This window comes from Ursus arctos, unplaced genomic scaffold (genome assembly GCF_023065955.2).
Source record: "Ursus arctos isolate Adak ecotype North America unplaced genomic scaffold, UrsArc2.0 scaffold_22, whole genome shotgun sequence".
Taxonomy (NCBI): Eukaryota; Metazoa; Chordata; class Mammalia; order Carnivora; family Ursidae; genus Ursus; species Ursus arctos.
Genome location: NW_026622897.1, coordinates 16,206,181 through 16,782,896, shown reverse-complemented (window position 1 = coordinate 16,782,896; position 576,716 = coordinate 16,206,181). Strand labels below are relative to the sequence as shown.

At 44.4% G+C, this 576,716-nt stretch overlaps 4 protein-coding genes and 2 long non-coding RNA genes across 10 annotated transcripts; 2 read left to right on the top strand and 4 right to left on the bottom strand.

The window, feature by feature from the left end:
• Window positions 1-24,116: 24,116 nt before the first annotated feature.
• SORL1 (sortilin related receptor 1) lies at window positions 24,117-194,599 on the bottom strand. Of its 3 annotated transcripts, none has more exons than XM_057316611.1 (49): window positions 194,535-194,599; window positions 192,077-192,198; window positions 160,542-160,658; window positions 155,011-155,136; window positions 148,330-148,491; window positions 146,679-146,746; window positions 141,334-141,514; window positions 131,286-131,387; window positions 130,078-130,247; window positions 124,912-125,104; window positions 122,519-122,636; window positions 122,248-122,321; window positions 112,167-112,255; window positions 102,825-103,003; window positions 101,072-101,258; window positions 97,151-97,279; window positions 96,564-96,649; window positions 93,115-93,287; window positions 91,922-92,053; window positions 89,939-90,030; window positions 88,237-88,483; window positions 87,431-87,569; window positions 81,725-81,898; window positions 80,136-80,249; window positions 76,399-76,521; window positions 73,719-73,838; window positions 68,170-68,295; window positions 65,164-65,271; window positions 63,526-63,657; window positions 62,290-62,421; window positions 61,536-61,670; window positions 60,544-60,699; window positions 56,421-56,570; window positions 54,108-54,239; window positions 53,017-53,143; window positions 52,679-52,848; window positions 50,246-50,358; window positions 49,902-50,006; window positions 49,035-49,107; window positions 46,270-46,352; window positions 44,951-45,047; window positions 42,480-42,664; window positions 39,101-39,220; window positions 37,855-38,019; window positions 36,369-36,543; window positions 35,082-35,188; window positions 32,600-32,792; window positions 29,914-30,126; window positions 24,117-28,510 (listed from the first exon to the last, which is right to left on the bottom strand). In XM_057316611.1, the coding sequence occupies exons 3-49, from the start codon at window positions 160,629-160,631 to the stop codon at window positions 28,443-28,445; spliced, it is 6,333 nt and encodes a 2,110-aa protein (XP_057172594.1). In that variant the 5' UTR covers window positions 160,632-160,658; window positions 192,077-192,198; window positions 194,535-194,599; the 3' UTR covers window positions 24,117-28,442. The 3 variants fall into 3 exon arrangements, with proteins under 3 accessions (XP_057172594.1, XP_044242511.3, XP_026361326.3); XM_044386576.3 differs by lacking the exons at window positions 192,077-192,198; window positions 194,535-194,599 and adding an exon at window positions 176,091-176,448 and having other exon boundaries at window positions 24,117-27,748; window positions 28,415-28,510; XM_026505541.4 differs by lacking the exons at window positions 192,077-192,198; window positions 194,535-194,599 and adding an exon at window positions 176,091-176,448.
• Window positions 194,600-287,637: 93,038 nt separating this feature from the next.
• SC5D (sterol-C5-desaturase) lies at window positions 287,638-299,847 on the bottom strand. The gene is made up of 5 exons (XM_026505543.4): window positions 299,619-299,847; window positions 292,357-292,574; window positions 291,456-291,588; window positions 289,761-289,861; window positions 287,638-289,214 (listed from the first exon to the last, which is right to left on the bottom strand). The coding sequence occupies exons 2-5, from the start codon at window positions 292,564-292,566 to the stop codon at window positions 288,759-288,761; spliced, it is 900 nt and encodes a 299-aa protein (XP_026361328.1). The 5' UTR covers window positions 292,567-292,574; window positions 299,619-299,847; the 3' UTR covers window positions 287,638-288,758.
• Window positions 299,848-299,859: 12 nt separating this feature from the next.
• Window positions 299,860-387,315, top strand: LOC130544518 (uncharacterized). The gene is made up of 2 exons (XR_008960842.1): window positions 299,860-302,541; window positions 386,043-387,315. It is a non-coding gene; the product is annotated as an uncharacterized LOC130544518 (long non-coding RNA).
• A 918-nt stretch (window positions 387,316-388,233) lies between these two features.
• TECTA (tectorin alpha) lies at window positions 388,234-456,000 on the bottom strand. The gene is made up of 23 exons (XM_026505542.4): window positions 455,937-456,000; window positions 452,600-452,733; window positions 449,639-449,926; window positions 445,670-445,807; window positions 445,197-445,362; window positions 441,144-441,556; window positions 435,013-435,583; window positions 432,441-433,033; window positions 430,508-431,081; window positions 424,607-425,208; window positions 416,474-417,035; window positions 409,011-409,210; window positions 404,967-405,350; window positions 402,728-403,014; window positions 400,837-401,132; window positions 397,935-398,045; window positions 396,530-396,732; window positions 395,389-395,552; window positions 394,701-394,949; window positions 391,284-391,446; window positions 390,040-390,127; window positions 389,657-389,773; window positions 388,234-389,001 (listed from the first exon to the last, which is right to left on the bottom strand). The coding sequence occupies exons 1-23, from the start codon at window positions 455,998-456,000 to the stop codon at window positions 388,901-388,903; spliced, it is 6,468 nt and encodes a 2,155-aa protein (XP_026361327.2). The 3' UTR covers window positions 388,234-388,900.
• Window positions 456,001-471,730: 15,730 nt separating this feature from the next.
• On the bottom strand, window positions 471,731-545,828 carry TBCEL (tubulin folding cofactor E like). Of its 3 annotated transcripts, none has more exons than XM_057316591.1 (9): window positions 545,742-545,828; window positions 532,660-532,769; window positions 521,017-521,166; window positions 518,997-519,136; window positions 511,588-511,769; window positions 510,048-510,304; window positions 507,075-507,201; window positions 505,506-505,622; window positions 471,731-474,597 (listed from the first exon to the last, which is right to left on the bottom strand). In XM_057316591.1, the coding sequence occupies exons 3-9, from the start codon at window positions 521,147-521,149 to the stop codon at window positions 474,279-474,281; spliced, it is 1,275 nt and encodes a 424-aa protein (XP_057172574.1). In that variant the 5' UTR covers window positions 521,150-521,166; window positions 532,660-532,769; window positions 545,742-545,828; the 3' UTR covers window positions 471,731-474,278. The 3 variants fall into 3 exon arrangements, with proteins under 3 accessions (XP_057172574.1, XP_026361329.1, XP_057172575.1); XM_026505544.4 differs by lacking the exon at window positions 545,742-545,828 and adding an exon at window positions 545,226-545,414; XM_057316592.1 differs by lacking the exons at window positions 532,660-532,769; window positions 545,742-545,828 and adding an exon at window positions 545,226-545,414.
• Window positions 545,504-576,446, top strand: LOC130544519 (uncharacterized). Its single transcript, XR_008960843.1, has 3 exons — window positions 545,504-545,654; window positions 546,278-546,395; window positions 573,351-576,446. It is a non-coding gene; the product is annotated as an uncharacterized LOC130544519 (long non-coding RNA).
• Window positions 576,447-576,716: the final 270 nt, after the last annotated feature.

Genomic DNA, 576,716 nt, shown 5'->3' with positions numbered 1-576,716 from the left:
TCGGAGAGACCATGTACGGTAGATTACATGCCACTGGTCCCAAGCATCTCTCAGCTGCGCTGTTACTCACAGAGCCTCTAACTGCCCGTGGGTCCTGTGGGGCATTGCCCCTGAGTGGACCAATGTAGCTGAGAGCTGCTGGCGCCACCAGGACATCAGGCTGCTCTGAACCCCTACGCGGGCAAGTTCAAGATAGCTCAGAGCGGAAGGGCTGGCTAAAGGCAACCAAAGGAAATCTCAGCCAGGAGAGATGGGTTCATCAGGTCACTGCTTCAAAATGCAACGGGGAAGCAAAGCTGATCTCTCAAGCCAGGTGGGAGCCAAGGCTGGTAATTAAGAGGTAAGTGACACTGGAGCCAGTGGGCTGGGAATTAGCTAAGCAGATGGTGGAGGTGGAAGGGCGGTTGCTTTCCCAGCCAAGTGCCCTTGTGCACAAATGACATTGTTGGTGAAGTGTCTTACCCAGGCTCCAGCTCTCTGACACAGCGACACCAGGGTCCTGCCTCCTGCGGTATGGGGACGTGGCCGAGCACACCCACTCCTCCCCGTCCCCCAAGCATGTGACACAACGGCAGTCTCAGCCATCGAATTTATTCTCCTGCGTGGCCTTTGAGGTCTTTTCCCCCGTTCGTTACATAACGAGCACGTGCCAATGAGTTGCCCGGCTTTGTGCTCTACCAGCTGATTCTAAAATAATCAAGATGTGATCGCTGCGCTCAAGAAATTCAGTCTAGTCAGAAGGACAGACAAGTAAATAAGCGTATTAAGGCAATAGAGTTTCTGAGAGAGGCCCTTCACGTGGCTGACCACTGATTGTCTCTGAACACCGTCTTCTCCAAGCTCCGAGGATCCCATGCTCACCTGGATGTCCTCTGAAATCGCTGGCTTCTCCATCTGAGTTTCCTCTGCTGGATCCTTCTCCATATCTCTACATTTCGAAAAGTCCCAGGACCCTTCTGTGGTCCTCTCCTCCCTCGGGTGATCCCGCACCCCGTGACTTTAATATCATCTACACACTGACAGTTCCCAAATTTCCATCTCCAGCCCAGACTTCTGCATTTCAGACACACAACTGCTCATGTGTGCTCACAGGCGTCTGTGCATGGATGCCTAATAGATTCCTCCAGCCTACTCCCTATTCACTTGTTAATTTCCCTCTCCCACGTCTGCCCCCGCCTCCCTCACCGAACCATCACTCCCTCGGTCCCTGGCAGGACAGCCACCCAATTGCTCAAATAGAAAACCCACGAGCAATTTTGCTTCTGTCCCTACTCCAATGTTCTTCTTCCAGTCCCTCAATAAATCCAGATTCGAGTCCAGAATTTGCTGCTTCTTACCACCTCTTCCCCTCTAACTCTCACAGTGGTTGTGGACCCCATCCCCAGAATATGCACACGTACAACCTTTTCCCACATAATTCCAGAAGCTTCCCAGGGAGAGGCAGTTGTCAATAGATTTCAGGTCAAGAACCCAGGTCTTTGGCTGCTATAAGTGAATGTTTATATCTGTTTAACAGTTTTAGATGTTAAGCTACTTAGGGACAGGAATCCTTCATGTGATTATCTCAGTAGGACACCTGGCACAGTGCCTCGTACTGCTAATCCCATTATTAAATCTTTTCGAATATAATATAGAGGACAAAATTAACCATTCATCCAATAAATATTTATTGAACACATGCCATGTGCAGTGCCCTGTGCTGGTTATCATTGGAATACAAAGATGCAGACAAAACATACAGAGAAAGTGAGTCAATAACACAGTGAAGGGGATGGACAGGAAGGAGAAGCCAGTTTGAACTTTAGGGTCCAGAATCAGCAAAGATGCAGGACAAGGTAGGTTTGCTGAAAAGTAAAGCAACCTCACGTGGCTAGAGCAAAGCGATTGTCCAGGGGCATAGCAGAGCCACGGCTGGGAGGTGAAGAGTGGTGGAAACAGTGCTCAAACAATGGCAGGATTGGCTGAGTTGGCAGGAGGGATAATTTGGTGATCTTCAAAAACCCACTAAATCATTGAAAGGTGCCAGGCAGCCTCGTTTATTGCCCCATTTTTATGCTGGAAGAAGGAATATGGGTTAGGTCAAACCACTTAGAGAGCGCTGGGCATTGGGGTACTGCAGAAGACCCTGGGGCACGGGGGTGCTTGCAGAGGGCACTGGGGCATTGGGGAATTAGGTGGGTCACTGGAGCATTAGGGTACTTACAGAGGACACTGGGGCCTCAGGTCCTGACAGAAGGCCCTGGAACATTGGGTTTTTAGTCATGTACTGTGTGTAAGTGTTTCACAGGTGTGTGTCATGGCCTTGCAGCATGACTGTAAGCTCTTTGAGGGTGACCATAACCACAATGGCTATCAGCGCTGCAGCAGTTAAGAGCTTAGAAAACACTTTCACATGCATTATCTTACTTAATCCTTAAAACCTCCCACTGCAAGAGCTGTTAGTCTTTCTACAGACAAGTAAGTGACATAATCAGCACTTGAGGGTGGAGCTGGCCCCCTCATGACTAGCAACGAGCGTCACGCTTAGACACCCAGCAGATATTTAATAAATCCAACCTGAATTGGTGGGTTAATGAACAGCAGAATTAATAGTGGGAAGAAGTGGCTTTTGGGAAGTCTCTTCATTACACAGAAGCTTCTAGCGTCACCGTAACGCAAGAAAAAGCCCCTGCAGGAAAGAACTCTGGAAAAGTTGAACAAGATTCACTTCACACTTATCACTCCCTTTCATCGAAGACGCCTGAGCTCTCATAGATAAAGCTTACTAGCATTTTCTTTTAGCCACTTTGAAGATCCTGCTTATCCATCTCTCTCGTGGTGGGTCTTTACCCAATGCCCACAGTTCCAGCTCTCCGTTCTGATGGCTGTGGAAGGTTGGCATCAGAGTCGTGGGAAGAGAAATGTCCCAGAATAATGAAAGTGGGCCATTTATAGCCTTCATATCATCAGTCCTCTGAATGGTAGGCAGAAGGAGGGCTCTTTCTGAAGCCAGAAAATTTAGAGATACTATTTCTAAGGGAATGGGTCTTAGGAAATTGAATTTACAACCCGACTATTCTTCTATTTTTTTTTCTTTTTTTCTTTTTCTTCTTAAGAGAGGGAGGGGGGAGGAAGAGTGAGCACGCGTGAGCGGGGGCGGGGGAAGGGCAGAAGGAGAGGAAGAGAGAGACTCTTAAGCGGGCTCCACACCCAGCGCAGAGCCCAGGGCTAGGCTCAACCTCACAACACTGAGATGGTGATTTGAGACGAAATCAAGTGTCAGGGGCTTAACCAACTGAGCCATCCACGCACCCCTGGCCCATCCTTTTACATAACGACTTTCGTTGAAGACACTCCCCTGACTATAATCTCTCTCACCCTACCCATGCTCCTACCTCCTGGGATCTCCCTCCTCTACGTCAGTTCATCGGCTAGAATCTGTGGATGAAATCAGTTCTGCGGTGCTACAAGAATTGGGGTAGAGATGGGGTAGAGATCTAGAAGGCCTTGAGGAGGAGGAGCCACGTCTAACATATAATCCCCGGCCCCTATAGCCCCTGGCGCAGCATCTTTTCCCTGAGAGTTCTCAATAAAGAATCACTGAATCTCACTGAACTGAAATGAGCCAAAATGACTCTATGAATAGTACTCAGAAGGGGGTGTGGCATGTGACGCTTTGGTCACAGACTTAGTCATTGGTAGGGGGAGGATTCTTGTGTTTCTGGTTTCAGGAGGTGGAATAAAGAGATAAGAAGCTCTCTCTATCAAAGGGCTGGGTCCCTTCGCCCAGGCAGGTCCCCAGGTGCTCACTCTCTGTCGGGGGAATCCCGTCACCAAAGCCACTTCAAGCTTCCCTACGTGAGATTTAAGCTGCTATTTGATTCAGCATGAAACTTGTTTCCTACGAGAATCTCTCAAACATGGTCAGGTTAGCCCTGAATTATGAAAGTAACTAGAGACTCATGTCCTATCCTTCAGCGAGAGGGGCTGGGGCGTGGGAGTGGGGGGCCGGGACAGAGAGAATATTTTGAAAACAGGAATCAAGGAAACACTGCCAGGACAAAACACACAAGCCAACACAATTACCCGCCATCTGTTATATGGACTAAGGAGAGGTATTTAGTGAGCAGAACAGACCCTGTGGCTCCTGGCCTGGGCTCTTCATGGAAACTGCTTTGTGTTCCGAAGCTGGTGCCTTTGACTCTCTGCACACAGTTTACTGGTGTGTGAAACTGAGGTGACACGGCCATGCCCCAGCAGATGTGATGAGAATGTGTTTGCCATACAGACTGGACAGGAACACTACTCCAGCAATCTTTTGATTTAATTAGTGTTTGCTGCGTATATGCCGGATCTGCTAGTGAAAAGGGCCACATGGAGGAGCGAAGTCTGATTATTATGGTTTATGACTCAACTCCTTTCCCAAGCTCTGTGTTGATACATTTTGAAATCCCACTGCGATTTCAAAGGCAGAGTTGATCTCTTTTACATGCATCGGATAAACAGCTTCCCACTAGAGACTGTCACTGTCTTAGGGAGCCATATTTAAAACTCACACTAATACAAATAAACACAGAGCTGAAGCTTCAGTAAGGTAGACTCTCTGTGACCTATTTATGGCTGTTGATTTCTACATAAGTAGCCAATTCTCAATTATGCACTCAAATAAGGAACTAATGGTGCAGAAATCTAAACGGATGCTAGCAAAAGATACTTCTTCTGTCCATTCATTCATCCACTCATTCTTCAATAAGCATTTCCTGAGCACCTACTAAGCACCAGGGAGTGTGCTAAGCCCTGGAGACTCAGAGCTGACTCAGGCAAGGGGCTTGCCCTTTAGGCGCTCATGATCTAGCAGGGGAAATGGACAAAGAAAATACTCGCACCGCAATATGGAAAGTAACATGCACAGAGAAGCTGTGCAGATTTGCTCTGACAACATGGAGGAGGAAGGCTCTTACCTCCTGCCCTGGTGAAGCCCCACTGACAGCAATCCAGCGGAGGTAGGTCCCTGGCATGACCGGGCCAGAAGCCAGGCCACTCTCCTATAGTCCTGACCCCTGGAGCCAGCAAACCAAGCCAACATGAAGAAACTAAAGAACCCCGAGAACGTGGTCGGTACCCCAGCAAGTAAAGCCTGAGGCCAGTCGGGGAACTGAGCTGTGGAGCCCAAGGATAAGAATAAGGAGCAGGGTGCTCATTCCAGAGAAAGCAGTCAGAACTGGCCACTGTCAGGCTGGTTGAGCATACTCCCCACGACAGCGGCAATGAGTGTGAGTGGGTTTCAAGGCCAGGAATGGAAAAGGCCAGAGCACCTGACTGTCTCTGCTGAGGTTGGGGAAAACTTGAGGGATGGGTCATGTATGCTGGTTTTGAAGAATCTGCAGGAGTTTGCCATAGAAATTCACGAATTAGATAACCGAGTGACTGGGAGGTTATGCGGCAGACAGCTCTGGGTAGAGAATAAAGTATACATCTGGTTGAGCTCGTTTTGAGAAGGCTAGAGTTTGAATTTGTTTCTTATGGCATTCAAGGCCACCAATCATCAGACATAAACCAATAGTTAAATCCTAGTGCATCGTTTTGACCGCCTACTACCTTCCAGTTACCCTGGACTGATGCTTGTTCCCCAAAGAGCCTCAGGCTTATACTTTCCTACTATTGTCCCCTCGGCCTGGAAGCCCCTGCTTTGCCCTTTCCTATTGAAATAGTACACATCTTTCTCTACCTAACTCAAAGGCTGCCCCACCTAGGAAGACATCCCTCACCACCGCCAACACCCTAGGGAAAATGAGCAATTCTTTATTTATCTTTCTTTATTCATCCCCCAAGGTTTATTACTTATACCTCCACAGGCCATCCTTTCTGTTCTGCCTTGAATTAAACACAGCGATTCACATGTCCTTTTGCCCTTTTTGGTGGAGGAGGTGGTAAGCAAATGGTAAGCTCCTCGAGGAGAGAGATACTTCTTTTTTGTCTTGCTTTCTTATTTTGAAAGTGTTTTATCTACAGAAAAGTTGAATAACTAGCCAATGAACAGCAATATACTCCATTCTTGATTCATTCATTGCTAACGTTCTGGCACATTTGTGTTTTTTGTTTTTTCCTGAATCATTGGAAGAGAAGCTGCAAACATGACACCCAACCTTGAATACTTGGACGTGCCTCTAAGGAAAGGACTTTTCCTATAAAACCACAATATCATGATCACACCTAAGAAATTATCAGTAATTCCATTATGCAGTCTACATGCAGACTTCCCACATTGTCTCCCAAGTGTCTTTTATAGCTTTTTTTTTCTTTGGATCTAGGATTCAAAGTTCACACACTGCATTTAATTATAATGCTGCTTTAGTCTCTCTTCGTCCGGAAGAGTTACTTCTGAGTGTGAGCATTTCTTACTCATCTTTTTTTTTTAAACATAGTATGTACTTAATAAATGTTGAGTGATGGAGGAAATGGGTGCATGGACAAATGAACCCCAGCGATGTAAGATCCCTTGGAAGTTCCTCCAAGAAGGGACAGAATTCTACCAGAGGGACTTACAGCAAGTGTCCTTTGTGAAATCACCAGGCTCTGAGTCACTGTCTTTCTGTAACTGCCCATCTCCAGGCTTCCTCTTTAATAGCCATGAGCTGGTCCTTAGACCACTGGGGAAATGGTTCAAGGCTAATTGACTTAAGAGAGAAGAGAATCTGGTCTCTCACATCTGACTGAAGATGGGAAGGTCCCAGAGAGCAGGGACTCATTGTCTCATGGAAAGTCAGAGTGGGAAGAGGCCTCAGAGATCAGGTCTATCCCCCTGGCTTTCCAAGGGGAGGGGACTCAGACCCAGAAAGGTGCGGTTAGCTCCTTCAAGGTCCCACGGGGAACCTCTGCCCGTCACTCCCTGTTCAGCTTCTTTTCAAGTTTACCTGGTCACCATGACAATATCTGGGCTCTTTGTCTCTCTTGTTCCCAGTGATGGATGGTAATTCACTCAACCTTCAAGCATCAAAGATCTCAAAGTACTGAAGGCAAACGTCTTCTCAGAAAGTCTGTCTCGTAGGGATGAGCCAGTGACTGTTCCCAGCCCATGCAGCATGGAGTTATTTCGAAGGGTGTTTGTTGCCTCCCGTGAGAAAAAAACAAGAAGCAAACAGCACCTTAGGCAGAGCTTGGGGCTGAGGGACAGGATGCCCCATGCTCACCTTGCCCCCAAACACGTCGGTGAGCTTTAATAGGACCCATTGCCTCACCCATAAAAACAGATCATTTTGGACCAGTTATCACCATGAGGGGCATTTGCAGGTGTGAATCCCTTTTGGAAACAGATGTGATAAATGAGGGAAATCGGTAAGGGGTGGTCCTCATTTCTAACAGAGTATACGCATGTATTTAAACCAGAAAAACTGAAAATTCTTCAAAAAGCATTTGTTCCTTCCAAATTTCTTATAGCAGCAGCAACAAAGGTATATGGTTGCTGGAGAGCCGCACTGAACAAGGAAAAGTGACTGCATAGACGAAATGGCTGGCTCCATCACTAATGGTTTGAAGACTGAGGAAAAGCTCAATCATCGCAGAGGAGCCAGAGGTCTTATGCAGAAACTCCAGGCTTGGACTTGAACTTGTGTGACCTTAGCTGAGCCCCTTAACCCCTTAACTCTTAGGAACCTCATCGTAAAACAAGGAAGGTTGGAATAGAATTGCAGTGATTTCTTTCTTTCTTTCTTTCTTTCTTTCTTTCTTTCTTTCTTTCTTTCTTTCTTTCCTTCTGGATGTACGTTACAAACACCTGGTTGGGGGAACAGTGGTTTGAAATCATGATGCCTACCCCTCCCCTCATTTCCATTCTGATTTCAACAGCTCTGGAGTGGGGGCCAGGTGATTCTTAAGTAGCCAGGGTTAAGATCCTCTGGATTATAGGATCCTGAAAAGCTGGTTCGCAAAAGGGAATAAAGTCCGTGTGGCCGTGAGAAGGACTATTGGAGTTGCTTAACTGGCCCTGGTGTAAGGAGACTGTGGTAAGCACTGCGCTCGCTTGTCTGTTTGATTATTTCTCCAAACGGAGCATCCCCTCTGATCAAGGTGCATCCTACCCCTGACAGTCAGCCTGTCCCCAGCAACCTGTGGGGACACATGTATTTTTCTAGCTGAAAGGGAAACAGCAGGAGGCTTGGATCCCTAAACATTCTGGAGGTGTTTGGCCAGCTGTGCGGAGGGCCCACCACCCTTCCGGGTGTCGTGCAGGCAGTGGGGTGGCCACTGGAGCGGGGAGGAGGGGAGAGAGGTCCCAACCACATCCCACAAGATGGCCGATCAGCCTGCCTGCCTGCCTGCCGCCAGCGCCAGCCCCTGGCTCCCGAGAGGCAGGACTGGAAGCATTTGCCAGACGGGTGCGGGCTTTTTGATCACGACCATGTCAAGTCAGAGACCTGCAGGGAAACGGCCAGGCTCCCTGTCGTTGGCTTGGCTAGCAGGCATCTTTCTGCAACCTTGAGAGAAGGGCTAGAAGAATTTGAGCACAGGTTTAAAAGGGGGGTGCAGGCAGGGGCAGGGAGGACGGCATGACAGAGAGGAGCTCCTCATACCTGCTTCTTGCACCCCAGCTGGAGGAAGCAAGACGCCCTTTCTTAGCTGGACATCAGAGCAGATTCCTGGACTGTCTCTCTGCATGCTTTGCTCCTCTGCCCCAGGGCTCAGAGAGTCTTTGAGCCTCAGCTGACACATCTGTAAAACCCGGAGACCACCAGAGTGGGTCCCCTGGCTTCCCCAAAGTCAAGTAGCAGGGTGCAGCGGGGACTGGGTGCCGCAGGGCTGTTTATAAGACACTTGAGGATTCCTGCAGATCCACTCCCCAGGAGCCTTAACGGAGGGCCTCTCTCTTCTAACGGGGTCCCCGTTGCCTTGAGCTGGTGTCCTTAGGAAACCTGGTCTGCATCCTTAGCATGAAAACTCGGGGTACCCCTCAAAGCTGTGTGTTAAAACAGGGCCGCCCCTCCTCCCCGGCCCCTTCCTGAGCAGCCAGGCCAAGTGTAAGCAGAGGCCCAGGCACAGACAGATAGTGGGAGTTTTGTATCTGACAATAGGAGCTACGTGACTTGAGGGGCTCTTCTCTTAGAAAACCGAATGCCCACCAGTTCTGCTTATTTGCTCTAACGTTCAAAGAGCCCAGAGGTCCCTTCCTAGTTCAACAAATAAATGCAGTTCCACTCTAGCGGCCTTCAGCCTACAAAGTTCTATTGTTACGCTTTCCCTGAATTTCCCCTGGTGGCTGCCTCTTGGGCACCCCAGCCGCATGCAGGCTCACCCTTCTTTCGTGCTTTTTTTTTTTTTTTAGGATAAATCAAACTCTTTTTTTTTTTAATTCTTTCAAAGGGTAAGGAATGTTGACACCCCCTGGAACATGCCTCTGATGTCTGCTTCAGACGGCTGTATTTGAACGTGTGCTGACGCAATCGGGCAGATTGGGTTAAACCAAATATTACAATTGCAAGAACTCATCTGGAACTAATAATTTTGAGGCCACCGAAAGTAAAAGGGCCCCGCTTTGGGGCTGGCCAGCGGCAGAGGCCAGCCCGGGCCAATGCTGCCACCTGCCGCGGGCGCGGGGAACAGGGCGCGCCCGCCCGGCCTTCCTGTTTTGTTCAGGACGCACGGGCTCCCACGCAGACGCGTTCACCAGCCAGCCAGCCAGACCAGGGCTATTTTAAAAATCTAGCGCCTCTCCCCAGCCCTTGGTGTAAAGATAGCTAGTCTGGCTGCCCTGGCTTTTCTCTGGGAAAAAAAAAAAAAAAAAAGACAACCTCCCAATTACAGAGCCAGGGCTGGCTACAAAGGCGGTTGTAGTTGGAGCTCGATTAAACATGTGCCCCTTGGATTAAACAGATCATGTGTCGGTGGCTCACTTAGGAGGAAGGCTCGTTTAAGTTAAGAATTTTTATTTTGCGGGCGATGAAGAGAACGCACAACTCTGGGTTATGTCGGCACACTGCTGAACTGCAAGTCACATGCCAGAGCCAGAAATGATGAAAACATCTGTTTTCGCTTTAGACCAGCGAGGCTCTGGCCGCGGGGAGGGGCGGGCGAGGGAGGGGACCCGCTTTGCTCACCAGCGCCATCTGCTGAGCCTGGCGTAGAAACGCGCGCGGCCGAAGCACAATGCAGGTTGCCGCTCGCCCGGGGAAGGGGGCGATCAACAGGTTGGGGGGGGGGGTCTCTGCCCCGCGATCACACTCTCCTTGGAGGACAGCCCCGATTTTCGCCCCGGGGACTGTGCAGTTCCATATTGTCTCGGGTGTTCGCAACAAAGAGCTTTGTCCCTGGGGACTGCTCGGGGGCAGGGGAGGAGGAGGAGGAGAGAGAAGCAGCCCCTGAATTCCCAGGTTGGGAAGGACGGAGGTAAAGGCGGAGGGAGTAGCTCGTGGGTGGTTTGCAGACAGTAAAATTTGCTGTTCCTTCTGGCTGAAATCTACCAGAACAAAGAAGCCGCTCGGCGTCTCTAGGAAAACTCCCGGCTGCACTTCCCCCAGCCGTCCCTCTTGCCTGCTCTGGTGGCTTTTACTCAGCATGGCTGAGAATGTTCCAGTATTCACAGAGACCGTTCTGGTCAGGCAGGGCTTGGCCAACCCTTTAATAGGAGATCCACCCAGCCTCCTATGAATGGAGCGCTGGGGATGTGTTCTGAATAGGAGCCATACTGACAGCCAAGCCGCCGCATTCTTTCAGTGTTCAGCAAATATTTACTGCCTGCCTGCTAGGTGCCCGGCACTCACTCAGCACAACTATTTGTCACACAGTTTAGAAAACAATACAAATATGTCAGAGGAAAATGTATGTTGAATGTCAAGTGAGTGTTGGAGACAATGACAGCTGTGAGCTCAGAGGCAGAGAGAGGATTCCAGACCCTGATCCGGCCCTTTCTCTGTGTTTGGGGGCATTTCTGAGAAGTCCGTTCTCCCAGTCACCCCTTGTATATCTAATCCCCTACATAACTGCCTTCAGTCACCCTACATAAGCCTTCGTCCTCCCGGCCTTAAAGTTCAATCCTTCCCTGCCAGTTCCTGGGGAGCCCCTTGCCAGAGGAAATCACTGCTAGGGGACCGTCCCAACTGCATCCTGTTACCACGATCAGAACTGGGTGGGTCCTATACCGGACTCCCAGGCATCGTCCCTGGGTCAGAAGCAAAATGTTGAGATAGACCCTCAGGAATGGTGTTTCCCAAAAACTCATGGGGCCATGAGGGGTTAATCTAAAGGAGAAAGAACTTCGGTCACATGTCGAGGTCCAGGCTGGCAGATCTCATTAAGTCCCTTTACCTCCCTTTGCCATCTTCTGCTGAATGCCACCTCAGCTCTCTGCTGCCTGCTTCTGAGTTTCTCAGAGAAGTCTACTAATTTGAACTCAAGTCAATCTGTCTGCTCGTTTTTGCCCACCTTACCTACAAACTCCCAAGTTCAAAGGGAACCTAAAGTTCTCTAATGGAGCCCAATCCTTTCTGTTCTTCTGCTTTACCTGCAGATAAGTATAGCAAGAGCTGTCCTCTGGGTAGGTATGAAAACCTGACTATCATCTAAAGGATGAGTCAGAAAAAAAAAAAAGATTTATTCCCATTGTACAGCTGGACAAATAATACGAGAACCGGCTCAGTCCTTACGGATTTTGCCATACACGAGCTATATCCCCAGTGCCCGTATCTGTTTTAATAAGACTCAAGTTCGTCCATTGTTAGGATGTAATCCTCACAGCTGCGTGCAAGTCCGCCAGTCACCTGCAGCGGCCCTGCACCGGTGCTGGGAACCTCCTGGTTCAGGGGAACCCCGCACATCAATCCAGCCAACTTCTGGTTGTGTTTCAGGCCTTAAAAGATTAGAACAGGAGACTCCATTTGATTCTGCTTTGATATTGATCTGCCCTGGAGAGTTTGGATGAATTTTCTTTGTTTTATAAACTCAGGAAATCTGGTCACTGACCCATATGTCTTCCCAGGACTCTTTCTTTGACCCTCTTTCTCTCGTTTCTACCTGGTCTTGCAACAGACCGGTGTTTTGATCCAGTGGGGGCTGGATGTGGGATTTTTCAGGCTGCACGGACATCTGTGTACTCAGAAGTTAGGGTGCGTTGTCAACGTTCAGCACAACACAAGCTCTGAACTAGACTCCAGCAATAGGGTAGGAAAACTCCAGAACAAAAGAGGTGGCATGAAGATAAACAGCAGTGACTTTGCGCTCTGCTAGGTGTAAGACGCCAACCTTCCACACTGTTCTTCGAGTCCTAGCTAAACTCTCTTTTCCTCGTTAGAAAAATAAATTCTGTTGCCCCACTTCACTCTGTATATCTTGGTGTGATTCTCTTCACACAGGGAAGTAACCTTTGTTCGGAGCTCTGCTCTCCTGAGCCGCGCTGAATTCTGCAAGATCACTCCCCACATTCAAGATTAGCACCTCCTTCCCAGCTCCAAATAGACTGTAATCCAAGAGCTGCTCTTTTAAATAGAGGTTTCTTTTATGCTTAAATTCCTAAATAAAAGGGACATCAATGCTATTGCTACTCTCCCCCAGTTAAATCCGATTTGCAAGAAATGCTGCGTGCTCAAAAATCCGGGTGTGAGCTGAAGTCGGGGCTCCCGAGCACATTTGGAATTCTCCAGTCATTCTCTATCTGGAGGGCCCTCCAGTGGCCGGAATAATTCCTGCTGTAAACAAAGCACCAAAGCAAGTGGTTGCAACAAAGGCAGGGCTGGACGCTGGCCGACATCTAAAATGCTGCGTAGAAGCCCCGCATTTTGCCCCATAGGGGTGTGTCTCATTTAAAGAAAGCCAAGACAGAATCGCTGCTCACGGAAGGGAGATGTTATTTGCATGACAAAAGGACCCTTCATGGGATAAAAAGAGGCAGGTTTGAACTCCATTAAATGACAACTCCCTCTCATCGCTTTAAGATTCTATTGAATTTGCAAAAAAAAAAAAAAAAAAAGAAAGGAAGAAAGAAAGAAAGAAAAAGAAAAACAGATTGACACACAAATTTCCAGAATGCATCTGTGCAGAAAACATGGCATATTTGTACTCGATCTGCACTCCTCGACCCACCCCTCCCACATTTCCATCTCCGAAAGGCTCGGAAGCACTTTGACCATGAGACAGAGACAGTGGATGGAGGTCAGAACACGTGGTGGTGAGCTCCAAAGGCTCGGTACCAGGTGAAGATTCTCTGAGCCCGTGTTGCCTCTCTGGGCCGCCGTGAAAATAACAGGAGGCTGCTCCAATATGCTCCCTTCTGGGCTTGGAGGACGCTGCTGGTGTTCTAGAAGATTCCACAAGGTTTTCCAGAAGCTCTGCCACATACTGGCCTGTCATGTCTGGGAGGCGTGCCTCAGTTTCTTATGGTGTAAGGTGAAGGGGTGATTACATAAACCAGATACACTATTCTAAGACCTTGGGTTCCCAGCCATCGTCATGATCTTTGTTCCCCAGAAACACTGGGGCAGGAGCAGAAGGAAGAGAGAAGGGAGATTTTTCTCCCACAAAGTCCCTTCCGTCCTTCTGACCCTCACCCCAGCCCCGCCAGCATACGACCTAGAACAGCCACAGCAAACATACGTCGGGACACAGACCAAGGTCCACACACTCACCCTCACCTTTTTCCCCACTCGGCAAACTCTTACTCATGCCACATGGCCCAGGCCTAATGCCAATTCCACCCTGGCGCCTTACCCAACTCCCCCAAACCTAAGGCTTGCTTCATCCCCTTTAAGTTCTTTGTGTGTCCGCCTCCGTCACAGGACTTGGCAATGCTGGTGCCCTCTGGCCTGCAGATTACAGGTGGCCTTGTGCTTCCTTTGGCTCATGTCCCCAGGGCTGAGGGTGGGGACTGCTGAGTAAATATGGAACGAGAAGGGCTGCTCCTGAGAGCAGAGCTCCTCTCCCTCCATTCCTTCCCCAGGCCTGCCCTGACCCAGGACCATTGCATGCCACAGCCAGGGGCTGGGAGGAGCAGAATAGGGGTCTCTCCCGCAGCAGCTGTGGGAAGGACGGAAGGGGATGCTCTCCTAGGTAATGTTCTTAAGTCATGGCATTTGACGTGCATTACCTAATGCGCCTAATTACCCAGTTTCATCCTCACAGCATCCCTATGAGGTAGGTGCGAAAGGATCCTTATTTACAGAAAAGGAACTTTCAGTGCAAAAAGGTTAAGACACCCCGATCATCAGTTCCCCAGCCAGGATTTGAACTCAGGCTGTGAGCCCAGACCCTTGACTGCATGCAATTCTGCACCGAGAAGGCGCCAAGATTCTGCATGAAAGTCTTCTTGGTGTCCATCGACTGACGTCAGTCATGGTTTCTGCCTTGTATTTGACTGGACTGAATGCTCCCTCCTCGTACCACTGTGCTCCTTGGAGTCTGAGTGCTCTCGGTCTCCACACAAACCTCTGGCTTGTCCCCGGCTCCTCGACTTCGGGAGATTGCTGAAATATGGGTGCTACTTGGGGATCCCTTCTCACTCCTGACATAACTCTCTGCAAGCCTTTGCCTCCACGCACCCCTCTAACTACCACCAGCCTAGACGTAAACCTCCAGCAAACATCCCCAGCCCAGCGGTCCCTGAGCTCCAGAAATCGCCCCAACCGCCTTCCCAGATGTCCAGGGCTTCTTTCCAAGCTCCATTTCCTCCCACAGCACCAACACCTTCAAACATATTGTCTCATTTAGTCATCTCTTGTATCCGTTGTTTATTTTTTTCCTCTCTTCTTGCATGTGCTGCTAATCCTTTAAACTCAACATGTCCGAAAGAGGACTTACCTGCCCTGCCCGCCCCCATGGTGTGCCCTGCCTTTCCTAGCCTGGTCACGAGCACCCGGCAGCCACAGGGTTTCACAGGCGGGGAGTGGCAACATCATCCAGAACCTCGCTCTCCTCCAGCCCCTTCTCTTCTAGGGACAGCGCTGGCCGCACGGAGTTCTCCGTGAATGGGGGTCCCGGTCATCTCTGTGCTCTAGGAGATCCCTTAGGACCTGATTGAGAGCAGCTTCCCTCAATGAGACACCGGAGGACGAGGGAAGACTGAATATTGTGATGTGGGGCACAAGGCAGTGAAATCGGTCACAGGGAGACGAGTCTGGGCTACGATCACCATTCTCTGAACACCGTCTCCTTTCTCCGAGCGCCTGTGGCGGCTGTGTTCATACACATCTTCCAGCCGAACGGCACTGGCAGGGGCGCCTGGGTGCCTCCGTCCGTTAAGTGCCGACTCTTGGTTTAGGCTCTGGTCATGACCTCAGGGTTGTGAGATCGAGCCCTGTGTTGGGCTTACACTTGAGTCCGCTTGTCTCTCTCTGCTTCTCCCCTGACTCACATTCTCTCTCAATAAATGAATAAAATCCTTAAAAAAAAGGAAAGGAAAGGAAAGGAAAGGAAAAGAAAAGAAAAAAGAAAAGAAAAGAAAAGAAAAGAAAAGAAAAGAAAAGAAAAGAAAAGAAAAGAAAAGAACTCGTGTATATCTCTTGCTTTCAGGCCCCACACCGAGTGGTGTCGCCTTTCACATTGACCCATTTTAGGGACAAGAAAACTAAGGCACCGGAGATTTTTTTGTCTCGACGGTCTCAGAGCCAGAACTGCAGACGCAGGCTGCTGCCTCAGCCCGCGGGCTCTCCCCTGTGGCCCCCCCAGAGGCGGGCTTCTCTGCCCTGCCCTCTCCCTGAGCTGACTTGTGCTGTTTTCCAACTCTTCGTTGGTTTTACTTTTACCTACCCAGGACTCTGTGTGGCAAAGATCACTCGTTGCCGGCCAGTATGTTCTCTTGCCTTCCTCCTTCCAGAGGAAGCCCTCTGTCGTTGGCTGTGGCGATGAGCCAGGCCGCAGGAACGACCTCTCCCAGACTCCTTGCAGAAAGGGAACATGACTGGTTAGGTGGCGATTCTAAGAAAACTCTTTCAAAGGAGTCGGTGCAGCGGTGAGGTTCTTTTCTGCCCTTCCCTCTTCCTTGACGCCCGGACCTTGGATGTGATGGCTAGCATGGGAGCCGGGAGAGACTGTGGACCCCGAGGGGACCCAAGGAAGAAAACCGGGCAAAGGACGGCAGAGCGGAAGGACCGGAAAATTCTGAATCTGTAGAGGCTGAAGCTTCTACAGCAGCCACAGGGCTTCTTTTACACGGAAGCAACCGAACTTTCCCAGCTATGGCCGTGTGGGTTCGGCTGTTCACCGCTGAACCTCAGACTTGCTGATTCATTCTTCAAGAACAGGTTAACTCATTCCTTCACTCACCCAACAGATTTACTAAGTGTCAAGGAATGTTCAAGGCTCTGTGGAAATAGTACAAGTGGGGGGCTCCAATCTCAAAGATTCTGTATGGTCTGCTTCTTCACTCCCACCCTGCCCCAAGTGGCACCCGAGATCCAGGACGATGAATGACGGGGTTTTACTCCACAGCAGTCCACCTGGTTTTTTGGCGAGATCACCGGGCTTTCCTTCTGAGCTCCCCCCTCCAGGCCTACCGCCTCCAGGAGAAGGCCAACTTACGCTTCTGGAACGGGGAGCTCACGCTCTGTGCAGCCTCTCCCACCAGGGGACTCTCACGGCCACTTCCGGCCTAGGTACCTTCCTGAAGGCGCAAACCCACCTGAACTTGGAATGCCTGTTAAGGACGAGTGAGCCCCCAAAGGACTGCCTCGGTCTGGCCCATATTCAGAAAGTTTGCTACATCTTGGAAATATGTCCCTCCACTCTCATCTGTTCAATGTATCATCAATTTTTGTAGCTGTAAGGAATATTACAGGTCATATAGCAGCACATAACAAATCAATCTCTCTCTTGTTCTCAGTGGGGATAGAGGGACGTCACATAAATCTCTGGATTTGCTCTTCCATCCGTGCCCTGTGGTCTCCTCGAAGACACAATTGGTCTGTTTTCCCTTCCTGTCTACCTCCCCCTGGAACCGCTAGGGCTCTGAGCACAGGAAGCACTCAGAAAGCTGGCGTTGATTCCACAGAATCAGACCATCCATCAACCAGAGTAGTGGGGGTTAATAATCTCGGGGTCAAACAGACCTCGGCTCAAAAATGGGCTTTATTTTCTTCTATGTAAAATGAGAGGAGATTATATTTACTTCAAGGAGTTTTCGTCTTAAAGGAAATGGTCGTGCACAACACATCCTTGGTCCTCAGTAAGTGGGAGATATCCACTCATCCATCTGTCCACTGAACACGCTTTTCCAAAATAATCCGGAGTTCAGAGCAGGGTAGTAAGAGTGGGTAACAGAAAAGAAGTAGACGATATGGCCTTTAATTTAAGAGAACTTTAATTCTGCCATCCAAAATAGAAGTTCCGGGCATTTTTACCAAGTAAGAAGGTAAGGTGGATTTCCTGTCAACGTATTCCCATAGCCATGGATCTCTGCAAACAGAAAATTAATTCTCTGAGGAATCCTCCCCTGTGATTTATCTCCGCAATAAGCCGTATCATGCCTTAGGCCCCGTGCGCCCGGGGCAGTGCCTCACAGAGCCCGACCTGGAGCGGAACAGAAAAGATCTGCCCTGCGAATAAAGAATGGCACACATGGCGAGGGGCTAGCCTGGACCCAGGGCTGTATTTCTCGCTCTCTCTCCTGCTGGGAGAGAGTTGACCAACACCAACAATCAGGGAAGGACGCCATCGTGACTCTTCCGTGGTCCTATGAGGAATGACGCTACGTTCCCAACAGGCCAACTGGGGGTGAGGACGAAGCTGTCTCCACCGATGTTTCCAGGGCTGTCTGAAAGAGGAGGCAAGGGGAAGAAATCCCACCGTGGGGTCCAGAGCAAGCAGGAAACCTGCTCATTTATGTTGTAGAGGCTTATTTTCAGTATCAATGCGTAGGAAGTGCATCTCATCACTTAAGTGGTTAAGTCGGATATAGGCCCTGCGCACCATCATCCCTGCTAAAGGAGGGGAGCTGAGAGGCCCTGGGAAAATCTTAAAAGGTGGACTCTTCAAGACTGTATTCTCTGTGCGTTTTGTAAATAAAAACGATGGCCTGCCTTTCATGTGTTTTGCTGAAGTTATCACAGTCAACCTCCATTTCTTTTTTTTTAAATAATAATTTTTTATTATATTATGTTAGTCACCATACAGTACATCCCTAGTTTCTGATGTAAAGTTCCATGATTCATTAGTTGCGTATAACACCCAGTGCACCATGCAATACATGCCCTCCTTACTACCCATCACCGGTCTAGCCCATTCCCCCACCCCCCTCCCCTCTGAGGCCCTCAGTTTGTTTCCCAGAGTCCATAGTCTCTCAGGGTTCATTCCCCCTTCTGTTTACCCCCCCTTTCTTCTTCCCTTTCTTCTCCTACCGATCTTCCTACTTCTTATGTTCCATAAATGAGTGAAACCATATGATAATTGTCTTTCTCTGCTTGACTTATTTCACTTAGCATTATCTCTAGCCTTCATTTCTTGAGTGTAAAAGAAGAGTGTGAGGTTACAGAATAGTATCTGGGGACTGGCATTCTCCACCCCTCCTCTCTTCCAGTTGAGGAAGTCTCTGTGTCAAAAGCAATCGCCAAAGGAAATAATGTATCACGTTATTAATTCGATCTCGGTAAGCATCCAATGACACACTCTTCTATCCCCAGTGGAGTTTCTCTTAGAAGCTGAATTGGGGCCTCGGGCTTAGGCTCAGTATCAAATTGGAGCCTCCTACCTCCCCCAGTGGAATCAGGAGCTGCACTAGCGTAGACTTGACGTCAGGCTTTGAGAGGTACGTACCACCGATAGCTAACTGATGAGCCCAACTGCTAGGCAAGCCACAGAGCGTTCCCAGCCTCGGCCTCCTCTTTTATAAAATCACTGCTCTCACCTACACAAGACTCACAATGGCCTCACCACACGGAGGCTCTATCCTTTGTTGTGCTGGACGAGAATCCTATCTGTCGTGTTCTACGCTGTTCTTCCAATGCCTGATACAGGACCTGGAACAGAGGAAGTGCTCAGTAAGTACTTGAATGAACGTTGCTCTAGGATCCATGAATCACGTAGGTGCCTTCCTGACCAGGAAGGTTCGAATCTTGCCAGCCTAGAGCTTGAGACCTGACGTTAATTTTTAATTTCTTCAGGAGCTGGCCCAATCCTCAGAACTCTCTCTTCCTCCTATTGGAGACCTCTCTCTCCTAGAGAATGCAGATGTTTAGAAGTGATTCCTATAGGGGTCTCTGCGTCTATTCACATACAATCCACACTGTTTGCCCTCTAGCTCTGGGCTATCTGTATGCTGCAAATTAACACCCAGGGAAACTGTTCTGCCATTTAACACATTCTCTTCCCAGTTGAAGTGGAGAAAAAGTTCACTATCCAACACTAAATACCTCCAGAGCTCTTCCCAATTCCTTCTTTCCATGCCCTACACCGGCACACAGACACAAGCAAACCACCTAGCCTCTAGCAATCTTTAGACCATTCCCTTCTCTCTCTTAGATCCCAGACCCCACATCCCTTTCGGCTAGCCAGATTATTCTGTACCATATTTGCAACCCATTTTCTGCGTGTGCCTCTGTCTTATGCTCTCTTATGTCTGTTCACGCTATTTTCTTTGGTGGGAGGTATTGATAGCTGCTTCTCCCATGTTCTGAATAGCTAAACACTGAACGGCGAAACCTTAGTGAGCCAGAGAAAATGAAGCGACAATCCCCGTGTTCTACAGTTCTTCAGAGGAAGTTTATATCAAAAGTGGTTATAGGGGGACGCCTGGGAGGCACAGTCGTTAAGCGTCTGCCTTCGGCTCAGGGCGTGATCCCGGCATTCTGGGATCGAGCCCCACATCAGGCTCCTCCGCTGGGAGCCTGCTTCTTCCTCTCCCACTCCCCCTGCTTGTGTTCCCTCTCTCGCTGGCTGTCTCTGTCAAATAAATAAATAAAATCTTTTAAAAAAAAAAAGTGGTTATAGGGACTAAGGGAAAAACGATATCACTCTGCTTTGAGATCTGAATTCACATTTACCTTTTTGGTTGGAACCGGGTCCTAACAGAAGTAGCAGAGGTTTGGGGCGCCTGGGTGGCTCAGTCAGTTAAGCATCCGACTCTTGATTTCAGTTCAGGTCTTGGTCTCAGGGTCGTGGGATCGAGCCCCGCATCAAGCTAAGAGCTCAGCGCGGAGTCTGCTTGGGATTTCTCTCTCCCTCTCCTTCTGCCCCTCCCCCCACAGCATGCACTTTCTCTACATAAATAAATAAAATCTTTTTTTAAAAAAGGTAGCAAGGGTTTGGCAAACTCCCATATATGAATTCAGTCATATTCATGACAACAGAATTGTAACCAGAAGCAATTGCTCGTACAGAATAAAATGATAAAAGGACACACACCAAATATTAACAGTGGTTTTCACTGGGATTACTGGAAAATCTCATTTTCTTCTCGGGGCTTTTCTTTTCCCGAAATTTCTATAGTGGATACAGATTCCTTTTATAATCCCCCAAATAAAGTGTTACTTAAAAAGGTAAACTAGGGGTTCCTGGGTGGTTCAGTCAGTTAAGCGTCTGCCTTCAGCTCGGGTCATGATCCCAGGGTCCTGGGATCAAGCTTCACATCAGGCTCCCCGCTCAGCGGGGAGACTGCTTCTCCCTCTCCGCCCAGTTCATGCTGTCTCCCACTATCTCTCTCTCAAATAAATACAATCTTAAAAAAATAAAATAAAAATAAGAAGATAAACTGGCTGGTTAAAATTAATTCCAAGTGTATACACCTAAATCGGGCTATCAGAAGGGTCATTTGGAGTGGCTGTGTGAAATCATTACAAGCACAGACTCCGGAACCAGGCTACTTGGGTTCAAATCCCAGTTCTGCCCCTTCCTAGCTGTTGTGAACTCGGGCAAATTTCTTTACCTTTCTGTGCTTCAGTTTCCTTATCTATAACATAAGAATAATCGTATCCTCCTTAAAGGACCGGTGTGAGGTTTAAATGAGTTAATATAGAAGAAACCCTCAGAATAATGCCTAGCAGGGAGCAATTCCATATTTGCTATTACCATTCGTTGCCATGGTCCCACCATTGCTCAAAATGCTTCTGGAACCGCCTTTTGGGAGCACTGCATTCAGGGTCTTAAGCACATTCCCCTGAATCACTTTGTGTGGATACAATGGGATCCCATTTCCTCCTTTGAGGAAGTGCTAGTTCCTGGGAGTGATCAAGCCTATTTGGGGTTCAAAATAAGGTGTGCATCTGAAGTCAAGATCTTAACGCCCCTACATTGTTCACCTATTGTCCTATGAAGAATTCCATAAAAACACGCGGACACACACCCAGACAGTTCAGCACCATCTAGGGCTTGATCAGTCCCTGGGTAACTCAGAGGTCTGGCTTCTGCTAGCAAGAGACTGAAAAGTACATTTTAATTATGAGACCTCTTCATTCAATCGGTCCTGAGGGCTTTACCGACTAGCCTACGACCAACAGGCAAATTTCATAGAAGGATGATTTACATTTAAATCCAAGCCTTTTTTCTTCCTCAAAGTTGGCTGATGCCAAGTTTTAAGTATGAAATGTCGTTGTTTTCATACAAATATTCCCAAACATTACCAGTTGTCATTTTGGCATTAAATAAGGTTGCGGCATTAACAATGATAACATTAGCATTTTTAAAAGCGTTAACATCATTGTTCTTCTGTAAATTATTGCAGGCTCAAATTACCCTACACAGAATCTTAAAAAAAAAAAAAAATTAATGGGGCACTGGCATCAAAGCCAGTTAGGGCTGGATGAAAGGAATAGCAGCTACTCCTTTTGCTGGGACCAGAATGGTCTCGTGCTAGCCCAATTATCGCCCTACAGGAACACGTGGCAATGGTGTGCCCCACCGTGTACATAAATAACAGTGAATAAAAAGTGTGTTAAACATTCTTTTCCCTAAATGCAAGGGATTTTGATAAAATCTAACTGGGTTGTCACAAAGGAAAAGAATTCTCTGTGTTCCTAAGGACTAAATTCTTTAGAAAAACATTTTCCAATTTTTTTTTTTTAAAAAGGTTTCATTGATCTAGCATCTTGGGGAATATTGAGTTCCACGTAAATGATTTTGCAAAGAAATTTAAGTAGATCTCTTTATGTCTCCAAATGTCATTTGTCATCTTTCTGGGGGAAATCCTTTAAAATCGTGTTACCTGTGCCCTTATATTCCCTAATCAGATAGTATTACTATTATAGACCTCTCATATTGAAACCAAAAGGGCAAAGCAGCATGGTGAATAAGAACACAAGAATGGAATAAGTCTAGGTTCAAATCTTGATTTTTCTGCCATTGACATGTTTGAGCTCAAAGTTACTCTCCCTCTCCCCCTCTCTTAAGACTAAGTTAGCTCATCTTTTAAAACAAAGATTAATAATCTAAATCACAGGATCACTTTTAAAATTAACAAAAGATGTTTCCAGTTTGGCACCGTGACTGGCAAAGCACAGGGGCTCCATAGAAGGGCACTACTATTATCCTAATCGAGTGAGCCATTAAATGTGTAGGACTGTCCCTGTGGGGTCTGTGGGGCTTAGGGTGAATGGCCTCAAGTTGTTGCGAGTTCCTTTATAGAGGGTTTATGATACCCTAACTATTCTTAGCTTTTCTTTTATCATCAGGCTGTTCTGCCTTTAGCAGTCTTCCCATTTTTAATTTGCTGTGAACTGGGGAATGAGCTAGAGCTCATAGGTGAAGTCAGAATTTGTGGCTACGCCAAGGTGTCCCCTAGGACTCAGAAACAAGGTCCTCCCAGAGTTCAACTTTAAAACCAACACGTAATGGGCAGCATAATCTTACAGATACAACGGCTCTCATGCCAGAGAGCTTCTGTTGTAACCCAGTCTGACTTTATTAACATTCACTATATGATGTTGTAGTGGACGGGGAGGAGTACGTTCAACCACAGAACCCAAAAAAAGAGGAGTCAGTGGCAGTCGTGGGCAGTACCCAAGCCCTGTTGAGGGGAACCTTTAGCGAACAGATTTCAAGGATCAAGACCCCGATGGCAAGACTTTCGTAAACAGAAAGGGATACAGGAAGCCGCGACCTGAAGGTTTCGAACACTAAGTTCACGTGCAGATCGTTCTCGTAGTGCAGTGTCATTTGTTCGTTCATTCAGCATTTATTGGGCAACACCATTCTCGCCTGGACCCCTCCCGTTTCCTTTCTGCTGAGTCCATGTCACCAAGCAACCTTCTAGCTCTGTCTGGCTGCCTGGGTAGACGGCCCCACGGGGGGAGAATGCACTGGCCGTGCTCACATTCTAAGTGACAGGACTGTTTCCCAGGATGAGCTAATAAACGGGCATTACTTCGTTGCAGATCAGTCTCACGAGCTTGGTTAAAGTGCCTTTACCCACAAGAGATGAACTCACTGAGGTGCTGACAAATTATCCAAGCCTAGAAACCTCAGGGCTAGGCCGTGACCAGGTAAATGCACGCTTGGGATTCCTCTGGGTGTGATGTGTTGGGACTGTGTTCTGACTCTGACCGGTGACAGGGGGCAGTGTCTGGGGTTAGAAATCCCTGGCACCGGGGGCTGGTCTTGCCATTCACGCTCTGGTTTCCCCTAAGCCAGTGACTTAACCTCTCTGAGCCCCTTTTCCCCTTCCTACAAAACGGAATGACAGTCCTTCGGAGTTCTATTTTGGCTCAGTATGTCCACAAAAGCAGCAAAGGCGCAGATCTGAATTAAAAACACCTGCCTCCCTCCTCTCCTGTTGCACGTGCTCCGGTCCTGATCAACGGGTCCACCTGCCATTCGGTCACCCTTCCGGGGAGCATGCAGCATTCCTCGCCACTCCACTGCCCAGGGGAACCCCCTCAAAGTGCTCTCTGGCACAGAGCGCACCACACCGCTCTGCTTTCTTCTGCCTTTGCAGCAAACGGCGCCTCAGCCGACGTAGTGACAGCTTTAAGGGAGCCACGGCTCCTGTGGAATAACTCTGTTGACTTCAAAACAGCCGCCTTGACATCTCCCCACTCCTCAACCAACACAAAGGCATCGTGTTCTTCAAGGATCCACCGCCTGAGACCACCTTGTTAATACCAAAACTGTTCCAGATCTTAGTGTTCTCTCATCTACGAAAGAAACTTCCTTCTAAAACAGGCAAATCGAATGGTGTTCGGAGACCGCATTAATTTATTGCACTCAAAAGAACAACTCGAGACACACGTAGAGAGTGGATTTTCATAGAGGTGTTTCCTTGACCCAGTTACATTTTTATTCAGTGAAAAAAGTTGACATTGAGACAAAAATTATCGTAAAATTGTGCAACAATATAGTAAAATCTTCAGCAGAAATCGGTGATTTGGAAACGTATCAAGGCAACTGAAATCATAAATGCCTAATTTCACTTTGGAGAGAAACAAGTATACAGTGTTTCACTTTAAATAAGAGCAGAGTAGGCCTTTATTTTGCTGCCAATACTTCGATTTTGCCTAAAGTTTCAATAATTCGTAACAAGAGTCTTTAAATGAGAAATGACACGGGGTATCTGAGAAGAGTGTCCCACTTCGGCACTCATACTTTCTTCCATTTGCATTAGTATACATGAAACGAATACCATTCTTGGGTTACTTGGCTCTGAGGATTTAGTTCATAATATGGCTGCTCAAAATTAGTGGGCAGAAACATTTACACAACCCATCTATCCTCTCTCAACCCGCATCCAATGGTGGTTACCATTCTGAGAACGAGCTCATTGTCTGTGTACCCAACTACCCATATCTCTTGCTATCTACTCCATGTCTCAGTCTTGCATAGAAAGTAGTCTATATAAACTTAATGCACTGGCTTTTATTACACAAAAATTGTACCTGAAAGGCAGCACACACTCCAGTTAATAAAAATAACAGACAAGGAATGTCAAGATACAATCCCAACAAAGTGAAGATTCTGCACAAAGTTTTAAGAGTCAATTCTGAAAATCAATATGGAGATGGTATTCAGTTGACTTATCTCCCAGAACCTTTCTCTGAGGGGTGTCCCAGCTCTGTCGAAGGAAGAGAAAAATCTCAGGGATTCACCATGCCCCACATTAGTAGGGAAGTGACCAATCAAACCTAACAAGATGAGGTTTCTGCCCTTAAGAAAACAGTAGGACGATAATCTTACAAGATAGAGTGACCGTTGGGTGGATATTTGAAGACAGGATTCTCCAAAGGGAAGTGGGTGATTATCTCTAAGAGCCTCACCACACCATTGCTCTCCCCTGTTCCCCCCAAAACAGCCACCGTTTGAGAAGGGGTACACTCCTTAAATGGCTAAAGCACAGTTTAATCTAGTAGGCCAGGATGAAGGGCAGGAGAGACCACAGAGCTGTGTGTCCCACACCTGTCCCACCCAAATGTCCCTAGTGATATGAGCAGAGATGGAACCCCAGGAACCTCTCTCTTCCCCAAGTCCAAAGTTTCAACCAGTCACCCAGCATCTTAACCTTGTACCCAGTATGCCAGGCAGCCAGTCGTTACTGGAGCTTCTCCCCTGTCTGGAAAGATCTGCATAGATGTGGCTCCTCCCTGGACGCCTCTGCAGAATTCTACTCTGTCATTTCATCCGCCTGGACCCGTGTCTCACAAAGCTCGAGGGGCGTTCAATACATAAAGAGGCAAAATCACCCTCCAGAGAAAATCTGGACACATGCCCCCTGCCTGCCCAATTTCAGTGGTCCATTAGTGGCCCACCGTGGTCCACGTGGCTGTGGGCTTCCGACATGCTAACGTGCGCTGGGAGAGAACAATACCTTTTCCCTGCACAGTGTGGACTTCTGAGGTGGCATCTCCACGAGGTACAAACAAGCCCCTTCTTCACGAACAACCAGGGGCTCCGACTGGTCACAGCGAAGACAATTACGTGGTCACTTTCAAAGGCTGCACATACTTTCTGTTCTCATCTCCTATGGTCACTCCAACCTCTGGACTCTCCGCAGACAGCACATCGACACCGAAACCCCACAAAGCTATGCAGAGGGAAGGAAGAGCGCGTGCTCGGACAGTTCATAAAAATATACAATTTACACGTAGCTGCGTCTGCCTAGCTTAGTCTTCAGAAATGCAGCTCTTCTGTGTATATAGAAAATACTCTAGCCCGAAAAGGCTGCTTTTTCTCCAACAGCACAGTGGCGTTTTCCGAGGAGAGGGGTGATGGCCAGTCTATACAGTACGGTGCACTAAGCGTTGGGAGGCACTGGTAACAAGAACTGGATGCTCAGAAGTGTCTCCAGTTGCCGACTGGAGACACAGGCTCTGCAGAAAGGCTTGCCCGCGGAAAATGGAAAACAAAGTCTCAGAGCCTTTAGATTAGCTTTTACGAACGCCAACAAAAAGTTGGCAGGAAAAGAAAAGAAGAAAATATACTTTCTAGTGGTTCAATGGAATGACTCTGCCTCCCACCAGACTGTTAATCTTTCAGCTACTTAAAGAGCTTTACTAAAGGGGTGGAGGTGGGGGGTGGCGCTTGGAGTCTGGAACAAAACCCCAAGACAAGATAAAGCCAAAGAAATTCCATTCTTTACAAAAGTCACAAAGGAAAGAGAGCAGAAGAAGGGGAAAAAAGGCTGGAAGGAGGCTCATCACGACCACTGCTTGGTAAAATAAAACGGAGCCTTACCCACAAGACACACTACATGTCTACAGTTGAAAATACTCCTCATTTAAAAAATATATATATAAATTAAAAATTTTAAAACTAAAAAGTTTAATTGGCTCTTTGTTTCCCAATCACTAGATAAGAACAAAACTATATTCTTCACCCAAGAATGATACTTTTGGTTAAAAGAAAGCAAATACTTGTGAGAAGGTGATGTGGTGCATCTCAGAGGACATGGGGTCTTTACAAAGCTTGCATATAAACGACACCTACTCGGAAACATGACTTTGGAGTATCCCCCGAGCTCCCTGCTTCTCAGCTGAGAAGCTCTGCAGTGAGGCTCACACAGCAGGAGTCACAACGGCGCTGGACGTTGGTGTCTACGTCCCGAAGCCTAAAGGGCGCGCATCAGTCCACGATGGATTCCACGTACCTATCAAGTGGCCATGATTTGAATACCGGGGTGGCATTTAAAGGCATAAGGAATAAAAGCTCAGCTTGTGTGATAGAGAGAATAAGCTCTAGTGTCGCTGCGACTGTAAGTCAGACAGAATGGCCTCAAATTCGTCCATCTCCTGGATCTCTGTCGGAGTGAACAGCACTCTTTACACTGGGCAGGGGTGCGGGGGAAGGAGGTGGAAGGAAAGAAAAAAAAAAAGAGAAGGCACTGACCCAATTCCAAATGACTGCATATATCAGGTATAGAGTTTTAAAGACAGTAAGCGGCCACCTCAACACAAATACAAAACTCTACATTCGAGGGGCACCTGGGTGACTCAGCCGGTGAAGCGTCTGCCTTCGGCTCAGGTCAGGATCTCAGTCCTGGGATCGAGTCCCGCATCAGGCTCCCTGTCTCCCTCTGCCACTCCCCCTGCTTGTGCTCTCTCACTTGCTCTCTCTCTCTCTTAAAAAAAAAAAAAAAAAAAAAAAAATCTTTAAAAAAAAAACTTTACATTCGAGATTCTTCAGCGGTAAGGAAAAACAAAGTATCCACAAAGGACAGATTAGGGACTCCATCTGCCAGTGTATCTCCCGTGGCACAGACCTAGAACGCTCCCGCAAGCAGAGTCACCTGTTGCGATGGCCACGAGCCCAGTGTATAATAAAGCAGTGTTCTCATCGTGTAGCGTGGGGAGCTAGGTCTTGTGCAGAGGCGTAGACGGTAAGATTCCATCCATTAACGTAAGGGAAGAAGCTGTTGCTGGCAGGGCTTCCTGATGCAGCTCTGTTGAACGGAAACCGAGCAATGATTCAATGTGCTCTCCTGCCAAAGACCATTATGTGACACACGAGTGCCTAAAAACGGACGGTTTCCGGAACGGCAACAACACTGCTTCTGTTCCCCACCCCTCAACCCTGCAACCCCTCGAAACGCGCAGAGCTGGGTGACCACGAAGGCCTTGCCTTATACAGAGTCCCAATAAATTAACAAAATTACAGAAAAGAACCTTCCCCCACAATACACACAAACACTTTCATATAAACTAAATCCAAACAAAATTTAAAATTTGAGCACACTTTCAATGGGGGGTGGGTGGGAGGGATTCCACCCATCACCCTCTCTTGAAGTTTTTATTAAATACATTTCTGTGTCTTAGAAAAATAAAAAGAACGGCCAATTTATTGAACCAAAATTATCTCACAGACTTAAAAGCATGCCCAGCAAGCACAGCCCTGTAAGACTACATTAATACGAAATCAAAGCAATTTGGTTACTAAAATCAACCTGGTTTGAAGTTCACAGTTGATTACTACAAAGTTTATTCATTCCTTTCTTTCCTTTTTTTTTGTTTTTGTTTTGTTTTTGGCCCATATAAAAATAACATATTGCAACTCAAAGTGCATCTTTTAAAATAAACCATCAACTATCTTTATCAAATAAAATATTTACACCATTTGGTTTCTAGTGAGGAGATCTTTCAGGCTATCACCATGGGGACGTCGTCTGAAAATCCAGTTATCATAGGAGCGTCTTCATCATCCTCCCCTAAAGGCAAAACAGTCGGTCCTTGGTGAGTTCCAGCGCATGCACCCAACCCCAGCTCCCACCACTCCACCCCAGCTGCTCCCAACGCCACCATGAGCCCCAGCCTGGAAAATCAGGACCGCAGCCCGCCAGGTGAGTAGCCAAAGCTGAACCCCAGCTCAGCTCCCCTCTGACACTCTTGGGTCAACTTCTCCCCCATCCATGGGTGGCCAAGCTTACTTTAATGGTAGCTTGAATGTTATTAACCAAATATGGAAAGTAAATCTCTTGGGAAGGAGAATCTTATTACCTACCCCAAAGCCCAACAGGTCATTTAGCTTCCCTAATTTCAATTATCCACACCCTATGTTAACACAGTGAAACTTCACAATCTGTTTTCTCTGAACCCACACTGCTCTGAGGGAAGGGATTTTAGAGGGGTTTAAGCTTCTTGAGGACAGCTTCCTAGACTAATGGATGTCCCTTTGTGGCCCCTGGTACAATCTTGTGCAAATCAGTTGTGATCCACATTCAGTGGTCACTGTGTGGTATCACCATGGGTCAAACGCCTTTTGTAACAGAGCAAAGAACCCACCCCATTCGTGCAAAGCAGACCAAATATGTGTACAAAACAAGACAAGAAACTAAGAAAAAAGAAGGAGCAAGTCTAACATCAAATGATCCGTGAATGGGGAATACACAAGTACTTTACAAACAAAAAAAATTATGACTGGTTTACAGAAAAAATAGGTATGTAAAATGACATTCAGCAGTCTGCGTTTGGGGAAGGGCCCCCAAAACACCTAATTTATTATATCAAGTGGTCTACTAGCTCTCTTAGCATTTAGTAATTTGAGCATGTAGATATTTTAAAAGGGATCTTTCTTTTTGCCATATCATGTTGTGGATACAGGAAAGAAGAATGGCCGGGGGTGGGGGGGGCAGGAGGTCGGTTCCACTAGTATCAGAAAGACAGCCAGCCAGACGAAAAGGCCTTCTTTAGACAGAAGTCATCTGGGAAAGCCTGACTTTTTCTCCCGACTAGGCTCTTCCAAGATAACAAACCTCCAGGTCCGTGAAGGATGAGAGGGCTTAGAAATTCATGAAAATCTGCTGATATTCTGGGAGTATCCAAAGCCCAGGGCCTTCCTATCCTTCCTGTACAAGGCAAGCTCCTACCAGTTCTTCCCCAAAACCACTCCTGGTCTCAGGCCAGGACCACACCACGGAAGAGAATACGAGTATTTTAACACAGAAGCAAGATCAAAGCAAAGGGCTTCAACTGGTTTCACCTAAAGCAGTGAGATCACTGGTTAATGAATCCCGTCTCTACTGTCAAAAGATGCGCTTAACACAGGTATGTCCTAACCCAGGAACGGGCTTTGCAGGGGTCTGTGCGGGAAGGAAGCACCTGCCCCACTCACCCAGGTCATCCCCCGAGGAGAAGATGGCCGAGCCCAGCCTGGAGCTGTAGTGGCTGTTGGCAAAAGCCGTGAAGCTGCTCTGCAGCCTCCGATGCTTCGTGTACAGGACGGCAAAGCCCACCCCCAGGCTCAGCAGGATCAGGAACAAGATGGGCACGACCACGGCGGCAACGTCAGTGGATCTGGCGGCCTGGAACGCTGACGCATCCCCACCTGCCAAGGCAAATGCCGACACGTAAGCCTCGCGCGCCGGGGCTGGGGAGCCGACCAAGCAACTCAACACCCCACCCTCCAGAAAAGCCTACGAGTCGGCAAACAGTTACCCAAGCCGCCTGCCTGGTGTGGCGTGTGCCTGCACGGGACGCCCGACTGTTTCCGACGCCTTGCCACGAGCTGACAGACCACGGGCCTTGTGCATGCAAATACGGTAATTACATTAGCCTCCTAATCATGGCCTTGTTGTTTATTTAGATAATCTCTTGGAAGGGAGACCTTTGTTGGGGTATCAACATTGATTTCATTAGCATTATTACTTAAGACCACTTGCTTGCCTTACATAAGAGGATGTGAATCAGACCACTAATTAACGAGATTGCAATTATTTCCCCCTACTTGGCACCAAAGTCACTCTGAACTGCAATTACCTGAAGCCCCATTAAGTGATACAAACGAGATTCCTTTACTGCAACACTGACTTAACAGCTCGTGAAGTTTTATGAGCTTTTCTTTTTTTTTACTTAGATAAAAGAGAGACAAAACCTTTCCATACATATTTCACATTTTTAAAATGCTCTTTGCAGAGCCAGTCAGGTGTCTATGACCTAACAATGATGCTCACTTCCCCATGTCTTTAACAAATTCCAGCTCTATGATGATGTGCTGAAGATCCGCCCCAATTGGCCTCTAGGGCAAAGCCATCCCCCACCGCTGGGTTTGGCTGGGTTTGGGCCGGTCTTGAAAAATGCTGGGGAAAGTCTGAGCCTGAGGGCAGCAAGTGGAACCCGGGAGTCAGTTTGAGCTACGGAAGCACAGTGGACCTTCCAGGTCCCATAAGGAGCCTCATCAGGCCTGAGTTCACTCCCTGGGATAGGGCAAAGTGGTGCAGGCCAGGCCTGTGCCTCACGGGGAAGGCTCAGTAGTTACCCAGGGACTCATCCCAACCAGATGTTCATCAAGATGGGCCAGAGAACAGCCACTGCTTGCAAAGCCCAATCTAACAACTCAGAATCCGTGCCTTTCTCTCATTATTGACCTACAAGAAAAAGCTGGGGCAAGATCTTATGTCGTATGTCCCAACCTAACCCCAACTGTGAAGTGGTAAATTCGGGGGATGCCTTTGGCTGGAGCAGTCAGCAGAAACCAGTGTGGTGCAGGCAACAGGGGCGAGGGAGAACCCCCTCCCCCCGCACCCCACTTCTGAGGGGACAGCAAACATCAAGGGACAAGATAAAGACTAATCGAGGCTTCACAGAGAGATTCTTTCTGCTTGACGATTTTGGTTTTATTTTGAAGGCAACACTCTTCCCAAAGTCTATTTCACAGTCGCTAATTGGTTTTACTTAAAAAGGAGGCTCTTTTTAGGGAACTCTAGGTTAACAAGACTTTTGTTGTTTGTTTTCTGTAAGACCTTCTCAGAACCTCTAGGATGCTGTGATTCTGCAAAGGGATGCGGTTTGCAAGGCTTTCCTTTTAGGGAGATGCCTGGGAAGCATGACATGTTGGAGCATACGACAGCCCTAACGCAAGCTCTTGGCTTGAGCGTCCGCGACTTCCTGGCTGGGAGTCAAAGGAACGAAAGAGACCAGTGGCAAAACGTCTGTTGATATCCTGGCCAAGCCACTACGATAGGAGCAGTGTTTCCATGTAAAGGAAAGGGTCCTCTCCTCCACCATCAGCACGACCCAGCACCAGTATCTGGGACTGTTCAGAAGACAAGACGCCAGGACAAATTCAGGTTCTGCTCTGCACTGACCCCTAAGATGAAGGGGGAGCTATAAAATTGCTTACTCTATAGGAAGGAGGTTATCTACTGACTTGGAAGAACCACAGAGAACATTAGCATATTGGAGGCTCTGAAAAGTCCTGCAAAAAACAAACAATAAAACTCACACTAACCTAGTGTTTCCCCAGCAGACTCTCCTTTCGAAACAAAACCTATTTGTAACCTATTCCCTTTCTTGGGCCTTACGTTCAGAATGTGGTCACTTTGTAACCCCAGCTCCTCACAGCACTCCTGGGTAAGGAAGTATTTGTTAAATCAGTGCCTGATTAAATTGATAGATAAGTGACTTTCTTTTGAACTGAAAGAATTTTTTTGTTTTGTTTTTGAGAGAATATTTTAAGTGCACTTTAGAAAAAGACACATCTTGGGGTGCCTGGGTGGTGCAGTCAGTTAAGCATCTGACTCCTGGTTTCGGCTCTGGTCATGATCTAGAGCCCTGCATCAGGCTCCTCGCTCGGCACAAAGTTGGCTTGGGATTCTCTGCCTCTTCCTCCGCCCCCCCCCCCCCCGCTTTAGCACACGTGCGTGCTCTTTCTCTCTCTCAAACAAATAAATAAAATCTTTTAAAAAATTAAATAAAATCTTTAAAAAAAAACCCAAAAACCCAAATTCATCGCACCATGCTACATCCTTCATCAATTTCCCCAGAACTGAAGACGGAAACTGGCCCCAAGAGTGACTTACCGGACCCCAGCTCATCGTACAGCAGGACAGCGGGCTCCCCACAAATCTGGCTGCCAAAAAGACATCTCGCTTGCACAGTGAAAGTGTAATTATGCCCCAATTTCAGGTTGGAAATTTTAAAGAAATTGTCAGTAGTGTTCCCAAGGTAAGCAGAGATATTCATGGCACTATCAAACATGTGTATCTCATAGCCCTGAAAACAAAGACATGAGAGATTGTTCAGGAAGTTAAATAAGGAATCTGACAGCTTCTATTACTGGTTCCAACTTTATGTGAGCTCCTTATTGCAGGCTTTTATAGATGCTAAAGCACTTTGGGTTTTCTTCCTAGATCTTTTTACGTTACCACTGAGATAGTGGATTCAGAAAATGGTAATTTTCCCATCCCAAATGTCTCAAATAACTACCACGCCCACTTACGAGCTGCAAAGTGGAAGTGAAACGCGTAGCCCTAATAAAAGCCATTTTAACAAATATTCCAGTACACATTCAAAGTTCTGGTCAACAGTGCACTTGTCTGAAGTAATATTAAATGCCACAAAGAATCTGGACAAGTCAGCAATAGTTCACCATAATGGGATTTGACCAATAATAAATCCAGGTCGCAGTGGACTCCAGCAGTGGGGTAAGAAAAGTCAGGACATTTCTCGGTAGAACAGCGTGTGGGAACTCCATCGGCAGCCCGCAGCTCACTCCCCAGGTCCTCGAGGCTGATGGTGGCCCCAGACTAACCTGGCCTTGAACAGAAAGCACTTCAAGATCGGGCTGGGTTCAGAACTGACTACTGGACTTCTCTGCTAATCTCTAAGTACGCCAGTGTCAAAGCCACCAACTCCCACCCCGTCAGCGGCAAAAAAAAAAAAAGACATCCTCTCTTATGTACTGGGCCCCACTGCATACTCACAGTCTCTTGGTCCCAATTTCATTGACCTATTCTCTGAACTCTAAGCCCCCAGGGGGGAAAAAAGGACATGCCACCTGCTTATGTGAAAACCCTCCCTCCACTGGGAGCAAAGTATCGACCTGCCATCTCAACCTGAAAGCCAGGCTTCTGCCCCCTAGGAGGGACCCCTGATGACAGCTGGTGGCCAAACTGGGCCTCCCCATGCCACCTGCTTGGAAGCCCATTCCTGCATTCTCCATTGGAAGCTAGCCTTAATCATTTTCTATCTAATATATATTTGCTGTAGAACATTTGCCAAATACATAAAGGTATAAAGAAGAACATTTAAATGACACGAACATCAACAATTTATTTAACTAGTCTTCTTCTATTGGACATTAAAGTTGTTTCTCCTTTCTTGCTATCAGAAATAAAACTGTCCTCAACAGCCTTGTACATAAATTCTTGATGTATATCGTTTCCTTCGACTAAGATCCCGAAAGAATTGCTGGTCAAAGGGTGTGAATGCTTTTCATGTTTCCGATACATCTTACCAAAGTGCCTTATGGAAGGCATTTCCAATTCGTATTTCCAGAGTGCTAATCTCCCCAGCTACAACTCGTACTGGTAATACTCTTCCCCCAAAACTTAGCCTGTTTAATGTGAACGTGTCCTCTCTTTGTGGTTCGATTATTAGTGAGGTGGGTCCTTCTTTTCTTTCACTTACAGCTACTATAGTTTTTACTTTGTTCCCCGTACCCTTTCCAAAACCAGGATATTTCTGTTTCGAACTGCTTTGAAAGCTTCCTTTACATTCGAGTATATTAACATTTACATGTCACGGTTGGAAGAGTTGTGAGAATTTTCGAGTTTTAATCTAGTTGTGCTTCTGGCCTTACACTGTGACTGTTTACAACCCCAGCACTCTTCGCCACCACCGTACCCCGAAATAGCCACGGATTATTTATTGTGTCTCTCTTTAGCTCATGCTTTGCTGACCATGGGGACAAGCCAGGTCCACTCAAGAATCTGTCCACCTTTGGGTGGCAGATCTGTTCCCTGATGTCACTCTCCTTCTCTTCCCACTTCCTGTTGTGAATACAGTAACTGGTCTGCCAACGACAAAACAAAACAGTATTTTCCATAGGTCAACAGACTATCTTCAAGCACGTCGTGCCCCCTCAAACATCACTGGAAAGAAACCACGAGGCCAGGCTGAGGCTGCAGCTCAGCCCCCGGCACGGGAGCCACAGCGCTGCTCTCAGACTGGCTGCAAAGGACGGGGCCCTGGTTCTGATGCCCAGCCCCATCCAGCTTCAGCAGGCACAGTGCGGGCCCCAGCCCATTTCCCTGTCTTTAGGGAAAGACAAGTTCAGGAATGAAAAGTGCTTAGTGCAGAGATTCTCATCTTTAATGGGCAGTATAAACATTTCACTAATTAGCAAGCCCACAGAAAATGGTCCTTTAATTCTCAAGTTCACTCCCTTGCCCTATTCTGTCTTTTTCCCCTATCTATGCCAGCATGCTGTTAACGAGCTCATCTCTAAAACTGCATTTCAATTAGATGCCCAAAGTCATTGAGAAGGAGGGAGGAACTCACCCTGCTTTCATTAAAATGCTTTTCCTTCAAAGCTAGACTTTTCCAAAACAGAAGAACGTGGTCATTTTCTGTTATGATTTTTAAGGCATCAGGTGCGGATAATGAAACTGAAAATTAAAGATGAAACAGGACACAGTTAGTGGCTACAGACTGGAATCGCTGTTTTCTTGTCTGAGTAGATAGACAGATTAGATAATGCTAACTCGAGGGGCGCCTGGGTGGCTCAGCAGGTTGAGCATCTGACTCTTGGTTTAAGCTCAGGTCATGACCTCAGGAGCCTGCTTGGGATTCTCTCTCTCCCTCCCTATCGCCCTCTGCCCCTCCCCCACCCCCCTTACGCAGTCTCTAAATATCAATAAAATATTAAAAAAAAGAAAAAAGAATGCTAACTTGAAAGGCTAGGTTAAGAAAGAAATAAAACACACGTGTTGCTTAGCACAGAGCTTAGCACACGGTAGACACTCTCTAATTGGCATCTCTTTTGTTGTTGTTACACTTTAGCCAAGAAATTTGGACAGAACCTAATTTAATGGCCCTCAGAGCCACGGATGGCCAAAACCAAATTGGGTGGGGGAAAAAGGGAAGGGAAGGGATGGACCACAGTTTCCAAGCCTTGCTGGACTTCTGCTCTGGTTCCGGTCTGCTTTCCCGCTCTCCCTCATCCTGCCCCAGGGCCTGAGGAGACCCAGAGCTCAGTGAGGAGCCAGGGCCTGTGCCTGAACCTAGAGCCCTGGAGTGACACTGTGAGTCCCGCCCAGGCCCGCTGCTCACACCGGCGGCCCGGTGGGACTGAGCCTCCATCACGGACACTCTGACACTGTCTGCTGCTGCCCAAGCAGCCGAGCTCATTAGCTGCTTTCTGAACCAGACCCTGACTGCTGAGCCAACCCCGGGCTGCAGCAAGGCCCCTTCAATCTACTGCGCAGTTACTGGTCTCCCTCCCTGGCTACACATCACCCTGCCACGAGGAACCATGTGACTTCAGCCCCAGTTCCCATCCTTGGCTCTCGAGGCAAATGTTCACGTTTATTTCCTAACTCTTTTGGGCATTCCTGCTCTTCTCCCCCAAAAGTGTCCAAACCAGCTAGACAGAAGGAGAGTGAAAAAAGACACAGCATGTCCCCCAGGCCACCACCCTGCAGCCCCAGCACTGGAAGCCCACCCCGCCGGGGCCGCTGTGCATACTGAAGGGGGTATTTGTACTTCCCGCTGTTAAGGTCTAGGCATCCTAGCAGCCCTGTGGGCCCCTTGCTGTGTGAGAAGGACCCGAATCTCTCTCCCGTTTACCTGTGGTGATTTTTATACTGGAATCTTTGCTCATGTTCCCCAGCTGGACGACGATGTGGTATTTCCCTCCAGGTTCCAACTTGGAAAGGGTGTATTCCACAGTACTGTTGTGGGTTTTTATTTTGTAGCTTCTGTCACTCTTTCGTATTAGATCTTTGACAGCAATTGCATATAACTGGGACAAGAAAAAGAGACCTTAATGGTAACCAGAAACTTGGCGCTTTTTTACTCTTTACAATTCAACGGTGGACGATGTAAAACCTGAGTGTATCAGGGGCTGGGACCCACAGCAACCACCTTCTGAGCCCCGCAGCCTGACTCTGCTCTCTGGAAAGCCTCTGGGGTGGGCAGGTCCAGACTTGGAACAAGGGACTCACTCCCAGAACTATGCGGAATTGCTGATTCAAGCCAAAAAATGAGCCTAGGGAAAGTCACATTCATTGTGGCATGGCACATAGACTGGAACAGGTTAGAGCAATTCAAATTCAGTGTTCAGTGTGTCTCCCCAGCTGTAATAGCTCTGGGTGGTGTCAGACGACACAATGAAAGGACAACAAAATCTACTTATTGTCTCCGGGTTGCTTTTTACATATGTGGAGGCAAGGGCAAACATAGGGACATGTGGTAAGTATAGGAAACTCAATCATCAGGAAGATTTGGAGAGTCAAGGAGAGGCTGAGCAACCGAGTACTGAAAACCACCCACCCCTAGGATGAGGGAGAGGGTGGAGGGGCTGGAGGGAAAAGCAGCCTGGGCCAAAGGAAAATGAGAGCCATTTTCCGGAATTAATGCCTCTTCTTTTATTTATTTATTTCTTAATTTAATTTAATTTTTTTTTTTTGAAGGGGGAAGAAGGGGCTGAGGGAGAATCTCAAGCAGGCTCCTTGCCCAGTACAGACCTCAGTCTCATGCCCCTGAGATCACGACCTGAGCCAAAATCAAGAGGCGGACGCTTAACTGAGTCCCACAAGGTGCCCCTCGCCTCTTCTTTTAGAGCAAGAGCCAGTAAACTTTTTTGTAAGGGTTCAGATAGAAAATACTTTTAGGTTTTGAAGGCCAAATGGTCTCTCCCACAACTATTCAATTCTGCCATTTGTAGCCTGAAAGCTGTCACAGGTAAGATGTAAATGACTGGTCAGAGCTTGGTGCTAATAAATCGTATTTACAAAAACAGGCAATGAGGTAGCTGCACTTGGCCGGCAGGCCTTTGTCTGCCAACCTGCTTTAGAGGCTCAGGGAAGGGAAGGTGAGAAGGCAGAGAAGAAAGAGGGACAAACGAATAGAACAGCTGGAAATAATGGAGAAGGTACAACTCAGAAGAGGCATCTATAAGGACCCCATTTTTGGGCACACAGATATGGAGACGAGACCTCCTGCTGAGCTCCCACCTTCAGGCCTAGCTTTCCTGCCCCATGACAGCACCCCCTGCCCCATCCCCAACCATGCCAAGAACAGGAATGGCTGGCTGGACACCTGGCCCTCTTACCAGGTCCTGGTCAGGAGAATCATATGGGGATTCCCACTTGATGACAGCTGAGGTTTTGCCGATATGAACCGCATGCAGGTGACGAGGTGGGAGCCTGCTGTCTGGGATCATCCTCACCACGACGTAGTCAGAGGATGGCCCTTGGTAGGGCACCACCACCCGGACCTGAAACCAATACCATGGGGACGCATGGAGTCGGCACAAAACCATTTTTTTTTTAACAAAACAGTGACAGGTGTACAGAGTTAAAATTCAATCAGTACAAAAGAAGATATAAAATGTGAAATAATTCCCCATTTACCCCATTTTAATCCATTTTCCCAGAATCAGTAATGGCTTAACGTGCTTCTTTCCATAAATGTCCTATTCTTTTATAAGCACAGATACACGTGTGTGTGCATACAGATACATACTTTTATGTGTATGTATGTGTACATGTAGCCGGGTTTTTTTTCTTTTTTAATTTTTTTAAAGATTTTATTTATTTATTTGACAGAGAGAGAGACAGCCAGCGAGAGAGGGAACACAAGCAAGGGGAGAGGGAGAGGAAGGAGCAGTCTCCCAGCGGAGGAGCCTGATGTGGGGCTCGATCCCAGGACTCTGGGATCACACCCTGAGCCAAAGGCAGACACTTAACGACTGCGCCACCCAGGCTCCCCGTAGCCTGTTTTTTAATTTTTTTTACACAAATAAAATATTACACATATTTTTAGGTTCTTCACTTCTTTCACTTAATAAGATAGCATAGATGTTTTTCCACCTCAGTACTATTTCTTATGAAGATTTTTCCACCTCAGTTCTATTTCTTTTGAAGGGTTTCCCTGTAATCTTAACCGGTCTTCTCTTGAGAACCATTGGTTTCAAATCTTCTGTGGTCACAAGCAATAGTATATCAAGCACCTTTTTCCATCTATTTTGGCACACGTGTAAACATATGTGGCCTAAGTTCCTAGTCCTGGAAGGGGAATCTGACAAAAGCAGTTTATCCATTCCTGTGAATGTTTATCCATTTTTCAAGTTCCCAATCCCCCACAGAGCTGCAGCTGGTTACCAGGTCATTCATTCTGTTCTTCAAGCAGGAATCTGATGCTTTTACAGAAGAGTGGAACCACCCTCTTGCACACACACGGATCCTGGAGTCATACCTCCAGCTCCCTGGGTCCAGGGTCTGAGCTAGGAGCCCAGGATTTAAGCCATCCTTAAAAAAATAGAAACCCCTCTGGACTTCCCAGTAAGGGAAACTTACCAGAAATAAATACTGCTCGTCCCTACTGACAATGACTGTTTTGTTGTGGAGGGAAGTAGTCAAGCTCTTCGGATTGCGATACAGGTCAAGGAAGGACGTAGCATAGAAGATACCATAAACCTGGCAAACAGAGAGGATGGAAAAGGACATCAGCTCCATGGCCGGTGACCTCGTTCTCTTGAAATCCCTAAGTGATGCCCCTGGGAAGGGCTTCAGGAGAGCTCAAAAGAGAGAAGTCTTCGTTCAGCATTTATTTACAGAGGAAGTACACTGGGGCAGGCACTGAATCCACCCCCACCAAGATAAACATGGTGTGCTCTCTGCAAAGCACTCTTTTTTTAAAGATTTTATTTATTTATTTCAGAGAGAGAGAGTGCGCCTGTGAGCATGGGGGAGGGGCAGAGGGAGAAGCAGGCTCCCCACTGAACAAGGAGTCCGATGCGGGACTCAATCCCAGGACCCTGGGATCATGACCTGAGCCGAAGGTAGACGCTTAACTGACTGAGCCACCCAGGCGCCCCTTAAAGCCCTCCTTTTTGAGGAAGGAGGGGCAGGGAAGAAAGAAACGATTATAAATGACGAGCTGCATATACAGAACATGAAATACCGGAGGAAAAGACTGCACGACCAGCCGGGGAGAAGAGCGGGGTTCTCAGAGGGCAGGCGGGACAGGACCTGCAAAACACGGCTGAAGGGCAGCTGGGGAGGGAGCCAGTGCGTTTGTGGAGGGAGGCTGAGGAGGGAGGGCAGCAGGGCAGACGTGGGGAGATGCCCAGAAGAAACCCACTCGTCCTCTCCTCCTCAGTACAGTCCTGCTTCCTAGTGAGAACTGCCTCCCCTAGAAGAAAATCCCACCTCCCCGGAAGCCGGGAGAGGCCACGTGACAAAGCTCTGCCCAATGAGCTGCAAGCAGAGGTGTCACGTGGGAGCTCAGTGAGCGCTCTGGGGAATGTGGGGAGAAGCCCTTCCTCCTGCCCTCCAGCGGCCCGGAACACGGAAGATGGTGGGGCTGCAGACCTCCTGGACCATGAGGTGACCTGGAAGTCGGAGGCCGCAGGCAGCCTGGGTCCCCAATCCAACCTGCAGCTGTAGAAGCCCAGGCCTGCTGAAGGATTCCGCTTTCTTTTAATAGGGAGGGAAATAAACTGCTAAAGCCATTGCCACTTTCAGCTCCGTTCTATGCAGCCATTCTCATCCGCCGCTGATCCATGTGGAAAACCAGGAGTTTAAAGCAGGGTCCGGGGAATTGATGGGCGTAGCGGGGGCTGGCCGCCGTGCGGTTTATAACAGGGGGTAAGCACTAAGGAAGCTTTCTTTGTGGGGCAGCACAGAAGCGAGCACAGGCAGGTAAAGATGGGGACTTGAAGGAAAGCTGTGAAGAAAGTCTGGAGAAGTTGTGAGAACGGAGAGCACGGATCGGGCCCCCGCACAGGGACTTCCGAGTCCCAAACAGCTGTGCATTTTCTCTAAGCTGCTGGCAGCCAGAGCCCCCGATGGGAAGCATACAGGGAAGGGAAACGAAAGCCCCAAGGGGGTGATAAGCTGGGAGGAAGTGTGGAAAGAAAGAATTAGGGGACTCGAGGGAGTCAGAAAGCAAAGCAAACAGAGCAGGAATAGGGGACCGAGGGCACTGAGGCACAAGATGGGAACAGGGGCTCCGGGCTCAGAAGCAGGCCTGGTTTCCGGAAGACAGGCCTGAGGCTGCTGTGGGGCTCTGGCCAGGGGCCAAGAGAGGGCTCCATGTGCCAAGGAGGCCAGGATGCAGGAAGGTCCCCAGAAATGGACAGTGGCTGCGGCCATTCTCATGGTGCACAGGGATGACTGGGGGTGAGCAACCCGAGTCCTCAGTGGACTAAAGCCGGGTAGAAGCTGAGAACTTCCCACAGGCCATTTCACAGGCCCTGGCACCCTCTGAAAGCTACAATGAGCGTATCCAGGCTATCATCAAGGATGAGGCAGAGCAAGGCTACTTCTCCAAGTTCACACGCAATGAGAGACCCTAAAGTCAAGTGGTGTTCCGGGTGCCGTACACAAGGTCCTACCCTGCGAACGCACTTGGGTGTGACAAAGTGGTCATGCCCTCAGCTGGTATACAAGCGAGAAAGGCCCATTGTGAGTAGAGTCTGCTTTGAGGGACAGGCCAGTCCTGGGCATGGCTCTGGGTATCTCATCTCTGTTCCCGCCTCAGGACTGGGCTCTGGAGCAACAAAGGGGCAGAGGCTATCACACTAGCCAGACCTGAGCTCACACAGTTTATGGTTTCCCACAGCTTCAACTCTGGGCTTTAGCTTCCTCACTGGTAAAGTGAGAATATTCACCCCACCGAGCTGATGACCGGATTAAGTGGAATAGGTATGAAGGGTCTCATGGTGCCTTACTTCTTCCTTCTTCAAGGCCGACCTTACAATTATGTGCAAACATCGGTTCATTCCCTACCGCTTGGTCCTGCTCCAAATGCATGCCGGAGAGGCACTCAGAAGACAGGACCAGGCCTCCTCCCTCACCAGTCACTGTGAGGACTCACTGAATCTCACTTAACAGATTTAGTCCTATGAGCTTTTCCATTTGGAAAACTCAGAAAACAACTCTTCCCTTCAAGGAACTTACGAACTAGTTAGGGAGATAAATAACACCAGAAAATACCAAATAGGATAAAGTAGGATCTAATGAAACAGTATTCTGAATGGCACCAACTTTAAATTTTTGGGAAGTTTATAAGGGAAAGAGACCAAGTAGGAGCCAGTGGGATTTGACTGCAGAGCAGAAGGACAGGAAGGCTCCAGGAGGAGAAAGAGCATAAGCCAAGGTGCAGAGGCAAGAGGGGATGAAAATGTGCCAAGAACCTCGGGAAGACCCACCTAAAAGCAAAGGAAGGTACATATTGGGGAGGTGCGGGAAGTAAAAACCAGATTCAAAAAAGCACAAATCGGATTGTGGGGCATCCAAATGCATACATAATGACCCAAAAAAGGACCTATTTAGCGTGTAGCGGGGACACGGGGAGGAAGGGCGGTGGGCACATCTGAGAGGAGCAGCCCAAGAAGGCAACCTGTAGGTGGGGGATCACGTAGGTGGAGAGAGACGGGAGTGGCCTGTCACTGCTGCTAATGTGTCACCATGCCTACGAGCCAAGGTGATCCCCAAACACAGAACATGCCCCCCTCGCCATACTCAGGGTCTATTCAACAGCAAAGAGCATGGGAACTTTCGCTCAGACGCCAGGCCAAGGTGTGCAAAGGGACAGCAGATACCTCTAGAAGGTAATATAGAACTGACCACGAGGATAGTTTGTGTTAGCAGTCACAGAGGAGAAAGCCCCATGGCCTAGCATCGGGGGGAGTCCGGACTGTCTCTGCAACGGTCATCCTGGCTGACTTACCACATTCCTGGGGCCAGTCCAGGTACATTCCACTGCGGTTTGATTGATGGCCTTGGCTTTGAGGCTAGGAGCAGGTGGGCGGACTCCTTTGGTTGTGACATGCTCAAATGCCAGAGGACTATCCCCTAAGTCAGTCTTGGCCCAGGCAGAAATCTCATAGGACGTATGAGCAGTCAGATTGGCAACTGTGAAAACAGGAACAAGAAGATGCCAGGAGGGAGCTGGAGGCGTCAGTCAAGAATTTGTGTCTTGACAAACCAAGAAACAGATTCTTAACTAGAGAGAACAAACTGACATTACCAGAGGGGAGGTGGGTGGGAGGATGGGTGAAATGGATGAAGGGGATTAAGAGTACACTTATCTTGACAAGCACTGAGTGCTTATAGAAATGTTGAATCAGTATACAGTACATCTCAAACTAATAGAACATTGTATGTTACCTATACTGGAATTAAAAGTAAAAAATTAATTTAAAAAAAGAATTATGCTTTGATATACAATGCCCTACTTTTTAAGCCTTTAAAAAAAACATCTCTACACCCAGTGTGGGGCTTGAACTCATGACCCAAGATCAAGAGTTGCATGCTCTTCCGACTGAGCCAGCCAGGTGCACTGACACCCTATTTTTTATTGTGATCTCTCAATTTAAGGGAGTCCCACATGTTGGATTTCCATTATTTTACAAATTCATCCCAGCATTACTTACTGATGACTACTACAAATAAGACACTTGCATGGGCACTGGGTAGTTTCTCTCAAAGCTGACCATCTGGGGATATAAACTGGGACATCACTCCTAGAGAGCCATTTGGCCTTGGGTAAACATCTTGAAATTCTTCCTGCCCTTTAATCCAGATATCCCATGGAATCAGAGCACGCAAACATCTGTGGGCCGTGATGTTACATATTACATACATAATCCGACTGCCCAGAGACAGGGCAATGGTTAAATAATGTGCATTCCATGAGCTATTGTACAGCCACTAAGAGCTGTCTCCAAGAATATTTAATGAGACGAGAAAATTCTTACAACTTTAAGTGAAAAAGGCAGGCTACCAAACCACAGTTGACCCTGGAACAACACGGGTTTGAACCTATGTGGTCTACTTATACTTAATTTTTTTTTTTAAGGTCAACTACTGTAAGTATATTTTCTCTTCCTTATGATTTTCTTAAGAATATGTTCTCTTGGGGGGCCTGGGTGGCGCAGTCGGGTAAGCCTCTGATTCATGGGCTTCGGCTCAGGTCATGATCCCAGGGTCACAGGATCGAGCCCCACGTTGGGCTCTGCACTCAGCACAGAGTTTGCTTGAGAATCTCTCGCCCTCTCCCTCTGCCCCTCACCCCCTCCCGTCAAAGATAGATAAATAGATAGACAGATGAATATTTTCTTTTCTCTAGCTGACTTTATTATAAGAACAGTACAGAATACATGAAGCATACAAATATGTCTTCATCGACTGTTCATATTATCAGTAAGGATTCTGGTCAATGGTAGCCTGTGAGTAGTTAAGTTTTTGGGGAGTCAAAAGTTATATACAGATTTTCTAGTGGGTCAGCGTCCTCTAACCCCCAACTATTCAGGGTCAACTGTATTCAAACTGAGTCCATTTCCTTGTTTGTAAGACTGAAAAATACAACAGCACTTACAGCAGCTGCTGCTTCAGAGATTAAGAAAGAAAAAGCCTGTGAAGTGTTTGGCACAATGCCTCGCATCGAGCTGGCCCTTCATGTATTTCAGGCAACAGCTAGGAAGACTATTGTTCTGGATTCGGCCAATTTCTATCGGTGCAACATTAAGACAATGAGATCACAGTCAGGAATTAGAAAGATGTGGGTTCCAATCCTGACGATGTCACCTTCTGTGAGAATTACTTTATTTCTCAACCTTGGGTGCTCATCAGGTCAAATGAGCATATCCCAGAGAATTATGATTGGGGTGATATAAAACGGTACACATAGAACAGCTAGGTAAATGCCTACACACAGCAGGTGACAGATACAAGAGGGACTGGGGCATGACCTTCCCTCCTCCCTTAGCTCAGTTTGTCCATTCACTCAACAAATGTGCCCTGAATACCAACTACGCACCATATCTTGTGTAACTTTTATTAGCAGAGGAGGAGCAAACCACACCAGAAAGGAGGGGCAGGCAAATCACTGTCGGAACTTTCTTTTGGAGCTCAAAGATCATCGGTATAGGGTTAATCTGGCTTCTTTCCAGTTTCTCCTCTTTTAAGCCTCCAACTTCCATTAAGAGCCAACGAGCTAGAGGAGGGGGCTGAGGAGCCAGCAAGTGGACCCGCCCCCGGAGGCAGGAGTCATTTACAGTCTCTTTACTCTGCTCACCTAGAATAGCAGCCAGAGAAGAGCCCCCTCTCCCAGGCAGCCCCCACACAAGCTCTGCTGCCAGGAACTCTCCATCTGCCTACCCCTCCCTGCTCACACACCGACCAGCTCCAAGGTGTTACCTTTGTGGGACAAGATGCTCCCCCGGAAGTTCAAAGTTCTCTTCTCTTGTTTGTGGGTGTCAAATGCCCAGAAAAGGTTCACCACATAGCCGTTCACCTGCCAGGAACCAAGAAACACGTTAGGGGAACAGCACACAGCCAGGGGGCAGCAAACACAAAAGGTACCCCTTTGCTACTGTTACTTTAGGCATCTCCTTTCTTACAATGGACGGGTTGTTTCTTTTGATCTTTAGATGGGTTCCCCGTGTGCAATCATTGAATATTTAGTTGTATGGCACCTACTCCTAAAAATAAACAAGAGACTATAATATACACTACAGATGTGATTTTTAAAAATGGTGCAGAATAAAAGGACAAGGGTCAATTTCATAAAGGCAGAAAGAGGAACAACTTTAAAGAGAATTACATTATGGTATTGAAGGATACATCTTAGCTCGGGTGATCCTTGCAGTCAGGGCCAAGACGTCAATACGAAAGGGGCCTGCTTAGCTCCCACTGTCTTAACAGGAGCAAATATACCCAGGCCTCAGGAAAGGCTACCTTTTCTAAGTCCTGAGCTCATAAAAGGATTTGATCTGAAGATCTTTAAATATGGGGCAACAACAAAACAATTAAACTGCTTTCAAGAGCAAAGACTATATAGACAGGGCTTATGGGAAGGCCATCCCTTGCAGCAACGGTCTCTGAAGCCAAGGGCAGGCCACCAAACTGTGGTTCAGTTAAGTGGCACAAGGGCTCCAAAGGCTGTTGATCCCACCACAGCTTCACAGACAGGGATGGATGTGAGGAAAAACAGATAAGAAAGAACGAACGTTATGGAAGGTGCATCTCAACTTGGAAAACCACAGGCACACAGAGGCTTATGGTGGAGCGGGCTCTGCCGACGGGCCACGCAGAGCGGACGGTGGGGCCGGAAGGGGAGGATGCACAGTGGCTGTAAGTGGGTATATTTCTAAGGGATCTGACTCTCTTTCACTGTGGGAACCTCTGCATTAGTGCTTCGCACCAGGAAATCCAATAAAGCTGAAAATTATAGGGCATACATATTCTGTTAACACCATCTCTTTATTTCCACTGTAGCTGTGAACCATTTAATTATATGGTTTAAAAAAAAAAAAAAAAGGCGCCAGGCTGAGGCAGAATACTTTCACGAGAAGGCTCAAGTTGTTCTTCACTGGGAGGAAGAACTAACCTAGTTGTGGTATTTTGCTTTTACTGGATCGAGTCATTGGTCCTTCTTCCTCTTACCGTCCTGGGCTACACCGGTTCCATCACAAGGAGAGCCCCACCCAACAGCGAGTTTGAAATCCCAGCATTACCTTGATGTCACTCTCCATGGTCAAGGTGAAGCTCAGAGAATTCTCACTGTAGCTGTCGATACGGATATCTGGTGGTGGGATCACTAAAAACAAAACGGAATGCAAAAAGAGAAACCATGTGATGAAAGGTGAGGAAGGCAGGACTTCGCAGCTCTCAACTCAACAGACAAAGCGATCTTTTAGTGGGGGAGGAAAGGGCATGTCTTTGGCTGTTCTCACTCGTCTCTTTTACCGCCCTTGTCCTGAAGCTGAGGGTGGGTCACACAGCTATCTGGGCTCCCTCAGCTATCCTGGCAACTGGGTCGAGCAGAAAAGTTCCATGATGTAAATGCCCCGAACAGCCCAGCTGCAGCCTCCTTCTGAAACACGCAGGCATCCCAGTGGGCACCACCTCTTCCGGCACCAACAAAGACCCAGCGGCCTCAAGTCCTCCTCGAAGGCTGAGGACACGATAAATCGGAGGGCATAAATTGTAAATACATGTGTGGCAAAATGGAAAGAACGTGGCCTCTGGAGTCTGGCAAACTTGAGTTCAAAGTCCCATTTGGACACTTAGACAACCATGGAAGTTACTTATCCTCATACTAATGTCAACTCAACCAACGTTCCCTTCCTTTCCGTTTCCGATAAAGCCTGAGGAGCTGGTAAGTCACTGGCATGGGCACGATGAAAGTGGCAGAGAGACAAGACCCCTCTCAGTTCAAGAGATGAGAGCATGGTGCTTGTCACTCGGAAGGTCTGCCCACAAGATGGCAGACCGTGCTCTGCCAGCCACAATCCAAAGGGCTCAATGGGGTAACTGTTATCAGAAGACAGTATATAAATGACAACTTGTATACTGGGCCGTTTAACACATCAGCCTCTTATACAGGCAAGGCAAGAGACACTCAAAGGAGTGGATAAGATTTGGTGGCCAAAGAGACGTACCAAAATCTAGCAGAGTCCCTCCAGACGATCAGCCATGTAGTAAGAGTGGGCGTGAGGAAGTAAAAAGGATGTTAGGGCAAGAAGAAGAAAGGATATTAGGAGTTCCAGGCCACCAACTGAGCGAAATAGTGAAAGTGTTGCCGTAAAGCCAACCTGAATTATAACCGTGGTGACTGGGGATAGCTCAAAATCCTTCCCAAAGCCCAGTTTCCTTAGCTACGAAATGAGCATAACAATACTTACAGGATTGATAAGGATTAAGGGAGATTGATTCACGTAAAACAAGAAGCACGGGGCTTAGTATATAAGTGCTCAATAAATGGTTGCTTCTCTCGTTGCTATTATTCCCCCACTTCCACTAATGAACATTGTGCTTCTGGCTGACGCCAGTGCTGCATGTGTCCTCCGTGTGACGTCATGGCGACACAGGCTCACAGAACACAAGGCGCACTTCCCGACGCTGCACACCGTGGCCTCCTGTAGGTACCCTAACCAACACCCGTACGAAGAGCCGAGGCTCACCATCAAAATCAGATGAAGGAAGTGTAGGAGACTTTTCAAGGCAGGTGTGATTTTGTTCAGTGAATTCAAGGTACATGTCTTATTGCTGATCTTCCAGTGTCCCTTCTTTTCAGTATGTATGTTTTGATCGATTTCATAGAGGAAAATGACAATGCAACACAATAAAAACTCTAGGAGAGTGTGCACTCGGTATGCTTTTTCTAATTACCCCCAAGCACCCTGATACAAAGACTGGCTGGCCTCACTAAGTTTGGCTGCCTCCTGCCCTGATCTCAAGGAGCCCAAATTTTATAGTGACTCTCCATAACCCACAGCCTATCTCTCACAGGCTCAGGTTAAGGTAAAACCCTCCAACCACACTCCATGCGACACTTCTGTCCAGAAACGAAAGCCACAAGTGCCAAGGCCAAGTTCAGGAAACCACTCGGGAACACAAGCTACAGTCCATCTCCCTAAGTGTGCCAGAAGCCTTCCTTTTAATTGCTTTAATTCACTCCTTCGTCAACGATTTCATTGGCAGCCCCTCAACACCGGTGAGAAAGTGGAGGAAACCAGACCAGACCCCTGCCCTCGCGAGGCACAGACGCAGGCAGGACAGCACCACGGGAGCGTGCATCTCAGCCCAGGGGAAGCTGGGCAGCCTGGCGGTTATAGGCACAAGCTTTGGGATCAGGAGGATCAGCCCCTATCCCAGCTCTCTGCCATTTACTGACCGTGCAGGAGGTGACTTCACTTCTTTCTAGTTCCTTATCTGTCCTTAGAGTTGTTGGGAGGGTGCTAAGGGTTCAGTGAGCTGGGCCGATGGGTGCAAAGCTGCGAGCATTCCCGAGTGCCCGGCACTCGGCAAGCAGTCAGCGATCACGGAGATCGTCAGCTCTAGAGCTAGAAACTACCACCTACGCATCGTTGGTCAGTGCCACTGGGGAAGTTCCAAGCGTAGCAAAGCACTCTTACAAATGCCATCAACGGACACATACAAAATCATCCGTAGCTGTTGTGAGAAAGAAGGAGTCCTTTTATTTTGGCTATTACGCATGAGCACAAGAGCTGGGCGTGACGGCCTCTGGAAATCCCTTTGGATGTCTGCACCATGAGAAAGGCTCGGCTCTAGGAGGAGGAGAAGTACATTCGACAGCCCCTGAAGAAACTCTGTATCTAAAGCACTACGGAAACCCCTGGAAATGTGTGCATGCTGGCGGGGGAAGGAGGCTGCATGAAGTTTGCTCATCGACGCCTCCCCATTTGCCAGTCACGCTGAAAGTCATTTCCAAAGGGCTTCTATCTTCTCTCAATGTGCACATGCTGGAATCGTTTACCTTTTCCTTTGACGGTGGTAATGGCTTTAGAATCGCTCCAGTTTCCTACTCCACGGCTAGTCACCGCAGCCACCTTTTCAAATCAGACAGTGAATTAGTATAAAATAAAGGCAATGCGCCATACAGCAAGGGTTCCGAAGGAGCTATGCGGCTGGGACTCTGGCAGTGAGGGTGGCAAACGGTCTACGCAGAGGGATCCCGGACACTCAGAGGCCCCAGCAACTGCAATAACAGGGGGGAGGAGACAACTGGAGGAATTTGGGCCAGGGGAGCTGTGACAGTGCAGACATGACGGATTTCTGTTTATTGACAGGTTCTGAGGTTCTTCTCTATGGGGGGGAATGGGGCATATGTGCGCCTGTGGGTCCATACAGACACACATAAACGTACGTGTATACGAAAAAGGGGACTGAGAAAATCGTCAGCGTCATGGAGTCTATGTGCACAGTTAATGGTCCCAACAAACATGTTCTGCACAAAATCTGTCTTTTCTGCTAAACATATTGATAACATATTGCGTAAGATTCCCTCGACAGCGGCTTCTAAATGCCATTCATAGCTCCACATCACCCTGCAGCTCAGGATAAGCAGGATAGTGGTAGGTGCAAGAGTGTAGGAGCTGGAACGCTAGCAGAAAATCTGGGTTAAAAGCAGGTAAAGCTGTATTACCATAAATTCTCGGTTATCTGAGGGAAATCCGATTTCAAGTTCTCTGCGGTACTGGTTTAAGAGACTGAAATGATGATGACCTCTCAGAGCAAGGGGTTACGTTTTGAGCAGACTACTAGTAAGTATCTCATAAAGGTAAGCATGGCGTTCTCGTGTTCTAAGACTGCCCAGATGGCTGAAATGGGGGCTAACACTCACTCTGACAGTGTATGGAGCGTTGACCAGTAAATTCTTTATTTCCGTAAAGTTACTGGCAGCCCTCTGGGAGGCCCACATCTTGGAACCGCTCCTGCTATATTCCACCTAAAGTGAAAAAAAGAAATTATTAGTAAGGTAACCAATGGTCTGGGACATCCTGATACCTTACAAGGAGGCAGGAGGAGAGAGGGAGGGGAGATGCAAAGTGTTCTAATGGGTGGATCACTATTTACCAGGCTACACCAGATCAAGTCCTAGCCATTCAGAACACGCTTCTGCTTGGGCAGACCCAGAAATCCGGTCACACAGACAGACGTGGCCCACCGCTCCTAGAAGTTACTTACGATGTACTCTCGAATGAGGCCATGGGTGTGGGTGGGAGGAATCCAGTGGGCCACAATCACACCTTCCTCTTCCCTGTGGAGTGATAGCTGGAGATTTTGGGGGGCGTCTGGCACTAGAAAAGAGTCAACCCAGAGTTAAAACCCATCTGCATGCTGGTAAACCGGAGGAACTTTCCTGAGATTGAAACAAAGACTAGAAAGAATCCAGAGCCAGCATTGGGACCTATCCACTAGCAAAGGCTATAAGCTTGGTCTTCACATCAACAAAATTTCTTCCAGAATGCGAGGTGTGCTGTGCACACATCAGACCGGGGCTTGGTCTGGTGTGACATAGGTCTATGGCTCACAAGGGCTGCAGGAAGGAATCACTTGCCGGCACTAGGCCTCTAATGCTGAGATCTTAATTGCCAAGGACAACGCCTGCTGCCTCAACTTCTCATCCAACCCCAGTATCACGGGCATGACCGTGAAGGAATGAGGAGACTTCTTTTCTAACAGCACAGAACTTCTATACCTAAATGAATGGGATCACCTTCAAAGCAGGCTCCTCAATGACTTTTAGTGTCAAGACATTTCTGGATCTTCCCTCTTGTGACTGCCTTCAGAGCCGTGTTGGAAGCTCCACACGAGAAACCCATTACGACACTTTCTAGTCAAACTTCGTTCTGACTGCAGAGAATTTATCCATGTAGATAATCGGCAGAAGATAAATGCTACCGGTTGAACTGCTGCCCCCCACCCTCCCCACACACAGAAAGACAACGCTACCTACAAACCAAGGAGAGAGAGGCCTCAGAACAAACCTCCCTGCTGGCACCTTGATCTCAGACTCCTAGCCTCTAGAACCGTGAGAAAATAAATTTCTGCTGTGTCAGCACCCCAGGCTACCGTACTTTGCGATGGCAGCCCCAGCAACCTAATACAATGAATATTCATCAACAGTCGGAGACCTGAGAGCCCTCCAAGGGCGGGACCCGGTCTCATTCGTCTCTGGATCTCCAACATCTAACATAACAGCTGAGCAACGCCAGGTGCTGCTAAGGTCTGTGGAAAGAAAACCAATGAATGGAGTATTTCAAAGACAGCTCCACAGTCAAGAATTCAGCTAAGCTACATCACGGCGTCGCTGCCTCCGCAGCCATTGTGTTTGGCCAAGCAGCCTGCAGGGGTCTGAAACACACTAGCCCCTCATGCAAGCGTGTGTGCCGGACGGCAGCCTGCAGACTCACCAGCCAGTGTGAGCTCTCGATACGACTTCCCAGCAGCCCTTGTGATAAACAGTCTCCCCAGCCTCCCAGGACCTTCCCCTGGGGTGCCCCACAAAGTTGTACCAAAACCCCCTCTTTTTTGGCTTGCATTGACCAACGCAGTCTTCGCACAGGAATCCCAATGTACCGCAACCATGAACCCTAAAAAAGGCACATGCCCAACTCCTGTACTCTCTCTGCGTGCCCCCTGCCTTCACCTGTGCCCCAGGGGTTACATGGGGCAGGTACTTCCTCCGGGAACTGGGAATGATAAGCTTCTCTATTTCAAGTTTCCCTTGCAGGCTTTGGTTGACCATCTGACACCCCCGGGCTCTACTAAACCAGAGTCAACAAGATCATAACACACAGGTATCGGTGAGTTTTGTTGCACTTCGCACCTCCTTGCTTTCTCCAGACTCCCACCGTAGCTATCCTGCCCTCGTGCTGGAATCAACCATTGCTTCAAGGAGCCCTGGTTCTTTCTCCTGAAGAATGGCACAGAAGCCTCGATCTGCTACGGAAGTGTCATCTGTGTGGGCCTTCCCGGCTGACGGAGCAAGGAACCATTATCTGTGTGATACCAGCCTGCCTGTGGACCCATATCTGAAACTGTTTTCCACGTGAGCATCTGCACGTACATTAAGATGGAGAGGAGTTCATGCAGAGGTCTCCAACCATAACCCAAATGTACGCACAGGCATTCGCAAATGCGAACTTCACAAGACCCTGGGGACGAAGATCACTGGAATAAGCACGCAGTCACCCGATGTCAGCTACCGTGAAAGGCGAGGAAGCAGGGAACCTCTAGGACACGTGAGTTTTGATAAATCTCTTGAAAACGGAGCCTTAATACTCCTGACATGCCTCATATTTTAACAATGATGATCTCACAAATACCGAGTACGAGGAGATTGAAGGTAGAGATAGGGGCTAGAAAAGCAATGCAAAAGGCAGCCACATTGGGCACGATCCGAAGTTAACTTCCGAAGGTGGCAAAACACTACATGACCTAATTAGGAATACGTGCACAACAGCTCAGGCAGGGCCATTGAGCTTGGCCACAAACCTTCTGCATATATGCGGCCCATGTCATTAGGTTCCTATTCTCCTGACTATCCTTGGGAAACTCTCTGCAAATCCCACCGAAGGTCTTAGACACGCCACAAACGTAAACTAGAACACTTACGTCCTTCTGGCGTCCGCAGAGTCACGAAGTCGTTGGTGTTATGCACTTTGCTGAGACACTGGACCTGCACTTTGACCTGATACGTGGTGTCTGGCTTCAAGACTTTTAATATGGTGTTGGTTTTATTGCTGTGGGTCTCCACGGTCTTCCAAATGCCCTCTCCAACCACCCTGGCCGAAAGAAGAAAGATACCGTCACATCAGAGCTGCATGGCAGCGCAGAGGACGCTGGGCTCAGGTAATGAAGAGCTGCTCTGTGTGCACACCACGAGAGTTTGCACAACAGCCAGTGCTGGTAGAAACTTCGTTTTCTTCTCTCATGGCAAAGATGGGACCCACCTGTAGTACACGTTATAGACACAAGCAGCAGAGGGCATTTTCTTGGGCCGCGTCCAGGTCAACGTTACGTCTCCAGAGAAGTCGGCCGTCCACTGAAGATTCTGTACTTTATATACAGTTAGTTCATCTAGAGAGATGAAGGGGGAAAGGGAAAGAAAGTGGTCTCTCACAAATGCTTGGGTTTCAAAGGACCCAAGAGGTCCCGTGATGTTTAGGCAGACCTACCATGATCTAGATTGTCAGGCCACAGTCAGCATCTTAAGATATCTTATCACAGGAAAAAAAAGAATCCAAACCTTCCTATATGACTTTGCCCAGGGTCTCCTAAATTTCCAGTCATGGTATTTTCCTTTCATTTCACCTCCTTGTCTACACAGGGGTAAGCCTGTTGCTCAACACAGAATTCTACAGGTCTGGCAACGATGTCATCACAGGATCCATTACTGCGACAGACTGAATGTTGTGTGTCCCTCAGAATTCATATGCTGAAACCCAATCTCCAATGTGATGGGATTAGGAAGCGGGGTTTCTGGGAGGTGATCAGGTCATAAGGACAGCGTCCTCATGAGTGACATCAGTGTCCTCATAAAAGCAACCCCAGAGAGCTCCCTCACCCCTTCCACCATGTGAAGACACAGGGAAGATGGCCGTCAATGAACCAGGAAGCTAGCCCTCACCAGATGTGAAATGTGCTGGTGCTCTGATCTCGGGCTTCTAGTCTCTGGAACTGGAAGAAGATAGTTTCTGTTGTCCATAAGCCCTTCAGTCTGTGGTGTTCTGTTAATAGCAGCCCAAAAGGACTAGGACGATTACTAAAAGCGTTCCAGACAGAAGAACTGTGTTCACCCCGCCACAAAGCCTGAGGCTCTGGGAGCATGGTGCGCCCACACGGGGTGGGACGTCCACAAAAAACAAATCCAAGACCAGAGTTTCCCTCACAGGGATGAGGCCAACCTGCATCAGAGGCAGGACAAGCCTCCCTTCACTGGGCGCTCCAAAACTGGGCAAAAAGCGGTTTCCCCTCAGACTGAGGAAAGGCTCACGAGGTTCTCGGCAGAGTGCCCGCGGGGGGTCGAGGTCGAGGCACTCACCGCTGCAGGCCCTCTCGTCACTCTCGTCCGAGCAGTCCAGGAAGCCGTCACAGCGCTCAGAGAGTACGATGCACGCCTCGCCGTCCTCGCACTTGAACTCCCTGCTCATACAGGTCAAGGTGCTGTGTGTGGCTGCAACACAGGGGACGGCACGTTGTGGTAACGGTTGATTGTGTTTAGGAAACGTAGTCTGTGTTAATCGGCTTCTGATTCAAAATACGCCTCTGGAACGAGGAGGAGTAACCCCCACAAGTGGCACTGGGATGCCTCCTTGTCTGACATGAACAACGGGAATCTGCCTCCAGGAAAAGGAAGAGCTTTGGGGTCAAATGATCTAGAGGGGATGCAGTAATTTACAGGCTCCACAGTGATTCACTGGAATTGGCCTACGTTCAAAACTTCTGTTCTAGAACAAGAACAAGGAATCCCATTTTCTCTCTGAGGCACTGCATCCGCTTCTGAAAACCACACTTTGAGATGGAGGTAGAAAAACTGGGTCATGTTCTCGTGAGAGAACCCACCTGGTCAACAGGAATGGATAACGAATCTAGAGATATGTTCCCGGAGACAAAAAGACACAGGGGGTTGGGGTGGGGTGGAATGTTTTAACAACTACCCTCAGCTGGTGAGTGCTTACATGAATGACGAATTAAGACTTAGCATATCGCTACTGTGGAAGTACAGACTTCAATTTAATATACTTTTAAAAGAGCTCCCTATTACAGTAAATGTCAATGAAAGAAAGGAAATGTGAGGCTTTTTATAAACTATAATCCCCCAGCTCTTGGAAAATCATTGTATTATAGAGCTCTGTGACATGCAGAACTGAAATTGGTTTGCCTTGGGGATATTGGAAGAGGGGGCTTGGTTACAAATGAAATTGCACTACAGCATTTAGAAAACGTTGGAGACCCACTAGTATAAGAAACCCAAGATGCAATTCGTCCTTCCATCTATCCATCCACCTACCCACCCATTCACCCACTTACCCATCCATTCAACAAGCCTACCCAGGATCCAAACACCCACCCATCTAGACAGCCATCTATCCACCCATCTACTCCTTCATTTATCCATCTACCCATCCATCCATCCATCCATCCATCCATCCATCCATCCATCCAACCACCCATCTTCCCAACCAGTGAATATTCATGGAGGGCCCACCATGAATCAGGACTGTTCAAGATGCTAAGAATATGGTGATGTGTACAACAAAGGACCTACCTCAGAGAGCTTACTTTCTATTGAGAGAAACAGCAAACAAGTAAACAAACAACTCTGTGGTTTTAGATAGTGATGAAAAACCACAAAGAAACATAAAGAGAAGAACAGTAACAGAATGATGGGCAGGGGTCATTTCATACAGAATAGTCAGTGAGAAACTCTATGAAGAGCACTGTTCTGGAAAATACCAAGATCTCCCTCCCGAATTATTCCACGTGGTAGAATATATCCAAATAACAGGTGAGTAGTAAAGCTGGTGGGTGTTTGAGGTTTCTTTATGAAACATGTCTCAATGTTTTTTTAAAGTGGGAAAACAGGTTTTAGAAATGGAGAATACGGTTGTTATTAATCTCTGAAAATCCTTAAGCTGATAATTAAACAGATGATTAATAGGCACTTGGAAGAGAACGTGGTGGCCTTCAGGGGCCAGCTTCTCCAAGAAGGATCGTGCCACGCTAATCTCATTTCCTTTCTTGATAGGGCTCTCAGATTCATGGATTGAGAAAGATCGGAGATACAACACATCTTGATTTTAAGACCATTAACCAGGCAACATCCTTATGAATAAGGCTGATTTGGAACAGGTTAAAGAAACTTAAAGAATGCCGACTAATGAATTAATCTCACCAAGGAGGAAGGTGCTAGGTCCTATTTCATTTCCTTGTTAATTATTTTCAGTGTTCATCTTACTGTGCAGTTACTTATTTGGCTGAAATGTTCCTATTATGATTTGGGCAAATGCGGGATCGATCTGACCATTATTTTGATGTCCCAAAGGTCCACTTCAATTTTACCCTACTCCCTTGTTTCCCTCTGTTATTTCAGAGTACTCCACTATAAGAACTTTGAGCGTAGCATGATGAAAAGGTCACAACCTTGTGCAAAAAAACAAAAACAAAAAAAACAACAACTAAATAAATATCCCAGTCTGGTACTGACGAGGTGATCTCTGAAGCTGATTTTCCTATCTCTAAAATGGAGATAATCCCAAAACCGCAAGGTTATTATGAGAAACGAAGCACGAGTAATGGGGTCTCCTGCTCTCCAGAAACCCTCTCCGAGTGGTGAATCCCTGAGACTACTCACGACAGTTGGCCTCATCCTGGCCGTCCTGGCAATCTTGGTGGCCGTCACAGCGTTTCCAGTTGGGGATACACTTCTTTGGCTGGTGACACTCGAATTCAAATCGGTCACAGCGCCCATGGTGAGTGGGGATGGAGGCAGTCGTGACATTTGCTGGAAGAAAAGGTTTTGAAAATTCACTTTTTGGTACTGATCAGCGAGAGCAACCAACTCAACGTGGTAGGAAATGATAGTGCTTTCAGAATGACGACAGGGGCCAGGAGACAAATGTGAACTCTGGATAGGGAAGGCAGATTGATCCGACACAGTCATCTGATTTTGAAAGCTGGACCGCAGACAGCGGTAAGTGACTCAAGGGACCAGTGGAGGCCAAGTCCCATCCTAAGCTGTCACAGCAGAAAGCAAAGAACCCACAAGATGGACATCACACAATCTTCAAAAAGCTGGAAAATGCTCTCTGAACTGGCAGAGAAGAGGGAGAAAAGACAGTAAGGGAACAGATGGAAGAATGTTTGAGTAGCAGCAAGGTTCCCTATGTGCCCCGCCCCTACCAGCCCCACGAGACAATCACCCCGGACGTCACCCCCACAGAAGCCTGGAGGATTGTTACGTGGAGGGTAAAAAAGGGCTGGTTAGACAGGCCTAGTGAAGAGCAAGAACGCCATACTGAAGAGAGGGGGTTAAACCCACAGATTGCTGAATGCGAGGAACCCTGGTCCCCCATCCTCATAAGCCCTGGCAGGGACACCTTTATTCCCTAGGCAGTAGATTGTAAAATCTTCTCTAGGGAAACTGACCAGGCTTGGGAACAAATCCTCAAGCAACCCAGATCAAGAGTTCCCGGACCAACAGCCCAACCGTGAAACTCAAAGCTGACAAGCCTACCCATGTGCAGAATCGCTTGTGCTTTTGTCCCCACCCTTCAACACAAGCAAGCAACCGGAATTATCTGGGGAAAAACCTCTGGCGTGAAAGACAGAAATGAGTACAGACCCCTTCCCTGCAAAAAAAAAAAAGAACATTTGGAGGAAATAGAGACTTTGTAAGAAGAAAACCTCAAATATAAATATCTTTAATACGCTCAGAATGAAGAAATATCTATTTCTGCATGAAAAAAGGACAGGATGCCATGAAAAAGGAAGAGTACTAGACATGTCAAAGCCCCAAAAATTAAAACCATGGTAACCGTAACGGAAAACTCAGGAGCAGAGCTGGAAGACAGAGCTGAATCTTCCAGGAAACAGAGGGAAAAAAGAGAGATCAGTTACAAAATAGAAAGGTGACAGGACCGCATCAGAAGATCTAACGTATGAATGACAAGAGTTCCAGGAAGAAAGAGACGCTGCTTGGTGACGCTGGAGCAATGCCTTCAAAATTCTGAAGAATTGCTGACAACCTAGAATCCCAAACCCAGACCAACAACTATCACTCAATCCAAAGACCTTGAAGAAAAACACTTTCAGAGAAGCAAGACCTCAGCGATGCCTCCCATGTTCTGTTTCCCAGGGAACGTTCTGAAAAATGTGCTTTACCGAAAAATGGGATTAAACTAAAAAAGAGAGAGAAAGAGGGAAAGGAAGGATGAGGGAGAGAAATCTGGGATGCACAAAACAGGATCTCCAACAGGAGAGAAGTCAAATAAGTCCTCAGGATGGAGAAGCCACACCCCGCAAGGCACGTGTGGCCCAGGCATAGAGGGCAACAGGCACAAACCCCAAGCAGCAAACTCAGAAGACAAACACATTGAAGGCTGTCCTCTCTGCGTCCTTGGCCTCTGCGCCACCGTAGTCACCGGACAAAATCTACTGGGGGGTGTACTCCAACAACACAAGGGAGCAAACCAACAAAAGCAAGACACAAGACCCCAGAAACAGCAACTCCAAACCAGGAGAAAGGCAAAGGGAGTTCCAAGGAGGGTGGTGAAGGCCCAGGGGAGGTGCAGGCAGTGGGCCTGGTCAACACTGGGCCCAGAGAGGAGGATCCGGGCTGCTGGAAGGGATACCCTCAAGAGAAACTCTGGGGCTAAGAAATCACTGATATGGTGACCTTGCGGAAAGTGACCCCCCAGAAGCTACTGAGAGGGGGAAAGCATTAGCAGATGGCGCACAATGACCTGAGCTAACAAATGAAACAAGAACCAATGACTAATTCTGGGATGTTGTGTGCATCCCATGGTTTTAACTGGATTTTCAAAGGGGCCTCTCCTACGCCTAGAACCCCTCTGCTAAAACAGGGTGCATGGGGAAAAGCAGTAAAAAATAAGGCTTTTAGAAAGCCAAGCCAAGGCGCATTGAGGCACTAATGCCTGGACAGTAAGGGGGCCGCCAAAAGGTTCCAGACCGAGGAAGGCAGGATCATGCATCTACACGCAGCCTCTTGGGAGGTAAACTCCAAGGGGAGAGGTACACGGCCCAGAGACCAGTTAGGAGACTCGCAGTGCAGAAACCAGATCCGAGAGCTGGAAACGACCCAAATTAAATTTGCAATGATGACGTACATACAAAAGAAATCACAGAAGCTAAAGGAAAGATGGAAATAGGAATCTGCACCCTGCATTGGGCAGAATTTGCTAGAGCCTGTTAATACCCTGCTCAGAAATTTCAATAACCTAAAGACAATTTTGAGAGGAGAATCGAATCATTAAACAGGTGAGCCTTGGGGGCCAAGGACAGAGATAAAAATTTTTTTTTTACAATTTGTTTTAATTCGAGAAGCATTTATAGGATGCTATTTGCCTATTACTGTAATAAGCACAGTGGGGGATTCAAAGTATGTGTCACGATTCCAAAACATGAGGTCCGTATAATCGCTTGGAAAAGAAAGATTCCCATGCATGAGATGACCAGGAAGCAGCACATGGCAGATCGTAGTGAAGAATCAAAGAGACAACAGGTACGTATGAGGCTGGAAAAGAGATCAGTGCCAATCCTAGGACTCAGTGAAAGCTCCGTGCTGGTGGGCTTGCAAGGGAAAATAACAGTGTACTTGCTCCAAGCGGGAATCTCAAACTTTAGTGGACCCAGCAGTCACGTGGGGAGCTCCTGAGCTCCATGCAGAAATCCTAATTCCGTAGTTCTTATGAACACCCCAAGTGATTCCATTACAGGTGGTCTCCGTTCCGTACTTTGATAAACACTGGTGACACAGCAAGGGCTCTTTTAGCTACAAAACCCATGCCTCTGTCTGCTGTGATGGGACAGTGGGTTTCACAGAGGGGGAAAGTGGGAGGGCAAGGTCGAGGAGGGCAGAGGTCTCTGATAAGGCAGACACTCTGCTGAAGGAGTATCAACAGAGAAGAAGCAGGTCTGTCCAGAGAGGATGAGGAGCCCGCCTTGGCAGAAGTGCAAAATAATGGCAGGTAAGAGGGATCTTGAAAATAGGACTCAAGGGTTGGGATCTATCTTCTGGACAAGGGAAAACCACTGATGATTTCAAACAGTGAAGCAATGGGGCGAATTAGTTTTAAAGGAGGAAGATGACTGCTGGTCTAGAAGTTTGCTAGGAAAAGGATCTGCAAAGCATAGAGAACTGTCTATTCTCTTACTCTAACCAAGTCAGAAACAGAATCCTGCTCAGGAAAGGATCCAGCACCCTTACCTCTGTTCTGCCTGCAGTTAAGGGAGCGCACTAGTCAGGGGTCTCAGGGTAGACTCCTGCCTCCCGCAACATGGTTACTGCCCACGCCTTCAGATGCCTCTCTGGGTCCGGCCACTAGATGGCAGTGCTTACCCTCCTTTAGCAGGATGGCCGCCAACTAGCCCGCAGGAAAATCAGGCTCTCCCCCCGTTGAGAGTCTAACACACACACGCAAACACTTCCCCCATCGTTCCCATTGTAATTTCCTGTGGAGAAGGAAGCAAAGGTGGCCCAACCGCAGCCAGGGTGGAAAGCAGAGTCACTGGCCTTTTCATACAGGAAGATGAGAAGGCGGTTAGAGGAGAGGAGACCCTCCAGCTCCGAGTGCCCCGGGTCTCCCTGCTCTGGAGGTGCTAAGCAGCCCGGGCCACAGAGCACAGGGTCCCAGAAGGCAGGGGGCACTGAGCCTGGCCATTCTGTGCCCAGGGCATACCCTGGAAGGTCCACTCTACAAAGGCAGGTGCCGCAGGAGCGGGCAGGGAGCACTCACCCGGCGAGGGACAGGCTTCTTCATCCGAGCCGTCTGCACAATCCCGGTACCCATCGCACACCCAGCTGTCCATCACGCACGCCCCACTGCTGCAGCGGTAGTAATTGGGCAGACATGTAGAAGGCCCGGGAGTGGGGGACGGAAGAATACGTGAATCTGAGCAAAACACAAGCAAGCAAGAATGCCCCAAGTGTGACAAGACGCCTGATCTCAGACCAAAATGTGCCCCAAACTTAGCATGGACGTCCCCGCTGGAGCTGCTCCAGCCCAGGGAGGCCAGCGTCAGGCACGGTTCTGAATAGCAGCTCATGTAAAATTCATTTATAATGGGGTATCAGAATAGACTGCAGCCTCTTCCCTTTTTGGAGCAGATGCACCTAACCCCTTTCATCTGATGTGGGCTAATATCTGAGTTTGTTTTTGCAGGGGCTCAGCAGGGGCTCGATGTTTCTGCAGGCTGAGGGAAGGAAGATGACTCAATGCGCATAGTAGATGGGAGAGCTCACGCTGAGGCTACACACTGCTGGTTACAACTCCACCACAGCTCCCCTAAGACCTAGTTCAGGGAGGAGGGCACCAAAAAGGAAGGTAAGCAGCGTGCGCTCCACACCAGTGCTCCTGGCATGCAACATGGCCGGCCCTGTATCACCTAGGGATCTTGTTACAATGCAGATTCGGACTCAGAAGGGAGGCCTGGGGTGGGGGTCAGAGACCCTGCATTTCTAACCAGCTCCAAGATGTGGAGCTGCTGGTCCGCAGGCCACGCCTGGAGCTGCCAGGCTCCAGAGCGCTCACCGTGCCTGCAAAATACGGCACATGTGACCCTAAAAACAGGAGAAACCAACCACGCTGCTTTTAAAGTGGGAGGGGGTAGAAAAGAACTCAGAGGGTTGTGCCCCCAAAATCGCTGAATGAGCCCAGCCCCGAGGAGACCAAATTCAATTCTATGCAGAAAGGGGGCCGTATGTGCTGGTGTGTCCCAAGACCCTCACCTCCGCAGTCCCTCTCATCAGACCAGTCGCCACAGTCGTTCTCCCTGTCACATTTCCACCTGTTGGGGATGCAGTGGCCATTGTCACACTGGAACTGGAAGTAGTGGGAGCAGTTCGGGGCTTCTGTGGGGTTTTCTGGGGAGATGAACCGCACCGTCAGTCAGCTGCCCTGCACCAGTGTGAACAAACACACCAACCAGACAGACACAGCCTCCTCAAGGCCCAAGTCCCCGGGCAGCCTGCACAATCCGACCAGACACAGGTAAGGCAGTTCTTGGACCCAACTTCCCGGATCCCAACTCATGCTTCTCTGAGCCAGGCATCTGGACCTTACGAATAATACCCAACCTTTTAATTCTGACGCTTTACCAAAGGAATGATATATCTACTGACTCTAACCCAACAGTGACAACGACTCTATGAAGTTGTGAAATCTGCAACTTTTAGGGGAGGAGAGGGAAGCCCTCTCCAAAGATTTACCGTAATTCCTTTCCCGTATTTCTTAGACATCATGTGAACTTCCCAACGAGGGAAAGAAAAGGAACCAGAATACGCATCCCCCAACACTGACTGGGGGCAGGCTGCCACTTCCAGACTCAATTCTCTACACAGAGACTCAAGAGCTGGCAGGAACCAGTGCTGAGGAAGGACAAGGCAGAGCCTGCACTGGAGTGGGCTGAGAATGGCCTCCTGAACCACAGGCATCACTGTGACCAGAGATTAGGGACGAGAGGCTGCAGGTCCCAGATCTTACCGCAGCTGGCTTCGTCGGAGTAGTCACCGCAGTCATCCATGCCGTCGCATTTCCAAATCAAGCTGATGCACACTCCGTTCTGGCACTGGAAACTGAACTCATCACAAACCTTGTGGAACTCGGGGTCTTGGGCTAGATAAGGAACAAGCACCATAAATTCCAGGTTACTGCCATACTGAAGAGCTCCAAGTGGGACACTGCTTGGAAACAAGACAAAGAGCAACTGTCCTCCACCAAGAGATACGCCGGCCACAGGTTCCCTGATGGTAAAAGCCAACGAAGACCTACCCCCCAATAGCTCAGAAGGTGACTATATTGGGAAACAGGTCTTTAAAGAGGTGATTAAGTTACAATGAGGTCATTAGGGTGGACCCGAATCTAATAGGACTGGTGTCCTTATAAGAAAAGGAAAGCAAGGGGCGCCTGGGTAGCTCAGTAGTTGGGCATCTGCCTTCGGCTCAGGGCGTGATCCCGGAGTCCTGGGATCGAGCCCCACATCAGGCTCCTCCACTGGCAGCCTGCTTCTCCCTCTCCCACTCCCCCTGCCTGTGTTCCCTCTCTCACTGGCTGTCTCTCTGTCAAATAAATAAATAAAATCTTAAAAAAAAAAAAAAAAAAAGAAAAGGAAAGCAAGACACAGGCACAGATGGGACACTGAGGGAGAAAGAAGGCAGCCATCAGCAAGCCAAGAAGAGGGCCACAGAAGAACCAACCCTGCCTCCATCTTGACCTCAAGCTTGTGGTCTCCAGAACCGTAAGAAAATGCATCTCTGTTGTGTCAGCCACCCAGGCTGCAGTCTTTGGTGACGGCGCTGAGAAGGCAGGAGTGGCTACCACAGGCAGGGCCGTTTTAGGAGCGGGGCTACGGCAGTGCACCAGACAAAGGCCCTGCTCTCGTGAAGCCCACACTCCAGCAAGGAGAGACAGGCCATCCAGTACATACACAGTGTGCAAAGCGGTGACTAGAGCGGGGAAGACCCCTGGAGCCAGGCAAGGGTGCTACAGAGGGATGGGTGTGTGGAAAGGGCTGTCAGAGAACAGACTATCTGGGCCAAGACCTCAGTCCTTCCACACCCTCCCCTCATATGGACACCAACAACCAAAGAGCAACAAAGGCAAGTCTTTCTCAGAAAAGGGCCAGACTGGACCCTCGAGCAAGACCCATGAACCAGAGGGGCCCAGCCCTTCACAGTGTCTCCAGGGCCTCGGTCACCTCCCCGTCCCCCCCCCACTCACAGCATCCTGCGAACGCCACATCCTCGTCTGAGCCATCACGGCACTGGACGATCCCGTCACACACCATGGAGTGGAAGAGGCATTGCTGGCGGTTCTTGCACACGAAGTCCATGAAGCGTGTGCACAGGGGCTCTGAAAAGGGTCCGGGACGGGGAGAGGGCCGTGAGCACTTGGGACTGGGGAGGTCCCTCGCAAACCCTGAGCAAAGGCGCCCTGGTACAGATGCGCCCTCAGGAGACAGCAGGAAGAGCCACCATTTAGGGGGCACTGGCTGTGTGCCGAGCCCTGAGCTACAGCTCCTGACCCAGAAGCTCATCACTGAACTCTCAAGACAATGTTATGAGAGCTTTTACTGTCCTGGTGTCACGATGAGAACAGAGGCGATGGCAGCATTGAGCATTTTGCCAAGAGTACCCAGCCAAAACTGACATCCAGACCTGTCTGACGTCATCACTCAACGATCTTAATCACTAGCCACAGAATAGACTCTCTACTCCTGTTTCTAGAAAGGACTAGAGTTATGGACTGAATCGTATCCCTAAAAATTCATGTTAAGGCCCTAATCCCCGGGATAACTGTATTTGGAGACAGGGCTTTTAAAGAGCTAATTAAGGTTAAATGAGGTCATCCATGGCGGGGGAGGTGCTGATCCAACAGGGGCAGTGTCCTTCCAAGAAGAGACACCGGGGATGCGGGTACAGACAAAAGGCCACCCAGGACACAGCCAGAAGATGGCCTTTGGACTCGAACTGCGACATCAGCCTGCCCCTGGGTCTCCAGCCTGCCAGCCTACCCTGTAGATTTGGACTGGCCAGCCCTTCTCCCTCCACGAACGGATTCCTGAAAATAAGTCTCTCCCTAGAGATACACACATTCCAGGGGTTCTGTTTCTCTAGAGAATGCTGGCTGACACAACCAGAGAGTGAATTCTCCGGGGTGTACGAGTCCCACAGTCTCTGTCAATGACTTCTCCACGCTGCTGCTCTTGCACGGATGTGACCTGAGATGACACGTAAGCAGGTTGTGACTGTGTTTAAAGAAAAATCCATTCCCTAGAACAGCTTACGTCCAGCCAGCTTTCCCCCACAGGCCAGTCTGCCAACCCCGGCATCGCGACATCGTTCTCAAGCTGGGCTGCCCGTCACATTCACCTGCAGCACTTTAAAAAAAATCCCAATGCCCGGGCCATGCTCCAGATGAATTACATCAGAATGGGGGGGGGAAGGGGGGGGGCGACCCAAGCACAGTATACTCACAGATGAGCACTACTGACCCAAGACAACCTCTATGAGTCCAAAGGAAACTGGGACAAAAGAGTCACCTGGCTGGAAATGTTACCCAGGCAACACTAATAAAACCAATAAAGTAGGAGAAATAAGTGTTTAATTCAAAACAACGGGTCGACTCCTGGAACGTACTGCAACTAACCAACAGCGCTCACTGAGCTACCACCTATTCCGCGATCGCCCCACTGCTACCCCCCTTATTCCTCTTCACCCAAACCACGGTGCCCTGCTGCTGACGGCCTCTCAGAGTCCTGCCTGAACTCGGTTAAAAGCTAACCCCTGGCAGTTTACTGAGGAAATGCTAAGAGGTAGTCCAATATATGCGCTTTCCTGGGGCGGGGAGAGGACTCACCGCAGTGCTGTTCGTCCGCACCATCCGAGCAGTCCCGCAGACCGTCGCAGTGCTTGCTGGACGGGATGCATGTGCCGTTCGGGCAGCGGAATCCATTGCACTTCTTCTCTGAAATGCAATTCGACACCGGAAGAAAATGACGGACAGGAAACAGGCAGGCACTCACATGCGTCGTGTGGGTAGAAAGCTGCACACCCCTAAGGAGGGCGGGTGATTGGTAACCGCGGCCACAGTTACCCGTGCGTGCACACTGTGCCCAACAATGCCATTGTAAAAACGTAATCTACCCACACAAGGGAAAGATAAGTACAAGGTTATTCATTGCAATGCTCTTTGTAACACAGAGAAAACCGCCTACGTGTCCATCAGTAGGGAACTGTGCAATGCCTTATTGTACATGGAACACAAGACCGTCATAAAGGCACTGAGGAAGCACTCTGTGAAAATGTGTCCTGGATACACAGTTATGTGAAAAAAACAAGGTACAAAACAGCAGGCCTAGCATACTACTTGTATAAAAGAGAACAAAAATAGGCAGTACATTTAAATTTGCACATATGCACAAAAATGTCCTAAAGGGATACAACCATAACTTCCTATGTGGACAGGGTCAGAATTTGGCAGATGGGGAGAAAAATATTTACCATACAAATCTTGATGCTTTTTTTTCCCATTTTGAACCACAAAAACGTGTTACCTACTCATGAGCACATATTTTTTAAGAAAAGCTTCAGTGAATAAAAAAAAGGGGACATGAATCCTGATAATAAATCTTGGTCTTTTAAAGCTCTCATAAATCACCATTAATTCTTCGGGAATTCTAAACCAAAGCCCTTTTGGAGAAAGTCCATCCTAGAAATGTTAAGAATCCTAGGTTTCGCACTTAGTAGAGAATTCTTAGCATGAGGTAACCCTCTCTCCTGAACACAGAGCTACTGCCTGACGTTAGGCTTAAAAGTAAATTCTTGCAGGTCAGTCATGGCCACTGCAAACCCAGCTCTTAGGAGAATGGTTCCAGGAGGGTCAGATGTAAGGCAAGAAAACGTGTTTCAATCCCATAAAAAGTCATCATGGAATAGGAAGTTATTCAAAGGACATCAAACAGAAACACTGAGTACCATGAGTCAGGGAAATGTTTAATGTCACTGAGTATAAAAGCTTTTTTAAAAGAAGTATAAAAGTAAAATTACACAAGACAAACTCCCATTCATTAAATCAGAGAAAACAGCTGAGAAGATAAAATGTAAGCTCAAGGGAGACTGGGGAAACAGACACCATGCTACTGAGAGAGATGCTCTGGGTATCACTTAGAAACACAATATGGTGCATCTGACCCAGCAATGCCATACTGAGGAACATACCCTAGGAAGCAGCTTCAAGAAAAAATAAACCTCCATTTCCAAAGAAATGGATAACTTTACTACGTGTAGTAGTGTAAAACTAAAAACACTCAAATGCCCGACGAGGAAGAAACTAAGTCAGAGAAACACAAAGGAAATATGCACGTGCCTTGAAAACGCTGACCACAGAAAAATACAGACACAGGCAAACATCTCTGTTTAATACTCTGACATGAGAGCAATAGGGTATACAACATGTGGACAAGGACTTCAGTCCCATGAAGATCTGGAACATATGGTGGAAAGTAAGAGGAAATATACATATAGGTCTCTGCCTGGTTCCTGGCACAGCACTCGAAACTCTTCCAATTCCCCAGGGGACAGGAGTGTCTCGTGTTCTAATGGAGCAACTCTGGTTGGGCTCCTGTGTGGCTTTCGGATGGCGGCTGGTCACCAGGAAAACCATGCCATGATAAGAGGCTTGGAACTTTGAGCCCCACCCCAGATCCTCTACGAAGACGCAAGGGATGGAGACTGAGTTAATGATCAGTCATACCTATGCAATAAAGCCGCTATAAAAATCTTAAGAGTAGGGGGCTCGGAGACCTTCCAGGTTGCTGAGCACAGAGATGCTGGGAGAGCGGCAGGCCTGGACAGGGCACGGAAGTCCCACAGCCCTTCTCCATTCCTTGCCCTACGCATCTCTTCCTTCTGGATGTTCATCCCAGCCGTTATCATATCCTTTTCTAACAAACTAGGAAACGTGTTTCTCTGCGTTCTGTGAGACGCTCTGGTAAATCACTGAACCCAAGGGGGGGACCCGGACATATAAGTGGTCGGTCGGAAGTAGAGGTGACAACTGAGGCTGGTGACGGGCATGGGAAGTGGTGGGCAGTGCTGGGGACGGCGCCCTTCGCCTGTAAGCCCTGACCCCATTCCAAGGAAGACAGCGCATAAGGCATGAGTTAACTGGAGGACCCCCAGCTGGTGCTGAGGAAAGTTACTTGGTGTGGAAAACTCACGTGTGGCGGCCAAGAAGCCCTGGAATGTACTCTCTGCGCAGATACTGACAGCACAGGAGAAACACGGGGATTTTTTTCCTACCGATATTACGGAAAAAGGATAACGACAGAGAAACTTGAAAATATTTGGTATAAAAAAAAATTTTATATATTGTGTTTCTGTGGTGGCTATTTTATGAAGGTAAGTGACCACCCTAGAGTTATTTTTGCCATCGGTTATGCTGAGAAAGTCCTGCTTTTGGGGTGGTAAGCCATTTTCCCACAGGACCGTAAGAACTCTTAGTCATAAAGCATGCAATTTACACAGAAATCGTTGGCTAATTTCTGGCGGAACACTGGTCACTTCTGTGTGTGGTGACTGTATTCAGCACTCTGGGTGGGTACACTGGCTTCCCTTCCTTTGCTTCAAAGTTGTTATGGAAAAGCAATGAGGCAAAAGCGTGCCTGCCAACGAGGTCGACACAACACACCCTCGACGTCCTCTGGCCGTGCCATATAGAAAGTGAGAGGGTGTGTTTGCTTGTCCACGTGGGCACCTGGGCACAGCCGAACAGTATTCCAACCCCTGGCCCATCTGTTGCCTCTTTTCCCGAATGGCAGACACTAGGGACGCTCCAGGTGAAGGCCAAAGCATGGGCATTTACCGCAGTTCACTGGGTCCTCGTCAGAACCATCCTGGCAATCCATGTCACCGTCGCAAGCCCACCGCTGGGGGATACAGTGCCCGTTGTGGCACTGGAAGTTGGAGGTCTCGCACGTGTGATAGATGGCTGTCAGCAGGAGAGAAGAGAGAAAGTGTCAATGCCACCCTCACCTCCGCTCCTCAACCAGCCACCATGGAGCCGAACGAAGAAAGACTGTACTGGGTAATAATTAGGCATGGACCGGAGTGCCGGAGTTCCTCCCTGGGGAGGAGCTAGGCACCCGGGGTGGCCCTGAAGGTGGGGTGCAACCTCCTAATTAAGCAAGTCACCTGACTCTGTGAGTCTGTGAAGTTACACACGCAGAGATGTACAGGTTTAAAAACCACCTACGACGTGAGGGGTAGTCCCCATTCACAGATAAGAAACAGCCTTAGAGGGGCGCCTGGGTGGCTCAGTCGGTGAAGCGCCTGCCTTCGGCTCAGGACATGATCCCAGGGTACTGGGATCGAGCCCCGCATTGGGCTTCCTGCTCCGCGGCGAGTCTGCTTCTCCCTCTGCCCCTCACCCCCCTCTCATGCTCTCTCTCACTCTCTCTCGAATAAATAAAATCTTAAAAAAAAAATAAAATAAAAAGAATTAAAAAGAAAAGAAACAGCCTTAGAGAGATGAAGAAACTTGCCCACATTCACAAAGACGATGCAATAAGAGCACCTGACTCTCCGAGTCCAAAGCCTGGGTGGCTCCTGCTCTGTCCTGCTACTTTATCTTCTCACATAAACCCTGCAACTCATCCAGATTCTGTGGGCCAAGGACAGGTGTGTGCTCCGCACACCGGCTCTCGACTGGGTCCAACCACTCTCTGGGGGCCTCAATTTCATGATCTATATTGACATATAAAGACCCTTGTAAGCGCCGAAAGGCTTACATTTGATTTCCTAATTCTCAATAAACGACCCAATTTCAAATGTGGAAAACCTCAGATGCAGAGAGCACAGAAGACTTATCCAAACTCACACAGAAAGGTCCCAGGACCTCCTCGACTTGTCTAACTCTCTGGACACTCAGGAGTGACCTCTACTAGCCCACAACACATGGTGTCCACTACAATCATTAAAAGAAAAAGACGCAAGTGAAACAGTGTCGTTGTTATACACCCACAGCCTTGTTTGCAGACATGGGCTGAGGCCACCTGGAAGTCCTTTAGAAACGTCTCAAAATCCTGGTCAAAGACTAGTCGAATGCAGAGTATTTGCCTCAAACCCAGCCAGCGCTACTAACCACCTCTCCATTAGATTTCCCCTTCCTCTGCTAAAACAGAAAGCTGTTTGTGTCTGTTCATTGCTGAATGAAAGCCCGGGCTGGCCTTGTTTACTACGGACATAAAATAATACAACCGAGATAGATGGGCTCTCTGTTAGCTTAACCGTGTGGACAGGATGTCTTTGCAGCAGACGAGGCAGAACAAACCAAAGTGGGTTATTGAGTGAGTACTATAGTTACTTATTCAATCAAGACGGTTGGCAATTGCTACTCAAGGATTGGGAAAATTGGCTTCCAATGCCCTCTAGAATTTCTACTGAATTTGAGGCTATTTTGTGCAGCAGTCTGAAATACAAAGAACCTGATTTTTCAAACCACTTGAAAACAAGTGCTGGTCCATTACCTGTTGTCTTATCTCTCTGAAGATCAAGGCTATATGCGTAGCCTGAAAATGGGTTGATAGGAAGTTTCAATATTTTGCAACCTTTGGCACTCAGAATCCATCAAACATCTTTTTTAAAATATATTTATATCTCCGATAAGAGGAGAATGTATACGTTGCACATTACGTGAGTTTTTGCATCAGTAACAGCCACTGCCTGGAAGACTTTTGATCTGTAGGTATCACAAGTCTGAGAGCCCTTGAAAACATTCCTCAGCAAAGCCTTGCTCCCTTTCATAAAATATAGTGTTGCCTAAGCTCACTGCCATATTGATCTACTTGTTATTATTCATCTTATGCATTTCACTTTTAACTGGAAACAATTTCAGAGTGCTAATGGAGTTTCCAAATGACCATTCTGGAAGGCATGCTTGAGATCTCCAAAATCTATCACAGAAGCTGAGCTCGGAAAGACTAATCAGTTTGTACAATTTCATTTAAGTGGCCAGGTATGAATGGAATTATTAAAACATTCTCTTTTTCTGAATTTTCCCATATTCTGAGTAACTTATTAGCTCCCTGACACCGAGTGTCTGGTAATACATGTTCAATTATTACCTTTTCCTTTTAATTATAAGGACGGAAGAGACTGACCTTAATACAGACTAAAGAATGGTGGGAGAAAAAAAATAAGAATCCTTCGCACAACAGGAATCATTGTGACTGTGAGAAAGGATGGGCAAATGGGGTAAATGACCATGAAATTAGAGGATCGGGGTTTCTAATAGAGGCCATCATCCTACACCTTACGCTCTGACTTGGACAGATCTTCCTTGATCAGCAAGACCCTCTGGAACACCTGACCAAAGCAGTAACCAGATACAAGTAGGGCAGAAGAGCTGGATGAATTCACATGGTGAGAAAGCATTGCCCGCATTCATTACAAAGCACTGGACTACGAGGAGCCAAAGGGGGGGGGGGATGCAACTATCAATACAACTTGAATGATGAATCACCCCAAAATAAGAACATAAAGCATAAAGAAAGGGCCCTGAAAAATAAAAGGTAGACTTTGAAAAAGAACCAGTCAGAAATTCTGATAAAAAAATACAGTTGTGGAAATAAACATAGTTCAGGGGATGTGTGAAACGGCCAGTTAGATTCAGCTGAAAAGAGAATTGCTGAACTGGAAGAGAAGACTGAGGAAGTAACTCAGATTCTAGCAGAGAGTCATAAAAAGGCTGTGAATACAAAAACAGGAAGCATGAACAATAGAAGGACACAGCCCAACAGATGGCTGAAAGTAACCACTGAAGACGGGACCGCAGAAAGTAGCAAATAGAGTGGAAAAGATCATGGCTGTAATTCCCCAGAATTGGTGAAAAAACAAATCCTCAGCCTCTAGAAGGAAAACAAGAGGAGCAGGACGAATAAAAATAATTTCACCTAGGGAGGGGAAACTGCATAACAACAAAAACAAACAAACAAAAACCTACAGGTACCTGGAGAGAAAAGAACATCTGATTGTTGTTTGAACAGATCACCTGTCAGGAGAATTCAAATCAACACAGAAGAGGCCAGAAGGAAACAGAATAATCCCATCAAAATACTTAACGGAAAATCACTACCAACCGAGAAACCCAGATCCATCTGAATTCATTACTGAAAGTGAAATAAAGACACATTTATAGAAACAAAATCTTGGGAGAGCTTACTGCTTACAGACTCCTGTTGCAAGAAACAGAGGAAGATGTACGCGGAAAGGAGACATCACGTACAAGAAGCAAACGGCTACTAAAATATAATAATGATGAATATTAGGATTCTTAAAACGTACAACTAAAATACGAAATATGTATGGAGTCCGTTCTCAAGTCCCTGCAGGTCTAGGAGAGGGCAAAGGTACTACACAAGGACACATAAGGTGTCTGACCGTAGCTGCCGAAAGAACAAAAACCAAGTGTTTCCGCTCGAAATCAATGCAGGGAGGTGGGGAGAAGGGAATACAGAGAAGTCAGTCTCATGGAAAAGAAAAGGCAGGGAGGAGAAGAACAGAGACCACACACAGGAGCTGAGGCCGACAGGGAGTCCGCCGACCCTGACCGATTTTCTCTGGCTTTGCAGATGACTTAGTTTATTAGGTCAGGAAAGGAAGGGACAAGCCACACATCCTGATGAGCTCACAGCTGACTGCCAACTATTCTGAGATGACGGGGAAGAAGGATCATCTTTATAGGTTTGGAAGAACAGTCACTGGAACAAGGGAGCAGGTGACGTGCAAGCACTTTACATTTTCTGCAGATAGCCCCGCCAAAAAAAAAAAAAAAAGAAAAAATCGGAGAGAAAAACCAAGAGTCTCGGACGAACCCACCCATAGAAATGAGTTGTTAATTCACCCCGGAGGAGCGGCACATACTGCTGAAACACAAAATTGACTAATGTGGTTGTGCTAACAAGATGTTCAATCATTCTGCAATTTACAAACTGAAATGCCCAAGTGCACCCCCCTAATTTATTAACCAATTGTCCACCCAAGCCCAAAGCTTCCAAACAGCACTCTGTGGTTCCTGGGCTGGCGGCAGTTCGTTCACGGCCCCTGGCTTTTCCTCCTTCCACCAGCCACGTTTGCATCTGGAGAGAAGCCTTTCCCCGCAATCCTTCCAGAAGCAGAGGTACAAAGACACTGAGACTGCCCCAGGAAGGACCAGGGGCAAGTTTAGGGTAAGTTCATATGGAGACAGAATTTGGTAAGATCACAGATCATCCTGTATGATGATACTACATTTGAGGAGTATTAAATTGCCCAATCGACAGAAGTTCTTGCCAGGTGCTGGGCAATGAGAGAATACAAAGGAGTCAAAGGTCATTCCTGCTCTTCAGGAACCAAATCTAAACCAAAGCACAACAACAGCCGTCTTTTTATTTGCTTTTGCAAATTATTAGTAGGCATGCTTTGAGCTCCCGGGTGCTGGGCAGTGTAGGAACTGGTGGGGTATGTGGGGTCAAGGGAGATTAAGACAGGGGACTTGGGAGGCCTGCCGCAAGAGTGATGGCAAGTTAATGCAGTCACAGTGAATGCAAAACAAAGCCTAGAAGCAGATCTGCCATCACCACGAAATGGTTACATGAAATAACCTTAGCCCCATCACTGGAGGGATTTAAGAGAGAACTGAGTGATCATTTCTAGAGGTTGCAGAGAAAATATACTCATCAGGTACTGGGATCAGTTTTTATTTCTCCCCAGTTTCCCCAATTCCTTGCTCTCCCCATTCCACCATACTGTAAAATGGGTCTCATTCGTTCATTCATATAAAGCGGTGTAATGAACGTGAGTGAACCTATCACCCACGACAATAATTAGAACATTACCTCCACCTCACACCACCTAGCCTTCCTCTCATATTCCCACGCTGTTCCCAACTTTATTTTTCATGAAATCTTACCCAAAACGGGTGCAAGCAGAGTGTAGGTCTGCACTATCTGGGCAACTCTCTGATGCTCCATTCGAAAGCAGGAGCTAGTTCAATGCTACTCAACGTGTGGTCCCCAGACCAGGGGCCGTCTATAAACCGTGTCTTACTGATCCTGAAGAAATAAGCTTGAGCCAGAATGAGAATTGACCATATCACTCAGGGACACTTGCTTAGTTCAGTGAACACTTTTTTCACAGCAAGACCCACAGCAAGACCTTCTCAATGAAGAAAGCAGGATGTCGCTTTACCTTTCAGCACAAGGTCATCAAAGCCCAGCTCTCCGAGCCGCGCGCAACTAGCTGATGGCTAAGGTCCATTTCTCAGAGCCTAGAGTCTACGATCGCACAGGGCTGCAGGGCTAACCAGCACACACACACATACAAACACACACACACACACACAGGTGCCGTCAAAGGAGAGCAGGAAATACTGACCGGTACAGTTGGCTTCATCAGACCAGTCCCTGCAGTCGTTGTCCCCATCACACACCCAGGAGGAGCGGATGCACATACCGGAGCTGCAGCTGTATTCGTCGCTCCGGCACTGGTGCATTTCTGCAGGTGAGATCACAAACAGAGCTGTGAGGACAAATCTTACCCAGAAATCCATCTCAAACCGAGCTCAGGCATCGGCGTTCCTAAGGGCTAGAGATGCAAGCATTATGCACATTATCACTGATTATCCAGAGATAGCATGGACTTTACCCAGGCCTGCCAGCTAACGGAGGGTAGACTCCAGATGTGCTAAGATACTGAGACCCTCATATTCTTTTTTTAACGATTTTATATATTTATTTGAGAGAGTGCGCACGTGCGTGTGCACTAGCAGGGAGACGGGCAGAGCAAGAAGGAAAGGGGAAATCTCAAGCAGACTCCACGCTAAACATGGAGCCTGATGCAGGGCTTGATTCCAGGACCCTGAGATTATAATAACCTGAGCCGAAATCAAGAGTCAGATGCTTAACCAAATGAGCCACCCAGGTGCCCCTGACACTCTCACATCCTTGCCACTGGTTGTCTCCAGTTGTATCTCAGTGCCATTCACAAATATTGTCCATGCTTGCTGCAATGGGAAGGTTAGGAGGCAATGTTCTAGTTGCCCAGAAAGTAGAATCCTCAGGAATTCTCAAGAAACACAAGCCTTCTAGACAGAGCCTGTGTTTCAGAAAAGGAGTAACGAGAACTCTGAGTGAGCTGATCAGTATGAGATGCTCAGATCGGGATAAGTGAGATCAGTGCCGAGCTCCCAACACAGAGAAAATTGGGGACCTTCTGTGGGCAGAGCTCCAGGGATGCTGGCTGGCGGGCTGTCTCTAGAAGGGTGGGGTCCCGAGGCAAATGAACCCGTGCAGCCTGACCAAGACTTGCAAGCAGGCTACACTGGCAACATCTTCTATAGACCCTGGGAATGTCATTTAAAACAGAACTTCCAAATGGAATTTTAAAGATTCTATGGAAACAGGGGTAGCCAAGCCTGGGGCCCAGGGTGGCCACCTTTGTTGCATCATTCAGAAAACAAGCTGATGGTGACGTTGGGGATTCAGATATTTGTGAGGAAACAGTCTGGAGTCTTACGAAGAGTACCTGGCTCTGAGGATTATCAGGGACCAAGACCCTGGGATGGATTCAGGAGACACTAGCATGAACAGGCTGCGAACAGGGACTCTGACGCGAGCCCAGCTCATGAGTGAGATGACATCACTGGAGTCTCCTTCCTACTGGGCTGTGCCCTTCAACCCTGCGCAGGTGCTAAGGAGGAGATGGGTGGAACACAGGGAAAACAGCACTGAATCCCAAAGACTGCTTTCCAGAATTTTCTACTTTTACAAAAATGAGCGAAAATGATGGGACCCCCGTACACACAAAATTCCTGTGAGAGCCAGCCAAGGAGTTTTTCCCTTGCCCCCCTCGTTTCAGTCCCTGGGGTCAAACTACCTGCTGGTGAAAAGCCAGGCTCCACCCATAAACACATGCGCAGCTAGACCGAACCTGCCCCGTGGGTGGGCAGGGAGAGCCACCAACGCATCACGCTGTCTGGGTCGGCGTCTGGCCTCTGTTCTCACTTCCCCTTCTCAGTCAGGACCCCTTCAGTCTGCTGCGCTCTGTGTACCGAGTGACGTTTCCTCCTTGCACGATCGGCATCACCGAGTGTGGTCCCAGAGCCATTCCCGAAGACAGGCCTCCCGCACCGGCCAGGGCCGGGCTGTGCAGCAGCGAGGCTGGGAACCACAGGCTCCGGGTCCCTATCCTGACACAAACTAATAGTGTCACCCTGAATAAGTGCCCTCAGTCATTTAATTGGAAATTAAGAGGACTGAACTAGAGAACCCCTATCACTCCTGGCAATTCCAACCCACTATTTTTCTAAATGTAAAAATTTCCATTCAGAAAACAGATGTTCGAATGTTTCTACCATCTGCTGGCTTCCAACAGAGTTTACTGAATTAGATTGGTTTAAAAAAAAAAAAAAACTAAAACCCAACGTTCACAAAGGTATAGATCGGTGTCTTCAGGAGGCTAATCTCATAGGCACCCAGACGTGCGGGCCAAGTCTATGCCACAGAGAGCTGTTAATAACCACCTAAATTCAGTAAGAAATCTTCCTTACTACCACATTCATGCTTACAGCATCCCTGCACAGTAAAGCAGGGTCCATGATCTTTCAGATGAATCATTCCTACCAAGGGGGTGGAGGCGGTCATACAGCTGGGTATCAGAAACCCCAATGGGGGCATCTAGGTGGCTCAGTCGGTTAAGCGTCCAACTCTTGGTTTCGGCTCCAGTCATGATCTTAGGGTCCTGGGATGGAGCCCTGCTTTGGGCTCCATGCTCAGCAAGGAGCCTACCTGGGATTCTAGAGTGCTCTCTCTCTCTCCCTCTGCCCCTCCCCCTCTCCCTTGTCTCCCCTCTCCCCCCACCACCTGCGCACACATGTGCATTCTCTCTCTCCAAAAAAAAGAAAAGAAAAGAAAAGAAAAGAAAAGAAAAGAAAAGAAAAGAAAAGAAAACCCCAAGATGCTTTCTGAAAATCCTCCATCCACAACCCACCGAAGCCCAGTGAGCAAGGGTGCTACCCCACTCAGACGTGGGGCTCCTGGACATCATGTCCCCCTACCACAGTGAGTTTCATCGCTATTGTCTCCACAGTCATCCTCGAGGTCACATTTGTAGGAGAGTGGGATGCAGGTCCCGGACTCCTGGCAGCGGAACTGGGTGTCCAGATCACAAACGGTAGTAGCTAAAAGGGAAGAGACGACATACTCATGAGGAACCATTGATTCCCCCGCCAATACACACATCCCCATGGAAAACGAACTAAAACAGAGAAGGAAGCAGATCTGAATTGCAGCAAAAGACAAAAAAAAAGCGATCTCATGAGAACCTGACATTGACAACCAAGGCAGAGAAGAGCCTATCTTTCCGTGGACAGCTTCCAGATGGGTGCCGGGCTGGGAGGGTGAGCAACTGCCCTCCAGCTGGGAGACAGACTGACGGGCTGGATGACCTAAACGACCCTTCAGTTGGCAGCAGAGATACCGTCATCGGGACAACGCCATGAAGAAGCCCAACTCCACGCGAGAAGCTGGCACCTCCTCGTACCAATGACACAGGGAGCGTCGGGGAAGAATTCTGCAGCGGGCACCTGGGCCCTGTCGTCAGGCGGGACTGGGTTTCAGATCCTGACTCTGCCTCTGCCTCGAGCAATTAACTTTAACCTCCGTGAGCCTGTTTCCGGCACAGCAGGAGGAGGATAAGGTCATGTGGCCAAGTGCTGCGATGACAGAAAGACTAGATACAGATCTCAATTCTATAACTTATGTAACCTAACAGATCCGTGCCTCTGTTTTCTCTACTATCAAACGGAGGTAACAGAACACCTCCCCCGGGCGGCATTATGAACGTAAATTAGCAAACAGGTTTGGGACCAGAGCCCATTACAAAAGCTGCAAAACAGACTAGGCTCCCAACAAATGTCATGTCTCTTCTTGTCCTTCCTCTGCCCTCCTGTACCAGAATGGGTAAAGACGTAGATTCTTCTCCCTCTTCTACACGGAAATTATTTGGGGGTAAGCACAAGACCTAGAACCCAGCAAAAGACCCTCCAGGCAAGGCTTTGGGAAGGAAGGCTGCGCTCAGGAGCGGCTGACGCATAAGGTACAATGTGACAGAACAGAATCCTGGGGGGGTGGGGGTGCCTGGAAATGGAAAGCCAAGGGCAACGCTATACAGTTAGACATCCCAGCGGCTCTTATTTGAGGCTCCATTTCTTCTCTGTAATTGAGCTCATGGTGGGAGGCAGAGGATGAAGACAAAAATGACAAGGCTGCAGGGGATTCACGTCAAAACCCGGAGCGCCTGACAACTACCCAGCTCTGGAGTCTATGTGCGCGGGAGGGAGATGTGCTGACAACATCCCTCCCCGGCTCCCCGGTTGCCACTCCCCTTCTCTTCCCCTGCAGCTGACGGGATGCTGCCTTTCACTCCCCAGACAGCAGCAGCGCCCAGCCGCAGCCTGTCCCTTCCCTGCAGCCCTGCCCGTGGACAGGGCACCTCCACCATCAGGACAAGCATGGCTCGATAAGGGAGCTGCTCGTGCAGGCGCAGACAGGCACCGCTCTCCTGGTTCCCAGGCTCCACGGTTTAAACCCTGCACCCCTCCTCACCACCTCCCCTCTGCCAAGTGGAATGAATGGAGAGAGAGCAGAGCCGGGAGCAACTCCCATGGTCCCGGGGAATGGTGATCCCAGCTGACGCTAACACCAAACCAGGAGGAGGTCAGAGCCAGCTACACACTTGCCCCAGAAGAGCAGCGTGAACTGTGTGTGGAAGCCTGTGAGGTCAGCGCTGAGCTCGGGGGCTGGGGGGGGGGGGCGTCCCTCCTGAAGACAGAGGGAACTCCCTCTCTCACAACACTGAACCAATAAAAGATCCCAGCTTGTCGTCTAGCAGAACCAAAAACCTCTGAGTAGAATCCCCATCTATCGGACACAAGGTCATCTAGTTTACATCTCTCTGTTTCCACCAAGGCTAATCACGTCTGGGCAATCTTCGTGCAGTGTGTTAATTCCAAGAAGCGGCTCCTCTCCCACCCCCATTATATAATAAAGTCCTTTCCAGGCTCGGCTGCGGGGTTGTTAATATTTATTGTTTTTAAGGAGCTCTGGCTCTTCCCCCACAAATACCACCCCTTCCTGAGACTCTGGGAGGCAAAGAAGGTTTTATCAGTGTCCTTTTTGCAGAGAAGAAAAAACACACGGACAGCCTAACGCTTCCCCAAATCTGCCGTTCGGTAAGCCCTTCTCCCTGGGTGTGAACGGCATCCACTGAAACCAAGGAAAAATGATGAAGAAAAGGTTTGTTAAATAACCACCTGGGCGCCAGCAAGGGCAGCACATAGTTTTGCTGGGCCCAGGATGAGTTCAGGGAGTTGACTGCTTCTAAGGCTGGAGGGGTTGTGGGAACCTGGCACAGACTCCGCAGACGGCTGGCTACCTATGTCCACCACGGAGCCAGGAGTCACCCCCTAACCTGTTCTCGGAACACAAAATGGTAAATGATCTCCTGGATTTCCAATGGGAAAATATTTGCAAGAGAAGCCTTCGCACCTGTTTCTGGCTTCCCCGCTTCTGGTCTTCTTCCCATCCAGTGCCTTCTGCCTACTGCTTACCTTTCCAAAGACAAAAATCTTATCGTATTATTTCAGTGGCTCTCAATGGTTCTACTGAATAAAGTCCACGGGCATTTGCCACACTGGGCATCCCCACTAGCCCCTCTTCCCCTTGCCCCACGCTTTCCATATTCGTATGATCAATGAGCCACACTACCTTTCTCACCATGCCACATACACTCTGACCTCTGGGCTTTCGTACCTGCTGTTCTCTTGCTGACAACTGTGCTCCTTCCACCTCTGCTTGGTTCACCTCTGCCCACCCTTCAGGCTCTCCATAAATACCTACCGAAGTTTGATTTGTGTGCTCTTCCTGTATGCATATGGCGCTTCCCCATTACAGCACTCATTGGTTCTACTGTAACTGCCTCTCTACTCTTACAGCTCCCCTACGTAAATTCCATGTCCACCTGATCACCTGGTATCCCCAGGCCGAGCACAGAGCCTAGAACAAAGGAGTCCTCAACAAGTACTTGCTGAGTGAATGTATGAATGTTTTACTCACTCTCGGAGGGCAAAGCACCGCCTCAGAAGATAATGTGGAAGCTATCACAACCCTGCAGTAAATAAATTACTCATTATAAGTAGGTATTTGTCTTTAAACTCTGCTGAACAGAATCATGCTTTAGTAGTGACCCTGAGAAAGTATACAGTCCAAAGATGTTTCCATGCACACAGATCAACGTCCCCACGTTTCAAGCCAAACGAGGCATTATCAATCAGTTAGAACCATCTCTCTGGAGCCTGGCAGGCAGCCAATATCCGCTGACTGGACGGCATACCAAATGAAACCTGCTTCCCATCTCTGAAAGGGCTGAATTTACAGATCAAGGGATGTCACCTGGTCCCCAGCTTTATCACAGTGGCAAAGCCACAATGACAGCTCAGACTGCCCGACTCCCCGGTCGGCTCAGTTTCAGCCAGGCCATGCTTATTGGTAAACCCTTTGTGACAAGTAGTTCCCTTACAGGCGGGGGTCGGTTTTTCAATAATAACCTACACCTAAGTGTTTTCTCCGTTCTCCAAGCCCCATCAGCTTCCATGGGCATCACGAATCACGAGGGGCCACGGCCGGCACCCCAGGCTGTAGGCCCTCCACCCCCCGGGCAGAGCTGGCTGGCCAGCCTTCCGAGTATAGTCCGTGCACCACATCCCGAAAGCCAGGCCGAGCCGGGAAGACTCACGGCAGTTTCTCTCGTCGCTCATGTCACCGCAGTCATTGTCAAAGTCGCACCACCAGATGCTGTTGATACAGTTCCCGTTGCTGCAGCGATACTGGTTACGGAGACAGGTGTTCTCTGGACGGTGGGGGCGGGCGAAGGAGGAAACAAGACATGCATTATTCTTACAGCTGGACCGCAAGACTCTCGCTTTTGCGTTTCCATTTCTCTTCCTCAAATCACATGCCTTACATGGTAAAGAGGAAGAGGGGTGCCAAGCTCACCTGCACACAGGAGTATATCCTCCTCCTTTCCTCTTCTAATTACAGTTAAAGGATAAGAGGCCAGCTGGACAAGTGTCAGGGGGGTTATAATAGTGAAGAACGACAGCGATGGTGCCAGTTGGGTCCAATGGGTAGATTTCAAACATCAACATTATAAAACACTAATTATACAAGGAACTGCTTAAGGGGCTCTATCTACATGGTACGAAAACATACATATTCAATATATTTGTAGCTATACGTATTTTGTAGATATAATTGCATATATTCACATATATTCCATTTTTCAGCCACGTAGATGACAAAGGACACATAACACCCATGTGCACAGAAAAAGAAAAATGCATTGTTCAATAAACCGAGTCAAAACACATGAAGGCTGGCCTCTAGTTTGGGTCACCAAAGGCATTCTAAAGGAAAATATTCAAAAGCTTTTCTCTAACTTAAGTGTTAATTCTGTTTCTTTCTAAATAGCTTTACGATGATGTCTGGAGCCGGAAAGAGAATCTCCTGTGTCTAAGAAGGGAAGGGTCATCCTTTCTCCGTGTGTGTTTCTTATGGAAAAGGGACCACAGAGCTCCTTTGTGTGCTCCCCTACCCAGGACTAAGAGGCTTCTGTGAGGAGGGACGTTGCGATTCCAAAGCCAATATAGCCTCGAGAATTTAAAAAAAAAAAAAAAAAACACACACAGGGATTTGGGCGTTTCCTGGCAGGGCCCCCCCTTCCAGAGGTTCACCGCACTGACAAGAATGTGAGGCTAGGGCTGGGGATACAAATCAGACAGGAAAGAAAGATGAAGACAGGTATTTAGAAGAAAAAATTTAGAATCTGTGTATTCAAATTCAAAGGAAGGGTGGGTAAGGCTGCTACGGCCACCTGGTCACAGCGTGAAGTGAAGCCTCAGAGTCTGCAACACTGTTCTGAACGTTCTGGACGTTTCTGGGCTGGCGGGGGGCATGGGGGAGAACCGCTGGGTGAGCCTCGGTGAGCTTGTGAAGGAGCCCCACCAGTCCTTTCTCCAAGTCAGGTCTGGTCCCAACTTATAGGAAGCAAGAGAAGGGACAGGTGAGGAGAGGAAGACGCAGGAGGAGACATGAAACCCAAACCACAATTATCACATTTAAATAAACCACACAGGGCTGTTTCCGTTGAGGACTGAGAAGCACAAGCCTTAGAACCTGGACTGGGATGTCTCTAAGTATCTAGTGGATTTTATTTTTACCGAGGGCATTTTTCAATCACCCAAACACACGGGGAATAGAGAGCGCTGGGAGCGGGGAGGGAAGAAGGGAAGGAGGCCGGCGGACAGAGAAGAAGACAGGACTCACCTTCTTTGACGCAGGTGTTGTTCTCCCGCTGGTAGCCCTGAGGGCACTCACACATCAGGTCCCCAGACGGGAGGACACTGCTGGCGACACCGTCTGGACACCGGCAGCTTCTACTGTTGTTGGCCCTGGGCAGGCACAGCAGGCTGCACGGCCTGGACACACAGGCGTTGCTTCCTGGGGAGAAGACAAACAGCAGCGGCGTCCAGGTTAGTTGTCACCAGGGAGACCCCAAACGGGGGACTGAAATCCAAGACAACCCCTCATTTTACAGACCCGACAGTGCAAAGCTCAGAAAGAGAAAGGTGACAGGGCCTCTGGGCCATCAGACTGCCCTGGAACCAGGCCAGGCATCAGCCATTCGTCCTGGGAATTCGGAATTGGGATGACAAGAAACAACAGAGTAACTGGGGAGCTGGAGCTGGGAGAAAGGTCACAGAGTATGGGTGTCAAAGGTGACGCAGGGCAAACCAAACCTTGTACAGGTCAAAGCCAGGCAGAAACAAACTCAAGAGAGGGAGTCGGGAGAACACAGCCGACTTCCAGAGGGCGGAAAAGGAACGAGAGAGCCAAGGAAGGGGCGGCCTGGCCACTGCCAGCACCAGTCCCCATCAGGCTCATCTATGTTTTTCATCTCTGAGTTCCTTACAATCTCCCTTTATGCTCTCATTAGCCCTTGTTATTTGAGTTAGTGTGAGTGGGGTTCGGCTCCTACGACCCAAAAGCCCTTAACTGAGAACCATACACCTGAGTCATGACAGGGCCCCTGACAAACATCGGGGTCTCTGCTTCTCCATTCCTCTGTGCCCGAGTGCAGCTGCCGAGCTGAACGAAGACCCAACCACAGGGCACTCATTAGCCTCAGTCCTATCTGTCAGGCAATAAACCCACACGAGGACTAGTAAATGTGGACCTGTCCCTGTCTCTGGTTCAGCTTTCCAAAGAGGGGGTCAGATAAAAGTCCGTAAAATCCTTCACTGTAGTCTGGAGAGAGAACCTTTGTGGATGAACAGTGATGGAAAAGGTATTTTCCTATCCCCCACATCTCTCTGGGAAGGAGGGGAGAGGATGCACACACCACTTCATAACACTGGAAACACAGTACAACTATCAAGCAACATGAAAGCCACTTAAATTATGAAACGTGTGCTTGTTCTTTTGGCTGTGACTGTTCGTCATCAAAATCAGGGAAAATAAACATAAATGCTTTGATAAAAAGCTGATGACGGTTCTTGTTTTGCTATCTCACGGACAGAGAAACCACCCCCTCCCCGAATCAGGAATCACACCCAAGCGACCGGTTTCCATCCAGCCAAGATTTTAGCTATGTCACGCCTACAGTGACCTGCAGGTTGGAAAACAGGGTTCATTAATGACAATCAGTACTGATACGGGTCAGGATACACTCAGTAGCTTTGCACGTGTCTGCGCTTCATCGGTGTTTAACTGGCACACACATAAAATAACAATTGCAGGGGTGCCTGGGCGGCTCAGTCGGTTAAGCATCCAACTCTTGATTTCCGCCCAGGTTGGGGCCTCAGGGTGGTGAGATCAAGCCCTGCGTCGGGCTCCGTGCTCGGCACAGAGTCTGCTTGGGATTGTCTTTCTCCCTCTGCCCCTCTTCCAGCTCACGCACGTGCACGCTCACACGCACTCTCTCTCTTTAAAATAAATAAAATCTTTTAAAAAATTAAAATAAAAGTTGTGATGATACAGCACCAGTGCTATTTTGATGGTAAAGACCAGAGAGTACGAAGCATTACCAAACAGATGACGTACACACGCCCACAGAGGAGAATCCATACGATGAGACATTCACACGGGTTCTACAAATAATTCAATCCACTCCAACGGCAGAAATACCGTAGCAGAATAACCAGCTGATGGGAGCAGAAACGCCAGAAATCAATTCACCCTGATCTGCTCCACGGGCAGAGGCCGTTGCTTTTTCGGAAGACACATGCCCTCGGCCACAGGGAGGAACACGGAGCTGCGACTAATGGAAAACAACTCCAAAAGGATCTGGAACGTGTTCTCTGTATTCAAAGGACAACGTATTCACTTAATGTCCCAAGAAATTGAACAATAACAGAATATCTGAAAAATTCTCGGGGACGGGATGGTAATTTCACAAGGGGCTAGGTCTGTAAAATAACATGACTAACATTTTCACATGGGGCGCAAATGCTCCTACCCAAAGTAGCAAGAGCCAGAAGTACAGAACCCAAAACAGGGTGCAGTATTTCAGGAGGGTGGTCTAGACCAAGATGTATACAATCTGAGAGGCAGTCACCAGGGGCAAACCCCAAACCACACAGACCAAGTCACTGACCCCAGGAGGTAGGCAGGGCAGGAGCTTATGGGGTGCTACAAAGCCACAGTACGCCCCAGAGACCTGGGAGAGCATGGAAGGAGTACTCAGCAGAACTCCACCCAGAACACGGCCACAGACTCTTTATACAGGACGCTGGAGTCTCGGGGAGGCAAGGCAGGCAGATGTGAAGAGTGGACAAGTGACAGTCATCACCTCCAAAGATGTTCCCTTTGAAGATCAAACAGCTGCATGATGTCTCCGTGGGGCAGATTCAGAACACATTCAGATTTCCTCTTCGGAAAATTCCTCCAGAAATGCTATTATCTTGCTTAATTATCTCTACCCTTGACAATTATCGAGATCAAATCCACTCCATAGAGTAAGTATTTGCCCTCGTTGTAGGTATTTTGGCTACATGCAGACTCTGAAGGACAATTCCCAGAGCTCCAAAATATTTTAATTCATTGCAACACCAACTGGATATATCAACAGCTTTGCAAAGTAAGCTCTTTAAAGAAAAAGCACTTTTTATGAAGAATAGATCCCAGTGACACTACATAAAAATCCACCAGACATAAAGATTAAGAAAGGCGTCTATTGGGGCGCCTGGGTGGCACAGCGGTTAAGCGTCTGCCTTTGGCTCAGGGCGTGATCCCGGCGTTATGGGATCGAGCCCCACATCAGGCTCCTCCGCTATGAGCCTGCTTCTTCCTCTCCCATTCCCCCTGCTTGTGTTCCCTCTCTCGCTGGCTGTCTCTATCTCTGTCGAATAAATAAATAAAATCTTTAAAAAAAAAAAAAAAAAAAAAAGAAAGGCGTCTATTTATAACCAAATAACCCAAATGGACAAATGTTCCAAGTGAACAGAATTTTTATCACAAACAAGAATCAATCAAAATCTAATCCTTCTGTACCGCTGTCATATACCAGAGCACTGCTATTCCAACAAGGGCTGATAAAGGAAGCAGAACCTAAAGGTTTTATTGAAGTCAAGCTCAGAAGTCCATTAGGTCACGGTTCAAATTCTTACCACTTACTAAACATGTGATGTAGAAACATGAACCCAACTTTCATGTCCTCATCTAGAAAATGGAAATATTAACAGTACACATGGATTTTGGGAAGATTAATAGACGTTATTCAAGCCCACAGAGCACATCGGTGTGGTGCTTATGACACAGTAATCCCTTAATAAATGTAGCTTATTTTGTGTATTATTATCTTACACATGGCTAATGGACAGTCCTGTATGTGTTCGGAGCAGACAACAAAAATAATAAAGATTGACTGGCGCCAAGGGTGGCCCATAGACAAAATGAATTTGCAAAACAGTGTCCAAAAAAGCAAGCAGGTAAGAGCAAACAAGTTCAAGGCCAAGAGGCACCCGCTGCATGCAGGCGGGGCTAGCAGCCAGATGCCATTTCAAAAGCTTTCAGTGAACCCAGACTAGCCCAACTGAGAGATCACAAACTTGCTTCTCTGGCCGTGTCTGTGGGCGGGAGCTCGGCTGCAAGTATCCTGCTCGCACAAGTGAGAAAAAGGGAATCCCAAAGGCCAGCGGAGGAACAGGGGAAGGAGCAAAGACAGGGCAGCGACTGGCCGTGAGGTTGCACAGTCCTGGGTCTGTGTTCTACCCTCCAGCACACGTCTCCTCCAGCCAGTCCCCAGCCAGACTCCCAGAATTCCTTTGGATGGTTTAAATGAAGGTGACTCTTGGAGGCACGAAGAAGACTACGTATGCACATGCTGTGACCACAGACGACCCCCCACCACGCCCCAGGACCCGCCTGTGACTGTGTGTCAGCTGGAGTGGGGCAAGCGACCCGCCGAGACTGGGGAAGGGAAGCCCAAGGATCACGAGTTCACCTGAACACGACGTTTCAGAAACGGTCGTGTGCTCCCCACGCACACGCTTACAAGCACTGGTCAAAAGGAAGACCTGCCTTCCAAACTGAGCGCTAACTCAGAGAAATGCTGACGATTCACTCGGCTTGCTAGCGACGCCCATCGGCAGGGGCTCGGGGTCCTCCATCAAACAAAGGCTCTGACTTTCAGCCTCTGGACCCCAGAAGCAAGAGTGCTCCATCTCTCCCTATTTTAAAACAGGGACCTCCTGTGGGAAGAATGTGACTCCTCGGTTTAGTGGCAGAACTGGACCAAAAGCCCAGCTCCTCAACTAGCAAGCAAACTGTGAGAAAGCTAATTTGCCTCTGAGATGCCGTTCCCTGATCTATGATCCATGGATCATAATACCAGCCCCACCTGCATCCCAGGGCCGGTGCAAAGACATAACAGTAACACAGACTTACATTTCTAACATTCTTCACCGTTTCGCAAGGGTGTTCTCAATGCTATCTTCACTGGTCCCCCCAAAATAACAATGGTATCTGCAACCGTATTATTTCCCTTTGTCAATCTTCTCTCAGCACAGCGCCAGCCAAAACCCACAAAACCACGTCAACACTCTAGAGCCAAACAGGAAACCTAGCAGTTTGTCAATAAAGGCGAGTCAGCAGACCGAGGATGCTATTTAATCCTGCTGAGATAAACAGGGTGCTTCTTCAAGGGACTACTCTTCCCGGAGTATCCTGCTCTCTGTCCTGCAGAACCAGCCGTGTGGGTAGCACACAGAGGGAGAGGGCGGGAAGTACGGAAGGAGGCTTTCTGCGGCACGGTCTCAGTCTACAGGACCAGGGAGCGGGTCACAAGCCTTGGAGCAGCTCTTGGAGCCTCACCCAACAATCTTTAAGACAGCTACTGTCTACACCCACTGGCAACCGGTCCTTTTTCATGACCTCTTTCAACAAATAGGGAGCCCTACTAAGCGCTAGGCAGTGGCCGAACTATTGAAGGGGGAAAAAAGAAAGACACGATCTTCTTCTTCATGGGGTTTAGGAGTTTCAGGTGGGGACACATGAAGTAAGGGTCACATCACGACGCCTCGCATCATACGGGAGGTAGGTGTTCAATGAGCAACAGGTCGTCCGGGCAAGCAGAGGACGAGACGGGACTCCCGTCGGGAGGCAGCAAGTGCCAGCACTCTCGGCACAGCGCTGCTCCCTGTGAGGTTGCCAAATGGGGAGTAAGCTCCCGCTGGGACTCTCCAGCTGCAGCAGGAGCGACGCCACCAATCAGTCAGGGGCCAAAGGCAGGAGGAGGGTATAATTACCCACCAAGTATCACGCTCTAGGCAGGCGAAAACATGCTGTCTTCCAGCTGTTTGTGTACCATTAGAAAAGAAATTAAGATGTCATTAGGCAGAAATTAAATAATGGGCATGTTGTCACGACAATAAAGACACAGGCTGCCAGCTCCCGCCTGAGCAGAGATTGCCCACACCCAGCCCCTTCCTGGAGATCAGCGCGCGAGAGCTGAAGCCGGTGACGCCGCCTTACCCGTCGTCTTGCCCTTATAGAAAATCTTCATGTCCATCAGCCCCGTGAGCTGACTCGCGAGAACCGCCATCTGGGAGCCGCTGTGTTTGGAAGCTCGGAAGATGCTGAGCTGCGACCAGTCATCCCAGTAGATCTCGTTCTAGAAAGAAAACCTTTGCTTGTCAGTCCAGCTCCTGGGTCTCTGATCCTGGGCCTTCAGTAACAACAAGGGTGCACCCATGGAGAGGACACCTAACATTCAGTGGTGAGTGATGAGCCCGACCGAGATGTCCCCTGAAATGCAAGGCAGCGGCTCACCCAAGAGCCACACTGAAGGAACTGCCTGACAGAAACTATCTGAGAAGCATTCGAGTTTGACCACAGCCCGACCCTTCAGTTCGAAATCTGCTTCCCAGTGTCAGGAAAAACCAACCGTTCTGTTCTCTAGAGTCAATGCAGCAGTGGCAGGCCACACGGGTGGGACGGAGCCCACCTGAAGCCATCAGGGCACGAGGTGAGCAGAAGATGAAGACACCAAGCCCAAAATACCAGCATGTGAGGGTAAACGGGGATTCTTCTATGAAACAACCTCAATCTTAAACCTTCTGAACTGGGAACAGTGAGCAGCCCAGACACCTGGCAACTCTGCCTGACGTCCAGCCAGATGCGCTAAAGGGAACAGTCTCAAATTCAGAAGTGAGCTGATTTTTCTAGAAGTTAGTTAGACAAGCATCTCTGCAAAAACCCAAGATAGCACCTCTTCACCTCGGTACGCTCTTCACCTGCTCTAACAGACAGCCCAAAGCTGGGAGCATAGGAGGCCCCACCTTAAAGACAGCAATGGCGTAGGGGTGGGGGAGGTTGTCCAGGATGATCGAGCGCTGCTGGCCATCAAAAGTGATCCGCTCGATGCAGTCCAGGTAGGCATCCGTCCAGTAGATCCACTGGTCATCCACAGAGATGCCGTTGGGCCACTTCACATCCTCTGACACAAGACGATGGACAGCAGTGCCATCCATATTGCTCCGATAAATTCCCGGTTTCAAGTCTCCCCAGTCGGTCCAGAACATCACCCTGGTCAAAACCGGGGAAGAACGCACATCACGTCAGACCCAGGGAATCGGGAGTCAGATACTACCCCAAAGAGGTAAGAAGCCTCTCTAGAACTGTAAGGCCAGTTAGTTCAGCAGTATTATTATAAGCTGTAATTACAAGGTTTAAAACCACCAAATTTCTTGCCGCAGATAAATTGCTTTGCTGCAATTTATCTACAGATATAATCAAGTTATGTGAAGACATTGTACAAAGACATTTATCACAGCATTGTTCATACTAGCAAAAAAATTATATATGTGTTATGTGTGTATAGACACACACACACTTTTAGGTGGATATGTGTGTATACATGCCAACATGTTAATCTACAAAGAAAATGATAGATGATGGTACATACAAAAGAATATTACGGTGCCTGAAAATCTGCACGTTTTCACGTGTGCTCACATAAGCAGAACAGTAAATACCTACGATTCTATTTGACGCCGTGTGTGTGTGTGTGTGCGTGTGTGTGGCCATGTGTCTTAAGGCTATGTGCTTGCACGTGGGTAAAAAAGAATTCTGAAGGATACACAAGAAACTACTAACCATGATTACCCCTAGGAAGTGTGAGGGGGAAGGGTTAAGAGTGAGAAAGGAGGAAACAAATATTTTTCATTTCACAAACTTCTATTAATATTTTTAATCAAGTACATTTTTTTTAATTTTTTTTTAAATTTTTTTCTTTTCTTTTTTTTTTTTTTTAAAGATTTTATTTATTTATTCAACAGAGATAGAGACAGCCAGCGAGAGAGGGAACACAAGCAGGGGGAGTGGGAGAGGAAGAAGCAGGCTCATAGCAGAAGAGCCTGATGTGGGGCTCGATCCCATAACGCCGGGATCACGCCCTGAGCCGAAGGCAGACGCTTAACCGCTGTGCCACGCAGGCACCCCAAAATTTTTTTCTTTTAAAAAATAGATCTAATTCTCAATCACAAATATTAGAAAGCCGAATCCAGAATTTTCTTTTAGCTATGTTTCCTTAAGTTAAGAAATTAATAAAAAGCACCTTTGCTTTTTCCAGGTGCGTACAAATTGGTAGTAAGAAAACCATCCAAGCTTGGGGGGGGGGGCAGGGAGGAGATGGAAAGGACCATATGTTTGCATCACGCGTCAAACTTGAGATAAAGAATCCTTATAATATCCAACCAGGCCTGACTACGCCATGTCTGTGGAGAGACTTTTAATAATACCTTTCATTGGAGAAACACCCCACAGGTGTGAGACATCTGGACGTGGAGACTCTGATGCTTGCTAACAAAAAGGGAATGGAGTTACCTGACAAGATGACTGAGCTCTGGTTTCAAGACTCAAAGTCAACAGATTATTTCAACCACAATCATCAGAAACAAGTGTGTGTCCAGCAGTTTGCACTCCACGAGCAGCTCTGTTGCAGCATCTGCCGCGCGCTGATTTCCTCGGGGCCACACTTACCCGTCTTGGGGCAGGAGGACGAGAGCCCTGGGCCGGTCGAGCACAGAGGAGTTAACAATCGTGAGTCGGAAATCACCATCTGGATTAGCTACCTGACAAAAAAAGGAGGGGGGAGGGGCCAGAGGGGAGGCCAGGATGGGTCTGGGCCCCTTGAAAGCCCACATCGCGGTTTCCTACTGGGCTGCCGCCTACAGACACGTGCCTCTGTGGCTGCCCGATTCCCCCGACGACTCATCTGGGAAACCTGCCCGAGTTCCAGCCAGAATGAGCTGTCCCCTCCTCTGGCCCCCCAGCTAATTCTTACATGGCCTGACAGAGCAGCAGCGCTGCTGCCTGTGCCCCGGTTCTGGGGACATGAAGATAGGTCTGCACGAAGTACTCAGTACACAGCACTTACTCAACCCACCTATGCGGCTCTGTGCTCCAAAGCCACCAATGGCCCCACACTGACCACAAAACAAATACTCAGTGTCCCAGCCTCACAGTGAAGAATCTCCACAGACTTTTAATTCTCTCCCCTCTGTATTCTCTCTCCTCCACTTCAGCCCCTGCAACTTCCGTGAGGCTGGCCTTCTCTGGTTCTCTAAGCCCGACGTACTCCTCCTAGCCTGTCTGCTCTCGCCATATCCCCTCTCGGTCCTCTGCTCCATAATCAAATCGCATCTCTCCTTCAAAACTCCCCTCCAGGGCCAGCTCCTCGGCTAAGTCCTCTGACCTGCCTTCACCAACGAGCACCTACAGTTCTTGCCAGTGACTCGGGTTACCATTTCACACCAACGGTACCTGCGTTGTATGCTGAGGGTGTAGACACTTACGCTTCCCTGCATCCTTCTAGCACCTGGCCAAGTGCTGACCACACACAACTAAAAGAAGGAAGAAACAGTAGTAACAAGACCACACTGCCCTGCTGGACAGTCTCTCTAGGACTCATCACCGACAGAATCGATAGATGTATGTCTTCATTCATTTGCTTCCCCCACTAACATCTCATCTCTCTCAGAACAGGAACTTGAGCGTCTCGCCTACTGCTGCAGCCTCGCAGCCTCCAACCATACAGGCAGGTACCACGCAAGAAAGAGCACCCGTCAAAGGACCGGGTGGACCAATGAACCTCTGCTTCATAGGCGCAGAAACTGAAGCTTCAGTGGGTAAGAAACCTGCCTGAGTCACTTAAGCTACCAGAATGAGGACTGAACCCAGGTCTGGCTCTCGACTTTGGGGCTTTGGTCTTTGTGACTTCTCCCGACTTTTGGTGCCCCCCTGCCTCTACTGAGCATTCCATGTGACCCACAGGCCGTGCCTCCACGTAGTCAGTACAAAGAGGGGCGGGGACATTGCCCCAGGGCCTCCGCACTGCTTCGGGGAGTTGAGTGTGCCTATGAGACCACGACTTTGGTGTTGGAGAGGCCCTTTCTTACCCTCACGTTGCCTCGGGTCGCTAAGGTGCAGATAGATAAAGTGGGAGAATAAGAGCACTGTTAACAGGGTTGTCGTGAGAACCGAATCAAATAATTCAAACGAAGTGGTTCCAACCGGGCTTGGCACAAAGTAAGTGCTCGTTGTCATCAATAATCATAATCATGATCATGATATTGTCTTAATTACTCTAATCAACTACAATAATGCTACAGCACTGATAATACAGGACTATACTAGTGCTATGGTGTCCTACAATTATCATTATTGTCACCACCAAACGCTTCGGCTAGCCAAAACAGAACCGTTCGGGGCATCTTGATGAGATCTGTTTGATGGGTGCAGGCATCCTGTTCTCACGTGGGACCTTCAGGACAATGGTCGAGAATTCTGAAACTACCCCCCTTCTCCTCCTTTCCCCAGAGGCTCTGATGGTCCATTCGCTCAAATTCTCAAAGAATTTCCAGAGAAGTCGGACACACTGGCTCCGCCCCCTGTGTCAAACCTGGCTCAAAGCCCAGGGGCTACCCTGCCCGCTTAATTAAGGACAGCATGGGACACACTTACCTCGATCTTTTTAAAGCCAGAGTCCACCCAATAAAGTAACTGGCTGAGGGGTTCAAGAGCCAAGGCTTCTACAGTCTCCAGGCCAGAACTGATGATCACCTCTTGCCCCGTACTCCCATTCAAACAGAGGCGCTAAAGAGAGAGGCGGGGAAAAAAGGCCGTGAGTGCTCAAATGACCTCGTGCCAACTCGGTCCCGTGGATGGCAACCCTTTTACTCCACTGGCTCTGACTGGCAAGGGATGAGATGTCCTCTATCAGTAAACTTTCCACAGGAGCAAAGCCGGTTTTTAATAAAAGCTTTTCTAAAATGTATTACGGCTTCCTGTATCAAATAAAACAACTACACAGAACTTAATCATTGGTATTACTCTGCATTACCATTATGAACGCTGGTTACTGAACGACGCTGTACCCCAATAATGAGGTCGGAGATTCCCGAGAAGCATGAGTCTATTTGCTTTTGAAATAAATGAAACCACACTACTGTTATTTTTAAGTTCTTGTGTCGGCCTCTCTGGGCTCTCCTCCCTTGGGAGGCTCCTGGCCATCAGGGGCTATCGCTGGGACAAACCACGCTGCATGGTCGCTGGCGGCCCCCAGCCCCAGCCCCTCGAAAACCCAGGCACTGTAAAATTTCTGCTGGGTTGGAAGTCCAGATAAAACTTGTTGGAATTGCTTTTCTAAAAAGGATTAAATAGGCAATGAATAAAGATCAAATAGCTCTCCTTTAAAATGCATGGGTTGAGTCTATGGCTATCTATCTGGCCTATGTGGGGATCTTTACAGCTCACTTCCTAGTTCTTGGCTGCGTTCAGAATAGCTGAAGTGGGTAATTACGTGCACTGTGGTAAGTCAAGTGTTCCCGTATCATGGCTCGGGAACAAGGACGCTTCCGAGGCAGCTGGCGTGATAGGGACTAATCATCTTACACTCCTCACCCTCAAATCTTCCCAGCAGGAAAAGGGAGAAGACAGCAGCGCTGGGGCTCCCCCTGTCCTTCCTCCAAGGACAGAGGTAGGCAGGGCAAGAAAATACCCAAACGGAAGAATGCGAAGTTTCACCCGTCAGCCCTGAGAGGAGTTACAACTTAAAACCTCTAATACCCATTTCCTTAGGCCGTCCTGAAGAAAGCTGATAGGGATGGGGCGGTCACAAGGCACGGCCCCTACGAGCGGACTGAGGGTTGACGCACCTGGATGGTGTCCAAGGCCAGGTCAGACCAGTACAAGCAGTTGTGCTCATAATCAAAGTCCAGGGCGACCGCGGCCCGCAGCCCGGTGAGAGGCAACTGCTCCGTGGCTCCCGAGGCCAGGTCATAGCGGTGGATGGACTTGCGCACGGCGTACAGGATGAATTCGTTCTCCTCTGCACAGACGCGGACAAACAACAGAGAGCGTGGACGTGGGAGATGCTGAGGAGGTCCTAGCAGGTCTGACCTCTCTTCTGCTCACACATAAACCTCAGAGCCACGGATCAAGTGGCAGAGCATGGGAATCAAGGTTTAGAAGGTGTGAGAAATGGAATCCCACCTCCACCTTGAGGGGCAAGTTACTTCAACTCCTGTAAATCTGTTTTCTTGTCTGCAAACTGTCTTACTTGTTATATATATATATAATTTTTTTTTAAATTTAGAAGCTCCAGTCATGCTCCAACATCCACGCTTCTGAGCTCGGCTCAGAAGTCCTTAGAGTCGCACATGACAAAATAATCACCCCAGTCAGCATGTTCTCCCCCGTCACATGACTGTATCACATGGCACCATAATCATGCTAATGAGAGACCCTTAGTCACCGAAGACTTGTAGCTAACCTGTTTGCTCACCCATCCAATATTATTCGCAATGACATACAGCAATTACATCAACCTGTTATAGTTTCAACACGGTAATAATACATTTGTTCTTGAATACTTACAAAATGTTTCCCAACATAATCACACAAAGATTCAATCTCTTCTTAACAAACACTATACGACGTCCATACTACGTGCCAGGCATTGTTTCACCGGTGTAATGACTGCATCATGGAAGAACCACTACGAACTCAATTTTACAAATGAGAAAACTGACAGCAGAGAGGTTAACCCACTCGAGGTCACACAACTAGTAAGTGGCAGGACCAAGGCTTGAACTCGGGCAGTGTGGATCCAGAATCGTGTTTTACCCGCTACACAAAGCTGCCTCTCGCAATGTAGAGGCTAACGCTGTCGTTTTTTAAGACGCCGAGTGCTCTACGAAGACTTACTTAATGTCAGACAACTAGTAACTAGAAGAGCTGGTGCCCTCTCTCTCTCTTCCACTTAGGGAACAGCATGGAAAACACGCAGATTCTTCCTTCTTCCACGGCGACGGAGATGTGCAACACGGCCGCGTCCACGTCTAACGCGACCACTTTGACGGTATGTTGCGTATGGGACCTGAAGGCCTCTGCTGCACGCCTTCGCAATGACCGTTTCTCTCTCTCTCCCTCATTCCCTTCATTCGGTGAGTTCACATGCACTAGCTACCCGCGTTACAAGGGCTTCAACACAGATAATGCACCCCAAAATAAATCTACCTACAATTTTTAATAAAGGAAACTCTGCCATCTTTTCCTTTGGTCTCACTGCACTTCAAAACTATCTAAGCCACCACCCCATGGTAACTGATCTCTTCTTCTGGTTTTCAAGAAAAGCTTCCCACCGTACTTTCCAGCAAAGGGGATTCATTAAGATGAAACCTGCCGAGCCTATAAATGACACAGAAACCAAGGACGCTCATCGAAGTGGCCATGGAGACCATGGAGGTTACACGCAGGGCAGCAAGCCTCCCATGCGACGTCCTTAACATCTGCAAGCCCCATTCTGTGGCTTCGCTCTATCTTCTAACCAACTGATGCCTTTACAGCAGAGCCTGGTCCAGAAAGACCTGCCCTAGGATTAGGTACAGAGGAACATTCTGCATTTCCGTGTTCAAAACTGAACGTAGGAGAGGAACAGAATTCTTGGCCAATCCCAGCCATGCCCAAGCACCACCTGGACATCTGTGTTATTACAGTAATCATAAAGGAAGAAAGATTACTTCATTTTTAAAAATCCTTCCAGATGCCTGGATGACCTCCTCTTTGCAAAGATACTTCAGTTTCCATCAGCTCTAGGAAATCGTCCTTTCCTTTCGTGGGATACCCTTGCCTTCTGTGCCACTTTTTTTTTTTTTTTTTTTTAACATTTAGGAGGTGGCCTACACAACAAATGTGATTTTTCCACTTTGTTCCCTGTTCTATTTTTCTCCTCAGAAAAGAAAATAGCTCTTCTACCAGTTTAGATGGCTTTAAACAGTTTTGTCCCTCACTGAATTATCTCCAGAAATGTTTATTACAAAAGCATGTACTCCAGCCCTTAAGAGCAATCACTCAAACCCTACTCACCCAAACCCTCATCAATAACAGCTCTTGTGAGGAGCATATTTGAATATTATCTGCTCATTTGTGGGAATCTGCTGAAGCCGCGTTCTTTTGAAGTCTCCACAGTGAGGGATGTTAATTACTCTGGTAATGATGGAAGATTAAATTAAAGGGCTAATGAGCTTAGCATGAAAAACACCGGGGCATGCTGGCAAGCAGCAAGCGCACAAGGGGGGCGCTCTGCCCCGCCGGCGGAGGACCACGCACTTCTCGAGACCCAGCGGGCGCTGAGGGCTGTTCCATCAGATATCACCGCCACCATGGAAGTGTGCTCCAGACATTCACCTTCACGGAGAGGTAAGAGCAGGAGGAAGGGCTCATGGGGAATAAGGAAGCTCTACTTGAAGAAGTACTAGAAACAGAGCAGGAAAGGAAAGATGCTAAGAGATTAACTATTTGCGAGGGTATCATCTTTTCGAGACTAGATGCAAATGCTATACACCACCTGTGCCATCCCCACTCACTCAACTTAGAGCATGTTTGGACCACACTCTCACTTTACAGCGTCTGCACTCACTCCAAAGAAGTTTTTCCTAATGAGCATGCATCATGATCCCCTAAAATGATGGGAATGACACTCATTTGCCACGTGGGCGATATCCGAGGAAGAGCATGGGGAAGAGTCTGGCTTTGAGCTCTGTCACTTACCAGGTGTGTGACCTTAACATGCTGAACATGCTTCTTTATTTATTTTTTATAAATGGAGCTTATGACAGGATCTGCTCCACTGGGTAGTGATAAGGATTAAAATGACAACACATGGAAAAGCACATTAAAATGTGTGAAATTCCATTAAAGTATTCATTATACTTGCTACTATACAAATTAAGATAGACCACTTAGCTACTTGCCCAAAAGCCACAGGTCTCTTTACATTCAACTCTGACAAACAGATCAAGGAACACACCAAAGCCCCCCCCCCCCCAAATGCCTAGGATACAAGAGGTTCAGAATAAACTCGGTCCAATGAACAAAAGGAGTTTCCCTCAAAAAATACTTTCCATTCCTATAAAAGCATAAGGCTATAAATAAATTTGGTTTGGATACCAAGCTTAGGGAAAAGGGGAGCTCTGCGATCTTTGTAATTTCCATGTCCTTCCTCCACTAAAGTTAGAAGAGTCAGAAGCCTAGACCTGTGTGAGATCGTGAGGGCGCTATAGTGAATATCTCAAGAACTCAAAGGCAAGAAACCACCTCTTACCTGCCAAGGGACACGGGACCAGTTCTCCTTCCAGTCGTGTTTCAACGTCTCCTCCGCTACAAGTGTCCCCAGAAATCTTCCGATAGCTGTCACCCCCCCACCCCAAGAGCAAGAGGTCAGACACAACCAGGAACAGTCATTAAGTCTCCATAACTGGAAATATATTTTCTATCCATGGACAATACCATCCATCTATTCATTTCCCTATAGGACCAGGAGGACATATCAGCGTTCTGAATTGGTCCTGCTTAGAGTTACATGGGGCAGCCCACACAGTTGTGAAGCTGTCCTGGGCAAGAGTTTACATATATCTCTCCAACAAACTCCAGGGAAGATGTGTCCTGGCTTAAGTTTATGACTTAACACACAGCTAGAGCTGCAGAGAAGCTCACAGATTTGCATTTTTCTCACTGAGGGTAGAAGAGTTTGTAAACATCCAATTTCTAAATATTGCCCAAGCTCCCTGAGACCTACTAGCTTAGAATCCACGCACTTGGAGTATGAAACAAACCCAGGTGGTCCTCTCTGCTTTCACACCCAGTTCAGACCCCTCGTGTCCCAGCCATGGCAACCATTGGGAGACGTACCCTCTTGTTCTCCTGTAAGTAGAGCCCACAGGACAAGGCACGGGAGGAGAGGAGGACTTCCCAGAAAACTCAGGATCCGGAACACAAACCTCTAAGGCCAAATCTTCACTCATCTTGAAGCCAAAGTCACTAAAAAGGCAATTGGGATTCATTAGGGCCACTGGTTTACATACTTGGGGCATGTCAGTACCAACCCTTGTGACTTCTCCCATAGTGCCTACTGCTTTACTGTAAGTTACTTAATACGTCCCTTTAAAGAATGTTCACCATTTTATATGAACACATTTTTTTTTTTAAGATTTACTTATTTATTTATTTGACAGAGAGAAATAGCCAGCAAGAGAGGGAACACAAGCAAGGGGAGTGGGAGAGGAAGAAGCAGGCTCCCAGCAGAAAAGCCTGATGCGGGGCTCGATCCCAGAACACCGGGATCACGCCCTGAGTCGAAGGCAGACGCTTTAACAACTGAGCCACCCAGGCGCCCCATATACGAACACATTTTTAAAAGAAACTTTACATCTGAACCATGATTGGAAAATCACAATCATATGCCAAAATTAAGACAAAAACAATATAAATCATTATACCAAAATACAAAATAGCATTAAATTTTTTAGCTGGACACAGTTCGCTACATAAAGACTCTAGGTCTGCCTGGTCTTTGTTAAGAGGGATTAGGAAATGGGGGCGCCTGGGTGGCGCAGTCGGTTAGGCATCCGACTCTTCGTTTTGGCTCAGGTCATGATCTTAGGGTCCTGGGATCGAGCCCCACATCAGGCTCTGTGCTCAGCACAGAGTCTGCTTGAGATTCTCTCTCTCTCTCTGTCCTTCCCACCCATGCTCACTCTCTCTAAAATAAATAAAATCTTAAAAAAAAAAAAAAGAGGGATTAGGAAATGTTAAAAAGTTACTAGCACCCAGTGATCCTTTCCCCTTGATGTGATTAAAAGAATTAAAAAGGAAATTTAAAAGAATAGTCTTTTTTTTTTTTAAATTAAAGATTCAATGTTATTTAAGATCATGTCCATGTACTACCTAAATCCATCCTGTACTTCGGGATACAGCGCTTTGGTCCCTGAGACCTTTCACTAATCGGGGGCCACACATCTCTGCCAACACATCCATCTGCGAGGGCAGAGCCCCGGAGTAGGCAGCAGGGAAGCCAGGTCGAGTCCCAACTCCGCCCTTCACTGCATGACTCGTCCGGGCTGCATTCAACAACCCTAAGCTGAGACCCTAGCTCATTCCCGAAGCCCTGCCCAAAACTTAAATTCTGTGCTCTACTCAAAAGGCTTCATTTACTCTATTCAGTCCACTGAATACTTATTTAACACCTTCTCCACGAGACGTATTAAGAGGAACAGGGTTAAGTGGTTTGTGTTGTTTATCATGTCATAATCCACATTTAGCAATTTGTAGGAATTTTTCAGAAGGGAGAGTTTTAGTACTGTATCAAACAGGTCTCATTCATTAAATTAGGTAATTTTCACCAAACGGCTGCTTAAAATCTTTTGGGGGGGCGAGGTAGAGCCTTAGCTAATTACTTATTTGCCTCCAACGGCAAAGCAGCCGTTCTTAGGGAGGTTTCTTCACTCTGTACAGGTCATGGCCTAACGGCTGTGCATACACAAGGGAGGGTCAAGCCTGGCTTCTGAAAGACTACCTCCAAAAGCAGGAAATATATGGGCCAGTGGCTGGGCTTCCCAGAGAGGTCAGAAAGGCCTGTCAGAAGCAACCAGACTTTCCAATGTAGTTGCCCCTCAGGAGCTGAACTAATGCACAAAGACGACAGGCTCCCTCCTTCTCAATTCCCCTCCTGCTGTCGACCTTCAGACCATCTCCTTCCTCATGCCACACTCCAAGGCCACCAAACATTTCCAAGAGCCACCCAGTCCAGCCAGCTCCTTTCTAGCAGCTGCACCAACAGGCCTTGGGTCATCACCTTCATGATCTCCTATGGCCTAAAGCCCAACTCCGTGAGGGGCAAAGGCAGGTGGTCTTCCTGGTCTATAAGAAAGACTCAGCACCTCATGGCTTTCCGTGAGTCTGCTGGGGCGAGCGTGGAGACCAGTGGGAGCCAAGCCAGTTTACCAGGAAGGGACGCCAGCCTCTGGTTTTTGTTTGTTGTTGTTTTGGTAGAAGAGGGGCAGATTTTAGAGAAAAAACATAGTAGTGGTCATTAAGAAAAAAACCCAAAGAGTTGTTAGATTTTCTTGCATGCTTTTTTACTTCGTTTTGTTTTGAAGTAGTTAACGGGGATATGAGAGGGAAGAAAGAGAGCACTATAACTTTTTCCAGAGGCCTCTACAGTCAGGGGGACCTCAGGCCAGCAAAAACTCTCGGATTAGAATTGCAATTTGGGGATCTTGAAGGGAGAGCAGAAGGCAGCAAAGGGGCACCGGACTGACACCTCTGGAACATCAAACAGCTCTGTGGTTTTGCAATGCAAGGGTCTACGCTGTTATCTTGGAACCACAGAGCTTTCAAAGGCAACGTGGGTCTTGTACTGTCTAAAACCCTGCTGTTCAAAGGATGGGTTTACAGATAAGCAGGACCAGGATCAGCGGGAGCCTGGCAGAGCTACAGACCCCCAGAACTAGAGTCAGAGCTGGCATTTTCACCAGATCCCAGGTGATGCCCATGGACACGCAGGTTTCAGAAGCACTGGTCTAGGGCAGGAGCGGGCCACACCTGGTTACCTGTTCTTGTAAAGAAAGCTCTATGGGGCCACAGCCATGCCCCCATTGGCCACCTACGGCTGCTTCCGTGCTACCACGAGCAGTTGCAGGGCTGCCAACAGAGACCGTAGGGCCTGCAAAGCGTAAAGCATTTACTCCGTGGCCCTGGTCCAACCTCTGGACTAGAACATATCAGAGGCTTCTGGCTTTCGTCAAGATAAGTGTGGCTTCCCAAAGCAAACTTTAGATTTTTTGTGCCTCTGCAACTACTGAGAAATGAGGTATGCGCTTAGTTTGATACCCGTGCTCGACTGATGGCCTCGCCTCGCCTGGGGTGATTTCGTGCTGGATTACAGACTCAAAGGACTGCCTCGGGGCTCCGAGACCCTATGTGCTTTCAGGCTAGAATCCTCTTCTAAAGCTAAGCTCCGTTGTGATCATGGACTCTCCTCAAAAGCCTTCAAAGACCCCCTCCCGCTTACAGAATAAGGCCGGTACGCTTTTTGTCTCCACCCTCCCGGAACGGCCTCAGCTCCACTCGCTGACCTCACTTTACACCTCCAAGGCATCCAAGCCAAACTGCCGAGGACTTCCCCGCCTCCGCCCCTCCCCATGGCGGCCACCTCTGAGTGCTCCTGTCCACGGATCCAGGTCCTTCCTTAAGGTCCATCTCAAACAGTGCAGCCCCCGAAACTTCCTGATTTGCCGGCAGCACATCAGCCTCCTCCTTCCTGCCGATAACCACAATAAAAGCACCCATTCCTTCTCCAAGGTGCGTGCAGCTTTCCCTCTCTGGCCACGTTATTTGTGCATCTGTGGCTTCTTCTGCTTCCCCCTTTCCCAGCCGTGCCTTGGGTACTTTGCTTCAGGACGGAGGAATATACAAATATGTATGTACTGACCTCCCCTATTTCTGTAGAATAGGGCTCTTAAGAAAAAGGAGTGACCTACAATGGAATCTTGAAGCTGCCCTTGTAGAAATAAATGCCAGGATAATCGCCTCCTAAATCAACTACTGCAGGTTCCCTAAGGTGTGACCTCTCCCTCATTTCATAGCTGTAAGAACAAAAAGGAATAAACTAGGTAGAAAGTGCCTAGCACATAAAAAAATGCTTAATACATACTGACTGCCTATGATTTCCCTTCTTTTCCTCAGGAGAAGGGACTGTGTCCTAGTCTTATGTGCCACATTGCTGGCTGAGGAAGACACAACCCAGCCCCCGGGCATCGAAGAAGAACCAACCATTCATAGTCCTCTCGGGTGCAGGAGCAGTTGGACACGACCACTGGCCTGTCAAAGTCTTCTCCATTAAAGCACGTGGCGTGGGGAGTCCTCCGTTTGAAAACGGTCTTGTGTCCTAGCAAACACTCGTTGCCCCGCTCATCAGATGGTGACCACAGCTTGTAGTCGTTCTCTGTGCAGGGAACCCCTGGGGAAAAGGAAATGCAGCAGGAAGCATTTGAGGGAGACCCTAGAGGGCAGGCTTTCCCGTTCTCCCCAGCCCCCCAGCCCCCCCGCCCGAGCACCCGCGTCAGGCAGTCCTGCTCGGCTCAGCAGGCACACGGACAGCTGGAGCTACCCCAAGCCTCTGATCAGCTTGCTCTGATGCCGGGAGGCACCCGTGCCAATGGACATGGTACCTCCCGAAACAGATGCTCGTCTGAGAAAGCTGGGAAGAAGCAAGCCAACTCTAGCACCATCGAAACTTCTGAAATATTTTAACAGACTCTGCAGTTCGCTCCAGAAGTAGGTATCAGAGGGGCTTTTTCTCCCAGGGAGTTAGGGTGAGGCTGGATCCTGGATAGACAGATAGTGTCCTTCAGGAGTATGGTTTCCTGCCTGCTTCCTAGGGAGGGGAGGGGAGGAGGCAGGGTGGGCACGCCTGGAAGCAATGGCTTGAGAGCAATAGACAATTCACTGTCACTACTTGGAAGGTACCGAATCTTCATGGAAGGAGGCTGAGAAATGGTAAACAGCCTGGATGATCGCTCCTCTACCACATTCACTTGGAATTTAAGTAGAATGGTTTCTACAGGAATTCCAAAGTGTACCTATGTGTACACTGGTACTGTACGTCTGCTTTACAGATGTTTCTTCAATCGGATTACATGCTGCCTGAAACTGATGAACAGCTATCAACTCATTGCCATTTCGATCAGCAAGTACTTATTAAACCCTGACTGTAAGGCTCTCAGGCTGTTCGGTGGGTGCAAAATACACTTGCATGGGACAGGTTCTTATTTCCAAAGACCTTATAATCTGGTTGATGGGGAATGATACAAACAGGGTGACAGACACAAATACAGAACTCAGGGCGTGAGGAGTACGCTTATGCTCTGGACACAGAGAAGAGGGGAGAGGTCTTCTGGTGGGAATATTAGCCGCCAAGTACACTGGATCCTGAAACAGGGAAAGGATTTCAACCAGGAGAAACTGCATGGGTAGCAGAGGGGACATTTCGGTCAGGGGGAAGGATGTGAGTCCAGGCAGGAGGAGGAAAGAGCAGGGCTGCAGGGGGGGTGGGGGAGGAAGGAAGATGCGGAGTCACACCTCTCCCTGTTTACTTGCATATCCTGTGCCTACCCTGGTGGACGCAGAGGAGATCCTAGACAGCTGGGAGGACCATGCATCATCGGGTACACAGCCATTCACACAGGACTCACTCACTCAATCTGTCAAACCGGAACCACCGATTGAGAAGAATGGTTTTCATTTACTCACACACTGAACACACGTATACCTAAGCCTACTGCGTGCCGGTGACTGCGCAGGGACTGAGGACACACACGAACACAAGGTCCTCCCAAGAACAGCCTGAGTAACTGTCTCTGCACATCCCAGTCACTCACTGCACACGTGCGCACCTCCTTCCAGGGCTACCGACTCTGCGCGTGCGCACCTTCTTCCACGGCTACAGACTGCGCGGTACAGAGGACCTCAGCTGATCTGGCCTGTAAATGTTTCCACGGAAAGGGCGAAGGAGGCAGCGGCTTACCCAAGGCATCCGTGGCATTGACCTGGAGGATCAGCCAGTTGTGGACATTCTCCTTGTTGGAGCCAAAGATGGTGAAGATGGTGCTCTTCTCGCCAGGTTCCGTGAGGAGCCCGTACACAAACACTGGCTTCTCGGAGAAGATGAACGTTTTCCAGGTCTCCCCTTCGTTGGTGCTGTATCTGTCCAAAGACGAGGAAGAGGATCCTTGTGGTTAAAGTCTCTAGGGCAAAGGCTTGGTTTCCAGATAACATTCACTAGGGAGGGGAGCCAGGACTCCTTGGAGAAATGGCTGAAGCAGGGAACATTCAAGGTTGTGCTGGAAAGCAAGGAACTGCTCAGGGACTAATGCGATCGGTGCAAAAGGCCACAGCAGCCAGCTCGATAGAGCTCTAGCTGGTCAGTTTGGGAAAATTTGAACATAAAAAGAAAAATGGTGGTAACAGATTGTACACTAAATAAAAATAGGGCAAGGGTCTCTGAATGATCCTAAAAGGGACAGAGAAGGGAAGTAGGGACATGTTTTTCTTATATTACAATGCTACCTGATATATGTTGAAAACGATGACAGCATGAGAAAAATCACCATCCCATCACCCACGCTCTGATAACGAACCAGGCAACATGATCACTGGATGCTAAAACCACTGGGTTAAAGAATGCTGGGGACCAGGGTGTTCACATGGTCGAAAACTACCACCCCACAGATGAATCATTCACTACAAATGGGGAAATGCAATCCTACAGTGGACCAGTCACAGCCGTCACCAGACTTAGCACCACGAACAATGGGACAATCTGACATTACAGGCCTCCTGGGTAAAGCACTATGAATACCACATCATCTCTGTGCTATTCTGTACAACCAGACAAATCCAGCATGGGCGACGTTCTACATGGCAACTGGTCTGGATTCTTCTAAAGCAAAAGTGAGGCCATGAAAAACTTAACAAACCAACAAAAGAAGGCAGAAGGCTTGTTACAAAGAGACTAAGGAGGTGTTAACGACCACATGCAATGTGTAAATCTTGTCTGAATCCTGCACTGGGTTGGGGGAGGCAACTGTCAGCATATAAATATAAGGTATAAGGGACACTGAGTACCTATGAATTTTTTTAGGTGTGATAATGGCATTCTGATTGCATAGGAAAATACCCTTATTTATTGGAGATACATGTTTTCGGTATTTAGCTATGAAGGGGCATGATGGCTGCAACTTTCTTTCCAATGACTCAGCAAAGAAGGACACGCAGATGGAAAGACAGGCAGACAGGAGGAACAAATGACAGAAGTGAAGCAAACTGGCAGAATGCTAACAGCTGCTGGTTCAGAGTGAACTTATGTGACTGTTCTTTATACAATTCTTCCACCTTTCCCTGTGGTCTGACAGATTTTTAAGTTGGAGGAAAAAATATGTGCAGAGAAAACTCTCCAAGGAGGTCTACCTCAGAGCAAGAAAGCAAGCTCTTGAAAAAATCAGCACTGAAATAATTGTGCTGATGTTAAATTATCTTTTGCATTGAAGGGGAAGAGGGGGAGAAGGGGAAAATCTGCCTAACACTTGCTTCATCACCCAGTACACTGGCGACATCCTCAGCCTGAGAAAACACTCAGTGAAAGCTTCCTTTAGTACCACGGAGCTCTAGGGTCTGTCTGAAGTCCTAATGACACACAAAACTTCTTTCTTTCACCTTTCCCATATTTTTGAGATTTTAGTTTGATTCCCTCAGCCACCTCATCCTTGACATAAATCTTTCACAACATCATGCAATCCAAACGCTTCCTCCCTAATTGAGATTACTAAAGTGGATAATTCTGCAAGAGGCTGTGGGTTCAAAAAGCGGGGGGGGGGGGTCTACAAGGCAATATAAATAATGAATGTCAGGGAGGACTAAATGACTCCTCCACAGATCTCCCAAACAGGACAAATTCTCCTCTGGTTGAAACACTTTTGGTTGAAGCTAATTTTGAAACAGATCTGGGGTTAAGTGAACTAGTTCACTTGCCTTATACCAGTGTGATGAGCTAAGGGCTGGGTACCACTTTTAAAGCAAAATGAACCAGCAGCGTTGGTCCATCATCCAGACAGGATGGGAGCTATCCATCTGCTCTGTGATAATGCTGGAAGTCCATCTATTTGCACATTTCTTAGTTAATTCTATTTAAGAGCTCCTCGAACCCCAGATAACCTTAGGAAATGAAGCATCCAATTTGAGAGGTTCCCAGAGGACTCTGTGAGGATGCTTGAATGAGACCAAGAAGCAGGTGCATGGCCAAGCACAGGCATGTATTCGAGAATAAACTGTGCATTTAGAAAATGATGCTTTTTCAGATTTTCGGGGAAGGGGCAAGGCACATTACCACTGCAACAGTTTGGGGGATCATCTACTCTGGACCAAGTTCTGATCCCTAGAGAAGGACCTGTTTTGATGACGTGAAAATGACAAGAACCTTGGCTAGAAAACAAACCCAAGTCATCTCTGTGCTCCTACAATCATGAAAGACCATACAGAGCCCCAACCTTTAGGAATGGAGGATTCAAAACAACCAGATAAAAATACAGATATAAACCCCGTGGTCAAAAACTCTCAAGGGGATGAGAAGGTCATTTAATAGAATAAATGTATCATAACATAAATACAACCACAGATGCACTACGTAAGGGAAGTGTTGACAGATACTGAACTGAAGACCCTACTGTGTGGCTGGCATCCAGAAAGGTCCTTGATGAACTCAGATTTTTAGGTAGCATGTTCATGATGAGAAAAGAGTCTTATAACCAAAGGCAAAAAAGTCAAGAGCAGCAGTAATCTGCTAGTTAATTCTAGCTGTAATTCTTACAGCAAGTGATCTGTAGGAACAGTGGCCAAAAAACTTAAATTCAAAGTGAGTCAAGTTATAAAAAGAAGTGGTAGATTAATGGGTCAGTGGGATGGTGGGTTGGATGCCTGGTAAATTCTACAAAGAACTGGCAAAAAAATTCTATGAAGAACTAGAAAGGATCATCCTTCTGATGGTCAACGTTATAAATAGTAACAATAGGGGGGAAAAAAGAGCAGAACCACTCAATTTCTATTTTGGTTGTAGCTTTATCAAGAAGAATGATCTTTGAACTGGACAAGGCAGGAAAAAAAAAACAGGGACATTAAAAGAAAATAAGCACAAAAGAGACCACATTCTAGGGAATGGGAAGCTTAAAAATATGATTGCAGACTTCCTTCTAATAATCTCTGAAAGAATCATGGAGAACAGACCCAGATCTCTCGAAGCCCAGAGGAGGAAGAATTAGCTTTATTTCCCTGAAGAAGAAAAAATGGTTTCAAGAAGGGTAACAGCTGATCTGATGGATCTTAGAACAGAAGGCAGTCAGTCAGGGCTGGGACTCACATGGTTTCACACACAAGTCACACCAAACAAATCCTGTTTTCCATTTCTCGTGGAATCCTTGATTGGAAGAAGAGGGTGATAATACAAAACATTCTTTTTTCATAAGGATCTTTGTGGACCACACAGCTAGATAAAACTCACTGCTGGTGAAACAAATCCCAAGTGTGCTGATTGCTGACATATGGTGTGACTTGAACCCAAAATGAGACCTCTGGTTCCCGCACAGCTCAACGCCTTAGCCCAGGATATGAATAACAACATGGAAGGTCAATCTATCAGATCTGCAAACCAGACAAGGCTAATTGTACCAATAATGCAATTAATGCCAAAACAGTGTTCAAAACACTTTTATTACATCAAAAGGAAAAGGAAAAATGAGAATAAAGTTCCACATGTTGTTTCAAAAACCTACCGGCTCAGATACAGGATGGAGAAAATCTGGTCTTTAATAAAATTCATAAGAAAAAAAGGATCTCTATGTAGTTAAACTGAACTTTTGTAGTTAAACTGAACTTAAGCTACTGATATAAGTCACAGCAGAGATAGAATCTCAAAAATATGCTGAGTACAAGAAGCCAAATACAAACACAGGAAATTCTGGAATAGGCAGAGCTAACCTACAGTGCTAAAAAAGTCATCAGACCATCAGTTGCCTCTAACTGGGGTGGGGCAGGCATGGTGGTATTGGCAGGAAAGGGGTATGTATTTTCTGGGGTGATGGTAATTCTCTGCATCTTGACACGCACCCTCCAGAACTGATGAAGTGGTGTATTTACAATCTGAGCATCTCATGGGGTGTAAATGGATACCTCAATTTTTAAAAAATAATTTGGTAGAAGCTAAAACATCAGGGAGGCTGTCAGAAGTATAAAACCAGTCTTGGGTGTTTCACTAGCAGGAACTGAGAAGAGCCGAGCCATGTCGATGTTAATCCCTGTACGCTGGGGTCAGCTGCTGGGGTCAGGCCTGGGCCCCACATGTTAAAGCACTGACATGGCGGGATGGGCCTAAAGGACACCCAGATGGTGGAGAGTCGGGATCCCACGGCTTCGGAGGCAAGGAAGTGGAGCCATTTGCCATGAATGGGAGACACGTAGGAGGGATGGGGGGCGCTCAGACACCTGCAAGGTGTTCAGGTGAAGGAGGAAACAGCCTGTGTGTGTGTGTGTGTGTGTGTGTGTGTGTGTGTGTGTGTCCGTCCGTCCGTCTGTCCGTCTGTCCTGGGAGCAGAACGAAGCCCACTAACTAGAAATCGGAGAGAGGAGAATTTGGGCTCTCTCTGACTTGAGGACTTTCATTCATAAAGGAATAAATGGATAAACAGAGTGAGAGAATGAAGAAATGATCAACAAACCGTCCCAAAGTGAAAGGAAAGCCGCTTCTGATCTGGCCACTCCCCATCACTCAAACTGTCCAAGCAAAGACTGGAGGATCTTCCATCACGGACGTCAAGAGAAAATGCGTGCAGGGGCTGGCAGAAGGCCAGAGCAGATGGAACATGCATAGATTCCTGCTGGACCTCTCCTGAGCACAGCCCAGAGCAATCCAGTCCAACTTGTCCAAATCCACATGCATCCAATGGCCCTTCAGGGCCCGCTCCCTTCCCCTGCTCCTCGAGGGGGGGTCTGATCAGCACACCCCATCACCCCAGGATAGTCAAGAGCAGTCCTGTAGACTCTGCTCCCAAAATGCTTAGTCCTACACCCCCCAGCCCCTAGCTTCCGTTCTCACTTCCAGTCTTGCTTCTTTTACATTTATCCTCCTCAGCTTGCCAGGGCCCCCTTTCTGTGATGCCATGTCTAGCCACATCATCCCCCTACTGAAAACCCTAAAGGGACACTACCACTTCAAAAGCCAAGTCTGATCTCTCCAGTGCAGCATGCATGGTCCTCCAGCTCCCAGCCCCTACCTACACCTACCTAACCCCGATGTCTCAGCACCCCCTCCCCGCAATCTGCATTCTATCAGTACTAAAGCCTTATACCTTCCATGTTGATTCATGCTGGACCCTCTTTGCCCAAGGTCTTTCTAACGCCGAAGTGACACTCCAACCTTGTGGAAGCTTCCTCTTTCCCCTCCTTGCTTCTCCTGGCCCCCATTCTGTGCTCCCACAGCCCCCTGGGCTCCCTCTACCCTATACTCTACTCTGTTTTCATGACCTGATTTTGCAAGCATATCCTACTAGACTGCCATGTGCCAGGAACAAGCCCACTTACTCACTTTTCTGCCCCGGCACCTGGCACCTTTCTTGGCACACAGAAAGGGCGTTAATTAACATTTGCTAAGGGAGATGAAATAAACTGCACTGTATTTTTTCAACCCCGTCACTCAGTCTCTTAACAGTTTAAAAGGTGGTAACACCTACTCCACCGTAACCCAAAGGCCAAAGAAACCAAGTGACGGTGGAAATGTAGCAGGTGGGGGCGGGTCTCTACTACTGCTAAGTGCTACCACTGGCATTAGGTACTGCGACCAAGCGTGCAGGTTAACTGCCACCTCCCACATTCTCGAACTAGGGGGTTGCTTCCAGAACTCAGGTCCTGAAAAAACAGTTGCTGGGTGTAATCTTTGCACAATCTGTTAGGGACTCCTAGGAGAAAGCCCTATGAAATCAGAACTCTCCTGCAGGGAAAGAGGCTGTTGGACAAGGCCAAAATATTGTTAGCAGCTACCAAGGACAGCATTTTGCTGGCAGGTAAACCAGCAAGACGGAAAAGGAAATTGATCTTATCTTTCATGATCAAGCCCACGAACTTGTATTGGGGTCTTTTTTTTTTTTTTTCCTCATCAGAGTTCAAGAACACAGCAGCCCCTTTCTCTGAAGGACACGGGGATTATGCACAAGAAAAATCTGTATCCCCTGAGCAGGTTGACCGTGACGGCGCGCTGACTGAACGAGTATGTGAATCCCCAGAACGGGTTCTTATTTACTCATTTCAGACATGTAGACACAGGAGCAAAACAAAGCGTTCCACTTCTTGCTCTCAATTTCAATTAGCAGTAACAAAGGTAACAGGCTCAGTGGAGAGTCAAGGCAGAAGTTGAGACGAATAACAGTCAACTCTTCATTATCTGGGCTAATCAGGGAACGAAAGACATGAATAATGTAGAAGAACAACACCCGAAACGAAACAAAACAAAAGCCTCACTCCTACTTTAAGCAATGTTCCAACCTCTGTCCCCACTAAAACTCTTATGAGAGTTCCTGATGTTTTACCCCGCATGGCTTTCTTCCCTAAGGCTCTGGGTCAGAGTAAGCCCTTCCCCTGGCCTCTCTCTCCAGCTGGCTCAGAAACATAACAGAGCCACAGGGAGCACGGGCAGTCCCTGATGGATGCCTCACTCACCTTTGCACGCTCGGTACCTAGAACAATGTCTGGTTCATTGCCCGTGTTCAACAAATGTTTGTGCCATTGACCTGAGATGATGTCTAACAGAAATATGCTCAACTTCCAGCTTGGGCCCTACCTGCTGACAAGTCACATCATTTCCTCATGAGAAAACAGAGGAAGGTGGATTGGGCCTGCCCTGCTGCCTCTGGGGGACCCCCATCCCTACTTGAGCTCCAGAAATTCTTATTTACATAGAGGATGGTGGGAGTGGTCCCTTCCGAGCCATGCACCTGCCACATTACCATGCCCCTTCTGGTTTTATAAATCAGTAAAGAAATAAGCAATCTTGGAAGACTAAGTGTGCATGACCTATTTATTGACCAATCAAACATTTACGAAGTGCCTGCTAGCCTGTACAGAATAGAAATACTGGTCAAAAGGCCGTGCTAATGAGTTGCAGAATTCGGGCATATAATGAAAAGGAAACTACTGAAAGAAGTCCATATGTGATCGATGCCCAATTAATGAGCCCGCTAATAAATGCTATGAGACTCCAGGACAGACATCACCATGGTCGGGGAAGTCAGACTTGAAGGGGCCCAAAGCCCCACCCCAGCAACAGAAATCCTTTCTCCACTCATGCTCGGCTATCGCAGTAAGTCACCGGTGTGGTCTGAGGCTATGAACTAACTACAGTATTATTTCCTGCTTGTCTTCTGATGAAGCTGATAGCACACAGCAACAGGTCAAAAGCAGAGTAGCAGGAGAAGCAGCAAAAAAAAATCTCTGAGAGCAGCCTACTGAGTAAATGCCAGGTGGCTACACAGATTTAGGCCAAGCTCTGACTGATATTTGGGACACATGCATCTGTCAACAGGAGGCCGGAACATATCCTCCCATTTGCAAATGCTTTATTTGAACCATACACAGAGATACCTCCAAATAACCTGCAGAAATAAAAGGGGGCTACAGTGCCCATAATCCCTCAAGTCCACAAACCCTGCAGTCATTTTTAAGCGTCTGGGGAGGGCACAGTGATTTTTCTGGCATCAGGTTTATTTTCCCGGTCGTGTTTTGCTCCAGCTAGCGCAGCAATGACGCTGCGTTCCCTGAGCACATATGCACCGACAGATGGTGTCAGAGGACTAGAATCATGCTAACTACTTCAGGGGAGCTGGCTTGGAATGCAAATGCTATCTGCAGAGAAGTTGAACAGGGAACCTCAGAAATGGATCTACGATCGGAACTGCCTCGTAACAGTGACATGTATGCTGCCCAGGAAGCCGAACTGTGTCCCCTGCTGTCGTTCTCACACAGCCGAGTCCCCACCGTCCCACTGTTTACTTGTGTATCTTACCCCTGGAGGATGGGATCCTGACGAGGGAGGGGAGAGATCCTCTTTATCTTTAGATATGCACTCCCCGGCACAATGTGTGCTTGCTAAACGTGTGAGATGGGATTTGATAAATTAATGAATAAATAAATAAACGGCAGTAGAGATGTGGGAAGCACAGTGCTTGGTGACTGTCCTCATCTGAGCAAACACCAACGGGAATGTGGATACAGTGCTGTGTACAAACAGGACTTGCTTCCGACTCTTGGCTCTAAAGCAGCAGCTGACCAGCAGCACGCAGGGCCAAGAGCAGCCAGATGCCCGTGTTTGCTTCCTTCCGCAAAGCCAGCCTACTCGGCGCAGGTCAAATTCACCACGGGAGAAACCAGATGCTAGGATCTCTTTTTTCAAACCGCCCACCTTTCTCTTGCTGCTGGCCCTGTTTCTAAAAGGAGCAAAGGAAGAGAAGGCTTTCTTCTTCGCATTAAACAAGATGATCACTGAGGCCTCCCCACCTCCTTTAGGAACACATCTCATGAGTTCAGCGCAAATAAGGGGAGAAGGGAGAGCCGGTCTGCCCCGACCTACCGTTAACAAAATTAACTTTGGCCCTAACTCAGACAAAAATAATCAAAGAACTGGTCCTGATAACATCAGACTTGAGCAAGCAGAGGTTACAGACTCTTGACATTTTTGCTTTTCAGAGCAATACATTTGCAGAGTACAGAATGTAATTTAACGTCACTAACAAACGTTAGTAAACTAACAAGTTACTTTACCTTGCTGAGTCTATTTTCTCATTTGTAAAACGAAGCAGTTAACCCCAAAGGTCCCTTCCAGGTCTGTTTGTATGAATTCCCAAAACAAATGTGTCAACAGCAAAAGCCGATTGGTTACCAAGTAGGACACATTCTGAAATTATTACTCAGGTATTATTATTATTTATTATTATTCACTGTTCTTATCACTCCTTCCATGTCACACACAAAGCAAAGATAGACATGTTGAAGTCTCTAGTTAATTTTTTAGTCATCCTCAATTTATATTTATATAGAGCTGTACTTTGCCAGATCAATAAAATTGGATCATTTGTGATAGCCCCTTGAGAGAGGAAGGACAGAGTATTACTCGTCTTCTATAGATAAGGAAAGTTTAAATAATATGCTGAGGTCAACAGTGATTTGCTGTCAACGATCTAGGGCTATGGAGAGACAATCCACGTCTACTCACAGACTTACATTTCTGGGAGAGCAGCGTGATGTTAAGAAAACAAGTTTCATCAGAGACACTTACTTCAGCTCATTGGTTTCCATGCCCTGGGCGATGGCCATGATGATGCCGCCATGATCTCCCCAAGTATAGTAGTGAGGTCCAGGAAGTGCCTGAAGAGGAAAAGCCAGTGCTGATGCCACTGCCCTGGAGTGACTGGACAGAAACCATGCACACCCCAGGGGCACACACACGCCCAGACACACAACATACGCACATGGCAGTGATGCCAACCACGTGAACACAATTTTTCAGTTCCCACATTCACATCCATTCCCTCAGGTGCTCCACACAACCGTGGGGATGGGACAGCAACTTCTCATAGCCCCATTTTCTTCCCCAAATGAAGAAACGAGGTTCGTATTATAAAGTGGCTGACCGTAAACAGCAGGGGTAGGAGTCCAGCCCCAATCTCTGACTCTCACCCACCAGAGATTACAATTTAACCCCCTGGAGTTTGAGTTCTACCATGATCGTATAAACCCACGACAGTCCATCCTTCCTGCCAATTACAAGTAAAAACGTTAAACGAAATGTAAAAAAGAGCTGCCCAAGGATGCTGAAAAGGAAAGAAAGTCAGGCGGCCTGTGCCTGAGGAGCCACCACAAGGTTGGGGTTTCCTGGGATGGCTTTGCCTCCGAGGGAAAGTCCCAGTCCTGGAACACCTCAGTCCCAGGTGGATGGCTACACCGTCAACAGAAACCGTTTCTGCATATGGAATCAGGAAACGAAGCCTCTGCAGGCTGGGGAGAATGTGGATGAATTCACAGAAGGGAGAGTATCAAACAAGTCAATCCTCTAACTGTGTGTATGAACTCCCACAAGCCTCACCCCAACCCCTAAACTACACATGTGTGGAACAGACTGAAATCAGCACAGCGAAGGTCTATCGAACGCAATGGAGATTTGCCCTGCCACCCTCGGAATGCAGGAAGGAACCCACGGTCTGAATCTAAGCAGGTTCACTGCACGCTATAACAAAAACATCCACATCCTCCACTAGACTGTATGCCACGCATGTCATTCACATGTCCCAGATACAACCCATAATTACTCAACACACACACAGGTCAATAAAACGTGCCCAATTCTCAATGGAAAAGGCAATCAACAGGTACCAACCCCAAGACAGTTCAAATGCTGGAATTACCAAAGACTTGAAAATAATGATCATAACTGTGCCTCATGGGGTAAAGGAAAACACACCCGAAATGAACAAAAGACAAGAATTCTTCCCAGCGAAGTGGAAGCTACTTTTTAAGAGAAGAATTTTAGAACAGAAAAATATAACATGTGAAGTAAGAGATTCACTAATGAGGTCAAGAAACAGAATGGAAATGACAGAGGAACTCGTGAACCTGGTGATAAATATGGAACAGTAGAAATTACCCATTCTAAAGAACACACACACAAAAGAAAAAAAGGGGGAAAAAAGCCCCAAAGACTGGGAGGATAATACTGAAAGGTCTAGTGTGTGTAACTTGAGTCCAAGAAGAATAGGAAAAAGGGACCAGAGCAGGGGAAAAAAAAAAAAAAATTTTTTTTTTTTGAAGAAATAGCGGCTGAAAATTTCCCAAATTTGGTGAAAGACATACATTGATATAGACTCAAGATCAGCCGACCCAAACAGGATAAACGCAAACAAAACCACACCTAGATACATCACAGCAAAACTGCTGAAAACCAAAGATAAGGAAAAAGATCTTGAAGCCTTTCAACAAAATGACGGATTGCGTGCAGGACGGTGATGGCTGAAATGACTGTAGATTTCTCATCACAAACCAGAGAGGCAAGACGACTGTCGCACATCTTTAAAGTTCTGAGAGAAAATCACCATCAAACCAGGATTCTATATCCAACAAACATATCTTCCAGGAATGAAGGTAAAATAAAGAGAAATTAGGGAAAACCAAGAAAATGCATTAACAGTACATCTGCTCAACAAAAAATGCTAAGGAATTCTATCAGGCTGTAGGGAAACTTTCCAGGGGGACACAGGGAGTCTCAGGAATGAAAGAAGGGCAAAAGAAATAGCTGGGTAAATATAAAAGATTGCTTCTTTCCCCTTAAATTCTTTAAAACTGATATAATGATGTAAAGCAAAACAAAAGCAAAAACACTGTCTTGTAGGTTTTTTAATGTATTTCACTGGGATACACAGGGCAGCAATAACAGAAAGGTTAGGGAGAGAGTAAAGGGACTTACATGGATGTAAGGTTTCTAAATTTTATATGGAGTGTTAACATTCTATTAAGAGCAATATTAATTTTAAAAAGACCGTGAACGATTACACATGTTGTAATCCTTAGAGCAACCACTGAAAGAAATATAATCAAAAGATAATACCTAAATAAAAGCAGAATACCGAAACCATCTAAATAATATAGAAAAGTCAGTAGAGGAAGAACAGAGGAATAAAAAATAAAGATCATACACACATACATAAAATCTTGGATAAATCCAACCATATCAGTAATTATGTTAAATGTTAATGGTCTAAGCATTTCCGTTAAAAAGCAAAGCCTTGCAGAATGAATAAAAAAGCAAGACCCTCCTATATGCTCCCTGTAAGAAACAGTTCAAATATAGACACCGGTGGGCAGAAAGTAAAGAGATGGTAAAAGATATACTATTGAAACAGTAAACGAAAAAAGTTTGGAACAATTATTTCAATACTAGGTAAAATAGAGTTCAAGACAAAGATTATCACCATAGATAAAGAGGGATATTTCATAACAATAAAAGGGGCAGGAACAGAAAAGATCATTATAAAATGTGCATGTACTGAATCACAGAGTCTCAAAATACATAAAGCTAAAATTGACAGGATTTAAAGAAAAACTTGGCAATTCCACGTCGTTGGGGATCTTACCACCGTTCACTTAGCAATTACTAGAACTAGTCAAAAAAAAAAAATCAGTAAGAACACAGAAGATCTGAACAGCAGGATGTCGACCACCTTCATATAAATAACACCTTCATATAACTAACACTAAAATCCAACAACAGCAGAATACACATTCCTTCCTAATGCATATGATGTATTCAAGATGGGCCGCATACTGGATTCCAAAGCAAGTCCCAATAAATGTAAAGGGCTCAAAACCCTACAAAGTATATTCTCGGACTACAAGGCAATTAAATTAGAAATCAAACATAGTAAGATATCTAGGGAAATTTCAAATATTTGAAAACTAAACAACCCTTTTCTAAATAACTTACCAAAGACACAAAGCAAAAGGGACATTCTGAAGTAATAAAAATGTTCTGGAATTAAGAAAGTGGTGACGGTTACACATCACATCACTTGGGAATATAGCAAAAAACACCAAACTGTACACTTTAAAGTGGTGAATTTTATGGTATGTGAATTACATCTCAACTTTAAAGAGGGACATTAAGAAATATTCTGAACTGAATGGCAAAAAGTACAACATCTCTAAATTTGTGACAATAGCCAAAGCTGTATTTAGAAGAAAACTTCACAGGTTTAAATGCTTATGTTAGCGGAAAAAAAAAAAAAAAAAAAAAAAAACATCTAAAATCAATGACCTGAAGTTATACCTTTAAAAAAGCTACAAAAAGAAAAGCTAATTAAATCCAAATAACAAAGGGAAAAGATAATACTTAAGAGCAGAAATCAACAAAATAGAACACAAACGAAACAGACAGAGCCAAAAGCATGTTCTTTGAAAAGATCAATAATATTGACAAACCACTAACTAAACTATTAGGCAAAACAGGAAAAACCCCACAAATCCTCAATATCAGGAATGAAAACAGGTAATCACCACAGACCCTACAGATGTTAAAAAAAAAAAGAAGGAAATACCTTGAGTCATTCTAAGCCAACAAATTCAATAACTCCAATGAAACTCACCAAAACTGACACAAGTAGTAGAAAATCTAAACAGTTCTCTATCTGCCAGAGAAACTGAATTTCTAACCAAAACATTCCCAAAAAGAAGACTCCAGGTTCAGATAGTCTCACTGGTGAGTTACTCAAGAAAGAAAAATCACCCCACTTTTACACAAAAGAGGAATCACTGCTCAACTTGTTCAATGACACCAGCCCTACCCTAACACCAAAACTTGAAAAAGACATCACCCCCCCCAAAACAAAACAAAACAAACCAGACCAATATCTCTCGTGAATAATGTAAAAATCTTTAACAAACTTAGCCACTCAAACCTAACCTTGCGTAGAAAGGATAATGATATCATAATTAAATAGGGTTTGACCCGGTAATTCAAGGTTCATATAACCATCAAGAATCAATCAATGTAGGGGCGCCTGGGTGGCTCAGTCGTTAAGCGTCTGCCTTCAGCTCAGGGCGTGATCCCAGGGACCTGGGATCGGGCCCTGCATTGGGCTCCCTGCTCCGCTGGGAGCCTGCTTCTTCCTCTCCCACTCCCGCTACTTGTGTTCCCTCTCTCGCTGGCTGTCTCTCTCTCTGTCAAATAAATAAATAAAATCTTTAAAAAATAAATAAATAAATAAATAATTTTAAAAAATAAAAAAAGAATCAATCAATGTAACATACGGTATTACCTACGTGATGGTATGTTATGAGAAGAAATATGTATTTTGGTCTTTGTTCCCAGCTCCTGGTCAGAGCTCCTAAAACCCTTGCAATCTCCTGACTGATCGGGTGACATGGGTCTTACACAGAAGCGCCTATAACCCCGAGAACTTCCAGCATGATAGGAGAGTCTTCTGTTGTAATGAGGCAACTCTTGGTGGACTCCTGGACAGTGCGGGGACTGGTCACCAGAAAGACAAAGCATGATTAGAAGCTTCAAACTTCCAGCCCTGCCTTCTCCACTGAGGAAAGGACAGGGGCTGGAGAGGGAGCTAATAATCAATCATGCCTTTGTGATGAAACCTCCATGAAAAAAAAAAAAAAATCCCTAAACTGCAAGATTCAAAGAGCTCCCAAGTTGGTGAACACATCCACGTGCTGGGAGGTTAGCACATCTCAATGCCATGGGGACATAAGCTCCCATGCTCAGGATCCTTCCAGACCTTCACCCAGGTGCAGCCTTTATAATATCCTTTATAATATACCAGTGGATGTAAGTAAATATCTCCCTGAGTTCTGCCGCTAGTCTAGCAAATTACTGGACCCAAGAAGGGGGTCATGGGAACCTCCTATTTATAGTCAGAAGTATGGGTGACAACCTGGAACTTGCAGTGAGTGTGTGAAGTGTGGGGTGCGGCAGTCTTATGAGACTGAGCCCCTGACCTGTGCGGTCTGTGCTAACTCCAGCTAGCTACTAGTGTCATGACTGAAATACAGGACATCCGGTTGGTGTCCAGAGAACTGGAGAATTGCTCACTGTGAGGGGAACCTCCCCCAGCATTTGGTATCAAAAGTATTCTGAGGGGCGCCTGGGTGGCACAGCGGTTAAAGCATCTGCCTTCGGCTCAGGGCGTGATCCCGGCGTTCTGGGATCGAGCCCCACGTCAGGCTCCTCCTCTATGAGCCTGCTTCTTCCTCTCCCACTCCCCCTACTTGTGTTCCCTCTCTCGCTGGCTGTCTCTATCTCTGTCAAATAAATAAATAAAAATCTTTAAAAAAAAAAAAGTATTCTGAGAGTAAAGGAAAAGAGGGGTTTTTAAAAAATTATATACCATATTACATAGTGCTATATTATTACATATTAGGGAAGGGAAGAAAAGGAAGAGAGGGAAAGAAAGAAAAGACATAAAGATCAGAAAGGAAGAAATAAAACGGGTCCCTATTTGCAGATGACATGATCTTTTACATAGAATCTACAAACATTACTGAATTATTTTAGCAGAGTTGCAGAATACAAGGTTAATAGGTAAAAATCAACTGTATTCTTACATACTATAGCAAAAATTGGAAAGTAAACTTGAAAGAAAATTCCATTTACAATAATACTGAAAAATTTTAAAAATACCTAGGAATAAAACTAACAAAAGATAGATACAAGGCCTCCACACTGAAATCTAAAACACATCGCTCAGTGAGATTTAAAAGGAAATGAAGAAATATACTACATTCGTGGATCAGAAGACTCAGTAGTGCTAAGATGTCAATTTCCCCCAAATTCATCTAAAATTCAATGCAATCCCAGTCAAAATCCCAGCAGGTGTTGTAGAAATTGACAAGCTGATTCTAAAATGTTGTGGATACACAAAGGATCTGGAACAGTCAAAGAAATTATTAAGAAGAACAAACTCAGGGGGCGCCTAGGTGGCTCGTCGGTTAAGCAAACGACTCTTGGTTTCAGCTCAGGTCGTGACCTCAGGGTCATGAGATCGAGCCCCAGGTTGGGCTCTAGGCTTAGTTCAGAGTCTCCGTGGACTCTCTCTCCCTCTCTTTCTGCCCCTCTCCCCCACTCGCTCGCTCTCGCTCTCCCTCCCTCTAAAATAAATAAGTAAATCTTTAAAAAAAGAAGAACAACAACAACAACGTTGGGAGACTTACCTACTTGATCCCAACACTTACTGTTAAGTCTCCCATAATCAAGACAGTTTGGTACAGGTGAAAAGACAGACATTCAGATGCATGCAGCAGAACAGAAAGTCCTGAAATACATCCATGCATATATGGCCAACTCATTTTCAAACAGGCACGCAGTCAATTCAAGGGGGGAAAGAAGTCTTTTGCAGTAAGTGGGGCTGGATCATTGCATCTCCACATGGAAAAATGAGTATCAACCCTTCCATTACACCAGATATAAAAATGAACTCAAAATGGATCATAACCCTAACCCACAGCCTTACACTATGAAACTTGGGGGTAAATTTTTGCAATCTGGGGAGGGACAAACATTTCTTAGAACAACAAAGAGCATAAAACAGAAGAAAAATCCTGATAAATCAGACTTCCGCAAAATTTACCACATTTGCTCTTTGAAAGACACCATTAACAAAATTTTTAAAAAGCAAGCCACAGACTAGGGAAAATACTCATGACACATATATCAAACAAAAGACTTAACTTCAGAATACATTTTTCAAAAAACCTCTTACAGCTCAGTAAGAAGGCAAACAATTCAATTTTTTAAAATAAGTACAAGATTTGGGGCGCCTGGGTGGCACAGCGGTTAAGCGTCTGCCTTCAGCTCAGGGTGTGATCCCAGTGTTATGGGATCGAGTCCCACATCAGGCTCCTCCGCTATGAGCCTGCTTCTTCCTCTCCCACTCCCCCTGCTTGTGTTCCCTCTCTCGCTGGCTGTCTCTATCTCTGTCAAATAAATAAATAAAATCTTTAAAAAATAAATAAATAAATAAATAAATAAATAAATAAATAAATAAATAAAATAAGTACAAGATTTGAACAGACACTTCACAAGATGATTTCTAAATGGCCAATGGGCACATGAAAAGAAGCTCAACACCATTAGTCACCAAGGAAATGCCAATTAAAACCGTAACGAGCTATCATGTGTGCTCATTAAAATGTCTAAAATTAAAAGGACTGGCCATACCAAGTGTTGGTGTGGACCTGAAGCTATTAGAACTCTCAGACACCGCTGGTAGAAATGTAAAATGATACATCCACTTTGGAAAACAATTTGGTCATTCCTTAAAAAAAGTGAAACATAGACCCACCAAGCTGCCCAGTCATTCCATTCTGAGGTATCTACCCAAAAGAATTAAAAATATATGTCTATCTAAAAAAAAAAAAAAAAAAGCACGTAATTAAGTATTTATAATAGCTATACTTACAATCAGCAAAAACTGGAATGCCCATCAACAGATAAAAGGATAAACAAAGTCCAGAATATCCCTACAAGGGGATACTAATCAACAGTAAAATGGAAGAGAACCACGGATACAGGAAACAGCACAAATGAACCTCAAAGCCATGATGAGTGCCAGAGGCCCGGCAAAAAGATGGTGTATTATGAGTCCATTTATATAAAATTCTAGAAAATGCTAGCTAATCATCTGGCAGAGACGAGGTAAAGAGAAGGATGGATTACAAGGGGGAACGAAGAGGCTTTTGGGAGTGGTGGAAATGCTTGTTGTCTTCATTGTGGTGTTGGTGACGGTGTAGCGATGGTGACCAATTCCGATCAAGCTGTACACTTTAAATAGGCAGGTGTCTCATAAAGTTGTTAAGGAAGACAAGCGCAGAAAAGGAACTCAGGAGCGGAGAATTTGCACAACTCATTAGTAGCGGAAGGGGAACCAGAATTCTAGTCATTGATTTTCTAGACAGCCTCTGTCCACCGCATCCTACCTCACCCTTCCCCTGCCTGTGCCCCTCACGCCGCAGGCTGTCCCTCTCAACGTGAACGCTGCTGCCCAAGGGGACTCACACGCCCACTCGCACAGACACGGTCTCGACCTTCTCCTCCCCTACTTAGCTCCCTGCTCTTTCCAAAAATAAGGTCCCTTGTGCAATGGCTGCTTCTTGGCAGGCGTGAAGCAGGCCTGGCAGGAGGCACGGACAGCTGCCCCAGTATCGGCCAGACGATACCACTTCACTGGCGGAGGAACAAGACCCTGCTTTCTCCCCAGAAGGAAATCACTTGCAGATGTTCAAATCCCAGATTACACCGACATCAGAAGGTCCAAACAAACCACACGCCTATCTGCTGAGGAGAGAACACCCAATTTCAAAAGGAATGTCCGGCTCCAATGAAGAGAAAAGCAGCTGCTTAATCCTGCCCATGGGGGCAGAGCAAGGATGCCCCCCAAACTCCAAACTGTTCACCCTTTTTGACTACCGGGCCTTAACAACATCTTTCATCTGAATATGTAATTACGGTCTCCACCATACTGGCCAGTTCTTAATGTAGGCACACACATAATGTCTGGCTCCCAGATCCCTCAGCCTGAGGGACGGGAAGCCCTACCTCACAGGAGATAAGATATGTGATAGGTCTCTGTCAACTGCACAGAGCCAAACAAATGTTGGGTATTATTAATGCTTTACACATTACATATTATATATAAATGTGTATGCACTGCGTTCCCAATAGGAAGCACCATGACGGGCACCTGGGTGGCTCCGTCAGTTAAGCGGCTGCCTTGGGCTCAGGTCATGATCCCAGGGTTCTGGAATGGAGCCCTGCATCAAGCTCCTTGCTCCGAGGAGAGCCTGCTTCTCCCTCTGCCTGCCACTCCTCCTGCTTGTGCTCTGTCTCTCTCTCTCTCTGACCAGTAAATAAACTTAAAAATCCTTAAAAAAAAAAAAAAAAAAAAGCAGCACCATGAGGCTGGCTGGCTCTTCTGAGAACCACATCCTTCCTGACATCACACTCCGCCTCCAAAAGGTGCTCAATTAAATTCTTCTCCCGTGATCTGCTGAGTTCTCCAGGTGGCTCCCCGCACATGCAGCGGAGCACCCCTAAAAGCAACGCCCACAGAATGAGACCAGATGTACTTCCCTTGGCCTTCGTAAGTCATGGGAGGCTGATGAAAGCATTTTTTTTAAACAAGTTTGGCAGTTCTCTAAGGTCCAAGGCCTAATGAGCGTTCAGGGAGCACAGAACTAGCTCCACTCTCAGAACTGGTATCAGCAGTGCCTAAGGACCCAAGCAGCTCCGCAGGCTTAAGGCAAAAACCGTCTTCCTTCATGGCACGGAGTGAAATGGAAGGGCCGGCCCAGCCCCCTGAGGAGAGGCTTGACTTCCATTTCATTACGACACAACAGTGAACGGCCAGTTTCACACAGATACCAGTACGACCACGCGGTCATTTGCTGACAGATTCTGCAAACAGTTACACGGCAGCCACGCCACGCCAGGCCCTGCGAGGTTCTAGGGCTAAAGAAGTGAAGCAAGGAGACATTGCTTTGTCCTCCTGGAGCATTCGGTTAAATTTACAGTCGTGGGGGGGGAAGAGAGAAGGTCTGGTTTTGATTCAAAGGAATATTTTTGGCAACATCGTGAGCCCACGTTACAAGGTGCGAACACAAAATCAGTCCAGCTGACGCTCACGTGTGGCTTTGGGTACCTTTCTTTAATTTTACAGCCACACTTGGCGCCACTGGCCTCAACACAGGCCACACGTGTTCCTGAAATGGGGAGGCACGACCATGTTCTCTGACAAACCAGAACCCGGGCTGGGGGCTGGGGGTGGAGGGTGGGGGCCGGGGGTGGGGGGTGGGGAGCTGACCTCTCGCCACCGGGCTCCCGCACTGCTAGAGATGTACACGTTCGTCTTGCTTGCCAAGTTCTTTCCCACCGAACCTAAGATGCAAGAGGAGTCATTACTTTTCATTTCAAGAAGAGGTCAGATACTCACCTTGCCCAACCAGAAATTCTGAACTAAATTCAAAACCACAAACAGCCGTGGTTACGGCAGAGGTCGGTGGTCACCGCGCACTCGGCTGCGCATAACTGAAGAGCGTAGCCCCGAAGCGGGGGGACAAGCATCGCGGACTTACCAGTGGCGATGATGAGCCCGGGCGCGGACTCCTTGGACAGGATGGGCATCCTCCGGAGCTGGAGGCTGAGCAGCTGACTGAGCCGCTGGGCCAGGTGGAGGGAGCAGCCCTGGGCGAGCTACGGGACACAAGTTCCAGACACTGTCAGCACGTGGCAGGATCCCTCCAGCTCCCCCCAAACGCTGCGGCCTGGGTACAGACTGCGGCCACACACACACAGAAAGGAAATCTGGCCCAAAGGAACCCAGACTCAAGGCCCAGCTGTCCCCCACGGCCTCCCGGGGGGATATGATTATCGGAACCACATAAATGCCTCTCGCTGCAGAAAAGAGAAAAATACGAGTCAAAAAATTCCTCCTGAGACTCTCAGAGAAGAGCACTCAGAAATCAGGGTCCACTCAAGCAGATGGAAAGCTATCCCTCCTTCCTTTTACCCAGATACTCTCACGTGACTCGGCGCGAAAGAGAAACGAAATGATGTCGTGGGACTTATCTTTTAAGTCCGTAGAGATCTATTTCAAATACGATGTAAGCAATGCCGTCAGAGGAAAAACCAAGAGTCAGAAGTCGTCAAGTCTCACTGATAAGCTCCCAGATGTACCCCGTATGAGACAGAAACACCAAGAAGCCACATTAAAACAGATTGTAAAGTAGTCAGCGTTTGTACAAAGCACCAACTCTGCTGTGTCCACAAGTCATTCAAACCGGCCTCTGCCACTTGCGTTCGGATTTTAAGAGTTCTGCAAACAGCGCTGTTTGCTGGGTGGTCATGCCTGATTCTCTGGCCCAGAATGTGATTGTCAAATGGGACTCAGCCTCGTCGGGTGGTCTAGACAGGGTAACTCCGTGTGCTTAGGTGACAGGTAAAAACCGACCTGGTTTTGCTACGTTTCCTTACTTTTATAGTGGAAGGCTCTCTCTAGCAAATGTCCATCTTGCTAGCATCGCAGTTTCGCAAATGAAAACTGGAGCAAATTAGGTTGGGTCTCAAAGAAAGATTTGCCAACTAATCTGTTCTTTCACCACGTTAAATCACAGGTAGAAACTAAAAGCTCACCAGACGTTGTACAGTTCACACCCAAAAAGGCAGGCCACCCCCATCCACACAGGCTCATGCACAGCTTCCAAAAATCTCACAGCCACTCCAGGATCAAGCGGCACCTATGTATTTGTGTTTATCTCCTTATAACCTGCCTCTTCCCAAGTCAGACTTGTACTAAGGCAACACCTGTTGACAAATAGGGAAGAGTAATCAAGAAGTCACGGACAGCAAGAGTCTCCAAAAAACATTTTCCCAGTGTCCACATCATGGACAGACAAAATTCAAAAATCCAAAAGATCAGGTAATTGTCTAACTAAATGCTGCAGTTTTCCCCAAATTTACTACTGCTTGATTTTTTCGGAGTTCCTTCTGCCTACCCACCTTATATACCCCAGATCCCTTAGGTGAGGCAAAAAGGGAGGTGTGGGGTCTCATATAAAACCAAGGAACTGAATTCACAGAATGTTCTTCTGAGGGATAGGAACAGAGCGGCTGAGGCAAGTGGGAACACTTACTGAGGCCAAATAATACATTTTAGTATTCTCAGCTTTTCAGATGGAGCCAGAGATCGGGAAAATTGGAGAATCCTAAATTACATTCGGGAAGACATTAAAAAATATATATATTGCCACAGAAATAAAAAACTTACATCAGAGTTTCCCAAACTTTCTTGCTTCGCAGCACATTTAGTATCCCCATAAATTTTTTATAACAGCTTCAAGCCAGAAGAACTACCAACATGTATTGTTTTACACGGTTAAGACAGAACAACTTAATAAGTAGACATGTCCTAATAACTTAGCAGCAGTTCAAAATAATAGCATATGTGCACATGTAGATATATATGTGTGTGTGTGTGTGTGTGTGTATATATACACACACACAGAAAAAGAGAAGGAGAGAAAACAAAATTTGTATTTCACTCTTCAATAACCACAATTATTTAATACGGGATGTGTGCACCTGCTGGGTGCCATGAACCTTCTCAAAGTTTAGAATCATATTAGATCCCACCACTGTCAATTCCCGTTCCACCCTGATTTTCTCACTTGATTTTCATCTCCTCAACTGCTAGGAAATCCAGCTTCACAAAGACAGGATGCCTTCCAAAGAAGTTCAGCATGAACTCATGTTGAAACTAGGAACTAAACTCAAGATGGTACTTCCCATGATGACCAATAAATATCAAGTATCTTGTGTTTCCCTCAAAAATTTAAAACATCCCAGAGCACCCCTGGGAGTTCCCTGCAGCACCCTTAGGTGCCCTGGTGCTGAGTTTGGGAACCGTCAAGGGTAGCACGACAGGTAAAAATTTGTATGAAAAACCCAAACAAAGTGAAAGCATCTCTACCTCACAGTTGATTTTTTCTCCATATCCTGTGAAGGCTGGAGCCTGAAGGAACTCCCAGGTACCCCCTTTGTCAAAGGTGATGACTGATCTCATGTTCTCCTCATTCATAGAACCGTTAATCAGAGTAGCAATGTAGACTCCTTGCAACCCTTCCACGCGGTGGAAGTCAGCGAACGGCTCATTTGCAAAATACCTACAGTAAGAGAAAATAAACAGCTGTGAACCTAAGCCAATATTTTCTTGGTATGTTTTTATTGTAAATAAAGTAAAATTTAACTGTTGGAAAGTACAGGATTTGGTGGCATTGAGCACATTCCCAATGTTGTGTTGTACCAGCATCACGATCTCATTCCAGAACGTGTTCCTCATCTCAAGAAGAAACCCTGTACCCACCGGCAGTCATTCGCCCTTTCCCCTGCCCACCCCAGGCCCTGGCCAACCACCACCGAGTTTTCAGTTGCTATGGATTTGCCCATTCTGGGTACTTCATATACATGGAAACAGGCCTTTTATATGGTTCCTCTCCCACAGCATCACATTTTCAAGGTTCACCCATATTATCACACAAATCAGTCTTCCATTCCCTTTCACAGATGAAGAGGCTTCTCTTTTTTTTTTCTTAAGCGTGATTGTGGTTTACGTTGAAGGCCAAGATGCGGATCGGATCAATAACCCCTCACAGGGAGTTCAGAATGCTGACTACAACACACGGAGCTGATGACAGAGTCACAGCTATCTCTTCACTGACGCATTCACCCCAAATCCTCCAGGGAGCCTCAACAGACAGGAAACGGTAAGCCAGGCTTGCCAGACGCTAATCAAAGCACTGGGGCTTACAAGCCACAGGAACACAGCGCGAAGGGGTCTCCGGCCACTGTCCATGCGCTCATGACTCATTATCCAGCTCCCTGATCAGACCGCAGCCCATAAGGTTCCTCTCAGAAAGCAGAACAGAATGCCCAGCCAAGGGAAGAGGAGAGAGAGCGAGGATGGTTCTAGAAGCTTGAGATTATACTTGTTAACAGTGGCACAGCGAATAAGCCTCTCCCAGGGCCTTAACTACTATGCTGGGATACTGACTTCACTGGGAAGCAGTTTTGCCCTGAAATGGTCCACACATTACAAATGGAACGGATCTCTGAGAAGTGCTAACCAGAGTTCACACATGGCTTCTAAAACTGGACGTGCGTCCTTTTTATTTAGAAGGGTTCTGAGCCACTGGGCTTTGTAAAAAAAAAAATTTTTTTAATTAAAAAAAAATCATAAAACTGCTTTTTTCCATTATCTGCTGTACAAATCTTGAGCTGGAGGAGTGTTCTGTCTCCTCAGACAGAAAGAAGCACACTACAAGCTCTGAGGCAGAAAAGGAAATTTTTTAAAAAGCACTAACAAAGCTACTTCAGACTGAGAGACTGACCAAAATCCTAAATAAGATACTGGTGCTGAGACCAAATTTTCTGGCATGTGGTTTCCTTAGGTCTACTGGAGTTATTTTTCAGTCACGTCCTTAGAAATCGGTTGAAGGTCTATCATCCACCTGCCCTCTGTTCACCTCAGCAATCCTGCGTTGGATCCCATCATCATGAAGCTGCCACCATCAGGTTTGACGGCTTCCTTCAAACATGCGGGAGGGTCTGGCTTTCTCTCACCAAGACGAGCTCTGCTTCTTCCCTGTGGTCACTCTCCTGGATTTTGTCTTTCGGTTCCAAAGTTCCAGAAACTTGTCCTCTGTGCCTCACATGCTCCCCAGACTATCCTGTCAGCTCCCCTGTGGCCCTGTGACAATTCACCTCATCCTAAGGACCCTCTCTTCACCCATTTTTCTTACATTTCCTCTCACTGGCCCTCACAACAGCACTTGTCCCCTGCTCCCCAGGGCCCCCGGGCCACCCTCCTGCAGAACCCAAGCCCACCTCGCCCCACGTAGCCTGGTGGCTGTCCTCCTCAGATGCCCCGCCGGGCCTGACATGTCTCCACACCTGGTCCTCCATCCAGACACCACTTTCCGTGAGATTTCTATTCGGCACATCTCCCCAATGCCAGGGGCACCCCCACACCCCTGTTAGGAATTCTTTCTCCGGTCCTCTAAGCAAATTAGGACCGGTTGCTTGGCACCACCCTTTCCTATCGAGTTCAAAGAACAACTCATTTCGAATACCACAGAAGTACTGTGTTGTTGTTTTTGTCCCAAATCAGCCTGCCCTCGTAATCTGCTAATTCCCCCTTATCCTATTTCATCTTGCTGCGATGCAGAAGCAGGTGACAAAAGTTCACTCAGACGAGCCCCTGTGAAGATCTCCAGTCCCTGACATGAAGTCTGAAGAAAACAAGCAGGCTGAGCCTACGCGGGTCTGTGAACATAGACATAAATCTATTTCCAGTTTCCTAACTGGATTGTACACTCAGGCAGGGCAGGGGTCGACCTTTGTGACCAGAGGAAGGGCCGTGGGCATCTATGAGAGGGCCACATGGTCACCTAACTGGGCTTACTACTTCCTGGGGTGTTCTGGCTCCAGCCCTGCCCTGTCACGAGATACCCACCCCAAACACCCAACAAACGCGGAGGGTACGGAAACCTTTGGCAAGCTGTGATTTAGCCGCTCCATAGCCAGAGGCTCTCAAACGTGGGGGAAAAAAAATCAGAAAGGCTTGAGGAATCATGGCTCACGATTTTGATTATTAAAAAAGTAAGGAGAACATTATTCACCCATAAAAAGGAATGAGGCACTAACACAGGCTTCCTGTGGACCAACCCTGAACACATTATGCAAGGTGCAAGAGGCCAGACCCAAAGGTCACATATTATGCTGTGATTCTGTTTACACAGAATATCCAGAGAAGATAAATCCACGGAAACAGAAAGGAGATTAGTGGCTGCCAGGGGTTGGGGGGGCGTGGTGGGGAGGGGAGACGGGGGCCAGAAACTGCTTAGAGGCAAGGGGTTTCTTTCGGGGAAGTGAAAATGTTTTGGAATTAGATGAAAGCTAAAGTTGCACAACACTGTGAATGCCCTAAATGCCACCGAGTTGTTCACTTTACAATGGTTAAGCTAATGTTCTGTGAATTTGACATCAATAAATTACTTGGAAAAAAAAAAAACGAAAAGGACGCAGGAGCCAGCCCAAAGAGGCTGCCACTGGCCAAACCAGAAAAACCTGAGGCTGAACCATGGTAGGAATGGTTTACAACAAATTAACACGCACTGAATAATAAATAACTCTTGAGTCTATACTGGGAGTGGAAAAAAAAGTAAGCCATAAAATAGGACATACTTCCAAAAGCACCAAAACAGGGCGTGGAAAAGCACTGTCAGAGACCAGGCAGAAAGTTCTCCCCTCAGGTCCTGGTAAAGTCCAAACCCGAGGTCCTGCTCTTCCCTTGACACCTGCTCCTCACCCAGCCCTCCCCGACTCCCTGACTCAGCCCACGGCCGTCACGCTGCCAGCTGTTCAGCCCAAGCAGCTGTGGGCCCTTGACTCTCCACAGCCAAGCAGCAAATCTACCAGCAAACCATCAGAATTTGCCCATTTCCATCATCTTTACCACTGCTGCCCTGGGCCCAGGCAACAGCAATCCCCACGGGCCTGCATTTCCATCACACTCCCACAGCCAGGCTTCCTGCTCCCCCTCTCGCTCCTCTCTGCGAGTCTACTTTGCACACAGCATTGACGATGGCTTCTTTAAATCATAGGTCGCCTGAGCGTTCGTCTGAAATTACCCATAACAACGTCCATTTATGTGTCATGTGCTTTCCTTTATATCATGCAGGTCACGATTTTTTCAATGGTTAAAAAAAAAATTTAACAGGTTAAATCAGATGATATCTGTCTTCTGGTCAAAACCCTCCATATTCCACTTAGAAGAAAAAAAAGTAAGTTCCTTCCATGCCCTTGAAGGCCTTATACAATCGGAGCCCCGCTCTCTCAGATCCTGTCTCTTGGGTTCTCTCCCTCCTCCTCTAGCTGTTGGGTCCACGCTGGCCTCCTCGCTGCTCCTAAAATAAACCAACAGTCTAACCTCAGAGCCTCCGAGCATGCTGTTCCCTCTGCCTGCAGTGCCCTTCCCCAGGCATCCCTCCTTCACGTAACTCAGGCAGGCACCTGCTGAAATATCTCCATCCTACAACAGCCTTCCATGACCAACTTGTACGAAGTAACACGCTCCTAATGCCCTGTCCTCTGAACTTGGTTCCCTCTGCTTCCCAGCACTCACCACCACCAGGCACATTACACATCTGTTTATGTTCTGTCTTCCCCCAGTGAGAACAAAAGCTCCACGGAACAGGGACCCTATTTTGACTTTTCATGGCTGGACACATTATCTCATCGCTGTGCCTGGAACGAGAGCTGGCCCAGAGCGGCAGCGTCCTTGTTGAAAGCGCTGGTGACTGAATCAGTCACCAGCATGACGAGGGACCGTGGATGGCAATGCCACGCCCCGTGACCTGGTGGTCATGGCCTCGGAGCCAGACCTTGCTGCCCACCAGCCAGCTCCAGCAGACGGCTCCTGCCGAGAGCAGAGAGTGAGTCTCACCACAGTCAGACGCCTCACAGAAGACAATGAGAATAAATGCCCTCCTGGCCCTCAAGGGTCACGGGCTATTCACCCCTTCCGAACCCCGGACTCCTGTGCAGCCCACAGAACGTCCATTACAACAAAACAACTCCAACACAGGATGTCCTGTTAAGGATGGATAACACTGGTGTCTTTGCACAGACACCCACAGAGCAGTATCTGCAATTACAATAAGAAAAAAAAAAAATGCCAATGCACCTGAGGCACTTGGAGACAAGACCCCCAGGACGCCCCCCACGCCAGCTTGCCCTGAACTGACAATTTCCAAGTGCCTTGTCCCACTGGCTCAGAGACCACAGAGCCAGACAACCGAAGAGAAGGAACCCAGGGAGTGGCTGACACCGGGGCTGTGACGCTAAAGGTCACCCGGAGCGCCGTGCTAAGCCTCACATCCAAACCACCTGGAGGGCTTTGCAAAACCTTCGGAGCCCAGCCCCACCCCAAACTGGGTAAACCACACTCCAGACAGCGGGGTGTCTGGCAACTCGCCAGTGGAACCCAAACGCACAGCTAAGGCTGAAGAGCGCCCAGCCTGAGGGTGCGGGTGATGCTGACGTGAGACAGTGGGCGAGGGACCCCTGGGTTCCTTACCTCACCAGCGTGTCGCCGCCCGCCCCTCCTGGGCTGTAATAGAGCACGTTCTCCAAGGACAGGGAGAACTTCAGCCCCTCGGCCTCCGAGATGTATAAGTTGGTGCGGTTGTTACTGTGACTGACGCACACGAACACCTGGTCCTCGGACGCATCTGCGATGTAATATTCCTTTGGAATCAAAAGTCGAAAAACGTACACAAGTCAAAAAACACACTTGTGCAGTGGGGTTTCCCTACGCACACTGATATAATGATTTCCAAATGTCCCAGTGACAGGTATGGGCCCGGAGCCCACAGACAGCTTCCCAAATCCTGGTAAAACTTGGCCAACTTTCTCTTTGGAGGAGCTAAGGCCACCGTGTAGCTGGAACAAGCCGCTTCCTGGCAAATGCGGCCCAAAAGGGGGCTACCAAACTCCATAAACCTAAAATCTTCAGTTTAGTCCATAATATCTCCTTCTTTTTCCCATGAGGTCTATCGTTAGTACCAAGTATAATATACACTAATGTGCATTCCCTTTCATTTCCTCTAAGATACTAAAGGAAGCTGGAAGCCGTACAAAGCAAAGAACGGACGAGAATGTTCCCCACCTGAGCTCCCAATCCTCCACCACACCCACTGCTAGTGGCAAGGCCTTCAAATGCCACCTCTTGCCTGTGGGCGCTTCTCTGATGACCCCAGCCCGCCAGGATCCTTCCTATTGATCTCTACATTATCAAACATGCAAAAGCAGCCAGGCATTTGACTATATATGGTTTCTTCCTCTGCTCAGTCCTCTGTGTCTGCAACCTGTATGTTTCTAAAAGGGTGGGACCCAGCTCTTAACCCCTTTTGCAAGCTAGCTGACTACTGTAAGCAACAGAGCAGGTCCTGAACAAACAACTCACGGTCAGCAGCTCCCCATTCCTTCAGTACTGACCCCCTGAGCCCACTGACTCTGGTCCCAAACCTCTCTGCCCATCCGTCTCCGTGTAAAGCAAATTAAGGCTCCCGTCCAGCTGCACTTTGAACAGTGAAGAGGGAAAAAAAAACAGACCAAGATGCCCAAAGCACAATGGTTCTCTCTAGGGACCTATCTAGAAAGTGACTTCAGGGAGCCTCCATTAAAGATCTATCTACCCAGAAGGATGGACCTGCAACACCCTGCCCCTAACCCCTGCACGCGGGCAATAACACTTCTTTCCACCCCCAAGCGGACCGCACTCACATTAATAGGATGTCTTGTGACAAACTGGGCTGCTCGCATGGGCTTCCTGCCAAAGGAGACCCAGAGCTGGACAGAAGATGGCTGTGGAATGCCCCAGAGATGCTGCCAAGGAAGAGGAGGGGAAAAAAGTTAATGGTGCCACATTACAGCCACTCCAAATAAGTGAAAAAGGAAAGTGTCAGACCCCCTCCACTTCTACCCAAAACATGAAACACAGGGTGACCGCAAATGCACATTTTTGCGACGTCCGTGCTCGCTCCGCAGCTCGGGCTGCACTCGCTTGATCCCGGACACCTGGTCTGCAACAGGTGTTAGACACTCCCGAACACCAGATGAGGACAGAGGACAAACAGGACTGCGGCTGAAGCTGGGTGTGGGAGGGGGATGGATGTTTAACCGGGCCGCTCCCAAACGTGCCCAGGGCGAGGTCAGCCACACACCGCGCGTATAAAACCCAGTCCCTTGTTCTTTCCTTCCTATTTTCAGGTTACAAGGATACTCGAATTCAAGGGCTTTAACACAAAGAGCTGAGGGAATTTTCACTGATTCTCTTGCGACCTTTGAATACTTCTCACTGATGAACGTTTTTGCTGGAATCTATTTTCTTCGGGAGGGCATAGGGCATCGCACATGATGTGGGCCCCGTCACGTTATGTTTTAGAGATACTAGAGCACAGCTGGAATCTCGAAAATGTGTACAAAAGCACTAGACTAAAGCTGGCTGTACCACCTCGGGAAGTCACTAAGCCTCTCTAGGTCTCAATTTATTCATCTATAAAACTCAGAAGCTGATTAGGCTTGGGACTTCTCTGTCGATGGGTTTCAAGGGTCCAGGCCCCCTGTAAATACACAGGTGGATAGATGCCCCCATTCACCCTGCTAGGGAGGGTACACAACCCTTACCAGATCCCCAAAAGGGTCAATGCTTCAAAAAAAGGATAAGAACCACCGTAAAGGCTCAGTGTGGGTTTTTCCAGCTGTGAAAGTATGGGACTGCGAACTGAAGTCAAATGGTGCACATCTCTCCAGACAGAAAGGGACAAATGCCGTCACGTGGACATAATCACACACGGGACTGTTAAGCTAATCAGAATATTGGGATCGCCAGCCAGAAGGGGTTCATTTGGCTTCATTTATCCTTGACCATGTTGCTACTGTTTACTATAGATTTTAAATTCCTATGAAGTAAGAAACATACCAATTTCTCTTAACTATAATACAACTGAATCCCCTACGCTAATATATGTCCAGTAAACACTCCGTGAAGAGCGAGCTGATGGACGTGAAGTTACTCTTGATTCATCTGAGCAGTAAATACACACACACACACACACACACACACACATTCAAACAAATGGTCAAAAGTGGTCTGTTTAAAAGAAGCCAGGTAGGGAGGTCCAAAAGACTGCCTTTCCAAAATGGCACACGGAAAACCATGGTAAGAGCTTGTACTCAATATGGGGCCACAGGAAACGATGGATCTATTAAAAATGCAAAACATATTACCTGGATGAGAAAACAGTGCCCAGCAAAACTGTTAGGCATAGATCCCAAAAGCCCTCCTTAAGACAATAAAATTTTATAGCTATTTATAAAGGTCAGAGGATCCGTGTAAGTTACCCTCTATAAATCCCTATAAATATACATGAATAAACAGATGTCCGTGAAACACCCACTTTGATACTTTATACTTTTTCACTACTTCCCACTGTGGTTAAACCTTAGAAAGGAGCCACCTTCCTCAGCGACACGGGGGCCATAATTAGTTAAGCATTCTTAACAAGTGCTGTCGGTTGGCACGAGAATTGAGAATTCATACCAAGGCCAGTCTTCCTCCACAGATGCAAAAGTCACAGAGTACAGAGGTCGTAAGAAACTCAAAACAAACCAAAAAACAAAAACAAAACAAAACAAAAAAAAAGAAACCTCAAAACACATCCCTCTCCTTTCCTTCTGGTACAATAATTCCTAAGCCCGGACAATTCAGGCTCGCCCCTAAGGAGTTACTGTAATACTTTCTTGCCAATAAGAAACGGATTAACAGTTAAACTGCGGCACACTGTGCACTGTCCGATAGCTGTATCATAAGCCCCTAATACTTTCCTTAAGAAACCATGGATTCTTGTGGTGGGTGAGTTTCTCTTTACCACGATTATAAAACATGCTCACGAGAAAGTAACGTCCGACTGTACAGATGGGTGTAAGGGAAAATGCGGATGCTCGGCTCCCTACCCTCCACTCGCTCCTCCTGCCCTACTCCCGAGGGAGTAACAGGGACCTGGCTCTCACGGGGCCTTTCAGAAGTGTCCTGTGCCATCACCCCTGAGAGTACTCATCTAGTGCAGACTTAGGTCACTACACTTACCCAATATCCATTACTCCTTCCTCCTTAGCAACAGGACTTTGACTGCCACCCCAAATAAACCACTGGGGTTCTCTTCCTTCTGCATAACTACGTGTGGCCATGTCACTGAGTATTAAGCAATACGTGTAAACCTAAGTGATGTGTTGGGTTTCTAGGAGGGCTGCTTATATGGACTTAATCAGGGGAGCCTGGGTGGCTCAGTCGGTTAAGCGTCTGCCTTCAGCTCAGGTCATGATCATGGGATCGAGCCCTGCATCAGGCTCCCTGCTTAGCGGGGAGTCTGCTTCTCCCTCTCCCTCTGACCCTCCCCCTGCTCGTGATCTCTCTCTTTCTCTCAAATAAATAAATAAAATCTTAAAAAAGAAAGAAAGAAAGAAAGAAAGAAAGAAAGAAAGAAAGAAAGAAAGAAAGAGAAAGAAAGAAAGAAAGAAAAAGAAAGAAAGAAAGAAAGAAAGAAAGAAAGAAAAAGGGACCTAATCAGTGGGAAAGGGTCCTATTTTGGCCTATCTGTCCTTACTCTTTCTAACTCCTGTAAAGACTCAAAGGCTAGTACAGATGTCCTGGACCAAGAGGGAACAAAGAGAATGGAAACCATTAGTTAGGTTGGTGGAACAGAGAGATTCCTGGGCCCCCAATAACACCAGGACACCAACATACCAGCCCTACATTGCCTACCTCCAGGCAGCACTGAGGAGGGAAAAATAAGTTTCTGTATTCATTAAGCCACTTTTTATTTCTACTGTTACCAGTAATTGAACACAATGTCAGTTTGATACATGCACTTTTATTTTCCACACACAATGCAGATCGTGATAGAAATATTCTTGTGCAATTCAACCTTCTTCATTAATAGAGTCTCTTAGGCATCTTTCATTTAACAGCTCATGGGCATGGACATGATTTCCAGAAGCACTCTTCAATGAATATACCTGTATATATTACCTTCATCAGAACTACACAAGAATATCTGTAGGATGCCATTCTTAAAACCCCTAGGTCAAATTTTCCATTTTTGACGGAAGAAATAGCCTTCCTGAAAAGCTATCCCAGTTAATACAGCTCCCAGCACAAATACTTTGACCAGCATCCAGGAGGTATTTCAATGCTTCACGTCATGCCAGTATTCTAGGGTCTGAAAATGTAGGATAAGATCTTTGTTTCATTTGGGGCTTTCATTCCGATAAGGAAAAACACATTGATGTAAGTATCTGAATAATCTGAATTTCAGAACGTGCACTTACATGTACGTTTGAGATTATATCAAAGGAAATGAGAGGTCAAGGAGGAAAGAGTCGAGAGGAACTAAATAAATGACACATTCTTGCCAAGTGAAGGCCACAGGATGTCACAGTGAGCTCGTTTCACAGAGAACAGTGGCCAGAGAATGAGGGACCCCAAGGCACACGGTGGACAAGGACACGGTTCAGAAGGGGCTCTAGCATTCACGGCCACCTTTTCCTCTGAAACAGTGACAAGGGATCAGCAAAACATCGTCGTCCACAAATATAAAATATTTATAGATAACATCTTATATATATTTTACACATATGTATTTATGACTTGCTTCAAAATATTCCAAGAAAGGGCACCTCAGTAGTTCAGTCAGCTAAACATCCTCCTCTTGATCTCAGCTCAGGTCTTGATCTCAGGGTCGTGAGATCGAGCCCTGCATCGAGGTCCATGCTGGGTGTGGAGCCTACTTAAAAAATAATAAAAAAAAACACAAAATAAAATATTCCACAAAAAAAATAACTAGTGGGTATATAGCCAAAAAAAGAGATTAGCAAATGTAAATAATACTGAGGCTGAATGAGGGCACCTGTGGCGGTCCTATCAGTAGAAACTGTGCCTTTATGTAGATTTGAAAACATCTATAATAAAAAGCCTCACAAAGTTAGTATTCATTGGAAGCACGTCAAGAACGGCAGAGGAAGGAACTCTGGAAATCCACTCATCCGAAAAGCAACAAGAACACTGACAAAAATTCTCAAAGTCAACTTTTTCAGAATTCGAAAAATTAAATAAAACCCCAAGGAGCACTCATTGGAGAACAGAGTCAAGGCTCAGCAAGAAGAGCCAACTCTGTGGCCTCGGTCCCCTCCCCTTCGCTCTGGCTCTGCGGTTGCCCTGGAAACCCACAGCCTCACAGCTTCGGGAACCGTGAAAACCAGCAGCCGCGCAGCCACTGGAGGGGACACACCGTTGCCACGGCCAGCTTGAAAACTGCGTTCTCAGGTCTTCTCTTCGTAGAACCCTACTCCGCTCGCTGCACCAACAGACCTACGGCCAGGTCGCGTACAGAAAACAGAGACAAACGGCCGATGCGTCACCACACAGCTGCTGGAGCAACGTGACCGCCTGGACCTCACAAAAGGCTCTCACTCAAGCATGAAAGGAAAAGCTGGGAAGTAGTTGCCCCTAAGAGGCTTTGATAAGCTCTGCACTATTCTGGGGACTCCACAAGGTCGCACACGCAAGAGCTGTGAGTATGCTCAGGACAGAAGCAAAAAGGGCCCCATCGCTCGTCTACAGAAGCAGGAACCGAAGGCTAAGGCAGAGCTGTAGACTGCACCGAAGGCGGCCCCCACCCACGCTCAGAGGCCCTCGGCAAAGGCGACCAGATGTACGGATTCAAAGAATTTAAGAAAACTCTGTTCAATCACTAGCTGACCACGAAGCCTAATCATCAAACATTTCACAGCCATACACAATGAAGAATGCAAACTCCACAAAATTAATGCAGGAAACTCAAACAAAACAAATACAGGTAACAGGTAAATAAAGGTAACAAAAACCACTTGGGGAAGGGGCTACTCTGATATGACCAGCTGCCATATTATACCATTGAAAATGTCTTGTTTTCAATAAAAGAATAACAAGACAAGCTAACGGCAAAGTATGGCCCCTACATAGACACAACACACATGTATGCATGTGTGTACACGTGCACACACACACACACACACACACACACGTGTCAATAAAACCTGTTCCGAGGAAGGCCCAATACTGGACTTAGAGATGAAAAATTTAAATCCCTATCATAAATATGTTCAAAAAATTAAAGGAAACCATGTCACAAGAATTACATGAAAGTATGAGAACACGGTCTCACCAAAGAGAGAATATCAATAAAGAAACAGAAATTATAGAGACACAAATTCTTGAGTGGGAAAGGACAATAACTCGCAAGGAAAAAAATCACCAGAGGGGTTCGACAAGAGACTTGAACCGGCAGAAGAGAGAGGCAGCAGACCTAAAGACACATTAATTCAGATGATCCATAACAAACACAGATGAAATCTGAAAACATTATTCTAGGAAAGAAAACAGTTACAGAAGGTCACATGGTACAAGATTCTCTCTACATAAAATGTCCAGAACAGGCAATTCTATGAGGCAGAAAACAGATTCATGGTTGCCAGGAGTGGGAGGGGAGGGGAATGGAATGGGGGTGTGGGGCTGGAATTAGATAGTGATAAGCATTACACAGCTTTGTGAATAAGCTAACAACCACTGAGCTGTATACCTTAAAAGAGTGAATTTTATGGCATAGGAATTATATCTCAATACAGGTGTTATAAAAATTAATATTAAATTTATTGGTATTATAGTTTTATTTATAATCTGGGTTTTATTGTTATTTATTGCTATTTCTAATGTATTTGGGTTTTATTGTTGTGTATAAATTATATGCATGAAGTGTTTATAAACCTAGCTTTATGTTTACATACATTTAAGTAATGTTATAATTAAAATAATTTGTCAAGAGCTTGGTTTTGGTCAGTTATCTTAAAAAATCACACCCCAATTGTGGTCAGCTAACTTTTCATAGAGAAGCCCACAATCCTGAGATGATTACTAAGTTTTCTTGTTATCTCTATCAACGTTAGAGACTTTAAATTAGCATAACGAAAATTAGAAATTGTTTTGCAATAGTGGTTGTTTGGTCAGAAGAGCAAAAGTACAAATGAGCTCTCTTGGGAGATCAGTGGCATGCAAGATTATCTGAATTGGCCATAATATCCTAAAGATAATACCCTGGCACAAACAGGGCATAACAATTTAAGGAGGCCTATAACCTGAACTTTTAGGGGTAATGCCTACGACTTAACAAGCTTTTACATGAGATGATTATGGTTGCCTGATGCCAGCTTAAAGGATAACAGAATCTTGCCTCTACAACAGGGCTGGTTTTCTGTAAAGATCCACATAAAAATATTTCAGAGTCTGTGAGCCAACCTGCCTCCATGCAGCTATTCAATTCTGCCACTGTGACATGAAAGCAGTGATAGACAACATATAAGCAAACAAGCACAGCTGTTTCAATAAATCTTTATTGACAAAAACAAGTGAAGGGCCATAGTTTGCCAATCCCTGCTCTAGAATATTGTGTCTGCATCATCTAGAAGAAGAGAGGAGATGCCATCAAGCCCATATATTAGGTCTTTGCTTACTGATGTACATTTGGGCAAGGAAGGCGTGGACCTGGCTTTCATGATAAGCTAGCGGTGAAGCTACGGGGGAGCAGCTAGCCTTTACTTACCTCCAACATTTTGGCAACTATTAATATCTACCAGAAAGAGCCTACCAGCTGTACATTGCCAGGTTAATGAATCAATGTTGGTCCAGTCTGCAGAAATGCCTCATTGCTGCCTTAATGTCCTATTAATTTGATGTAGACTGTTAAGACAAGTAAGTGAACTTCATATCAAAAAACAAGGAATAAAAATTAAATTTAGGTAAAAAAAAAAATATATCGTAGGAGGGCACCTGAGTGGTTCAGTCATTTGAACGACTGACTCCTGATTTTAGCTCAGGTCATGATCTCAGGGTCGTAGTGTCGAGCCCCACACTGGGCACTCTGCTCTGCGTGGATTATGCTTAAGATTCTCTCTCTCCCTCTCTCACTGCCCCTCCTCCACTTCCCTCTCCCACTCTCTCTAATAATTAAATAAAATCTTTTAAAAAAAATCAAAATACATCAGAAACAAAGCACATATGAAATAAGAGCCAGGCTAACAGGGCACTGGGGGATTCTGAAGATTCAGATACCAGCTCCAGTCCAGAATCCAGAGGGCTGTCCCCACGTGTTTTAAAAAGCTAACTTGCAAAGAATTGTAATGGTTCATGGTACTGGAAAAAAGCAAAAGAGTTAATCACCCAAAACCAATTTTCTGTGGTTTTGCAATTAGCTCCCTGAGTTTCCTAATTTGATTTGAATCCATTTAATATTAAGGTCACTCGGAATTCCCCAAACCCAGGCAGCCTGCGTGCTAAGCACACCCCAGATAAGAAGTTACACTTGCAGACCCCAACACTCCCACTGATACGGTTATCCAGCCAAGGCCAATGCTGTTTATCCTTATGGCTCAGCAGTCTAATGTAATTAAAAGGAAGAAATTAAAAGGGGGAAAACACTCATTTTATCATCCAGTACCAGTTAGGTCTTTTCCCTCATCAACCCATCCGATCTATAATGATCCTTTGACTGATGGTTATCGAAAGCTTCTGCATACAGAAGGCCTTAGGGAAGAGCTTCTCAAATTCTGGAGGTTCTTAGGCAGCCTAGGGATGCTGAGAAAAAAAATACACTGGGGCCGTGAAATCCACATTTGGAACAAGTGCTCTTGCATGGCGGTGCTGCGAGTGGTCCCATGATCACAGTTTGAGAAACACTTCCATGTGGCGGCCTGCCTCATCTGACCTGGTGCCACCACCTAACACCACTGACCTTGGGATCCGGGGGCCCATCCATGTGCTTGAGGATGAAGCCGACACATACCTACAGGTTTGCCACCAGTATCATATAAATAAATAAACCATACAGAGAGGTGAGACTTGACCATAACAATCATTGAAGACCCCCTACTACCTCCCTGGAAAATCTACTGGCCCATGCTTTCTAAATCAGGCAGGCAAAGATGGCGTTCGTGCAACTACCGTGCACCTGCCATGTATCAAGCCTTGTGCAAGGTACTGGGTACCCCATTAGTGATGAACAAGGCAGATACAGCCTCTGATCACGCCACTGGCCAGGTAACAATAAAGTTGCTGCCAGCACCCTGCACATCAGCTACGGCGAGACAACAGACATAGCTGTTTGGTTGGAATGGAGGGCTTAGAAAGCTCCCGCTGGGATATATCTTCAGCTCTTGGGTGTGAGATCCAGAAAAAACGGGGTAAGAGGAATGCACAACAGCTCTCCACCTCAGCCCTGAATCAGTCAGTAGGCAAATCTAGGACTCAGTCACTGCATCTTAGAATTAAGAAATTAAATCATATAAATAAATTCAGGCCCGAGGAACTAAAAAGGAAAAGACCCAGGAACACTGAAAGAGGAGAGACCATCGGGGACCTCGGGACTGCCAAGAGGATGTCACAAGGTACCCGACCTCAGGCCTGGTTCCACACCCCGTGCTCCTCCCTCACCACACCCCTGCCCGAGGAAATCCAAGGATGCCTGCCCTCTGGGCCTCTGTGTGTATGCGTGTGCGTGCGCATGCACACATGTGTGCTTGTGTGTAAGAGAAAGAGACAGAAAGTGATAGGCAGGGCAGGAAAGGAATGATCCAGCAAGTGACCTAATGCAAATAGCCTGACAGAAGAAAAACTACCATAATTATAGTGGCTTTAAAAAACATTTTGCAAAGTATGTAATGGGGAACCCCTCTTGCCTTTAGCCACCTACATCTCTTCTCATCTCAACCTTACTCTCTGCTTTCCTTGCTGGGGAGGTCCTCTCTCTACCCTGGAATCCTACCAAAGGGAGTGGCCTGCTTCTGCCTGGCCAGCTATCCATCATGTATTTCAAGTGAGAATCTGGAGGAAAACATTACATCTGATTCTAGTCCCTAAGGCTAACTGTGACGGCAAGCAAAGCGCCTGCCAGTTACCAGAGGCCGTCTTCAGGGCCTGAGGTCAAGGAGGGAATGGCTCCCATCGAGAAAATAAGCTACAGCAGGCACTCCAGGATAGCAGCCCAACCTGCTCTCCTCGGGACGGTTTTTCCCTTTACACAGGGCGGTACAGTCGCCACTTGGAACTTGAGACAGTCGCAAGGCAAGCCCTGTTAAATAATCAAGTCTGGTTTTAAATGAGCAAGCCCCCCTGTTCCAGCATCTGGCTCCATCCAACACATCAAATCAAGGGGAAGATTTTCCCAAAGGCTGAGAGTTAAGCTACTTACTGACAGCTGGAAGCTTAATCACTGCTTTTCTTAGAGCATTAACTCCCACTAGCCAACGACTACACATTCTATTAGCCATGGGAATTAACATGTGTCCCAAATTCCCAAAGACACTGGCCTAATCCGAAAGGAAATCAGGCAGCGAGATTCAAGCAAATTGCCATGGAGCCCAACCTCTCCTCTCTGTGTTCTTTTAACTGGGATTTCAAATAAACACGAGTTTGACAGGATGCTTGGCTACCAGGAAACAACCACATTCCAAGAGCCCAGAGACCTTCGAGTGGTTGTCTGAGCTTCTCAGGTCCTCTGACCTCCCGGGGCCACCCAAGCCCCACGGGAATGTCCATCTATGTCTAGTGCCCCTCAGCCAAGCTCCTGGGGGCGTGCTGATCCCGTCCCTGCATACACAGACTCCCCGGCTCGATCCCAGAATGCCAAACCTCGGAATGGAAACTCGGAAGGAGTTTCCACATTCCTCAGCGCCGTCAACTTACCACCACCTTTGTAGCAAACATGTACTTGTCTCGAAGCTGAAAGTCCTTCACTTCCTCCAGGATCACTTCCTGGTTCTCCAGGGACTGGAAGAAGTCCGTACTTCGGAAAACCGTGGAGTAGCCAGAGGGTTCGTGCCTTTCCACGTAGATGGTGTTTGGCTTGTCATAGGGATCGATGCCCCTAGAGGAAAGAGAGCGGCTGCTATCATCGCCCTGTTTAACCACTGGGGACATGGGGATTCCGCCGTGCAGATAGCCAGCTGGGATTGAGGGACACGATGGTGGGATCTACAAATGATATGCTCTCCGCCACACACAGAGCCCTTTGGTTGCTCCTTGGCTCGGTGGAGAGGGAAAGGGATTGCCATCTATCAAGTTTTGATGTTGTTACTGCTCTCTTCAAAGCGCCCTGGGTGTCGCTCAAGGCAAGTGACACCTTGCCCTGCTTGAGATGAGCAAAAAGAAGGAAAAGTAAAAGGCGGGGTGTTTTGGAATCAATAAGCAAGGGACTGCTTGAGGCTGTCAGTGAGTTTCTGGCTTCAAGTTACAAAGCTCAGAGGATGAAGGAGTGTTTTCCCAGGGCCGTACGCTCTCAGAACAGCTCTAGAAGAAACCACATGGGGAACCAGTGAGCCTGATCTTGCTAACAGGCCCTACCCTTTCTGTCTGTCCATCCTGTGCCACTGTCGCCGATCTGTGCAATCAGGAGTCATCCTATCAGTGCAAGGTCATGTTCTGCGAGGCTCCTTTGCAAACTCTTTCTCACGTGTACTGATCTCCCTGATGTCCTTCAGAACCTCAGAGCTCATTGCTCCCCCGCTCCCCGTGCTCGGTCAACAGAGCACCTCTCTGCAGAGATGCCCCCTTCCCCTCCCCACATACGTATGCTCTGACCTGCGTGTGGAAATCCTACTCTTCTGAGGTCAAGTTCAAGGCCCCTCTTCCAGAAGCCCTCCCCCAAAGCTCGCTTCTCCCAATACCCACAGTGTACCTGCACAGTGTTTAATTTCAAGCCTTACGCATTAATGTCATGTGAGTTTCAAACAAAGGCAGAAAACTGCTCTGGGTGGGTGGATTTTGGAATCACTCTTGTGACTTTATACAATGGTGCTTCTTATTCACTGTGCTCTATTGCTCACCATAACGTGTCTGAGCGTCCTAGACAGAGTACAGGTGTTTTAAAGGCCAGGTCTTATATTTTTTTGTCCTACAGGGCTCCCAGCTGAACTGAGTGTTGCCGCACTGAATCCATGGACCACAAAGGCTATTCCAAACCGAAAACCGCAAGGCTGACTTGATCAAACTCCCTCGAGAAGAATCTCAGAACTGGAGTTTCCCCCAAATAAGGGCCCCAACAACAGCTGGGAGGACTAATCTTCAGGTTTCCTAATGCTCAACATGATACCAGGCCAGGCAGACCATTCAGCACATGGCGAAAATCAGGAGGAGAGCCTCAGAGCGAGGATGCAGGGATGACCCAAGGAAAGGCAGGACTCGCTTCTGTACCTGTCTTTGCACAGTGCCATGTGCATGATGGCTCTAGGGGTAATGAAGGCTCGGATATAAAATTCCTTCAAAGATATACTGTCAAGAGCACGGGAAGGAAGGATGGGAGGGGGGGAGGGAAAGGGAGGAAGGAAGGGGGAGATAAATAGAAAACCAAAAGACATGACTTTGGCCCCACAATCTGGAGTCTTAGCAGGGCACTGGAGAAGCCAGCAGCCTGGGTCCCAGTGCGGGAGACAACAGCTCATCATCAGACACTCTGTGTGCGTATGTGTGGGGGTGGTGGCATGTTCTCTTCTTTTCCACAATTAGAAGTACTGATTAAAGTACTTCCTCTACCCTAGAGGATATGCAAATTAAAACAAAGCTGCTGGATATTTTTAAAAAGGCAGAGAGGAAGGGACCTTCACTCAGATAATTTTGAGACTGAGCTCACCTCTGTTATTCTTTTCCTAAACAAAAGCAGCATCTAGAGAGAGAAAGAGCTGTGACTTTTTCCCCAACTCTCTTCCGTGATCCCTGTGTGGCCCTCCCGTTTCTGAGAGCCGCTCTGCCTCCAAGCTCTGTCCCTCTGCCATCGCTAGCCTTCCACTACCTTCTGTTCCCTTTGCCCTCATTCGAAAATTCCAAGCCTTGCTCCATCTCTGAGCACAGTCACCAGTCCTCACCTGGCCTCACCTACAACCCTTCAATGATGCTCCACGGGGCATCCCTGAGTCCCTCCCCCACAGCCCTTCCACCGTCCCGTCTTGCCAATCTCCAGCTCTGGATTCCATAGATCCCTGGTTTTCCAAACTGCTGCGGCTCCCAGGCTGCCCTGCATGATTGAATAAATGTACGCCATTATTCTCAGAGGCACACTCTCCCTTATTATGGGAAATCCTAGGGGAAAATCCTCCAAATGGCCTGAAATGCCCTGACACCAGACATGCAATTATGTAAAATAAGATAGGCCAGTCCTTTCCCCTGAGATATCTGCATATGTGCATGGAGGCAAAAGGTACAACATACAAATTCCCAAACATGATGTTCCTTTACTCCGTCAGCCTGCTAGTGTGCCCTCTTAATATACGGTTACATAAGCAGATAAAAGGGCAGTTTGTCCCCTTACAACACAAGTAAAGCAAAAAGGAGTTCTAATGGTATTCCTCTAGTAGAGGTTACACTTGGATAAGACAGTAGTCATAATTTCACTAAACACCACAACCTCTGCCCAAGGAAAAGAACACAAGGGTCAGAAACGGCTGCCCTCTTTGAAAAGGAAGTCCTATGGGGTCTGAAGATGCTCAGCTGTTGGACCCCGCCCTGGGCTCCCTCCACCTTCACTGTCCCCACTCACCAAGGAAGCAATACCAACTCAAACACATTCTTCTGCAAACAGATTGCTAAAAGCAGCACAGACCGTATGTACCACTGCATTTAATGAGGACCAAAAACCACATGGAAACCTCAAAACACAAATGCTAAACTGAGAATTATAAACGAACCTACACGTGTGATATTTCATGTCACAAACTCCTAACCTCAAATATACAAAGAGCTCCTGGAAATCAATAAAAAGACTAACCGTTCAACAGAAAAAGGGCTGAGCGCATGAAAAGACATGTCATAAAAACAGAAATAAAAGTGATGCTTAAGCAATTAAAAGATGTTCAAACTTATTCATAAGAAGAAAAATTCAAACGAAGATGATACTGAGATACTACGTCTTCCCCAACACATTGGTTGTGGAGAGAGGCACAGTTCTATGTTACTGAGATGAGAGCAAAATTTGACACTTTCCATAGATTTGGCAAACTCTACCAAAGTTACAACTTCAGTGCTTTATTCACTGGGGATGTATCAGTGCACAAAACTGACCAAAGCCCCGGCCTTTGTGGAGCTTCTTCTATCAAAAAGAGAAAGACAAATAATAACCCTAATAATCTCATATTAGAATGTGGTAAGTGTGGGGGCGCCTGGGTGGCACAGCGGTTAAGCGTCTGCCTTCGGCTCAGGGCGTGATCCCGGAGTTCTGGGATCGAGCCCCACGTCAGGCTCTTCCGCTATGAGCCTGCTTCTTCCTCTCCCACTCCCCCTGCTTGTGTTCCCTCTCTCGCTGGCTGTCTCTATCTCTGTCAAATAAATAAATAAAATCTTTAAAAAAAAAAAAAAAAAAAGAATGTGGTAAGTGTGATACAAAAAAAGAACAAATCGGGGCACAGGAAATGACAGGGGAGCAGTTGCAATTTTAATAGGATCCTTAGCATAGGCCTCATTTAGAAAGTGTTATTTGAGCAGACTTGAATGAGGTAAGCAATAAGTATATCTTGAAGAAGAGCAGTCTAGGCAGGGGAAAAAGCAAGTGCAAAGGCCCTGTGGTAAGAATGTCCTTGGCATTAATCTGAGAGAAGTGATGGTGCATATTAAAGCATTCAAAGCAGAGAGAGGAATAACATGATCTGAACTGTTTTTAGGAAGATCAACCCAGCCATGTACTGAGAACTAATTGCAGAAGGACAGGAGTAGTAGTGGAAAGACCAGGTGGTGGCTGGTGACACTGAGTGACAGTGGTGGCTTGGAGTAAAGTCATAGCTGAGCAGTAGATTCTGGATATAAACCGAAGGCAGAGACAGCAGGATTTCCTGACAGGTGTAATGTGAAGCATGAAACAAACATGAAATCAGTGATGACTCCAAGTTCTTGGCCTGAGCAACCAGAAAGAGAAATGGGGAAGATCCCAGGGGAAGCTGACTGAGGGCGATGAAGGTCAAGGGTCAACGTGGGAGGAATCCAGTTTACTGAGTGTGAAGGGGTTGAGTGACCCGCTGACCCAGCACGTCCGCCCCTGAAAATCTGTTCTGCACGTTAGCCCACACGCGAACAACCGCACCTGCTCGAGATTACATACTGCCTCCTATAACAGCGAAAGACCAGAAGCAAATACGACTAGAAACAACTGTACTTCTTCAAGTCCAGCCCTGTTGATTTCTCTCTCCTTCTCAAAGCCCAACAGGGGCTCCTTGCTGCTTTCAGAATTCAGTCCAGATTCCTTTAGCAAGCACTGCAGATTCGGATACCAACGTCCCTTCTCAAACTTCACCCAACACACTGTCCAGAAGTAAGACTCTGTGTTCTCCACCCAAGTGCCACAGTGTCCTGTCTCTGCCTTTGGCCACTCTGTTTCTGTCCGGAATCCCCGCCCTGCACACCTCCCGGCCCCTCCTGCTACCTCCGGCCTATGGTGCACATCCTAGCTCAAAGGGAACCTCCTCCACGGAGCTGTCTGGGATCCTCCCACCCTAACCCCCCTCTGGCTTCTCCTGCTACATCCGTGACTTCTGAGCACGTTCCATGATGCGTTATGTGCACAAAATGTCTTTTCTTATCTCCTGAGCTGCAGTCTCCTTAATAACTATATCCATAAATTATTCAACATCTTCTACCCTAAAGCATCTAGAATGTTTTATATTCAGCAGGCATCCAAAAAAAATACGTTATGAATGAACACGTGAATGAACGTTATACAGAGAAAAATCCCCACTTCTGTTATCATGCTCCAAGAGTGAAGGTCTTTAGAGATTCTAATCCATGCAAGTGCTTCCCATTCCCCTGGGTTCCCTGATGGATTGGAAAATGCAAAAGCTCCATCACTTCTCTCACAAATAACCTTCTTTCTCATCTCCCACCGCCCCGCAAGGTGAGCGTGTTGTACTCGAAGCCCTAATTCCCAGGTCTGGAACGTGCCTTTCCAGAACCACAGGCTCCACACTTCAGGTGAGGTAGGTCTGTCCTCCATGAAGGAGCTGGAACTGAAGAAAGGTGATTATGCAATTCAACCTTTCGGGGGGATGACTTACCAAGAAAAGGACTTCACGTGTTCCTGAATCAGGATCCAGGTCTGACCAAAATCGTCGGACTTCCATAGCTGCAAAGACCAGAAGGGCAAGAAGGGATCAACACGCAAGAGGCAGGGACGCCCAAGGGGCTCAGTTAAGCATCTGCCTTCAGCTCAGGTCATGATCCCAGGGTTCTGGGATCGAATCCCACACGGGGCTCCCTGCTCAGCGGGGAGCCGGTTTCTCTCTCTGCCTGCCACTCCCCCTGCTTGTGTGTGTACTCTATCTCTCTGACAAATAAATAAATAAAATCTTTAAAAAAAAAAAAAAAAAAGCAGCAAGAGGCAGGCATAACCTGAACAGCACGGCCATCAGGCCCCATCATAAATAACGTGCGGTCTGGGAAGACAGGCCCAGAGATCAGCAAGGCCAGCTTGGTTACTCCAAATGCGAACGAGAGGGGGAGGGAAGGCGAGATCTGCACCGTCACATTCCTCTCCGCAGTTATTAAGGCCTCCAGAACTACAAGGAAAAATGACTGGGGATTGTCTTCCATTTACGGATCATCAGAAATTACAGTTTACTCAACACTAGCCATCAGGGAGAGTAAAAACAAAGGATTACACTCTGTACTTTCTCGCTTGGGAAACCGTGTCCTTAAAAACACATAATGGGCCCGGTGATTAAAGGCGAACAGAGGGGACGCTGGCTAAGTGCAGAGGCAAAGAGCATCAAGGGGAACCACTTGAATACAAACGATACAGGCAGCATTGATGACCTTGCTGGTCTTTGCCAAAGTCCCCCGAACTTCCAAACACAGCATCCGAGTGTTCCTCTGGCCCTAGTGACCACATAGGAAGAAGGAGAAGACTAAAAATAACGTTAACCCACCTACACTGGTAAACTGACCCAGCCCGTACTTAGGTTACTCCCTAAGGCAAGGGAAGGTAAACAGATCATGTTTTGGTTAAACAATCTTCAAAGAAAAAGAAATATTCCAAGGTTCCTATGAGCCAAGCCATTCAAAAGTCATCAAGAATCCAATCCTACAGGGTCTATTGGTCTCATGGGATTATACCAGACTGATAGTCTACATTTGGCAAGTTTCAACCTTGAGATATAAATCCTACGTGGGCTCTCTCCCCATCTCACTCTCCTTCAAATCCAGATTTAAGGAGAAAAATACACACATTTATATTATAGGTGCACACACGCGTGCAGGAAAAAAAATTAAAGTTAATGGTAATTTCAAATAAATGATACGAAAGCAGCGTGTTTAAGGTGGAGGCTGGGAAAGGTAGAACAGAAATTCAAGAAGAGGTCCCCGCAGAGCTCAGACTCCAGACTTCTTTAGCTGGCTCTGTCTGATTCATTTCCAGAGCTTCGATGTACCCCCGGAACCCACAAAGGAGCATCGACACTGACAAGGGCATGATGTTTGGCTACGAGGGCCAGCGGAGCGCTTGGCATTGCCCCCTGGCTGGGAGGCAGACGGAGGGCACCAGGGAGATACAGTTTTCCTCAGCCATGGGACATCAACTAGTACAAAGGCTAAGCTTGGGAAAGGAGGAGGGAGGGGTCGGGGGAGGCCACTCAGAGGACACACAACCCCCTGGGGCAGGACAGAAAACCGGAGAAGCCCCACCTGACTGTGTTCCAGAAGCTCCCTTACCTGCTTGTTGGGGTGAGACCTGTCAAAACCCAGGAGAAGGTTGGAGGCCTTGCTGTGCAGGAGGAGATCGGCGGCCCGGAACGGGATGGAAAAGCCCTGGATAGTGTTGCAGAGGTCAAACGTGATCCAGAGGTACTGGGCGTAAGCGTCCGCAAAGATGTACTGTGGGAGAGAAGAGGCGAGCTCAGAGCGGGCCGGCCAGGGCCGCCCAACACCCCGCCCCCAGGAGTCCCGGCAGTGGGTGCGGGGCCGGGGACCTGCGGGACCCCCACGCGGCTTCCTCCCCATCTCCCGGCTGGGAGGAAACGCTGGTGCACATCAAGCAAGGCTCAGGGAAGGAAGGGGTACAGGACAGGCTCCCCTTTCACCAGGTAACCAAGCTAGTCAAGCCTATTTTTTTTCTTTGAACGGACCTGGCCGTTCTCACCCTCTGGCAAGTCACTCAGGCACCATCAGAGGGCGGCTGGGACCCAGGCCTGCTCTTCAGACCGGCTGCACACAGGTGAGCCTGCTTCCCTCCCTCCATTTTCTGAGCAGCTACAGATGTGTCTTCCCAGGGAAACCCCGATGATCACACCCATCTAAGAGGATTAGCTCCTCCTTCCGGCCACTGGGCCAGGGGACAGGGCAGCTCTGGGACCAAGCTGCCCATGGGGCTGGCCGCCTCACTCTGGGACACGGCAGGAAGAGCTCTGGCAAGCAGGGCCTTCACCTGATGTAGCCCTGCCCAGGTGAGTGGCTCTGAACACGGGGGAATGCAGTGTGACTGCCAGCCTAGAGAGTTCTCCAGGAGAAAGGACCAAGGCAATTCAACTTCACAAATGTGTGCTGAATATTCCCCATGGACCAGATGCTGCAGGTACCATGGTGAAAACGCAGAATCCTTGCAGTCTCGTGTGGGAGAAAGACAGACGTGATCGTGGGTGACTATAACTCAAGGGAAAATGAGATTCAGTGGGGAACCACGGACAGAGTCCTGTGAAAGCACGCAGTCCAGGCAAGTTCCAGTTTGGGAGATCAGAAGTGACTCCAGGGAAGATCTGGCCCTCGAAGGGCAGGCAAGACTTCCAGAGGCAAAGAACATCCCGAGCTGAGGGCAGTTTGAGTTTGGGAACACACGGGAAAAAAAAGTAGAGCACGGACTTGAGGACGGCCGGGAGGGCCTGCAGGAAACGTCTACAGAGCACAGATGGTGGCAGGCCTGGAACGGACACGAGAGATGGGAAGGGCAGCCCCCTGCTCCCAGCAGGCCGAGGGTGGCTCAGCGGCTCACCGTGAACCAGAGCAAGGCGTACCCAGCTCCAAGCGCCAGCCAGTCCCTGAAACCCCAGAAATTAACAATCCAAAAGAATCCGTCTCAGCCACACTTCCCCTCATCGACTGCATCTGACCCAGATCGATCTTCTGCTCAGAATCCTTTCGGCACGAGCAGCTTAGGCATGTCCTAAGACTCTGTGCTGGTCTGCACGCTGCGTTCACGTGTTTTCGCTCCTTCGCCTCTGGCTTTTCCCTCCCCGATCCCCAGGAGCGCATTCTACGTGTTCTTTCTCTCGTGTTTCTTCCACGACATCTGATAGAGTACTCCAAACTCCGTAGGAGCCTCATTAAATCTAACCGTACAGGCGAGCGAATATTGTGAAAGCACAAATGACCACAAGCAAAGGTAATGTTGTAAAAACAATTATGATCCTAAGGGGACCATCATCATTCGGGGCATAAAAGGCGTTCCCTAGAAATGACGGAGCCCATCTTCCTGCTCCGAAACCGTCTCGGTTACTAGGGAACGGAGTGCTCTCAGTTTAGAAAGATTTCTCCAGAAATCTATTCCATGGTTTCTAGGGGTTTCACATTTGAAGATCTAAAAATCATGTAGCCGGTTATAGACTGTGATTATCTGTCGTTCATAATAATAGCTCAACGTGTCCAGAACAGGGGCGCCTGGTTGGCTCAGACAGTGGAGCCGGCGACTCTTGATCTTGGGGTCGTGAGTTCGAGCCCCACATTAGGTGCAGAGTTTATTAAAAAAAAGAAACGTGTTAATAACACTCAGTGTGTGCCAGGAGCTGAGCAGACAAGTTGTGCGTGCCTTAGCTCACGCTCATCCTTAGTGCATTTCATCCTTCCGGTACTCACAGCCAGGCAGCCTTTAGACAGGCTGTTATCCTCCTTTCCTGACAAGGACACCAAGGCGTAGAGAGGTTAACCGGCCAAGGTGAGCCAGGAGGCAGCATCGACAGCCGTGTCTGGCCGGTTCAGAGCCCACCACTTCACCGTCCACCAAATCCTTTCTTCTCTTCCTCCAACAAAGAGGCAGAACTTCCTCGATTTCATGCCTAGATCTCACCCTGTGCCCCCGGGGCTCATCCACGTGCCTTCTCTCTCCCTCAAGCTTGTAGCAGCAGCTCCCTTCCCCGGCCTTGGGCGATACCATCTCATGCCAAGCCTCCAAGCCTCACACCTGACCACCTCGTCCTTGGCTCTCCTCCGGCTCCTTCTTCACCTTCATCCGCTCCCCACCCTCACATCTCCTCATCGCTCTGCCGTCCTCTGCGGCTAACCCCCACACGGCTTCAACTACCGCCACTGAGATCAGGCATGTCAGGTCTTGTAATCTACAGTCTGACCCTGACTTCTGACCTCCCCAGCATCTCCCCTCTGATGTGCCGAGATACTTCGCTATGTCCAGAACCGCGTCCTCCAACACCGTCCCGCCGCGTCCCAAGCTCTCCGAGTGCTACACCTGCTCCCTGCCTGAGTCCTCACGATGAGAGCTGGGATTTCGCTCCACAGCCTTGCCTCGGCCCCACTCCCCAGCAGCCGCCCACCCAGTTATGTTTCCCTCTTCATAATCTCTGCTCTCCTTTGTATCCCCAGTGCTACCAATGTGGCCCACTCCCTACTAGAGCCCATGAGCAAATTGGGACCGGGCGCTGGGCTCTTTAGACCCCCTTGTGTCTTCCCGGGCTTGGCACGGTGTGAAATACTCAGAGGGCGATACGAAGTTCGGCTGAGGAACCGGCAACGTCATGCCTATATTACCACGACCCCCCACCATGACTTCCTAACCCTTCTCTAATCTTTCCCCTTTCCAATCCATCCTGCCTCTTGCCAGGACATGCATTTCCCTAAAAGACTCTATTTACAGCGAGTCCCCTACTCAAAGATCCTTTCATGGCTCCCCACAGTCCTTGAGGCAAAAAGCAAACTCCTCCATCTTCAGCTGGGGGGGCCTGCCTGGTATCTCGAAGCACCCCCACGCCAACCCTCCACCCCTGAGAAGGGAGTCTCCCTACTGCCTACACAGAAATCACAGACTGGCACCTTGACGTCTCTGCCCAGGGCCTTCTCCCCCTCGAGGACTCCCCCCAACTCTGCTCAGCTACTGGAATCACGCCCGTCCTTGAAGCTCCATCGCCAACCCCAAGTACCCCGTGAAGCCTTTGCTCCTCTGACCCGAACTCACTTAAGCCCCAGCCCCACCCACCTGTGGCTTCCCGTCAACACTGAGGCACAGCTGTGATGTAACCGTACCACACGAGCATGGGACAGGAAGTACAGCATGTCCCACTCTGCCTTGAGGTCCCTATCTCCTCACGGCCAACCCCACAGATTTGCCAGCAGAGCCGACCTACCAGGTGCTTCCTAGACTGTGCGATTTCAGAAGTGTCCTCTGACACCCCCACCTTTCCCACCCTGTTTGCCATCACTGAATGTTCAGCTTTGGGCTTAAAATGATGTTTCCTCTTAAAATACAAATACCTCTAGAAACATAAAATTAACTACAGAATGCACCTCCATGTTGGCATAAGTGACTCTCTCCAGGTCTCAGTGGTGGAACCAGGAGCACGACGACAGGAGGAAGGGCAGAGGAAGCAACGAAGCAACATATGTCCAGGAGGTGAAAATGAAGGGAAAGAGACAGGGGCCCACCTCTCCAGGCTGGGAAGCCTAGCTGCACACTCTGGGACCTTCTGGAAGGAGCCCCAGACGTACTGCATGGCTGACCTCAGGTGCGCTGTGGGGCCAGCAGCACTGCCAGGTGGCCAAGGCTGTGCACTGCTTTAGGGAGGCAGCACGCAAGGCCGAGAAGAAGGAAGTGAGGGCTGGCGGCAGGTGCAAAAATAGACCCAAACCCTCACATGACCCTGCAGCCACTCCATCTCCATCACAAACCAAAACCACCGGAGCAGAGCTTGCTTGCCTAACCAGCACTTCCCTTCCCCTTCCACAGGCGCACACGCCCCCTCAGACTTCCACGTGGCCCTCGCGTGACATCCTCACCTTTCCAAGCCACCGTCCACGGTCATTTCAACCATTTCAAACCCCGCTCCCTGACAGCACCCCTCACGTCTTCACACGGGGGATGTGCCTGGGCCCAGCACCCTGGTGGTGTTGACAGCAAGGCACCTAGCCTGTGTGATTTTTCTCAGGAAGTGGAAGGTCTGGTGAGGCAATTTGCCTGCCAAGGGACAAAGGCAAAAGTCACAGAAGTAACTGGCACAGTAAGAGTCACAGCTTCCTCCCTGAGAAGTTGGGGAGAGGTAACGACCTTCTTTGGGGAACTAGAAACTCAGCAGCGAATGCTGCATCTCTAACCCCACTCAGTCTGCTCCAGGCCCCTGCTCCACCTGTCGCTAGGTTTTCCAAGAGGGCGGCTCCTCTTCCAGCTCCCCACCAATTCCCAAGTATGTCCATCTCTCTGGTGAGAAGCCCAACATGCCCCACCTCCCACATAGGGAGGGCCCAGGCTGCAGGTATGCCCTGCCCCTGCAGTACCCCAAACTCCTTGACGACCACCCCTGACGTTCTCTTCTAGCCCCGGCGCCCTGGTCCCTGTCCTGCTCCTTCTCCTGACCTAATGCTCCAAAAGCCCCTCTGCCCCTGCGCCAAACGTGCTCTGGAAGCCCAGACCATCATCTTTCCTGTCTTCTGACTACTCAGACGTGCGTGTGGGCCTAGCAGCTGCTCACCACAACCCACGACAAGCAGGAAGGAAGTCGGGACCTGCTTGCAGACATCTGTGCCCTTGTGGCAGGGGTGAGGAGGGGGCAGATGGAGCTGAAAAAGAAGATTCCAGAGGGACCCCAGGGTGGTTCCAAGGCCACAACTGCAGTAAGAGTTAGCTCTGGGGCTATGAATAAAGATAATGATAATAACAATCGACAGTATATCCTGACAAGGTGAGGAACCTGAGTGTTATTTGCTTCCTGGAAGGCAGGGGGCATACAGCTCTATCCAGGGGGGATGTGGCACAGCCAGCAACCTGGACCCTGGGGCAGGGATCCTCACCTCTCAGAAGCCAAGAGCAAAGCAGGCAGCAGGGCCCACCTAACTCTGGGTGCCCCAAGGCCCGGACCTGCCCAACCAAGTGCAGTGGGAGGAGTGGCTGCAGAGAGCTGGAAATCTTGTCTCCAGAGCCAAGTCCCTCCAACACCTTTTCCTTGCTTTTCATCATGGAGCAAGTTAGGTAAGGGAGCTGTTCCTAACTGCTGCTCCACTCTCAGAGCATCAGGCAGGGCGAATATTAGCCAGTATATGCCCGTAGGAGCTATTCTAGTTTAAAAAAAAAAATTTTTTTTTTCTATACCCATTAGTAAATAACTGCTTCCTTGAAACCCAAGACAGGCCCCTCCTAAGCACCAGTGGCCTGGCCCCTTCCCCAGGGCCTGTCCACCATCCAGCAACTAAAAGGTTAATGCCTGGCCAGGCAGGGTGGCCTTCAGGACCCAGCTCCCTCCAGGCTGGCTCTGTTCCGATTGGCCAGTGCCACTTCAGTGGCTAAATATTTTGAATACAGGCAACCCGAGAAGCCAGTGTTGGGGGGGCACCTGGCCAGAGGACCCTGTGGGTCTCGTTCATTTCTGGATAAACAAAGGCAGCAGCTACCCTGACCTCAGAGCTTCCTGAGCAAACTTAGGGGCAGTCATCCTGCCTCTGGAAACAAGCTAGGGCTCCCCAGAGTGGGGAAGAAAGCAATCAGATACAACTCTCCAAGCTACAGCGACCTAACCGTGCCTAACCGTGCCGGCTGCCTGATTCCTGCCCTTCCGTCCTCCCCCTCCCCCTCTCTGGGGGCCCAGGGCAATCTCAAATCAATGCTTCCTCCATATCCAACTGCCAGGTTCTGCTGCAGAAACACAGCCCGGGGCCAGCCAGCTGGGAAAACAAATCCAGAGGCACAGCAGTATGTGCCGCCTTGCCTTGGTGGTCTTTTCTAGACCAGTACAGGTGGGACGGAGGGGGGTGCACACGCACACCCACACGCACTGGTGACACTGACCAAACCAAGCATTCGGCAAGCATTCTGCAAGATCTGCCTCAGATGGGTGGTGAAAGTCCCTGTAAACCCAGGTAACACTGTTGCCACCTGTGAGATGGGCAGTTCACTCGTTGGCAGATTTTCTTTCTGCCCGTTAGTCTGACACTGTTCGTTCAGAAATCCTGCCTGGCCAGTACCTGGCCGGCCTGATTCTGCACAGTTTCACCCTGACACCTGTGTTCTGCCAAACTCCCCGGTGAGCGGAAAAACAGGCCCTGGCTACGGGTCACGCTGCCGAGATGACGACAAGGCGCACATTCTCCCAGCACCTCCCCCGCCCGCCCCCCCACCCGCTTTAGCATGGCAGTGGTCCCGGAATTCAGCCCCATGAAGTCACAACGGGCGGGACAGCCTTTCCTTACACGCTTGTTGTCTGCAGGGCTGTGGTAGAACTGGGCGATCACCGCTTCACTGCTGTTTCCCACGCCGAAGCTCAATTTCTCCGAAATTCTCTTGAATGATTTTCCATAGTCGTAAGACACGTACACCTGGATCAGGGAGAAGGAGAGGACAGAGAAGAGCTGGTGAAAGAGGTGGCCGAGACAGACCTCTCCCTTTGCCCCCACCTGCCAACTTCCAGCCCTGGGTCCCGCGAGGCGTTCCCGATAGCTCCCTGGTGTCAGGACGCGACAGACGTGACGAGATGACGCACCAAGGAGAAGCAGGGCAACTCTCCATCCACGCCCCAAGCGTGTGGGGGCAGGAGGCATGGAAGCACCGCAGGCCCTTGCTGCCCGCAATACAGAGGCTCTTTTCTGAGGCCAAGACCCGTCCCTGCAGGGGAGGGGTTGGGGGGACCCACGGATGGAAGCAATGATGACCTCCTCCCCACGGCCGGGTTAAGTGTCTAACAAATTACATCCAGAGGCAGACAGAATGTGGTTGTCTGAGGGGGAGGGACCGGGAACTTGTTTTGCCATCTGCGAAAATGTCCCAAAAGGTCATCTAATTCTTCAGCCTTCTTCTGGGAAGTTCTGTTCCTACAGCACAGCAGAGGATAAAAAAAGAAAACCCTCCCAGGACTCCACAGAGAAGCCCAAGATGAGAAAGGAAGTGTTGAGTGATTCAATACGCACGTTTGAATGTATAGGGACCCCCCCCCCGCCCCAGCACTCACGCTTGCTGATGCCACCACCCCGGAGGGAACGGCCACGGGAGCTGGGCACGCACCAGCACGACTGACTGCTTTCCTGCTTGCGGGGCTCCGGCTACCCGGAAACCACGACAGTAAAACATTCAAGGAACTGTCATTCACGGAGACTTCCGAGCTGCCAGATACCGTACCACCCTTTCCGTGTGAAAGAGCTCGGGGAGCTCTCCCCACAGCCCTGCATGGCAAATGCAGTTATCAAAATCACTTTACAGACAAGGCAGCAGGGGCTTAGGGGATTAGTTTCTTGCCAAAGTATCAGAGAAGGTAAGTAGCAGCGTGGAAATGTGATCCAGGCTGCCTGCCTCCAAAGCCAGAAATCCCAAAGCCATCACACCTTAGGTCGTGGATGGTGGGATAAAGCCATCAGGTATTTTGCGGCCAGACTTGGTACCTAGGCAACGTGAAATTAACATAGTCAGAGGATTAAAGACAAGCCTAATAGGTGAGTAGAATATTAATAATACTTATTAGGATCGAGGTAAGTTCTAAAGGAAAATGATAGGTGAATTCCAACAAGCACGGGAACAGCCGCGCTAATCCCAGGAAAGGTACTGCCGTCAGTGCACGCTGATGCGACAGCCAGCACATTTCAAGGGTCTGTCATGAGCCAGGCGCTCTGCTAAGTGCCAGATATACAAAGACATGGCCTTTACACACATTGTAAACATACAAATGTTTGTAAACCATAACCCTTGTAAACAATGAACTCCACAAGGCAGGTACAAAGGGAACCGAGAACACACACAGGGCATTAATATTTATTAGATGTCAAGGTTAGAAGAGCACAGATAGAGCCTCTGCCAATATCTGGGCCACAGCAGAAGAGACCCCATTACGAACACTCATGCTTACAACACAGCGTGTGTCCCCAGCTGCCAAGCTCACAGTGAGGGGCTGCCATAAAAGCGGCCTCAGAAACACGGCAGGCTGAAAAGCTCACAGAGGGTTTGAGTGGGTAAAAAGACAAAGTGGTACCTTCTCACTTCCATTCTCCTGGCCCAGGATGGACGCTGAGAGTCCCTGTTAGGGTCAGATGTCACATGTACTGAACTAATGGCTTCTCAGAAAGTGACTCGGCCCCCTCCAGCTCCAACGTCCCCGAAACTGATAATCCGCTATGAGTTACCTCCTCAGAACAGATGTGATAATAAGTCGTATTAGGATAGCATTTTTCAGTAGACACTATCGCTCTCCACCTTTAAAAATTCTGTAGGTCAGCCTCACTTTTGCCTCCCTCGGTGTCCCTAGAACATCACACGTACTCAGTAAAGATTTCTGGAATTAAACATCATTAGAAACCACAGAGTGAGGTAAATGTGTCCCACAAATGAATAAAAGAGGGTGACATGAATGAATCAGTGAGTGAGTGAATGAAGAATTATTTCCATGTAAGAGATGACAAAAACCAAGACTCGGAGATGTTAATGACCAACCCAAGGTCACACAGCTAGGAGGTGACAAAACGTAATGGGTTCCCTCCAGTCCCTGGTCCAGTTGTCTTTCCACTCTTGCAAGTTACCCTCCTAGGAGAATGCTCTCTGCTACAGCCACATGTTGCCCTGTTAAAGGGGAAGATCTTACACTGAGTGGAAAGGAAAGAAGGGTTGAAATGTACAGAACCCATCTCCTTATCCGGCCCTGTTCGGAGTCCTTCACACCAGTGCTTCTCAAAATGGTACTATGCCTACAAGTCCCCCAGCACAACATGGGTCACGATGCACTCTGATTCAGGAAGTCCGGAGTAGAACTTGGGATTCCGCCTTTCTAACCAGCTCCCAGAAAACACCCCTGGCAGCTGGTCCACAGACCGCACTTTGGGAAGCAAGGTTTTACAAGCACTATCTCACGGACAGATGAGAAGCCCAGCAGAAGGTTAATGACTTGGCTCAACATCAGACTGCTAACGAATGGCAGAGCCAGGGTTCAACCCCAGGCATTTCAGAGCCAGAGCGCCGTGAGACATCAGCCCCACGGGCTCCCAAGTTCTCCCCTGTTAGCAATCTAGCCAGTCCTGGCCCTGCTCCCCGGTCCATCCTGGGGGGCACCAATTATAATGTGACACCACTCTGGGTGCAAAGGCGGCAGAGTCCTACCATTCCTGAAGCCTTCCCCAGTTGATTCGGATCTTCTGGTGGACACTAACTCTGAAGAGGTCCTTGGCCCGTGAGGTTGCACCTGAGTACCTTTGCAAGATATGTCAGGAGAAGGAAGAAACAGAGACATGGGAAGGCTCAAGATAAACAATACTTATTGTCTCCTTTCATCAACCAGACTTATCGGAGAAAAAGATGGCATTCCTCTTAGAACGCAGCTGCCATTCCTCACGGAATCAGACTTGCTACCAGGTCATCAGGACATTATTCATTTTTTTTTTTTTTTTCTGTTGAAAAGCAAACCTTCCGGGATTCCAGCTTCCAGATCCGTCTTTTTTATATACTGAATATGCATGACTTGGCCATTTTCCAACACACACACAGCTCCTCACTTACACGGGTCCCTTCCCTTCTGGACGGCTGACGGGGCCTGACGAACCAGGCTCCCAGTCTTCTCGCAAGAAAGTCAGGATTGCTACAACACCCGCACCACCAACTCCGGCCTCTGAGTCATAATTTATTTCTGCGTTAACTTTTCACATCAGAACATCTCCGTTTCAGCTGCCAAGTCTTTAATAGAGCCTGTGTGCGGACAGGGGGGAAATCTCTGCCACTCCCATTTATTATCCCCAAGCATGGCGTTTCCTCTCCATGTAATCTTATCGTGTATTTCATTACAGGATGGTGTATCGCGTCCAATGTTCAATGGCTTCTCGGTAAGACACACCCAGATATTTAGAGTGAGAATGGGGTTTGGGCAGACTGGCCATATGTGGGGAGACCAACTGTCCTGGTTGACCCCGGCCTGAGAAGCCTCCCAGGATACAGGGTTTTCAGGGCAAAAACCCAGATGAGTGGGTCCCACCGGCAACACGACGCCTCACACAGCGAGCACGTGATCAGGTCTCGGGAGCCACCACTCTCCTCCCACTGACACGCTGCGTGACCTCAAGCAGGCCACTTCATGTCTTTAGGCTCCTGTTTGTCCGGCAAAGCCATAAAACCACAGGTAAGGTCTTTTACCTATCTCATAAAAAAAATATTATCTAGACAAAGAATTTCTAAATGTATAAAAAGCCTAAGGAGGATTTCCCAACACAGTAGGGCCCAGAGCTGTTTCCTGTGCTCAAAGGGGCAGCCATGAAGGGGTGTGCGGGCCATGACCACACTGAGCATGGACACAGGTGCCTACGGACCTCATGGGACCAACAGCATCCATACGCTGCCTTCTGCGCTCGCAAACCCTGGTCGCATTTATAAATGGGCCAAAGCCACTGCCCCAAAGAACAACATCCAAACAGCTGTCAACGGCCGTGGTTTCCCACCCCCCCCCCGCCCTGCTCAACAGCCACCCTGGACAAAGGTCTGCATTATAGCCCTTCTACTGCCCTCCCTGTCTGTGGCTGTCTCCACCGAATCCACTAGAAAGCAGCCCCCAGTGCTCCCTCCAGGCACCTACCTCGGAGCACATCCAAGCCAGACAGCAGATACACAGAGAGGGAACTCACAGACACCAGGTCTATACTCAAGAATCCCAAGTGTGTCCTTCGGGCTGATGGGACAGTGCTAGCAAATTCACCGGGAGGCTCCCTCTGGACGAGCACAGACTGAACAAAGCTCCACACTGTGTCTCTTTGTCCACAGGTTTCGCCCTGCCGCCGCATCAGTCCCTGACCCCAGGCAGGCGCTTCTCCTCTTCCCACAGGGGGACGTCTGGAGCCGGGGCCGCACACTTGGGACCCAAGGACCAGCTCTGGCCTCGTAGAGCTTGTACTTGGCCCGCCCAGTATTTGTACGAATGATGCAGGAGTTGCCAACTTGTAAGACTCAGCGGTTTCCACGTAAAAACCTGGACCTCTGGGCTTCTCTTGGAAATCAGATCTGGCAAGGCCAGGCCCTCCACGGCAACCAGAGTTGGGACCGATGACAGCGGCCCCTCGCAAGCACCAAACCCCTTCTACCTCGCAGCGTCTCTCAGAGACAGGATCAATCACCATGTTCAAATTAACACACAGGTAAACGCTTCTTGAACCTGCATCTCTACCAAAGTGGGAAAATGATCCACTGTCCCAGAAGGCCACACACTTTACGAAAAATGAGCGAGACCATTGTCCTCCCTGGAAGAAAGAGTGTGGTGAACATGGAGGCAGCCTCCTCCTGCCACCACCCACCTGGTCTCTCATGGGCCTTTGAGTCTATGACCCTTGGTCTCTCGTCTTCAAAGCACCTAAACTCTTAAAGGCCATAGAGAGCCAACCGTGGAAATTGAGAATACGAGTTCATCAGAGTCAAGAATCCAACCCACGGGAAGGGGTCCCATCGGGCTCTGCCGCGGATGGGCAGCTCTGCCCGCATGTGCTTCTGGCATTTTGCGGAGCAGACCCAACTATCCAGATCGAGCCCGAGCCCTTCACAAAAGTAATCACACATTGTGTGGATCTCATTGCAAAACGGACCACGTCACCCTCTGTTCGGCAAACAAGAGGTATGTATCATTTTCCAGATTCTCTTCTCTGTTGTAAAATGTATCCCATCCATTCATTCTCCAATTACCCGCTATGTTTTGCTGGCATGATAACCCCGCCAGATTCCAAGAAGGCACGTTGGGGCCTCACAGAGGAGTGCTCAAACCAGTACCAATACTTACATCACTGCTCCTGGGCCTCGCCAGTGCCAGGCTGTCCCGGGCCAAGGCCACGATCACGTTGCTTTTCTCTCCGGCCCAGTGCACCACCATTTGATTGTGGGAATCATTCAGACTAACCTGAAAGAGATCAGACCGACACAGGAATTAGGACCCATGACGAGTGAGGGCCACGATATTCTAAAGCAAGACTCTCTCTCCTCCTCTGTCACTCAGAAATAGCTAAGATTCGGAGATCTGAAGCATGGGACCAGGGTGGCCTATTTTTCCTCCAGTGCACATTCCGCAAGACACAACTCCCCCAAGAAGAAACACAAATTCCCTGCCATTTTGGATATAAATGGATTGCAAAAAATCTTCTCAGGCTCTCTCTGGCATACCTAGTGACTTTGCTTATCCTTGTCTTTTGCGTAATCAGTCTCCGGTTACTTTCATCTCTAACCCATACGTGGGTCATGCACTCCGAAGGCCTTGAAACCAAAACACTGGCACATCTTCATCATTCAGAAAAAGTGCACAGGCCAGAAAGACCACATGCTCTCAAACCTCCATTCAAACTGGTACCCTGTCTGGCCGACAGGTGACATGGCTGGTCCCCAGCTCCTCACAAGGAGGAACAAGAGAAAAACGTCGCGGTACAAGTTTTATTTAATTAGCTTTAAAGTATCCCAAGTAAGGAAATTATTTTCCAGGACTCCCCAGAAATGACCTTCAGATTCTTGCTAACAGGAGTTCCCAGACTTCTGGATTTTGTAAACCAGGAAGATGAAAAGAAATTAGAAAGGCCAACAGAGGACTGGTTGGCCAACTCTATTTTGCCAGGAAAGGACATTAACAAAAACAGCCACTGTGTCGAGCCTGACTTGCTGTTCTCTGCACCGGTTTCCTCTGCTCTCTGAGGACACAGCAGACTCAGGCCCAGGCTGCCCTGAGGTGGGGTGTGGCCTGGGACTGACTTGAGGCCACGGAACATGAGGGAAGGTGGTCAGGGCCAGCAGCCCCAGCCCCTGCCAGCCCTCTGCTTCTTTCCCATCCACAGGCGCCATTCAGGACTCCAGAGTCCCAGACGAGAGCAGAACCACAAGAAGGAGCCAGAGTCCCCAGTGAGAAAACCCTTCACTCATCAGTAATACTCGCTTTGAAGTCCTCATAGTTGGGGGATCCATTTACGCCCCTGAGCTTCTGGGACCCATCTGTTATGCAGTTAGCCCTCCTAAGCAACATGACCACCATAATCACTGTCGTTTTTTAAAGAAAGGACAGTTTAAGGGCGCCTGGGTGGCTCAGTCATTGAGCATCTGCCTTCAGCTCAGGTCATGATCCCAGCGTTCTGGGATCGAGCCCCGCATCGGGCTCCCTGCTCAGCGAGAAGCCTGCTTCTTCCTCTCCCACTCCCCCTGCTTGTACTCTCTCTCTCGCTGCCTCTCTCTCTGTCAAATAAATGAATAAAATCTTTAAAAAAAAAAAACCTAAAAAAACAGAAAGAAAGAAAGAAAGAAAGAAAGAAAGAAAGAGCATTTAACACCGAAAACTGTATAAGGATCTATCTCGGAATAAAGAACAGTTCCTTTAGACAGTTTTGCTTTATGAAAAACTTCACTCCATTCCTTTTATTTTTCCTCTTTCACCAGACACGGGCGGGACCGTTCGAGGGCCGGCATCTCAGAAGCCCTGAGCTAACATTTCACCCACTCTGGGTGAAGAGCAAACCAATGACCATACGAACAAAAATTCCAAGACCTGCTGTTAACAGTCGGAATCAGGACAAAGACGCCCCAAAATCAGGAACATGCACTCTCCCTCTTGCTCAACAGTGTCTGGGAGAGGCCTCTTTCACCAGTCTCTCCAGCCCTGGCTGTCTGGGGCACGTGTGGAAGGAAATCAAGCTTTTGGGCTCCGAGGAGCCTGCACGATCCGGCCTGCATCCCCTCCCACCACCGTCACCCCTGGGGCGGCTGCGAAGTCCAAGCTCGAGCCGCCGTGCCCTCTGAGCTGCCGTCCAGTGGAGGCTCTGCGGCAGAAAACCCTCCCCACACTTCCCTTTCTCCTTTCTGTTCCTCATCCTGCACGGCCCTAGCTTTCCCCACCCCCTCCCTGAGGTGCTCTCAGCTGTCACAAGGGAGAAGGGAAACACCTGTGCCACAAACTTGGCAGACAAGATGACAAAGGAGCTAATCCTTAACTACTCCGCTCTGGCCCTTAAGCGCCTGCATTTCATTTGACCCGGGATCCGAATGCTTTCGGAAAATATCTGAAATGAGACCTCTGTGAAGAAAAAGACCTTTTGGTATCTTTTAGGAAACTATGTCATTCCAAAATGTTCCTTCTCGTTCACGGAGAGACGTCCAGGTGCACATCAAGAGAGAAGGACAAATGCAAAACAGAAGAAAGTAAATAACGTAACCCAGAACGCTACAGGGGAAAAGCCGAGAAGGGAATCCCCACCAGCAGCTGACGGGGCCTTACTCCAGCCTTCCCGTTCTCCCACCTCTCCCCCTCCAGCTCACGCCTCTGGGAGGAATCTAGAAGCATCTACAAATCAGAAGCCCAATAGCCCAAGTACCCTGGGATTTCAGGCTAAAAGTCTTTCTCCCCCAAACCATTCTCGCCCTTAGAACCAGACGGGAATAAATAGTACGTGTGCAAACATCGATACAATAAAGGATTCGGCACCTGGAAGAACCACCCGAGTTCTCAGGGTCTGGCACGAAAAAGCACCCCCCCCCCCCCGATATCTGCCTCGGGCAACCTCAGAATGGTCCCCCAGGCCGGTGACAATCGAATCACGCTCTGAACAGGTTACAGAGCCTCCGGTGAGGAGAGTGGGAAAGAGGTCTCCACGGAACGTGCCGAAGCCTCTCTCCCCAGCGGACGTGAGATTTATGAGGCCCCAAACCCGTCCGAACAGAGGTGAAGGGGTGAGAGCAGCACAAAGGACAAGCGTCAGAGCGTCCAAGGGCTTTCTGACAAGGGGAGCCGAAGGCAAGCTTGGTGAAACACCTTTAAAAAAAAGGGGGGGGGGACTTAATAAATGAGACACAGTTAACTGGAGCTGTAAAAGCAGCAGGGAGGGGCCCGATGCCTCCCCTCGGAAGGCAAAGAAAAATCGCATGCCACCGCAATCTCCGCACACAGAAACCGCGTCATCAACAACCCACAGCGCCCGGGAGGTACTTGCAGCCTCGGGGAGGCTCCCGGGCAGGTCGTTCATGTCCGCGAGGTCATCCGGTCTGGGACTCCCAAACCGGGCTGAAAGAACCACCACAGACCTCCCGGGTCAGCTCCGTCTCTGACTGGGGCCCAGGAATTCCTGTTTTTAAAAGAGACGCTCCGGGTGTCCGTAATGCAGCTTATCTGGGGAGCGGTGAATCCAGGCCATTCCCCTTCCTACTGGCAGTATACCTGGGATCCGACGACTCACTGCTTCGGGGAGAGGCTGTCTTTGGGTATTTGGGGTAGCTGTTAAAACTCCATGATCTGATAAATGCCACGACGGGGACAAACCTCAAAAACACTACGCTACTGAAAGAAGCTAGACACACAAGGTCACGATAGAGCCTGATTCCACATACATGAAAGGTCCGGACTCGGTCCGGAATCGGTAAATCCATACAGATGGAAAGCAGACTGGTGGTTGCCAGGGGCTGGGGGGAAAGGGACCTAGGGAGTAACCATGTCACAGGCAAGGGGTTTTATTTTGGAGAACTGGAACTAGGCAGGGGGCAGTGGTTGCACAACATCGTGAATGGACTATAAGCCACTGCACTGTTCACGTGAACGTGGTTAGTGTTATGTGAATTTCATCTCAATAATATATTTTTTTAAAAGCCTGTCTGTATCCGTGACCTGTAAAGAACATCATATTTTCAAGGTGCTGATCTAATACCGGGGAGCTCCCACTCTTAAGAAATGCTTGTTTCATCTCCTCTCGATCTTTCCTGCTACCAAAATATGCAGCCCAAATGAGTCATAGAGGAGGCAGGCTGAGGAGTAGGTCTCTGGCCAAAGCAATCCTTCAAAGTGCTGTCAGCGGCGTCTGCAGCACCACGGTATCCCCGCAGGCCTCCCGCTCCCTGCTCACCGGCCCCTGGCCCCTGGTCCCTGCTCGCCGGCCCCTGGCCCCTGCTCGCCGGCCTCTGGCCCCTGACCACCAGCCCCTGGTCCCTGCTCGCAGGAGAAATGGCCACGAGCTCTGAACCAGCATCCACTTCCAGCTCCCGACAATCGTCACCACCCCCACACTGAACACACCTCAGTCCAAGCCACCCCCACGCTGTCTCTCAGCCCCCCAGCACGCCCTGGCGTTCCAAAGAGGTTCAATGATTTGCCTCATTATTCAGAGTGAGAAAAAGAATCTGCTGCCACCCAAGCCCCAAGCTCCAGGTTGTTATAAATAGAAGGGAGGACAAATAAATTGCCTGTTGTATGGAGGCACTGATTGCTCCAGCATTCACTTACTGATGAAGGCACTGAGGCCTACTGGGTGCCAGGCACTCTCTGAGGCTCTTCAGTAATGCCTCCCCTTGTCAAGGGTACACAGAGCACTTCTGGGGGAAATCAGTGCTGCAAGCCTGACCAGTGATAAGATATTTACAATAAAACCGTCCAAAGCTGTATACGCATTGAGGCTTATTCAGGAGGTGGGGTCCTTAATGGAACAGGCCCCACCTCATCTCCATTCATTTCTTCTGCCATTACCTCCTGCCAGTTAGTCAAACCTGAAGGTCAGGATGTCCTAGACACCCACAGCCCGTGGCCCTCACCACTCCTACACAGCTTCTTCCCAGAACACAGGACGAGGAGGACAAACAAGGCAGTCTGGTTCATTTCTCTGCCTCACTAGCAGGGAAATATGAAGAAGCATTTTTAAAAGTCTGCAATGAAGTATGAAACAAATACCACGTCCTCCAATTTCGAGGCCAGAGGCAGCTGCTAAACCCCTGAACGTCAGGACAGGCCTCAGGAAACCAAAGACAGGCTCCCGAGGTCCAAGAATAACAAGGGTTTCTCAGACCATCCATTTGCACGACCTAAATGCTAGGTAGGCAAACGGCCCCTCCGTGTCCCCATTCAGGACGGTGTCCTCACTATATTTAGCAGGCTCGTTATCCTCCCTGGGCGCCCCACCTCTGAAGGAGAACTGGAATCTAGTTTAAGAACTCCCTGCAGACAGCCCCTGCCCAGGGAGTGTCTGCGCAAGCATCTGACTTGGGTTTGCTCAAGATGCTTCGCCCACGGAACTCACGAACGACTCTGCTGAGAAATTCAGGCGGCCCATTTTACAGATGAGCAAACAAAGAGAGAATGACCGTGGATGAAAAAACTGAGCATTTCACCACCATCTCCTTAACCTCAGTCGGGAGCTCTCTTTAGAAGACAGGTAAGTAGACAGGTAGGTAGATGTCTTTTGCTTTCTCTCTACCCAAAGGGTGAGAATCATATTTTCACTGACTTAAAATACCAGTTCAGAAAGATCTACCTTTATTTCTGATCGATCCTTGGCAAGCAGAATCTAGCCACCACTGACCTCTACGTGTGGCACCCCTTCCTGAGGAACCCCACTTTGTCATTTAGCAAACAGCAGCTCTGCGATTCAGGGAGGTCTCCCTAGTAAACAGAACCTGTGAACAATCTCTGTCTTGAAAATAATCACCCCTTAATTCACCAGTCGGTGAGTAAGAAAAAGAAAACATCGGGCCAGACGGAACCTCAGAGAACATCCAAACCTACTTCCACATTTTGCAGATGAGGTTAATAAGCCCAGAGAAAGAGTCAGAGGTGCTGTTCCACAGGACCCCAGAGCAGGACATACAGGCGGAGCCTCAAACCGGGCTTTGTTAATGGGCCGCTGAGCACGTGAGCTAGGGCCAGCCTCAAACAAGGATTCACCTGTCCACCCAAGCCATTTCCAAGAGCTCTGCATGATGGCTTCACAACACGCGCTTTCTGTACCCTTCCTCTCTGGGTCTGCAGTTTCCCCATAAATAGCCCCCCACCCTCGTTCATTCGTATTTATCGAGCACTTACTACACAGCAGACACCATGCTAGGAGTCAGGAAACAGGATGTCTGGGGGCAGGGGCCTGACCTCGTGTGGCGGAGATGGTGTGACTGACTGCCCCACAGACTGAAGACATGACCTACAGCAGGCAGCGCAGGGTTAGGGGAAATGGGGTGGAGGAGAAAGGTCTGGACCCAGGCATGAGCAGAGCAAAAGCCAGGAACAGGGGAGACACGGGGACTGTCAGGTTTGAAAAGCTACAGGAAAATTAGCGTAGCCAGGAGAGCCAAAGGGGAAGGCAGACTCATAGGCGATCTCCAGGTTTTCAGGGGGGGAAAGGAGAGTTCACAGCAAACAGGCTGTGGGTCCCTGGCTGAGAGCAAAGCTCTCCCTGGAATACTGGCAAGGGGCAAGTGTACCACGGGACCCTGGAGACAAGTCGGAGGCCTGGGTTTGAGTCTTGGTCTCTACGACTTATTAGCTGCAAAACCTTTGGTACGTCACTACCCCTTCTGGGAGCCTCAAAACACCCCTCTGTGAAATGAGAAGAAAAAGAATCCTTATCTTCCTGATTTTACGGGACTGCAAGCAGCATCCAATGAGAGGTTATCTGCGAATATATTTCATAAACTTCAAAATGCTAAAACATTACTTCCTTCTGTTGTTGGTCGATGGTTTATACCAGAAAAAGCCATTCTTCACAAAGCAGCTCCATATAAAAAATGAACGTCGGCCAGGGCTGGAACCCAGAGGCCTAAGAGGTGGCACTGATTTCTTGCACTTTCCTTGACCCAAAGGAACACATTTAAATCCTGCATCATGGGATGCCTGCGTCAGCAGTTAAGCGTCTGCCTTCGGCCCAGGGCGTGATCCCAGGGCCCTGAGATCAAGCCCCACATCGGGCTCCCTGCTCCTTCCTCTCCCACTCCCCCTGCTTGTGTTCTCTCTCTTGCTGGCTGTCTCTCTCTCTGTCAAATAAATAAATAAAATCTTTTTATTAATTAATTAATTAATTAAATCCTGCATCGGGCCTTCCCCTTCCCAGTGGCTTCTGTACCACGCTGAGGGAAGCTAACCAAGAGCAGAGCACATCCCGCCCAATAGCACGGCTGACTGACTCCCCGGTAATGCAAGATGCCTTCTGAGCTGCAGGAATGCAAGGCACCAGCTGGAAGCAACCCCCACCCCACCCCCAGCCCTCTCAGGTAGCTCAACACCCCCCCTCCAGCTCAGAGCAGACTGTCCTTTCACCCCTGTCCGAGTCCACATCCCTCCTTCATCTGTCTCCTCTAAAGATTCAATGCCTTGCTGCCGCAAGAGCCCTTCCATCACCACCAGCAGCAGACGCCTTGTCCAATGCAGCAAGCCTTGGGCACAGTGAACTGCAGGATTTTTTTCAATTTCTCAGTGAGAGAACTTCAGGGGACTAAATACATACAGAGGAGGTAAGGCCTAGAGACCCGGTCTCCCCATTATGCAAAGAATGGTTTCAAACACTTCAAGTCTCCCCAAAACATGCCCACAGTTTCCCAGGCCACTCGCCCACCTCCGCTCTGTCCCCATGCCCTGCCATCAGTGGGTTCTCCTGTGGGGATCCTTGGGCAGGCCAGCACTGGCCTTTCTTCCCAAGTCCCTGGGCTGACCCACACAGAACTGTCGTCTATGCATGCATCCCCTGGGATAACGAGAAGCAGGGACCCCTACTGTCTGGACCCTGACCCCATCCACGGCCTCTCTCGTGGGCACCCACTTGTGTGTGCACAGTGACAGCCTCCAAAGCAGAGCCTTTGACCCAAGGCTGCTTTGAGCCCCAGCCCTCCAAGTTCAATGAACCCATCCCAGCTTTTCCTAATTTCTTCCGGACATAGAGGTTTCCTAGGAGTTCAAAACTTCATCAAGACATTACTCAGCTCCCCAGCCCACCAGAGTAAAATGGATCTCACCCCAGTACCAACTAGCGTCTTAAATTCCCAATTCGGGACCCACTCAATGGCTCAAACCCACATCTATTTAATGTAAGAATCACCCTACTAGCCCCCTCCCCCACTTCGATCCATAGTTATTCTGGGGGAAAAAGTTTCTTTTTTTTCTTTTTAAAAATAATTTTTTATTATGTTATGCTAGTTACCATACAGTATAACCTTAGTTTTTGATGTAATAAGTTTCTACTGAACAGGCTAGCCTCTTTTCTACGTAACAGAAGCAATATCACTCAAGTTCTTCATTAAAAAAACCAAAAAAAGGGGGGTGGGGAGAATAATACAGAGCACATTGGCCCCCACGCGGCCCAAAACGCCTATAAGTACATCTTTTTATTGCCCTTGTCTGCCACTCAAATTTGGGACATAATCACATCAGCCTGCCTTTCTGAGAATTCGTAGCTGTGTTTTTTAATCTAATTCAGGGGACTGGAGATAAATCATCGTGAAGGGTCCCGATTTTCCGAGCCGAGGGCTTGAGGCGGCAGCCACAGCAGAGTCATGCTAAGTTACGGGGCCGGCCGGGAAGCGGGGGGATCCATGCAGTGATGAAGACCACACGCCCCGTGCTGTTTGTCTTCATGCCAGCCTGCAGGGTCGCAGGGACGAAAGACAGACTCAGCTCCGCGGAGGTAAGTCAATAAGCACACAGGAAGCGGAGGGCAGGGGCGGGGAGGAGAGGGCTCCGCCGGGGAGGCACTGTTTACATCTTCCATTGCTCAACAGACAGGCGGGGTCTGCGCACCACGCGGCAAAGCCTGGGCCAAGGGAGCTGTCTGTGCCAGGCCACAACGAAAGGGAAGGCACTGGGGCGCCCACGGGTGGCTCAGTCGGTGAAACATCTGCCTTGGGCTCAGGTCATGATCCCAGGGTCCTGGGATCGAGTCCTGCAGGGGGCTCCCTGCCACTCCCTCTGCTTGGGCTCTCTTGCATACACACTCTCTCTCTCCCCGTCCAATAAATAAATAAAATCTTAAAAAAAAAAAAAAAAAAGGAGAAGGAAAAGAGGTCAGCCTTCATCACCCAAGTGACGGATGCAAGGAGGCAACCGTGCAGAGGTCCCCACCCCCCCCACCACGTGAACACTGCACCCTCAGCATCCTCCACAGCCACGGATGCGTTCCGACCTAGACAGGAGAGGCCCCTGTCTCCCGCCACCCAACCTGGCGGTCCGCAGCCACCGAAGCCTGGTTCAGACCACAGCCCTCAACTCTCGCTTTGCCCCCGCTGTTTGTGGTGGGAACAAATGCATACAGCGTCTCTCCCGGGTGAAGCAGAGGCTGCCCGGCCCTGGAAAAGGCAGGCCTCCTGCCATTAAAGCGATGCCTCCCAATGCAGTAGCCAAGGGCCACATGTGGCCAGTTCAACTTAAATTGAATTCATTAAAATTAAGTGAAAGAAAAGAAATTCAATTCTTCGGTCACAGCAGCCACGTTTCAAGTCTTCCACCACCGTATACGCCACTCGACATGCTGGGCCATGCACACGGAGCATCTCCGGCACCGCAGAAAGAGCTGTCAAAGAGCTGCGTTAGAAGCTCCGCCAGGAGCCCAGGGAGGCAGGGTCTTCCCGCTCTTGGCTGGCGGCAGGGACACGATCATGGAGGTCACCGTTCTTATTAACAATGACCCGGGGGTAACAGAATTGTGTGCTTATTTTTAACTCCCCACAGCAGTCCTGATTGTTATGAAGCCCTATTTTTAGGGGACCCACCCCCAAATGCACAAAGCATGCTTCATGAGATAATAAAAAAAGAAAAATGGGGGGTCTCACAATAAGGTAGGAGACAACCCAAATCTTGATGCCGATCAGCCACCGACCCTGCCTTCTCTGATTTATAGCATTATCGGCCACTTCAATGCTTGAAGGCTGCCCATGCCACTTCTTCGAAGGCCCTAGGTCCACAGGTCGATAAACCAATAAATTAGGTCGAAATTAACTGTGGCTCATTTTAAACTGAGGGAAATTGATTTTTACATCTACGTGGCTGGACTGAATATGCCCTGTGCCAATGGATCTGGGTATACCCAAAGAATACGTAGGAAGGTTCTGCGCTCAGCAAAGAAAATGCCTCACCCCTAGCAGCCCAGACCACTTCTGAAGAAATACTAATCCTCGAATATTCAAACCGAAATGCAGCGAGCTCTCCTTTCCTTTCCATCACAACTGAATCTTAAAAAATGGAGGAAAAGTTCGTGTAATACCTCGGCTTGAATCTACTTCCGTGCAGTGAACTCTCAATTACCCACCTCTGAATTACTGTCGAAAATTCTCAACGCCAAACTGGCTTCCCCTGAACACATTAGTGCCAGCCATCTCACAGATCAGCTCTTGGAAGAACGCAAAGCTCATTTTACTATTCACCTAAGCAAAATTTAATCAGGAAGGTAAACTGCCGCTTTAATAAAAAGGCTAAATAAACACGTAGCAAAGGCAAACAGGTTACTTTTTGGATTAACCTCCCCCTCCAGATTATTCGAATGTTCCTCTCTGCCCGCTACAGTGGACAGGACACGGCCGGCTCCATCTCTCTCTGGCTCTGGGATTAAACAATGACAACACAAAGATGATCTGTTCCTCTCTAAGGAGGAACAGACCAAAACATGACAATGAAATGACCCGACAACATCCGCCTTTGGCTTTGGGATATTAGTTGCGGTTAGGACCTGCCTCCTGGACCCCAGGTCTCAAAGCAATCGACTAAACATACCATTAACTTTATTTTACAGAATATAAAGAAGACATTCTCGAGAGGAACGTGAGTTAAAACCAAGATCCATGGTCTCTAGGTTCTGACATTCTCACAGACCTGGGCTCTTCATCTCTAGGGAACTGCTTTCCAGCAGCCTGCCTGGGACTCAGGGCTACAGTGCGGTTCTCCCGGCCTGCAGGGACCCTCAGAGTGCCATGAGAGTGAGTTTTCTTTCCCCTGGCCTGGAGGAAAAGTAACTATGACTCTTCATCGAACTCCCTACCTTTTGAGAGTCAAATGCCATAAATATATTGTGGAGCCAGAGCTAACCTCATTAGTCATGCTATCAGGGGCTATGGATCACAGAAAGCCACTGATTATTACAAATGCCAAATTTTCTGTACCTCTGTGCTGTACATGCATAGGATGTTTCTGGAAAGACATACAGAAAAATGGAGGACAGTGGTTGCCAACTGAGAAGGGGCAGCACGTCAACAAGGGACATGAGAGGGAGGAAACTTACTTCTCACTATATTCTTGTACAAATTTTATCTTATAGACACGTATTACCCCCTGAAAGCTGAATAAACACGGTAGACACCTTTTCGTTTCATCTGTTTACATCTCCCATCTCCTCCCCCCTCTCCTTTTCCTCCCATTCCTTCCACCTCTGACAGCCTCTGCCCACGATGCCCCAAGATGGACAAGCTCTTGATGAACTAAACGGTAGGCAGAGACGGAGCAAAGAGCTACACGCGGTAAGAACAGATGCCAAGTAGAAGCAGGAAGTTTTTCAAGGTCACATCCTTTACCGAGCCAACCCAACACACCCCGCAACTCTTCACCTACACAGAAGCCAATGTGTAAGAGCAAATGCTTTGCCTTCTCATTTTCTGGAAGCAAACAGGTCAAGCATCCTAGCTTCAGAATCAACCAGCCAATTCTTTCCCAAGCAAGTGTATCCTGCAAGAATCGACTCCAAAGAGATCTAAAGCTACACAGTATTCCACCCCCAAAGGAGGCTCTTTGTCCCAGGGCCTTGTGCTGTAACAGACACTTTATTTTCAGTCTCAAATCAGGACACTGAATACTCCCTGGCCTCTAAAAAGCAGGAATTATGAAGAGAGAGCTCATTGGAAGGCAAATAAACCTGTAAATCGTGTTAGGCTTTGCCCTTCATTCCAAAGGATTTTTCCCCAAAACAACACCATTAGCAATACCACGATCACCGTAAAAGGGAGGATTCTGTACAACAGAATCCCAGTTCTTTATTCAAAATAACCCCCAGGACAGCACGGCAAAATCAGGACTCCACTATCCTCGCCACTGAGAGAGCCAACTCATTTTCACTCTCTGTCTGTGGGCTCGCCATGGTCCTCCTTATAAATACCTTTTCTGGAACTTGAATGTGCTTCCTACCCTCCAGGCTTCTCTTCTTCCAAATGGGCAGTTGGTCCACAAATATTCATTAAGGGCTCCCAAGTGCCAGTCACAGAGAAGAGAAAGGCTTGATCCGTGCCCTCAAGGAGCCAACAGGGAGATGAGACAAACAAGCAATTATAACACAAGGCTGTTAGGGCTGTAACCAAGCTCAAAAGAACTCTTCCCACTGGAGCCTAGGAAAACCAGGAGATGCTCCTTGGATGCTGAAGAAGGGCACAGGGGTTCTGCAAGCCAAGACAGGAGCAGGGAAGACCATCTCAGGCAGAGAAAAAGCAGCGTGATGACAGAGCGCCATGGAGTGAACACCAATTCAGGAAGAAACTCAGTGTGGAAAGAATTATGGAATCCCCCTTCTTGGATTTGGCCCCAACTTCTAAACTCCGAACTTGGGCAGAAAAGTCCCAATATCTGATAGCAACTTGTGTTCACCGCTACTGCCAGGCTTCATTATTACAAACACGTCTGCAAGGAATCGTGGCAGAAACCCATCTCCCACATCAGAGAACAGGAGGATGACTGTGATCACGAGAACCGTGCCTAGTTTACTCCGTAGGTTAGTGGAGCCAAAGAAAAAGCAGCCACATGCCAACACAGGGCTCTTTCTCAGCCGCAGGAAGGTATCTCCCTGCAAAAGCACTGCTGGCTCCCCTTCCTGAAGCTGGTGGCCTTAATGTCAGCCCTCCAGCTTCTTTGGTCAGGCAGCCTCTGCTTGCAGCTCTAATCTGTGTGGCCAGGCATCCTCTCAACCTCACTCAAAGGTCAGAGGGTAAGAAGCTGCGGAGTGTCTGAGCCCACTGACCTTATCCCTCCATCTCCGGTGCCTTCCCATATCACACAACCCTCTACCACCCGACTGTAGAGCTACAGAGGCTTTGCTGTGTCCGTGTGCACTGGCTCCTGCCCAGCACGTGTCTGTAGCCGCATTCGCTTTATCTACTCCTTAAACTCTAAACATCCGAAATTCCCCACCCTCCCTCATCTGCACTCCCATCTCTCTTTAGAACCACATTCCATTTGAGCCATAGTGTGGGAGAGCACTGCAATTCCTTAGGCTTTAACAGTTAAAGGGGAGGGGGGGGCTGAAATGGAACTTGGCTTAGAGCTAGAAGCAGAATGGCCGTATAATTTATAGCCTGCATCCTGACACTTGAGAGAGAAGGCAGTGCTTTCATAAGCAGCAGGGACAACTTATAAACTAGGTCTGTCCCAGGGAAAACAGGGCAAATGGTCACCCTTGTTAGAAAGGTCATTCCAAATAGAAGAGTTACTACAGAGGTCCAAGAGGGGTGCGCCAAACCCTTTCAGTCCCTGACCCTTGTGCCTGCAGTCTAAAGGGGCTGTGTCAGATATGCTTGTGGCAGAAAGCCCAGGACCAGGAAGTTCTTCCTTCTATCTAACTCAGATCCTTAAAGATTCAAGTTAATCCCTCTTTTATTAACCTGAGGGCCTCAGAGAAAACAGTGCCCTGGGCCTTCACCCTTGGTAGGAATTCATCATTCCGAGTCGTACTGCTGGCTCTCCATCCTTCAACTGAACCAAAGTCAATCTGGCTGGCTCAGAAATAGAAAAGCCAAGGGTTGGGCAGTCGTTCCCAATGAGAACACAGTTCATCTTTAACTTGCCCCAAGTCCCCAGGAGCCCTCACAAACCAAACCCAAGGAGGAAATGGTACCTGCATGCATACTGTTGAGACTAGCGTGCTCTGCCCTCAGCCAAAACTACAGCTGCAGAGGACCTGAACCCCAGGAAGAAGAGACTCCCACCCCTCCCCGCCCCCAGCTCCCAGAGAGCTGACTGAAGCCCAAGGCAGAGCTGGGCGGCCAGGAAGACTCCTTGAACAAGGCGGTCTCTCTTTATCCCTCCCCTACTCAACATCGGGATGCTGCAGCCCCAGTTGAGAGCAGGACCTTGCTGTCTTCTTTTCCACATACAAAAGGAAGTCTCTCATAAGGGTGGAGAGGGGAAGAAGGTCAGGACACACACACACACACACACACACACACACACACACGGAGGCAGGCTCCAGCAGCCTTTGCCCACAGCAGCTACATCCCCGTCGGCACACAGTCTTTCCCAGGGCCTGATGTAGATGGAAGTCAAGTGCTCCCACCCACTTGTCACCATCCCTACCCCCTATGCAGCCATGTATTTTTTATTGTAGAAAAGAATTATTTAGGGAGCATTGCAGAAAGAGAGGGCAACTATTTGATCACCCAAAGGTCACTGAGATAATGCCAACAAAAACTAAACAGCAGGCAACCCTGCCACATGTGACCTTGGGCTAGTCACTTCACCTTTCCCAGCTTGCGTTTTTTCATCAACAACATGGCACAATCAGTGAGACGGTTTATAAGGTTCTTCCTGGTTCCCAGGGTTGAATGTTTAATTCTGTACATTTCCTGAAGAAATGGCTAAAGAAAATCAGTGAAGAGAGGAAGAATTCAGACGAACCTTTTAACTTCTGCTTTAAATGGGAACATTTTGACTCTAGAAACCGTGCAATTTACCATCTCCTCCGGTCCCACTTTTTCTTCCCCACTGACCTTCTAGTTTTGCTGATGTCAATCATAACCACAGGGCTGGGAGTCTCATGAGGCAATAACAGGGTCAAATTAATTTTGCCAATGCTGATACTAATCCACAAACTCTGTCTGCTCTTCCTAGCAGTAAGTCTGGCCATAAAAGTGAAATTCATGTTACTTATGATCTAATAAGCCCATTGCCTGGACAGAAATAAATCACTTGCTGAATAACAATGCCCACCAGATTCTTGCAGTCTTTCAAATCCCTAAGTTCCAGGAGTTAATATTCTTGTCCAAAAATAAAGTCGGTACCTCAAAGGGGAAGGTGGAATGGATAGACCCCCCCCCCACAACAAACAACAAAATTCAGCCCTTACACACACACACACACACACACACACACTCACTCTCTCTCTCTCTCTCTCTCACTCTGACCAAACCAAGATAGTCACGCTTTCAGGTCTGCCCACCTTAACTGTGGTTAAAAATGGTAAGTAGGGAGCCCCCCTCCCCCTGCTGCTCCGTGTAAGTATCCTGCAACTGTAGGGTGCTCGCCTCCACTGCCAACTGACGGTACCCTGAAGAAACCCCGTTTTTCATCCACATGGAAAATAAAGCTGCACCCCTCCTCTATCTGCTGGAAACTACACGGGTGTGCACACACCCTGGGGAAATGGGTACTGCACCCCGCGAGTTACCTGGAAGGCGTTTGCTAAAATCGACAGGAAGGAGGAAAGATCAATGCCATTCAAGTGCGGACGGGCACACTCATGTGAGGGGGGTTTAAAAAAAAACGCAAGCCAGGAAGTCCCCAGTGGTGCCTGAACCTGGGAGACGACCGCAGAGGATGGATGCGGGGCTGAGGAAGTGCGGGGAGAGGGACGAGCTGGGGGAAAGCGGGTGGCCGGCCGCTCACCTGTCCGTACACCTTGATGGGCTCCGGCTGCAGGGCAGCGCTCCGTCTCCTCCGGAGCGGCTTCTCGTCCGCCCCCCGGGGCTCCCCGCGCGCCCACAGCGCCGGCTCCCGCGGCTCGCCCTGCACCACGCGGAAGCCCCGGTCCTGGGGCAGGGGCGCGCGGCCGCCGTGCAGCGTCTGCGTCCACACCGCGCCCAGAGCCCCGGGCGGCAGCAGCGCGACCAGGGTGAATAGGAAGGGGAGTCGCGACTCCCTCCTGCTGCTCCGTGTCGCCATGTTCGGGCGAACGCTGCCGCAGGTGGCGCCGCCGCCAGGAGAGAATGTGTAGCGCGAGGCTGGGACGGCGGCTGGGCCGGGGCCGCGCGCGCCGCTCCCGGGGCTCCAGGCCGCCCGCGCCGCTCGGGGCCGCCCCGCTGCGCCCGCCGCAGCCTCCACCGCCGCCGCCGCCGGGTCCCGCTCGGCTCGGCGCGGCGCCGTCACGTGTGCGGCTCGCAGCCGCGTCCCCTTCGCGCACTTTCTGCGCTCGGCGGCCTCGGCGCGACTCGGGCCCCTCCCCCCCGCCGCCCGCGCGGGGATGGGGAAGTCAAGGCAGCGAGCGCCCGCTGGGGTGCGTCCCCTTGCCCGCCCGCGGGCGCACCGCGTCGTGCGCCCTGCGGCAATCCAGAGTTGTGTTGGGGCTCGCTCGCCTTCCCCAGAGTTAGTTGCCTCCTCTCCCAGGTTGCGTTGAGGTCGTCCTAAACCGTGGCGGGTCTCCTTTCCTGACTGCTACCGCCCCGGGGTTCCGTCGGGCCGCACGACCACCTCGCCCGGCCCCTGCTGCATCCCCACCTCCAAGGGAGAGCCCGAAGCCAAAGGAAATTCGCTCTAAGCACGCAGAACAGGGCAGCGGGCAAATCAGAGTCCGGATGAACCCGCCCCCATTGTGAAACTCGCATGGTTTCTACTACTCTGGGCATCAAAACGTACTTGAAGTGGCCGCGGCCAAAAACTACCCTCCACCGAGCTAAACTGCCCAGGCCTCAAGTACAGTAGCTGTGCCCCCTGCACGGAGGCAGTAACAGCAAGGGTACGTCTGACAAGCGACTCGCCATACCCGGACAAGCACACGATTATACAGCCGTTCCTTGCACACGTGAATACCTGTGCGTAACCCAGGGCCCCCTGCGCAGCGGCTTGCTTGTGACCCTGCAGGGTGACCCAGCACTGAGCCACCCTACGTCTGCTGCAAAATGGACATATACGCCAGGTCGTTCGGCCTGCATTCCACACCTGCTCCAAGTCTTCTACAAGCCTGTAAAGCTTGCCACTAGGGGCAGGAGGGACAGACACTCAAAGAGCGAGGGGGACCCACGTTAACCCCAAATTCAGCTTGAGGATCCGGACCCTTTCTGAACCATGAGATGCTGTTCCTACAGTGGGAACTGCCGAGGCACACCCTAGGTAAATATGTTTTTGCAGATTTGTAGGACAGCCAAGACCTATCTACCGTAGCCTATTCTCTATTCCATTTTATATTTCACTGTGCTCTGGACTTAGATCCTGGTTTTTATAAGACTGAAGACAGAAGAAGGAGCAGGGCTAAAGGTGAGACTGTTTCTATGGTTGTACCAGTCGTTGGTTTCAAGGGAGGAGGGGGTGATCAGTTCAGTTCCCCCAAAATGCTCCTCGTTCTCAACAAACCACAGTTGCTTGATTTCCCCCCTGCTCTAGAGTCCTCTCTGGTTAGCTTAGCAGAGCCCCTTCCCCTGCCCAGCACCACCCTGCCAAAGGAGGGACAGCCTTTCCTCGCCTCCTTGAACCCTGTGTTCTGCCACCCTCTCCAACCCACGCCAGACTTGCTGGGGACCTGGCCTGAGGTTCTACAGTCCCCTACCTCTTCCCAGCTCCAGTTTTCTCCCAGAGTCTGGCTCCCCCAACCCCTACTTTCTGTCCACCTCAACATAATCGTAGAACCACCTAGCTCTCTCCACCAAGCAAATCATTTATCCACTGGGAAAGCCATGGAACCACTGCCAGCTCCCACTCTCAATCTAGACCAGCGTTGTCTTGTCAGGACCACCTTACCTGGAGTGGACCACCCTGCGGCCTCCCGAGACCAACAGCGAAGACACTGCTACCCCCGTTTAACCCCCACGGGAAAATGAGAGGAACATGGCTAGAGTCACAACACCCTGCAGGTGATTCAATTATTGTTTCTGCCAACATATATTTAATGAGAACCTTCTCTGCACGAGCAAGTGTCAGACTCCCAGCAGAAAACAGAGACACGTGTCCCCTAAGCGTGGATTTGAAGATAAAGAGATGCTTTTCCTCACACAAACTGCTGGCTTGAGGTTCAGATGGCAATTTGCAGGGCCAGCTACTTGCTGATTTTGATTTTGATATGCAGCTTGGTAGCTGGAGGCCTGGCAAGAATGCTCGAACATGGTTAATTTACTCCCTGAAAGCCCTCCTCTGTAGTCATTATCTACATTCCAGGCCATTCTCAGGCGGATAATCGGCAAAGCCTGAGACCGAGTGTGCCTCCTAACCACAGGGCACAGTGGAAAACATACTGAATTTTGAGTTAGGAGAACTACTTTCTAACTGTGAGGACTCAACCAAATAAACTCTCCAAGCTTCAATTTTCTTATCTCCAAAAAAAAGCATCTTAATTCCTATCTATCCCACAGGACTGCTCAGAGTATCAGATAGAATCATAGAGATAGAATAAGTACAGTTGTAAAGACCCCAGATAGAAGTATAACGGGCAGGTGCACTGGAGACAGGCGTTCTAGTCCCAGCTTTGCCCCCAAGTGATCGTGTGATTTTTGTCCTGGTCATCTCGCCTCTCTGGGCATTGGTTTCTTCATATGTGAAATGAAAAGAGGTCCTGCAGCCCTGATCGTTCAGGATGCCCACCCGAGGGGCGCCTGGGTGGCACAGCGGTTAAGCGTCTGCCTTCGGCTCAGGGCGTGATCCCGGCGTTATGGGATCGAGCCCCACGTCAGGCTCCTATGCTATGGGCCTGCTTCTTCCTCTCCTCCCACTCCCCCTGCTTGTGTTCCCTCTCTCGCTGGCTGTCTCTATCTCTGTCAAATAAATAAATTTATAAAATCTTTAAAAAAAAAAAAAAAGGATGCCCACCCGAGCATGAGATGGGAGCAGCCCCAGGTGAGGCCACCGAGGATCTGGGTCAGAGCTGAATTGTGCAATTAAACGGGATGTTCCTCCTAGCTTCGAAACCGGATCTGGGTTGTAAACAAGCCAGCACTTCCTCCCTGCCTCCAAAGTAACCTCAGCATCGGGGTGGGAATGTAGACAGAGACAGTACCCTCTTTCCCCCCTGCCCCAGCGTGTATGGCCTTACTCCTGAGGCTGTGCAGTACCGCGAGGGAAAGCAACATGCGTAGGAATTTAATATTAGACTCACAGCTGTATGAAAAAGACTTGAGCCTTTCGTCAGACTCTAAACTGCCCTCCTCTGTCCTTCTGCCCATCCTAGGCCACCCTGAGCTCGGGGTGGAGATAAAGCTAGGCAAAACCACCCAGAGGTCTTGGTGTCCCACATTTTTTATCCAGATGGAGTCACATTTAAAATAGTTAACAAGGACAGCCATGAGGAGAAGATGGAAAAAAAATCCCAAAAGCCTAACCGAACTTCCTTCTGTTCTCTTTCTCTCCTCATTGCCTCCGCAAATGCCAGGATCTATCTGCTCACCCTCCCCCCCACTGCCGCCAGGCCCACCCAACTCCTGTTCCTCCTCCAGGTTCCAAAGGCCTCCCTCTACGCCCAGCCCAGGTTACAGCCCCTCACACTAAGGTTCTAAGTTCCCTGTGGTCTTTGATGCTTCCTCTCTGGTCACATTAGCTTTTTAACTCCATTTTCCTCTCAAACTACAAGCAGTAGGAGGCCAACAGTGGGCTTGGCTTGCTCCTGTCTGTGTTCCCAAGGGCTCAGCATAATCCTGGCATAGAGTGAGTGCTCAGTGATACTTACAGAATGCAGGTGTATGAATGAACGGGAGGGATGGCCCCTCTTTGCCTTGTGGTAAGGGTTTGGGGCGTTAAGGCGCCAAGGTAGCTGAACCTTAGACCTTTGCTTACCACCATCTCTGCCCCCACCACTTCTTTCTCCCAAAGTTGGCTTCTCTGAGTCATAACCAGACCTCAGAATCACTGGAACAGAAAAGGGACCATCCCCCCCCCCAACACTTGGGAGTGGTGAACTTTATCCCCTGCACATCACTTTAGCCAAATAACTATCATTCACCTCACCAGCCAGGGTAATATAGAAATACCCTCCCGCCCCCCAAAACTAACACTTTCTCCTGCTGTTGCCAAAAATTCCTTTAGTCAAGGCAAAGTCCCGAATAATTGATGGGGTTGAAAATCGATGCATAGAGAACATAGGACAAGTTAACTTCACTTCGCATTCTAGAATAAATTAAATTCAAAGAGAAGTTTCTGGAAATAGGAGTAACTTACTTTTGCATAGCGGCACTTTGCATTTATTTGCATAGCGTTATAACAACCTTATCTATCGAACGTCATCTCTCAGCCACTGGTTGAAGTGGGCCAAAGCTGGCATTATTGACACCGCCTTTCACAGATTTTGAGAATGAAGTCTCAGAAAGGAAGGTTACGTCACTGGCCCAAAGTCACACAGTTTGTAAGGGCGAGATTCAAACCCAGGCTCTCTGACGTTTTCTGCCGCGTCTGATTTCCTGGGGCTGAGAGAAGAGCTGGTGTTTCCAGTCCCAGGTTGGGTGAGGCAGTGAGAACCATCGTGGACAGGAGAAGACAGAATGGCTCAGGTCCTCAGCCCTCCCTCTGCCCGGCCCTGCGGTCAACCCTCCGGAAACCAACACTATCCTCCCCAGGCGCCTAACAGAGGTGTGGCGCTCATTTGCCTTACTCCCACCCCAGGCCCTTGATGGGGCCAGGAGGACAGTTACGTTACAGAGTTCACACATTAAATCCTGTTTGCTCTATTTTTCTAGAAAAAACGTAATGAGGGATTTGGTTTTGAATTTTCAAATGGGGGATTTTGCTCCACATTTTAGAGGCGCCCTCAATTTCTGGTTCCACTGCTTACCTAAGGGTCTTGCCTCCCTCTCTCTGCGACTCAATTTCTATGAACTTTTTCGACAAGAAAGTATTTAGACCTTTCTCACGAAGCGAAAATGTAGAAAAGTGTATTATCGTTATGTAGACACAAGGGCAAAATCTCCTGACAAGACCGTTTGCTGAGGGTCACTGGGAAATGATCTCCTTCTCTGCGAGTCTAGAACCGGACTCCCCTTCCAGGGTTTGGACTGCAGGGGAGGAGCTGAAGCTGGAGATTCTTTGAAAACCCCTAAAAAATTAAAGATCTTTTTGGCTTTATTCAGTGATTCACGGATCAAGCAGCATCCCATCTAGCAGAAAGAATAAAGAACAGACGGGCAGAAGGGGGCAGGAAGGGGCGCCTGGCGGCGCAGTCGTTAAGCGTCTGCCTTGGGCTCAGGGCATGATCCCAGCGTTCTGGGATCGAGCCCCACATCAGGCTCCTCCGCTGGGAGGCTGCTTCTTCCTCTCCCGCTCCCCCTGCTTGTGTTCCCTCTCTCGCTGGTCTCTCTCTGTCAAATTAATAAATAAAATCTTAAAAAAAAAAAAAGAAGAAGAAGAAGAAGACGGCAGGAAGAGGGAATTATTTATAAAAGCAAAGAATGGATTACTTGGTGGCAGGGTCACATTTCTTGAGGGGACACCAGGGGTCTGTCAGGCAGAAGACCTTACTAGTGCAGACCAGGCAATTCCAAATTGACTAGTTTAAGAGTCCATTCTGGGGGGAGACTGAAATTATAATGGATACTCAGTCTAAGTTTGGTGGCATGGGGCTTGGCACAACTGACTGCATGTGGAGCCTGTTGTCTTTTTTAACAGTACTTACCTCCTTTTCTAAATCATAATTTGGTCTTTGGACCTAGCCCTCTGTCCTGCATTTGATAGATTATAGCCTACTGAAATTGAAATGAATGGCTGGGGGCAGGGGGTGGAATGATTTTGAATCACTCCTCTAGGGAGGCTAAATTTCCCATCCTAGTGACCACAACAAAGGATGCTAGAAAGATAGCTGAGGGTCCTGTCAGCACCAGGGGAGGGATCCTGGCCAAGAAAAGTGAGTCCTTCCATTATAACATACTTTTATGTATGATGTAGTCATTGCTGAACACCTGATTATAGGGATAATAGGGTGCAAGTGTCTAGAAAGGATCCAGCCACTGCCTACAAGGAACTTGAAGAAAGTGAAGACAGATAAACAAAAATAGCAGAAATATGTGAATATGGTGTTAAATTAAGCAAAGAAGCCATTAGATTGGAGTGGCTCTAAATCTTGGGCGGCTTATGTGAGCAAACCAAACCCTAAGCCTTTAAATGCTTCAAATTTAAGAAATCAAAACCTAAGGATAGCCCATCACAAATAGCCAACTAGGCTTTAGGCAGTAGCCAATCAAATAATCACCGTTTTTTTGTTTTCTTCTGCACCTTCTCTGCATAAGTATTTTCCCTGGCTCCTGTCAGAGAAGCGTTCCTAACCACTTATGGGTTGGTGCTGTCTAATTTGAATTAATTTTGCTCAAATAAACTCAAAATTTGTTATATGCCTCCAGTTTATCTGTTAACAGAAAAAGCTGTGCTTTGGGAAAAAAACAAAAACAAAAACAAAAAAAAGACGATCAGTGGGTTTGTGGAAGGTGAACAGGGGAAGACTTTCTGGAGAACAAGCCCTTTGGAAGATTTTATTTATTTGAGAGAGAGAGAGAACATGAGAGTAGGGGGGAGGGAGAGAGGGAGAGGGAAGGGAGAAGCAGGCTCCCCACGGATCAGGGAATCCGATGCGGGACTCAATCCCAGGACCCTGGGATCATGACCTGAGCCAAAGGCAGACGCTTAACAGACAGAGCCACCCAGGCGTCCCAAGAACAAGCCCTTTTGAGCAGTGGTATCAGGTGTGTGTATTTGGCCGAGGGAGGACGTGGAGGAGGGAGAAGGCTGCAGTTGCAGTGTCCAAGAGGAGCAGGAAGTTATTTTATCCATCTGAGGAAAATGAGGGCTGTCTTCAAGGGGAGAGGGTGGCAGTGAGTAGGGTGTGGGTGCAAATAGGCAGGATGGTTCCTTAGGAGGAGGGGAAGGCAGGGGGCAAGGTGTAGGGAGAGCGGGACCTTGAATGGAGCACCTTATCTGATTCCCTTCAGGACGGTGCTGCAGGGTGATTTGCGGGTTCCGTGCAGCCGGGGAGGCATGAAGAGTGTCCTTCAATCCCCCCTTCCACCAGGACCACAGCACACACTTCCAAACCATCACCTCGTCCATCTACCTCGCGAGGCACCTGTTCCCCCTGTGGGATCTTTCCCAGGACACTACAGATCCTACTTCTCCCTGCCTGCCGTCCCGAAATCCATCCCACCGGAAAATCTATGTGGTGTCATCGGCTGAATTAACACCTGTTATAAAGATCATTCCCACCAGACTCAAAACTACAAGCACTTTTAATGAGGCCCTGTATAAAGGAATACATTTTCTCAGAGCCCTTAAATTATATTAAGTCCTCCACACCAAATAAATTATTGAAATGGTGATTAGCGTTCGGATCATACCAACAAAACTACTCAGGGGCAAACACATTCTCATTTGGGGTTTGACACAACGCCACAGTTAGAAAATTGCCCAGCCACCTAAGCTGAGAGCTAAGTGAAAAATCCTTTCTCTTGCCGTGGTTATTTAAACAAGAACTTCAGTGCTAAATTAGCAGTGGATTTTTTCGTATGAATTTTCTTTGCATTCTAACATTATGTAAATGAAAAACCCAACGAAGTGCAAATTAAGACTATTCTTAATTCTAAAAGGCCTGCTATTCTGTGATCATGACGCCACGGAATACTTCTCAGTCTGCCAAGCACGGTGTGTGGTTTCTGTCCCCCCTAACCCCCACCCCACCTGCTTTAGTCACCTCCCAGCAGGGGGGCACCCACTGTGTCCCCTTCTTCCTGCCCACTAAAGTCAGATCTGACCCTCCACCTCCCTTCGTCCTCATGATTTCTCTTGCTGGGATCATTTGATCACATAAAGGGAACAAGAGGTTGACGTGCGCTTGACCTGCTTTGGGGAACAGTGAGGAGGGACTCGAGGCATTAGTTTGGACACTCATGGAGCCAGCTCAGCTGGGTTTGTATCCCAACTAGATCATCTCGGGCACCTTCTCAAAACCTACTTTTCTTTGCTTATAAATGAATTGCCTACCTCTGCAGTTTTAAAGGATTGAATGAGATTATACATGTCGAGGGTTGGGCTCCAACCCTGAACGTAAGACTTGATCACTCAATGAGACCTATTGTTATTGTGAAGAGTTCAGGGTAGATGTTGTTGCCAAATGAATTTGCGCATTCAGCAATTGTCAGTTTGTTATTCGGGTTTATATGTGTCCCTTCGACCTCACTCCCAGGTGGCGTGTGGCTGTAAAAAGCAAGTCTCAGATCAGGCTCTGTCACATGCAACGTCTTAGCAAACACGCACAGAGGCGGTCAGGACAGGCTCTGCTCTCGGGGCCTCTCTCTTAACTGCAAGGCCCTTGCAGAAAAACTGGGACCCCAGGAAAATGCAGCAGGGTTCTGAGGCCGGTGGAGTCTACCAAACTCTTGGGCACATCAGGCAACAGAGTTTCCCATTCGGGAGAGGGACAAAAGACCAGAGGAACACTGCCCCTTGAGCACAACTCTGAGTTGGAGTTAACATGCCATTTGAATTCTGGATTCTTCCTGTAGCTTGTCCATGCAAGCCCATTGCAGCCAACCACCTTTCCGAAACAGTGATTTCCCCAGTGGAAAACTATTTCTAATATCCCTTATGCTAATTCATGCATCATCTGATTCAGATTTAAATAAAGACATTGCAGGTTCGTGGGGGAGGGAGCCAGCTCTGCAGCCAGCCGTGGATTCCGGACCAGGGTTTTTCAAAGGGCTGATCACACTTAGAGCATGGATTCCCGATTGGGACCCTTCAAATGTAAACTAGATGCCCCCACGGTCGATTAAAGTTCATTTACACACACGTCTATGACACTGTTTATATGAAAGTCTTTAGAAGTCAATTACAACGGTATAGCAACTATGAATAAGGAAAAGCTTCGGGCATCAACGGAACAGGAGAGGAATGTAAACTATTGTGATTTTATAATAAGAAATACATATTCGGTCTTTGATCCATTTCTGGCACAGAGTTCCTAAAACCTTTGGAATTTCCTAAGTGATAGGAGCAGTCAAAGTGTCCTTTATTATTCGTAACAAACCCTGTTCAAACACCCTAGAGTTTATGTTAATGAGATGACTTTTGGAAAGCCCCTAGGTCACCTAAGGACAGGGCTGGTTGCCAGGGGAACCAACCAAAGTCGGAGAGTTGGAACTTTCAGTCCCACCCAATATGAGGTTGGAGGTTAAATCAATCGCCAGTGGTTAATGATGTAATCAATCGTGCCTACGGATGAAGCCTTCATAAAACCCCAACACATTGGGGTTCTGGTAGCTTCCAAGCTGGTGAACAAGTGGAGTTGTGGAAACCCCCGGAGAAGACAGGGAAGCTCCACCCTCCATACTTGACCCTAAGCTTCTCTTCCATCTGGCTGTTCCTGAATTATATCCTTTTGTAATAAGCCAGTAACCTACTAAATAAAATGTTTCCCTGAAACCTGTGAGCCAATGAATCAATGGGATTAATTTGTGCAGCCAATTAATCAAACTTGAGGAGGGGGTTGTAGGATCCTCCAGCCTATAGCCAGTTAGTCGGAGGCACGGGTGACAAACCAGACTTGCAGTTTGCATCTGAAGCTGGGGGTGGGGCGGTGTGAGCCCTTCACCTGGGGGGTCTGATGCTATCTCTCAGTAGATAGTGTCAGAACTGAATTCAACTGTATTTAACCAGCTACATTACCAAATTGCTCCATGTGCGGAAAATCCATATATCTGCTGTCAGAGGTCGTGGCGTCGTGGAGGGTGTAACGTGGAGCAAAAGACCTCGGGAGTGTGTTTCTCCTTTAGAACGCTAGGTCCTCCTTCAGTGAGTTTGTTCATGCCCGTAATTTATTCAAGATACGTCAGCCGAGACAGTGAAATACTACCCAGTTAGTTTGGGCAGCACCCTCGGGCAGTCAATGTGCCCTCATCAGGAATTCACGCCTAAGGAGGGTCAGCTAGCCTGCTCCTCAGCCCACACCCAGAGGTAGCTATTACAGGGGTTTGGGTTGTTCTAATCTCAATCAATACCAGTGATTTTTTTTTTTTACTAATTAACATAACAAATGTTACAAATGGATTTTCATCAGTGGCTTGTTAATTAGCTTAATGAGTATGAAAAATAGGCTCTCGTGAATTCAGAAGTATTCAAGACATAGGGCTTGTCACAAATATTTTACAGACACACCCATTCACCGCAGGAACAGGTGAACAGGAGTAGAGATGTACCAAGGCCTCGAGCCGCAGAGATGCCGACAGACTTGTTCTCTACACCATTCTGTGGGCTTGGGTCTGAGGATTCTGGTTGTTTGTTACCAACTGTAAGTTTAACTTAGTGTTGCCCCTCGCATGTCATATTTGCACCTAGTAAAGCACGTTCAAGTCAAGTTTGATGAGATCACCTAAAAAAGAGGTGAGACTGAACCTGCTCTGTTTCTAATAAATGACTAATGAATGTCTGCACGTGCCATAAGATTTGCTGTCATTAAAATCTGGCAATGGAGGTTCCTGGCAGGGTTTTAGTTTGCCTGAGCCGCCTTGACAAAATGCCACAGCCTGGGGGGCTGAAACAGCAGACATGTATTTTCTCACAGATCTAGAGACCGGAAGTCCAAGATCAAGGTGTCAGCAGGGCTGGTTTCTTCTGAGGCGTCTCTCCTCGGCTTGCAGATGACTGCCTTCTTCCTGTGCCCTCATATGGTCATCCCTCTTTGCGTGCCCACCCGTGGGGTTTTTTCTTCTTATAAGGACACCGGTCATATTGGATTAGGGCTCACCCTCAAGGCCTCATTTTAGTTTAATTATCTCTTTCAAGACCATATGTCCAAATATGGTTACCACTTCCCAAGGTACTGGGGGTTGGGACTTGTAACATATAAATTTGCAGGGGGGCCCAGTTCAGGCCATAACCAACTAACTAACCAGGCCATAACCAACTAACTAACCTGTATACCTGCTCTAACTTGGCAGCCACACTTATCTATTAAAAGAAACCGATGATGAGGTAGAACCAAACTGATTGAGGTCAATTTTAACATGTGGTTATCGAGTGGTCAGAAAACTAGAGTGAGATTGGGAACAGCGTGTCACACAAGGTTCTCAGGCTCAGCGCGTGAGTCATGATAAAATTTCAGCTGCAGGCCGCAGAGACCCAGAATGATGGCCTTAGACAGACAGTTGATTTCTCACATTAGATGGTGTGTCAGCCTTGCTCTGCAAAGCTGTCAGGAGTTCAGGCTCCTTCTCTCTGGTTGCTCCGCCGTCCTCCGGTGCCTCCTTCGTGTGGTTCACGATGGCTTACAAGCCCATGCTCATTCCAGACAGTGGGAAGGAGAAAGGGCACAAAGCCAAAATGCACACATCACTTCTGCTCACATCCCTGTGGCCAGAACTTAGATAGCCACACCCCCTGCAAGCGATGCCAGGAAGTAGAGGCACTGTTCTGAGCCTCCGTATGCCCACCTGCAAATCAGAGGTTCTCTTCTCCTGGGGAAAACCATCCCGGGAAACAACCAAGAGCCCCTTCCAAAATTACAGAGAGTAGTAGTGGAGAGAACAGGGCTGAGAATCCACAGCTGACCTCCAGTACTGGTGCTCTAGTTGTAAAAACATGGAAACACTTGCATATCCATTGGTAAAGAGTCCCTACTTTAGCCCCTCAGCACCACCCCAGCCTCCAGTGTCCCAGTCACCCTGTCTCTCCCCCAGGACACCGTGGACTTCCTCTAGGATCCGGTAAATAAAAGATTAATTAATGCCTGGTCCACCAGGGGCCCTCCAGACCCTGATCCTGCCCAGTGACCTGTGTCCCTTCTGATAAGTCACTGCCCTGGTCTTACTGATTTTTAAGTATTTCAAATATAACTGGTGGGAGCAATGTCTAGAAATCATATTTTATGAAAAAGTTCAAGAACTAGAGGTATTTAACCTAAAATGGAGATTTGGCAGGGGGAACAACTCAACTATCATCTTTAAACATTTATATTAATAATAACTACCTTTAAATTTTCTTTAAAGTGTCAATTATGTGCCAAGACCTGAATTGGGCTCAGTGCTCTATAAATACTTCTCAGATTCTCAAAGCAGTCCTGTACAGTGGAAATCATTTTCATTTCACTAACAAAGGCACTGAAGATCAGAGACATTGAGTTACTTGCAGAAGACATAAAACCAGAGTCAAGGGGTGCCTGGGTGGTTAAGCATCTGTCTTCGGCTCAGGTCATGATCTCAGGGTCCTGGGACCGAGCCCCAACTTGGGCTTCCTGTTCAGTGGGGAGTCTGCTTCTCCCTCTCCCTCTGCTCCTTCCCCCCACTCATGCTCTCTCTCTCTCAAATAAATAAATAAAAATCTTAAAAAAAAAAAAAATAGAGTCAACATTCAAACCCCTGGATATCTGGCTCCAAAGTGGGAAGCTTTCTCTCCAGTGCCATGCTACCTACTCTGTGGAACAGGAAGCAGACATATTCACATGTCTTTAGAGAGCAAGACTAAGACATGACAGGAGAACCAGGAAAGTTAAATTCAAGTTTAAAAAGAACTGCTAACCATCGAGCTATTCAAAAATGAAATGTACTGATGAGCTGATAGTAACTTTTATGAAGAAACATAAAGGACCTAGAATAACCAAAGCGATCTTGAAAAAGAACAAATTTAAGGGATTTATACCACATGGTTTCAAGACTTACTGGACAGCTCTGGTAATTAAGACAGTGTGGTATTGGCATAAATAAACAGATGGGAAAAAACAAAGAATCGAGAAAAAGAATAAAGTTAAATGATTTTTGTCAAAGGCACCAATGAAATTCAGTGGAGAAAAAGAAGTCATCTTTTTTTTTTTTTTTTTAAAGATTTTATTTATTTGTTTGACAGAGACAGCCAGCGAGAGAGGGAACACAAGCAGGGGGAGTGGGAGAGGAAGAAGCAGGCTCCCAGCAGAAGAGCCTGATGTGGGGCTCGATCCCAGAACGCTGGGATCACGCCCTGAGCCGAAGGCAGACGCTTAACGACTGAGCCACCCAGGTGCCCCAAAAAGAAGTCATCTTTTAAGTGTACTTGCATAATTGGTATTTATGTGGAATCAATGACTCTCAGCCCCTACTTCACGTCATATACAAAGATTAATTTGAGATGGGTCATAAACCTAAATGTGAAGGCTGAACTATAAACTTTCTAGAAGAAAACATAGGAGACTTTATTTGCAAAATTGTCATGGACAAAGGTTTCTTAGAAAGGATACAAAAAATATGTAACAATGAAAGAAAAAATGATTTAATGTATTTTATTAAAATTAAATTTTCTGGTTATCAAAATACACTGTTAGTAAAAACGAATAGGCAAGCCACAGACTGGGAGAAATACACATCTCTAACACAGGACTCAAAAGCAGAATAAAGAACTCCTGGGGCGCCTGGGTAGCGCAGTCGTTAAAGCGTCTGCCTTCGGCTCAGGGCGTGATCCTGGCGTACCGGGATCGAGTCCCACATCAGGCTCCTCTGCTGTGAGCCTGCTTCTTCCTCTCCCACTCCCCCTGCTGTGTTCCCTCTCTCTCTGGCTGTCTCTCTGTCACATAAATAAATAAAATCTTAAAAAAAAAAAAAAAAAAAGAACTCCTACAAATCTATACCAAAAAGATGAACGGTATTTTTATTTTATTTTTTACAAACGATCTATTTTTTATTTAAATTCAATGAATTAACGTATAGTGGATTATTGGTTTCAGAGGTGGGGTTCAGTGATTCATCAGTCTTATATAACATCCAGTGCTCATTACATTACATGCCTTCCTTAATGCCCATCCCCCCAGTTATCCCATCCCCCCACACCCCTTCCCTCCAGCAACCCTCAGTGTGTTTCTTAAGATTAACAGTCGCTTATGGTTTGTCTCCCTCTGTGATTTCATCTTCTACAGACAATATTTTTTAATGGGCAAAGGATTTGGAGAAACAGTTCACATAAGAGAATGTATGCATGGCCAATAAGCACATAAAAATGTGCTCGGCCTTATTGGTCAACAGGGAAATGCAAATTAAACCCACAATGGGATAGCGCTATACACCCATTAGTAACGTTAAAATTTTTCAGTTCTAACAATATCAAATGCTGGAGAGGCTCTAGAGCAACTGGATTTCTTCTACACTGCGAGTGAGAGTGTAAAATGGCACAGCCACTTTGGAAAACTGGCATTATCTTATAAAGACTCACGTATTTGTGTGATCCAGGAATTCCAAGAGGAATGAAAGCCTACATCAACAAAAACTAGTAGAGGAATATTCATTGTGACTTTCTTTCTTTTTTTTTTTTTTAAGATTTTATTTATTTATTCAACAGAGATAGAGACAGCAGCGAGAGAGGGAACACAAGCAGGGGGAGTGGGAGAGGAAGAAGCAGGCTCCTAGCGGAGGAGCCTGATGTGGGGCTCGATCCCACAACGCCGGGATCACGCCCTGAACCGAAGGCAGACACTTAACTGCTGTGCCACCCAGGCGCCCCCTGTGACTTTATTTCTAATAGCCAGAATTTGGAAACAATGCCGATGTTCATCCCTAGGAGAATGAATACATAAAGGGAGGTAAATCCATACAGTGGGATATTGCCCAGCAACGAAAAGGAACAGCCTATTAATACCTACAGCAACATAGACGAATCTCAAAAATATTATGTGAAAAAAGCCACCAGAATACACCCACTGAATAATTCCACTTATGTGAAGTCCGGGAATAGGCAAAATGAATCTGTGGGAATAGAAATCAGAATTGTGTCTTCCTGTGGGAGGAGGGAGGCAGGATGATTAAGTGGAAAGGATCATGGGGAAGTTTTCTGTGTGATGGCAATTTTCTGCACTTTGATCAGGCCATTGGATACACAGGTATATTTGTCAAAATACATCACACTGTAGGGGCGCCTGGGTGGCGCAGCGGCTAAGCGTCTGCCTTCGGTTCAGGGCGTGATCCCGGCATTCTGGGATCGAGCCCCACATCAGGCTCCTGTGCTGGGAGCCTGCTTCTTCCTCTCCCACTCCCCCTGCTTGTGTTCCCTCTCTCGCTGGCTGTCTATCTCTGTCAAATAAATAAATAAATAAAAATACATCACACTGTAAACACAAGGTCTGTGCATTTTACTGTGTGTAATTACACCTCAATTAAAAAATAAATTTAAATAAATAAAAGGATCAAACTAGTTGCCTCTCCTAGTATGGTGCTCCTTGGCATTGGAAGTATCCAAGCTACATTAAATATTTGTTGGAAATCTTGTGGAGGGTTCAGATTTGAGAGTTCAGGTTAAGTCATTAACAAAGCATAAACTCAGATTTGAAGAGCTTGATGGACGATATTGAATTAATCGGATGCTTCAGAAAAGACAGTATCTGTCTTCGTTTTCCACCTTAGGGCACTCAACAAGAGTAAGGAAATTCATGCTACTAAAAAACTTGAAAACATCTTTAAATGTTTGTGTGACGTTTTCTCTTCTGAAATTCTTCCCATATCTGGCCTTATCTCTACTTCCCTCCTGACACCCAAGCCTTTAGCCATTCTATGTTCCTGTATCTTTGAACATGCAGTGTTTGCACATTTCCTTTGTTAAACAACCTCCCTTCCTCCACTTCTCATCAACTTCTGCCCTGTCTTTGAAGATTCTACACAGGAGTCAATGTACCAGTAAAACTTCCCTACTAAGTCTACTCCCTGCCCCTTGAGTTCTATGTGTATCTTAAGGCTTGCCTGCAGCATAGCACTTACCCTAGGCGAGGTGATGCTGAGGTTCCTTCCAGTTCAAAGAGTCTAGCTCTTTGAACATGTGATTCCAGCCTTGAAGAGCGAAGAGAAACAGTAAGCCATCAGCAATAACATCTTCTTCAGCTCTACAGGAGGGGGACAAATGAAAGAATGGGATCTGGGGGCACCTACAGCCGATCCTTGAACAACACAGGGGTTAGGGGTGCCAACACTTCAAACCATCAAAAATCCACGTATGACTTTTGACTCCCCCAAAACTTAACTACTAATAGCCAACTGTTGACCAGAAGCCTTACCAATACCAACATGACAGTTGACTAGCACATATTTTGTATATGTGTTCTATACTGTGTTCTCACAGTAAAGCAAGCTAGAGAAAAGAAAATGTTGTTAAGACAGTCATAAGGGGGGGCGCCTGGGTGGCTCAGTTGTTAAGCATCTGCCTTCAGCTCAGGAAGTGATCCCAGGGTCCCGGGATCGAGCCCCGCATCGGGCTCCCTGCTCTGCTGGGAGCCTGCTTCTTCCTCTCCCACTCCCCCTGCTTGTGTTCCCTCTCTCACTGGCCGTCTCTCTCTCTCTGTCAAATAAATAAATAAAATCTTAAAAAAAAAAAGACAGTCATGAGGAAAACACACGTACAGTACTGTATTGTATTGTATTAAAAAAAACCCACGTGTAAGATACATGTGCTATTCAAACCCACGTTCAAGGGTCAACCGCACGTTGCTTCAAATTAGGTCGGAAGCTACGGTGTCAGCTGGCTAGTAAGAGGCAGCTGAGATTGGGACTTGATTGGAGCTGGAGACTTGCAGCTTTGGGGCTGGATAGGAAGGGACTAAGCTTCGAGGCTGCATGAGAACAGATCTGCGTGCATGCACTGGGCATGGGGGTTTGGAAGGAAAGGATTAATAAAAAAAAAAACAACACACAAAACTCTAGGCTAAATACAGAAGCTAATATTTATGGAGTACTTTCTCTGGTGCCAGATTCTATACTAAACACCATGTATCCGATAATCTTATTTAATCCTCATTTTAACTCTCTGCAGAGAGATTAAGTGGGGTGCCCAAGATTTTGCCTCTAGTAAGTGATGGAACCAGGTCTCATTTCCGGTTCTGTTCGACTCTGAAGTCCATACTCTTGATCACTGGGCTCTACTGTGCCCCGAAAAGGAATTGCCCAAATCATTTTACACTGTCCCTTGGTTCCAAGAACCTCAACCAGCCCAAATTGACAATTGCTTTTCCCGTGATTTTTTAGGTTATCTGAGAAGAAACGTCTACAGTATTCTGTAGTAACCTGGTTCAGTATCTCTAAGGTCTTTATCCAGGAAGACTCTTCTCTGTATTTAATCTGAGACTTCCCTTCTCTTATTTTATCATTAGATGAGCTTAAGGCTCCACTTATATTTATAATTTCCGTGGAAGGAGGAAGATACAGGAACTGCTGCAGTTTAACTATTCTAGGACATGTAGGGGCACCTGGGGGGCTCAGCCAGTTAAGCATCTGATTCTTAGTTTCAGCTCAGGTCATGATCTCAGGGTCCTGGGATCGAGCTCCCCGGGCTCTATGCTCAGTGCAGAGTCTGCTTGAGATTCTCCCCCCCGCCCCGCCCCTTCTCCCACTTGTGCCCTCACACATGTTTATGTTCTCCCTTGAATAAATAAATAAACAAACAAACAAACAAATAAATAAATAAAATTTTTAAATATTCTGGGGCATCTGGATTTTGTCAAGTTTCCTTCACAGTGTGTCTAGAACCATATAAAGGAGGCTGACAAAGGGACACGGTGAGTCAAAAAGAAAATGTGCATTAAGGCGACTGGGAAAGGGGTTCATTCTCATTAAGGCGTAAGTGCAGTAGACCACAGGGTATATTGTTACATCAAGCCGTAATCTCACCAAGGAAAATGCAAGGAACTAAGCTAGCGGACCTGGGAATCGTAGCAATGTTATGCTCAAATTTGGAATAGTCTTCTCCCTCGGTCACTTTGTCTAAATAAACTGAAACCATGCCGACTAGATCTAGTACCTGCTGGGAACTCATTTCTTCATCCTCTCTTCTTCCTTCTCTGTAGTGCATGTCACTGTATCACGGGGAAATCCTTGCTTTCAAAAACAGTGCTGTGAGAACCCAGAACACGGGTCCTCCTTGCTCAAGAGCCTGACCTCAGTCCTCAGAGTTGCAACCCACAATGACTCAGACCACGGAGCGGGTGAGTGGGAGGTTTAAAAGCTACACTCCAAGAGCTGGTAACAGGGAGAGCACACACTGAGAACTGTGACGCTAACTTTGCAACAGTTTGCCAGTTTCTTTCTTTTAATCTCCCCATTTCCTTTAACCAGGTGGAAGAAATGAGACTCAGAACGAGTACATTTTTATAGAGACCAGAGCAGAGAAAAACAACCAACACACAGAGTGTTAACCAAGAGCGTAAGGCTGAGCAAAACATAGGGGTACCTCTTGCGGTCTAGGTAAGCTGGATCGAAACACCCACAAGTGAACGAGAAAAGGATGAGCCGTTTGTGTGCAACGCCTGCCCCAAGAGGTTTCTAAGGAAGGAGAAAGAAAGGAAACTGAACCAGGCCCACATGTTGACACTTTGTCTCACCTGACAGCTTAAATAAATAGCCAGTTCCAGCCTCTCCTCTCGTTGCCCGTGCAACAACCACATGCTCTTTGCACAAGTCTAGGAACAGAAGCCAGGATTTCTGGCGGTTGCTTAAACTTGTAACCTTTCCAAGCTTACCCCAGGGCAGATATCTACTGTGCAGACGGGATGGTGAAAATTTCCCAAGGAAGACTTCGGCTACAACCAACCAACAGGGCCACCCTAGAAGTTGGTTCCAGGTATAAACGCCATGCTAGCTTCGAGCTGCGTGTCGGGGTACTTCTCTGGGCCCGCGGGTTGCGGGTTAAGGAAGAGCACAAAGGGGACCAAAGCTGTAGGCGGGTCCAACTTGGGCCAGAGGCCTTTTTGGATTTAAAGGACCGGAAGAGGGATAGAGAGGATTATAAGAGTGAGACCGACTGATTACTTAGGCTGGTTCAGGGATCTACACTTGGGCAGGCTTGGAAATTCAGTTTTATTAAAGAGCATGCACTGATTTGGGCCATTTCATGAATCTTCTGGATGTTGTCCATTTGCCTTTCGGACAGTCTCCACCCCTTCTCACCCTGTTCTGCGCTCCCACAGGCTGGCAGCGTGAATGCCATCCACAGAATCCTCGACGTTCTGGTGTCGGGTTGACTTTGACCAATGGGAGGCTCTGGCGGGAGATCACGGTGTAGCAAAGAAAGACAGTCAGGGAGGCTCTTCCCCCCGGTGTCCCCCCTTCCAGGTGCTGTGGGTTAACCTTGTTGCTCTGTTGAAAGCCCAGCTTGTCTGGGACGCCCTCTTCCCTGCGGCTCTGCTCCCTGGGTTCCAGGAACTCCTTCTTCTTGTCCCTTCAAGAGGACAAGAGGAGGCCTGAGAGTTTCCCCCGATTATTAATGCAGAAACTGCCCTCCCTATTCCTTGCAGATTTTCCACACCTCGTAAATCGCTGCTTTATCAAACTCTCCTTAAAATATCTCATCTCCTGTGCCGACTCAGAACACTTGTGATAGTCAATCAACCTGACATTCAGTCAACATCCGCGAACCGACGGCATGGAAGTTAGGATGAGAATAACTGTCCCTGAGGTAAGTTTATATGCCCCCTATGATTTTATCCTCCAACTTCATTAGTTTGGATGGTTGCAGAGACAACTTTCGAAAGCTCTTAATTTTAGCCTGTGTGCGAGGCCTCAAATTCGAATAAGCTGCCTTCAGATGGGTGGTAGTACTGGGTAATAATCTTGTTATGTATAGGTGTGAGATATGCTTGCTTTTTGTTTTGTTTTTTTACTCAATTGTGTGAGAATATAAAACTAAATTGTATTAAAACAGTAAGATATTGGGGCGCCTGGGTGGCTCCGTCGGTGAAGCCTCTGCCTTCAGCTCAGATCGTGATCCTGGGGTCCTGGGATTGAGCCCCTCATCGGGCACCCTGCTCAGCAGAGAGTCTACTTCTCCTCTTCCTTCTGCTCCCCCTCCCCCCCCATGCTCAGGCTCGCTCTCTCTTTCTCTCAAATAAACAAAATCTTTAAAAACCAGTAAGATATTAAGAGTGACTAAATATTAATGGGGTGGTGCAGTGATTCAGAGCACAGACTTTAAAGACAGGCAGCTGGAGATTCCAGTCCACCACCTATTGGCTGTGTGTGCTTCGGAAAGCTACTTAACTTCTCTGAGTCTTGTTTGTTTTCATTCATAAAATAGTCATAACTGTATCTACTCCTTATGGTTGTTGTGAAGGTTAAATGAAATAATATACAAAAAATACGGGTACAGTGAGCACTTAAAAATGGCAGATATTATTACCATTAGTACAATGTTGTTAAAATAATGATGTACTTGAAAGGAAGTTATCTCATCGGGTTTTTATGAAGGTTAAATGAGCTAATATCTTTAAAGTGCTTAGAACAGTTCCTGGCACATATCTAAAAGCTATATGAATGTTAATTAATACTTAAATAATATTTAAGTGTAAACACCTAGGTATAATTTGATTCCTTTCTCTCTGCCTTTTAATTATTCTCTGTCTCCTCTCAAACTACTTTTGGATTTCCCTCCAGGCTTAAATACAAAAGAACCTTCTAACTTTATCCTGAAATTTCTCTTGGAGTCAAAAAACCTTCCCCAGCACACGCATACTTGTTTCAAATTCTGATTTTTAAGCCTCAGGTCAGTTTAGGGTCAAAAGTGATTTCAAGCAAGCTTTTTTTGAATATTTAATTCCTCACACTCCTGAATGAGATCTTAGGTATCTTTTCACTAGGGAGGGTAGGTTTCCTATGACTCCCTCCTGGGGTTTACTTTACTGCAGCTGCTCACAGAACTCAGAAAAACAGTTTACTTGTAGATTATCGGTTTCTTACAAAGGCTATTAAAGGATACAAATGAATGGCCAGATGGAGAGATACACAGGGTAAGGTCTGGAAGAATTCTGAGCGCGGGAGCGTCTGTCCCCACAGAGTGGGGAATGCACCACTATCCAGAACATTGATGAGTTCTCGTGCACCAACCCAGAAGCCCTCCAAACCCCATCCTTTTGGGTGTTTATGGAGGCTTCCTTACAGAGGCAAGATTGATTAAATCATTAGCCATTGGTGATTCAACCTCTGACCCTTCTCCCCTCCCCAGAGGTCAGGGGGTTGAGGCTGAAAGTTCCAAGCTCTAATTACTATGGTTCCTTCTCCAGGCAACCAGCCCAAATCCTTAGGGGCTTTCCCAACTCACCTCATTAACATAAACTCAGGTATGGTTTAAAGGAGCTTGTTAGGAAAAACAAAACACACCTTTGCCTCTCCTCTCACTTATGAAATTCTGAGGGTTTTAGGAGCTCTATATGCCAGAAATGAGGACAAAGATCAAATGCATGTTTTTTATTATAAAGCCCAATATTACATTTCTATAACCAAGAAGGCCAAGAGGTGACCCGAGTTCAAACCCAGCTGGATCCTGCGGGTTCAAAAGACAACGTAAGGACTGTGGTTTTCACCACCTCTTAGTTCTACGGGCAGCTAGTTCATTGGCTCCAGACAGATTTTTCCAGGTGACAGCGAAGATGGTCACTAGTTACTTATTCCTGGTTTATATCATCCTTGGAGCTAAAGAGAAAGGAGAGAACCTTCTCTCCCTAGCATATCATCCAGTCCGTATCAGTTCCTGAAGAGGACCCTGGTGAGGTCACGTGTCCATCTGTCTGCGTCCAGGACAGTGAGTATTCAGGGGGTTTAGCTGGAGGCAGGGGTCCACAACAGTCACATGGTGTGGGGAAAGGGCCTTTCTCAGAAGGAAGGCTTGGAGAGCAGCATAGCCCCGACTCCATTTGGCTGGAACATTTTTCTAAACTCTCCAATGCAAAGCTGTTTGAACACCCATGGGGCTAGATGTACATTCCATTTTGGAAAAGGAGCGCTGTGGGTTGGCTGACATCAGAGACAGGTCAGAGGTCATCCTCTCGGCCCTCCCGGTCACTCTCAGAACTCTTTGTACTTCATGGTGGACCACTGGTTGATGACGAAGACCTACCTAGCAATTATAATCTCGATGCAAAAAAAAAGGAAAAAAATGGAAGGGTCACTCCATTGCACTATCTCCCCCGTTTACCCTCCTGCCTCCCCAGATGGTAGATAAAGACACACCTGTGAGACAGAAATGGAAAGTGTCTTAGCACAGATTAGGTCATGAACAACAGCCACGTTTATTCTTTCATACTCTCAGTTCCCCAATCTGCTTTTTCTTTCCGTTGAGGCAGAGCCAAAAAAGACAGAATGAAAAGACACCCCCAACATATATTCCTCATTCCTCTGTGACAACCCCATGATGTCTCCTTATTTTTCAGTGAGGGGGTTTTTCTGACAGCTGGCTTTTATAATTCATCCACTAGGTAGTTTCAATTTATTTATTTATTTATTTATTTATTATTTTTTTAAGATTTTATTTATTTATTTGACAGAGATAGAGACAGCTAGGAGAGAGGGAACACAAGCAGGGGAGTGGAAGAGGAAGAAGCAGGCTCATAGCGGAGGAGCCTGATGTGGGGCTCGATCCCATAACGCTGGGATCACGCCCTGAGCCGAAGGCAGACGCTTAACCGCTGTGCCACCCAGGCGCCCCAGGTAGTTTCAATTTAATGATCAATTTTTAAAAATAACTTTCGTAGGCCCCCTGACATTTCAGCCATTTAAACAAAACATAATAGAATTTTCCAATGAAATAAATGATGATTTCTTTATACAGCGTCTCACATTCAAACACATTTGCATGCATGGTCCACCTGAAAAGGTACAACTAACTATCTCATACATGAAATTCTCATTTTTCCTCTTCCCAGAATCCCTGCCCTCCTCGTATCAATACTCTTTCAAAACCTCATATAAAATTCTTCCCTCCAGGAAGCCTGCCTTGATTAATCAATCACTTCCAGATCTAATTACATATTTTTTCATCATATAAACGTTCATTAAAGATACAGTTCCAATTAGGTTCACCTTCTCTTGTTCATATCTAGATTCAAAGTTTCAAGAGTCTTAGGTTGTGAGTATAGATAGGTTCCACTTTCCCAAACAGGCAACAACTATGTCCCTATAAATACGTCCCTTTATCCACCAGGTTGCTTGAAGCAAAGACAATAGAGGAACTTACTTACTGGTACAGCAAAAGATCCTGGGCCCTGCAAAATGCCCGAACCGAGGTGAAAATCCATTCTGTTATTTACCAGCTGTACAGGGAAAAGGAACAATATGTAAAAGCTTAATTTTCTTACATGAGAAAGTGATAATAAAGTCTTGAGGATTTGTGTGATAATGAACTAGGTTATATATTCAAAAAACATTTAAGGATGTGCGTGGACCCTTCAGAAAGTATTCATTTCCTTAATGATGTGATTGAAGGAGCTACTGAGTCAGTGAAATAACTTTCTCATTTGTTGTTGATTTTTGAAGTTCTTTTCCAGAAGACAAAATCCTTTATGACAAATTAGAAATAAGAATAAAATGGCAAATGATCTTGGAGCAAGGAACAATAAACTTGAATACGTGCTAAATGCATGACCACACATCCCATCTCTGCTCCGTCCCTCCCCTGGGATTGACAGAGACCTGGTCCAAGTAAAATGTCCCACTCAGCCTGTGACGCACCTCAGAAGCCACAACACAGGACTCCAGACACACTAGCAAGTGATTGGAGTGTGTCTGCTCATGCTAACACATCATTGATACCGGCTGCGTTCAGAAGGGCAGAATCTGATTTGAGGAAGAGAATAAAGGAACAGGCGTTGCTCCATGTAGAGGTTAAGAAAGGGCACCAGGGGAGAAGAAGATAAAGTTCTCTGGCCTGTTTTAGTTTCTAAAATGTTGCAATTATCCAGAGAGGTATTCCTCAGGGCCTAGTTGAAAGGATTGCCCCATGGACTGTTAAATAAACTAATGATTAATTGTGATGTACTTGAAGTAACAGGACGGGGGGATAGGGACTAGCATGAGGAAACCTACTGGTGTGTGGGATGCCTCTCTGAGTGGGGGGGAGGGGTACATTTGGACTGACGTCTAAAGAATGATCTTTATGGACCAGCCATTCAAAAAAGAGCACGAAGAAGTGAGTGGGAAGGTTGCAGGCCAGAGTAAACTTGGGCTCCTCAAAAGGTTGTAGGAAACCAGCAGGAAGGGAGCAAAGTCAACTGGGGTCCGGGCAGCAGGGGTGGGGGGGAGGGATGGTGACAAAGGATGAATTTAAACGGTGGGCAGGGCCGGATCGCACAGAGTTCTGGGATCTATAATAGGAAATTTGGGTAGATATTCAAGGTCTTCTAGGGTAGTTACATGATCTTAGATAAATTTTAAACACCGTCTCTGGTTACTGTGGGCCATCTCGGTGGGGTGGAGGTGGGGATGGGTTAGGAATTGAATAGGAGACGTAGGTTAGCAGGTTAAATGAAAGAGGATAGTGGCTTAGTCTGAGCAACATGTGTTCTGGAGGTTACACTGTAGGACTTGCTGATGCACCCAGCCTGGGGCTCCAGGAGAAGAGTGGAACCATGACTCCTGGCTTTTGGACGGTGGTGCCATTTACCCAGATGAGGGCTAACAGGAGGAGAAACATTGAGCGTAGGGGTGATTTTCTTGCAGAACAGCTTCGTGTGTCATTCAGTGACCAGTTTCTCTTATCCAGTGGGAATTCTGGGCATGGAACTAAGGGGGAAAACAATCCAAGATAGAGAACAAGAGGGAATGTATGCTTGTATTTGGGCCGTTCATTCATTCATTTATTCAGCAGGTGTATATTGGGCACCAGTCGTGCCAGACCCTCTTCTAGGTTTGGGGATTGCCAAAATCCTTGCTGTCATGGAATTTATATTCTACTAGTGGGAACGGGGTATATGTGCACAAAAATAAGTATGTAATATACTAAGTGGTATAAGCGGTGGTGAGTGCTATGAATAGAAGAAAGTAATACAAAGGATAAAAAATTAAGTGTGTGTGTGTAAGGGGAATGGTTGTAGGGGTGCCTGGGTGGCTCAGTCAGTTGGGTGTCTGACTCTTGATTTTGGCTTAGGTCATGATCTTGGGGTCCTGGGATCCAGCCCCCTCCCCTTGTCAGGCTCTGCGCTCAGCACGGAGTCTGCTTGTCCCTCTCCTTCTGCTCCTCGCCCTGCTCATGCTCTCTCTCTCAAATAAATAAATAAATAAATAAATAAATAAATAAATAAAATCTTAAAAAAAAAAAGGTAAACCTTGTAATTCTTTTGTTTTTTGTTTAGAGAGAGTGCACGAGCACATGCGAGCAGGGGGAAGGGCAGAGGGAGAGGGAGAAGATTTTAAGCAGGCTCCACACTCAGTGCAGAGCCCAATGCAGGCCTCGATCTCATGACCCTGAGATCATGACCTGAGCTGAAATCAAGAGCCGAGTGCTCAACCAACTGAGCCACCCAGCAGCCCCTGGTTTGGTATTTTATATCTGGTAGTCAGCAAAGCCTCTCTGATAAGGTGACATTTAATTGGAAAGGGGAAGAAGGCAAGAAAGCAAGTGACGTGGATATCTGGGAGTGTTCCAGGTAAAGGAACAGTAAGTGCAAAGGTCCTGCTTGCTGTGTCCCAGGAGCTGCAAGGCAGCTTGCGTGGCTGGAGCAGAGTCACGGAGGGGCTACGCAGGGGAAAAAGAGATCAGAGAGGTAATGGGGCCAGTTCTTATACGCCTTATAGGATAATTGTGAGAAATTCAACTATAAGATGAGGAGCCACTGGAGCATTTCTGACTTTACTGAGGACCCACCAAAGATTCTCATTTGCATTCCCTGTTCTTATAATAAATGAGGAAACATTTTATCCCTGGCAAGTTTATGGTGAAGGATAAAGAAACAGATCAAGAATATAGACATGAGAGCGTATGTGCCTACCAGCAAAAATTGCCTAAACCAAAAAGATACAACATATGTCTTACTCAAGCCATTTCATCACTAAGCAACTTGGGCCACAGCCCTGCAGCTGGCAAATTCCGCATCAGGAGGGTGTGATTTAGGGAAAACAACAAAGTGCCATTTTTCTCTCTCAAGGTTTCTCTACTGCCAAAAATCTTATCCAACCCTCCATCCCACCAACAAACCCACCCACCCACCCACCCACCAACCAGTATTTATTGATCTACAAGTACAGCGGAGGACCAGGTAGTATGAATATATACGGGTGGATAAGACTCCCCTGTTCTGTGTTTGCTCGGATTCTGTATTTGTCTGTTTGGCCTCCGTTAATTATAGGGTCAAACCAGTAGCCACAATTGTTTACATCTCCTCTGTGTCCCAGCTTACGTAGACACATAAAAACCATATTACAAACTCTCCAACCAGTCCTCAGGCCATACTCCCAACCTAACTCACACATCAAGCCAACATTTCCCTTGCCTTCAATCAACTCAGGGCCAGGTGCCAGATAACCAGAGACGGTGCCTGTGCCCCAACGCTCACTGGAATTATTCAAACTAGTCAGTCCTCAGCCGTTTACCCTATCCCATCATATCTTCACTGCAAAAATCCTCAATAAAGGCTGTGGCCTCTACTTCTCCCCCTCACTCCTGCCTCTCCCTCCTGACCAGACCTGGTGCTTCTCCACGTGGCCCCGTGTGGCGTGGCGTGACCCCCTTCCCTCGGGAGTTGTAAGTAATAAAACATCTTTCCATGGCATTAACCTCTCCGTGTTGTCACTCAATCACCTTCATAAAATTAAGAGCCGACTGCAAATCATCTACCCCAAACAATTCCCCTCTCCCTCTCCCTCTTTCTCAGAGTCAAAAATCTCCCCTTTGTTCCTGACCTAATTTTCTCTCTGTCATGACTGAGATACGGTTTCTTTGCTCAGGCGGGCTGATCCATGTTTTTCAGGCCTTCTGAGCCCTGCAATATGGTTACGGATCGGTTCCTGGTTGAACTATTGGCCTTTCTCGAAGTTCACCATGCCTTGACACCACCCCTTATAGACTGCAGGCTTCCTCTTACTTGCCTTTGGCCCCGTTTCCATTCTCCTCACCCCTGCTAGTCCTCGACAAAAAATCTGGAATCATTTCAGCCCCCTGTTCAGTCTTAGAAATACATTCCCATTCTATTTAGTGCCTCGGAGAAGTCATCGTGGTTAATGTCTGCACTTTAATGTTCCCTCCTGAGCTGTGGTTCATCCAGCGAAGCCATGCTTTAGTGATAATTAGGAAAGAGGTGACCGACAGGGGGATTAGATTCGTGGCTTAGTTTGTCTGGGAGATATATATTTTTTACCGCTAATTTTTACCGCTAATTTATATGACAAATCTGGGAGGCACTCTTGGCTAGCATAATTTATTTTACTGGCATGAGAGGTTGTGTTTTTCTCATTCTTCGGTTGGGCTTGCTGACCTGTATCAAGTCAGAGAAATCCCCTAATATTGTTCAAGTATCCTTGTAGAATCTATGCTAAACACAGTAATTGAGTTCAAGTAGATACAGTCGGTGTCCTTTGACTATTCATATTGCAAAGCTGCCACAAACATGAAACAGTTTAACATAATACGATGGAACACGCTCACGTGTTGTAATGATTTTTTCACAGTTGCTACCTCGCTGAAGTTTTAGCAACTAGGCGCTGAGCGCCTCTCTCCTACCAGACCTGCTGAAATACACTAGAACTGCCTGGTTCTCATCCAGTAATGGTGAGAACATTCAGTGCCAGCTTCCCAAGTCTTAGGCTTGGTCCTCCAAATGTTTTTACCCTGGACTTCCCTCCTCCGTGATTGGTAGCTTGGTGTTTTGTTTCGATATTAGATTTCAACTGGCTAGAATGTGTTAAGTAACTTCCTTCTCCACAATGTACTTTAACTGAACCTCTTCTTCAGCTATCCCCTAAGAGGCCTCTCAATGACATGGAAAGACCATCTGGTCTTGTGGCACATAGCTGCATGCATCTCTCCATCCCTCAGGAGAGCTGTACCCACAGTCCGAGCCCCTCCGTCTTTCCATAATGCCAGTTGGAGTAGATCTTAACAACTTAATCCTGCGTTTTTATAGGTCAATTAGCATTTATCTGAGTAATTAACAAGCCCAGTTCCCCACTGTGTTAACCCTCTCAAAATCATACAAAGCGGGACCTGTAAATCCTTAATCCCACTTCCCAGCCCTGGCACGGAGCTCAGTGTCAAGCTACTTTGTGTGGGTTTATCCTTCAGAGTGCAATAGGAAAATCATTCTGGACTTCAAGAAGGAAATCTCAAGACAAGAAAGAGAGGGAGGCAGAGAGAGGTCATAGGTGCAACCACTAAAGAAAAACTTCAGGCTGCCAACTTCAGCTCTGTAGGGAAATGGGGACTAAAGCCAAGGACAGATTTCAACCCTATGTCAGCTGAAATCTAACATGCAATCACTCGTTTGAGCTACGGCTTGAATTTGTTTCTATGTATTTGTGACTTTGAAAATGCAGTATCAATCGTGGTGCTATTTCTCTTGGACTTGGGGCAAAAGGACTCGAGTGGAAGATTGCCCGTTACTACAGTAACATTTCAGGGAGGGAGGTGGCAAGGGGAGAACAATATGTTCCCACATTTGGAGACTTTCTCTCTCCCTTGTAACTGCTTTTTCTTATTCGTGTATGTAGGGATTTTGCAAATTAGCCATGAAAAAAAAAAGCCTATTTTTTACTCAGCCATCAACTCACACTTTGAAAAGAGGAAAAGGGCTTTTACTACCTTGACATCAGCTAATTTATTGTACTTTGTTTATTGGTAGATGACAGTACTTGTACATATCTCTTATCTCCACAGTAGATTGTAAGCTTGGGGAAAGGGAGTAGCTGTATAGTAGTTAAAGGACTATGGGAGCAATGCCCATGAGTCCGTATGCAAATGAGAATTGGCATCACCTCCCTTCCCCTGGGAGGGGATGAGCGCTCATTCTCAAGGTGCTGCAATTGCTCAACTGATTTTGGAACTTTGCGAGGGGGCTGTCTTCTAGATCTTTCCATGTATTGCCTTTACTTCAGATCTGGTTTACAAGTCACCCCAAAATCAGTTTGCATACTTTACAATCATCACACTCCATGTGGTATTTTTTAAAGAATTATTGAGGTATCCTTTACATGTAATGAATTTCACCCACTTTAAGTGTACATTTCAACGATTTTTAGTAAAGTTACAGAGTTGTACAGAAGTCACCACAATCCAATTTTAGGACATCTCCATCACCCATTTCTACCCTTAGCCCTGGCAACCCCTAATTTACTTTCTGTCTCTATAGACTTGCCTTTTCTGAATATTTCTTATAAATGGAAGCATACAGTACATGACTTTTGTGACTGGATTATTTCACTTAACATAATGCATTTTAATTTGTTTTTAGAGAGGGGGGAGGGGCAGAGGAAAAGCGAGGGAATCTTAAGCAGGCTCCACACCCAGTGCAGAGCCTGATGCAGGGCCCGGTCTCATCACTCTGAGATCATGACTTGAGATGAAATTAAGACTTGGACGCTGAGGGGCGCCTGGGTGGCACAGCAGTTAAGCGTCTGCCTTCGGCTCAGGGTGTGATCCCGGCGTTATGGGATCGAGCCCCACATCAGGCTCCTCTGCTGGGAGCCTGCTTCTTCCTCTCCCACTTCCCCTGCTTGTGTTCCCTCTCTCGCTGGCTGTCTCTCTCTCTGCCGAGTAAATAAATAAAATCTTTAAAAAAAAGAAAAAAAAGACTTGGACGCTGAACAAACTGAGCCACCCAGGCGCCCCTACCATAATGCTTTTAAGGTTCAACCATGTGATGGCATGTATCAGTAGTTCATTCTTTTTTAAGGCAGAATAATTTTTCACTGTATGAATATATCTCACCTGTCTCTTCATTCATCGGTGATGGATATTTGGGTAGTTTCCCGTTTCTTTTTTATCAAAAAATATTTCTCAATTCTATCTTGCCTCTACTCTCGATACTTTGCAACATTGAAAATATTCAAAAAACTGTATCACAGGATCCAAAGGTGATGCCCAAAGAAAAGATTATTTGAAAAGTCTTTCTATAGATAATGCAGTTGGACCAAGAGTAATTGTTCTGAAGAAGATCATATTCATTTGATATATAAACTCAGGTGTATTGCTTATAAAATAGCTAACCTATTTTATAATCTATGTGTACACCTTAATTATACCACTCCTGTGAACTGACTACAGTTTAGCTTAGTACTTTGCAGATAGTAGCTGCTTAATAAATATTTGCTGATTGATTTAAAAATACCCTCAGTAGTTCCCCTTGGAAAGTAAAATATTGAAAGCTTTTATTTTTAACAGTGTTTTTTTCCATTTGGTGTAAACAACGAAAACCCTCTGAGAGAATAAGACAAGCTATGCGAAGAGCCCCGGGTCACGATTATCTATTGGGCAGCCATATTGATCTTCCTTCAGCTCAAGGGGCAACATGTAGGCTTGGAGAAGCAGAAAGCATTTTTGTTGGGCCAGTGGGAGCATTTGGTCAGCCAATGCATTATGTCTCCATGAGAAACAGTCACAGGAGGCAAGCTTTCTCTTGGCAAGGGTCTCTCCTGCCCCTTGCTGGCACATTTTCTTAGAAGGTTGACTGGCCTGCATCCAACATTGGCTAACTTCCTCTCACTGGCTCTCTTGCACTCTGTTCCAGGCCTGTGTGGTCAGATTTTGGTTGTTAACTCAAAAGCTTCCAACCACAAGGAAACTAGAACCACTTCGTGGTCCTGCTTGCTGACATTTTAGCTGTCTTATTGGCTCTGGGCAGCCACTAATACATATATGCCTTCGGTCTATGGGCTCTGGGGTGGCACTTAATGAAAGCCCATCTGTAATTGGACAAATGAAGTGTGCCTGTCTGGGTTTTCCCAGTGCTCAAGAAAATAGTGCGTTAGAAATGCAGTCTGAGCGTCTGCCCACGGAACGTGTTCTGTGTACCTCTTCTCAGGGAGCATCACCAAGGGCAAGACCATGACAGGGTCTTCAGCCAGGTTCCATCACCTCAGCAGTCAGCTCTTTTCCACGTTCATGTGGTCGTAAGTTGTTTCTGTTTTAATTTTCAAAGCACCTTCGTGCACCCAGGAACTCAGCCTAGGCTTTAGAACTTAACATAAAATGTATTCAAGTAATTGTAATTCTTTTCCACCACAAAATATTAAATTTCATTTTAGGAGATATCAATTAAAAATTCAATACACTCAACATTTTGTTTCATTACGTGTTTATCTCCCTTCAAAAAATAAAAAACGATCGTATCAACTTCATTCTTACGATGTCGTGGTTGTCTCTACTGTTTCTTTATTTGAATTTTTGGCTCACTTACCACAGGCACATCTATTTCTGTTGGCCCAGTGCCTTTCCCTTCTGGGAGGAGTGTTCACCTTCCTCCCAATAATGCTCTGCCCCACTCCTGCCGTCATGTGATCCAAGTAGAGATTTCCTCGTCTGACTCTGACCCAGGGGTGGACAGTGACCCCATTTGGCCAATCGGAGCCCTTTCCTGAAACTTTTCCAACTGGAACTTAAGGGGAAGAGGGTTCGTTGCTCTTTGATCAACATAGTCTCATATTTGCTTAAGCAACTCCCAGTCGGTTACTGTCACTTGCAACCAAAACCCTTGACTCACATACATACTCTTCCTACTCTTCTTGGCTGGTCTTTCTGGTCCTAGAACTTTATTACTGGCTTTTTAATTAGCAAAATAAAACAAAACAAAACACATGCCACGATACTTTTGGTTTGTCCTATTTCCCTTTTATAACCTAAGGATTTTTTTTAATGGCTCTAAGGTTAACAAGAGGGAAGAGATAAAGATAGGCACTTAGAACCCGCATCCCTACGGAAGAAACACTGCAGACAATTGAGTATTAGAAAAAATCCAAACAGCCTTTGCGAAAGGCGTGGTGGAAGGAAAGCTATCTGCAATTATTTGAAAAGCTGTTATGTGAAGAAAGAAGTAGAGTTGTCTGTCATTTTGCAGGGGAATTAATTCTCATGGTTGGAATCAGCAGAGTCCAATTTCTGTTCTTTATAAAGAGAAAATGCTTTCTAATAACCAAAGCGTACCCCACACAAACAAGCCTCCCTTCAAAAGTGAGATTCCCAGATACTTAGAAGTTGTCATTTAAGGACTCCTGGGTGAGGGGGATTACCTCAGACTCTAATTTTTCAGAGTCTGTGGTGTTGAAATGGAGACAGAGGTCGGGAACTTGGGAGAACATCTCATCTGCCCTTGATGAGAATCAGGCTTCATCTGAGATAGGAACAGATCCTTATCCTGTATCCTGCCGTGTCTGAGTGACTGCTTGTCAACTTCCCTAACTTCATTCGTTAAAATTATTTAAGCGCTGGCTGGAGGATCTTGTCTTTCTGGATCTTAGTTTTCTCCTATAGGCAAAATGGGGAGCTTGGACTAGCTTAGAAGTCTCCAGACCTTCCTGCTATAGAGATCATAGGGAAAGGGCCAAGAGGAAATCCCAAGGATAGAGAGTTAAGCGCAACCTCCAGTATTGTTATCAGAGTTAGGTTCTTGAACCCGAACCAAGGCCAGACCCCACAATCAAAGACACAGAGGTTACAGATGAAGCTGAGGGGAGATACAGCAACACCAAAAAGTACTTAGCCGGCGTCCCTGTAGAGTGGGAAGACCATGGTTACATAACGTTCCCGCTCTGGTTCCGCTCAGGTCCAATTTGCTAATGAGGGAAAGAAAAGAAATGCGTCATCCTGGTTAGTTGGAAAGGCCTTGTCCTGATTGGTTGATATTGGCAACTCAGGCAGCTCATTGGTGCTCTTTAGAGTGGGGGGTCTTCTGCTTTAAGTCCCGCTTGGAGAGGGGACGCATCCTGGTCTTGTTCTGTGAAGAGAAGCAGTTTAACTCTAGCAGCCTTCAGAAAGCACCCCAGGTGTGCAGTCTTTTTCTCTTGGGGTTTGTTCCCACGGACCTTCACTGTCCCAGTATTCCACGTGCTTTCTAGCTCTCTCTCTAGCCGTTGGGATTGCCTCTGTACAGCTGGAGAAACGTACCTGCAGGACCGCTAACATGACTTTCAGGGCCCTGTGCAAAATGAAAATGCGGGTCTCCTTCTTCAAACTAACAAGAATTTCAAAACAGCCAAGATAGAGCATTAAACCAAGTGCGGAGTCCTTCTAAGCGTGGGACCCTGCGTGACTGTATGGGTCCTATGCCCATGAAACCAACCCTGAATACATAACACCCTGTATCAAATGGACAAACATAAAACAATAGATTTGAGGCTTTTTGTGTAGTTAATTTCAAAACTCTCATTTGGCTACAATAGAGGCTATTCGATCAAAGAATCAATTTGAAGCTTCACTGATCATCTGTATTCTAAAACACTTTGTGATTCTCTAAGTAAACAATACAAGAAACAAATAAATGCCCGACAAATTTCTCTGAATTCCCTAAAATTGGAGTGATTGCGGGTTTGGTTTATTATGACAATCGGCTTCCAAAGAGGCCTGCCGATTCAAGGGATTTGCCTGCATTGTTTAAACACACATTTTGTCTCCGTTTGTCTTTGTTCAGAATCAAATGCATCCGTTTATCCTCTCTTCTGGGATTGGTGTCAATGAACCATTTTTCTTTTCTTCTTCAGTCAGCAACTACTTACCACACCTTAAGTACTTAAACTGCCCCACACTGTGCTAAGTATTTTAAGTACCAGGCGCCAGCCCACAGCTGAAGACGACTGGTGGGGTGGGGTGAAGAGTCAACTAAAGGAAGGGAATATCAGGAGCCAAGACATGAAGGTCAATACCTTAACTTGGTCACCCGTGACCTTGGCAAACCATTGGCTGCAGGGCTTTGGGGCGGCCTGAGCTGTTGGTCCTGTGCCTAGATGCTTCAAAGCTTTATTTAAAATGTCTGGATCCCCAGGAAGCCCCCCTAAACCCAAGTTACCAGGAGATTTGGAGAAGACTGGGGTCGATGGGCTTCGTTGTTTAGAAAAGCAAGAGTGCTGGTAAAAGAAATAAAGCATTGAAAGCTTGGAATCCTGAGAAGCTCATGGTCAACATTAACCAACTTTACTTTGCACGTCAGGAAGAACATCAATCTGGCTGTAAATTAAAGCAGGGTATGTTAGATGGGAACATAGACACTAAACACTTGTATAGGTGCTGTTTCCTTCCTGGCATGAGTAAATGTACCCGTAAGATGAAAAAAAAAAATCTTAAGTTGGCTGGAGAATCCAGTGTGGCTGGAGTATAGGAGGTATGTGGGGGGTAATGTGGGAGGTGAATATAGAAAGGAAGCTTGGAGCTAATAGTGTAGGGCCTGTGATACCAAAGGAGTTTGTCATTGATCCTGTGAACCAGAAGGAGTTTTCCAGCAGAGAAGTGGTAAGAGCTGCCCTTTTAGGAATTTGTTAGTCACACCTGGCACTAACAAGTGGTAGCAAGTATTATGTAATGGTTTACACAGTATTTAGGAAAAGTGGCCACAAATAATGTACAGCAATGCCATTTCCGCAGAGTCTCTGCAATACGGTAGATTAGTTCTTTCAATTCTCAGTGGTTCTCAATGCGGAGGTCTCACATGTCATTCATTAAATTCATCCCCAAGGATCTTTCTTAATGCTCTGATAAATAATACTTGAACAAATTATTTCCAGTTGTTCATTGCTAGTATATAGACATTCAATAGATTTTTTAAATGTTGAAATTGTATCCTGTGACCTTGCTAAATTCACTTATTTCTATTAAGTTTGGGTTTTTTTGGGGTAGATTTTTAGAATCATTTTCCATGTACACTATCCCGTTGTCTATGAATAAAGTACTTTTATGTCTTCCTTTGTAATCTGTAAGTCTTCTATTTCTGTTTAACTTTTCTTGTCCATACCCTTTTCACGGCTAATACTAATAGAATTGTAAGAACAGCCATCCTTGCTAGTTTCCAGTCAGGAGGAAGCCTTCAGTCCTTTACCATTAGGTCTGATGTTAGCCATGGCTTTTTACAGATGCCCATCATCAGATTGAAGATGTTCCCTTCTTTTTCTAGTTTGCTGAGAGTTTTAGTTGGATTTTGTCAAATTTTTCTGCTGCATCTATTGAGCTAATCTTATGATTTTCTCCTTTATTCTTCTAATGCAGTAAACTACTTTATTTCTATTATTGAACCAACTTTGCATTCCTATAGACAATGTACTTAGTCATGATGTATTATCCTTCTGTATTGCTGGATTCAGTGTGCTAACGTTTTATTCCATGTTTGTTTTTTTTCTCTTATGTCTATGAAGGTTACTTATTTGTCATTTCCTTTCATTGTAATGTCTTTTTCTTATTTTGGTATCAGAGCACTTCTGGCCTCAAAATGAAATGGAAAGTGTACAAAATGGCTATTATTTCTTGTTTAAATGTTTAGATCACTTGATGTTGTCTTATAATGGAATATAAAGGCTCTGTTTGTTTTTTTTTCACTCTTTTTTTTCTGTTTGTGACCCCCCACCTTCAGCATCTGCTGCCTTTTTCCTTCTTATGCTACAGTTTGGAAATAACTCCCATGCAGAAAGCTGTAGATAGCCCACCTAATGTATTTTTCATCTTTAAAGGATCACATCCCTCCTATTTCTGTTGTCTGAAGCCTGAAAAATGTTGCCTCATGTATTTTATTCAGTTTTATCATTGTTTACAATATAAAAATGAAGTTGATATCTGTACCCCATCATGGTCAAAACCACAGGTCCACTATTACTGTGTTTTTTAAAGCTTGCCATTTACTGAGCATTTGTGTGGGAGGATAAGCATTTTACATGCACTTTCTCATGTAACCATCACACAGCTCTCTGTGGCATATGTTATAGTGTTATAGATGGCTAAATGAGACTCGAGATTAAGCCAATTTTCTAAGGTCATAGGCTTTTTAGGTGGTATATTCAAAATTTGAATTTATCTCTACAAGATTAAAAACCCAAGCTCTTAACTATTATGTAATTGTGTCATCTTATAAAGATAAAATTGATTTACATTTGAAAACCACTAAGACCAATGATTGATTGAATCAGACATGAGAATCAGACATGATTCAATAAATCAGTAAAGCAGACCTGTTTAAATTTCTTATTTTTTTTTTTAAGATTTTATTTATTTATTCGACAGAGATAGAGACAGCCAGTGAGAGAGGGAACACAAGCAGGGGGAGTGGGGGAGGAAGAAGCAGGCTCATAGCAGAGGAGCCCGATGTGGGGCTCGATCCCAGAACGCCAGGATCACGCCCTGAGCCGAAGACAGACGCTTAACCGCTGTGCCGCCCAGGCGCCCCAGACCTGTCTAAATTTCTAGTAAAGCAGAGCTGTGGAGTAGTTGGCGAGTCATTTGCCTGTTTGATTTCACCCAGTTTCCCATTTTTTCTCTTTGTTGTTCACTATTACACCTCTTGCCAGGTTTCCTTCCCCTCTGGATTCAAGAAATAATAAAGGAACTTCTTCAGAATGAAAGCAAGTGACCCCAAGCAGTAATTCAAATCCATGCAGTAAAAACAAAGAGCATGAGTAAAGATAATTATGTAATTTTGAAAGACAATATAAATGCTTCTGTGTTCTTTCTTCTCTTAACTGATTTAAAAAGCAATTGTACAAACTGGTATGTATAAAATTGTATGGTTGGGCCTATAGCATATGGAAATACAATATATATGACAGTAATAGCACAGAGGAGGTGGGTGGGAGCGAAACTGTATTATATTAATAAAATGACACCAATTGGTATCCTGATCCACAGAAACAAACGAAGAAGACCAGAAATAGGAGATAAGGCTAATATAACAAACTATGAATATATAATTGATCTCTTTTACTAGCTTTTTGAATAAACATAAGATTATATAAAGTAAGAATAAAGTAATAATTATAACAATGTATTGTTGGGTTTGTAACATAGATGCAATATTATAACAATAATAGCCAAAAAGGAGGACAAAGGAATCGTCATACCAGAATAAGTTTTTTCACTGGAATTAAGTTAATAAAGTAAGTTCCAGTAAGTTATGATATCTATGGTAAGCCATGGAGCAACTACCAAAAAAATAACTCAAAGCAATATAATAAAAAAAATAATGAAACCAAAATGTTAAATAGAACATATTTACCGAATGCAGTAAAAGAACAGTGGAACAAAAAGATATGAGCCATATAGAGGACAAAAAGTAAAATAGCAAATGCAATCCAACTATGTCAATAATAACACTAAATATGAATAGATTTTAAAACTCCAATAAAAAGGCAGAGATGGTCAGACTGGACTAATAAAACAATATGCAACTAGATGCATTTACAGGACAGATACTTGAGATTCAAAGACACAAATAGGTTGAAAGTAAAAGATGAAAAAATACATATCATTCAGACAGAAACCGTAACAAAGCTGGAGTGGCTATACTAATATTGGGCGAAATAAAATTAAAAGAAAAAAAGTGGGGGCGCCTGGGTGGCACAGTCGTTAAGCATCTGCCTTCGGCTCAGGGCGTGATCCTGGCGTTATGGGATTGAGCCCCACATCAGGCTCCTCTGCTATGAGCCTGCTTCTTCCTCTCCCACTCCCCCTGCTTGTGCTCCCTCTCTCGCTGGCTGTCTCTCTCTCTGTCAAATAAGTAAGTAAGTAAATAAATAAATAAATAAATAAATAAATAAATAAATAAAGTGTTACTAGAGATAAAGAGGAACATTTTATAATGGTAAAAGCATGAAGATATAATACTTATAATCATACGTGCACCTGAGAACAGATCCTCAAAATACATGAAACAAAAACCGAAGAATTAAAAGGAAAAATAAATGATTCAATAAGAAGAGTTGGAGACTTCACCACCCACTTTCTGTAACAGATAGAACAACTAGACAGAAGGTCAATGAGAAAATAGAAGACTTGAACAGTCCTATCAACCAAACGACCCTAACAGACATTTATAAAACAGTCTACCCAGAAGGGCAGAAGGCACATTCTTCTCAAAATACATGAAACATACTCCAGACAAGCCTATATGTGAAGCCATAAAATGAGACTCAACAAATTTAAAAGTATTGAAATAATAATCACATGGTGTACATTATCTGACCACAATGGAATGGAGTTAGAAATCAATAACAAGGAAATTTGGGAGATTCACAAATACGTAGAAATTAAACTATGCACTCCAAGTAACTAATGGCTCAAAGAAGAGATCAAAAGCAAAATTAGAAAATGCTTTGGGATGAATGAAAACAAAAGCACAATATTCCAGAACTTAAAGGATGCAGCTAAAGCAGGGCTTAGGAGAAAATTTATAGCTGTAAATACCTGTGCAGATTCAACACAAACCCTATCATACTTCCAACTAGCTTCTTCGCAGTAATTGAGAGGCGCAACCTATAATTCATATGCAAATGCATGTGATAAACAAGGAATTACCGATTGGGTGGAACATTACAGTAAAAGAAGTACAGGGTTCTCAGGATACATAACAAGGGCAGGACCATGCTAGCTCCAAAGTGTTTACCCAAAGAGGAAATCTGCAGATCTCACTGGCAATGCCTCAAAGCCAACTTACCCTCTTGCTGAGTCCCTCCCTGGGTGAGAAGCACATGGGGCCAGTCAGGCTGTTTTTAAATACAGCCCAGCTCCCCAAAGTCACACTCTCACCCAAGTTCAGTGTGAAAGGAAATGGAGAAATGGACCCTTTCCCACAATGCTCTTAGAATTTAAACAGGTAGGAGCGCCTGTGTGGCTCAGTCAGTGAAGCTTCTGACTCTTGATCTCAGCTCAGTTCTTGATCTCACGGTTGTGAGATTGAGCCCCAGGTCAGGCTCCAAGCTCAGTAAAGAGTCTGGTAAAATTTCTCTCACCCTTTCGCATAAACAAATCTTAAAAAAATAAATAAATAAAAGCTATATCAGTTACTTAATATATAGGGTACAACTAGTATAACAAAGATTCAAATATGTGGCATGAATTTTGGTTTCTATCCCAATGGTCTGAACCTAATTTCAGGGCCATACTAAGGAAGAGTAGAAAATGTAATCTTCAGTTGGACACTCAAGGGCCCAGCTTAAATGGCTATTACCAAAGAAACCATGGGAGAATGGATGCTGGAGGGACAAGGTCAGTGTCCACACTCCTGTTAGTGGATCTAGTTGTTAGAAAGTTCTATGATCATTGAACTGAACCCGCTTTCCTCACATCACCCGTTGGTCCTAATCTGCCTCTGAAGTCAAGCATAAATGGATCTCATTTTCTACATGACGGCCTTACACATATTTGAAGACAACTGTAATTTCCCCCTAAGACATTTCTAGCCTAACATTCTCAATTTCCTTCTTTATTACTCATATGGCATGTTTTTCAAATTCTCATAACCTTGTCCAATGTGTCCTGTATACTCTGTCATGGAACTCATTATGTAACATGAATAAAATAGGACTACCATCTTTCCTGTTCTGGAGAGTATATTTCAATTAATATAGCTTTAGACTGTGTTTTAACAACTTAATTCTACTGACGTGGAGTTTGAGATCAGTGAAAGAACACAATTCTCTTTATCTCAAATCTAAGTCAAGTTAGGTCCCTGTCTTATAGTCATGCAATTGATTTTATCAACTTTAATTACTACTGGTATATTTATTATTATTTTTAACCTAAAGTTCTATGATGTCAATAGGATTTCATCTCCTAATCTATTATTACTTATAACTTTCAGGATAGATTTTTAAAAAAATTTAAGCAAGTTAAAAAACCAAAACAATAGATAACTCTAGAAAAAATACAAAAGGTTGTACAAAGGAAACAATAATGGCACACTGCTCTTAATTCCTAGTAGTGTGCTCTCAGTATACTACTATAACGAAGAGTAAAGAATGCTATTTATGCTGCTATAATAATAAAAGTACTGAACACAAATTAACAAGTCGAGATGAAAAATAATGCAAGAGATGAAAAGAGAGGTGTATAGGAGCATGAAATCCTCAACTTCTAAAATAGAAGAATAGATATACTTAAATTTGTAAAGCAAGATATAATAGTATAAGCAAATTATTTATAAACAGAAATAAATCCCAGAAGAAATAGCTTATAATTTGAAAGTAAATGCATCTGAAGTGTGGGGCTGTGGACAGGAGGCACACAGGCAGGGGGCAGCACCCTTTTCTTCTTTCCATTCAGCACCATTTGGCTTCTTTTTTTTCCTTCTTTTTACTGTGTGCATTTATTACTTTGTTAAAAATAAACACTGATTAAAAAAAAGAAAGGGTTTAATTTGAACTGCTCAGTAAGCCCCCATCTAGGAGTCTATTAATTACATTTTATGTGTCATTATCTAGCATTTTGGAACAGGAAGGGGAAAGATGCCATTTTCTACACAATATAACACTGCATTTGGTACGGAGTTCTCACTTGTGTCAGGGAGATAAATTTAATCACCCCTTCGGCGTCCTATTGTTATGAAGTGACAAAGTTAATGCAATTTGCTCAGTACTCTTGTTCCATTATTAATGTGTCACTCAGAATAAGGCTCTAATTTTGTGAAATGAATTAATTTTTGTTCTAGTTTTTGAAATCATCATTTCTGCCAGTTGACTTCCCCCAAAAATCAGAAATTTGAATGAGCAGTAGTTCAGATCCAATTCCCTAAATTGTTTTAGCTCAGGAGAGAAAAAAAAAACAACACCAATTTTTTCTTGGTGAGGAAATTTATTTTCATTTATTTCTCCTAAAAATCATATTTTACATTATAAAACCCAAGTGCTGGGAAACCTAGTGATCACCTAATCCAGACTCTTCATCTGTCACCTAAGTAAACTGAGGCAGTGAGAAAAGTCAGAATTATATCCGTATTGTAAAGATGCTAAAAGGAGCCCGTTTTCTCAATGACCCAATTTTCTAGCTACCTATTCTATTTTGGTGCTTTGGATTTTGGCTTAGGTTGTAAGAGAGCCTGGATCCTGTCTGTGGTTCGCCCCAAGTGTTATATGCTAATCAGTATTCATTATTTAGCAGCTATTTACTTGGCTTCTATAGTGTGTGAAAGACAGTGGATTAACCAGGGAATCTAATTCATTCTTTTGAGAAAGAACGTGGGGATGTACATGGAAGATCTGGGCCTCTGCATCCCTTTGCTGACCTTTGCAGAGTGTACCAACACTCCATGTACTCAGGTGGGTTGAGGTGTTCAGGGGAATCTGTATCAGGCCTCCAGCTCCCCCCCCCACCCCGGGAAGAGGACAGCAATTCCTCAGAACAATAGACAATGGCCCCACAGATTGAAATTCGTTCAAAGCAGGGTTGCTGCCTTGAATGTGGGAAGGGTAGGGTTTCACAAGAAGTACCAGACACCAAAAGTAAATGTATGTCTTTGGGACCTTTGTAGCTCTCATTGTGTGCATGCGAAACCTCTCTCGGCCATTGTACGGAGTGGCGAAGTGGGTAAAAACGATCATAGGGACAGTGATGCTTTGAATGATGTGGAAATATAAAGTAGCTCCTGTTCAGATCACTTTCTCTTTGCTGTTATTACCATGATGCTGGGGAAGCATCATGGGAAGAACCCATGCTTTGGGACCAGACAAACCTGGGTTCAAATCCCAGCTTCATACCTTAACCCAACGGAGACCATACAGATCACTTAAGGGCCAGCTCTGAGCTTCAGTTTCCCCTTCTAGGAGAAAGAGATACTGTCCACCTAACATGTATGAAAAGCTTCTGACACACAACAAACATCCAATTAATGGGAAATATTAAAGTTATGTTTGTGTAACTAGGATTCAATATAAAACTTGTAGGCTGGGAAGATGTCACTAAGATTCCTTGGAAAAAAAAAAATTTTTTTTTCTGAAGCAATGATCATTTTCCTAACTCTGCTGGTAAGCTCTTGTTCCTAAGCAACTTGCAGGCTCGGCCCAGGTTAATGACAGGAGTCTCTGAGTTGTCACTGCCAGTAAGAGATCATGCCCTGGTTTATCACCCATCCCCAGAGTTCTCTCAACTAGACAAGTGAACACCTCCATGAGCTGGGAAGCAAGAGAGAGGGTCAATACTCTTTCTACCTGTGAAGTACTTTTTGATGATCTCTAACTGGTATTCACCCTAAACCAAATCGGTGTACAACATTGTTCAGTTAGCTGTCTTTCATACGGGCTGCAACTCACCCTTATCATGGGCTGGAGAAACAGTAGCCAGAGACAGGAAGGAGTCAAGGGGTTCTCAAGGGCAGGAAGGGCCAGAGGACAAAGGAAGTTGCTGTTCAACTGGCTTATAATGTTGAAACTCTTCTGAACTTTCTTAAGAATCAGACATGGAAAGAGAAAGACATGAAGGGCATTTCAGCTTATCTAGTGTGGTGGTCTTTCCAAGCCAGAGGGGGTGACCCTGCTTCTGGGAATCCGTGTTATTCCTCTGCTCTACTCTCTCGTGCAACGGGATACTGGCACTTTGCATCCTCGGCTCGGAGTGCACGAACACTCCCTCAGGCAGCCTCAAGGAACAATTAGGGTGGCCCTCCCGTGTCCATGAGGGTCCTGGGGGACTGTGGGCACAGGATTTGGAGGCAAGGACTAAAGCACAGGCCAGGCCTGTGTCCCATCCAGCCCTGATGAGGGCCTTCCAGGCTGAGGTCCTGGACCCGCTTAGGACACTCGTGCATTACCCCTCACCACGCTTCTTCTTGGGGTCCTTGGCCCCTGGCACTTTTGGGATCATATCCAACTGGGTCCAGCTCTCAGGAATAGATGACCCCAGACTCGGCCCCTTTCCATATCTCCTCATTCCCTTTTTTGGCCTCCCTCTCAAAAGCCCTTATTCTTCTCATTCACTTTTTTTTTTTTAACCATAAAAGTGCTCAGTGGTTCCCCCCAAAGAGTTGGACGGTTGGTAGATGGAGTAGAAAGTCTGTACAGTCCTTAGCAACACCCAAAAACTTGTTTATCTTCACATGGGGTTGGGGGGGACTCAGTTCCTAGAAACACAAGTTGATTTTTTGCCAGAGTAAAACAATGTTTCCAACCCTTTCTGATGACTCATCATCTACCCGGGATGGGCAAAAAGACTTTCTGCTACAGCTGACAAAACATAAGCAAAATAGAAACAGTCAAAAGAATCCCCATACAATAGGTTCTTAATGGACCCAAGTTCGTGGGTTACCTTGTATACACTTCTGTAAATGCTTCCTCTCCCCTAGAAGAAGAGGGCACAGAAATGTGTCCTTCTCATCCTCTTTTCTATCCCTTGTCACTAAGCATTGTACCTTACACCTAATAAACGCTCAGTAAATATCCAAAGGCCCTGCTCATATCATTTTTTTTTTTTAAGATTTTGTGTATTTATTTGTCTGCTTGTTTATTTATTTGAGAGAGCGTGTGCATGAGGGGGGCAGGGGTAGAGGGAAGAGAAAGAGAGAATCCCAAGCAGACTCTCTGCGAAGCTCAGAGCCTGACATGGGGCTTGATCCCACGGCCCTGAGATCATGACCTGAGCCAAAATCAAGAGTCAGAAGCTCAATGGACTGAGCCACCCAGGTGCCCCACCCCCATAGCTTTATGGCTGCTTCTTCAACTCTTCCTTATAATACCTGGTTTCAAGTCCCTCACCATCGTGTTATGATCCCCGACATCGTCTCCTATCGCTATAGCCCTCTTCAAGAGAGGCCCTTGCAAGAAAATTAAACATCTCAGCAGTGGTCTGACCTGTCCAGAGCAGAGACTTTGTCACAAGGCCATAGGATTAAAACCTCTCTGTAGAGATTAATACCAAAGCACTAATCTGTACCCTTAAGGGAGCTCAAGCAGTTATAAACCCACCTAATTGTTGGCTCTAACCCATATTTCTCCATCTGGAGCACATGGCTATCATAGGAGACCTTGTGAAATGCTGCTCAAATCCCCAAACCCTTTGTCTATTACAGTTCCAAAGTTTACTAGAATAATCTATTAAGTAGCATATAATTCTGTCTGCATAGGTGTAACAAGATAGCAGATTATTTTTCTCTCATGTAAAAGTCCAAGCTGGGATGCTGGCTTTGCTCCAAGAAATTATCAGGGACATAAGCTCTTGTTTCTGAACCACTCCCAGGTACCGCCCTCATCTGCGTGGTTTAAAAGGACTTCCTCGTGTACATTCTATTTATTTACTTTTAAACATTTTATTTATTTGACAAAAAGAGCACAAGTAGGGGGAGCGGCAGGCAGAGGGAGAGGGAGAAGCGGATTCTGCCCTGAGCAGGGAGCCCAATGCGGGGCTCGATCTCAGGACCCTGGGATCATGACCTGAGCCAAAGACAGATGCCTAACCAACTGAGCCACCCAGGTGCCCCCTTCATCTACATTTTAGTAAAGAATGTGTATCTTTGTTTTAGGGCAAAACTCAAAAAGGACGTCCCTCACTTTTGCTCATATGCATTGTCAGAACTTGGTCACATGGCTGTGAAATATCGCTTTTATTTTAAGTAGCTTAGGTAGGCTGAATAATCCACGCACCCCCCCCCCCCAAACACCAACCAAGATACTCACGTTCTAATCTCTAGAACCTCTATGTTATCTTCTGTCGCAAAGGAACTCTGCAGATGTGACTAAGCAAAGGCCCTTGAGATGGGACGTTATTCTTGATTATCTGCGTGAGTCCGATGGAATAGCAAGGGTCCTCGTAAATGGGAAACAGTAGAGCCAGAAGGCAGAGGAAGAAAGCAGATGTCAGAGAAAGAGAGAGAAATTGAAGATGTGCTGCTGGCTTTGAAGATGCAGGGAGAGGCCACAAGCCCCAGAGTGCAGGCAGCCTCTGGGAGCTAGAGGAGACTTGGAAACCCCCACAGAAAATGCAGCCCTGCTCTTCCATTTTAGGCTTCTGGCCTCAGAACTATAAAATAGTAAATTTGTGTTGATTCAGGCCACTGAATTCATGCTAATTTGTTATGGCAGTGATGGGAAACCAATACAGTATGCATTTGCTCTGCTAAGGTATTCATTCCTATGGGAAAAGGAAAGGAAAGATATTGGGAGATAGGTAGTAGTCTCTCCCATGATTTTTCTTATAATGGTCTTACACCTCTTCGTAAAGATCACCTCTTTCTCTTCAAGTTGCCCACGTTCTTTTGAAAATCCCATTGTTTCTCTTCCTAGGGCTCATTATCAAACTCACAGGCCTGTAGTTCTAGGAGTCTTTTTCTGATGACGATTCAGTCTCCGGTGCGTCTCTCATTGTCCCTGATGCCCCGGAGATAACGCTAAGGGTCCAACCATGTTACTCACCCTCCTGGTACAAGTCGTAGGGGCTCAACATCTGACCTTGTTTGAAGCATCAGGGTGTTCTCCAGTTCCTTCATGTGTCTTGGAGCCCCTGTCCCCACCTATGAATGGTCATTTGCCCTTTCAGTGGGGAGATCACTGTCCTTGAGATGGAATTCAGGAACAATTCAGATGCTGAGGAATTCTGCTTTCTTAATGGCGCCCACCAGCCGCATGCCGTCAGCATTCAACAGCCGACTCTGAGGTTCTGGCTTACGTGACCTTTGATGGTATTAGGTCACCTCCATGGCATCTCTAGAGGCCAACGCCATTGCTGCTCTCTTGCCCAATCAGAAGAATGCAAAGGATTTGGGTTTTTCCATGGGCCTCTCGGCTTAGATTCATTGCCTTATAGGGCAGATCAACTGCCCACATTTCTGGGCCTCCATGCTCCCCTCAATATTTCCAGGTTCTCAGATGGATGCATCTGCTTACCTTAGTTCACCCAAGAGCCACAGCTTCTTCTAAAAGCCATTTGCTCTTAGAGAAGCAGCCTAGGGGATGACAGCCAGGATAATGCGGAAATCAAATCATTCTAAGGCTTCAAGTTTCCAAGAGATGAGCGCATTTCTGTTTTGTTCTCCTCACCTGCTCTGTGTTCTCTCTGCCAACACTCCCTCTGCCCCAGATTCATTGGCAGTCAAGGCAGGAGCCAACTGCCTACTGAGGCGTCCTCATTAAAATGCACCGCTCTTGCTAATTAGGAGCCAAGGTTCTCCCACGGTGGGCTTGGCCTGGGTATTGCCATTATCTTCATAAATAGACTCTTTACTTTGCAAATGGTGCTGTCATAGCCAGGCGTTCCGACCTGGCAAATGCTCTGTGCATTCTTAAGTGGCGGAGGGAATGTGTTAGCAGGAGAAGGCAGAGGCATTCATGCTGATGCAGGGGCTCTGTCCTGACTTCACCCCGCTCCGTCTGGGCAGCAGGCAGCCAACACAACGGCTGAATCTGAGTGCACAACCACAATGTGAAGTAACCATATGGCCTGGATTTTCCGGGAGCTCTTATTTCCCCTCATTTTAATCTTTACAGTAAAGGCAACTGGTTACTGCATAAAATGCATAAATATTTTTTAAAAGTGCTCTAATTGTTTTACCTTTTAGGAGACGGTTCCTATCAATGATACATTCACAAATCAGGGGGGAAAAATCAGATGAGTTCTTGGTCTCCTAAATAAGCCTAATGTAATCTCGATGAGAAGGTGTTACTTATTTAATTTCTTTTACCTACAAATACCTCTCTACGATTTCTGCCTGTCTAATGCTTACCTGCCATTTCTAGTACTCGTTCTCTTGCAGGGCTTCTTCTGAGTCCCTCCATTAAACATAACCTCTGCCTTGTCTATAGTGTCAGTGTCTTTCTTTAATCTCTTTTATGCCACCTATTTATGGAATGCCAACTGTGTGGCAGGGCTGTGCCGAACACGCATGATCTCTAATCCTTAACGATAAACTTGCAACTTACATGTTATCCCCATTTTGTAGACGAGAAAACTGAGGCTCAATGACATCAAGAGATGTGTCCAGGGCTCTCCTTCAGCAAGGGGCCTAGGGAGGCTCGAGGATCTGAGTTGTAGTTCATAGTGAACTTCTCTTACTAAATTGCGGACTCCTACAGGGAGAATCCTGTCTGTCTGTCTTCTTGGCTTTTCCTTCCTGACTGAGGCATTCGAGAGTGATGAATCAAGGAAATGCAGCTCTTGATTACAATTTAATTAGGGAGATAAAACATGTCTTCAAGAAAAATGGAAGGCAGTCTAAAGTGTAGTTTGGGGGCACCTGGATGGCTTAGTCGGTGGAGTGTGAGACTCTTGATCTCAGGGTTGTGAGTTCAAGCCCCACGTTGGATGTAGAGATTACTTTAAAAGCGATGGGGTTTTGGAATATCGGCGAGGTTCAGCGGGGTGGAGTCCAGAGCCAATGACCAAGAAAGAATTCTTGAGACGTCTTTGGTGCAAAATGGTGGTTTATTAAAGCTCAGGGACAGGACCCCTGGGCAGAAAGAGCTGCTGCCCCGGGTGGTGAGCAGCGGCTGACTATACACCTTGGAGTTGGGGGAGGTAAGGAAACAGGGAGGTTGAGAAAGTACTTTCATATGTTAAAGAAGACTCACAGGATATCAGAGTCCTGGCCATTGTCAAGTTAAGGTTGTTTTTCCCTCTAGCAAGGCATTAACATGAAGGTAGTTGGGAGCTTTCTGGAGGAACTTCACAAATCCCACCCAGGAGTGGGGGGGCGGGGTAGGGGAGGTTGCAGGGGGTCGGCTTATGCTTTGTCTTCAGCTTGCCTTCTGCTCCCTCATCAAATGTGTAGTTGGTACAAGCAATATGCCTTCTGCTGGTGAACTTAACTTCTGCAAAACTTACCCTTCAAAGGTTCTTATGGCTGATGAAATTATAGGGCAAATTGTGAGCCCTCCCCTAATGCTAGTGTTAGAGTGGAGCACTTCTCAAAGCTCAAGGCGCAGATGAACTACGTAGGGATCTTGTTAAAATAAAGATTCTGATCCATGTGTTTTTGGAGGAGTGGGGGACTCAAGAATCTGCATTTCTAAAAGGCTCCCAGGTGATGTCACAGGTGCCGGTCTTGCTGGCCTCACTTTGAGTACCAAGGCTCTAAGAGACTGAACCATAAACTATAATTGGGGGAAACTGGAAGGAAAAGAAGCAGGGGTGAGGGGACATGTGGAGGTTAGAAGTCAAGGATCAGAAATGGGTGAGAAGTACATGCCTCACACCTTTCCCTGTGTTGTAAACTTTGCCTGAAAATCCTTTGTACATTCTTCCACTGACAAACTTTTATTTATTCTTTGAGACAGCTCAGAGGTCATTGCCAGGAAACTTTGCTGAATCTCCAGTCTGGGCTAGTGCTCTTCTCCTATACGTTCATGATAAGCAATATGCTCTTTAGTCCTATCTGCTTCTCCACGTGACTGTCCATGCCTTGAGTTCAGTGACTGTGCATTTAAGATCTGACACATGATAGATGCTCTTTTTTTTTAAGATTTTATTTTTTTTTATTTTGAGAGACAGAGAGAGAGCAGGAGAGGGAGCAGAGGCAGAGGGAGAGAGACAATCTCAAGCGGACTCCACATTGAGTCTGGAGCCTGACACGGGGCTCAATCTGACACCCCTGAGATCATGACCTGAGCCAAAATCAAGAGTTGGGTGCTTAACCGACTGAGCCACCCAGGCGTCCTGAAAGATGCTCTTGAATGAGATGAGCTTCCTACGTGGAGACTGAAGGGCTGGGAATGAGAAGGCAAGGGTAGATGGGAATGAGAAGGCAAGGGAAGATGGGAATGAGAAGGCAAGGGTAGATGGGAATGAGAAGGCAAGGGTAGATGGGAATGAGAAGGCAAGGGTAGATGGGAATGAGAAGGCAAGGGAAGATGGGAATGAGAAGGCAAGGGAAGATGGGAATGAGAAGGCAAGGGTAGATGGGAATGAGAAGGCAAGGGAAGATGGGAATGAGAAGGCAAGGGAAGATGGGAATGAGAAGGCAAGGGTAGATGGGAATGAGAAGGCAAGGGAAGATGGGAATGAGAAGGCAAGGGTAGATGGGAATGAGAAGGCAAGGGTAGATGGGAATGAGAAGGCAAGGGTAGATGGGAATGAGAAGGCAAGGGTAGATGGGAATGAGAAGGCAAGGGTAGATGGGAATGAGAAGGCAAGGGTAGATGGGAATGAGAAGGCAAGGGAAGATGGGACAGAGAAGGCAAGGGAAGATGGGAATGAGAAGGCAAGGGTAGATGGGAATGAGAAGGCAAGGGTAGATGGGAATGAGAAGGCAAGGGAAGATGGGAATGAGAAGGCAAGGGAAGATGGGAATGAGAAGGCAAGGGAAGATGGGAATGAGAAGGCAAGGGTAGATGGGAATGAGAAGGCAAGGGTAGATGGGAATGAGAAGGCAAGGGTAGATGGGAATGAGAAGGCAAGGGTAGATGGGAATGAGAAGGCAAGGGTAGATGGGAATGAGAAGGCAAGGGTAGATGGGAATGAGAAGGCAAGGGTAGATGGGAATGAGAAGGCAAGGGTAGATGGGAATGAGAAGGCAAGGGTAGATGGGAATGAGAAGGCAAGGGAAGATGGGAATGAGAAGGCAAGGGAAGATGGGAATGAGAAGGCAAGGGTGGATGGGAATGAGAAGGCAAGGGTGGATGGGAATGAGAAGGCAAGGGAAGATGGGAATGAGAAGGCAAGGGAAGATGGGAATGAGAAGGCAAGGGTGGATGGGAATGAGAAGGCAAGGGTGGATGGGAATGAGAAGGCAAGGGTGGATGGGAATGAGAAGGCAAGGGTGGATGGGAATGAGAAGGCAAGGGTGGATGGGAATGAGAAGGCAAGGGTGGATGGGAATGAGAAGGCAAGGGTGGATGGGAATGAGAAGGCAAGGGTGGATGGGAATGAGAAGGCAAGGGTGGATGGGAATGAGAAGGCAAGGGTGGATGGGACAGAGAAGGCAAGGGAAGATGGGACAGAGAAGGCAAGGGTAGATGGGAATGAGAAGGCAAGGGTAGATGGGAATGAGAAGGCAAGGGTAGATGGGAATGAGAAGGCAAGGGTAGATGGGAATGAGAAGACAAGGGTAGATGGGAATGAGAAGGCAAGGGTAGATGGGAATGAGAAGGCAAGGGAAGACGGGACAGAGAAGGCAAGGGAAGACGGGAATGAGAAGGCAAGGGTAGACGGGAATGAGAAGGCAAGGGTAGACGGGAATGAGAAGGCAAGGGAAGACGGGAATGAGAAGGCAAGGGAAGACGGGAATGAGAAGGCAAGGGTAGAGGGGAATGAGAAGGCAAGGGTAGACGGGAATGAGAAGGCAAGGGAAGACGGGACAGAGAAGGCAAGGGAAGACGGGAATGAGAAGGCAAGGGTAGACGGGAATGAGAAGGCAAGGGTAGACGGGAATGAGAAGGCAAGGGAAGACGGGAATGAGAAGGCAAGGGTAGACGGGAATGAGAAGGCAAGGGAAGACGGGACAGAGAAGGCAAGGGAAGATGGGAATGAGAAGGCAAGGGTAGACGGGAATGAGAAGGCAAGGGTAGACGGGAATGAGAAGGCAAGGGAAGACGGGAATGAGAAGGCAAGGGTAGACGGGAATGAGAAGGCAAGGGAAGACGGGAATGAGAAGGCAAGGGTAGACGGGAATGAGAAGGCAAGGGTAGACGGGAATGAGAAGGCAAGGGAAGACGGGACAGAGAAGGAAAGGGAAGACGGGAATGAGAAGGCAAGGGTAGACGGGAATGAGAAGGCAAGGGTAGACGGGAATGAGAAGGCAAGGGAAGACGGGACAGAGAAGGCAAGGGAAGACGGGAATGAGAAGGCAAGGGTAGACGGGAATGAGAAGGCAAGGGTAGACGGGAATGAGAAGGCAAGGGAAGACGGGAATGAGAAGGCAAGGGTAGACGGGAATGAGAAGGCAAGGGAAGATGGGACAGAGAAGGCAAGGGAAGATGGGAATGAGAAGGCAAGGGTAGATGGGAATAAGAAGGCAAGGGTAGATGGGAATGAGAAGGCAAGGGAAGATGGGAATGAGAAGGCAAGGGAAGATGGGAATGAGAAGGCAAGGGAAGATGGGAATGAGAAGGCAAGGGTAGATGGGAATGAGAAGGCAAGGGAAGATGGGAATGAGAAGGCAAGGGAAGATGGGAATGAGAAGGCAAGGGTAGATGGGAATGAGAAGGCAAGGGTAGATGGGAATGAGAAGGCAAGGGTAGATGGGAATGAGAAGGCAAGGGAAGATGGGAATGAGAAGGCAAGGGAAGATGGGAATGAGAAGGCAAGGGTAGATGGGAATGAGAAGGCAAGGGAAGATGGGAATGAGAAGGCAAGGGTAGATGGGAATGAGAAGGCAAGGGTAGAGTACTAGCGATGGGAAGGAAACAAAGTCAGGACAGTAAAGGAGTTCTGTGCCTGTCACTTGTTGCTACAATAGGCTATGGAAGAAACAACCAGAAAACCCAGGGTCTTAAAGCAATAAGCTTGTATTGAAGTCTTGAGTGTATGGGTCAGCTGGACAGTTTTGCTCCTAGATAGATTCTCGTGCATCTGCCCTCAGTTGGTGGATTGGCTTTGCTGATCTTGGCTTGGCCTTCTTGCATATCTGGGACCTTGGCTCAGGGCCATCACCCTAGCAGCTGGCCCAGGTTGGGGCTCACGTCCAAGGCAGTGCTCCAGGAGATGGAGTGAAGTATGCAAGGTCTCCTGGTGCCTCGGCTTGGCTATGGCATAATACTACTTTCCTTTAAAAAAGATGTTATTTATTTATGAGAGAGCGAGAGAGACAGAGAGCGAGCATGAGTGGAGGGAGGGGCAGGAGGAGAGAGAAGGAGAAGCAGACTCCCTGCTGAGCCAGAAGCCGGAGATCATGACCTGAACCAGGGGCAGACGCTTAACGGACTGAGCCGCCCAGGCGCTCTGGCACAATACTACTTTTGCTTCATTTTATTGAACCAAACAAGTCACAAGTCCGGTCCAAAGTCAAGAAGTGGGGACATAGACTCTGCTACTTGATAGGAAGAGCTACAAGTCAAAGAGGAAGCACATAGCTATACAGAGCAGAGTAAGTGAGGCCATTTTTGCAATCGACTGCTTTAATTTTAGATCTACTCAGACTCCTTGACCCTTCATAAGAGCATGCAAATTCCAGGGCACACTAGTAGTGGGTCATGACCTTACTGCTGTCAGAAGACTACTCGGTCGCAAACCTGAGCCACTCTTCATTATTTGCACATCAGTCACCCAAGGCAAATGTTCTTTCCCAGACTGGCTTCTTAGCTAGTTCCTCCCACTGTCCAGCTGGTGTGTGTTCATACAACTCAGACTTCGTCTAAAATTAGGGTGAGCAAAACATGATTAGAGAGGCGAAAATGTGGTAAGAAAAAAAAAAGGGGAAAACTGAACCAAAACTAAATATAAATACCTTTACAGTTAGCTTCATTCAGAGTACCTGTTCCCGCAATCTATATAAATCCGTAAGAGTTGTCTTCACTCGTATGTAGAAGAAACAAAACAAATAAACAGGGGGAAAAAAAACTACAAAAAAAAAAACAGATTCTTTAAGAATTTATTTATTTATTTATTGGGGGGATAAGTCGGGGGAGGGGCAGAGGGAGAGGGAGAATCTCAAGCAAGCTCCTCATTGAGTGTGGAGCCCGGAGTGGGGCTCCATCCCACGACCCAGAGATCATGACCTGAGCCGAAATCAAGAGTCGGATGCTCAACCGACTGAGCCTCCCAGGTGTCCCCTAAAAACAGACTCTTTCATACAGAGAACAAACTGGTGGCTGCCAGAGGGGAGGTGGGCAGGAGGTTGGAGGGACTAGATAAAGGGGTTTAAGAGCACACGGATTGTGATGAGCACCATGAAATGCAGACAATTGTTGAATCATTGTATTGTACACCTGAAACTAACATAACACTCTATGTTAATTATATTTGACTTTGTCTTAAAAAAGAGTATATGTAAATCCTCCCTCACACATTCCCCTCCCGGCCCACCACACTTCCTTCTCCTCAAAACAAACAATGTTATTTTTTAAATATGTCCTTCCGGAAATGCACGTATAATCAGATATACACAAATACATACATATGTCATCTCCTTGATTCTGCATTTTGCTTTTATTATTTTTTTTCAATTAACATTATGTCTACAAAGAGTTCTCCAAAACAGGGCATAAACCCTTTCTCCCTCTTTGTTAGGGCTGCATAATTTTCCATTGTGCGGCCGCATCTGAGGTCATGGACTCAGTCCCCCACTGACAAGCCCCTCATCTGTTTCCATTCTGTGGCTATCGTGTGATCTCAGCCCGAGAGGACTTGAGCGAGCACAGTGATGGATTCCAGAATTTGGCCCTGTGAACGGGTGACAATGGCGGCTCTATTATCTTCTGATTGGAGTCTTTGTCTTAGTTTGTAACCTTGCCACATTAAAAACAAACAGAAAATTCCATGAAGACATTCCACTTGGCCTGTGCCCAGCCATTTGGGGAACTTTATGTTCTTAGTGACCTCCAGAGGAAGCTGTATGGGATAGTGGGGAGCCAGAGAGTGAGCAGAATATGATTAAAAGTACAACCGGCTCTGTTGCATTTTTAAAGGGCTGTTGAGAACCGTGGAAGGGGAATGCCAGTCTGTTCAAGCATCTCTCCGTGCTTAAGAGCTTTTCCACATTAGCGAGCTCTGCTTTGCTCCCATCAGCACTTCCTGAGCCGGAGGGTGAGAGGCAGGTGCGCAGGACTGGTGTCCTGAAAAAACTATAAGGCCATGGTAACTGGACACGTAGGGATCCCAGAACACCTCAGAGTCCCCTAAATGCTACACTCTAAGATTCAGGGAGGCCAAATGAGTTTGTATCTTGATTTGTCCAGAGCCGCGGTGTATGTCCATTGTTTCCAAATGCCACCTCCTGCTGCCTCAGACTCACCCCCGCGTGCTGTTAAAGAACACAGTGCCGGGCCCCACCTCGTGGACCCAAGGAACCAGGCTGTCTGGAATCTATAACGAGCTCCCTGGGTAACTCGGAAGCATCGTCAGGACTGGGAACTCTACCAAGGCAACAGTGCAGATAAACACGACTGCATTTAGAAACCAGGAAGCTCAGGCCTTGCAGGCTCGGTGTGTGGGACACGCCAAATGTTCTGCACTCGACCAGCCTGATGCTCAGGCGTGGAAAAGACTGAACATTCTCTCTGGCTTCAAACGCTTCAAAGGTGAAGTTCCTTCTCCTCCCGGCTCTTGGTCGGCCAGGTTTCTGCCAGGAATCCTGAACGTGACTCTGCACAGGCAATCTGCAGAGAAACAGGCGGTAGGGGCAACGCTGCCTAGAGCACAAGGCCGGTTCGCCCCTTCTTTTTTTTTTTTTTTTTAAGATTGATTTATTTATTTGAGAGAGAGGGAGCACATGAGCAGCGAAAGGGGCAGAGGAAGAGGGAAAGAGAGACACCCCGCTGAGCATGGAGCCCAACGTGGGGCTCCATCCCAAGACCCTGAGATCGGGACCTGAGCCGAAACCAAGAGTTGCAGGCTTAACCAACTGAGCCACCCAGGCACCCAGGCGCCCCTCTCCCATTCTGTCTGATGTTGATGGGCACGAGCCACCAGGGTGAGTAATGGCGCCCTGGGTGGGAGGTTAGATTAGGCCCCAGGACCCGTCAGGCCGGCAAGGAAGCTAGTCTAAAGAGGGTTTCTAGATATAAGGCTGGGCCACAGTTCCAGCAGGTGGGAATTGCTGCATGAGGTGGCCTTGCCCAAAGAAGAGCAGCCGCTTTTTCAAGAAAGCTGTACACACTTCGGCCATCGGGTTGTGTCGGTGGGAGGGGAGGAGGTAGGTTCAGGTGCCCCTGCACTCTAGGGAGAACTGTCTGGTCTTAACGCTCGGAATCAATCTGCGATGCTCTGCTTTCCCTGGAGGAGACTAGGCCTCCTCACCGACTCAAGGTCCTATGTGTTGGTGGCTGTGGTTGTACCCACACGATGTGGCCGTGCAACGGGTCTCAGGTGGGGCCTGTGACTGCAAAGGGAGCTGTTGCTTCTGGGGCTGGATCGTCGGGGCTGGCTACTCTCTGCTAGACCTAACTTGCCCCTTTACGGAGGGCAGACAGATTTTGCTACTTTTATGTAAATGCATTAAGTGTTTAATTTTCCAAGCTCCAACCCGGATTCTAGAGAAGCAGGCAATAACACGTTGCTATTTCAGGATGTAGCTGTGCAAATACATCCTCTTTTAAAAGGCAAAATCTGTCTCTCAAAATCGTAACCGTGCTTTGTACGTAGTTGGTTCTCAGTAAGGGTATAGACCAATTATCATCCCGAAATTCAGGGATGTCTACATTTAAAAAGATAGCCTCTTCTACGATGGAAGGACAGGGGAATGTTGTACTTGCCAATGCCCTGAATCCACCCTAGACTATTCGCCCACAATGATTTGCAATCATCCTTTATGCTTTGAAAGTATGCCACTTCCTTGAAGGAGAAAATGGATGAAGGATTCACATGAGAATGCCTTCATGGATTAAGGAAATTCGGGTAAATACTTCAGAGAGAACACAACCCCCTTTCTAAAGCCCCTTTCTCTAAGTCTCAACCCACGCTTCAACCCAAGGCAACTGGAAGCACCTTTACTCTGTAGCCCCCTATAGCTGACACAGAGCTTCCTGAACTGGGGCTCCCGAGTCCAGGCCTGAGCGGTACCTGGTGTAAAGATTTTGATTACTGGCAAGCTTTGGTCTTCCTGAGGTGGATAGGAAAGGGCTTTGGGGAGATGAGGAAGACAGGGAAAGGAGAGAAAAGACAAAGGAACCCAAAGGGAAGAGCGTTTGAGGTGCCCATGGTCCCCACGGCTGCCATTGCCACCAGCAAGCATCTCAGGGTTGTCTGGGACTGGGTCACAACAGAACGGACCATTTTCTCCACCCTCCACCCCCCAAGCATTCGGAGTCTCCTTCCTGCTTGTAGAGCCAGAATTAGAGGGCTTCTAGAACTCTCTCTTGCAGTTTTGGGGCTGCCTTGAGTCCAAGCCAGGAAACGTCAAGAGAAAGAAGTAGGGGTAGGGCATTCAAGGCTGGTTCTGTGGTGCTTCAAATTCTGGTCATTCCCCATCCACCTGCTATCACTCATTTTTCGGAGTCCTCAAATAGCTGCGTGGTGCATTCTTTCCAGTTTTTAGAGCTGCATTCACCAGGAGAGACAGGTAGGGGGTGTCTGTTCCATCTTCGATCCTTCTATTTTGCTTTGCAAGGATTCCACGTAGCTCTGCTTCACAGACTGTAAACTGATAAACTATGGTTTAAATTATCACTTTATTTCATTCTGAGATGAGTCCACAAAAGCAAAAATCACTAAGGGAGGAGTTTATCTATTAAGGAAGGTAATGTAAGTTTGGTTTCTTAACTTTAGATTACTTTGCTTCCTCTTTAAGATCATGGGCAAGAAAAATCAAAGCGACAGTCTGAGTCCCATGTAATGTGCACCTGCTGAGAAAAATGTCTGTGATGCCCTAAGGTGCTCAGAGCACAAAGTAAGTGTGATGACCTTAAGGTCAGAGTTGTAGTTTAAGAAAATATGCTACGGTCATTCAGAAAGGTCCTTTATACATGCCTCAGGATTTAACTCCAGCTCGGAGAAAAACCCTAACAATCTTGCTCTCTCAAAGCTTTTTGCAAATATTCAGCGAGTTGCCAAGACCAGGATGTTCTTCATCAAGGACTTCCGAGGAGGTAAGATTTAATTTGCACCTCTGTTGGCCTTGTTGGGGCGGGTGAATTCCAGGGAGTGATGTATGTTTTCTGTAAACTCAGCAAGCCATTGTTGAATGGAATTTCTGGAGATATTGTCAGTGGGAATATAATTTGGGTCAATGAATCATAAATTCTATTTTGGTAATTTGCCGAAGACAACATTGAGAACATAGCTATCCCAGTAGGGAAAACTGGAAAGAGACATTCATAACTGTAACAGCAGGGCAGGGAAGGGGGGCTGGGGGAAGAAGGGAGACATTCTGCTCAACAAATTACAGACTTGTTTTCAACCAATTAGTCACCGAGCAGGTAGGATATTCTTTTTCTTCCAAGTACTGGGGTGACTATAAAGCAGGGACCACAGACTAGGCAGCAACAAACAAACAGGAACATGACACTCAAGGTATGTCCCCTAAGATTCTCAGATGACGACCTCTGTTCAGTTTATCAACCCCATAAACTTGTCCCTTGGAACAAATCCACAGACATTAAATGCAACAGACTTGTGCGGCTCTCGTCCTAGTTTCTGTAGGTTCCAGAAAAGAGCCAGTTCGTACACTGGCACTCTCTCTCCTTCCTTTTGCTTCACAAAATTCAGGTGAAGCTGTTGGTTCTAGGGGACTCAGCTTGGGGGGGGGGGCGTAGAAATGAGTGCAAATGAGGCTGATTTTGTTCATTAGATGTAGCCGTTAATCAACACAATTTTATCTGCTTTCCAAGTGAAGAAATGTGGAAAAAGAACAAGAACAAAGAACCCCAAGTCATCATTATTCATTCCAAGAATTAAGTCTAGGACCCTCAACTGGAATGCCCTTCTGATGAGCACATCCGGGTCCTGGAGGAAGAGAAGACTTGTACCTGAGGGTTGAAGTAAAACCAAGGTCAGATAATTCTGGATTTCCCCTCTACTGCCAGCCTCCTCACCAGTCGGTCCTCAGAGCTTTGTGCAAGTGAGAACAGCTGTCCTTTGTTTCCCACAAGGACCAACAAGAAAACCGTAGTGTGTTTGCAGTAGGCGGGGGTTTGGATTAGATGTGACGAAGGATTGTTAGACTCCAAGTATTGTGAGGCAGAGGGATGAGTTACGGGGTGGGGGCAGGGGGAGTCCTGCTAAAGGTTTTATAGACAGTTCTCTTCTGGGGGTGATTGAAGACAGTTCTTCCGGGAAGACCCATTACATGGAGAAGGGGAAGAGAAGCAGCCTTCCTTCGAAATGAGCCATGGCCTCCCCCTCATGGGGGAAGAGTTACTTCAGTTTCTCAAGGATGGGGGACAGAAAGCCACCTCCCAAAGTTCAGAAGACATTCTTACCACCAGAGAAGTGGCCGCATCCTCTCGCTGGGCTTCCCAAACCTGCTTGCCCGTGAGAATCTCTGCGGCCTCTGCGTGCCATCCCGGTCCGATTAGTCAGACAGTTTGGGTGGTAGGGCACAGGCATCGAGATTTTTAAAAAGCTTTCTAGACGACTGGAAAGTGCATCCAGGGTTGAGAAGGGCCCTGTGAGAAGTAGAGTTGGTATGTAAGACCCTCTTTAAGGTCCTTCTAGTGGTTCCAACATGGGTTGGCCAGACCAGGGAAGTACAGAATGTCTACGTGAACACATTGGTGCAGTTTCCCACCGTTTGACTACTGTGTTGGAGGATTAGTGCCCTGGGCATGATCCTGGGAAGCAGGAGGCCCGCTGGCTGGCTGGTAACCTGAAGGGAAGCCACTTCAATAGCCTGGTTTCGAGAACCCAGGAGGACAGCACCTGTGACTCAGTGTCTTCAAGGCTCCCTCCAGAGATAGGGAGGCTGTGATTCTGTTGCTTAGAGTTGGGGCCTCCACACCGCTGATTACAAGCCGCGGACCCATCTCCAGCTATCACAGGGCAGAGCGTGTCCAATTTCCCAAAAATAGGGAAATGGGTGTCTGCAGTGCAAAGCAGACCCATTGGGGAGAGAAGCATGGTAACCGGGAATAGAAAGGCAACCGAGTGCAAGGGTTAGGAATCACAGTTCTGCATTTGGACCGCCCTCAGGTCACCTCCTCCCGCGAACTAGCTTCGTGCCCATAGGCATTTTACTTAATTTCAGTTTTGGTTTCCTTATCTGTAAAGTGAAGATAATAATAGTAACTATCTCATGTGGTTGTGATGACTCACGGAAATGATCAATGTGATCCTTGGTATTGCCTTCAATTCAAGCTGCCTCAACTTCTTGTGTGGGAGTGGGCGTTGCAGCGGAGGCTGGGGTGCTACTGGGGAGATGGGGGGTTCCTCGATAACAGAGCAGTGGCATAGAGGGCTGACGAGCAGGCGGGAGGGAAAGGCATCAGCCAGGACCCCAGGCTGGTGCTGACAGCTGCTGCTCCAAGTCATGGGGCACACTGCGCCTTTACAGCTCCCATACCTGGTGGGGAAGGAGGGCACCCCTACCCAGGGAAACCCCGTATCAGCCCCACTTGAAGAGCAAGTCAAGTCATCACCTGGTCTTTGTCCTTGTCATTCCTCTCCAGGAAAATTTGGAGTGGAGCCAAGGAATCTGTATTTTCTTAAGAGTTCTCCCGGTGATTTCACTGCACAGACAGATTCGAGAACGTTAGTGCAATCTTCCCAGTCCAATTAAAAGGGTTCGTGAAAGCGCGTCTGGCTGAGCCCGCTGGCTCAGTCTGTGTTTCGCAGCCGGAGATCGGCAGCTCAGGAGCCCCATGAAACAGACAGCTGTGTGATCAAGTGTCTTCTTTTAAAGAGCACTCGGGCCTTGATGTGAGATCAGAGTCCTAGCGCTTAAGATCAGATTCAACAAGTGTACAGAATTCTTAAGAGGGAGAGAGGCAAGAGGTGATTTAGGGACGGGGTGATGTGGGGACAAGAAGGGGGCTTTGGGCAACATAAAAAAAGAGGCCACGTGGGAGGCAGACAAAGGGAGTACGTACACCAGGAGGTGGAGGGAGGGCCCAGGATGAAAGGAGTGAGGATCCCGAAGACAGGCCTGCTTCCTTAACCAGCTAAATACAACCTGGAAACTGCCGTTGACAGGGCACCTGCTGGTTGACAAGCATTGTGCCAAATATTTTAACACCTACTTGATTTTCCACAGCAGTCCTACAACAAAGGCACTGCTAGTCCCGTCTGGCAAGTGCAAAAGTTGACGTTCAATTACCTTGTCCAATCGGGGGGGGGGGGGAGGTGCAGGCTTTACAGCCTTAAGGTAGGGTGAGGTTGGGCAGGAGGGGCAGGAAGGAGCATCTTTACAGAAAAACTCTAGCTGGTGACAAGGACTCCTGTTGTCTTTGGTCCTTTGTTTTCCTAGACCTGTCCCTCTGTGGACAGTCTTAGCCCAGCCCATTCCTGAGCATGGAAGGAGGCAGCTAACCCCAGTGAGTGCCTACCGCGTGCTAAGCACTGTGTCTAGGGATCTTTTAGAGCAAGGAGCTACCCAAATATTGTCCTCTGCTTCTAGCAATGGAGTGCTGTTGTCACCAGTGGGAAATCTATTGACTAACCCAGCCTGGTCTGCGTTACTGGACTGGTTGCCTGTGATATTTACTCACTGTCTTGAGCCTTCACAGACCCCGCTGGGGCCCGGATGCCATCATACCTCGTCCCCATCAGCCCTCTTCCCTATATGTTGGGTTCTGTCCCCTGCACCACTGCTGCTCCGATAGGATAATCACTTGTAGACGGAATGTCACTGCTCTTTTAGCTTTAAATCTGTGTTTCCCGGAACTTTATGCTGCTGTCCTCTGTCCACTGGATTTTATCACCCAGGGTTGCCAAGCTTCTCTAAATACCATAGACAAGGCTGCAGACTCTTGGGAGACAATCCTCCATTCAGTTCATTCATTCATTCATTCATTCATTCATTCATTCATTCACTCATACATTGTCACTGAGCTCTTTCTATGCCAAAGGTGCTGAACCAGCAGCTGGCTAGGATTTGCGAATAAAATGGTAAATGAAACAGTCCCACGTCCATGAAACTTAGAGTACATACAGTTGACCCTTAAACAATATGGGGGTTAGGGACACCGACTCCCATGCAGTAGAAAATCTGCATATAACTTTTTTTTATTTTTAAAGGTTTATTTATTTATTGGAGAGAGAGAGCATGAGAGCAGGGGGGAGGGGCAAACGGAGAGGGGAGAGAGAACCTCAAGCAGACTCCGTGCTGAGCGCAGAGCCCCACACAGGGCTCGAGGTCACGACTCTGAGATTATGACCCAAGCTGAAAGCAAGAGTCAGGCGCTCACTGACCGAGCCACTCAGGTGCCCTGAAAATCTGCGTGTAACTTTTGGCCCCCCAAGAACATAACTACTGACAGTCTACTGTTGACCAGAAGCCTTACCTATCCCCAGAAGGGATAATATGAGTAGGAGATTAACTTATATTTTGTACGTTTTATATTGTATTCTTACAATAAAGTCAGCTAGAGGGGAAAAATGCTATTAAGAAAATCAAAAGGAAGAGAAAAGACACTTGAAGTATTGCACTGTATTTATTGGGACAAAAAATCTGCATAGAAGTGGATCCATGCAGTTCAAACCCTTGTTGTGCAAAGGTCAACTGTATCAGCTCCCACAGAAGACGGCAGGGGTACCGAGACTCACGGAGAAGGGGAAGTCTCTGCGGGAGTGCATTTAAGTGGGATGAATTAGCCAGACAGAGATGGGGAGAAGAGGATTGCAGGCCCAGAGAAGAGAATGCATGACGACTGGAAGTAAAATTTGGGGGTAGGGGGGCACTGAAGAACCTGTAAGAGGGAGAGGGAGAGGGAGAGTCTCAAGCAGGCCCCATACCCAGCATGGAGCCCAAAGCAGGGCTCGATCTCATGACCCTGAGATCATGACCTGAGCCAAAATTAAGAGTCAGATGCTTAACCGACTGAGCCACCCAGGCGCCCCAACGTGTTACTATATTTTTTAATGCATGTGTCACATTTTGTCATGAGTATCTGGCTGCCTCTCTCTTCCCACCAGCCTAGGAGTTCGGTGAAGTCCCTGTCTTTACATTCTCAGGGGCCAGTCAAGGACACAGCACATAGTAAGTGCTCAATAAATGCTCTACCAGCCCACTGGAGCCAGGGCCCCGGCCTTGGCCTTGTCTGGTGCCTTTCCCTTCCCCAGCACTCTGGTTCCCAGCTTGTGTCCGGAACTTGCCTGAGTTATGGCAGTACTCCCCTAGGTAAGAGCAAGGCAGCAGTACTCGCAAGTACCTCGCGGTATCTCGATACACCAGCCATTCGGATTTTGGTAGCTACAAAGTTTTTCTGGGCAAAACTCTGAGGACAAGGTGAGGGTGTGTTGACATCGAAACCTGCTCTCCTTCCTTACTTGCCAGAAAAAAACTCTGTACGTCATTGTTTTTTTAGGTCCTGTGTCCCACAGGATCTAAAGGCAATTCATTTTCTAATTGTTCTCTCCTAAAAAAAAAAAAAGAAAAAGCCAAGAATTGAAAGACAAGTCATGTTTATGAAGCTATTAAGAAAAGCCACATGCTTAACAACTAGCTTCTAAAAATCTGTTTTTGTGTAAGGTTCTCCTTGGCTTTCAGTGGGTCTGAGGGGATCTGCAGCAAAGCTGTGTTCAGAGCATCTCACTGCCCCTGCTACTTTGGAAGTAACAGCCCATGTCAGCTTTTGCTTCTTGAGTTTTCCTGCCCTCCCCATGTTGGGGGATCCCCTTATTTTTGGACAGTCTCTGGCTTTAATCACCAACGGACACGCTCAGCAAATCATTCTGCCCCCCGCCCCCCGCCACCCTTCAGGGGAGACAGTCCTGGTCCGTCCTTCCTCTTAGTAGTTTTCCCTTCAGGAGTCCCATACTTCAGTCACATAAATGACTTAACTATTTCACACACTCACCGACAGAATCACAGCCCTCCTAGACCCCGTCTACCCTTCCCACCCTCCTGATGGACACACAGCAAGGAAACCCAGCCTGCTAGGGCTGCCATTACTGCCCCCGCCATAATGAGCGGATGTTTAATTAGCACTTAGACATGTGAACTCACTCCATCTTCGTCACCATCTTCCAAGGCAGGGACGTCATCCTTACCTGAAAGACGAGGAAGCTGAGGCAGTTGGGTTCCAAACTGGGCTCTTAACCATTCTGCTGGGCTGCTTTCCCTGAACGAGCACTGTAGCAGAGTGGAAGGAAAGCGACCTTTGAGGTTGGAAACTTCCTCGGCTTTGACATTTGTTAGCTGAGTGATCTTGAGCAGCTTACTTGACTTCTCTGAGCCTCCGTTTCATTATCCGTAAAAGAAGTAGAATGTCTACCTCGCGGTAATGAAGAAATAAAACCAGAGGCTCTCGCATCTCTGTCTCTTGAGTCAGCTCTGGAGATTTATTCCTGAATATCTAGGCTGTGTCTTTCATTGGAACCCTTGCTTGGCGGCCATTCGCCTGAAGGTCCTTGGAGGCCAAGGCCTCAAACAGCGAAGGCCGCAGATCTGAAAACCCCTGAAGGTTTCTGGAGGACCACGAAAGCCTTGGAACTTAAGTCCAGGGCCTCCAAGAAGGGGTAGTCCAGGGCGGGATTAAACGTGCAAGGACTTTGGGGACACCTGGGTGGCTCAGTCGTTAAGCGTCTGCGTTCGGCTCAGGCGTGATCCCAGAGTCCTGGGATCGAGCCCCACATCGGGCTCCTCTGCTGGGAGGCTGCTTCTTCCTCTCCCACTTCCCCTGCCTGTGTTCCCTCTCTCGCTGGCTGTCTCCCTCTCTGTCAAATAAATAAATAAAATCTTGAAAAATAAATAAATAAATAATAAATAAATGTGCAAAGACTTTGTTAAGGGCAATGTCGGTATGAGAGAAAGGGGAGAGGAGGTTAAGAAGGACTAAGAAGAAGTGTTTTCAGATCACAGATCAAGTCTCACCAGAGGTAGGAAAGTTGGGGAAGGCATCCTGGACTTCTGTGCAGTCTAAGAAGGGCCTGGCAAGGCTGTCAGGGAGTCATTGAGCCAATACTGCTGTCAAAGATGGTCAGCATCCCCCAGGAAGGGTCTGCCTTATGATCCCCACTCCACTCAGTTCACTACCTGGGAATGGCCCCTGGAGGCATGTCCTCTTTGCCCCCACTGGATTCCAGAATCTGGGAGCTGGGGCCCTGGTCCATGATGCTCAGTAACCCTCCTAAATCAAAGTGAGCAGTGATATAAAGGAGAAAGATGCATTTCGTTGTCTTAAGGGTAGAGTATTAGTCTACTACTTTTCCAGCAGCTGGGAAGTTTCCGTCAAATAAAACATTGGGAATCATTTGGTTTTATTGTGGAGTGGTCCCATCTTTAATATTATAATACTAATCCTCATAGTCTCTGAGAATTCTAGAATGTCAGAGCTGACATCAGATTTTAGAATTTCCTCTACAAAATCTCTGTGAAAGGGAGTCCAAATGTCAAGAGTCCGTCGCTCAGTTTCACTCTTTCTGGGAAGGAAGAGCCGGGGCGCCATTGAAACCCTATTAAGTGGCCTTCGCCGTGGTTCTGCCCTTGACTGTGAGCCTCAGCTTCCTTCCTGATCACGTTCTAGCTACATCGTTATCTACCAGTGTGATTCAACCTAGCTATGAATCAGCTAGAATCAGCCAAGGAGCTATTTAATAGTACACATGCACAGACCTCTTTAATCGGTGTCTCTGGGGGTGGGGCACAGAAATCCACAGTTTCAAAAGCTCCCTAGAAGCTTCTCGTGGTCAGCCAGGTATGGAAACCCTGAGGAGGCCCATAAAACCTTCTGTTAAGGGAGACGGTGAAGCTGGCAGGAAGAGACTGCCTAGCTGCACTTGAATTCCAAACCAGGACTTCTTCCTTGCTTGGGAACTGCCCTTCCTCTCAGCAGCCATGTTCCTTATGTCTGACCATGTGTCTTTCGTGGCTCAGGCTTGTTTGCATGTGTCATTGCCAGGCCCACGGTTACAGAGCTAGATGGTTCCTTCTGCACTGACCTGACCCTTGGCGCCCTGAGAGGAAGGCAGTCGAGATGTCTCTCTTGCATGTTTTCAGAGGAACTTTTACTAAAGGTCCAAGCATTCCGTAAGCTTGTTACCCTCTCTCGTAGATGAGAGCCATCTTGGTCACGAAGTCAGTAGCATGTCCAACCCAAACAGACACTCAAAGGAATCTGACATAAGAATGCATACCCTCGGGGCACCTGGGTGGTGCAGTCCTTAAGCGTCTGCCTTTGGCTCAGGGCGTGATCCCAGCGTTCTGGGATCGAGCCCCACATCAGGCTTCTCCGCTAGGAGCCTGCTTCTTCCTCTCCCACTCCCCCTGCTTGTGTTCCCTCTCTCTCTCGCTGGCTGTCTCTCTCTGTCAACTAAATAAATAAAATCTTAAAAAAAAAAAAAGAATGCATACCCTCCACGTACCCTCCTGTGGTTATACTGCCGCCTGACAGGCACCCCGCTGACCTCAGAAAACTGACCTCATCTCACTGACAGCTGGCGGCTTACTGCTAGTTATACAGCACTATTTTCTGGAAGCCCTCGTTCTCCAGGCCCCTTCAAAATCCTTGTATATCTGGCTTGGCACCCTCTCCAGCACAAACCCCTGGACTGTCAGCCCTGCTGCCCTACCCCCCTGAGTTCCTCCCCCTCCTGGCTCCTCTCCTTCCTTCTCAGATCCCCTGGTGGCCCTGCCTTCTCCCTGCCTCGTGGTCTGGAGAAGGTGCTGGCCCACTGAGTTTGGTGGCATGACCACATCACTGCTCTATTCCTCTCCTGCTCCCTGTGGGCCTCGTTTCTCTCCCATGTCACAAGGACCATCAGGTGGTGACAGAGAAGAGAAATGGCCGTCTTCTCATGGAGTTTAACTTTGTTATTACTTTTCCACTTTGTGACCTTGTAAAGTTAGTTACAATGCCGTCCTGTCCAAGTAATAGTTACTGTAATAGAAAACTCTCTTTTTCTCCCCACTTCCCCCAACTTTGCACAAGTTCCCTCAGCATCTGCAGGATCAGGGGATAATATAAATACCTTGTCCATCTCAACACTGAGCCTCTCCCCTGGACCTGGGGGGGGGATCCCTGACTGGGTGGACACTGTGAAGAGCTCCTGTCAGGGTGAGACTCCCTTGGTCTCTTAAGGACTGAGGAGGTCTCATTTCCCTTCTTTGAGAGAGCGTCAGCCCACCCGGAGTGCCAGCTGCCTCCCGAGGTCAAGAGCCAGCTCTAATGAAGGGTGGTGCCGCCTGGCCTTCTGGATGAAGATCGAGTAGACAAGGCTGAAGTCCGAGGCTAAGGGCTCAGCTCTTACTGTGCTTGAGAAATGGCAATGCTATGCTGGGAGGAGTCGATAATTGTTGACAGGCTTTAGAAAACAGAATTATGGGTCTGGCCAGAGGAAGATGAGGTATTGGGTGCACTCAAGGTTCTGACATTCTGTTGCTGCTTTGCCCTGGACATGTGACCTGTCAGTCATTCTGTCATGCGGTACTTTGTAGAGGCCTCTTCTAAGCCTGGGCAGTTCACCAGGAAGGAGACACGCAGAGCCCTGGGCCTCATGGAGCCACGAGTCAGGGGACACTGACTGTCTCTGGGCCACTCTTTGCCCTCCTGAGAACGGCGTTGAGTGATGAAAAGCTAAGAAAGTTGCTTTTTCTACAATGTTTTGAGTATCTGGGAGGTAGACTTTGATTTTGCTTTATCAGTTATGCCCTCTGGTGCCCCGTAGGTTGGGACAGCACAAGGTTGAGATGAGAACGGAGATGCAAAAGGAAAAGATAAGCAGGTAAATAGTAGGGCTGACTTGTCCCTGATGTGTTTAAATGGGGTTGTTGACATAACCTCCCCGAGCTATGCCGTCCTCAGGGTACGCTCATTACTCATTCATTCAGTCAGTCATTTATTAAACATTCTCGGTATGCCTACTGTATGCCAGGCACAGAGCTAAGTGCCAGGAGCTCAAAGTCAAAGAAGACATAAGCCTTGACAGCCTTGACCCTGATAAGCTTGAGTCCAGTAATTGAGCCTGCCATGGTCAATAAGCAAGTGCATAGGCAGAGGGATGTAAGCTGTAATGAAGGTATATACAGGCTATAGTAGGACACAAAAGAGAGATTGGCCAGTTCTACCCAAAGAAGTCAGCATCTCTTGGCCTGATTTGGAAGGGTGGATATGAATTCACCAGGCATCCAAGAAGTAGGGGCAGGGGAAACATGAGCAAACAGCAAGGCATAGTAGAGAAATGACAAGTGTGTTTGTAAAGCTGGGTATGAAGAGTGAAGATAGAGTATGAAGCATATGGTGTATGAAGCAATAGATGTGAAGATAGTGTTTAGGGGCATAATGAGGGCACAAGAGGTAATGATTAATGATGCGAATGGAAGAACAGCCAGCAATCAGAACTTGAGAGACTAACATGCCATGATAAGGAGTTCAGAATTATTATGTAGATCATGTTGAGTCACTGATATTTCTTAGATAAGGAAATGACATAATCATGTTTGTATATTATAAATGTCTTATAAATCATAATATATTGTATGACGTTCCCTCTGGTAGCACCGAGAACAGATTGAAGGAAGGGGGGGGGTGAAACTAGAAGCAGGGACACCATCCAGAGATGTGTTTGTCAATTTCTCCAGTTAACATTCATAAAAACCTAGTTTGTTTATTTATTTATTTATTTATTTATTTATTTATTTATTTTAAAGATTTTTTATTTATTTATTCGACAGAGATAGAGACAGCCAGAGAGAGAGGGAACACAAGCAGGGGGAGTGGGAGAGGAAGAAGCAGGCTCATAGCGGAAGAGCCTGATGTGGGACTTGATCCCGTAATGCCGGGATCACACCCTGAGCCGAAGGCAGACGCTTAATTGCTGTGCCACCCAGGCGCCCCATAAAAACCTAGTTTAAACTAGCTTAAGCTGAATATATAAAGAGAGAGAAAGCCCTATAGTAGGTTGTAAAGGCTTCAGGCATAGCTGGATCCAGGAGTGCAAACAAGGCCATCAGATCTCTCTTAACCTCTTGACTCTGCCAGTTTTCTCTTGTGTTGGTGTGTTATATTCTGTCGCACTATAGACAGATTGTGTCCACATGGCAGGGATGACGGTTGCTGGAACCCTCAAGACTATATCTTGATTCAGAGGTGAGAGACCCTCTTTCCCCCAGAATCCTTATATCAAATTTCATGGAAGCACTCTGATGGCTCTACATGGAACATATTCTCCCTGTGGGCACCATGATTGTCCAGGCCCTAGTGATGCACCCACCCCGTGGATCAGGAGGACATTTCCCTAAAAGAAAGGCTGGTTATCAAAAGAAGGAGGAACTGAGGGTATTTAGGACAGAAGAAATTACATCTGCCACAATCAACTTCATATAGGTAAAAACTAATGAAGAACTGGGCTTGGGGAGGAAGGGATCGATTCAGTAACTTCTTTTTTTATATATATTATTTATTTATTTATTTTAGAAAGAGAGCATGTGGGGGGGTAGGGGGGAGGAAGACAGAGAGGTAGAGAATCTCAAGCAGACTCCATGCTGAGCATGGAGCTGGAGGCAGGGCTCGATCTCACGACCCTGAGATCATGACCTGACCCAAAACCAAGAGCCAGTTGCTAAACTGACAGAGCCACCCAGGTGCCCCAACAGTGTCTTAAGAAACAATGTTTAAGGAACAGATTTCCTGTACATGACAGTTTCTGTGCAAAGGCTGCTACTTCTGGCCGCCAGAGCTCAGGGGATCTGTTTGCTGAGACTGTCGGGGCTCCTTGCGGTTCAGACTGCCTGTCAGGTGACCAGTTGCGCTGCTAGGAGGTTGTGGGGAGGTGCTGATTTCTGGAGCGCAGCTTTCTTGCCAGGCTTGTTGGCAGAGGACACGAGGATGGTGGCAGTCCCCTCGGGCCTGGGGAAGGGCTGGTTGGCAAGGCTACAGGAGGCTCCCAGCTGCTAAAACTCTCTCAACTGGCTTCACGGACTGAGAGAGGCCGTGGGGGCTGCCAAGGACATGACATTTCTCATGCTAATTAGGGAGGGAGGCAAGAGCCACAGTGCCACGGATTTATATTTCGATGCTGAACATCAGGCTTTAGCTGAGGTTAGGTGAGAGCAAGGACCTCTGCTTTTGGAATCCCTGCCATAGTTTATGTTCCCAGAGCTTTAGTGCTGATCTGTCTTCCAGCGGCTACAGGGGCCTGAGCGCAGCCCCTTCTTACGCTGCCCCTGTGGGGTCTCCTAGCCTGTCCTTCCACCTAGCGCGGACCAGAGCTGAGACTGGGAGGACCCATGGGAGGCAGAGAAAAAGGTCATCTTCCTGCACTTGCTAGTTAGCTAGACTCACCCCTGACCCTGAACTTCTGGAAATCTGTGGGCATCTTTTGCAGAAGAATCACCTTCTATTTTCAGGCGATCCCGATGCTATGTGTGTGTGTGTGTGTGTGTGTGTGTGTGTGTGCATACACAAGTGCAGAAGGGTTTCTATGGCCTTGGAAGGATGTTCACAACATATTGTTAAATGAAAAAGAAAGTTTCAAAACAGTGTACTATGAACCTGATGTCACAAAATATGGGTACTTTCCTGTGCGTATGTAGTTACAGACAGACAAAGTCTAGAAGAAAGTACACTAAAATGTGAGTAGTGGTTTTCTCTGTATCATAAGATTCCAGGATGGTTTGTATATGTAGATTTTGAATTTTGGCTTCTCTTATTTATTCTTAATTTAAAATTTTTCTTTAATAAAATGTTATTGTAGGATAATAACAATACTGCTACTAGTAACAAACACAATCTAGAATCAAATACCATCCCGACACCTTTTTCAGCATGAGGCCTGAAGAACAGTCAGGATGGAACTAAGAGAAATCAAGACCATTGCATTGAACTGAATGTTGACGTCCCCACAAAATGTATGTGTTGAAATCCTAACCCCCAGTGTGAAGGTATTAGGAAGCTTGCCCTCTGTAGGCGATTCTGTCGTGAGGTCATGAATGGGATTTAATGGGCCCTTATAAAAAGGGCCCCAGAGAGCTCTCTCATCCCGTCTGCCACAGCGAGAAGATGGCCGTCCACGAACCAGGAAGTGGGCTCTCACCAGACACTGAATCTGCCTTGATCTTGGACTCCCAGATTCCAGAACTGTGAGAAACGAATTTCTGTTGTTTATTATCCACTTAGTATATGATATTCTGTTCTAGCAGCCCGGACAGACCGAGACAAACTTGAATGTGAAAAGATTCAGAGGACTCTGGCTCTCAGTCCTACTTGGGCTCTTGTGTACGTATGTGACCGACGAGCAAGGAAGTCCAAGTGTGTGGCCCCATCTTGAGGCTCAGCATTCCCTGAGTCTATCCATGTAGGGAATGAGAGATAGGGGATAACTAAACTGACATGGGACTGGGGGTGGAGGTGGAGGTGGCATAGGGAGGTAAATACAAATATGAGAAGAACGTTTGCTGGCTGCGTTGGCGAACTGGAATGACCCATGAACAATGTCCTCGTGATGGGGCTATGACACGAGTAAAATAGATGGAACTCATTCCGTTAAAACAAAGTTTTTAAGTTAGAAAAACCCTTCTTATACTATATTACCCATCTACCACCCAACCCCTATTTCAGGACCATAAACCCCACCACGAGAATTTGAGTTGCTAAGTTTTTTGGAGTCTGACACAGTTGGAAGTGTGAAATGCAGCCATCTGGCAGGACAGAAAGCAAGTGGTTTTGAAATATTTATTTCCATGAAGCATTAGCTATGATTTTTAACCATGTATTGGGAGTTATGAGCAGACTCAAAGCTTGGGGCTCTGGTCAGCCAGCCAGGAACCCTTGGCTGAGCTATTTTTCCCCTAAGAGAAAGCAGGTCTGAGGCTTAACGGCAAAATAATGGCTCCCCTTCAGCTTTGTAGGCCTTTTCGTATTTTTTGGAGGAATCTTGGTTGGGAGAAAAGTGTGCCGACCCTGAGATTAAAAACCCAGGATTCTCTTGTAGGTCCCATGAGCTTTAAAAATGTTTTAGAGAGCTGGGTAATCAAGAGGAGGGGGGAAATGTCCATCTTAAATCAGTAGCATGAGTTTAAATTTGGGGCTCCCTGGTAAAGTACCTGCAAGGGCCATTACCTTTCGTTAATTACACAATAAACAACTCTTCAGTGAAAAGGGCCCACTGGTTATGGGAGGGAGGCGAGGGAAGGCAGTTTGGTACCCTCTGGACAACAGCCACATCCTGGACCCGGGAGACAGCCTCCCTTTTGCACCTGCGTGCAGCGATGCTTAGCTCTGATGGACCAGCCCCCTTTCCCAGGGTAGGACATGGGTCCCCTTATGCATATCTGGTAAAGTCGTTATGTGCTATTCCTCCACCTACTGTTGTTGGGGGGAAATGGGGGCAACAAAGGCTGAAGGAACTAAGAACAAAGACTTTTTTTCTTTTCTTTCTTTTTTTTTTTTTTTTTTTTTACATTTCCAGCTGAAGCTGTGAATATCGGATCCCCTACATGGGAGATGTTCTTGGGGCTTTTCCAGATCATTTCAAGAAGGCAGGTGCTTTCTGAAAATGAGCATTCTGCTTCTGGGTTAATTTTTGAAGGCCATCTGTGATTGATTTACTAGAGTGCTAATAAGGTGTTGCTTTCCTCTGTTTTTTCGCCAAAGCATCCTAAACTCCTTCCCTAATCCTGTGTACCCAGCTCAGCTGTAGAGAGGCCAAAGTCGCAGGCTGCGTGGTATTTACGGTTTTATGGGAAGGCTAACTTACGGGCCAGTGGTCTTCCCCTAACCCTAGTGTTGGGCGGGGACGTGGATCTTCTGTTTAGAACAAAACTGCACCTGAGATTTCAGGATTTGTATTAGGAGTATCTTCTCCGCCGTGGAAAATAAAACCACACAAGAAAAGAGTGGTAAGTTAGGGTTGCAGAGAAGGTAGCAGGAGGTAGTGTGTCAACTACGGCTATAACATAATAGCTGCCAAGGAGTGGTCAGATCCTATGCTAAGCCCTTGTCGTGAATGATCGCATGTAATCCCTAGAGCTCCGTGAGGAAGCTACTATGATGACCATACCTATGGTCTAGAAAGGTTAAGTACCTGCCCGAGTCTTTTTTTTTTAATTTTAATTTTTAATTTATTTTATGTAATTTTTTAAAGATTTATTTATTTATTTTAGAGGCGGTGGGGCGGGGGGAGAGAGAGGGAGAGAATCCTCCAGCAGACTTCCCACTGAATGCGGAGCCTGACTTGGGGCTCGAGCCCAGGACCCCGAGATCATGACCTGAGCCAAAATCAAGAGTCAGGATGCTCAACCAATGGAGCCACCCAGGTGCCCTTGTTTTAATTTTTTAAATTGAGGTATGATTGACAAATAAAATCGCACATATTTAAAGTATACAAGGAGATGGTTTGACACATACATACACTGTGAAGTGATCACCACGATCAAGTTAATTAACATAGCCATCACTTCACATGGTTATCTTTTTTTTTTTTTTTTTAGCAGGGGAGGGGGGCAATGCTTCAGGTCTACACTCGTAGTAAATTTCAAGTCTACGATACGTATTACTACCTACAGTCACCATGTATGTCAGATCTACAGAACTTATTCACCTTATTACTAAATGTTTATACCCTTTCACTAGTATTTCCCTGTTTCCCCATCCCCCAGCCTCTGGCAACTGCCATTCTCTTCTTCCTTTCTATGGGCTTTACTTTACTTTTTTTTTTTTTTTTTAAAGATTCCGCATGTAAGTGATACCATACAGTATATGTCTTTGCCCAAGGCTAATAGTAACAGGATTTGAACCCAGATCATTTTCCACAATAACTTGTGTCCCTATGTCCAACACTATATTCTCTGGAAGGAAGTAGGGAGAAGGCATTTGACAATTAACCCACCCTCTTAGGAAATTGTCCTCTGAGTTAAAAGAACCATTTCCTGTCTTTAGTCCACCTGCTACCTCAGCTCTGGATGTGGAGCCCGCACTCAGTGGTCTAGACGACCTTGAGTCTCTTTGCACTGGGGCGAATGGGTGTTAACAGAGCTTATTTGCTTAAAGGATTGAGGACTCTCCTGCCAGAGAATTTATCCTGAGAGAAATAGCAGCCAGAGGTGGGGAAACTCTTCGTGTGGTGCCAGCCACTGGGATTTGTCCCCTAATCCCATCTGAGTCCCACTGAGACCAAGGAAGGAGCTGATTATCGGGTCTATTTCCAGTCTTCTGTTGACATTACTATTGTGTCCATGTGACTTGTTAGAGAAGCTTCTTAGAGCATCACAGAAGACACCTTTAGGGTTGGTTGCCCAACTAGCCCATTTTCCCTGACATTTACAACCACAGGGACGACTCTTGGCAGCCACGGTCCAGCGTTGTGATGGTGCCCACTCCTCGCCTCTCCCCACCCCTACTACCTCGGAAAGTGCAGGCGTGGGCGGCTGACTGATGCTGAACCAGTCAGAGTCCCTTCCAGGAGCTAGGAACTGGGACTGAGAGGAGGTTAATGGCTGGACCCGCAGCATGTAAACTTGGGAGCGATTTCCACCAAGTGGATTGATGCACCAAGAGAGCTGGTCTTTGGACAGGAGAAAAAAAAAAAAAAAACAAAAAAAAGCAAATTAATTAGTTACAGAGAGAAGAGCAGAGGCAAAGGTAGAGAGCAGACACAGACAGCTTTCTTGTCTCTGCTTCCAGTTCCCTTCCTCTGGCCCTTGGCCCTGGACACCCCCGGTTTTTTTTTTTAATAATAAATGAATTTTTTAGTAAAGATTTTTATTTATTTATTTGAGAGAGTGAGGGAGAGAGAGCACAAGCGAGGGGAGGGGCAGAGGAAGAGGGAGAAGCAGACTCCTTGCTGAGCAGGGAGCCTGACACGGGGCTCCATCCCAGGACCCTGAGATCGTGACCTGAGCTGAAGGCAGACATCCAACCAACTGAGCCACCCAGGTGCCCCAATAAATGAATTTTTAAAAAAGATTTATTTACTTATTTGAGAGAGAGAGCACGAGCAAGGGGGAGGAGCAGAGGCCGAGGGAGAGAGAGAATCCACAAATAGACTCCTCGCTGAGTGTGCGCTGGACAAGAGGCTCAATCCCGGGACCGGAGATCGCGACCTGAGCTGAAACCAAGAGCCGTCCCTTAACCAACTGAGCCACGCAGGTGTCCCAAGGATAAATGAATTTTTATCTTAAACCCTCTTGAGATGATTCCTAAACTTGCGACAGGGAATTCTAACTTTCCTGAGTTTCATGATTAGGACATCGTATCTATTCACTAAAGCCGTGGTGATAGCTTTGTTTCCCCTGTAGGTACATTGATTCTGCTCAGTCCTGAAGCAACAGTTTATCTTCTTATCTCTTTCCACAGGTGGGAAAGGAGGTATGGGGTCAGCGCCACTGGGAGAGAAACAGCCTTACGGCAAATGTACCTTTGATAGCGAGCCTGTATTATTCTGGAATATGACTGACAACACATTATCTCACTATTTTTTCCCCCTTTATCTAGCCTACAACCCCGAAGATTCTAGGAGAACAAATCATGTCCACAAAAGGACTTGCTTTTCTTTATGTCCCTAAAATGTGAGCCAAGAAGACCAAAGGTCTTTGCTTTCATCACAAATCAAATAGATAAGCTGAGGGGCCTACGGGGGTCTCACAACCAGCCACGGGGAGGGGAGTGAGCACGAGTGAGGGCCAGGTGGCTCTGGGGATAAATAACCCAGCTGTAGGGTCAAAAGGACTCAAGTCTGATGCAAAGTTTCATGACAGAACCCCACTGCAGTCTCCCTCCTTCCTTCAAGTCCCCTGGAGGGATGGCCGAGAGAGCACCATGGCATCTAAATTAGTTTCCTAGAGCTGCCATGGCCAACTACCACAGACTAGGTCGTTTACAACAGCAGAAATGTATGGTTCCACAGTTCGGGAGGCTAGAAGTCCAAAATCAAAGTGTTGGCAGGACCAGGTTCCTCTGGAGCCTCTAGGGGAGGATCCTTCCTTGTTTCTTCCAGCTTCTGGCAACCCCAGGCGTTCCTTGGCTTGTGGCTGCCGCAGGCCGTGTCTGGCTCTGTCAGCTCCTGGCATTCTCCCTGTGTGTCTTCCCACTGTCCTACACCTGCACATTTGTATCCACTGTCCTCCCAATAGTGACATCGGTTGTGTGGGGTTAGGGGCCCACCCTACTCCGATAGGACTTCACCTCAACTGATTACATCTGTGACAACCCTATTTCCAAATAAGGTCACATTCTGAGGTACTGCAGATTAGGACTTTAACACATCATTTTCAGGTAGGGGGAACAATTCAAATCATGACGTCATCCATGGGGGGGTTCGGCAAACTTGAGCTTGACTTGAGGCAGCATAAACGTCCCAAGGGGCCTGACGTCGTTGGTCTGTTAAGCCAGCGGATGCACCTCAGCAAATCTGGTGAATTGATTGGACAGCTTGTCAGGAGACAACTTTCATGAGGCCCCAAGGATGAGAATGTATCCTAACAGAGGAAATCACTGAGCGGGTGACTTATTTCATAGTGGTTTTTTTTTTTTTCTTCGTTATCTATAAAATAATACAGCATTTATAATAGATAGTGACTTAGAGTCAGTGAAATCCAATCATATAAACTTGCTTGCTTTCCCTCTTTCTCAAAGTAGTTTATCCCAGTGACCTCAAATCAACTTCCTTAGGAAATGACTCTTCAACTGACTTTGAATTTATTGTAACAAATGATAGCTTTTGTCAAATGCCTTGATGAAAGAAAACATACAGCATTTCCACTATCTACCAGTCTAGTGACTGTGTTTTTTAAAAAAAAGGCATTAACTCAATCAGCAACTTTTTATTGAGCACCTATTATATACTATTTATGTTTCTAAATGGGGTTATGTATTTATAGTAAAAAGCAGATAAGGTCTTGTTCTTAAGCTTTTTTCCCTAGGGTGTTTCTGTCCAATGGAAATATAATAGAGGCCACATGTGTTATTTTACTTTTTGAGTAGTCGTATTACAAGAAGTAGAAGGAAAGAGGTGAAATTAATCTTAATAATGTGTTGTATTTAACTCAATATATGCAAAATATGTTATGAATGAGGCATTTTATATCCCTTTTTATACCAAGTCTTCAAAATCCAGTGTGAATGTTTACCTGCAGCACATCCCAGTTGGGACCTAGCCCACATTCAGTGCTCGATAGCCACTGCGGCTAATGGCTACTGTGTTGGTCAGCAAAGATGTAGGGAGTGCAGAGAGATAGTAAAGAAATAAAGAAATAAGATCATTTTAGATAGGGATATGATCTATGAAGAAAATAAAATAAGGTCATGGGATCAAGAATGACTGGATGGGGTTCTTTTATTATTTATTTTTATTATTTTAAAAAAATATTTATTTATTTGAGAGAGAGAGAGAGTGCGGGTGCAAGCAGGGGAGGGGCAGAGGGAGAGAGAGAATCTCAAGCAGACGCCCCATTGAGCACAGAGCCAGACCCAGGGCTAGATTTCATGACCTGCGGGCCCTCCCTGACCCCCCCTCCTCCGCCAGTACAAGAGATCACAACCTGAGCTGAAATTAAGAGTGCAATGCTTAACCGACTGAGCCCCCCAGGCATCCCTGGATGGGGTTCTTTTAATAAAGTGATCAAATGGATGAGGACCCCGCTGTGCTACACTGAGGTGGAAGAGGGCAGGAATAATGAGAACAAAGTCTCTGCAGCAGGAAAGAATTGGCAACAGTGCAGGAACAGAATGAAGGTCAGTGTGGCTGGAGCAGTGGGGGGTAGGGGATGGGAGGTGAGGGTGGAGAAGGTAGGAGGGGTGGGATGGGACCAGGAAGGAGAGGTAAGCAGGCATCTTGTGGATGTTGAAAGGACTTTGGAAATGAGGTTGATTTAAAAGCCTCCTTTCTATGTGAAATCACACTTGTTTCTGGTGACTACTACATTCTTTTTTTTTTTAAGTATTTGCATACATTTATTTAATAATCAACTCTGGAATTTTGCTGGGGATTGATATCTACATTTTCCATGTGAAGTTTTCGAAAGCCATCCCTTCTCCCCTTTTGACTGTTGGGACGTTGTCCTTTGGTGTATCCCTTAATTTCCGTGATTTTCCACAGATCTCGAGTCCACACCCGTAAGTTCCTCCAATACTCAGGGATGTAATCCAAATAGGTCTGGAGATGTACACACATTTTCACTGGGTAGATTCTTTTCTTTACCAGGTTGTCCCATATCTTTGCTTTCATTTATCTTTTTATAGTCTTTACACTCTTCAGTTCAATGATATCACTTGATGGAAAAGGCAGAAGGACAATAGCAAGTGAACTCATTCTGCTTTCTACTGGTTGTTTAAATCGTACCATTTTCCCTACCTTCTTTTTTTTTGCTTTGAACGTACCAATCTTGGTTGGATTTTTTTGCATGCGTTTCAGCTCATAGAGCATATTGCTTTCTAAGTATCAGTGCTTTCATTAATTCTTTGTCTTGGTATTTACAACAGTCGATCGTGGTACCCCTTCCTCCCATATCCCCACACACCAGGGTATTTTGACTCTTCACTTTTCCTTATGTCCAACATTTGGACAATCCTTATGTTAGTTAGGACTGTCCACGGACAGTTCGAAATACAGCTCAATCGATTTAAGCCAGAAGAAAATGGACGAGTTTGTATGATTGGGAAATTGACTGGTTTCAAGCACAGTAGGATCTCAAATCTCAAAGATGTTAACAGGACTCTGCTTTTGGTTTTGGTGGCGTTTTGTGTTTGGTTGGGTTTTTTGGTGCATGTTTTCTATTTGATTTCATCCTCAGGAGGCTCTTCGGCTTTGCCACGCCAGCAGAAAAAAAAAAGTCTCATTTCTGATAGCACCAGCAAAAATCAGTCCACAGGGGGATATGGTGTTCTCATGGGCCAGGTTTGGGGTCCAGGTGCCACTCAAGCCAAATGGCTTGCAAATGGTAAAGGTGGTTCCTCATGGAAGATCTCTCAGAGCTGTGTTCTGAGAAGAGAGTGTGGATATTATCTAAGTGCAAAATAACACCGGGTCCCTACAGTCTGGTCACAGCGTGGCTGGTACTTGTTCTCTTCTCCCCACGCTCTCCGCCTGTTTAGCTGAGCTGCATTCGATTTTTGCCTGGATTAAAAAAAAAAAAAAATGCTCTTCACTAGCCTTCTGGCTTCTGCTTCTTCAGCACAGCTGAATCACGCAATTTCATGAGACACACATTGTAGGAAAATCTATGTGAACACACTGCAACACCGTGGACCTGACTCTTCCCAACTCCCCCTGCCCAGGAGGGTGCCCCCCCAGGATAATGTTCTGATGTGTGATTCTCAAGGTGCCAGCATCTGCAGAGCCCACCAGACCAGGAAGAAAGTCAGAAAGCTCATCCTTGAGAAGGGGCAGAGAGATACCATATTGAACAGGTGGGGCCTGGAAACTGATAGAACAATGAGAAAGAAGATCTGCACTGTATTGGACTAACTGATGGAAGGAACACAAAGCAATACAAGAAACACTGGCTAACCACGAAGAACTCACGATATGGTAAAGGGAGAGAACCTCACACGTATCTATGATAGATGCGAGTATGTAGGAAGGGCCACATGAGGGGTCCTGCTCATAGCTCACAGATGACTTGTAGCTGCAAGGATGGGGGGGGGGTGGGCACCATGATAGAAATGCCAGTTGAGCTGGCCCTGGAAAGATAGGTAGGGTTTTATTGGCTAGGAGGAGGTGAGAATTGGGGTCTGGCAAAGTGAACGGCTCAAGCAAAGACATGGCAAGTTGATATGAGGTCAGAGAATGGTGAGTTGCCCAGATTAGCGGTGTCCTCGGTAGCTAGAGACCTGAGCCCAAGTTTAGGTGAGATTGTGGAAAGTGTTGAATGCATTGGATTGGGGGGATTATGGAAATGTGACATGTGCCAAAAAAGAAGCACAATCCGAAGGACAAGCAGACATTGTCTGGTGGGCTGTGGGGCCATCTGCCCTTTCTGTGCTTTCAAGAGCGCCAGAAGGAGAGCTCTTGAGACCTGGCGTGGGGAGCCCATCTCTCAAGCACTGGGTGGCTGGCATTCTCCTGCTGTCTACGTGAGGGAGCCCGCCTGTACTTTGGCAGCCAGGACTCATGCCTCCACAACTGATTTTAGAGCTATCCTGATATCGAATCCTTATTCTTGGCCCCATCTTTGCCCCCTCCAGCCAGGCTGTGTTTATTTCGGGTTTTCTGGTGAAACTGAGGTGGCCCCAGGGGCGAAACAAGGTCCTGGGGCAGGCAGTGGAGACAGCGTGGGCCCTATTTGTATGCTCGGTGTGTGGTATAAGTTCCCAGCTGGCCAGAAAGGTCAGCCAGGGGATCTTGGTTGTGAAAATAGAAAGGAGCATAAGTTGCTGACTATTTCTTTCTTAATTCTTTCTCTCTCTCTTCTCCCCTGGGTCTGGGAGTTGGGTTATGCTCCTTGCCAGGAGCGTTCCTTCCTTGTCAACTGACTGCCTCTCTTTCTTCCCTTCTCAAAAGGAAGGATGGGTTTCTTGGCTGTATTTCTGGGAGCTTCTGAAAGGCTTTCAATTCTCTGCTGGCAGAGAGGCTGGCTTCAGTGTGACTCGTTCAACATGACATGTTATGTGCGTCAGGACTTTGCCCCAAGGTGTCCCGGGAAACATGCTTCAGCAAGGCGGTCCCTGCTGTCCCCTCAGGGGTTGCTGAAATGGGGGAGCAAAGCATGGCAGAGTTAAATATACATCTGCGTGGGGTGACTGCGTGACCAGTGTGGGCGGCTTCTCATTCTCCATGATCCCAGGCCATTTGGACGAGGTCACAGATGTCTCTTCTCGGATCAGGACTGGTTCAGAAAGTGCTGGGCAGTGAACAGATGCCCAGCTGTCCTGTGGGGAGGATTCATTTCTGTAAGACTTTCCAAGCCCTGGGCTGCATTTCAAGAGCCTGCTTCTGCTCTTCCTCCTTTGTTCTTTTGATGGGGTAGGATTAGGAGTCGATCTAAGAAACCAAAGGCAGATGCCTCTCCCCCAGCCCATCGGAAGAACAGGTACTGATCTGTTGGCTGGAGAGATGTCTGGACTTTGGTTGCAATCTACTCAAGAAAGCCCCCTGACCTATGTGAAGGAAGCCCACCGCTGAGGTTTGTACGAAGGAAGTCTACACTGCAGGGGGAGAGAGCATCTTAGAGTCAGACAGACCGAGGCAAAAGTCCCCAGCTCGCCCACTTGTCTGTGATACTGGCAAGCCACGTTCAGAGCATCCGTCTCCGTATTTGTTAGACAGGATACTAGCAGTGCTCACGTCACCATGATCATAGAAGGAAGAAACAAGACAATGCGTAGAGGGTTTAGCACAGTGCTTGGTGCTTAGTAAGCCCTCAGTAAGTGATAGGTATGGTTGATAGGAAGGCAGTGGTTTTGTCTTTATTGTTTGGCGCTGATTACCCAAAGGGGGGAATGGTCCCGGGGCAGGTCTCTGCATGCCCCAGACTGCTGTTGCTCCCCCAGTGCAGGCAGCTGTTACAAAATAGCATTAACATGGGAGCTAATTTAACACAGTATTAATTTTAAGATGCAGCTGGGTCATCCCCAGGCTCCAGTGCCTCCCGCTCACGTCTGGCACACTGCCCTGGAGAGACAGTCCTCTCTGTGACTTCCGGATCGACCTCAGGAGGGTGTTGTGGCTCAGTGATCAAAGGGTTGTTAATTTTATACGCATACCATATTAACACACATTTTAAATGGTCTCATTAGTTTTTCTGCTGATATCCAGCTTTGAAATTATTGCTTTGACTGCAGAGCCCCGGCGGACACGAGCTCTCATTATTTTTAGGGATAACACCCCCACACACCCATAAATCTAGGACAGCTGCCATTGGGGTTTTTCTCTGTGGTTCAACTGGTCTATTATATTGGAGAGGTGGTAAGTCAGAAACCACTGCTTTGATGTTTGGTCAGGATAAATGCAGGTAGAGCAAATCAATTGCACAAACGCAGGAAGTGAGCAGGGTGTGTAGGTGAAAAGAATCCGGTGCTACAGTGGACCACAAGCTTGAGAGCAATAGGCGTGTAACTCAGTAGCGACTAACACTGATTATGGTAAGCGTGTGGGTGTCTGTCCCTTACACTCAGCCCAGTTAACCCCCCAGAGAAGCAACATTACACAAAGTAGGGACTCAGTACCTCTTAAAAATTTTCAAAGGAGATTTTATTTAAGGCTAGCCCAGGGGAATATCTTTGCAACAACCCTTTCAGCTATGAGTGCCAGAATGTTACATTTTTAATTTTGTCTCTCTGCAAGTCTTACAACCATTACTTCTCAGGGATTGCTTTTAAAATAAAAGTTAAACATTATAAAGCCTTGATTGTTGAAATACCTAGCGGTGCACGGTGCTGTGCTGAGCCCCTTTCAAAAACAAAGGTGGCGGGGGAGGGTACAAAGCTCACACTAGAGGATCCCATGGTTCTGGGGGTGCTCTCCCCTATCTGCAGTCAGTGGTGGGTGGTTAGCACTCTCTGTGGCTTCCTCTAACCCTTGGTCTAGAGGCATCCGGTCATGCGGGGCACCCCCAGACCAGGCGTTTAAGTCCCTCCGCCCGCCGCAGAGCAGCCTGAAAAACGTTCGTCTCCCTCTCCTTTGGACAGGTGCCTGGAACAGTGACCAGCTCCTTCGGGCGGGGAGGAGGCATGAGGGATGGGAGCTGAGGACGCGGGGCGGGCCGTCAGAATCAGGCCTTCCGTCAGAAACCGAGGAGATTGAAGGTCATTCTGCAACTTTACACGGCTGTCATCCTTGGCGTGGAACCCTTGCCAAGGAACCCCCGGCTACCTGTAATCCGTCCCGCAGGCAGATGACCGTGCAAACCCTGCGTGTGTGTCTCAGGGGCACCCCCGATGGTAGTCCGGGGACCTTCCGCGAGCAGCCCCCCCGCGGGCGATGCAGAGCCCGCACTAAAGCAAGGGGCAGGGGCGGGCGTTTTGCGGAGGCAGCGCTGAGTTCTCGGTATCATTTGATCTCACAGCAACTCTGTGAAGTCAATGTCGTTATCCCCATTTTACAGATGAGGAAACAGAATTTGAAAGGTATTAAGGAGGGCACGTATTGCATGGTGCACTGGGTGTTATACGCAAACAATGAATCATGGAACATTACATCAAAAACTAATGATGTACTGTATGGTGACTAACATATCAAAATTATGAATGAATGAATGAATGAATGAATGAATGAATGAATGAATTTGAAAGGTGAAGCGAGCTGTTGTCCTGGGTCTACCCACTAGGTGGCAGGATCAGGATTCAAGCCCAGAATCTCTCTGAAGCAATTCCAAATTTTCTAGGGTGACCCAGGTAGGATCTGACCAGTGGAGAAGCAGATCTGGTGTCGCCCTGCAAACTCAGTGTCAGTTGGGAAGTAAGGCCACTAGCAGTTTTATTAACAACTGTCTGATATACTCTGGCTTTTGATTTTTCTTCCTAACACAGGTAAGCATTTGATCGAAAGGAGTCATTAATAGCATTTGATTGTGTGTGTTGAAAGATGTATGTATGTATGTATGTATGTATGTATTTAAGAGAGAGCGAGCCCAGGAGAACAGGGGGTGGTGAGGAGGGGCAGAGGCAGAGGGAGAAGCGACACCCCACTGAGCACAGAGCCAGAAGGGAGGAATCTACCCCAGGACCCTGAGATCATGACCTGAGCCAAAACCAAGAGTTGGCCGCTTAACCGACTGTGCTACCCAGGCACTCCTGATTGTATGTTTTTAAGATTTTTTTTTTAAGATTTATTAATTTATTTGAGAGAGAGAGCACGTGCACAAGCAAGGGGGAGAAGCAGCCTCCCCGCTGAGCAGGGAGCCCAGAGTGGGACTCATCATGGGACTCAGAGATCACGCCCTGAGCCGAAGGCAGATGCTTAACTGACTGAGCCACCCAAGTGCCCCAAGATGTCTGAAAGTATATCAATGTGTTTGAGGTATCTTATCACAGAAAATTTAGAAATACAAAAAAAAAAAAAAAAAAAAGGAGAGAGAGAGAGAGAAAGAGAAGAAATTACCTGTTGCTTGTAATCTTACCAAAACTTAGCATTCTGGTCTTTTTTTCATTGTATAGGCATACAAACACATGACAAAATACAAATTAGACTATAAAAAAATCTTTATTCCTATTATTCCCCTCAACTTTATATAATAAGTATTTTTTGAGAGTAATATTTCAAAAGCTTTCCACAGGTTCTGGGACACAGTAAGTGTGTAGCTATTATTATTTATGACACAATATTCCACTACATGAGTCGACTATAATTTATTTGACTTTCTGAGTTTGATGAACATTTAGGTTGCTACCTTCCCCCACTATTACAAACAATTGTATCAAGAACTTTTTGCGTATAAAATTGTGTTTAGGGGAGCCTAGGTGGCTCTTTCGGTTGTCCGACTCTTGGTTTCCACTCAGATCATGATCTCGGGGCCCCTTTTGGGCTTCGCACTGGGCTTGGAGCCTGCTTGAGAGTCTCTCTACCCCACTCCCCCTCCCTCTAAAATAAACAAATCTTCTAAAAAAAAGAAAATATTTAAATTGTGTTTATCCATATGTTGTATACCTGAAATGAATGTAACTTTGCCAAGTATAGTCAAAAATGAAAATAAAATAAAAGTGTGTCTACGTTTCTCATCAATTTCTTAGGCTAGACCCCTGGATTACTGGGTCAAAGCCTAGGCACTTTTTAATTTATTTGGGACACACATGGCCAAACTGCTTTCCTGGAAGGAGCATACCCATTTAAATTCTTTTTTTTTTTTTTTTTTCCCTTTAAGTAGGCTCCACCCTGGGCCCTGAGATCAAGACCTGAGCTGAAATCAAGAGTCAGAATCTTCCCCGATTGAGCCACCCAGGTACCCCTACCTGTTTAAATTCGAACAGCATTGTGGGAGAGGGTCGTTTCTCCAGTTCCTTTCTCAGGGAACTTGGGTGGGAGTGTGACTTTGGCGAGCGGGGCTATATTTAAAAACAGTATGGCCCCACGTGCTTCTCGCCCGTGGAGGAACTCAGCAAAAAGGTGAGTTGGCCTTGAGACAATGCCAGTGAGATCTGGGGTTTCCTCTTCGGGTCAACAGTTTGGGAGCTAGCAGAGTTCTGCCCTAACCTGACCCTTGTTATGTATCCCGAGAAGCCCTGGGCTGCTTTTCATGGAGTGTTCGCCCCACTGGTAATTACTTGCTTATCATCCATCGCCCCTGCTGGACCGCAAGCTGCGCAAGACCCAGTCTCTTTCAGCGCACTGAGGTCCAGCACAGAGCCTGGTGTGCAGTGGGCACCCAGTGACCGTTTGCAGTGGGCAAACCACGGCTATACAGGAACATGGCCTCAGGGAAGAGCTTTGAGCTGAATCATCCTCCCATGGCTGTGTGGGGTTACAAATGGAAAAAATATTTCTTATATATGATCAAACAAAATAAGCAAGTTACAGAACATTCTGGACTTTATGATCCCAGTTCTGCCGCAGAGAGGGAGCAAGACAGAGAAAAAGGTAGGGAGGAGCGCCAAAGACCATCACAGAGGTGGGGAGACCCAGGGGAAGACTTAAACCCTGAAATATTAACAGTGGTCATTACAGGGAGGGTGAAAAGGTTTCCTTTTTTTGAGTTTGTCTGCATTTTCCAGACTTTATAATGTGCATGAGTTGGAAACGTTTTTTATTAAAATTATTACCGGATCTCAAATCCTTTGAAACCTGTGTGGTATTAATGGTGATTCAGCAAATGTTACCTTATTCACAGAGCCCCTTTAATCAGCTGGAGCCACTTTATTTATGGGCCCTCTTTTTTCTTCCCAGGGCTCTGATTTTTACTTTTACTTGAAGACCCAGGGTGCAGAGGGCACAGAAGAGCTCGCAAAGTTCCTAGCCCTCGGCCAGGCTCGTTCTCCCCAAGCCTGCCAATCTCTTTGGGAAGGCGAGGGAATGATTTTACTGAATGAAGAGGGGATCTGAGGTCAGCATTAAATAGATGTGTTGCTTTTCCCAGAGTTCCCTGGAAAGATCAAGTGACTTCCTCTAGCGAGAAGTTACAATTCGATGATTAACAGAAATTCCTCACAGTTTTGCAGGCTTCAGTTCCTAGTTCCCAAGCACTGGCCTCATTACCATCTCTCCTCTCCAGGGAACAGCAGTCAGAGAGCCCAGTCCCCAGGGAAGAACAGCAGACTTGCAGTTTAAACTCCAGACAGGTAGTAAGGGGAAAGCACAGGGGTGGGGGGGTGGGGGGGCAGGGGAGAGAGGAGAGGGCGGGAAGGGGAGAAAAGACTGCCTCGATCTCTGAAGGGCTTCCAATCTGTCCAATATTTTTTTTTACTGCTTGAAAATTTCCCTCCTCCTACTCCCCCCCCCCCCCCCCAGTGATTGTAGGATCTTATGGCGATAGATACAATATCCCTGGAAATACAGAATCCTGGCACTTTCTGAGATCATACAGAAGAAAACGTATAATTCTTTATCAGACGTGGTTTAGAACCTGTGTTTCTCTTTCTGCCTTAATTTCTGGGCACGTGTGCCTTAAACTCATCACAGGCTACTTCGGTGCTGTGACTAGTTGATCCTGGAACTTTTGCCTCCTGCTCTTGCTCCTGGGATCTAATGACTGACTGACTTGGTTTTGTATTGTGATTCGCCTCACAAATGATTGTAATCAGCCTTAGATGCCCTTTGGGGCTGAAGCGTGGTATGCATTCTTCGGTTCATTCATTTTCTCTATGGGTTGGGTAAAGGGTGAGCTGCTTTGACGAATGCCTGGCCCCTTTCTTTCTAATGAACAGCCCCTACATGAGTGCCACGGGCTGGCAGGTGAGCAGGGGCTCTGCCCCAGGAGCTCCTTTGAGAAGCCAGTTTGCCGAGTGTTGTGGACGTGCCATCGAATGGGGTGATGTCACTGGGTGATCAAAAGAGAGCCAGAAGCATATGTGCATTTCAGCTTGTAGCAAAGTGAAAGAGTGAAACTCCAGGGCAAACGGGTTATCTTTTTTATATATTTTTTAAATAATAACTTTATGTTTTGGAGCAATTTTAAATTCGCAGCAAAATTGAGCTGAGAGTACAGAAAGTTGCCATATACCCCCTCCCCCAACACATGCATAGACTTTTCCCGCTACCAGCACCCTCCCCCGGAGTGGGACATTGGCTACAATCCGTGAGCTTACACTGACACATCATTATTATCCAAAGTCCATAATTTACATTACAGTTCACTCTTGCTGTTGCACGTTCTGTGGGTTTGGACAAACATATAATGACACGTAGCCACCACTGTAGTATCATAATAGTCTCGCTGTCCTGACAATCCTCTGTGCTCTGCCTATTCATCCCTCCCTCCCCTCTAATCCCTGGCAACCACTGATCTTTTTACTATCTCCATAGTTTTGCCTGTTCTAGAATGTAATAAACTGGGAATCATACAGCATGGAGCCTTTTCAGATGGGCTGCTTTCACTTAGTCATATGCATTTAAGTTTCTCCATGTCTCCATTGGTACCTTGCAGACGGTACGTCGTGAGACTCCTCAGCTTGTGAGCCAATTCCTCATAATAAATCTCTTTATATACATACCCTATTTGTTCTGTTTCTCTGAAGAACCCTGCCGAGTATATCCCGAAATACAAAATCCTCTGTAGAATCCTAGAAATGCAGTATCCCCATTTTGAACTCCTTTTCTGGACTCTAAATTCCTTGAGGGTGGGAGTTGTACCTTTATTTATTGCTGAATTCATTCAATGATGATTTTTTCCCAAATAACATATAATTTACCAATAAGAATAGCAGTGATAGTTCTCATTTATTTTGTGTGTATGCTATGCCAAGCACTAATGAGCTAGGTAATTTATTTTACCTTAATTATCATACCACAACAGACGAATGGATAAAGATGTGGTTCATATATACAATGGAATATTACTCAGCCATCAGAAAGGATGAATACCTAACATTGGCACTGACATGGATAGAACTGGAGGGGATTATGCTAAGTGAAATAAGCCAATCAGAGAAAGATAATTATATGGTTTCACTCATGTGGAATATAAGAAATAGCACAGAGGATCCTAGGGGAAGAGTGGGAAAACTGAATGGGAAGAAATCAGGGAGGGAGACAAACCACGAGAGACTATTGACTCTGGGAAACAAACTAGAGTTGCTGGAGGGGAGGCAGGTGGGAGGATGGGATAATCGGGTGATGGGCATTAAGGAGGGCACGTGATGTAATGAGCACTGGGTGTTATACGCAACTAATGAATCATTGAACACTACACCAAAAACTAATGATGTATATATCTTGGCTAATTGAATTTAAATTAGAAAAAAGAAAAAAATAATTATCATACCAAACATACCAAAAGGTAGTAGTATCCTTATTTTGCAGATTAGAAAAAGACAAGTTGTTGAGTAAAGACACAGAGCTAATAAGTGGTAGATCTAGAATCAGAAACTAAATCCGACTTCAAGTCTTACTCTTTTTTTTTTTTTTGCTACTAATACCCTCAGTATACAAAACACAGCTTTTAGAGGTCATTTATCAAATGAAGAGGCTTGTCTAGATGACCTCAGCCAGTCCATCATGCATTTGTTAAGTACCTACTATGTATCAGTCAATGTGCTGGGTGCTGGGAACACAAGGTTGAAGGGCATGATGTTTCCTAAGGGAAAATGTCTAGTTAATAGACCTTAACTGCACTAAGGTGAATGGCCTGGGAGAGACATGGGAGCACAGACAAGCGGCCCATCCTAGGAATTCATGGAGGGCTTCTGAACGAGGTCTTATCTGACTTGAGTCTTAGAGGAAGAATAGAAGGTAGACAAAAGGTGGGAAATGTAGGGAGGATACGCTAAGGAGTCCAAGCAGCATGAGATCCGGGACTTGGAGGGACCCTCCTTTTCCTTTCCCGTGGCTTATGTCCTTGCAGAGGAAGCTCCCCTATTAATTCCTACCCTCTCTCTCCCTTTACTAATCATGGTGGCTTCTGATGAGTAAATCTGACAAGAGTGATTTGAATGTGCCTGATTCAGCTTTCGTGTCTTCCAAATGGTAGTGAGCTCTTTATGGGGAGCTCATGTTTGTCTCCTTATGGGGTCCACAAAGAGAAAGCCCCCTTGTGTACAAATAAAAGCCACTTCCTCTAGGATAGACTTTATCTGTAATAAAGGGGGTATGTTGGTTTTTCACATGTGGTATCCTTGTTGTATTTACTTAACTGATTCAGAACTCCAGCAGGGAAGAGAAGTGCTATGTAGTGGGCCTTCTAGAACACATGTAATGGGAATGTAAGGTATAAAGTGGGAAGGGCAGAAGAAGATGAGTTTCAACAGATTTGGAAGGGCCAACTCATGGACTACCTTTGTCTTAAAGGCCATGGGAGGGATCCCTCTGACTTTGGTTTTAAGGTGTGGGGTAACCCACTCAGAACTGCATTCTGTAGATTAGCCTCTCTGGCAACAGGGTAGAACATGGATGTTGGCAGAATGACAGAGATAAAGTCAAAGGTGGAGAGACCAATCTGTAAGTTACTACAGCTGTGTGTATCAGAGAAGGTGAGACCTGAGTTACGTCAGGGGACAAAGCATAGAGAATGATCCGGTAGCTGGCTGGGAGACCACATCAGTGAGACTTAATGATTGGCCACTTGTGGTGGAATGAATTACAATAGTCTGGGGTGAGTCCCCGTTTTCTGACTTCAGTAGCTGAGTGGATCATAATGCTTGTTACCAAGAGAGAAAACAGGAAAACAATCTGGTTTGGGGAAAGTGAGGCGATGATGCATGTAGTTTGGGCCATGCTGATTTTTATGTTTGGGATCTCCAGGTGAGATGTCCAGCAGCCTACAGTTGGGAAGGGATCTCAAGTCCAGTGGTGATATTCGTCAGTCTGGAAGATTTCAGTTTGGAAGCCATCATCCTCCCTTCCAGGGAGGGGAGCCTTGAAATCATGACTGTGTGAAGTAGAGTAGGAAAATAAAACAGTGGGCCAGAAGGAAACCCTTTGGGGAACGCAGACATTTTAAGAAGTTGGCAGAGGAGGAAGGCCCCAGGAAATAGGACAGAAAGGAATGATCAGACATGCAGGAGGAGAATTATGAGAGATGTCAAAGAAGTAGAGAATTTCAGGAAGCACTGAAGTCAAACCAGCAGAAAAGCCCAGTTAGACTAAGACTGAGGGGTATTCAGTGACCATTTGGAGGTAATGCCCTTGAAAGCAGTTTGAGTTGAGTGGTATGGTCAGAAGCTGCGGGCAGTGCGTTGAGAAGTGGGAAGTGAAGACCCCATGGAGAGGGGCTATTTTCAAGATGCTTGTCTGGGAAGCCAAGGGGACATCCAGAGAGACTTTCTCCTCTTAAAGTCCTTGAATCTTGATGTAGGGCCGAGGGCAAGAAAGTAAATTTATAGAAGAAGGGGGATTATGGATGGAGCAAGGCCCCAAAGAGGAAAGGGGTAATGAATGAAAGGCTGACATGGGGGTAGGGAGGAGGCTGTGTGCGGGCTTGCGGGGGGTGGGGGGGTGGGGGGGTGGGGGTGGGAGGAAGGATTTGATGGTGGTGGTTTTCCTGAACAGGAGAAGAGATGCCTTCTTCCCTAAGACCCTGAAGGTGAGGGAAGGGCGTGTCCAAATGAGGTAAGCATTGTTTCGTTGTTGAAGCAGATTTTGGTGAAGGCTGGAGGAGAGGACAGAAGCAGAAGTTCATGCCCATGGCCTCAGTTTTTTTGGTGAAACAGGAGGCAAGCCTGTGTGCTGACATGGTGTTGGGACTTGAGAAAAGACCAGAGGTTGGTCATGAACACCGGGCAGAATGGGAGAGGAGACTCTAACCAAGGGAACGCTTATCTACACTGGAATTGGCCTGGTTAGAGACGACAGAAGACAGGAGTTTGCCACAGACTGGGTGCAAATGGCAAGAGTGAGCTCGCTGAGTGATGTCCGAATTACTAGTGGTGGCAGGAAGGGCATGGAAGCAATAGAAACACAAGAGGGCGTCAGCAGGTGGCGGTTTTGTTCAGTTACCCGACTCTGCAACAATAACTAATATTTGAACAGCTCTTTACGTTTGGGGAAATGTTTTTGCAGACATATTTCACTTGGTTTTCAAAGCGGTGCTGCGAGGCATATGTTATTGTGTCCCTGTTCTGCCGAGACAAAGCGAGCCTCCCAGAAATAGTCTCTTACTCAAGGTCAGGCAAGTAGCAAAGGCAGGTTTTTGGTCTCCAGGCTTCATACACATACAGTTTGATATTTAAAGACGTCGGTGATTCAAGTCAGGAATAAAAATGTATACTGTGGGTTGCTTTTTCTAAGAGTAGGGACGAGTCTTTTCTTCTCTCCTCATGACCCTAAGTACAGGGCAGCCGAATGGCTCACTGATGCGATGTTTACATCAAGGTGAGTGTTGGCTTTATCTGGCTAATTGGCCCGCCCAGCCCACACTGGTCCTCGTTCACACCTCCCCGCTTCTGTAGCTGCTGGTCTTCTGCCTACGAGATTCTCCCCGCGGATGTCTCCTGGCCAATTCCTACATCTTTCACAGCTCCCCCATCACCCTTTCCAGAGACTAAGCCAAAGACGCTATTTTGTGCTCCTAATAGTACCCTGGACTCTTATTCCATCACATTGAAATTGTGGCCTATACACCTGTCTCTCTCACTAGACTGAGAGCTCCTTGACACCAGGGACTGTGTTCTCTTTCCATCTCCATATAAAGTGCCTAGCACAGTACTTGGTGCAACTATGGGTCAGTCACCTGCAGATACGGAAACTGTGACCCTGTAGCATGACTCCCCCTGGAAGCCAACTAAGAGCATAAAAGTTAGTTCATCACACAGTCCGTCTTAACTGTTCTTCTGCTGAGAAGACAAGATGTGGCAGAAGTATTGAGGGGCAAATAATGAGCAAAGCCTTTCCTTCCTTCCCCCAGACTTGTCTTCTTTTTCACATGTGGAGTTCTAGTATTTCTGTCCATCCAGAGCCTGGCTCCTTTTCCCCACCTCTGCTGCTGCTGCTGGGCCAAACCCACGTCCTCTCTGGCCTGGAGGATTGCAGCAGCCTCTTCGCTGGTCTCCTGCTTTCCCTTTCCCAGGGGACAACCTGTTCCCCACATAGCAGCAGAGCGGTGCTGGTACGGGGCAGGTCAGAGGAAGTCGCTCCCCAGCTCACGAGAGATGGCGTTTTCTCATGCCGGTAAAAGCCAAAATGCTTTCAAATCCTTTCCGTGCTCCAGGCGAGCTGGGCCTTGCAAACTCATCGACTCCGCCTTCTGTTCACCTACACTGGTGTCCTCATTATTTTTTAAGGCACCAGGGCCACTCCCCCCTCAGGACCTTGCCTTGGCCTTGCCTTGCCTGGAATTTTCCTCCTCCCGATTTCATTATCACTCTCTTCTTTGCTCCCTCAGCTCTTTGGACTCGGCGTGTCCTTGGCATCGCCCCTGGCCCTCCATCAGACGTTATAACTTCTGACTCCTAACCCCTGACAGGGGGTATCCATCCCCTGCTTTTATTTTTCTACTAAGCACTCAACGCTGACTAGAATGCTACACATTGTACTTACTTGTTTATTTTCTGCCTCCCCCAGTGGGGCATGACTTAGAACCTTCTGGTTCATTTCTGTATCCCTCATGGGCAACGGTATCTGGCACAGAGTGGGCACCCCATGAACATTGAGCTGAATGAATGATTTCTTTTTTTTTTTTTTTTGAACATTTTTAAAAAAGATTTTATTTATTTATTTGACAGAGAAGGAGACAGCCAGCGAGAGAGGGAACACAAGCAGGGGGAGTGGGAGAGGAAGAAGCAGGCTCCCAGCACAGGAGCCTGATGTGGGGCTCGATCCCAGGACTCCGGGATCACACCCTGAGCCGAAGGCAGACGCTTAACGACTGAGCCACCCAGGCGCCCCTGAATGAATGATTTCTGATTCATGTCTGACCTCTTATCTCCTGGTTAAAAATGATGGTTCTCCAAAGCTTTCATACCCATTGATTTGGCTTGTTTAATTAGAGTACATTCTTGCCAGAAGTAGAGAGCTGGTTTACACTCTGTGCCTGTTGATTAACGTGACAGTCCTCATAGCTCAGCTGCATCTGTCCTGTGTCCCATCCACGCCTCGGCTTGTCCCTGCCCCACCACTGTTTCCTTGGACTCCCTCTACGTGTCCTGTTGCCTTATCTCGGGAAAACCTCATCACTCCTGGAGAAATCCTGCCTTCCCACCAGCTTCTGCTGATTTAATCCTTGCTTTTTAATCAGATAAAAGGAGGTGGGGGTGGGAGTGGAGAATGTACTCAGACCCTCATACATCATTTTGTGGAAGAGAAAGGCTGACATTTTCATTGGCAAATAAATCCTGGAGCTCTGGGATGGAAGGGACCTAAGAGGTCAGCTCATCCATCTTCACACCTGTGGGCAGTTCTGTATCGAAAAACCAGCCCCCAAATGCAACTGTCTAGCCTTTTCTCTGACTATTCTCTAAGGAAGCTCCTTCCCTGACCTCCTTTGATAAGACATTTTAGTATCTTACTGGAAAATATAGAATTATTATAGAAGCACTTGCAGCGTAGTGAAGGGACTGGGTGACAAATGGACAATCTGGAGCCCCAGGCAGGAGGCTGGGCTCAGAGGCCAGACCACCTTGGGTTTGAATTTTGAATCGACCCCTAACGAGCTAGGTGACCTTGTACAAGTGAACGTCCAAAACAGAGATACTTACCCACGTATGTGTGTGTGTAAATAATAAGTCTATGTGCTCCACGGAGGCTTCTTCTCTTCTTCCTTCTCTTCCTCTCCCCTCACCCGCCCAAATGCATTTCATGTTTAAGAAACCAGCCAAGTCTTCATTATAGAATTTTTGAGTCCAAGAGAACCCCCAGCTTGGTGATCCCCCAAACATTCGCAAAGGACTATCCCTAAATCATTCCCATTTGAACATAAATACAGTTGATTTAGAGGACAGACAACGCAGGCTATGGAGACTGTATTTCAATCCCAGCTTCAAAATGTATCTGCTGTGGGACTTGGGGCACTCCTCTTCTTACACTCTTCATTTCCTCATCTGTAAAATGGGTGTAAATTATCTGCTACCCTATGGAGTTCTTGCAATGATGAAATGAGATTATGTATGGAAAGGGTTCAGCATGGTGCCCTGAAACTTAGTATGTGCTTAATGCACGGTAATGACTTAGTATGTGCTTAATGCACGGTAATGATGATCATAACAATATAGCTAACATTTAATATAGGTCCGGTGTTAAGAAGGACTTTATAGGGATTTTGGCTCAGGTCATGGTCTTAGGGTTGTGAGATCGATCCCTGCATCAGGCTCCGTGCCCAGTGCAGAGTCTGCTTGAGATTCTCTCTCTCCCTCTATTCCTGCCCCTCCCACTGCTCATGTGCATGCTCTCTCTCTCTCTCTCTCTAAATAAATAAAATCTTTAAAAAAACAAAAGAACTTTATAGATATTAATTCATTTAATAGTAAATGCTGGTACTGTCATTACCATTACTGTGATCATGTTTTAAAGACCCACGAAGGGGCGCCTGGGTGGCTCAGTCGTTAAGTGTCTGCCTTCGGCCCAGGGCATGATCCCAGGGTCCCGGGATTGAGCCCTGCATCGGGCTCCCTGCTCTGCTGGGAGCCTGCTTCTTCCTCTCTCATTCCCCCTGCTTGTGTTCCCTCTCTCACTGGCTCTCTCTCTCTCTCTCTGTCAAATAAATAAATAAATAAAATCATAAAAAAAAAAAAAAAAAGAGAGAGACCCATGAAAAGGGGCCCCTGGGTGGCTCCGCTGGTTAAGTTGAGGTCATGATCTCGGGGTCCTGAGACTGAGCCCTGCTTCAGCCTCCCTGTTCAGCGGGGAGCCTGCCTCCCGCTCTCCCTCTGCTGCTCCCCCTGCTTGTGCTCTCTTTCTCTCTCTGTCAAATAAATAGATAAAATCTTAAAAAAAAAAAATTAAGACCCATGAAGAAACGTGGTTGAGTTCTTTCCCCCTCAAAGGATCTATTATTTGCTATTAAAGCCAGTGAGATGCTTCTAAGTCAGTGTGAGGGGTTGATGTCTATTCTGATAAAGAGAAGGGATGGCGGGCTCAGAGAGCTGGGGTGGAAGGAGCAGTCTGCAGGAGGAGCTGACCCACTACCCTGAGTGTAGGAGCCGGTCCTTCCTGCGGAAGCGCTGGACACTGACGTTCATTTCTCCAGTCTGAAACAGTAAGGATCGGCAGGGCAGTGGTGTCCTGGGTGGGAGAGGGGAGACAAGGGCAGCCGTAGGACTCTGGGGGGAGTGTCCCTCAGTTTCTATGGGTTGTGAGTACACGTCTCTCCAGAAGTATAAGTGACAGGAAGGGAGGGATGTGTGATTTCAATCCGCAAAAAAGCCATAGCAGGTCACCCTGACCTAACAAGTAGAGAAGCTTGATTTGTGCCTACCAATGGCGTTAATAGGGCTGTCAAAGCATTCCACAAACATTTTCATTTGGCTGCAGACAGTTTTTTTTTTAATTATAAAAAAAAATTATAATGATTATTTTTAAAATCATTAAAGAAGACTGAGCAAGAGAAAATTTTGGAGACTCTGTATTTCAATTCATCATGAAAGAGAAAGACTGCTTCATATTAAAGGTGCCTGTGGCTTCTGAATACCCAGATGATTCCTGACACAGAGAGATCTTAGGTGTAATTGTTTTCTACACTAAAAGGTGGAGATGGGCCATTTAAAAATAATAATGCAATTCCAGTTAGCAATTCAGGTTACTGAGCCTGAAATGTCCTTCCATGAATTGTTACGCTCTATTGAAACTCCCAGTTTGCTTTAATAATGTTTCAACTTTTTCGACTGTGAAATATGAAGGCTAGCTGCTTTCTGAGAGCATTGCTGAATGGGTTCCTGAAATACTCAGGGAGACAGCAGGGGAACGGGGATCACGTTTATTAGAAAGTGCCCCTCCCACTCACTCCCCCAGCTCCAGACACAGCGGCCCTCTTTCATTCAGCTCCTACCGCCACACCCAGGACCTCCGAACCCAGCCCCTCCCTCCTGCAGGTGCCTCTTTATGGGACAGTTTTTCCCTCTCCCGTTCTCTTGGTTGTTGGCTTCCTATCCCTTAAGTTCAGGATTAAATTATCATCCCCTAAGAGACATTTGCTGACTACGTCGTCTACGACTCCAGCTTGCAGTGTGCTGGTGTTCCAAAGCAGGCATCAGCTTATCTCCTGTTTGTTTCCTTGTCAACAGGAAAGTCTACTAGACCCTAAGATCCATGAGGACAGGTGGACGGGCTGTCATCTAGGGGAACCCAAGAAATATTGGTTGAATGAGAGACATAAAGCTCAGTATTTCCTTTTAATTTATCACACACTTATAGAAAATATACTACAACACAAGTCCTGTCTTAGCTCTGTTCTTAGATCTACGTAGGAAATTCATACAACTTTATTTAGCTGAAGATGGGTGGCATTTGACCTTGGGTTATTCAAGACCCAGAATAAGATTGTCAAAATGTTTTACTCAGTGACATCAGCCTTAGCAAAGAAAAAAAAAAAGTATATATATTTAGTTATGTCTCTTCAGGCAAGGCAACAGAAGCAAAAATAAACAGGACTGCATCAAACTAAAAAGATTTTACACAGCAAAGGAAACCATCAACAAAAACAGAAAGGCAACCTACTGAAAGGGAGAAGATATTTGCAAGCAATATATCCAATAAGGGGTTGATATCCAAACTATAAAGAACTTGTACAACTTAACAACAAAAAATCCCAAACACCCTAGTTAAAAAGTGGGTAGGGGATCTGAATAGATATTTTTCCAAAGACGTCCAGATGGCCAGCAGACACATGAAAAGATGCTCAACATCACTCTTCATCAGGGAAATGCAAATCAAAACCACCACGAGATACCACCTACATCTGTCAGAACGGCTAGTATCAAAAAAGACAACAAATAACAAGTGTTAGGATGTCAAAAAGAAGGGAACCCTTGTGCACTGTTGCTGTTGGTAGGAATGTGAGATTGATGCAGCCACCGGGAAACAGTATGGGGGTCCCTCAGAAAGTTAAAAATAGAAGTACCATACGATCTAGCAATTCCACTTCTGGGTATTTACCCAAAGCAAATGAAAACACTAATGTGAAAAGATAAATGCGCCACTATGTTCATGGCAGTATTATTTATAATAGCTGAGATATGGAAGCCACCTAACTGTCCATTGATAGATGAATGGATAAAGAAGCCTCGGTATATGCGTGCACACACGCGCGCGCACACACACACACACACACACACACTGGAATATTACTTAGCCATTAAAAAAAGAAATCTTGCCATTTGTGCCAACATGGGTGGACCTATAGGGTACTATGCTAAGTGAAATACATCAGAGCAGAGAAAGACAAATACTGTGCGATTTTATTTATATGGAGAATCTGAAAAACAAAATGGAAATGCACTCATAGAAACAGAGAACAAACTGGTCATTGTCGGGGGGCGGGTGTGTGTGGAGGGATGGCTAAAATGGGTGAAGGGGATTAAGAGGTAAAAACAATTCCGGTTATAAAATGAATAAGTCACAGGGATGTAATGTAGAGCATAAGGAATATAGTCTCTGATATGTAATACCTTTGGTGACAGATGGTAACATGTTGGTCATTATGTAATGTATAAAAATATCAAATCACTGTGTTGTACACCTGAAACTAATATAATATTGCATGTCAACTATAATTCAATAAAGAGGGTATTACGGAACTAAATAGAGTTTGATATAAGGCTCATCTCCATTTGAGTAGTTGAGGACAGAGCTCTCTTACTATTTAAAAGAGAAATGAGGGGCTCCTGGGTGGCTCAGTTGGTTAAGCATCTGCCTTCGGCTCAGGTCATAATCCCGGGGTCCTGGGATCGAGCCCTGTATCAGACTCCCTGGTTAATGGGGGGGGGGGTCTGCTTCTCCCTCTCCCTCTGCCCCTCCCGCCCCCCTCCCCCATTCATGCTCTTTCTCTCTCCTCTTTCACTCTCAAATAAATAAATAAAACCTAAGAAAAAAAAGAGAGAGAGAGAGAGAGAAATGAAAATGCCCTGACCTCGGGCCCTTCATATCTACAAAGCCAATGTCTTATACAGCACGGGGACAAAAAATCATGGTCCCTTTCCTTTCCTTATAAAACTGTGAAAGGTAAAGATCAATCTCAGACTCTTAATCACAGCTGGATTAAGAATCCACTGTGTGCCAGGTACTGGGATAATGCTACAGAGTCCTTGGTGTAGTGATTCTCATTTTACTAATGATGAAAATGAGGCCAATAGAAATTAAATAACTTTCCCCAGTCTCCAGACTTAGAAAGTGGCATGGGGCAAGATCCAAAGCCAGATCTGTCCAATGCCAAAACTCATATACTTAGTCCCATAACAAATAAACAGTCGAGCTGTGAACAGCACCGTCTCAGCCTGCACTACACAGAGCTAGCAGGGAGCATCCTAGGAAGCAAGTTAAAGAGAGAGAGAGCTGTCTAGGTTGTGACCTTTCCTTGGAATATGTCATCACAACACATACAGAACATCCTGAAAATGCACCCAGCGAAGGCAAGGGTGACATTTCTGAATAATTAAATGCAGAAGGACACAAGAATGAGATAACAGGAGTAGGTAGGATGATTGGAAAGCCTTTGAGAAGGTGAATATAATTCACAGATTTTAAGAAGAGGAGAAAGGGATGAAGGAAGGGAGCCCAGGACTGTGGTTTCCAGGGCGGTGACTCCTGGCCCCTCCAACACCATTAGCTGGATGGCTTGTGGCTTGTGGCCTGAAATAGAGCCAGAAAGGATGAAAAGGATGGACAGGATATCACGTGTACCAAGTATAGCCCACATTGGCTGTGAGCTTCTCAAAGAACCAGGGCAGTGACCTTCAGGAGATGAGTAAATCTTCCCTCTTTGCTGTTGTGAATAACTAGCTCCACTATGATGAAGGGACACTGGCCTGACATCAGTGGTTGCTGGCACTTTCGCTGGAGTAGGACCCATGTGAGTATGGCTTCCAAGACGGAGCCATCAACGCTGAAGTCATTAGAGTGTATATTTAGAATGAGGTGAAGGAGCTTCTGTACCCTTGTATAACTGTGGGTTCCCGAGCTTGCTACACGGGACAATGAATACAAGGGATTTTTGCAGAGAAGGTTCCCAAAGAGCTAAGATCTGAAGGAGTATCATGACGATTACTTGGGGAATGTTCCTGTCTATGTAGCTGGGTTGGAAAGAGAGAAAATGGTAGATTGAGTTCTAGCAAGGGGAATTGGGTTCTTGCTGCTAAAGAGTCCTCCTAGGAGGAAGATTTCATAGGTCCTTCTAAAAGGAAAGTGCTTCCTCTTCTCGAAAATGATACCACCAAAAAAAAAAAAAAAAAAAAAAAGATCTCTGCTTCAGCTGGGAGGATTAACTCTTCCTGGCTTGGAACATTGGATTCTGCCTGATGTTAAGACAAGGAAACACCAAATTTGTGCCGCCTCCCTGTGCCCTCCCTCCCCCAGAATGAGCTCCAGATGAATAAAAGCAGGATTCATTTATTCTGTTGAGTTTCTTCAAACTCTTGGGCTCTGTTTGTGTATATTCTTCTTGGTCCGTGCTGTGATATTTAGTACGCACTTAAGGAGGATATCAAAGAAAGCACTTGCTTATTGCCAGCGTTTCATACAAGTGTCTGATCAAGTTCAGGTTACTGTGCTAATTATCATCCTGTTCTGTAAAGTTTAATAGAATTCGGCTGCCATTCGTGATTACGTGTTCATTCAACTGCTCAGAGGGGGGAGAAACATTAAATCTGGATGTGTAAGGTGAATTGTTTTAATTCATCTAACCATCAGATTTGATCATAAAATATTTGTTAGAGTAAGATACACAATTTTGGTCTGAGCTAGTATCTTTAGTAAGCCCACCATCCACCACCAATTTTCACGAGTCTCTTACCTTCATAGTCTCTCTTGACCATGAATTACATTTATCTAAATTCGTTTTTAAAAAGACAACATTTTAAGAATTTTCCCTCTGTATCAAATTCCATGAATGCTTTTTGGAAACTTTCTCTTCATAAGGAGTATGTTGAAAAAGGTACCCCTTATTCCCTTTTCTCCCTCACAGAGAAAAAGAGAGTGGCCAGACAGGAACACTCTCAAATGCTTGCTAGTGAACCCACAGACGTCGCAGCACCCACACCCATTCTCTGCTCCTTCCCTCCTGTGTCCACAGACACGTATTCCTCCTCCTGTCCACCGCCGACTGCTCTCCTTCTACTCTGAATCTCGGCCTCGCCAGCCTCGAGCGACCTCCGCCCAGACTTGCTTCAACTCCCCCCGCGCAACCTGTCACTTCCTTCAGTACTTAAATATCCTCCAAGTTTCTCGTGTTTATAAAACACCCCCCACCTTGACCCAGTGCCCAACCATCCACCCCCTGGCTCCATCCTTGCCTCACATTTGCTGCTGGACTTTGTGAAAAGCCATCTGTCTCCATGTCCTCACCCACCAGTCACCGCATGCCCCCCCACCCCGCCCCCGGCGGGCTAGCTCTGCTCCTTCTATGCCACCAAGCTCACCTGAGACCTCCTTGCGTTAAATGCATTAGAGGCGCCTCAGCCCTGAGTTTGCTTGGCTAGTCGGCCACATTTGTTACCACTGACAGTTCTTTCCATGTTGACGCAGTCTCTTATCTTGGCTCCTGCAAAGGGCTCTTTCCATGTTTCTTAGTTGGTTCCCCTTCTTCTACTGGACCTTCCAATATGATGGAGGCTATTGTCTTTGGTTCTTTTTTCACTCAACACATATTGCCTGAGCCCCCTCTCTCAGTGCCCTTACTAACATCTGTATGCTGCTAACTTCCAGATCTAGACCCCTGCCACCCCTCCATTCACACAGCAGCCAGCGTATTTCTCACGCGCTGACCTCAGCCTGTTACTCCATTGAACACACTATTTAGTGTCTTCCCATCACTCTTAGGATAAAACTGAACCTCCTTACCTTGCACACTCCAGCCTCAGTCTCTTCCCATGCTCCTCCCAGAATTCCGTATTCCCACCGTGCTAGACCTCCATCCTCGTCTTTAATGGCCCACGCTCCTTCAACTCCCAACTTCCTTCCTCCAGTTCTTTCCATCTGGAACCTTCTTCTGGCCCGTCCACCTGTCACCTGCAGATCTGTGATGAATGTTGCATCCTTTTGGAAGACCTTTCCTCCCCACCAAGCTAAGTTAGGTCCTGCTGCCTTGTGACCCCATCACATTTCTGTATATTTCCTAGGAAAATATTCACTATACTTTATTGATATTCCTGTTTAATTGCTCACCGCTCTATCCCACCTCCCAGCCCAATGCCCAATGTGCAGCAGAGTCTCACAACTAGTAATTGAATGAACAAATTTACCTAAACGATGGTAATAACATTATGCGAACGTTCATATCTGAGAATTTTCACATTCCTTCCATAAGGCAGTCCTTGCGCATTCTCCCATTTGCTAATCAACTGCTAGTTCCAGCCCAACCTGTTCATCCGAGAACAGCTAGGCTCTTTAATAAAATTGTGGAGGAAAAGGCTGCAACACGAAATGACAGCTGTGTTCCTCTCCTGTTGTAGAAAACTGGAGGGAGTTTCATTGAAAAGGTGTCTAACATCCGATTTAAATAACTCATGGCTTTTATTCCCTTTCAACTTGCTGGCTAATTGGCACATATACTCTGCAACCTGCTTTGAGCGGTATGATTAATGGCCGATCATGAAAACACTGTCCCTTAAACATTTAAAAATGTCTATTCCCCTGGCTTTATTAACTCTTAGACCTTCGTTTTTCCAAGGAGAGGGAAGCACTGTGATTTCTAATGGAAAAACAGGATTAACTAGGCAGACACTAGAGCTTCATAGAAAAAAAAAAATTCAGGAGCATACTAGTTTCATATAATTGAAAAAAAAAATCTTTTCTACCTCCTTCTGGGTGAGACACATGTAATTGGAGTAAGTGTCTTCCTGGGGCCGGTGGTGGATGTTCATCTGTCTAAATCTTGCCCTACTGCTTTTTTAGACCTGCCATTTTGTAAATATATTTGCCTGATGTTTTCTCTCTCTACATCAGGACCCCAAACAGTGGAAAATAACCTGAGACCAACACGATGCTTTGTGAGAAGCTGCAGTTGACGTTTCCTAACCCATCAGAATGTGGAGAATGGCTCTGATACCCCACAGCACCGAGGGCGCCATGCTGCCCCACGGGGAAGAGATGTGGGCATGTGCATATGCTGGATTTTATTTGGGGGGTGTTGGTTTGTGTATCTCATTGTTGAGCCTAAAATAAATGGCCAGGAATAGAACGGTGGAGATTTAAACTCAGTCAAAAGGAACATTGCAGGGAGGCTGGTTGAGGGGTGAGATTTTCTAAAGACAAGGAGGGAGCAGATGACCTTTCCAGAGCCCTCCGTTCGGCAGATTTTATGATTCCGTGCACGTCCTCTGTCTAGACATGAAGTGTGGATGCTCTTGCTTTTGCTGCTGTAGCGTGGGGGAAAGCAAAACCGCTCCACCTACAGTCTGTTCCGGGAAACTACTCAGCCTCAGCCAGGAAAAACAAAACAAACAAACTGGGGAGAAGAAAACCCATTGGAAAGACTGTAATTTCAGTCTATGATAGAGAATATTCCCTCCAAATTACATGTAATTTTACTTCAGCCTTTCAAAATGACTGTCATTTTAATACCTGTGTTTTGCAGGTATTAAACTGTGGCTATCAGTATTTACTCGTATATTTGGCATCTAATATGTAAGACCGGTGCACGAGAAAAGGAAGAGATGGGAAATCTGGCTCTTCCTTTGACAAGGGAGGAACAAGCCCTGGAGAGGTAAGTTAGCTGCCCCATGTCAAGATCCAAGTGTCTGACTACCCAATAGACAGGTGTACGGATGTCTACACTTTTGAAACTGAGCCAACATTGCAGTACTGTCATCAAACTTTTGACCTCAAGTCCTTTCTTCTTCCACTCACACGTCCTGCTAGTCACTCTATATTTCAGGCAACCTGAATGCACACCTTGTCCACTTCTGGCCTCCTTGCCTTCCTTACCTCTATGACTTGCAAACTTCCTTCCAGTTCCATAACTTTCCAGATCTTACCAGGCTCAGGTCACAGAAGCCATTATTCTTTCTCAGACACACGGAAGACCTGCCCAGCATGCTTCCCTCTCAGTTGTTCACATGGCTGCTCTCTCTTTCCATCTGGGTCTCTGCTCAAGCGTCACCCCCTCACAGAGGGCTTTCTCAACTACCTTATCTAAAACAGCACCCTGGGAGTTCTTCATTCAACACGAATGAAATGTATTTTTAAACTTTCATTTATTCTGAAGGGTAATACATATACTGAGTGTTGCCCGGAGCGCAAAGCCTTCCTCAGCCCGCTGGGGTCCAGCTCTTGCGCCAGACCCTCGCTGACAGGGAGTCTTCCTTGTTTGACACCACCTAGTGGCTGCAGGTCTGAATTACTGACCCAAAGGAGGAAGACAGGACGAGGAAGAGAGGAAACACTTCCCTACCACTTTTGAGTCCTCATTCTCGGTCCTAACTACATTCTAAGATTGAGCCTAACATAAGCCTTTCTCTATCAATAGGCACCAAATCTCTAATTTCTACTTAAGTAGCTGGAAGCTTGGCACCCCTAAGGGAGTGGGAACTTCCCATGCCAGCTCTTAATCCGAAAGTCTGATAAACAAATTCCTTAATTTCCTATAGGATGGTACTAGGAACAACAGGATTTTGCAAGGATTGCCCATAACTATCCGATAGGTAATTACACAGTCGTCAAGGGACTTTTTCTATAATTCCAGCTCTGCAAACCCCATGCCAGCTCTTAATCCGAAAGTCTGATAAACAAATTCCTTAATTTCCTATAGGATGGTACTAGGAACAACAGGATTTTGCAAGGATTGCCCATAACTATCCGATAGGTAATTACACAGTCGTCAAGGGACTTTTTCTATAATTCCAGCTCTGCAAAAAAGTTTACATTTGGAGCTGCCCTGCATGATATCGTTAGCCTAGTTGCGTTAGAGGGAATTTGAACACCTGCTTTAGTGATGGTTTGTCTTTCTCTTAACCTTCTCACCAGAGTTACCATGCTGCCTACAGACTCACAATGTGCCATTGAGTAATTCAGCTTATCGCTTTGGACTTGTTTCTTCTGCAAACAAAGGGTTGAACTCATAATCCCTAGTGTCCTCCATAGGCCTAACATTTCATGATTCCATCTAGAAGAAGGGTTACGATGTTAGTCATTCACCCCTGCAAGCAAATTCATTCTAGAGGCTTTAACCTAGAGAAGGAGACGGACAGTGGTGGGAATTGAGCAGTTTTAAGAGCCTCATCACCTGAGGGAAGTAAAAGAACTGGTGAAAGGGCTTTGGTTAGCCGATGTAGAATGAATGATAACAAGGACAACCACTTACTGTGTGCCAACCAGCAGACACTTTGATCAACGTTCTGTCAGTTTCTCTTTATGTTACAGCAGTGTATCCTAGCTCAGAACCAAAGGCTGTGAAATTAAACAGACCTCAGTTTAAGTCCCGAGTTCAAATCCTGCCTTTGCCATATGTCTGCTCCGTGATTTTGCAGATTACCTTCACCTTCCCGGTCTCACATTTATTCATCTGTACGGTACAGAACTTGCCCCCATAGGTTTTTGGGGAAGATTAAGTAGGATAATGCATGTAAAGAGCTCTGTACAAGGTATTACACAAAATATTATTCAATAATGGTAGCTATTTACAATCCTGGAAATGTTTTAATCTCTTAATTACAGGAGTAAAAGTATCAGCTCAGAACCAGCATCTGAACCCATATTACTTTTATGCCATAGATCTTTCTGCTATCTAGTGCTGTCCCAATACTTTGCCTATTACACAGTTTTCTTCTTCTATTGGCAAAGGAGGCTCAGCAGAATTTATGGGCCCAAGGTCCCTAGTCGCATCGAATCTGCCTATATAGCTGTGACGTTGTGATTTTTAATAAGAAATATATATTTGGTCTTCCTCCTGTTTCCGGCACACACAGCTCCTATAACTCTTGGAATTTCTTAAGTGAGGATAGTCATAAAGGTGTCTTTTGTTATGTTAATGAGCTCACTTTTGGACCACACCTAAGGATGGGGTCTGATTGCCAGGAGAACCAACCATATGCTTAGAGGGATGAACTTTCAGTTCCACTCCCTGATTTCCTGGGAGCGGAGAGGAACTGGAGGTTAAATCAATCACGAATGGCCCAACACTTAATCAATCATGCCTACGTAATGAGGCCTCCATAAAAAAACAAAAGGGTGGGTTTGGAGAGCTTACAGGTTGGGGAACCAGAACCTTTCTGCATGCTACCAGGCCAAGCCATGAACTCCAAAAGGACAGAAACTCTTTTGTTTGGGGACACGCCCTATTAAGTCTCCAGCTGGCTGTTGCTTGGTATCCTTTCATATCCTTAGTAATAAGCCAGTGAGTAAACAGGTTTTCTAACATCTAGCAAATTAATCAAACCTGAGGAGGAGGTTGTGAAAACCTGATTTATAGCCTGTGAGTCAGGAGTCCAGGTACCAACCCGGACTTGAATTGGCATCTGAAGTGGAGGGCAGACTTGTGGGACAGAGCCCTTAACCTGTGAAATCTGATGCTATTTCTAACTGGGTAGTGTCAGAATTGAGTTGAAACGGAGGACACCCAGCTGGGGTCAGAGAATTGCTTGGTGGTCTGAACCCCCCTCCCACACTCCCGCACACACCTTGGAATTGGGGTGCAGAACCCTTTTAAAACCCCTATCTCATTTGCAGAGTCCTACTCTTTCCCCATCAATGCCGTAACTTTAACAGACAAAACTCAGTAAGATGGGGAATTCAGCCTGCTACCAGCACAATTCAACTTTGACGTGCATTTCAGAAACGTGGCCCTACAACTACAGGAGATAAGAATTTATTTTAGGGCAATCGTAGAAGCATTTGGGTTCCTTAATTGGACCCTGAACCGGGAATTAATTAATTATTTTTTTATTATATTATGTTAGTCACCATACAGTACGTCCCTATGAACCAGGAATTTAAACTCATGAACTCAGCATCATCTTTGCCTAAGTTCCTTAACACACTTCGAAGCAATCAACCAACCCCTTAACCTCAGCTTCCACTGAAACCTTCTATGCCGCAAGTACTTAGTCCTCCGGAGCCTTGCCTTCCATAGGCACTTGATTACAGGTACCTGCAAGTGATTCTTTCAGTAACTGTTTTGCTACTGCATATCATGGCCTTCCAACATCCCCTTTCATTTTGGAAACAGGGTCATTAATGACTTTAAAGCTCATCGAATCAGAGAAGCAATTGCAGATTAACACAGGATGAATTCAGAACGGATTCTTTTCTAAATGTTTTAATTGAAATATGGTTGACACCCAGTAGTTTCAGGTATCCAACACAGTGATTTGAAAAGTCTGTAGAGATCTGATTCTTAAGATTCTGACCTCCCTCTGGAACCACTTTGAGAGAAAACCCTTTATCAGTATTCCATCAAGAAAGCAAGGATTTGACCACAGGTAACTGTGAAAGCTGGCCACAGTTTATATGAGGTGACTGATTCTGTGTCTGGTGTTGGGATCTGAAGTCTGCAGGGGAGGAAGTCAGGAAGAAAAGATCAATGTGAGGTGGGCATGAGGGGGTGGCAAGGGCAGCCTAGAACTTGGGAGGCTGTGCTGGAAATCGTGATGGTAGACTGGCACCTCTGTCGTCCCCTCACAACTCTGAGACGGAGGGCGTCCGAGCCTTAACCACACATCAGGCCCAGAATTGGGAGGAGCTGAATGGTATCAGAGGGGAGCTGCAGCTGCCATGGGCCCGGATGCTACCCTCTGGCCAACCGGGCGAGCCAGCAGATGAGTTACAACACGACGGGGCAGCAACAGGGTTTCACAGACCGCGTCGTTCTCTCCAAGCACAGAGGGTAAGATGGTTGGGGCTCCATTTCCACCTTCTAAATCTGACATCAAACGACTTGGGTAGCCATGCTAACCTAGAACTGGGTAGGAAAGTACTTCTGGGAAACCCAGTTCTGGCTCGGCGAAGCTGACATGATAGAAGCCCACCGTATCACTGGTCACTGAAGAAATCTCATTGAAAATAGAAAATACTTGAAACTGAATAATAATGAAAACGCAACATATCAAAATTTGTGGCATACAGCCACAGAAGGCCATAGAGGGAATTGTGCGGCTTTAAACATTTATGTTTTTAAAGGAAAAAAAAAATTAAATCAATGATCTGAGCTTCTACCTTAAGAAGTTGGAGGAGGGAAAAGGAGGGAGTGGAAGAAAGGAGAAAGTGAGACGGGCAGAGTGACAGAGAGATCAACTTAAACCCAAAATAAATAGAAGGAAAAAGAGGGAGAAATTAACAAAGTTGAAGACAAGCAATAGAGAAAAATCACCAGAGCCAACAGTTGGTTCTTTAAAAAAGATCAATTACATGCATATTCTCTCAGCTATACTGAGCAAGGAAAGGAAGAAAACAAATTTTCGGTATCAGGAATAAAAAAAAAACCACCACAAAGATCCTGTAAGCATTGAAAGCATAATAGGGGAATGTTACAAACAACTTTACGGCAACAAATTTGAAAACTAAAGTGAAATAAAACAAATTTCTTAAAAACAGTGTATCAAAACTGACAAATGGAGAAATAAAACTATGAAAAGCCTTGTATCTATTAAGAATTTGAATTCATTATAAAAAATCTTCCCACAAAAAGAAGTCCAAACTTGCTTTGAGTAGGCGAAGACTTCTTAAATAGGACATAAAATGCAATAATTATGAAAGATGTAAACCGATAAATTGGTCCTAACCAACATTAGGTAACTCTCCTGTTTTTAATTAAAAAAACACAATTAAGGGGGCGCCTGTGTGGCTCAGTCCATTAAGCACCTGCCTTCAGCTCAGGTCATGATCCCAGCATCCTGGGATGGAGCCCCTCGTCAGGCTCTCTGCTCAGCTCTCTCTCAAATAAATAAATAAATAAAATCTTTAAAAAGAAAAACCACAATTAAGGACACGAACAGGCAAGCTACAGATTGGAAATAACATTTGTAATACATATATACGACAAAGGACTTGTGCCAATATGTAAAGAATTCTTCTAAATCAATAATAGAAAAACCACCTGATCTAAAAAGTGGCCAAACAACTTGAACGATACTTCAGAGAAGAAACACAAAACGCAAAACGGCCGAAAAGCATGAGAAAAGCTGTTGAACATCATTAGTCATAGAAAATGCAAATTAAGCACAAGGAGAGACATTACTCCCCACGCACTAGAGTGGCTACAACTGAAGACTGACAATGTAAAGCGTTGGTGAGGACGTGGAGGAAATGGGCTTCTCATCACTCGTCGTGGGAATGTAAAATGGTACACTTTGGAGAAGAGTTTGATGGTTTCTTATAAAGTTAAACCTCTATCTCCCTTAGGACCAAGCAATTATACGAACAGATATTTACCACAAAGAAAGGGAAACGAAGATCTATACAAAGACTTGTCTGCTTGTTTGTAGAAGCTTTATTCATAATAACCTCACCTAGAAATAACCCAAATACCCATCAGCAGACATGCAGATTAATGAATTGTAATACACTGCAATCGGACAGCAATGAAAAGGAACAAAGTACAGACGTACGCAATAGCGTGAATTTCAAAACATGTAAGCTAAAAAAACCCTAAACGCAAGAGTACATACTTCAATTTATAAGAAATTCTAGAACAGGCAAAATTAATCTCCAGAAACAGAAAGTAGGTCAGTGGTAACGTAGGGCTATGGAGAGATGGCAAAGAAAGATAAAGCTTTTTTTCTGGTGAAGAGAATGATCTGTATCTTCATGGGGCTGGTGCTTCCATGGCGTACACATTGTGCAAACTCGTTGAACCATGCGGTGAAAACGAGTACATTTTACTGTCTATAAATTATACCTCCATTAAGTAGATTAAAAGGGGGAAAAAAAAACCTAAGGAAGGGTTGGACAAAAGTCACCACAGCAATGGCTCTCGAATATTGGAATGTGCACGGTTTCCAGGGTCCTATTTCTTTCCGTGTTTGGGAACACACGTCAGGAGGCCAAGTGTTCATCTAAGTAAATGGCTGAGTGTGTAAAACTCTCATTCTAAAATAAAGCGATCACAAAATGATACAAGAAGTGAATGAAAGTCTATAGTACAAATATTTTAAAGTTGAGTGATGAACTCTGGATATCATGATGCTATCTTGTGGTTAAGTATGTTTAAGTCTCTGTGAATCCTGAGTTGTCAAGGAGCTCAGAAAACTGTGCTGAGGACACAAGTGTGCCTTTTGGAAGGAGATGAATCAAATGTGTTAAATTTCTTACCAAATGCTTAAGAAAATGTGATTAATCAAATATGTAAACAGTGTCAAGCATTTAGGAGCATTTCATCAGTCAGACTTCTGAGTTAATTGTTGATCGAATAACTGAAAACATGATTTCTCTTTTATACAAATTTTACTGTACTTGTATTTTAATAAGATCAAGTTGAGCCTAGATTTAAGAAACACTATGACTTAAGTGTATTTTAATGACGTATTAACACTACAAGTGTTTTTCTTTCCATACCAAAACTCTGCTTTGACAATGAAGCTCGACAATATAGTTCACACGCGTCCTTCTTGGAAAATTTCTTAAGAAATTTAATTTCCAGGAAGTTAAGTTTCTTCTTATCTCAAAATCTTTTAAACTGGCCTTATGGCTTACAGTAATGCCTTTTTAAAATAAAATTATACAGCAACAAATAATTTAGCTATTTTACAATTCTTATAAAAATATTTACAGTAGATAATGTGACAAGTTTGGTTTTACTTATGATTTCCCCCTATTTCTAATTCACCCCATCTTTCACCCTCCAGTATTAAGGTGAGAGGACCGAGGGGCTTTTTTCTCCCAGCAATTGATTTCCACTGAGGGCCTATCCTAGGTGTAATGACTGTAATCATTGAACCTAGACAGCAGAGGCATTGAGTGCAATTTACATGAATAATGGCCTCTGCTGACATTTAATTGAGTGTTTCTAACCTATTTAATCTTATTAGGTAGGCAGGATTTTCATCAATTTACAGATAGAGAAGCCAAGGTCATGCAATCTGCAAGTGGCAGAGCCAGGACTCAAAACTGTTTAACTCCAAGGCAATTAGTGTCTGTAGTTCGTCTGAGGTGAATTACGCTCCAGCTGAAGCTATAGGGTGTCCTCCCTGGTTGGTCATTTCTTGGAGGCATCAACCAATAATTCTGAAGATCTATTTTTTTTTTCCTTTCTGTATCCACAGCACTGTTATGTAGTAACTGCACAGATTCAACCCTCAAATCAGTACTCACACTACTGTTTCCGATACGGTCAGAATCCACAGTACTGGTGGGTTTTGTGGGTTCCCAGTGGAGGCGTGACTTTGGGGGAAAGAAAGGATAGTGCGTCCTTGGTGAGGACCCATCTGATTCCTCTTTACTTCCCCTTTGACTTCTCCCAGGCACTCAGCAAATGTCAGTTAATGAATAAGAGGTGAATTATTGGTCAAAAAGACAGTGATAAAGAATCTACAGAATTCCTTCAGCAAAGTATTTATTAAACCTCAACCGTGTCTTTTAAGGACACACAGTTTAATACAGTGATGATTCGCACACGGTCTCTACTTTGAGGGAATCTGGGGTCTAGAATAAATCGGGTGCACTTAACAGTGTTAGAGGACAGAAAGCAGTGACTGCTGATAGAAGACTGCCCATCAAGGTTTTTGACTTTGAAGAAGTTGCAAAGACAAGGAAAGGAAGTTCTTTACCCCTTACGTTGTCTTGTTTCTTTGGACATCTTTTTTCATGCTCTCCTCAGCAATCTCCTGGCCTCCAACTTCTCTTCTCTCTGGGTCAATCCTAAATCTTTGTTCTGATTTGTCTCCCTACTTTCCCCCTTCCCCCCAGACACCATCTCTATTTAAATAATCTGCCAGCACTGCGGACTCCGTGCATCAAAACCGGCACTCCGAATTCTCTGCCAGGTCTGTCCCTGACTTCTTGAAGATGGGAAGAGAAAGAAACGTGGGCCAGGGCAATGCGAAGTAGGAAGTTCACAGCATGTAGGGGCAGGGAGACGGAGACACAGCAAAGAACAGGACGGCGCCCAATAGGAGTCTCTGGGTTTTTGAAATGTGTTCTTACACCACCTTCCACTTCCTGATTTCTACCGTAAAACTGGAGAACGGAATCTTGACTTTCCCCTTCTGATCTTGAACTATAAAAGGTTTTCCAAGTCAAGGGGAAAGGCCTTTCACTTGATGGTCCTATGGGAAGGAATTTAGATCCTCACTTCCATGAATACTGTCTCAATCCCTCTAATGGAGACGCGGACAATGCAGTGGGCATACCAGGAACACTGCAGGACCACTTAGCATAATATTGCCTAGTAAGACTAGAATTTAAGAAAAAAGGAGGGAGGGCAGAGACTAGTTTGATTATGACTAACATCTTTAGGAAGCTTTCCTCTCCTTATACGTTACGTCCTTTCTTTTCTAGTAGCTATACAGTAGTTAAGAATCTGGAGGAAATGAACACTCATACTCAGAGTAATGGAATTAAGGGCGCCAAGACATGTAGTGGATGGATAACTTGAAATATTCTGGGGGCTCATTCATCTCTTCAGTGCCTTTACTGGGACCCCCAGAAGGAGGAGGATAAATTATGTGAGTATGGCAAACAGGCTAGTAGTTCCAGAAAGCAGTTGCCCCGTCCTCCCAGGCACAATGAAGACACATTTCCCAGAATCTCTTTCAGTGAGATGGGCCATTCAACTAAGTTTTGTCTAAAGGAACATGGGTAAGGGATATGCAGGACTTTTGGGCCCTCTCCTCCTGTGGACTCCTCCAACAAAGAAGACTCTGGAAACTGGAGACAGGCAGCCCTCAAGATGGGAGGAACCTGGGTCTCAGAATGACTGTGGAAAGCTGTCCACTGACCAGAAACATCCACACTGGGCTTTAACGAGACAGAAATAACCTCGGAAAAGTCAATGCAACTGTGTCCCAATTCCCTCATGTCAAGGACTTGTAATGGTGCCTGATCAAGAGTAAAAGCTCATTAAATCTTAGCTGTCACTCACGACAGCCCAAAAGCTTGGGGATGCAGCAGAAGCGGTCCCAAGAGGGAAGTGTAGACCAATACAGGCCTACCTCAAGAAGCAAGAAAAATCTCAAACCACCTAAATTTACACCTGAAGAAGCTAGAAAAAGAACAAATGAAGACTAAAGCCAGGAGAAGGAAGGAAATAAAGATTAGAGCAGAAACAAATAATCTAGAAACAAAAAGAAACCACGCAACAGATCAATGAAAACAGGAGCTGGTTCTTTGAAAAAATTAGTAAAATCGATAAACCTCTAGCCAGACTCATCCAAAAGAAAAGAGAAAGGACCAAAATAAAGAAAATCACAAGTAAGAGAGGAGAAATAACCACCGACACTCTAGAAATACAAGGAAGAGAACATTATGAAAAATACCAACAAATTAGACAACCTGGAAGAAATGGATAAATTCCTAGAAACATACACCACCAATGCTGAAGCAGGAAGAAATAGAAATCTTGAATATTAGCTGTCATTATCCCAGAAAACAACGCCGACTTCTTAATTTCCTCCTTCTGGTGGGGGGCAAAGTGGAGCACTGGAGGCAGGGAGTCAGTGAAAATCACAGGCTGTATCTGTCAGTTACAAAACACCAACTGGTTCTCTAGGATGTTTAAGCAGAGCAACACTGTGATAGTAACTCAGAAAAAAACTATTTTCTTCTGGATCCCAAGCATTACATTTTATGACTGGTCTCTTGCTAAAACACTCAAGTCTAATAAGATATGCAATATAAAAAGAATGTGATACCCCCTTCTTTCTCCCCTTGACATTGAGCATTTGGGGACATTTAAAAGTTCTGACAATCCATGTCATTTATGTGGTTTCAGATTGACACAAAATTTGTAAAAGAATACTTTGTGCTGTTACAGTATTTAACTGATACAGTTTAATAATAGTAATAACCAACTTTTATTGATTTTACATAAATAGCTTATAGAATGCCTTTCCAAGCCACCTTTCTCCAACATATTTATGTTACAACATACAACATTTCTTTATGAAACTATTTGTTAAATCTTTTTGCACAGAAAGTGGGGAAAAGTGAAAGGAGAAGAGGGAAAATAAGATTTCAAAACTAATCTTCAGTGATCGGCTTAAATATTTGGCAATTACTTCCTTTTATAGGAAATTATAGGATTGTAACTTTGAAACATATCAAAAGTGCAGTGCATCCATTTAATTAAAAAAGCAGTAGTGTCAAATATATTATCTGGGCATCAAATTTCCCTTTCTAAATATATTTAGGTTCACATAATTTTATACTTATTAAATAATGGTTTAAAATAATAACCACCAAAATCTTTAAATAATCCCAGATCTGGATTAAATCATGGTAGTATCAGTATTTTTTAAAATTCTAATTTATTTTCTCATCAGTAAAATGTAATATTTGACCATGTCCCCACAGAATAAACTTCCTACGTGTAGGAAGATGATAATCTTATTAAACCTGCTACTAATTGGGTCATTTACTTGGCCATTAATATGTTATATCAGATTTTTGTTGTTTTTCACACTGATGTATCCACTTGAACAAAATACTACAGGTAGTCATTATCATACCCACATTGAAGACTTAACCATTTCTGAAACAAGGAACCATGTTTATATTAGTATCTCTTTGTTATGATGCGCAGTCTTGGTATTATCAAGCACAATGTATTTTTCTTAATGAATATGGGTGGATTAAGGCAAACGGACATAACCTAGTCCCCTCAATAATTTATTCTCTATCTTTATAAAAATTATTGTTGAGGCTATACAAATTACAGATATGCCCGTACCGAGACACGACTTGTCCTTGAGACCAACACCTAGTATGGTAAGCAGGAGGTTAAAATCTCGGTGTTCACAGCATTCTTTCCTTGATCTACCACCACGATCATTCCTCCGCAGTACCTACCATGTGGACTCTCAAATACCATTTCCTTGCTATGTCTCTTGTTGTATGTATGTAGATTATTTTTCCTTATTAAAAATATTTCATAATATTTAATAATAGGGCAACAATCTACTCAGTCTTTGTCAACTCTCCACTGAATAATTTTTCATTTTTACAACCATTTTCTACATGGCTGTTGCACTTTTCTTCTGTCATCTTCTTCACATAACTAAGTGGTCCCTTCCCTTCAAAGGAGGAAGGGTTTTTGAACGAGCCTCCAATTCTATCCCACAAGGTGAAATACTGTCCAAAGTTATAATCAAAGAACATGTGGTGGTCTGTATGATGGGCTGAGCCGTTAATAAATGGCCTTAAGATTCGGGGAACACGGAAATCACCATCATGAATGGAAATCGTCCAGATATTGACCAAGATGTACAAACTTAAGTAGACCACCTTGTGTAATGGGAAGATAAAAGGGTATATATGGTAAGGCAGACTCTGAAGGAAGCCATCCACAGGGTGAAAAGCATGACTTGCAAATGGAGAAGGAATCTTCCAGAGATGATGAGGTTTGTGTATGCGCTACAGAAGAAAAGAACACAGTTAAGAACCACCTTTACTTTTCAACTTAGCTTTTCATGCTCACATTGTGGAAATGACCTAACTTAAAAAGTCTCTTTAAAGTCCACAAAATCACTTTATAAAATGCACCCCTTTACCTGAAAACAGTACTATTTTAACACAGCCCCTCCAGACTCATAAAGAATACAAACAAAATGCACCTGGTATCTGTCATGACTTGGCTACCCAGGTATTTAATAAGTTAGAGGAAATTCTTGGAAACAGGAAACAGAATTTGGGGGCACCTGGGTGGCTCAGTTAAGTGTCTGCCTTCGGCTCAGGTCATGATCTCGGGGTCCCAGGATCAAGCCCCGCACTGGGCTCCCTGCTCAACGGGGAGTCTGCTTCTCCCTCTACCCCTCCCCTGTGCTTGGGCACTCTCTCTCAAATAAATAAAAATCTTAAAAAAAAACAACAACAAAAAAAACCAAACTAGAAAAGAGAATTTGTAACCACACACTGCTGAAATGTATATATATTTTCTCTTTCCCCTAAAAAGGACTCTACCTTATACACAAGCCTGTGATGAAGGCCTCTGTGAATCCAGTAGATCAGCATGTCAGTGAAAAAGAGGAAGGACAGCACACTAACAATGAGGTGAAACCAGCCTAGAAGAGAGAACACGTTAGAGCAGAATCAAGATCTGGCTTCCAGGACCAGAGTTTACTCAGTACTTGTCCATCTAAGGGCACAAAACGTGATCCTAGACTCAAACACTATCAACTGTTTTGGCTAATGCAATACATGATAAATTAATCTCCCTTAACTCTCTGGTATCTGCTGCTTTCCTCATTTCCCTCCCACAAAAACTTGAAGTTAAACAATGATGGCACTTACGAGACAGAAAAAGCATATGCTTAAGGCATCTTTCTTATTTAAATCTCTAAGCATAAATAACACCATTTATTTTTCCTTCATATTAACTTTTGTAAAACATATCTTTACATACGATTTTCCTGCTTAGAATTTTGTTTTCCACTAAATACCTCGAGCCTAGCATTTACTCCATAACCCGACACTTCCCGACCTTTCCAGCCTCATCTGTTCCTGTACTAACTGCGCTGGTTTTCTCAATGACCTCCCACCATCTTGAAAGCCTTACCTCTGTACCTTGACTTTTTCTGTTCCGGGTATCTAGAACACTATTTCTCCTTTTGTTTTTACTCACAATCCTATCCACTTTTCAAGGCCTAGCCAATTCATCACCCTACTGTATAATTTTTGTTCCTTTCTTTAAATATCCAACCTCTTATTTGGACAACAGGTGTGCTGGCACCAGCAAGCCTGGGTTCCAGTTCTTACTTGCTGATCCACCACTTACTTGCTGAATGACCTAGGCAAGTTACTGTACATTAATTTACTCACCTATAGAAGGAACCTAACAATAGGACCCATGTCATAGAAGGGACGTGGAATAAAACAGATTGATACATGTGAAAAGCTTAGAACTGTAGGTGGTACATATTAACACTCAATAAATGTTAACTACTGTTCTTACTTTCTAATACTAGATACTAGAGATGTATCTTCATTAAATAATTTCAGAATTTCACAAAAATTTAGTTTAGGCACTGCAGGACTATCTATAATAGAAAAAAAAGAGGAATAATCTACAGGGGATCATTTAAATAAACGGGATATCTACACAATACACTATAACTAATATACTATATAATGAAAATATGGGCATATATACTACTAAGAAAAAAATCAAAGTCCAAACCAGCTTGCATGGTAGGGTTTCATTTTTGTAACATAAATAATGAAGTAGACAGGCATAGACAAGTGGAAGGATATATGTCAAAAGAGGTAATTTCTAGGTAGCAGGATGGCGGATTTTTAAAACTCTGTCTTTTCTGATTTTTTCTAATTATCATGTACTACTTGAGGGTTTTTTGTTTGTTTTTGTTTTGTTTTGTTTTTTTTTTTTTTTGGAGTCTGAATGCACTAAAGAGAATAGTGAACAAATGCAAAGGTCTGTCTCTGATTATACTCAGCTTCCCCTGGGCACAATTCCATCTACAACCAAGACTTTAAAATTGATCGATTAGGAAATGTATGTATATGGCAAGACGTAATACATAAAAACAGAGCACTAAAAACAAGTAAACAACTTGTAATTATTTTCAAAGAAGGAAAAAAGAGGCAGATCGGTTCTTTGGAGAAACCACTCTGTGCTTGATGTTCAGATTACTTACTTACCGCTGGGAAACTCTCCTATGTCATCGTATAATTTGCTGTAACCTCTCAACTCTAGCAGGAACAGTGACACAGTAGGAATACTCATCCATGGCAATGACTGGACAGTAAATGTAATCTCTCTATAGACTTGATTCTGAAAATGAAATCGCCAGTACTTAAAAAGTCACAAAATCTATGTTACACAAAAACCAGCATAAAATTGTCTTGGATTGGATTTTTACAATCTCTTTTATGTGAAGGAGCTTGCCACCAAACTGTTTCTGTGAAAATGTTAATATGTGGGAATGCATGAGTAAGGAGAACATTCCTTTTGTAAAGAGCAAATGCAGTAAATAAATTCTGAAACTTTCTCTCCTTCCAACAAAATCTGCATGCTAGATTTCTACATATGGAATAATCATGTCTTTCACAAATAATGTCCACTCCCAACCCTCTCTTGATTTTCTTTTTTTTTCAGTCCTTGGAGTCACTGATAAGTACAACTAACTGGAATAGAAAAATGCCTGTAAACAAATCTATAATCGCCTATCTAGCCAAAAAATAGATATGTAGTATCATATTTCAAGTTTGTGAGAGTCAAACATTAAAACAATTACACAAATGTGTGTATTTATTTATTCATCACTATTAGCAAAGAAATTCATTCCTATGTATCTAGGAAGACACCAGGCTTCTAGTTAAAAAAAAACAAAACCAAAAACACAACAAAGTTGGATTCATTTATTTGTTTAAATTCAGAGAAGGAGAGAGGGGATTAGCCCTACCAAGAATATCGAATGCATCTGAGGCTGGTTGCAAAAATTTCACTTAATGGTTATAATCAGTTTAATCTGAAATTCTCACAAATACCTATTATTTTTACTGTAACAGTAGCTAAAACGTAGGTAAGAAAATTACTTACCTTTAAAAATTGTGGATGCTTCATTAATGAATGATCGTAGACAAAATAATAGCTCAGTGTTGCAAAGAAGAAGTAAAGGACATAAGCACCAAGATTTGTTATAATCAGGAGACTAATAGTTTGTCGGAAGATGTCATCCTCAGACCATGAGGCTGGGTAGATGTACGGTGTAAAAAAATAATAATCTGCAGCATTGAGTACAAGATCCATCTTAGCCCCTAAAGGATAGACACGTGCAACAATTATTTACCGATGCTGATATTTCTCAATAAAAAACTTTTGGAAAAACTATACATGAAGTTCCTGCTTTAATAAGCACTTTTAGTGTAAGGCTGTAGCTACGAGAGTCCCTGAAATACCATCTTTAGAGCCAGAAGTGTTCTTAAATATCATCTCTAGTCCAATCTCTTCATATCATACACAGGGACATCAAAGCTCAGAGAAACTGAGGCCCAGAAAGTTTTTTTCTCTAACATCCAGCTGATAAGTGGCATCAATGAGGATCTAATGCCATCTTGGGGTTCTGTTCCAATGTCTCCTATGGCAACGTGGCAAGTAGTAAAGATGTGGAACGAGGGCAGGAGGTACTCAGATGTTTACTCCTCTGGCAACAAGTTGCAGCGGTACGTCTCTTCTAAAAGCGCTCTGATTTCAGAGTTTTCCTTCAGTGCTGAGACTTAAAGATAAATTTGCTAGATGGATCTATGCTGCCATCTCAGGGACTACCTGTTCTTGTGACAGAAGGAAAGGCCACTCCCATTGACAGAACAAAAGGAGACAGATAATTGACATTAGGAACTAGAATACATGTATTCCTCTCTCCCCAATCAATACTCTAGATCGGGGGCTGGCAACTGCAACCTTGTAACTAAAAGTCGAGGAGGAGAATGCACAAAAGAGTTGTCTGGGAATAATCTGAAATTTTCAATGGTCTTCAGTCCAGCCTGCCTAGAGCTTGGATCACCCATACGTGCTAGTGAACCAGCGTGAAGATGTTTGCCCAGGTATTTTGGAAGGCTCATTTAAACACCGTGGATGTGAATATATACTGAGATCTCATTTCTTTGCTGTCAGAATAAGGAACATCCTACAGTCTGATGATATTCTCTGCTGGTAAGGTTGTAGGGAAATAGGCACGATCCTACCCTGCAGTGGGCTTGCGAAGTGGTGCCTCGCCTACGTGGAGCAATTTAACAATATGCTACCGCGGTATTCCACCACCCCTGCAAATCTATTCAGCGCTCAGGCTGTCATCCGGTATTGTCTTAGCTAATTCATCAGGGTTATGTTTAGCTGTTTCATGATCAGCAGAGTCATTTTCACCATACTTTCAGACATTTTTCACTACACGGCTTCCTAAATTTCGAATCTTCCCTTCTTTTTTTTTTTTTTTTTTTAAAGATTATTTATTTATTTATTTGACAGAGATAGAGACAGCCAGTGAGAGAGGGAACACAAGCAGGGGGAGTGGGAGAGGAAGAAGCAGGCTCATAGAGGAGGAGCCTGACGTGGGGCTCGAACCCGGAATGCCGGGATCACGCCCTGAGCCGAAGGCAGACGCTTTAACCGCTGTGCCACCCAGGCGCCCCTCGAATCTTCCCTTCTTAATACTAACATTTGTCTTGAGTAGAGTAGTTCTTCATGATATATCCTAGCTTGTTTCACGATCAACAAAGCAATCAGTGGCATTTATTTATGGTCTTGTCAAATCTACTTAATCAAAACACGGTGAGGATCTTCATTTGCCGTCCTGGGCTGTGGTTTCCCCGTTTTTCATTAGTTCTTGGTCCTCACCACCAGTGTAAAACTTCAGCCATCTGTTTTTCTAGTCTTTAAGTCACTTGGGGTGGTAATGCCCACGCTGTTTTCTTCAGTAGGAGGCCTCACAGACACCATGCCCAAGCTCCTGCAAGCACTCCATGTCTGTGCTATTCCTAATGACAGACGCTTCCATTCATTCTGTTATTCACATAGGCTATCTTTATTTAAAAAAAAAATTTCCTTCTGCAATTAAACCCAAAGGAACAAAAACAGTCCCAGCAAAGACCAGAGATAGGGATACCTGACAGGTGCACCAACACACGGGGGACACCTCAGTCAGCTGGGGAAAGCCTGTACCATCAAATGACTTTGAGTGCCAGTGTTTAAAAAAAAACCCGCAAAAACCAAAAAAACAAACTTCTGGTTTTTCAGGGCTTTTTAGACTCTGAAACTGTGGCTAAGGGACTGGGGACCTGTGTTCCTTTGTGTGACCTCGTTGTTTATTTAACTCACGTATAAACATTTGGATTCTCACCTTATGCTATTTAAAACAATGCAACAATGATTAACCCAATATTGCATAAATGTCTACAAGCAGAAGAGCCAGGACCAATATGAGCTGCATCGGTAACTTTGGCAGATATTGTTAAGTTGCTCCGCATAGGAGCTGCACCACTTTGCAAGCCCATAGCAATGTAGGACCGTGCCCATTTCCCTACAACCTTACCAACAGAATATCATCAACTTTAGGATATTCATTAATCTGATAGCAAAGAAATGATATCTCAGTAGATACTTCTCTTTTCATTATCATGAGTGAGGCTGAGCATCATTCTATATATTTAGGGTAATTTATATTTTTTTCCTGTGAAATTTTGTTTTTATCCTGTGCCCATTTTCCCACTGGGCTTTTAGTTTCTTAAAATCAAATTCTAGAAGTTCTTTATTTATTAAGAGTGTTTATTCTTGTTTGTGATAGGAGTTGCAAGCATTTTTTTTTTTCTCACTTAGTCATGGAAAGTTTTCTTTTAGAAGATTTATTTATTCATTTGAGAGAGAGAGGGAGGGAGAGAGATGAGAGAGCATGAGCATGGGGTAGGGTCAGAGGAGAGGAAGCAGCGGACTCCTGGCTGAGCAGGGAGCCTGATGCAGGGCTCGATCCCAAGATCCCAGGATCATGACCCGAGGCGAAGGCAAACACTTAACTGAGCCACCCAGGCATGCCTGTCATGGAAAGTTTTAATTAACTGATGTCAAATGCCAGATATTGGTATATATCCTTCATTATACATTGTTAATTCAGTCAAATAACAAGTATCAAGCACTACACTAGGTAATGAGCACATAAATATTGGAAAGATACAGCCTAAATCCATCTGAAAGGTAAGGCAACTATAGAAACAAACAATTACATCAATGCAAGTGCTATAATAAAGGTATATATACACAAATTCTATATATCTAGAAAAGACAACACAACTACCCCAGCTTATAGTAGAAGGCTTCATAGTGACAACATCTGATTCAGGCTTTAAAGGACATTATCAAAAGGAAAAGGTTAGGGATGGCCACTTCAGGTAGAAATAACTTGCAGGGCGTCTGGGTGTCTCACTGTCTTAGAGTTAAGTGTCTAACTCTTCTTGGTTTTGGCTCAGGTCACGAACTCTTGGGTCGTGGGATGGAGCCCTAAGTCGGGCTCTGTGCTCAGCAGGGAGTCTGCCTGAAGATTCTCTCCCTCTGACCCTACCCGCCCCCCAAAATAAATAAATAAATAAATAAATAAATAAATTAAGAAAACAAAAAGAAAAGAAAGAAAGAAAAAGAAATAACAACTTGCAAAGGGATGGAAAAAGTCATGGTATATTCATAACTCACTGGGTGCCGCTGGTGGGTGCAGAACAGTAAGACAGGAGTGAAATAGAAGGGGGAAACTGTTCCAGAATAAAGCTGGTAAAAGGAAATTGGTATCAGGCTGTGAAGAGATCTGTTGCCCTGCTAGGGAATATGACTCTCCCTCATACACGATGGGGAGATGCTAAAGGTTTCTGAGCAGGAAAGAGGTTCTAATCGGACCCATATTTCATAGAAACCACTCCATTAGGAATATGAGTATTGATGAGAAGCAGAGACTAATTTGGTTGCTCCCGTGGTAGACTAGCTCAGCAGCTCTGAGAAAACACATACACGTTCACCGGAGATGTAGCAAGTATAAAACCCACAGGGATTGATGACCAATTAAATACTGGAATGTGAACAAGGGAGAAATTTAGGCTGGCTGTGAGATTTCTGCTGGCCTGAGTGGATGCTGATGTCATCATAATCACAACAGGGAATGCTGGGAGAGCTGGCAGATGTGGTGCCACAGGGACAGGGGTATAAAAGGAATGAGGGATTCAGTTTGGGTCTTAAATCTAAATAAGCATAGACTAAAAAGCTTTAAGTCTATATTTACTCTTAGACATAAGCAGTAGACTACATACAAATATGAATCTGAAGTTCAAAAGTGAGCTTGGAGTAGTTGAAATTGAAACCATAAAGAGTAGACACTGCCAAGGGAAATAAGGTAGCAAAGAAAGTACATGAAGTAATAGCCGGAAAGAGACATTTCAAAACAACCTAACAATTGAGAAAGATATTGTGACCGGTAAAGGTTGGTTAAGAGTTTACAGACTAATCTGGATATTACCTACGGTGTCCCATAGCCCTAAATCAATACAGTATGGTACAACCAAAACAGCACAATGCAGCCAAAACCAACTCAAACATGAAGACTCTTCTTTATTCAACCTTTAATATCAGATGCAAGTACTAACGTTCAAAAGATCTCAGTCCTTAACTTTAAAAAACTCTTTAGTTTTGCTTCCATCTGAAGACCATGCTAATTTTGTTGATTTGTATATTCCCTGGACATAATTGCTGTTACAGTAAACCAACACCTGGACGGGAGAAAGAAATGTACTGCAGTCAATCTAGCGGCAGCTTAGATACTGTGAAATAAAACCTGTTTTAAGTGTTTTTAGAATTTTGGTTTCAATTAAATTTGTTGAATGTAATAATTAAATATTCATAAACATGTCACTATACTTTCTGACATCTAACAAAAAATCTTCTGAACTCAATAACAATATGACTTCAAATTTGAAGTTTATATTCAAACCCACATTTGTAAAATAGAGATAACAGATCTTCGTTATAGAATTGTTGTTAAGGTTTAGAGACTAAGTTCCTAGTGTTTGGGCACGATCTGACAGATAAAATAGGAGCTATTATTACTGCTGTTACGGGGCCAAAGCTGAGTCAAAATGGCTTTAAACTAAGGGAGAAAAAGGTGTCATTTGATTTTTCTTTGAAAAATAATTGATGATATCTAATATCAATATTTATTATACACTTGGTACCATAAGTATTAGCTCCTTTAACACTAAGAGTTTGGTACTAGTGTTATAGGTACTAGTATTATGGATGAAGAAGCTGAGTACAGGAAATTCAAGTCATCTGGGGCGCCTGGGTGGCTCAGCCAGTTAAGCATCTGCCTTCGGCTCAGGTCATGATCCCAGAGTCCCAGGATTGAGACCCACTCAGCTCCCTGCTCAACAGGAAGTCTGCTTCTTCCTTTGCCCCTCATTCAGTTCATGCTCTCTCTCTCTCAAATACATAAATAAAATCTTAAAAAAAATTCAAGTGATCTGCTTGGGATTATCAAGTAAACAAATGCTGGGGCTGGAACTCAAACACATGCAGTCTGGTTACTAAGTCCCAAGTTGTTTTTTTTTTTTTTTTTTAAGAGTTTATTTATTTGAGAGAGAAAGCGAGAGAGCATGCACAAGCAGGGGGAAGGGCAGGCAGAGAGGGAGAAACAGGGAGCCTGATGCAGGATCGATGTCAGGATCCTGGGATCATGACCTTAGCCAAAGGCAGACACCCAACCAACTGAACCACCCAGGTGCCCCTCAAAATCCCAAGTTCTTAAAGCAAGACTTGAACCAAGTTTGACTGCCTCTTCATCACTATCTCAACTCTTCATCCTTGATTTTTTAAATTCTCAGTGACTACAAACTCACAAAATTTTGCATATAATTTTAAGGCATTTCTACCCCCTTAGGTCAGGGGCTCCACTGACCCTAAGTTAAATATCCCTGACTGAAACAGAAGCTTGTATTATTTTACCTTTACAGAAACAAAACTTTTTCATAAAACAGTTACTAATAAAATACAATTAGGCTAGAATGACTGAGTCTACTATTACTTTAGCTTTACTTTAAAAGTATAGATAATAATACTTAACATTTGTTGAGAAACAGGTATTATTTAAAAGCATATTTTATGTATCACCTTGCTTAATTCTCACAACCCTACTGGGTAGGTACTTCTATAACTCCTACTTTATAAATAGGGAAACTGAGGGCAGGAGTATTTAAATAACGTGTCAAGTAATAACTGGGAGGTATATTCCAGAGTCTGTTCTCTCGGCTTCTACATTATATTATCTCTTAACTTGTATACATACAGATGGGGAATTCTGAGTATCTCATGCTAATTACGTTACATAATAAATGGAAAAGCATTCTGTAAGTGATCAAGGATCATGTATTTATCATTTTTTAGATGCTTATCATTAGAAACCTAAACACACACACACACACACAACGACGGTGATATTTAAAGCCAGGTAACTTGCTGGAAGGTTTTGGTTAAAAATATCTGGCTAGCACAAGCTTTCCAGGTTGGAAACTTTTCGTACTGACATTTGGAACTTCACCCATTTATACCATCTCCAAATCCACTGTGCTATAACATATGGATGCCAGTAGACATTATGTTTTCCTTTTACGATGCTAACTTAATAGATTATTTCCCTTCCCTTTTAGTCTTCTCAAACCGTGGATTGTTGTCTCCCTCCATCCTAATTACGCTGCAGTAACTGGGGTTTGTGCTGTAATGGTCAGGAGGTCACAACCTAATTTCTTTGCTCCTTTAAGAAAGAAAAATCTCTCCAACACAGAGGGATATCCGTCTCAAAGTAAAGCATTAGTGTGTTCGCTGGACAGACTGCCTTGGATGACCGATCTGCAAGAGCCAACATCAGACATTTCGTTTTCTGCACGCCTATCTTTGTGCCTGTTTCTTTCGCGTGCGGGCCTCCTCTGCGCCCCAAACCTCCTCTGGCCGGGCAGAGCCCCCACACCACAGGTCTCCGGGCCAGCAGGTGTCCCCTGCGCCCCGCACTCGACGCATCACGGCTCCGCAGGCTTCCGCGTTGCCCGGCTGCCTGCCAATCCCTGCTGCTGGTCACCGAGATAGCCCGGCGCCTGCCGAGAGCCTGACGCTCCCGCGGCGTTCCACCCACGCCTGCCGCTGGTTGGAAAAGAAAGGGCCAGCCGCACAACTTCCCCACCTGAAACCCATCCTGCTGACTGCTCCCCTTCCACTTTCCTCCCCCTCCTCGCCCTTCCCGCTCAGGTGTATTCCACCGCCTCCTCCCGCCCTCCAGTCATCCCTACCTCCAGAGGGTCAGTGGCGGATCCGGCCTCCGCGGGGTCGAAGGCTGCGGGGACCACTGGGCAGCCAGCCGCGGTCAGCCTGCGGGCGAGGCCTGGAGGGGCGTAGCCAGGCACACGCTCCTAGCGGCAGGAGCCGCCAGCCTATCAGGGCCCGCCGGCATAAGCTGATATGACGGCAGATCGCGCGACTTGGCTGCGCGCGGCTCTCAGTGGTCACGTGGGCGCCGCGCGCTCGGCCACGCCCCCTTCGTCCTCCCGTTGGAAGGGAGGGCGGGACGCTGGTTCAGGTACGGAAGCGGCGGAGGACGGAGTTTCAGGTTTTGTTTTTGTTTGCTTTTCAGCGGCCACTACGGGTGTAGTTCAGAGTCTTGCACGAAGCAGGCTTACTGTATTTATGCAGACAGTCCTAAAACCGATGCTTTACCTTGAGGGTAATAGGTATTTCCTTTGAGTTGACTGTCGGAGGCATTTTCCCACTCATGTGAAGGAAGCTCAGTATCTGTAAAACAGTTACTAATATTTTTCAGTCCGGAGCCTGCCCTTTTATATAGCATTGAATGGCTGGAATTTGGCTGAACTAGTTTAGGTAGGTGTTTAAATGACAGGAATCTTTTCATAGAACAGATAAAGCCCGTCTGTGCAAACTAAACGGGAATATGGGTGGCTTCCTAGAAGTCTGCTTTTGTCTGGGGGTGTGTAGTTTTGTTTACTATTGTGGTTGTTTGCTTTTCTAAACGTAAATTGCGGTCGTCATACTTGTAAATCGAATTCCTGGGAGCCTCAGTGTAGTGCTTCTCAAAGGCCAACCAGCAGTGTCAGCATCACCTGGGAGTTGCTTGGAAATATAGATTCTGGGGAGCCACTAGACCTCCTGGATCAGAATCTCCCGGGGGTCCCACGAATCTGTATTTTAACAAACCCAAAGTGAGTCTAATGTTTGTTAAAGTTAGAGAACCACTGCTCTAATGAATTTGACCAGTCAGAAGAAAATCTGGTCCTTCGGTTTTGCTCCCTTCAGAGTGTCAAGTAGAAGAAAATGCTGGAAAGTGGGAGATAACTAAGTTTGGGAAAGATCCATTTCTGTTTCCTTATAGGACCATCAGAAGTGCTACCATGTAAGGGGAAAAATTATTAGACTCCAATCATAAAACGCTTTTATATGAATATTGTTTTAAATATCGTGGCTTGCCTCCTGTTTTCTTTTTTTAAATTGCCTTGTAGCAGTATATTTGTTTCAGGTGTACAACGTAATGACTTGATAACGGTATATTCGATTCAGGTGTACAACCTAAAGATGTGAAATTGGTTCCTAATTTCCAAATCACATTTCTTCTTTGTTCTCATTTAATCCTTTAATTTTGGGGATTAAGATTTTTATGTATCATTTCTGAGGAACATAAAAATGTGGTTTGTTAACCTTAAAAATAAAACAGCCAGTTATTTTGCCAGCAAAAATGGGTTTATTTGGGATTAGTAGAGAACTGCAATTTGGGACAAGCAAACTATGGCAAAATCATAGGCAAATCCACAGAACAAAAGAGAGAAACTCTAGTTAATAGAGGAAAAGGGGAGGTTGGGAAGGCTGTTGTAAATAAAAAGTCCATTGGAATAAACTGGGAGTTGGAAGTAGAATGGCTTTTCATTGGCTGAGTTGTGACAGTCTTTCATTGGCTGGGTTGTTGCCAGGGCAGAGGGAAACGTTCCTCTTACTGGGGTAGTAAAATAATAGCAAAATTAAATGGACTTGAAAGATTAGGCTCTTCTTGGGGTCTACAATTGACTAGGAGCGGTAGAGTGTGAGAGCTCCCCCTGCTGGCCTCTCAACTCCATTTTTAGTGAGATTTCCTTTTATTCTCACAGATTTAAAAGGTATTTATCTAGTAGAAAGTTTCCGCATTTTGTGGCTGTTGTAGGCTTGCCTATGTGGTTTGTTTAGTCCACAAGTATATTTTTCCCTTCACTTGCATTAGGTAATTTCACATTTAAAAAAATGACCTATCGTGAAAGATTGGGAAATCTGACATTGAAATTATAAGCAAACTTCAAATATCCTGAATAGCTAGAATTTTATCATTGAATATGTACTAGATGATACAATACCACCAGATGGTGATACATGCGTTGAAGAAAACATAAGGGTGAAAGGATCACAATTGATGAGGGCTGTTTTTAAACAGCAAGGTCAGAGTCCCATTCTGTGTGGGGAACCTTTGACCTGAGTGGAGTTAGGGGACTTATTTACTTGGAAGACTCTAAACTGAGATTTAGAGTCTAAATGTTTTTGATGAGCTGGTAGGGCCACTGGCTCACAAACATCTATTTGTATGAATTTAGTTATTAGAGAGAAAGGAATATTCAAGAAAAAGGTAGGTGCACAAGTATCCAAAAACGGATGTAGGAAGAGAAGATAGTTATTTCTCAGCCTGGTGCCATGGATTAGGTTTTAACTTCCAGTATGGTACTTAATATTTTAGGGATCAGAGATCCCTCTGAAAATTAGATGAAATCTGTGATCTCTGTGCCCTGAAAGTACACGTTGCATACAGTAGAAACTCTTCCTAACCGCTATCCACTTAACTGATGTTCTCAATAGCCTTTCTGAAATGTGCCAGCTGATCTCTGGAAAATATTAAAGATTCACAGCTGGTAGCCTTCGCTTTGGTTCACTCCTGCGTATCTGCTTCCACCAACTGAGTGGAATGCTTTGCAAGAGTCAGTTATGCTTGTTACCAATCTATTGATTTCTGATGTACTCCTCATAATTATGTAAATTACACAAATTGATAAAATTTGAGTCTGCAAAGAAAAATAATTATTTGGATTTTTTAAAGATTATTTGAGAGAGAGCGAGCAAGAGAGCGAGCATGTGTGCACAAGCAGGAGGGGCAGAAGAAGAGGAAGAGAACCTGAAGCAAACTCTGTGGTGAGTGTGGAGCCCATTGCAGGGCTCGATCTCATGACCCCAAAATCACGACCTGAGCTGAAACCAAGAGTCAGAGGCTTAACCGACTGTGCCACTCAGGCACCCCAAGAATTGTTGTTTCTATGAAGACAAAGAATGCTTTGGAAAGACAGCATAAAGATGAGTGCTAATAAAAATAGCTATTGATTTGGGTGTAGGCAAGGTGGTTATGAGAGACTAGAAAGACTTTTTCAAGCCCCAAATCTGGTAGGAGTCTGTACTCAATTTTTTTTTTTTTAAAGATTTTATTTATTTGACAGAGATAGAGACAGCCAGCGAAAGAGGGAACACAAGCAGGGGGAGTGGGAGAGGAAGAAGCAGGCTCCCAGCGGAGGAGCCTGATGTGGGGCTCGATCCCATAACGCCGGGATCACGCCCTGAGCCAAAGGCAGACGCTTAACCGCTGTGCCACCCAGGCGCCCCTCTGTACTCAATTTGATTTGCAAGAGTCTTTAACTTGTCTCTACTGTGAAGAAATTAGAACTGAAAATCAAATGCAAAGCACTGGGCATATAGTTTAGGCAATAAAGACTACCCAGAACTCCAGTCAGAGGGACTGTACTCAAAAGAAAGGCCTTGGGGAGTGACTGGGGGATAAATATCTAGGTAAAAATAAAATTCTTAATGTGTGTGTGTCTCTCTCTCTATATATAGATGAGGATTTAGGTTAGGCTTCATGTGACAGACACCCAAAATAATAGTGGTTTTCTCCAGAGAAAAGTTTTTCTTTCACATAAAAGTGTTAATTAACATACTTGTCTGTGGTAACAGACCCCCAAATTATAATGACCCCAACACAATAGAAATTTTTCACTAAAAAAAACCAAAACAAACAAAAGCAGTTCAAATGGTTGATCCTGGTCATTGGGTAGACCTCCTTTAAATGGGATCCAGGTTTTTCCATCCTGTAGTTCTACCATTATAACTTTCTGTGTCTTCTCTAGAGAAATGGGAAAGAGGGAATGGAACATGCATAGCCACTCTTTTAAAGGCTTGGTCTGAAAATTCCATACGTCATCTCTCACATTCTGTTGGCTACAACTCAGTTCCATGGCCACTTCCAACTACCAGGGGGCCTGAGAAACGTAGCCTTCATTGGGAGTCTGTTTGTTCAGCTAAAATCGTAGTTTCTAGGGGCCTCTGCCTTCAGCTCGGGTCATGGTCTCAGGGTCCTGGGATCAAGCCCAGAGTCGGGCTCTCTGCTCAGTGGGGAGTCTGCTTCTCCCTCTGCCTCTCCCTCGCAAATAAATAAAATCTTAAAAACAAAATAAAATCAGTTTCTACTGCTGTAGTAGTTATCTCTTGCTTTGTAACAAATCACCCCAAAATGTAATGGCTTAAAACAAGAAACATTTACTTCATGGTTTGTGTGGATCAGGAATCTGGATGCAGCTCAGCTGGGTCCTCTGGCTCTGGCTCTCTCAGAAGGCTGCAGTCAGGGTGTCAAGGCTCTTATTTGGAGAGGGCTGCTTCCAAGCTCACTCAGTTGTCTGTCAGCAGCCTCAGAAGACCCACTTCCAAGTTCACTCACAAGGCCATTGGCAGCCGTTGAGTCCTTGTTGGCTATTGCCGGAAAAATTGACTTCTTGCCATGTGGTCCTGTCCAAAGGGCAGCTCGTAACATGGAAGCTGAAACAGAGCAGGAAGGGGAGAAAGCAAGAGAATGAACAAGACAGAAGCCAGAATCTTTTTGTGATCTAATCTCTTCTAGAAGTGATTGCAGTATTCTTTTGTTAGAAGCAAGTCATAGGTCCAGCCCACATTCAGGGGAGTGGATTTCACAAGGTGAGAGTACCAGAAGGCAGAGAACATAGGTAGTATTTTAGGTGCTATCGCAATTGCTCTGAGAGAAGGGAAAGTAGATATTGGGAAACAGACAACCTCTTCCAATGTGTTTATCATTCTTTTTTGTGATTCCACACTTGAATAAGCTTTTATCAACCAACCAATCCCAAATACGTTGGATAATAATAAAAGTTAACACTTCACAAGTGTCAGGCACTATTTTTAGTCTTTATTGGTATTAATGCTTACACCAACCCTTTGAGGTAAATGTATTTAGCTTTGAGCAATTTACAAAGAAATTGAAGCACAGAGAATTTTTTTTAAGATTTTATTTATTTATTTGACAGAGACAGCCAGCGAGAGAGGGAACACAAGCAGGGGGAGTGGGAGAGGAAGAAGCAGGCTCATAGCGGAGGAGCCTGATGTGGGGCTCGATCCCAGAATGCCGGGATCATGCCCTGAGCTGAAGGCAGACGCTTAACGACTGAGCCACCCGGGCGCCCCTGAAGCGCAGAGACTTTAAATAACTTAGCCAAGGGCACAAAACTTGCAAGAATTAGAGGAAGAATTCTGAGCTCTTTGTAGCTGGCTGGTAGGTAGATTGGCCCTGTGTGAGTGTTGGGCCCTTTTCCCTTGGTCCTCTTTGGATGGTTTTTGTCCCAGGCCTTAGTTTCCTTGCATGCAGGTGCCAGTCAGTGCTGACCAGGGACCCTCTGCAGGTCTCTGGGATTCTCTCTCTGTGCAGCTGTCTCTTCTCTGACACTCTGTCCGTGAACTTGAGCTGCCTTGGTGTCTCTACACTCTTCACTCCATCTCCTCAGCTCAGGCAGCCCGCTGGGCTCCACCTTACTTCTGTCCCTGCCCTGCATCCTGGAAACTCTCTGGGGCAGAAAACTGGGGCAGTCACTGGACTCATTCATTTGTTTTCCATTTTTCAGGCCACAGTGTCCTTCATTACCTGACATCCCGTGTCTTGAAAGCCATTCTTTGATTGGTGGTTGTTTCAGGCAGGAGGGTAACTCTGGCCCCTCCTCCTTCATCTTGTCTACTAGCAGAAGTCAGAACTCATGCTTTAAGTGTGTCCCCGTATCTTCTACAGCATGTAGGAAAGTGCATAACATTTTCGAGAAATTTGTGGCCATCCTTATTGACATCCTGGGACCACGATCCCGTGTTATGGGGCTGCAAGCAGTAACTGAAGGAGTTTTTGTAAAGACTTCTGTGAAGCACGGAGAACAGAAGCAAGGCCTCTTTAGGATCAGGTGACGAAACAAGACACACAGAAGAGAGGCAGCCTTCTCATTTCTTCACGGAACACAGCCTGATTGCAGTGCAGAAGGGACTGGAGGGTATGCTATGTCGTTTTAAACAATCTAGTCTATTTTCATCAAAGATGCAGGTGTGTATTATTTAAAAACAAATCATATATAGTAGCTGATAAAGGAAAAAAATAGCTGTGTCTACCACCTAATGTTGCCCTGCCCAGGTAACTATTCTTTACAGTTCCAGCTGTATATTATGCCATGTACCCATGCATTCATATATTAATTGTACTTGCTGTGCCATTTAGGGATATCTGTCTTTCTCACTTTGAAGCCCTGGGATTAGGACTCTGGGGGAGAAACAATGCTTTTACAGAAAGCTGGCCATGTGACTCCTGTTAAAAACCAAAATTCCGCTCAGTAGATCTGAAGATCTATTGGGCTTTATTCAACCACTCATGAATCGGGCAGCATCCCGTCTTGCAAGTAGAAAGGAGCTCCAAGGAGGTGTACAAAATGGAAGGTTTTATAGGCAGGAGGAGGGTGAGACAAGGAAGTTAAGAGTGAAATGTTTCAGGCAAGGTCTCCTTCCCTTAGGGGAAAGCAGGGGGTCTTCTGACGCAGATCACCTCACTAATGCTGATGAGGACATGCCAGGCTGATTGGATTCAAATTCCACTCCTGGGAGGCTGAAATGCAGTTCAGTTAGACAGGAAGTCTTGGTTGGGCTTAGCCAAAGTGGCTCCATTTTGGGTCTGTTGTTTGTTTTTAGCACTCCGTTAGATGCGTTCCATAGCAACAGCAGAACCTAGGATCATTCACAGGCACCAATGGAAACACCTGTAAGTTTCCAAAAATAACGAAGGGAGAGATTTGGTCTGAGACTATGGGTGAAGGAGCAAACGATCTGTGACATTTGAACTGTTAATGTTGACGTGTTGTTATTCATAACTGCGGGCTGGTGGGTCCTGAGGAAATTTGAGTTATAAATAAAAAATATATGCTGAAATAGAATAGTGCGCAGACAGAATATTGACTTTCTCTAAGGAACTCCAAGCAGCTTCACAGGTCAAGACTTGAAGGAGAAATGGGAGTTCACCAGTGTCAGGTGATAGGTAGGACTAGAAGGGAAGGAGTCGTTTGTGCTGTGGGTGACAACATCAAAGAGCATAGCATGTTCTGGAATGTGAACATGGGACTATAAAGCTCAAGTTGAAAATTGTCTTATAAACGAGACTGTGGAGGATGGACTGATGAATGAATTCTATTTGTTGGAATTCTTTTGAAGCCTGGGATGAATTTCTTCATGGGAGAATTTAATTAGCATCTGCCAGGCTTCTGGGGATTCTGCTAATCCAAGATCTCTCTAACTTAAATTGTCAGTTTGAGGTCTTGAATGCTACCGCGATAACAAGAATTTGCCTGAGGGCTGGCTTTCAGCTCTAAATTCTTTTTTTTTTTTTTTAAGAATTTATTTTTAAGTAATCTCTACCTCCCACGTAGGGCTCAAACCGACAACCCTGAGATTGAGAGTTGCACGCTCTACTGACTGAGCCAACCAGGCGCTCCTCAGTTCTAAACTCTTGCCAGTGATTTCGTCCTTTTGCTCAGTACCAACATTTGAATCTATTTATTGACTTCTATAGTACCCTGGAGCCAGCGATGAAAATTTTTTAGTGAAGAAGTTTATCCAGACACCTAAGTCACCAATAATCAGAAACAGAATGAAAACCATCTTTCTGATGAAAGAGGCTAGCATTTTATTTACCGGCTGAGAAAATGATTTCCAAATTTCTGTGCTTTATAAAATTTGAGGAAAGGGAAGAACATGGAAATGGCTAGTCCACATGACAGCTGGACTTTTCCAAACGTCTTTTATCTACTCACTGCTTTGCTTATCACCAGTGGACTTTGAATGCCAGAGCTAATTCATTCTGGTCCCAAGGTTAGTGCCAAGAACAATAATTTTGAAGACTCGGGTCCAATACCAGCATGGTTACCCATAAAGTTTGTAACTTTGGGGATTCATTCCTCCTCTGTAAAACAGAACGCTAATACATACTGTCCCTAGTAGTTTGCTAGGGCTACCATAACAAAGTTACCACAAACCGGGCGGCTTAAAACAACCGAAATTTATTGTCTGACAGCTCCGGAGGCTGAAAGTCCAAAATCAGGGTGCCGGTAGGGCCCCCTGAAATGTTTAGGGAAGAATCCTTCCTTGCCTCTTCCTGGTTTGAGCTAATGGCCCTCAGTCCTTGCTGTTCCTTGACTTGCAATTGCCTTACCTCACCCTCTGCCTCTGCCAGTTACGTAGTGTTCTCCCCATGTGTATGTCCAAATTTCTCTTCTTATTAAGGACATCGGTTACTAGGATTAAGGGCACATACTACTCCAGTAGGACCTGATTTTCATTAACTTATTATTTCCACAGCAATCCTATTTCCAAATAAGATTACATCCTGAAACACTGGGAGCTAGAATTCCAACATTACTTTTTGTGGAATTCAATTCAATAACGATGTTACTCCCTTCTCTGTGTGCGTCAAAACACATTATAGGTATTGTATATATAGCACTTGTTTTAAAGGCTGCTAACCTTTAAAAAAAAAATTCCTGTATAATTAACATACAATGTTATATTAGTTGCAGGTATACAATATAATGATTCAACAATTCTAAGTGTTACTGTGCTCATCAGTGTAAGTGTACTACAAATCCACTTCCCCTATTTCCCCACCCCCCCCACCCACCTCCCCTCTGGTAACCATCTGTTTGTTCTCTATAGTTAAGACTCTGTTTTTTGGTTGGTTTCTTTTTTAATTTGTTTGTCTGTTTTTGTTTCTTAAATTTCACAGAGGAATGAAATTATGTGGTATTTGTCTTTCTCTGACTTACTCCACTTAGCAGTATACCCTCTAGATCCATACATGTTGCTGCAAATGGTAGGATTTCATTCCTTTTTATGGCTGAATAATATTCCAGTGTGTGTGTGTGTGTGTGTGTGTGTGTGTGTGTGTGTGTGTGAGAGAGAGAGAGAGAGAGAGAGAGAGAGAGAGAGACATCTTTTTTAAAAGATTTTATTTATTTATTTGACTGAGCACAAGCAAGGGGAGTGGGAGAGGGAGAAGCGGGTTCCCCACGGAGCAGGGAGCCCAGTGTGGGGCTCGATCCCAGCACCCTGGGATCATGACCTGAGCCAAAGGCAGCTGCTTACTAACTGAGCCACCCAAGTGCCCCTACATACGACATCTTCTTTATTCATCTACCAGTGGACACCTGGGCTGCTTCTATAGTTTGCCTATTGTAAATAATGCAATAAACATTCAATTTGGTGTAGTCATATTCTTTGATTAAATACCCAGTAGGGGAATTATTGGATCATATGGTAACTCTGTTTTTTATTTTTTTGAGGAACCTCCTCCGTGTTGTCTCCCACAGTGGCTGGAGCATTTTGCATTCCCACTAACCGTACGCAAGGGTTCCTTTTTCTCAACATCCTCGCCAATGTTTGTTGTTTCTTATGTTTTTGATTTTAGCCATTCTGACAGGTGTGAGGTGATAACCTCATCGTAGTTTTGATTTGCATTTCCGTAGTGATGAGTGCTGTTGAGCATCTTCTCATGTGTCTGTTGACCATCTGGATGTCTTCTTTGGAAAAATGTCTATTCATGTCTTCCTCTCATTTTTAAACTCGATTATTTTTTTAGTATTGAGGTGTATCAGTTCTTTATGTATTTTGAACACTAACCCTTTTTTGGCTGTGTCATTGGCAAATACCTTTGCCATTCAGTAGGTTGTCTTTTTGCTTTATTGATTCTTTCCTTTGCCGTGTAGAAGCTTTTTATTGTGATGTAGTCCCAATAGTTTGTTTTTGCTTTTATTTCCCTTGTCTCAAGAGGTATATGTCAGAGAAATTACTGCCTGTGCTCTCTTCTAGGAATTTTATGGTTTTAGGTCTCATATTTAAATCTTTAATCCATTTTGAGTTTATTCTTGTGTATGGTAAAGAAAGTGATTTTTAATTTCCTCGTTGATTTCTTGGTTGACCCATTCATTGTTTAGTAACATGTTATCTAACCTCCATGCATTTCTGTTATTCCAGATTTTTTCTTGTGGTTGATTTCTAGTTTCATAGCATTGTGGTCAGAAAAGATGCATGGTATGCCTTCAGTTTTTTTGAATTTTTTGAGTCTTGTGATCTATTCTGGAGAATATTCCATGTGTGCTTGAAAAAGAATGTGTATTTTGCTCTTTTAGGAAGGAATATTCTGAATCTATCTGTTAGATCCATCTGGTCCGATATGTCATTCAAAGCCACTATTTCCTTGTTGATTTTCTGTTTGGATGATCTGTCCATTGTTGTAAGTGGGATGTTAGTGTCCCCTATGATTATTGTGTTACTATCAATTACTTCCTTTATGTTTGTTATTAGATACCTTATATATTTGGGTGCTCCCACATTCAGTGCATAAATATTTACAATTGTTATATCTTCTTGTTTGTTCATTTTGATTATGCAGTGTCCTTCTTTGTCTCTTGTTACAGTCTTTATTTTAAAGTCTGTTTTGTCTGATATAAATATTTATACCCCAGCCGTCTTTTCACTTCCATTTGCATGATAAATGCTTTTTCATCCTTTCACTTTCAATCTGCATGTGTCTTAAGGTCTGAAATGAGACCCTTGTAAGCAGCATATAGATGGATCTTACTTTCTTAGTTTTTTATCTACTCTGTTACCCTGTGTCTTTTGATTGGAGCATTTGGTCTATTTACATTTAAAGTAATTATTGATAGGTATGTATTTATCGCCATTTTATTACTTGTTTTATGGTTGCTTTTGTAGTTCTTCTCTGTTCCTTCTCTTGCTCTCTTCTCTTACAATTTGCCTTCTTAGTGTTATACTTGGATTCCTTTCTCTTTATTTTTTGCTTATTTATTAGCATTTTTTGATTTGTGGTTACTGTTAGGTTTATATTTGACATTTTCTGCATATAGCAGTTTGTATTAAGTAAATGGTCACAAGTTTGAACCTATTCTGAAAGCATGAAATTTTTACTCCAACTCCCCCCCGAAATTTTAGGTATATGGTGTCATACTTTACATCCTTTTATTTTGCAAACCCCTGCTTTTATGCTTTCCTTACTCTTACTTATGGTCTTTCCTTTCCGCTCCAAGAGTCCCCTTTAACATTTCTTGTAAGGTTGGTTTAGTGGTGATTAATTCCTTCAACTTTTTTTTTTTTTTTTAAAGATTTTATTTATTCATTTGACAGAGAGAGACAGCCAGTGCGAGAGGGAACACAAGCAAGGGGAGTGGGAGAGGAAGAAGCAGGCTCTCAGTGGAGGAGCCTGATGTGGGGCTTGAACCCAGAATGCCGGGATCACGCCCTGAGCCGAAGGCAGACGCCCAACCGCCGCGCTACCCAGGCGCCCCTCCTTCAACTTTTGATTGCCTGGGAAACTTTATCTCTCCTTCTCTTCTGAATACTAGGCTTGCCAGATAGAATATTCTTGGTTGCAGGTTTTCTTTTCTTTTTCTTTCAGCACTTTGAATATATCTTGCCCTTCTGGCTTGCATAGTTTCTGCTGAAAAATCAGCTGATAGTCTTAAAGGGTTTCCCGTTTCCCTTGTATGTAACTATTTTCTCTTGCTGCTTAAAAATTCTCTCTTTATTACTACTTTTTGCTATGTGTCTTGGTGTGACATCCTTGGTTTGATTTTGGGAACTCTCGATGCTTCCTGGATCTGGATTTCTGTTTCCTTCCCCAGGTTTGGGTAGTTTTCAGCTATTATTTCATTTCTTCAAATGAATTTTCTGCCCTTATTTTCTCTTTCTTCTCTTGCTGGGAACCCCATAATATGAATTTTATTATGCTTGATGATGTCACTGAGTTCCCTAAGTCTATTTTCATTTTGTATCATTCTTGTTTCTCTCTCCTGTTCAGCAGCTTGGCCTTATAATGAAGAGGTCCTGTAGGGTAGTGTCCCGTTCACCAGAACCTGGCACTACAGGGGTGTTTTTATGGGCCCTACTGTTGTGGCTGAGCTGCTTTTCCTGTGGTCCAGTCGGCTGTAATAGCTTCCTTTGCCTGTTGTGGGCACGATTTGGTCCCTGTGTTAGTGGGCCAGTCTGGGACCACCTTGGACTTGAGTTGAGTCAGACCAGAAATCTGCCAGAGCTATAGTAGCACTGAACTGCAGGGTACTCTTGCTGTGTTATCTCCTGAGAAGCTTTCATTGATGGGATTGGGCCTGTAGTCAGACCAGGTATCTGTCCCCAGCCCACTGCTGGGGCTGCAGTCAGACTGATATGTGTGGTTATCTTTCCCTCTCTGGGACAGGAGTCGCTTTGGGATGGTGCTGGCCCCTAATGGGGCTGTTTGCACACTGGTAGGCTTGTGGCACGACTTTGGATGGACTCCTACCAAGGGTGTGTTGGAGCGAGTATGTCTGCAGGAGAATGCTGTGGTGGGGTGTGCCAGTCCACTGTGGGAGCAGAACTGCAGCCACCCTGGAAAACTGCTCAGCCCAGGAAGTGTGTGTGGGGGGGAGTGGGTCCACAGGAGAGCACAGGGGAGGGGCGTACTGGTAGCAAGCTACGTGAAGAATGTTCACTCTGAGCCAGTTTCCATAGGTGTCCATGTATCTAGGCTGGAGGGTGGGGGAAGGAAGTGGTGCCCACCCACTTTTTTGTTCTTGGAGAAGTCTCCCAAAGATCCCTGCCTCTCCAGCACATGCTCTGAGATTAGTAAATAAATCTCCTTCTCATATACCCCAGGCATTGTTCAAACTGCTGCTTCTATGCTGTATCTCAGCAGGGCTGTTTGTTGTGCTGTCTTTTTAAGGGCAGGGACTCCATTTCCTATCACCCTCTCAGATCTTCCAGAGCCAAGCTTGCGGATTTTTAAAGTTCTGGGTGTTTAGCCCCACTGATTTCAAGAACTCATATGTTAGGCCCCTCTGCTTTTGAAAGCCAAGTGTTATGGAGATTTGTTTTCCCAGTGTGGGTCCGCTGTGCCAGGGGTACCTGGTGGGGGTCTGCTTCTCTCCCCTGTTCACACTAATGGCTTCCCTCCCTCCTATGGACAGTTCCATGGGTCAGTTTGGCTCCGGACCATCTTCTTAGATACGGCCCCTTCTCTACATTTAGCTGGGAGAGTCTGTTCTGCCAGTCTTCGGGTTGTTTTCTGGGTTATTTACACTGATGTGGATGTTATCTGGTGTATCCATGGGCCAAGGTGAGCCTCGGATCTTCCTATCCCACCATCTTCCCCAGAAGTCCAGCACTGACCATTGTTTTAAATAAGCTATTGTTGACATACAGCATATCTACTGATAAAAATATACAAATTATTACTGTACATCTTGAAGAATGATCACGAAATTAACACACATGACCATCACCCAGAAAAAAAAAAAAAAGAACATTACCAGTACCCCAGAAGTCTCTTCATGCCCCTTCCTAGTCACAACCATCCTAACCAATGGGAATCACTATCCTGATTTCTAACATCATAGATTTGTTTTTGCCTGTTTTTGAAACTTATATGATTAAAATAATTCACCCAGGTCTCTTTCTGGGCAAACTGAACAGCTAGATGCACTGTTTATACAAGATGAATGGTCTCGGTGAAGGTGTCATTCAGGGCCAACGTGAAGGCAACTATAATGCTACAACCATTTACTTCGGGCTAATGGTAATTTATTGTGCATAACCTGTAAACTAGTTCAATGTTTTTTCTTCCTCAACTGACTGGTGAGAGGGCTGAGTTAAAAGAGAGCTGACAATTCATCAGGAGTAGGTGCCACTCCCAGCTGCTCAAGCTAAACGTTGAAAACAGAACCTCTGTTATATTTATCCTTCTCAATAAATTCCTACCTAGTCTAGTGCTCTTGTAATTCATTCTCAGATTTTGTTCATATAAATTGGCAAAATCCTGCAGTCTTTTTCGTGTATAAGTTCTCTCTTCCTAGGTCTGTCCTGTACACATCCCCAAAGGACAGGGATTAGCAAATTCTGGTTTGTGAGCTAGCTACTCGGTTTTGTAAATAAAGTTTTATCAGAATATAACCATACCCATTTTTTTAAACATATTGCTTATATCTGCTCTTGCCCTACAGCAGCAGTGTTAAATAGTGGTGACAGAAACTATGTGGCCTGCAAGCCTAAAATATTTATTATGTAGCTTTTTAAGAAAAAAAAAATGCCAGCCACTGCCTTAGGTTGTGATAGGATGTGACTCTAGTTCTATGTCTAGATGCAATGAGAGATGGTGGGGGTGCATTTCAGAAGAATCAGAATCTTCTGTTAGTGAGAAAATTAAAGGATCTTCAAGTCTGGGAGGCTAATCTCAGGTGGGAAGATGGACTAATTCCATTGGAAGGGAAGCATACAGATGTTCAAGGGTCTCTTTTTCTTGAAGTGCATAAGAAGTTACATAAGAAACGTGACAAAGCTGTGACTGTAATCTATACTGTAATTCTGCAGTTTTTATTGTGATAATTTAAAACTAGTTTTGTTTTTGGACATATCAACCCCCAAGACTACAAGGGATAGAAGGCTTCGTCAAGGGACTTCAGTTCTCTGGCTCTCTAACAATGCTTTGACCCAAGATTTTAAAGAAATGAGCTTTTATTTTACTTCTGTGGGATCTCCAGTATGGTCTGAAGCAGCTAGCTCACCCATACCGTTATTGTAGTCCTCATTTCCACCTTAGTTTCTATTGCTTCAACAGTGGGTAGTGATTTTTAGTACTATTATTTTTCACTGAATTCCATGGATTACTAGTGTCATTTTCTACTAGGAGGGTCATCCCTGAGTACATGTGTAACTAGGAAAGAAAAGCAATTCTTCATGATATTCAATTCTAAGGATCTGTTTCTTAGAACCCATACTGACCTCAAACTCTTTATAGTTAGGATTCAGATGGGAAATTAGGAAACAGATATTTGACAAGAAGGGATTTAATACATGTATTTAGAGGCCTGAAAAACTACAGGAAGACCTGGAAGGAGTGAAAGTCAGGGAGAATGGCTGTGAGCTTAGAGAAAAGTAGACTGTAGAATCACAGGAAGCGGTCATAGATGATATCAGGTACCTATAGTACTGAAACAGGAAATTCACAGGACTTCCTGGAAGCAAACCTTTTATCTGCTCTCTGTCTACAAGTCTATCTGCCAGTGCTGGTAAATAATGGCTTCCTCATCTCTTCTATTCTTTTTTTTTTTTTTTAAAGATTTTATTTATTTAGTTGACAGAGACAGCCAGCGAGAGAGGGAACACAAGCAGGGGGAGTGGGAGAGGAAGAAGCAGGCTCATAGCAGAGGAGCCTGATGTGGGGCTTGATCCCAAAACGCTGGGATCACGCCCTGAGCCGAAGGCAGATGCTTAACGACTGCGCCACCCAGGCGCCCCTTGAACTGCAACAGATTTCTGTATAATGATTTTGTATCCTGTGACCTTATTGAATTCATTTATCAGTTCTAGTAGTTTTTTTGGTAGAGTCTTTATGGTTTTCTACTTACAGTGTCATGTTTTCTGCAAATAATTTCTTCCTTACCAATTTGGATTCTATCTATCTATCTCAGTATTATACTGAATGAAAGTGACGAGAGTGGACATCCTTTTCTTGTTCATGACCTATTGAAATGATCTTATGGTTCTTATCCTTTCTCTTATTGATGTGATGTATCATGTTGATTGATTTGCAGATATTGAGCCATCTACACATCCTGGGAATAAATCCCATTTGATCATGTGAATGATTTTTTTTTAATATGTCATTGGATTTGGTTTGCTAGTATTTTGTTGAAGAGTTTTACATCTATGTTCATCAGAGATATTGGCCTGTAGTTTTCTTTTTTTGTGGTGTTTTTATCTGGTTTTGGTATCAGGGTGATACTGGCCTCATAGAATGAATTTGAGAAGAATAGCTATTAACTTTTCTTTAAATGTTTGGTGGAATTCAGCCGTGAAGCCATCTGGTCCTGGACTTTTTTATTTTTATTTTTTTAAGATTTTATTTACTTATTTGACATAGAAAGAGAGAGCAAGCACCAGCAGGGGGAGTGGCAGGCAGAGGGAGAAGCAGGCTCCCTGCCGAGCAAGGAGCCTGACATGGGACTCAATCCCAGGACCCCGGGATCGCCATCCGAGCTGAAAGCTGACACCTAGCCGACAGAACAACCCAGGTGTTCCTAGTCCTGGACTTTTGTTTGTTGGGAGTTTTTTGATTACTGATTCACTTTCATTGCTGGTAATTAGTCTGTTCAAATTTCCTTTCTTCCTAATTCAGATTTGGGAGGTTGTATGTTTCTAGGAATTTATCCATTTCTTGCAGGCTGTCCAATTTGTTGCCGTATAATTTTTCATAATATTATCTTAAAATCCTTTGTATTTCTGTGGTGCTGGTTGTTATTTCTCCTCTTTCATTTCTGATTTTGCTTATTTGAGTGCTCTCTCTCTTTCTCTCTCTCTCTCTCTCTCTCGATGAGTCTGGCTAGAGGTTTATCAATTTTGTTGATATCTTCAAAGAACCTGCTCCTGTTTCATTTATCTGTTCTATTGGTTTTTTAGTCAATTTCATTAATTTCTGTTCTAATCTTTATTATTTCCTTCCTTCTACTGATTTTGGGCTTTGTTTTTCTTTTTCTAGCTCCTTTAGATGTAAGGTTATGCTGTTTACTTGAGATTTTTCTTCTTGAGGTAGGCGTGTACCGCCAAAGCGTAGAACAGCTTTTGCTGCATCCCAAAGATCATGTCATTTAACCGCCATGTATTTGTGTTATTCCAGATTTTTTCTTGTGGTTGATTTCTAGTTTCATAGCATTGTGGTCAGAGAAGATGCATGGTATGACTTCAGTTTTTTTGAATTTGTTGAGACTTAGTTTTGTGACCTCTTCTGAATCTCTTCTGAAGAATGTGATCTCTTCTGGAGAATGTTCCAGAATGTGCACTTGAAAAGAATGTATATTCCAGTTTTAGGATGGAATGATCTGAATATATCTGTTAAATCCATCTGGTCCAAAATGTCATTCGAAGTTACTGTTTCCTTGTTGATTTTCCGTTTGGATGATCTGTTCATAGTTGTAAATGGGGTGTTAATGTCCCCTCCTATATTTTATTTCTATCAGTTACTTCCATTATGTTTGTTATTAACTGCTTTAAGTATATAGGTCCTACCATGTTGGATGCAGATATATTTACAATTGTTATATCTTCTTGTTGGATTGTTCCATTTATTATTCTATAATGCCCTTGGTCTCTTGTTGCTGTCTTTGTTTTAACGTCTATTTTGTCTGATATCAGTACTTTTTACCCTGGCATTCTTTTCACATCCGTTTTCATGATAAAGCCTTCTCCATCCTTTCACATTCAATCTGTGTGTGTCTTTAGTCTCTTTGTAGGGAGCATATAGATGGATCTTGCTTTTTTATTCGCTCTGTCACCCTATGTCTTCTGATAGACGTGTCAAGTCCATTTACATTGGAAGTGCTTATTTACAGGTATGTATTTACTGCCGTGTTGTTACTTGTTTTACGGTTGTTTTTGTAGTGCTTCTCTGAACCTTTCTTCCCTGTTCTTTTCTCTTCCGATTAATTGGCTTTTTAGTGATATACCTGGATTCCTTTCTCCCTCTTTTTTCATATCTACTACTGGTTTTTGATTTGTGGTTACCATTCTATTTCTATATAAAAATCTTCTACATATAGCAGTCTACACTAAGTTGATGGTCGCTTAAGTTTGAACCCATTCTTTACACCTCCCCCCGCCAATGTTTTAGGTATGTGGTATCATACTTTACATCCTTTCATTTTTGAGTCCTTTGACTGAGTTTTTACAGTTATGCTTATTTTTACTGCTTTTGTGCTTTCCTTACTCTTAGGGTCTCTCCTTTCCACTCCAAGAGTCTCCTTTATCATTTCTTGTAGGGCTAGTATATTGATCATGAATTCCTTTAGCTTTTGTTTGCCTGGGAAACTCTTTATCTCTCCTTCTACTCTGAATGATAGCCTTGCTGGATAGAGTATTCTTGGTTGCAGATATTTTCCTTTCAGCACTTTGAACATATTATGCCAATTCCTCTGGCCTGAGAAGTTTCTGCTAAAAAAATCAGTTGATAGCCTTAAGGAGTTTCCCTTGTATGTAACTGTTAACTTTTCTATTCCTGATTACTATATGTCTTGGTATGATTTTGTTGGGGGCACTCTGTTCCTCCTGGATCTGGATTTCTGTTTCCTTCCCCAGGTTTGGGAAATTTTCAGCTATTATTTCTTCAAATAAACTTTCTGCCCCCATTTTCTCTCCCTTTTCCTTCTAGGATCCCTATAATACAAACGTTATCATGCTTGATGGTGTCACTGAGTTCTCTATGGCTATATTTATTTGAGAGAGAGTGAGAGTGAGGGAGGGAGGGAGGGAGAGAGAGAGAGAACGCACACGCGCGCACGCGCGCATGAGCGAGGAGGAGGGGCAGAGGCAGAGGGAGAAGCAGACTCCCCACTGAGCAGGGAACCCAATGTGGGACTTGATCCCAGGACTCTGAGATCATGACCTCAGCAGAGGGGAGAGGCTTAACCGACTGAGCCACCCAGGTGCTGTCTAAGACTATTTTTGCTTTTATTTATATGCACACACACACGCGCACACACACACTTTAAAGATTTATTTATTTTAGAGAAAGAGAGAGAGGGAGAAAAAGAATGTGAGTGGGGGGAGGAGCAGAGGGAGAGGGACAAGCAGATTCTGTGCTGAGTGCAGAGCCCAGTGCAGGGCTCAGTCTCACGACCTTGAGATTGTGACCTGAGCCAAAATCAAGAGTTAGACACCTAATTGACTGAGCCACCCAGGCACCCTTCCGCCTCATATATTTTTAATTTCAGTTATTGAGTTCTTCATCTCCGATTGGTTCTTTTTTGTTTTCTATCTCTTTGTTAAGGTCTCACTCTTTTCTCATGTCCAGTGAGTATCTTCATGATCATTTCTTTAAATTCTCGATCAGGCATATTATGTATCTCTATTTCACTTAGGTCTCTTGCTGTGATTTTGTCTTGTTCTTTCATTTGGGACATATTCCTCTGTCTCCTCATTTTGTTTCTGTCTGTTTCTGTGTCCCAGGAAAGTCAGCTATGTCCTGTGCTCTTGAAAGTTGTGGCCTTATGAAGAAGAGGCCCTGTAGTGTCCTGTAGCACAGTGCCCCCTGTTCACCAGAACCTGATTCTTCAGGGGTGTCTCCTGTGTGTGTTGCGTGCACCCTGCTCTTGTGGCTTGGCAACTTTTTCCTTCAGTCTACTCATGTGTGATGGCTCTTTTCCTGTTGTGTGCAGTGGTTGGTCTCCGTGGTGTTAGTGGGCCAGTCTAGGGCTGCCTTGAGCTTGAGTCGAGTCAGACCAGGCATTTGCCACAGATGCAGTAGTACCAAAGTTCAGGGTACTTTTCCTGTGTTGTCCCCTGAGAAGCTTTCATTGGTGCATGGGGTTGCAGTCAGACTAGATGTCTGCCCCCAACCCACTGCTGAGGCCACAGTCTGACTTTTGTGTGTGGTTATCTTCCCCTCTTTCCGGGGAAGGAGTCACTTTGGAGTGGTGCCAGCACTTATTGGGGCTGCTTGCACACTGCCAGGCCTATGGCATCGCCCTAGATGGGCTCCAGGCAAACAGTATTGGAGGGCTTGGATTTGCCCTGTGAGCAGGGGAGCAGGGTGGCAAGTGTGGTGGTGTCAGCAAGGCTTGTGTGCTTCCCGTCCACTGTAGGAAGGGCACTTGCAACACTGGGCCTGAGACAGGACTGGCTGGAGGGGGCAGATCCACCACAGGGCAGGGGCAGTACACTTGGTGTTAGCAAACTAGGCAGCGAGTATAAGCACTGCAGTGGTTCCCACAGGTGGCTGTGTGTTTATGCTGGGGGATGGGGGAGGGAAATGATGCTTGCCAGCTCCTTTGTTCCTGGGGGAGTCTCCCAGCCATCTGTCTCTCTGGGGACGTGCTCTGAGATTAGTAAGTAATCCTTCCATATGTCCCAGGTGTTTTTGAAACTGCTGCTTATCATCTTCATCTCCATAGGGCTCTTTGTTGTGTTGTCTCTTTAAGGGTGGGGACTCAGTTTTCTATCCATTCTCCCAGTTCTCCCAAAGCCAAGCCCAGTGATTTATAAATTCCAGGGTTTGGGTGATGGGTATTAATGAGCACTGGGTGTTGTTATGTAAGTGATGAATCACTAAATTCTGCTCCTGAGACCAGTATTACACTATATGTTAGCTAGAATTTAAATAAAAATTTGGAAAGAAAAAAATAAAATGAGATTCCAGGGTTTAAGTCCCACTGGTTCTAAGAACTCATGAAAATTCCCTCTTATTTTCAAAGCCAGATGTTATGGGGACTCATCTTCCTTGTGTGGGCTCCCCTGTGTAAGGGCCTGTGTCTCTCCCCTCTCTGCCTGTGGATCCCCCCCCCCCCCCCCGACAGACAGTCCTGTGATCTGTTTAACTTCCCACTGCATCTCTGCCCTTCCTGCCTCCTTCGATGTGGCCTCTTCTCGGTCTTTAATTGTGAAGCTTGTTCTGCCAATCTCCGGGTCATTTTCTGGGTTATTATACGATGTAAATGTTGATCTGTTTGTATCTGTGGGAGGAGGTGAGCTTAGGGTCCTCATACTCTGTCATCTTCCCTGGAAGTCCATTCCATAGTCTTTTAAAGAAATGTAGCTATAAATGTAAAGTTCTCTCTTTAAAAAGATTAAATTTGTCTTTTTTACTTACCCACATAATTTTCTTGTGTTCATTCCTTTCTTCAGGCCTAAGCTTCCATCTGGTATCATTACCCTGCAGCCTGAATTACTCGTTTAGTATTTATTGCAATGCAGCTCTTCTGGAGATGAAATCTCTCCACTTTTGTCTATCTTAAAATGTATTTTTCATTTGTTTTTGAATGATATATTTTGCTGCATGTAGAATTCTAGGTTATCTTTTTTTTTTTTCCTTCTTCTTCAAGCACTTAAAAGTGTCTTTCCATTGTCTTCTGGACCACCTGGTTTCCAATGAGAAGTCAGCAGTAATGCTCACTGTTGTTTCCCTGTACGTAATATATGTGGCTGCTTTTAAATTTTGTCTTGGTTTTCAGCAATTTGAATCTGAGGGGCCTAGGTGTGCTGAGTACTCTGTGTGTCTGTGGTGTGTGTGTGTGTCTCTTGCTTGGAGTTTGCTAATTAACATCTTTCAACAATTTTGGAAAACTCTCAGCCATTGTCTCTTCACCAGTTTCTTCTACCCCATTCTCTCTTCTTTTTCCTGGTATTTGAATTACATATATGTGTCTCATAGATCTCAGATACTTCATTGCATTTTCTGTCTTTCTAATTTTTGTGTGTTGGTTTATATGACTTCTGTGTTCCTTAAGTTATAGATCATTTTCTTCCTCTGTGCCCAGGCTGCTTCTGATCCTATCGAATGAATTCTTCACTTAGGATATTTTATTTTCCATTCTAGCACTTCCATTTGATCACTTTTATCATTTCAGTCTCTCTGCTGACATTCCCCATATGTTTGTGAATGTTGTCTGGCTTTCCTATTAGATCCTCTGACATTTTCATGGTTATTTTAGAGTCCTTGTCTCATCATTCCCATGGCCTATCCATCTCTTGGTCTGCTTCTTTCCTCTCATAATCACGAGTTGCATTTTCTTCTTTGTATGTCTCATATTTTTAATTGTACATTGCCCACACTGTATAAAAGAATAGTAGAGGTTAAAGGAAATAGTATTTTCCCTAGAAAACTACTCAGCCCTTCTTCGGTCAGGATGCCTGGAATCCCTAACCCTGTAGAGGCACCAAGTAAGTACCAGTAAGACCTCAGAAATTTCTTTGTTAATTCACAGACTAGACAGCAGCTTTTTGAACCATGAGAGATTTCTCTCTGTTTCACAGCCTATATTCTAGATTTTCAAGTCACTAGAAATTTCTATTTGCTCTTCGGTTCCATCCTTATCTTTATATACCCAAGGAGAGCTCTCTCTGTTCTAGTATTCTGCTTTCAGTCTTTGGAAGTTGCTGCTTTGCACTCAATAAAAGCCCAGAGTGCCTAAGAGAGATTTCTCTCCTCTTTCTGCCTTGTTCTTATGCTTCACTGAATATTATATTTACTTGGGAAAGGTCTTAGCACCTTATATGGGATCTTTCTAAGCTCTTCTGCTCTTCTCTCAGCCTTTAGCATATTATCCATGTGCCCTCTGTGAGGGCCTATGGTAAATAGGCAGGTGCACACTCTGTGGTTGGGCCTCCTTGGGGTTCTAGTTCATCATGCTAGTTCACATGCAGTGAATAGAAATTCATTAAAATGTGCCTGGCTTAACCTCCTTATCGCCTACTTATGATGATTCTTTCATCTTTCAGCATCTCTACTAGGATGAAAACAGCTATAGGTCTCTACTCTTAAAAGAAGGACTCTTTACTTTCTAGAGCTTCATTTAGTTAGATTTATTTTCTGTCCTCAGGTCTCTGTTGGGTTTAAAAACTATGATTTTGTAGCTTATCTGGTTTGTAATAATTAGGGTAGCACCAGCAATCTTTTGTGAGTCGAAGTTGGAAGGCCTGGAGTTTGCATTTTAATGCCTCTAATAGACAGGAGGCAAAGTCTAGATCCAAAGAAGGGTAGAAAGTAGAATCCAAAATTCTAGTATAAGCCAGACAGAACTGTAGAAAGGGTTGTTGTAGAAACTAACCACTCAAAGGCAAACTTATCTGTTTAGGCTAGTTCTAGAATGAATAGGAAAAGAAAGAAAGAATCTACTTGGGAATTTTGAACCACAAGCCCACACTCATGCTGTTTTGGGGACAAAATTCATGCTAACTATGTGGTCTGAATACTACCAAGGCAGATTTCATTTGAAAGTAGCTGTAGGTTGGTATTGTCCCTAAGCTCCTGGCTGGGCAGGAGCAAACAAATCTTCCCTGTACGATTGATGCATGGATTTCAGCTCTTTCTCTACCTAGAACAGTCATGAGCCATGGTCCTGAAGCATATAGCAGCTCCGAAGCATTAGATAATAAACATACTAAATGATGTTTTTGTCCTTTGTGCATCCACTGGGCCCTCTCATTATTTTACTGAAGAACAGACTCAAGTGTGTTCTGAGAGGAGAGAAAGTAGATCTGCATGCTGTGATTCCTTAAGCTTGATGGCAGGCTGCACACCGAGATAGGATACCCTACCAGTTTTATGAATGTCTTCAACATTGACAAGAGTGGCGAGGATTTTCATCTAATCTGTGACCCAAGGGTCACTTTGCTGTTCATCATTATGTCTGAGGAGGCCAAGTATAAGTTCTGTGACATGAGAAAGATCTTTGTGGGCACTACCCAGGTTGACAATCCTCTAGGTTGATTTAGAGCTTGGCCAAATCAATTAGGATTCCATCAAGTTCTGCTAGTCTGTGTTATGTTGGCTGAATGTGCTAACGTGGGCGACTGACAGAGAGAGAGAGAGAGAGAGAGAGACAAGCTGCTCTTGATATGGCTCATGTGAAAGATGGCAGTAGCTTTGCTGCCAGGCTTTCTAAAATATTCATCTTTGGAGAAGATGACAGACCATGGATTTCTGTGCCCAAAAGAATGAGTAATCACCCCACCATTACTGAAGGCAGACAGAGACTGTTATCCAGCCAGAGCAATGGGTGAAATGACTTCCAGATAAGAGAAATGGGGAGCTCCTTGCAGTTAATTAAGGATATATTAGCATGGGGGAGAAAACAAAACATTATTTTGAGAGACCTGCCACCTAGGGAACGTGCACTCACAATTTTTTCTTAATTACTAAAGCACATGAAGAAACAAGCCCGAGTAAATGAAAGTCAGCAGGAAAAACATACAAAAAAACTGAAGGGTCAGAATCCCAAGATTGATATTGGAATTACTAGATACAGATTACATATCAACAATGTTTAGTCTGTTTAAAGTTTAGCTGCGTAATGAAAAATGAGAATCTTAAAAATCATAAAATTGAATGAAAAAAAGCAAGCCTAAAATCGGTAACACAAAGGGTTTTTAGTCTGTTCATACAGCACCTTATCATAGAGCAGTTTGAAAAAAATGCACCAGAGCTACACGTACCAACATGGACGGATCTCCGAAATAGAATGAAGAGTGAGAAAAGCATTTGAAAATATGTATAATAGTTCTTTTAGATAAGTTTCAAAACCTAGAAAAAGTAAACATTATATTGTTTAGTGATACATCCTATATTGCAAAACTAATTTTTAAAAGTATCTGCGAATTTATAATTCAGAATATTGGCTTCATATGGATGGGGAGGAAAGGGAGAAGACCAGAGAGGGAGCGCAGTTAGCTTACAAGATTCATTGGATTGTGTTTTATTTCTTAAGCCAGGACGTTTAACACACAGGTGTTTGTTTTTACTAACATTATTTAAGCACGTGAGTATTTTTTATTCATTATTTTGTATGAATGGTTTACTTTTTAAAACTGAAATCTTGTTTTAAGGTCAGTGATCTGAATCTTTTCTTTTTTTATTATGTTACGTTAGTCACCATACAGTACATCCTTAGTTTTTGATGTAATGTTCCATGAAATCTTATTAGCAAGACTTCACTGAATATAAAGCCGTTTTTTCTCTGAACACAGAATATCAGATAGGTCCATCTAGTGGTGGATTACAGAATCTCAAACAGGGATACTCCAGCTAAAAGGAATACACGAGGATGTAAGGCTTTTGCTCAAAGATAGCCCCTTCAGCACATAATCCAGTTTGAAAAATGGGAAGAAGACATGAAGAAGAAGAAGAAGACATTTCTCCGAAGAAGACATTCAGATGACAAACAGACGTATGAAAGATGCTCCACATCACTCATTCATCAGGGAAATATAAATCAAAACTACAATGAGATGGCAGTTAGGATGGACACCTGTCAGGATGGCTAAAATGAACAACACAGGAGACAACAGGCGTTGGTGAGGATGCTCGTACACTGCTGGTGGGAGTGCAAACTGGCGCAGCCACTCTAGAAAACAGCGTGGAGGTTCCTCAGTGAGTTAAAAATAGAGCTACCCTACGATCCAGCAGTTGCACTACCAAGTATTTACCCAAAGAATACAAAAATACTGATTCGAAGGGATACATGCACCCCAATGTTTATAGCAGAGCTGTCAACAATAGCCCAATTATAGAAAGAGCCCAAATGTGCATCAACTGATAAATGGATAAAGAAGATGTAATATATATACAATGGAATATTACTCATCCATAGAAAAACAATGAAATCTTGCCATTTGCAATGCTGTGGATGGAGTTAGTATTATGCCAAGTGAAGTAAGTCAGAGAAAGATAAATACGATATTTCACTCATATATGGAATTTAAAAAACAAAACAGATGAGCATGGGGCAGAGGGAGAGCGAGGCAAACAAGAAAACAGAATCTTAACTATAGGGAACAAACAGGCTTACTGGAGAGGAGGTGGGTGGGGGGATGGGCTGAATGGGTGATGAACATGAAGGAGGGCGCTTGTGATGAGCGCTGGGTGTTGGGTGGAAGTAATGAATCGCTAGACTCTACATCTGAAACTAATACTGTATGTCAGCTAATTGGAATTTAAATAAAAACTTGAAAAAAATGGCCATGAATACAAATAGAAAAAAATCATGAAACAAGTGATAAACATTTTGTTTTCAGAAGCATGGTAAAAACGTTTCTAATTTGTTGAAAGATTAAAAATCAACCTTAGGCAATTTGTGGGGCTCCAACCTCCTATCTGCACCACTTTTCTCCTTCGTTGGTAGATTTTCCTCCTTACTTCCAGGGCTGTGGCACTTTCCTCCAGACCTTCTGTTCTTTATTGCATCTTCCCTGCCCGAGCACTGGAGAGCTCCTTCCCACCCCATTTTTGCCGAAGCTCAAATGCTGCCCTCACCTCTACAGTAAGGTCCAGAGATATATTCGTGCAGGTATTCAAGATTCAGGTCACTCTGTATGTGTGAATTAATTCTCACATGAAAATGCACAGAGGACAGAACTATTTGCAGCATATGTTCCCATTTGTATTTTTTAAAAAGATTGATTGATTGATTTAAGAAAGAGAGCGTGCACAAGCAGGGGGAGAGGCAGAGGGAGTGGGAGAAGCAGGCTCCCCACTGAGCAGGGAGCTCGATGCAAGGCTTGCATGGCTCAAGGCTCAATCCCAGGACCCTGAGATCATGACTGAGTCAAAGGCAGATGCTTAACTGACTGAGCCACCCAGGCAACCCCCCATTTGTATTTTTAAAAAGGATATATATGTATTTTCATATATAAAAACTATCTGGGGAAGGACACACAAGAAACTGATAACCTAGGCCTTTGGGGCGGTGGGGGGAGGCCTCTGGGGAAATTGAGAAAGGGACTTTTATTTTATTGATTCTGAGTTTTGTTGCAGTGTGCATATATGACTTCCTACTACAAATTTTAAAGCGAGAAAATGCTATGTATTGTATACATGTAGATGCTAGGACACTGATAAACTTCCTGCAGATAAAATACATTGATACTTTCTAATGGATTTTATTTATATCTTCTGCACTGGATGTATTTGTGTAGACATGTATATGTTTATGCACTGTGGCTGTAGTGTAAGACAAACTTCGGTTATGAGGGGAATGGTCTTGCTCGGATGGAAAGGCGCTCTCTTGTGTCCGTCTTTGGACATATTCATTGCCCTTAATATTTAGCTGTGACTTTTAGCTTAAAATGATCTATCTTACAATTGACCTTTTTTTTTTCAATTAGGTAAAAAAAATCAGTTTACACTTTTTATTTACATTTGAGTCTTGGTACTTTATCAACTGCGTAAAATCTAACTGCCATCTCAGACTGGCACATAACCTTTGCAAAGATCTGATTTCAGACACTAACTGGAAGATACACCATAATTCCTTTTATCTTAGCAAACTCCAAAATGAATGTACAATCAAGTATCACCAGTGAAAATACAAGTGTTTCTGAGCAAATATTTTGTAGTGGGTGGAGCCATGATTCTTCAACATACTCTCCCCCTTCCCATTGTATGGCAGCAGTAAGCTTTGAGGAAATGCCCTGAGCTCGACTGATAGGCCCTGGTTAGGAAGCCAGTGACTGTTTCAAGGACCTAGCCCTACCATTGTTTGGGGGAAATGTAAATTAGCCCCCAAAGGCTGAAGATAAAGACTTCCTTTTGGTGGCTCTGGGAGAGGCAATTGCTCTCCTCTGCTGCATGTAAACAGAGGAGTAAGCGGGCCTTATTGTAACCGGCAGCTGTCCTACAGCCTGGAGGGGAAACCAGTCATGGATTGATACAGATCCTGTGGTTATAGAGCAAAGAGAGGGCAAGAAACTATGTTCTTGATGACAGGAGTTGCTCAACCAATCAACCCTGGAGGCTGCCCCATCTCTGGAATTCATGTAAAAGCCAGCTGGTCAGTTTTTTATTGTTTGAGTCAAATTGCTTTGGTTGGTTTTTCCCATTACTTCCAATTGAAAGCATCCCGATGCATATTTCAGTAGAACAGAAAGAAATTACTTAGTAAGTAAATGACACAATATCAAGGCTAGATTTTGAGTATCCTTCTCCTGTTGAATTACTTGAATATTTTAATTATTTCAGAGCATGGATATTTATATGAAGGATTGGCTTGTACGTTCTCATACTACCATGGTGGAGTGTCTTCCAGCCTCCAGAACCATGAGAAAGAAATGTCTGCTGTTGGAGCCCCCCAGTCTGTGGTAATACTGTTAGAGCAGTGTGAACAGACTAGGACACTCCCCATGCATGGGTGCCAGCAGGGTCAAGTTCTTGGTGAGGACCTCTTCCTGGTTTACAATGGCCACCTTTTTTATTGCATCTCACATAGCAGAGAGAGATCCTTTCTTTCATGGCTCTTTTTATAAGAGCACTAATCTCATTCATGAGGGCTCCGCCCTCATGACCTTATTATTTCCCAAGGTCCTACCTCCCAATCTCATTACATTTGGGATTAGGGTTTCAACATATGAATTTTGGGTAGTCGTAGACTTTCAGCGCATAGCATGGAGTTTATAACATGGATAGTATTAAACGTTAATCCAGATATTCTATTGTGAGAGACAGATAAAGGACCCTAGATTAACCATTTAAGCAAAATCAGCCCATGCTTAGGTGTTCTAACAAAACACCTGTAACATAATTCCATATTACTCTATTAAAAAATACGATAAACTGGATAGCTTATAAACAACAAATATTTATGTCTGACAGTTCTGGAGGCTAGGAAGTCCAAGGTCAAGGTACTGGCAGATTCAGTATTGGTTGAGTGTCCTCTTCCTGGTTCAGAGATAGCCATTGTTTTGCTTTTTGTTTGGTTTTCCCTATGTTCTCATATGGAGAAAGAGGTAGGGGAGCTCTCTATGTACGGCCTCTTTTATAAGGGCACTAATTTCATTCACAAGAGCTCAAGACTTACCTCCCAAAGGCCCCTCCTTTTCCTATCCTCACATTAGGGTTCAGCACATGAATTCTGGGAGGATGTATTTAGTCTATAGCAGTAGGGCACTAGAGGAAGAAGGATGTCACGGAGCTTTTTCAAATTGTAATAAGATCAGTTTTAGATGAGGTTTTAGGAATTCAGTGTGCCCTGATGCTTAATCTAGAAATTAGCCTTGTGATTCAGAAGCTCCATATAAGTTGGCTGGGTTTTCATCCATTATCTAGCCACTCTAGTGACTGTACATTGTAAACTCCTAATTCAGCCTCTTCCATGGTTTTAGATACATTCAAGTTTTCTGTTTTCCTTTGAGTCAGTTTTAACAAATACCGTTTGTATCTGTAGGAAGTGGTCCATTTTGTCTGCATTTTCTAATTTAATGGCCTAAAGTTGTTCACAGTGTTCTCTTATTTTTAAAACCCCCGCAGCACGTGTTATGACCCCTTTTCTCTTCCAACAATTTTGAATTTTTTCCTTGTCTTTTTCTTTACCAGTCATGTCAGGGTTTTTATTTTCTCCCATCTTACCAGTTTAAGCAACCATCTTGACGGTGATAAATAATCTTAAAAAAAAAAAGAGTAAAGAAAAAGGAATATTTCTTCCACACATTAGAACACATTTTAAATTTAGGACTGATACAAAAACGGAAACTTCAAAGAGTATGACAAAGTGGAAAATCTATTAATAAATGAAATTGCACATAAAATTTAATATATAATGAGTGTCATAAATGAGATTAATATGTGTACATGTCTGTGTACATATGTATATGCGAATATTTTATAAACCTCATCAATAAAGTACATGAACAGTTCATTCACACAGAAGGAATTATCAACTCATAACATTTTAAAATCTAATATTGTTAATCACAATAACACAAATCCGAATGGTAATAAAATACCATGTACATGTAATAAGAGAAAAAGTAAAGTAAGTATAATATCTAATTTAGGTATGTCTTCGAGATAATGGGTTAATTCAACATCTGTTAGAATGTTAATTCATTTTGGATCCCTATTTGACAATATGCATTAGAACCCATAGAAATAATATCCACATCCATTATTCTAATGAAGTGCATCATAAGGATTTATCTTAAAATAATTCAAAAGATAAAACTGTATTCATGATGATGTTTAATGCAGCATTAATCATAAAATTGAAAATGGAAAAGACCGAAATGTTCAACAGTAGAGGGAGTGGTTAGGAAAAGCATCATCTATAAACTGGATTAAACATGTGCTTCTTAAAAATTAAAAATGTAGAGCTTGATGTGTGTGTATCATCATTATTGAGCACTTGCTATGAAGCAGATAGTTGATATATATTATCTCTAAATCTCATAATCACTCTGCAAATTACTTTTCGTTCTCAGTTTAAAGGTGCTAGATCCAGTGCTCTATGACATTAAGTCGCTTGTTCAAGACAGCACAGCTAGGTAAGTGGTGGAAGGGGGCTTGATCCCATGCCAGTGCGGTGCCTGCCACGCGCATGGGCCAGTGAAGGGGGAAGGGCTCTGCGCACCATCCCTACTATGTGATTTCTGCACCTGTACCTCAACCACCCTTCCTACTTCCATCAGGGTTGGGGTCCTGCCCAAGGGCAGTCAACCCAAGGTCAGGCTAGTATCTAGTGAGATGGTCTGTCATGGAATGCTCTGCTAGAGAGGAGAGGCGTTTTCTCCGTTCTTGCTCTTTGTTTACTTTTAGGAATAATGAGCAAATCAGGCAGTTGTTGGGAACCGAAGCTGGGAGAATGTGAGACGAGCTTCGAGGGCATTTGTAATGCTCTCGAGAGCACTGCTAACTGGGTGCGACAGAACTAGACTGCTAGATCACCCATGCCAGAAAGACTCGGTGGGCTCAAATGGGGCAGGAAAAAGGTAATCAAAATATGAAGTAAAGGGAAATGATCGTCAGCCACACTCAATTCTGCAAACAGTGCCTACATCTATAAAGTCATGCTCATTATGTAGTCTAGTCCCTTCACGATCTTGTCACTTCCCCAGGCTCGTCTCTGAACTCCAGCTAGGTTAGACAGCTCGGGCGTCTGTCAGCACACTGTGCCGGGCATCAGGTCACTGCTGCAGGTTCAGAGGCACCCTTTGCCTGAATTCATAAGTACACCGTGTGTGTAGTCCTCTCCCAAGAATGCATTTCCGTTGGCCTAGTTTATCCCTTTGCATCTTCCAAGTGTTGGTTCAAGAGAAACTTCTTCTAAAAAGCTTTCTATGATCTTCTCCATCACACTGAATCCACCTGAGCACAACTCCATGGAGACCCTCTTGCCTCTAAAGGTTTTATATCAGACGCTCATTTGAGTAATGCTCAGGTGTGAAATAAGCAGAAAACAGAAGAGAGGATTAAGTAGCAGCTGTTGCAAGGACTGACTCAGGAACGAAGATAATACCAGCCCCTAAAAGTGCTTCCTAAGGGGGGGAAGCAGACACATGAGTTATAATGGTTCACACGTTCTTATTTTACCTCCTGAGTTAAAGTAGATATATAGTCTATATTGACATATGTATTATATGTATGTATATACAAAATACTAATTATTATACTTCAGTATATATGTATATAGAATTGAAAGCCTGAAATGGACACACTTTTTTTTTTTTATCCATTTGTAACTGGGGCAAAACCGATCTGGCTCTAAATTAATGAGAATGACACACTATAATAGCAATTTGTGTTACAAACTGTTCTTGAGGCAACCATCTGTACTACACAAATAAATTTGCCTCTGAAACTGCAAAGCAACCCTTTCCCAGAGCCCTACAGAGAATCCAGATGCAAATTTGCCTGGCTCGCTGCCTTTGCTCTATCTCTTTGGCTCACCAGTTTGTGAGTAAATTTATATAGAAAATTTAAAAAGCTGGCTCAGGACTCTAGTGTGAGGCAGAAACATAATAACAGCAATTTGTATTTATGTAAGTAGAATATTTGTCCTAAGTGATCAGATCATTTTAAAATATGCTCCCGTTCGTTTACACCACATTATCAAAAGCTGAGAAGGTTTAAATAAATACTTGAAAGTGATTTGAACTAAGGAGTCTTTTCAACAGTCTCCATTAGTTTGCACCAGACATGGGTTTTGTAATTTGTATGTTCCTTAGGGAATGTTCCTATGGAATAGTTCTTTCAATCCAGAAATTTTCTCACCAACTGATTGTTTGAAGTTCCATAAGGTTTTATTTCTTCATCTATCATGCCTATGGTCTACCAAACACTGAGCTCAGAACTAGAAATAAACAAAATCATAACACCCAAACTTTGGAACACATAAAACTTACAGCTTAATTATTCTTTTCTTTCCCAAGCTTTATTGAGATATAATTACATAGAACATATATAAATTTAAGGTGTACAGTCGTAATGGTTTGGTATGTATATTGTGAAATGTTTACCACGGAAAGGCTGGCGAACACATCCTTTACCTCACATAATTACCATGGTTGTTGTTAACCTAAGAACATTCCAAATCTCTTATGACAACTTTTAATATACAGTACGGTATATTGTTAAGCACGGTTGCCATGCTGTGCTTGGATTCCTGGAACGTATTCCTTGTGTAACTTGGAACTTTGCACCCTTTGACCAACATCTCCTCAATTCCCCCCCTCCAGTCCCTGCAACCATGGTTCTACTCTTTGCTTCTATGAATTCACCTTTTTAAAATTCTATGTTTAAGAGAGATCATATAGTATTTGTCTTTCTCTTTCTGTCTGACTTAATTCATTTAGCATAATGCCCTCAAGGTCTATCCGTGTTGTTACAGTGGTAGGATTTCCTTCTTTTTAAAGGCTGAATAGACGTTCTGTTGTGTGTGTGTGTGTGTGTGTATAATGTATGTGTATATATGTATGTATATACATAATATATATACAATTTATTAATCCACTGATAGACACTTTGGTGGTTTTCATGTCCTGGCTATTGTGAAGAATGCTGCAGTGAACACGAGAGTGCAGATACCGCTTTGAGATAGTGATTTCATTTCCTTTGAATATATAGCTAGAAGTAGAATTGCTGGATTGTATGATAGTTGTATTTTAAAATTTTTTCCCCCATTTTTTATTTTTTTGAGTAATCTCCCCACTTTTCTACAGTGGTTGACACCAAGTTACGTTCCCAGCACAATGCACAAGGGTTCCCTTTTCTTCACATTCTTGCCAACACTTGTTATCTCTTGTCTTTTTGATACTAGCCATCCTAACAGCTGTGAAGTGGTAGCTCGTTGTGGTTTTGGTTTGAATTTCCTTGAGGATTAGTGAAGCTGAGCACCTTTTCATGTACCTGCTGGCCATTTGTATGTCTTCTGTGGAAAAATGTCTATTCAGGTGCTTTGCCCATTTTTTAATCAGATTGTGTGTGTGTGTGTGTGTGTGTGTGTGTCTTTGTTTTGCTGTTGAGTTGTATGATCTCCTTTATTATTTTAGAGATTAACTCTTTGTCCAGCGGTTTGCAAATATTTTCTCCTATTCCATAGGTTGCCTGTTCATTTTGTTCCTTGTTTCTTTTGCTGTGCCGAGCTTATTTTTATTTTTTCATCAATTTATTTTATCATAAGTGTGCTCCTTAATCCCCATCCTCCCCGCCCACCTCATCTCTGGTAGCCACCAGCTTGTTCTCTAGAGTTAAGAATCTGTTTCTTGGTTTGAGTCTGCTTTTTTTCTTCTTTGCTCATTTGTTTTGTTTCCATATATGAATGAAATCATATGGTATTTATCTTTCTCTGACTGGCTTAAACTCAGTCTGATTTCTCTAGCTCCATCCATGTTGTTGCAAATGGCAAGATTTCATTCTTTTCTATGGCTGAATAATAGTCTGTGGTGTGTGTGTGTGTATCACATCTTCTTTATCCATTCATTTATTGGTGGACACTTGGGCTGCTTCCATATCTTGGCTATTGTACATAATGCTGCTATAAAAATAGGGGTGCGTGTATCCCTTTGAATTAGTGTTTTTGTATTCTTTGGGTAAATACCCAATAGTGTGAATACTGGATTGTAGGGTAGTTCTATTTTTAACTTTTTGAGGAACCCCCCATACTGTTTTCCAGAGTGGCTGCACCAGTTGCATTCCCACCAACAGTGTATGAGGGTTCCTTTTTCTCCCCCATCTTCATCAACACTTGTTTCTTGTGTTGTTGACTTTAGCCATTCTGACAGGTGTGAGGTGATACCTCGTTGTACTTTTGATTTGCATTTCCCTGATGATGAGTGATGGTGAGCATCTTTTCATGTGTCTGTTGGCCATCTGGATGTCTTCCTTGGAGAAATGTCTGTTCATGTCTTCTGCCCATCTTTTAATTGGAATATTTATTTGGGGGTATTGAGTTGTATCAGTTGTTTATGTATCTTGGATCCTGACCCTTTATTGGATATGTCATTTGCAAATATCTTCTCCTATTCAGCGAGTCGCCTACATGCAGAGCTTTGTAGTTTGATGTAGTCCCACTTATTTTTATTTTTGTTGCTTGTGTTTTTGGTGTCGTATTGAAAAAGCCTTGTCAAGACCAATATCAAGATTTTTCTCTCTTTTTTCTGCTAGGATTTTTATAGTTTCAGGATTATATTTAAGTCCTTACTTCATTTCATGATAATTTTGTGAGTATAAGTTAGGGGTCCGGTTTTATTCTTTTGCATGTGATTATCCAGTTTTCCTGGCATCATTTATTGAAGAGACTATCCTTTCTCCATTGAATATTCTTGGATCCCTTGTCAAATATTAGTTGACTTGTATGTGTGGGTTTATATCTGGGTGCTCCATTCTGTTCTGTTGGTCTGTCTATTTTTATGCCAGTACCATACTGTTTTGATTCTTTTTTTTTTTTAAAGATTTTATTTATTTATTTGACAGAGATAGAGACAGCGAGAGAGGGAACACAAGCAGGGGGAGTGGGAGAAGCAGGCTCCTAGCGGAGGAGCCTGATGTGGGACTCGATCCCATAGCGCCGGGATCACGCCCTGAGCCGAAGGCAGACGCTTAACTGCTGTGCCACCCAGGTGCCCCTATACTGTTTTGATTCTTAAAGCTTTGAAATATAGTGTGAAATCAGAAAGTATAATAATTCCTGCTTTATTATTCTTCTTTCTCAAGACTGCTCTGGCCATTTGGGGTCTTTCGTAGTTCCATTCCAACTTTAGGATTATTTTGTATTTCTGTAAAAAATGCCTTTAAAATTTTGATGGAGTTTGCTTTGGATATTATGAACACTTTAACAATATCAACACTTCCAATCCATGAATTGGAGTATCTTTTCATTTACTTGTATCTTCTTCAGTTTCTGTGATCAGTGTCTTAATAGTTTTCACTTCCTTGGTTAAATTTATTCCTAAGTATTTTATTCTTTTTGATAATATTATAAATGGGGTTGTTTTCTTTATTTTTGAGATAGTTTATCATTAGTGTACGGAAATGCATTTGACTTTTGTATATTGATTTTGTATCCTGCAACTTACATTTAAGTCCTTAATTCATTTCATGATAATTTTGTGAGTATAAGTTAGGGGTCCGGTTTTATTCTTTTGCATGTGGTTATCCAGTTTTCCTGGCATCATTTATTGAAGAGAATATCCTTTCTCTACATCAACTTACTGAACTAATTTGTTAGTTCTAATAGTATTTTTGGTGAAATATTTAGGATATTCTAGATGCAAGATCATGTCATCAGCAAATAGAGACAATTTTACTTCATCCTTTCTGATTTGGATGCCTTTTATTTGTTTTTCTTGTCTAACTGCTCTGCTAGGACTTCCAGTACTATGGTAAATAGGAGTGGTAAGAGTAGGCACCCTGGTCTTTTTTTTTTTTTTAAAAGATTTTATTTATTTGACAGAGATAGAGACAGCCAGTGAGAGAGGGAACACAAGCAGGGGGAGTGGGAGAGGAAGAAGCAGGCTCCCAGCAGAAGAGCCTGATGTGGGGCTCGATCCCATAACGCCGGGATCATGTCCTGAGCCGAAGGCAGACGCTTAACCGCTGTGCCACCCAGGCGCCCCGGCACCCTGGTCTTGTTCCTGATCTTAGAGGGAAAGCTTTCAGCCTTTCACTGTTGACTGTGATGTTAGCTGTGGGCTTGCCGTATATGGTCTTTATTACGTGGAGGTACATTCCTTCTATACTCACTTTATTGAGAATTTTTATCAAGACTGAATGTTGAATTTCGTCAAATGCTACTTCTGCAGATGATGTGCATCATCTTCGCATCATTTCTAAAACGACCATATAATTTTTATATGCTATTCTATTAATGTGGTATATCACACTTATTGATTTACAGGTGGTAAACCATCCTTGCATCCCAGGGATAACTTCCACTTGACATGATGTACGAGCCTCTAAATGTGCTGTTGAATTCAGTTTGCTGGTATTTTGTTGAGAATTTTTGCATCTGTATTCACTGGAGATATTGGCCTGTAGTTCTGTTCTCTTGTAGTGTCCTTGTCCGGTATGGTATCAAGGTAACGCTGGCCTTGGAAAATGAATGTGGAAGTATCCCCACCTCTTCAATTTCTTGGAAGAGTTTGATAGGGATTGATATTAATTCTTTAAATGCTTGATACAATTCATCATGAAGCCATCTGGTCATGGGCGTCTCTTTGTTGGGAGGTTTGGTTTGGTTTGGTTTTTTTACGTACCATGCCCAGTGTGGAGCCCAACACAGGGCTTGAACCCACGACCCTGAGATCGAGACCTGAGCCGAAATCAAGAGTCAAACCCTTAACCAACTGAGCCACCCAGGTGTCACTGCTGGGAGGTTTTTGATTACCGATTCAATCTTGCTCAGGATTGGTAGGTTCAGATTCTCGATTTCTTCCTGATTCAGTCCTTGGTAGGTCATGTGTTTCTAGGAATTTATTTCTTCTAGGGGCGCCTGGGTGGCTCACTCGTTAAACGTCTGCCTTCGGCTCAGGGCGTGATCCCAGAGTCCTGGGATCGAGCCCCACATCAGGCTCCTCTGCTGGGAGCCTGCTTCTCCCTCTCCCACTCCCCCTGCTTGTGTTCCCTCTTTCACTGGCTGTCTCTGTGTCAAATAAATAAATAAAATCTAAAAAAAAAAAAAAAAGAATTTATTTCTTCTAGGTTGTCCAGTTTGTTGGCATAATTGTTTATAATTGCTTCTTATGATCCTTTGTATTTCTGTGTATCTGTTGTAATGTCACCTCTTTCATTTATAGTATTATTTGAGTCCTCCTTTTTTCTTGGTAAGCCTAGCCAAAGGTTTTGTCAATTTTACCATTTCATAACACCAATTTCTCATTTTGTTGATCTTTTCTATTTATTTCTGCTGTGATCTTTGTTATTTCCTTCTTTCTGTTAATTTTGGACTCTGGGCTTAGTATGTTCTTTTTCTGGTTCCTTGATGTGTAAAATTAGGTTGTTTATTTAAGAGCTTTCTTTTTTCTTAATTTAGTCATTTACCACCATAAACTTTCCTCTTAGAACTGTTTTTGCTACATCTCATAAGTTTTGTTTCATTGTTTCCTTTTTGGTTTGGAGATTTTTTTTTTAATTTCCTTTTTGATTTCTTCTTCGCAAGTTGTTCAGAAGTGTGTTAACTTCCACGTTTGTGAATTTCCTAGTCTTCCTTTTTTTATTGATTTCTAGTTTCATACCATTACTTGATATGACTGCAGTATTTTAAATTGCTAAGACTTGTTTTGTGGTCTAGCATATGATCCATCCTGCAGAATGTTCCATGTGTGCTTGAGAAGAATGTGTATTCTGCTGTTGTTGAATGGGATGTTTTGTATATTTCTGTTAGATCCATCTGGTCTAAAATATAGTTTGAGTCCGGTGTTGCCTTATTAATTTTATGTCTGGGTGCTCTTTGCATTGTTAAAAATCGGGTATTTTTAACATGATAGGAAATTTCCCTATCATAATTGTATTGTTGTCTATTTCTCCCCTTATATCTATTTGCATATACTTAATACATTTATATATAAGTTTATGTATATTAACTTTGTAGGCTTACTATGTTCCTCTGGTGGTGGCATGTTTCCCTGATTCTTCACCATCCCTCTAGCCTTGTATAGATGTCTGCACATTTGAAGACACAATCACCTCTTCCAGGCTTTAAGGACTGATTTTGGTTAGGAAAGACCTTTACCCCTGTGGGTGGGGATGTGCCAGAGCGTGTTGGAACCCTGGGTCTAGTGGTAGAGAGCACCCCGTGTGGGGGCTTGTGATGGTCCAGCTTAGGCTTCTGGGGTCCATGACATTAATAGCTACATGGTTCCAGACATGGACTGCAGAGGGGTTGCAGTGGCTACAAGGCCTGTTGGAATCCTCAGTGGTGCCTCCAGGTCCAGTGGCCAGGGACCAGGGTGAGCAGAGCTGGTGAAGTGCAGATACTCGGTTGTGGGGACCAGCTATAAATGCCTTGTGGTGGCAGGGGTTGGATCAGGCACAGAGGTGTTGGCCAGGGCTAGCAGCTTGGTACTGCTGCTAACTGTGGGTACACTAGCAGCTGTAGGGGGTCCTGGCTGTCAGTGTGCACTCTGTAGCTGCAGACTCACCCTACAGGCACAGCACAGCAGTACAAGCCAATGACGGGAGTCAGCCTGGGGGCAGGCTCATGCATAGCGGGAGGGGCTAACTGCAGGTGAGCCCAGTGGTGCAGACCGGTGCTAGGAGACAGGGCTGCATCTAGACCCATAAGCAGCTCTAAGGGCCCTGGCTTTTGGTGTTCACTGTTAAGGCTGTAGGATCTTTCCATGGGTGTGCATGTGCTGGCGGAGGCTGGCAGTGGAAATCAGGCAAAGGGTGTGTAGGTGCACAGCTGGAGGGGCTAGTTAGCCCCAAATGTGCACACAGTGCTGGGGTGTCAGCCCCCAGCATCTAGGCTGGCATTTTGTACTCACACAGCCGCAGAAGCCAGGGCTGACTGCCCGCATATATACTAGTTCTGGGAGGGGGGCAGGACTGGGCACAGAGCAAGAAGGGCATCAGGCAGCTGTCAGCTGTGATTGGGAAAACCTTTGGGGAAAGTCTCAGTGGTGAAATCTGTAGGGGTCCATGCAGGCTGTGTTGGTCATTGGTTTCTTCGGTGGCAAAAGGTACTGCTGTCCTGTGCAGAACAGTTCATTGGGAACCACAGTCCCTCCTGCCGTGTGGCTGCTACTGGCAGCCCTACTCTTCTTCCTTGCTCCTAGCTACCTCTATACGTCACAGCCTTTGCCACCTCTGGGTGGGATGGGACCAAAGTGGGTCCCTTGTGCAGTGCCCCAAAAGCCTCTGGGAGCCGGTCAGTCTCCCCGCTCACCCTTTGCCAGTGAGGGAACTCTGGGTACTGTGCAGTGTTGGCCTGGGGCTTGGGATGATGCAGGCAAAGCAATCCTGTTCTTCCTTCCTCTTTTGTGTGGTGGTTCTCAGGGGGTTTTTGTTGCATTGTGTTGCTTGCTGAAAGTTAAGTGGACCCTGAGCTCTATCAGAGCTGTTTTTTTGTTGATCTTTATGAGTGGATGAAGGGTGGGGTCCCCCACTCCGCCACAGTGGTGAGGACACTCAGCTTAATTATTCTTAGCTGTAACTTGGCACCTCTTCTAAAAATAGGATGTTTGCTTTCTAGCATGCTTTTAAAAGTATTATAGATTTAATACAGACTCATTTTAAAAATTTGAAAATATAAAAGAGCAAAAGGAGAGGGGCGCCTGGGTGGCACAGCGGTTAAGCGTCTGCCTTCGGCTCAGGGCGTGATCCCAGTGATCTGGGATCGAGCCCCACATCAGGCTCTTCTGCTATGAGCCTGCTTCTTCCTCTCCCACTCCCCCTGCTTGTGTTCCCTCTCTCGCTGGCTGTCTCTATCTCTGTCGAATAAATAAATAAAATCTTAAAAAAAAAAAAAAAAAAAAAAAAAGAGCAAAAGGAGGAATATGAAACCATCTACAATCTTAACATTTAGGAATAGCTACTGTTAAAAATTTGGTACATCTTGGGGTGCCTGAGTGGCTCAGTCAGTTGAGTGTCCTGCTGTTAATTTTGGCTCAGGTTATGATCTCATGATCGAGCCCCATATCGGGCTCCCTGCTCAGCGGGGCGTCTGCTTGTCTCCCTCTGCCCCTCCCCCTGCTCTCTCTCTAAAATAAATAACTCTTTTTTAAAAATTTTTATTTATTTTAAAGATTTTATTTGAGAGAGACAGTGAGAGAGAGTACGAGCAGAGAGGGGCAAAGGCAGAGGGAGAAGCAGACTCCCTGCTGAGCAGGGAGCCCGATGCTGGGCTTGATCCCAGGACCCTGAGATCATGACCTGAGCCGAAGGTGGATGCGTAAGCGACTGAACCACCCACGTGCCCTGGTAAATCTTTTTTTGATAATTGGTACGTTTTGTAGTCTTTTTAAAGTCCTCATGTTAAAATATAAATTTTATGTAGTTTATACAGATCTTGTTTTCCAAATGAAACATAATGGGAATTTTCAAAAGTGGCAAAATATCCTTCACAAACTTTATTTTAATAACTGCATGGTTATTTACACAACCGTTAAATATTTTTTATACATCTTATTATGTCAGTTCCTCATTGCTCGCAGGTTGAAGTATAAACTTGGCAATGCCTCCAAGACTATTACTAAACTTGGCCTTGCCTCATCTCATGCTTTCCTCCTTCACATTCTAGACTAGCTGTACTCAGTTCCCATGTATCATATTCTGTCTCATCTCCTGGACTCCACATATATGCGTCATTCTAAGACATTTTTATTCTTTTTCCTCCTCATTCCCTCTCTCCACTTCTCCCACTCCTTTTTTCTAATTAACACCTACCAATCTTCGATGGAGGAAGAGTGTGTAGTTAGAAAAATAGAGGGAGGCCTAAGACTAAGTCCTTGATACCTCATTTATAAAAGCAGAGAACCAGGAGAAGGAAACAGAAAAAAAGAATGAGACCTGGGCAAAGAGGAAAACCAGAAGAATACAGTATCACAGAAAGTAAGCAAGGAAAGGAAATGTCAAATTTATAGGCCAACAGAACAGAATAGAGTCCATAAATAGACCCATGCATATATTGCCAATTGATTTTGACAAAAGAAAGTAAATAAGGGACAAAAATAGACAAATATATTCATCTCTGTACCAACCACTACCACAATCAAGATATAGAACTTTTCCATGGCCCCAGAAGGTACCATTGTGCCCATTCCAATCCATCCCCACAATCATCCTGACCCTAAACAACAACTGATAAAGCTGTTACTATATTTTAGATTTTTCTTAGAGCTTCATATTAATGGAATCATGTATGATGTATTTTTTTTTGACTGACTTTGCTCAGTATGGTTTTATCTGTTATTGAATGTATCAGTGGTTCGTTCCTTTTTATTAGTGAGTAGTATGGAGATTGTACAGACAAGCTACAATCTGTTTATCCATCTGTTGATAGACATTTGGGATGTTTCTGGTCTGGGGCTTTTACAAATACAAATGTTATGAACATTCATGTATCAGTCTTTGTGTGAACATATTTTTCATTTCACTTGGATAAATAATTAGGATGGAATTGCTGGGTCATAAAATAAGTGTATGTTTACATTTATAAGAAATACCAAGCTGTTTCCAAAGTGGTCGTACCATTTTACATTCTCACTAGCAATGATGAGAGTTCCGGTTACTCCATACCCCACCAACACTTGTCATGGTCAGTTTTTAAAATTTTAGTTGTTCTAATAAATGTTTTGTGGTATCTTGTAGTTATAACTTACACATTTCCCTGATGACTAATGATGTGTGCTCATTAACTATTTGCATATCTTCTATTTGCATATCTTTTTTTTTTTATAAAGTGTTCAAAACTTTGGCTTATTTTTTTATAGGCTGTCTTATTGAGATGCAATGTTCTTTATATTCTAAATAAATCATACATTTTTTCCCACTTCATGGGAAAAAGTTGCAATAAACACAAGAGTGCACGTATCGCTTTGAATTAGTGTTTTTGTATTCTTTGGGTAAATACCCAATAGTGTGAGAATTGGATTGTAGGGCGGTTCTATTTTTAATTTTTTGAGGAACCTCCATACCGTTTTCCAGACTGGCTGCACCAGTTTGCATTTCTACCAACAGTGTACAGGGGTTCCCTTTTCTCCACATCCTTGCCAACACCTGTTGTTTCTTTTGTTGTTACTTTAGCCATTCTACTTTTAATTGCATTTCCCTGATGATGAGTGATGTTGAGCATCTTTTCATATGCCCCTTGGCCATCTGTTTGCCTGCTTTGGAGAAATGTCGGTTCATGTCTTCCGCCCCCCCCCCTTTTTTTTTAAATTGGATTAGTTGCTGTTTGGGTGTTGAGTTGTATCAACTCTTTGTATTTCTTGGGTACTAACCCTTTATTGGATATGTCATTTGCAAATCTCTTGTCCCATTCAGTAGGTGACCTTTTAGTTTTGTTGATCATTTCCTTCACTGTGCAGAAGCCTTTTATTTTGATGTAGTTCTAACAGATTATTTTAGCTGTTCTTTCCCTAACCTCAGGAGACATCTAGAAAAACGTTATGGCTGATGGCAGAGAGATTACTGCCTGTACTCTCTTCTAGGATTTTTATGTTTCTGGTCTCACATTTAGATCCCTAATCCATTTTGAGTTTTTGTGTATGGTATAAGAAAGTGGTCTAGGTTCATTCTTTCGTATGTAGCTGTCCAGTTTTCCCAACATTTGTTGAAGAGAACTGTCCTGTTGCATATCCTTGCCTCCTTTGTTGTATAGTTTCAGATCTCACACTGAGGTCTTCAGGCCATTTTGGGTTTTGTGTGTGTGCTGTAAGAAAGCGGTCCGGTTTCATTCCTTTGCATGTAGCTGTCCAGTTATCCCAGCACCATTTGTTGAAGAGACTTTTTCGCTTTTTATGTTCTTGCCTCCTTTGTTGTAGGCTAATTGACCATGTCATTGTGGGTTTATTTTTGGGCTCTCTATTCTGTTGTTTTTGTGTTAGTACCATACTGTTTCAATTATGACAGTTTTGAAGTATATCTTGACATCTGGAATTGTGATACCTCCAGTTTTGTTTTTCTTTTTCAAGACTGCTTTGGTTACTCAGGGTCTTCTGTAGTTCCATACAATTTTAGGATTGTTCTAGTTCTGTGAAAAATACTGTTGGTATTGTGCTAGGGATTGCATTATATCTGTAGATTGCTATGGTAGCATGGACAATTTAATAGTTTTTTTCTCCCAATCCATGAGCATGGAATATCTTTCCATTTGTTGTCTTCAGTTTCTTTTATCAATATTTTATAGTTTTCAGACTACAGGTCTTTCACTTCTTTGGTTAAGTTTATTCCTAGGTATCTTATTTTTTTTTGGAGCAATTGCAAATGGGATTACTTTCTTAATTCCACTTTCTGCTGCTTCATTATTAGTGTACAGGAATGCAACAGATTTCTGTACATTGATTTTGTACCCTGCAACTTAATTGAATTCATTTATCAGTTCTAGTAGGGTTTTTTTTTTTTTTTTGGGTGGAATCTTTAGGGTTTCCTGTCTATAGTATGTTGTCTGCAAATAGTGAAAGTTTTACTTCTTCCTTACCAATTTAGATGCCTTTTATTTCTGTTTTCTGATTGTTGTGGCTAGGACTTCAGGTAATAGGTTGAATAAAAGTAGTGAGAGTGGACATCCTTGTCTTGTTCCTGACCTTAGAGGAAAGGCTCTCAGGTTTTCCCCATTGTTAGATGTGAGTTTTTCCATATAAGGCCTTTATTCAGACCTACTTTGTTGAGGGTTTTTATCATGAATGGACATTTGTATTTTGTCAAATGCCTTTTCTACATCTACTGAAAAGATCAGATGTTGATTGACTTGCAAATATTGGACCATTCTTGCAGGCCAGGAATCCCTCTTGATTGTGATTTTTGTTTTTTTTTTTTAATGTATTGTTGGATTCGATTTCCTAGTATTTTGTGGAGGATTTTTGCATCTATGTTTGTCAGAGATATTGGCTTGTAGTTTTTTTATTGTGGTGTCTTTATCTGGTTTGGGTATCAGGGTGTTACTGGTCTCATAGAAGTAATTTGGAAGTGTTCCTTTTTTGGAATAGTTTGAGAAGAATAGGTATTAAAGGTTTGGTAGAATTTGCTTGTGAAGCCACCTGGTCCTGGACTTTTGTTTGTAGGGAGTTTTTTGATTACAGATGGTTTCATTGCTGGTTATCAGTCTGTTCACATTTTCTATTTCTTCCTGTTTCAGTTTTAGTAGGTTATAGGTCTCTGGGAATTTATCCATTTCTTCTAGGTTGTCCAATTTGTTGGCATATAGTGTTTCATGATCTCTTACAATCTGTTCTATTTATGTGGTGTTGGTTATTCTCTCATTTGTGATTTTACTTGGGTCATTTTTCTTTTGATGAGTCTAGCTAGAGGTTTATCAATTTTGTTGATCTTTTCAAAGAAAACCTCCTGGTTTCATTAATCTGTTCTGGTTTTTTTAAGTTTGTATATCATTTATTTCTGCTCTAATCTTTATTATTTCCTTCCTTCTGCTTTTGGGCTTTGTTCTTTTTCTAACTCCATTAGGTGTAAGGTTAGGTTTTTTGAGATTTTTCTTCTTGAGGTAGGCCTGTATTACTATAAAATTCCTCTTAGATTTTGTTGCATCCCAAATATTTTGGACCATTGTATTTTCATCTTTGTCTCCATATATATATATTTTTATTCCTCTTTGATTTTTTGGTTGACTCATTCATTGTTTAGTAGCATGTTATTTAACGTTCATGTATTTGTGCTCTTTCCAGATTTTTTCTTATGGTTGATTAGTTTTATACTATTGTGATCAGAAAAAAAATGCAGGGTAGGACTTTAGCCTTTGAATTTGTTGAGACTTATTTGTGGTCTAACCTGTGATCTCTTCTGGATAATGTTTTATGTGCACTTGAAGGTGTATTCTGTTTTTGGATGGAATGTTCTGAATCTATCTGTTAGATCCATCTGGTCCAATGTTTCCTTGTTGATTTTGTTTGGAAGATTTATCCATTGATGCATAGGGAGTGTTACAGTCCCTCTATTCTATCACTCTTAGTTACCTTGGTATTAACTGCTTTATGGATTTGGGTGCTCCTGTGTTATATCAAGTGTAAATGTTTACACACATATCTTCTTGTTCTATCTGTCTCTCCCTTTGATTATGCAGTGTCCTCCTTTATCTCTTGTTACAGTTTTTTTTTTTTTTTTTTTTAATTTTGTCTGCTGTTTCTATGCTGGCTTTCTTCTCACTTCCATTGGCATGATAAATGCTTTTCTATCCCTTCACTTTTAATCTGCATGTGTCTTTAGGTCTGAAATTATAGATGGGTCTTGCTTGTTTATCCATTCCATTATCCTGCATCTTTTGGTTGGAGCAGTTAGTCTATTTACAGAAAAAAAATGGGCATTTTATTTTTTTTTTATTTTTTTTTATATATTTTATTTATTTGACAGAGAGAGAGACAGCCAGAGAGAGAGGGAACACAAGCAGGGGGAGTGGGAGAGGAAGAAGCAGGCTTCCAGCGGAGGAGCCCGATGTGGGGCTCGATCCCATAACGCCGGGATCACGCCCTGAGCCGAAGGCAGACGCTTAACGACTGCGCTACCCAGGCGCCCCAAAAATGGGCATTTTAAACAACATAATGTAGCCATTCTGGAAAGCAGATTCGCCTCACCCTCGAGGTTTGTTGTTTCTACAGATCTTGGGTTTTTCTGAATTATGTAATCTAATCTGTGTGGCAGAGTTCTCTGATTAGCTTAGTGGTGAGCCAATAATTGGACACAAATTTCCTTAGATGTCTAAAACCATTGTCTTCCAGTCTTTGCAGAAGTGCTTTATATGTGGATTGGGGCAGGCCTTCAACATTCAGCCAGGCTGTTTACAACTGTTTTTGCCTTTACTTTCTGTTTGAGTGGAGCCTCAAATTTACCCAGAAGTGAGGTCTGGTACCTTCTCAACCCTTTCCTGAGCGTGGTGTTGGCCTTGCACACAACTTTATGCATCTGCATCGCCTTTTGGAGTCCTAGGAATAGGTCAGAGCATATCAATAGATATTAATCTCTAGATTTTTGGTTATCCTTATCCTATTATGTTTTGAACAAATAGCTCCTTTCTGCTGTCTCTAGTAGTTGCCAGGCTGCTGGTTTTCAGGGCCGCCCTAGAGTTGGAGGTAGAAGGGGAATAGGGCAAGTTAAAATGCCACAAGGCTTATTGATCCTGCCAAGTTTCGGTCATTTTTTTCTTGAAAATCTTTGCCGGTGTTCTCCTTGCTTTTATAGAGAATTTTTAGATGTCCTTTGTCATTTTTACTAATACTATCCACGTTTTCTTAAGCTTATTTTTTAGACAAAATACATTGTCAAATGTTTTAAATACTAAGAGGTCTATTTATACTGTAAAGAACATTGATGTAGATTTCTAGTAGTCAAATGTTTATTGTGGAAAGAGATGTTGGAAAAGAGGCCATGAGGGAATGACGAATTTTACATCCTGATTCTGTACGTGCTCTCTCCGGTTAGAGGTACATCTAAATATCTGCTCGGAGGGAGGGTTATGTATTAAATGAAGTAGAAATAAATAGCCATACTCCTCAAAATTCATTAATAAAAAAATCAGGAACGTTATTAGGAATTAATATCTTTGTTAAACATGGAGTATTTTACTCTGGAAAATTCAACCTCCCTAAGCAGTTGAAAAAATAGAGCAAGGGGGCTTCCTTTATTTTCCAACCAATCACGTTAGAACAAAATCTCTTATAGTGTCTCTTTTTAATACTCTAAACTTTCAGACATTCAATCTTAAAAAGGTATACTGGGTCACACCATCATCTGGCTGGTAGACAAAATAAGCACTGAACTGCAATGTCTACCCTCTAAAGCAACCTCAGTTCTGAGCCTTTTGCTGCCATGACATGTTTGATAAATGGTTCTCTTATGTAAGAAACTCTCTCAAGGGCACATTCATATTTTGACAAACATCTCCCAAATTTGGAAGTCACGCACTGGGATAATTTGTAATCATCAGAACAGTTAAGTGCCCATCTGTAGCGGTGGCTCTCTGTGATCTATGGCAGGGATGGACTTGGGCTGTAGGGCAGGACAGGTCTCAGCATTGTCTATAATGCCTTTCTCTGGTAGCCCAGAATTCATAGATACGTTTATAATTTCACACTTTGGGCTCCAAAGATTTCAAGATGACACGTACTCACCACACTCCTGCCTCGAGGACAATCAGAGAAATAGTGGGTTGGTTTTAGATTTTGAAATATGAAAGTTAAGTAGCTACAATCATGTTATTGAGTCTAAAATTCAGTTCTTTTTGCATTTACTATTCAAGAACTAAGACAAGTTTCTGGTGAAGCGTGACCCTTTGTGGAAAGGGGAATTCTTGTTTTCCATGCTTGAGCAGCAAGAACAGTAATAGAAGTTCCTGTAAATGGTTTTCGTTTCTGTTCCTTTTAAAGTGTAATTAGAATGACTGGTCTATCATGTAGGTTACGATATTTGCTGGTAAACAACTTATTCATCTGTTTCTTCTGAAATAAGTGATTAAAATGCGTAAGACTTTTCTGGAATGAATCATTCAGGCAACATTTCTGATGGTGGGAACTGAATTAGAAAAGTATATTTAAGTTGTATAAGCTCTCACTTAAGTATCTTCATATGCTGTTTTTCATGTAAGAGGATTTTTTCCCCCACCTGAAACATTTGCTAACACCAATTTGTTTTATGTAAAATCCATTTTGAAGAACGAGCTATTGAAAAATAAAAGCCATTTCCTGACCAGTGCCTCATGGCCCTTGGTATATCATTGTATCCTTGGCTTTTCCTAATTTTTAATTCAGATGGAAAAAAGAATGGAGGGTGAAGGATTTGGGAACTGTGGAGAAGGGAATTATAATAGCTTATGTGTACTGAGTATAAATATTATAGAACTTTGCTCAGTTGTGTGAAAAGTGATGATTCCCTTTCTTCTTGGCAACACAACAGAGCCTAGCTGATCTGAGTGTCTACCGTACAGTATCTATTCTGTGGAGGGAAAGCACTTCTACACAGCAAAGATACATAGTTTAGTTGTTCTGTGGTATAGATCAATGTTTTTAATACCAAGGCCTCATAATATGAAAATCTTACCCCTCTCAGATTGCAATGATTCGCAAGGGGAATACACATTGCATCCTTTGCAAATTTCCACCAGTCAAGATGTCAATCTTTTGTATAGTCTATATTATAAAAGAAAATAAAATTACAGAATTGAATAACAAAGGTCATCTTAAATATGCTTTTGTTCTATAAACATTGCCTCTTCCCCCAAAATAACAAAATCCATTTGGGGGATGATGTCTTATTACCATCCCTGGATAAGAATTACTGCTACAAATGCGTGGTCCCCAAATTCATTGAGGGTGGGCAGAACCTGTTAAACTTGTATTAATTAATCAAAGTTAATGCTGATACCAATCAATTGAGAGTAAGTCAACACTTACCTGTGACACCCTGAATCTCAATATTCTGAGGAAAGAAAGGGAATTTGAGTATGGAAGGTTTAACAATGGTACTTTCCTTCATTTGCCACTTTTTATGACATCGTGACTTAGGCAATTTAAGTGGAATTTATAAGCCTAAGCACAACACAATAATTAGATTAAAATTAAGCATCTTTAATGTGAAAATACCTGTACCATTGAGGTTTAGAGTCATGAAGTAGTAAATGTTGCAGTGCAAAGTAAATGAGTAATGAATACACTTTAGGGTCAAGCTAAAGCAGTTCTTAAAAACTTACGTCTACACTTTGGGGAGTTAGGAAAAGTAACAAAATTAACTCAAAGAATGTAATAAGAACAAGCCAAAGCTAATAAAATAGAACACAAATACAATTAGAGAGACTTATAAAACCAACGGTTATTTGAAACAATTGATGAAACTATTTCAAAATAGTCTAGCAAACCTCAGGAATTAAAGAGATAAATATTGGCATTAAATTGATTATTTATTTGACAGAGCACGAGCAGGGGGAGGGTCAGAGGGAGAAGCAGACTCCCCACTGAGCAGGGAGCCCAAGGTGGGGCTCCATCCCAGGGCCCTGGGATCATGACCTGAGCTGAAGGCAGACGCTTTACCCATTGAGCCACTCAGGCACCCCTAATGCCAATATTTAAAATTTAAATATGATGGAAAAATCTCTAGAAATATAACTGCTAAAGTCAGTTCTATTAGAAGTATAAATAGAGAATAAAAAATTCTTCCACAAAGAAAACTCTGGGGCTATATGGTCCATAAAACATCAAAGGAAAATTTCCAATCTTCTAAAAATAATTGCAGAGATTTTTTAAAATAGGAAATATTCTGGAACTCATGAAGATAGCAAAATTTTGGCATACAATTCCAATGACAGTGTAAGAAAGAAAAAGTATAGGCCATTATAAACTCTTAGCAATGCAACTGTGTTCAAAAAGGTTAATATTTCACAAGCAAGTTTTACATATCCAAGGAATGCAAAATTGGCATAATACTAGAAAATTCACAGTAAGAGGAGAAAAACCATACAGAATTCTATAGATGATGGGAAAGCTTTTGAGAAAATTCAGCATCCAGATGTAAAACACAGTAAAAATAAAGGCCTTCCATAAACTGATAAAGAACATTCACAGAATTTGGAAGCAAATTTCCTACTTACTGGAGATAAGAGTTTTCATTTGTATCAGGAACAAAACAAAAGTACCTGCCATCACTCCTATTGAAGAGTGTCCTTGATATCCTACCCAACACAGACAAGAAAAATAAAAAGGATTGGAATGAAAAAAAGATTTTATTTATTTGACAGAGATAGAGACAGCCAGCGAGAGAGGGAACACAAGCAGGGGGAGTGGGAGAGGAAGAAGCAGGCTCATAGCGGAGGAGCCTGATGTGGGACTCGATCCCATAATGCTGGGATCACGCCCTGAGCCGAAGGCAGACGCTTAACCGCTGTGCCACCCAAGTGCCCCCAAAAAACAATTATTTTAATAAACAAAAGTCAATCATATTTCAACATAGCAGCACCCATTAGAAGATGTATTTAGATACAAATACTACTTAAGCAATTTTTTGTTAAGGTTTTTTTTTTTAAGCTATGAAACCTTAGGAGGAGAACAAAAACTGCATTATTTGGAAGATTTAAAACCTAAATAAAACCTACTGTATTCATATCAGTTTTCAAATGGATCTTTGGAGTCAGTGCACCTCCAATGGAAACCCCAACAGAAATTTCCCGAAACAACACAACAAACCTAAGTTTTGTTTATATGAATGCATATGGAACAGCAAATGCTAAAGAATGGCCAAGACACTCTTGATAGAAACTGTCAGGGAACAAGAAGTCCTGTCGCCTTCAAGGTCCCAGGTGGACTAAGAATCAAAATTAACATGAGACAGACTAACGGGAGAAAAAAAAAAACAATAGTGTACATATGGGAACCCACCTAGACACAAAGTCCAGAGACAGGCAAAATGAGGTGAATAGGTCATTCTGAACTAAAGAGAAAAGGGTAGGGGGTCTGGGATTTCAGAAGAAAGGACTGTACTTCACAGGGTGATGAGAGAAGTTGTTTGGTAATTAGATGTTCCCCCTGCCATACAGATGGCTCACTCGGATAAGATTTCTCTGTGCTAGTAACTCTTGTTCTGGGGGAAGATGACCAATTTAGACTCTTTTATGTAGTTAAGGGAGGAGCAAAAATTTCTCCTGATCCCATAGGTCTTGATTGCCTTCAGCTCGGAATAACCTTTATGCCAAAGTGGTTCATTTTGGGGCAGCCTGCCCTGGGCCCCTACAATTACCTCCTTTGAAACTTCCATGATTTTTCACACATAAAAGTTGAGCAGGTAGCAGATAGACCAAGGTAACAGCCACATCAGCGTAACCCAGAAAATCAGAGGCCACACTGAAAATGGTAGGAAGGGTGGAGATGCGGTCAGGGACCAAACTAATCTGCAAGGCTAACCACCAATGGGAGGGACACCACAAGCAGGGAGAGGAGCAGACCCCACAACCAGGCACCCCAGCCAGAGGGGTACCTATCCTGGGAAGACAAGTCCTCCCTTTAGCTTTAAAAACCAGAGGGGCTTGACTTTATGGGTGTTTAATAAGTGGGGCTTAACATCAGGAACCTTAAAAAATCCGTGGGTTCAACTCAGAGCTGGAGAGCAATAGGAAATGGAGTCCCCACCCTTAAAGAGAACAGTGTAACAAACAACCCCACCCAGACACAGCGTAGAAGCAGCAGCTTGAGAAGAGCCCGGGGCCGTTGGGAAGGAGTGGTATTCACTAACCTCAGAACTGGTGGTCAAGGGTGCAGGGATCTTTGGGAGACTTCTCAAGAACAGAAGATCTGATGGTGTCTCTTCTCTCCCTTGCCCCCCCCCCCCCCCCGCCTAGATACACAGACACCTGCGGGAACCAGTGTGGGACACTCACCACCACGCTTTTGCTAACAGCATGCCTTGCCCCTGAGCTCTCCTGAAGACTGTCCCATCCAACTTGCCCCACTCCACAGGCCTCCCTCCAAAGTGATTCCACAAGGGCAGCCTCAGCGGGGGTCAGCACCACTCCAAAGTGACTCTTGCCCTGGGGAGAGGAGGACATAACCACACACACAGCAGTTCAATGGCAGCCCCAGCAAGGGGCTGCAGGCACACATCTGACTATCTGCCTCATCTACCAACAGAAACCTCACGGCGGGCGGGGGGGGGGGGGGGCGGGCAGCACAAAGAGAGCCCAGTAGTTCAGGGTCACTGCAACCACCACAAAAGACTGGGGACAGACATCTGCTCTGACCCCTGACCTTGCCCACCATCGAAAGCCTCTCGGGGACAACAGAGGGAGAGAACCCTGTAGTTCAATGCAACCACATTTCCAGCAAGTGGGCTGAAGACAAGTGTCTGGTCTGACCTAACTCAAGCCCAGAGTGGCCCCAGACTGGCACCTTATCAGCACAGGGACCAATCCCTGATGACACATGCAGAGGGCCGCTGCAGCCAACTGGACTGCAGGCAAATGTGACACAACCACAATAGTAGGGTATATGCCACACGCACAGGAGACTTCGCTCAGGCACCAGGTTCTAGTGCAGGGGGGACATGCGCTACAGGGCATTTCAGGATCTCCTAAGGCCACTCCTTTAAGATCAGGAGCCTGAGCTGATTTTAATACATAGAAGCAGAATTAGGAATTATGTCCCAAATGAAACAACAGGACAAAGAAGAGAATTTAAAGTAACTGTCATAAAGCTACTCACTGGACTTAAGATTGAAAGATCTCCACACGACCTTCAACAAAGATAGAAAATATAAAAAAACCAATCAGAGATGAAGAGTCCTGAAATTAGACTGGAGGAAGCAGAAGAACAGATAAGAAGCTAGAAGGCAGTAAGGAAGAGCAACCAAGCGTTGAACAAGAAAAAAAAATAGGTTAAGAGAACTTAGCAACACTGTCACATGTAATAACATTCACATTGTAGGGATCCCAGAAGGAGAAGAGAGAGAAGGGGGAAGAAATTTTGATTAAGTATCTGAAAACTTTCCCAGTCTGGAGAAGGAAACAAATCTAGACCCAGGATGCACAGAGAGCCACCCCCCCCCCCCACCAAAAAAACAAACAAAACCCCAAGGAGGTCCACACCAAGACACACAATTAAAATGGCAAAAAGTAGTGAGAACTTTAAAAGCAGTCAGGGAAAAAACAATTACGTACAAGGGAAACTTCATAAAGCTGTCAGATTTTTCAGCAGAAACTGCAGGCCGCAGGGGAGTGGGATGATAGGTTCAAAGTGCTGAAAGCAAAAGAAAACCTGTATCCAAAAAAACTATCCAGCAAGACGATCATTCAGAATACAAGGAGAGAGAGTTTTTCAGACAAATAAAAGTGAAAGGCGTGCGTGACCACTAAACCAGTCCAGCAGGAAACAGTAAAGGGAATTCTTTGAGTGGAAAAGAAAGGCCGTAATCAAGTATAAGAAAATTAGGGAAGGAAAAAATTTCTCAGGCACATGTAAACATAATAAAAGTAGATTAATCATGATAAAACCAGTACAGAGATTAAAGCACAAACCAGTAAAATCAGATCTATAAAAAACTCAGTAAAGGGATTCACAAAATAAAAGAATGTGAAGTATGATATCATATACATAAGCATGTGGGGGTGGGGAGAGTAAAAGTTAAGTTGTCCACACTACTCATAGCAATCTACAGATATAATGCAATCCCTAGCACAATACCAACAGTATTTTTCACAGAACTAGAACAATCCTAAATTTGTATGGAACTACAGAAGACCCTGAGTAACCAAAGCAGTCTTGAAAAAGAAAAACAAAACTGGAGGTATCACAATTCCAGATGTCAAGATATACTTCAAAACTGTCATAATTGAAACAGTATGGTACTAACACAAAAACAGAACAGAATAGAGAGCCCAAAAATAAACCCACAATGACATGGTCAATTAGCCTACAACAAAGGAGGCAAGAACATAAAAAGCGAAAAAGTCTCTTCAACAAATGGTGCTGGGATAACTGGACAGCTACATGCAAAGGAATGAAACCGGACCGCTTTCTTACAGCACACACACACACAACCCAAAATGGCCTGAAGACCTCAGTGTGAGATCTGAAACTATACAGCAAAGGAGGCAAGGATATGCAACAGGACAGTTCTCTTCAACAAATGTTGGGAAAACTGGACAGCTACATACGAAAGAATGAACCTGGACCACTTTCTTATACCATACACAAAAACTCAAAATGGATTAGGGATCTAAATGTGAGACCAGAAACATAAAAATCCTAGAAGAGAGTACAGGCAGTAATCTCTCTGCCATCAGCCATAACGTTTTTCTAGATGTCTCCTGAGGTTAGGGAAAGAACAGCTAAAATAATCTGTTAGAACTACATCAAAATAAAAGGCTTCTGCACAGTGAAGGAAATGATCAACAAAACTAAAAGGTCACCTACTGAATGGGAGAAGAGATTTGCAAATGACCTATTCAATAAAGGGTCAGTACCCAGGAAATACAAAGAGTTGATACAACTCAACACCCAAACAGCAACTAATCCAATTAAAAAAAAAAAAATGGGGGCGGAAGACATGAACCGACATTTCTCCAAAGCAGGCAAACAGATGGCCAAGGGGCATATGAAAAGATGCTCAACATCACTCATCATCAGGGAAATGCAATTAAAAGTAGAATGGCTAAAGTAACAACAAAAGAAACAACAGGTGTTGGCAAGGATGTGGAGAAAAGGGAACCCCTGTACACTATTGGTAGAAATGCAAACTGGTGCAGCCAGTCTGGAAAACGGTATGGAGGTTCCTCAAAAAGATCTAGTAATCACATTACTGGGTATTTACCCACAGAAAATGAAAACACTAAATCAAAAAGATACATGCACTCCTATGTTTATTTCAACATTATTTACAATAGCCAAATATGGAAGCAGCCCAAGTGTCCTTTCATAGATGATAATGAAGATGTGGTATATATACAGAATGGTATATTACTCTGCCATAAAAAAGAAATTTTGCCACTTGCATAGAATTATACCCTCTAGATCCATCTGAGTGAAATAAGTCAGTCAGAGAAAGACCCATCATATGATTTCACTCATATATGGAATTTCAGAAACAAGAGAAACCAAAAAACATACTCTTAACTATAGAGAACTGATGGTTACCAGAGGGGAGATGGGTGGGGCTATGGGTGAAATAGGTGATGGGGATTAAGAGTACACTTACTAAGCACTGAGTCATGTATAGAATTTTTGAATCCTTACACTTGAAATATAATACTATGTTTATTACATTTGGATTAAAAAAAATAATTTTCTTAAAAAATTGAGCTGGTATGTAGTTTCATTCAATTAGTCTCTTGGTCACCCTGACAATAAGTCAGTTTAGTGAAACTCATTTTAGGAGGCAGTAAAGCAGGTGTATTCTGGTTCAAGTAATCAGGTATCAAAATAGGCATTTCTATTGTCTATACATGAGCTGTTGTGATTTCTCTGAAGTTTACATCAAGTCATTTATACTTAGTTCACAGGGCTTCAGAAAAAAGGGCAGTTTTAATTTTCAAATGGTTCCAAATCAGCAAGGTGGGAGAAAAATCAAGACGTTAGTTTGGAGAATTATAGCCAGACATTGGAGGATACTAGAAGAAATCAGGGTCTAGTCCAGTTTATAATAACATTAAAATCTAGTATCTACAAAAATGTAATGACCTGCATTTTTTAAAATGAAAGATAGTCAAATTAACACTGGTGTGTTCACAAAATTAGTTTAAGAACAAACAAACTTGGCCTGCATATTTATGTAAGTGCGGCAGGAATACTGGTTGACCATATAGACGTTTTAAACCTTGCTTTTCTGGAACTTTTCATAAGGAATCTCTAGACTGAACTTTTAACAACATCTCGTGGCCTGAAACCAAGCTAAATACTTGACATCAGACTTTGCCTACAATACCTATGGATTTGGGTGAATTCAGCTCTGAGGTTTCTGCACCTGCCAGGAAGGGACCTTCTTTACTCACCTGGTAAGGCTTCTGGGAGCTCTGTAATGAAGGGTACCAGGCTGAGATTTCCAAGAGCCTTCATTGGCTCCATAAAGTCAATCTTATTTATTTTTTTTAAAGCTGTCTGGTCATATCTGAATCTATGCATGTCCCCTGCCAATATTACATTCCAGTCAAAGCCATATTTCCAATTGTGCCCTGTCATAAGGAGAACATACTCTTATTGAACTTATGCAAATAAATACATTGCCATAAAAATCTAAGAATACTTAACTGGAAGTCTGAATTCTCAAGGATTCAGGTAGGGAGAAAAGATCAATGTTTCAATTTGTTCAAGGGTATATTTTATCAAATTGCTGTAAATTAGCTTAAGAGAAAAAGTTCACTTAAATCTGGAGAAAAAGATTGCTGGGAAGATGGCAGAGTAAGAGGACCCTAAGCTCACCTTGTTCCATGGATACAACTCGATAACACACACGTTAGCACATGAGCGTAAATAACACAGAAAATGACCTGAAGACTGGGAGAACAGAATGTTGAGAAGCCACATTAAAGAGTCATGGTGGGGAGCTAAAGGGACTGTGGGCCATCTGTGGGAGGGAGGGATCCAGAGGCACAGACAAGGGAAGAAACAGACTATCACACTGCCGGGGGGAGGGGGGGAGCCCACATGGGGAAGGCAAACCAGAATATTTGGCTTTGAAAACTAGAGGGATCGAATTCCCTGAGCTCTTACAACCAGCATGACTGAAGACCTGGAATTTAAAAATGAGCAGGCTCAGTTCTGGGGGAGTTTGGAGGGTGATAGGAAGCAGGAGTTCCCACCCGTAAAGAGAAAACACCACGAACAGCCCTGGGAGACCCAGCATAGGAGCAGCAGTTCTGAAAATGCCTGGGACATTCGGGAGGAGTGTATTCATTTTGAAGCAGGTCCCAGAGGAGCAGGGATGGCTAAGAGAATTGTCCAGGAATGAAGGAGCTGGCAAGTGCCATCTCCCTTTCCCAGCCCAGGCCCAGCATAAACGTGCTGCCGCCGGTGGGAACCAGAGCAGTGTCAACATTTACTACCCAACTTGCTTCCACCAAGCCCCGCCCCCTGCACTTTGGCAGACCTACCCTGTCCAGTCACTCTTGTACTGTGCGTCCCCTCCCCCAGGACACTGGTGCAATGCCTGCCAACACCCCATGCATTTTGTGGGGCCTTGGTCCTGGCAGCGGGCCCTGCAGAAACCGGAAGTGCAGCCTGTTAAAATTGCACACCACACCCTTGCACGCTTCGCGGGTCTGCCCAGGCTGGTCCTTGTCCCGGCTGTGGCAGGTCTCATTCTGCAAGCAGGACCAGCACACCACACCCCAGCTGGGGACCAAACACAACCCCCAACAGTCAAAGAGCACTTATGCAGGAAAGGAAAGGAAGGAAAAAAAGGGCCAGGATACAACAGCAGGGCACAAATAACACAAATAGCAGACAAGCCCTGAAGTGCCAGGTTCTGAGAAACAGGCAACATTGCACTGCTGGGCACTATGGGACCGCTTCTTCGTAAGGCCATCATTGTCAAGAGCAGGAAACGTAGCTGACTTTCCTAGCACACAGACACAGAGTTAGACAAGAGGAGACAGAGGAATAGGTCCTCGGTGAGAGAACAAGATAAAGCCACAGCAAGAAATGTAAGTGAAATGGATACAAGTAATATGCCTGTTGGAGAATTTAATGATTATAAAGATACGTGCTGGACTTAAGAGAGAACAGGACATCAGTGAGGCCCTTAAAAGAAAAAAAAAACAACCCAAAAAACAAACAAAAAAACCCCCCAGAGGTGCACACAATAAATGAAATTAAAAATACACTAGATGGACGGGCACGTGGGTGGCTCAGTTGGTTAAACTTCCAACTCAGGTCTTCATCTCGGGTTGGGGGTTCAAGCCCTACGTTGAGCTCCACACTGGGCCTGGAGCCTACTAAAACAACAAAACACCACCACCACCCCACGCTCGAAGGAATAAATAGGCTAGAGGAAGCAGAGGAATCAATTAGTGCCCTGGAAGACAGAGTACTGGAAAGTAATAAAGCTGAGCAGGTGAGAGGCAAAAGAATTATGAAAATGAGAATAAACTTAGGGAACCCAGCGACTCCATCAAGCATTATAACATTTGCATTATAGGGATCCCAGAAGGAGAAGAGAGAAAAGGGGAAAAGGGGCAGAAAATTTGAAGCAACAGCTGAACACTTCCTTAATCTGGGGAAGGAAACATCTAGATCCGGGAGGCACAGAGGTTGCCCAACAAAAATCAACCCCGGGAGGCCCACACCAAGACACACAGTAATTAAAATGGCAAGAAGTAGTGGTAAAGAGAATTTTTAAAGCAGCAAGAGAAAAGATGACCCTTACATACAAGGGGAACCCGATCCCCCCAACCCCTTGCCCAAGGCTGTGAGATTTTTCAGCAGAAAGGTTGCAGAGCAGAAGGGAGTGGGATGATCTATTCAAATTGTTGGAAGGAAAACAAACCAACAAACCCTGCAGCCAAGAATACTCGATCCAGCAATGCTGTCATTCAGAATGGAAAGAGAAAGAGTCACTCAGACAGACAAAAGGTACAGGAGTTCCTGACCACTAAACCAGCCCTACAAGAAATATTAAAGGGGGCTCTGGGAGTGGAAAGGAAAGACCACAAGAGCAAGAAAAGTAGAAAACACAAAAGCAGTAAAAATAAGTCTATCTGTACAAATCAGTCAAAGGACTCACAAAATAAAAGTACAGTATAGAAGCACATACCTAAAGTGTGGGGTTTGGGGGGGGGAGTAAAGAGTGGGTTCAAACTTAAGCGACCATCAACTTAATATAGACTGCTATATGCATAAGATTTATATACAAATCTAATGGTGACCACAAATCAAAACCCAGTAATACAGGTGCCAAGAATAAAGAAAAAGGATTCCAAGTAGATCACTAGAGACGGCTAGCAAATCATGAAAGTAAAGAGCAAGAAAAGAAAGGGTCAGAGAAAAACTATAAAACCCACCACAAAACAACAAACAAAAATGCTGATATATATATTAATAATTACCTTGAGGGTAAATGGACTAAATGCTTCCATCAAAAGACATCTGGTGATGGAATGGATTAAAAAGCAAGTCCCATTTATATTCTGCCTCCAAGAGACTCATTTCAGATCAAAGACATGTGCAGACTGAAAGTGAGGAGATGGAGAAACACCTACCATGCAAATGGATGTTAAGAGAAAGCTGGGGTAGCAATATTTATATCAAACAAATATACTTTAAAACAAAGACTGTAATGAGACAGAGGACACCACGTAAAATAACGGGGACAGGCCCACAAGATGTAACAATTGTAAATATTTATGCACTCAAACCTGGGAGCACCCAAATACATAAAACAGTTAATGGCAGAACGGGACTAATCAATAGTAATGCAAGAATATTAGGGAACTCAAACACCCCATGTACATCAATGGACAGGTCATCCAAAATAAAAACAAACAGTGGCTTTCAATGACACCCTGGATCAGATGGATTTAACGAATGTATTCAGAACAGACCATCCTAAAACAGCAGAATACACATTCTTCTCAAGAACACATAGAACATTCTCCAGAAGAGATCACATACTGGGCCACTAAACGAGTCTCAACAAATTAAAACAGACTGAAGTCCTACCATGCATCTTCTCTGACTACAATGCTATGAAACTAGAAATCAATCACAAGACAAAATCTGGAATAACACAAATATATGGAGGTTAAATAACAGGTTATGAAACAATGAATGGCTCAACTAAGGAAATCAAAGAAGAAATCAAAAATTACATGGATAAAGGAAAATGAAAACAACAGTCTAAAAATCTTTGGGATGCAGAAAAAGCAGTTCTAAGAGGGACATTTATAGCAATACAGACCTACTAAAGAAGCTAGAAAAAAAATCTCAAACCACCTAGCTTACATCTAAAGGACCTAGAAAAAGAACAACCCCAAGATCAGCAGAGGGAAGGAAACAATAAAGATCAGGGCAAAAATGAATGCTATAGAAACTAACACCACCCCCCAAAACCAGATCAATGAAACCAGGACTAACACAAAGATACAATTATCAGAGAATATTTGGACAACCAGAAAAAAAAAAAAAAAGGATAAATTCCTAGAAACATTAAACTACCAAAACTGAATCAGTAAGAAATAGAAAATTTGAACAGATTGATTACCAGCAATGAAAAGGAATCAGTAATCAAAAAACTCCCAAAAAACAAAAGTCCAGGACCAGACGGCTGCATGGGTGAATCCAACCAAACATTTGAAGAGTTAATACCTATTCCTCCCAAACTATTCCAAAAAAAAATAGAAGGAATATTTCCAAATTCATTCTACGAGGCCAGTAACACCCTGATACCAAAACCAGATAAAGACACCACAAAAGAAGAACGATAGGCCAAAATCTCTGATGAACATAGATGCAAAATCCTCAAATAAATACTAACAAACCAAATCCACTATACATTAAAAAAAAAAAATCACCACAATCAAGTTGGATTTATTCCCAGCGTGCAAGGGTGGTTCAGTATTTGCAAATCAATGTCCTACATCACATCAATAAGAGAAAAATTAAAAACCATATGATCCTTTCAGTAGATGTAGAAAAATCATTCGACAAAATACAACATACATTAATGATAAAAAGCCTCAACAAAGTAGGTCTAGAGGGAACATACTGCAACATAATAAAGGCCTTATATGAAAAACCCACAGTGAACATCATAATCAGGAAAAATACAGCTTTTCCCCTAAGGTCAGGAATGAGACAGGTATGTCCACTTCTCGCTTCTATTCAGCATAGTACTGGAAGTCCAAGCCACAGCAATCAGACAACAAAAAGAAAAGGCATCCAAACTGGTAAGGAAAGAGTAGAACTTTCACTTATTTGCAGAGGACAGGATACTCTATATAGAAAACCCAAAAGTCTACACCAACAAACTGCTAGAACTGACAAACTGAGTAATGTTGCCAGATAGAAAAATCAATGTACAGAAATCTGTTGCGTTCCTATACGCTAATAATGAAGCTGAAGAGAAACAAGAAAACAATCCCATTTATAATTGCAAAAATAATAGAATACCTAGGAATAGACTTAACCAAAAAGGTGAAAGACCTGTACTCTGAAAAGTATAGAACATTGATGAAAGAAATTGAAGATGATACAAACAAAGGGAAAGCTATTCCATGCTCATGGATTGGGAGAATATTGTTAGGAGGTCTATAATACTCTAAGCAACCTACAGACTAAATGTAATTCCTATCAAAATACCAACAGCATTTTTTCCACAGAACTGGAATAATCCTAAAATCTGAATAGAACCACAAAAGACCCTGAATAGTCAAAGCACTCTTGAAAAGAGAAAAAACTGGAGGGAGCATAGACTTTAAGTTATATTCCAAAGCTATAGTCTTCAAGACAGTGTGGTACTGGCACAAAAACAGACACATAGATCAATGGAACAGAAAACCCAGAAATAAACCTATGATTATATGGTCAATTAGTCTTTGACCAAGGAGGCAAGAATATGTGGTGGGAGAAAGAATCTCTTCAGCGAATGGTGTTGGGGAAACTGGACAGAACATGCAAAAGAATAAAACTAGATGACTTTCTTATACCAGACACAAAAATAAAACAGATTAGGGACCTCAGTCTGAGACCTGAAATGAGAAAAATCCTTGAAGGGAGCACAGGCAATTTCTCTGACATTGGTTGTAGGAACATATTTCTAGGTAGGTCTCCTGAGACAAGGGAAGCAAAAACAGAAGTAAACTTTTGGGGCTATCAAAGTAAAAAGCCTCTGCACAGCAAAGGAAACACACTGAAAGGCGACCTACTGAATGGGAGAAGATACTGGCAAAAGACATATTTCATAAAGGGTTAGTATCCAAAATAAAAAGGGAATTTATACAACACCCAAAAAACAAATAATCCAATTAAAAATGGGCAGAAGACATGAACAGACATTTCGCCAAAGAGAAACAGATGCTCAACATCACTCATCATCAAGGAAATGCAACTTAGAAGTACAATGAGCTATCACCTCACACCTGTCAGAATGGCAAAAATAAATACAAAGAAACCAGGTGTTAGCAAGGATATGGGGGAAAAGGAACCCTCTTGCACTGTTGGTGGGAATTCCAACTGGTATAGCCACTCTGGAAAACAGTATGGGGATTCCTCAAAAAGTTAAAAACTAGAACTACCCTGTGATCCAATGATCACACTACTGGGTATTTACCCAAAGAACACAAAAACACTCATTCAAAGGGATACATGCACCCTTACGCTTAGTGCAACTTCACAATAGCCAAACGTCCTAGTGTCCACTGATAGACGAATGGATAAAGATGTGGAATATATGTACACAGGAGAATATTATTCATCCATAAGAATGAAATCCTGCCACTTAGAACAACAGGGATAGATCTAGAGAGTATAATGCTACACGAAATAAGTCAGAAATGTCATAGGATTTCACGCCCATGTGAAATTTAAGAAACAAACAAATTAAAGAGACAAAAACAGACTCTAAACTATAAAGAACCAATTGAGGGTTACCAGAGGAGAGGTAGGTGGGGTGGGGGGATGGGTGATTTAAGTGAAGGGGATTAAGAGTACACTTGCTGAGCACTTAGTAATGTATGGAACCGTTGAGTCACTACTGTACCCCTGAAACTATGTAACACTGTAATTTAACTACACCGGAATTTAAATACCTGGAGGAAAAAAACATTTTAAAGAGTCAGTGTTTCAAACAAAAAGTTGTAAAAAGTATAATCATCTTTCTTTATTCAGTCCCGTGTTATTAATTCTTGTTCTGCCTCAATCCAGTTTTTCTACTAGTTCTGGAAGGTTTTTTTTTTTTTTTTTAACACCTAAGTTCAGTTTTATGATTTTGAGGTTATCAGAAACCTCTACACTGTTTCCCCACCCCCATGAGTCCCACTGAAGATGAAGCACATTCGTAGGAATACTTTTATTCCTTTATAAAAGTTAACAGTCTGTAAGTAATAAGACAAAATGGCCATGGCTAAAGATCTGAGTTCATTACAAGGTAATTGACAAAGAAATTTGGTTATTTTTGTTACATACAACACTTCAAGATAACATACCAGGACATCAGATTTCTAGGCATTTCACACAAGTTAGAACACTTAACTTCATATCTACATAAATATAATCTAAACCCTAAGAGGGTTTAATATATCATTTCACAATGCTTCCCGTGTAATTTAACATACCAGATAAACCTATAGTTTAATTTCTCACAATTTTCTTTTTCCTTGAAATTTCCAGGGGCCTGCTGGAAAATTTCAGTTAGATCGGTCAAAAAGACTTCTCTTAGAATTTTATTTGAGGAAGTAGAGACACATAGACAGACACAGAAACCAACCCTCCCCCTAAAAATGGTTTGAACATTTGATTAAGAGGATCATGAATCATTATGAAACAAAAATTCTACATTGAAGTCTTACTGTCACTTTGGTTAAAAGGCAAATACAGAAGACTATGTATTTGTGAGCCAAATTTAGCTATTTTACTCTTAAGACTCCATTTTCTTAAGTAGTCAAAGATCTGATAAATATAGCAAAATACGGGAAACATAGAATCATTGTTTTTTTAGGTAGATAAAAAGGCAAAGAAAAATTTGTTTACAATTTCTTATGAAGAGCAGGTCAATAGTTCAAGAAAACTTACTTTTAAAGATTTGAGAGAGAGAGTGTGTGCGCACAAGAAAGCAGGGGGAGAGGCGGAGGGAGAGGACGAGAACCTCAAGCAGACTCCCCCATAGAGCATGGAGCCCAACTCGGGGCTCAATCTCATGACCTTGAGACCATGACCTGAGCTGAAGTCAAGAGTTGGACACTTAACTGACGGAGCCACCCAGGTGCCCCAAGAAAACTGTAACAAAGAGAAACCAAAACTTTGCATCAGCATTCTCTTGATATTAAAACTCGTTTACTTAAATTCATCCTAATCTAAGCCAGTACTGACCACACACAAAATTTCTTAAGAAACATTCTTTTTACATAAACCTTTTTGCAACTTTCTTACATTCAAACTTTGTCCTAAATTTTCCCTCTTTCAAAATTGGGGCAAAATTTTATTTTCCCATTATGTATTTTTATTTCTTTCTCTCAAAAAAAAAAAAAAAAAAAAAAAAAAAAGCAAACAAACCAAAAAACCACATCTTACTTTCCAGAGTTGTTTCCCTTATTACTTCCAGTAGTCTTACTTACATTTATTAGAATTCTTAATGCTTCAAAGCCTCAATTTCCAATGAAAACTAAGTAGTAAGCAATTGTGAACTAATACACCAGAACTCTACATTGGCAAATTTATGAATATATTTCACAATTTTTAGAAACATTTTTTCATAGTATAGTTTTGACGTGGAAAGGAAAGGCAAAAATAATTAAATTTCCTTACTGCCTACAGCCCACTGCCAAGTCCTTGAAACAGGCAGAGTGACATTCCTCTAGGGACTCAGCCGCCTCGACGTTAATACTTTGCTAAGAGCAGAAGGCAAACCTAGTCTGACCCCAGGATCCTGTGGGTCTACTATAACATATAAAAATTCGTTTGGAAACTTCATTTCTCTCTACCCCCTAAGATACATGTTGGCAAACATCCCCCAACCCTATGGCCCACTGATCTACATCTGAAGGGTCTCATGTCTCAGGTTTTACTAGATAGTAATAAATAACCTTCTCCTAACAATAGCTAGCCCCTTCAAGGTCCTGGAAACCTTGCTTCCAAAATTCCTAAGGGACTTACACTATCCCTAACCCCCTCCCAACTTGAAAGTATATAATGGGCCACTCCTCGTAACCCTGGTGCAGCTCTTTCTGCCCATGGGTCCTGTCCCTGTGCTTTAATATAATAAAACAAACTTTTTGCACCAAAGATGTCTCAAGAATTCTTCCTTGGCTGTCGGCTCCGAGCCCTGACTTCTTTTCTACATTAGTCTTCCAGTAAAGCCTAGGTTTAGTAACAAACCCAAATTTATCTTTAGATTCTCTATAGTAAGACAAAAGTAGATAAAATAATGCAAAGTACTGAACGTGGTTTATCTTATTTAGAAATGATCTAGAGAATCAATGAAATTAACTCATTTAACTTAGCAAAACTTAAAAATCTTAGGTTACCAAAGGCTATTTAAAAGATTATACAAAGTTTATTTACATTGAAGGCACTTGCTTTTAACAATTACGCTTAGACTACCCACAAAACTTCATGAGGCATTAGATGGTCAACCATTATTTTAACATTTTCAGACAAATTTTGCAAGAGATACCATGAGCTTTGGCTTTTAGTAAACACAAGCAGAAGTTTTATACTTAATGCAGATAACTCCCAAATATGTCTAATTAAACCTACAACCTTAAATTAGCTTTAATACCAAATATTTCCCCAAATCACATGAAACTGAAAAACATTTGGGTTAGTTTCTACAACATACACGGACATACAAAAAATACGGACCAGATGCAAACAAAATCTTAATTTTGTTTCTACTACTGTTTATGGAGAGACCATTACAGGTACAATTTCTGAATACTGCCCTATTTTTCTTCCAGTCTCAGGAGACTGTGGGCTGTGTCTACATTTCAAAGACATAAAATTTATTATTTCAATGGACAAAGGAGGTAAAAAAAAAAATTTTTTTTTTTTAGAGTTTCAGGATAATTGTTATTTAAAATTTACTTTTGAGTTCAGAACAATTTTGTTCCAGTATCCTGATTTTTTATAACATCTATAAACACTTTGAGAGGTTGGCAGAGATGGGTGGGCTTTAACTTGTTTCAAGCGTTTTAGTTCTGGTTTTGTCAAGACTCGTAAAACAAAGACAGCTGTTCCTAATTCCCCAATGACCTGGGTTGCAGCCTGAATATCAAAGGATTGGCTCATCTTTTTGACTAAACTTGCCTGTTTATATCAGGAAGAATGTTAACTAAAATGGGAACCAGAAGATTTATGCCTCTATGAAGTCTGTATAAAGCATTTTAACAAAAGCTCTTTTTTCTGGGTACATAACTTATTCTTGGCTTCTCTTAGCCCCGAGTATAGGCCCTTTGCTCATCTGTAGGAGGGTTTAGGAGGAATTTGGGTCATTTGTTTCCTCTGCAAAGGGAAGGTTGTAAATATAGTCAAGTAATTTTTCTAGTTACTCTCTAAATTCAGGAGAATCTCTTGAAAGTAGATGTAAAAGGCTTTGTAACTTAAAAGCTCAGCTGCTGTCTAGGGATGCAAATTCTTTTGCAGCGAGCAGGTGGGGGAGGCTAGGATACACCTGATTACAGAGCCCTGGAAGGCTAGAGCAAAGCAAGCCTTATTGCCAGGCTCAGGCACTTCTGTGAAATTCATTTTCTGGCTGCCAGCATTTACACGTGCAACCTATTATCTCAAACCTAGAGATTAAGGACAGAGCGATCTGTCAATCTTGTAGGGAAAGGGAAGTTAAAACAGGCAGAGAAGAGGGCAGATTTTAAGAGGGGGCTTTACCTTTGATAAGGACATTTCTTTCTGTCTTAGGTCTAATTTATTCTTTTATCTGATCAAGGGAGTCCCTAAGTCTAGCTGTTATACTAATAAGACAAGGGAGAACTTTTAAAATATAGCCGATTTAAAGGATTCATCATCTGGCCATTGAGGAGTAGGGACTCACGCCAGTAAGCCTTTCAGTGGCTTCACCAAAGACGCAAGAGGCATCCAGAGAGGACACGGAGGATGCAGACCCATGATCCGCAAGTTTACTCCTGAAGTTCGTCTCAGAAAACAAAGACCTTCGTTGCACAGGCTACAAAGGTAGTGAAAATGGGGTCTCCAATCTCCCAGGAAAACGTGAGACACCCTAGTCACAGATCCACTAACGCGGGCCCCGGGCTGGTGCTTCTGGAATGACTTTCCCTGCACTAACGAGCAATGAGGGCAGAGAGGACAAGGGTTGCTCTGGGCTGAAACCGCCCATGACAAACACCCTTAAGAGATGGCACAGCCAGACAGAGAGACACACTCAGGTCCCCGGTCTATTCAACTGGCCTCCAAGGTACAGCTCAGTCAGCACACCTTCCGGATGGCGAAGACCAAAGAGGGTATTCTTGCTGGTCAAAAAGCCAAGCTCTCAGGTCATAGAACAAGATGGAAGAAGAAAATGTAACCGCTTTCTCTAAGCCTTGGGTCTCTTGGAGCCACGCTAATTGCTGGGAAGGCTGTGTGGCAGGGCTGGGGACTGTGTGCTCTACAACGGACCCCACTGCACGCATGTTTTCTTGATGTTGGCGGGGGACCTAGAGTCAATCTAACTCCAAACTGTGACCAACTTACCGTGTCCCAGGGGTCGTCTTGGGGTGGTGAGCACTCCTACAGCTCTGAAGTGCTCAACCCATGCCCATCAATTTTGCAGCATTGGCTTGTGAAGATGTCCCCTTAGCAACAGAGGACAGATAACCCACGACACAGACAAAGGAAAGCAAAGATCATCCATCTCTGGGAGGAAATGGACTGGTAACCAAAGAACACGCTACCCAGTTTAACCAAAGAGCCACTAAAGCCCAAGGAACTAGTTCCACAATGATTTTCTCCTGCTAATCAAAGTTTAGTAAGAGAAAAAGGACTCTCACCCCACTCACTCCATCAGACTTTGCAGATGGATATTCTGGGAGGCTAACCTGGAAAGAAAGCGTACCTTTTGCTGGCTGGAGGTCAGACTTCCCAAGGACCTCTCAGCTGCAGCAGTGTCTGGGGCGGGTGGTGTGTGGGGAGTTAAAGTGTCCTGACTAGGCCACCTGTCGGGAAGCAAGGATTCCTGTGGTTTCAAAGATCTTTCTAGCTGGACTAGGAAATGACATGAGACAGATTAACAGGGGAAAATCAAGTTTAATAGTGTACATATGGGGAATCCACATAGACATGAAAATTCCAAAGACACTCAAGCAAAATGAGGCACCTAGGGCATCCTGAACTAAGGAGAAGGGGGCCGGGGTCTGGGACCTCAGAGGAAAGGAATCCAATTTGCGGGTGTTAAGAAGAACCGTTGCCCTGCTATAAAGATGTGCCACTCAGACAACACCCATCTCCACTAATAATGCTTATTCAGGGAAAACCCACCAATTTAGATTCTTCTGTGTAGGTAAGGGCAAAAGTTTCTCTTGAGCCTGTTAGGTCTCGATTGCCTTTAGCACAGAAAAACCTTCATGCCCAAGTGGCTCATCTCGGAGCAGCCTGTCCTTCTAGGTGTTGGGATTATAAAGCCATAGTAATGAAGACAATGTGGTTTTGGGGGCAGGGATAAAGAAATAGGCCAATGGGTAAAATAGAGCTCAGAAATAACCCACGCGTATAAAGCAGGCATTGCCAAACAATGGTTCTAGAAGATGGAGGTGGGTCAGTGCGGTATCCTCCAGCTGGAGAGGTCACCTTAACACCGAAAACCAGCAAGCTACTCCATACCATTTACAGAGTTGTATTCAGGGTTAACTTCTGACAGGAGGCATCGGGCAGATGGACAATCCGTGTGGTAAGCAGCTATTCTCCGCCCAGTCCAGACCTTAGTCCCCAGCTTCTAGGGAGCGACGGGCATGGTGGTCTGTCCACCAGCCAGCTCTACCAGTCACCAAGAGTGAGGCCTTCTGTGTGCCACGTTAGGGGGGATCAGAGCAAGCCTTCCCTCATTCTAATCAGGGCCTGCATGAACCTCCTCAGGGCCGGGAACACACAGCCCCGAGGGAAGTCATTTCATGGGCATGAACAAGATGGAGGGCCAAAGATGGAGTCTGTGTCGTCAGCCCTCCTACGCTCCACCCCTGACCTCTTTATGGCCTGTATCGTCTTCTACAGACCATTCTCCTGTGAGGACCCTAGAGTCAGATGGGGGGAGGGGACTGGCATCCCTATGCCACAGCAGTGACAGAACAGCGACAGGAGACGAACCAGTACCACCCCTGGCTTTTCACCGTTCCTCATTCTTGACACCGAGACAGAGGGGCGATGGTCACTCTAGCTACTTCCTGCTGTAAAGGGGCATCGATGAGGATCTGAGGAATGGAACTGCCTTGCGTCCCGCTGCGGATTTTCCCCAGCACGAGGTTCAGCTCCCCTCCTTCGTGGAGCCGCTATTTTGATGCTCTTGGGTATAGTTTCAGCGTCTTATTCCACATTTCATAACGAGGCCCATTAGGTCTGTTCAGTTAAACAGCGGCCTCATTTCAGGAGGCGGCCCAGCCGGTGGGCTTTCAAAGGCAGCCCTGTCGTGTGCAAGCAGGGAGGTCAAAAATTAGCCAGATGTGCAAGGAAACCAGAAGACTGCAGGATCCAGCCTGGTTTTATAGGCAAACAAATATATGAGGATAATTAATCAGAACTAGAATCTAACAACTATAAAGGTGGGTTACTGAAGTGATTTTTCCCCTCTCTCTAAAAGCATCTTGATTTCTCGTTTGTAAAACAAGTCCGGTTTTAACACACTTGGCCTATTTACATAAGTGCAGCAAGAACAGGAACTGGTCATTTCGGTTGTTTTCAATCTCATAAGGAATTTCAGATTTAGCCCGGAACAGCCTTTCAAGGCCAAGAGCCAAGCCAAACACATGTTGTCAGACTCGCCTTCAATACCTATAGATTTGAGTTCTTCTTCTTCTGCCAGGATGTGACCTTACTCACCTGATAATGCTCCTGGGAACTCTGTAAGCAAGGTACCAGGGTGAGATTTTTCCCAAGGGGCTTCATTGGCTCCATTAAAAAAAAAAAAAAAAAAAAAAATCCACCTTAGCTCCTTAAAGCTGTCCGGTGATCTGAGCCTATGCAATCTCTCTCAGATAGGACGCTCCGGTCAGAGCCTGGGTAATAGAACCAGTGTTTCCAGTGCTGTCCTGTTGTGAGAATTTTTTTTTTTTTAAAGATTTTATTTATTTATTTGACAGAGAGAGACAGCGAGAGAGGGAACACAAGCAGGGGGAGTGGGAGAGGAAGAAGCAGGCTTCCCGCCGAGCAGGGAGCCTGACGCAGGGCTCGATCCCAGAATGCTGGGATCACACCCTGAGCCAAAAGCAGACGCTTAACGACTGCGCCACCCAGGCGCCCCTGTAAGAATACGTTCTTATTGAACTTATGGAAATAACCAGAATTTATTTCCCTTTTAGCCACTATCACAAGTTCCAGACAAAACTTCCTGGATAGGAACTTACATCCAATTCACAACTCACGTTTGGCATTGACGCCTCCAGGGCCCACGCTTGATTTACCACCATCTTTGCCTTGACGGGAGCCTCTTGTTGGTTAGCACCCCAATCCCGTTGTTTTTTTTTTTTTTTTTTTTTTTAAATAAAGATTTTCTTTCTTTGAGAGCAAGCGCACTCGAGCGCATGTGTGGGGGAGGGGGGAGGGGCAGAGGGAGACGCAGACTCCACTGAGCAGGGAGCCCAACGCAGGGCTTGATTCCAGGACCCCAGGATCATGACCTGAGCCGAAGGCAGACACTTAACCTACTGAGCCACCCAGGCGCCGTTCCCCCCCCCCACCATTGGCTTCCTTTCTTTTTTTTTTTTTTATTAAAGATTTTATTTATTTATTTGACAGAGACAGCCAGAGAGAAAGGGAACACAAGCAGGGGGAGTGGGAGAGGAAGAAGCAGGCTCCCAGCAGAGGAGCCCGATGTGGGACTCGATCCCAGAACGCCGGGATCACACCCTGAGCTGAAGGCAGACGCTTTAACGACTGCGCTACCCAGGCGCCCCATTGGCTTCCTTTCTTAAACAAGGTTTATAAAAGTCTTGCTGTCACGCTAGTGAAAAAAGCTCTCCAGTAACCCAGTACACCAACAAAAGCCTGTAATTTCTTTACCGTGTTAGGGATCGGGGAAGGCTTGTATTTTCTCAGTGATCACCCCCAGCTTCACTCCTGTCTTAGCTGCCCAGAGGATACCCAGCATCTTTACCGACTGACCTGGCCCTTGGATCTTATTTACCTTCCATCCTCAGGACTCTGTACGCTTGTAAGGGTAAGGTACACACCGATACTGTAAGGACTCTGTACGCTAAGATGCCGGAGACAGGGAGGGGAAATCACGAGTTAACATAGCATCATCTATAGAAGGATAAAACACCATCTCCACGGGCAACATTGTTTCCAAATCTCTGGCTACCATCCTGTGACAAATTGTGGGATTATGGAGATACTGTGGGGCAGAGCCTGGAAGTCCATGGTCTCCCATTCCACAGAAAGGTGAATTGGTCTTGGGATTCATGTCCTAATGGCAGGCTGAAAAAGGAGTACACAGGCCCAGTAGGAGAGGATGGGTCTTAATGGATGCCATGTTGTTTGTTTTCTTACAAACTATGTTAGGTGGCATGCGCAGGTGGGGTAAATTTATGGTGTTTCCTATAATCTGTTGTCCTTCACCAGGTCCCGTTAGATTTCTTTATAGGTCAAACTGGACTACTGAATGGGCTTTGAGCAGGTCTGATTCCCCCCACGGTTTGTAATTCTCTCATGGTGGTAAGCTCATTATGCGTGCCAATCTGTAGGTAGAGATTCTTTGCTCGATAGTTTGTCTCCTACAACCATCAATAACCTTTATTTCTCCCTGAAATTGAGGGGTCTGCAAAGAGAAGTGTGTGTTCGGCTCCAGTGTCCATTAGAGCCATTACAGCCCGTTCGTAGGAGATTGATAAATGGTTAATGGTCCATGGGGCCCCTGGTGGCCCCTACTGCACACACTAGAGGGCAAAGTTGGCCTGACCCCTAGCCTGTAGGGGTAGGGGACATCCAGGCCTGAAATTCCTATGTGAGCAGAGGGGCCCTCAGTGACGCACCCGGCTTTTTTTTTTTTTTTTAATACATTTTATTTATTTTGACAGAGACAGCCAGTGAGAGAGGGAACACAAGCAGGGGGAGTGGGAGAGGAAGAAGCAGGCTCCCAACAGAGGAGCCTGATGTGGGGCTCGAGCCCAGAACGCTGGGATCACGCCCTGACCAGGCGCCCCAACGCACCCAGCTTTTTTAAAGCCTTCAAGAAAATAAACTGCCTTCCTTTAGGCAAAGTCTTTCCACAGTCTTAGCAAGACTGAGTTGGGTTATCTAGATTTTTCTCTCGGGTCTCAGATATTAGATCTTGCCACAACTGCTTAAAACACACCTCGATGGGCCCCCTTTCTGGCATTTTATTGTTAGCAGGATCCTTTGTTTTTCCATTTTTCAACCCTGCTCTTTCCCTTATGGTGGATTCCTTCAGTTCCCCTTAAGTCAGCCACCATAGCAGCCACTGTAACAAAGAGCCAATTAGCCCCAGGGGCCAGGACAGATAAGGAAGTCCCGAACCACGCCCCCAGGGCTGGCTCTGAGATTCCGTCTCTCCCACCAAGGGAAAACAACTGTCTGGGCTTCTAAGATGCTGGGCACACGAGGCATGTTTCATCCCCAGTTCACACACAATTTCAGGACGTCCGGCCTAACAGTGGAGGGGAGGGCGCATCCCCTTCCTGGGCCAGGTTATCTTACCGCAGCCTTTACCAATTGATCAAATTAGCGCCCGTGATTCTCGCCCACCCGGCGCACACGATCTCCACCCTAAGGCTGGTGGAACAGCGACCGAGGCCATCCCCCACATCCCAAACCCCTCCAACGCAACCCCATCTCCCCCAGTACCCCCCAATCTCAACAACCAAGCTGCCACCGCTTGCTGGCCCCCCACTCCCACCTAAAGCAGCTGGTTAGCTCCACCAGCTGTGCGGCAGAACATTCCCTGTGTAAAGCCAACAAGTCTCTCTGTCCCAGGGCTCTCTTTACTCACAACTCCCCTGCCGCGGGGACTCACAAAGCACACATCCTTGGCCAGGCTACACCCGCAAGAGTTTGTTCATTTCCTCCTCCCCAGTGTTTAGGATAAAGTAACAATCCCTTGGGTACTCTCCAGGCGTCCTCTACTCACACCCCGGTTCCAAACACTCCAGAAACCTGGCCGTCTTCCCATGTGGCTGTGACTGGCCAGCATGGGACTCCCCCCGACCATGGCCTCTCCCCCAAAGGCCTCTCTACCCACGCTTGTTCCTTTTTCGCTCTCCTGCTGGCCTACCAATGATTAGAAAGCGGAAGAGGACCAGCCAAGTATCCTCTAGCCTGAGAAGCCACTTTAAAACCGAAAACCGAAGCCAGCCACTCCACACCACACCCACAGTGTCATGCAGGGTAACTCACCAGGATTCAGGAGGGTGGTGACGCAGGCCGTAGACAGCCGTTCTCCGCCACTCCTTGCCCGGTCTAGCCCTCAAGCCGCAGCTTTATAGCGTAGGAGCGCCGTGGTGAGGTCCCGGGGTAGTTACCCTAATGGGCACCATCTGTGGCCAGAGGGGCCATGCTCATTACCTAAAGTGGGGCCTTCTGTGCACCACTTTAGAGCTGATCAGAACGAGCCTTCCCGCATTCCAGAGAGGGCATACATTAACCTCCACGGGGCCTGGAACACGTAGTTCCAAGGGAGGTCATCTCAGGGTCATGAACAACACGGAGGCCCAAGAGTGGGGTCCGTGTTGTCAGCACTCCTGCAGATGGAGAAAGGACAATTCTCTAAATGGTGCTTGGGCTATTTGTTACCAACTGGAAAGAAAAAGGGAACATTTCCCAATCTCACAAAAAAATAAAACCTAGTGGATTAAAGACTTACATGTATAACTTGAAATTTTAAAACCTTTAGAAGAGCTTTATGAACTTGAGGTAAGAAAGGATTTCTTAAGGGGCGCCTGGGTGGCACAGCGGTTAAGCGTCTGCCTTCGGCTCAGGGCGTGATCCCGGAGTCCTGGGATCGAGCCCCACATCGGGCTCCTCCGCTGGGAGCCTGCTTCTTCCTCTCCCACTCCCCCTGCTTGTGTTCCCTCTCTCGCTGGCTGTCTCTCTCTAATAAATAAATAAAATCTTAAAAAAAAAAAAAAGGATTTCTTAAAATACACACAGATGCTATAACCATTAATTGATAAATCAATTATATTAAAATTAAGAATGTATATTCTTCGCAAAAAAAAGGAGGGAGGGTAAAAACAGTTCACGAATTGGGAGATTTTTTTTTTTTTAACTAGATACTACACCCAGTGTGGAGCCCAACACGGGGCTTGAACTCACGACCCTGAGATCAAGAGCTGAGCTGAGATCAAGAGTCAGGACATTTAACAAACTGAGCCACCCAGGCGCCCCAGGAGATATTTTCAACACATGTAATCATAAAGATTATGGTCCAGAATATAAAAGGATTCTATGAATCCATAAAATGACAATTTATTAGGAAAATGAGCAAAAGACATCGACAGATGGCACAGAAGAAGAAACAAAACTGAGTCATAAATTCATGTAAAGATACTTAACCTTAATAGTAATCAAGAAAATTTAAGTTAGAAACGCAAGATGCTGTTTCGCACTCAACAGATTGGCGAAAATCAAAAAGCTTTCCAAAACCAGGTGTGCGCAGGGAGTCCAACCGATGGCTTCTCTCGTGCATCGTCCTTAAGGGGAAGCAGTGGGGTACAATCACTTTGGAAAACTGTTGGCCTCACACTGCAAGCTGAACACGCCCTACGAGCCCGCGCACCCACTCCTGGATATCTACCTGGAGAAACAAAAATGTGCCTGGTAGCACTGTGTGTAATCATAGTAGAAACCTGGATGCAATGAAATGTCCCTTGATAAGAGAACGGGACAAAGGGCGTGGGTCATTGCTCTACTGAAGTGCTGTACAGAAGAAAGAACGAGTGACTAGAGCTGCACGCGCCGGCACGGCTTGTTCTCCAAAGGGTGCTGTTGAGTGAAAAAAGCAGGTCAGAAGACGCACGCAGTATGATCCACCTTATATGTAGTCTGAACACAGGAAAAAGGAAGTGTTGCGTTGTTTGGGGATACATGTGTAGTGGTAAAAATAGAAGGATAAAAGAATGAAAGATGAGAAAGATAATGGGATGTGCGGGAAGGAGGGTTAGTGCACAGATGTGCTTTGGGAGAGCCAGGCAAAGAAGTTTCAAGGTACTGGTAATATTCTATTTTGTGACCTACGTGGCTGGTACACGAGCCTTCGGTTTATTATAATTATTTATCGTTATTCACTCTTGAATATAGATGACATATTTCACAACAAAAAATTTAATTAAACGTTTACAATACTGTAAAGGGCGCATTTGGACACTTTCTTTCATTATTTACCAACATGCATCTCAAAGCTTTTTAATAAATTAGAAGTCACATTCACAAGCAAAATTAACACTAACACTAGAGAATCTTATTAATTTGCTGGTATTTGCCTGATGACTACAGAATTCCTGGATAAGTATCTAAAATTTTCAAAAATAATGAAACCTATTCTATGACTTTGCTTCTACTCAGATACTGCTGCGTAATAATCATTTAAAACCTCAGCCTTTAAAAATGTATGTATGTGGTCCATATATACAATGGAATATTACTCAGCCATCAGAAAGAACGAGTTCTCAGCATTTGCTGCAACATGGACGGCACTGGAGGAGATAATGCTAAGTGAAATAAGTCAAGCAGAGAAAGACAATTATATAATTTCTCTCATCTATGGAACATAAGAACTAGGAAGATCGGTAGGAGAAGAAAGGGATAAAGAAAGGGGGGTAATCAGAAGGGGGAATGAAGCATGAGAGACTATGGACTCTGAGAAACAAACTGAGGGCCTCAGAGGGGAGGGGGGTGGGGGACTGGGATAGGCTGGTGATGGGTAGTAAGGAGGGCACGTATTGCATGGTGCACGGGGTGTTATACGCAACTAATGAATCATCGAACTTTACATCAGAAACCAGGGATGTACTGTATAGTGACTAACATAATATAATAAAAAAACATTTAAAAATGTATGTATGCCTTATAATATACATAATAGTAAACCAGTAATGAGATCTAATTTGTTCACAAAACCACAAATGCTAATTGGAGGCCTGCCCCAAAAATGTCTTACTGCACAGACAATCAAAACATTTGGAGACCACTGCTCAAGAAACAGGCAGAGTGGGACGTCTGGGTGGCTCAGTCAGTTAAGTGTCTGCCTTCAGCTCAGGTCATGATCCCAGGGTCCCTGGGAGCCTGCTTCTCTCTCTCCTGCTCCCCTTGCTTGTGCTCTCTTTCTCTATCTGTCTCTCTCAAATAAATAAATAAATAAATAAATAAATAAATAAATAAAAAATATATATACAGGCAGTGTTTCTCTAATTGAAGGTGCCCACAAGTCTCCTGAGCACCTGTTTATTTGTTTTTTAAAAAGATTTTTATTTGAGAGAGAGCATGAGAGGCAGAGGGGCAGAGGGAGAGGGAGAAGCAGGCTCCCCACGGAGCAGGGAGCCCGATGCGGGACCCGATCCCAAGACCCTGGGATCATGACCTGAGCCAAAAGCAGACACTCAACTGCCTGAGCCACCCAGGGACCCCTCCTGAGCACCTGTTTCAAATGCTATCTCCTGGACATAACCTCCAGGATTCTGATTAGGTTGGTAGGGAGAGAGACCGAGGATCATGTATTTTTAATACACACTCCGGGCTATTCTGATGCTAGTGGCTCCTCGGGCCCAATTTTGCTGTAAGTATAGACAACAGTTAAGCCACATCTTCACAGACCTATGTCCCCAGACTATGCAGAATTGCTTTTCCTGAATGGACCTTTGGCATGATGCCACTGGCTTGCACCAAGGGGCTCTGTAGGAATGGAATGGCCTTTTTAAATTCATACCAGCTCCGAGAATGAGACGTAATTGATGACATATGTAGACGGCGGATCACGGAGCCTCGTACAGGGTGCGTTTTTAATAAATGGTGGCTTCTTATTGTTATAATTCTGTTTTATGTATTAATTCTTCTTAGGAGAGCACTTAAGAGCAAGTTCTTTCTCTTAGTATAGGGAAGAATTATGCTGTTCTTTATAACACGGCAATTTGACAGTCTGGTTCTTAGTTCAATTTATTTTGATACTTGGTTTAAACGGCTGTCATAGCTGACAAAATGTACCTCCCACGGATATGTAGATCTCAACAGAAGAAGTGACGCATTGGTTGGACTAAATGATTATACCTATTTTTTCGACCTCATTAGTTATTCTAAGCAATCTGTGTGTGTATGTGTGTGTGTGTGTGTGTGTGTGTGTACAATACACACTCAGTTGAGTGACTTTTGCATTGTTTTCTAGGGAACTTGGAACCAAATCAGTGACTCTTAGCACGTAGGTAGAATTTTATGATGTGCAAAAAAGCATCGAATTTTTCATATTCTTACCCTTCTCACCTACTTCTTATAATGCTATTTTGGGGGTTATTTCTGTATTCCTTTTATTGCCAAAAGAGTCGTTGGAAGGCAGTGAGAGGAAGGGAGGAGAGCGTGGTGAGGGGGGACGCGGCTGAGCCGGCGGAGAGCAGGCACGGGTAGGCAGGAGGGATCGGAGGGTCTTGTTCAGCTCCGCTTCCTACCTTGTCCCGGAGCCGTAATCAGAATTTGGGGTCAGATATCCCATCCATATCACCGTCTTTCATGGCTCTTTTGCTTCCTCTCTCTGGATATTTCACCAATTCTATATTCGTTACATAAATACCACCAAATTAAGAAGCTCTTTTGTGGAGAATTAGCTGTGATTTTTGCCTCTAAAGTGCTCTCCACTGCGTCCTGAAAGGGTTTAGATGCAGCTTTTTAACTGCTTGGGGAAAATTTCCAAGGGTTCCATTTAGACCATGACAGAGGAGCAGTCCTTCGCCCATTTCTCTTGGATTCTTTTCGTGAACCTAGAAAATTTATTTTAATTAGTCTTTAAGTTTTCGTTGGTTGAATTTTCGTAGGCTAAACTAATTGTTACCATTCCAACTCGTCCTAATAGAACGTTGCGAGGATCACGGTTTTGAAAAGAAGTTTCTATTTTTAAATGCTAGTTCAGAACAGATTTTCATCTTCTATTTCTACCTGCTGGTAACATTTAGCAAAAAATATCCAAGTGCAATAATAATGGGTCTGAAATGAGTGTGTTTACATAATTTTTAATAAATGAAAGCTACTCATTTTCTTTTCATCAATGCTTCACTCTTTTTAATGGCTTTTAATTTCTCATGCCTTTTTGGAAAGCCTGCATGCTTGATAATTTTCCTTTTTAAATAGTACTTCAGCATTCCAAAACACCAGCCAGCTTTAGAGAGAGTACTCCCATAAGAGATATCTGGATGAACGCTTTTACAGTAAGTGGGCTAGTATTTTTTAAGATGTTAATAACTTTGCTGATTTGGTCCCTCCTAAGGTTGCAGTTAAAATTAATGGGGGGGAAAATCCCAAACAGTCATACACTTTACAGGACAACCAAAGAGTATTCAGGCATGGTGGACAAGTAAAACAGGTTTTGAAGTAATAATGATAGGCTCTCTTGCTGACAATGAAAAGTGAAGTTTTACAAGAAGAAATTTAGTCTTATACCTTTTTAATAATTGATAATGTCAGTAAGGAAAGAGAACTTGTAAAATGCCGGTTTTATTGGCGTTCTTATAAACACAGTCTCTGCTAGCTTCTCTTGGGTACGTGCAGCGTACAAGGCTGATTGATGACATTGATAATAATAGGAAAACCCTGCTATATGCTTATTAAATACAAAGCCCCATGTGAGGGGGCTTAGATTTGTCACTGCGCTAAACACTCCGAACGACCACAGGGGATAATGGTATTATCCCTAGTTCGTAGAATTCATGGGTTCTCAGAAAGGTTAAAAAACTTGCCTAAGATCGTCTTGTTCTCAACATAGGTGGCAACTCTGTTCTGCTTGAAATACCCTCTTCCCTGGGTACAGTCACACTTCCTCTTGGGCTCTCCTTGGCTTTTTCTGGCCATTCCTCAGTTTCCCTTCGGTCATTTCTCCCTCTCGTCCTAACCTCTCCATGCTGATCCTGTAGATTTTCAGGCTCCTTGAGACGGAGGCTCCATCTAGTCTCTCTCTCAACTCCGTCCTCAACGTAAAATGCCATCTACATGTATACGATTCCTATATATGGTTTATCACCATCCCAGACTCGTCTGCGTTCCTGTCGTCTCTCTTACTGCCTACTTGACACCTCTACTTGGATCTCTCACAGACATCTCATGCTCAACATGTACAAAATGGAACACTTGATTTCTCCCTGAAACTATTTCTCAGTACGTTTCTCCATCTCGGTAAATGACATCATCACCCACCCAGTGGCACAAATCAGAAACATTTTTGATTTCTATCTTTCTCCTATCTTCAAAAGCAATATAAGACCTAGTCCCATAGCTTGTTCCTCCAAAACAGAGCTCAAAGCCATCCATTTCTTTTCATATCCTCGGTCCTTGGGCTTTTGCCAAGCCTCCAGCCCTCCACTAATACAGCAGTCACTTGTACTTCCTGCTTCCTCCTCTTTCCAAATCCAGTCTCCATATAGTATTTGGAATTGTTTTAAAAATGTAAATGGGGGGGGATAAAGAGGCAGAGCATGGAGAATTTTTAAGAGTAAAGGATTTTCTATGTGATATTCTAGTGGTGGGTACTTGTCATTCTATATACTTCAGATCTGCACCTTGTCAAAACCCGTCGGATCTACAACCCCAGGAGTGAACCCTAATGTCAACTATGAACTCTGGGTGATGAAGTGTCACGTAGGGTCGTTGACTGTAACACACGAACCACTCTGGGCAGGGGTATTGATAGTGGGGAGGCTGTGCAAGTGTGTGGGCAGGGGCTATTGGGGAAATCTGTCTTCTCAGTTTTGTTGTGAACCTAAAACTACTCTAAAAAATTAAGCATTTTTTTAAAAAGATGTATTCATTTATTTTAGAGACAGAGAGCACGTGCAAGCGGGGGGGAGACAGAGGCAGAGGGAGAGACAGAATCTCAAGCACACTCCCTGCTGAGCGCGGAGCCCAACACAAGGTTTGCTCTCACGACCCCAAGACCATGGCCTGAGCTGAAGTCAAGAGTTGGAAGCTCAACTGACTGAGCCACCCAGGTGCCCCCAAAGTAAAGTGTTTTTTAAAAAGTAAATTGGATGATACCACTCCCCTACTTACAATCTTCCAGTGGCTTACAATTTGCCTTTGAAATAAAATCCAGGTGACTCTGTGGCGGACAAACCCCCTACCTACCTCTCCAGCCCCAGCTATGCCAGTCTAGAACTTTCCACCCACGTGGGCTCCTTCTCATCTCTGCACACGTGCCACTCAAGTCTCCCGGCCTTGCCTTTGCTCCAGCCTCTGTCTGAAATGCCTCCTCGGATGTCCCCTGCTTCATCCTTGCTTGTTTCCTTCTTTTTTCTCAAATCTCAGCTGAAGCGATGCCATCTCTGAGGGCCTGCCCGACCGCTGTATCTAAATGAGTGCTCCGCCCCCATTTCTTCTGGAAACATCCTCTTTGTTTTCTTCACAGGACTTTTCTCCATTGGAAATTGCATCTTTACTAGTTTGCCTGTGTATTATTGCTCTGTCCCACTAAACTCTCAATTCTGTTGAGGGCAAGGACTCTATCTGTTCTCATACACCAACTGGAGAGCTGACGTCTGGTACAAAGTAGGCCATCAGTAAATATTTGATGAATGAATGAATGAATGAATGAATGAATGAAGTGCATCTGGCTGGCAAGTGGTGAAAGTAGGATTCAAACCCTGTGCGACTCTGGAATCCGCGTTCTGTACCATTATTGTGAGCAAAATGAACCTGTCTTCGGTGGCGCTGTAATGTGAGATGAATTTTATTACACAAATCTAAAACTCTTTGACATGGGATAACCCATGTGAGAACCCTTCAGTGACAACACCGCGCTCGGTTGGCCTCTACCCTCCCAATGAACGGTGTTGCTGGATAACGGGAAGGGTGGCGCACGGGCATTATGTTTACTAAGACGCGCAGACAAGGTCCCCTGCAGTGACTCTTTCAACTCGATCAAATATTCTGTGAAATCAGATAAAACGACTTCGGGAAAGTTACTTAACCTCTTCCGACCGCTGGTCCTTCATCTACAAAATAGTGAAACAACTACTTGGTGGGATTGCTTAGGAGGACTAAAGGAAATCACAGATGAAACGTCCTCCCCGCAGCGTTAGTCCAAGGTGAGCAAAGAATAACTGTGGTTCTTTTTTTTTTTTTTAAAGTCTTAATTCTTCAGTTGACTGAAAAACTCTAATAATCCTACTTTAAGGGTAACTAACCAGGGTTCCTTTTTTAAGCGATTTCTAAGCTCTGGCGTGGTTCAGATGGCTGGACTGACATGCCAAGTCGTCAAAGACTAACAATACAGGGAGACGACGGGCGGGAGGGCTACCCTGCGGGGACTTCGAAATCCCCAGGCAGGCTCTAAATCCAGACCAACCAGACTTCCAATCTCCCCAGAGTTCACGCTTTAGCCACAGCAGCGACCGCCCCGGTTTGAAGCCGGTACCATTCCTGCAATTTGTGTTCAACTCCTAAGTTGACATTCCCCACCAAGGCACAGCTTTGAGGGAGGTGCAAGAAAAATAGGACAACATGCCTGCTCTTTGCTAAGTCACTTTTCAAGAGAACTTTGATGCGGGTCATTGATTCCCTGAAACAACAATAGCAACAAAGTAAACACTGATACGTAGGGATGGGCAACTGTCTTTCTTTCTTTTGCCTCACAGGACATTGCTGTCCAGGATTTGCCAAGTGCTCTACTTCATGGGCTCAATGAAAGTCGTGGGTCCCCTTTTTCTTGAGATCAGTTGGAGGGGGCTATTTCTTTCTTAGGAAAAATGTCAGAATTTCTTTTCTCTCTCTCAGGTTTGGGATGTTACTGTGACAAAACCAGACAAGCTGGTGGAAGAAGCCACAGAGTTTTTAGAGAAAGTGGAAATGTAAAACAACAACAAAACCCAGAATCGAATAGATTTAAACAGTTTAAATTTGTAATTGAGGGTATAGCTGACACATAATATTAAATCAGTTTCTCACGTACAACATGGGCGATCCAACAATTCTACACCTTATGAAATGCTCACTACCGTTAGTATTACAGTGTCATTGACTACACTCCCCACGCTGTACTTTTCATCCTTGTGACTTATTTATTTTGTAATTGGAAGTTTGTACCTCTTCACCCCCCTTCGCCCACTTTGCCCGTCCCCCCACACCCTCCCCTTTGGCACCCACCAGTTTGTCCTCTGAATTTATGAGTCTGTTTCTCTCTTTGTTCTCATTGTTGCTGTTTGTTCCTTGGTTTTGTTTTTCGGATTCCACATATAAGGGAAATCATATGATATTTGTCTTTTTCTGTCTGGCTTATTTCACTTAGCATGACACCCTCTAGGTCCATCCATGTCACTGCAAATGGCGAGATCTCATTCCTTTTTGTGGCTGAGTAATAGTCCTACTGAATAGCTGCCACATCTTCTTTATCCATTCATCTATGGGTGGACACTTGGGTTGCTTCCATATTTTGGCAATTGTAAATAATGCTGCAATGAACATAGGGTGCAATCTATCTTTCCAAATTGGTGTTTTCATTTTCTTCAGGTAAATATCTAGAAGTGGAATTACTGGATTTTGTGGTACTTCTGTTTATCGTTTTTTGAGGAAACTTTATACTGTTTTCCAGTGGAATGATAGATTCCTAGTGTCTTCTAACTCCAGAAAAATTAAATAGACCTTTTGCTAAGTATTTATTTGTTTTGGAGAAGAAAAACTTAGAGCTAAGTACTACAAATTTAAAGATTTATCATAATGATATTATTTCTTACAACTCACCCTGAGGCCCTATGTTGCTGGACGCCCACACACACACACACACACACACACACACAGAAACTGTAAAATTAATGGAACCTTAGCTGCCCTTGATAGCTGGACCTTGGGCAAATGGGGATGGCCAAGGAAATAGTTTGACAACATCCTAGGGGAAAATTATTGGTGTTTCTGATGTCTCTTATGGATTGGCTTTAATATTTATTTACTTACTGTTCAAGGAAATCAGTTTAAAATTTTCATTTATAAAATCAGTGAAGTTTATTCCAAAGATAATTGTATCAAGACACTTTGGTTTTTTTTCTTCACATGAGTTTAGTGTCTGCAAGTAATATTTTATTAAATTCACACTTTCTTCCTCAGGGTAATCCTGTCTTTACATTTCATTTCTCAGTTCTGAGCTCCATTAGATTTTTACAGATTTTAAATCTGAGGGAGTCATTGTTCAGCTTTGTACAGTATTTCCAAGTATCTCAGAAAGACAATTAAGATCATTTTCTCCTACCTTTTAATAAAGTCTACTTAGGGGTTTTGTAGTAAAAGTGAACTTTCCTTTTTCGACATTTTTGGAAAGGGAAGATGCTTTGGATGCCATCTGCTCAGTCTGGCTTTCTCCCGTTCCCATGGGAAGTCAGGACCAGCCCTGCCTCCCCCCCGCAACGTACTCTCTACCACCCCCAGCCGTGCTTTATTATGCACTGGAATGAAATGTTTCTTGGCCTTGTTACGCACTGGAATGAAATGTTTCTTGGCCTGCCTTCACAAAACTGAAAGGTTATACCAGTCTCAGTTTTCCAACCCATGTGCATTTGCACCCTTCTGGTGAGAGGGAAAAACCCAGAATGGGACTGGAATAGATAATGTGGGAACTGGTGAAAATGCTTACATTTACAATTATGTACACCAATAAGACAGCCATTGGAGGACTTTGCCAGTGATTAGTGCCTAGAGTTCATGGTTCGGGGTGGCATTTAAAGAACCTACTTCTAAGAGTCGGCTCAAAGAGAAGCCATTTTGTTGTTTTTGTTGTCGTTTCTACAACAGAGCACCTCGGAACGATGCTTCTTGGTAGAAGACTTAGAAATACACCCGCACAGCTTATGACATTTTATTATGAAATTTTAAAAATCACCATCTAGTTTTAAGTTCTGTAGTTCATTCTCCCATGAAAGAATAGAAAACTCTAAAGCAGAGGAAGTAGAAATGGTTCACACTGATGTCGCTGTGAGGTCCTTTGATTTCTATGAGTCACGGGTGCCTCTTTGGAGGTCTACCAGGAAAGTTGATTTGTGATGACTTTGTGTTTCTAGAGTATAACGCCTAGAAATATCATCAGGTCCTCATGTGTTGCGACTGTTGGAAACCGCTTTTCCTAAAATAAAAACTATTTAGATTCGTACGATGATGAGTTTTCTGAGGATTTAGGCAGCCCGGGTCTTTCAGGGTGATTTGCCTAAATAGCACGAATTTAACCTGATTACAGTCGTTGGGTAAATTGTTCACTGTAGTCTAGGGCTAAGATTTCTCTCCCTCTGTTGACTCAGTTCTTAGATTCCACTTGAAGTTAATTAATGAAAGTCATTGTTTATGAAAAGGACGAGGCTCAAAGTATGATTCAAAAATGCTAACATGCGGGAGACGGGAATAAAGTCTACAGTGGCCGAGCGTCTCTGGGCTCTCCTGATCTTGAATTAATATTCAGAATACTCTCCCAGCTCTTCTTCGCTTCATTTTATGCCTTGAATATTCCGATACGACACCTAGACGTTTTCACATTGTGTTCAATCATTTCCCCCTTGTCGAATTAGTTTGCCAAATTGCTTTCTGATCAGGATTCTGCAGGAGAGCGGGCTCCCTCCTTTGCGTGGACGCAGCTATTCCCCATGGCAGTTTGCAGACACGGACACAGCGGCTCACGGACAGCGTGATTGAATATACACTTGTACCTCTTTGATTTGAATGGTCCGTGCAGATACGTAGAATACATTTAAGGACCAGGACAGCCGGTTGCATTAAGAATGTTGATGGCCGGTCAGAGGAAAATACTGGGAACCGTGCATTTCCTGCCTTTGCTTAAGATATAATTAATAGCACATTTTTATGTGACTATAGTCTTTAAATCAAAAATGTCCAGGAGTTCTGGAGAGATCCAATGCAAAGCTTTTCAAGATCTAAAGTAATGAAATATGTTCTCCCTTTTGGTAGATTTTTGCCCAACTAGTATAAGGTAATATCTGTGGATTTTGCTAAACTATCCCAGGAAGAAATTTAAGAGTAAGGGGGAAAATTTCAAGACTTCTGTATCTAAGTTTTTAGTTCCTAAAAGGCATAAAAGACTTAAAAGGCTACTATCGTCCTAATTGTCTCATTACCTGTTGGAAATTATGAGATGAATCTACAGGCATGAGCCACATATATGGGTGGATGGGGCTTTTTCTTCAGTTAGTACTTCATACGGGTGTGTGTGCAATACAACTTCGGTTAACACCCTTCCTCTAATTTCTCTGCCAAAATGCAGCATGAGTTAGGATTGAACGATATTAAATATAGGTAGGAAAGCACCACAAGTTATGAAAGCTGCTGCATGACCATAAGGTACTGTGATTTCATCTAATGAGAGAACATCTTAATTTCGAAACTGTTTCGTAATCAATGCTACACGCTAGCAGATAAAACAGTAGCTAACCCAGAGCCCACATGCAAACAGAAACAACAACACAGCGAACGCTCTCCCTTCATTTGTTTCCTTAGCAAATAGAATTTGATTGCTGAGTTCTTCACGGAACGATGAGTCTTTTTGTGTTTTATTTCTATCTATAGACACAGAGATCTGTCCCTCTGCCATGGAGATGTTGTCTTATATGAGAATCGTATTTCAGCAAACATAATTAAACCATCACAAACAGAGCCTTCCATTAGTCAGACCAGAGTTATTGTTGTCGTGCTTTGGATGATGAAAGTATTTCACATTCTGCTGCGGGAAAAGAAAGACCGCTAAATATTTCATGGGCTTTTCTTGATCACATTATTTATTTCTCAACGTTTTAAAGAGATACTTAATTTTTCCCGACAGCTATTTTTGTCAACACGTTAGAGAAATAGATATTAAGGGCAAAATTTGCATGGGATGCCGAAAGCTGGTATTTTCCTGGAATGATACGTAGTGTGTGCATTAAAATAAATCTCACACTGTTCCCCAGAAAATGTCCTTGGCATTTGATGTGTTCTCTAAAGCTATATTCTGGTAACGTTCTGCATCTAAGGTTTCAAGGAGGGGGAGAAATCATATTTTGATTGGTGTGGTTCAATAGACATTCGGGTTTCATGCAAAAAATAAAAAGAGGACACTAGAGGGCGCTGTTTGATTTTCTTTTTTCCCCTCTGTTGTGCTGCAAATACCAGTGCATGGGGCACTGAAAAATGCCATCGTGTTCTCTAATCAGGGCCAAATTGCAATGAAATACAGGATGTAGAAATCCCCTGAGTTCCAGGAGGGAAGCTTTGGAATAGGGTAGATGCTAAATTAATTCAGAAATAGTAAACAAGTACTTCTTTATTACCCTAAACCTGCATGATTGTCATCTTTTGATAATTAATTCCTTTGGTTGAAAGAAATTTTATTAGATTTCAAGCTCTCACTAAATGTCAAATGGTACTAAAAATAGCTAGAATATTAGACAATGTAAAACAATCAGTGCTCTCAAGTTTTGCCATCAGGATTTTGAGTAGCGCCCATACCTACTACTGGTTAAGAAACTAATTATAGAATTCCCAATTGTCAGAAATGCCAGACCCCAAGATGTTGTTTCTTTTGATATCAGACAAATACCAAGTTAATAAGATTCCCAATTAACTCCCTTTTTAACCTTTGCTAAGCAAGTGCCTTTCTTTTCCTCCTCTTCCTTGAGGCAAATCTTTTTGAGTGGCAGGAAAAGGCAATGTTCTCGAGTTAATCTAAATATATACTGTCGTACGATTTACATTTGTATAGTGTCACTTTCTAACATAAGAATATTTGAAAAGCAGCTTAATATTCTCCTTTGACAGAGGGAAAGTTAAGGCATCACTCTACCGAGTGATTTGTTCCAAGCAGAGAATTAGTAGAAGGGCCAAGATCATCTTTTTTTTTTTATAATAATTTTTTATTATGTTAGTCACCATACAGTACATCCTTAGTTTTTGATGTAGTGTTCCATGATTCATTATTTGCATATAACACCCAGTGCACCATGCAATACGTGCCCTCCTTAATACCCATCACAATAGCTAAATTGTGGAAGGAGCCGAGATGCCCTTCAACAGATGACTGGATTAAGAAGTTGTGGTCCATATATACAATGGAATATTACTCAGCCATCAAAAAGAACGATTACCCAAGATCATCTTCTGGTTCTGTCTTCCTGATAGTCAGCTAAGGGGCCTGTTTGGTTTTAGTTCTGTAAAGATATTTTCCTTGAATACAGACAGGAGTGGCTTGACTAAAAGATCACATGACAGCTGTCCCACGATTTCCAGTTCTTCTGCCCTCCAGGCTCACCGGAAGCTTGTCCTTCCCTGCTCTCAGTCAGTTACAGCCTTGCAACTTGCTTTGGACCACGAAATGGAAACAGAAGTGCCATGGTGTCCCTTTCAGGGTGTGATTCTCCACCTTCTCTCCCCTTGCCTAGGTGAACCCCATGGCCTGATGTTGAGCCGGCAGCATCACAAGATAACGAAGTCTCAAGAGATAACAAGTGCTGGAGAGGACGTGGAGAAAAGGGAACCCAGGTGCACAGTTGGTGGGAATGTAAATTGTGCCGCCACCGTGGAAAACAGTATGGAGGTTCCTCAAAAAACTAAAACTAAGACTAGCATACGGTCCACGGATTCCACTTGTGGCTAATTATGCAAAGGAAACCAAAACACTAGCTGGGAAAGGTATCTGCACCCCACATTCACTGTGGTGTTACTTACCATAGCCAAGCTATGGAAACAACTTGAGTCCATCAATGGACAAATAGATAAAGAACTGGTGATACACACACACACACACACACACACACATACACACACGACAGAAATCCTGCCATTTGTGACAACATGGATGGACCTGGAGGGCATTATGCCAAGTGAAGTAAGTCAGAGAAAGACAAATCCTGCATAATCTCACTTAGACATGGATTCTTAAGAAAAAAGAGAAAAGAAAAAGAGTTCATAGATACAGAGAATTGCCAGAGGTGGGGGGGGGCAGTGGGCAAAATGAGTGAAGGGGGTCAAAAAGGTACAAATTTCCAGTTATCGAATAACTAAGTCTTGGGGATGTAATGGACAGCATGGCGACCATAGTTAATAATACTGTGTTGCATATTTGAAAGTCAGTAAGAGATCTTAAAAGTTCTCAAGAAAAAATATTTGTAACCATGTAAGGTAACAGATGTTAACTAGACTTATCCTAGTGTGCATTTCATAGGACCAGCGCCCACTGGCGTAGGCAAGAAAGAAACCTTAGTGGGTTTTTAAAAAAGATTTTACTTATTCATCTGAGAAAGAGAGAGAGAGCACAAGCAGGGGAAGAAGCAGAGGCAGAGGGAGAAGCAGGCTTCCCACTGAGCAGGGAGCCCAACGTGGGATCGATCCCAGGACCCCAGGATCACGACCTGGGCCGAAGGCAGACGCTTCACCGACTGAACCACCAGGCGCCCCAGAAACCCCAGTGTTTAAGCCCCTGAGATTCTGGCATGTTCTGTTACGACACCACAACCTAGTTTCTCCTAATGATAGACACGCTAAGGATGTCAACCAAGCGACAAACCAAAGGCCAAGAATAAAAGTGTGGCAAGAACATGTTTAATTAAAAGAGTTAAAAAAACCCCAAAACCCAACAAACTACTGTCTTTCATTTAGAACTTTCTAATGACTTTGATAAGAAAATCAATAAAGGGAAGTTATTAAATATGAAAACACTTCCTCCTGTGTTTTTAGTTAAGATTCATCTCAGGAAATCAAGTAAAACAGTCAGTGAGACATTCTTGTGTTCAACTCAGAATCTGTCTGTGAATGCCTAAAACTTCAGGTGTGTCACTGAGATGGTTTTTCAGGTGAAAGTAGGACACACACGGAACACTGTTTTCTCTCTCCGTGAGGAAGCAGCGTTGTGTCTCACTTGCAGTTGACAGTTGTGTTCCCTAACCCCTCTCCCTGCTCCGCATACGCCCAGATCTCAAGAAGTCTACGCCAAAGTAACCACATCTTTTCTCCAGCAGTACCAGCTGCTCTCTTAGCTACCATGTGTCACCGGCAAGGCCAGCTAGAACGTGTTGATCCTCCCAGAGGGCTGGGAGGTCAAAGCCCTCAGCACAGACTGGGTCTACACCCCAACCTCTTCAGCCCAGTGCCAGTGCGATGTGGTGCCTGTTACACGCAAGACAACACCGATCGTATCCACAACCACGGTCAAGGACGCGAGGATTTACGCTCAGCTTTTCAGAGTTCCCAGAAAAATGCAAAAATACCACCAGCTTAAATCCAAAACAACTTCAAAGTAAACTTGAACTAGGTTTTACTTTGTTTTTAACCTGAAACAGAGAGGCAGTTCAGGGATTATACTTAGCCGGCCCCCGGTTTACAGTTAATCACAGCAAATGCGTGTTTACCTACTACCTACGAGAGAGGACGCTGCCCGCTTCTCCGCTACCCCGCACATTCACGGGCTGCTAACGCTCTGTAAGCATACGCGACAGAACACTTTCAAGCTCCGGCCAGCGGCGTCTACCAGGCCCAGCAGCTGCTGCTTTTTTGAAATCAGAGCACGCTATGCAGTATGCAAAGCTTAATATGAGTAAGAATGATTCCAGTCATCAAGTCCCGAGGGTCCTTGAACACGAAGTTTATTTAAGCATAAAACACATTAAAAATTATTTGGTTGATTTGTCAGAGAGAAGGGTCTGGGTCTGGGATGGGAGGTGGGGTTCCCCAGGTCTGCAAACAGTATCCCGAGTGGCCAAGCTGCCGTGGCAAGGTTGAGGGACACGAGGGTGGGGAGGGAGCTCATCATAAACAGGAGTGAGCAACACATGCAGATCACAGATCAGACGCTTCCGAACATCAGAAAGATTCCTCAGAGAGAGTCAAACCTTCCAGTCATTGCTTCTCAATATTGTTCCAACAGGCCCTTTCCCGGTAAAAAACTATGATCCAGAAATAGCACTGGTTTCTCCGGTTAGACTTCTGGACAGACTTCTCTAACCAGAATTTTGTTTTCCTTTACTGGTTTTTCATAGGAACCAAAGTTTCTAGTGACAACTGTTTGGACATTTTAGGCAAGACACTTGCTTTCCACACTGGCTTTGGAAGCCCTGTTGCATACTTTGAAAGAGGAGCTGGGAATTTCACACATTTCTGGGACTCTGACTATTGGAGGCAGGTGGTATCACTTTGAGATGCTGGACACTTTCAAACAGGCCTTGACTTAAGGGCACACACCTTTTACCCTACAGGGAGCTGAAGTAAGGAAGTTACAGTACTTTATGTAGCAACCTTGAGTTAATTATGAGGTCGTGCCTGATTTATAGACAAAACGCCATAGTGAAATCTGGGTCACGATGAGAAGCAGCGTCCAAACTTGAAGTTCAATGGAAGAACTGGAGGCTGTGAACAGACAGGAACATAGTAAGTCCTGTGAAGAAAGATAGCTCTTTGGCAGGAATCAGAACTCTGTGGTCCTCAGCTAAATGAATGAACCCACTTTCTTCATTGCCAAGAACTCACTTTATCCGAATGGCGTTGACCGAGGCAGGAAAGAAGCAGAATTAACTCAATCCTTAGCAGAGTCCTGCTAACCTCAGGGAAACCCATGTGCTAAGGCGACTGCAAGAAATCTCGTTTGTTGGGTCCACCATCCAACCATCCCAACACAGCCCAGGTAGACCTGGTGACCAGAGTTAAGGCCAATGTTTGGTCCTTAAGTAGTTGGATAACTTATTTTTTAATCATCTTCATCTTTTAGATAAAAGAACAGGGACTCAAAGGTTTTTTGTTTTGTTTTTTAAATGTGTATATATATATATATATATATACACACACACATATATATATACACACATATATGTATGTATATATATATATATATCTCCCCAAGATTGAGCTAGAATTCCTTGGCATTCCCCTCATTTTCCATCTTAATTTCTGGAATTTTCATAGGTCAGCTGCTGACTGAGTGGGCTTGACGTACGAACGTCTCCTCCTCAGGGGAAAGGGCTCCCTGCGTCCCCAGCCGCCTGCCCGGAACAGCGGGTACATCTACCTCTACAGCTCTTGCCGTCCTCCTGCAGGGTCCCCGTCACACAGCTGCACAGAGGCCCATCGACCCGGCTCGTGCAAATCTGCTCACACCCTCCGTTGTCCTCACACCAGTCCAGCCCTGAAAGAGAGCAGCTGGTCAGATCAACCGCAGGCAGGTCAAATCTTCAACGCGGATCTCAGGGCAAAGCTTTAAACAGAAGACAGGAAGAAGAAAAGCCCAGTGTGGCGTTTTCAGAGTCGATGAAGGTTTCATTGTGGTGTCCTCCACATCTGGTCGTCACCAGATTCACGTCGTAGTTGAAACACACCCAAGAAAGAGTTAGTCCAAGCCTTTAAATCCCATTGTTTCAATAATTTATCATGTGTTTTGGGGGACATACATACTTTTTCTCCTAATAGGTCCCACTGAAATGATCTGTTCCTTAGGTTCTTTGGTATAATCTGTGGCAATCCTGGAATTTTGTGGGCAATTCTGAAAGACAGAACACCGGAGGGAAAATTTCACACAATTAAGCTGATAACTTATTCTTCACCACGTTTCCAACCTCCAAACGAGGCAGTGGTTCCAGCCTCGAGCGCTGTCGCTGCTCAGATTAATTAGAACCAATGCATTCTTGATCCTGGAGCCCACTGGGACTCTGGGCTTTATGTTGAACAGAATTCAGTATATTCTCCACATAAGCCTTCGATTCAAAGACGCTCCCTTCCCAGGGATGAGGATTGTTGGATCGCATTCGGCAACAGGGTAGGCAGCCGCACGTGTAAGTGGCTTGACTGCCATTCACAGCTTGATTCTGCAAACGCTGGGGAAGCATAAAGCTGGAATGTTAAAGGTTAGGGAGCAGATCCCGGTGCAGTAAAATCTTGGGGACTCCGCTGTCTGTGGTGGGGTTGGAAGCCTGGCATGGAAGAGAGGACTGGTTTGTCACCTCATTCCAGCAGCCCCACCAGGAGCCCCTGCGGAGTCTCTGGCACTAGCGCGGATCTGGGTGAGCTGTGGGAGAGACACTGTCTAAAGAACGCCCGGATAAAGTATCCTGAACCCAGGATTTGCTTCGATCGTGTGGTGCGGCTCGGCCCCCGCTGTTCCCTTCAGATTCAGGTGGCCTGGCTCCTTGAGACTCTGGTGCGGGTGCGGTGGTCCGCAAAAGGGGCCAGTTTTGCCCCTGCCTCCCGCAGGGGTGGTTGGCAATGCTGGGAGGCATTCTGGGGTGTGGCACGCGTGGAGGAGGTGCCCTCTGCCTCTAGTGGGTAGAGGCCAGGGATGCTGCTAGACATCCGACAACGCACAGAACAGCCCCTACGACCAAGAACAACTGGACCCAAAAGGTCAATAGTGCTGAGGTTTGAGAGACCCTGGTCTAGCGCTATGCCCACGACAGACTGACGTTTCAGAGACAGAGGAGTAAATGGACATCACTCTCCCACATTCTCTCTCTTCCTGTCTCACCAAAGATGATAGTCGCTCCTAAGCATCTGGGGAGGATTCCAACTTAGCCACTTCCAGGGGCTGTGAGTGCCACGGAACTCTCAGGAGCCAGCCAGATCCTGGCGACCGTGAGCCCTGTGCTGGGCAAACCGGGGCGGTGAGATAGGACGAGGCATCTCCTTTCCACGCCCTCACTTACTATTTTACAGGAGTACTTTTCGGAATCACACAGTGACACTGCGCAGTGAAGGTGAACTTCGTCGTAATCCCCAATGAACTTGAAGACAGTGACGTGAAAGCGACAGGTTAGGGAGACAGCGTTCTCCTCGATGCCAATGGTGTTATCTTTAATGTTCTGACACCTATTCAGGAGAAAATGGAATCTTTGCTTCACACATTGGCTTCCGCTTCATATAAAACTGTCATGATAGGTAAGAATGTCTTTGCATTTGAGAGTGACCTCTGGCCTGTGTGGGTTTCTCATTTACTATCACTCCTGTTTTCATAGTTTGCTTTAAAAGCATCGAATAACACCTCAAATTAGTACCCTAACTGCAACTAAAAGCAAGATGACTACAGGGACTGCCCCCAGTCTCCCTACGGCTTCGGTTTCTCATCCTGCCGCTCGCAGTGCCGTTTTACTAAAACTAACTCGGCAAACACGCCATCAGTCGTCCCCTTGGCTGTCCTTTCTCTGGTTAATTACCACGTGGGGGAGGGTCCCCTGACTAAAACCCTATTGGGCCATCTTCACACATGTTAACATAGGCAGGAGCAGAAGGAAGAGTAGTCCCGGATGAGGTAAGACGCATGCCGCAGGCAACCGCCTCTTCTCCTCCTGCCCCCCGCCCCCAACCCTCCTGGTATTGGGCTCCCTCAGGCACACACAGAGTTGCCCAAATGCATCATAGCCCCTTCTGCCTCACTGTCTAGCCGTGTCCAGCTTCCCCATCTGGAAAGCCTTCCATGCATGCACACCCCTGCTTTTCCCCCTACGCCAGTCTGCAGCTCCCCCTTCTCTACAGATAAGCAGGCAGGAACAGGTGGCTTTTCCTGGATTCCCAGAGCACAAGAACCCGGTTGTCGTCCTCACTGGGTCTCGAACACACTGTCGGGCACACAGGACGCATCTAAACCTCTTTGTGGATGAACGCATGAGTGAACACACAAACTGTGTGCCGCCATGGCCAAGGTTGGCCTATAGGGGCTGAGAAGTTATCCAAAAATGATGAAGAGAAAAAGAGTGCCTCTTTTTTTTTTTTTTAAATCTTTCCTTCCCTGAGCGCACAGGATTAAATAGCTTAGTGATAAGGAAAATTAAAAGCTGGAGTTATCCTCCAACATCCCCACACCTATTAGGTTTTGTAATTAGTCTTCAAGGCAATAGTTCCTCAAATGTTTTGAAATTAAAACTTACTTGCCATACTCTTCCTTGTCACTCTTATTCATTTGAATAATCTAAATTGTTCAAAGTTTCTAAAATGTTCACAGCCCTCCAAGCATCACACAGGCCTTTCCTTTTAACCAGACCACCCCCTCCCAGAGAGATGACTTGATATTCGGGTACTTCCGGTAGGGGCTGGGGAAGCAGGGGCAGGCTCTGTGGACACCTGCCTCGGCGCGAGGACACAAGCCCAGCACTAGAACCCTCTGTACATCAGAGGAACACTGTCCTTTCCTCTGTGCAGGTACTCGTAGAGGAGAGAGGAGCGATGGGCAGGACTTCTGGAGTCACTGGGAGATGGTGCTCCCATCGCTGCCCTCCAATGAGCTGGAGAGGAACAGCTAACTGCCCCAAATTCTGAAACGAGCCCATTTTGCTGCTCACGCTTTCGTCACCGTGCATCTGTTTTCCCACTGGACAAGTTCACTGGGAACACAATAACCACATCCCTCCGAGAAAGGTCAGAAAGACTCATGAATTAAAATTCCCCCATATGATGAAAGCAAACAACAGTTTCACCTGGAGGCCTTTGTTCAGACCCTGGGGGAGGCTGAGATTTATGAGCTGTTCACTCACTCACTCTACTCTCTGGGTCAAGTCTATGAAACACTGTTTACAAACTGCTAAATGCCACTGCGTCCTCCAAAGGAGACACGGGCCCTATAGCTGGGCTGACATCTATACGGGGGCTCAGATCTGAGCTCTTCCACTTTAGGAAAGGACTTCGATCGGAAGAAGGGCCATCCAGGCTGCGAGCCACTGAGGAGTCACCAAATCCTTCCCTTTGCCACTGAAAAGCCCATGAACCAGCTCAGGAAGTCAAAAGCCTCCCCACCCTGTGCCCCAAGCCCCATCCGCCGGTTAGAGGGGTGGTGTGTCTCAATACTTGGAAGGACTGCTCTTCCGCCCGTGGCCCTTTGAGTCACCCTGGGTAAACTGTGTACCTAACTTCCCGGCAAAGTAGTGGGTATTCACTGTTTGCCCAGAACCACACCTTCTTTTGAGAAACGATTCCTTTTCAACCTTGAAGCTAATTATAGTGTCCATAGCACCCCCTGACCACCTCAGGGTAGGTGTCGACCCGGGCTAGTCACGGGGTCAGGACACACTACCCCCCAAAATCTGGCACCTTGGCATACTGCGTATTTTAAGGTGAAGAAGTTTGAGAAAACAGCAGAAGCAGAAAGGTCATAGTGACCTTCCCCCGACTCTTCTCCCCTGAAACAGGTCACAAAGCCCTCATGTGCCAGGGGCCCTCTCCCGCAGGAAAGGAGCATCCTTATCTCCAAAGACAGAGGGACACCAGGAAGAACGCTAACTAAGAGGCTTTGCTAAGTTCCCCCCAGTTTACTACACTTACCCATACCCTTTGCCCTCCCCTTTCTCCGTGGCTGTCCCCTCTTCATCTAACCTAGCAGAAAATACTCAGGCTCGACCACTTCTTTATGTCCCCATTTCCTTATGGAAGCTTCTGCACTTCCTATATGAAATAAATGTGTATGCTTCTCTCTTGTTAGCCTGTCTTTAATTTTCACAGCCGGCCAGAACTACTGTTACTTGACATAACCCTTTTTTAAAAAAATAAAAATAATTGTCGTTAGTGTGGTTTGGTCTATAGTCTTTTCTTCTGATTCATTCCTTCTGTCGATTTTGTTACATAATCACTGCATTTCAGGAAACATAGTAGGTGCCAGGCATTTAGCGGTGAAGAGGAAGAAACTCTTTGATTTTATAGGCTATTGTAGTTTCTTCTACTCATTCTCTTATTCTCTTATTCTAGTTCTTTTCAAATTTTGACAGGTGTCCTGTTCACCAACGTTCGTCCTTCTCCTGACATGCTTTTGTGCGGGTGATTAAATCTGAAGTAGGCAGGACACAATCCCCTCCTGGGTCACGTGGCAAATAAAGCATTTTGTAGTTAATGCCACAAGGACTTGGGGATCTCCTACCAAGCTGCTGTGTGACTTTAAGCAAGTTGCTTGGTCTCCCTGAGCCCCAGCCTGCTCATCTACAAAGGGAGGCTCACAAGGTCTACCTCGCAGGCTGTTAAGAGAATTCTGGCGCATGGATGCAGGATACAAACATTAGCTCCCATTCTCTTCTCTAAAAACTGACGTTGACTGCTATCTATCCGAAGGCTCTGAGGCTGTCCTGTGACGGGAGGCCACTCACCCTCCTTCGATGATGAAGTACCGGAGTTTGTCATTGCTGTCGCGGGAGGGGGTGGCATAGCATTTGTTTAGTGTCAGGATCAAGTGTGTGGCGTCAGCCCCGACCACAAAGACCCCTACATACAGCACATCTCGAGTTGTCAGCACCACTTCACCCTGGCGGTAAGGATGTTTGTAGGAGGCGTTTTTGTAGAGCGCCATCTTGGTGGTGAAGCTGCCTTCTTGGGTTGGGACTGTGAGGTTAATGACACTAAAAGGGAAAGAATCACGCGGTGAGGGACCCCAAACAATTGTATGTATCCAATTACTACCATTTTCAGCTGAAAAAACAGAGGGAAGGCAAAGCAGATGACAGTAAAGTCTAAGTCCAAAATGGTACCCAAAATGGCAAGCCGCATGTGGCAATTAAAATTAAATAAAATTGAAAAAATCCATTCCTCAGCGCCCCTAGGCACACTTCAATTGCTCAGTTTCCACATACAGCTATTGTATTGGATAGCAATACACTACATTTTCATCATTGTAGAAAGTTCTATTGCATAGTGCTGGTCCAAGGCATTTAGGTGCAGAAAATATGAACTGTTTCTTCCCTAGTGTTTCAAAGACAAATGCTAGCAAGCAATTTTGATTACGCTAACCTTGACTGTCAAGGAAAAGACAAAGCAATGCGCGCCCATGAGATTCTTTACCTTAGCATAGGCTTCACAACAGAATCTAAAGAGATCTTGATATCCAGCTCATAAGCACACGAAAATTCCACACTGATCGTCCGGTCCCTAGTGATGATGTTGCCAGTGTTGTTGGCACTTTCGATCCAGACTGTGTTTTTATACATGATATGAGTGCCATTGGACTGCCGAGCAAAGGAAGGTCAGAAATCATTAAATGTGGGAGTGAGTATGTGGCCTGCATCTCAAATCCACAGCCCTGAAAGTGGAGAAATGGCTTCATTCCATATATAACCCAGAGGCTGGTATATCAGGATGGAGCTAGCTTCAGCATTTACTAACAGTAATAATGAAAGTATTTTAATAGATGTCAACAGCACCCTTCAGTCTGGTAACCTTGAGTGTCCACGGAGGCTCTGTATTCGTGTACCTTGAATTCTAAGTACAACCAGCCCCAGTTATCTGTGGGAACCCAGGCTGGGGACAGCATGAAGTACTGCCATCCCAAGGTAATATAAATCTTGTTTGTTTTTTTTTTACAAGTCCTAATCCAAAATCTTTCCCCCACCAAATCTTCTACCAGACCTTACCACAAGGACCACAATGAACAAATACAAGCTGCACCTGCTCGCTCCTTTCATTCCCTGATAAAGTGTTACCGAACACGGTTTCATATATATATATATACATACATATATAAAGACAGCAGGAAGGAACAGAAGGATAAGCAGCAAGATGTTTTGCCAACCTATACATTGGATAATCTGACATGAAAAGTTAGGAACTTGACGTATTTCTGCAGCCAACTGTTACAGGTGTCCCAGACATCCTTACCCCCCAAAACTCTTCCTTCACCTGGAAGAACGAGAAGCATGAGCAAGATAACAAAAATGTGTCAACATGCAGGGCAAAGGATGACTGCAGACAGTGCAAACCGAGGACAGGAGCCTGTCACTGATCATGATCTTTCCGTTCAATTAACCACTCAGCACCAGATGACTCTTCTCCTTGATGTCTTTCATGTCAGATATGCCTTGTGCTATTTTCCACGGAGGTATTTCTAAGTAGACCACCCTGAAGTTGGCTTTAAAGACGCCCAACGTGCAAACACCGGGGCTGTCACTACCTCAGCCAGATGGCCTTTTCGGCCCCAGGCTCTCACCTGCACAATGTTGCCGCAATTCCCTTTGGTGTTGTTGATCTGAAAGGAGATGAAATCTTCCCCCTCGATGTAGGAGCACCGTCTGTCATTGATCCTCACGCCCTCCCTCTCAAAGCCAAGCTGGAAGAGTTTGCACTTAGATATGGACACTTCCATCTGGGCCGGCTTGCAGACCACCTCTGCATCAATGATGTCATGGGAGTCTGTGGGGAACAGTTATTACGAAAGGCAAGTCAGGGGGCGTTGGTGGTGCTGCAGGGGTGGGGTGAGGCATCCCGTGACCGTTTCCTTGAAAGGAGGCTAATGAGCTTCGCACAAAGGCCCGGCGTTTCTAATCAAGCTTTGATCCAACCAAATGCACCTATGAAGTCATTCAAAGCAATCACTGGGATGTTGTTAAGCTTATTAAAAAAAAGATGAACACGCTAATAGAGTGCGTTTGGTCTTTTCTTCACAAACCCAGGACCTGGCCCCACTTTGCTGGGAGCCACCTTCCCGTAAGCTGTGTGACGCATCGGGCTTGTCCCAGAGTGGAAAAAGAATGGGCGCCCAGGGGACAGCAGCACCGGGCGGGCCACTCCTGGAGCCCCCCCCCGCCCCGGATTCCCAGGCACGAGCTAGGAGATTTTTGACACGATTATGCCAATTGACATTTTCTAGGAGTGCATAAACAGAGGCTAACGAGCACTACAGAAACAGAGAGAAGCATTTTATCTGCTCAGATGGAGCCTGTGAACAGCACCTCTCCTAGGGAGACTTTCAGTCAAGTATGCTGCTACGATTTAGCTCGAGCCTTCTGAGTTATTTGGTTCAGGCAAGGGCGTGGAGCTGGGGGTGCAAAGCAGCCCCCCACTTCAGGCCGACATCCTGGGTGCACCCGGCGGGGACAAGGCCTTTCCTATCTTACACGCGCTGCCATTAGGAGCGGGACCTGGGGTCCTAGGTGTTTACTGTTTGCTTCAAACCCTGCAGTTGTCTCTTCAGGACCAATTAATCTGGCTTTCAACGAGTCTTAAAGCACCTGGCACTCTCACTCAGAGGGTTCGTGTTTGCATCAAACTGCCTGCCTTCCCTGTGAGACTAAAAGATGAATTTGGATCTCTCTGATGTTGCACAGGGCCTCAGATGGAACTGGCTGATTCTACTGACATACACATTTAGGGGTTATCATTTATTGAAGAAAAGTCTCCAGCTATGAGATGAACATTAGCTTACTTTGAAGACGTCAGATTGCTTCCTGGTTCTGCTTAAACGCTTGTGAAAGCTTCGCGAGGTGGGTCTCTAACTAGGATGGCCGCACAGGCTCTACCTCAGGAGTTGTTCTGCGCAGCCGCCAGGCCTCCTGCGTCAGGCCCGTCTGGAGGCGGGCGGGGCGGGGTGGGGGGAGGCGGCAGGTGTCACTCACTATTGCCGTAGGGAGGTGGCTCCACGCAGCCACACAGCTCTCCTCCGTTTTCCAGCTCACAGGTCCGGTTGGGACAGTCCACCCCCACACAGGGATCTTCAACCACTCCTGCTAAAAAGGAAAACAAACAGAAACACGCACGACTTGATTTTCACACCCATGCTCAGCAGCAGGTGGCCGCACTCTGGACTTGCCACGTTCATGGAACTGGCAGTGGTCAGATGGCAGCTGCGAATGAACAGACAGGGGCAGCTTTCCAGAAAGTGATGACAACACTAGTGATGGGGCCCCTGCTCCGGGCCCGGCACCGGGCTTCCTGCTTCGGCGGCCCTATGTCCTCCAACCCTCACGATCGCTCTGCGAACTAAGTACATTTTCACAGCTGCAACATGGCCAAGGTCCACACCGTGGAAGGTGCATGGTGAGGCCGGAATGCAGAGACACCGCGAACTGCCAAGATCGACCCCGACCCGTCCTTACCACACTGGTCTACGATTACATGCATCTGTGTCTTCGCACTTGCACAGAGTAGGGTCCAACCATTTCTCTCCTCCTCATAGGGGCTGCTCAATAAATACTTGTTACGAATGAAAATTTTAGGGCCAGTGAAGGCCCAGAGAGGTCCTTCAGATAGGACTTCCTGGTCTGCTTTGATTCATGGTCTACTTTCCCCATAAGCTTCTATGTACTTAATTTTATATAAAAAAGACAGACCAAAACCTGCACAGAACTCACCAGCACTAACTTAGATTAATCGCACTGTTTTGCCAACAAGAATAAAACTGTAAGTAAAAACCAAATGTATGTGGAGTGCCATCATCATCGTATTATAAACAATTATTTCTGTAGCAGATGAGTCCACAGGCCACCTGCAAGATCGTCAACTCCCCAGTTTAAGAAACACTAATTGAGAGCATTTTCTTTTAGACACTCATTTCTTTATTTAAAGAACCTCTTTCCCTATCAGATGTAATAATCCTCCTATTCATCATGGCATGGGCTAGTGAGTGCTAAAGAAACAACAACTGTTCAATCCCAGCATGAGCCAAGTTAGCTTCAAGAATTTAAAAACAAAGCAACACCCCGTGCTGTCTCAGATGCTTCTCCTGACTCAGCTGCCCTGCCCCTCTGCTAAGTAACTCGTTGTCATAGGTGGGAGTTTAGGGATGGCTTGGCATCGCCCTGTCTTAATTCTCAGAAAGACAACTAACAGAAAGCCATTAGCATAATTTAAATACATTTATCTTTATTTTTATTGTATCCATTGTGATTTTTATTCTCTGTGCTAAGACTCCACATTTTTGAAGTTCCACCACCACAATTATTGATCATAATACCCAGTTGCTCAGAATAATGAAGATAGTAAAATTTTCGAAAAATAATTGACATGAAAAGTAAATTTTGGTTGGAAATGAATCTTTAGGAGAGATGGATGGGATTTTTTTTTCGTCCCAATGAATTAATGTTTTCATGGAGAAGCATGAGGTGTGTGAATACGAGGCAGGATTATTTTTATAAAGGTCTTTTCGCTTGACCAGTGTGTGTGTGTCCAATACCTACACAGTGCTAAGCACACAGCAGCACTGAACGAAAGTTATGGTTGAATAACACAACATGAAAACAACCCAAGAGCATAACAAAGTGTGGAGGGTACCGCCCACAGAAGGAAAAAACACCTCACTTACACATATGGTGGTCCATATACCAAGGGGCAAATAAGACATGCCCTTAATCAGAGGGAGGTTTTTCAAGTTTCAAAACAGCTCATTTTAAACTAATTGCAAGTACTGCTTATTAACAACAGGGTAAAATATTAAAGTCATCCAAAAAAATTATGTTGATCTCCAACAGAGACTAGTAATTTGCTTGTTAAGAGTTTCTGAAATCACTGGGCACATAGTCTAATCAACTACAGTTTTGAGGTTCTGAATTAAGTGCATCCCTACTCTTGGTCAGGTTCAGTCTGCAAGTTTACTGAAATGCACGCAGTCTTGCAACATGGTGGGACCTGGATGCACACTGGGTTGGCAGAATACACATTCTGTTGGCCACAATATCATACTGCATTAATAAGACAGTACATGTATATGGACACATATATGTATACGACACATTTATATGTGTTTCTATACATATTTGCTCCATCTATTTGATTGACTTAGTAAGAAAATGAGCAAATAGTAATATGGATATACACATAAAAATGATTTTCTTACTACAGAAAAAATATAAAAATCTATAGATCTGGGTGACGGGCATTAAGGAGGGCATGTGATGTGATGAGCCCTGGGTGTTCTATGCAACCGATGAATTGCTGAACTCTACATCTGAAACTAATGAGGGACTCTCTGCTGGCTAATTGAATTTAAATTTAAAAAAGGAATCTATAGATCTTCAGTTTATCAGCTAATTCAATATATGTACAATCGCTTTATAAATCCAACCACAGCTTTAAGGCAGGCAGATAGAGTCGGCTCAATTCTAACTCAACTTGCCGCTTGCCACACGCCGTCTTCCCTTTCTGAGCTGGGCTCTGACCCATGTTCGAGGAGGCGAGGAAGAGCGGGATTCGAGATCGGAAAGCAATCAGGATGCCATCTCTGTCCCTCTGCCTCATCAGCCACTACCCGGGTGCTCCTCCAACCCAAAGAACCTCATGTGCCCAAGCTAGTGTCCTAAATTCCAGAGCTGGGGAGGGACCACAGGTGAGTGAAGCTCCCCTGAAACGCCCCCCTCTTCCCCACAGAATCTCTGCTGTAGCTCTCAACTCTTCAAGCCCCGGGGGGCAGACCTACGGCTAAAGGAGGAGGCTGGCCGGCCAGACCTAACCCAAGCAGTGCTGCCAGCAAAGCTGTTCTTTTAGCTTAGAAAAGAACCTGCAGAAATAAAATAATTCTCTTACAGCAATTCTCCTTCTCAATCCACTCGGTGCTGAGGATCCCCAAGGAGCGACAGGACTCCCCGTAGGCGGCCAGGGAGCCACAGAGCTGGAACTTCTCGTAGTTGTAGCAGCCGTCCAGGTAGCAGGACTCGTAGAAGGGAAGGGGGTCGAGAAGCCCATAGCAGGGCTGGAAGAAGCCCTTCATGTCCGTGAGCTTCAGGCAGTAGCCGTCGCCCTGCATCTTCTGTATGTGCACGTTATCACACATGGCTGCGTACTGCGAGAACTGCAGCTCGTTGCAGCTGGGGGCGAGAAGTCTGGTCAGACGAAGCGAGGCCAAAACAGCCACCCGAGATCCCCGAAGGGAGGGAAGACCCCACCTGTTACCTCTTCTGCTAACCCGGAAGTCAGTGAAGTGTGTGGATTCCAGTGCTAATTGGCTATGTGAGCTACTGGTCTCAATCTACCCATCTAAGAAAGCGACACAGTATTCCTATTGTTGCTGTCACCGGAAGAAGAGAGGGTAAACTAAAATAACGGGCCGGTGGCCAACGTGTCAGGCGAAAGGCAGATATTGACATGAAAACTGTTAACCTTTGGTAGAATTGATACAATAAACCATGAAAGGGTATGGATATAATAACCAATAATAACCATGAGAGTTAGTATTATTATTAATCAATAATAGTAATAATGATAGCTGGTAGAAGCCTTCTTTTTTTTTTTTTTTTAAAGATTTTATTTATTTATTCGACAGAGACAGCCAAGCGAGAGAGGGAACACAAGCAGGGGGAGTGGGAGAGGAAGAAACAGGCTCATAGCGGAGGAGCCTGATGTGGGGCTCGATCCCATAACGCCGGGATCACGCCCTGAGCCGAAGGCAGACGCTTAACCGCTGTGCCACCCAGGCGCCCCTGGTAGAAGCCTTCTAAACCACTTCCCATATAGCTAACAGAGACCAAAAGCAAAACCTTCACAAGGAAACTGGTATCCAGCTGAAAGAGTTTATAAAGGAAGGCAAGAAGAAAGGGGGGAAGGGAGAAGCTCAAACAGAATCATAATTTCTCAGGAGATTCTGGACTTTGCCACCTACAAGGCCTCTCATGTAACTCATTCTGCTCTAGCTTCCACTTCACCTAGAAAAGGACGAGATTGCACTAGATATTGCCTGAGGTTTTTTTCCAGCTCTGGGTCCTGTAATTCAGGATCGTCTAATTTATGGAGATAGTATTCCGTTTACACCTGTGTCATTTCCCCACCTGGGTATTTAGCTGATGCTAAAGGACATGGATGGAGCCATTATACAAGCAAAGAAATACCATGAAAAAGCAGCATATCTATAGATCCAGAAATGTTATTAACAAAATTCAGCAGCTCACAGGTAATCTGAATTAAGCACTTTTCCAATAACTTGTAAAACTCATTCTCTCTCAGCTGGCAAGAGAGGGGTCTCATAGTAACTTTGGTGACTTCCATTTTTGAAAAGACTTTCCTGATCTCCACCAACCTCTACCTGCACAACCTTAACCAGGCCTTCTGGTGAGAGTCACAGGCACACAATTAGACCCAGCCCTGGGGAGAAAGGGAGAGCCCTTTTCCTCCCAAGTCCCAGCAGGCGGGCAGCCGGCCAGCGCCTCAGTGTTTAATCCTGGGCACCCTCTTCTGTCCCACCAAGGGCTAGATGACATGAAGACTCAGAATCATATCATCGAAGCCCAGTTCCTTCCTCTGCCATTCAAGAAATTACGGAGGCCTCTGATGTGCCTATTTGTCTTATGAAAATTCCAAAGACCTGGGGCTCAGCTCTTCGCAGGAGAGGAGCGATGGTGCCATAGAGAGTGCATTCCTCATTAGCACCTGTCACGGACATGAGAGGATGAGGGACACCGAGTCTAGCAGCTGGAACTCTCACCTCTTCTGCATGCCATTGGTTTTCCAGCTCTGGGCCAGCACCACGCTGCTCACCACTGGCTTCCCCCGCAAGGTCACATAGTCATCGGTCAAGTCCCCATTGAAGTTGCCACAGAGGCCACACACTTTGTTCTGCAGCCTCTCGCTGATGCTGATTTTTATGACGTTGAAACCATTGTAGTAGATCTGGATGTCGGGGCTGGTGTCTATCACCAGGAATCCCTCGCTGCTGTAGATTTTGGTTGCCAGCCCAGTTATAAATGGAACATTCACTTGTGTGCCATTCACCTATGGGGCAGGGGAGAAGGGAAATTAGAGTAGGGGTTGGCAGCTGTTTCTATAAAGGGCCACTACAGATGTTTTAGGCTTTGTAGGATATAGGACCTCCACTGCTACTCAACTCTGACCTCAGGGCATGAAAACAGCCATAAACAATATGTAATTAAATTAACGAGGCTGCACTCCAATAAAGCTTTATTTAAACAAAAATAACAACAACAACAACAACGACAACACAAAACCAAAACCCAAAAACTGCAGCAAGTGATTTGGTCAAATTCTGTAGCTTACTGAACCTTGCCCTAGAGTTTAAGGGCATTTACTCATCACACTGTCCACAGTTCCCCCCAAAGCAGCATAACATGGAGGCAGAAAGATAAGAAAACATTATAAAAGTACAACCCACTACAAATAGCTGGATTTTTGTATAAAACTTTCCCCAGCATAAACCAATTACTGAAACGAAATCCCAATCCTGTACTAAGGAGTGTCTAACATGGTTAATACGAATCTGGGGATCACTGCCATGTTTATTGTTTTCTTGTATATAATGTCCAAACTGGAGCCCCCACCCCCCACCCCAAAGGTCCTATAGGCACAGTATTTTCTGCATTCATCATTCTCCTACTTTCTAACAGTTTCTTTTCTTAGCCCTTAGGACAGCACATAACGTGCTTTTCCTGTACTTACCAAATAAATTGAGTTTTTCCCCCCCTGGTTATTAGTAACTTCTGTTTCTTACAAAAAAAAAAGCAGAAGCCTTTTAGAAAATATGATTCTTTACCATTTCGGCCAGCTTGGAATATTTTATTCAGCAATAATGTCAGTTTTGCTCTCCTGCGTGGTCATTTTGACTTTCTAGCTCCTGTATTGGGGAGCAATGCAGTTGTGTCTATGTGGGCCAATTTGTAAGAAGAATTGGAGTGTCAAAAACAGTAGCAGCTTTCATTGAAGTTAAAAACCGGTATTAAAATCCAGACTCTTCCTTTTAAGCTTGCAAAATACCACCAGTCTTTTGTCTAACACTGGACACTAAACTATTTGATGATTTTTCAAAGATACACTCAGTGCATGATTATGTGAGCCCATGGCAGAAAGCAGAATACACACAATAACGTTTAATTCTGGAAAATGTTCATGTGTGTGTCCTGGCTCTCTAACTGCCCCTCCCTAGCTGGAATCACAGCACTGGGGACTGGCTCTGTCTTTCAGGTCTGCTGGCTCGTGAGCAGCCTGGTTTAGCTGAGAGGCTGGAGGTGGCTTTCAGTAGTTTATCAGAGCAGATTACATCTTACATGGACGGGGTGGGAGGAATCCAAGTTGGGGAGCCATATCAGTTATGGGGGTGGGTTAGAGAGTCACATTTATTTACTACGCTAGTCTAAGACTCACCGGAGACCAGCCAGCCAGGCTAAGGAAGGGCCAACCTAAGAGAAACCCACTGTATTCAGCCTCCCGTTTTCCGTCACTTGCTGTGTCATCCTGGAGCCCTCTGATAGTGGGGGAAGCTCCATCAGGTTTTTAGCGAGGTCGTTATTTTTATAAGCAAATGCTTGCCTTCTAGTTTTCAGAAAGGATAGCAGACATGAAAGAGTTTGTCTTGGCACAGCTGAGCAGAGCCAAGAATACTTTTAAAGCCTCTTAAAAACAAACAAGATGCTTTTTGGAAATTAATCCAGAGTCAAAGCTGACTTATCTACCATTTTATCACCCGAGTTTCTATTAGCACCCACACTGTCATTACTGGCCCAGGATGGTCAGCGAAGGACAAAACAGGGCCCGTTCGCATGCCTGCAGAATCTTTATACGTTTATTCCTGAGAATCTGGTCATCTGTGTAGGGCATATGCGGAGGAACAACCTATTACCCTCAAACTGGGTTACCTGGGGAAACCACAACGGCCCCTAGCCAAGCCCTTGTTCCGGGGCAGGCGTCTTAAGAATCAACGACAGGCCCGTCACCTTGACAGTGTTCCGGTCGTTGATGAGAATCTGCTCTTCGTTGATGTAGAAGTACACGGGCGAGATGATGGTGAGGTTGGGCGCCGACCACTTGTCGAAGTTGATGATGAGCTGGAAGGAGATGTCGGGCAGCTTCTGGCAGATGGTGGAGAGCACGAAGGCGCAGTTGGCGGGGAAGCGGAGGAAAGCGCCGTCGAAGGTGCGGAAGACGCCGCCGCCGGCTGCCAGGCAGTAGGAGGTCTTGGTGCTGAAGCAGCCGCGCACCCCGTTGCGCAGCGCGCACTCCTCGTCTGACTTGCACTGCCGCGGGTCGCACTGGATCAGGTTGCGCCGGAAGCAGCGGCACCGCCGCGTGCAGTCGCTGTTCCAGAAGAGCTGCTTGGGCTGCAAGAGAGGAGGCAGATGTTAAATCCCGGCTGTGGACAGGGGCCGGGGGAACCCCCCCCAGCACCCCTTCCAGCCCCACGGCGCCTCCATCTGGACCCTGTTTCGCGCTGGTCTAGCCTCCCTCTAACGGGGCTGGGGTTTGCAACAGGGAGCAGGAGGAAGGCTGCTTCCATGCAACTGTGATATCAGTTCCATGCCACTCAGATGCCAGACGATATGCAATTTAGTCTTTATTGGTTTCAATCAAGAACTTGGGAATCTTATACAGCTGGCTTGTAGAACTAATCACAGCCAACCTGTGAACGTCTAGCTGTTAGAGGAAGTAGGTGAAAAGGAAAAATATTTGGTAGGAAATTAGTCTGGCAAGTACCGGCTCCACCTCGAGGATGAAATGTCAGTTCGCTCAAGAATGAGAAAACTGGCCCTTCGTATCTTCAGTAGGTCAAAAGAAAGTTCTAACCAATTCCTACAATGAGTCACTTCAGCATTTGGTGAGTACAGCCATTCCAAACTTTGTCTTTATACCTATCTACTTGGAATTTACTGCCATGGCAAGGACTTCCATTCCTGCGTGTTCTGAAGTGAGGGATCTAGAGAACAGGGAGGTTCTGGGTTTCAGTCCCAGCCCTGGACCCTACATATCCACCCTGAGGAGCACTACCAACCTCCCAGAGCCTCGGTTTGCTCCGCTCTCAACTGGAGGTAATAATACAGTCTTGCAGGGCAGCTGTGAAGACTAAATTAAATAAGACCTATAAGGCATGTTTCCTGGCATAGGTAGGCACTCAATAAATAGTAGCTGCTGTTCTTACTGGAGAAGAGCCACTCATCCTCTTTGAGAAGGAGAGAAATTATATAGTCATATAAAATACCTGTAGCAAAGTCTATCCCCCATGGTGGCAGCCTACAATTTCCTATTCTTCCCCAAACAAGCAATCATCTGTAGACCCAATTGTTACTTGGTGGAGTTTGTGCTCTTGAGCTGGCACTTGATTGAGAACTCCAGGGAACTGTTGGAAACTGGTCATGACTGTCCAGGTGGGGTGGTCTTGACAAGTAGACCGTGTCATACAGATGTAGGCACTAATACAATTGACCAGAACAGCACTCTCCCAAGAAGATGTTTTAGCTAGGCACAAGAAGGCCTCTGCTTCTGTCTGGTCACCATTTCCGGCTTCATCTATAGACCTATCAAAGTCCTGGCTATCACATACAGATAGGACTCGGATTTGAAGGTAAATAGAGAATGAGATCTCCAGGACAAGTTTGCTCCGTGCAGTGCATGTCAAGATGCCCCGGCTGATTCTTTCATCCTCAAAGTGAAGTCATTCCTGAAGCCAAGTCTTCCCTCCTTCCAGACTGTTAAATATTCTGGGTGCCAGCAGCCTCACAAATTGACTTCATTTCTCTTATCAGATTTGCAGAATAATTGAGTGGATGGTCTGGCCTCTCCCTGATAAGAAGTCAGACATTACATGGGCAGAAAGAGAAAAATAACCTGGCATATGTGGATATGATAAAGGGTAAATAACTCATCCCACAGGAGAATTTGATCATGAAGCTTGCTTCACAGGGAAGTCACTGGGCCCAGCGCGGCTTTCTTTACCTTAATTAGACCTGGCAATGACAGCTGGGTGATTACCCTACATGCTAATGGCTAGATGTGTTCTCCCTTTATTTCCAAAGAGATTTGTTGTATAAACAGGCCCCAAGCTTGTTTGAATGGTGGCAAGGAGATGTGGATTATTTGTTCTGTGAGTTTGCTACTTCCCAGATAGAAGCCGTTGTCAAAACCACTGACTGTCTGATGAAAATCGGATAATCATGTTTATAGTGCTAATAGCCACGGAGAGCTGTACCTGCATTTCCTGAGAGTTCCAAGGGCTTTTATATGCATCATTTCATTAACACGCCTGGATTTTTTTATTGACAAAATGCTACTCAAGGGAATACAAACAACGAACACAATAGCATCTCCTAATTACTGAGCTGCTAGGTGCCAGGCACGAGGCAAGGCACCTGGAAGAGATTATTTCTACAACAACCGTACGGAGCTGGTATTGTAGCCACATTTCATAGATAGGGCATCCGAAGCTCAGGGAAATGATACAGTTTGCTCAGTGTCCCACCACCAGCAGTGTGGTTCAGTGAGACTCAAACCCGACTCCATTCCATGTTGCCACAGACACCCGGCATCCCTGTTGAGAGGTGCATGACACCCCTGATGGATGCAGACGCTTCAGTAAGTCTCTGGACCTGGGAGCAGGGATTGCAAGAGCGATTTTTTTAGCTTTGAGTCTGGTTATCTCTCCTCCGAGACTGTGAGAAAAATGAACGTATTTTATTTTTTCTCACCTGTTCCTCCTTTTCTTTTCAAACGAGCGGTATTTCTAAGAGCTAAACCCAGCTCTTCCCGGAAGTCTTCCTTGATTACTTTTCTAATCTTCGGCTCCACTTCTGTCTTCCTACACTGAAGCAGATTTCCCACTGACCATGAACCTTTTAAAGCAACCCTCACTTTCCCTGTCTTTTACTGACTCTCAGAATAAAGTCAACCTGGTGGTTCTCGAACGAGGCAATGCATTTTTACAAAAAGGAGACATTCTTTATTTTTTGCCTAATTTATTTCCAATCCAGACGTTTCAATTAGATTTTTTTAAGTGCTGCTATTCTTTTTCATTTAAAATTGATTAGTTCTGTAGGGTATTATTTCTCACTCGTTGATATGTTATTTTGTAATCATTCTCTTGTTCTTTAAAGTGCATGTTTCTCTCTCCTGAACAGACTTTTACTTTCCTCAAGGCAGGGGACGTGTTTTATCATCCCCGGCAGCACCTCCAGCGTGGAGATCTGCAGATAGAAGATACTCGATACTTAACAGCTGTTACCTGTCTACTCACCAACAGAAGATGTGCATGTCATTTAAGCAGAGACTGGGCTTGAGGCAGAACCACAGACTAAATACTCTCTCCAGGCAGGCAAGGCCTTTTCTAGCTTAGTATTACGGCACATAAAGAAAGATTTCGAAGTACAAAAAGTAAATGAGTCCGTGAGCTGTTACACAATGTTTTACCGAGTGACCTCTGCAAAGGGCATCTTCCTCCACTGTCTGCTGAAGCCCCCACAGAGAGGGAAGCAGAGGGCAGAGTGAGGGGGGCACAGCAGGAAGCAGTCCAGATGGAACTCTCTGGAGGGCGGTCCCAGAGTGACAAACGGCACACGGGGAGATGGTAGCCTTCACACGCTTTCGTGGAGCTTCAATAGCCATTCCTCTTGGCCTCGAGCGCCACATTTCCCAGTTAAAAATGTCCTTAGCTAAGACAGCTACACAGGTCAGATTCACAGCCACCCTATTTCCCAACTAGGGCCACCTCCGGAGCCTTCACTAAGATTCACAGGAGAGGAAATCAGAAGGGCCTGGAGAAAGGCACGGCGGGGAGAAAAGCGAGTGGAGAGCGTGGGCAAGGGTAGGAGGCCTTGCCAGGGCCAAGGCAGCACGTTTCCTCACGCGCGCTCCGTGAGCACGGGCCTCACCCGCCCTGTCCCCGCCCCACCTCCCTGGAGAGAAGCCCCGCCGTTTCCTACCCGCGGGGGAAGCCGGGTGGGCGGCGGCCGACTCTCGGAGTCGGCCCCGGCGAGGAGGGCCGGGCGGCCTACCTCGTAGTACTTGCCGTCCGCGTAGCAGCCGCAGCTGTGCGGCAGGATGCAGCTCTTGCCGTTGACCACGTAGCCCGCGTCGCACTGGCAGCCCTCCACGCAGTAGTGGTTGCAGTCGCTCTTGAGGCGGATGGCGGCACAGCGCGGCTGGCACACGCTCACGCAGCTCTCGTAGTGGCTGTTGGGAGGGCAGGTGACGGCTGCAACGCAAGACACGCGTCAGGCCCCGCCCGCTCCCAGGACCCTGCGCGCTTTCCTTCCGCCGCTGCGTCCCCCGCGAGGCGCGGCGAGTCTCCGCGCGGCGAGAGTGAGCGGCGCCACTTCTCCCTCCGTGGAAAGCCCCCGTCGGACCCATCGCTGCTTCGGTGATGGACCACAGAGCAGATGGGGTCCCTGGAGCCCCCGCACATGACCGGCGACCTTCACCCCGCCTCCCGACATGCATCTCGACTTCAGTGGGGCACCCCATGGCCTTCCGGGGAGCCCCACATCAGGCCCGCTTTTAGACGCTAGCTCATAATGGTCTCCCCTATGCATGCCCTCCTCGTCCTCTAGGCCTACCCAGGTTCCCCACGCTTCCAGTCCTAGGTGGAGCCCCCTCCTTTGGCTCTTCTGCCAATGGCAACTGGCCTTCACCCCAGAACGTCCACAGCATCTTTTCTAAGCCAGGAGCGTAGGCCCCTGAGCCCCTGGATTTCTGAGGAGGCAAGTGTGTGCTGCGCGTGCGCGTGCGTGTGCGTGTGTGCGTGTGAACTAGGTTCTACCGTTTTCAGATGCAGGAGAGTGGAGCCACCTACGTAGCCTGTCTGGGCCCCAGCTCCTTCCCTGTAAAACGTACTTACAGCACCCACTTCCTGGCTTGTGGGGAGGAATTATGTGAGCCTGCGTGCCTGGAACAGCACTTAGCACAGAAGTGTTCAGTGTTAGTCCATCATTAAGGACAGGTTTGCTTGAAAGTTCGATAGAGGCTATTATTTTAATCAACGTATATGAAAAGCACGAGTACTATTGTGTTAGAACTTCTCTATACCATATACAGGATACATTCGGGGCACATTTTATTTTGTATATTCCTTAATGGTAAAATGGACGTTTTTGGTTCTATAGATTTTACATGTACAGAGTCATGTAACCAATACGACACGGTCTACTATATTTTTAAACATTTAATTTAAAAGGAAGTACCTGCCTGTGGTAGACAACGTAAGCCATGCAAGTAAAAGGGCAACAGGAAAGCAACCTCGGGTAACAAATTAGAGTTGAATCTTCTAGAAATCGTCTCTGCATATAGAAGTACCCAGGTGTGTGTGTGTGTGTGTGTCCCCGTGTGTGTGAGCATACATGTGTGTGTCCAACCCCATTTTTTCACATGAATGGGAGCATAATATACATATTTTCCTGCTCATTGCTTTTTCATGACAATTTTCCTTCCATTACCCTTGAATTACTGTTTTTGCACTGCTACCTGGTATGTGTATTTTCTGTGTTTATGATGCTGCTGCAGTGAACATCTGTAGACATATATCTTTGACCTTATGAGTAAATGACTCTGTATAATAAAATCCTGGAAGTGGAATTACTGGGTCAAAGGGTTCGTACATTTAAATTTTTGATAGATGCCACCGAATTGTCCTCTAAAGAGGCTATGCCAGTTCATCCCCTTACCAGCGCTACCTGAGAGCTTTATTTTCCCACATGCCCGCTGTTTAGCACCAAACCTTCTGACCCTTGGAAATGTGAAAGTTTAAATGTCATACATAAATACGATATATACGTATCTTCAACCCATATATATATGGGATTACTACCCAGAATATATAGAGAACTCGTAAAACTCAACACAACCACAACAACAAAAGCTCAACTCAAAAATGGACAAGGGACTTGAATAGACACTTCTCCAAAGAGGGTGATATACAAATGGCCAGTAAACACATGGAAATATGCCCAACATCACTAATCATCAAGGAAATAAATATCAAAACCACAATGAAATACCACCTCACACTCAGTAGGATGGCTACTATTTAAAAAACTCAGAAAACCCAGTGTTGGCAAAGATGCGGAGAAATCAGAACCCTTGTGCTCTTTGGTGGGAATGGAAAATGGTGTAGTTGCTGTGGGAAGCATTGTGGCAGCGCCTCAAAAAATTAAAAATAGAATTATCATGTGATCCAGCAATTCCACTTCTAGATGTCTGCTCAAAAAATTTGAAAGAAGTTTCTCAAAGAGATTATATGCCTATGTTCATAGCAGCATTTTTCACAATAGCAAAAGCATGAAAGCAATCCAAGCATCGCTGGATGGATGAATGGATAAGCCAATGTGGTCTATACACACAATGGAATATTAGTCAGCCTTAAAAAGGAAGGAAATTCTGCAATGCACCACAACATGAACGAACTTTGAGGACATTATGCTAAGTGAAATAAGCCACCCACAAAAAGACAGATGCTGTGTGATTCCACTTAGAGGAGGTATCCAAAGTCTTCAAGTTCATAGCGACAGAAAACAGAATAGTCAGCTGCCAGGGGAGTGAGGAGTTAGTGTTTAATGGGTATAGAGCTTCAGTTTTGCAAGATAAAAAGAGTTCTGGAGAAGGATGGTGGTGGGGGTTGACAGCAATGTAAATACAACAAGGTGAGTACCTAATGTCACTGAACTGTAAGCTTAAAAATAGTAAAGAATGTAAATGTTATGTTCTGTATATTTTACCGCAATAAAAAAATTGAGAAAAATTACTATATCCTTACTTCGTTTGCTTTCTTTGTGAGACTGATCAGCTTTTCACTTGTTTATAATACATTTGTATGTCTTCTGTGAACTGCCTTTCTATGTCCTCTGCACATTTTATGGTGTTGGATTTTTTTTCTTATTACATCGTAAAAGCTTTTTAAAAATTAAAAATAGACTTTTGTCTGTCATGTGTTACAAAGTATTTACTGTTTAGCTTTTAAATTGCTGCTGCTTCCTTTTTTTTGTATTTGATTATGCTTTTGCCATGTAGAAATTTAAATTTTTAAAGTTGTTGATTTACCAGGTTTTTTCTCCTGGCTTTGGGCATTTTGCTTAGAAAGGCCTTCTCGACTGCAGGATTACCAAACACAAAAACAAAAATGCCTGTGTCTTCTCCTAGTACTTTTTATAACGGACATTTTTATGCTTGATCTTGGTTTTGTCTGGATATTATTTTTGGGTGAGAAGTAAAGCGGGATTTAGCTCTTTCCCCCCTTCTACTTGTCCTTAGTCCCTTGCCTATTTATTAAAGAATACATTTTTCCCCCAGTTTGAAATGCCAGCTTTACGGAATACTAATTTCTCTTTAGTGTTTGGGCCTATTTCTGGATTTTTCTCATCTTCCCACTGGTTGATCTTTCTATTCATGTCCCAGTGTTAACTTGGCTTTGTTACGGAAGCTCTAGAACACATTTTAATGTCCGAGAAGGTACACCAGCTATTTAGAGATGCCCGTTGTTCCAAGCATGCGGGTCCCATTCCCCCAACTAGACTCTATTTTGTACTCTGATTCTTCCGTGACACCCAAAACAGTCCGAAGAACAGGGCAGGTAGGGTTCATAAACATTTGATTCTTGAGAACAAACTTTACAATTCCTAATGCTGATTTTCTCCACCCAAATGAAGTACTGAGAGCTGTGGGGCATGAGGGCTCTTACCCCTGGATTTCCACTGTGGTCACAAATGTGGCTTGCCGTGGCCAGTACACTGATTTCTTTAGCCTTCGTGCCTCGGAGGGGGGGCGGGACGTAGTACAATGCAGTGGACGAGGGCTGTGGAATTGGGCAGACTGGTTTGAGCCCTGGATCTGCCGCTAACTAACGCTGTCACTTGGGCACATTACCTACTCTCTCTAAACCTGTTTCTTCCTCTGTCAAGTGCAGCTAATATCTCCCTCACCAAGTAGCTGTTAAGAGAAAATGGGGTGTATTTTGCAAAGCTTCTAGTCCACTGCCTGGTACTTCAATGACAGCGTCTGCTAATAATAGTGGCAACAGTCATAGTAGGAGAAGAATTTATTCAACAAGAATTTATTGGATCCGCGGAGGAATCTGTAAGAGAAGCCCTAATTACCAGACTTGGGATCCAGGACTCTGAATAAGAAAGGGAAGATGAGAATGACACTCAGCTCTGAGTATTCACCAGGTGTCCAGCATGGGGTGGCACGGATTATGAGACATCATTCCACTGAATTCTCACGGTAGCCCAATGGAGTTGGAAGACACCCCCACAGCCCTGATCCTATGCAGAGGTCCTGTACACCCCCTACAACATCGGTGGGGGGGGGCCCAGTCCCCAAGGCCCCCGGCCCGCCCAGGGTCAGAGAGGCAGCACCACCCACCAGAAAGAGCATGGCCTGTAGCTACTTTCCTTGGGAAAGTTCTGACGTTTCTCAGAGCTTCACTTTCCTCCTCTAGAATATGGGACTATTAATGGCACCTGCTTTACGGGGTGGCTGGGCAGAGAATATGAGCAAGGACTCATATCACACTTAGAACAGTGCCGGGCACATAGTCAGAGCCAAATCAGTGTTAGGCGTTATGATTTTCCTCTCCTATGGCTTACTGTATGCTCACCATCTTCAATGCTAATTTAAGACCCCCATTAAGGGGCTGAAGAAATGACGGACTCAGCTGAGTGAATTTAAGGAGGGGTTAGTAATTAAGACAATGGACCTCCCTCTCCCCTTCTAAACCCATTTGTTCAACTTGGGTGAAGAAGTTTTCCAATGCGTTTACAAATACGGTAATTGGGTAATGAATTATCCCATTGATAGGAACAGCCAATATTGTTAAAAACCAACAGAAGTCTGCCTTGTCACCAATAAGGGGTAAGTTTAACAGACAGTTCCGGATTACCCCCTTTCCCTTCCGAAAACACCATTTCTTGTATCTCGACATGTGAGTGTTGAATTGGACTAATTCTTGGGGAGTGGAGGGCAGGGGGACGTGAACCCTGCCCTCACTTCTCAGAGGTTCATGCCATGTCCCATATGGTCACAAATCACCCTGTTGAAGACAGGCTTTTTGTGTTCACCAGTCTCTCAGATGGAACGGCTGAGTTAGGACTCAGTCTCCTACAGCTTTTCTCTGCTTCTGAAATTCAAAATGGAAAACTCAGCTGCCTCCAACTGTGCCCGCCCCCCTATCCCCACCCACATACCTTCTTTAAAGTATAATTTTTCCTCTTATTTTAGCATTTCTTTTTTTTTCCAGTCACTACCAGCATCTATCTCATCAGGAGCTCTCTTTCGGATCTTTGCCCCCGTCCTGAATTGCCAAGTTCGGGGGAGGTCTGACTGGCCCTCATTCATCCCAGCCTCAGCCCTGCAGGCAGGCAGCTGGGCTAGGCAGGGATGGGGCCCAAGGCCAAAGGTGAAACAGGACAGACTCTGCTCTGAGTGCCTTGGATAGAGCTCCCCATTCCTATATATAAAGGAGGCAACCCCATGTCTGTGCAGAACTTTGAGGAGGGGAGAGGGAAAGGTTGGTGGTGGAGAGACAGAAGAACAAGAAAAAATGGTCTTCATATCCTATGGAGTCTTCCTTTGCAAAACTGTCTCCCCACCCTGCACCACTTTTAGCCCTGCGGGTCCAAGTTGATAGAGGTGGGGTATTTTCTTCCTCCCGGGTAAGGAAGAGGCTTCCCAACACAATTCCTTTTCCTTTCCATAAGTGACAACAATGGAGACCTGTCATCTAAGGTGAGAGTTCCTGACGTTAGCTCCCTCTAAAAACAGTTCTTGCCTATGATTTCCCTGTGCACGGCAGCTAGAAGCAATGGGTTTTGGCATCCACTATGCCCTGACCTCCATCCCAGCCGCCGCAGGGAGTGGTTCAGCCACCACAACCTGGTTGCAGGAAAGGAGAGAACTCCTTGCAGTAAGTCTCAAGAGGAAGCAGGCAGTCTCTTGGTCTCTTTCCCAGCAGAGTTTCCCCATCCTGCACCGTATCTAGGTCCCCGGGACCAAAGCCTGGTTTTCTGATTTAGGTGAAGGCAAGCTCTCTGGCTCCACTGTGCTGACCCCAATGAATCCAGGGTAGCTCTGGGGACTTATCCAGACCCTGAATTTTTATAGGCATATTTATTTCACTGAGGTCACCGGAGGCCAATTAGTCTGGACAGTCACTCCTGCTGGCATCATCCCCACAACCTCTCACTCAGGGACCAGGCCAGCTGAAATGGTATCGGCATCTTTCCCTCCCTCTCCCTACTTCCTCCTGTCCTTCCCCCACAATCTACATGAATCCAATTATGTGGAATGTCAATCAGCCATGGGAGCCTTAAACTACAACCCTGTTTCTGGGTTTTCCTCGAAATCCCCCCCTTTATCAGATGGGAAGGGAGTTTATTCTCTGGGACCCCCACTGGATCACCTATTTAGAAAGCCGTGCATTCAGCAACCATTTGTAAGCTTTTCATACAGTTAGGCCTAGAAGAAATTTGCTGTCGCTAATGAGATCAAGATGGGAAAATGGACCAAGGCAGACTGGCCAAAGACCACTCGTGGTTTCTCCGCCCAATCTTTTCCTCTTATCTGCTTGACACAGGCAAATTATTCCAGTACATGAGTTGACAGCATGAGCTTTGGGGTTAGAAGGTCGAATCCTGACTTTGCCACTGAGATTGTATGACCTTAGGCAAGTTATTTAACTCCTCTGAGTCTCTGTTTCTCCCTGACTAATTGGGTTATTGAGGAGAATAAACGAGATAATGTTGATAAAGTCTTTGGCACTGGGCTTGGCTCAGAGCAAGCCATTAATATAACAACACCAACACTTGGCATGCATACAGCGTGTTACGCTTTCAATTACCTAATTTGATCCTCTGGTTGTTTCTGCAGCATAAAGGGTGTAGGCAGTGGCATTATCAAAGCACTATCAGGGGGAAACTAAGAACCAGGGAGGAAAAGCAAATTTCTCCAAGGTCACACCAACCCTTAAGGACAGAGCAAGGCTAGAATCCAGGGGCTCTCATTCTTTTTCTCATGCTTTTAACATTCTGCTATGTTTCGTAAATATAAGGACTCATATATGACATATATGAATCGAACAGAATAGCACACTTAGAGAAAGTATGTAAATTACCAGCCCCATGATGGGCCCATGTGGTTCTAGAACCAACTAGCCTACTAATTCTTCCCCCATTAGTCCTTTCTTAAAATTGTATCGTGCCCTTGCTGAGTCCAAATGCCATATGTGGTGCTCTGTGCTTTACGTACGTGATCTTAGTTCATCCTCAGAGCAACACATGAAATAGGGGTATTATCCCCATTTCACAGATAAGGAAATGGAGGCTCTGGGAGCTTACACATCCTGTTTCAGAGGTCAGACTCAATTCCAAGCGCATATCCTTAGAGGGCTCTGCTCTGTGGACATCAATGGGGTGGAATACTGGCCTGCCCACAGCAACCGAAGTACCCGGAGAGAGGGGGTGGGGACACTCACAGCACGATGTGTAGTTCCTCCAGCCGGGCACGGCGATCCCCTGAGTCTGACAGGTGCTGGCGTAGTTCTGCAGCCAGTTGCAGGCGGTCTGCACGGCGCCCCCATCGATGCAGGCATCAAACAGGCAGTTCTTGTAGAAGAAGGTGGGGTTCACTTTGCTGTGACACTTGGCGAAGCCGGCGTTCTGGTTGGGGATCAGGCCGCACAGCTGCTGCACCTTGGAGAACCCTTCCACCTTGGTGCAGGAGGGGCAGCGGTCCCCGCAGCCAACCTGGCAGAAGGTGTCCCTCTTCACCCAGCTCTGCCCAAACTCATTGACGCTGGAAGCAAGCAGACCCATGGGCATCTCCAGGTCATCCTCGGGGTTGCTGTTATAGCGGCCACACAGGCCGTACGTGCCATTCTGCATGCTCCGGGGGACCGTGACCGACAGGAAGCTCTTCCAGTCGTACACGACCTTGAGGCCGAACTCTGTCTCCACCACCACGTGGAAGCCGAAGGAAAAGATATTTATTTTCCCTTGTCCCAGCTTCAGGGGCAGATACAAGCGTTCGTTGTTGACCTACAGGAGAGAGAGCTTGCGGTAGAGAAATCTGGCTGGCCCAGAGAACACCCACTTCTGCTAACGATCGGTCTCGAGAGCGGCAGCCCCAGAGGGGGTCTGAGCAGGTTGAACGTAATCTTGGCAAGTGGTGTCGTTTATGTCAGTCAACTATTATTATTAGGATCTAAACAGACTTAAATGACTATCCTTTGTACACTAATACACCTATTTATTTCGTTGCCTTCTGTTTACATAGCATTATTTCCCCCAGGAGTTCAAACTGTTTTCTCCAAGGTAATGAGAGGGTAATAAGAATTCAATTAAAGTTTAGACGAAAATACCAAAATGTAGAACTCCAATGTTTCTATTTCCAGCTGTACTGTGGATTTGTTTTAGGTTAAGCCCCAGTTTATTCATTCCTTTGGGATTTTTTTCCCCTCTCAAGAATGACTTGACTTTGCTGGTCCTTCTACCTAGGATGCCACTGTTCGCTCGTCAAACCCCCTCTCTGCCCCCAGACCCTGCTCAGATGTCCCTCTTCTATAAAGCAAGACTGTTCGAGCCTGTGCTGAGGATTAATCACGCCCTCAACTAGGCAACCAGAATGTGATTGATACTCGCGTTCTTCTTCAGTTTTGGCCAAGACCACGCATGTGTGCCCACTGCTGGGCACGCATCACCGTCTGCCTTATATTACGGTGCGTTGTCCACACTTCTGTCTCACCTACAAGACCATGAGCAGCTTGAAGACAGGAACCACACTTTGATCTTTATGTCCATCTTCCCCTTGCTCCCTGCCGGGTGCCCAGTGCAATGCCTCATGCTGAGAGGGCCCTGGACACATGTTTCCTCTCATATATTTTCCATTCGTAAAACAAGGAAATCCTTAACATACACCTCCGGAACTGCATTGCCCTTGCACTGCCCTATTTGGATTCAGATGAGCCAAATCCTCTAGCCCTTGGCTGGGTGGGTACGTGATGGAAAATAACACTACTGTGAGGGCCAGGAGAGCAGGTCTTCTTCTCCAGAGAGGCAGGGGGCTGCTCCTCTGGGTGTGTTCTAACACTGCTCCCTGACCAGAAACGCCTTCCCTTCCTACCGTAATCTCTCCCTTATCCGACACTCCCCCATTCTAACTGCTACTGCTGTGGTTCAGACCCTCACCACCTTCACCCTAACTACTGAATACTCTCCTAATGGGTCTCCCTGCTCTGGTATTGCCCCTCTCCTCCCTTCACTCACTGCTGCCACACCAGCATCTTTCAACGCCATTGAAAGCCATCTATCCAATACTTCAAACCCTCTCCATGGCTTGAGTAAAATGTCTCATACACGCAGCAGATCACGAACGGCTCTCCAGGAGCTGCCCCCACATCTCGCAGACCCAGTTCACTTCCTTCCCCTAGTCCAGCAATACCCAACACTTTGCAGTTCCCCAAATGAACGAAGTTGTGCCATTCCTCTGCTGCAAGTGTGGTGGTGCTTTCTGGGTCCTGCCCAGGACCTTAACCTCAGCCACCGTGACTATGGGCTAATGATAACTCACAGCTGGTCTTGGCTGAATGGAGCCCAGAAGGTTATGACCTCACTCCATTGCCCCCTCCACTGCAAGGGTAGTCCTTGGCCGATGACAAACCCACACAGGGGACCAGGGGACCAACTCTGTGTTCAGGTCATGTGCCAGAGATCCTGGTGGCCCAGGCTAAAGCTGGTCTCCAGCTCAGACCATATCCTTGCTGACCTCTCTTCCCCTGGGGCTTCCTTCACTTTCCTAAGAATTCCCAGCTCAGACTCTGCTTCTAGGGACCCAGCCTAACCCAGCAATGATGCCCTTCCCCTTGTTCTTCCTCTCTACAGGGTGATATTCACCCTTCACATTGCAACCCAACTATCTCCTCCTCTATGAATATTTGTCTAAGTGGAATTTATTCATTCCTTTGGCACCACTGTGTGCCAGTCACTGTGCAAAATGCTGGAATAAAACACAGGACCCTTCCCCTAGTCGCTCACAGGCATGTGGCAGAGAAAAGTACATAAATCGATACTAATAACATCATCTGATAAAAGCAATGATAACGATAAATGGATGCACCAGCCTCAGCCTGAGGACAGCATCGGGCATGCCTGCAAAAGATGATACATGCCCACCTGGTCCTAAAGGATGAGAAGTGTTGGCCAGTCAAGGAAGAATGAGATGAAGAACAGGGAATCCCAAGAAAAGGGCACAACCCAAGCACAGGTCAACTGGAGAGAAAAAGCCTGATAAATAGGAAGAACCAGAGCAAGTTAGTACTGCCAGAGCATAAAATGTGGTCTTGGGAATCGTGGGACACGAAGATAGAGGTGGGGAGGGCCTGGATCATAGAAGACCTTGTATGTAACACGACACATGACAGAGGCCATGAGATCAAGCCTGACAAAGACCTATTCATTTTGCAGAAAAGAAGTCACTGGTGACCTTCACAAGAGAACTTCAGTAGATTTAGGAGACCAGAAGTCAGATGGCACAGTTCAACAGCAACTCGGAGATATGGAACCAGATCTTCCAGGAAGATCTCTCTCCCCAGGAAACTGGAAAGGAAGGGGAGGTGAGGGACTGAGTAGAAGTTGGTGGTGAATCGGGGTCAAGGTTTGCTCTAGAAGGAACATGTTTATGGGTTGAAGAGAAGGACCTAACACAGGAGAGAGAGGAGATGACAGACAGGCAAGATCCCTGAGAGGGCAAAACAGAGATGGACAGGTGGAGAATGGCCGTGGAGGGGAGGGGATGCCTCATTCTCCATGCCTGGAAGGAAGGAAGTGAAGAGGATGGTGTGACAGGTCATTTCAGGACTGCAGGAGGGTGGAGCAGGGAGGGGATGGTGCCAGGGGAGCATAACTTTCTCAACCAGGAGACCCAGAGGTGGCGATACGGGCCCTGTGCAGACACAGAAGCCAGATGTGGAAGGTCACAGAGGGCAGCAGAGGGTGTCCGAGGGGACACCCACCTGCCTTGAAGACCCACACCAGTAGACTAAGGGCTGTGCATACAAAGGCTCACGTGTACCAGCCTGCTTTTCCTCCCAAGTTTCCTTGCATTCTGCATTCTTGGCTACAGGGTACCAAGCAGGAGGCCAGCCTTGGGGGTAGGTAATAGGATCAGATTCAAGCCAAAGGGCTTGCAAATTCTGTCACTGCCCAGGAACACCCTGGGAAAGAAACCTCCTCCAACTCAGATGGGCAGGCATGGCTTCTCTCTGCCTCTGAAGCCTCATGAACGCCACCTCCATCCCAGCTTCACTGTCCTGTCTTTCTCTGCAAGTGACAAATGGAGGGAAAGATGAAGCAGAGGGAGAGGAGGCACCGAAAGGGAGAGGTTGGTATGGAAGCAGAGCCTGATGGCTGGAGCAGGAAGGCCCAGAGGAGAAAGAGAACAGGGCATGGGGATGAGTGTCAGAACATGTACTGCAAATACTTAAGCATCAGGAGTAAGACCACGTACCAGATCTTTAGCAGAGAGCTTTCCTTTACACAACTGGCCCAGATCTGCTTCTACAGCTTCTCCAGCGGTCCTGAGGTCCCCTCGCCCCCCACACTTTGTTTTCTTTTCCTAGAATGCTTTTATCTCATTCTCAGCCTGCTTGACGTACTCCTTCAAGGCTCAGCTCTGGGTTACCTCTTCCAGAAAGCCTTCCCTGAATCCCCCGATGCTGGAGTAGGCAACCTGTGTGCTCACGACCCTCTACATGGCCCATTTTTGGAGCATTTCCCATTCCATCCACATAACCTGCTAACACGTCTGTCTCTGCTAGTAGACTGAGTTCTCTTGGGACAGAGGTCATGTCTGATTCATTCTTCTACCCCCAGAGCTTGGCACAGAATGGGCATCAATATAAGCCCATCAAACTAAACTGAGCGAGGGTGATGCTCAAAATCTCACTCTTCGCTGGTGGCCACAGGATTGCCAATAGGTGAATAAAGACACTGGCTGTGAGGATCCTCGTCAGCCTTCCCTCGTCCTGGACCATGAAGCGTTTGGTTGTGCTGAAGCCCAGGGGCCATGGCAGGGGAGAGCAGGTGTCTGTGGTGCTCTAGCTGTGGATGGCTGAGATTTGGGCTGCTCACCCCCATGACCCTCTCTGGGATATAGACAGCATGTTTATTTCTAGTGTCCCTTGTTTTAGTGGTTTCCCTACATCCTTCTGTACTGCTTAGTGCAAGGCAAGGTCAGAGTCATAGAGGGACCCTGCGTTCCAAGGAATCACTTCCATGGCACCTCCACTTCTGGGAGCATCAGCAGTGACCCAGGGGCCCCTGCTGTGTGTCCCCCAACACTTCATTGCACACTGTCATTGTGATGGTCATTATTCTTTTTTTTTTAAGATTTTATTTATTTATTTGACAGATAGAGACAGCCAGCGAGAGAGGGAACACAAGCAGGGGGAGTGGGAGAGGAAGAAGCAGGCTCACAGCGGTGGAGCCTGATGTGGGGCTCGATCCCATAACGCCGGGATCACGCCCCGAGCCGAAGGCAGACGCTTAACCGCTGTGCCACCCAGGCGCCCCTGATGGTCATTATTCTTGACAGTGACTAATAATAACATTATTCTTGACAGTGACTAATAATAACATCACGGGAAAAACAAATGCAAATTATTGAACAAGCAGATCCTGGAATGCATATTAATAATTCAAAGTAAATTCTAAATCTATCCCTCAGGCCCCCAAAGAAAAGAACCTTCAAGCATCCTGAACTCGATCTTCATGTCAGAGATTTGCAAGCTATACACCGTTTGCAGCTTGAGTACTTAGGACTGCTGGGTGACTCAGAAAGACAGACTCTGGAGCACCTGGGGGCTAAGTTGGTTTAATGTCTGACTTCAGCTTAGGTCATGGTCTCAGGATCCTGGGATCGAGCCTCACGTTAGGCTCCCTGCTGAGCAGGGGGTCTACTTCTCCCTCTCCCTCTCCCTCTGCCCCTACCCCTTGCTCATGCTATCTCTCTCTCAAATAAATAAATAAAATCTTAAAAAAAAAAAAAAGAAAGAAAGAAAGACATAAGACATGCCCTGGCTAGGATTCCCCCCTCCACCCCTTTAATCAATTCCTCCTTGATGCCCATCACTTACTCCCTGTTGTGAGTTGAACTGTGTCCCCCCCACAAAAGACAGGCTCAAGTCTTAACCCCTAGTACCTGTGAAGGTGGCCTTATTTGGAAATATGGTCTTTGCAGGTGCATCACATTGAGATGAGGTCATGTTGGATCAGGGTGGGTGCTATAGCCAAAGACTGGCATCCTTAAAGGGGGCGAGCAATGTGGCCCAGGAAACAGAAAGCACAGAAGGACAAGGCCACATGAAGACGAGGCAGGGACTGCAGTGATGCTGCCACAGGCCAACCAACTGCCTACAACCGCCAGAAGCTAGGAGCTGATTTGGGGTTCTTAGCCTCTAGAACTGGGAGAGAATATCTTTCTGTTGCTTAAAACCGCCTAGTCTATGATACGTTGTGATGGCAGCCCAGGGAAATGCATACTCCCTTCCCTCTCCATCACTTAAGGGGTAAGAAACCAGCTGTGTGGTGCCCATGGCTCTTGCCTTTAAGCATGTACACATACCATGAGACCATGGCAGGACACATGCTGGGAAGGTGAGCTGACCCATCAGGGCCTTGGCCCAACAGCAGGTAGCAAGGGAGGGAGACACTTAGGGAGAGCTGGGAATTAGCCACCACGAAAGACAGCAGGGACAGCACAAAAGAGAGGAAGTGTTCACGAGGCTCCAGTGGTCTCCCTGTGAAAATAACTGGGTCAGAAAACAGCATGCGAGTCTCAGAGATCCATACACCTAAATGCCAAAGAGTGTGTAACATGAGGCAGAAAATGCAATTTCAATAATACAATGCATGGGACAGGACCTATGGGCAAATTATATTTTTAGAAGAAGAAAATGGTAGAATGGTGGAAAGGTGTTGAATGTTAAGGGGATAAGGAACTGCAGGAAAATGTATAAATCTAAGGGTAGAAATAGATCAGATGAGGAGAAAAAGACAAATACGATGTAAGCCACTTGGACAAAGTGACCCATGTGTTCATTTTAACACATGTGATGACAAAATGGAGTTGAGGGCTGTTACTGCAAAGGGCAGCTTCGGCTATCTGGACATCTGTGGGAAGACTTAAGCGGCTACAAGGAAGGCATCCAATGTATTCCTATCTTGCCTCTATGGCAATTTAATCCCACAGATGATGAGGACGTGGTCAGCAACAAAATGAAAGTCCTAGGGACCGTAGGAGAGAGGGACTATTATGTCATCTCATTCATCCACTTGACAATGTGTTGAGTGTCCTGACATCAGAGCGCTGTAGAGTCATTTCACATAAAGATGAATGAGGTAGAGTTCCTGCCCTCAAGAAGCCCACGACCAGTACGGAGCGAGTCAGACATGAGCATCCCCCCAGAATGACAATACGATTCATGCAGTCGTGGGTGTAGGGACCAACTGTTCTGGGAAGCACAGAGGAAAGCAGTCAGGGGTTTGGGTATAATATCCAAGGAAGGGAAGAAGAATGGGCACAGCGAGTCCCCTGCCTTAGATGCCAAGAAGGCACATTTTTGAATAAACGTGAAAGGGCAGGCATTTAGGAAGCTCAGAAGCCTCTCTCTGCCAGAGAGGGAGGGTAAGGCGATTCTAAGGAAGGAAAGAGATCTGGAGAGCTGTTCAGGGAACTCTCCAGTAAGAGCTCAGCATTTTTCAGAGAATGTATACAAGGTGGAAAGGAGTCTCCTTAGAGATAAATTACACCACAGGTCAGCAAGGGTCATGCCAAGAGGCTCACGCCCCGTATCAGCTCCTCCAAAACGCTGGGCAGGGGCTGCTGGCTGGTTTGTCAGCACTCCTGATTCCACTCAGAGCAAGACCCTGGAGAAGGAGGGGCTGGGTCTGTTGCAGGGGCTGATGTCCTCAGGCCTGACGATGAGCACACAGAGCTCCTCCAGCCCTATCTTCCCCTATCTTTGTCAAGGGAGTGGAGGGTAGAAGGAGGGAACTGAGGCCGAAGGGGAAGATTGTAGGAGGCCCCCGAGGGCTCCAGATGTGTGCGAGACTCCTAAACTCCCGGATCTCATGGGGGCCAGTGGGGAGACAGGAAGAGGTGGGAAGAAGGCCAGAGCAGGGAGACACCATGCTGGTCTCCACAAAGGGAAGGAGGTGGTTGGGGCAGTAGTACCACTTAGAGACGTCTAAGCCGTGCTAGGCACGTGTTCTTTTCTGCAGATGGAGTGACTGTCCAAGGACACACAGCGGTAGCCCAGCCGGGACTCGAATCTAGGTCTGTGCTCTCCAACAGACTCTGCTACGTGAGGAAGGATACCATTTCTCTTCCTGATTCCGTGCCTTGGGCAGAACATTTTTCTCTCTGAGGCTCAGTTTCCTTACCTGTAAGATAGAGACAGAAAATCTCCAGGGCCTCTCTCTGCTCTAACATCCTATGCTTCTCCTTGGATTCTAGGCCAACCCAATTCAGGTGCAGCCTGGCCCGCTGACCCAGAACCCCCATGCTCACATCACCACAACTCCTTTCCTGCTGTCTGGCCTTGACTACTCACCAGCACCGTGTGCTTGTAGGCCCTGTGAATCACAATGCTGTAGTCAAACACAGTCACGTCCACCTGCTTGACCCACAAGGCCAGCGACGGGTCCCGGTCCTCATTCTTGGCTGTGACGACGAACTTGGGGAAAGTGTCTGAGCTTGGCCTGCTTCCTGTGGTGCACAGGATGAGGGGGCAGCTGGTCTGGAAGTCAAAGGGGTAGCCATCAAAGGTCAGGTAGTGGCCGTAGCCTGAGACGATGCAGGAGGCGTCGGTGCGGGGCTGACAGTAGTATAGGCCTCCCTCCTCCATGCAGTACTCGTCCCCCTTGCACGGGATGCTCTCACAGTGGACGCTGTTGTCTGTGCCGTTGCAATAGCAGAAGATCTGGCAGTCCACGTCCACCCAGAAGGTCTCATTGGTGGCAAGCTGGTGGCCCTCAAAGTTGCAGCCGCACTCGCTGCGGGTGACGCACTGGCTGCCTTGCAGAGCATAGCCCTCGTCACACTGACAGCCCTCAGAGCAGGTGTCCACACAGATGGGGCCCAGGGCCAGCGTCTCACAGGTCTCCATGCATGTCACGCACTCCTCGAAATGGCTGTTCTCCGGGCATTCCAGAGCTGAGGGTGGCCAAGGAGAAGACAGGCTTGAGCAAGGGACAGGGGTCAGAGAGAGCGTGAGTGCACTCGCTAGACGCATGTGGTGTGTACGTGTGCACACGCTGCATGTGACTGCCGTGTGCTCGGCACTACTGTCATCCTCCTTTGGGGTGATCAGAGGCTCAGGGAACCCCTCGTGTGCTCCCGTGCTCCCGGGGCACTTAGCTTTCCGTGTAGAAGGTTCCAAGACCATGAGCCCTAGTGAGCACCCACTACATGCCAGACATCGTTGTGGACAGCTTGGTCTAACTTTGCTCAGCAGCCTGGGAGAGAAGCAAAGTCTTCTCATCCCTGTCTCACAGATGAGAAACTCAAGTTCAGGGACATAACTTAATCCAGCCTGTAAAGAGACTCGAATCCGGATCTCCCAACACTAAGTCCCCTGACTTGAGGACTCTGGAGGGAGAGTGTCCCAGAGAGAATCAGTGCTTTGGGGCCATAGAGACCTGGGGGTACCATCTGTGAGCCTGGGCTCTTCTTTTATTAAATAAAGATGATACTTACCTAGCACAGTCATTCTGAGGATTAATGACCTAATATATTAAGTCTACAGTACAGCCTCAATAAATAGAAAACCTTTCCCCTATTCACACTTCCTTCTATTAGGATATACTTTATGAAGGCATTTTTACTCTATAAATTGGCTTTCCCTTTGTCTTTCCTTTCTCTGCTCCGGGTATCCTCAGGCCTTTTCTACCTCCTCCCCGCCTTCTGCCCCTGGTCCCCCCACCTTCTTTGCTCACATTCTTTCCCCCGCCTGGATGGACCCCACAAAGTCAAATCCTACACATCTGTCAAGAATCATTTCATATTGCACTTCTGCCCGGAAGCCTTCCTTGATAGATCATGTCTCCGAGCCACGAAGGATGGCACACAGTATGGTAACAGTACGGGATGCTCACCATACAGTTCCGGGTCATCTTCCCATTTCTCTTTATTATTTCGGCCTGCCCAAATGTAACCCGGGCAGGGCATGGAGGAGTCCAGCAGCCGGGAGAAATCTGCCTGCACGTCTGTGTAGTCCAGAGCTCTGCGAAGGCCCCCACTATCCCCTGGGACAATAGGGGCCTATTCTTTACAACTTTCTTTAGCTTTTATGCATACTCTCACTCCTTGATAGTGTTTTACAATCCAAGGACAGAGAGGACACTACAGAGAAATAAATTGCTTGGCAATAACAGCTCTGCCCACAAGTACCAACTCAACAGTTCTGCACCATGTACTGAGAGCCAATCTTTTTCCTCTGGGCTAAAGGACTATCTCCACTCCCGTTGACTACAATACCATACGGCTTTGGAGTTGAAGGCTAGTTCAGCACTGATTAAATATGTCCGTACAGAGGGATTTTCACATTTGTCTCTAAATTATGAATGTTATAACATGGACTGCAGGTTTATGGTGATAGCAAATAACATGACTTATTTAAATGGCTCTCACTTGATGACTTATTGTGTTGTCTGAATTTGTCTGAAAGTCTGGAACATACAGACGTGAAGTAATAAAACTTCCTCTGGCCCCTGAAATGCCTCTGTGAAATTATTTAATTGGGCAGCCTAGCTCTGCCAACGGGAGGGCCGGTTCAGAATCTCGGAACACAGAGCGGTGGTCGTCTCTCCTCTCTCTCTTTCCGCTGGGCCCAGAGAAGACTGAGTTCCTGATTTGCAGCTCTTACTCAGCCCAAGCCCAGCCTGCAAGACCCTGGCCAGATTAACCCCTCAGTACCAGAGTCTTCCTTAATCAAACGTTCACGCTCCAGTCCTTCTTGCCAGACCCTTGGCTGCTTTTGTCCACAAGTCTCTCTCTCTCTAAAAAAAAGGCACTGTAAAGAGGAGGGATCTGTAGAGGAGGGGTGGTGAGAAGCTATTCTCGGCAGCCATCACACCCAGGAAAAGAGGGAATCATCCCCACTGCACTGTGCTTCACACCGACAATGCCACCAAAGTGTGCTCTGTGCACTACAAAAGCAACCCAGAAACACGGCCTGCTGGGTGGAGTTCATAGTCTGAAAGGACAGCGGACCTGGCGGGGCAACAACATGGATTTGGTAGGGGGCAGGCTCAGGAACCCCATACCGTGAATGAACTGCAACCAGAAAGCTGAGACCAGGAGAGGGACAGAGATCATAGTAGATAAGCTGCAGAGAGGACCAGAGAGGATATGGAGGCAGATTAAAAAGAAGGTTTTGGGAATGTATTACAAGGTGCCACGAGATGTGGTGGTCAGGAGAGAACTTGGAGCTTTTCTCCCTGTAGGTGACATATGAATGCGCCCAGAATTCCAGCTTTAGGATTCACAGCATCGACTGTTCACCCCTCCCTGGTGTGGTTAAGGTTCACTGAGAATATCATCGCCTTTTCTGAGATGACAGCCACCAAACCATCCACAAGCTCCTGGGGCTCCCAAAGCTCAGAAACCAGAGATATAAAAAGACAATCCTATATGTATGTATGCAGTGTGTGTGTGTGTGTGTTTTAGTTCTTAGCTCTAAGATGTTTCTGTTGAAAGGGCTTCATGGCAAAGCAAGAATACCCTTATAGCAATGCATAAGCCTCACCCAGATCCTGGCTTCTAGGAACAGTCTCTACCAGGGGGAATTAGGGCTTCTTGGAGAAATGGCTGATCCTAGTCTGGGGCAGGGAAGGTTACAGGACGAATGTGGAGCACCTTGTTATACCAGAAAGTAAGAAAGTGACCAAGGCATGCCCAAAGGACATAGGAGGCAGCTTGAAGAGCTCCCACAGGCCAAATTTGGAATAATTTTAGCACCAAAATCATGAACAAATATAATATGAAATATAAATAATTGAAAAAACAGGAATGTGTGTGTCCATATTGATAAGATAGATGACTGACACTTAGGTTGCTATGAGTCCATCCATAGCCAAATGGATAAAAAAGATGTGGTGTGTGTGTGTGTGTGTGTGTGTGTGTGTGTATATGGTATGTATAGATATACTATATATATATATATATAGAGAGAGAGTATAGAATAGAATATATAGAATATTACTCAGCCATTAAGAAAGAATGAAATCTTGCCATGCGCAATGATAGAGATGGAGCTAGAGTGTATTATGCTAAAAGAAATAAGTCAGAGAAAGACAAATACCATATGATTTCACTCCTATGTAGAATTTAAGAAACAAAACAGATCAACAAACAAAGAAAAAAAGAAACAAGCAGAAAAAAACAGACTCCTGAATATAGAGAACAAACAGGTGGTTGCCAGAGGGGGATGGAAGGAGCAGTGAAATATATAGATAAAGGGGATTAGAAGTATACTTATAGCAATGAGCACTGAGAAATATATAGAATTATTAAATCATATTGTACACTTGAAACTCATATAACACCATATGTTAATTATACTTCAATTAAAAGATGATTGAGATAAGATGGATGGATGGATAGATGGATAAATGGATGGCCGGATGAATGGATGGGTAGGTAGAAAAATGGATGGATGGATGGATCGATGAATGGATAAATGGATGGATGGATGGATGGTTGAATGAATAATAGATGAATGACAGGCAGACACACAGAAGAAAAGGAAAGCCTCTTGGTTATAGTAGAATGGCATCTATACTTTGGTAAATAAGTGAACAGAGTGCTAGAGCTGGAAACCATCAGCTTGTAATCCTCATGCTAAAAAGACTCATACAAGCAAAGATCATCAATGGGCGTTAAAGAGAGGTGGAGGATTTTGATATCAGCTTACAGCTAGCATTTTGCCCCGTTTGCTTTATCATCCTCTCTCACACTCTCTCTGCAGGATACTTGTATGGTCTCCCCACTGGTAGCTGATTAGTTGTAAGAGAACAAAACAATGTGACCACAGAGTGGAGACATTTGGCAACACCTGACCAGGGGACCAGCGTGCCCATCTCCACTGAGAGGCTGGACAGTATATGCACTGTATGTAACGCGATACCATGAGAAAAACAGCCATTACCTATGCAGAAGTCTGAGAGGGGACACACAGCAGGACCTAATCACGAGGAAACATCAAACCCAAATGGAAGGTCATTCTATTTTAAAAGGTGGGAGGCTGTATTCTTTAAAAATGACAATAAAAGAGAAAGAAAGCTAAGGAATTATTCCAGATTAAAGGAAACTAAAGAGACATAACAGCTCTAAACACAACATATGGTCTTGGACTAGATCTGTATTGCAGGGGGCAAGCCATAAAGGACATCACAAGTCAATTGACAAAATTAAAATATGGATATTAAATGATTGTATCAGTGTTAAATTTCCTAAGGTCAGTAACTATCCTGTGGTTCTGTAAACGAGTGTCATTATTCTAAGGAAATACACACCAAAGTATTTAGGGGCAGAGGGGTATGATGTATGTAACTTACTTTCAGATGCAGAGAGAGAGAGCATGCAAGAGAGAATGATAAAGCAAATGGGGCAAAATGCTCACTGTGGGTTAATGTGAGCAATGGGCACACAGACATTCATGCAATGCTTCTATAACTTTGCAACTATTTCAAAATAAAAGGTTTTGAGAAATAAACAAACCAGATAGCAGGAGATACAGTGGAAGAGAGATGAACAGACGTAGAGGATGGAATCCTAATGGTGGCATTGGTTTGGGTTTGGGGCCAATCTTTTTGGTGGGAAAGGGATGCGTGCTGAAGCCCAGGTGGGGCAGTCCTTGCTCCGGGCATGGGTCCCGTCCTCTCTGCCACTCCTCCTGCCCTTCTACTTCATGCCTCCCTCTGGCCTCCCCCATTGCCACGGGTGTTATATGTCAGGGCTTCTCAGCATTATTCTAATTACTGCTAGTACTGCCACCGCCCTGCTGAGAGGGGTCAGATACTTGGGGGACAAAATGAAAAAACAGCAACATGGGACTCTCTTCATGGCCATTGTCAGGCTTGCCCCAGGGAGCAGTGCTAATCTCTACTCCGTGAAAGGCTTCTGACTGATCACCTTCTATTGAAAGAATGGAGCCGTTCATTGCCAAGAAAGAAGGCACCATTGCGGCCATCACAAAGCCTTCGAGTCTTTGGTATGACGCGTATGCTCCGCTAGCTAAAACCAGGAGTCAATAGGATGGCTAATTGCTCCACAATGAAGAGACACTGTGTGATCAGAAACAGAAATAAACGTGAGAAACAGTCTGGTTTGGGGTGAGGGACCTTCCAAAGGACACACCAGACTGGGAAGGTACACACAAGCATCCGACTGTCCTTGAGCTCAACTCCCGCACCCCCTAGGTGGCCTCCCACATCACGGAGCCCCAACTTACGGCAGAAGTCATAGGTCCGCCAGGGGCCCACCTCCACATCGGCGTTCTTGCAAGCGCTTGCATACCGCGCCACAGAGTCACAGAGTTCCGACTCGTTGCCCCCGCTCTGGCACAGGCGGAAGAGGCAGGTGCGGTAGTAGGCGGTGGCATTGACCACCCCGTGGCACTCGAGGAAGGAGCTGTTGGAGGGGTCATTGATGATGCCACACCTGGAGCGGCTCCGATAAAATTTGAGCAGCTCCGAGTCATTGTTGCAAGCCTTCAGCAGGTCCCCACACTCCCCGTTGCAGATCTCCTCGAAGGTTGTCCAGCTTTCCAGGAACACCGCCAGGTTGTCCGTGCACTTGCCGTTGGGGAGACAGAACTCATCGCTGGCGTTTGCATTAAAGAAGCCACACAGCCCGCCCGTGCAATTGAAGTAAACGGTGGAGAGCCGGATGTACAGCAGACCAATGTCCGAGTATTGGACGCTCACGACACCCCTGGACTCCACCGTCGTGCTGTTTTTGTTTCGATAGATTTCCAGCTTCCCCGAAGGATGGAAAAAAGGTAATTCCACTTCCTGACCATTCAGCTGAAAAACCAAATCACTATCATCAATTCCAGATGCACACGGAGTACCCACAATTTCCGCCGTGAAATAAAGACATGGTTCTGCCCCGTGACTCGCCCTTTGAGAAATGTCAAGAAGCTGGCAGGCTATGGAAACCACAGACACACACAAACGGTTTCTTCATGGGCATCTCTCTTTCTTTCTTTCTCCACTCCTCTGATTCAACACACTTGCTGTTTATTTGCGTATACATGAGACCCTACTCTAGCCACAGACAGAGGTGAAATGTGAGGAAAATTGTCTCCACATACATGTGGCTTCTTCCTGCTGCCCGACAGCTCCTTTTCACTGATGGCACCCTTCCTTCCCCACCTTTCTGGCTCCTTCCTTTCCTTCATATGTGACTGTTCCTGTGTCCTAGCCCCTTGGGACCATATAGTTTCTCTCTAATTATCTAGCTGTCCATCTACCTATCTACCTTTTACTATTCTTTTAATAAATTAATCTCTGCCAGTGGGTCGATGGGAATGAAAACAGCCTCTTTAGTCTGTGGATGTGTGTTTTCCAAGCTCCTGGCGCAAGACTGCGTTGACTTTTATTTTCTAAATTAGACCTCCTGTGATATTACGACATACACTTGGGCTGGGAGCAGGGAGAGCTGCCCTCGCATCATGCCAGCTCCACCACCACTGAGCTGTGAGATCCCCCATCCCTCACTTAGCCTTTTGGGATCTTCATGTGCAAACAAAGAGTGGCATTAGACGATTCCTAATGATCCTTCTAGAACGAATGATCTGGATGCCTAATCAGATCAGAATGATCTGATGCATATTTTGGACCAGGTCAGAGGGGCAGGAGGTGCCCCTGTGGGCACTGTCTGCATTACCCACATGGGTTCCCATCCACAGGTAGGCAAGTCAGTATAGTACAGGGTAAAGAGCACAGACTTGGAAGCCAGCCTGCCTGGGCTCAAATGCCACTTTATGGCTATGTGTCCCTGAGGAAGTTGCTTAACCTCTCCGTGCTTCAGTTTTCCCATAGGTAGAACGTAAATGAGGATGAAAACATATCCCTCAGAGGATTAGGTGTGGTACTGCTTAGAATAGTGCTTGGCACGTAGTAAGCGTCCTGTGAACATTGGCTGTTATGGAGAAAGCTAGTCCTGCCAGTGCTATACCTAATTTGCAAGATTCCAGCCTCACCCCGTTTCACCCCTGAGAGACTGATTTGGTGCGGAACGTTAGGAAATGCCCCCACTTCGGAGTCATTGCCTTCCTGGAACCCACCCGTGGTCAGAGGCAGAAAGGCAGGCCTGAAGACTATGGCTCCCTCGCTTGGCGAGACTCATCAGAAAAGCCGCACGGGCATCAGGAGTCTTACCTTGACTTCCGAAGCCCCGACTCCTCCTATCTTGACCTCCTGGTCAGCCACCAGGATGCGGAGTCCTCGCAACCACTCAGGCCCCGTGTCGGGCTTCTTCTTGTTGATGTCGATTTCTAGATACTCAGGCCGCTCGGGGCAGGTCTTGAGGAGGGTGTAGGAGAACTCGGTGGGAAAGGCGTAGGCGGCGCCGTCGAAGGTGTGCAACACCTGGTTCTGGCTGAGCAGGCACACGGTCTCGCGCTTGGGGAAGCAGCCCTGGTAGCCGTCCTCCACGGCGCACACCTCCCCACCCCGGCAGGTCTTGTTGAAGCAGTAGACGTCCCCGCCCTCCTCACACAGGCACTGCACCGTGCAGTTGGCCGTGGCCCAGAAGAACTCCCCCATGGTGTAGTAGTGGCCGTCGAAGTCACAGCCACACTTGTGCAGCGGGACGCACTGGCTGGTGCTGAGCACGAAGCCTTCGTTACACTCGCAGCCCTCCGTGCATGGCGTGGCGCAGTTCCGGGAGGCCGTCAGGTCCGCGCAGGTGTCCGGACAGCTGCTAGTGCACACGGAGTAGTGGCTGAAGCTCGGGCACTGCACCGTGGACACTGACGTGGGGGAGAGGAGAGAGTGCGACAACAGGTGAGTGCCCCAGGTGCTAACCACAGAGATCCAGCACCTGCAGGGGCCTACAGGAAGGGCGCTCCTTCTGGAACGCTTAGCTCCTAGAATGAGGGCCCAGTGGCCACGCGTCAGGGAAGAGACTTGAGTTGAAGTCTGTAGAAACAAGCTCCACTGCTTTGTGATAACCACTGGGAAACGAGATTGAACTGTGAACTTGACTCTCATTTGCTCACCTTGGCTGAATTAAACTTCAGGTTGTTATCCTAACTAGACTAAACAGATTGTTCAACACCGATTTATTATTGGACGATCTACAAACGTCAAGATGCTTTAAGATCTTCGACTGATGGACATAGACGTTGATCTGAGCTTATACAGCATGGCCCACTCTTAGGAGGAAATAAATTCAACTTGCAGGACAAATGAAAAATGGAACCTTGGGAGCAGTCACTTGAAAACGTGAAATTTCTGACAGAGAGGCGCTTGAAATACCTAGGTGACCAAAGAAGACTGTGAAAATGAATACTCTGGGATCTTAAAAAGAAGAAAGAACCTTGGTTATCTGAAAAGAATGTGTGTGCCTGTTCCTCCAGGAGGCTAGGTTGGAACTAGGTGCCTCCTCAAGGCCCTTCTTGCCTCAGAAGCCTCTGGTTCTTACATGAAAAGCATCTGAGTCTATATAAATGTTTGAGTCTGGTTGAATCCAAGAGTCAGGGGCTCAAGGGACTGGTAAACTAGCTGTCTGAATCAACTAGGATTCATCCTACTAACATGAGAGAGGAGTGGGGAATGTGGAAGATAGGGAAAAAGTACCATTAGAGAAAAAAATAGCTATCTTAGGCAATTTAATTAGGCTTAGGTTATATAAGGATCTTAGATTAAACCAAAAAAGCCATGTTCAGTCTCAAGTTGAGTCAGGATCTGGATGCTCCAGGCAGAATCGAGGCTGGTCAAATCACACAACCAAGCAACAAGAAAACAGTCTTAGTGGTTTGATCAATTCCCTAAGAATTGAATCTGATACATGATGATTTTGTGAATCTAGCCTATACCGATAGGAAAAAATTCTCCCTTTAGTCTTGGAACTGAAAGAAACTTTGAAACCTTTTCACCGGCACGGGAATCTAAATTGCATGGATATAACGTTCTGTGGAGAAAACCAAGGGCCAAGAAAAAAAAAAAAGCAGAATTCTAAGAAGCTGTTATTTTGCTTGCTTATTTTAAAAATTTATATAACCAGGATAAGAGAGTTTAGGGGGGATAGAAGGAGAAAACCAGATAACTAAAGGGTACAAAATGCTTAATGTTAAAGGTAATTCTAAAGGAACTGAATTTCCCCACACTGTTGGAGCTTTTCCTAACTACTTAGCATTTCTGATAAAGGGCTTTCTTTCCTGATGTTCTATGCTCTCTGTCTGCAGCCCTTTCCCCACCAACACCAGTGGGTCAGAGGAAAGCTGTGGAGCTAGAGACAGAAACTAGAGGGAAGGAAGGTGGAGAAAAAAGAGCCACGGGACAAATGCTGTTGGTTCCACTTGGGAGGTGAGTTTTTTCCCCCAAAGCTAGGTTTGATTACTCAGAGCAGTGTCTGTGTTTACTCAAGGGCCACAAAGATCACTGCCTCCACCTCTGAAAATGCTACCACCTTGCCTAACTCTGGGAGAGCCATCCCGGGGACAGGGCCTTCCTGGAGCCAAGCACTTCCTGCCACGTGTTCGGGGTTTCCAGACCACTGAGGCTCATCAATGGTTTCTCATTTTCTGGCTATGGTATTGGGTGTTGGGGGGAGGGAGAGTAAAGATCCTTTGACCATTCATTCTTCCTAATGTCTGGCTATTTTCACCTCCCCCTCACTCTTGGGCAATTGGTCTTAACAAGGAGATTTTTTTGATGGAGCCCAGAAGCCCTCTCCCCGGCCCTCTGCGTGAGCGTGGCCTTCCATTTGGACAGGATGCCGGCTTACCACACCCCGTCTGGACTCGCCAGTCTCCGATCGGAATGCCAAGGGCTTGGCACACGAGTGCGTAGGCTTGGATGGCTTGACAGAGGAGTGTCCCATTGTCCCTCACGCTGCACAGGTCGTACACGCAGCTGTGCACAAAGGCCGTGGGGTCCACGACAGTGCCACACTCCCACAGGGGGCCGTCCGTCTTGTTGAGGAAGCCACAGTAGTCCGGGCCAAAGAAGAGTGCTTCGGTGGCCGCGTCACACACGGTGCAGTTGTCCACGCAGCCCGAGTCGCATTTCCAGTCGGCGTGGTAGACCCGCCAGCTCTCTCCAAGATCCAGGACAGACATGGCCGGCCTGCCATCCGGGCGCAGGAAGTCGTCCAGGGGGTTTTTGTTGTAGTTCCCACAGAGCCCGCACGTGGAGTTTATATAGGAGCCTGGGATGGAAATGGAGGCGTAGTGCTGGCCGTCAAAGGTCACTAAGAGCCCAAAATCCGTTTCCACGGCAGTAGACATGCCACTCTGGTAGACTTTCACCGCCCCCAAGTCTAAGGTGACCGGCAAGGAAGTCACTAGGTCATTAACCTGCCAACAACAGTAATAGTAAAAGGCAGGTAAGCAGGTGCCAGAGCAATGGGTCCGGCTGAGGTCGGGAAAGGGAGGCAAAGCAACTCAGTGCTCCAGAGACAATGGCCCCCCAAACTGCCCAGGCTCCAGTAAGCTTGCTTTCCATGAAGGCTGAGGCCTGGGGGAGCCCTCAAAAGAAGGGTAGCGTGGGCCAGCCGAGCACAGTGCATTTGAGCCATGATAGACATGCATGGCCACCACCGCTTGAGACTCCTCTGGGGACCAGGTGGTTGTCAACCCTTCCTGGCTGGCTCTAGAGCTAGCTTCACGGAAGACTAGTAAGCCTATCATTCCTTCTCACCCCTCTAAATTCATTCCTTTAAGTCTCGACTGAAGTCACATATTTTCCATGACCTAGTCACTGCCTATAACAGTCCCTGACCCCTCCTCCCTGCTGAAATGTGTACCATAAACTGGTCCCCACATTTTAGCTTGGAAGCTGCCCTGGTATTTTTCTCTGAGTGTTTCACTCTGTTACCTCCTGATGCCAGGGCTATGTCATGTCATCGTTCAGCAACGACCAACAAATCTAAACGCCTACTGGGTACCAAGCACTATGTGAGGCGCTGAGAAATAAAGAACAAAGGAAATAATTGTCCCTGGCCCTCATGGAGGTCTCAGTCTACCAAGGAAGAGAGATAAAATAGATATTTATAATATACTGTTTTAAATATGTATTAATGGATCATGCAATGGGAGAATAGTAAACTAACCCTATATCTAGCCTCGGGGACTCATACAAGCCTTTTTTGGAGGCCGTTAAGCCTGCCCTGGGTCTTAAAATGAACAGAAATGGCCAAAGGAAGAGTGGGCAGGGAATTCCAGGACAAGAGAATAAAGGCAGGGGTTTAGAAGCAGCTGTGTGAGCGTGGGGACATTCATCAGGGTGTTACTGGACTGCAGAGGGGAAGGGGTGGCCGGAGATGAGCTGGAGACATGGGCAAGGTCCGTGGTCTTTCATTCAACGAAGGGTGATTTAGGCCTTTCTGTGTGTCAAGCACTGTTCTGAGAGTTGGGGATTAGCAATGAGTGAAAAAGACACAAATCTCTGCCCCACGGAACTTATATTTTAGTTGAGGAGACCTACAACAAACAAACAAAATAAATAAAATAGACGCAAGCAAAGTGCTAGGGAAGAGGGTTTTTAACTTGAACTAGGACGGTCAGGGAAGGGGATGTGTGAGATGAGGAAGCAAGCCACACTGTTATCTGGGGTGAGAGTGGATCCCACAGACATGACAGCCAGGCCCTAAGGTGGAGTGTGCTTGGGTGCTCCCGGGACCTCAAGGGGCTGGCATGGCAGAGCAGGCACAACAAGGAGAGGGCGGTGGTAGATGACGCCAGAGAGATATGAGCAGCCAGAACAGGGAGCCCTTTGTCGGCCATTGTAAAGTCTTTGGCCTTGACTCTGAGCAAGATGGGGAGCCAAGAGGGCAGAGCAGAAGACTGACATGATCTGATTTCCGTTTTAAAAGAATTCCTCTGGCCTCCGTGTTGGGAATAGATCTCAGAGGGCCCTTTAAGCCATGTTTTAAAACAAAACAAACTCCACAAAAACAAATATAACAACTTGGATTTCTATTCTGCAGACAGACCCTGAAAGGTTTTAAGTACGGGACTGCTCGAGTCAGATTTGCATGTCAGAAAAACCACGCTGGCCAGCATGTCAAGATTAGAAGCAGAGAAAGCAGACAGGGAATGGATGCCAAAGTCCGAGGGAATGGAGCATGGGGGCCTAAGCTATGTACAGACATGCGAGGGTGGGATGAGCTCATGGAGTCCACTCAGAAGGACCTGGTGGATTTTTGCAGTGGGGAGCGAGAAGTGGGGAGCAGTCAAGAGGGAGTCCCATATGCGTGGCTCATGTGAGTAGGTGGCTTGAGAAGCCTCCAACAGAGAGAGCTCACTTTCTTCTTTTTTTACACTTAACATGCCTAGCACCTGTAGACATCACATCTGTGGTCTGGGATAGAATGGTTAGCCTAGCTCAGTCCCCTGTGTGGCAGCCTGTCAGTGCATAGTCAATGCACTGGACCCATACTGATTTCGGGCACACAGGAAGGACAAGGGTCTTCACGGCCATCTTTGTGCTACTTCCTGAGTTTTCTAGGAAGTGAGGCAGTAGCCTGTCCAAGCATCACTCCAAAATTTATCATGGTAGATCCCATGTGCAATTGCCGGTCTCTAGAGGTTAGCAGGACTAAATGGGGGAGGGGACAAAAAGGTAGGCTTGGGAAATAAGCCATCCTACAGAGAGCTACAAGTAGAAAGAAAGACCTAGGAATTGATTGATCCATCCTTATCTCCTAGGTAGCAGGTTAGCCAACACGGGCGAGAAAATCCATACAATAAGGAAGGTCAGCTAGCAAGAGCACAGGATACGACTTTCATGTACTGTCCATGCTGAGATGGAAATGAAATCTTCCCCAAGGTTGGTATAATTTTAAGTGCCAAACATGCCCATTGCCGAGCGCCCTCCTCCACTCTCACTCAATCTCCTGCGAACAAAGGGCAGTCTTCTATGTCTCGAAGCAGGAGCCATGGGGTGGACCATCTCCAGCTGTCTCTGGATATTGCAGCAGCCCCCCCTCCCCCACCCTGGGTTTCTCTGCATCGGATCTTGTCCCAGCTAGACTGATTTAAGCCCTAGGCTGACCATAGGCACCACACTGGCCCAGTTTATACCTTCCTTCCCGGTGTAAGTGTTCATTGCACTCCCATTCACTCCCACATGAAACATGTCTCAGTTTAAACCACGAATTAGAGAGTCACCATGTTTGTCCCCGACAGTGCTCAGACAAGGAGCTCCTGGTTGATTTCTTATTTCATTCCTCCAGTCTCAGGTCTCAACTCTCGACTAGCCAGCAGGACATGAACCCCACCTATTTGCCTCCTTTCTTCTCCCTGTATTCAAGTCATTTCCTCTTTGACAGGATGTGGGTAAGGGAGAGGTTTGGAGAGAGAAGTAGAATTGTAGAAGCGTAAGGTCTTAGAATTAAAAGGGATTTTGGTGGTGATGGCAATGTGGGAAGCACCATGTATAAAGTGCCTACTGTGTGCCAGGCTTTGTACTGGATATCGCACATGTGGCTATTCCATTTCATCCTCACGACAAACTTAGAAGGACCTTACCATCTTCCCCTTTTGCAGATGAAGAACTTGAGATTCGGGGTTTGCATGACTGTAGGTGACAGGGCCTGACTTTTACCAGCTGGGCTCCCATGCCACTGCTCTCTGCTGCCTCTGTCCCAGTGCTGGGTGGAGGTAGCTAAGTCCGAATATAGCCCGAGAGCCCTGCCTCCTAGACACTATTAACCCATTTTACAGATGGAGAAGATGAAGCTTAAAGTACACTCAGCCAGCAGTGGTGGCACAGGGACTGAGCAGATCTGACCCCAGGGTCAGAGTTCTTCATCACTCCCTGCTATTTGGCCTCGACGGTCTTTTCACTGCAGCACCCTAAACTATGTGGGTTTATTTGGGGGAGAAATAGGAAAACCGGGAAGTATTAGCTAAGAGGAGACATTTATTATATACGGATTTTAGCTGGCTGTCTTGAGCCCCCATTAGCATAGACAATCCTAAATTGCTTGTTTTGTTATTTGAGAACAATCCAAAGGGGGAAAATCCATATACAGAACCAGTCCCCAGCATATGAAGAAAGGTGATCTGTACTTTGCAAGAACAGATCTTGCTGGCCATTTCCGGCCAGGCCAAGCATGTCTGGAGAAGTCAGCTGCCCCACAGACATTTCCTTCTTGCTTGCCATCCCTCTCCTTGCCTGTCCCCGCTTCACCCTGGGTGGGGGCTCCACCGGCCACAGGGCCAACCTCCCAGCAGAGCAGGTGTATTCAGAGACACTTGGAAGCCATTTGGCAAAAGGAAAAGGAAGCCATTGTTAGCTCGCAGTTGGAGTCACATAACCTTTTCTTCCTGAAACATTTACATTCACATCCACATCTCCCTGTCGCTACAGAAAATTGAGGAATCCGTGCCCTACGCTTGGATGACGGAAAAGAGCCACACAAAATTAGCAGAGCTGCTGGGCCTGAAAAAGATGACAGTACCCCTTTCCTTCTGAAAAAGACTCTGACTGTGAGTGAAAAAGCACTTTAATCAAAACGGAAAATAGAAATAAAGCATAAAGCTTTCTTCTTCACCTACGGATATGGTACACATCATCCCCAGAATTCAGGCGAGCAGGGGAACGCCAGAGAATGTTTTTCTAGCTTGAAATAGTAGCATCTATCTACAAGGGTAAGTATCTTGCTCAACAGCACGATAGACATTTAGAAGGGAGACACTCCAAACTTCTGCACCCACACTCTTACCTCGATTTGATATGCAGAGCCGTCCCTAGAGAGACTGACTAAATAACAGGCAAATTGGCACTGCAGCCACAGTAAAAGCTCACTTTTCTAATTATGACCATGATAAACAGTACAGACCTACGACTGGCAGAGCTGGGAAAAGTAGAATTAGTTCCTTGGCCCTGCCTTTTGTTGGACATGCTGTGTCAGTTAAAACTACAACACATATTTAAAAAAAAAGAAAGAAATCTCTGCATTGGCTTCAGTTCTGGTTTGTAATCTCCGTAATGACCTCTGTGCATGGGGATTGAGGATTGCACGGGGTTGAAGCAATCAACCCCTTGTGGTCTCGGTTGTTAGTGCTTGAATAAATACATGGTGGCAACAAGGCTGGTGTGAACATTATGAAAATTGGGGCCTCCACAAATTGAGTAATTGCTAGTGGCTCTTTGCTTTCCCTCCCTTATGGATACCCCTGCTTGAAATCCAGGTGGGCAGCGATGGGAATCATTTGCATATGCTAAACAGGCCAGCAGAGACCCACCTTCTTCGCTCTTATTCCAGGCAGGAGTGGGGATCCTGTGAGAGGGTGTTTGGACAAAGCTCTCAAAGAACCGCCTCTGCTCCCACCTCGGTGAGCCCTTTTGAGGTGCCTGCACGTGCCTCTGGAAACACCGATCAGTTCGGAGTCACTCTGACAAGGAAGCAGCAGCTCTTAGGCAAACAGGATGGAGGGTGGCTGAGGATTGTTAATGACAGGCTGTCCTGAGTTATGAGTGTGTATTCTGTGTTTGCACCATCTCCTGGGCATGACCCCGTGGCTACCACTATTGCAAGCCAGGTTAGTAAGAACCTGAGCGTACCTCTCTTCCCAGTTACTACTGAGCTTGGACGTGTGTGTGTGTGTGTGTGTGTGTGTGTGTGTGTGTGTGTGTGTATACCCATGTTTATGAGGTAACTAGGAATGCAAATGGACTTTAAGTTATAGAGCAGATAGGCATATCAAGGACAGAGCTTAGGCTGGCTCTTGTACAAATGAAATTGAACCTTGTAAAAAGGTTTTACAAGATATTTGCAAGGAAGGAAGAGCCGTGCACCTCTTTGGTACGAACATCACACAGCAAAACGAGCAGATCTGAGGAAGTCTTCCCCAGGCTGAAGAATCTCCAGCTTCTCCATCTTCCCAGGAGGGATGGAGAGGGTCTCACCTTGACTTTTCCGTAGCTTCCTTTGGGGATGAGAATCTTGTAGCCATTGACCTCCACCGAGAGCTCCTTCACCCAGGACACAGCTGAGCCCCCACGGTGCTCGTTCTTGGCCTCCACGCTAAAGAAGGGGAGGCTGGAAGTCTGCAAACACTGTCGGGCCAACAAGTAGGCGCAGGAGCCTTGGAAGTGGAAGAGGAAGCCATCGAAAGTGTGGTAGTGAGGCTCCCCGAACACCACGCATGTGCTGGTCTCCACGGGGCTGCAGTAGAAGAACTTGCCTTTGGGTTCGCACACTTCGTAGGGGCTGCAGGAGGCCTCCTGACAGTAGATCTCATTGTTGAAATCCAGGCAGCGACACTTGATGGTACAGTTCAGGTCATCCCAGAATACCTCCCCTCGCCGAAGGAACTGTCCTGGGGAAGAATGACATTAGAGCCAACGTTTATTGAGCACTTACCCTCCGTGCCACACATGGGGCTGATGCTTTCCCTCCATCATACCACGTGATCCACACAAGAACCCCATTTGGCAGGTGTTATCGACCTTGCTTGACAAAAGAGGAAACTGAGGCTTCAGAGCGCTCAGCCACTCAGGGGTGAAGCCAGGTTCCAGGCCAAGGCTTGCGGGCCTCCAGTCTACCTCGTGGCATCATCGTCTCCACGGCTGATGAGCACGTCCTCATTCAAGGAAGGACACGTCGTCTTAGTCCATGGCAAAGACTGTGACCCACAGGAGTCATATCCTTCCCCTTCAGGAATAAGAGGAAGGGAATTCCAGAAACAGGCCCAGCTTCCCCTGCTAACTTAGCAACACAATTGCTTCATGTGCTAATTTGCTGTCTCCTTCACTCACCCATTCACTCAGCAAACATTTGTTGGGGGCCCTGCATGTACCAGAAGAGATCAATAAGCATGAATCAGGAGTCAGGCATACAAGTTTAAATCCCAGGCTCCCTGGGAGGATTCTGGAAAAGGCTGAACTCTGACTTCCAGGGCTCGTAAATTCCTGCAGACACTTCTTAGGCAGAACCTACATTATATAAGCTATCTTCTCTCTCACCCCAGGCCCTGTCCAAATCTAATACTTCTCTGTCTTTATCCACAGGGCAGAACTGCTCAACAGGATCCAGGTCAGGAGGAGAATGGAGTTGGGGGGGGGGGTGTGCTGATTTAAAATTATTTGCTACTCTTTATTTGGAAGACAATCAGTCTTTAAAATCATTTCCCGAAATAAATGATCTCCCCTACCAAAAACTTCCAACTTTGCCAGTTAATCTCAACCCTCGATGGAAATAGAAGTGTCTCTGGGCCGGGGCTTGCGATCTTGTCCTTGGTTGGGTGTCAGAGCCAAGAGACCTGGAAAGTGGTCACAACTCTGCAATCAGCTTCCAAGACTACTGGCTTTTACTTCCCTCTGCCTCAGGTTTCCAACCTGTAAAATGTGGGCAGTGCTATTTTCTCGTCCCTCTCCCATGGGGAACAGCAAGGCTCTCACAGGTCGGCACATGATGAGAGAGGGAGAAGCGTTTGTAAATTGAGAATGCCTGCAAAGGGACGTTTCAAAGACGCAACATTAAGAAACGTTAATAAGGTCATATGCCGGGAGTGCACCATAGCTTGAAACTGTAGTTTGGAAAGATCTCTCACGTTCTTTTATAAAACTGGATACTTAGTGAAGAGCACGGGCCGCGAGATTAACCCAAGCAGAAGGCAAGGCTGCCTCGGGAGCAGTCCTTTCTGTGTGCAGCAGGAACGAGGATGTCTCCACAGGCAATTATGTTTCATACCTGTTGAGAATAGAGCCCAAATATGGGATAATAGATTTATTCACATTCTCAGCAGGTCAGATGCATCGGTCCCGATGACGGGCCCCGAACCTCAGTGCTCTCTGGCACTGGTCCAGGCTGCATACATTTTAACAGCCTCCGCTACATATGATTTCCAGTCTCTGCTCTCTCAGGCTTCCAATAAATGAGAGGAAAATGCCTTTGAAGAGAGGAGGTTCGGACCAAAAGGTAGGCTCTCTGAGATAATTTTGTTTGCAAAACGATGATATAATAAACCAGCTCGATGCAAATTTTCCCCGGCTATCCCCTAGGCCAAACCCAATTCTCATTAGATTGATATATGTCCAGTGGTGCATAAAAATGCACAGTAGTCTGTAGCAGGATATTGAATTTGTTCTGTATGTGAAACTCAAACCCATTACTCAAGGGGGGAAAGAATGAAGTCAAAGCAGAGGCTTTGTACACGGCTGGCATCTGATCAACTCTACAGCTCTGCAAGCCTATGTCTTCCATTATCATGGCATTTCATGCCCGGGACGCAGGCGAGAGGTTGTCACCGGGCGCTTAGGTTGCACGGCCACAGCCAGTCAGCTCTGTGATGCCTGGACACAGGGGTGGAGGCGTGGGGTAGGTCCCTAGTCCAGGCCATAAAAGGGAGAGAGATAACGTGGTATTGGTTTGGTATCTCTTGCAGACCTTAAGGGAAGCGGTCTTTACACTTTGTTAGGCAGGAGGGCACTGTCTCTGAAAGATGGGTGAGCTTTAGAGCTGGGTTCTTTCCCACCCGGTTTCATATCGGCTCAGCTCCAAAACATTTATTTGCTATTCAGAACATGGAGGACTTTACAGAGTCCACAGAGACAAGGATGCCCAGGCAGGGCCATCTGTACAGATGACCCTTTGTTAGAGCAAAAGTCTGGAGGTTTGATAAGCCTGACTGCAGTGCAGGGAATGGGGCAGAGAGCGTGGGCATTTCAGGCCCAGGGAACGTGGTTTTTCTGTATATTCCACCGACTAAACCCGAGTCAAAAGAGAACTGAGGCCTCCCAGAGCTGCTGAGACAGGTGGGTCCCCAAACCGTGCTTTCTATCTGAGGGGACAAGAGATCTCCTAAAATCTGCAACCCAACCCAAAACTTTCTTAAACATCTACACACATTTTCTCCAGGGTCTTCCTCTGTGCTTCCGCAGCCCCCTCCCCTCTCGCCCATCACAACATGTCCTATATCGTGTCATCATTGTTCCCGTGGCCGTCTGCTCTACCACAGCCGTGTCGTGGGAGCCAGAGTTCCTCCTTCTCCAACACCTAGTGGAGTGGCCAGCACCTTGTCGGGGCTTTCAAACATTCTCTGGAAAGAAGCAATGGCTGGCTGGCTAAATGGATAGGTGAGTAGACGGTCGGGTGGATGGACAGACAGCTAGATGGAGGATTTCCTACTTCTCGTTGCTGTAGCCTCCACTCCGGAAGCAGAAATACCAATAGCCATACGGTTTCCTGAATACTTTTAGATACGAAAGCAGCAGGAATCTATAAGCCAGGATGTTCTTGGGAGAGTCCTGGGCTGTTTTGCACATGCGAAGAGGTTTCGGTAGTTCAGAGAAGGCCCCAAACTTTGGATGTCAATGTAAAGAAAACTCAGCGAGGCTCAACTACCATCTCATCCCACGGACCTAATGCCAGCTTTGATTGTCCCCAAATTCCTGCACGTTTTGCTGCTGCAGAGAGGAGTTTAGGAGATGCCCCCTGAAGGAGGATGACACTCTCTTCCCTGCTTTCTAATCATACTAGGAAGTGCTGCTTTACTCTCGTGGAGACTTGGCAATGCTCTGAGCTCGCCCACCCTTGCGGATCGACGATGTGCAGATGGCAGAGAAGGAGTAAAGAGGGAAAGAAAAATGGAAAGGGGTGGGGGCAATGGCAACAACAATAACAACAACAAAAATAATGTTAAACAGGAGGGTTCCCTTCTGGCCCTCTGGCTGAGCAATCCCTCAAGAGCCACGTCCACGCTGGAGTTATTTCGAAGAGGAAACTCTGTTCACACCCCAGGCAAGGACTATAGAAACAGCCGTGGAGCAAATGCAGGGTTTCAGCTCCCAGTGTGATGAATGTGTATGCTAAAACTACCTTGATCTCCATTACCCAGCTGGGAGATGTCAAAGGAGGAAGGCATCAGGAACGAGCCCGCCCCCGTGGCTTAAAAGCCTGCCTGTCAGTCTACACTAAGCAAACCCTACTTTGCCATGGAGAAGAGGAGAAGTCTTTACCTCTGGAAGTGCAGCCATTGGCTGGGTCAATTTCCTTCCCATCAACTTTAAATGCCCAGCGGCCTGGAACATTGACATTCGTGGTCTCTTGTATATTCACAATATCGGGGGTTCTTGACCCCGGGAGGCTGAAGAAATTGGTGAGGTTTCCACCATTAAATCCTGCCTAGAGAACAAAAGGAAGACGAGACTTGAACACAAACATCACTCTTGTTGGTTAAGGGGCCCCAGCACCTTATTTGCAGCACCCGGCACACTGAAATCAGGAGACCCCTTTTCCAGGGGTCCCCGGGGACACCGTTCCAGGTGAGAAAGGCTTGCCTTGCGCATGCCACGCCCAGATGAAGATATCAAAGATGGGCAAGATTAGCCTCTCGCTCCACCTGCAAAATCAGACACACTTCTCTAGTTAAAAGCTAGAGAACTTGGCAGGATGCGGGAACACGATGGAGATGACATGGAGAGCCACCTACCTGTGCCATCACTCCCCCAAGGCCGGTCAGGGGGTCGCCGCCACTTGCCGTCCCAGTGGTCCAGTTGATTTCATAATAATTGAAGAGCGTGAAAGTATAGGATCCGTCAGACACTAGGACAGCCTGGAAGGTGTTCACCTATGGGGTGGATGGGAATGGATGGTCTCATGACTCCCCTCCCTGGAAGCTCCTCTCCACAGCCCCCCTCCCCTGCACCCTCCCCACCGCCAAGCAGCTCAGAGCTGCTCTAATGCCAGCCCTCAGGCTCTGCCTCCCCTCTGAATGTGTTCTCGCCCCCACTGGGGGGAGGGGCAAGCAAGACACGTGGGAGCACGCACCTGAAAGAGAAATTGCCTGAGAAGAACCCAAAGGCTGACTCAGCGTCCCTCTTAACAGCTCTGATTTGAATCAGATGGGAAAGTCAGAGGCCCGGCTCAGCTTGTGATAATACGTGAGCACCTATAGATGGCAGCATGAGAATAAACTATAGGAAGTGGTCCAGGCAGGGAAGGGGCTGAGCAAGCACCTGTTCCCAGAGCGGGGTGGGTGGGGTGTGGGGAGCCAGGGAGGAGAGCCACCAAATGCTCGTCAGTGTGACTAAGGCCAAGGTCTGCACTGTGTTCCCTCGCTTCCTAGAAGACACCACTAATCATGGTGAGATGTGTCCCATTTTTAAAATGGGAGTTGGAAAATGATTTTTAAAAAGCATTTTGTGGGGAAAAATTGGTCTTCTAATTAAGCATTTGTGTATCACTTTGTGTCTGCAAAATTCTCCACGCCGGTCTGTACCTCAGATCAAGGCTAAGGTGGGCAATTCTGTAGCCCTTTTCCATCCGAGAGCTTAAAAGCTGAGGGCTAATGGAAATGAATTGCTGGAAATTTCGCAAGGACCCAGCAACAGAAAATGGGATTGGGGCTGGAGCCCCCAGTCTATCTCTTCGTGTGCTGTTATTATGCGCCGTCTTCATTATAACCTTCTTAGGATAGAGACGTTATACAAATTCTAACAACCCTCACACAGTTTCCAGAAACAAGCTGTAGCAAACTCTGTCCTTTACTATTTCCCTTTGTGAATCCCTACCCCTTGACACAGGTTTTCAGGCAATGTAAATAAAAGTAGAGTTAAAGGAGAGGCTGCTTTGACCTTTTCCACTGAAGCCTTGCACTTTTCCCCGTGGCCTGATACCATCCTGGTTAACATCCCGTCAGACACAGAGGAAGACCCAAATCCTTATCCTGTGTAATCAGAATGGGGTAGAGGATCTTGGAAGCCCCAGATCTCCCATCCTAGACGGTCCCAGGGAGGGAGACGAGGTGCAAGGAAAGAAAAGCCCTTTTTATAAACGAGAACTCTTTCTTCAAGCTTTGTGCTGGCCACGGCTGATGGCATTTATGATAGAGTCCTGCAGGTATCTGCCTCCATTCTTTGGCTCAGTTCAACAAAAGAGTTAAGTGGGGCATAGGGATGCATGAGCCGTCAGCTCAAGATTGCTCCAGGATCACCGCAGGGTCAGGTTCTAGAGTCAGGCATCAGGTCAAGGTCACACAAAGTCTAACGGGCAACCCTCCTGCAGACCAGGATTCTCCTTCAGGAGGTAAATCCCTTCTCCTACAATAAAGTTAAAATATCTATTCTGGCCCCAAGTAGGTCTTGAGAACAACCCAGAAGTCACCTCAAAACCAACCAGCTACCCTAACAATACTACAAGGGCTGGCTCACCCGCACGCACGTTCTGGCTTGCTCTCACATTCCCTACACATGTATCTCTCCAACATTCGCTGTAACACTCCTCCAGCTCTGTTCTTGTGAAACTGTCTTCAATTCTCGAAAAGCCCCCTTTATGCTTTAGAGGACTGTCAGGGATGCCTGGAGGAGCCAGGTCAGGAATTAGAGTTAGAGGACGTTAGTTTGAACCTTGCTTGGCCTCCTGTGAGGTTCAAATCTCTTTGTTTGTCCATTGGGCGAGTCACTTAACTTCTTGGGCCTATTCCCTCACCTTTCAGGTGGAGACAGTTCCGTTTACTACACAACATCCTTGTGGCATGACACACATAAATAGCCTATCACCGTGCTGGGCTCCCAGTAAGCCCTTGATAAATATTAGCCTTCCTTCCTTAAAGTAAACATGCCCCCTTCCCTCTCCCTTGTTATTGGGCTTCAATGGCACCCCCACCTCTAAGAGACTTCTCACCCAAGTGCTTAGTTGGCCTGATGATGCGTGTTCCTACAGAGGAGAGGAGTCCTGGGGAGATGGGAGAGGAGTCAATTTCAAAGCTAGGGATGGATAGACACGTACCATCTTTTCTCCAAGGAGCCCAAAGCACTTAGATGCTACCTCATTCATCCTCATTGAAAGAGTTCTTACCTAGTCCAGAAATTTGCTCCAAAGTACAAAGCAGAAAGTATCTAAATTATCTTGCCATTTTTATGGCCAATGGAAGTTTTTTTGAAAAAATGGTGGTCAGCATTTGATGGGCATTTCTTCTCTTTTTTTCCCCCCACTGACACTAAAATTTATCGATCGCTGGCATCCTGCATTTTAACGCTGTAAGGTATGAGGTTTAAAGGACATAAAACATCACCCAAGGAGTCGTTAGCAATCCATAACATGACAGAGGGAAATGTAGGCTTCTTGAAAGGTTATTTTCTAGCCAATGCATCCACTGTTTAAACTTGTGTCTTTCTGGGGCGTCTGGGTGGCACAGCGGTTGGGCGTCTGCCTTCGGCTCAGGGCGTGATCCTGGCGTTGTGGGATCGAGCCCCACATCAGGCTCCTCCGCTAGGAGCCTGCTTCTTCTTCTCCCACTCCCCCTGCTTGTGTTCCCTCTCTCGCTGGCTGTCTCTATCTCTGCTGAATAAATAAATAAAATCTTAAAAAAAAAAAAAACAAAAAACCTTGTGTCTTTCTGTTCTCCAGAACCTCTTAGCGATAAAGTGTACCTTCATGCTCTGGGCAGAAGGTGCTAGAACACGCCATGCTCACTGAGGGGCAGCCACAGATGGCTGGCCCAGCACTTGTCCACCTCTGTCTCTATCTCAGGAGTTTCTATTCCCTCTCTAAACAACTGACTCATTGCCAAGGAAATTGGAAAACAGATGGAAATGGAAATAATGCTAAGAAAGCAGAGGGCAGATTTTTTAGCGTCTTTGCTTATTGGAAATTATACAGTTGGAGATGCGTCTGCGGCTTCAAAAATCTCCACTGCCAAAGTCATCCGAACGAGCCGCAGGCTTTCGTGAAAACTGTGTCCTGTCCCTTTATGTAGGAAGTTGATTATCTCTACGATAATGCCCGTGATAATCTTTCTTATTTGAATTTTATTTGACTGCTCATTTGGGATTTCAGAGCAGATGTTGAAACTTTATTCATGAAACGCTTTAACTGCCCACTTCCATTAGCATCAAATATGAATAATTCCAGACCTGGTCACAATAAAAAAAAAAAGGTCATCACATAATAAAATGAGCCAGGTCATTTGTACCCAAATCCAGCCCCTTATTTTCCTCTTCCTACCAGGCTTTGTGAAAAAAAGAAAAAAATAAATGCGGGAGGAGGGGGAAGGAAATTAGCTGATGGAGAGAAGCATTTGTGCCTCTGGCAGGAAAAAAGGACCTTTGGGTTCCTGATGGGTCTGTGGATCATGTGGCCTGGATGAGGTCGCAGGGCCTCACTCACTCTCCTACAAAATAGGAATACTACCTACTGCAAGAAAACTGTGGAAGGCTCTTTGTAGACATTCGCAATGATTAGTGATCGGGATGACATGTCTGAGATACCGCTGCTGACGGGCCTGGTTAGGTATGATATCTCCCTCTGTTTCCTGGAACGAGGGTGGCAAGACTCATTAGTTTCACTCAAGAAACTGACATTCCTCAGCTCTAACAATTAGACTCCGTCACAGTGGTGAAGATGGACAAGAATTAGATGTCAGGATATGAAGCGGAAAACAGAAAATGTGAATTATTACAGGTGTGGTGCTGCTCCCTCCGTAAAACGTGACTTCCTCCCATGTCACGATGAAAACCCAAGTGGCAGAGAAGGTTGCCATGTCTTTGAAGTACTTCCTGATGTCCTTGGTGGCTCTTTTCAAGATGACAGGGTCCATGGTCTCTCTGTAATAAATCTCGCCTCGAATTCCATTGTGAACATCGGCCCAAAAGGGAGCAATGAAGGCCCTCCCATCCGTCAGGGGAAAGGATTCAGGCGTGAACTGGCTCACGAGCACATTGAAGGAAACGACTCCGTTGTTATTGACCTGCGAAAGTAAGACAGGTTTGGCAAGTGCATCTGAAAATGTGACAACTTCAGAGTCACAAGCCAAGACAGACGTTCGCCTAATCATAGGAATGAAAACAACTTTTAAACTACTGAATTAGACCCCCCCAAACACCGCTTCCATCACTCAGCTAGGAGGTTCGTTTACTTCCAGACAAACTCATTGGTTTTCTTTCACTTTCAATTTGTGGTCGGCTTCATTTCTTATTAATAATCAGTCTCATTTTCATGTTCTCTATCCTATCTCTATTTACGGTTATCAAATGTGTGTGTGTGCGCGTGTGTGTGTGTGCACGTGTGTGTTGGGCCGGGCAGGAGGTAATGTAGACCATAAAAAAGATCCAGCATCACAGATGTGAAATAGAAAACCAAAAAAACTCATGGAAGCAAAAAGTTAAATTAAAAAATTGTTGAACTGTATATTAGACCTTGATTCCTATATCTCTTGTATATGACAAGAGAAGAGCATCAGTAAAAGATAGATCAAACACTCCATTATCGAACCCAGATCTCGGGATCAGCCATATCCTGATCTGGATGAGGCATTTAAAGGACTTCTATTGATTTGATTGACTTCTCAACCACCCTGCACCCAGAACAAGGACAAGGTGACAACCTACAGATGGCCAATTCCCTGAAAACTCTTGCAGTCTGATGTCTTCTTTGTATAATCTCTGCATAAAAATGGAGACATGAAGTCTTTACATTGTCTATATAAATGACTATCCTATGGTGATTTCTTCATGATTTGCAAAAGACTTAGTAAGCTTATTAAACAACTAAACCTACTGCAAATCACAGCCAATATGAACACACCATTGATGCAGGACCTGTACACAATTCAGCTTCTGCCTGTGTCTGTGGCTCCACGAGACTGATTTAACCCTGTGGTTTGTATGGCTTCAACCGCAGACATGTGGGATGGGAATACGTGCAATTCCTGGATACAGAAAACCTGGAGATCACTTTCCTATACATTTCAATTGCTTGGTATGTTCCCATTAATCAGTAATATAATGGACATTAACAGTGACCTGGATCCTGGAGGGAAGTTATCAGCACCTGGGCCAAAGGGCCATCAACCTGTTTTGGAAGCAAGGGTGTGGGGTTTGGAAAGGAAGCTGGAGACCCAGCTACAAGGACCGTAAGAATCTATTGTCTGCAAGAGATAGTGAACAACCCAGAGGCTTGAAAAAGATTGCACCACTCAAAGTACCGGAAACCCAGGGAACAATTTGCCCTTAAATAAGTCTGCTCCAAATTAAGGACCCTCCTTTTGCAAGGGCAAGAACTGTTCAGACTCCATGGTACGAGAGAGGAGAAAGAGGAGCCTAATGAAATACATATCTTCTAGAGGTCTGGGAGTCTAAGGCTTCCAGAATGGAGGTCCTGTACACCTTCCTCATCTCCAAAACCGCTCAACACATCCTGAACCTTACAATCAGCTGTTATAGACTAAGGAGGCTCTGCTGTAAGTGGAACCTAAAAGGCAGTTTAGGATGCCTTTTAGAGCATCCTGCCAATGCATTTGCTAGGGAGTAACAGCTGGCAGTAAGACACAGACCAACAGAGGGAGTTGGTATTGACTCCGAGGTATTTTGATTATATTCTGTAGTTAAGATCAGGGGTTCTCAAACTCTGATGGGCATCAGAATCACCTGGAAGGCTCATGAAAATCCAGATGATCAGGCTCCCTTCCCAGTTTCTGATTCGGCAGGGTGCGGATTGGCCTGAAAAGCAGCATTTCTAACAAGGGCCGAGGCGATGTGGTTCAAGGACCACTGGTTAGGTAATGGATGAGGGAATTATTTTCCGATGGGAGTCAGTCCTGAGCTATACATCAAAGTTTGGGGAATATAGAGGTCCCAGATGTAGAGATGGCCAGAGACAGAGGCGTGGGAGTTTCAGCTCTTCCTTCAAGGCAAGACGCAGAATAGAATAGGATGTGATAGAATCGACATAGGGCTCGCCCCAGGCTTTGAGGCCCAAGATAAAGACAGGTTCAGTTGCTCTGAACCTTCTCAATGTGCAACAGTCTCACTAGCAAACTCAAAGATCCAAAAAATAATAGCCTGAGAACACAGGTGCCCAGGAGGGCTCTGACAGCAAATGGTACCATTTCTTCATGGCAGGTTTGACGATGGGACCCCACGGCATATCTCAGACCCAACAAGGATGGCCTACTCTGCAAACAACTTATATATAATAGTTGACTACCCCTCTCCTATGCTCTGGCTCTGTTCCCAATTGGTAGGAAGCCTAAGAACAGCAGATGCCTAAACTTTTCACACCCCCAGAAGGGAAAGAAAAATGATATTGCTCCTATCGTGGTTCAGTGTATCTTTTTATCTTGTCGAGTAGCAGAAATAATGTTCATGGCATTGGGGCCTCTGCTTCACTTCTGTGTTTAATCACCCACAAAAGCAATTTATTGCCCTGTATACTCCTCTACTATGAACATTAGCCATTAAATATACCTTTGACTTTCTTAATCATAAAACCTATCAGCTCATGAAATCTCAGAACTTGTCGTTCTGGCTGCCAATAAATCTTCCATTCCTGGAGCCCTGGATGAAGGTATTTAAAATGTTTTCCTTAATGACAAACAAAGGGGAGACCCACAGAGCAACAGCTGGGTCGCTCCTCCACTTACATAGACGGTGCGGTAAGGAACGCCAAAGAAGAAAATGGGGGTGGCCAACTTAATCTCAGATGAGCTTCCATCATCTACTTTAGGGGTTTTGGTGTCATTCTGCCAGAATGGATACATGAGCTCCCTGGGCTGAGCTGTCGAGAGAGATGGTGGTTAGATAGATGGCAGAGCCGTCGTCTGCTTGGCAAGCTACTTCCCTCCCACCCACTAAAGCCAGCTTCCTTCAGTAAAGTCTTACAAACAAAATGCAGTTCAGACGGCCTTTTCATTTATCCTAAACCTAAGCCACACACAATGCATTATCTTCTGCCTCTGGAAAGGGGAGAATGGGAGCGATGCCATTGCTCCTTAGGAGAAATCACTTCCTGCTTCATTGCTATGCTTCCATACGTTCTGGAGAGAGCAATGGTTACAACTAGCTGGAAGGTTGTGAAACCACCCCTGTCTGGAGCTCTCAGAGCCCTGAGAAGGGGGCCTCTCGGTCTGGCATTGTAGGACAGCTTCATCCCAGAACACAAGGCGAGTTGAGAGAAGGTGGCCCTGTGGCTATGAACCTCCTTCTGGCTCCAGAATTCCACTATCATGTCTTTTCCTGAAAGGAATCCCCTCCCTCCTGCTGCACAGTAGGGGAAGATACCAGATCCCCGAAGGAAATAAACAACAGTTGGATCCAGGACAGAAGTGGGAGGAGAGGGGTTGTAGTAACTGGCCCGTGAATGACCTCCATTGAGCCCCAGCCCTGCGAGAGGGCTCTCTGCCCAGCTCCTGTTTACAAAAGACAGACATGGGAGCCTCTGGAACAAGGGAGGCTGGGCCCCGAGAACCCTTTGGAGAGGATGCATGGGGCTCTTACTCATCACCATGGTCAAAGGTGAGAATCATTGCACAAACACACACAGCTCCCCTCCGGTAAACCACACCACCACCCCTCCCGGCAACCTGGCTTATTCCTCTAAAGTTTCTTGTCCCCAAGCCTTGCAAAGGTGGCCCAGTTCAGTGAGAGAAATGCAGCAATTTTTCCAGGGTCTATGTTACTCATGATCAGGTCCAATGGCACCTAGGAAATAGTCTACATTTGGGGTGTATCTCTTCTCTGCTGCCGTCCTTTCTTTTGAATGAAAATAGAAAAATAGAACATCATCTTTTCTTTCTTTTCTTTTTTTTTTTTTTTTTAACTGTTAGTTAGTTTTCAGGGATGGTGGAAAATCCACGAGGGGCTTCTGGCCATAGTTCTTGAGGTAACTGCTCGCTGTAATACAGACGCTAACACCCCCTTCTCGGGTCAATGCCTCTCCTTGGGAAAGTCCCTGCTCCGTGCCGATGGAGCTGAGAGGCTGGCGAGCACCTGGCCAAGGAGCATGCCGCTCCTTGGGGAGTTTTTAGCGAGGAGGATACAACTGCTCATGGAGGGGAGAATGCAGAGTGGCCAGAAAGAAGGACAGCAGGGCCTGGACAAGTGCCAGCTTCTCTCCTTCTGGAGCAGGGAACCAGAGAGAGCTGCCTGGTCGGACAGCTAATCTGTTTCCAATGGCTACCATCAGAGGAGAGTGGGGAAACCAGCCGAGGCATTAGTGCATAAGCATTGTTCCCCAAGTCCTGGAAGTCTCCTGGAAGCCAACCAAATCTGAACCACAAGGAGTGCTGTAGCTAGTGCAATCAGAGGAGCCCTCGGTCGACGTCCTTTATTTAATGCTACAATCAGTAGGCCAAAGGGGCTCTTTAAAATTCGTATTTACACGGAAGTAACAAATTCCAAATTCCTAGAAGGTAGGATTTAAAAAAAAAAATCTCTTTATAATCCCTAAGTATTATACCTAAGTACTTAGTAAATGTGAAGGGTGATGTACTTTCTCAAACTAATGATAACAAGTCAAATCGTGTCATTGGATTTACCCTTCATGCAGAACATTTCAGGAGTCATGCCCAAGCGTGAATAAGAGCTGGAATTCGCACTGAATTGTAATCGTTTTAATGAAAAGATTAATTCATGTTTTGGGAAGCGTGGGCCAATCTGCCTAGGAGAAGGAAAATCCCTACCTCTCATGGAGGAGACAAGAAAGTATGGTTCGTGGAGGTTATCCCTAACTTCTTTCTCTGCTCCAAAGGTAAGGCAAACATGCAAGATTCTTCTCTTCGAGTGACCTAACTAGTTCATGATGTTAAACAGGAATGAATGGACCACTCGAGTTTCTCCATTTTAAGAAGAATACAAAGAGTAAAGATATCCAATATCGTAAATACTTGATAAATACTTGTTGAATGAGAAAGGTGCTTTATAAAGGGAAGGGGGTTGAAACTACAGTAGTTTCCATCTTCAAAGCCCCTACTATTATAAAAATATAGCTTGGAAACAGCATGGCCTATCATTAGCATCAGAGTTAATAAAAGAAAGACTACCCCTCCCCACGCTGGCTTTAGGCTGAGAATTTCACAATAAATGTAACTATGTTCCCAGAACTTTTTTTTCCCCACTGAATAAAACACAATTTTCTTAGAGCAGGAGTCGGAGGCTAGAGTCCGTGGGACTCTCATTATTGTGGGGTTTCACACTGTCGTCTATATCACTGTTTAAGTGTATCCAACCCTAGAAAAATGTCAGGGTCACGCGTGTCTTACGGATCTGTTTACTCAGACTTGTAATCGTGTGCCAGCTGAACTCAACAAACAAAACAAAGAATGGGTCTTAGAATTTTAGTCATAAAAGTTTCAAATCTATATACACCTTCTCATCTTTCTTGTCTAAAATATGAAAGCGGTAGAAAGAAATGTTTGTGGCCTCTCGCCTACCCTGGGGCGATGCTACTGAGAGAAGGAATCGCTGAGGGGAAGAATTTTCTTGTTTCACTTCTCGAAAGTTTTAAGATTTTTGCCATTGTAAAAGGCCACTGAGTCACACATTGAAGACATTAATGCCATTGAGACCTCCTGAGTTGAGCTAAAACAAATGTATTTTTCGAATACGCTTTAAAACTTGTGCCACAAGTTAAATGCCCTAATTGGGACCACTCACCAGGCATGGGGTGCACACATTACCGACACCATATACTTTTAATGAAAACTATTTGCATTCCTTTTAGAGATCTCTTCCATTAACATGGGGCAATCTGGCATATATTAATTGTGCTTGAAGTTAAATAAGAAAAAGTAAGAATATACGTGAACGTCACTCCAAGTTAATGTATTTTGCCCTTGACGACAGAATTCGATTTAGTTTTTTCTCGTTGTATCTGTACGCACACGTGCACCTGCCCTGACAATTACAGTCCCAACAAAAGTACCTCTTTATAAATTCAAGAGCATGGTAATCAAGAGCTTTATGGAATTCTGTAGTACTCACCTTGGTGCCGTACGAGTGCGAAGATGAAAGAGACCCAAATTCTAAGTAATGATGAATAATTCATCCTGGAATTTTAAAGAGAAAAAGAAAAAAAAATCCCCAGCTTGCCAGATTAAACAGAACACCAGGTGTGTTTGGTGGCAAATCCCAAGACACATCCCAACCATCATAGAATAAATTCACATAACAGCATCAACACTTCTGCGTCAGGTTGAAATTCCCCAAATGCTGGCAGGTCCTCCTAAGTTCAACGTTTCATGAACAAATTAGACTCCCCTCCCCCCCGCCCCGGAGAAGCCAGTTTGGAAGTTTAACAAGATCATCCAAATTGTCAGGAAATTATACAGAATCAATGGGGGTGGCAAAGAGTACAGGAAACTCATTCATCCTGCAGCTGCTAAGCACGAGAGATAAGACCAGACTCTAAAGACGCAGGTCCTGTGTTGTGTCTCTAGAACCCACATTCATCCTAAGACCTGGCTCTCCTAATTTTTAAAAAGCTTTTCATCAGGATCAAATAAAAGTTGATTAAAGCACAATGTGTTTCTGCAGTTAGGAGGATTTAGAGTTTTGCCATCGCCTTCTCTATAGTATGGAGCCAATCCATCCTTTTTAAGTACTGACCAGATTCACCACTAATATAAGACTGTGCATTGACGTTCCATAGTGAAATGAAGGATAGCCTTATAGGTAATAAGAAGGAACCATGCCAGGGATGGCTCCTTGGAATTACAATAAAAATAAAAGCCAGTACATAGTGAGTAATTAGTTCCAGCAAATTAGTTAAAGAAGGAACATCACAAAAGTGAACTCCTTTTCATCTTAGTTCCGATCAGTTGAACTGGCAGCTTTACCCTCCGATAGGAGCATGGATGGTCTGTGCCGCTCCGTAAAGCTGAGATGTAAACACACATGCGAGCTCCCAGTTCTGCACACACCTGCATGAGAACCAAGTGCGTGGGGGAGACTGTGCCGTTTGCTCCCGACAGAATTCTCAAAAATAAAAACCCTCCTCCTAGGATTGGAAGCTACTGCAATTCTTCAGCCAAATTTTCCTGGAAAATCAGTGAATTTACCCTGTGAGAGTTTTATTGTAAATCTTCAACATCAGGCAGACACATTGACATCTCAAGCACAAAATAAATATTAGTCCGTTTGCTGAAAATGGTAGTAAGACTAGCAGAGATCACACGTAGCTTTAGCAGAGTGAGATGCCGTGAGAGGGGAAGGCTTGAGCCCTTAGGGAAACAATTCAGAGAGCAGTAAGGAGGATGCATTTAAGTATTTGTATTTATGAAAAAAATGTCACTAACCTGTTCTGTAGAGACTGGAGGAACTGTCAGAAATATTTAGCCAAATCTTGGTAAACCAGGCAAAAATTAAGTAAAACAAGAATTCATGTCAGTTCTCCCCTACTTGCTGCCAATTATTTCTGATTCCTGAAATGATGTCTGAATCCCCTCCTCGTAAAACCAAAAATTCAGTTAGTCCTGCGCTAGAGTCAGATAAGTGTTGGGTTGCAATCAAGTTTTTTTCTATTGATTAAGGAAAAGAAAATCTAAAGATCAGTTTCAGGATTGCGTAGAGAGGTTCTTTTCCTGAAAAACTAGACCTTTCTTTCCCCTCTTAAAAAAAAAAGTAGATTCAGATGGAAATGTCAGGTACTTGGAGCTGAAACCTTGGTCCTTTCTGATCAGAATCACTTTGCACTGAAAAACACAAAAGAAAACCCCCCTTCTACCTTTGTACCCAAAAAAAAAGGCAACTGTATAATGTTACAGAATTAGCATCCACCAGCATGGGATTAGAACTGCGGACAAAGCTGCAGCCTCTAACATTTAAATGAAGTTGGTTTTCTCCTAACGTCTTTTTTTTGTGTCTCTGGTTTTGAATGCTTGCCACAGATAGGCTCTACTGTGGTTTTTTCACAGGTATGCATGAAGTATTTAAAGGCACTTTCTCAAACTTTTCTAGCTTTTTTTCCTCCCCCTTTCTCTCTGATATGCCGTTGTGCAGCGTGATAGGGCCACGGCATGTTCCTGTAAAACCCAAGGAGGTAACCAGTGCAAAGCACGCTCTTTCACCAGGGAGAAAACCAAACTGTGTCCTGAAAACCTCCAATGATGCACTGGGAGGGTCCTGGGAGGGAGAAGGGGGCGATGGACCCCTCCGGATGACAATTTGCAGTAAGTAAATAATTTAAAAGGCATTGTGAGCCAGGTAAAGACATGTTACAGTTGATACAGGATGAGGAAAACTACCTAAGGCATAATATAAGGAAAAAATATTATTATAAAAAAAATAAAATGAAGAATCCACTTACACTAAAAAAAAAAAAAAAATTACTCCAAGTTTTTTCTCTAACCAGACATTTAAATGCCCATTGTATGAAAAACCGTAATTTCGGTTTTGAGCAAGTTGTCCTAAAATGATCAGGAGTGCTTGGGGAACTAATTTTTTAGTCTACCTTATTCAACATTTTCCCCCAAACCTGTAGGTTTTGCACATTAAGCCTACTCTATTGCTACTATTAGGAATCTTCCACGTAGATTTCACTTACAGATGTCAAAGGACTGTTTGCGTCCAAAAGGCACATATCTATAGAATAGAAAATCTAACTTTTGGGGGTGCTGATTTAAAATAAAATTAAATGCAAACCTAAGACCTCCTAGTAAAGAGTTCTCCTTGCCCGGTCTGTATTAAGACTTCACTCCTATAGTCAACCTAAACGTCTTAAAGCAAAAACGGTTGGCTCTATTTGAAAAACTGCTAGTGGCATTGTAATTGCTTTGGTTTTCTTTCTTCATGCACTTAAGGATATTTATATCTCAGCCCTTTTGACCCCTATTAAATGCATCCTTCTTGAGGCAGGACTGGGATAAATGCCATCTGGGCATAACCAAATACACAAGATGGCGGTGTGAGTCAGAGTGACTGAGAATCTGGGTGCGGGCTGGTGCCAGGTGCTTGAGGAGATGGCCTGGCTTATCACTAGCTGGGCTGGGAAGCTGGTCAGTGAGTGTGTGTTCTGGGTGTCCGCTCAGCAGTCACAGACAGGGGAATGATAAAGCTCTCCTTTTCCGCCATGTCATGTCAATAGGAGGGCTGTTTTGTTGAAGGTGCGAAGTGAGCGAAGATTTTTGACAAGATGTAGACTAAAGGTGGTGTGTGTGTGTGTGGGGGGGGGGGTGGCTTGGAGCTGATAACCCCAGATGCGTGTGCTCTGAAAAGGTGGCGAAGATTGATGCTGCTTTTCAGGCAGGAGGAAAGATGCCTCAAACAAAACCAACAAACGCAACCCCCTAAAATGGAATGGGCCTTACGTGCTGTTTGTTTTGGTTCTCTTTTACTTTCCTAGGTTTCCTGTACCTTTTCCATGAAAGAGATCATCAGATTTGAGCCAGTGGGAATTGATGGAGTGAGAGGCGTGCATGGTTGGCCATCAGCCTCCAGCTATTAGCTCCTTCAGATTCAGCCTCAGTGGGGGAGCCAAGGGCACACTCTTCCTGGGGCGGCCCCCAGCCAGTGACAGGGCAGATGGTGGAACAATAGTCTAGCACCCAAAGCAAGCCTTCTGTAATGGGCAGTTTTGCTCTGGAGAGCCTAGTTGAGCTGACAAAGACTACAAGTGCTCAACAGAGGCAGCTCTAGCATGCCAGAGTCAGGACCTAGTCAGAAAAAGCTTGTATATGTATATTTAATGTATTCTATATATAATTATATATTCTATATATAGGTTTATCTATCTTCTCTCTCTATAATTATATATTCTATATGTAATATATATTCTCTATATAATTACATATATAGAATTTATTATATATATGTACATGTACATACGTGTGTGTGTGTGTGTGTGTGTGTAGATAGATTTTGACTCTCCAGATTTCTCAAAATTTCCAAGCCCTCAGACACGTCCCGCTCCACCTCATTAAGAGCTAACATTTCTCCTAGCACAGGAAGACAACAGAGAGGATTCACTCCCCTTAAGAAGCTGCTCCCATCTCCTCTCCTGACTGCCAGGCCTGTAATCAAGGTCAAGTGGCAGCATAACCCAGCCAGGGACATGCTGGGCCTGACAAGGAAGGAAAGGGACCACACTCCAAAGGGGATGCAGGACCTACCAGCACCTTCTTGCACGGGATGGGGAGGGGAGTATCCATGGGACTGGATTGTGAGGGTGCTCAGTCAAGGAGACTAGGCCATCACACAGAATAAAGGAAGGTTTATGGACTTGGGGGCACTCTGTAGGGATACAGGCCTTAACATGCAGGGACCCCAGGGGGTGGGGCAAACTCACTGCTAGGTCAGCTGCTGAAAGCCTGGGAAAAAAGTGATGTCCCACACTGAGTGATGCTGAAATGTCTGAATTACTGTGGCAGACGATAGAAGGGATTAAAGGCTCAGAGTAGTGAAGATGCTGGATCAGATATATTATGTGAGTCTGGGAGACCCACCAAATGATCATGTCCCATGGGAAGGCCTGGAGGACAGACACGTCCTCCACCAAAGCTAGCTGGTGAGAGAAGCAACAGCATCACTAAGAAACTCAGTGGTGGCTCCCCTCTGCAGACCAGGGCTGATGGCAGGAGAGGTGATCATAGAACTTGGCTACCTGATAGCCGTGAAGAAGATGGGCCCCTGAAATGATTGAGACCAGGGGGCAGCATTCTACTTCCTGAAGCCAAGGGGGGTCATAGTCTTCATAGTGACCAAGCAGACCACAGTGGCAGCCAAGGAGGCCTGATCCATAGAGAGTTAAGGAGATGATTAATAGAACATGGCATTTCAGGGCAAAGTCGATGAGCAACTGACAAGGTGATTGCTTACTATATATAATTAAAAAGTGCAAAAAGTGTTGATTGAGAGACTGAAGGCTGTTGTCTCCCCCCTCCCAAAATGTTTGATCCCTTGCTCAGTGGGGGATCTGAGTCAGTTTTCAAATCTGGATCCTGTACACTAAAAACGTAACCAGGCCCCCAAAGAGAAAGAATCTTCAACACCATAACAAGTATGGGTAGTAATGATTCTCTCTCTCCTTCCCCCCAAAGACCTATGGCCATTTACTCTAGGGACTGTAGAAAGAGGTAAGGAAAATGCCTACATAGTTGGAGGACTGTTGGACAAGGGGTTTGAGTTAACATTGATACCCAAAGACCCTGGTAGAGTGAGAACACCTAGGGCCCAGGAAAAAAAGTGGTTCTGCCCAAGTCCAGCTTATAGTGGGTCCACAGGGGATACAGACCCACCTGGATGTCATTTTCCAAGTCCCAATATGTAATTGGGATTGATGTACTTGGCCCATTGGGCCCTTTGTCTTCGGTGTAAGAGCTATCACAGCAAGGAAGGAAATGGATCTCCCCACTCCAGCTAAGGTAGCAAATACAGGAGTATTGCATCGGGGGTCAGAGGAGGATAGTAAAGATCAGCTCGCTCTTACAGAGCAGGGGTGGTGGACTCTATCATATTTCCATCTAGCTTGCCAGGATGGAACCTGAAGAATGACTGTTGACTACTGTAAGCTCAACCAAGCAGTATTGCTAATTTACAGCTGCTGTGCTAACATAGTATCTTTGCTAGAGTGGATTAACATGGATTCAGGTACGTGGTATGTGGCCATTCATTTGGAGTTTTAGAGCAAGGTCATGCCATCTGCAGCAAAGAATAACCACATCTCCTGAAAACCCACTGCTGACATGTAACTAGGCCCTGCCATGGAACATTTGACAAGATACAAGTGACCGTGTGTCCAGAACTTCCCATCATGACCTGAGTCCTTTTGGACCCACCAAGTCGTAAAGTCAGGTGGATCCAGTAGCAATCTATCATAAGATGGAAATGGTAAATTTGGGACTGGTGAGCTGCCGGACTGGGTAGCGTAGACTCCACGCCACCTGTCATAGCTGCACCAGCACCCCCTTAACCCAAATTACACATATGGCTCTATGTGGGGTGGGGGGGGGTGCACACAACGAGCTGAAAGAGGAGGAAAAAGCCTAAACTTGGTGTATGGGTGATTCAGCTTGGCGTGTGTATGCAAGCCTAAAGCAGATGGTAGCTGTTACAGCCTCACTCAGGGGTAGCTTTGAAATACAGTGGTAAGGGGACATCTTCCTAATGTGTGGAACTTGAGGCAATATATCTTGTCACGTACTTTGTGTCAAAGGAGAAGTGTTCTGAGGTTAGGCCATGCGCAAACCTCTAGGCAGTGGTGAATCGTATAGCCAGCTAGACAACGACCTGGAGAAAAAAAGCTTGGAAAATCAGTGACAAGGAGGCCTGGAGTAGAGACATGTGGATAGACAGATGGGAATGGACACGAAGTGTGAAGATCTTTGTATCATATGTTAACACCCGCAAAAAAAGGCATCCACTACAGAAGAGGGACTAAACAACCGAGTAGGCAAATTGACTTTGCTAATTGCTGTGAGGCAGCCCTCTGTCAGTGTTGGTACAACGAGGACATGTATGAAGTGGCCACAACAGCAGGGATGGAGCTTATGAATAGGCCCAGTAGCATGAACTCCCCTTTAGCAAGGTTGGCCTAGCTTCCTTTGCTTCGGAGCCTACATCTGCCAATTACAGAGACTAAAGCTAAGCCCCTCTGTATGTCTCTGCTCCTTGGAGAGTCCAACTGGCCACTTGGAGGTCAAATGACTACTTTGGAGGGGCCAGGTGCTTCTCCTCCCAGGAAAAGACCTCTACTCTGGGTGATGGGTCGCCTTTCCTGCCCACAGGGCTGCAGCCATTACCATTAATAAGAGGCTTGCAGAATGCCTGATCCATAGGCAGAGAATTCCATGCAAAATAACATCTGACTAGGGAAGCCACTTTATAGAAAGGGGATGTGAGTGTGGACTGTGACACTGGATCCACTGGCTAAAGTACAAATACCATGGCACAAGAGATACCAGCTCGATCAAGCACTGAAAGGAAATGCCAAAGGAGCAGGGGAGGCACCACCTTGGAGATAAAACTGAGAGGATAGGATGCTACCCTCCAGGATACTGTGTGTGTATTGAGTCAGAGACTTTTGTATGATGCAGTGTCCCCCATAGGAAGACTATATGGATCTAGGAACCAACGTGTGGAAGCAGAGGTGGCCCCACTTGCCACTATTCCCAATGATTACTAAGGGACTTTGTGCTTCCCACCCCTCATCTCTGGATTAGGCAGTTTGATATCATGGTCCCCAATAGGGCACACTCAGCAGAGGACACAGCAAGAGTCCCACAGAGCTATAAACTATGGCTGTGGTGCTGCTTGGGCACTTGGGCTCTGTGCTCAGAGACTAGCAGGAAAGAAGATGAGCTACCATCCTATTAGGAGTCATTGACCCTGATAAGCAGGAGGAGGTGGGGCTGCTGTGGTATGATAGATTCAAGGGATAATGTGTGTGGAGCTTAGGCGACCCATTTTGGTGGCTCTTAGGACTCCCTTGCCTGTGTCTGAGCAGCATATGGTTCCCAGGGTCTCAGACTACTTAGGAATTAGGGTTTGGGAAAAACCACTAGGTAAACACTGAGACGAGCCGAGGTGACAGCTAAGGTGATAAGATGGATTGTGGAAGAGGGAGAAAATGGGTACTAGTTGTGACCCTGAAATCAACTGCAGTGCCGGGGCTCTGGTTCATTCCCCTAACCTCCCTCTTCTAAGGTTACACTCTGGAAGAGAGGGTCACCAGAGCGTGAGAGGAGCTGGCCCTCATCACGGAGAACTGGGTCTACATGTTGCATGGAGTGGTCTGCAGTTGATAGAAAGGAGAACTTCTCAGATTTCCCTTTGAGAAAGGAACGCTCTCCTGCTACAAGGAGTATGGTTAGCGGACAGCTTCCAGCTGTTGGCTCCTTCAGTATTTACATCAGTGTTCAAGTGGAAGTTATGTTCTTATTGTGTTTTCCCACCTGATGACTGAGAAAAGCGTTGGTCCAGGGCCCCAGACAGGACTGCTCTTTGCCCCAGAGCATCGTACTGGCCTGGCAGACTGTCAGGTCTGCAGCCTGGGCTGCGGCCCCTCCTGTGCAATCCTTCTTCCCCTTCACATTCACAGGGGTTATTCCCCAATAAGCCTTTTGCACTTCTAACTCTACCTTAGTGTCTGCTTCCCAGAGAACTGAATCTGGGATGCTGGTGTCTTGAATAAATTTACAAGCCCTCTATAACGGAATGTTTTGCTTTGTTGTATAATCTGCCGTGGAGGTTGCAGATATTTCTGTAGTGTTGTTGTTTCTACCCCTTAACCACTGATTCAATGATATTTGACTGCCTACATATAGTTCAGTAAGATGGTTAGATCTAAGGCTATACTTACATTCTCCCTGAAAAATGGTAGTTATCCATAGCAGGATCCTTGAAATGAATGAGGTGCTTTGGAAGCAGTTATGTTCCTGAAGACTTCTCCTAAACAGTAAAGACATTCAGAATGAATTGATTCTGAAGGGCATCGCATCTGGATGTTTGCTTCTTTTACTGCCTTGGAATCCTCATTCTTTTTTTTTTTTAATATTTTTTTTATTATATTATGTTAGTCACCATACAGTACATCCCTGGTTTTTGATGTAAAGTTCAATGATTCATTAGTTGCGTATTACACCCAGTGCACCATGCAATACGTGCCCTCCTTACTACCCATCACCTGCCTATCCCATTCCCCCACCCCCTCCCCTCTGAAGCCCTCAGTTTGTTTCTCAGAGTCCATAGTCTCTCATGCTTCATTCCCCCTTCTGATTACCCCCCTTTCTTTATCCCTTTCTTCTACCGATCTTCCTAGTTCTTACGTTCCATAGATGAGAGAAACCATATGATAATTGTCTTTCTCTCTACTTGACTTAGCAGAGAAATGCTTCACTTAGCATTATCTCCTCCAGGCCGTCCATGTTGCAGCAAATGTTGAGAAATCGTTCTTTTTGATAGCTGAATAATATTCCATTGTATATATGGACCACAACTTCTTAATTCAGTCATCTGTTGAATTCTCATTCTTAGACATTAATGTTCATAAAATGGGATGCTTATGTAGTCTGTTGGGTTTTCATTTTTTTTGAATTAAAAAATTAAATGTAATTGAAGTATATAGTTAACATAAAATATTAAATTAGTATCAGATGTACAACACTGTGATTCAACTATTATTCACATTACAAAATGCTCACCATGATAAGAGTATTACAGTATTTTTGACTATATTCCCTATGCTGTACTTTCAATCTCTATGATGTATTTATTTTATAATTGGATGTGTGTACCTCCTAATCACCTTTACCCATTTCATCCACCCCCTATCCTTTGACAACCACCAGTTTGTTCTCTGTATTTATTTATTTAATTTTAAAGATCTTTTTATTTGAGAGAGAGGGAGAGAGAAAGAGAGAGAGAGAGAGAGAGAGAGAGCATGAACAGGGGGAGGGACAGAGGGAGAGGGACAAGCAGACTCCCTGTTCAGCAGGTAGCCCAATGCGGGGATCGATCCCAGGACCCCAGGACCCCAGGATCATGACCTGAGCCATCCAGGTGCCCCTGTTCTCTGTATTTATAAGTCTGTTTCTCTCTGTTGTAGTTACTCATTTGTTTTTTTAGATTTCACATATAAGTGAAATCATATGGTATTTGTCTTTCTCTGTCTTATTTCACTTAGCATAACACCGTCTAAGTCCATCCGTGCCATCATGAATGGCAAGCTTTCCCTTTTTTATGGTTCAGTAATATTCCACATCTTCTCTGTTCATTCATCTATCAATGGGCATTTAAGTTGCTCCCATACCTTGGCTATTGTAAATAATGCTGCAATAATATCTTTTTGAATTAATGTTTTTGTTTTCTTTGGGTAAATACTCAGAAGTGGAATTACTGGATCCTATGGTACTGGTACTTTTAGTTTTCTGAGGAACCTCCATACTGTTTTCCACAGTGGCTGCACCAGTTTGCATTCCCACCAACAGTGCATGAGGGTTCCCTTTCCTCCACATCCTTAACACCACCTGTTATATCTTGCCTTTTGGTACAAGCCATTCAGTGGTTTTGTTTCTCCAAAGCGAAGTAAAAAGCAAAAAACAAAAACCTGATATAAAATTTATCTCTAAATTTTCTTCGTATATATTAATATCATGGTAATAATCACTTAATTGCAAGCTGAAAACATCAGGAATTAAAATTGTAGCACAAATGATCTGGGACCTGTTTTTTAAAGAATTAATATTATTTGTCTTTAAGTAGTATTTCTTTTCATGCTGGCCTTACTCATTCTAGACACTGAGCTTGGACTAAGCTATGAAATACGGTTTAATTATAAGAAAAAATGGCATTGGCTCTTTGAAAACGACATTGAATGACACTAATGTTTATTGACTAATCAGCCAGATTTTCTAGATCTAAGATCTAATAAAAGATGGTCATCTCTGAAATCCAAATAAGCACTCAAAGATATTTTCTGAAAGCAACTTTAGTACCTGTATCTAGCCAAGGAGTTTGAAATAGTTAAATTCTAAGAGGACTCATATAACCAAAAAAGCTCACAATTGGCATTATTCTAACATCCCTGCCAGCACATTAGCAATAAAGCTGGGGTGGGGGGAGTGCGGACACACTATATTCCCTATTCACCACGTAGTACCAAGTAGTTCCTCTAAAAGAATTTCACTGATCTGTAAGAAGCAGCTCTGATCAAAGCTTCCTGTAGACAATAAGCAGAGGGTATCAGGGCTATTAATCCATCACTTTTCAAGAGCACTCAGCTGAGACAAATGTTCCTACATTGTTAAGGATAAATAATACATATACCTTCTCCTGCAGAGGTGAAATCTTGCCAATGATTAAAAATTAGATTCCAGCGGAAAGATGGCTCATAAGATAGACGATGTGCATGGCTCATGCAAATCTGTAATGTGTTGAATTCAGGTGCCTGGCTTTGCATGCCTAATTGGGGAGGACCCTATCTTAGGTGCACAGACCAGGAATCCTATATCCAGAACAAGGTCAGTAAAGTCTTTGACTTTGCAGGCATGTGACAAATAATAAAGCCAGGAAAAAAAAAAGTTCTTTTTATGTATCTGTAATGGAGAACAATTTGGCAATATCTACCAAAATTACAAACACTTTGACCTTTTGATCCAGCGATCCCACTTCTAAAAATGTATTCTACAGATTCATTTCAAGTATGTAAAAGAGCATATGCTGTTTACTGCAGCGAATTAACATAGTAAATAAGAGAGGAAGATTGGGATGGAGGGAGAGAGAGGGAAAGAGGGAGGGAGAAGAAAAACTCAAATGTCTATCAATGAGGTTTGAGTCAAACAAATTATAAATTATGTCTATAAATGGAATATTATGTGTAATACTGCAAACAGAGTAGACAATGTGATTCCCTATGTACTGCTATGGAGAGATCTCCAAGATATATTTCAAGTGAAAAAAGCAAGGTGCATGTTAGTGTATAATACGCTAACTTTGCTGTATAAAAGGGGAACAGTATATATTATTTGCTATTATTTGTGTAAACTCTGGGAAGACACATAAGAAACTAATAAAAGGTGAAGGAGTTAGAGCGGGATTTTCCAACGTACACCATCTTTACGTTGTTTGATTTTTGAACCATGTGAACATTTTCTCTCTAGAAAATGAATTCAAATGGTTTTTGAAGAGACTTCTTTTTGCAAACAAATTGAAAATCAAACCAAACCAAATTTTAACACAGCCAAAGCAATTCATGATGTCCCGCTTCTACTCTTTAATAGCGGAGTAAAGCTTACATCTGCCCTCAAATATATCAGATATTTCAGATAACATTTTTTCTCTTTTGTCTGCATTTTTTGATGTCTGCCTCCTCTTATTCTCATTTATTTAACACCTTAATTGTATTACTTACAGTGACTACGAAGCATTCAAGGATGAAGAGTCTGTGTAAGATTTGACACACTGAAATTGCATTGCAGTTTTTTGACAGATCTAGATCTTGCAGCCCATAATAGATAGCCTGTCTCCTCTATTTTGTAAGCAACATTTATATCCTTCGCAAGGCGCTCACTTACATTTAAGGAGGAACAATAGCAGTGACGGCCTCATCCTCTCCTGTAACAAAACATTTGCAACAGGTTGCATTTAATTATAAAACTTTTTTTCCCTCTATAAACACCCATTTTAAGTCTCAACACTGTTGCCTCTTTGATAGAGATCTGAGTCTGAACTGACTGAACTCTCTTACCTTTGACTGTTTACTGAAACAAAGTTTTAAGGTTCTAGAATGTCCTCAGGTTAAAAACCAAATTCTCAGTTTTCTTGCATCATATCACTGTCTCGTTTATTCTTGTCAACAGTGCCCATTGCAAGTGCCCGAGTGGCACATCAGAGGAGCAGGGAGGACAGCAGGTACATACCAACGGTCATCTCACATTTCTGCACGTGGTACGGGGCAAACTCCAGTTTGGATTTGGAGCCCTCACCACATCAGTGATTTTGTTAAAGAGCAAATCAATTCAGCAAATGGATATTGAGGAACATCTGTTTTAATGAGACATAAAGACTGACAATAAAGGGGTGTGTGTGTGTGTGTGTGTACACATGCGTGTGCAGGGGTGGAGGGTTATGGAGAACTTTAGCAGCAAGTACTACATAATAGCTGTCAAATGCATGGATCCCACAGCCAAATTCTTTGGGTTTGAATCCTGGCTCTGCTAACCAACTGTGTGACTTTTGGCAAGTCACTTAACCTCTCTGTGTCTCAATCTCTTCACTAGTAAGAAGATGGGGATAACCACAGTGCTAACCTCATAGGGATGTCATGAAGACCAAATGGGTTTAATACGGGTTGAGCATCTAGAATGGGTCCTGATAATAAATGTTCATTATTAGTGTTTAGAAGAAACGTCAGAAACAAACATGGTGAGTTTGGACCCCTGGCAAGGATTCATACGACCAGCAACTCTATCCACTTACGGCTCTCCTTCCTCCTGGGTTATGAGTTTGTTACTCCCCTCTTAATATGTGTGCCTTCAAATAGAGTGCAAGCAAATAATTCAGGTGCCTAAACCACATTGAAGAAAAGCATAAGACAAAACATTAAACAGTTATTAGCAATTCTTATTTCAAGAACTGATTTCCTTTCTTTAGTTTGCTCTGTTAGGATCAATTATTATTTAGGTCACTGTTTCAGTGTTTTGAAATATAGTTGTAAAAACGCCACTGACTCGGCAGAATAATGCTAAACTGTACTAGTGAAAACCCCCAGTTGTGTTGTTCTTTTTAGTTCAGAGTAAGGTGGGACGCTAGCACAAGAACCTCTCCTGTATATTATATTCATATATATAGGCAAATATATGTATTTGAACATTTTAATAGATGTTTGTTAAACGACACAAAAAAGCTAAAGATTTCCAGTGGTAGTCTCAAATTTTTGAAGGAGAGGAATAAAAAATTCATCATATTTTAGGGAGTTCAGTATAGTATGCTATTCCTTTCATGGATTAACTCAGTTCTTAAATCCTGGTGACATTAAAAAGTTAAAAGTAAATGGAGGCGCCTGGGTGCTCAGTTGGTTAAGCATCTGCCTTCAGCTCAGGTTGTGATCCCAGGGTCCTGGGAGGAGCCCCCAGTCCTGTCTCCCTGCTTGGCAGGGACCCTGCTTCTCCCTCTGCCTCTCTCTCTCTCTGATGAATAAAAACTTAAAAAAAAAAAAAAGTAGATGAAATGACCGATACAGGTTTTAAAATTTATCTGGGTGAATCTGAGCTCTGAACTTCTAAGTGGGAGACCACAGATAACTTCCTTTTCAGAAGAGAGTTGGAAAGAGGAATGTGATTTCATTTCTTGAGGGTTAACCTTCCTGATTTCCATGCCTTCTAGTAACTGGTGGGAGTCACGGTATCTTTCAGTCCAGTGGATATTGGATGTCTTGACATGTCTACCTTGCAAGTATACTCGGAAAAGCTCACAATAAATATTAACTACATAGCATTTAGTATAGAAGTTAAAAGTATACTCTCTGAAATTTGAGTAAGAGGCAGGAATATTTAAATTTAAACAAATCATGATACTCACAGCTTCTGGAGCACTGAAAGAGAAGTTAATGGACTCTGTCTTCTAAATACAGTTCTTGGACCTTTGTTCTTGATATAAGGTTAACTATCAGGTTAATTATAGCTTACCAAGAAATTATTGATAAGTGGATAGGGTTCAAGTGTCCAAAACTCTAATTCTTATAGAAAATTATTTTCTGAAGGCAAAAAAGTGTCGCTTCGAAAAATGTTGTAAATTTTTAGTGCATCAAATTGAGGTTTCCATCCTTACTCAAAAAAGAGGATGCCAAATATCTCAAAGGGAGGTCTTTATCCTTAAGAGAATAAAAAGGGAGTATCAAGAACATGTTAGAAGTATAAAAATTTGCTAACACAGAAGCAATGACACGCTTCCCACGAATCTTTGTTTGGCAGTTTTCATTTCTCACTGGTGAAATTTCACTGAAATTTGTCAAAATGGTCCAACTCGTCCCAGCTTTGGCCAATTCCCCAGAGGACTCAACCACAGCAGTGATGTCAACCTTTAGCTATATAAAAATAAGTATATATCTTGACCCCAGAACTCCAGAAAAAATCAGAACACAAAGAGAAAGTGGACTTGGATTTTTAATTTTTTTAAAGATTATCTATATATATATATATATATATGTATTAATAAAAAGTGCAAAGAATAGACCTTCATGTTTAAATTATATTCTAAAATAAAATATATATTTCCATTAGCTGCAGGAGACAACTGGCAAGTAAAGAGCCTGAGAGAGCCCAGTCCCTCTCCATCACCACAATGGACATATTTTGTAAGGAAGCACCTATGAAAATAGAGTGTTCACAACACATCTGGTAACACAGAGAGCTTCTGGGTGTTCTAGAAAGCAGTTTGTTTGCGTTTTCAATCTAACATGAAGGGAAAAATCAAATTCATAAACAGAAATGACATTGCTTAGAACAATCTATTATTTTGTATTCCTGTTTGCTATGCCCTAGAGCCTAGCACTTGTCACGGAGCAAGTCGAGCTCACACGTGCGTTAGGAAGAGCCATCAACGGCGTGCCTCGAATGGGGGTCAGTTCCTTGTGCAACCAGTGTTCTCTGGTCGGGACACCGCTGACTTGGCAACACAGCTGAAACACCTGGTGAGGACTGAACTTGCATTTCTTTAAGTGAACAAAATTTTAGAACATAGCATCATAACATGTGGCTCTGTTATACATAGCTTATGTTTTGGGCTTCTTTTCACCCAAAGGTCCTAAAGAAACGAGGTGGTATAGGATATCCGCTGCTTTCTCATGTACCTATGGACGTGGTGGCAATAGGTTGCAGAAACAGTAGAAACTTTTAAGAATCAAAAAAAAGAAAAAAAAATGACACGAGACTCTAAACTTTTTTTTTCCTCCTTTAAAGCAATCTGAGATATTTCGACAATTCCATTTCAAAAGCTGATTTCTGTTGTGGCTTCAACAGCTACGTGGGGGCACAGAGGATCCCTTGGTTTTGATCTGGCTTTCTTTTATTACTCCTTTCCTTTCTCTCCACCGAAAAGAATTTCTATTTTAGAAAAGATACGTTCTATACGCTGTGCCTGCAGCAACATATCTGTAATACTGGCTCTGTCAGCATCTTGCCTTATAAATGCCAATAACAGGCTCTCGCTGCACGTGGATGAAGCCAATATTAAAATACAGAGAAGCTGCTGCCATCGATTATGCATAACTTTTAGACTCAAAGGTCCATGGTCTCTTGTCTCCTTCTGTTTGGCCTGTTATAAAAATAATTTGGGTTACAAGTGTCTACACAGCACCAATTTTATTTCAAAAGCAGCATCTTTACTCAGCCGCCCAAATAAATCTACAAGTACACATGCTCAAATAGCTTTTCTCTTTTACTTCTGTTCTGTAGCTCAAAAAGACCGGTAATTGCATTAGACTTTGTCTCAATCAAAAATTGTTCAGCAATTATTAAAACCATCAATTACAATGCCCTAAAAATACCCACATCCACTGAATTAGATGAGAAGTTCCCCTGACATGCAACTGTATAATAGAGGAATGATGCCTGCAGTTGATGGACACTGGGTTCTGTCTTAACAGAAGGAAGAGGTCTCTAATAGTAAAAAAGCATCTCATAAAACTTTGTCATATATAAAATATCTTATCAATTGTGACCATTCCACTTACGATTAAAGCACAACCTACGTGTTTGCTCTGCCTTCTGCTGTGGGACAGTCAGGGGTCACACAACCTCAAAAAATAAGAGTACATCTGTTTCCCAGGCTGACAAAAGCGATGGGCTCAATTACACTGTTTCTCTCTCAAACTCGTCTGCACTCATGCGCGCATACACAAAGCACCCACAGTTTTTATCTTCATGACACTGTTGCCACTCTTTTCCTGCTTCCAAAAATCTGTCAGGAAAATGTGATTGCAAAATAATTATTCTCGTCTCTACCCAGCCTGGATCTCCATTGCTCATTCTTGTGATTTTGAAAGATCAAGTCTGTGGCAGAAGAACAGGCTTCATTCATCTTTCTCAAACCCTTTGGTTTCCACCTTTAATGTTACAGTGAATGTAGACTTGACTCAGTAGGCCTGGGTCAAAGGCTTTACAGATACTGGACCTGAAGTGCATTAAGAGAGTAAACCTCTGCTGTTATGGCATAGGAAAAATTTAAAAAGTAGCAATAATAATCACAACTCCGCAGATGTGAAGAATTTACAAGAGTCATCTAAAAATTTCATAAGAAATCAAAGAATTTTGTAGGAGCGGTGGAATCCCATAACAAAGGTCAAAAGGTCAAATGCAATCAGATAATGATTACATTCTTGGAAAAATACTTCATGTGCACATAGCCTGCCCTTCGTGATGCCGAGTCTTCCCCGAGGCTCCCATCTGTAAACATGGCGGACCAAGAAAGACATCTATCACAGAAAGGGGTTACCCTGATTAACGAAGGACTACGAGAACAAACGCAAAGACTTCAGGGCAGGTGAGGAACTAGCTTTTAAAGAAAAGTGCTTTAAATAAGCTTCTGCAAAAAATATGACTTGGAGGCAATTCTGAAGTTTTGACACTTAGACTTTACTCATAGATTAGGCAGAGTCGTTCTTCGGGAGGGGCAACTAAGTTGAAATGTAAAACAAAAAGGACTGTCCGATTACGACATCACAGAATCCCAGGGAAGAACTGGGAATCAGCACTCCCTTTGATTAAGATTTCCCACTTTTAATGCAAAGTGCAAGAGCCAGGGCTTCAAATGACTGCATGGGCAGGAAAGTCACAACACTTTCTCCTGGACGGCTTGACTTCTCTCCTGCTCTGTTCCCTCACACACGCCACGGACAGACTGCTGGCTAATTCCCTGCTCTCCCCGCACGTATATCCATTACTCTCCTGGGTTCTTCAGAAAGTCAGGCCTCTATTCCCAATGGTTTAAAGTAATGAGAAAGACAGCTAGAGATGAGGAAAGACATTCGACAAGCAAAATAAAAGAACTATGGAATGTGACACGTTTCATGTCATGGAAGTGAGGGTGGACGTCATGTGTGCGGGACACTGAAACGGACGTGGTTACATACAAAGGGACCAGGCTGCTCTGCCCGTGTTGCCAAGGACAGCAGCGAGTCTTCCTGGAGATTTAACTCTCCCGTCGGCTCCTCTTCAAGATCCTAACAGAGTTACAGTTCTAACGGAATACCTGAGTTCAGAGTCAGGCTGAAAAACACGTAAAACGTTAAAATTATTTCAAAAGGGAGAAATGAAGAAAAAATTGCCCACACTGAGAAATGAGAAGTTACTTATGGACAGAATAAAACTATTAGGTAAACACATGCTGACACGAGTCAAAATGAAAAACTGAACCAAAATAGGAAAGGAGGGAGAGAGGGAGGAACAAACAGAAGAACGGGGGGAGAGAAGGGCTGGCCCTTCCGGTCAAGATCTCTGCTCCTGATTTAAATCCCACAAGTTACCCTTCGGAGGGGGGACACACTGTTCATGCTGTCTCCACAAGTGTACCTAAATGGTCATGATAACCAAGTGGTAGACACAGCCCAGTGAACACAGTAAGAACTCGGTGATTTCTTGGTCATCTTTCTCGAAGAAGGGCACATGGACTGGAGATGTGGCCAATTCTGCTGGCTGAGCTGAAGAAATCTGTGGTAGAAAATACCAAAAACAGCCCCCTACCCATCCTAGGGGGAAAAATATACAAAACCCCCCAAAACCTAAACAAAACAAAACAAAACAAAACAAAAACAGCCTTCTCCCTCCTAAAGAAAACCACATTGGAAACAAACGCCCTGCAGGAAGTTCTTATGTGTTGTTACAAGGCTGGTCGAGGTTATTTTGTTTTGGATTCCACATAAATTTTATCTCCATCCCTAATGCCAAAAGAATGCAGTGCCCGGGAGCTGTACTTCATTTCCTCTGGGCCAAAGGGTGCTTCGTGGTCAAAATAGTAGAGAAGCATGTTGCTTGTGGGTAACTGCACCAGAGTTTTTAATTGTTTCTTTAGTTCTGCAACTGTTTGGTCCAGACGAATGCTCATTTCTTCCACCTGATCGTTAAAGTGGACTTCTACTTTCGCACTGCTCTGGGGTCTTAGGTCCACCTCTGCCAAAGGCTCCAACTTCCCATATTTTGTGATCAGTTCATGATACCTAGAAGGATAAAAGAACAGTGTCAGCTTAAGCCACTAGCACATGAACCACGGACTTCTTCAGGACTATAGGTAAACCGTACTGCCGCAACCCCATTCTAATGTCCTCTCCATCTGTCTATCTGCCTGATGAACTATGTGTGCATCCGTGATCTGATATGGTGGCCCTTTTGAGGCCACGGTCAAACCACATCCTTGTGGATAGGAGAAGAATTTGTCCTAAAGACGGTCACCATGCCTGCTGTTAATTGTTATAGAAAAATAGACTCAGGGAGGAAAGGAGAACCTAGAAAAGTAGACACCACAAGGATTACAGAGAGGTCTCCTCACTCTGTCGAACTTGTTTTCTTGGGTGTCATCATCAAGGGCCTATATCTAAGCATATGTTCCTTGGTGACAGATGGGAAGATGGAAGGAGGCCAGTTTCTGACCACCAGAGAAGACAACTTATAAACAACAACAAAATCTAATTGTACGTAAACTGTTAATCCAGCTTTTTCAGTGATGCTTTGTTTGAATGTTCCAGCGTAGTTTCATTGGCTATAATACAAGGTCTTTGTGGAAGAGTCAAGAATACATTCTTGTGGGGGCACGTGGGTGGCTCAGTCAGTTGATCGTCCGACTCTTGATTTCTGCTCAGATCATGATCTCAGGGCCGTCAGAGTGAACCCCCCATCGAGCTCCATACTGGGTGGGGGAGGCTGCTTGAGATTCTTTTTCCCCTTCTCCCTCTGCCTCTCCCTACCCCCCCAACTCTCTCTCAAATCAATAAATAAATCTTTTAAAAAAAGGAATACATTCTTGTGAAAAAAGTGGCAAATGGCAAACGAGGAATACAAGTTCCTTGATCAAGACAGGGATAAAGAGCAAAAGATACCAAGAGGAAAGTGAGTTATAGAGGTGAAACTGGGGCCCACAACATCAAGTTTCCCATGTGGAAAATCCTGTCTCCACTGCCAGCCTTGGAGGATTTAGGCCTGATTTTACTGAGGAAGCTGAGCAATTTTCCACAAACCAGAGAAGGAAAAAATGATGAAAAGACCTGATACCAGCTTTATTATAACCAAGACATACGGAGGTTAATTCAGGATCAGAATACAATGGTCATGTAAGATTATTCCCCCACCTTGTTTTTGGCTTTAACTCAGTTAAATCAATGTGATAAGGTTGGTAGGAATATTAAAGACGTAGTAAGATGTGTGTGGGTAAGGATGGAGGTAATCATTTTCATTAAAGGGAGTAACAGGATAAGATAAAATAGTACCGGCTTTGGAGTCAGAAGATCTGACTTCGGAGTCTTGACTCCATCTTATAATTAGCTGTGTGACTCATCAAATCAATCTCTTTGTATCTCAGTTCCTCATTAGTAAAACTGGGATTAAAAAGTCTGCCCTTCCTACCTTATAAAACAGTCAAGAGGATTATACAACATAGTAGATGAAGAAGTCCTTTGTAAACTCTAAGTCTGCTTACAAATAAAAAATGAACATTACGTTCTTATTCTGGAATTTACATTCTTAAAACACACATACCCCTTTAGGAAATAAATGACTGAAATCTATTTAGAGCTTCTTGAAAAAGATGGTGTCGTGATGAAAGAGATTACAGAATCTTCTCCCGGAACTTGTGTCAAAAACAGTATTATTTAAAAGGGTAAAAATATCACCAGCAACAATTAACAAAAGAAGAGAGGGAATAGCTTTATTGTGATTCAAAAGGAACCAGAAACTGTGTACTGTGAGGTTCTGCTAAGCAAAGATCCTGATTCAACCCCCAGAATCCATTACGGAGCCAGAAGATAAAGAGCAAACTCCTGAGTGTGCTAACACTTCCCAATTTAGAGAAAATTGGGCTAAAGGGCTAAGGAGTGAGCCAGGAGGAAGCCTGAGGAAACACTTGGGGACTAGCAGTCTCTATATCCCACTACCAGGATGTCAGGATATTAGCAAAGGCGAACAAAATAAAACAAAACAAGCCCAAACGAGCAAAAAGCAAAATTACCAGGACTTGAAATTTTTCAAGGCTCCAGATTGAAAAACTGAAATGATTCAGACTCTAAGGGTATCTTTTCCTACGTCTATCTCCTACTATACGCCTTCAAACAAGTTTGTAAAATTACGCTACGATAATTGAACACAATTTTAGAAAAGACAGCAGAACCCAAGGGGCCAAATAAAAGCTGAACCCAACTGCAGAGATGTTTGCCCTCGAGACTACAGAAAAGTAGAATTGTAATACCCCAGCTCTCAAACTCTGCCTCCGAGGGACAAAAGAAACAATGGTGAAGGGGTCAAGGAGAGTTTACTTATACTATGTTTCAGTAAAGAGATGGTCTGGAGAGAGGTGGCCACTTTTAAGCATAAGCGAGGAGACACATACCGCAACTAGGCACATACCACAGCAAGCGGAATAAAAGAAAAAAAACACCCAGTAAGTAAAATGCAGAGGCAGAACTCAATTTGAAAGAAAAAAATAATTGAAGGCAAGAGGTCTAGAACTTATTAAGTGCATGCATATAACAAAACAGGAGCTCAAAGACAAATGATAAACAGAAGGGGATGAAAAGAAAGATTGCAGAGCCAGTGAAACAAATTGAGGAGCAAAACAATGCCGCAGCTGACCAAATAAATAAATTAGAAAGCATGACCCAGGTATATTACACCTCGCCAAGTTTTGTTCAGAAAGAAATTTAAGGGGCGCCTGGGTGGCACAGCGGTTGAGCGTCTGCCTTCGGCTCAGGGTGTGATCCCGGCGTTATGGGATCGAGCCCCACATCAGGCTCTTCCGCTAGGAGCCTGCTTCTTCCTCTCCCACTCCCCCTGCTAGTGTTCCCTCTCTTGCTGGCTGTCTCTATCTCTGTCGAACAAATAAATAAAATCTTTAAAAAAAAAAAAAAGAAAGAAATTTAAAAGGCAACTATTCTGAAACAAGAAGAACTTAGGGAATAGGGCACCCATGCATCCTTCTGAAAAAGAAAAACACAGCTCAACAATGAGATTAAAGAACCAGTGCTAAACCCTAAGTCTATTTAAATATAAAACTACCACTTATAATTATATAATTCTAGACTTATTTATATTCGGCACTATGGCCAACTGAATTAATCTCAACCATAAACAGATTTGTACACAAAATTATGACCCACAGGCAGAAACTGGCCTACTTGCTACAACTGGCCAAGTCCATCTACAAATTAAATGACCTATAAAGTAGGACACTAAGGTCCCATAGTTTTCTCAAAATCAAAACAACCAGAAATAATTCGTTGTCACTCCCCAACCATCTTTTCCAGTCTTTCTTATGTCAGTAAACGGCACCAGGGAACGATAGTAGCTTGACAGTCATCCTGATTCCTTCCTATCCCTCTTCCCCACCATTCTGATTCAATCAGTTGCCATGTGCCACCAGTTTGATTCCTTAATATTTCCTGAATCTGTGTGCACCTCTCTTGCCCACTTGTCTTGTAAATTCAAGCCACTGTCATTAATAACCTGGAATGCTAGAACATGAGGTGGATAAGCTTCCTCAGGATCTGTTCCAGCCTCCTCTGGAATGCCTTCTTCTCGTACTGCTGAGACTGGGAAGGTAAAAACGGCATTTTCCACACTCTTTTGCAGGTGAGCTTTGGCTTCTATCAGTTACATTCAGCAGCCTTGGGGACAGATATAATGGATCTAGCAGAGGGTGTGGGCACAGTTTGGGGATTGGCTCCCTAATTACCAAACTGCAGTTCAAACACTGTGTTCCCAGAGTTAACACCCCTGGCAGAAGTTTGCTGAAGCCCCTGATCACAGCGAAGCTGGTGTGACCCAGCACCAGGGACAGCAGCTTCATGCGTTTCTCCTTATCTGATCCTACTAGAGGCAGCAGTGCCATTGGTGGGCCAGTTCTGCGGTAGCATTTTAAGGCAATCCTAGCGACACAGCCCTTCCAAAAATTTTTGTTAAGCATCTAATCCCTGTATTAAATCCCTTTCTTCTTAACATACCTAGCATGACTTCTGATATCTATAACCAAATCCCAATTACACTCCTTCCAAAGGTTTCCCATAACTTCAGCGTGGCCCCAACTGACCCTTGTCTACATTACAGCCAAAGTGAATGTCTGAAACACAAACGTGAGCACATCCCTCCTCTACTGAAAATCACACAAAGCCCATCAGGATAAAGGCTGAACTCTTTATCATGATTGTGGAAGGCAGAATTTTGCCCCCCACAATCTTTATCCCCTGGTGTTAGTCTCAAGATTATATTATATTGCACTATTGACCTTAAGATAGGGGGATTCACTGGATGGGACTAATCTAATCATATGAACTGTTAATAGCAGAGAAGCTTCTCCAGGCAGCAGCAGAAGAGGAAGTCAGGGAGATTCTAAGCATGAGAGAACTTGTTATATCATTGCTGGCTTGAAGATGAAGGTGGCCACATGGAAAGTAGGAGAAAGTACAGAATTCTGCCACCATCCTGAATGAGCCTGCAAGGTGATTCTTCACCAGAGCCCTCAATAATGAACACAACCCTGCTAACCCTTTGATTTTGGCCTTGTGGGACTCTAAGCAGAGAACCCAATTAAGCCACTTTGTGCCCACACTTCTGACCCTAAGCAGGTATTGTTCTAAATCACTAAGTTTAGAGTAATTTGTTAAGCAGCAATAGAAAACTAAGTGACTATAAAAGGCCCTTCATTATTTGGTTCCTTCATAACTCTCCATCCTGATTTTGTACCATAAACCTTATCACTGCTTCACCTGCCTTTCCACTTGTTTAAATCTTAAAATCAATGTTTATTTATTAATTTGCAGGTAAAGTCAATAGACTTCCGTATGGATAAAAGTTTTGATATGGGCTAGAACAAATATTCATTCTTTATTCTACAAAAATGAAGGAAAATATCGGAGTTGTATATCACTACACACACTAAATATGCTCCCTTAGAAGTTACATAAGTAAAAGTTAGGACTTTTTTTTTTAGAGGGTGGGGAGGGGCAGAGGGCCAGGGAGAGAGAGAATCTTAAGTAGGTTACACGGTCCAGTGTGGAGCCTGACAGGGGACTTGATCTCATGACCCCAAGATCATAACCTGAGCCGAAATCAAGAGCTGGACATTTAACTGACTGAGCCGCCCATGGGCCCCTAGAAAGTATGAAAGTACGATTTTAAGATAATATGTTTAATCCCCATTTTCTTATTTTGTATTATCTAAGAAATCATGATTCTACAAAATGCCCAGTAAATTTCAGAAACCAATTTCTTCCTAGTCTTCCAGTTTAGCTATTTTATTCATTATTCAACAGTCCATCCAAACTGAACTATAGCTGCAAAGTTGGTATTATCTGAGCTTTTATTATCAGCCCCAAAGCTATAGTCTTGAGAGGTAAATGGTTTCTGATGACTAAGTATTCTTTAAAACGAATAATCTTGATTTATATTAATATTCTCAATCAGTACTTCTATCTGATTGAGAACAGAAGTATTGATTGAGAATATTAAACACCATTCCACCATGACCTTCCAACAGAAAATGACCAGTCACAAGAGAAATAAAATTTACTACACATGGCATAAAGACCAACATGACCACATGAGCAACTGAGAATGATAAACGGAAACCAAACACGAGGTGCAACCTTGTGAAGACACTACCACAGGAAAACTGGCATTGTGCTTTTTTTCTTTCTTCCTATTAAATAAAAACACCTACTGAGATAACAGCTTCTTCCAATTTTAAGGGTTTGAATCACGAGCAGTTAGAAAACAGGCTGCCGGTAAAGTGGGGCTGAAGGTGGCACTGACAAAGAGGGGAATGGGGAATGGAGCCAACCTTAGTGGAGCGAGAGGAGCTCCACTTCCAGGGCACATAGGCAGGCCTTCACACACGAGGCGCTCCTGGGCCGTGGCACACCTGCCTAATGTGACACACGCGCAGATTTCAGTAGCACGACAGTCAGACTGGGAGAGGTACGCCCCTGCTTCCTATAGCCCATTTTCATTCTTGATTCCTAAGATACCTGAGAGCATTTCCTCAATGACAATTCAGTCACAGGTCTATGACTCTCGAATAAATGAAGACTTGACACACTACTTAGACTGCAGTTTCCTACCACAGATCTTAGTCTGAGGGCAAATTTAGAATAAAACCTAAAACGCAAAGATGGATGGAGACAGAAGGTTAACTGATTCTTAGCTCTGAGTAGCCTTGTAAACTAAATAATACAAACAGTAAATATTTTACATAATATTTAGGAAGCTGGAGAACTAAAGTGAGCTTAGACCAGGCTTTTAGGCAGCAGAAAGCTTCCGCATTTGGATTTCATGTTTCCATTTCCATAAAAGGTATAGCTACAACCTCAAGGAACATCCTAGAGAAAAGTGATGAGATTTACATTTTATGCAGGTGCCTAAGCCACAATGGAATAATAAGTATCTGGCCCTTATGACTGCCTAGAGTTATACTCAAAGGTGGTTTGTGTAGTAGTCTTAAGCTAACAATTCTGTTCATCTATTGTTCCTCAAATGCAGACCCATATTGAACCAACTGGAGTCTTTATTTTAAATAAGACTATCTTACTCCAAAATAAATCCCTAATACATACGTCTCTCTCTTTAAGGAATGTGACAAAGGAAAAATCTCTGATGGTTCATTTGTTTTGGTTGAACCAAATCACCTAGGTATAACTAGAAAAAAAACATTCATTTAGTTTACTTTGTTTCCCAAGGTATTATGAAGGATTCAAACTATTTTCCAAGCACCTGATTGCTGTTGTTTAATCTCTCTTGCTATGGTATGCTTCCTCTCATTTCGATATGGTATCATATCACAGCATATCAAAGAAATTTCCTTAACATTCTACAACGGGGCTTTCACACACTACTGAAACAGTTTTCTCAAGGTCACCAATATACTACTTATTAAAACACATAAACATCACGTTCTAGACATAGAAAGGACTTTAGAGACCATCTATTACATATTTTACAGATAATAGTAACTTGGGCCAGTTTGTTAACCCAAAGTCTAGTAGCTGGTGAATAGAAGGTGGAAGGTAGAACTCAGATCTTGCTCTCATACCATCATTCTGTCTTGGTTCTCATCACTTCAGTGGTTTGCTAGAGTAATGAATACTGTTCCAGAAATTCTCTTCTTCTTTCTGCATTTTAAATGCCCCTTTCAATCTCTCTTTATGGGTTCTCATTCCTCTTCTGACCATCTATACTTGGGTAGTTCTCAAGATTCCTTCCTGAATTCTCCTCCCTTTTCTCTTTATGATCTTCCATCATAGATCTCATTCTCTTACTTAGCTTAAGCCATAGATGTTTTCCCACTCGTCTTCTTCAAGCTTCTGTGTTTCACCTACCTCCAGGAATATTTATTCTCACGTTTCATACATAGCAAAGTATCTTGAACTGAACTTAGTACTTTTCATATAGTATTTCATCAAGGTTTAAGTCATAGAATTTGTTTTAACTCACTATTTTTTAAACTCAAGTGCTGTCAAAATTACCTAGTGAATGGATAAACAGAATGTGGCTGATTCATATAACAGAATACCATACAGCAGTTAAAAGAATTATTTTGATCTATATTTATCAGTATGATTAGGACTTTGATCAAAATGACTCCATAAATTCACATTTTAATACACCTCTGCTCCAAACATAGAGTAAAATGGATAAAATATGAAAGGTTGAATCCGAAGAAGACATAGCACAGGCTCAAAAATAATAGACATTTCTACAGACCAGACACAGAAAAGAAATACAAAGCATACAACTAACCACAGAACCATTGGACTCCAAATCCAAAGCAGGCAATGGGAGTCAGGAGCTAAAGTCCTGTTAGACAAAGGAGATTAAAAGTGCTCCATGGGAGAGAGTTTGTTTCACTGCATGAAGCAGGGGTAGGGTTGGAGGGATGTGAGGCTGGACATAAAATATGAATGCAAAAAACTGCTGCAGATCCACTGCCTAGGGCTACCTCTTTAGAGCAAAGAATCTAGACAGAAGAAGGAAAAAGATAGCTCTGCCACCAGGAATTGCATTAAACCACCTGCTGCCTAGGTGGCTAGATATGTACTAACTGCAATTACTGTGTGACAGGAGTCTGGGGAGCTAGTTAGAAACAAATGCAAAGCCATTAGATAGGGAGAGGTAAATTCAAACAGGATGTGTGTATGTGCCTAACAACACAGCTTCAAGATAATGAAGCAAAAACTGATAGAGCTGAAAGTAAAAATAAATCCATAATTACAGCTGGAGACCTTTCTCAATAATTGATAGAATAAGCAGACAGAATACTGTTAACAATATAAAACATGTGAATACTCCTAAAAACTTGACCTGACATTTATAGAACACCCTTCTCAACAACATTAGAACACACATTTTTTTTTTCTAGTCAGTATGGAGTATTGACCAAAACAGACCATATTCTAGGCCCAAAACATACCTCACTAGGTTTAAAAGAATTAAAATAATACAAGTATGTTATCTTACTATGATGAAATTAAACTAGAAATCATTAACAGAAAGATAGCTGGAAAAACCCTGAGTATTTGGAAAATGCACAACACACTTGTAAATAACCTTTAATAGGTCAAAGAGAAAGTCACAAGGGAAATTAGAAAATGATTCTGAAGTCAATGAAAATGAAAATACAGTATACAAAAAGTATAGAATATAACTAATGTGGTGCTCAGAAGCAAATTTATATAATTAAATGTTTATAAGAGAAAGAAAAAAGAAATCAATGATCTAAGCTTCTACCTTAAAAAGCTAGAAAAAGATGATCAAATTTAACCCAAAGCAAGACAAGAACTAGTAAAGATATGAGCAGAAATGAAACAGGATTCAGGAAAAAAAAAAATAGAAAACCAATGAAACCCAAATCTGAATTAAAAAAAAAAAATTAAGTACTTATTTAGAGAGAGAGAGTGCACACAAACAGGGGGAAGGAGCAGAGGGAGAAGGAGAGAGAGAATCCTCAGCAGATTCCACATGGTGCCTGATGCAGGCTTGATCTCGTGACCTTGAGATCATGACCTGAGCTGAAATCAAGAGTTGGATGCTTAAGTGACTGAGCCACCTAGGTGCCCCCCAAATCTGGATCTTAAGGTGAGCAAATCGGATAAATCTCTAGCCAAACCGATCAAGGAAAGAAGATACCAATATCAGAACTGAACAAAGGGATATCACTACAGACCCTATAGATATTGAAGGTTTAAGAGAAGTGAATATTGCGAACAACTTTATGCCCATAAATTCAATAACTAAGATGAAATGGATGAATTCCTGCAAAGACACAAACTACCAAACTCATTCAAAAGGAACAGATAGGGGCGCCTGGGTGGCATAGCGGTTGAGCGTCTGCCTTCAGCTCAGGGCGTGATCCCAGCGTTATGGGATCGAGCCCCATATCAGGCTCCTCCGCTATGAGCCTGCTTCTTCCTCTCCCACTCCCCCTGCTTGTGTTCCCTCTCTTGCTGGCTGTCTCTATCTCTGTCAAATAAATAAATAAAAGCTTAAAAAAAAAAAAAGGAACAGATAACTTGAATCATTATATAATTAAATAAATTTAATCATAGTTAAAACTTGCAGCAAAGAAAACATGAGGTACAGATGGCTTCGCTGACAAAATTCTATAAAATATTTAAGAAAGAATATTAACACTACACAAACTTTTTTATAAAAGAGGAGCAAAAACTCACAAACTCATTTTATGAAGCCAGTGCTATCCCAATATTAAAATGAGAAAGACATTGCAAAAAAAGAAAATTACAAATCAATATCCCTCATGAACAGATGCAGAAATCATCAACAAAATATTAGCAAATGAAATCCACCAATGTATAAAGAAGAGAATACATTATAACTAAGTGAAATGTATCCTGGAAATTTAAGGCTGTTTAAACATTAAAAAAAATCAGCTAATATAATTCACCATATTGACACACTGACTGAGAAAAACTGCATACATTTTCAACAGATGCAGAAAAAGAACAAGGAAGGAAAAAAATAAAATTTTAAAAAGTCATATGGATTGGAAAAGAAAATATACACTGTGCCTCACAGACAACATGACTGTTTTCAATAAATTTACAAAAGAACTACTCGAACTAGTAAGTTTACTAGCAAGGTTGCAGAATACAAGTTCAATATACAAAAATCCCATGTATTTCTACATCTAGCAATGAATAATCAAAAATCGAAATAAAAAAAGTACTATTTATAACAGGACTAAGATACATGAAATCCTTAAGTATAAATGTAGCAAAATATGAGTAGGATATGTGGAAAAATACAAAACACCAATGTCTGAAAGAAATCAAATAAGAAATAAATGGAGAGATATACTGGTTCATGAACAGAAGACTCAATATTAGTAAGATGTCAGTCCTATTCAAATCATCCTGCAGATTCCACACAACAATCAAAATCCCAGTAGAATTTGTTTTCTATAATTCAATAAGCTTACCTTAATATTTATATTAAAAGGCAAAGGAACTAAAATGGCCAAAATAACTTTGAAAAGAAGATCAAAGTTGGAGGACCTACACAACCTGAATTTCAAGACTTAGTATAAAGCGACAGGAATCAAGACAATGTGATAATGACAAAAAGGACAGACACATCGATCAATGGAAAAGAACACAGAAACTAGACATAGTCTACCTAAATCGTTAACTGAGTTTCAACAAAAGTGTAAAATCAATTCAAGAAAGGATAGTCTCATCAATAAATACTGCTAGAACAATTGGCCCTCATATGCCATAGTTAAAACAAAACATACAAACTCATACACTACACTATATACAAAAATTAACTCGAATCAAAAGCTTAAATGGAAAACTTAAAACTATAAAATGCCTAGAAAACATAAATGAAAATCTCTGTGATCTTGGGTTAGTCAAAAATTTCCTAGATATCACCCTAAAAGCATGATCCATAAAGGAAAAAAACCAGTGAGTTCAATGTCATCAAAATTTAAAACTTCTGCTTTTGAGAGAAACTGTTGAAAGAATGAAAATGACAAGCCAGACTGAGAGAAAAATTTACAAAACACATATCTGGTAAGGAATATATATCTGGAGTATATAAAGAACTTTTCAAAAGCCAATAATAAGAAAAGAGCCTACTACAAAAATGGGCAAAAGATTTTAACAAACATTTCACCAAAGAAGGAATTTGGATGGCAAAAAAATCTCATAAGAATATGTTCAACATTCTTAGTCATTAGGGAAATCCAAATTAAAACCACAATGAGATATCACTACACATCTATTAGAAAGGCTAAAATTAAAGAAATGAAACAAAACAAACAAAAAACAGAACAAAAACAAAACAGAAACAAAAACTGAAAATACCAAGTAGTGACGAGGATGTGGAGCAACAGGAACTTTCACATGTCGCTGGGGGGAAAGCAAAATGGTGTACCACTTTGGAAAACAGCTTGGCAGGTTAAGCATACACTTTCCATGTGACTCAGCAATTCCAGTTCTTGGTATTTACCCAAGAGAATTAAGAACTAATATTCACACAGAAACCTGTGACTGTTTATCACAGCTTTCTTAATAAATTGTAAAAAAAACCAAAAAGCAAAAAAACACTTCAAATGTACTTCAGTTGATGAATGGCTAAACTATGTTATATCTATATAAAAGAATACTACTGGGGTGCCTGGCTGGCTCAGTCAGTAGAGCATGTGGCTCTTAATGTCAGAGTTCAGGGTCATGAGTTCAGGCCCCATGCTGGGTTTGGAGCCTACTTAAAAAAAAGAAAAAAGAAGTATACTACAAAAGTCTGCCTACATCTTTTTTCGGAAATGATAGAACTATTAGAAAATCAGCAAGAATAGGGAAGATTTGCACAAAACAATCCATCAAGAGTATCTGATTGACATACATAGAATTCTAAACCCAACAACAGCAGAATACACATTTTTTGAAGTACATGAAATAATTACCAAGATAGGCCATAAAATTAACTTTAACAAATTTAAAAGAATTGCTATTACCCAGAGTATGTTCTCTGACCATATGCAACCAAAGTAGAAATCAATAACAGAAAGATAACAATTTAGGAAAATTCCTAAATACTTGGAAATTAAACTTCTAAACAATCCATAGGTCAAAGAGGAAGACTAAAATGAAATAATTTTTTAAGAACAAAGAACTGAATGAAAATTAAAATATAACATATCAAAACATGTGGGATGCCAATAGTGCTATGAATGAAATTTACAGCACTACATGTTTATTAGGAAAGATCTCAAATCAATAATCTACATTCATACTCAAAAACCAGAAAAAGAAGAGGAAATCAAGCAAAAGGAAGGAAATAATAAAGATAGTGGAAATCAAAATGGCATTTTTTAAAAAAGGAAAACACCACTGAAAACTACAAAACATTGCTTAAAGAAATTAAAGACAAATAAATGAAAAAACATTCCATGTTCATGGATTAAAATGCTTAATATTATTAAGAAGTTATACTACTCAAAGTAATAGATTCAATGCAATCCTTGTCAAAATTTCAACAGCAATTTTTTTTGCAGAAAAAGAAAAAATAATCTTCAAATTCATATGGAATATCAAAGGACCCTGAATAGCCAAAATAATTTCAAAAAGTAAGAACAAAGTTGGAGGAACTCACACTCCCTTACTTCAAAACATATTATAAAACTATAGTAATCAAAACAGTTTGGTACTGGTATTAGGACATATAGACCAATGCAACAGAATAAACAGGCCAGAAATAAAACCACATGTACATGGTCAAATGATCTTCAATAAGGGTGCCAAGACCACTCAATAGAAAAAGGACAGTTTCTTTAACAGTGCTGGGAAAATTGAATATTCACATGCAAAAAAGTGAACGTGGACCCTTATTTTAACCCTATACAAAAATTAAGTCAAAATGCATTAAAGACCTAAATGTACAACCCAAAACTATAAAATTGCTAGAAGAAAACATAGCGGAAAAGTTTCATTGACATTGGATTTGGCAATGATTTCTTGGATATTGCACCAAAAGCACATGCAACAAAAACAAAAATAGACAAATGAGGCTACGTCAAACTTAAAAATTTGTGCCCATCAAAGGATATGATGATCAGAGCAAAAGCCAATCTACATAATATTGGGAGAAAATATTTGCAAATCATATATCTGATAAGAAGTTAATGTGCAAATAATATAAAGAATCCCTTCGGCTCTGTAACAAAAAAATTTTTTAAAAACTGATTTAAAAATAGCGAAGGACTTGGATAGATATTTTTCCAAAGATGGCATACAAATGGCCAATGAGCATATGAATAGATGTTCATCACTGCTAATAATCAAAGAAATACAAATCAACAATGAAATACCACCTCAGACCATTAGGATGATTACATCAAAAAAAGAAAAAAACTCACACACATACACAAAATAATAAGTGTTGGCTGGTGGAGAAGTTGGAACTGTTATGCACTGTTGGTGTGACTGTAAAATGATACAAGCACTATGGACATAAACAGTATGGTGGTTCTTCAAAAATTAAAAAGAGAATTACCATAGGATCCAGCAATCCCATTTCTGGGATCCAAAGAATTGAAAAGCTGGGTCTTGAAGAGATATCGACACACCCATGTTCAAAGCAGAATTATTCATAATAGCCATGAAGTGGAAGCAACCCAAATGTCTAGAGATGAACGAATGGTTAAATAAAACGTGGTCTATACATACAATAAAATATTCAACCTTTAAAAAAAAGGAAATTCTGTCACATGCTACAACATTATGCTGAGTGAAATTAAGTCAGACACACACAAAAAACCAAATACTGTATGATTTCATTTACATAAGGTCTTTAGAGTAGTCAAATCCATAGAGACAGAAAGTAGAACAATAATTGCCAGGTGATTGCAAGGGGTGGTAGGGAGTAATGCGGAGGTAATGTTTAATGAGTATGGAGTTTCAGTTTTACCAAATGAAAAATGTTCTGGAGATTTGCTGTACAACAATTTAAATGTATTTAACCCTACCAAACTGTGCACATTAAAATGGTTAAGATAGTTAATTTTATGTTATGTACATTTCACCACAATTTTAAAAAATGGCTAAGATGGTAAATTTTGTGACATGTATTTTACTACAATGAAAATTTAAAAGAATTTTTTAAATGATCAAAAAAAAATAATAACACCAATTGTACACAATCTTTTCCAGAAAACAAAAGAGGAGGGAACACTTACCAACTCACTTTAGGAAGCTACTACATACTAATATCTCTCATGACCTTAAACACAAAAATCCTCAACAAAATATTAGCAAACCACATCTAACAATGTATAAAAAGAAACATAAACTATGATAAAGAGGAATTTATTCTACATATGTAATGTCAGTTCAACATTTCAAAATCAATCAATATAGCTCCCATATCAATAAGCTGACAAAGAGAAATCACATCAATTGACACAGAAAAAGCATTTGAAAAATATCTGATATCCATTTATGATAAAAACTCTCAGCATGTTAAAAATAGAGGGGGAACTACTTCAACTTGATAAAGAGCATCTATGAAAAATCCATAGCTAACATTATACTTAGTGGTAAAAGGCTGAATGCTTTTCCCTAAGATTGGGAGGAAAGCAAGGATGTCCACTCTTACCACTCGTATGCAACACAGTACTGGAAGTTCTAGCCACTGCAATAAGGCAAGAAAAAGAAAAAGGTCATACAGATTGGAAAAGCATAAATAAATTTTTTTGTATTTGCAAATGACATGAAATACTCAGGTGTAAATCTAACAAAAGATTTCTAAGACTTGTATGTTGAAAAATACAAAATGCCAATGGGAGAAATTAAAAAGTCCTAAATAAATGAAGAGACATACTGTGTTCATGCATTGGAAGATCCAATATGTAAATATCTCAATCTTCCCCAAACTGATCTATAGTTTTAATAAAATTCCTATCAAAATCTCATCAAGATTTTTTTGTAGACAAACTTAATCTAAAATTTATATAGAAAGGCAAAGGTCCTCGAATGATGAAAATATTCTTGAAGAATAAAGTGGGAAGATTCATCCTACAGGATATGAAAGCTTACAGCTACAAGACAGTGTGGTACTTGTGGAACAATAGACACATAAATCAGCGGAACAGAATAAAAAACCCAGATATATACCCACACTAATATACTCTCCCAATTTTTGTTAAAAGTTGCAAAGCAATGCAATGGGGGCAAGACAGGCTTTTCAACAAATAGTGCTGGAAAACTGGACAACCAAAGGTCAAAAAAATGAACTTCAGCTTCAACTTTTCATCTTGCACAAAAATTAATTCTAAATGGATTATACATTTAAATGTACAATGTAAAACTATAAAACTTTTAGGGAAAAAAAAAACAAGAAAATTCTTCAATATCTATGCCTAGGCAAAGAGTACTTGACTCTAAAAGCACAATTTATAAAAGGAAAAATTGGCAAACTCATCAAAATTAAAAATTTTTGTGCTATAAAAGCTCATGTGAAAAGACCAAAAAGACAAGCTACATACTAACAGAAAATATTTACAAAGCACATATCCAACAAAGAACTCGTATCTAGAATATATAAAGAGCTCTCAGACTCAACAGTAAGGAAACAATCCAATAAAAAAATGGGCAAAAACCATACAGATATTTCACTGGAGGTTCTACGGATACAAATAAGCACATGAAAAGATATTTAAGATCTTTAACCATCAGGGAAATGAAAATTAAAATCATGAGATATTATAAACCTGTCAGAATGGCTAAAATATAAAAATACACCAAATGCTAGCAAGAGAATGCTGCAGAGAAACTTGATCACCCATTTATTGCTGGTGGGAATGTAAAATGGTACAGCCATTTTAGAAAACAGTATAGTAGTTTCTTATAAAATTAAATATGCAATCACCCTACTGCTCAGCAATTGTACTGGGCATTTATCCCAGAGGAATGAAAACCTATGTTCACAAACCTATGCAACAATATTCATATTTAAGTCATTTGTAATAACCCCAAACTGGAATCGATCCAGATGTTCTTCAGCAAGCGAATGGTTAAATAAACTGTGGTATGTACATAATGCAGGATACTACTGAGCAATAAAGAGGCACAAACTACTGATACGTACAACAATTTAGGTGAATCTCCAGGGAATTATGCTAAGTGGAGGAAAAAAAAAAAAACCAATCCCAAAAGGTTATATACTACATGATTCCATTTATGTAACATTTTTGAGATGGCAAAATTTTATAAATGATGATAAGATGAATGGTTGTTAGGGGACAGAGATGGGAGTAGGGGAGCTGGCAGGGAGCTGAGTGTGGTTATAAAGGGCAATCTGAGAGATCCTAGGTGATGGAACTGTTCACTATCTTGACAACGGTAGTGGATAGGTAAACCTACATATGCAATAAAATGTAGAGAACTAACATACACACAGACACACACACACACACATGTGTACAGGTAAAACTGGGGAAATCTGAATAAGATCCTGGTTATAATACTGTACTAGAGTGCTGCAAAATTTTACTACTGGGGGAAAGTGGGTAAAGGGTACATGGGATCTGGCTGTACTATTTCTTACAACTGCATGTAAATCTATAATTATCTCAATAAAATTTTCAGTTGAAAGAAAATGCAACATACTATACGATTCCATTTATATGACATTCTGGAAAAGTGAAAGCGATAGGGTAGAAAATAGATCAGTGGTTGCCAGACGATGGAGTCAGGGAAAGAGTTTTTTGGGTGATAGAATTGCTGCATATTCTGATTGTGGCAGTAGTTACATAATTGTAGTTTTGTCAAAACTCACAAATGTACATTTAAAATTGGTAAAACTTACTCTTTGTCAATTATACCTCAATAACTCTGATGTTAAACAAAGGATACTACTAAAAAAATAATCATTTAGCAGAACTAATCAAAAAGAGAGAGAAATGCAGAAATAAACATTATTAGGAATGAAAAAGGAGATGACTATTGATATAGCACTTTTCTTTGATTAAAAAGATCAAATATATATATGTATATATATAATATATATTTAGAGAGAGAGAGAGAGAAAGGGGAGATATATATAGAAAGATACAGAGATATGAGAGCAAATTTATAATGAGGCCACTGTAGAATGTTATTAAACATCTGTTAAGTGAAAAAAGCAAGATGGATATTGTTTTGTGACCATGCACAAAAATTATGCACTGAATAGCAATGGTCACTATAATAGGAAAATAGTATCAGTAGTTGCCTAGGGACCAAATATCTGAATAGCTGCTAAGGATAAAAGTGGGAAGAAGACTTGATTTATGGTCTACACCATTTCAAAAATTTTCAATTGGGTTCCATGTGGAAGGATTACCTAGTCCAAATGAGAATTAAATATGATAAAATAATTGAAAAACTTATACAGCTACCCTCAAATCATAAGAATATTATGAATGAATGTGAAATTTTAAAGCTAAATGAAACAGTTACTTTAATAGAAAAATATAAAATTACCAATCCATTTAATTTTATGGAGCTAATTAACCTTCAATAACAAAACCAGAAAGGAACAGTAGAAAAGTAAATTACAAATCAATATGAAATACTGTTTCACCTAAATATGAAAATAGATGAAAACATACCAAATAACATCATAAAACTAAATTCTGCAGTGTTGAAAAAAGAACACTTAATATTTTACAACCAAGTTGAATATTCCAGCAATGCAAAGATGGTTCACTACCTGAAAAGTGTATGCCTCAAATTCAGATTCTCATATCAAAACATGTTCATCTCAGTATAGAAAGAGCATTCTATAAGCAATCAATACTCATTTATATTAAAAGAAACTCTTAGAAAAACGGAGGTAGTAACTACCTTAACCTGATATGAAAGACAACTGTGAAAAAACAAGAGCAAAGTCATATTTCATACCAAAATACTTCAAACTGAAACTTTGGAAGTAGTCCGTTTAAAGTGAGAAACAAGATAAAGACGACCTCTTTTACTGTTCATTTGTAATATTATATTGGAGGACTGCCTACATAGAAACCCAAGAGAGTAAAGATTAACTACTTCATACACGGGCGAGACTGATGGATATGTGAGTAACATGCAAAAATACATAGCATTCTTATACACCAACAAGAAGCAATTAGAAAGCAGTGACAGAAAAAATGATTTCATTTAAAATAGCAACAAAATGCATAAGATGCCTAGAAACAAAATTTAACAAATATGTGCAAGGCCTTTGAGAGACAGTTAGAAACACTGCTGAAGGACATAAAAGATGCTTTGAATTAAATGGGAAGATACCCTATGTTCACAGATAAGAAGACAAAATAGCATCAAGCTGTCAATTCTCCCAAATTAGTCAGTAAATTCAATGCAATCAAAATTCAAATTACAGCAGGACTATTGTGGTTCTTGAAAAGTCTACTCTAAAATTCACAGGGAGGAAGGGCTACAATCTCTAAGGTAACCTGAAAAACAATTAGGTATGGAAACTTACCCTTACTGGGAATTCAGACTCACTACAATTTAGCCATGTGATTTCACGATTTTGTGACGTTATAGGAATGGACACATACACCAATGGAACAGAACAGGGTGGAGGCAGAACCACACATGCATATAAAAAACAAGACATATGACAGAGGTGGTATTAAAGATCAGTGGTGAATATCAATTATCCATATGGGGGGAAAAACCAAACCCTTACATCTCTATTTGACACGATACACAAAGATAGATTCCAGGCAGATCAAAGACACAAATGTAAAGACACAATTGGAAGAAAATCCAGGAGATTATCTTAAGTGATCTTTGGAAAGGAAAAGATTTTGTTAAATAAGATGGAATGAGAATAAACCATAGAGTAAAGGATTGATACATTTAATATTAGAATTTTGAAACTTCTTTTCAACAAAACACAAAGTGAAAAATCAGACTGAAAATCAGGTACAGACTGAGAGAAGAAACTGCAATACATATTGACAAAGAATTATAAAATCCCACTTTATATTTTAATGGATATATAGAATATAGTAAGTAGACACCATGGATACACATCATATTCTTGCCCGGAGTTACTTCTTGGCATAAATACGACTGAACACAGGGGCAAAAAAATGACTCCAATTTTATTTGTAATACTCTTTCTTTTAATTAAAAAATAAACTTGAACTAAATAGTAAAATATTAGTCACCACCAGTTCTGAATAATGTAAACATGAGTATTTATTTTTACTATTCTCAGTATTTTTTTAATCCTAAAAAGCAAACAAAAACAAAAAAGGTAAAACTGGCCCCATCCTGGTCAAAACCAAAGTTGAGACAACAAAGATAATCTCCCCCAAGACCATGAGGTGGGAGGGATGGTTCTTATTCTTTCTTTCCTTTGCAGGTATATGCAAATTCTCATATATAACTCCAATCAAGATTAGGAAGGTAGCCTCTCTTCTGCTGGGCTGGGAAAGTGGCAAGAAGTCAAAATAAAGTCCAAGGTAATTGGAATGACAAAGGTTGTAAGCGACAGGGAAAGCTAACATTTCAGGGGCTCTCTAAGGTGCGCCACGGAGAAAGCCCCTTTTGTTTCTCAGGAGACTGGAAGCTAAATGTGAGGAGTGCTGTGTCACGGCCCTTGTCAGAGGATGATGGAGCCTGGCAATATGGAGAACCCCAGGAGACTCATGTCCAATGTAGGAATGTTCCTTCACAACAGCAGGTCCTCTGTCTGGAAGGAATATGAGGTAACAGACACAGTACACTAGGATTTCTCCAGCATCCAAGACAAAGTCAGCCTTCATTGAGGTGGTGTCTGAATACAAGCTGCTGCCCTGCTCTCACAATAACGTGAAGATACAATCAGCAGTATTTAGAAGCACCATTAGCCTTAAGGAGGAAAAAACATACTCTCCGTATTTTAAAAAGCCTACCACTAATGACAACCCAATAAGCATTCGAGGAATGCCTAATATAATCCTTGACTTCATAAATAAGGATTTCCCAGGGCATAGTTTAGGGACTCCTTAGGACAAACAGGAAGTGAGGTACCAAAAGAGAGTAAAAGTAAAGCAAAACCTTTTAAGAAAACTGTTTTCTGGATTTGCCACTCCGTCTCTGACAACAACGTTTCCTCCCAGCCAATAATTGTTCACTGGAGCTATGCCTCTTCTAAGTCTTTACGAAAAACAAAATTTTAAAGTCTGAAAAAGAGAGACACCCCAAACCTGTGAATTTACTTCCTCCCCACTACCATCAAAAACAAAAAGAAACATCTTCCACAAGTGGTGTTGGGAAAACTGAACAGCTACATGCAAAAGAATGAAACTGGACCACTTTCTTGTGCCACACACAAAAATAAATTCAAAATAGATTAAAGATGTAAATGTAGATATGAAACCATAAAATTCTTAGAAGAGAGCACAGGCAGTAATGTCTCTGACATCGGCCATGGATTGGTCCCCTGAGGCAAGGGAAACAAAAGCTAAAATAAACTATTGGGACTACATCAAAATAAAAAGCTTCTGCACAACGAAGGAAACAGTCAACAAAACTACAAGGCAACCCAGGGAATGGGAGAAGATACTTGCAAATGACATATCCGATAAAAAGTTAGTACCCAAAATATATAAAGAACTTACAAAATGCAACACCCAAAGAGCAAATAATCCAATTAAAAAATGGCCAGAAGACATGAATAGACATTTTTCCAAAGAAGACATCCAGGTGGCCAACAGACACAGGAAACGATGCTCATCATCACTCATCATCAGGGAAATACAAATCAAAACTACAGTGAGATGTCACCTCACACCTGTCAGAACAGCTAAAACCAAAAACACAAGAAACAACAGGTGTTGACGAGGATGTGGAGAAAAAGGAATCCTTGTGCACTGTTGGTGGGAATGCAAACCGGTGCAGCTACTCTGGAAAACATATGGACATGACTCAAAAAGTTAAAAATAGAACTACCCTAAGATCCAGCAATCACACTACTAGGTACTTACCCAAAGAATACAAAAATACTAATTCAAAGGGATACATGTACCCCTATGCCTATAGCAGCATTGTTTACAATAGTCAAGATAAGGAAGTAGCCCAAGTGTCCACTGACTGATGAATGGATAAAGAAGATGTGAGATATTTTTATATACATGATTATTCAGCCATAAAAAAAGAATTAAATCTTGCCATTTGCAACAACATGGATGGAGCTAGAGAGTATAGTGCTCAGTGAAATAAGTCAGTCAGAGGAAGACAAATATATGATTTCACTCATATGTGGAAGTTAAGAAACAAAACAAAGAGCAAAGGGGAAAAAAGAAAGAGAGAGATAGACAAACCAAGATTTTTTTAAAGATTTTATTTATTCACTTGAGAGAGAGAGAGAGAGAGCTCAAGCACGAGCAGAGGGAGGAGCAGAAGCAGACCCCCTGCTGAGTAGGGAGCCAGACACGGGGCTCGATCCCAGGGCCTGAGCCAAAGGGAGACACGTAACTCACTGGTCACCCAGGTGTCCCGAAACAGACTCTTTTTTTTTTTTTTTTTTAAGATTTTATTTATTTATTTGACAGAGAGATAGCCAGTGAGAGAGGGAACACAGCAGGGGAGTGGGAGAGGAAGAAGCAGGCTCCCAGCGGAGGAGCCCGATGTGGGACTCGATCCCAGAATGCCGGGATCACGCCCTGAGCCGAAGGCAGACGCTTAATGACTGCACCACCCAGGCGCCCCCTGAAACAGACTCTTAATTATAGAGAACAATCTGATGGTTACCAGAGGGGAGGTGGGTGGCAGGATGGGTGAACTAGGTGATGGGGATTAAGGAGTATAGTGATGAACCAGTGAGGAGCACCAGGCGATTAAAATAAAAACTTAAAAAAAAAAAAAAAAGAAAAAAAAAAAAGAAACAGCTGAATCCCCAAAGATACATGATACGTTGATTTCTAAGACAAAAGTCACATGGTTTTTCTTTTTGAATCTCTTTCAAACTTAACAGAGGAAGACTGGTATTAGTTCAGTACTAAATAAGCAATTTAAATTCACTCTCTCAGAGGAAATTAAGAGATAAAGCAAACACAACATAAAGGAAACTGATAAGCATAGGCAGTGTGGACAGACATTTGATAAATGGCAAGGTAAAAATGACAGATTTGTACAGATTCATAAATGCGGAGGTTTCTCTCTAAAAATGATAAAAACGATAGATTTGTACATTCATAAACGTGGAGGTTTCTTTCTCTCTAAAAATGATACTCTTCTACCCCTAGAGAAATCGGGGTCATAAATACCAGAAAACAAGGAGAACTTCACAGTGTGTTTTTTAAGGACTATTTCAAATTCCATAGTGAAATTCAGTCCTAACGTGTATCTCTTGTCAAAGGACATCGGCAGCCTGCAATGCATACTTCCCTTACCAAAGTGTCAGTTATGAACTAGGGCTCTCTCAGCTTCTCCCAAAATCTGCCCTAGGAATCTCCCCACTTGAAACCTTTCAGTGATTTCCCACTGCAGACGAGAAAAAGTCCTCATCTCCTGGCAGAGCATACCAGGTCTCTAAAGGCCTGCCCTGGCCCCACCTTCCCAGGCAGCACTATCTGCCACTACTTCCTTCCTGCTTACTACTTTTCATGAACTCCTATCAAACTGCTGCAGTTCACTACACATAAGGAGTTATTTCCTCCCACTGTGCCTTTACTTCCCCTGTATTCCCTTCTGTCTGGAATATTCTCCCCTCACCTTCACCAAGTTGACTCAATCATTTTCTAGGAAGTACCACCTCTTCCAGGAGAGCTAAGAACCCTGCTTCGTGCTCCCTGAGCATAGTGTGAAGATTCAGTCATTTTACTGAACAGTTGTCAGGTACCACTCTAGGCATTGAGGGTATAAGCAATGTACAAAATTGAAGTCCCCGCTCTTACAGACCTTACGGTACGGCATGGGGAGGCCAAGAGGGTATAAGAAATGCCAGTTAGGTATTGCTAAATAAGAAAAATACAAGCAGGTTAAGAGAATCGTGGGGGACAGAGCTGTGAGATAGGCTGGTCTGGGAGGTATTCCCAAGGGAGAGAGCCACACAGATAACCTGGTGCATTCCAAAGAGGGACAACAGTGCAGAGGCCTGAGGTGGGAGCATGCTTGATGTGTTTCCGGAAGAGCATGGAAGGTTTTATTGTTTTTTAAATAAACTTGAGTTCTTATAAACTGGCTCCTATGTGGAGAGTAAACTAAAGGGGGCAAAGGTAAATTCAGGGACACCCTACAGGAGGAGGTATGATGAAGGCTTGAACTAAAGTGAAAGGTATAAGAAACAGATTCTCTCTGTGTTTTTGCAAGTACCACTGAAAGAAGAAAAAACAACAACAATGGACTAGATGTGGGGTATGGGAGAAAGAAATCACGGATGACTCTGAGGTTTTTGTTCTGAGCAACTGGAAAAATGGAACGATGGAAAGCTTGCAGAGGAGTGGCTGTGGCAGTAGACGAGGGGCCGGGGAAAGGTAAGGGAGGCGATCAAAAGTTCGGTTTTGAACACATGAGGTTTAAACATCCAGGTGGAGAGGCCAAGGAGGCATTTGGAAATAACTAGGCTGGAATGTAGGGGCAGATCAGAGCTAGAGGTATAAGTCTGACAGTTATTAGAATACAGAAAGCATGCAGAGCCACAGGACTGGGTAAAAGGACCTAAGCAATGAAGACAGAAGAGAAGGGGTTCGAGGACCAGATCCCTGCAGTAACTTTATTTTTAGAGGTTGGGAACATGAAGAGGATCCAGCCATGGAAATATGGCTCAAGCATAGCCCAGATGGCAAGCTTCTTGAGAGGAGACACTACTTTTTGTCTTTTTGTCTCCAGCTTCTGGCCCAGTGCCTCTTGGTTAGTAGTAAGTATTCAGTAAATAAGTTCCTTTGAAACCCAGCTAGAATCCAGAGTTATTCCCTAGAACTTCCTCTGGTAAAATATAAGGGCCCAATAATTGAAATATGACCAGCCCAGTGAGGACATCTTTCCAACCCCCTGCCGCACACACTGAACTCATTTTGAAATAGCACACCACTCCTACACGAGCCATGAAAAGACACGGCACAGATGAAGGCTTTAAAAGAAAGAGTTCATTGATTGGAAAAGCAAACACTATGATGTTTAAAGGCCAAGAATCGGGAACAGAGATTTTTCACCTTCTGTTATTTCACAAAGTGAATAAACACGAAACATAGAAGAGATTGCTCAGTTTTTCGTGTTAGTCCATTATTACCACAAACATCTACAGTAGAGAGGCTAGACTTCCAGCTCCACCTATCAGTAGAAAACAATAAAAAGGATAATCGAGCACCTGTAAGAAATTATAAAACTCTTAATTAAGTACATTTCCCTTTTGCCCTCTAAACATTTTATTCTGTGGATCATAAAAAATTGAAATGATTCAGGGGCGCCTGGGTGGCGGAGTCGTTAAGCGTCTGCCTTAGGCTCAGGGCGTGATCCCAGAGTCCTGGGATCGAGCCCCACATTGGGCTCCCTGCTCCGCTATGAGCCTGCTTCTTCCTCTCCCACTCCCCCTGCTTGTGTTCCCTCTCTCGCTGGCTGTCTCTCTCTGTCAAATAAATAAATAAAATCTTTAAAAAAAATTTGAAATGATTCGGGTAACTGGAGCCTGTATTTTATTCTGAGGTAGAAAAACAGAATATGTAAATTCCTAGATCATCTTTAAGGTCTTCTGTTGCTGAAACGACTCATCACATGGAAACAGATGTGTGTGAGTAATTCAACTGGCTCACAAAATAACTTTGCTACCATAAAGGACACTCAGCTGATCATAATGGCTTTTTATTCATGCCCTCGAAAGACATATTGGTTAACTTTTCTTATGTCTAAGCTGAGTGGAGGTATTACATGTTTAATGACACAAGACAGAAAAATGGAAGGAAAAGGAAAAGCTCAGGGAACCTAACACCTGGAAAAGGATGTTGTAGAAGTTAGAATTTATAGGAAAATCAAGTTAAGTACTGATTTAAAAAAATCGATGGTCAAATGAAAAGGAATGTTTTCTCCAAAACAAATGGATACTTCCATCCTACCTGGAAACTAAAGCTCAAATGTGGTTCTGCATGAAACAGTGAATTATCCAGAGTCAAATTTTCACCTTTTACTAACTACACACTGTGGTAATCACTGTTCATTGGTATTTTAGGGAAAGATTATGCATATAATTTGGAAGACAATTAAAAAGATAACAGGTAAACACCCTGTTTATATATAAGTATTCTTAATTCATAATAAATGCATTTTAATACAAATTCCTCTACGTTTATTCACCATTCTATCTTGATATCAACAGGAATGCTATTATAGTTCTTTTTTAAGTGCCTCAAACAGTTCCTGGCATATCACAATGACTCAAAAAATATTTGCTGAGTACATTGCTCATTCTACCGGAGGACTTACTAGGAAAAACCAACCAACCAACCAACCAACCAACCAACCAACCAACCAAACAAACAACCAAACAAGGGGTGCCTTGGTAACTCAGTTGGTTAAGCATCCAACTCTTGATTTTGTCTCAGGTCATGATCTCAGGGTGGCGAGATCAAGTGTCTCCCCCCCAACAGTCTCTGCACTCAGGGCTGGGGGGGGGGGTTCTGCTTGAGATTCTCTCTCTTCCCCTTGTCCTCTGCACCTCTCTTTGCTTGCATATGCTCTCTCAATAAATAAATAAACAAAATATTAAAAATAAATTTCAAACAAACAAACAAAAAACCAGACAAAAAACTACTAGGGAACAGCTATTACAGTGGCTATACATCAACTTTGGCTGTTCAGCCTTTGAATGCCCTTCTGAACTGAGGGAAACCCAAGATGGATGAGAAGCAAGAACTACTTTCCACTGGAGAAGCTAAAGAGAAGTAAATGTTCTCTTTCTTCTTTCCCTGAAAGCCAGAACATGGAAAGGTAACAAACTAACCTAACTGGAAATGCAAAGACACGAGGCCTAACAGAGCTTATTCACAGATACAGAAGAATCAAGAATTCGAAGGCATGGCTGTAAATGTTGGTGGGACTTGGGGGGGGGGGGCGGGCAATGAAATCTAGCAGCGTGTGACGACTGGCCAGTGAGCAGTGTCAGAAGCATCCTGTCTGTAGAGTGAGATACAGAAAGCTTGGCTGTGCCTGGCTTTCCATCAATCCTGCCCAAGCCTAATTCTCGAATTTTCTTGTCAATTCTGTGAGCCACACAGTATTCATTATTCTTTTACTCACTTCCTACCCTACTCAAGTTGGCCAGAGTTGGTTTTTGTTGTGTGCACTAAGAAATTGGCAGCAGGGAGATCACTGGCAAGAGCCCCTCAGGTAATTACGGGCAATCTGGAATTGGGTTCTGGCCTAGTCTGGCCCAGTGTCATATCAGTGCTCATGGAGGGGATTCTGCAAAGGCCTTGACATGGACCAGTGAAATAACTAATGACCACTTGTGGTCCCATGGAAAGCTCCAGGTGATTGAGAGAGTGCTGCCAAGAATAAGCCAACGTGAAGGGCAGGAAGAAGGCAAGACTATGAGGTAGAGCACCTGCTATTCTAAAGGCACAGGACAGGCTAAATTAAGAGAACAGTAAGGTTGAATACCTATAAACTAGGCTCGAAGCACAGACTGAAGCCCAGGTACTTTCAAGAAAAGGCTCTTTTCTCTCTTACAACAATAAAGCTGAGGTAGCTATAAAAACAGTCTGATGCTCCAGATTGCTGAATTACAGGTCAGTTAAATTTGTATCCATACTGGGACTATTTTTTTTTTAAGATTTTTTTTAAGATTTTTTTTTTTTATTTGACAGAGAGAGAGAGACAGCCAGCGAGAGAGGGAACACAAGCAGGGGGAATGGGAGAGGAAGAAGCAGGCTCATAGCAGAGGAGCCTGATGTGGGACTCGATCCCATAACGCCGGGATCACGCCCTGAGCCGAAGGCAAATGCTTAACCGCTGTGCCACCCAGGCGCCCCTATACTGGGACTATTATATGAAAGCTGAAGCACTGGCTGGGAAAAGAGCAGGGTGGGGGAGATGAATTGGAGTGGAGGTTTACATAAAGGAAAACACTGAGGGGTGGGAACATCCTGAATCCCTAATCCTCACTTAGCCCCCTTGCGAGCAGTTTGAATGAGATTGTTCCTCCCTTGCTTGAGAAGGCGGTAAAATCCCCCTGCTTAAGGGAATTACCTTGCAAGAGTAAATGAATTCCCACCTGCCTCATCCTTCTACAAATACACTCTGCTCTCTTACCCATACACTCCGCTCTCCTACCATCAGATCCCAGCATGCTCTGTGGGGTTGACGACAAAAACGTCAAAAGAATTAGAAGACTTTGGTTATATGGACAAAAATACAGGAAATGAGTACAGGAATAGATTCTGAGCGTGCTGACCAAGGAAGAAGTAGCAATTCTAGATCTCGCTGATGTTGTTGATACAGGTACATTACCAGAGACTCTGAGTTCAGAAAGCTAGCTTCGGTGGCTGAGAGCGGTTCTAAAGTTCTGTTTAGTTGGAGGATTAGAAATTGGACTTGTGGCGGTCTATGCTACAGGAAGCTGAGATGCCATGAATTTGGGGGCTGATGTAGAAGGAGAAAATAAAACACTTCAGGACACAGGAATCATGGAAATTATTGCCACCCGGTACCTTTTCACCCATCTCCATCCATGAACCCTAAAAGGACCCAGAAGACACTTCCTTTTCCAAGGCCTTGAAAAATACGTTAGTGAGTAGAACAGTCACATCTTTGAAAAACATTTTATAGGCCTGGAAGATACTGAAATCACTTTGCCCATTTCAATTTCAAGAAGAATGGAAGAGACTAAGCGGGGACATTTAACCACTAGTGAGTGGTAAAGTAGGCATAATTACATAAACAGGCAGCAAGGCCAGAGTGGTAATTAAAATAGCTTGAATCTTTTACAGGAGCTAATTGGTCACAGTCTTTAGGATTAGAATAAATAGGTTATCTCATTTCATGGAGAAAGAAGTGTGTTTTCATTTGTAAAAGGACTACATTGGGACAGGTGAGAATAATTTTTTTATATATACAACTATGGGGAAAAGGTACAGGCACAGATGTTGGATAGTCAAATGGCAGACTACAATAGATGCTCTTTTTGCTGAATTGTTCCTATTTGGGGAAATGTTCCAAGATCAGGGGAAGATTCTACCTCTCACTGTAGAAGCCAAAGTGACAGATAATCCCTCACCCTATGTCTCTGAAGACAAAATGTAAGCACATACCCTAAACACAGACATTGGTCAGACACAGATCTCTGACTCTCAGGGAACAAGGCAAAGGTCAGTGAGAGATTATTTTCAGCACACCCTGTGGCACAGCCACAAGTGTCCAGTGGTGAAAGTTGGGCATTGTGGTGTCTAGGGAGGACAGTGCCAGCAGAGACACATGATGCCAAATACAAGGTAAAACCCTGGCTGTCCTTGCTGCTCCTGGTTCCTATCTACATCTGGTTCCTCAGCTTGCCTAACAATTCTTGTAGTTTCTCAATATCCTTCTAATAAATTCCTTCTGTGATTAAAGATGATTTCTGTGACCTGCATTCAAGAATACAGACTAGTGCAGAGGCCTATAGGCACTTTAGGGTACTTATGCTATCAGGACAGAAAACCACATACTGTCATGTATATATACTACTCCTTGTAGTGGATGAAATTAAATAAACTATAATGATGGACTTATGGCCAAAGCCCAAATATTTACTTCTCCCACTAATAAGTTAGACGGAATCAAATGAAACTATAGATATTACACTATTTTTTACCAAAATAAAACAAAACAAAATTTATGCTGCCTAACCTACTATTTCTAGGTTGAATGACAAGGCGTAATAATATTTATTTCTCCCTACTTGGCTGTGCTTAGCTAACTTTAAAAAGCAATCTTCAAAATTCTTACTTAATTTATCTAATATTTTTTTTAAAAATTTAGGCTTTAAAATACTACTAACAAAACCACAAAATCTTTTTATATAGTACTGGTTAAGCCTTACAGAGGACTAACCCCCTCAAAGCCTGTAAATAATGGAAAAGTCTGGGGAAAATTAGATATGTTTAGTAAGCATGAATTAGAATTGCAGAAATTTGTAGCCAGAAGGACCAACTGATTTGACTCACATACACTCCTAATTTGCATCCTATTTGTCTAACGTGATTTCATATTATTTGTTAAAGTTATTAAGGAAAGCATATAATATTTTTAGTAAGTGGTTCTAGTTACCAAAACCCAGAAACCAGTTTTGGGGGTATTTTTTTTTTCTTGTATATTTACCCATATTATACCTGCTACATTTCCTTTTGCAATTATGGAGTATTAAATGTAGCTCCTTCCCAACTGTCATGCACTGTTGGTAGGAATGTAAATTGGTGCAGTCACTGTGGAAAACAGTGTGGCGGTTCCTCAAAAAATGAAGAACAGAACTACCAGATAACCCAGCTATTCCACTTTTGGGTATTTACCCAAAGAATATACAAACATTCATTTGAAAAGATATATGCACCCTATGTTTACTGCAACATTATTTACAGTAGCCAAGATATGGAAGCAACTCAAGTGTCCACAAATAGATGAATGGATAAAGATGTGGCGCGCGCGCACACACACACACACACAAATACACACACAGTGGAATATTACTCAGCCATAAAAAAGGATGAGATCTTGGCATTTGCGACAACATGGATGGACTACAGGATATTATACTAAGTGAAATAAATAACATAAAGACAAATGCCATATGATTTCACTTACATGTGGAATTTTAAAACCAAAACAAACAAGCAAAAAGTAGAATCAGACCTATAAATACAGAGAACTGGCAGTTGCCAGGGGGAAGGGGGCTGGGCGATGGGCAAAACGGGTGAAGGGGAGTGGGAGATACAGGCTTCCAGGGATGGCATGGATAAAAGGTACAGCCCAGGGGCGCCTGGGTGGCACAGCGGTTAGGCGTCTGCCTTCAGCTCAGGGCGTGATCCCGGCGTTATGGGATCGAGCCCCACATCAGGCTCCTCCGCTATGAGCCTGCTTCTTCCTCTCCCACTCCTCCTGCTTGTGTTCCCTCTCTCGCTGGCTGTCTCTATCTCTGTTGAATAAATAAATAAAATCTTTAAAAAAAAAAAAAAAGGTACAGCCCAGGGAATATAATGAATGGTGTAATAGTATTGTCCGGGGACAGATGGTAGCTACACTTGTGGTGAACATAGCACAACATACAAACTTGCTGAATCACTACGTTGTACACATGAAACTAATGTGACATTGTGTGCCAACAATACTCAAATAAAAAAAATAAATGAATATTAAAAAAGGCAGTTCCTCCTCAAACCATGTATACTAACTCTTATATACTTAAAGGTAATTACTAATTCAGCCCTTGGCATCTCTCTTCATTCTTGACCATCCTAATTCCTTTAGTATTTCCTCAAGAGTCTGTTTTCTAGTCCTTTCCTCATATTCTCTCAACCTAATGCCTATTTGCCAAATCTTCCAAACTGCAGAACTTAGTATATCCTGAAAGCAGATCAATGTGAAAGAAGAGACCAGCTTTGGGGGTAGGTGAAGATGTGTCCCTGGAGAAGAGGACCGAACAGGAATCAATGATATGGAGCATGAAGTGGAAGGAGTCAAATACTTACCCAACCATTCTTAATACAAGTGCAAGGCTAGAAGAAATACACTGTGGAAAATGAGATAAAATGGGTTTGCTTTGTGTTTCTTCCTTTTTTTTTTTTTTTTTTTTTTTAACCTATCACCAAAGTCCTCTAAGAGGGTCCAGTAACAAATTATTAGATTTGCTCTTACACAACAGTTCTTAAATTGCCTCAATACTTGTAAATGTTGTTAAACCAGTGAGGGGCTTTTACCTGAATGGCACTTCCTCCTGTGGAACATCCACGTAGTAACGGATAAAAAATCTCTCAGAATCTTCTCGCTCACCATCAGTAACAACACTGCCATTAAGTTTGGAAACTGATGGCAATCTGTAAGTAAAAACCAAAATAAAGATATTTTAAGACAGTGAGAATATTTAGCTTTAGAAATAAAATCACTGGTTTGTGGCCCCATCTTACTCTCTTGAGAGGACACGTTTGATGTAACTCTGTTCATGTACAACTACTTACGTGAACTAAAGTGGTATAAAACAAAAGGACCAAAAATATGTAAAGTTTCATCTTTAGATGGGACACTGACCTTTTGTAATTATACCTTACCTTCCAAAATAAGATCCTAGCCAGCACTGTCCAACTTAAATATAATGCAGGCCACATATATAATTTTAAATTCTCTAGTAGCCATATTTAAAAAAATAAAAACAGGTGAAATTCATTTGATTAATTTATTTAATCCAATAGATCAAGGATTTAATCACTTCAACCTGTAATCAATACTAAAAAATAACTAATAGGATACTTTACATTCTTTTTTTCATATAAAGTATTTAAAGGCCAGTGTATATTTTACACTTTCAGTTCAGACTAACCATAATTCAAGTGCTCAAAAGTCACACAGGGCTAACGGCACCACAGTGGACAGTACAGGTCTACAAGAAGTCAGGACAAATGGGTTCTCCTGTCCAGGAATTAATTTATTATCTTTACAAAAGAATTATGGAAAGAAAATAAAGCATAAGGCCTACTACAAGCCTTATTCTTTTTAGAAGAAAAGTACGCTGAAATTTATTTCTCCAGTGAGATATTAATGTGTATGCCCACAACTGGAAAGCAGTATGGATCTGCTGGGTGTTAGCTGGGCAGAAGGATCAACACCCTGTTTGAAGAACCACTCGTCTTTAAGGAACTGTAAAGCCCCTTTCAAAACTACTATGCATAGTACACAATGAAAACAGATGAAAGGTCCATGGCCCTTTACATCTTAGCCAGAATCTTATCATTGCTAAAGGCTCATACAGAAATCAACACTCATTTCAGTGGTCTTGGGGAGCAGAGTCAGAGACACAAAAGGCAGAAGAGTCAGAGGAAGAACAGAACGATGTTTGAGTCATGTTTGAGTCACTCTATACTCAAGAAGAAAACATAGACGCTGCTCTCTTAAGTTTCACACTAATGAAATATCCCAATATTTAGGTATTTACACTTTAAATGACCACTATGTTAACAGAGAAAATATAGACAACTAAAATTGAATCATTCCTTATTATATCTAATTTTTCTTCATAATCCAAAACAGGACTTCAAATATTGTAAATATTAAAAAGTATAAAAATAGAATAGATTTGTGAGGGAATGTTTCAGTGGTGTTGGCAGGCCAATTACATTTCCTATCTTTCTTACCATATTGAGTTCCTTTTCTCCTAGGGTTTGAAGGTACAAGAAACAGATAAACTTACAGGGCACTCCCCCCCCAGTAGGGCATTATCCTTCTAATGAAACAAGGCCCCGAGAGAAGAAAGGAGAGTAATCAGGACAACAGACCTGGCTATTACCAATTTCCTCCGTTCCTCGGTGGTATATGGCTGCAGAAGAGGAATTCCTAGCAATCTCACTTCTTCAAGTTTGGGAAATGAATTTAGTTTGTCAATGTCTTCCCAGGACTGCAAACCTAATTTGAGAAACATACTGTTTAAGTAAATACAGAAAAGCGCACAAATAAGAAGACGAACATAGAAAAAAATTACTTCAATTAATTCCTGAAATGTTAAAATCCTTATAACCTAGTTAGAGATCCTGAACATCTTCTTCATCCGAGGAAAGAACAGAATAAACACCATAAAAACTTCCCTATAGCCTCTCCTATCCCTGTGACCCCAGTGGTCAAGGACAGAGAACTTTATTCTCCAACACCCCACTAATGTACTGATTCTCCACCCAAATGACTTGTAAAGAGCATCTCTGGTGGTTTCAGTAAGCAAGGTGTATGCCATGATTACATAAAAAAGGTGATGTGGGTCAAGTCTTTCATCAAATACAGACTCACAGAACAGAACTTCTGATCAGAGTTGATATTGTCAGACTCAAATTTTTACCTAACAAATTCTAAAACGGGGCAAGGTCAGCAGAAGCAGAAACTAAATATTTTCTTTCTTACATACTATCCTCATTTTGCGGACAGGGAAAACAGATTTTAAAAAATAAAACAAACAGGGGTGCCTGTTGTTAAGCATCTGCTTCGGCTCAGGGCGTGATCACAGAGTCCTGGGATGGAGCCCCACATTGGGCTCCCTGCCCCGTTGGGAGCCTGCTCTGCTTCTTCCTCTCCCACTCCCCCTGCTTGTGTTCCTTCTCTCGCTGGCTGTCTTGCTCTCTGTCAAATAAATAAATAAAATCTTAAAAAAAAAAAAAAAGTAAAACAAAAACAGAGAACCTGAACCATTGGTAAGAACATTCAACAAATTAAAACTGTTTCATGCTTAAAAAAAAAAAATTCTTCCTATGGCTGTGAGCAAATATATCATTCCAAGTCGATACTTGGCACTGCTAGGAAAAATATGCCTGTAATAATGAAGCTGGTCAATTTTATAACACGTTAAATCTATTTCAGAGAAGGTAGTCCCTTCCTATTTCTATCCACCTGCAGCATGGGTAAAAGCAGAGGAGCAATATACGAGGGCTCTGGTACATAGCTATTCCAAGCCACAACCACTCTCTTCCCTTCAGAATTTTATTTCCATCCAGCAGGAAGAACAGGGTTAGCTCAAGGGGTGTCGAGTTGTGCAATCAACAGCTTCCTTAGGCAAAATACTGGTTTTTAAAACCTAATTCCTACTCTTATGACTTCTAGGCAAATTAAACTGTGTATGTTTTTTCGATTGTAGATTAGAGTTATTTTTAGTTACAAAGTTATTTTAAGAAATAGGCTGAAAGACAATGTCAAGAGAATAAGAAAAGCCACAGACTGGAAGAATATATTTGCTAAAGACATATATGATAAAGGATCGTTATCCAAAACATGCAAAGAACTCTTAAAACTCAACAATAAGAAAATGAACAACCCTAATTAAAAAATGAGCAAAAGACCTGAACCAACACCTCACCAAAGAAGATACACAAATGGGAAGCATATGAAAAAATGCTCAACGTCATATGTCATTAGAGAACTTCAAGTTAAAACAAAGTTCCACTATACACCTGTAAGAATGGCCAAAACACAGAGCACTCACAGCACCAAAGGCCGACGAAGGCGTGGAGCAGCAGGAGCTCTCAGACCTTGCTGGTGGGAATGCAACATGGTGCAGCCACTTCAGAAGACAGCTGGCAGTATCTCATAAAACTAAACATATTCTTACCATATGATCTAGCAATTGCACGCCTTGGCGTTTACCCAAGTGAACTGAAAACTTATGTCCACATAAAACCCTGCCCACGGAGGTTTACTGCAGCTTTATTAATAAATGCCAAAACTCTGAAGCACCAGGATGTCCTTCAGCTTGTGAGTGGATAAACTGTGGGACATCCAGACAATGGGACATTACTCAGTGCTAAAAAGAAATGAGCTATCAAGCCATGCAAAGATATGGGGGAAACTTAAATGCATATTCCTAAGTGAAAGAAGCTAATCTGAAAAGGCTACACGCTTTATGATTCCAGCTATACGACATTTTGGAAAAGGCAAAACTATGGAGTCAGGAAAAAGCTCAGTGGTTGTCAGGGGTTGGGGGGTACGGAGAGATGAACAGGCAAAACATAGAAGGTAGTCAGGGCAGTGAAGCTACTATGAACGATACTATAAAGGAGGAGACATGTCATTACACATTTGTCCAAACCCACAGAATGTACAACACCAAGAGTGAACCCTCATGTAAACCGTGGACTTTGGGTGATGGGACAACATAGGCTCAACTAGAAGAGATATATCACTTTGGTGCTGGCACGCTGACAGTGGGGTGGCTGTGCGCATGTGAGAGCAGGGAGGATGTGGAAACGTCGTACTTCCTGATCAATTCTGTTCTGAATTTAAAACTGTCCTAAAAAGATGAAGTTTATTAATTAAAAAAAAATAGGCTAAAAATATGTATTCCCGTGAGACACAGAATTGGATGGCAGCAAACTGGCGATCAATCATATATAAATACTAGAAAAGTGAGCCTTTACAAGGTATAGTAGGTTGAAATTCCTTAACCTAAATCCAGACAAAATAGTCTAGTTTGTAATTCTCTGTACTCCTCTTACTCTGCCTTTTACTGTCCAATTCATCAATTTCACCTCACTCCTTTCATAGCAGGACCCCTTTAATAGATAAAATAGGATGCTCTGCCACTTGACATTTATCAGAGCATTCATGAAAACGAACACCTTAAATTTAGCTAATCAATAGGCATCTGCATGTTACTCTTGAAAACGCATCCTATAAGAAGCCAGAGCCACGAGTGAAAGAAACAGGCTTTCATTTATTTCATGCATACGCTCAGATCGATTTGCTTGTAGAACGAGAACAAGCCGGTGCCTCACCTGACTTGTGGAGGCTGATGGATCGCAGATTAGGGAACAACCTGGCCAGTGAATCATCAGGCTCCTCAATAGCATTCAGATGATTGTTAGCCAGGACGAGAGTATCCAGTGAAGGAAACATAACTCCTAACTTCCGGATTTCAGTCCAGTCTTGGAGGTTATTGTCTGTTATATGTAGTAGCTTAAGAGAATGACAGCAAATAGAAGGACAAGACACTGTTTCATAGTCATTAAGGCACAGGAAGAGCTCCTCCAAACTGCAGAGAGAAAAGGAAATATTTCATTGTTTAAAGCAGTTAAGTTTCTACTTTGCAGCTACTTTCATTTGTTCAGTAGATAAGTGCCTACTACGTGGGAGACTCTGGTAGGGATTGTGGGGAAAATATAAAGACGTCTTCCTAAAGCTTACATAGAGCTGGGAAGACAAAACCTAAAACACATAAAACAGCAGAGAATGATATAACCCAGGACTAAATCAATTTTGTGCTTAAATAACTAAGTGCCAAATAAAGCAGTACTAACTCCAAGTACAATAGCAGTTCATACAGGAGTGGAATTGAAATTGCAGTTAGAATAATCAGGAAAGAATGCATGGCCTGGAAGGAAGGGTAGACTGGCATAAGTTGCAAGGACATAGAGGAAAATCCCATAAACAGCATGAATAAAATGTTTAGAAACAGAAATAGTAACTGTCATTTACTGAATTCCTACCATGAAGCAGGCCCTGCTCCAAGTGCTTCATGGACTGTACTGCTATTTCTGCAAGATAGATACAACTATGTCCATTTTATAGACAAGGAAACTGAGCTTAGTGAGGTTAATGACCTTATCAAAGGTCATATGGTCAGTAAGTGGTACTGGGATTTAAAAGCTCATTCTATGCTGTGCTAGAACCTGCATGCAGTGAGGAAACCAATCTCATGAGAGGGACAGTGAGAAACTCGGATGGAATAAATGGGGAGAGAACAGATTCAAAAGGCCTTTATCATTTCCACAGTTAGACAAACTATAGTTTCACATATTTCTTCGAACTACTTCCTTTGAACACTTACGTGCATACTCAAAGCTAGATACAAACAAATCTAAGAGAGTATTTCTAAACTGACAAACAGAAACATAATTTCTTGTTTAATCTATTGAAAAGAGTTCCATTTTCCCATCAGGCCAGCGAGGCACTTAATCATCTAAGCATTAACATATTTTATAGATACTATGATTTTTTTTTTCCTCCCAAAGAAAAGCTCCGAGGCAAAATTCTGAAATCAGGTAATCAGAAGATTAAAATGGAAAAGTGCTTCTCAGGTATATTTTCTAGCCAAAGGATGACAGATCCTATGTCTTGGTGCTACTAAACACTGAGCACGTATTGCAATGAAAATGCTACTAAATGACCCTCACACCCTCATTCTTATTACTTCATTCTTATGACCTCATTCTCCATCCACTCTGCTGTTCTAGCGTTTCTGAGATGGGAGATCAGCAGTAATTCTATGTACTAACAAAGATGGCGACCCCTCTCCATCATGCTCTCTGGGCTTACTCTGGTAACTCCTGCAGTATCGTGTGGACTGTCTCCCAAGAAGCTTTGCTGTTGTTGAGGACAAGTTTGCGAACCCCAGAGAAGGACCCAGCACATGTTCTTTCTAAAACCGACAAATTCAGAGGGTTGGAACTCAGGTTTAGAAACTCCAACTGGGGAACATTTGACACAATTTTACTGACCTAGGGAGAAAAAAAGAAATGCATATCAGGCAGCAGTCAGAGGAGTTTTTAAATAGCATGCTCACAAAGCTTAAGTGATGGATCTCCAGGAGAGGGGCCATTCATATTAGGGAGTCCTGTGTTAGTGATGGTGCCTGCAGAGGGCAAGAGTAATTTCAACAAATCTCAGCAAATAATTTAATCTTTCTATGAAACAGTGACATCATTGAAAATTAATGGTACAAAAGAAAGACCTTCCATGTTGCCTTGGGCAAGGTTTCTGATTTTGTTCTATATGATATTCTCTTTGATAAATGGAGAAAAGACAGTTTCAAGGACATTTTAGGCTGCAAGTTTCTAAAGAGCTGAGACTGGGTCATGTAATTCTCTTTGAATTTCCCCTTCTTTTGTTCTCCGTACAACATTAAGGCTAATTAAAGGTTTATTGAAGAACACACAGTAACAGCTCAAGTGTTCCAAATTGACTACACGGCCACGATCACTTAGAAACGGTTTCAGCTTGGTTCAAAGATGATCAAACTTCAAAATACATATACTCAAAAACCAAAAAGCATCCATAACTACATAAGAAAAGAGAAAACACGATCATCAATTTAATGATTTAGCTAGCAACTTGGTAGAAGAGTTTTTTTAAAAAAGGAAATCAGCATTCCTGATCTTAACTATTTGCTCTGCATAGTACTCGTCTCTTTGATATAGCTTATTTCACTCAATTCTCAAAACAACTTGCAAGATAACTATCTACATGTTAAAAAATGAAGAAACTGAGGCTCGGAAATGTTAAATAATTTGACTAAGGTCTCAGCGTCATAAAAACCAAATCTAGGATTTAAAAATCGGAACCACTGTTCTTCTAGCATACCACCACCGGTAAATTATAAATATACCCCGGAAAAAAGAATAAAGAACTAACTTAAACAAGTATGAAGTAAATGTTAGCCCAGTAAATGGATTAAGCCTCAATGTGGTAACTAAACTTTATGAGTAAAGGAGTAGAACAGAATAGTTAGCATTGGTTTCACAGTCAAAAAACCTGGGTTCAAACCAGGTTCCAACATTTCCTAGCTGTGCGGTCTGATGGGTTATTTCACTTTCCCTCGTCTCATTTGTAACACAGTGAAAACAGGACCCACCTGTTTCACAGGACTGTGAATTGGATTAATACATGTGTAAAGCACTTAACACAGTGATTGGTACACCTTTCAGAAATTTATTTCCTTACCTATTCCCCAATAGCATATAAACTCCATGAAAGCAAGGATAGTACTTACCTAGTTCACTACTGCATAGTGGGCGCCTAATGTTTGCTGAATAATGGCACAAAATCATTCAGTAAATATAACTATTACTAACATAATAAGTATAGTACGAACCAACATGTCAACCTGGCTGTATGTTATACTGTATTTATTTTTATTTAAATATGTCCTATTTAAAATCATTGGTATGGGGTGCCTGGGTGGCTCAGTCTGTTGAGCAGCTGCCTTCGGCTTGGGTTATGATTTCGGAGTCTTGGGATTGAGCCCCACATAAGACTCCCTGCCCCGCGGGCATCTGCTTCTCCCTCTGCCTTTCCCCCTACCCTCCCACATGAGCTCTCTCTTTCTCTCTCAAATAAATAAAATAAAATCTTTAAAAAAAATAAAATCATTGGTATAATTTCAAAAATACACTAATTCCCAGGATCTACCATAAATTATTAAATCAAGAGCTTCGAAGGTGAGATGAGCTTCATTGTTGGGACCTGGATTCTGTTCCTTGCCAGAGCTCCATAGCTTATGCCAGAAAGGTACCCAGTGTTGAGAACTACAGGTGGAAAGAAAAAGTAATGTGTATTTCACCTCGGATTTATGTGTACTACACGGGTCAGGAGCTCTGAAATCACCGGGAAGTGGACTAATGCCAAGAAGGTTCAGAGAAGCAGGTCAGAGGGCACGGTCTTCACACTAGTCCAGCTGTACCACACACTAACCTTGTGAAGTGGGACCATCTTTATCTTCATTTTGCAAATGAAGAAATGAGCTATCTTTTAGAGAAAAACACACTAGGTTTCAGTGTAAAATGTAAGTCATTTATACCAGTCTGCACATATTCTCTCGCCTTATCCCTTTTGTGATCCAACGGTACCAAGCATTTGTGTGACGTGCGGCCAGGGTGTGGAGCTCAGTCTGTGGCTACCACACAACTAAATGGTCCACACACGGATTGGTCCTGTACTGCACTCAACGGCCTGAATACCAACACTGCGAAGGGCTCCCGTACAGGAGATGACAGTCGGCCTGGCTTCAACTCTTTTAAGGGCAAAAGAACACGAAGAGGAATTGCACTCCAAGTACAGCATGAAGAATAACAATGATCATATAACCCCAGTTAAATAAAAACATAAACCTCTTGCTAACCACCATTCCTCATATTTTATTTTTATAATAAAAAGAAAAAAATACCCCCAAATGGATAATTTAAAGGTTTTTGGAGGAATTCTCCCAGAAATTGTGTGATACAATCTTCCTCATATTCTGCATCTATACTGCCGTCCCATGATAATAAAGATTTAGAACAATGACTTACTAGCTTTGGAATATTCTAAAAAATTGTAACTGGACTACAGTCAAATAATTTAGACGGGAAAAGATAATTTATGTTAGAAATAAATAGCTACATTCTTTAAAAGGCTAATGTTAAAAAGGATTTTGGGGTACCTTACATTAATGATAAGATTTTAGAGAGTATATTAATTAAGTTTACTTATAAAAATGTCCTAATAGCAAACGCTGACAAACATTCAGTAAGTTTCTAGAGCAGTACACTGACTTACCTTTTTTTAAATTCTAAAAAGAAAAAAGAAAAGACTCCTCTAGCTACTGTGATACAGCGGACCCTTGAACAATGCAGAAGTTAGGGGGCGCCAACACCTACAAAGCTGAAAATCTTCCTGTACATTTTGACTCCTCCAAAACTTAACTACTGACAGCTTACTGTGGATAGGAAGCCTTACAGATAACATCAACAGTCGATTAACATACCTTGTATGTTGTATGTATTACAGACTGTATTCTTACAATAAAGTGAGCAAGAGAAAATTTTTTTGTTTTGCTTTTGCTTTGTTGTAGTAACATGTGTTTTATTTTGTTTTCATGTAGAGAAACATAAAGAAAACGAAAAAACACCCTAAATTCAACAGCCCACTATCTTCACTGACGTCAAAACAAAACAATAACAAAATGTTCACAGTTATGAAATTCGAACAGAACAAATTGAAATTTTTCTTGTGATTCTTCCCAGAAAAAAAAAAAAGTATGCATATTCCAACATATATACTTACATCTCTAGCTATTCTAGAATTTTACACAAAAGAGACCCTCTTGGGGCGCCTGGATGGCTCAGTTAAGCATCCAACTCTTGATTTTGGCTCAGGTCATGATCTCAGGGTTGTGGGATTGAGCCCCATATTGGGCTCCATGCTGGGCATGGAGCCTGCTTGGAATTCTCTCTCTCTTCCTTTGCCCCTCCTCACCCTCTCTCTCTCTTTCTCTCTCCCCCCATCTCAAAAAAAAAAAAAAAAAGAGAGAGATCCTCTTTTATACTTAACCTTTGTACTTTTTTTTTCTTATGTTTCAAGTCTTAATTAAAATTCTAATTAGTTAATGTAGAGTGTAATATTGGTTTCAGGAGTAGAATTTGGTGATTCATCACTTACATATAACACCCAGTGCTCATCACAAGTGCTCTCCTTAATTTCCATCACCCATTTAGCCCATACCCCACCCACCTAGAGAAAATATTATTAAGAACACCGTAAGGAAGAGGAATTTTATTTACAGTAATGTCCTGTAAGAAGTCTGCATGCAAACGAACCCCTGCAGTTTAATCCTGCGTTGTTCATGCACAGAAACACGGACAAGAACTTACATGACCTTCTCGGTCTCCACAATTCTATGATTTAATAGAGGACCCTCTACTCTGGCTTCTAGAAATGAAGAAACTAAAGTTTTAAGAAAAAAGGGGAAAGGGTTGTAAGATTACAATCTGTAACTTATACCCAAGCTATTCTCTGCCTCACCTGAGGGGCTAATTCCTCCCTCCTCTCAACTACTTGGTTTAATTTCTTTTATAAAATGGTTTTGATAAGGAAGGGAGGAAAAAGGAGATGCCTTGGGAAAGGTGAGACGAAAATGTACTTAGCTAAAATTCAAGTCAAAAGCTAAAAAAATCCATCCTTTTTCACACGTGGAAGCCCAATTTTAGAAGGATGGAGACAGATCTTTGCCTCCTCCAACAGTATTACACCTCTCACTTGTATTTATCTTTATCTCTGGATATCCAGCAGCCAGTAGTTTAAACTACAAAAGAAGTAACTTATAACATTAGTGACCATTCAAAACACTAAAAGAACAGACTATATTATTTTGCTATCTCAAATACAGGCCAAAATAAACTTACTTAATGGCCAAGGACAAATTATCTTTTTGCTCATCAGGTATATGGGTTGCAATGGGGTTGAAATGTAACATCTTAAAACTGTGACCTATGAGGCATTGGTAGCCTAGCAAAGAGTTTAATCAATCCTAAAAATCAATATGCTTCTGCTGTCAGTACTTCTCCCACCTCCCTGTGCTCTGATAGATATTCTAGAAGATTGGGATCAACTACAGTTAAAGCAAAGGGCAAAAAATAAAGGAATGATGAAAATAAAAATAAATTGGAAGATGGAAGACTGAAGGGTAGCAGAAGCGAAGACTTATTTGAAAACTGCCTGGAAATAGACTATAGAGCACATGTAAGAAGATATCCACGGAGCACAAACAGAGCTCAAAGGAACACAGGACCCTCTGTCCATATATGTCCGTGTGGCCTGGAAAATATTTAGTGTAGACCTTTGTCTAAGCAGAGAAAAGGCTGAATTGCCTAGTGTGAACTTTGTGTTCTTTTTTTTTTTTTTTAAAGATTTTATTTATTTATTTGACAGAGAGAGAGACAGCCAGCGAGAGAGGGAACACAAGCAGGGGGAGTGGGAGAGGAAGAAGCAGGCTCATAGCGGAGGAGCCTGATGTGGGGCTTGATCCCCATAACGCCGGGATCACGCCCTGAGCCGAAGGCAGACGCTTAACCGCTGTGCCACCCAGGCGCCCCGTGAACTTTGTGTTCTGATCCATACTGACATAGATTGTTCTCCTGAGGCAGCAGCTCTATCACTATGGAACTGCTCCCACCTCTTGGCAAAGGCTTAGCTTATGTACATGGTCAGAGCACGAAGCACAAAACCTTTCTGAAATTTTACACTCCCAAAGAAACACATTTAAGGGAATCAGCCTATGAACATAGGAGGTGAAAAGATTCAGAGAAAAATTTGGTCTGACTTGTCACCCATGCAGGTTAAAAACTCTCACCAGACGTTCAGCAGCAGACTACTGGGGGAATCAGGGAGGAGGGTGAACAAGGCAGCTCTTCTGGCATCTGTGCAGTGTGGACAGAGCACGCACGTCACTTAAGCATCTCAAAGGACCAAGAAGGCACAAACTGTAATCTGTATAACAGTGAACTATACTAGTTGTTTAGATACATGAATTAATAAACACATGTACAAACAGAGATTATTTCTTGGAACAGCCCAGTAAATCGGCACATATTAACAAGTCACTTAAAAATCAAACATGCATCTCAAAGAATTTGGTGTGCATCTCAAAGAATTTGGTAAACATCTCAATAAAAATAGGAAATATAACCAGAAGCATAGTTATCAGATTAGACAATGAAACAGAGAAATATAAGAAAAGCTGAAGAAGACTAGGTTGTAGACAGAATTTTCTTAAAAAAGCTGTCTTCGGATTTGTATAGCATTTAATACCTACAAAGCCCTCAATGACGAATTTTATCTGCAGCCCTGTCTTAGGGATGAGCAAAGTGAAGCACTAAAGGATTAAGTGAGTTTCTTAAGATCATAGGAAAAGTTGAAGCAAGTGGTTTTGATTGATCCTTAAGATACAATCGTTTGTTCATTAATGCAATCAATAAACATTTGAGTACCTAGTATGACACTCTGGGTGCTGATGGTAATAAAGACAAAAATCTCTACTTTGAATAAGCTCACAGTCTTAGGAAAACTGTCAAGTAAGTAAGAGATTGCACTACGTTGTGATAAGTGATTGCATTTATCACAGCATCGTGATATAGGTACTGGGATAATCTGCCTCTTCCTGAGTGAGAGCCAGGGAAAGTTTCATAGAGGAATAGCGACTTGGGCCAAGTCTTGAAAGATACAGAGGAAGAGGTCAGGTAGACAAGGAAAAAGAGCAGTAGATTCAGAATGAATAAAAGCAAGGAAGCTTTTCATGTCAAGAGTTTATCATGAGCTGCAAGAAAAAGCATATGGCTAAAGAAGAAGGTAAAGCTCTAAAAGTAGCCAAGGGCCATATGGTAGAGGCTACATTTACAGCGTCCAGGCCCTAGTTTCTAGGCGGTGAAAAACAACGATAGGACTTTGAGCAACTATAGGACTTTAATCTTTTTCATTGATTAAAAGGGGTCTGGTCACACTATAGAAGATAGTTTACAGGAAGCAAAATAAAACCAGAGGCAGAAAGATCCATCAGGAAGCTTTCTCAAGAAAGAAGATCCCAAATTATGGCAGGAGAATGAATCAACGAAAAAGAACTATTTCCCCCTAATTCTTAAGCATAGCTTCCACGAGGTAATGTTATCGTCAGGTAGGCAATGTTACATATAACAATAAAAGAATGCTGTAATACTTTTATTTGTCTGCTTGGTGTGACTTACTCTGAGGTCAAAAGACATCAGTTATGTCAAACCACCCATGAGACTTAATAAAATAAGGGAAAGTTCTAAAATATTTGGAGTAAATTTCAGTACCAAAAAAAATATTTTTATAATCTGAGTTTAGAGCTCAAAGCAATTTTTATGTCAATTTTGAGCACTAAATGTTGAAATGGTGGTCCAGAATGAACACAGGATGTGTAAACCAGTGAGACAGTAAAAAACCCAACTCATTGCTAGCAGTCTAAACCTCTGTGGTCTTATTAACCTCTCAATGCTCCCCAGTGCTTTTCATATTAATGAAAAACAAATTCGCAATAACAATGTTAATTGAAAAATCACCATAGTACAGCTGAAGCGGTCCATTTTTTATCTTGCGACACAGGGACAAGAATCTCAGGTGAGAACCAGGAATTCGGCAGAAGTCGCCAAAATGCAGCAACATGAAAACTTTACCTCATGCCAGTCTTCGAGTTTGTTGTCAGAAAGATCTAGTTCTGACACGTGAGCACAGAAGGCAGCGATTTCTTTCTCGTCTCCTGCACATGTTATCCCACAGCTGTTCAACACCAGCACACTCGGGAGGTTGAGGCGATCTGAATCACGGGGGAAACACAACACCTTTTAAATCAGTCCAATTCTTGTCTACATACATTCAGCCCCTAGGAATCAGAGTCAAATAGTGTGAAATTACATGAGGGCCTGGGAAAAAAAACAGAATGTGTTGGGGTCCAAGGGTACTGAATTCTAAGGGGAAAGAGCCAAATATGGCCCAGGAGGAGATTAACGTACTGGACCAGTGCCACAAAAAAAGTCTTGTAGGCTTTGGCCCTGGCAGGATGGTTGATCTCAGCTGCCAACAATACGGCTATCGTCCATGCTCTCAGCTCATCATCTGAACAAGAACATGGGATTCATCTGGACTCCCACTGTCTTCTAATTGGCCTCAATTCCTTCTTTTTTTAAATTTAGTTCAAAAGTATCATTCTGAATAGCTCCCTTTTGTCTGATGTATATTTCTGCCTTTTGCTGCCCTGGAAAATTATCTCAAACCATTAGATGGTCTACTGTGAAACCACTTTTGTTCTTCAAATTCATATCATTGAAGAAATCTTCCTTGCTTAAGTGGATCCATTTAAAAATCTATGTCTCTTTCTCTCTTACTTGTCTATCAATCATTTCCATTTCATATCCATGGAGAATGTGTCCCTTATGAAAATCAGACTTTTAAAAATACATAATTGTAGTGCGAGGAACTATTTCAGAGTCTTAAGCTATTTAACGAATTTGGTCAAACTGGGGTAGTCAAACTACTGCCTGGTTAAAAAATACATGTGTTGGGGCGCCTGGGTGGCTCAGTTGTTAAGCGTCTGCCTTCTGCTCAGGGCGTGATCCCGGAGTCCTAGGATGGAGCCCCGCATCGGGCTCCCTGCTCCGCTGGGAGCCTGCTTCTTCCTCTCCCACTCCCCCTGCTTGTGTTCCCTCTCTCGCTCTATGTCAAATAAATAAAATCTTAAAAAAAAAAATATGTGTCAATAAAACCACACTTGCCCTCGTAAAAAGGACAGACATGAGAATTCAATAACTCTTTCCCTATTTGGTATAAAATAAAGACTCATAAAGGAAATATTTTATTCATGGAGGCCTCAAATTATATAATTTTTCAACTCAGTACTTTTCAGTATCAAATTTTTTCAGAATGGATTTGCGTCCTGAAAAAAAATGACCAAGTAAGAAATCCATGTCTTTCCGCTATTCCAGTTTATATGGAGTGATAAGACAAGTTGTATTGAGGAACACAAGAACTAAAACACTGTTCAATCCTGACTACCATACTCACAAAGAACTACTTCCAAGACCTATTAAATACAAATGAGGTTACGATGTAAGTGAGAGAAACACCTTGCACACTTCTCAATGCTGTTGATCTCTCTCACACCATAACCCCTCTCCTAGAACGCCGTGATCTCCCCTCTAACAAAGTTCTATATTCTTAAGGGATTAGTTCAAGTCTCACAGCTTTGAATCCTTTCCTGATCATACTAATTAACTCTCTCTTAAATTTTTTTCCCAATCACTGTGCCAATCATTCGGTTCAACATAACCAGCCTTGTGTTACAGGTTTGTAAATGTGAATATCTTGTAATCTAGTTAGGCTATAAGGTCACTGGGGACACCAGCCAGTCTTGTACTGTCTTGCATCCTCCAAGTTCCTTGACAGAATACCTATTTGAAACATTACCACTCAAATGTCGTTCGTGCCATGTAAGTACAACTAAGATGCCTTCTGGCCAATCAGGAGGAAAAGAAATCCTTTTGAGCTTTTCGGAAAAACTGATATCATAACGAAGGAGAAAGGCTACACAATTCTAATCCCGAAATAAAGGAAATACTCTGCAAACAAGACAGTATTCTGGTTTGAGGTCCTAAGTACGAAGCTCTAGTAAATAAATGTTTAAGGTCACACCTTTCTTACCTTTCATAGGAGAGCCCTGAGGTGTGGCTGGGACATGGACTCCCATCCCAGGACCACGACGGTAAGGGAAATTTTCAGGACTATACTTTTCACATAATACTTGCATAAAACTCCTTCCACTAGGTTGATCCATCTTCCTTTCCTAAAATTCTATAAGAAACCAAGAAATCATCAAAGTTATTTATTTGCCATATAAGAAATTTTTATTGCAAACCAATTACTTGTAAGGCACTAGCCCAGGCACTGCAGTCATATAAGACAAGGTCACTACCCTCAGGAATTTACATTGTGGTGAGACCTTACGATTCAGGGGAGCTATGTTTGCAGACAAATGACAGCAATGCAGTTCAGCATACGATAATTGCAATATAGCTTAACAGTGCCACAAGATGTAGATGAGGAGATAATCCCTTCCAGTCAGGGGTAACAGGAAGACTTTTCACTGGTACATAGGGTTTATGTGGTAAGAGGAAAAAGGACTAAAAAGAAAGGTGCAGACTCAATATCAGACTAAAGAGTTTGTATGAATCCTTTGATATTTATCCCTCAAAATCCATTCTCCTCTTCTTCCATAGTAAAAGAATTTTTTTTTTAAAGTAGGCTCCACACCCAGCATGGTGCCCAATGTAGAGCTTGAACTCACAACCCTGAGATGGAGACCTGAACTGAGATCAAGAGTCAGACGTGTAACCAACTGAGCCACCCAGGCACCTAAGTAAAAGTATTTTTAACTGTGTACTTAGTGCTTAGGGTTGAGTATATGACTAAGTTCTAGTTGATGGGATAGAAATAGTCTATGGCAGCTTCCGGTAATCATCCTTAAAAGATAGCCAGAGTACAGCCTTTGCCTCCTTCGTCTCTGGGTCAATTCTGTTGCCTAGAAAACAAATGACGCTTTGCACTACGGGCCCAAGGAACATACTCTAAGGAAGGTGGAACAAAGAGGTGAACGGAATTTAAGTCCCTGAGGACTTCATGGAACTGAGCTGCCATAGTGGTGCTGGGGGGCCTATCTCTGGAAATTTCAGTGAAAGATACATAACCCTCTGTTTTACTTAAGCCACTGTTCAATTTTTCAGTTACTTACTAATGGACCCAATCCTGACTAATACAGAACGTTTTTTCTTTTGGTTTTGAGTTTGGGTAGAGTCTTCACTGTCTAACTTCAGCTACGGGCCGAAACATACAGTAACTCCAGCATCCTCTCAGTACTCACACATAGGTTAAAATGGGTAATATTAACAACATGCTAATTTCTGAGAGCCTACTAATCCAGTATCTTGAGGGGCTGGCCTATTATCTCTATTAAATGTAAATCAAAATACAGGCAATTGACTTCTGTAGTTCCAACTATCAGATGACGAGTTTTTATTAAAATAATCAGAAAAAGGGAGGAAAATAAAGAGGACTCTAAGAAGAGGGGATATCATGAAAAAAAGTATAACAATGTGAATATACATGGTCTAACAGAAAACAGCATCAGGAGTAACTAAACAGGAACCTCAGTGGAGATCATGTGTGCTATGTTAAGAAGCTGAACTTCATTCCCTAGAAAACAAGAAGAAATTAACAGGTATTAAGGAAGGGAATACAGCAACCAAAATTTTTGGAAAACTCGTTCTGACAATCAAATAGCTGATGAATATGAGGTTGTACATATTGAAGGCAGGAAGAAGAGCTAGAAGGAGACTACAAAAATACAGGAGACCCAAGACGAGGAAAATAAAAGCAAAAATAAATTATTGGGACTACATCAAAATGAAAAGCTTTTGCACAGCAGAGGAAACCATCAACAAAACAAAAAGGCAACCTACTAGATGGGAAAAGACATTTGCAAATGATATATCCAATAAGGGGTTAGTATCCAAAATACAGAAAGAACTTATATAACTCAACACTAAAAAGAACAAATGATCCGATCAAAACACAGGCAGAGGATGTGAATAGACACTTTTCCAAAGAAGACTACAGGTGGCCAACAGGCCCATGAAAAGATGCTCAGTATCACTAATTATCAGAGAAATGCAAATCAAAACCACAATAAGGCACCACCTCACATCAGTCAGAACGGCTAGTATCAAAAAGACAAGAAATAAGTGCTGGGAGAGGACGTGGAGTAAATGGAACCCTCATGCACTGTTGGTGGGAATGTGAATTGGTGCAGCCACTGTAGAAAACTATACTGAGGTTCCTCCAAAAATTAAAAATAGAGAAACCATATAACCCAGTATTTTCTCTACTGAATATTCATCCAAAGAAAATGAAAACACTAATTTGAAAACGTATATGCACCCTATGTTTATTGCAGCATTACTTACAATAGCCAAGATAAGGAAGCGACCCAAGCGTCCCTCAACAGATGAATGCATACAGAGGATGTGGTGTGTATATACATACACACATACAATAGAATATGACTCAGCCATAAAAAAGAATGAGATCTTGCCGTTTGGGACAAAATGGATGGACCTAGAGGGCATTATGCTAAATGAAATAAGTCAGAAAAACAAATACCATGTGATTTCACTTACATATGGAATTTAAAAAACAAAACAAACAAAAAACCAGACCTTTTTTTTTTTAAAAGATTTTATTTATGTATTTATTTGAGAGGGGAGGAGGGGCAATAGAAGGACAGAATCTCAAGCAGACTCCCCCCTGAGCACGGAGCCAGACGCAGGGCTTGCTCTCATGACCTGAGCAGAAATCAAGAGTTGGACGCCCAACAGACTGAGCCACCCAGGTGCCCCAAAACCAGACTTTCATTTAAAAAAAATTTTTTTAAAGATTTTACTTCTTTATTTGACACACAGAGAGAGAGAGTACAAGCAGGGAAGTGGCAGGGAGAGGGAGAAGCAGGCTCCCGCTGAGCAGAGAGCCCGACGTGGGGCTCAATCCCAGAACCCTGGGATCATGACCTGAGCCGAAGGCAGATGCTTAACCAACTGAGCCACCGAGGCACCCCAAAAACCAGACTTTTAAATACAAAGAAAAACTGATGGTTGACAGACGGGAGATAGGTGGGGAGATGAACAAAATAGATAAAAAGGATTAAGAGATACAGACTTCCAGTTATAAAAAAGTCATGGAGATAAAATAAAAATACAGCATAGGGAATATAGTCAATAATATGGTAATAATAATACATACAACGTTGTATGTATGTAATAATATTGTACTAACGTTGTATGTATGTAATAACATTGCATGCTGACTACATTTACCATGGTGAGTATTGAGTGATGTACAGGATTGTTGTACATCTGAAACTAATATAACATTGTATGTTAGTTACACTTCAATAAAAAACAAAGTGCAACGCTCTAAAATGTTAAAAAAAAAAAAAAAACACCCAAAACAAAAGAGGAGAGAGTTGACGAGGGCCTGAGGTAATACAGTGGAAGGACAAAGAGAAAGCAGTGGCAGATTCAAGGTCAATTTAGAAAGCAAGCTTTTCAGGAATTATGGGGGCTGAGGAGAAGACTGACCCCCAGGTGTCTGATGATACCATTAAGTAAAAAGAAAATATGAAGAGAGAGAGTTTTACAGAAAAAAATGATGACTCCCACTGCATACACATTCAGCCTGAGGCTTTGTGGACTATCCAAGAAAACAGTCTGCAGTTGGGTGAGAAATGTGAGCTGGAGGGGAAGATTTTGGCATCATCAGGATATAGGAAATATTACTAGTGAGAACAGCAGGACAATAGAACTCTCCGGGACACTGACGTTTAAGGGACAGGCACAGGAAGCAGAGTCATGAAGGAAAAGAAAAGGAATAACCAGAGGAGAGCGTACAGTCAACATGTTGAGAAGGTTTGATTAGAAGGGCAGCTGACAAGCAGGAGAGGATGAAATAGGCTGATAAATGAGGCAGGAACAGGAAGGAGTAGGGAATTGGGACAACTGTCCAGATCTTTCCTCTTAAAACAGAAGAGGGCTGAACACGGTTATAGATAACAGAGAAGCAGCAAGTAGAGCTGAAGAGGCTGAAGAGGACTACTGGTATGTGGTCCTAGAGAAGCAACCAGCAGGTCTGAGCATCAAAAACTTCTCAGAAGGCTGTTCGATACCAGCCAGATAATGCTCCGAATTGTTTACCATTGGAAGTGACACATTTACTTCACTGTGTTACACGGGTTTACTTTTGCTTATACAGTTTAATGACACTGGGCATTAGGTATTTTTCTCATGTGACTGTCCTAACTCCACCATCCTATTATGAAGGGGAGCGGAGGTGTGTAATTTTATTTCTCCAGTATGAATTCACAGCATGTGGCTCAGTGCACTACACATAACTCAATAAATGTGGCTGAGAAGTGATAGTAGCCTCCAGTGTGCTGAGTAGAAAGAGCAGAGAATTCAGGACGGTGAGTAGTGTAAGCCCCACTCGGTTCTACAGTTTTGTGTCATCGGGCAAGATACTATTTCTCTCGGACTCAACTGTCTTTGTAAAGAAAGATATGAATATCTATACTTGGATTTCAGGGTTCCCACAGAGCTCTAAAATATACAAATGCATGACTGGGATTACAGGGCTGTTGTAAAATTCTAAAATATACAGATGTTACTAATTATATATTACAGGAGGTTGTAGCACGGTAGAAAGCACAGGAACACAGAAGACAGCCTCTGTCATTTACTAGCTGGGTAGAACATAAGCTAGTTATGTAACCTCTCTACTTTAATTTTCATACCTATGGATGGGTGAAAATTCTTCTCTCAGGTTTGTAATAAGAATTTTAAAAAACTCATGAATATAAAAGTAGTCTTTAGGGTCGCCTGGGTGGTGCAGTTGGTTGAGCGTCAGACTCTTGGTTTCGGCTCAAGGTCATGCTCTCAAGGTCATGAGATGGAGCCCCATGTCAGGCTCCACACTGGGCATTGAGTCTGCTTGGGATTCTCTCCCTCCCTCTCCTTCTGCCCCTCCTCTCTCTCTCTCACAAATAAATAAATTGTTAAAAAAGAAAAAGTGGTCTTTAAAAATTGACAAGGCGGGAAACAACAAATGTTGAAGAGGATGTGGAGAAAGGGGAACCCTCTTACACTGTTGGTGGGAATGCAAATTGGTACAGCCACTTTGGAAAACAGTATGGAGGTTCCTCAAGAAGTTAAAAACAGAGTTACCCTATGACCCAGCAATTGCACTACTGGGTATTTACCCCAAAGATACAGATGTAGTGAAAAGAAGGGGCACATGCACCCCAGTATTCATAGCGGCAATGTCCACAATGGCCAAACTGGGGAAGGAGCCAAGATGCCCTTCACCAGACGAATGGATAAAGAAGATGTGGTCCATATATACAATGGAATATTACTCAGCCATCAGAAAGGATGAACACCCACCATTTGCGTCAACATGGGCGGAACTGGAGGGGATTATGCTGAGTGAAATAAGTCAAGCAGAGAAAGACAATTATCATATGGCTTCACTTACATGTGGGGAACATAAGGAATAGCACGGAGGACATTAGGAGAAGGAAGGGAAAAATGAAGGGTGGGAAATCAGAGGGGGAGAAGAACCATGAGAGACTATGGACTCCAGAAACAAACTGAGGGTTTTAGAGGGGAGGGGGATGGGGGGGATGGGTTAGCCCAGTGATGGGTATTAAGGAGGGCACGTATTGCATGGAGCACTGGGTGTTATACGCAAACAATGAATCATGGAACACTACATCAAAAACTAAGGATGTACTGTATGGTGACTGACATAACATAATAAAAAAATAAATAAACAAACAAATAAACTTGGTTCATTCCCTAGATTACTACCAGAACCGTGTCCACTGTACTTTGTGAAATCAATTCACAAATGCCTAGAACACAGAGTAGATACTAACAAGCACACGTCCATCTACTGAACAAAAGTGTCATTTACCAAGGTGTAGACTATCCAGTACATTTCATAATAAGGATATCACAAGTCATCTTGAAAATTCATGGCTGCCCTTGGTCAGGATCCTCATTTGTAAGCTTAAAGACAGAACCTGTTTTAGCACAAGACAGTTTGTTCTTTCTGTCCACACAGAGTGATAAATGTCTGCTGCTGTCCTCTATTGCAGCACTGATCGTGTCAAAATGGAACTGGTGCGTGTTCATCTAAGACTCCAGGAACCCTCAGGCGGAAGGTTCTTTTACAGTGTAAACTTATCACCAACAGCAGACAACACAGAGCAGGACCTAGGCCACTAGTGACAGAGAGCACAGTTCTCATCAAGGACCTGGCTCAAGCAGAATGCCATCAGAATTTTTAGATATGTTTAACAAACGTCAAAGAAGTTACACTGCTACCTTCTATACAATTAACAGTTCAAAAGAATAAAAAGTGTGTGTGGGGGGGTGTTAAACTGTCACTGTCAAAATAACACTCACCGAGTTTAAATAACATCTTTAAAGTGGAGGCTTTAGAACCACTTAAACCAATCAAGGGCAATAATCTTATACACAATTGAAATATAGGCAAACCGAGGGATGGCAACATTAGAGAGATACTCAAAATAACTGCTAGTAAGCCAGTAATCATGGGAACTTAACAAGTTGTTCCTCATGGCCTCATGCTTTAACAACTCTTCCAAATAGTCTGGGGCTTTTTTTTTTTTTTTTTAATCTTCTTTTTTTTCCCCTAAAGATTTAAAAGCAATGCCAGGCGCCTTCTCTGGTCATTTTCCAGGATATTCTACTGGAATAGCTTTCCAGGAATGTAGATAGTGTACACATTAATACATGAGTTTTGAATTAGAACATTAAGATTGTAAAATGGATCAGTAACATAAATCTACATAAAATCTGTTGGGGCAGTTTTAGGAGGAACAGTAGGTGGGAAAGGAAAACTGAAAACCAAACAGACTGAAAAATGAGGAAATAGAGGATGGAAAAAGATCTTTAACTGGAGCCTTTTAAAAGGTTTTTGGGGGGGTTGGGGGAGTAATCTATGACTTTCTGGAAAGAACAGGTGTCAAATTACATCTGACTACCTCTACCGTTGGCAGAGTTTTAATGCATTTCTAAAAGTATTTTCAATTGGTTCTGAAAGGCAGGAGCCAGGAATCTTGGGTGATGTTGCTTGGTTCCATTACCAAGTCCTGGAGTGTGCCTGTGAAAATCTCAACTGCTTTGTGCCTCAAATCCTAACTCTAATGCACTCTTATAAAGTGCTTGGAGAAAGTCAGGATGAAGTGCAAACTGGAGGATAAGCTGCTCAGTACATTTCTGCCAAACAGATTAGTATCAGAACAGAACATCCAGTCACCTAAAACTCCGCATACCTGTCCAACTATTGTACTTTATGTTCCCAAAGGGTCAGGTCAAAACCAGTTAAAACTGAACACAACTGAAAACAGAACATTTCTGACCACTAACACCGGAAGGTATACAAGATAGATCTTTCTGCTGGTATGCAAGATCAGTACTTACTTCACAAAAGACTTTATGGTACAGTACCATACTTCAAAAACTATGAATACTACTGGCCTCCCTCACAACTTAAAAAAAAACCAAAATACCACCCTACAGACTCTCAAACTATACATTTTAAACCTTACAAAAAAAATAGATCGATCTGCTTATATATGCATAGGCTAAAATAGAAATTAGTAAAATTAGTACCGGTGGTTAATACCAGAGAGAGGGAAGGAAGCATAAGGGCGGGAAGGAGATTTGCTTTAAGAAGTAAGTTCACCCGTTTGAACCACCTGAACTCACTGCATACATACAGCATCTTTTGCTTTCATATATTATCTCTTTGAAATATAAACAATTTTAAGTGATATATCTGGGAATGACCTAATAATTTTCAATGGCTTTTTAACTCCTTGTTATTATCAACTGTCTGGAAAAAATTCCAAATCAGACCATGTGAAATACATAATATTAATTTAAAGAAGGAATTGGGGAGTGAGGAAGCAAAGAGAGATAAAATGGTGGCCGAAAGGAAATAAATAGTTTTATAAAACAGCATGGGAAAGAAAAAGAAAGGATGAAATGTCAGAATAAACTAAGTTAAAATGAGAGGAGGGGGTAAGAGGACAGAGTCAGAGCGCAGTATTCTCTTGGGTTTTCCATGGCCTTAGCAATGTAAAGCAAAAGTCCACCCCTTCAGGCCTGCAGGGTCACTTCCTTCGCTAGCCAAGTTAAATGTGTTAATAAAAGTTAACTAAACATTTCATACAAATTACCCAAACCGTATCAGAACCCTTGTGACTTTGGAACCACAAGGGCTCCAGGAGGCAGATGTTACAAAGCCGTAGCCTAGGGATGCTTGGCAAGCTCCCTGCCTCCCGGTCACCTCTCAGTGTGGAGATTAACAGCAAGAATGGTGCTTCCCGCAGCAGGACGCTGACCGTGCAGGATTCACATCACTGCAGTAGTCATTAGTGGGGAACGGATACACAGTTCTAAAAAATAAATCGTAATACTTCAAAATATGCATTAGTTTAGGATAAGCCTCAGTATCAAAGGAAGAGTTTTCATAGCATTAAAATAATGAAGAGGAGGGAAACACTCCTGGGTAGTTTACAATTATTTTCATCTGACACGGATCCATTTATGTACAACTAACCCATCTTATCTATTTATCGGAGAAGGGCAGAAAAACTACACTCTAGAAGCTACATGCCAATATTTTGCTACCAAATACTTGAAAACAGAACTTGAACATTTTGGCAACGGCTCTACAATGTCACCGTTAGGGTCCTTTCACCAGGTGACACTTCATTCCAGTCGCCTTTCTCCATTTAGCTGCCTACAAGACAATCTGAGACTAAGAATATCTTTATCATTTGTTTCATAAAAATGGAGAGACAACAGATATGTTTGGTTTTCTCTACTATCTCTTTTTTCACACTTTATCAAGTGGTTCCCATTAGGCCTATTTGCCCATTCATTTATTCATAAAATGTGTGCCCTCAAAAAATTTACCATCTCATTTAGTGTCATTCAACAAAGATGAACCCAAAACAAACAAACAAAAACAAAACAAAAACAAAGATGAACCAGACACTGAATCTATGCCAAATGCCGCACTAAACACTAAAGAAAGTGAGAATAAGTATACTCCACATCTGTCCCCAGGGCATCCATAATCTAGAAGGAAATACACAGTATGGGAAATAAGCCACACAGAAACAGTGAATTCAAACAGCAGAAGTGATGCACTTTTGGAAGTATGATCGAGGAGGCTGAAGGTAAATCCTGAGCCATTTTGAAAGATGATGAAGACTAGGTTAACAGGGTAGAGGAGAGCATTTCAGGCACAGGAAATAATAGAACGTGAGCAGGCAGAAGAGACAGGAGACGTGGTTATGATGTGATGTTGCTAAAATATAAAATACATGTGGGGAGAGCAGGTGGGGCAGGAGGCAGCTCATGACTGACCTTGCTCAGGTTCAACTTCCTCTTATAGAGATAAAAGAACACTTTTGATAGATTGCTGTGAATACAGCACAAGGATGGATGTCACCGATCTTTACCTAGAATATCGAGAAGTCAAAAATGATGAGAACTTTTTAATCCCTAAAGGACAGGAGTTTGTTCATCTTAAGGGAAGCACTTTTAGTACAGAGAGGGGGTAGAAACCATAGCATAAGGAATTCAGGAGATAAGTGAAGACTGAGTATAGACCAGCCTTTGAGAAGCTCAGATGAAAGAAGAGGGACAATTGATGAAGAAACATCAAGTGTTCAGAAGGAGAGTTTTATATCTCGTTCTTTTTTAAAAAAGGACAAAAGAGAAATTTATAGGCTGAATGTGGGGGTGTGGGTTGGGGGAAGAGGTTGATAAGACAAGTCTAAAGAGAAAAATCTCTTGAATAGCTTCAAAGAATCTCTTAGGATTACTAGCTTTCTCAATTTTTGCAAGTTTGTTTGTTAGTTGATTTTTTAAAGCCCATTTAACTTTTGCTTTGTGGACTCCTAATATCACCAGAGAGCCTTCTTTTTAGAGAAATTCCCACTACACCCAAACCCTGCCAGATTCTTAGACATTTTAGGTAGCTGGGACTCCAGTCTGTTTCATTTTCTAAATCTTTCTGATATTTCAGCTTAAGCGCACCCCCAATACAACATAATTACTCTGGGAAAGTATATAAGTGTGTTATATATTTTTTCCTTCAGGAAAGATTAAATAAATGAATGAATAAAGGTCTATTAATAAAGTTCTTTCTAAATAATTGTTTTAAAAAATACAAGTGATAGACATTTTGAATTTTTTAAAATTTCCAATTGAAAATTGGCAAAAAACCTGTAACCCCATATAGTTTTCGTGTAGGTGTAGTTTCCCTTTTTATTAAGTGAGCTAAGCATGTAATAAGTGTTACCAAAAGCTTTTCATATGTGAAGCATATCCTATCATATTTAGAGCCGCAGCCATACTAGGAAGCTTTGGACAACACATTTAGCAGGTTAAGCCTGAGGATGCACCTAATGGTGTGTATTTTTTCTGGGCCATTTTCCCATGCTATGTTGATACATATTTTTTTTAAGCAAAATTGAATTACTTTTAGGTCGTTGTGTAACCTGCATTTTTGCTAAATAGCTCATGAAAAACTTTCTATATCAGTAAATATATATCTACATAGTGATCATTTTTAAGGTTTGTAAAGTATTCCATTAACAAGCTTTTGCAGCTAACGTCATAAATGGCAGCTATCTCACCCATAAAAACACTTCAGGGACATTGTCCAAGGCAATATAATTAAGCTAGACAGTGTCATCCTGTATGGCTTCTAATTTCATTTATCATAAAGTATGTATACCTGCAATTTTAACTCATTTAACTTCCCCTGACCATTATCTAATACACCTAAGTGGATGTCTTCTTGGGATGAAAAATAAGGAAGATAAACTATAAAGCTTCAGAATTAGTCTGTAGAATTACGGTTCAGCAATTCATAAATTTACTCTGGGCATTCCAAGTGCCCAACTTGACTGTAGCTGATAAATCCATTATCAGAACACACCATGCCACCACGATTTCACGCCCTACTCTGAACCACCCTATTTCTCAGTCTCAGCTGCACACTGAACTACATCCAAGTGTAGTAATGTGGCACATCAACTCGTCTTGGTAGAAGATTTAAAAAAAACCCAAAAAACCAAAAAACAGAACCCAGCAAAACAAAACAAAACAAAAAAACCCAAACAAACCCAATACTGCCAAACGAAATGTGAATTCAGACTCCTGGCTGGTCCTTGGGATTATGCTTTTTTTAGTAGCACAGCACTTGGTTTCACCTTAAAAGCATGACAGACATTAAAATATCTAACCCAAATCCTTTACTTCATTATATTAGTGGCACCAAAGATGTGCGTAAAACTGTGACTCTGTTATCAGCGAGTAGGACTTCAGAGCTGTCTGTATTGCCGACTAAAGAACTACACTGTACAGGCGGCACATCTGATGTCGGACGAAGTGTCCGTTTTTTCATCTACAACAGCACGTTAGCAAACGTGACTTCCTGTCATGCCCAGAGTCTACTAGAAGTAAATACAGCACTGGAAATTTCTGATCTAAATGCTCTAGCTCACAAATTTTATGATTTTGATGAAAAAGTATTTGAGAAGAAAAAAATTAAGAAAACACTGCTATTTAAAAAATAAAATACAAATGCATACATAAAAAAGAAAATATGCTATTTAGACTTAAGTACCTCTTTATTTGAAAATGTTTCTAAGCACTTCTTTCTTGATTTGCACAGCTTCTTACTGTCCAGAAATGTTGGCTTCAGCAAGTTGTCTATATGCTATGAAATTGAGCATTCTGAAAAAAAAAAAAAAAAAAAGCACTTTCCATACACTCTCAGCAATCACAAGAACAATGAAAAACGTTTAACATTCACTATATCCTTTACTTCAATGGCTTCCAAGGAGAGTTCCACTCTTACTTCCCCTCTCGACTGCAACAAATTTGCATCCAACCTTTCTATGTGGCCAGATTCCATTTGGGAAAATCTCAAGGCTTTAATGTTACACTCACTCAAAATTCAGCAGGTAGATACATTCACTCTTGAGCTGAAGTTTCCCAAAAGCCAAGTGTCCCCACACCAAGATTCACAATCTTTTAAAGCCTAGTAATTTCCATAACCACCTTCCGAAATAGACAAACTAACACTTATCTCTGTTTACAGGACACTGAACTGAGGTGACTTGCTTGGGTTTCCATGGCCCAAACAGCATGCTAAGTCATACTTTTTATACCCCTGGTCTGTTGAGTCATGCATGCTATCTTTACTAAAAACAGGAATATTTCAGGTCAACAGTATATGGCATCATGCACAAATCACAGAAATACAACTTATTAAAATAACTGAAAACAATTACAGCCAAACACCTCTTGGAGCCACATCAGTGTACCCGAACCACAAAACTAAGCAGCAGGACTGACTGGTCTAGTCACCAAAGGCACAAAAATTATTATCAACTTCCTGTTCTCACCAAAAAGCAATGGATATTAGTCCCTTGAACAGAGTAGTTTTCATTAGAAGAAAATCATATATGCATGCTATCTTTCAGCTGTGAATACACAAGTTTAAGGTCATTACTCAGCTGTTTACAGAAGAGATTACTCCCATTATCTCTCCTCTTGAACACCTACAGAACCTATCAAGTTAAAACAAGGCCTCACTAGGAACAAACTACTAGTTCATCACTCTGCATGCAACCTTCTACAGTTGTTTACAAACCATTCTGGCTCATAACCAGGGATTACCAGAATGTTAAACATCAGCCACACAGAGAAGTTGCAAAGTTTACAAATTATTAAAAAAAAAAAAAATTCACTAGCCCCTTCCATGTTTAATGTTACGGAGGTATTGCCCCAGGGGTAACACCTGCCATTCTAAAGCCAAACTGCCTGGAGGTTAAGTCAGGATTGACTCCACTACTCTGTGTGGTGGTGGGCAAATTACTTGGGTTCTCTGAGTCTCATTCATAAAAAGGGGTAAGAGATAGCCCCTAGCTCCTAATGGGTAAAAAGTATTTAGCATAGTGCCTGGCACCTAGAAAGCACTTAATAAATATCCATTTACTACGGCTTCTACTGCTGCCCTTATCATTACTACCATCACTACCCAGGGAGCACGGTAGCATTAATATACACCTGGGGGGACTGACTTATAATTTTTGTTAAGTAGATTTGATCTAATATTTTTTGGTCCCAGGACTATGCCAATTAGTGCCAACTAATGATTCAGGCACTAAAAATGTCTGACACTAATAATTTCATTCCTCCTTAACTGGAAGGTCTTTCCCTCTCTTCTCCACCTGTCTACATTTTATGTATTCTTCAACACCTTGCTCAGAGTATACTTCACAGATGAAGCCTTTTCAGATACCTCCTGCCATAATGATCCATTTCCTTTGAGCTGAGCTCATGGAATCTATTGCCTAAAATATTCAGTGGACGATTAATCAATCACGTGTTGGCATGGCATCATTTTTGTCCCACATGCCATTGTTATTTAAATTGTGTACAGTGATGTGATTTCACGTGTTTATATCTCATGGCCTTAGACTGTACAGCTCCTGAAGGTAATGACCATACCATAATGCTTCTATGTATCTATCAGGGGCTGGAATTTTGCATATAATTGGCATTCCATAAATGTGCTAATCAATGAGTTTTCTAATCACTTCTGAGCGTGTATATCCAATGTACTTTACAAAATAAAGAAAAAGCAGGTTTATTAATAAACTCTGAGATCTGAGTACTTGTGAACAAAAATGCTTCATAGCTACAACTGAAATGCATAATTATGTGTACCTCTCCATGGAGATTCCAAAAATAAGAGATGAAATGATAGAGCAGTGAATTGGGAGCAGTCAGAAATACTTGCTACCTAGCACAAGTTAAATTCTCCTGCAAAAACTATAGCCACAACAAGTTTAATACTGATTATTTTAGTATCCATATACTTTACATTTCATACGCAAAAGCTAATAATTTATGCCATACTTCAGAACAATAGGCACTGTTTAGTGACTAAAGATGAATATATGTGTCTGTCTGGAAACAATGTAAAATGGTATAGCTTCTGTGGAAAACAGTATGGCAGTTCCTCAAAAAATGAAACCTGTAATTACCGTATGATCCAGCAATCCTACTTGTGGATATATAAAAAGAGAACTGAAAGCTTGGACTTGGGAAGATTTGTACACCAATGTTCACAGCAGCATTACTTACGACAGCCAAAAGATGGAAATGATCCCACTATCCATGGATGGATGACTGTAAGGAAAATGTGGTCTATCTATACGATGGAATATTATTCAGCTTTGAAAAGGAAGGAAATTGTGACACGTGAGTGACCTCTGAAGACAAGGTTAAGTAAAAGAAACCAGATACAAAAGGACAAATACCATATGGTTTTGCTATATGAGGTATCCGGAGTAACCAAATTCGCAGAGCCAGAAAACAGAATGATGGTTGCCAGGGGCTGGGGAAGAGTGGGGAATGAGGAGTTCCTGATGCAGGGGGACAGAGTTTCAGTTATGGAACATGACGAAGTTCTGGAGATGGATGACACCATGAATGTCCTTCATGCCACTGAACCATACACTTAAAAATGGATAAAAGAGTACATTTTATATTTTACCACAATAAAAATATTTCAAAAAAATTAAGGAATAAAATATATGCTGTGTATATAAAAAAAGATGAACATAGGTCAAGCCCCAAATTTCTGGTTCTTACTCTCTCAGCACACTTTTCAAATTAACACCAACAATTCACTTAAGAGTCTTGAACGGTGAGTAACGGATAAACTAGGCAAGTCTCCATAAATGCATTTTGTGAGAGGTTTGATTCATGAAGTATACAATCTTCATTTTTCTTGGACTCCTTAACTGATGTTCGCAAAGAGAAACATCACTAACGGATGAGGAATTAAAAGAGTTGACATTTTGAAAACCTCCAAAGGGCACCTGCCTTCACAAAACTTATGACTTAAGTTACTAAGAGTGCCTATGAGAAAATATGATCCTCACACAAGAGTCACAATAATAAGGGTTTAATAATTTATACTTGGTTTCAACATTTTAAGGGTTGCAATTCTTTCCTAAAATTCATTTACCTATGAACTAAATAACAATACTGAGATTATAAATAACATTCTCTAACAAGAAGTGTGTTTATTGAGATAATGGCATTTGGCAATCAGAACTTAATAGCTCAGAGATCCATTGCATTAAGTTATTCTCTCAAAATGTTATAAAGACATGTGTAAGCATGACAGAGGGGAAAAAGTGTCAAAGGTAATGGTTTCCTGAAAAACTGCTTCTCTTACAAGATTTCATAGTACAGTCGAGCATCATTATTATTACATTATTTACAAATCCGCCCACTCAATCAAATTTGTTTGTAACCCCAAAATTAGTACTTGCAGCATGTTCCCAGTCATCTGCAGATACTAGTTTTTTGAGGTGCCCAACGTGCACACTTCCTGCTGAGATAGAACAGGGCAGCTCTCTGCCATCCTGCATCAGCTCTCATCCTACAAACAAGTGCCCTTTTCGAGATTTAGTACCATGTTGTTCACATTTTTGTGTGGTTTTGGTTGGTGATTTCACTGTTGCAAACGGCTCCTCATGCTGCCTTCTGTTCTTACCCACGAGAAGCCTATGGTATGCCTTATGGAGAAAATCCAAGTTAGAGAAGATTTACTAGGGCATGAACTATCAGTGCTATCCACTCTGAATTCAGAGTTAATAATTCAACAATATATATTGAATAAAGCATCTTTAAACAGACACACACATAAAACAAGGTTATGTAGTGATCAGTTGACAAAAATGGTATGACCAGAAGCGGGCAGGAACCTAACCCTGTATCTCCCCTAGAAGCAACGGTTCCATATTAACTCATTCAGTGTTCGTGGCAACTTTACATAAGTCCCATAAATAACAAGAATCGAGAACCAACTGTACTTTGTTAAAGAAAACAACTGGGGTGGGGGTGGGGGTCAATGGAATAGAAAAGACAGCCCGCAAATAGGACCATGTGAATACGGCTGGAAATGACAGAGAGATCAGTAGGAAAAAGTTAAACTTCAGTAACTCGTCTAGGACAAGTGATTATCAATCTGGGAAAAGGAAAGTGAATCCTCACCAGAAAAACTCAACTCCCAATAAAATGCGAAAGTCATCCCTTTATCCCTAGTTACTTTTTCCTAATAGGAGAAGAGCTTTAAGATCTTGATTTAGGGAAATATTTCATAAACAAAACAAAAAGAATCCATTAAGGAAAAATCAACCAGAAAAATAAAAAACTTTTGATCATCAAAAGACAGTAGACATGAAAAACTACAACTCAGAAACTGGAAAAAGATGCTCTCAACACATGTAACTAATACGGGGAACTCCTAAAAATAATAAGAAAAAGACAATCCAATAGAAAAATAACAAAAGACATGAACAGCATTTAACAGAAGATAAAATTCAAACGGCTAATAAATATATGTAAAAGATGTTCAAGTGTAATAATATTCAGAAGAGAAAATGAATATCTCAGTGAAATACTATTTTATATAAATCAGAAAAACTTAAAAACTCTGATAATACCAAAGTGTCAGAGAAAATGTGGAAGAACAGAAGCTCTTTCACTGCTGGTGGGAGTACAAATACCTTGATAAAAACTGGTATGAATATGCTGGAAAACACTTTATCACTGTCTAGCGAAGCTGAAGAGGCACATACCCTGTAATACAGCAATTTTACTTCTCAGTGTAAACTCTATAGGAACTTGTACATGCGCACCAGGAAACAAGCCCAAGAATGTCACAACAATACTGTGTGAAATTTTGAAAATCCTGGCCCAAAAAAGGCCTTTATATCCAAGAACAGGTAATGGGATAAATTACATTATATTCATAAATAAAATGTTACACAGCAATGGAAATTAACAATTGATAGTTCTCTAGGGCTTTCTCATCAAAATGAATGACTTTTAAAATTAAGAAACTGAATACACAAATACATGGAAACATATTCCATGCTCATGGACTGGAAGAATTCATATTGTTAAAATGTCCACACTACCCAAAGCAATACAGATTCAATGGAATACTTATCAAAATTCCAATGGCATACTTCACAGAACCAGAACAAATTATTCTAAAATTTGTATGGAACTATAAAAAACCTGGAACAGCCAAAGCAATCGTGAGAAAGAAGAAAGCTGGAAATATCGTGCTACCTGATTTCAAACTAGACTACAAAGCTACAACAATCAAAACAGTATGGTATAGATAAAGGGGATTAAGAGTACTTATCTTGATGAGCACTGAGAAATGTATAGAATTATAGAATCATTGTACTGTACATTTGAAATTATTATGACACTGTACATTAATTATACTTTAAAATTTTTTTAAATATGGTATTGGTACAAAAACAGACGTACGGATCAATGGGACAGAACTGGGAGCCCAGAAATAAACCCACACATATATGGACAACTAATCTACAACAAAGTAGTGTACAATGGAGGGCAGTCTTCAATAAATGATGTTGGGAAAACTGAACAGCCACATGCAAAGGAATGAAACTATATCACTATCTTATACCATACACAAAATTAACTCAAAATGGATTAAAGCCTTGAATGTGAGACCTGAAACCATAAAATTCCTAGATGAAAGCATAGAAGGTAAGCTCCCTGACATCAGTCTTAGCAATGTCTTTGGATCTGACTCCAAAGGCAAGGGAAACAAAAACAAACAAATGGGACCACGTCAAACTAATGTGCTTATGCACGGTGAAGGAAACCATCATCAAAACAAAAAGGCAATCAAATGAGTAGGAAAAGATATTTGCAAACCATATATCTGATAAGGGGTTAATACCCCAAATATACAAAGAACTCATACAACTTAACAACAAAAAAATCCAAACAACCCAATTAAAAAATGGGCAGAGGATCAAAATAAATATTTCTCCAAAGACGACATACATATGGCCAGCAGGCACATGAATGCTCACCATCACTATTAGGGAAATGCAAATCAAAACCCATTTTGAGATACCATTTGACACCTGTTAAAATGGCTATTATCAAAAAGAAAAGACACAAGTGTTGGTAAGGATGTGGAGAAAAGGGAACCCTTGTATACTGTTGGTGGGATTGTAAACTGGAGCAGCCACTGTGGAAAACAGTGTGGAGATTCCTCAAAATATTAAGAATAGAACCACCATATGATCCAGCTATCCCACTTTGGGGTATTTATCCAAAGAATACAAAAACACTAATTCAAAAAGATACATGTACCCCTATGTTCACTACAGAATTATTTACAATAGCCAAGATATGTAAATAACCTAAGTTTACATCGATAGATAAATGCATAAAGATGATGTTGTATATTTATACAATGAAATAGTACTTAGCATAAAAAAGAATGACATCTTGCCAACTGCAACAACATGGATAGACCTTACGGGTATCATGCTAAGTGAAATAAGTCAGACAAGCACCATATGATTTCACTCAAAAGTGGAATTTAAAAAACAAAACAGGGGTGCCTGGGTGGCTCAGTCATTAAGCATCTGCCTTTGGCTCAGGGCGTGATCCCAGAGTCCTGGGATCGAGTCCCACATCAGGCTCATCCACTGGGAGCTTGCTTCTTCCTCTCCTGCTCCCCCTGCTTGTGTTCCCTCTCTCACTGGCTGTCTCTCTGTCAAGTAAATAAATAAAATCTTTAAAAAATAAAAATAAAAAAATAAAATAAAAAACAAATGAACAAACGAAATACAACAAAAATAAACTCAAAGATACAGAGGACAGAATGATGGTTATCAGAGGGGAAGGGTGGCTGTGGGGGGTGAAATAGGTGAAGGAAATCAACTGATTGGTGATGGATGGCAACTAGACTTATGGTAGTGACCACTGTGTAGTACATACAGATGAGAATTATAAGGCTATATACCTGAAACTAGTATTTTTTAAAAAACACCATTGAAATGATAAAATAATCACAAAAATATATATAGCACAATTCCACTTATACAAAATTCAAAAACAGAATATTAATCATCATATTGTTGAGGGTCACACACATATGTAATACAAACTATAAAGAAAAGTCAGAGAGTAACAAACACAAAATTCAGGGTTGTGGTATCCTTGGAGGGCGGGCACACAGGGGGCAAAAACAGAACTCTTAATTTCCTCAAACTTGCTCGTCTTCCACCAGTCCCCACCTATGCAACTATATTGGATTTCTCTCTTCCTCTAACACCCCCATGTAATTAATTAGCGAGGTTTATCAACAGTATCTCTCAAACACTCCAATTCTGCCCAATTCTGTCTCCATTACTTTACTCTGGTTTAAGCCTCCATCGACCTCTCACTGGGACTGCGGTAGCTTCCTTCCTGGTTAAATCAAATCATGTCCTTTAAGTTCTCCAAAGGCTTCCCTTCACACTAGAATGACACCCAATCTCTATCGTAGTCTTCAGGGCTCCCTCTAATCTGTTCTCTGCTCACCTCTCTGACCTCACCTCCTCCTACTCACTAGGTTTCAGCCAGCATGGCTTTCTACTTCTCAAAACTGCCAGGCTGATTCCCTCGTAAGGCATTCTCACAGGAATGTCTTTTACCTGGCTCTTAGTTTTGCTGGCTTCGTCTCAGCATCCAAGCCTGAAATTTAAACACAGATGTTACCTTCTCGATGAGGCTGCCTCTGACCAACCCATCAAAAATAGCTCCACTGCTACCATCAATCACTGATTACTCCAGCCTCTCTCGTTCTTTATGGCACTTTCCACTATACATTAATTTAGGGCTTCAGTCCCTTTCCATCAGAACCTAAGTCCCACAAAGGTAGGTATTTGTCAGTCCAGCTCAGTGTTCCATGGAGGAATAGCTGGCACAGGGCAACAAATATTTGCTGAATGAATTAAAGAGTGAATTTTACTTTGAGGTAATACCTTCTGGCAGTGAAATGAAAATCAAGCATACCAGTGACAAGCATGACAGACTCGAAAGAGAAATTCTGAAAATCACTGGGAAAGCATTAATCTCAAAATTTTAAATTATCCTTTTCTTAACAGTGCTAGTAATAGATCACATTCCTAAGGGCCATTAATGAATTATTAGTAAAAGTTTCACACAGCCACAGTCTAGAGATTTGGAAGTGTGTCATCTTGTTTAAATGTTTTTAGAAGAGCATTGTGATTAAGAGCATGGGGCTTTGGTTCAGCCTAAGTTCAATCACGGATCTGCACTGGAATTTGAACAAGTTACTTACCTCTTTACGTCTGCTTTCTAATTTGTAAAATGGAACTATTAATAGCTATTTCGTAGTCATTAGAGTCACTGTGAAGATTAAATGACGTTTTAAAGGCATCTAGTTGTATCCGGCATGCAGAAGTAGTCAACAAATCGTCATTATTATTATTATTATGAATGCTGAGAATAGGAAAGTCCAGACAAATGGCACAGCTCAAAAATTGTGTGTACCTACTGTAATGTAAAGCATCATGCTAGGTAAGTAATTCTCAAATCTTACTGTACAGAAGACCCACCCAGGCAAATCCCAAGATTCTGATTTACTCTCAAGGGTGGAATTTTCAGAAACCTGCAATTTTCACCATAAATTCAGTCAATTCTCATTCACTTGGTCCATGAGCTCTGATAAACCCTGTGCTAGGTGTCCTAAAGATTAGAGGTTATTTGAGCCTCCTGTCCTCTCTGAATTTACAATCTAAAAGGGGTAAAAACAGCAATATACACATAATACAAAGCAAGGTAGGAAAAGTAGTGTGGACAGCACAGACAAGACAGACTTCAAGGAAGAAGAGTCATCTGTAATAAAATGATGAGTAGGAATTCATGAAGAACACATTCCCCAGACTTTCAGGAATAATGTTACAAAAGAAAGTACAATGAGCAGACAGCTTGACAGGAACAGAGGATCTGCAGTTAGGATGGAAAAACAAAGTCAGAAAAAAAATGGAGGCTCTGGAATACCGTCAATGTCAACGTAAACAGTATGGGCTTTGTTCAGTGCTGGCACTAGGAAGTTAATGGTTTTGGAGGAGAGAAATGATAAATTAGGGTGTTGTTCTTTCCAAGAGTACTCTGACGAAGCTATGCAAGATCTAGCAGAACAAGAATAACAGACAATGGGAATAGTGAGGCTGTTAGCACTCTAATCTCAAAGAAATGAAAGTCAGGGAGAGGGTAAAGGAAAAGATTAAAAAGGAAGGAATGGCAACTCTTCATGACTCACTGCATGTAGGGCAAAGGCAACAATCACACTAACTAAGGGCTTCACTCCTTATGTCCAAATTGTATCACTGTCAGTTTCGTGTTACTTTTTAGAACTTTTGCCTATATAGCTAATTAGACTAAATATATAAAGAGTTCACTTACATAAAACACAGCCCACAATTAAGAGGTCAGTAGATAGGCCTCTGACTAGCCAAAATACATGTCACATAGTTCATACACTAAGAAAAGTATTTGTGTATATATAATAAACATATACACATATATAATAGAAAGAATATTATTCAGAGCTGCACAATCTCATTCTACACAAAGTTCTAACAAATGTAAGCATCTAATTTCACCAAACCCACAGCAGTTTGAAAGCAAAAATTAGGAGAAAAGAGCCTGCTATAGGTGGACATACCCAAGAGTCTGAGGTTCGAGAGAAAAAATAAAAACTATAAAAAAGCACACACAATCACTCAGGGTAAGTTCTCCACAACTGTTTATTGACAGGTATACATGATTCCCAGAAAAACGAAATTAATGAGATTCTTCCTTCATGTCCCAAGCAACTACCACAAAAAGAAAGCTTTTAAACATTCTTTAAAGCTAAAGATTTCAAAACAAATATTCACCTGATAAAAAGGTAATTTTTTAAAGGATGGCTGATATATGCCAACATAGACCCTCTCACCAGTACCCAAGATATAGTCAATAAATAAATAAATAATTTACAACACACAAAGTTTGAAGATGATTAAAAATGCTTTCATAAGGAATCTCAACAAGAATATGGCCCTAATGATGAAGTTTAATTTGAGCAATTCTTTCCTGATGGCTATGACTTTGAATTCCATGTCCCAAATAATATGAAGGCGTTCTCAACAAGAATTAACACCAATAAACTGGTCTTAAATACATACCCTATTAATTTACCTACTGAAATCAGGCAACATTACTTGACACTCGACATCACATAACGATAGGCTGGATGACAACCTTTGAAAAGACTTTTAAACATAGCAACTTTGTTCACCAATGCTCATTAATGTTTATTATGATACTGTTCATATAAAGTCCTCATCTGTTTTATAAACAGATGAAAACATCATTGGGGGGATTAAGATGTTAACTGACTCAAAGTTACACTTAGGTTTATGATTAAGTTTAAAACATATATTAAAGCCATGAACCTATATCTTTAATTATGTAGAATTATTAAACCATGTATTACCGGAGTGAGAAGAGTTTAGGTTTCAGCTTGAGAGTTTTTAAATAGCAGAAAAGCAAATCGGTGTATATTTACAACACTATAACATTAAAATTACCTTACGTATATTGTAGGGATAAGTCAACTAAATGGAACTAGGCCTCTCATTTTCTTTGACATGGCAAAGGATAGAGAAAATTAAAGCATACACTTCAAAAATTTCATAAAATTATCAGGCCACATTAAGATATCAAAGATTAAGTTTATGCTCCAAAACGCCAAATATGCTACGTTATAAATATGTAAACAAATGAAGCAGTCAATTGCACCCCCACCCAAACTTATCTCCTTATAATCATCCTGGCTCTCTAGAATCATACAACATGAGGACACTAACTGAGGCCAAAGAAATGTGCCTAGGAGAGTGTTTTTCAAAGGGCAACCTGTGACCTACAAATCAATTTAGTGGATTTCAGTCGGCATTTTTAATGAAAGAGAATGGAACATAATAGAAATTATCAGAATGCATCACATGTAATAAGGGTAAAGAGTGCTGTGTGAAACTTTCATTCATATATATGTATGTACTAGATCATAATGTAAAAAGTACTTCTTAATATGGGGCATGATTTAAAAAAATAAGTTTGAAAGCTCCCACCCTAGAGATCTAGTTCTAATGCCTCAGGACCCAAAGGCTGAGTGTTTTCATTAGTCCTCAGCATCTACATGTAATCTCTTTGCTCAAGATGGCCTCTTGGAAACCAATTTAAGAGCTCCAGGGCAGCGTAAATAGAAGGGGGACAGCCCCAGCTAAGCCTGTATCTGGACCTAAAAGGGTTACTAACTTCCCCAAACACCAGCCCTAGGCGGTGCCTACCAAGTTCCGAGTAACTTAGCAACCTTTAGACTAGAGCTCCTCCTTCCTCCACTGGCTGTCAACAGTTCAACTCTTCCAAACAACTTTCCTTAACCTCAACTTCTAGAATCACTGTATCAAGAGAAGACAGTATGAAATCTTCTCACTTCATCAATTCTCAGAATGTCTTCCTAGGGAGAGGATCTAGAACTTTGTACTTCCCATTCTCAACAAAGAATGAAGCTCCACACAGATCCTTTCACTGCCCCCTTCCCAGATTCCAGGACAGGGTACCCTCCTCCCAGGCCCCATCTTACTCCAGGCCCCTCACTTTCAGCGTCTTCCAACTCGAGGGCAAAACGATTCTCCCAAAAGCCCGTCTTAAACTACCGCATCCTTTCATCAGCCCCTGGAAGGGTCAGGCCTAGTGTCCCAGGCGCCTGGAAAAGCCCGCCAGCTCCGTTCCCCACCAAACCTCCCTGGGGACATGCCCTCTACTTTTTTTTTTTTTTTTTTTCCTTTGGATACAGTAGTTCAGAGATAAAGTTTCCTATTTCCCCAGCAGCCCCAGACTCGTCTCCATCTCCAACCGCCCAGGGGGCATCTTTCCATCCCCCATATCCCTGGGGCACGGTGAGAAGCCGGGATTCTCCCAGGTCAGGCTCCGGCCTGCCCCCCACCCCCCAGGCCCTCCGCCTCCTCCCAGCCCACAGCCCTCCCCGCGCCTCCCCAGCCTGGTCAGGCCCCATCCCCCCTCCAGCCGCGGGCAGGTGGCCCATCCCTTCCCTCCTCCCAGGCAGGCCTCGTCCCGCTCCGAGTTCTTCCCCGCGTTTCCCCACACTGCGCCCAGGCAGGAACGGCCCTCCGCGCCTCGGCTCCGGAGAGGAGCGCCTGGGGCCTCGAGAAGCCGGCAGAGCCGGCGGGCCCGGGCTCCACTCACCCCTCAGCCCGGGAGGCGGGGGAGCTGCTGCGGCGGCTCCTCGGGCTGCGCCTCTCCTCCCCCCTCCCGGCCACCGCCGTCGCCGCCGCTCAGCCTCCGGCCTGCTCCCGGCCGGCCCCGGCCCGGCTCCGCTTCACCTGGTCCCCTACTCTGGCCGCCGGAGCCCAGTGTCCTGCATTGACCCGGAAGCAGCTTTCACGGCCCAACAACAACACGTGACCCTGCCGCACGTGTCACGTCCGCTGCGTGAATGGGAGGGGGCGCCGGGGGAGCGGGTCCTCCTCAACTAAGCTCCGGTTGCCATGGCGACGGAGAGGCCTGCAGGGGCCTGGTCGGGGCTACACAGGCACTGCTTCTGCTCTTCCCCTTGGCCGTTCTGAGGGGACACAGTAGGAGCCAAGGAGGAGTAAATTGTCACATCAGAGTGAGGTAGGGACGGGTCGGAGGGGAGCCTGGGCAGCCGAGAGGCTGCTGCTTTACAGAAAGGCGCACTGGGCTGAACCTTTCCAGACTTACCTGGAATTTTGTCCTGGCTCTGTCGCTAATTTTCTGTGTGAACCTGATGAACTCACTTCCTGCCCCTGGCTTCAGTTTCCTCACCAGGCGAGCTCTAGGCTGTAATGTAATACAATCCCGAGGTGCCTTTGCGGGAGGACGTGCTAGCTCTCTGACCTTTATTCTGTGTCCCTTTTGCAAGGCCCGTGGCATCCTGAGATTTCAGTGCTCCCGCGCCAATGGAGTAATACCAGTTTCCATGCATTGAGCACCTGCTAGGTACTAGGCACCTATACAAGCTATTTCTGATTTTAACAACTTGCAAAAGTAAGCATTTTGTAGAACTGGAAACTGAAGTGCACAGAGGTTCAGTGACCTGACCAAAACCATCCAGTGAGTAAAAGTGATCAGGCTGAGATTTGAATCCAGGTCAGTCTGGCCCCAAACTGAAGTCCACGCTCTTCACATTCTGACATGCTATTGCTCTAGCTCCCTATGCATTATATGTGGCCGTTGGGCGTGATTGCTTATGTACTTATTTGTCCATTTCTTTTGAGGAACGTAATGGAACAGGGATGGTGTTGGCTGATCCTGAAGAGATCCTGATCCAGCCTTGTATGGATATGTCAGCTGAAGTAGTAGGGATCAGAAAGGTCTATGTGCTACACACATAAGGTGTGTGTGCTTTTATGTGGTGTGTGGCAGGGAGCTGGTGGGGAGTTGTGATATGCATGCACATGTATATATTGGTTCCTAGAGCTGGGGAGAAAAAATTCTCTAAGGGGGACCCAATGGTAGCTTATCACCATCACTCCTAGGGATTTACTAATTCTCTCATTGTGTTTTGTCTTACCCCATAGGTAGAGCTTAGAGAAGTTACAGGGGGGAAAATAGCCCAAAAGAGCTGTTGGGTTTTTGTTTGTTTGTTTTTAAGATCTGTTTATTTGAGAGAGAGAGAGAGAGAGAGAGAGAGAGAGCAGGGGGAGTGGCAAAGGGAAAGGATCTCAAGCAGACTCCCTGCTAAGCACAGAGCCCAAAACAGGGCTTGATCTCAAGATCCTGAGATTATGACCTGAGCTGAAATCGAGAGTTGGATGCTCAACTGACTGAGCCATGCTGGTGCCCCCCCAAAAGAGCTGGTCAAAGAAAATCCTTTGAGGATCAAGGGGAGAGTGAGCCAAGCAGTGTGATTTAGGTTGCTGAGGTGGGGAATTTCCTCCTCCTCCTGCAGAGAACAGAGCAGTACCCTCCAAGGACCCTCAGTGGCAAGGACCAGAGAAGAAGAAAGGGATATGTGCACAGAGGAGGAAGAACAAGGTTGATGCTGCATGGATATTTTGTTGATAGACTTCCTTGTGAGCTCAGGTACCATTGGGGACACACCAAAATACTTGGGAGGCTAGATGTCCTGTGAGTAGCTAGAAAAAGGCAAAAAATGTGAATCATTGGTGAACAATGTATATACATACATATATGAGTATTATCTGTTACTGGGTGTGATTAGTTATGTATGTCTTTGTTTTTTTTGGATATCCTCGAGTCATTTTGCTTTTGTTCTGTCTTTCTCCTTAGAGAGCAAACTCCTGAAGACAAGATCAATTTCTCCACCCTTTTCCTGTCTATTTCATAAGATGGCCAGAACTATGTTTCTAAAACTCCTATCCGATCATGTTACTTTCTGGAACTTAAAATCCCTCTGAGACTTTACCCGCAGGGTAAAGTCACAATTATTAACATGCTCCTCAAGGCTTTTCATGGTCTGGAACCCTGCTGACTTCTCCAGTCTCATCTCTTGCCCTTTTATCCTCTTGCTTCATTGCCCTTTGTTCAACCTGGTAGCCACTAGCCACATGTCATGTGGCTATTTAAATTTAAATTAATTAAAATTAAGTTAAATTAAAAGTGCATTTCTTGAGTTACATGACACTAGACACATTTCAAGTGCTCAGGAGCCAAATGTGACTAGTGGCTATCATATTGGACACTGCTGATACAGAATATTTTTATCATCATAGCAAGTTCTTTGGGCAGTGCTGCTCTATACTCTCAATACCTCATGTATGATATATTGTATGGGAATTTGCTCAACTAAGCCCTTTGATGGAAATATTCTTCTTCCACCTCCTTGAATCTGAAAATTTTACACGATTGCTTATTTTGTTGTCTCCTTGATAAGCATGCAAGTCTCAATGAAGGCAGGAACTAGGTCTATCTTGTTCCCCATTGATTCTCCATTGTCTTTAAAGGATTGTCATGTAGAAGGAGAGAGCAAATGTTGACTAAAGTGAGAAGCAGTAATAGAAAGGCAAATTTCTGGTCTGGCCATTTTTTTTCTTTTAAAGAAATTGTTGATGATTCAATTGTTTTGACCTAGAAACAGCAATTTCATACCGGTCAACCTAACAGTAAGGAAGAACTTTGGAAGAATTGGAGCTGCTTCAGTTGGTTCTAATGAGTTCCCTGTCACTGGGATAGGTTGAGCCAAAGCAGACTCCATTGGATCAATGTGTGAATATTTCCTGGATCGGGTAGATTGCTTGACCAGTCTAAGAATCTAAATCAGGGTTTCTCCAACTGAGTCTTTAATTCAGGGTTGAACATGCCATAATGACAATGATAGCTAGCCAAAGCCTATGTGCCAGATACTGCTCAAGGTATTTCACATAGATTATTTCTTTCATCCTCACAGTGATCATATGAAGTCCATTTGGATTTACCAAGTGAGACTCAGGTTAAGCAATATACCCAGAACATACAGCTAGTAAATGGCAGAGGCTGAATTCATATTTAGGTCAATATGAAGCTGAGCTCATAATAACTCTGTAATTATGGGATAGAGTTCCATCATGAAGTTTCAGTCATATATTGGCACATCCTTTTAATGTAACAAATGTTGGTTTTACAATGAATATATTCCTTACACTTAGCCAGGTAGTTTGGGGGAAGACAAAGATGGATAAGGCATAGTTCCTACAGTGTAGTTGGGAAGATAATGCATATACTCAAATAACAGTGATATAGAATGATTAATAGTATATTATTTTAAAAGGGGGAGTCCTCTTTTTAGCTGAAGGCATCTGTCAAGTAGGCAATGAGAATCATACGAGAATTCAGTCATATGTATGAAAATTATATGAGAACAACAACAGTACACGTATGGGAACACAGGAGAAGGGAAAAACAACGGCTTGACTTGAAAGAATAATGATTGGTTAAAATTAAAAGTCTGCAATATTGGTCCTGGTTTTCCCACCAGCCAGCCATGTCACTGGACCTCTTTCTGCTTTCTCTACCAAATAACCTGCACTGGACAGACTACCAGGGTGAGCCAACTGAAATCATGTGTAAAATATTATGTATATACCTGTATTGTACATACATGCATTTTCAAGAGGAAGTGCCAGAGATTCCTTGATAAGCATGCAAGAGGAGGAAGATTCACAAAGAAATCACAACTCAAAAAAATGTTAGGTTTGTCACTTTAAATTCTGCAATTCTGAGATTCTATATTTTATTTTTGTCAACATTATTGACATATCTGTCAGGAAATGGACTGTCATGCCAAGCTTACTGACCAAGCAAAGGGCAGAGATATTTTTATTTTAAACTGGAGAGTCACACCTAGAACAATTTAGAAAATATCCAGATTTCCTTACTGGGCAGAAATTGGTCTTAAAAAAAACCTCTTAATTTGCTTTTCTGCAATTTACATAAATGGATCAGTCATGTGGAGCTTAATTTTCAAGGAGGCCTTGCAATTATTAAAATCATTTGCAACAAATTGATGTAACCCTTCCTAACATAGATACAGATTACTACTCATACAAATGTACACAAATGTACAGGCCAATGAATTATCACGAAGCAAAAACCCGTGTACCACCACCCATGTCATCAAATATTTCTAGTTTCCCAAAGCCTCCGTCCTGGTCACTGCAGCCATTATTCTCCCCAAACTAGTATTCTGACTTCTAAGATTATAGCTTATTTTTCCATTTTTAAACTTTATATAAGGGGAATCATATGAGATGATTTGAATACTTAATACTGTGAGAATTATCCATGTTGTTGCATATAGCTATAGTTTACTGATTTTTGTTGCTAAATAGTATTTCATATTGTAATCACCCTACCATTTATTTATCCATTCCCCATTGAAGGGTATTTGGGTTATTTCCAGTTTTTAGTTATTGTGCATAATGCTGCTATAAACATTCTTGTGCTTAACTTTTACTGCGCATACATACATATTTCTGTTGAGAATATACCCAGGAATAAAATTAATGGATCTTAGCTTTATATCAGCACTGTCCTAGAAATATAGTGCAAGTCATCATATGTAATTTAAAATTTTCTAGTAGACACATTTAAAAAGTTTTTTAAAAAGTGAAATTGATATTAAGCATGTATTTTTTTTAAGATTTATCTTTCTATCTATTTACTTATTTATTTTTAGAGAAAGACAGAGAGAGAGTATGAGCAACGGGGAGGGGCAGAGGGAGAAGGAGAGAATCCTCAAGCTGACTCCCCACTCGGCGCAGAGCCCCGCATGGGGCTCAATCCTATGACCCTCCTGAGATCATGACCTGAGTTAAAACCACGAGTCAGACACTTAACCCACTGAGCCACCCAGGTGCTCCAAGCATGCATCTTATTAACCCAGTACATACAAAATATTATCATCTCAATATGTCATATGAAAATTATTAATCAGGTATTTTACGGTCTTTTTCATGTATCAAATCTTCAAAGTCCAATGTGTGTTTTACATGTATAGCAGTTTGGACTACCCACATTTCAAGTGTTCAGTAAGCAATGTGGCTGTGAAGTACTACATTGGATGGTGCATCTTTAGGTAATACCAGCTACCAGCATTCCAAAGTGGCTGTGTGCCAATTTACATTCCTGACAGCAGTGTGTGAGAGTTACAATTGTTCCAAACCTGGTACTATGTATGAGGGCGCCTGGGTGGCTCAGTCAGTTAAGCATCTGCCTTCGGTTCAGGTCATGATCCCAGGGTCTTGGGATCCAGCCCACCTGGGAACCCCTGCTCAGCAGGGAGTCTGCTTATCCATCCCTCTGCCTCTGCCTCTCCCCGCAGTCGGGCTGAGCACTCCTTCTCTCTCTCCCTCTCTCTCTCTCTCTCTCTCTCAAATAAAATCTTTAAAAAAAAAAAACCAACCTGGTACTGTGAGCCTTTTTAATTCTAGCCATTCTAATGGTTCTGTACTAGTATCTTATTTTGGATTAATTTGAATTTCCTAATGACAAGAAGGTTGAGTTTCTTTTCATGTTTTTTGGCAAATTGATATTCTCTTTCATGAAGAGCCTGGGTCTTTTTTCTATTGAGTTGGTTTATCATTTTCTTATTGGTCTCATAAGATTAATTGAAAGGCATTCTCTCTTTTTTTATTTCCTGGAAAATCTTGTATAGTATTGGCATTTTAAACTCCTTAGCTGATTGTTCTCCAACAAAAGTGTTTGACCTAGAGTTTTCTCTATGGGAAGTGTATAGATTCAATTTATTTCTTAATTATAGCACTATTCAAATTTTCCTATTTCTTCTTGTATCAGTTTTAGTAAGTTGTATTTTTCTAGGAATTTGCCCACCTCATATGAATTTTCAAATGCATTAGTATGAAGTTGTTTATAATATGCTATTATCTTTATCAGAGCTGCAGGGGCTGCCATGGCGTCTCATTTTTATTTTAGATACTGCTTACTTATGCCATGTCTTTTTCCTTTATTAGTCTCACAAATTTTGTTGGTCTTCTGAAAGAATTAAGAATCAGTTTTGTCAAATCTCTCCATTCTATTTTTTCTTATTATTTTTTCTACTTTTATCCTTCTTGCTTCCTTCCTTCTGCTCTTAGTAGCTATAATTTACTATGCTTTTTCCAACTTTCGTTTTTTCTAAAAATACATACTTAGAACTACATGTCTGCTTCCAAATACAGCTTTAGTTGTGTGTCATACTTCTGATATGTAGCATTTTCATAATCATTCAGTTTTAAATATTTCCTAATTTCTCTGGCCTATTGGTAGGGTAGATCACCTTTATTCATTTTTGAATGTTGAACCAGCCCCGCCTATCTGGAATAAACCCTTAGTGGTCATGGTGTATAATTCTTTTTACACATTGTTGGATTCAATTTGTATTTTGTGTGTGTGTGTGTATTTTTGCATCTATGTTCATGAGTGGTATTGTTCTGTAATTTGTTTGTCTTGCAATCTTGTTGTTTAGTTTTGGTATTAGGGTAATCCTGGCCTCACAGAGTTAGGAAGTATTTCTGCTTCTATCTACTGGAAGAGATTGTAGACAATTTATATAATTTCTTCCTTAAATGGTAGAATCAACTAGTGAATTCTGGGCCTGGTGTTTTCTGTTTTGAAAGGTTATTAATTATTGAGTTAGTACCTTTTTTAGATGTAGTGCTATTCAGATTGTCTGTTTCTTCCTACATGAGTTTTTGCAAACAGAGTCTCACTGAATTGGTCCATTCCATCTGGGTCATCACATTTCTGGGTGCAGGGTTGTTCGTTGCATGTTTTTATTATCCTTCTCATGCCATGGAGTCTATAGTGATGTCCTCTCTTTCACTTCTGATCATTGTAATTTGTTTTTCCTTTCTTTTCTATTTAGATAGCCTGGCTAAGGACTTACAGTTTTGTTGATCTTTTCAGAGAAACAGCTTTTGATCTTACTGATTTTCTCTATTGATTCCCTGTTTTCAATTTCAGTGATTTCTGTTTTAATTTTTTTTTCTTTTGCTTGGTTTGGATTTGATTTGCACTTCTTTTTCTAGTTTCCTAAGGTGGAAGCTAAGAATACAGATTTTACGGGGTGCCTGGATGGCTCAGTTGTTAAGCATCTGCCTTTGGCTCAGGGCATTATCCCGGCATTCTGGGATCAAGCCCCACATCAGGCTCCTCCGCTGGGAGCCTGCTTCTTCCTTTCCCACTCCCCCTGCTTGTGTTCCCTCTCTCACTGGCTGTCTCTCTCTCTGTCAAATAAATAAATTAAAAAAAAAAGATTACAGATTTTACATCTTACTCCTTTGTCTAATGCGGGCATTCAATGCTACAGTTTTCCACTAAGCACTGCTTTACTGCATCCCACAAAATTTGGTGGTTGTATTTTTATTTTCACTCAGTTCACATTTCACTTGTCTTAGTCACTTCAAGCTGCTATAACAAAAAATACCACCACTGAGTGACCTAACAACAAGCATTTATTTCTCACAGCTGTGGAGGCTGAGAAGTCAGAGATCAAGGCACTAGCAGATTGATGTCTGGTGAGGACCCATTTCCTGGCTTGTGATAGCTTCCTTCCCCATATCCTCAACTGACAGAGAGCAAGCTCTAGTCTCTTCCTGTTAAGTACACTAATCTTATCATCAGGTCCCCATTCCCAAGACCTCATTTAGATTTTACCTCCCGAACCTCTTAAGGCCCCACCTAATACCATTCTTTTGGGGGTTAGGATTTCAACATGAATTTTGGCAGGACACAAAATATGCAGTCTGTATCCCTTGTGATTTCTTCTTTGACCTGTGTGTGTTATATTATATACAACTAATGAATCATTGAACGCGACATCAAAAACTAATGTTGGCTCATAGAACTTAATAAAAAAAAGAAGTATATTTCTTAACTTCTAAATGTATGGAGATTTTTAAGGGAAATTTAAATTAATTTCTAGCCAAATTAAGCTGTGGTCAGAGAACACATGTCACAGGATTTCAATCTTTTGGAAATTATTGAGCTTTGCTTTATGGCTAAGCATATGATAAACTTGAGATAATTTTTCTGAGTGCTTGAAAATATGTGTACAACAGTTATTGAATTCGATGTACGATATAAGCAATTAGATCAGGTTTTTAATTGTGTTGTTCAAACTTCCTATATTCTTATCGATTTTTTGTTAGCAATTGATTTTGTAACAATTGTTATAAGCAGAGTCATTGCTTGTTTTATTAGATGCTGACAGAGGTATGTTAATATTTCTGACTATGATGATGGATTAATTTGGTTTTCCTTGTAGTTCTGAAAATTTTTGATCCGCATCTTTTGGTACTATGTTATAAGATAAACACCAATTTCAAATTGTATTCTCCTGCTGGTAAGTTGAACTTCCTCACTGTGAGATATCCCACTTATCCCCAGTGGGCTTATTACCTTAAAGACTATTTTGTCCGGACTTTTCTTTGTTGAAAGGTTTTTTGATTACTGATTCCATCCCCTTACTAGTTAGAAGCCTATTCAGATTTTATATTTCTTCAAGCTTTAGTCTTGGTAGGCTGTATGTTTCTATGAATTTGTCCATTTCATCCAGGCTATCAATTGTATTACCACACCACAGTTTCTCATACTCTTTTATAACCTTTCTTATTGCTGTAAAATCAGTATAAATTTCCCCACTTTGATTTCTGATTTTAGTTACTTGAGTCTTCACTCATTTTTTCGTCATCAAACTAGCTAAAAGTTTGTCAAGTTTGTTCATCTTTTCCAAGAACCAACTCTTGGTTTCACTTGATTTTCTCTATTATTTTTCTAGACTCTATTTTATCTTGGCTCTAATCTTTATCATTTCTTTCCACCTAATAGATTTAGATTTAGTTTATTCTTCTTTCTCTAGTTCCCTAAGGTATAAAGTTCGGTTGTTGATTTGAAATCTTCTTTTTCAATGGAAGCATTTACAGCTATACATTTCCCTCTTGGCACTACTTTCACTACATCTCAAATTTTGGTATGTTTTCATTTTCATTTATCTCAACATATTGTCTAATTTCCCTTGTGATTTCTCTCTTGACCCATTTGATTGTTTGAGTGTGTTAATTTCTACATATTTGTAAATCTTCCAATTTTCCTTCTGCCATTGGTTTCATTTCACTCCATATGACAAGGAAAAATAATTTGTATAATTTTAGTCTTTTAAAATTTATTAAAAATTGTTTTGTGGCCCAACAGATAATCTATCCTGGAGAATGTTATATGTATACTTGAGAAAAATGTATATTCTGATATTGTTGGATGGAATATTCTTTATATGTCTGTTAGGTCCATTTGGTCCACAGTGTTAAGTCCTCTCTTTCTGCAATAGAATGAATGTTTATGTCCCCCTCAAATTCATATGTTGAAGTCCTAATCCCAATGTGATAGTATTAGGAGGTGGGACCTTTGGGAGGTGATTAGGCCGTGAGGTTGGAGTCCTCATGAATGGTATTAGTACCCTTATAAAAGAGACACCAGAAAGCACCCTTTCTCTTTCTACCATGTAACGACATGGTGAGAAGATGGCCATCTATGAATCAGGAAGTGGGCTTTCACTAAACACCATACCTGTCAGTACCTTGATCTTGGGCTTTCATCCTTTACAATTGTGAGAAATAAATTCCTATTGTTTATAAGCCATCCAGCTATGGTATTCTGTTACAGTGGCCCAAATGGATCAAGACAGTTTCCTTAGTGCTCTCCTGTTTGTCCAGTCTTAAAACTGGGATAGTATTATTGTAGAACTGTTTCTCCCTACAATTCTGTCAATATTTGCTTCATGTATTTTGGAGCTCCATTGTCTTGTGCATGTGGGTTTATAATTGTTATGTCTTCTTGGTGAATTGACCCTTTGATGGATATATAATGCCCTTCTTTTCTCTTATAACAGTTTTTGACTTACTGTCTACTTTGATATTACTGTAGCCAGCCCTGCTCTCTTGACTGTTTGCTCAGAATATCTTTTTCCATCCTTTCACTTTCAACCTAAGTGTGTCTTTAGATATAAAGGGAGTCTCTTTAGAGACTGTCGTGGGATTCTTTTTTTTGTTTTGTTTTTTTAACCCATTCTGCCAATGTATATCTTTTTCTTGGGGCATTTAATCCAATTACATTTAAAGTACTTACAGCAAGGGGATGCCTGGGTGGCTCAGTCTGTTGAGCATCCGACTCTTGATTTCAGCTGAGGTCATGATCTTAGGATCCTGAGATCAAGCCCCAAGGTGGGCTCCAGGCTCAGCAGGGAGTCTGCTTCAGATTTTCTCTCTCTCCTTCACCCTCTGCCCCTCCTCCCACTCGTGTGTGCTCTCTCTCTCTCTCTAAAATAAATAAATCTTAAAAAAAAAGAACTTAATAAAGAAGGACTTAATTTTACCATTGTTATTTGTTTTCCATATGCCTTATAGAATTTTTGTCTTATTTCTTCCATTACTGCCTTCTTTTGTGTTTAGTTGATTTTTTTGTAGTGACATGTTTTGATTCCCTTCTCATGTCCTTTTGTGTGTATTCTATAGATATATTCTTTGTGGTTACAATGGGACTTACATATACCATCTTAAAGTTATAACAGTCTATTTTAAATTGATACCCACTTAACTTCAATTGCATACAAAGACTGTATTCCTTTACAGCTCTTCCCCCCATTTTACGTTATTAATGTCACAAATGACATCTCTATATACTGTGCGCCAATTAACAAAGATTTATAGTTATTTCATACATTTGTCTTTTATTATTTTTAAATTTTATTTATTTATTTATTTGAGAGAGAGGGAGAGAGAGCGAGCATTAGTGGGGGGAGAGGCAGAGGGAGAGAATCTCCCTCTGAGAAATAACTTTTGGGGCACCTGGGCAGCTCAGTCAGTTAAGTGTCCGACTCTTATCTCAGCTCAGGTCTTGATCTCAGGGCTGTGAGTTCAAGCCCCACATTGGGCTACATGCTCTGTGTGGAACCCACTTGATAAAAAGTATTTTTAAAAAATGAGGGAGGAATTAACACATTCCCAGATAAACAAAAGCTGAGAGTTCATTACCACCAGACCTGGCTTAAAAGAAATGCTAAGGGGAGTTCCTCAGTATGAAATGAAAGGATGCTTTACAGGGACTTGAAACAGTATGAACATATAAGTTCATGGACAAATATGAAAGTTAGTATTATTGCTATCTTGGTTTGTAACGTCACTTTTCATTTTCTACAAGATGTAAAAGACAAACGCATGAGGGGCACCTGGGTGGCTCAGCGGAGGCAGCTTGAAGATTCTCTCCCTCTGCCCCTCCGCTCACTCATGCTCTTTCTCTTTCTCTCTCAAATTTTTTTAAAAAGTAATAAAGACAAATGGATGAAATAATTATAAATCTTTGTTAATCAGCACACAGCATATAGAGATGTCATTTGTGACATCAATAACATAAAATGCGGGGGAAGAGCTATAAAGGATTCCCTATATGTGATGTGTTGCTTCTCACTGCTTTCAAGATTCTTTGTATTTGGCCTTGAGTATTCGATTATGATGTACGTTAGTGTCGGCATCTTTGTATTTCTCTTACTTGGAGTTTGTTGAGATTGTTGGATTTATAAGTCTGTATCTTTTATCATATTAGGGGAGTTTTGTCCTAAGGTTTTTCCTTCCAAAAATCTTTTTGCTTCTTCCTTTTTCTCTTTCTCTCTCATCATGCATATGTTTATCTGATGTTGTCTCACAAGTCCCTTTAGCCCTGCTCATTTTTCTTCATTTTCTTTTTCTTTCTGCTCATCATACTGAGGAATTTCAGTTGTCCTAAATTCAAGTTTACTGAGTTTTTTTTCTTCTACTGGGTTCTATCAGCTGTTGAACCCCACATAGTGAATTTTTTTCATGTCAGTTATTATACTTTTCAGCTCTAGAATTTCTGTTCTGTTTGCTTCCTTTTTATATATATTTTCTATCTCTTTGTTGATATTCTCATTTCGTTCATATACTGTTATCCTGATTTCCTTTAGTTCTTTTTCATTTTCTCCTTAGGCCTTTGAGCATATTTATAACAGTTTTGTTTTTGTTTTTGTTTGTAGAGAGTGAGAGCACTGCATGGGGGGAGGGGCAGAGGGACAGGGAGAGCGAGAGTCCTAAGCAGGCTGCACACTCAGTGCAGAGCCTGTCACAGGGCTTAATCTCACCACCCTGAGGTCATGACCTGAGCTGAAATTAAGAGTCAGACATTTAACTGACTGAACCACATAGGCACCCCTGATACAGTTGTTTTAAAGTCTTTTTTTTTGTAAGACTGATGTCTGGGCTTCCTTGGGGATGGTTCTGTCAATTTACTTTATTCCTCTGAATGAGCCATATTTTTCTGTTTCTTTGTATGCCTTGTGAATTTTTATTGTTGAAAATGGAATATATGATTATTATACTGTGGTAGTTCTGGAAGTGAGGTTCTCACCCTTCCCTAGGATTCACTGGTTTTTGTTTTTTGTTTTTTTGTTAATTGTGAAGGCTGTAACTTGTTGAAGGTTTGTTTTGAGGCTTTTACAAACGATTTTGGAAGGACTATTCCTTGTCATGTGAGATCATTTGAGTCTCTGTTTTCATGTTCAGCTAATGTTTTGATGGAGATTTCCTTGAAAGCTGGGAACCAGCAAATAACACACAAGCCTACACAGAAATACACACACACTCAGAGAGAGAGAGAGAGAGAGAGTAGCCTTGTTTCCCAGCCTTTGAAGACGGGATCTGTGCCGAGCAGTCTTTACAGATCAGCTGTACTTGCTCTGAGCCTAGAGATCAGCCTAAAGTGAAAACTTTAGTCCTCTCAAGACTGTTCTGAGAATGGTTTTTTTCTGGGCATGCATGTGACTTCTAAATTCCTCTGTATATATGGTTGCTTTTGAATGGCCTAATTTTCCAGAGTCTCACCTCAGCTTCTTCCCAGGGCCTTCGATGTTATATTGTATGTCTCTACCTAGACTCTCTTGCGTCAGGGGTCTGTGGGCTTATAGCCCCCTTATGGCTTTTCCTAGCAGTGCCCACCTGTTTCCCCACCTACAGTCCAAAGTATATAAGGCAGAATGAGTGAGTCAGTCATGTCAGAACTGAGCACACAATAATTTTTAAGTAAGGTCTGTTCTGCTCCCTTTTGTTCAAGATGGAGAACTGGGTTGCTGGTATTGAAAACCAAGACTGTCACCACTGCACCAGGGAGGTGGTGGGATGAGGACGAGCAAAAGCACCATGACGCTTTCCTATAGTTTTGAAGATGTTTTTTTCCTGATTAGACATGCTTGGTTGCTGTAAACCTTTAATTGTTTGCAAGGCTCCTACAAAGTTTGTTCAGATAATTTTTGGTTGAGGTGGTTTTTTTTTTTTTTGATGGTTTGTGGGAAACAGAATCTTAGAGCTTCCTAATCTTCTGTTTTCCTGACATAACTCAAATTTTATTGTTTTTTATCCCTCCTCTTATCTACAGCCTTATTTCTGGAATCATTTGTGTGACAAATACCCTTTAGTATTATTATAGCAATAGACCAGACATTATTTATTCTCTCACTTCTGTCTTAAGTAAAGGTCTTTATCCTAACCTTTGTATTCCAAAAAGATATTTTTGTTAGTTTAGACTTATAGATTGGCAGATATTTTCTTTTTAAAAACTTTTTAAAATTCAATTTAGTTAGCATGTAGTGTATTATTAGTTTCAGGGGTAGGATTTAGTGATTCATCAGTTGCAAGTGCCCTCCTTAATGCCCGTCACCCAGTGACCCCATCCCCCCATGCCCCTCCCCTCCAGCAACCCTCAGTTTGTTTCCTAGAGTTAAGAGTCTCTTATGGTTTGCCTTCCTCTCTGTTTTTATCTTTTATTCCCTTCCCTTTCCCTATGTTCATCTGTTTTGCTTCTTAAATTCCACATAGAAGTAAAATCACATGGTATTTGTCTTTCTCTGACTGACTTATTTCACTTATCATTATACCCTCTAGTTCCATCCATGTCATTGCAAATGGCATGATTTCATTCTTTCTGATGACTGATTAATATTCCATTATATACAGATACCACGTCTTCTTTATCCATCATCTGTCAATGGACATCTGGGCTCTTTCCATATTTTGGCTATTGTGGACATTGCTGCTATAAACATTGGGGTGGGGGCGCCTGGGTGGCACAGCAGTTAAGCGTCTGCCTTCGGCTCAGGGCGTGATCCTGGCATTATGGGATCGAGCCCCACATCAGGCTCTTCTGCTATGAGCCTGCTTCTTCCTCTCCCACTCCCCCTGCTTGTGTTCCCTCTCTCGCTGGCTGTCTCTATCTCTGTCAAATAAATAAATAAAATCTTTAAAAAAAAACAAACAAAAAAAACATTGGGGTGCCTGTGCCCCTTCAAACTGTATTTTTGTATCCTTTGGATGTATACCTAGTAGTGCAATTGCTGGGTCTTAGGGTAGCTCTAATTTTACCTTTTTGAGGAAACTCCATGCTGTTTTCCACAGTGGCTGCACCAGTTTAGATTGGCAAATATTTTGTCAGCACTTTGAAAATATCATTCTGTTATCTTCTAGCTTCCATTGTTTCTTTTGGAAGGCATCAATTTTGAAAAATTTTACCAACTATATGACACATTTGTTCTTTCCATCTGAGACACTGTTTACATGTATGTTATCTCTCTTGATCTATCCTCTATGTCTTAGGAATTTTCCGTGTATTTATCTCTCTACAATCTAGCATGGATATTTTCTTCTAACCTCTCTTCCAGTTCATTAATTCTCTCTTCAGCTGTCTGTAATCTGTTATACAATCCATCCATTGAGTTCTTTTAATTTTTCAGTTTTATAATTTACAAGTTCTCTGCCCAAATTCTCCATCTTTTAACTTTGTTGAATATTTCGTCAGAGTTATTTTAAAGCCTTATAGCTTATTATTTGAAGGCCTTGTAGGTCTTACATCGCGTCTTTTGGTTTTCTTTCATGTTTTCTTATCTCTTCACATGCCTGATTAATTTTAATTACAGGACATGAATTGTAGGTCAAACACTGTAGCAATAATTTAAGGCCTAAGGAAATGGCTTATATTTCTCCAGAAAAAATTTAGACTAGCCTTGGGCACGAAACTCAGGGCACCAGTAATCTCTGAGCACTCTAATCTAATTTCAGACATTAGTTGAATTTTGGCTTCAAAATCTGTGTGAGCTAGTCTAATTCCAGTTCATCCTTCCTTCTAAGAAGTAGTTCTTTGGAGACCTAACCAAAACATGGTAGATTATCAAGGCTTTCCTTGTCAGGTCTTGAACAAATTGTTGTCTTCAGTTTTGTATTCCTAGTCCCGTGAGGCTATCAAAAACACTGCTCAGCTTATAAGCCTCTCAGTGGTCTCTTCCTCAATCGGCAGACTCTACCAGGGGAAAACAGCCTCCGTGCCTCTCTGGGTTTTGTCTTCCCTTGAATCTTGATCCCTTTCCTTACCGTACTAGTTATCTGATGCCTACACTGGTTACATGTACAAACAAATTAAAAAATTTTTTTGTCCAGTTTTTCTAGCTATCTTCAAAGGGAGACTTAATTTCAAAGAGTTCATGCCAGAAGTGGAAGTTGCCAAATCATTTCTACCACAACATTTGTTTTTGGCTATTTTTACTAATTCCTGACGTACTTAAAGATATACAGTGAGAAGGGATGTGGGAACTTGAGAGAATTTTAGGGAGCATTTCGGCCTTAATAATAGCAGCTAAACATGCATTGAGGTCCTGCTAGAGCCAGATATTGTTCTTAGCTTTCATGCACTTACTCCTTTGGCTTCTAAAGATAAATTTTATGCAAAGCCAAGGTATTTTCTCCAGTAAAGAGTAATCATGATAGCGGGAATCTCACTAAAAATGACATACTCCTTGATCTATAGTTTGTTGATAGCATTCAGTGACTAGCTCAAGACTTGGTCATGGTAGTTAGGCAACAAAATTTGTGGAATAAACAAATTAATAAAGAATGTCGGAATGTAATTGAACTAGTAATTGTATTATTGAGTTAAACTTTAAAGAACCATTTGTAGGCACGATTGAAGATGCATAGATGCATCTAATCAAATGTGTTCTTAGGGATGATTTAAATGCTGGCTCACAATAATGCAGCTGTTTGTTCTCCACTCTCTGTGACTATTTAGCTCAGCAAAGTTGTGTCACAGTAAGCACTGCTTCCAAGCCAGGAACATGTCATACATAAACCTGGCTTGCAATTAAGATTAAATATTGCTCATAGGTATCCATCTGTCTTGGAAGGTTTAGCTGTTCACCTATCTCAGGAGGTTCCACTGAGCAATGTGAATATGTCATTTTAAAAAATCACACCAATTTGGAAATAACACTGAGTGTAATTAAAAATATTATACATAATGTTAGCCCAAAAGATTCATCCAACTATTGAGGTAGAGGAAAGATAATCCTCTTCAATATAAAATTCTGTTATATGTTATTTCATTATTTATTTGTTAGGGTTTTGTAGCTATTTTTCTCTAAAAATCTTCAAGGTACTCCCATATGACTCTTTTAAAGTTGGCTCTTCTCATGTAAAGTTATAAATGAGAGAAGTAAGGTAGCACAGAAAGGGGAAAGGAAATGAGAAAAAGAGAGGCTCAGGAGGTACTTTGGAAGAACAACTAGTATTATTCTGTACATTTTACGTGAAGAAGTTGTATAGCAAGAGACATCACCTCACTGGTAGTAGACTAGTTTTTCGTAAAAGTGAAGATCCCTCTTTATTTAATGACCTCATTTACTGACTCTGTGGTAATTTTAAAGTATGTTACAAATTCTTTGACATTCCTTCCACTGAGTGGTGGAGGCTGTGTCTTCTCTCCTTGAACCTGGGTGGGCCTTTGGACTGCCCCAGTCAGTGGAGTAAAATGCCACGTACTGTGCTCTTACTCTCTTGGGGCACTTGTGCTTAGAACTCAGTCACCATACTGTGAGGAAGGCAATGTAGCCACATGTTCAGGTCATGGACCAACCCTGGCCAACAACCTTGGCTAAGGTCTCAGCCAACAGCTAACATCAATAGCCAGACATGTGAGTAAGTGAGCCTTGAGCCTTCATGTATTTCCAGCCCTCAGCACTGAGTATTCCTAGTGGAGGCCCCAGGCTTAATAGAAGAGAGACAAGCCATCCCACTGTGTTCTCTCTGAATTCCTGACCCACCAAATTTATGAGTACAATAAAATGATTGTTTTATGCCACTAAGTTTAGGGAAGTTGGTTGCACAGCAAGTAGACAGCTAGAACTCACTCATAACTGAGGACTAGAATCTGGTCACAAGCTAGGTTTCCTGGCTTATCTTCCTTGTTCTTCCTATCCCCACCTGTGCCATACTCCTGTATTCTCTCCCCGCTCTGCCCCTGCCCAGTCTGCTCTCCCTCACACAGGCATGTCATGCACTCTCACCTTCCCCACGCTTTTGCTGGTGCTGTTTCCTCTTCCTGGGCTTTGGTGTCACTAAGGTCTGATTCGAGTCCCATTTGGGCCTCTCAGGGCCAGAGTGATCAATCTCTCTATTCTTTATCAGAAAAACAGGAGTCAAAATAGAACCTATATAAATAGGTTAAATAGATTAAATGGCTAAAGTATATAAGGTGCTTAGTGCCTGACACACGCATAGTAAACACTCAATAAGTGTGTTAGCTATTATTATAAGTTCTTTCTATTCTTGAAAGTGAGTTTCTATTGAACAGCTAAGGCTTAAATGAAACTTTTGTCTTTTAAGTCTGAGCTCATATGTCAACTCCTCTGTGAAGACATCCCCATTTACCAGAAAAAATTAAATTGCTCCTTCCATTATGCTTCCAAGTACTTTTCACATTATAGCTTTGACAAGCAACTTATTATATGTGTGACACCGCCCCCTTAGGCCCCACATTCCTCAAGGGAAAGGTGTAAGGCAAAGACCTCACAAAAATAATGTTTTTGTCTCTTGTGTGAGGATATGTGTGTGTGTATTTGATATATATATGTACATCAAATCCCATAATGAAGAAAGGGAAGTGAAGAATTAGTTAGATGATTATAGCAGGACAAGACTCAAAAATTTATAGAACCTGTGTCCCTGCTCAAATACTCTTTCCACTCACAAGACTTAAATTTTCCAACTTTGTTGAGGATATATAAACGAATTGTGGAAGCCAGGTAAGGGGAGATGCACAGTCTTCACTAGTTCATAATTGTCCACTGTGTACCAGCCACTGTAGCAGGTGCTATACAGTTTAGACTCCATGGGCTATCAATATACCCACCCCCTTGCACATATCCCCAACCTTCTGCCTAAGGGTGAACCTAACTGTGCTAGAACTAGAGGAGCTGAGTGCTGCTAGAGAAAATCACACAACTGAGATGACTGGATGCACTTCAATTTCACCTCTAAGTGCAAGTGGGCACCTGGTACCGCTCAACCATCTTACTGAGTTTTTGTAGTTCCCCACTCCTAAAGATGACTTCCTCATTCCTCAGGCTGCCTTTATCTCTGGCCTTCCTTCCTGCTAGGCAGATGACCTCACTTCAGTCTTCATTAGTAAAACTAAATACCATCAGTGGAAACGTATTTATCTTTCTACACCTCCCCCCAAAGACCTGCACTTGCCCCTGTTTCTTCTGCTAAAATGGAGGATGTATCCCTCCACCTGTCAAAGGCCAGTTCCTCCCTTTGTGTTCTGGATTTCTTTTATTCTCATCCACCCAAAGTCTTCTACCTTCTGGTTTCCCCCTTCTTTTTATGTTTAACCAATGTTTTCTTCTCTGTTGGATCATTCCCATAAACATGCTCTAGTATTTTCCATCTTCTAGACTTCACATTCTATACCCTTTCTCCTACTGCTTTATTTTTCTGCTCCTTTTTCTGGAAAGTTTCTTTAAAATAATTGGCTACACTTGATGTCTCTGCTTCTTCTCTCACCATTTCCTCTTGGGTTGACTGCCTTGTAGATTCTCTTTCCAGCACTCTCCACTGACCATTCTTGTGAGGGTGACTAATGGTCTGTTTTTATTTTAAATTCACAGTTACATTTGGTTCACTCAAGCTCTCCCTTCTTTTTGGGTTCTGGGACATGAATTATTCCTGGTTTTCCTCTGGCAGGCTGGCTGCTCCTCCTTTGTCTCCTTGACTAGTCTAACCTCCTCTGCCCTACCTCCAAATATTAGAGTTACCTAAAGTTCTTAGGGCCTGTTCTTTCCTTGTCCTGTCCCATTTCTCCCTTGATCATGGCATCTATTGCCCTGGATTTAAAGAACATCTTCACACTAATGGATTCTAAATCACCAGCCCAGACATCTGTCAACCCCCAGACTTGTATTTCCAACTGCCTTTCTAATATTTCCATGTAGATAGTCCTTAGACATCTCAAATTTAATGTGTGTCAAAGGAATCTCAGTCCCCACCCTTCTTTACCTCCCAAACTAATCTTCCCCCTCTTAGTAAACAGCACTGCTTTCCACACCAGCTGCCAAAACCAGTAACGTAGAATTCATTCTTGACTCTACCAAGTGCTATCCACCTCCAAAATATACTTATCTCTGTGTCTACAGATGCCTGACTCAGTCACTCTATAAATATTTGTTTAATGAGTAAACAAACAGGAAAAAGGTTTATGTTTGCCCACCAGAGAAACATGGACCAGGTTCCTGTGAGTCTTACAGGATGAGAAGTTGTGTTCCTGTTGTCAACAGGTTAAGAAGACACTGGAGTTAAAACATTGAAGAGAGGTGGATTTACCCCAAAGATACAGACGTAGTAAAGAGAAGGGCCATATGCACCCCAATGTTCATAGCAGCATTGTCCACAATAGCTAAATCGTGGAAGGAACCGAGACGCCCTTCAACAGATGACTGGAGTAAGAAGTTGTGGTCCATATATACAATGGAATATTACTCAGCTATCAGAAAGAACGAATTCTCAACATTTGCTGCAACATGGACGGCACTGGAGGAGATAATGCTAAGCGAAATAAGTCAAGCAGAGAAAGACAATTATCATATGATTTCTCTCATCTATGGAACATAAGAACTAGGATGATCGGTAGGGGAAGAAAGGGATAAAGAAAGGGGGGGTAATCAGAAGGGGGAATGAAACATGAGAGACTATGGACTATGAGAAACAAACTGAGGACTTCAGAGGGGAGGGGGGTGGGGGAATGGGATAGACCGGTGATGGGTAGTAAGGAGGGCACGTATTGCATGGTGCACTGGGTGTTATACACAACTAATGAATCATCGAGCCTTACATCGGAAACCGGGGATGTACTGTATGGTGACTAACATAATATAATAAAAAATCATTAAAAAAAAACAGGGAAAGAAAAACATTGAAAAGAGGTGGGAAGAATATTTCCTCACCTTCTGGGATAGGAAGGAAACTTGCCTGGGGGTAGAGAAGAGTCAAAGTGGCTAGATCATTCTGAGTCACAGCGTTGTGGTCTGCAGAAAGGAATGCTCACATAGAACAGGCAGGAAACCCTTTGAGGCCACTCCTTGGGATCCTTCCTCATGGAAGAGTTTGTAAACTCAGCGAAAGAGGCAACCCTGTGGGGAGCCTATTTAAAAGGCTGTAGTATCTTGAGAAGAGGGGTCCTCTGAAGTAGGTAGCATGGAGGTCAACAGCAGTGTCGGTGGTGGTGGTAAAGCAGCAGGGGAATTTTAGAAGCTACTGAGCATTCCTGCCAGCAAAAGGAGGTCTGGTGAAGGTAAGTTTCCAAGCCCTCATGTACTCAAGTTGCTACAGGTGCTTCTACACACACATACACACACACACACACACACACACACACACCCCACATACCTTTTGTCAAAAATGTCTGGGAGAAGCAGCATCGTATCTTTTGGAGAACCACTGCACATATTTGCATTATAAATACTCTACTCTGCGGTAGAGAAAAATGGTTCAACTTTATTTCACACAGCATGTCCCAAACATGTTTGGCCTCGGAGCCCTTCGTCATGGGATACCTTATAATATGTCACTGCACCCTACTGTTCCACAAAGCACAGAGGATTGATTGTAGGGAGGCCATGTTTCCTTAGCTACAGACTCAGACTTGGTGAGGGGTATGCAAATCTCCGTGTGCACGAAACTGGGAACAAATAGCAGCACCCAAATACACATGGCCACTGAAAACATGTATGTCAACATCTGTAATTTAAAAAATACTAATTCTTAATCACTCGACACTACACATATCATTGTGATCCTGTTAGTGTGGGAGCATGAAAAATAATTTCTCATTAAAGAGGATCTTTAAAAGTAAAAATTTATGGATCAACCATCCTTAAAATGACTTTGATCCTATAAATAACAATAACTGACATGTTTTGGTGCTTAATATGCTCAGGTACTATCCTAATTGCATTATGGAGATTGTCTCATTTAATCCTTACAGCAATCCTGTGAAGCAGGGACTATTATTACCATCCTCATTGCATAGTTGAGAAAAATGGGGGTTAGTGAAATTAAGTGCAACAATTCGTTGAAAGCCACACAATATAAAGTGGCAGAGTTGGGAACTGACGCTAGGAACCTGACTCCAGAGCTTACAGCTCAACCATTAGGCTGGGTGGCCCTCATCTGAGCAACCTGTCCTGAAGGGAATGAAGCCATGTGTTTGAGCTTTCTTCAGGAAGGAATGGAGATTTTTGTGTCCTGTTTTATGGCAGCGAATTCTGTTCCTACATGTTCCCGAGGAACTTCTCTGTGGACCTCTCCTCCACAAGACCAAGCTCTCCCCTTTTCTCCATTAACTCCACAATTTAAAACGAAAGGATGCAGTCCAGCATTTTGAGGAAAATGGGGGCATGAAAGAAGGGACCTTTCCTCACATTTCTCCCTCATGACATCACATCCATCTCCATGGCACCTCACCAGGACTTGGCTCGAAAAGAATGGGGAAAAAAGAATCACAAACAGAGTTATGAAGCAAAATAGTCTGGCCAGAGGGATGTGTCCCTGTGCCTTTCCTAAAAGAGGGGAGTATGCCTGGCTCAGAACGGAGGCCCATAACCTCACTTTTGGTCATCATACTGAGTTGTGTATCCTCTTCTCAGTCAGGAACAAGGCATGTGATTTGAATGTCTTCAGATATACCTTTGCATCTATGGCAAATGTTAATATATATATATATATTTTTTTTCAAGCAGAAACACCAGAGAGCAAAAGTCAGAAAGTGTAATGGCGGTCCTTCATGCATAACAATGACAATGATTGTGGAAGTAGGAGTCCTTGACTCTCTGCCCCATAAATTATCTGCTGAGTGCTGCTGGGAAATGTCTCAGATTGGCATTGTTCTGCTCTTTCTTTGAGCATATGAAATAGATTGTTACTTACACATAAACAATGGCAACCCATCCCAGAGAGCATCCCACCAGGAAAATGGAAGATAAAATTACTTCCCTGAACTGTTTTTCTTTCAGCAAGTTATTTTCCAGAGTTTTCCCAGCATGTCTCAAGCAGCACTTCAGTACCTCATGTCCCGAGGTACGACACTATATTATAAATGGTGTACTGGGAAAACACTTACTTAGGATCTAGATGGGAATTAACCATTTAACTGCCTTTTTAAGAGCTGTGTTTTAACATGTGCATAGGAAGGGTCTATGGGAGAAACAAAACTTCAGACTAGTCTACTGTATGCTAAGCTAGCCTCACACCACCCAGAATGACAACACTACATAATTTCTTTTGTAGATTAGTAAGGACCACTACATGGTCTATAAGTATGTGTCTATGTGTCTTTTCCCAGCTACAAGCAGGGTGAGAGAAGAAGAAAAAAGAGGGGCAGGAACCAAGATGACTCTAAGGCGAGGCCTAAAACATGCACAGAGTGATGACAGTTTGCAGACCTCATGCTGAGCTTTCCAGACATGGATTCAAAGGAAAGGAAACTTGTCTGTTCAGAGTATCCATAGGATCAAACCAATTGCTCAAGGGATGTTTAGCTGTTTTTGGCACTAAAATCAGGTAGGGGGTTTTCCCCAGAGGCCTGGTGAAATGGACACTGTATAATGCAGTGAACCCAAATACAGTCTTCAGAGTCGAGTCAGTGAGGTTCATCGGCCTGTTCCTCATAAAGACCCTCCAGCTCAGAAGCATGTCAGCAAAGGGTAATTCTGTGAGAATAATTCTACGGGGGCCTAGTCTGGTCTGTATGATCAGCTCTCTGCTGATCATAATGTGCAAACGATAAAGTCAAAATGAATCCAGAAAACACTATATTAATAAAATGGACTGACTGGTTATCTTCTGAAGGCAGAAAGTTATGTCTTGCTAGTAAATGCTTTATTGACTTAAAATTTGATCAGTTTATAAGTTTCCTATGCCTTTCCCATCAGCATCATACATATTAGAAAGAGAATAGAGTTGACAGCTATGAGAAGTAGCAGCCTGAAAAAGGCTAACCATCAGCATCACATGTGCTACCATTTCTTGGGCCCTTCTTATTTCCTAAGCCCTGTACACATGCACTTCCTATGCGTTATCTCTGTAATCCTCCCAGTAACACTGCGAGAGCGTCTATCTTACACAATAAGACACTGGAAGTTACAGACCCACCTCATTTTACGGAGCTGCACTTTATTGTGCTTCGCAGATGTCTTTTGCAAATTAAAGGTTTGTGGCCACCCTGTGTTGAGCAAGACTATCATGGCATTGTCCAGCAGCATCTGCTCCCTTCATGTCCCCGTGTCACATTCTGATTATTCTTGTGATATTTTCATCTTCTGTCTTCATTATATTCTTTACGACGAGCTGCGATCAGTGATCTTTGATGTTACCATTGTAACTGTTTTGGGGTGCTCACATAGGGTGGCAAACTTAATTGATAAGCCCTGTGTGTGTTCTGACTGCTTCACCAATCAGCCGTTCCTCCATCTCTCTCTCCCTCTCCTCAGGTCTCCCTATTCCCTGAGACACAACATTGAAATTAGACCAATTAGTGACCCCATAATGGCCTCTTAAGTGTTTAAGTGAAAGGAAGATTCACACGTTTCCCTCTTTCAATCAAAAGCTAGAAATGATTAAGCTTAGTGAGGAAGGCATGTCGAAAGCGGAGATCAGCAGAAAACTAGGCCTTTTGAGCCAAAGAGTTAGCCAAGTTGTGAATGCAAAGGAAAAGTCCCTGAAGAAAATTAAAAGTGCTACGCCAGTGAACACATGAATGATAAGGAAGTGAAACAGCCTTATTGCTGATGTGCAGAAAGTTTGAGTGGTCTGGATAGAAGACCAAACCAGCCCGACATTTACTTAAGCCAGAGCCTAATCCAGAGCAAGGCCCCAACTCTCTTCAATTCTGTGAAGGCTGAGAGAGGTGGGGAAGCTGCAGAAGAAAGGTTGGAAGCTGGCAGAGGTGGGTTCACAAGGTTTAAGGAAGGAAGCCGTCTCCATGACCTAAAAGTGCGAGGTGAAGCAGCAAGTGCTGATGGAGAAGCTGCAGTGAGTTCTCCAGAAGATCCAGCTCAGAGAGTGACGGCGGTTCCACGACACAGCAGATGTTTCAGTGTCTGGACAAAGATGCCATCTAGGCCTTTCATAGCTAGAGAGAAAGCAAAGCCTGGCTTCAAAGCCTCAAAGTTTAGTCTGACTCTCTTGTTAGGGGCTCATGCAACTTTAGTTCAAGCCAGTGCTCACTTACCACTCCAAAATCCTAGGGCCCTTAAGAATTATGCTATATCGACTCTGCGTGAGCTCTATAAATAGAACAACAAAGCCTGGAGGACAGCACAGCTATTTACAACATGGTTTACTGAATATGTTAAGCCCACTGTTGAGACCTACTGCTCCAAAAAAAAAAAAAAAAAAGATTTCTTGCAAAATACTATTGCTCATGCAACGCACCTGGTCCACCAAGAGCTCTGCCAGAAATGTACGAGGTTAATGTTATTTTCATGCTTGCTAACACAGCATCCATTGTGCAGCCCATGGCTCAAGGAGTCATTTATTATTCAAGAAATATATTTCATAAAGCTATAGCTGCCATGGGTAGTGATTCCTCTGTGGATCTGGGCAAAGTTAATTGAAAACCTCTAAGAAGGATTCACCATTCTATATGCCATTAACAACATTCGTGATTCATGAGAAGAGCTCAAAATACCAACATTAACAGGAGTTGGGAAGAATTTGATTGCAACCCTTGTGTAGACTTTGAAGGGTCCAAGACTTCAGGGGAGGAAGTACCTGCAGATGCGGTGGGAAGAGCAGGAGAACTAGAACCAGAAGTGGAGCCTGAAGAGGGGACTGGGTTGCTATGTCTCATGATCAAACTTGAACGGACGAGGGGTTGCTTCTTATAGATGAGCAAAGAAAGTGGTTTCTTGGGATGGAATCTACTCCTGGGGAAGATGCTGTGAAGATTGTTGAAATGACAACAAAGGATTTAGAATATTACATAAACATAGCTGATAAAGCAGTGGCAGGTTTGGGACGATGGACTCCAATTCTGAAAGAAGTTCTACTGTGGGTAAACTGCTATGAAACAGCATCGCAGTCTACAAAGAAATCATTCATGAAAGGAAGAGTCACGTGATGTAGCACACCTCACTGTTGTCTTATTTTAAGAACTTGCCACAGCCACCCCAGCCTTCAGCAACCCCACCCTGCTGAGTCAGCAGCCCCACCAACATCGAGGCAGGACCCTCCATCAGCAAAAAGAGATACCGACTCTCTGAAATCTCAGATGACGGTTAGCACTTTTTAGCAATAAAATACTCTTAAATTAAAATGTGTACTTTTTTAAAGATATGATGCTATCGCACAGTTAATAGACTATAGTAAAGTGTAAATATAACTTTTACATGCACTGAGAAACCAAAACATTCATTTGACGTGCTTTATTGTGGTGGTCCAGAGTTGAACCCACAATATCTGCAAGGTATGCCTGTATAGCCGTGAAATGAATTGCCCAGAGCTCAGAAATAGTGGAGCAGATTGCAACTCCATTCTGACTTTCCACCGTACCATGCCGCCTCTGTATTTCTACCATGTAATTAGGAGGGTCCCCCCTCCCCCCATTTCTTCTGATCCCTTTCTGTTTTGTATGATTTTCTTCCTAGTGGCACAAGAGGACTAAACATCATTTGAAAAAAGAAATCACTCTGTTGATCTTTTGAGTAGAGTTAATACTCAAGGAGAGAGGGAGAAAGCCCTTCTCAATCCTTGTCGTCTGTTGGTAGCAACGGTGCAATCTGAGTTCTTGAATAGTCTCGTCCAGATTTCTGTGGACTAACACATTCTCATTAAAAACCACTTATCTGCATTCCTGTACTGAGGTTACTGCCCTTTTTGTGCATTTGTGATTGGGAGCTGCATTGGGGGTTTGTTTTCCTGTTTGCACCAGTTCCATTTCTTCAGCACACATCTAGGGCATGCCAGCACTGTACGATGACCCTCCACGTATTACAGATGCACTCAAACCATGAGTGGTTTCCTTAAGGAAAAGCATCCTTGTTGACATGAGATCGATAGTTCCACCTCCCAAAATACCTAGCTGTGGCCATGTCCATGTAATTAATACTGCTTTGAAAGAATAGTTGAGCAAGCATTTTTCCCAGTCAGTGATTAAACTTGAGAGACTGCATAGTTCACCTGGGATGCAGGGTTTCTACTCAATATTATATCATAAAGGCTCATCCATATGGAACTATGTAGAGCTGGTTCATTCACTTTTACAACTGTGAATTGTTTCAGTGCATTGATTGATTTATAATTTAAAAAATCTATCCCTTCATTGGTGTACATTTAATTATTTTTTCCAGTTTCTTAAAAAAGAGTCATGTTTATTTGGCTGTTACAAACTGTTGCAGTGAATATTCTCGTTCATGTCTACTTGTGAACATTTCCAAGAATTTTTCTAGAGTGCATGCTAAGAAATGGAATGGATGATTCACTGGGTGTTCCTCTTCTTTACCTTTATTAGCTCTTTCCAAATTGTTCTTCAGTTTACATTCCTAGCAGCAGGAGGTGAGGAGACTTTCGTTTGACCACACATCTTCATCAGCCTTTGGTTTTATCAGATTTTTATTTATTTATTTTTGCCTACCTGATGGGTGTGAAATATTCCATTGTAGTTTTGAAGGTCTTCAAGTGTTTGATAATAGCTGACTTGGTAGCTCTGTGAAAAGAGAGCTTGTTCTAAATGAAACAGATTGTGCGTGAGAAGAATTTATTCAATGAGGTCCTGATGACTGTGGTCAAGGAAACCAGTTGCTGCCAGTGCTTTGAGTGGTTGTATTAAAAAATAAAAATGTCATGGGTATTTATATTTTAACAAGTTGTAAAAAGTTCTTTCCCTTTTCCTATGCTACTTTTTCTACTCAGATTGGTTACGAATTTGGTGCTAGCAATAAATAAGTCAGTCAAGATTGGCACCCATCTGCACGAGGACAGTAGTTGCTTAGAAATGGGAAGATGGGGGGAACCTGGGTGGCGCAGTCGGTTAAGCACGGGACTCTTGGCTTCAGCTCAGGTTGTGATCTCAGGGTCATGAGATCAGGTCCCATGTCGGGCTCCCCACTCAGCTCACAGTCTGCTTGAGATTCTCTCTCCCTCTGCCCCTCCTGCTTGTGTTCTCTCTCTCTCTCTCTCAAATAAACAAAAAAGTAAACGTGAAGACTGACTTTAAACAGTGTGCTGAACATCCTTGGCCATGCTTGCAGATGTTCTCAGGTGCTTGGGGTGGGGCAGGGTTGGGTGGAGGAGTTGGCCCCTGCCCGGCAGAGGCAGGCTGGAAGCTGGGTGGACAGGTGCCCTGTGAGGCTGGGCCATGCTCTGGGGAGCAGCCACAGGTCTCGGGCCTGATTAGTTAGTTGCCTCTTAATCCATGTTTATTTTCCCTTTGTTATCTTTGAGCCTTTAATTAAGTCTTATTTCATTGTTTTAGCCTTATTGCAGCCCTACTACAGGGAATGAAGGAAAGAGTCTGAAGTCTACTTGAGTCTGATTTGTGAAAGAGCAGAAGTGGCCCTGGAGACAAAGATGGCGGCAACAGCGACTCCAAGGGAAAGGTGAATCTTGAGGGGACTGAAATCTGGTTATCAATCCAGTCTCTTGTTCCTAGTAGAGATTCTACCTCCATTCCGATCTCGGAAGGGTTGTAAAGGGAGACAGTTTCCCTCACAGGCTGCTAGTCAGGTGAATCTCGGCTGGCTCACTTGTGAAATAAGCCCCCTGTTCCTTAACCTCCAGGGAGTCGGCATGATGCCACAGAAAGAGCATGCTCTTTGAACCTGGCAAACCTGAGTTCACATCGTGCTGGGAAAGGTTTGTGAACTTGGGCAAATTACTTCAGCTCCCTGAGCCTCCAATTCCTCAGCTCTACAATGAGGGTAAGAGAGCACACCTTCGAGAATTACTATGAGGATGAAATAGGATCGCTTAGGTGAAAGCACCTCGTGTAATGTCTGGAACACAACAGACATGGAAGAAACATCCATTCCCTTCCCCCCACCCCTGCCGCCACCTCTCTGTCTCTAGGATCAGCTTTCCTGGCAACACCTAGACCCCTAAGCATCCTTGGAGGCAGGTCTGCTGGCCTCGCACCTTGCTTGAGCCTCCACACCTTCACAAAAGTTGACCTCTCCCAGGCCTCTCTCTGCTATTGGGTAACAATTGACTTAAAATGATTAGCTCCATATCATACACTCTAGTGACAATTTCAGGTACCACAGCAGATTTATGGGGGAGATGCAGCATCTGGGGGACAGTAGGAGTCTGGTGGTAATTAACACTAACCTCCAGATCACACCACTTACCTTAAGAGCAAGCCTTAGTGGTTCGGTTTGGAAGTAAATGGATTTTTCTCTGAAAGCCCCCGGGGAGCAATCATTGTCCTCACTGCCCTTAAGGTAACTGCCTCTCTTCACTGCTGGAAGAGATTTAGGACCAACAGATGAGATTATGATTATCCATGACACTCTTTGGTCTGAAATTAAAATGCTTTCAATTGTGGGTGCCTGGCTTAGGTGGCTGCCTCTGGAAATTTTCATCTCTGTTAGCATTTCAAATTTGCCCCTGCAGCAGCTTTCTCCTCTGGGAGGAACGCGGCCTCTGATAAGGAATCCAAACCTGGCCTGAGCTGCACGCTTACCCACCAACACTCAGCTGGCTAGAAACATCCTTCCCTCCGGCACCAGAGCCCCTTCCTGACACTCTCAATGGAGAAACTGAAGATCAAACACGTTTAATCTCTGACCCCCACACTGGCCACCTAGCAGGAGTCTGTCTTTAGGGCAAGGGGGATCTGCAATCATTCATGTTGCCCTCACCACAGTGTTCCTTCTCTGCAGGAGGCTGTCGGCTGCTTAGGGCTATCAATCTGACATACTTCTCTAGTTCTACACAGAGACTAAAATACCATTTCAGTCTTATTCCAACAGTTCTTGAATCATGTGGGTATTACCAAGCATGAAATCATCATCTAAAAACACAATTTTAAAGAGCTGGTTCTTTGGGGAAAATAAGAAAGAACATTTCCCCCTGTTTACTCTGAGATTTGCTTTTTTCCTCAATAGTGTGGTTATTGTGTTTTTTTCTTAATCTTTAGAGATTAGGCTTCAATTTTTCACCTAGGCTCCAATTTGCCCATAAATCTCTTCATTTTGCTTAATTTAAATGTTTTGGCCAACTTCATGGTTTAATAATGAGAAATAAAATCGAAGCCTTAATGACTACTAAGGAGGGAATTTTCATTTCATCTGGAATTAAAAGAGCTGTTAAAGAGGCGGGCACCCTGTCAGACAAGCTGCCACAGCCTTCACTGGAGCGTGCCAAATGTGGCTTGATATTATACACGTCTTTATACCCAGGGCAATCCTCCAATACGATTACTTGAAAATCCTTCAGATCCAGCCCTACTTACAACCACCTGATTGCTATGCCCCTATTGATGAAGCTGGGAACTATTCATTGAATTCAGGCCATCTGAGAAGCCCCCTAGGTCCCTGGGGCGCCCCTCACACGCTGCCCATCAGAGCTAAGGCAAGTTACCCAGCTCCAGAAAGCTCGGGCATAGGCTGTATAATGGGGGCCCTGAGACCACAACGATCAGATAACCAGGCAGCAAGAGTACTGTTTCCGCACCTCCACCCGAGCAGACAAACTTAAAAGAGAGAGAGAACTATGAAAAGTTTTAAAACCCTTTTCACGTAGGTTGACCAGTGGAGAAAGGTATCCACTGCATGGCTATGTAGCCTAGAATTCCCTCCCCGTTCCAGAGCTGAGAGGAAACATTAGCTGGGTAATCCCCTCGTGCAGAGAGAGGAGCTCCGGTTTCTTTTGCTTGTATAGAATACAGCGAGGCCTCTGAGACAGTCCGTGGAGAGGCTGCTTGGCACTGGGTAGAATCATGGGAACTGGTTGAAGGGAGATCAACCTATTTCTATCGGCGGCTTGTTGGATGGTTGGAAAAAAAGAACCTCAGATTCTTCTATCTTTGTGACCTCCTTCAGGTATGTCCCACCCAAGCCACTTTCCTCACCACGTGTCACCTCTAAGAAGTATCCTACAAGGATCCCATCCTTCTTATGACATTTAGTCATATATTGGCTTAGGTGAGAAAGATTTATACATTTGCCTTTTAACACAGATTGGAAACGTTCAAAGGACAAGAACCTGGTTTTATAGTTTGTGTTCATTCATTGACTGATAAACAAACCAGTGACGAAGCCACTCATTATTCCAGCATCTACTACGGCGACGGGCACGCAGCAAGGCTTATTGTGCGCTACCCCAGGGACCCCAGGGAAGTGTGATGGTGCCTAATTTCTGCCTTCAAGTAGCTCACAATTTTGTTGGATAAGCTCGGTGTGTATGGGGGAGAAAGATAATGCAGTAGGACACAGTAAGGTCACGATGACTCAAAAACATCTAAAAATCACTAGAAAACAAAATTTTAATACTGAGTTTCTTTAGGTACTGCCATTTGGGTTCATTTGTTTTTTTTCTTCTCCTTTTTGGATTTTCCAAATTTTCTATAATGCATGTGTATTACTTTATTAATTATACATATATATGGCTTTTTATTTATATATATTTATAAATAAAATACATATATATTATATATATAAATATATTATAAATATATATAAAAAATTTATATATATATAAAAACACCCTGAACCTTAAAGTATATGTTAAGGAAAACAGCATTTTTCGAAACTCATCAAAACTGACTAGACTTCCTGAGTATGGTAATCAGTCTACCTGCTAGAGTTGTAATTTGTGGACCTTCAAACTGTGGCGATGTTTT

What these genes read in the sequence shown, in the direction of transcription:
- SORL1 (XM_026505541.4), bottom strand. Translation starts at nt 176,366, where the DNA reads ATGGCGACACGGAGCAGCAGGAGGGAGTCGCGACTCCCCTTCCTATTC. An exon ending in GTCCTCCTGCCCCAAGACGG is followed by an intron (nt 88,484 to 89,938) that starts GTAAGTGTGGCC and finishes GGTTTTGACCAG; the next exon opens with GGTGATGTTCTGGACCGACT. An exon ending in TGTGGCGTTCGCAGGATGCT is followed by an intron (nt 62,422 to 63,525) that starts GTGAGTGGGGGG and finishes TTCCTTATCTAG; the next exon opens with CCCAAGACCCCGAGTTCCAC.
- SC5D (XM_026505543.4), bottom strand. Translation starts at nt 292,566, where the DNA reads ATGGATCTTGTACTCAATGCTGCAGATTATTATTTTTTTACACCGTAC. An exon ending in AGCATCCACAATTTTTAAAG is followed by an intron (nt 291,589 to 292,356) that starts GTAAGTAATTTT and finishes TTTCATTTTCAG; the next exon opens with AATCAAGTCTATAGAGAGAT. An exon ending in ATCACAGGCTTGTGTATAAG is followed by an intron (nt 289,215 to 289,760) that starts GTAGAGTCCTTT and finishes TTTCTTCTGTAG; the next exon opens with CGCATACACAAACCTCATCA.
- TECTA (XM_026505542.4), bottom strand. Translation starts at nt 456,000, where the DNA reads ATGAATTATTCATCATTACTTAGAATTTGGGTCTCTTTCATCTTCGCA. An exon ending in TCGGGGCTTCGGAAGTCAAG is followed by an intron (nt 431,082 to 432,440) that starts GTAAGACTCCTG and finishes TTGGTTTTTCAG; the next exon opens with CTGAATGGTCAGGAAGTGGA. An exon ending in GAGGAACTACACATCGTGCT is followed by an intron (nt 409,211 to 416,473) that starts GTGAGTGTCCCC and finishes CTTGCGTTGCAG; the next exon opens with CCGTCACCTGCCCTCCCAAC.
- TBCEL (XM_057316591.1), bottom strand. Translation starts at nt 521,149, where the DNA reads ATGGATCAACCTAGTGGAAGGAGTTTTATGCAAGTATTATGTGAAAAG. An exon ending in TCAGGGCTCTCCTATGAAAG is followed by an intron (nt 519,137 to 521,016) that starts GTAAGAAAGGTG and finishes CCCGTGATTCAG; the next exon opens with ATCGCCTCAACCTCCCGAGT. An exon ending in ATACTGCAGGAGTTACCAGA is followed by an intron (nt 510,305 to 511,587) that starts GTAAGCCCAGAG and finishes TTCTCTCTGCAG; the next exon opens with TTTGGAGGAGCTCTTCCTGT.